The sequence below is a fragment of the Notechis scutatus genome, chromosome 1, assembly GCF_049901735.1.
Source record: "Notechis scutatus isolate UNSWTSFEM ecotype Mainland chromosome 1, rNotScu1.2, whole genome shotgun sequence".
NCBI lineage: Eukaryota > Metazoa > Chordata > Lepidosauria > Squamata > Elapidae > Notechis > Notechis scutatus.
This window is the reverse complement of record NC_142009.1, coordinates 57,826,248-58,339,749: the sequence shown is the minus strand read 5'-3', so window position 1 is coordinate 58,339,749 and position 513,502 is coordinate 57,826,248. Positions and strand designations below refer to the sequence as shown.

Genomic DNA, 513,502 nt, shown 5'->3' with positions numbered 1-513,502 from the left:
TAGGCCTCTACAGCTCAGGTGTAATGTTTTATCATTTCTCTTAGTATGTTATCCAATTAACATAAATAAGAGGGTGGATAGCTTATTCCTATGTCTAGCTAACATCTCCAACTCAGTTCCATATAATAAAGTGGGAAGAAGCAGATTCTTATACAGTACATAGTTTTGTTTCATCTCTTTCAATAAAGATTTAATCTCTGCATCAGATCATATAATACCCGTTATCTTTCTACTAGAATTTAGTTATATTAAAATTTCTCCAAATGTTATTTCATGTTCAGGGCCACACAGATTCTTCTACTTATTCTAGATTTTTTTTAACCATTTTTGTTGGCAAATGTGTTGACTCTGTTTTCCCTGTCAGACACAACTATCTGGGTCTTTGATATATTAATGTTCAGCTACACTTCAACAAAAAATACAATCTGTCTAACATTTGTTGCAAATCATTCAGGTTCTCAGCCAAGAGCACAGCATCACCCGCATACAAAAATATCATCTGCATACTTTTACTTCCCCAACCAACACAGGACATACGTATTCTTTATTACTAGACAACCATGGTGATGTTACATATCCTTCACTTATTTCCTCTTGCTGTTGAACCGTTTGCTAAGAAAGTTGTTTATTCTCATGCATGCTTTATTCCCATCATATTGCTCTTACTGCACTCAGCAAGCAAAACATTCCATTATTCAAACTGATTCACTTAAGCATGCACTTTCTCTGAACCAACAAAGATAAAGTAAATATTTCTTCTCATGTTCATACATTTATCAATCAGCTTGCTGAAGGGACAAAAAATGTCTGTATAACCCCCTTCGGGCATAAAAGCACTCTGCATTTCTTAGATTTTATGCTTGTACCTTTTTGATCAGAATTCTGACAAAGACTTTTTGTTAGACTTCTCTAAGGAAGCTGGAATGGAAACACATAAACAGGTATTCAGGAATATCAAGAGCTTCATTTACTGTAGAAAACTGAATGAAGCCATTACGATAGTATTCCAGCGATTACTCTGTAATTAATAAATGCAAGCCCTATTTCTAGTGTCTCAGGGCTTAAATGATTGTGCTATTTTCTGTTCCAGTAGCAGACAAATTGGTATCACACTGTCTCTGTGACCCTTGGAGAACTGAAATGAACACCTCTCTATGCGTGTCTACTATATCTATAATGTTTCCATTCAATCTTATTATATTGACCTTTGAATAGGGGAACAGTAACAGCTTTCTTCCTATTGTTAGACAAAGATGCAGTCTTCACACACATGACAAACAAGTCCCATAGGCATTCCATATGTAAATTAATCAATCAATCCATATTTTCACTTTTTTCTTAGTTATATCTGCAGCCTTATTGTTTTCAATATTCCCACAGTAGCTGTGACTCCTTTTATCATGTTTCCTGTGCACTCAAAGCAATCTTTTAAAATCTGCTCTTTGATTATCATGTGCAAATAACTAGAGTACTTCTTCCATCTTTCTCTCACTTCAATTTTATCCCAAATTATTTTAATGTTTTCCTCAAATACCTATGAGCAAGTATTTCTAAAAAAGGACATTAGTTCTCCCCATCTCACCACTTGTACCTATGGAGGATTTATCATTACCGTGGGCTCAAGATAGTTGTTACAAGTCTGATATTCCCCCATAGAGTTTATCTAAATGCCAAAACAGAATAGTCAGAAGACATGCTTATTATGACCTGTGAAAGGCATGACTTTCATGTAACCTACATCCTGTGTCACTGTGATGTGAACATTAGTGAAGGAGAAAGGGCACTCTTCAAAATTTTACTAGACAATAGAAGGCTGCTAGACAGTACTAAGAAAGGGCATATGTATCAAAACTAATTCATATAGATTCAGTGAGCACATATCTAATATTCCTTTTCACTGTACAGTTTAGTTGGAGTACATTTAATTGTTAAAAAAAATTCCTCACTCCTTACCACTGTCCTCTTTTCATGGGATTTTCCTTTTATTATGTCCTCTTGGAGGGTAGCTAGTTTGGTGTAGTGGTTAAGATATTAGGAAGCTAGAAATTAGAAAACTATAAATCTACTTCCAACTTAGGCACAAAGTCAGTTGGAAGGCTTGGGCCAGTCATTCTCTTCCAGCCCTAGGAACCAGGTAATGGCAAGCCACTTCTGGTCAAGAAAAATACAAGGATTTGTCCAGGAGTGGGACTTGAAGGCCCATGTATACCTACTTTTGTTAGGATATTTTAATGGCTAGCCAGCAGTAAGATCAAACCCCTCCCCATCTCACCACTTGTACCTATGGAGGATTTATCATTACCCTGGGCTCAAGATAGTTGTTACAAGTCTGATATTCCCCCATCCAACCCCATTTCCTACCTTCCATCCTGGAGAGGGAGAAAAAGCCTGGAAAACATTGGTGTTATTTAAGAATGTGCAGACATATAGATAAAAATAACTCAGTTGATGTTCTATTTATTTGATTTGTAATGCACCTCACCCCTACACAATGCTTAGATTTAGTTGTCTACAAAGCTCTTAATGAAGATTTTCAGCAAAGTCCTTTGTTTAAGAGTCGAAGCAGTGGGTTAAATGTTCAGGTAATCTTAGCCAGGTTACTGGTTAGGATAGGAAACTAAGGGGAGGAATAACTGGGAATTAAGTTATTATTTCTCGATATAACCTATTCTTTAGGAATAATTCACTCACAGAAATACAGAACCCTGTTCAGCTTCCTTGTGTAGTTTCCGTGGAAAGTTGAAAATTTCAGAAAAAGTATTTGGGGGAATAATAAATATGGGGTCTGCTCCTGTTTGGTGACACCATTGCAGTTCGCTTTATGTTGCATTATTTTCTGTTTGTTGTGTTGTTATTAAACTCTGTTTCTACTGTATATCAGTCAGAGGCATTTAGATTGGAGTGGCACTGAAATGTCAGGATTAAATAAATAGATAAATAAAGAAAAAGTGCAGTCATGTAATGGTGGTTTTGTTGTTCTTTGAAGTTGAAGTGCAGCCACAGTTGCACCATTATTTCATATTCTAACCTGAATAGCATTGTAAAATGTTTGTTGTAACATGGATTAAAGCTGCGAATATTGATTATGTTTAAAAAGAAAAAACTGCTGCTGTCTCTGTCTTTTTTTTCCAAAGTAGATTTATTATATCTGATGAAATTTGCAAATGCCATGATAAAGGCTACAAAGATAGATGCTACCTGCTGACTTCATGAGTAAAGAGTGTTTGTCAAGGACTTTCAAAATAAAAAGACCACCTGAAATGCTGCTTCATGGATCAGTGGCATCAGATCTAGCAAAAAGGACAATATGGCCTCTTAAGTGTTTGCTTGCATTTGCAATATATCTTACGCAAAATGGATTTTGTATTATGTTATATTATACTGCTGCCATAGAACAGCAGGATAGTCTGTAGTTGAAGTATCATTCTTCCCAGGAGCAATAAAGTAGGCTTGATTTTTTTTTCTTCCTAAAGTGCTTTCATTTATTATCATTTATTGTGTCAGACTTCCAAAAAACTGAGAGGAAAAGACATCCATGCTCCCTCAGACAACCCTGAACACCTTTTCTTTTTTAAGAACCAATTTTTACATCTATGTTTCATTTGTGGAAAAGGTAACTGTTAGTCGGTTTCTATGAGCCTTTTCTACATGGCAGATACAGGCTTTCTCACAATGTTGCTCAAACATAACCCAAAATGGAGAAGGAAAATAAATGTAGCATAAATATTAAAATATCATTCGATGGTGATTTACTTGGTTTTTTTTTCTTTTCTTCTTCATTTTTAATAGCTGGCATATTTCAAGAGTGACCTGTTAGATTGCACAATTGTAATAGCAAGAAAAAAGCATCTTATTTTGATGGTTGCTTGTCTGCATCTGAGCATTAGCTGTGTCATGATGGTATAATCAATCAATATGCACATCCAGAGGAACTTCAAATACACTGTTGGGACCATCATCCTGACTTTTTATCTTTTTATTATCAAATTTTGCAGACATCTCTGTTGAGCATAGATTCAAATGCTCACTGTGACTGGAGGTTCTAAAAGCTGGTCACAAGTGACTTTTAAAAATATTTCACAAAAAATCTCCAAGAGTTTCTTAAGTGCAAGACTCTTGTTTAATGATGATAAACACCATTACTAAAAAAGTGCAGAAATTCTCTCACAATGCCTTCTTTTGAACCCGTGGATGACTGAATAAAGTAATGTGTGGTCGAAAATGAGAGATTTACAAATACTTTTTGGTCATTTCATAAAAAAAACAAAAAAAACACAATAGTATAGTCCACTTTACCCATGAATTCCCTTGCACTGGAGAAGTTATTCTGAAATGTTCTTTTTCAAAACGGATCTAAAAACTATAGAATATTTCTCTGTTATCACCCTGAGACAATCACTTGACTTCAGATTAAGGAAGGATTCAATATAGACCTTGAGTCTTTAGAGAACATCTGGGCAGATGTTTTTTCTGTGTGAACTTGCACAGTTGTCAATGTGAATCACAATGTAATATTTGTTTTCAGAGTTGTTTATTTGCACTTAGCTTATTTTTATGCTGGAATTTAGGGCATGTTTTATTGTCTGATATTTGTTGACCTTTTTGAATTCTTTGCTAGAAGAGTATCTAGTATATAACTTATAAATAAATAAATACCTTATCTGTAACTCTTGATGTTATTTTGCTGCTTACTCCTTCTTGTTGCTGACATCTAATTTTATCCTGTGGACAAGTAATTAGGCTGTTCTAGGGAAGTAAATAGATGATTTTGCTGTGCTAGAGAACTTATCTCCCCCCTCCACCCCTGCTGTGCCTTTTAGCTTTATTTTCAAACTGAAAGCAGATAGCTCCTGCAGAGCTGTAGCCAAATCAATTTTAGTTTCCAGCATGAATGCTAGACTGTCACTTTTATGATGGGGGACATGAAACCATCCAGAAAAAAGCTATCACAAATAAGAGAAAATACCCAATCATGTGTGCTAAATGTGTTCTCAGCATGCCAATGTAGCTCTGCATTCAGGAGGTTCTGGCAACCCATTCATGTTGGCTTGCAAGGTACTCTCCAGATTAGAGATCTTACTTTGCAAAGAAGGGCATGAAAATATTTGGGATAAAACTGGGCTTGGGTTAGTACACTTGAAGCATATAATACTGTCAGTTTGGATATATTGGATATATTTTGGCCAGAAGGAATGGAAATGCAACCTGCTTCAAAAAAGTTCTCATATGATTCATGTCTATGTGGGTCATGATTTTCCCAAAGAGGTTCTTTCAAAGGGTAACTGGACTTTCTTATTTTTCCTTGAAGATGTTTCGCTTCTTACCCAAGAAGCTTCATGAACTGAAGAAGCTTCTTAGATGAGAAGCAAAAGATCTCCAAAGAAAAACAAGAAAATCCAGTTGCCAGTGTTGAAAGAGCACCTTTGGGATTCTCATATGATTCATATACAAATCTTAAACATTTGTATTCATTTGTACAACTGGAGCAGGAATGCATATAAATCTAAAACAATAAGGGGCGTGCATAAGTGCACCATCGTGCCTATCGTGCCTGTTCCTATTGTCCCCATTTATTCGTACCTATTTCCTATATTCTTACTCATGTTTATACTTATATCTATTATCTTGTAAGCGATTGACAAATCAAATAAATAAAATAAATAAAGATCAATGTCATTATTTACAAGAATAAGTTGACAATTAGGGAAAGAGACAAGAATGACATAACTGTGGGATGGACCATTTTTGCTACTGTCAAAAGAGGATTAGGAGGAAAATAGTCATAGAGGGAAAAAAAAGAAAGAAGGTTGAAATCTACAATAAATGTAGACTGGCTGCAGGCAGAGAAAGTAAACCAGCCTTGTAGAAGTTAGATCAACCTCTCTGAAGAGAATATCTCATGCTTTTAATGTTTTTTGCTATTTTTTTATTGTTGTTATCTTTTCTTGCTACCTTTCTGAACTCTGAATAGGTTGCTTACCCTCACAGAAATAGCATGATAAATACTGTATGTTACTAGGCATATATCTACATAAGTAAGCAACATCTCTCTTTGATAAACATCACAGTCTTGGGTTTGTAATCTCTACCTCTCTCACATTTTTTCTCATTGGCACATGTATATTCCTCGGTTTTCTCATTTTACTCATATGCCCCCCCCTTTTTTTTCACAAGAGCTATCAGATCTGGGCTGTAAAAAAGGAGACAAGTGAAGAGTTTTCTGCATTACTTTGTAACCACTTAATAGCCACCAGGAATACAGCCTAAATATATCATCCCTTCCTCCTCCATTCCAGATCCTGGGAAAAGAGATCTTCCCAACAGCTTATATGGGAGAGTCTTGAGCTTCAGGGGGCATTAGGTGACCAAGTACACAGGAGAACACTTCCTCTGCATCACTTGGTGACTGCCAATGGCTGTCATTCAGCCCCTGCACCACTGTTATTATTTCCCCCTTCCTGCACCTCCTCTGTTACCTGCTTCCCCTCATACAGTATATTCAGGAAGTAGGCAGGAGATAGATATCGCTAGCTTGGCCAGGAATGGATAAGGGGAAGTTTAGGAGTTTGGTGGAGGCAGGGGAATGTTGCTGTGGGCACAGGGATGGGTAGAGTGAGACATGGGAAGAGCCCGAGTTTAGGAACCCCAGCTTTTCCAAGCTCCAATGCAACTGCTTAGAGTATGCTATAATTCTCATAAAGCAACCTTTCATTTACAAGTGTTTTGTCATTCTGAAATATAAAAGGTAAGTGCAAATAGATTGCCATCATAATTTTGAATGATCACTGAATAAATGGTCATGAAGTGAGGACAAACACCATCAAAGCCATCGATGCCTGGGCCATTCACAGCTGATATTATTAACTGGACACAGGCTGAACCAGACTGTTTGGACACAAAAACTAAAAAGCTAATCACTATTCATTTTGCATTACATTTCTGTAATGATACCTGTGCTGCAGCAATGGAGGTAGAGGTTTACCTCAAGGCTAACAAACTGCCAAAGAGGAAAAGCATGCATCGGAACACGAGTATTGAAATAACATAATAAAAATACACACAGAATCCTGGCAATAAAAAACATGTTCAATTTCTAGCAAGATCATCTGAAAAGTAGATAAAGATAAATCCTGGCAATATCTTACAACTGGAACATTACAAAATGATTCTCTGGGCTTGATTTTGGCTGCTGAAGAGCAAGCTATTTGAACTAACGCAATCAAGGTCAAAATTGAAAAATTGTCTAATGAATCAAAATGCAGATTGCGCAAAGAGACAGAAGAAATAGTGGCTCATATACTCAGCTCATGCAAGACGATCACACAAACTGATTATGAATGATATAACACTGTCATCAACATGATTCACTGGAACATCAGTAAAAAATATCCATTAAAAAATTGAAAAATTGTTCGGAACATAAGAATTTAAAAAGTAGTTAAAAATAAGCAGGTTAAAATATTTGTGAGATTTCCAAATACAAATTAGTAGTCTTAGCATATAGCACATCAGATTTAACTGTGGCTGAAAAGAAGAAAGTGTGGATAATTGATGTGGCAATACTAGGAGATAGTAGAGTAGAAGACAAAGAATTGGAGAAGATCACAAAGTGTTGTGATTTGAAAATTCAAACTGAAAGATTATTCCATAAACCAACCATGATAGTTTCAGTGGTTATTAGCACACATACAGTAGGTTGCTGGGAAGAACTCAGCGTGTATGACAGCCAACAACAGCTAAAGAACTGACAGCTGTGGTTTTTAAATATATTTTTGTCTATATTATCATAATAAAAATATTTGGAAAGAAGGCAATGCATATGAAGGGCAATATTATCTAAAGAACTGGCAGCTATGATTTCACAATTTTGTGTATATAATAACAATAGGACCTTCTAGATAGAACCGGGGGAATGAACTGGAGAATTCCATTCATGGTTATCCCAATTTTTCCTACATATTGTAAGCTATAAAATAACCCCTCAGTTCTTCCTGAATGCCTCAGTTCTTCCTAGATTCCATTTTTAGTTCAGATTTTTTTTTTATTGAAGTGTTTGAACAGATGAATAATTACTTATATTGATTGATACCTTTAATCTTTAAGGTGCGTACATAGGCTGGTATTAACTTTAATTCTTATTGACTGATACTGGTGTTCTCTTTTTGTTGTTTGGTTGCCTTCTAACCAATACTGCATTGGAAATCTGCACTCTTGTGAGTGCTCCAATCATTCTGAAATCATTGTCAAGAAGCCAATATCCTACCTCCAAAGCCAACTGGAACAGAAAACTGTGTTGGATTTTCTTCAAAATGTCCTTCTTCCCTACCTCTTTCATAGAGCAGATTGCCTGAATCTGGTCTGCTATGTCGATATGTCTTCTCTTCATTGACTGAAACACAAACACAAAAAGCAGTCTGGTTTTGTATTGTGTAGGGCTAAGTGTGTAGGCCTGAAAAAGTTAGGAGAGCAACAGCTGGTGAATCAATCCAAACCAAGTGATTGCAACCAAAATATACATAGTGTTAAAGGGAAAGGTAGCATCTATTGTTGCTTTAGCACAGGAGTGTCAAACTCACGTCATCACAGCAATGTCATATGATGTATTGGGACTTTTTTCGCCTTCACTAAACTGGGTGTGGGCATGGCCAGCATGTGACACATCCACCCTGCAGGCCACGAGTTTGACAGCCTTGTTTTAGCATGATTTGTAATAAATAGAAGGGGAAAACAGGAGGAAAGAAAGAAAGAAAGAAAGATGCTAAGAAGGTGAAATGACATATTTGTTACAATTGAAAAATTCCAGTAGATGCTGTATAATTGCCCAGTCACCACAAATTTATATAATTTTCATAATAGTAGTTTCTTTCTTTATATTCTTTCTTTATATCTCTTCATAATTGTAGATGCTAAAATTGAACATTATTTGCAGTAGTGCACAAAAAGTGCAGGCAAATGAAATTCATTAAAAAGAAAGGAGAGGTTTATTTTGGAATGCTATGGAACATGGTTGTAAAATAGCTAAGCAATAAATATAGGTAGTCCTAGACTTAGTGACCATTCATTTAACAATAATTCAAAATTACAATGGCTTTGGAAAAAGTGATTTATGACCTGTCCTAAAAGACTTACACAGAATCCTGAAACTTTTTACTGTTTTAAAATGTTTTTGGTATTTTCAATTGTAATGTATTTTCTGAATTGTAAACTGTAATGGGCAGCTATAGAAATTGAATAAAACAAACAAACAAACAAACAAATTCTAGCAAGTATAATATGATGGCATAATGGGACTTTTAATGTTTTCTGCCTTAGAAAAACCACTGAATTTCTTGTCCATATTCAACACAATAAATGCAGAAAGCTTTGCGAGATAAAACCACAGCAATACTGGTGTCACCTTATGTAATGGGCAGAAGGAAGAATTTTAAGGAACAGAGAAAGAATCTCAACCAAGACAAAGGAAATATGCATCTGAGGCAGAAATGCAATTTGACAAAGCATCTGATGCATGACCTGCCCTAATTTTTATGAAGGAGGGAGGGAAGAAACACATTCAGATCTGTAAGATTCTCTTACCCAAAACTTAGAATATAAATAGCATTAGCATTCATAACTCCAATTTCCAAGTGCGATCCATCGTAAAGGACTAACACCTTATCTTTTCTTTTCAAGATATGGGGAAGCACCAAAGCAGGAAATCTAAGTTATACCTACATTCTAAGTGTAATGGAAAGCATTTAGTCTTTGGCAAGACATATGAGCACTCTACCAAACTAAAAGCTAATCATAGGCTTGCTCACTTGTCAGATAACAGTCCAGGCTGAGAGACACATTATCAAAGGCAATGATGGCTTCTGATCCAGCTTTCCAGGATGCAATAATCTGAAGCCAAAATCTGTAAAAGAATAATGGAAAAGATCAGACAATGCCAGTCAAGGCAACTAACTCCTAATAAAATCACTTTGCTCTTGATACTCTCAACCTAGCCTTAAACTAAAAAGCATCACCTTCTCAAATTGGTGCCCTCTGGTTGTGTCAACTGTACAGACTGAGAATGATGGGAGTTGTAGTCCACACATTTGGAAAGTATTGGATTCTGGAGGACAGATAAAACACACTCCTGGAATCTAGCAAATCATTTGTTTTAACAAGATAAAAGCCAGTATTTAGTTTAGATACATGTGAAAGTATATATATATGCTGAGCCTGATATGCATAAGACTTCACTATGAAGCCATCTTCAAATGAGTGGAGAGCAGAGGTGGTATTCAGCAGGTTCTGACCAGTTCTGGTAGCGGAATTTTTGAGTAGTTCAGAGAACCGCCAAAAACCACCTCTGACTGGAGATTTACAGTATCCTTCCCCTGCCATGCCCACCAAGCCACACCCACAGAACTGGTAGTAAAAAAGTTTGAATCCCACCAGTGGTGGAGAGCCACAAGGGCAAGAACGGGTGTCTAAATTCTGGGATTACTCATTGATTCCGCGCACTTGGGATCATCTGTGGTATATCTGTGTGATGCTGCCTCCTTTTCTTTAGAGGCCCTTGGCACAGTTTGTTAGATAAAGGAAAGGTCTTTACTACATCTATAAAAAGGAGTCTTGAACTTACACTTGATATCTATTTTCACATAAATATGATTTTCAGCAGTGTTAATCAGAAATTCTTAGAAACATTGATTTCTGATGAGTTTTGCACATGTATCACAATGGAAGATTGAAAGAAATCCCAAAATTGTAGGCCAGACTATGAGGTTGAAAAAAACATACTGGAATAAAATGTTTTAAATTATCTTTTTTCTTAAAATACCTCAAACTGGTAGACACAAGGAAGTATCCTTGAACTTAATTTTTAAGCTACATGCTTATTTAATAATATTTTGTACTGGTATATTTTATGCTGGATTGGTAGGAATATTTAGATATAATTGTGACTACACATATATGTACACACACACATTCTAATGCAAACATGTGTGAACCCATGAACACATACATGTCCATGCATATATAGATATAAATACCAGGATGAGATAGATTCCCTGGTGAAAATAGTTATTAAAGAGTTATCTTTAATAATGAATATTTCAGAAACAGACAATACTTGAAAATATTCACTTCTCCCTTTACAAAATGCCTTCTGCTTTAATCCTCATTTCCTCTGAAATACTCCCTATAGAGTTCAGGTCTTCATACTCATAGCTGCATTGCAATTTCCTGATAAGGTCACCTTTTATTCTATTCTACATATGAGTTCACTTGAATTTTAATAGTTAAATTAACAACCTGGATTTCCATCAGATGAATGTTCTATTGATCTGATTAAGTTAAATAAATTAAGAGCACATTACTGACTTTATAATTTAATCATATTAATACAACATAAAGCCCCATTGGTGAGGGTAATGGTTTAGATAAGGATAGATTTTTGTGCCAATCAAAAATACTTGTGTTATAACTCATGTTTTTTTTATATTTTTAATACAAAAAAAACCTAAAAAGTGAAAAGTGTGATAATAATCCCATTCTAATAAGGGCCAAAGTGCATTTTATATTAGTAAGAGTGAAATGTATATGAAACTCTCTGCATCTCACAAAGATTTTAACTGAAATATCACAACATACAGCTATTTTAAAACCACAATTAAAAATTTCAATAAAACATAATCAGTCAGCCGGCGAATATAAATAATACCCCTATAATATATTCATTGCCAAGGCTCACCACTATTGCTGAACTCCCAGGCACAACCTCACAGTCAAGTCCTTGGGCACTTCCTAAAGGGAGGAGGTAGGTGCCAATCTAAGTTATATTACAATAGAGCAGCCATCAAATGGAAAATTTTCATTCCTTTATTTGAAAATGCCAAGCAATCCATTAGGGATGAAAAATTAAACTGGCATTTCAGTTATCCTACTTCTAAATGCAGTAGAAATAAGTTGGTCTCCTTGATGGATTATTGTAAAGAAAACATTCTAAGGATTGGTTCAAGGAGGCAAAATGGTGCCATTAGTTTCTCAAAAATATTAAGCCTTCTCTGGAAGGGCATCTTAAAACCTGTAACCTCTACATTTGAGGCAAGATGGCAAAGACAACTTATGCATTCTCTTCTTACATTATTGCTGTTTTCTTCCTTTCTGCTCCACATGTAAAAGATGTCTCTCAAAACAGAAAGCCACTTTTATCAATGAAATGTCCCCCTCTGATTTAGAACAAGGACTTACAACATCCATATTTATTTAATTTCTACTTAAAAATGCTATTCAAAAGCATGAAATAATTCTTGAAGCATTGAGCCATGATAATGAAACTAACTATGGGTAGGCTTGAGTTTTTACTGCTGGATATAGTGAATGCAGTTTGAATGGGTTTTGGATTGAATTTGAAGAAAAAACTTGTAAATAAGACCCAACAAATATTCTGAGTTTTGTATTAAATATTTTTCAATTGTATTGACTCGCTCATGTATTTCGGAGGAAGGGGCGAGTGGAAGCAAGAGCGGTCTAAGAAGTAGAAAGCTTGTCCAGCATTTTTAAAGCCAATTCAGTCCTTAATTTTTTTATATGAACTAGGTTGGATGGAGTGGGTCATTTCTTATTCTTCCTGCCTTTTGAACAATTACATTATGCTTCTCACTTGTGTTCTCACATGAATGTATAGCATGGGGAAAGGTACCATAGAAACAGTTTCACAGTTCTTTGGTTCCTGGCATAATGTCTGGTAGCTGATTTAATTTGCTGTTTTGTTATGCTTTCCCTATAATGCTGCCTTTATGAGTTTCTACTGCATTTCTATTTTGTATGAGTTTCATACTGCATTTTTGGTATTCAGTTTCAATTTTCATAGCATCATTTATACTTCCCATCCTACTGACCTACAATGAAAGAAAGGTTAAAACTTTAAGTAAAGTTTTACCGAATAAACACATGCTAACATACTGTATATATTAGTCTCTAGAATCACAGAGGGTTGTAGATGATGCATAGTGCATTTCAGGAAGCACTTAAATGAACGATATTTTAGAACCACTATTTGTACCTTGTCCTAATCATTTACCTTTCTGTAGCTTTGGTCTAACAGGAATTCCTCCCTCCAAGAATTGAGCTGGTAGCTATTGTATTTAGTTCTTTCACTACCTTTCCTTTAATAAGTCTTTGTGCCATGCTGCTTTAGATATTTAATATTGGTTTGCAGGCTCTTCAGTCAGGATCATGCAGCTTTTCTGAATCCAGGAATTGCTCCATAATCATTACAATCAAAATTCCAATAAAGTTGGGGAGGGCTGTCTAAAGAGAGCCATAAAAGTCTCATATACACTCAAAGTAAGTCAATCAAAAGTGAAACAGAGACCTACAGAGATAAATAGAGAGCATGCAATGACTTCCTTTTTAAAAAAAAAAAAAGGTGTTTCCTCAAATAACAAGACCTGTCCATATCTTCACCCGGGTTCTGGCTCAGATTGAACAAAAAAATTTGTAACCTCTGCTCCAGTCAGTTTGGATTTCCTCTTCCCAAATGACATACATGCAACTTCCAGTTCATTAACTGGGAAAAAATAGTGTATTTCAAGATAGGATAAAAATGCTGTTTCAGAGAAAGGGCAGGCTATAGGTATCAAAATGGGATGAGATTTAAACTCCTTTCTCCTGACAAATTAAAAGAATTCCATTTCAACAGACATAATTCAATCGAACCTAATTTTATTTCAAATAATCCCCTCTCCCCTCATGTAGCTCTGACTACCTTCATTCTGGTTTGGCTTGTGACTTCAACTAATAATCCGAGGTGATTGTTTGCATACAAATGTGTGTGCTCAGGTTGCCAGTGTGATTATAAGTGACCTGGATTTTCTCAGGGGAGCTGCAAGTGCTGCTGAAGCTACTGAGCTGTGAAAAAGATAGTAGTTAATTTTTCAAAAACAGTGCTGAAAAAAGATAAGAAAGGGATGTCAAGAAAATATTCTTCCTTGAACTGTAATCCAAAGAAAAATGGTGCAATTCTACTAATAATACTAGTCAGGAGCTGCCTGCCAGGTATCCAGCTATAAAGAGTATAGTATTTTTGTTAGTGGCATAAAATGTGTTAATATCTTTATTGTGCTTTTACTCAGAACAGCCTTAAGAAGTAAGTTTATTCTGTTAATCCTATTTCACAGATGAGGAGCTGAATATGACTAATACAGGAAAGTGACTTGCCTTATCTGTTGAAAAATTCACCTTTTGTTTTGAAAATATAAGCACGTTCCAGCTCTTATTATTGAGATGATGGGTTTATCGTTTATGAACAATCCCCAGTTGAAATCTCAGAAGCCAGGACACCCAGAGAGCAACATCTCTGTTTTAAAATCTAATTACAGTATAAGCTACTTTGTACAGATTCAGTTTCTAACTGAAATGAGAATGTTGTTAGTCAGTATTCCTTTCTTTAGCTTTTCTGCACCCAGAGTCCAAGTCACATTACTTTTGCAATACAGCAAAGTCTGGACACTGTGAAACCATACACATCGAACTTCAATATCACAATACTGTAATTAGCAATTAGCTTAGAAATTCTTGTGATAAGAATAATGCAAGAGTTTGCAGCGACAAGGAATATTGTGGTTCAAAACTGGTTCTCATTTTTATAGACTTTCTTCAGTTCTTTCCATTGGAAATGATTCCATTTGCGTTCCACTTGCTTTGTGGGTAATGAGTAGTGATATGCCCCAGCTCTTGCTAGTTTCATGCAATGCTGGATTATTAATGGAAAGCGTTAAACAATGACTTTTATTTCTCCTCACTTCTGAGTAAAATGTGGGGCAGATAAAAGCAAAAGCAAGTGAATGAGATCAACGCATCTGAATGCAATGGAGTGAATTCCGACTGAAATGTTGGGATTGATATGGCCAATAAGGCCATTAAAAGAAAACAAGCCTTTCAATTTTGTACACATAGCTATTTCTATCTTTGATTTAAAAAGAAGGATGAGGATACTGCACTGAGTAGTCAGCTGATTTTGCTCCATGGGAACCCAACTATATCTACGCAATGTATCTGCCAGCACTAAGCTGGAAACATTTTCATTAGAGTCTTAAAATAAAATGAATTGGTGAAGATTCCTTTCAGCAGTTGTTTGGTCAATCAGTAGAATTTTTCTTTGTAGTGCTGCTACCTTGTATTTCTAAAAAACTGATGGCTATGCTGTTTTGATTATGAGCCTTTTTTAATTGTTTATAAAAATAAGACCATTTGTCCAATCTATCTGAAAACTACCTTATCTGCTCTTTTCCAAGGATAGTGGGCTGTCTCAAAATGAGATGCGACTGAAATGGAAAACCTCAGCACTTCAAACCGAGACTACAGCTACAAGTAAATCTTCACTGAAAGTAACAGGAAACTGATAAGATGTCAGACCATATTAAAATGAGGCATTTTGCACTCCTTGTAAACTGTCCTCACCACATGCTGAACTATCGTCTGAGAGGAAATACCATACTGAAAGGCATCTCTTCAAAGGGCTATCAGATGTGAAAGGTATGGTGTTAAATCTGAAAATATGTTCAGTTCATATTGGTCAAAGCAATAGAGCTTTGCCGTTCTACGTAGCAAAATAGAAATGTGAGATGTGACCAGGAAGGCTAACAGTAATTTTCCTAGTTTCAAGGTACAGAATATGAAATAACATATGCAGTTTCAGGAAGGCAGATTCCAATTGCGTGGTAGAAAGAAATTTGTTAACAATAAGAGCAGTTTGATAATGGAACCAATTACCCTGATGTGTTCAGACAAAGGCCAGACAGCCACTTGTCTAGATTTTTTTAAAACTAGATTGAGGTAAAAGTTCCATTCTTGTTCAGTCTTAAAGGCCACTATCCTCCCATTTGTTTTCTGTCCAACTATCATCTTCATATATAGTTGTGCTTTTAAAGTTGTAGCAACATTTCAGCAGAATCTCATCTGCCATCATCAGGCTTCTGTATTGTACACAATACAGAAGCCTGATGATGGCAGATGAGATTCTGCCGAAAAGTTGCTGCAACTTTAAAAGCACAACTATAATCACGTGGGAAAATACCCGAACAAAGCTGAATGCCATACATGTAAGTACCCGCGAAAACTTAAGAATATATATATATATATATATATATATATATATATATATATATATATATATATATATATATATATATATATATATTGCTTTTAAGACATTTGGTTCGCTCAATTTTTTTTAACCCTTATAATAGAAAACTGGAATAGAATAGTGGTGGCAGCAGTAAAAAATGCAATCCATCTTCAATCTCAAAATGTCACATTAACACAATTCAGAAGTTTTAAAGATTTGCAGCTTCTGTTTAATGAATAGGTAGCAACTGTGGCCAGGAAGGGCTTTGCCCTGCTTTATCCAGTGCACTAGTTGCACTATTTCCTCAACTGAAACACATTTCAGACAGTCACTCCTGCCCTAGTTATCTCATGGCTTGACTATTGCAATATGCTGTACACTGAGGTACATTTCAAAGGACCACAAAGTCTGATTACTTCTCATGGATTTGGGTGGGTGCAGCCCTCTTTGTTGGATATTAGATGTGGCAAAAGTTTTGAGTTTTTTCACTGGATTTGCCATCTTATTCCTTTTCTCAGTTTTTAAGGTGTTTTTTTTTTTTTGTGGTCTGCTGATCTTTATTTTTTAATGAAGAGTTGGATAGCATCAGATGGATAGATAGATAGATAAGCAGGTGATTATGATGTAGTATTTTTATTATGGTTACCTAGAAATATGAATAAACACACCAATAAATAGCAATAGCACTTAAGACTTATTGATTGCTTCAAAGTGCTTTACAGCCCTCTCTAAGTGGTTTACAGAGTCAGCATGTTGCCCTCAACAATCTGGGTCCTCATTTTACTGACCTCAGAAGGATGGAAGGCTGAGTCAACTTTAAGCCGGTGAGACCCAAACTGCTGGCAGCCAGTGATCAGCAGAAGTAGCTTGCAGTACTGTATTTTAACCACTGTGCCTGCAGTTTAGCAGATAATGTAAACTTGACATAGTCACAAAGTATATGGTGAGCCAGCTAACTAATTTAAATATCATTATTCTTGCAGTCATTTCAATTTAAATTGGAGGAAGAAGTACAGAGAACCTGACTGCAATGATTATGTTTCAGATAGGATTGGACTTCATTGAAAGAGAGCTACCATAACAAATTGGATATTCCTTGATTGAAGAAGAAATCATTTCCAGAGGTTTGAAAAAAAATAACAATTTTGGGAAAATAAATTGCTGTGGGAATTAATTATTTGTATAGAAGATTATTTGGGGCAAGGCACAGGAAAAGGAAATTAATTTTATGGATTGATTAATTTAAGGAGATATATATCCTTAAATTATCATATATATGATAATTTGAAGAATACACACACATATACACACACATGTGTATGTATATATGTATGCATGTATGTATGGAAAATATTTTCAATTCATGTTGCTTAGGAAAATTGCACCATAGGATAATTGTTCTGCACCGAAAAATAGAAATGTGACATATGATCAGGAATCATTAGTTCAACATTCTTGTTTTGTTTGTGAATTGGTATTAGTATATACATTCCCTGATTGTATCATCACTGCCTGCTAACATGAACTAAATTACATTGAGCAGAGGTTGCCAGAGCTATTTTCCTTACATTTCATGTTTTCTTTCCCCTTGAAAGAAAAACAAGTGAGGAACTACTACAGGAGAAAAGATAAAGAAACATTCCACCATATGTCAGTTTCCTACTTCAGACTCCAGAGTCCATGGCTGCTTTTAGAAATAAGTACTTCAAAAAAAAAACCTGCATATGACTGAATGTCACTTTTAGTTTGGCCATTGTTTGTCTCCCAAGCTATGAGTGTCTTCCCTTTATTGTTTGGAGAATTAAGATCAGCAAGTTTGGAAGCCTATCCATATATATTTCTTCCTCCTCCCTTTTGGTATCATAAATATAGAACACCTGGGATGAAAGGTAATGTCACTGGAGGACAAAGTAGTCCACCCAGGGCATTGCAGACCCAGGCAGCATGAAATGTTGAATCAGTAAGAGATTGTGCATTAATAAGTAGCATATTGACAGTTTGGAATAAATACAGAAAAATAAATAGTCCAGATTCATCCGTTCTGCATGTCTTGTGGTGAGAAAAATACATAAAAACCAAACTCAATGGAGCTTCCGGTTTGCAAGGTTTCGGCAGCGGCAGGGATTCGCGATACTGCGCGATCCCTGCTGCGTTCGCCGCCAAGGTTCCCCCGATCCGTTTGAATCTGGGGGATATAGCTGCCCCGTAGAGGCAGCTGAAGACAGGGGGATCCGGACAGGGGCTTGGGGGTGTCGCAGACCCCCTCCCCAGCCGGCAGAACCCCCTTTTCCCAAGGCGGAGGAGCGGCGGTCAGCAATGGCCGCCACGAAGAAATCTGCAGCCGGACAAGCAGGAGCAGGAGGGAGAAAGTTGGAAGAATTACGAAAGTTGCTTTCAACCAGGACAAGGCAAGAGAAAGTGCCCTAGAGGCTTGAAGGCTGCTAAGGATACATTGTTTCCAGGGAGAGTTACAAGCTGCGAATATTCTTAAAGGGAAATTTTTTTTTTTTTTTCACTCTCCTTCCTAACGTGACAGCGGATGGAAAAAATCTTTTTGGCTGTGAGTGGGAAGGGAGAGGGGAAAAAATTGGAGCAAAATTTGAAAATAAGGAGAAGATTGCCTAGAATTCTAAAGAGTTACTAAACATCAATAAGACTTCTAAAAGATATATTTTAAAGGGAACTTTGTGACTAAACTTTAACCCCAGAAAGAGAAAGTGAAGAAGGAGAAAGTATTTAAAAGGAACAGCTTGTTTGGATTGTGTGGTGATTTTGGAACTTCTGAGAATTATTTCTGACTAAAAGCACTTGGGTGGTTGTTTGGAAAAACTTTTTCTCTACATAATGGCATCACTTGTGGATGGACTGAAATTTGTATATCAAAAATATGAAAAAGAAAAGCAAGAAGGGAAAGATGTCCTTGGCACTCTTTTTCAATTTTTAGAAATGGCGGTTTGTACTTATGTAAAGCTGAATGAGCAACAGGATGATGGGGAGAAAGAAGAAGCCATCTTTGATGAACAAATAACTTTGGTCGGAGAAGGAAAAAGGAAGAGAAAAAGGAAAAGATGATTCTAAGATCTGGAAAAACAACCCAAAAAGAGAAGAATAAGGTGAAAAGGGGATATTATGTTAGGAAACAACAGAAAGGGGGAAAGCAGAATAAAAGAGAGATGGAGAGACAAGGGGGTAAAGAGGACAAGGAGAAGAAGAAGCAAGGGAGAAAGGAAGGGATGAGAAGCCTTAATGGTGGGGAGCAAGATGTAAAGAAGCAAAAGTTTTTTAGAGATAATGGATAAATTTTTATTGAAAAAGGGATTCTAGAAAGGTACATAAGATTGCATTTCTATATTTGTATTTAGAAATAATTATAGAAAATTGGAAATAATATGTAATTTAAAATGTGATAAAATATTTAGTATAATCTAGTGAAATTTTTGTTAAGAAAAGGGGAGTACTGTAATGAAACAATGATTTAAGATATGTGATGGGGGGGGAAACAATTTTGGAAAGCATAAGTGTTCCCACAAAGGCATGATATTTAATTGAAATGGGTAAAATGTTCAAGATATAAATGATTGTTAATATTAATGATTAGACTATGTTATCCTAGTGAAACTTTTTGAGAAATGAGAGATTTGAAGTAGAAGAAGGGGGAACATCGTAATGAAATAATGATCTATAATATGTGATGGGGGGGAATAACTATGGAAAATAGGTGCTCCCATAAAAGTATGTGATTTAACTGAAAAGTAATGTGCTAAATATTTAAGATATGAATATCAATATCAATGAATAGATTTGTATTGGTTTTGATAATACTGTATAATTTTAGAATGTACCAGACAGAATCCCAATGTAAGTTATGTGTTCTATATTGAGTATTATAAATATAGGGGAAAGAGATAAAGGCATCATACTCCATTTAGTGTACAGGAGAAGTTTTTTTTTTTTTTTAAAGAAGAAAGATAAATGGATAGCTGGAAATAGAACAGACAAAGAATAATAAATATTATGATTCAAATTGAGAGGAGATAAATAAAATAAAATTGAGAAAATTTAAAAGAGAGGAGAAGTTATATAGAAAATTGAAAATGCTAATAAGATATGGAATGGTATGTAAAATGAATATGAATTTGAATTTGTGTCTGTACCAAGAGTTTTAACCCGGGACTAAGCAACTTTCAGAAAAGAGATTTTTTATGCTTTTATGTTTTGTGTGTTTGTGTATTTATGTTTTGTATGTCTTTAAAAATTAATAAAATTTGTTCAAAAAAACAACAACACCAAACTCAATGGAGAGAAAATAACTCATACAGATTGCAAGGTTTGATTATTAATAATAAAAAGATAAAAACTATGATACTTTTTCTTCATAATGGTCTTACTCATCAGGTTTCAATATCTTCCAATATCTTCAAGTAAGTAGCATGGTATCAAAGAACTGTATGAACAAGGGGGAATATTTAGAGACCTGACTGAATTTGAAAACCTTGTATTTGAAAACCTCAGAGCACTTTCTGGATGAAATATGTTTCAGAAACTAAACAAGTTAAAGATTTTATGATTAAATGGGTGATACAACTACTTTGATGGATAGTAGAAGTAGAAATGGTTCCTTTAGTGTTTTGAATCCCTCTAACAGCTGAGAAGTAATCAGGCAACTTTGTTGTATTCTTAATAACTGTTGGCTTCAGAGCAGCCATGCAAGAAGTTCACAAATGTGAATGTATTACACATGTAATCCAGACTGTAAAAACATATTCAAAACCAGCAGAAATACAGTACAGCCTGGCTTAAAACATGGCAACAACAACAACAACAACAACAACAACAACAACAACAATAATGAAATGTTGGTTCTTTCTATTATAACTGCTTATCCCATGTTAGAATATAATCAGGAATAATTACAGATTCCTAGTTCTATAATAGTATCTATTTGCATTCAAGACTAGGACAATATGGAAAGGTTTAATTTCTGTTAGATCATGGATCAATCAAGAACCATGGTATTTGTTTTTAAATATACAACTAAAGAATAGGATACCTTTGAAAGCACTCTGGAAAATGTCAGTGATCCTGTAAGGGGGTGGGGTGGGGGAATAACTTATTCTGTTCAGGTAACTAATGAACCTGAAAACATAAAGAAATCTTTAAGAAAATATTTGACAACAAGAACATTGCTAACTTGGTCTAGTTTGGAAGCTCAGACTTGTTTAACATAATTCTGTGAAAAAAAATGTGTTTTTTTCACATTTCTTTTTGCCTTGTTCATGTCAGGAGGGTGAGTGAACAAAGAACACTACAATTTGGTGCTTCTTCAATTTATTTCATAAATAAATAAGTCCAATGTGTGATGTGCCATCCATCATGAAAAAGAAATTGCTCCCCTTAGATTAGTAAGTGGGTGTACTATTTGACTTCCATAGCTACAACCAATTATTATCAGTCTTATCCATCACTTTACAGGAATTTTGACTCATATTTCCATGGTTTAAACTCAGTAAGATTTAGGGTTTTTTCCTACCATTAAATACTTGTTTCAAGATCTGCTGCAGTGGTTTTATGGAATTCAGATCTAGACTTCACTTGGTTATTCGAAATGATTGAATTGTACTTCTTTATCCATTGTCTTTACCACTAGCTTGCATACATGGTTTCACTATTTTATACATGACCTACTTCTATTTCAGCTTCAGCTCATTAACAAAAAAAGAAAAATAACAACAGAGTAAAGAATATGTGTGTGTGTGTGTGTGTGTGTGTGTGTTCTTAAGTTTTCGTGGGTACTTACATGTATGGTATTCAGATTTGTTCGGGTATTTTCCCACGTCATTATAATTGTGCTTTTAAAGTTGTAGCAATGTTATATATATATACTGTTCATCATAAGTTTAAACAATTTTAGTAATTTTATCACCTGCCTTTAAAATAAAATAAACAATCTCTTCTTCCTGTTTGCCATTTCTTATTTATAAATAAATCTTCCTGTTTGCCATTTCTTATTTATAAATAAATCCTTAAAGCCTCCCATTTCAGTCCTGAAGTTCATTAGTAGTTAACAGAGATAACAACACTGTTATCTCTGTTAACTACTTTGTTTCTAACAAACTTGATCTTTAGGCCAAATAATATCCTAGAACTTGATTTCTTCTCACTTTTTCTTTGTCCCTTCTCACAAAATTCTTCAAAACTTCAATATTCCTCTTTTGTAAATCCAATATAAGGAAATTATCCAGGTAACTCAGTTTGTTATTTGTATATCCCTTTTATTTTTCAGACATCTGTCAGTTTCTTTTGTATGTCCAGTATAACAACTTTTTCTATGTCATTCTTGTTATCTGTTATCTTTAAATCCACCTCAATTTAGTCCCAATCTTGTCATGTAAAAAAAGTTCCTCTTCCATAACATCTTTTAACACAATCTGTAGAGGCAGATACTCTTAAAATTAACTTCTGAGTCTATTGTTCAAAAATATCCTTTAATATGGCCAATGTTAAAATATTTTGCAATCTCTTGGAAAACTTGTTCTCTTGGAGTGATTTTTACAAGATAATTGATTTCAGGAAGATCTGCATCCCTTCTAAATCTCCATTTCAAGACTCAGTGGGCTGGTGGAGATCCAAAATTTTAGAAATGATTTTGAAACTTTGTCTAGAATTATAGCCAGCAATGACTTCAAGTCTCCTGAAAATTATTTTGAGAAGTGAGAACTGTGATAAGGGATCCAATATTTATGAAATAAATAGGGCATGGCTGGCCAAAATCAGCCTCTATTGATGAATGGAATATTCATTCTTTTTCACAAAATTTGTATTTGGATGGGAGATCTAAGCTGCAGGTTAGATGGGGAATTCCTCTAAACATCCAGAAATAAAGCAAAAGTATTAGCAATTTGATGCAAGAAAATTGTATGGATATTTTCTGAAATCATCTCTAGTTGATTTGATTTGGAAAAAGATTTGCAGTATTTTATGGGTGTAAGATCTATAGTGATAATTTTATAATCTGTTTCCCAGTCATGAGAGTCCATGAAAACAGAGGCTGTTAAAAATGTCTAAATAAATATAAATAAATGTATGCACTATGCAGGTGGAGTTAAGTGGAAGAAGAGGAAAGGGGGAAAAACCCAATAGTTTTACTGTAAGACTTCTCAGTTTTATTTTTGCAGGCATCTTAACACCTTGTTTATACCATCTCTGATAAAATAGTTCTGTTGATTGCTTCCCAAATTCCAGAATTCCTTATTTTGAATGCTGAAGATTGTTTTAGAGCTCTCCATAGAACATATCACATTTCTAAGAAAAAGATGAATATGAAACAACATCTCTGTGATAATATGATAAAGATGAATAAATTTGCATTTGACCATGCAAATACTTAGAAGAAAATCAGCACAGAATGTGAGAGTCAGAATGGAACCTCGCAAGAGAAGTATATGAGAATGGATAGGGTTTATAGGCAAATTGTTACCTTGGCAACACATAAATGATGCTAGACAAGTGAATTTTAAAAAGCTACTGAAAAATGGAAGATAACTAAAAGAAATGAAGCCACTACATCTTACTATGGAGGGCAAAGGTAACGAAGAACAGTGAAAGGAGGCAATGCTGATAGTTTTATATCGTACATTAATTTCATATCCACAACAAAATGCTTTTTGTATTAACCCACACAATGCTATGCTATTTCAAGAGTCAGGAAAATGAAATACATTCTCAACATAGTATCTCCACCAAGGTGCCCTTAAAATTATATGCATTGTTTTTAACATGAATGAAAGAGTTAAGGCTGAGACACAAAGAATAAATATATTATTTGCAACAAAGGTTTAGGCACTCAGAACTTTCTCATGTTTTTAGGTTAGCATTGGGGAAGGCAACTAAGAACACAGGGATGTTCCTGAGAGAAATAAATCCCTCTGTGATTTTTAAAAAAACTTTTTTTAAATAGACAAATTGGTGAATATTTTGTTTATTTTTATTTATTAGATTTCTATCCTACTTTTTTTCAACTCTCACTTGAGGCATAAATGACCAGACTCACATTATATTCTGGACATATTATGTGAAGACCTGCTCTTTTGAGAAGCCTATAATGTTGAGAAAGGTGGAAAAAAAAGAAGAAAAAGCAGCAAGGTAATTGGACCCAATTACAATGACATTAGTAAATCATTGGAGACCTGAAGGGCCAGAATGGGGAAAAGTAATCCCAGGGAAAGTCTATCTATTTGTTCACTAAGAGTTTGCACCAACTTAATGGCACAAAATCAGATTGTTCAATTAGCTCATTGGTAGACATAATATTCTTTTATCTGATTTTTCCTTGTGAGGGAGCAGAGAAAGTGACTGACACTGCGTAGATTAGATTAGAATTCTTTATTGGCCAAGTGTGATTGGACACACAAGGAATTTGTCTTGGTGCAAATGCTCTCATGTACATAAAGGGAAAGATACATTTGTCAAGAGTCAAGAATCATAAGGTACAACATATAATAATAGCCATAGGTACAATAAGCAATCAAATCATACTAAGAAATAGTCAATATAAATCATAAGGATACAAGCGACAAAGTTACATTCATACAGTCACAAGTGGGAGGGGATGGGTGATAAGGCGTGATGAGAAGATTAATAGTAATAGTAGTGCAGACTTTGTAAATAGTTGGACAGTGTTGACGATATTATTTGTTTAGCAGAATGATGGCATTCGGGGAAAAATTGTCCTTGTGTCTAATTGTTCTGGTGTGCAATGTTCTATAGTGTCATTTTGATGGAAGGAGTTGAAACAGTTTGTGTCCGGGATGTGAGGGATCTGTAAATATTTTCATAGCCCTCTTTTTGACTCGTGCAGTATACAGGTCCTCAATAGAAGGCAGGTTGGTAGTAATTGTTTTTTCTGCAGTCCTAATTACTCTCTGAAGTCTGTGTCTGTCTTGTTGGGTTGCAGAATCCAATAAACTTCAATTGCTAAAAGTAGACTTTGTCCTAGTACTATATTTTAATCACTACATCATGCATGTTGATTACTATCATCAGCGAGAGATGGAAGGAGAAAAATACCTGATTGGTTGGAAGAATCTTATGTTTGAATTATCTGTCAAATCCTACTGGAAGTTCATTCATGAGTAAGACAGAAAATATAAAGGAAAGGGAGAGGGAAATGAAAATTTGGGAGAAACAGCATGAAGGCCAAAATAGCCATGAATCTGGCCAAAATAACCATGAATCTACTGAAAGTGCAATCCCATGGGGTACACAGCCAGTAAATCTGAATTAGACTTTGTGACAGGCAAGGCAATACATCTTGATTCTCAGATATTTCATCTAGTATTCAGGAATTTGCTGCAAGAGAAGTTCACGGATGCAAAATAACTAGATAAGTGGTTTTAATGCAAACAAAATAGAAGTTGTGCAATATGTGTCTCTTAGAAATCACAGAAAAACACATATTCATTCTTTTATATCTATCTATCTATCTATCTATCTATCTATCTATCTATCTATCTATCTATCTATCTATCTATCTATCATCTATCTATCTGTCATCTATTTATCTTCTATTTTAGTTTATATTCTTGGCCTTCAGTTGAAATTATCACTGACAGTTCTTTCTAGCATGAGAACTATTAGTCCCCATCTCTTCAGTTTTAGTCCTTACAAACTGGTTTGAAAGATATTTCTTCCCAGCCATTGCTGCTCAGCTGTTATTTACAATTTACAAATAAAGCAGATATTAAAGCCTTAGATCTCCACATTTTCTCATTGAAAGAGTAATGCTTTCAACACAGTGAAGCTGTTCCTGGAATACTTAACCACTCAAAAAATAAGGAACAATAGCAGCACTGAAAATTTCAGCCAAGCAGGAGATACAAGAAGTAGAACAAGAAGAAAAAGGCAAAGAAGAGAGAGAACAACCGAGAAGAGAAGGACTAAGAACACAGAGAGAAATAAGAACTAACAGAAGACAAAGACAGGAGTACAATCAATAAAATGAAGGAAGAAATTAAATTAGTCTCAATAAATATTAATGGATTAAATTCCCCGGCCAAGAGAAAACGAACCTTTTAAAATTAGCAAAACAAAAAGTAGATATTGTGTGCCTACAAGAGGTACACATCCAAAAACAATATAGTAAATGTTTAAATTACCCAAAATTAGGAGTATTATATATAGCACTGTCAGACCAAAAAAAAAGGAGGTGGAGTAATGTATATTAGGGATAAAAGCCAAACAAATTTATGCTGAAGAACATGGATGAATACTAATGTTAGAACTAACGATTCAACAAAAACAAATATTATTGGTGGGGATATATGCCCCAACAACAACCAGAAGGAGTTGTATAATAGGCTATATGAGAAAATAATAGAAACAGGACAGGGAAATATTTGTTTAGTGGGGAATTTTAATGCTGTAGTGGATATTGAAAAGGATTACACCAGTGGTTCCCAAACTTTTTCAGTCCACTGCCCCTTTGGTGCTACAAACTCATCCTCGGTGCTCCCCACCCTGGAGTGGGATTCAAATTTCTGTGGGCGTGGCCTAATTTGAGGGTGTGGCTTGCTGGTCATGTGACTGGGTGGGCATGGCTTGCTGGTCATGTGACTGGGTCAGTGTAGCTTGCTGATCACATGACTGGGTAGGTATGGTTTGGTGGTCATGTGACTGAGTGGGTGTGACCAGATGACTGGTAAACCAAATACAAGTGGTCGTCACTTAATGGCCTGTTGTTTAACAAGTGTTCTAATTTATGACTGGCCTCCCCAGAGATACTTGACCTGTTTTTGGAGTTTTGACAGCCATGAACACACATACACACACACTCCCTTCCAACCCTGCTGGAGCAGGTCATTGGACTAGAATCAGCAAAGCATCTCTGATTAGATTCTAGTAGGGAATAGAATCTAATCAGATGCTTTGCCGATTCTTGTTGATTTGTTTTATTTGTATTTCTTTATTTTATGTTGCTGAATTGCATTGACATGTGTGTCCCTTCTTGTGCACAACCCAGAAGCTTTTGTGATTCTTTGCAGCAAAAATTACTGAACTCTGGCTTTGCTCTACTTTTCAAATGTGCTGCCACTGCCGCGTTCTAGGTGCCGGCCCCGCAGGTCCACCCCATTGAGCCTGCTTGACTGGAGGGACCTGCCCAAGCAAGTCAAGTCAATGGGGTGAGCTTGAGAGAGGGAAAGAGAGAGAGAGAAAAGAAAGAGAGAAAGAGAGAAGAAAAGAAAGAGAAAAGGGAAAGAAAGAAAAAGGGACAAAGGAAGAGGGGGGATGGAAGGAAGGGACAAAATGAAAAAGAAATAAAGGAGGGGGGGGGAAATAATGAGATATCTATTCTAGTCCAATTACCTGCTTCAGCAGGGTTAGAAGGGAGTATGTGTGTGTGTGTGTGTGTGTGTATGTGTGTGTGTGTGTGTGTGTGTGTGTTCTCCTTGTAATTTACCAGTACATTTTGGTTTTGCCTTCTTCAGAATTGGCACTGTAATACATTGGGAAAAGTAATTTTTTAGGATGGAGATCTGGTCCAATGGATCCTGTTTAAAGCCTCAACAAAATGTGAGAACTTCCTCATACTCTTGACCATGTTTCATCCACCAAACCTTTAATAGAAGCCAAAGATGTTTCAATGTGCTGCCAAAGATGTTTCAATGTGGAAAAGGGCCTCAGTCTAAACTGGGTCTCATTTCAATCTGATGCATCAGGTCTCTCCCTCCCTCCCTCCCAGACTGGCTTTGCTCTACTTTCCCTGTGGGGCTGGCACTTCGAACATGGATGGATGGATGGATGGAGAGAGAGGGAGAGAGACAGGTAGGTAGGTAAGTAGATAGATAGATAGATAGATAGATAGATAGATAGATAGATAGATAGATAGATAGATAGATGATAGATAGATAGATGATAGATAGATAGATAGATAGATAGATAGATAGATAGATAGATAGATAGATAGATAGTAGGTAGATAGGTAGATAGGTAGGTAGGCAGACCTTTTGGATGAATGTATGGATAGGTAGGTAGGCAGGCAGGCAAGCAGGCAGGAAGACAGACAGACAGACCTTTTGGATGGATAGATAGGTAGATAGGTAGGTAGGTAGATACCTAGATCTATATTGATAGATAGGTAGGTAGGTAGGTAGACAGAAAGACACACAGGCAGGTAGGTTGGTAGGCAGGCAGGCTGACAGACCTTTTGGGTGGATGGATGGATGAATGGCGACACTTTGGGAAAGTAGAGCAAAGCCTACTTTGCTCTACTTTCCAAACATGCTGCCGCCACTGCATTCGACACACCGGCTCTGCAGGCTCACCCCATTGAGCCCCTTGCACCACTCTGGTGCAACAGTCAATGGGGTGAGCCTGCGGTGCTGGTGCCTTGAACACCCCCTTGCTGCCTCTTAGCACCCCAAGGGGGCCAGCAGAGGGGCGCTAAGAGGTGGCAGTGGGGCATTTGAGGCGCCGGCCCTGCAGGCTCATCCCATTGACTGTTGCACTGCTCTGGAGATGGTGCCTCGAATGCAACAGCAGTGGCATATTACATGCTGCTGCAGCCGCATTTGACGCTCCGGCTCTGCAGGCTCACCCCATTGAGCCCCTTGCACCACTTTGGTGCAACAATCAATGGGGTGAGTCTGCAGTGCCGGTGTCTTGAACACCCCCCTGCTGCCTCTTAGCGCCCCCAAGGCACTAAGAGGTGCCAAGGGGGCATTTGAGGTGCCGGCACCATAGGCTCACCCCACTGATTGTTTCACCTCTCCAGAGCCGGCGCCTCAAATTCGGTGGTGGCGGCTTTGCTCTACTTTCCCAACATGCTGCTGCATTCAAGGCGCTGGCTCTGGAGCAGTGCAACAGTCAATGGGGTGAGTCTGTGGTGCCAAGACCTCAAACATCCTGCTGCCTCTTAGTGGCCCTCTGCTGGCCCCTTTGGGGGTGCTAAGAGGCGGCGGGGTGCCCCTTGGGGGTGCTAAGAGGCGTTCAAGGTGCCGGCTCCGGAGCAGTGCAACAGTCAATGGGGTGAGCCTGCGGGGCCGGCACCTCGAATATAATGAGGCATTATTAGAAGCCAGATTACCTGATCCTAGTCCAAGGCCTACATCACCATAATTCCGAAAGAAGGTACCGATCAGCAACTAATTCAGAATTATAGACCAATCTTGCGGTTGAACGCCGATTATAAAATATTCATGATGATATTAGCAGAAAGGATGAAACCAATATTGAGTGAAATTATACACCCTGACCAGAATGGTTTTCTACCAAATAGACAGATAAGGAACAATACAAGAACAGTGCTAAATGCTATTGAATACTATGAAGCCCACCCTGAAAAGCAAGCAGCGCTAATATTTTTAGACGCACAAAAAGTTTTTGATAATCTAAATCAGCAATTTATGTTACAGAAAATTATAAAAATGAATTTTGGAATGAATATTGAAAATACATTACAAGCAATATACTCTAGACAAAAGGCCAGTGTACTATTAAATGGGGGGTCGTACGGATAATTTCAAGATAGCCAAGGGAGTGAGGCAGGGGTGCCCATTATCGCCTCTGCTATTTATCCTGTCTTTAGAAGTGTTACTAGCCCAAACCAAACGAAATTCAGAAATAAAGGGAATTAGAATTAGGAAAGAAGAATATTAGGTTCGAGCATTTGCGGACGAGTTAGTATTTATTGTAGAAGACCCACTAGATACTGGACATACATTGTTGCAAGAAATAGAAAAATTTGGGGAGATAGCTGGACTTAAAATTAATAAGGATAAAACTAAAATGATAGCAAATTTCAGCCAAGCTTTTCCTTTCTTCAGCCACTTGGGGAGGGGAGATAAAATGTCCCAAAGATGACAGAGCATCAGATTTTTTAAAAAGTGGATTTTCATTTAGTGGTGGTCAGTGGTGGAATTCATTTTTTTTTTTTTACTACTGGTGGGTATGGCTTGGTGGGCATGGTAGGGGAAGTATACTGTAAAATCTCCAGTCAGAGGTGGTATTTGCTGGTTCTCCAAACTATTCAAAATTCCCGCTACTGGTTCTCCAGAACTGGTCAGAACCTGCTGAATACCACCTCTGGTGGTGTTTGTGGAAGACTTTTGTATTCTGAACAAGATACAGAGTAGGCTGTTTTGGATTCCCAAGGGTTAATATTAAATTATTATTACTTATTATTTTACAGCAGCAATATTTTTGAGTAACAATTAATAGCTATGTTATAAAACAGGATGTGTTTGTGTAGATTTGAGCAGTGACAGACTGTTAAATTGTGTGACAAGACACGTGCTTTGGAAGTTTTCTAAGTGCCATATTTAGTGGAGACTCCAACAGCAAAAACTTTTAAGTCTCTTGTATTTGTTCTGTGATCAAAATAATATCTACTTCATTTACAGTGTGACTATGATTTCAATCCATTTAAAAACCTGTTCAAGGCAGCAGAAAACATACCTTTTGTAAGACCCTCCAAAGGTACATCGTATGCTGGAAAGATACTAAGCCCATCTCCTGAAGTGACTGCCTATATTATGTCTCGGGTCAAGGAAGCAGTTTTGAACTGAATCATCATGAAACCAGTCACTGGCTCAAAAAGAACCTCCCTGCATTCATCATCAGCAGGCAGGAAGAGCAAATAAAGAATGAGTTATGGGCAAGCATGTCTGATACTCTTCTCCGTGCAAAGAAGGAGGAAAAGGAATTGTTATCAGAACAATGGCAGTGGAGAAGCAGTTATATTTTTCTGTATATGACTGTGTTGATCCCATTAAATATTGGACATCCAAGCTCAAGTAGATGAAATTCACTTTTTTAAAAAACCACACTGCTTTCAAATAAAAAAAGCTTAAATCTGAATTTAAATGAGAAAAGCTTAACTGGTCTTAATTGCCTATCAGCAGTTTCAGTCATTCAACAGTCATTCAAGAATTCATTGTTAAATGACATATGAAGAAGCATGATATATCCTACCTGTCAAAAACGTCAGGGAGAGGTCTGATCATCTTTTGCCATATTCCCGATCCTTTCTGGTCATTCAAGTGCCAGAGATTTCTGCTCTGCTCTTTTCCAGTCTTGTTCTCAACAAGGACAAGGGAGACATCTCCAAGCAATGTGCCTTGGAGGAGCCATGATATTTGAAGCTAAGAGAGAAAAATGTATGCAAAATAAATTAAAACGGCATGCTAGGAAATAGCAACTATCTGAATTATGTAAAATTAATCATGTTCACCATTCATTTCATCAAGGAGAGAAGCAATTTAGAACTAAGAAGAAATTTCCTGACAGAACAATTAATCAGTGGAACAACTTGTCTCCAGAAGTTATGGGTGCTCCATCACTGGAGGTTTTTAAGAAGAGATTGGACAACCATTTGGCTGAAATGATATAGAATTTCCTGCCTAAGCAAAGGGTTGGACTTGACCTCCAAGGTCCCTTCCAACTTTGCAATTCTGTTCTGTTCTGTTCTGTTTTGTTCTGTTTCGTTCTGTTCCATTCCATTCCATTCTATTCTGAAGTATGTATTATGAAGAACTGCTGAAAATACTTCTCCCATGGTTGCATGTGACTCGCTCCAATCTGTGCTCATTCTTCCCTCCACCCAGAGTAATCTAAAATTGAGTTTATATAAAAGTTTCACATTTCCTGGAATAGAAATGCCACTTCCTTTTCTTATATACCTTATTTTACACAACAGAGGAGACAGTAGATGGAATAACTATTTTGGTAATCATTTCAGAGATGGCTTATGCTGGTTTCAATACTTTCTCAGCCACTCAAAGCTAAAGTTATAAATCTTTAGCCTTGAACTCCATTCTTATTCCTGCTGTATGCCATATTGTAGGAGATAAGCATCAGCACCCCACTTTGTAGCTATTATATAATCTGGCTGGTAATCTTGGCATTTCTTTCTAGACATATAAGGGTTTACTTGTCTCACTCTGACTTATCTTAGAGCCCCATTCCATATTTACTAAGAATATTTCAATAGCAAGCTGTATAATGATTTCCAACATTACATTAATTCACTTCTAAGAAAAAAAATAAACCCACCACCAATAAAAAGTAAGAACAGAGTTCAACTGTGCAATTCCAAGTAAACCAGAAAAAGTGGAACAGAATGAATACTGAAAGAAAAGGATATTCACTTGTTTGTATGAGTCAAAAAGAAGATATTCAGTATAAAAGGAAATTGTTAATGTTGAGGTTATTAGACCAAGTCCTTTCCTAGCTCACCTTGAGGTGGAACAAAGTCTCATCAAAAGATCTGCTAGAAGGGGGCATGTTGAGACTTTCCCAAAAGAAGATACTTACTGTACATATTTACTGGCAAGACTGAATGCTTTGCCTGAGAAGTATATGATTGTTTAGTGCCAATGCTTCTAAGCAAGTGATGGACTAGAATAAGAAATCCATCATATCCTGCAGTAACTGAATTTTCTGCACTGTCTTTAGAGTCTACTTGTGTAGACTGCATTATAATAGACTAATTTAGAAGATAAACTAGCCAGGTTAGAAGTTTAATTTAGAAGATAAACCCCGTTGACATATGCTAAACTTAAACTGTACCATCAACCAAGAATCTAGGAATAGGGTTGGGCTCAGGTGGATCCCTAGACATGGCTTCTTCTAGAGAGATGGACTGGATCTTGAATAAGCATCTCTCTAGCACTACAATTAGTTCCATTTGATCTAGACTGATCTTAAAGCACATTCAATTTCCATCAGTCTTAGATAAGTATTCCGATCTCATATCTTGATATGATAAAAGGGTAAAAAAAAAAACACAACACAATACAGTACTAGCTGTTATTTGCATAGCAATAATGCCTAACTTTGTAAGGCATTTTCCATTCCTTTCATATAGATCTTAAGCAGCAGGGGAGGTAATGTGGAATTCTAAAAGTTGCCATTGATAGCATTCATTGTTTTTCTCCCCTTCATAGCATCTTTCTAGGTACTTTTTAAATCATTCCAGTATTTCTAACCCAACAATTTTGTTTATGTCTATAGCTGTAACTGTACTAGATAAATCTCTTATATTAATATTACTTTCACATAGTTCACCTCTAATTTTCTGTTATACATTTAAGTTCTTGGACAGTTCTAGTGCCGGATACTACATCCAAGGCCTCTATGAAATCTCTGTCATCAAACACAGGGCACTTCCTATACTGGAAGAATTCTCAGCTCAGCTTAGAATTTAAATATGCCTCTTTTTCTAAACTGTACATTAATATTCATATGATTTTTAAATAGCAAATCCCCCCTCTCTCTAGACATGGTTTAACAAATACATGTTAAAATACACAGAGGTTTGTTTTTTATAATGAATAATTTTGTATTCAGGCAATGGCACAGAGAAGTACAAAGAATGCAGTAAGAAGGTATTGCTAGCAATTATATAGTTATCTCTCTTGATATTAGAAAAAATGGTTTTATCATTTCCCCTGAAGGTTATTATAAATTTTTCAATTATGCTCCAATGGTATTTGGATTTCTATTAATTAAAATACCATACACCAAAGTAGTGTAACTGATTACACTTAGGTTTAGAGTAACCAAGTCTCTCTGTGATCTTTTTATTCCCTTCCTAATGCTGTATTTGCCATTTAAAATTGGCTTTGTCTCATTGTTGAGAATGAATTTTTTTGCAATTTTGATAAATCTCAATAAAGTGCAGTATGAATTTGCATGTGCTTATATGAATAAGAAATAGGAAAAGGACAAAGAATTTACAAAATTAAAATTGTGAAAATTCAGGAAAGTCCAAACATTCAAAAAAGGGGGGAAAAAACCCAACAATCCAGAACAATATTAGAATACTGGGAGTTTTGTTATTATTATGATCAGTATTGAAATTATGTTTAATAATAATAACTTGTTTAATGCTTTGTCTGTCTGTATGTTTGAATATATATATATATGTGTGTGTGTGTGTGTGTGTGTGTGTGTGTGTGTACATTCAAATAACTGAACCATGTGGAGTTGGATCTTGAAAATTATCTAATCCTTTAGTATCCTAATAGTTACCCTAAATCCAGCTACACTTTGCCTATCCTGGAAGACATTTCTCCCATATAAAGTTTACTTTTAGTTCCTTCTTTATTTTTCATGGTTTCACAAGCAACCACTATTAATTAGAACAGGGATGTGGGATATACAATTCTCCAGTGTGGATAAATTACAATTTGCAATCCTTGATATGTATTGGCTGGAATTTGCTAAGAGTTGTAATACAGCATTATCTAGAAAATGAAAAGATAAGCCATTTCTGCCTATCTCCACAGAACCATTCCATGACGTGCTTTTCACTTTTTCTGGCATTATAGCTGAATTACTGAGCAGAGCATAGAGTTCCATTGTAGAAATTGATTACTTCCAGCTAAGTATGCTCATTAAAACATTAAAATTAGAAATGAAACATGGCAAGTCACATTAACATGCATAGCTTGAACAAGGAGCCTGCTGATGAAATGATAAACCCACATCCCCACATATTCATTTAGCCAGTCTTAGGGCTCTTCTGCGTGACCAGCTAACTGCAGGCAAGCAACACTTCAGTGGTCATTTATGATGCCATCTTCAGCTCTCCTCTATCCTGTTGAGGAGGCAGCCTGCAATGATGCTCTCAGGCTTTGCTTTTAAAATGGCATTTTTGACTGTGCACCAGCATGAGTCCAGGTATATGTTTTCTCTGCTGTTCTTTAATTCAATCTGGGCAATGTCTGAACTTTTATTTGTTAATATACAGAGTTGCCAAAATATTCCCTCTCCCTTCTGATTATGGGTTTCTGTCCTTCACATCTATTCCCCAAATGTTTATATGTGAGAAAAGGGACATGTCCTTAAATCCTTTTGCTGTATCAGGCAAAACAGGCCTGAGGCATTATGTGGGATCCTATATGGGTCTCTGTTTGACAACTGTACTCTGAGAAACATGTTCACCGACTCCATCCTATGTGCAGCCATTGTAAGAATAGAAACTGGTCAGGGAGGAACAGTAGTGGATTTACGAAACACTATATTTTTTCTTTTAACAGATTCTCCACTAGACCAAAGAAACATGACTTTTCCCCCTCTTCCAGGTGAAAAGGAAAGCTTTTCTTCTGGCATAAATGACAGGATGAAGGTTAAAAATGATGCAAGTAGGGGGTTGCATAAAGCTGTCCAGGCATACCCTGCTATATATAAGAATGTAGAATAGAATAGAACTGGAAGACCTTGAGGTCTTCTAGTTCAGGCCCCTGCTCAAGCAGGAGATCCTATACTGTTAAAGACAAGTGGCTGTCCAGTCTCTTCTTAAAAAAATTCCAGGGATGAAGCGTCCATGATTTCTGAAGGCAAGCTGTTCCACTAGTTAATTATTGTCACTGTTGGGAAGTTTCTCCTTAATTCTGGGTTGCTTCTCTCTCTGGTTAGTTTCTAACCATTGTTTCTTGTCCTGCCCTCTGGTACTTTGGAGAATAATTTGATCCCCCTTTCTTTGTGGCAGTCCCTCAAATATTGGAAAGCTGCTAGTTCTTTTCTCTAGACTAGCCAAACCCAAACCCTGCAACTGTTCTTCATATGTTTTAGTCTCCAGGCCTTTGATCATCTTAGTTGCTCTTCTCTGAACTTGTCCCAAAGTCTCAGCATCGTTTTTGTAGTGCGGTGACCAAAATTGGTTGCAGTATTCCAGGTGTGGTCTTACTAGGGTTTTATAAAGAGTGGGACAACAGTAAAAAAAACCTGCTTCATGACCCCCATCATGTGTGTTTGGAACCTTACATATCTCCATCTAGATCAGTGCTGTTGGTTCTACTAGAAGGAAATAGTTCCGAAGTTATCTGTGAATCAAACCTTTGTAAGCTAAAAGCCTGACCCTTTTTGCCTTCTGGAAGGTTGTTAATACCTTTTGATTGCTCAAGTGTTAGAGTTAGGATGTCAATGGAGACCAATGAATGCATGTTTGTTTGGTAAAATAATTATATAGTGCCCTTTTTTGTAATAGATAATTGTTAATTTTGGTCTGGGAAATTTTTCAATATTTTTTTTTGTAAATTGATCATTTGGCATGAATTGTTATATATTTAAGGTGAGTGGCCCAAGGAGTTTTATAAATAAATAAATATTGTGGAGTCCCAAGTGGCAACAAACTTTATTCAGTTTAGGATAGGAAGCCATCATGGTAAAGAACTAATTACATCTTCCATTTCCAGTCACAGATCAACTTCTCTGAGGTGACAATTAAACTGAATGTATGGCTGAATTGGGCTTGAGATTATCTGGGAAAACTGATAGTTGACATGTAAGCTATAAATTCCTGAATCTTTCTACAAACACCTTTTCTGTCCATGGAGACTGAAGAACTGGAGTGGTTTGAACACTAGTTCAGCAGTGATATTCAAAAGCTCATAAAGGGATCTGGCATCGAAACAAGATCCGATGAGACGGAAACAGGATCCTCTACAGATCAACCTGAAGCATAGGGATTCACAACTCACCTGAGATACAAAATATGTGATGTGAATTTCTCCTTCAAGTTGAGCTCATCTCAGTAGACCATCTAGTTTACTCAGCAACTTTAAGGGAATGGTTTGTCATTACCTTTTTAAAGAATAATTTTCTGGAAAAAAAAACCCCACATAGTTTTTTCCCTGCCTAGTCTATATTTCTAATATTTCCTGGTGGAAATACATCCAAATATCAGTCCAACCCTATTTAACATTCAAGATCAGCTAGTTTGATGTGAATGAAATTACATTTCAATATTATTTAAATTAATCATGAAACACACGCACATTCAATATATATGAAATATATATATGATATATATTTCATTCATTCCATGGATACTAAAAAAATGAGTTTGGCTAAGCATATACAGACATTTATGAAGGGAGACTAAACTGTTTTTTTTTCCTTTCTGTGTGCCAGAAAGCAGAGAGCTGACATTCTCCTGCCAATTCAGAGCAATGTTGGTGCTGTATGTCTCTCAAATTATGTTGGCTGACAATACTAAAAGCAAATCATGCCAACTTCCTATTGTTCATTGCCTTTTTGCTTCTCTGGATTTTCATTACCCACTGACTACCAAATGAGCATTTTGTGGGCTTTTTTCCCCTCCCCTTTTTGTGGCAATTCAAAGAAGGACTGCTAGGTTAAATCCATAGAGCCAATTGGGGTGGATTTTTCTGCTGTTGCAAGATTTCCATGTTGAACTGACAACCTGAGAGAATTTTGGCAGGGATTCAGGGCAGCTTCTGGCTAGCACCTAACTAGTTCTTCCAACAGGAAGAACTGCAAGCTAATATAGCATAGCGATATCTCAGATTTTTCGGAGACTGACAAGTTTGTTACTCTATGTTACAGACCTTCACTGCCCATGATATGTCCTTCTCTGACCTTGAGAAGTACATATGACATGCTTGAGCAAGAAAGGACCATAAACTTCTTGATTCAACAAATGTGTTAATGTCTTCAGACATTTCTTGGGTGCTTTCCTTTCTTAAGCTATGCAAAATCTCTGGTTGATGATCTAGTACTTCTTTCCCTTTTGATCAATTCTTTCCCTATGTTTTGCAATAATGGCCTAAACCAACAATGTGGAACCTTGAGTTCCAGCATGGAACAGTTGAGTTCCTTAGAAGAGAAAGAGTTGAAAGCTTAAAGAATATTATTATTTTTATCTCAGTTTTTAGGTCTCTAACTCAGAATCCTTTGATTCAGTATGTTCTAGTTGTAACCCAAACACAATATAGAAGAATGCAAGTTTCCAGCACTACTGCCTTTATGGTTGCTGGGCAGCCAAGTCTTCCAGGCAATCCTTAATTTGAGTTGGAGTCAAGTCTGAGGGTGCTGCTCAGAGTGACAATCCAGACAACTATGCCCTCAGGTATATTGGAGTCACAACTGAAACAAAAAGTGACAGAGAGTTCTGTCCTATCTGAGGCACCATTCTCTCCTCACCTTATTATCCAAAAGACTAGACAGAACCTTTGGTAAATTGGAAAGAATGATTTAGTTTGCTCACATCAGTTGCTTGGTTGAAATAAATTATTGGCATCCTATATGGGAGCTCAACATATTTGCAAAATACAATATAAGATACTGTAATGAACTGGCTCAGATTGAATTAGCTGGCATGCTTCCTGAATGAATGCCTTCACTTTTATTTCTCAGCTCCTGAGCTCTGCAGCAGGACATTCAGAGGCAGTAGGACATGCTGAGTCCAGCTGAATCAAACAAGAGCAGGCAGTCATCTGCTTGCCTCGAATCCTGATGTCTAATAGGACTGGCATTCCTTTTATGTATGAAATCTCTAGTGATGGTAAATGGCACTCTCTGTATGAAGCCTAAACGCAACTTGTACTGCAGTATGTTTTAAAATAACTGATAAAATAATGCTATTATTTCTGAATTTTTCCCTTTACTACAAAACGGCTCCCTGGCCAGGCATTTTCATAAAACGAAAGCCAGAAATTCTATTCAGAATGTAATTACCTATCCTGAGTGGACATTGACTCATCAATGCTTTGACAACTTAACTGATTCACTAAATAGGAAGCTGCATAATGAATTAGGAGATGAATCTATTGTTTGAGTCCAGAGTTAAAATAAATAACATGGAAGCATAACTGCAATAGCACCAATATTTACACTGAAGCCCTTGGCATTTAACCAGACACAAGATGTTCCTTAATGTAACAGTTATAAGCTAGGAAATCAGATAGGTGTCAAACCCACGTTCTCACAGCGTCATCATGTGATGTATCACAACTTTTTTTCTCCTTTGCTAAATGTCATGGGTGTGGCCAGCATGTGATGCATCCAGCTCAAGGGCCATGAGTTTGACAGCCCTGAGATAGATTCTTGATTGTATAATATCCTTAGAATATGTACAAGTTGGCCAAGAAGTTAATTTCAACATAATATAAAATTATTACACAGTAAATGCATACAAGCTTTTGGCTTCTTAAAAAAAATCAGATTAGGGCATTTTAAACCTTTGAGATATCTTCTACTGCTGATAGTTACTATCTATACTACCTATGACAGTACATATAATCCACTATACTTGTGAACCTACTACCTTGTCCTTAAGGAGACTGTTTTCATGACAATGTTTCTGAAAGAGTGCTTTACTAAACAGGAAAAAGTAAATAAACAAACAAATTTTCCTATTTTCTTTCCTTAGAAGATAGGAAATTAAGAATGATCTTGGATGGATGTATTACAATTCTATCTATTAGCACTGTTGTAATGCTACAGGAAGAAAGTATGCAGCATCAACAATGCTAGAGGAAGAAAGTATGCAGCATCAACAATACTTCATACAGTTTATAAGATTAGAGTTTCCACCTGAATGGCACTCAGATTCTCTGGAGAGTACATTTTTATGTCTGCACTACTTAAGCCATGCTTGATTTAAAAATGGACTTCATACATGCAAAAGAGCAACGTTTTTCCCCTGTCTCCTCTAGTAGAGATAGAACCATACATAGAAAGGAAGACTATGATTGTTGATTCATAATTGACTATAATTCTACTCTATCCTGCTAGAGGCTGAAGCCACCTCCATTATCTTTTGGAGAAGAGATTAGTGATCAGAGATCTCTGAAGTTTGCCTTCTAACAATAATATCCTGATTCAGTGATGACAGTTCCTTGTTCATAAAACTTTTGGGGAACTTTAAACATATGATAGATATATGGAAGGTGAAATAGCACCTGCAACAGAATATATTTGACACTCACCTAACATAAATTTAGATCATTCAATTTCCCATGGGACAGCAAGGTCAGAAATGTTTTATGGGAAGAAGGACAAACACATCATTAGGAGCACATATTTCACTGTCACTTTCCAATGGAAACAATTTTTGTCTGATGGAGTCTCTCAAAATGAGATATATGATGATTTGACATGCAGGAAACTCCTTCTGTGCTATTTTCACACTTTTGTTCATATTGAATTGAAACTCCTTTCATCATTTTATTTCTGGAAAGGGATGGCAATATCCTAAGAGCAGCATTTTAAGATTTTGGTTTTGGCCAAGGCTTCTATATTGAGACAAAATGAATCACAAAAATGTAAGCAGATCCAGACTTTCAGAGAAATGATATGAATCTGTCTAAGATAGAATATAAATACGGTACATGTTCAGAGTAGAAAACTGTGTTTCTAATGCCTGCCAACAAATACATAGTTTCTGTCACTTATTGTAGCTTCAGGAACAGAAGAGGATAAACGGGGTTGGAAGAGACCTACTCCAATCTCCTACTCAAGCAGGAAACTGTACCGTTCTGGATAAAGATAAAGGAGATCTTAAATAATTTTGGGATTATAATCCTTTCTTGGAACTGACTGTTAAAAATCTCTTGGAAGCTTTAACTTCCAAGAGTTCAGCTTCTAAACATTTTTGCCTAGAACTGCAAGGATCTATTATATCCTGTGACATTTGTGCTACAGGGTAGCAATTTGCTGGTATCAAGAACTGCTGATTTATTCTATGCTTGCTGGCTTTTTTATTACTATATCAAATGGATGAAAGGAAACGAGTTGTAGTTTAATTTGGATTAAAAGTAGTAGTTAGGATGTTTACTGACATGGTTGGAAAAGTGAAATTGTTGTTGAATGTGATTGCATCCAGGAAGACAAAATGTGCTGCTTGATGCTACACAATGTATCAAGTGATCATAGACAGCACATAGTGCCATCTATGTACACTTCACAGATATCAGCTGTCAAAGGTGCTTTTATTAGCAATGTTCATATCCAGAGAGGAGAGAACTTAGACCATTTTGTGATTTTAATCCATTCACAGAATTACTTATTAAAAATGTATTGGAAGGTTCAACTCATTCAGGATGTTTCTAGATGTTTGCAAGAAGTGGATAAACAGAACACACACACACACACACACACACACACAGAGAGAGAGAGAGAGAGAGAGAGAGAGAGAGAGAGAGAGAGAGAGAGAGATATTCCTGACTCTTTTGAAGTTGGTTTTAAAGTCTTAAGATTTCCAGTCTGTTTTTATATAGGAGTATGCTAAATATTTCAAGCTTAGAAAAAAAATCTAGTTTAAAGTAGGTTGTTCCAATTTTACAAGATTGTTCTGACCATCTCTTAAGTGTTTTGAATTCAAAGTGAAGTCATTTGAAGCTAAGAACACTTCTACAATGAGAGTAGTATTGAAACTCTCCTGGCAAGATTGGGACAGTTATTTAGAATTCAAAGCAAGCCCCCACCTGACTTTCTAGACAGATGTTGCTAATCAGAGTAGACCACCGTGAGCTACTGTATATAAACAGTTTTGTCTAGAAAAAGGTGATGTCCTTTGTGTCATATTCTATGGATAGAAGTATCAGATCTCATTTTACACATCATCCAATATTAGGATTTAGGACAATGTTCTTTTCCCATCTCAAATGTGTTGATTTGATAAGATGCAAATAAGAAGCAAATGCTATTTTCAAAAACTTCTGATTAGCATGTTTACTTATCTTATCTTATCTTATGATGCTATCCAGTTTGGAACAAATACTTTAATATGGTCCCACCATATATTCCTGGAAATGTACAGAAAGAGATTTTCCTGGGAGCTCCAAGAGAACCTTAGATCTTTCTGCAGATACAGAGTAAGGACCTACGTTTTTCCTTTTGATTTTTTTCATGAGAAAGGTAAATAGATTTAACAGTATGATGTATTTTTCTTAATGAGATGCCAGGTTAAGTTCTGATGGAAAATTCCAGTTGCTCAAATATGTGCCCTGATTTTGAAAAGCTCATTTAGAGTGATAAAAACAAACAAACTTGTATGCAGACAAATAGAAATCTGAGCCTGAATTTAAGGCAGGCAGACTGGGAAAAGGGAATGATAGTGAAAAAGGATATCTGGAGAAGCAAAATTATAATTTCACAGTCACAACTATTATTCTGTAATAAACTTGATCACTTGTATCCATCCACAGGAATGATTAGAGGTCAAAGACTTGATTCTCTCCTTGCATTAGGCCCAATAATGCTACTGAATTATTCCAGCCACATTGGGTGCTCAAATAAAAAGGTATATGAAGCCTCAAGCAAGGACCTGTTCAGAATGAAGAATTTTGCACAATCTCTCTCTCTCTCTCTCTCTCTCTCACACACACACACACACACACACACACACACACACACAGAGAGAGAGAGAGAGAGAGAGAGAGAGAGAGAGAGAGAGAGAGAGAGAGAGAGAGAGAAACTGTTGAATCTTTAGTACAGCTGCAATGCTGCAAATGGACACATTTTCAAAAGCATCATGGAAAGTTAAAGAGGTAAAACAGTAGTAGATCTCCTTCTTTCCTTTATCTGCTTTTAAATGAAAATTTAATTATTCACCTTGTTTATGGACATATTAAAACAAATCTTGGGAAATGATTCATCCAGCTATTGACAGCAGGCAAATTATGAGAAACAGTCACACTTGCTGGGGTGTGACAAAATGAAGTTTTTAAATATTTAGAACCTCAGCTGGGGGAAAGAAAAAGAGAGACTCTTAAAAAGAAAAAGGATAAAGGCAAGACACAACAGGGGAACAAGTGAGAATATCTGTGTCATCGTGTCAATTGGATGGAGCTAGCAAGTATCTTATTATCTCAAAGAAGCACAAATACAATAAAACAAAAAGTTTTATAATCTGAGAAAATCACCACAATTGAGGATGAAAGGGGAAACTAAAGATTTAACTCAATAGTGCTGGTTTGGCCATAAAGCCATGTTAGCTTACAAATCTCTGTCATTTAAACTCAATTTCACATAGTTATACAAATATGACAGATAGACTGACAGACAATTTCCCATTTCAAAACAAGTTTTTTATGAACAGCAACATTCCTACCACTGTGATGGGTACCCTCTTTAATTAGGGATTGATTTCTAATACTAAGATGTGAAAATGTTGGGATTTATCAGGGATTTATCATTCCCTAGTCCAGTGTTTCTCAACCTTGCTCACCAGCTTGCTGGCTGGGGAATTCTGAGAACTGAAATCTATACAACTTAAAGTTGATATACACTGCTCCAGCCTAGAATTATGTGCCATACAATAGTCAACAGAGTCATTGAGGACACTCAAACCATGGACTGGAGGATGGTCTTTTGCTATTGATCCCTAGCACCTCATGCCTAAGGAATAGATGTTGTGATTAGGAACCACTACAGCAGTCAGGTTTAGCTATTAGTGATAGCCCCATTCTCTATCAATGTCTATGGAGGTTCTCAGTCATCCAGGTTATGAAGAAGCTTCTTGGATGAGAAGTGAAATGTCTTCAAAGAAAAACCAGAAAGTCCAGTTGCCTCTTGGAACAGCACATTTGGGACATCCTCTATCAATTTATCTAGTCCAAGTTTAAAGTGATCATCTAAGCTGGCTACGATCATTACACTGAATGAGAGCAATAAATGCTAAGAGTTATGCTCTTTTTTAAAAAAAAATACTAACTCATACAGCAATGACATATATCCATGCACATATATGAATAATTTTATGAGTATATATCTGAGCACCATGATTGATCCAGGATTGTATGTCTACAAATATTTGTTATAAAATCATAGCATGGACAGAAACTGGCATGCCTATGGACAAAGGTCTGGGCTACCGTGTGATCTTGGAGATTAGTTTTTTTGAATTATTTTCAAAATAAAGGATGCATAAATATTTATAAAATTGTAAGGAATGCTTTTTGCATCTTCTTAATAAAACTTATCTGAACATACTTGCCTCACAGGGAGAATTCTTCATTGGAGCTGGAAATACAGCACTAGTTACCATAACTGTCTCTGCAATGGGACTCTCACTGGTGTTAAGCAACAGGGCACATTCTGCAGAGAAAAAGGAACAAAAGATACATACATTTTTAGAGTGAAATTAATTAATGTTTTCATGGAACAGTTGTATAGCAATAAAATCTGCTAGGGTCTCTGTGTTGCAAGAGCTTTGGAATAACCCTTCATGTGAAACTGCACATGCAAATCATGGGTGGTTTTATATTATGCTAGACATTTTCAACATTCTTTAGATAAAATAATGCAATTTCATTTATTTTTTCAAGATCTCTCTTTCAATCACATATAATGTATAGCCTTGTGATTTGTATTGAAAAGCATCATTTTTATGAGAATGAATGAATCATAAAATGAACTACTTTTACTATAAATGAGAAAGAAATGCTATTTCACTAAAGCTAGAAGCTGAGGGTCATTTATATGTTTATAAAGCATTCTTTCTCAACAGAGTAGATTCAAGTTCTGTTAAATTTCAGTTAATTGGTAGGGTGGATTATGATAAGATGAGGAGCATCTCCCCATGCGCGTGCACCCTCCCCGCCCTGCCACAACCACTGGTTTCAAGAGAAGGAGGACGAGGAGGAGGAGAAGTGTCGCCCGAAGGGACGCTTCCACCGCAGTCTGGCAATCGTTGTTCAGCCAGTCTGGATTCCAAAAAGAAGAAATGAAAGAAGTAGTGAAGAGCGCCAAGGAGAGCTTGCTGGCTTGGCCATAGTCTAGCATATCTGGAGGGTACCTGGTTGGGAGAAACCACTAAAAGAATAGTAATTCAATGCTCTCCGTTATTGAATGTTGTAAATAAACATTTTTTAATCATCCAGTTATTTAATATCATTGACTAGTTTTAAAAAGTACAAGTAGACTTTGAATTACAATTATAATGGAGTTGGTTTGAGACTTTCTTGGGTAACTATGTGACTGGGTTGGGTGGGAGAGCTAGATTATAAAGGCAAATTACTACAGGGTGCTGTAGCAGCCATAACCTTGAAACTGGGTGGTAAGTAGCTTTTGGGGATGTCTATCATAACTTTGAACAATCACTGTATGACCCGTCAAAAGTTGAGGATACCTGTAGTGACATCTTTGATCTCAATTTTTGAAGATTACATCTACTGTATTCAGTTTTCCTTGCAAGTTACAGAAATGGCTCACTTTCATCTTAGTTCTTTTGGTTTTTTTTAGAGTTCCCCATCTGGAATAGTCCTGGAATTCCCAACTAATGCCTTCTCCAAGTTCTGGCCAGGACCAAGACAGTTTAGTTTTAGCAATCCAGTTGATAAGGCATTGCTTCTGATGATGTACATCATTAATAACCAGATTAAGAGTTTCCAATCTACCAATGTTACTAATCTTAACCAAATTGATTTTCTATGAGTCTTATTAGGTTTTTTTTAAACCAGATATTTCTGTTGCATATGGATTCTGTGTCAGAAAATATTTTCTGGTTTCTCACAAAATATTCTTCTTGTTGTAAAAACAACAACAAAAACCCTCCAACTATCATAATAAATGATAATGGCTGAAAAAATGAAGAACTCCCGTTGCTAACCTAATTCCACTGACATACCACTTAGTTTACCCAGTTGTATAACATTACTGTAATCTACCTTTCAGTGAACAAAAGTGATGATATTCTGGATTCCCAATATGCCATAGTTGGGCCTTTGATGAAGTTGATGAGCTTTGAGTCCAGCCACACTCTCCATCCTCAAAGGAGCAATAGAAACCAGTAGGAAGGTTTTCTGTATGGGGAAGAATGGCAAGAGACAGAGAACCGATCAATAATTCCTAAGAACAAAGTAGAAAGTATATCCAGTATTTGCTTTTCAATACTCTGCCTTTTTTATTTGGTTCTTGCAACAAAAAGGACCACTTTCTCTGTATAAATTACTAAAACTCTTGTGTCCAAACTTGAAATTGAGCAAAATGCTGCAAGACTCTGTCAACAGATTTGCCTCAAATGGACTAACTTACAAAATGCTGGGGCCCATTACTCAAAAAGAAATGAAATTGGGAAAATTGTTTGCCACTTCAGCACCACTGTGCTGCTGCTCTTTTGTGCTGCTGTCATATAACAGTGAGTCATAGTAACGTGATCCTCATTTTAACATACCCTGAGAACTTCCCACAAGTCAATGGGAAACTCAGAAGGAAATGATAAATTCCGCATCACTCCTTGACACCTTCCTACTTCCTTTGCTTTTGGGAAGCTTGCAGAGAGATGTTAGTGGAGAAACGATGCACCCTCCACCAGCTTCTTTGAATTCACACTGGTCACTCGCCCACACTCCTTCAGTCCATCTTCCACTCAATAGCAGCCATTTACCTTCTGGTTAGGAAGGGAAGGTAGTAAAGAGGATAGAGGAAAGAAGAGAGAGAAAGAAGGAAGGAAGGAAGGAAGGAAGGAAGGAAGGAAGGAAGGAAGGAAGGAAGGAAGGAAGGAAGGAAGAAAAAAAGAAAGAAAGAAAGAAGAGGGAGGGAGGGTTTCTGACACTCATTGCCAGCTTCTCACAAGGACACTCAATGGGGAAGCCAACAGAAAGTTAGAAGTCACATCTGCTAGCACTGAATTTTTGGCCACCCATGGTCACTCTGAATATTTCTGAAACATATGGGTGGTCTAGTATACAACAATTTTCCTAAAGACAGAAAGCATATTTCAGATGGTGGCAGCATAAAAAATAGATAAATAAATAATAAAGCTACACAAACATTTTCACCCACTCCCTCCAAGGTTGAGACTAGGCATCAAACATTATCAAAGCAATTCTTACAGGTAGGGCTGGTTTACAATTCCTATTATTCTTGAATATTGGCATTTTGGCCATGCTGGCTGAGGAAGATGAAAATTGTAGTCCTAAAATTGCTGGAAGGAAACAAACCATGATCTTATGGGAACTGTATAAAATAGGATCAGGATTATTTTCATATTTCAATATGTATATATGGGCGCGAAAATAGTTCTTTTTCTAAGGCTACCACATGAACTGATGAAGAAGTTTGGATTGGCAATACATAGTTCATATATTTTATGGTCTTAATTATAATGTATCATCAGTCATTAACTATATATTCAGGTTCAACTTTCAAATAATTCCTTAACTTCAGTTGTTATATTAATTAAACAATCAGTAACAATAAGCTGTATTAGTAATTTTCCTTTAATTTTCTAGTTTTCTCTTTTTACCCAAAAGGTATCTTCAATATAGACTGCATTTGGTAAGACTTTATAGATAACTGAGATAGGTATGTGACAGATTAAGTGAATGATTTGTCAGAGGGATCAAACAAGGACCAGATCTACAAGGACTGCTTTTTTCAGTTATAATGTAGCAAATTCTTAATCCTTTCATATATTTAAATATTAGAACTAAATTCCAAATTGAGTGGTTGGCTGATCCCTAGAGCACATCTATGACTGTGAATAACAACAACATTATGGATGCTACTACTATTTGAAAACTGATTTTCTTTTCCAGTGACACTCCCACCCCATACCAGTTACTGCTAAATTTAACTTGTGCAGTAATTTCTTATACACTGCATCTTAATTTGTCTTGAAAACTTTGGAAATTTGCTATATAAAATTCATATTTATTCAGTAACTCTTTACTATCTTAAGAAAGTTTTTGTGCCTAAAAGATGAATTTATAACCTATTGCATTCCAAGCAATAACGGAATCCCAAAGGTGCTTTTCCAAGAATCAACTGGACTTTCTTGTTTTTCTTTGAAAACATTTCGTTTCTCATCCAAGAAGCTTCTTCAGCTCTGAAGAAGCTTCTTGGATGAGAGAAGAGAAACATCTTCAAAGAAAGTCCAGTTGCCTCTTGAAAAAGCACCTTTGGGACAGTCATGATCTGGATGACTGAGAATCTCCAATAGAGAATAACTGAATCAATACTAACTCTAATGTGCATATAGAGGAGAGTAGTTCTGCAGAACTCTTTTTTCCATTCTTATTTTATTTTGTTCTTTTAATTTCTGGTAAAGTGTTGCTAAACTAAAAATAACATTTCAGCTTGCCCTTTTCTTAAACTTCATAGCGGACAACCAGATTTCAAAAACTCATTCACCTGCAAAAACATGATACATTGTTTATATAATTAAAACATTTATTTCTTGACTTAATACCAAGATGTCAATGGTCAATTCTATAAAGGAAGAAAATGTACCAGCTAAAATGCGTTAGGTTGTTGTTATTTCATTTTTTTCTACTTTGAAGACACTGGTAGAAATAAAACATATGTCAAAATTCTACAATGCTACAAGAGCCACGTATTAAATGGTACATACAGACTTAAAAAATAAAGGAGTTTATTCTTCTGTTCACCCATTTATGGATTTCCAGTTTGCATCTATTAATTTATTATATTTTGTTTTTAAATTTAAAATGAACATTTTAAATTTTTGTATGTATTTCAAAACTAATTCTATAACCCATTATACATTTCTACATATATTTCATCAAAATAGTAGTTTTTAAAAAAATACTACCTATTTTTTAATTATTTTTTAAATATAAGAATTCTGAAGTTATTTTTAGTTACAATGATTACCATAATGTAATGTAGTAAATGTATCTTTCTGCTTTGAGAATTTAAGGGAACATATATATACCATTCTGATATGAATTCTGAAGGATGACTGTTATAATCCATATATCACCTGGGAGGTTCGGTTTAGATTAGCAATACACTTCCAAATGCAAGCCAAACAAAACATACATTCATCCATCTATCCCAACAGCTCAGGGAAAAGCTTAATAAACAGGTGTCATATAGTTTAAGCTAGACCTTTATCACTGCTAAGCCATAGACACAAATCTCTTGAACAATTGTTCAGCGGAGGCAAGTAATCTGCATATATAAAGAAATATACATACACATGATCTTCATAAATAAAAGTAAATGAGGATATCAATCATGCTAAACAGTCCCATGAGCACAGAACCCAGAGAAATGGCAGATATTTATGATTTGAAGCATGTTTGTTTCCTCTGCTATACACTAACCTGGACATTTTTTAAAAGCAAATAAATAACCACAGTTAAACCATCATTTGCTGTGATGACAGTGAATACTAATCCGACTACCTTGTAGTAAAAACACAGGAAGCGACTTTATACGAAACCAAACTATTACTTCACATCTCCCTAGTGCTGATTGGTTTTCAAGTTGCAGTTTTCCAGCCCACCTTGCTGTACCTATATTACCATACTTCTTTTCATCAGTACTGAACGTGATGATAATACAAACTTACTCTGTGATACCAAGTGTTGTTCTTTAAGAGGTACCGTGACATTGGCTGTACAATATGATCTGCAACTGACTGAGGTCATGTAGCCAGCAGACAAAAAAGGCACTGCTCATTTATGACAGAGACAACTTGAGGGTTACATTCCCTCTGCTCTTTTCTGCCCTCTTTGGGGCTATGTTTTGGAAAGTCAGAAAAATATTTGATTATAAAGTTCTACCAGTTTCTCCCCTTTAAAAGAATGTCACATGCATTCTTCTTTAATTGGATTCCATTCTCCAAATCAGCGGGAGATTCTCATGCAGCCTCAGGCTAAATCAGAATAGACTGTCAAGCTAGATGCACCTTGAATTCTTCTTGAAGCAGCCCTGTGTGCCATTCAGTTTAATTCACTTTGTTGCCGAAGTATAGTATACAGAATGGTGTAATGAAGTAGAACATTTGCGGGAAATGTCTAAGCATTAAATACTGCCCAGGGTCTAGAATATTGAGAAAAATGACAGGGAAACTGAGTGTGGAACTATAAATGAAGATGTATAAGCAGTGCAACTGCTAGGCCATGTTTCTCATAAATGTAACTTTATGAAACTGTTTTTTTGGTGCTAAGAAAACACAGACTTCTTCATTTATTGTAATGTTTCCTGTAAGTAGTGAACTACTGAGAGCCATTTACCCCAGCTCCATGGCAAAATTTAACATATCTAACTTGCGTGTTAGACAAAATTGCCATGATTATGTTTCAGTTTGCACAGATCAGACTCTAAGCGTAAGTGAAAGGAGGAAAAGATTTGCACAGACTTCATGTGCTCCAAGTATCTTTCTGAGGTTCTCATTTGTAAATTTAAGTGGATTCATATACAGAAGTAGACCTGTCAAATGCATTATGATAAACCAAATACTGTGGATATAATATACCTTCTCAGATAAGAATTAAGTTCTCCTTACCAGTATATTGTTAAATTCACCCTGAATATGGTGAATAACATTTTAATCAATAAACCCACCAAGAATCTATTGAATCGTAACTGATGGCTCATCACACCTTGCTTTTAAGTAAAACTGAGAATTGATTTTATATAATAATACAACATATTTCTCTTCAAAAACCTATAATTGGATAATAATTTAAAATATTCCTCAGTAATGTTATGGTTAAAATGTGCAACTCTTTATCATTTGCCCTTTCTCCAAAGTCTCCAAACAGCTGCATATGATGCTTCTTGAAATTTATCCACATAAAACTTTTTTAAGGAAGGTTAAGCCAACGTCATTCAATGAGTTTCATGAGTGAGTGGAAATGTCAATCTACTTCCCCTTAATTGTATTACATTGTAACAATCATTGACTATCAAGCCATATGTAACCATAGAGCCATGGGTTTCCTGGCTATATTTGAATATTATGCCACCATTTTTCCTTCCAATCCTTCCTGCCATAGCCAAAGACTGGAAATATACATGTCCAATACTAGAATAATAGAATAATAGAGTTGGAAGGGACCTTGGATGTATTCTAGTCCTGCTCAAGAAGAAGACCTAGTCCTATACAATTTCAGACAAATGGTCATCCAATCTCTTCTTAAAAACTTCCAGTATTGGAGCATTCACAACTTTTGAAGGCAAGTTGTTCCTCTAATTAACTGTTCTAATTGTCATGAAATTTCTTCTTAGTTCTAGGTTGCTTTTCTCCTTGATTAGTTTCTATCTACTGCTTCTTGTCCTGCCTTCAGATGCTTTGGAGAATAGGTTGACTCCCTCTTCTTTGTGGCAGCCCCTGAGATATTGGAACTCTGCTCTAATATCACCCCTAGTCCTTTTTTCATTAAACTTACACAAACCCAATTCCTGCAACTGTTCTTCATATGTCCTAGTCTCCTAATCATCTTTGTTGCTCCTCTTTGCACTCTTTCTAGAGTCTCAACATCTTTTTTATATCATGTCGATCCAAACTGGATGCAATATTCCAAGTGTGGTTTTACAAGGCATTATAAAGTGGTATTAACAGTTCACATGATCTTGATTCTATCCCTCTGTCAATGCAGCCTAGGACTGCATTGGCTTTTTTTTGGCAGTTGCAGCACTCTGCTGATTCATATTTAAGTAATTCCTCACTAGGACTCCAAGGCTCCCATGGTTACTACTATTGATCAAGGTATTACCTCTTCCATACTTGTGCATTTTTTTTCTTGCCTAAATGTAGAACCTTACTCTTCCCATAATTGAATTTCATTTTGTAAGATAGGACTCAGTGTTCCAGTCTGTCAAGGTCCTTCTGTATCTTAAGTCTAACTGGAGTGTTGGCTATTCCTGCCAGCTTGGTGTTGCCTACAAATTTGAGGAATTCTGCTTCTGTCCCCTCATCTAAATAACTGATGAAGATATTGAAAAATACTGGGTCTAAGACACAGACTTAGGATACCTATCTGTATACTTGTTATGTATGGCAATCTATAGTTAGATACGCAGTTTAAGATTAGTAGAAACTTAATAATTCAAGTTATTATTATTATAAATTTGTATGCCACCCAACTCCCAATGATTCTGGATACTATGTGCATGCTTGCCATTGTAAAATAATGTCAAACACTTAATCTCATCTTCTATGCATACCAAGATGTAATTATGTCTCTGAAGATTGAAAAACAATAGACTGAAATCAATTTTTCCAACATCATTATAGCTTTATTGTACATCATTCTATTCATACAAATATTTATACCCCTTATTTCTATTTGAAAGTATGATCAAATTGACTAAGAATACTCCAACAATAGAAAACCAAGATCAAATAGAATTAAAACCTACGAACCATATATTATGATTAACTTCATAGTAACAAGAATAGGTTCATAATATAATTTATATACCTTTTTCCTTTTTGTATTGCTGTGTTTATTTGTTTTGAGGTTCTGTTGACTTTTTAATGCTGTTGCATGTATTTGTGTATATTGATTAGTTTCCCTCAATAAAATACAGTATATTAAAATGGAGTAAACTGCCTTCCTTAGCTGTTAACACACAAAAGCTGTCTTTTGCACCAAAACAGTTGGAACACTGTTTTGATATGAAATGAGGCTATCTAGTAAGTCAAAGTGGCATTTCTATAGGGAGAAAGAATATATTCACCATGCCTAGTCATTCAGAAATGACTGTGCAGGTAACTTCTCAATTTATAGATAGCTATTTAGTAGTTTATGAAGGAAGAATGCTGTAACATTATTTTAAAAAAATCTCCTACTGTTTCCTTTGTGGGTAATTTGGGCTGAATCACACCTACCGGCACATTTCAAATAAACTGGCCCCTTTTCATCACACACACAAAAAACTTCAATAGAATTCTCAAGACATTGCAGTTACTCCTCGTGTTTCATCTAAAATGCATGCAACTAATTTCCTTTCTCAACAAGAGGATATGTGGGGAAAAGTCATTCTCTAATCTTATTTCACACACTTCTGCCTCCCACATATAGTAAGAAACTAAATCATCATGATTCACTCTTCTTCAGAGACATAATTCAGGATTTATGTAATAACTGATGTCTGCTTATCCTTCCTGCTTCCCCCCTTCTCTTGTTGCTACAGTAAAACATGTTGGCTCCATTTTTAACCTTCAGACATATGTAGTTACTTAACAATATTTTTCAATATTTTATATTGATTACCCAAAATTGTTCCATTAATTAATTTAATCAACGTACCATCTTAACAAACCTACCATGCCAAGAAAAAAATCCAATGCCAAACCACAACCTAAAGAGAAAGTAATCCCCATCAATGAACCACAAGACTCCTGCACATGCCTTAAATGCTACAAAACTCTAAAGGATAATGAAAACTCCATCAAATGTTCTCTATGTAACAAATACGCTCATCATGACTGCTTGGGATTACCTGAGCAAATGATTCAATACCTAGAATCTTCCAATGAGTTTCCATATCTCTGCAAATCATGCAGACCCAAACTGGATCTGTTTGAAAGAGTTGATACCATAGAAACACAAATAACATCCCTTGACACCATAGTAGCATCCCTGGATGCTTTAAAAGAAAGATTATCCAACCTTGGGGGAAAAAAAGACACAACGCAAAAACCTGAACATCCAATAGCTACAAACCACATCTCTACCCAACAACCACAACCCCATCCACAACCCAATCCACACAAAAAACATAAGCCAGACAAATAATGATATCCCAATCCTCATCAGAGAAGCTGTTGAGCGTGAACGGAAACGTCCAAACATTGGTCTAGAGGACATCAATGACAACGATGACATTACAACTGTCCGAAACACCATCAGTGATTATCAAGCATCAACCATCTCCCCTGATGAAATACTTGACATTTCCCGCATTGGCCGAGAGCTCAAAAACAGAGACGGCTCTGTGGCCCCATGCTTCTACAGGGTCATTTGCAAAAATGAATCAAGCAAACGTAAATTCATTTATATTATAAATTCACTTGCCAAAACCAACACCAACCATAAGAACCTCCGTTCTCGCCCTGACCTAACCATACAGCAATGTGCCCGCTCCCATGTACTCCGCACTGAACTCAAAAAACATTTAGACAATGGAGAGAAGGACCTGTACATTGACTACCATGCTGACTGTATCAAAAGTAAGTCACACAACCCACAACTCAGCTTTAACCTTCAACCACAACACTACCTCAACCAATCCACCATCACCCAAGACTAGGCACGCACGCCCCTAACTACCTCAATTCCAACTACTGCTGGCCTTAAATGCAAGCTACTCAATGCAAGAAGCCTTGTGAATAAAATACCTGACTTTCTCCTCTTACTAAATATGGCTAAATTCAACATCATATTTGTCTGTGAAACATGGCTTAATGCATCTCTCCCTGACTCCATTACCACAGTAAGAGACTATCATGTTTACCAATCCGATCGTGAAATCCATAGAGGAGGTGGTGTTGCTATCTTCTATAAAAAGTCCTTACATCTAAAAAACATCCAAGTTCCCCAGGAGCTTGCTCTTCCTGAGACCATCATCTGTGAACTATCCTTAAATATCACATTTTGATTCTGACTATGTTACAGAGTACCTGATTATGACATCGAACATGTAAACAAGCTAAATACACTACTAACATGGGCAGCATCCTGCCCACATGCTTTTATCTTTCTTGGTGACTTCAATCTACCTCATATTGACTGGACCCTAAATGAATGTACAACTGAACCCATACACGCAACCTTCTACAATGCTGTTACAAGTCTGGGACTGGAACAACTAGTAACCAACAACACTAGACTAAACAACTGCCTCAATCTCATCTTCTGCAATAGTTTGAATTTAATTTATGGAATACAAACTAAAGAACCCTTTTCCAGCAGTGACCACAATATGATTGACTTTTGTCTCAACATACACCCACACAAAAATCATCACAATGACGTAATCCCCAATTATAACTTCAAAAAAGGCAACTATGATCTTATAGACAACGATCTCTCATCCCTTGATTGGCAATCTCTATTCACTGGATGCAATACTGTTGAAGACCATTACAACATATTTTTACTTGAAGTCAAAAGAGTCATCAAACTATATGTAGCAACAACAACTCCAAAAACAAAAAACAAACAAACAGATTACCCATAACAATAAGGAAAGTTCAATCCAAAAAGAGATCACTCTGGCGGAAAAACAAATCTGGCCACGTTGCCAATTTCAAAAGCCGATACAAAAATTTATGTCACCGGATAAAGATTGAATGCACCAATTATCACATTAAACGAGGAAAATCTTCTGCGCACTAATTCTACCCGTGCTTTTTACAATTTTTTAAACAACAAACTAAAAGACTCAAGGTCCATCCCACCCCTGATAGGACCTAATGGTAAAGACTGCAACGATGACACCATTAAAGCCAACATCTTTAACACATTCTTTGGCCCAATATTTGTAAACAGCAATGGATTATGCCCAGTAATTCCTAGCTGAACCACAGACAACTACAATGATCTAATACATATCGATTTTACTGAAGACAATGTTGAAAAAGCACTACGCAATCTAAAACCATCTCTATCTATTGGACCAGATGGAATATGTGCCTACTTCTTAAAAAAGCTATCCGCTGCCATAGCAGAACCTCTAAGCATAATCTTTGAAAAATCTTTCAGGACCAGCTCCTTCCCTAACCCATGGTCATAAGCCACGGTCATCCCCATCTTCAAAAAGGGAGACCCCAGCCTAGTTGAAAATTACAGACCAATCTCCTTATGCTGCATCACCTGTAAAGTCATGGAATCAATTATTAACCAATCCATTATCCTCCACTTAGTGACAAACAACCTACTCTCCAATAAATAATTTGGTTTCAGGAAAAAATTATCCTGTAATCTGCAACTGTTACACTGCAAAAACATATGGACTACACAACTCGATCAGGGCAAAGCAATAGACGCAATCTACATAAACTTCCATAAATCCTTTGATTCAGTGGTACATGACAAACTACTACTAAAACTAAAATCTTATGGTATCTCTGGACATCTGCATAACTGGATAGAAGCATTCCTGTCAAACAGGCAACAAATGGTCAACATTGGGAGTGTCCTATCCAATTCTGTACCTGTAAACAGATCTTGACTATGTATCAGAATGGTCAAACAAATGGCAACTTCAAATCTCAACAAATAAATCCTCTGTCTTACATATTGGCAAAAAAAATCAGAAAATAAAATACAAGCTGAATAGTCAAGATCTTGTTGATGATCCAAGCTCTGTAAAGGACCTTGGAGTACTCATCTCTAATGATCTAAGTGCTAGAGCCCACTGTAACTACATAGCCAAAAAGGCATTAAGAGTTGTTTACCTAATCCTATGTAGCTTTTTCTCTGGTAATATCACACTACTAACTAGAGCATACAAAACATTTGCTAGACCAATACTCAAATATAGCTCATCGGTCTGGAACCCACATTACGTATCTGATATTAGCACAGTTGAGAAAGTCCAGAAATATTTCACAAGAAGAGTTATCCACTCCTCTACTCGTTGTAGAATACCTTATGCCACCAGACTTGAAATTCTAGACCTAGAAAACCTAGAACTACGACACCTTCGGTCCGATCTAAGTATTGCATATAAAATCATACATTGCAATGTCCTACCTGTCAATGAATACTTCAGCTTCAACCATAACAACACAAGAGCACACAATAGATACAAACTCAAGGTTAACTGCACCAAACTTGATTGCAGGAAATATGACTTCAGCAACAGAATGATCAATGTCTGGAATACTCTACCTGACTCTGTAGTTTCTTCCCCAAACCCCAAAAACTTTAACCTTAGACTGTCTACTATTGACCTCACCCCTTTCCTAAGAGGTCTGTAGGGGGCATGCAGAAGTACACCAACGTGTCTACCATCCCTGTCCTATTGTTTCTTTTATTTTTCTTATATTTACCCATTTCATGTATTCAAAACTATGCATATACTTATACCTATTATCTTGTAAGCGATTGACAAATCAAATAAATCAAATCAAATCAAATCAAATCAAAATACCCTGATGCCTATATTCCTTTCCTATCCTTCCTATGAACACAGTGAAAGTGGTTTGCTTTGGTTTGGCTCAGTTGCCTTCTCTTATTTAAGGTCTATTAAATAGACCTTAACTCGGGCCACGTAATATCTCTAATTAACATTTCCTTTATCTCCTCCTTAATTATTTTATCTTTAGTAATACCCAAATAGTTTCTTATCATATCCTCATTTACCTTCTTCTTTTTATAAAGATCTTCAAAAAATTTACATGCAATTTCTTTTTTTTTGTTCTATCCCTTGTTGGGCATCCCCATTCTCATCTATTAATTGGTAGATCAATCTTTTTTCTTTTTCTTTTTTAAGTTTACAGGCCAACCACCTTTCTGGTTTATTGGCCTGTTCAAAAAATATCTGTTTGGCTGTATTTAACTTTGAGACCATTCCTTCTTGTTCAATTAAATTTAATTTATGTTCAGTTATTATCATCTGTTTTTTCAATTTGCAATCTTTTGGGGGTGTTTTGCAGCTGAATTTCTAATTCTTTGATTCTTTGTTCTAATTTATTTTGTTGGGCATATTTTTCTTTATTTTTTTTAGCAGTGTATGATATTGTTATGCCCCTTATTATTGCCTTCATTGTACCCAAATATTCTGTTTCGTAGTTGCCTCATTATTATTTTCTTTTAAAAATAGTCTAATTCCTCATCAAGTTTATTCATAAACTCTTTCTCTTTAATTAACTGTGTATTTAAGGTCCACCTTTTCCTTTGTTTCTTCCTGCCTTTCCACACTATCTGAATCGGGTTGTGATCTGCCCATTCGTTTGGTAAGATTTCAATCTCTTTTAATTCATTTACTAATTCACCATTCATCCACACCATATCAATTCGTGTCCATGATTGGTGAGGGTTGGAATAAAATGTAAATTGCTTTTTCTCAGCAATAGAAAACCAAAAGAACAATAAAACCCCAGGACCCGATGGGATACCAGGGGAACTTTATAAAAAAATAGGAGAACAAATAAGACCTCTTATGGTGGAAGTACATAATGAGGTCCTACTAGCAGCAAGAATGCCGGATTCATGGAAGGAGACATTGATATTATTGATTCCAAAAGAAGATTCAGATTCATGACATATACAAAACTATAGACCAATTTCCCTGTTAAATACTGATTATAAAATATTTACTACAATTATAGCAAATATATTGAAAACATATTGAATGAATATATACATAAAGATCAAAATGGATTTCTTCCTAATAGACAAATCAGGAATAATTTAAGGATAGTATTAAATGTTTTGGAATACTACGAAGCCCACCCAGAAAAACAAATAGCCCTTGTATTCTTGGATGCACAGAAGGCCTTTGATAATTTAAATTGGCAATTCCTAATTCAACACATTTACAATATGAATCTAGGCACTAAGTTTGAAAACATCGTGACTACAATTTATGATTCACAAAAGGCGAATATTATAATTAATGGAGAGTACACGCGCTCAATAAAAATAGAGAAAGGAGTCAGGCAGGGATGTCCATTATCCCCCCTGCTCTTCATATTATCTTTGGAAACATTGCTTACACGAATTAGACAGAACCCAGGAATAAAAGGACTAAAAATTAAAAAAAGAAGAATATAACCTACAGTCATTTGCGGATGATATGGTATTTTTCATAGAGGAACCAATTGAAACAGGTCAAGAATTACTGAAAGAGTTAGATCAATTTGGGGAAGTTGCAGGACTTAAAATTAATAGGGAAAAAATGAAATTAATAACTAAAAATTTAACAGAAAAACAAAAACTAAAATTGGAAAGGATAATGGGATTACAAATAGGAAAAAAAGTTAAATACCTAGGAATTTGGTTGATGGCTCAATGCAAAACTCTAATGGAAAATAATTATAATAAATTATTACAGCAAGTTAAAAAAGATTTAGAGATATGGGTTAAATTGCAAATCCCCTTATTAGGGACGATTGCCACTATAAAAATGAATATTCTGCCCAAATTTATTTACTTATTCCAAACAGTGCCAATAAAAATACATAAAAATTACTTCGTGGAACTTAACAAGATAATCACCAAATTTATCTGGCAAGGGAAAAAAATGAGGATAAACCTAAAGGCAATGCAAGATATGAAGAGCAGGGGAGGTATGGCACTCCCAAATAGGGAATTATACTATAGTGCAGCCTCCTTCCTCTGGTTGAAAGAGTGGGTAAATCTGTCGAATAAAAGGATCTTATTTTTAGAAGGCCATGATTTACAGAGGGGATGGCATGCATTTTTATGGGACATTGGGAAAATTAAGCAGAAGTATTTCCACAGACATATAATTAGAAATTCCTTATTGGCTAATTGGAACAAAAAAAAAACATTATTTAAAAATCCCAATTTGGATCTCAACGATGGAGGCGATGATACATCCAAATAATCTAGATCTTAATAAAATGACAAAATACAAAGACCTCCTTGATGCGCAAGGAACTTTAAAATCATGGCAAGATCTCCAAGAACAGGGGCTACAGGTAGACCGGTGGGCTTACTTGCAAATTCAAAATAGATATAGCCAGGACAAGTAAAATTTTGGAATTTATACTAGGGCACAACAAATAGATAAAATTTTATTATGTCCCGATTAAAAAAAAATATAACTAAATTTTATAATTATTTACTAGAGACGGAATTAGAAGAGGAAGTAGTCAAAGGCAACATGATAGCTTGGAGCAGAAACATAGGACGTAGCATTACATTATTAGAATGGGAAAAGGTTTGGACAAGGAATAATAAAATTACAAGATCAGCAGCATATAAAGAAAATGCATATAAAATGTTTTATAGATGGCATCTCTCACCCTTGAGAATAGCAAAAATGTCTCCTAACATGAATCCAAATTGCTGGAAATGTAAAAAGAAACAGGGAACATTTTTTCATATGTGGTGGTCCTGCACTGAAGCCCAAAGATATTGGCATAGAATAAAAAAGTGGTTAGAGGAAATAACGGCGGAGCAAATTGAATTAAAACCAGAATTCTTCCTATTGGGGATATTTAATAGACAAATTCCTAAAAATGTCAAATATATAATACTGCATATTCTTACTGCAGCCAGAATAACCTTTGAACAGTGTTGGAAACAAGCAGATATTCCAACAGAGGAGATGGTTATACAGAAGATAACAGCCTGTGCAGAGATAGACAAATTAACCTTAGCACTTAAGGAAAAAGAAACATCAGAATATTATAGAAGCTGGGAATGCTGGTATGACTGGATAGAACAAAAATAGAAAATATATTAGTAAATAACATTAAATGTAAATCATAATTATATATTCACAATAAGATGTATTTGTAAATGTATCACCAATATTGATAACAAACAAGGAACCATAGACTGTCGATAGTAGAATTGTTAGTTTTTTAATCATTTTCTTTTTTTCTATTTCTTTTCTTTCTTCTTCTGTGTGTTGTGTTTGTTTGATATTTTGGTTTTGTAATCAATAAAGTTTTTTTAAAAAATAAATAAAATAAAAATAAAATAAATAAATAGACCTTAACTGTATACTGAAGCCGAAACTCAAATATTTTGGCCATCAAATGAGTAGAGAGGACTCACTGGAAAAGATCCTGGTGTTAAGAAAGATTGAAGACAAACTTCTGTGTAGGGAGCGAGTTGGGTGCAGCATTTGCAGTTTCCTTCTTTAGTCAGAAAAACTAAAAATCCCGCCCCCCAATTTAGTGTTGAATTCAAAGAACCAATTCAAGTTTCTTTGTAGAACTGGGGCAATTTTCAGTGCTGTAAAACAAGGCAGTGTTCTGAAATTTTAGAGCTGATTTGACTTACTGCATATCTGTCCTTCATCTTCTCCATCTGCACAATCTTTGATGAAGTCACACACCCGTCTCAACTTGATCACTGTTCCATTCCAGCAACTGAAATAACTCTGAAGAGCCATTTTAGAGACAGATGGAGGTCCTATGAAAAAGAAAGAAGAATATTATTTAAATCTCTTCATCAGAGTTTGTACGGTATACTTAGCTAGCTTTCATTCTCCACCAAAGGACCATAATCATCACAACTCAAAGCCAGCTATTTCACTAAGGATCACAAAGCCTGACTATGACTGGTTGATGAGATGATTCACAGATGAAATGTCTCTCATTGTATTCATGATATGAGATTAATTTTTTTTGCTTCACATTTCCATGGGAATCATCCAGGTATAATTTCTTTCCTTTCCTCCTCCCCTCCCCTCCCCTTCCCTTTTCCCTCATGGCAAAAATGAAGTCAATTCTACTCCAGCACTTCCTGAATCTGGGGTGTGAACTTATGTAGCTAGGGAAATCAGCCCCATCTCCTTTGAGAGCCAGATCAATCTTACAAAATAAAACAGAATCAAATTTTATTAAAAAGAAAAGAGGGAAAATGCAGTTCCTTTTTAGCTTTAAGTATCCCTTCAGTGTCAAGGGAAGTAAAAAGTATTATTTTTTAGATCAGAAATCTGAGCCTCTGGGCAGATACATTATGTTATTGATTGCCCCTAACTTAAAGGAACTCTGCTAAAGATGTTCCAAGATGCATAAAAATACCACAATTTACTGAGCATGTACAGAGAACATAAATACCAGAGACACAATACATAAATATTATGTACCAGAAGCATAGGATAAATTAAATTTAGCACATTTCTTAGGTAAATTTTCCCTATTCCTCTAAAGACCAAACTAGCTTTGAAACAGATTTATTTCTCTGTTAATTTGTTACCTAGAAAATCCTGTTTCTTTCAAATACCAATTTAAATCTGAGACTGAAGGGAAATGATAAATCCCATTCTTTCCACCCTCTTATTCAACATCTGCCTGATATTAAATACAGAAAACCCTTTTCTTTACAATAAAGGAAGGATTTGGGAGTATTGCCTTGTGGCCTCTACATGCTCCTGCTTGAAGCTAAGAAAAGATGCTGATCTGAATGTCTTGAAAGAGCAGCTTGCTGTCTGGAATATTTTCACGCCAAGTTGCTTCACAACAATAATAGATTCACCTTGGCAAATTAAAGAGCCATCTTATTGAAATTATTTTCTAAATAATTTTGTTAAATTGAAATCTACCTGATTGTACACTTTCTCATTTTCCCCTTGTATGAGGTTTTTCCTGTTAATATTTAGCCAGCCTGGGTTGATGGGCGCTCTTTGTGCATGTGCACACACTTTGCGTGTGTGTGCGTGCCAAACGCACACTTTGTGCAGGCACAGAGGTGTTTGCACAGGCACAGAGGCATTCTAACTCACCTCCTGCAAGCCTGCATGATCCCGATTGCTTCAGCAGCTGCCGCGCAGCACTCTTCTGTGCCGCACAAAGCAGCTGCACTTCAAATTCAGCGGATAAAGGTGAGAGAAAGGTATGGGAGCTTGGGCAGGCAGGTGGGCCCAACAGCAGAGCGATGGAGAGAATGGGTTCGGTCTCTGCTGCTCATCACTGCTACCGGCTCTGCAGAACCGGCCCGAACCGGTAGAATACCACCAATGCATAGTATTGCAGATTAGCAATGAAAAAAGTTCAAACAGTTTAAGAGGAAAAAGCTGATATTTACTGAGACCAAACACACAAACAGGGAAGGAACCTAACATGTTATTTTAAGTAAATTTTATTTCTCAGCTTGATTACATTTGTATCAAGTAGAAAACTCTCATTGGTATCACTGTGGCTGATTTGTAGAGTTGTATCTTGTTTTCTCTCCAAAAACTCAAGGAAGAACATCATTACATATTTATTGTTGCAAAATAATTGTGTCATGGTTCCAAGCAATGAACCCAACTGAATCAGGACTCAGAAGCTGCATTCATTCCCCCAGCAGATGTTCGTTGCCATGACCTTGGTTCACACTCTGAGTCTGGTGGATATTTTGTCTAGTGGACTCAGGCACCGCATTCTAGTTCCTTGTAACTCCCCACTCCTCACAAAGAGTGGCAAGTAAGAAATGAAGCAAAAGTAAATATAGTATCAGTGGTAGTCGTTTCAAAATGGACAAGTTACACATTTAGATAATAGTTAAATTAGTATGAATAAATGCTGTTTTTATGAGCCTCTCTGACACTATAGTAGATACGATTTCAATTCTTGATTGTCAATTTCCTTTTGATGATTGATTTATTGATCATGTACTATCAACTCATTTTCCACTCCCAATCTTCCTATTTTGCTTGATGTTGACATGGAGAATAAACAAGGGAGAAATGCCACCTTCATGATTTATGCTTCATGTCTTTTATTTTGCCTTGCTTTGTGAGAGTTTAGTCACCTGGAAGAGTCTGCAACACATGCTTTGATAGCCTGATTTGTGTAGATCGGGGACAAGCAAAGCCATGCCATCCAGATATTTTGAATTTCAGCTTAATTAGCTTGGCACAGCTAACCAACTTTGGCTGATGCTGCAAGCGGAGCAGGGCCAAGGGCTAGATAATATTTTGGTTGTGGGCTGGACTGGGAACTTGAGGTAAAAATATAGAAGGCAAACTGCTTCCAAATTGTTGCCTTGTTCATGAAATCACCAGGACTGAAGGGAAACTTTCCCATTTGTCCTCCCCATTGGCTATGTCAAGAATAAAGGACTATGGAGCTATAGCCTGCAGCATCTGGAGGATCCTGGGTTATTCATTCTAGTACAATTGACTGATAACTGATGGCTGCTGGTCTTGCCTCACAAAAATCCATTTGGATGCGCTCTACAAACCCTTCCCAGATATTCAGTTAAGAGTTAGCTGTTTAACTTCTGCTTGTTGCAATAATCAGGGGAGCAGGGGGGATGTGTTTTGCTCTTGAACTTGACAGCTTGATTATGCATTTCTTTTCCGCTGTCATAATACTTGCATTATGGAGGGAACTCATTCTTTTGGAAAATAAGTATTTTTTTTTTCTTTTCTTTTTAATTTGGATAAATTGAGTTCAGACCACAATGTAGTAGTGACTCTTTATGTTAGTTGCTTAAGACCCTTTGAAACTAATAGTACTGCAAAATAAAACAAAACAAAACTGGAAATGTCAAAAGTGAACTATGGATTCTGTGGAGGGATAAAAGTAAAAACTGTCCAATAATTTTTATAGCTTTAATTTTACTTGTTTATTCCAACTTTTTTCACTGTGTGTAGTTATGATCTCTCAGAAGACAGCAAATAAAATCTGAAATTTTTGATAGATTTAGTCTAGCTCTTCTCCAGAGCTTTAGCACATTACTGCAAGTGCTTGGTTTTCAGAAAACTGGAAGAAATGCAACCTTTCTGATTGTTCTAAAAAGCATAGAAAAGAGCAAAAGGAAATGATAAAACTATCCCTTGAAATGGAATAAAATATGAGATACGAGTTCACATCTGCATGTTCATCCCGCATTTGATTATATTATTGGTGAGTTCCTTTTATGTTACAGTAAGCTATCATTTCTCTCTAGTATTAGAGAAAAGTACTTTCTAAGAGTATAGATATCAAGGGTCAGTGGGGGTGTCACTTGCTGTATAGACTAAACCAGGGGTCTCCAACCTTGTCAACTTTAAGACTTGTGGACTTCAACTCCCAGAGTTCCTCAGCCAGGAACTCTAGGAGTTGAAATCCACAAGTCTTAAAATTGGACCCAACAACTCTTCCACCTAATGCAACTGAAGCTCAGAATGTCTGAACATTTTTAATGCCACACGGATGTAACTCTGGATGTAGGCACTCAATTTTCTTTGATTTGTCATTGCCTTCTTTAGTATGATTTTGCAGATTCTCAACATAGCCAACAATTCTGGAATTCTCAAATAATCCTTTATCCAAATACTAATTGATCCTTGAAATAACAGAAAATACTTGTAGCGCAGGTCAAAGATGATAGATGATTTTACCTAGCCTGATAATGAAACATTCAGAAACTAAATTGATACAAGCTTGGAGAGCAAACCACAGCCAAAAACAAATTGATCCTGCTTAACTGGGGAAAATAAGCATTATCTTTATAGAAATAGCAATAGCACTTAGACTTATATACTGCTTTACAGTGTTTTACAGCCCTCTCTAAGCAGTTTACAGAATCAGCATATTGCCCCCAACAAATTGGGTCTTAATTTTACCCACCTTGGAAGGATGGAAGCCTGAGTCAACCTTGAGCCTGGTGAGATTTGAACTGCCAAATTGCAGGCAGTCAGCAGAAGTAGCCTGCACTCTAACCACTGTACCACCATGGCTCAGTATCGTGGATGGTTGATACTAACCCCCCCCTCCCCCCCCAAAAAAAAAAACAAATTATGGAAGAACTTTTGTACAGACAGCTCTTCTTGGTTTCTTTGGATCCAAATCACTTTGTGAATTATACGTGAAGTAATATGATCATTTGGTCCATGAAACCAGGTTTTATAAGATTCATTCACAGCTGCAATTCATTATTTGATGTTCCATGATTAATATGCTAACTCTAATTTTAGGTCAATGGTCATACAGGCAAATTAAATTTTGGCTTGTGATACCTATTGCCTCTTCATTGACTACATGATATGTTCTCCTCTCTGCCTAACTGCCATATAGCATTACTAACTAAATTCAGTATCCATCGAGAACGGAGGCAAATTTGTGTGATTATAAAGCACATTGTTTGATTTTTACTCTCATATTATTTTAGCAAGTCCTTATTTACCTAGGTGTAACTTAAAGGTTTTTCAGGCAGGTTTTCTTTTCCCCAAAGAGAAGATACATGAATTTCACAGATAGTGAGAGATTTTATAGAAAATGAATTACATTCCATACTGCCATCCCAGGTAGTTTTCATTTTGACTTTTTCAAAACTAATTACGTGGTGTACCAACAGCTATATGGGATTACATTAAGTAACAATATGTGTGTATTGCAAACTTTGCTAATCTAACCAAATTATTACTTTTTGAAAACTACATGGGATGAATGATCCTATGACATTGGGAAGAAAGATATGCAATTGGATTTGAATAAATAGGGACAGGAGGGGGAGGGAGGGAGGGAGGGAGAGACCTATCAGATTAGTAAGAATTTTATTCTCTCTCTTTTTTATATAGTTTATTTTCAATTAACATACATAAGTACTTTGTGAACAGTGTATTGTCCGGGTCAACTGCTTACATAATATTTTTTTTCTCTCTCTCTTGATAAGTCTTTTTCCTTCTCTTTTCAAAATAAGGGAGAAAAGTTAGTATTCTTTAATAATATAATTAAATGGATTGGGAAGTGTCCTCAAAGGATATTTAAGGACTGTGACATCAGGTTTCCGCATGTTTTTAAAAAAGCATTAATGTTTGCTCCCAACAATGTCAAAACATTGTTTATCAGAAAAAGTGCAGTGTTTGCTGTATATTAAAGAAGTAATTTTAAAGGAATAGGGAATGAGAAAAACCAATTGATGCAGAAATTCTCATTGGGAGAAATGCTTATTTTGTCACAGCTATCTATTCTCAGATAAATAACTTAAATATTTCTTCCTTAGAACATTGTCTAACTGAGTAGGAAAACATGATGAAATGCAATTAGTTTATCAATGTTATGTCTTTTCATGGGACATAGGGCCAAGTTAAAACATCAAGCTTCAGAGTTGACTATGGTTAAAATAAAGCCATTGGTTTGTTTATAGACTTTCAGTCTGGTGAAGCAACAAACTCATCTGAGTTTGAGTCAGAGCTAGAAGATTATGATAATTATAATATTTAAGCAGATCTGAAAGCACAGAGATCCATTTCCCCAGACAAATGATAAGCCATATTTAAACCAATTTCAATTCTACATATACCAGGGGGATAAATATGTATAAGTCCTATAAAAACAACTGGGAGTGTTTAATTTTTAGGAGACAAGGGAAGATGAGAATATCTTCAAGTATCTGAAAGACCATATCCCACAGGAAGATCCAGACTAGAGACTAAATTATAGAATAAAGGTCTTTAGTTTTAAAGAAGCGGATTCAGAATAATGTTTTAAAAAGTCTAACAGTAAAAGCATTTGAGCAGTTGAACTAATTATCTCTAAGGAGATCTCTCTTATGGATTTTTCTGGAGTCCCTGATTGGGCTCAATGGCATCAGTGGTCCCAATGATCTCTTTTTCTAAGTTAAATTCAGCAGAATGGGATTTCCTTCTGAATAAATATCAATGAGAACCTGTTTGGATGTAGGGATTAAGATACCAGACTAGAAACTAAGTAATAGTCCCATTTTAGACATAAAATCAGCTGGGTGACCTTGGGCTAGTCTCTTTCTCTCTCAGACCTAGGAAAAAGGCAATGGCAAATTATTTCTGAATCAAGCTGAAAATTTTTTAGGGGTTAATTCAGGCAACCAATAAAAGTCAATTTGATTTGAAATACCTTCTTCTTCTTCACTTTCTCTTTCTGGAGTTAAAGTTTAATCACAAAGTTCCCTTTCAAATATACTTTTTGGAAGTCTTATTGATGTTTAGTAACTCTTTAAAATTCTAGGCAATCTTCTCCTTATTTTCAAATTTTGCTCCAATTTTTTTCCCTCTCCCTTCCCACTCACAGCCAAAAGGATTTCCCTCCGCTGTCACTTTAGGAAGGAGAGTGGAATAAAGAAAAAACTTTCCCTTTTAAAATATTCGCAGCTTGTAACTCTCACTAGAGACAATGCATACTTAGCAGCCTTCAAGATTCCAGGTCACTTTCTCTTGTCTTGTCCCGGTTAGAAGCAACTTTCACTATTCTTCCAACTTTCTCCCTCCTGCACCTGCTTGTCCGGCTGCAGATTTCTTCATGGCAGCCATTGCTGACCGCCGTTCCTCCGCCTCGGGAAAAGGGGGTTTAGCCAGCTGGGGAGGGGGTCTGCGTCACCCCCAAACCCCTTTCTACAGGGCTCTACAGGGCAGCTTTATCCCCCAGATCCAAACGGATCGGGGGAACCTTGGCGGCGAACACAGCAGGGATCGCGCGGTGTCGCGAATCCCTGCCGCCGCCGAAACCTTGCAAACTGGAAGTCTTTAAAGGTCTTTGAAGGTATTTAAAAGAAACAGCCTGTTTGGATTGTTTGGTGACTTTGGAACTTTTGAGAATTATTTCTGATTAAAACATCTGGGTGGTTGTCTGGAAAAACTTTTCTTTACACAATGGCATCACTTGTGGATGGATTGAAACTTGTATATCAAAAATATGAAAAAGAAAAACAAGAAGGGAAAGATGGTCTTGGCACTATTTTTCAATTTTTAGAAATGGCGGTTTATACTTATGTGAAGCAGAATGAACAACAGGATGAAGGGGACAAAGAAGAAGCCATCTTTGATGAACAAATGACTTTGGTTGGAGAAGGAAAAAAGGAAGAGAAAAAGGAAAAGATGATTCTAAGATCTGGAAAAACAACCCAAAAAGAGAAGAATAAGGTGAAAAGGGGACATTATGTTAGGAAACAACAGAAAGGGGGAAAACAGAAAAAAAAAGGGAGGTGGAGAGACAAGGGGTTAAAGAGGACAAGGAGAAGAAGAAGCAAGGGAGAAAGGAAGGGATGAGAAGCCCTAATGGTGGGGAGCAAGATGTTAAGAAGCAAAAGTTTTTTTAGAGATAATGGATAAACTTTATTGATAAAGGGATTCTAGAAAGGTACATAAGACTGTTTTTTTTTATATATTTGTATTTAGAAATAACCATAGAAAATTGGAAATAATATGTAATTTAAAATGTGACAAAATGTTTAACATAAACTAGTGAAATTTTTGTTAAGAAAAAAGGAGTACTGCAATGAAATATGATTTAAGATTGTCATCTGGGGGGGGGGGTGTAATAATTTTTGGAAGGCATAACTGTTCCCACAAAGGCATGATATTTAATTGAAATGGATAAAATGTTTAAGATATAAATGATTGTTAATATTAATGATCAGACTATGGTATATTAGCGATTTTTTTTGTGAAACAAGAGATTTGAAGTAGAAGAAGGAGGAACATCGTAATGAAATAATGAGCTATAATATGTGATGTGGGGGGGGGAATAACTATGGAAAATAGGGCTCCCATAAAAGTATGTGATTTAATTGAAAAGTAATGTGTTAAACATTTAAGATATAAATGAATATTAATACTAATGAATAGATTTGTATCATTTTTGATAACATAGTATAATTTTAGAATGTACCAGACAGAATCCCAATGTAAGTTATGTGTTTTATATTAAGTATTATAAATATAGGGGAGAGAGATAAAGGCATCATACTCCATATAGTGTACAGGAGAAGTTTTTCTTCTTTTTTAAAGAAGAAAAATAAATGGATGGTTGGAAATAGAACAGACAAAGAATAATAAATATTATGATCTGAATTGAGAGGAGATAAATAAAATAAAATTGAGAAAATTTAAAAGATAGGAGAAGTTATATAGAAAATTGAAAATGTTAATAAGATATGAAATGGTATATAAAAGGAATATGAATTTGAATTTGTGTCTGTACCAAGAGTTTTAACCCGGGACTAAGCAACTTTCAGAAAAGAGATTTTTTATGCTTTTATGTTTTGTGTTTGTGTGCATTTATGTATTGTATGTCTTGAATAATAAAACTTGTTTTTTTTTTTAAAAAAAAGTCAATTTGATTTGATGGTGTATGTAAACACACACACACAACACACACATACGTTGGAGCCGTGGTGGCACAGTGGTTAGAATGCAATACTACAGAGTACTTCTGCTGACTGCCAGCTGCCTGAATCTCCCATTGTGGGATGTCCCCAAGGACCTCCTCCCTTCAGGGAGAAAGTGGGAGCACCTGTGAATTGCTAGAACCCCAGCCAGACCTACCTTGCCAACAGGCATTCCAGTTGCTCCCTTGCCTTTCTCTCATTGGTCATCACTATAAAGAGATGTCATATTTTGAACCTAGGTTCCAAAGTGGCCAATGGCTACATGCCTATTGGGCCTTGCTGGCAATTGATTGGGTACAGGGGTCAGAGGGTGGTGTGAAAGAGGGGAATGCCCGTACCATTTTCCCTTGAACCATGCAACCTACATGTTTCTGGGAAGTGTAGTTGGAAACTGTGGAGACATGTTTGTGGTGACATGGAAACTGTGGTGAAACTGTGGAGATAAAATCCCCAAGTTTCCTTCCCAGGAGTGTCATGGGTCCCAGCATCCTGCAATTTAGTCCATTCAAGTTATCTTGCTTCAAAAATCATTGCTGTATATTTTCCAATTAACCAAAATGAAGGTTACAAAGAAAAAGACACAAGAGTTCTAGCATCGTGTATTTCTGAAAGAGCTGATGCCTCAAACCGTGCTTCCAGTTTTTTTCATGTTCCCAAAAGAAATGGAACCATGTTTGAATGATTTCACATCCAAAATACACCAGGGCTGCAAATCCTTCATTTTGACAAAGCCAACTTTATATATTAAAAATGCAGTATTTGAACCCTGTTGGCAAAATGAGCCATTGTTTGTCTGACTCAGCCAACCTTGCTCAACAACACAGTTACATCATGTTCTTTTCTACTATGGGGATTTAGAATTCACTGGTGATTCAATTAGATGTGCTTTTGATATTGTTATTTATATTGCCTGACAAAACTAAAAGTTAATGAAGCATGTAGAAAAACAGCCACTTTTTTTCCCCAGAGATGATTTTACACTGCAAATCAATTTGGGAAGGAAAAAAACAAACAAACTTCTCAACAAACTTGTCTTAACAGAGGGCTTACTTTCTAAACAGGGTAGTCTGCATTATTCTCAGTTTTGTCTTTGTGTTTCGATCAGAATCAGAACATTACTAAGCAGTTCTGATTTAACATTTACAAGACAGGAAGCAGAGCATCTTTAGTGCTTTTTGCTTGAAGGTTACAGGGATTTTGAGACATTGTCCACTGCATAAATCTGATGAACAGAAATTTTTGTAAAGAAAGGCTAAAATGCAGTTGGATGAAAACAAAACAAAAATAATGTTTCATAGCTAGGCAGAAAGAATATCTGTAAAGCAACACTGGGATTAAGCAAGATGCTTCACAATGATTTATTCTGGGAAAACTCAGCATTGGATGGAGTCCCAGTGACCACTGAGTGCAATAATTTAAAAACCATCATTCTCAATCAGCCATCAGAAAATTTCTACAGCTACTGTTGTGAAACAGCACACAGCATTTGTCCGCTCGTTTATCACAGTTGACAAGGTGGTTGGTTGAATGAGCTTAGGTATGCATTACACATAGATAACGTACTTGTAATATAGTTTTAGTATACACAAACAGCAGCAACATACACTTTGAGTTATAAGGATTTATTTCTTCCAATAAATTGCTATTCTGCTTTCTTGATGTATTCAGAACATGCATGCAAAGGGAGTGATTCAGGCACGGGAAAAAGTTAGATGCTAAAACAGGTACTGAAAGAAAAAGCTCAGTACAAATCCTTTGTTGTTTTCACTTAAAGGCAAATAAAAGGATTTTCATCCAAGCTCAATCCAAGATCCATTTTTAATTGGATCTATTTATTTAATATTAAACACGGATATATAATTTGGCTTTTCATTTTTCTGTGTTGTTGCTCCTGGTACAAACCAGGAGACCAAATTATTGGGCCTTGCCTAGATCATGTCTTGCAGATAACTAGAAAAGCAGATAGGAAAGATAAATGATTTTGAATAAATTCAAAGAAAGAAAAAAAGAGACATATTTACAGCTGCATCTATGTAGCCTGACGCATCCATACATTTCTCTTGTCATTAAATAGTAGCATGGCTGGCTAGCAATTGTATAAATTATTATTTAAATAGTTGCATTAAGCAAATTCCATTTCAAACTTCAACTTGACAGAGGGTATGTACTGTTGTTTGGAGTTAGTATCCATTCCCGAAGATTGTGATCACACATCTATGACCAGCTAGCTATGCTAAGTTATTTAAAACTTTGTGCACTTCAAGGAGAATGTATAATATACAGGGTATCCCATTAAAAAGTAATGTAGTACTGCCATTGATTTTAAATTTAGAAATATACTCTGATTCTGGCACATGGATTAGCCTGATTTTTCTCTGTTCTTGCATGTATATATGAGGATTGATGGTTCATTTAGCATATCCTCCCAAATTAAGTGAGTCAGGATCAAAAACAAGAAGCATTTCTGATGTTTGTACCAGCTAAAGAGCAACAGGAGCCTCAGAAGTAGAAACTAGGATATTAATTTGGAGGCCAGAAGTAAGATGCATGTTTCTCTCTTTCAGATACTATCAGGCCCAAGCCCAAAGATGTCAGAACAAAATGCAATCCTTTATTTGCTTACCCCCAATGGATAGAATCTTACCAAACTAAAGCTATAACCCTGGCAGATATGTTCTGGGAGAATATGGCTACCCTGAACTTCTTCCTCTCTTCCTCATCCAGTTCGGGACTGTGCAGTCTGTTAATTTGGGCTTCTATCTGTAATGTGCTATCTCCTCCCTGAGAACACTCTGTGTTGCCAAGATTCCCCTCCAGCCTCTCCAGGTGCAATTCCATCACAGATACAATGGCTCTACTCACAGAACACATTTAACTAGTTTAGTTACCAGTAGTTTTATTTTCAAAGTATGCCAAATTGGACCAAGTCAGAAAACAGGCTAAATCTGTAGCCTGATGCTACATAAATACAGCAGATGTTTGAATCCTGAGTTTATTTTGTCTATGCCCCTGGTGGAGACTGACTCTGAGCAGTCAGAGGAGGACCCAGGCCCATCCCCTATCCATCCTAGGTCACGCAAGGAGGAGAGGTTCAGGGTAAAATGTGGTCTACTTGGGCGGAGAGGGCCATGATCCTCTTCATGGGTTGCAGGTGTGAGATCTGCATAAGAGTTTGGACCTGTGTGCTAACAGACGCTGGAGACAATTGTTCCATACTAGCAGGCTTGAAGACCTGCATTCCTATTGGTCCGGAAAAGCCAGGCCGTGATTGGACGTTGTTGAACACTCCTGATTGGCTCATATAGGGTTTGCCGCGATTGGATAAAACCAAGCGTGGCAAGCTCAAAAACCTGTCATTGGCTGCCTAGCCGCGGACAGCTCTATAAAAAGAGCAGCCGCGGCTAGGGTTTTGTGTCTCAGAATCTGGTTGTTAAATAAAGAGCTGTTGTTCACTACTCAAGCCTCGCCTCTCTATGGGACCCACCGACCATACTTAACAACAATATTAATATTTTATTCCTAAAAATGGTTTATCTTGGTTGGCATTCTTCCAATGGACTGTACCTGGTTATCTTCCTGAAGTTGGCAATTATCTATCCTGGTCTGTCGTGAAACTTTATTCAGTGTGGTTTGTTTTTGATTTTTGCTTCGTTATTGGCTCTGTTAAGCCTGGATTCCCCAACAGGTGTTAAGGAAAACAAACTAAACAGAACGTGCAGTGAAGTCAGATAGGAAGACAGGTAAATGTGTGAGATAAGTTTTCTAGTTAACACGCAGTAAAAATACAGATGCGCTTGTGCTATCAAAATTATTGTTTATTCCATTTAAGAATTATAGCATAGTCATTATAAACAGTCCATTAGTCATATACCAAATTCAGTCAAGTCTTGTCGAGGATACTCTAATTGCAAAGTCCGTGTCGAATAGCCAGTGTCAGTACACATATAATAAATCTGTCCAAAACTTATCTTCTCTCCGTTGAGAAATATCTTCAAAATAATCCAACACTTCTTCTCCTCCCCGATCCAGCAAGAATGCAGTCTTCAATAAGCCAGCCAGTAAGAGCCAGAGAGTGCCTTGCTGCTTATATAGTACTTTTACAGCTGCACCCTTAATTACATTCCTTTAGCTTAAAGTCACATACACTTTATCTGACAAACCATGATTCATCATTTTATTATCTTTACCCAAAACAGTTAGGGTAAAACAATGTTATCCCTAACATTCTCCCCTTTTGGGTAATAATAATAAATATTACAATAATATATCCATTTACACTTTCAAATCATAATTGTCACAACTCTCTTTAAATTTTACAACACCTTGTGCCTTTGTAAACTGGTCTGCAATATTTTCTTCCGTCATGCAGTACTCAAGTTTAATTAAACCATTTTTAACAGATTCTCTAACATTTAAGTATCTTAAATCAGTATGCTTTGATCTAGTCTTTACAGCAATATTAGTAGCTAATTGTATAGCTGCCTGGTTGTCCTCGTATACAATAATAGAATCTTTAACAGTTATACCCATGTCTAATAATAACTGTTTGTACAGAATTAAGTCAGTGCATAGTAATGACAGACATGAAAATTCTGCTTCCATCGTTGACAAGCTAATATGCTGTTGCCTGATTGACCTCCACCCTATTAGTGTCTTACCAAATAATATAGCCATCCCAGATGTTGATTTTCTAGTGTTTATGTCAGTTGCAAAACTTGCATCTGCATAGGCACTAAGATTCAAATCACCTTTTTGGCTCTAGATACAATGCATGGTGCATTGTTCCTTTAAGATATCTTAAAATTCTCTTTAATGCTTGCCAATGACATTGATGTGGATCATTATTATATCTTGCCAGCTGATTAATACTATAAGCTATATCTGGCCTAGACCAATTGCTTATATATGATAAGCTACCAATCAAAGATTGATATATGGTCTTATCAAATTTGGGACTTTGAGCGTCCATTTTGCAAATTTCCTGACTCATTGGAGTCTTTGCAGGCTTACAAAGTTCCATTTTATATAATTTAATTAATTGGCAAATTTTATCCTCTTGAGATATCTTAAATCCTTTTGTGGTTTTATTAATTGTCAATCCTAGATACTTTTTAATTTCACCTAAATGCTTTAATTTTATCCTTTTGGCTAATAATGAAATAATCTCAGTAGCTTAATTATTGGTCTTAGTAATCAAAGCAATATCATCTGTAAATAATAACAATAATGACACCGTTCCATTATTTTCTCTTTTAAACATACATGGATCTGCTAAACCAGATTTAAACCCTATATTGTTTAATTCTTTCACAATATATTGGTTCCATTCATAGCCAGATTGTTTCAATCCATATAAACTCTTCTTGAGTTTCCAACAATCATTGCTATTTACTTTATTATCTTTTATACCAACCGGTTTTTTCAAATATATTGTATGCTGCAATGGTGCATGTAGATATGCAGTTTCTACGTCTAAATGGTTAACTATATAATTCTTCTTAGCTGCCCATACTAAAGCGGCTCTTAAAGTTGTAGCCTTAAGATTTGGTGCAAATACCTCATCATAGTCATATACATTTTGGTTAAATCCTTGTGCTACTAGCCTAGCCTTATAAGTTACTTTCCCATTATTTCCAGTCTTTACTTTAAATATCCATTTGCTCCCAATGGATTTTTCTCCTGGAGGTAATTTGGTTTCTTCATAAACCTTCATTTCCTTTAATGAATTTAACTCTTTTTCCATTGCTTTTTGCCAATTCACCTGATCCTTAGCAGGATACATCTTAAGTTCATCTATGCTAGTAGGAACTTTATTTACTTGGCAAACAATACTTGCCTGATATCTATCAGGTGGTTTAGTTATACGTGTTGTTAGGGTTTTGGAATTAACCCCTAGAAGAGTATTGCAGCAGTAGTCAAGCCAGGCAACCAAAGGAGAGCGGAAGGGCCCCAGAGTATACACACACTGAACACAAACACTGTTTGTAGTTTAAATAGTTTTTAATCCAGTTAGAGTTTAAGCATTGTCATTCAGTCCATTAAGTCATTCACAGTATTTCCATCCAGTAAGACTCACTAGTATAGTCCAAGTTAAGAGTCCTTGCAATATCTTTATCAGCCGATAAAGATATCTTCTCCTCCTCCGGTTTCACTCTCCAGAGAAACAAACGCTGGATATTCAGTAGAATTACGCAGTAAATCAGCAAACAGTAGCAAACAATAACAGTTCAGTCTCAGGCACTCACAGTCAGTAATCACAGTTACAGTAACACACAGTAAGTCGCAGCAGCACACAGTTACAGCCAGACAGTAAGCTTTCCAGCTTCTAATGCTTCCTTATATTGTAACTTCTAACCGCACCCTTAATCGGCTAATTGCCTGCTGCATTGTGCTTAAAGTGATAAGCACTTAAACCATGATATCTAAGTTTTATATATTTATTCACCCAAACCATATTTGGTATCAATGTTATACCTAACATACTCCCCTTTTGGGTGAAATAAATATATAATACCTTACAATCTAATCCCATATTTTTCACAACTCTCCTGGTGCTTACTGGCACCTTGGGCTTTAGTAAAATTATCAGCTAAATTGTCCTCCGACATACAGTACTCTAGCTGAATCATCTTACTTCTTACAGATTGTCTTACGTTTAGGTATCTTAGATCTGTATGCTTGCTCCTTGTTTTTACTCCAATATTTGTGGCCATTTGAATTGCTGCCTGATTATCTTCATGTATAATTATAGGACTACAGTTATACCTATATCAATTAACATTTGTTTATACATTATTAATTCTGTACATAACAATGATAAACAGGAGAATTCTGCCTCCATAGTAGACAAACTTATATGCTGTTGTCTTATTGACTTCCAGCCTATTAATGTATTACCCAGCATTATGGCTGTTCCTGAAGTCGACTTTCTAGTGTCTCTTTCTGATGCAAAGCTAGCATCTGCATAAGCACTCAAAATTAAATCACCCTTTGGTTCTAAATACAATGAATAATTCATTGTCTTTTTAAGATATCTTAATATCCTCTTAGCTGCAATCCAGTGTCTTTCACATGGTGCAGAATTGAATCTAGCCAACTGATTCACACAGTACGATATATCTGGTCTAGACCAATTACTAATATAACTCAAACTACCAATTAAAGATTGATAAATCACCTTATCAAACTCAGGGCTTTGTACATCAGTGTTGCTAAACTCCTGACTCATTGAGTCTTAGCTGGCTTACAAAGCTCCATCTTGTAATCTTTTAGCAATTTGCTTATCTTATCTTCCTGAGATATCTTAAAACCTTTCCGTGTTTTCTTTATATTCAAACCGAGATACTTCTTTATCTCCCCTAATTGCTTGATCTTTATTCTCTTTCCTAATGATGCTATTATTTTATTTGCTTCATCATTAGTTTCAGTTATCAATGCAATATCATCTGTGAATAGTAATAATAATGATACTTTCCCATTTGTCTCCCTCTTAAACAGACATGGATCGGCTAAACCAGCTTTAAATCCTATATTGTCTAGTTCCTTTACAATATACTGGTTCCATTCATAGCCTGATTGTTTAAGACCATAGAGGCTTTTCTTTAACAACCAACAATCATTATTATCCTTATTTTCACTTTTAATACCAACAGGTTTATTCATATAAATAGTATGTTTTAATGGGGCGTGCAAGTAAGCAGTTTCCACATCTAAATGGTTAACTATATAGTTTTTACTAGCTGCCCACACTAAAGCTGCTCTCAAGGTTGCTGCCTTAAGACTAGGTGCAAACACCTCATCATAGTCATTAGCATTCTGCCTAAAACCTTGGGCTACTAACCTTGCCTTATGAATTAAATTACCATCCTTATCTATTTTTACCTTAAAAATCCATTTGCAGCCAATGGATTTCTTTCCTACAGGTAATTTGGCATTTTCATACACTTTCATATCTCTTAATGAATTCAGTTCCTTATTCATTGCTGCATACCATTTTTCTTTTTCCTTATTAGGATACTTTTAATTTCTTCAACAGAATTAGGAACTTGATTAATCTGGCACACTGTGTTAGCCTGGTACCTATCAGGCGGTCTAGATACACGTGTAGTTCTTCTGGGAATTACAGGGCTTACAGGAGGACTTTGTCGAACTACTACCTGTTCATCTTCCTCATCCTGTTCAGCTATTGAATCTGTTTCTTCCTTTATGGGCACTATTTCATCCTGTATTTTTCTCTTTACTTTATTTTTAAAGTTACAGGGATAACTAATGGGATTTCTATAGGATTCAATAATTACATCTTTATTGGCATCCTGTTCTAATTTCTCCCATCCTTCATGTTCTAGAAATTGGGCACTAGCACTACATAACACTTTAGATGTGCCTTTCTCCCAAAATCTATATGCCCTATGGTTTGCCTGATAACCAACGAAGAAAAATCTTTTAGCTCTATGTTGCCCTTTTTTCTGAGTTGTGCAGGAATATGCACCCATGCTGGTGCACCAAATGTGTGCAGGTAACTTAGATCAGGTTTCCTGCCATGCCATCTGGTGAATGGAATTTCACCTGTTGTTGTATTAACAACGTTGTTCAATATGTTATTAGCACACATTGTAGCCTCCCCACAAAGAATCAGGTAACCCAGAATCATTTAACATTGTTCTAACCATTGCCTGTAGTGTTTGGCCTCTTCTTTCAATAAAAGCGTTATGTTCTGGCCTGTATGGAGCAGACTTCTTATGCTCTATTCCAGCTACCTTAAGTCTGTTCTGGAATTTGTTATTAATAAATTCCGTGCCATTATCTGTCACCAGGGTTATCAGTTGTCGTTTAGATTTTCTTTCAGCAAACCTAAGCCAATTGAAAAAATGTTGATATGTTTCAGTTTTGCTTTTCATTAAATAGCAAAACCCATATCTAGAATAATGGTCCATAATGCTCAGTATATATCTAGCACCCCCATACTGGGTTTCTTTGGACCTATTATGTCTGCAAATACTACTTCTAAAGGTTCTTTTGTTTTGAAACCATTTAGCCTATTTGCAGGCAATACTTTGCTCTTATCTTCACAGCAAACATTACAACGCAAATATTTATCACAAGATTTTAACCTTATTCCTTCAGATAACTCAACTGTACGTTTTAGCATTTTAAAATTTACATGCCCCAAACGCCTATGCAATAAATGGATACATTCATCATGAGGCTTTAAATTATTAAATACAGTTTGAGCCTCCCTTTCTTACTATTATCTAAGACATATAATGTTCCATTTAAAGCTGCAGTTACCCTTTTGTTATCTTTTTCAATTATGCAATTATTATCTTTAAAAGTAATTACATAACCTAATTTATCTAATACCCTTACTGAAAGCAAATTAAACTTTAGTTGCGGTACATACAACATTTTTATATCCTGGTTTATGTACGGACAACGTGCAAAACCTTGACCTTTTGCTTTCAGGTTCCAGCCATTGGCAAGAGATATATGTTGAGAACTTGTAGACATTTTTATAAATTTTGTCTTATCTCTTGTGATGCAGTGGGATGCGCCACTGTCAACCACCCATAGATTATTCTTCACATCAGAGTTGCTAAACGTGGCTAGTTCTAATGCTTCCTTATATTGTAACTTCTAACCGCACCCTTAATCGGCTAATTGCCTGCTGCATTGTGCTTAAAGTGATAAGCACTTAAACCATGATATCTAAGTTTTATATATTTATTCACCCAAACCATATTTGGTATCAATGTTATACCTAACACGTGTTGTGCGTCTAGGTATAACAGGACTTACAGGTGGACTTTCCTTTATTTCCTGTTCTTGACTATCTATCTCTTCTTGATCAATTATTTCCTCTTGATCTGATTCTATTTGCTCTTCATGGACTTCTTCTTTAATTGGACTTTTCTTATAACTAGTCTTATCTTTCTGCCTCTTATAGGGTTCTATAATAATATCATTATCTGAATCCTGTTCTAATCTATTCCATCCTATATGTTCTAGGAATTGTGCACTAGCACTGCAGTATACTCTAGATGTACCTGGTTCCCAGAATCTATAAGATCTATGGTTTGCTTGATATCCAACAAAAATTAATCTTTTAGCTCTACGTTGGCCTTTGTGCCTGAGTTGTGTAGGGATATGCACCCATGCTGGTGCACCAAATGTGTGAATATAACTCAAATCAGGTTTCCTACCATGCCACAGAGTGAATGGTAATTCACCTGTTGTTGAATTAACAACATTGTTTAATATGTGATTACCACACATTATAGCTTCTCCCCACAAATTGTCAGGTAATCCAGAATCAGATAACATTGTCCTTCCCATTGATTGCAGTGTTTGGCCTCTTCTCTCTATAAATGCATTATGCTGAGGCCTATATGGTGCAGACTTTTTATGTTGAATACCTGCCATTCTAAGTCTACTCTGGAATTTATTATTTGTAAATTCCGTGCCATTATCTGTTATAAGAGTTACTAATTTCTTTTTAGTTTTCCTCTCTGCAAATTTTAACCAATTAAAGAAATTTGTATACGTTTCAGTTTTTCTCTTCATTAAAAAACAGAAACCATACCTGGAATAATGGTCCATTATGCTTAATATGTATCTAGCACCACCTACACTTGGCTTTTTAGGACCTATTATATCGGCAAATACTACCTCTAAAGGCTCTTTGGTAGTAAATCCATCAACTCTATTTGCCGGTATAACTTTGCTTTTGTTTTGATTACAAGCAGAACATTGCAAATACTTATTACAAGGTTTCAAACTTATTCCTTTAGATAGTTAAACAGTTCTCTTAATCATTTTAAAATTTAAATGACCTAGCCTTCGGTGTAACAAGTGAATACATTCATTATGAGGTTTCTTATTATCATACATTGTGTTAGCCACATTTAAACCATTATCATTTAACACATATAAGTCACCTCTTAAAGATGCAGTAATTTTCTTACCTTCTTTTTCAATTAAACAAGTATCTCCCCTAAAGGTAACTATGTATCCTAATCTAACCAACATTCTAACAGAAAGCAAATTAAATTTAAGTTGAGGTACATATAACATTTTTATGTTCTCATTTATACTAGAACAATGAGCTATACCTTGACCTTTTGCCTTCATTTTCCATCCGTTTGCTAATGAGATATGCTGTGAACTCATGGACATTTTTACAAATTTTTGTTATCATTTGTAATACAGTGGGACGCACCACTGTCAACCACCCATAAATTATTTTTACAACTCCATTACTATACATTGCTAACTCATAATTCTTATTTCTTCTTTGATGGCTTACAGTATTCTGGCTTGCATTCTGGCGTTTTGGTTTCTTACAAAATCTTGCAAAATGTCCTCTCCCCCACAATTAAAACACTTTTAATTGCGTATGCAGTAGGAGATTCATTATTTTCCTTTTGAGGTTGCTCCCTCCTTAACTGATCTCTTTCAAGCCTTCTTCTGGCCTCTTCAATCAATCTGCCAGTGATATCAGTTAAAGTTAGACTTTCTTTAGGCAATATTTCAAGGGAAGTTACGTAGTCATCAAAACTTTCGTCTAATGAAGATAGAATTATGTAGACCTGGTGTAGTTCAGAGAAAATTAACTCCTTTTCATTAAGTTCTTGGAAAATGCTTTTCATAGTGTTCAAATGACTCAGCATATCACCGTTCTTTTGGAGATGCGTCTGGAAAAGCTTCCGTGTAAGATTTATGTGAGCACCAACGTTATCTCGAATATAAATCCTCCTCAGTTTTTGCCAACACCCAACAGCAGTTTGTTCTCCGTGTATATGAATAAGCTGCTGATCAGTTAAAGTTAATCCTATGATGCATAATGCTTGTTCATTTTTCTCTTTAAATTCTTTTATCTTTAGACTATCTTCCTCATCTTCAGGATCCCATTCTTCTACGTTTGGTGGATTCTCAATTATGTTCCACAGACCTTCTCTTCGTAGAAGTAGACTACATTTCATAGACCATGAAACATAGTTTGTTCCATCCAGCTTGGATATAAGGGACAAACTTTGTAGACTGACTTGTGCCATGTTTCACTATATGGAAATAAAACTATAATTGATAAAACATAGCTGTCTGTTTACTGTAACGTGTAACAACACAAAAATCTCACTTTTTACATAAACCTGTTTTTATCCTAGTTAAACTGACTTTGCAGTCTCTCTGGGCCCATAACCAGTGTTAAGCCTGGATTCCCCAACAGGTGTTAAGGAAAACAAACTAAACAGAACGTGCAGCGAAGTCAGATAGGAAGACAGGTAAATGTGTGAGATAAGTTTTCTAGTTAACACGCAGTAAAAATACAGATGCGCTTGTGCTATCAAAATTATTGTTTATTCCATTTAAGAATTATAGCATAGTCATTATAAACAGTCCATTAGTCATATACCAAATTCAGTCAAGTCTTGTCGAGGATACTCTAATTGCAAAGTCCGTGTCGAATAGCCAGTGTCAGTACACATATAATAAATCTGTCCAAAACTTATCTTCTCTCCGTTGAGAAATATCTTCAAAATAATCCAACACTTCTTCTCCTCCCGATCCAGCAAGAATGCAGTCTTCAATAAGCCAGCCAGTAAGAGCCAGAGAGTGCCTTGCTGCTTATATAGTACTTTTACAGCTGCACCCTTAATTACATTCCTTTAGCTTAAAGTCACATACACTTTATCTGACAAACCATGATTCATCATTTTATTATCTTTACCCAAAACAGTTAGGGTAAAACAATGTTATCCCTAACAGGCTCTTTGAATTTGAACTGTGTCTCTTTCCTTTGAAATGTTATTTTGAAAATAGTTTACTTTTCCACTGTGAACAATTAAATAGTGAAGCCAAGTTGAAGGCATTAAAGGACTTTTAGTTACGTTTTGGTTTTTGTTATAATTCTGATATACTCTGGGTCATCACACTATGTTTCCTTTGCTGGGCAAACTTCCATTTGGTAGCACACAGTAGTGGAAGAATGGAAGAGAGTATGTTTCTCTTTTTTGCCCCCAACCCATTTCCGCAACTTCCAACACCTCCAATTGGAAAGAAAAGTAGATAAAGAAGTCCCAGGTCCTGCTGTATGTGTCCCCCTGCCCCTCCACCCCCAATGCCAGATCTGACATTGGGTTTCTTAATTATCACTGACACGGTATGATTGTTGCATTTGGACTCAACTAGCATACAGTACAATCAGAGATATTACATGAATAAATATCACTATAAAAGCAAATCTATTGCAAGATTAAGTTTTGTAATAAAAAAGGAAACTACTATGGCATTTTTGTAAAAGTGAACAGAAAGCAGGTTATTACAGAGGAAATGAGATGTCTTTCACATTGAGCTTGACTCATAAACATGAACCTGTGAGCTTGGTGCCCTCTGGATACATTTGATGCTAACTCCTATTATCTAATACTCTCCTATCATGAATTTTGATTATGTATCCTCAAGACTATGAGGTTTGCTGTTCAATTCATCTACAGGGCAACGTGTCCTGAAATACATTTAGTAACAATTTACCTGATTGCTTAGCAAATGCAATGAAATGAAATGCATTTGATAATTTTTATTTCTCCTTTTCACTTTTATAAGAACTATCATTGACAACGCTTAGCTTCTAGTTACCCTAATCTTTTTTTTAAATCATCCTGCCAAAAAGATGTGAGGAATGGAAAACACAAAAAATGATAAATTCTAGTTTGCTCTAGCAGTTCGGACACCAGGCTAGAAACTGGGAGACTTGAGTTCTTAGCAATGAAAAACCAGCTGGGTGATTTTGGGCTAGTCTACCCTCCCTCAGCCCAGCCCATCTTAGAGGGTTGTTGTTACAAGGGGAAAAAATAGGAGGAGCAAATGTGAGTCATTTATAAAAATAATGAAGGTGGTTAAACAAACAAACAAACAAACAAGCTCAAGGTTGCACAAGAAAGTCAATAGCATAACCTGGTAATGATAATAATATTTAAAATAAAAAATAAAAACAAGAGCCACAATACCAAGTCACCCTAAAGGTTGTGTTTAATTGAATCTATGTAATCACTTTATGGTCACTCTTTAAGCAACTCTGATTCAGAGACCTCTGGAGCCTTATGTCAAAATAGAGCAAATTTTTAAAAAGTCAGCTATTTCCCTTGAGCTTCTAGAAGATCCAAAGAGGGCTTCACTTAAACAGATTGTGGATTTTCCTGTGTGCTATTTTTTTTTAATGCCATGTTTCTGCCAAAAGCAATGGAAAGTAGGCACAATACCAGGCTTCAGTATTTCTTAATTAATTACTTTGAAAGGATGTGTGGAGGGCTTATCAGATAGCACTTCATGAACAGCTATTTCCAATGGTTCCTTGTGTACAAATAAAATTAAAATTCTATTTTCAGGCATACTAATGCCACCATGGAGGCCAATTATGCTTCTGTTGAGGCTCTTTCTGTTTTTAGCTGATGTGTCTGGGCCTTATGCTCTATAGAAGGTATTATAGAGGCATATAAATAGAAATGTTAGAAGAAAGTTCTTGTTTGCCCATTTCTGTTTTGGGCTTGAAATAGATAATTCATTCATACTGCACTGAGGCAAACTCTCCCCTCCTCTTTCCCTCTACTGAATGTTCATTATCTTTGGTCTCTAAAAAACTGCAAGCATTGTTGCACCAATTATAAAATCAAGGATTTATTGATTTTATAAGATAAAATGACCCATAGCTGTGAACGGAAACTACACCAAGAACTGCTATCATGTATAGTGCCTTTCAAATGTAAACTATTTCTCTTCCCTTGCCCACTACATATGTTTTAACAGACATTTTGATTCAGCTTGGCAAATAGTCAAGTCTGATATGTGGACATATACCTGAGTTATGATGGTCCACTATCATTCTTATGCCAAGGATTTTGTTACTTAGATCAACCACTGAATGATCAAACATCTTCCTTACTTGATTGATGGACTCGTGTATAAGATTTGTTTAGGCTAAATATTTTGGAAGACCTCAACATTTATAATAAGGCTTATCATGTTGGAGAGAATTCAGACCTTCGTTATTTTGTTGACTTTTGGGGTTCTGCTTTCCTAGCAAGTCATCAGATCCAAATGTTTTCTGAATCAATGGTAGGATTGATATTTTAAACTTGCCATTGAAATGGTGATGCAACAATGAGTATGTGTGTTGTTAATTTTTATTCCATTATTGCAGTCTCATAATTGATTTATAAGATTTAATCTTGTGTCAGCTGTAATGATAGTGATCTAATTAGAGTGGGCTACTCTGAGAGCTGATAGATCCAAATGATTTTCAAAAAACAAAAAAAAACTTAGCAAAGTATTGATTGGCCTGATTTACACTCCAAACACTAGGACACAAGTATAAACAATCTTAAAAGACTGAAGAAGGGTAAAAAGACAGGAAGGAAGAAGAATGTTTCTTACAATGTAGCCAAATTGGGCATATGGTTAAAACTTGCTTCAAGAAAATATTCAAGACTTTCTTTTCTAGAACAATGCCCAGAAGCCACAGGGAACGGTATTCATAGAAGGAAATATCCCAGAAGAAGAAGCCCTTGAACATTGCTAGCGGGAGAACTTGGAGTGGGTTTAAAGCAGGAGTCCCCAACTCCCATGCAGCTGACCAGTACCAGTCTGTGGCCTGTTAGGAACTACGTTGCACAGTTGGAGATGTAAAGTAGGGGAATGAAACTGTACATACAGAGCATCTAGGTTGCATGCGCCTCTCCTCCTGCAGTCTGTGGAGGAATCGTCTTCCACAAAACTGGTCCCTGGTATCAAAAAGTTTGAGGACCCTGGTTTAGAGGGTATCACTGATCATTCTGGGTCAATCAAGGGCTTTTTGTTTCTACAATGCTTCAAGCAGAGCACTTTCTGTTTTGTAAGAGCAAAGCTTTCACAACTTCTCCTGGCACATGTTCTAACATTAAGATGATGCATCTGCATCTTCTGAATGCTTCCTTTAGCTGTTCCAGTGAGTGGTTGCAATGGCTGGAGGGTGCTATTGAAGTACTGAAAAAGTGAATCACATAGTTAAGGCACCTTAGTGAGGTGAATCACGTTGCCTCGAATTGTGGTTGCTTACACGCACATATGATTCACACAGAAAGGTGTCTTTATATTATTGCCACCTTGTGGTTAAAAGGCAAAATGTTTTCTTTAAGCAGATTGGAACAGTGCAGGATGGTTCTAAAAATGATGTTAGACTGAGCACTGTCAGACAACAAACCAAAGAATATAATTAACTGTTTTCCCCCATTTATGCTATGCAAACTACCAACCTAGTACACTAACATTTCCAAATAAATGATGGGTATGTGGGTCAAACACCATTGAATACCATTGATTAACTGGAGACATTTCAATCTGATTTCTGGCTTGGTCTGGGCAGTTTTTGTCTCTCCAATAAATGACTGGTGGACTCCTGAGCAGATTCCAAGAACACAGAAGATGACTCACAATACTATGTACTGTAAATTAAAAACCAGCAAAATTTTGCTTTTGAAATGGTGATTCATTCAGAACCTTTAGTTTTTAAAGCGTGGATCTAAATTAAATCCTTCCTGGAGAACCAATAAAAAAAATCAAAATATTTTGCAAATGTACCTCCTAAAAGAATTGGAAGCTGTTGATAGCATATTACTCTACAGAAAGCTCCCATAAAAGTATAATTAGAGACTGAAAGCAATAAACTGCCTGTATGTCATACATGCCCTTTTTTTCAGCTGCTACTGATTAATATTTATCTCAATTGTTCCACGGCGTGGGGGTGGGGGAAGTGTTTAGTTAAAACAAGCAAACTTAAAAAATCATTCCATTAATCTGGCACCTAAAAAGTTTGCTTTTCCTGTGTATGTGTTTGCTAGAATGCCCATAAATGTGTCATTTCTCCTGTGATTTGCTCCTGTAATCAATGAACACCTCCAACAACACATTGTTGAATTAATAGCAATCAGCTGCAAAGAGAGTTACTGCATGGAAAACAAGAGAAATAAACCAGCATTACAAACCACCTACAGAGACTGCAAATCTGAAGAAACATTTTTTGTTCTCCCACCCTTACCTTTTTATCAGGAAAGCAGAACATACAAATCAGGAATTTCATCTTCAGATGATTACCTACACTATCTAGGACTTTATCACCTATTGCATATTTTATCCTGATTGCACAGATTGTGGGAGAAATGAATGGGGGAAAGTTAAAAAGAGTGAATTGTATGATTCTCCTTTTAATCCCCCCAGATGTCTCTGTACAGGAGCAAAAAGAACAAAAGGCTCATCCCAAAGAGCCAGACCCAAACTTAGATCAGATGGTAGACCTGACCACCAAAACTTTCAACCTTGTTTGTTTATTTGATTTAATCTGATTTTAATGCCTGAGCAACCTTGGCTGCATGCAATATAAAATGTTGTCCAGGATTGTGACCATGATTGAGTCTCTATTCCCTCCAAGCATACTAGAGCAGTGGCAGATCTGGAATTGAGAATAAAAGGGCAAAAAAGTGAGCTTCAAAGCCAGCCTACTCAAGAATTTGGAGTTTTTCTCCAGGAAATCTGCATTCTTCTTCTAGAGTAATTAGCATCATCTAGAAAGCTTCATGTTCCAAAGCCACTACCTAGCAGATAGCCAATTTCAGTAACAATTTTGCTTTACATCTTGAGTGTGAACCTGATCTTGTAACTCCCTTCAGTTTTTACAACCTAGGTTGAGCTTTGATCTTTTAGACTCTGGATACCAGATTTGGATTCTAGAAATTGAGATGACCAGTCAATGATAGCAAACAGACAATACAATTCTAACTCTTAGTTGTCAACTCGTTTTTTCTTCTTTTTTGTAGCTTACTTTGAGAAGTCTTATACTTACGTATCTTAAACTCTGGATTTATTTTGCCTGTGTGGTTTATTTATTTATATATATTTAATTAATAACAAAAAGGAAAAAGAAGCCAAACAAAAAGTAATATTAATATATATATATTGTCAAAGGAAGAGAAAAACACACATAAAAAGCACTTTAACAAAAATAGTGATAACATATGACAAAGAAAAAAAGGAAATATATGCCATTATATGAATTAACAGTTACCAATCTATACTTGTCTAATGCAAATATTATTCAAGTCTGTATATATTTCTAGCTTTTTTTAACCTACTATATTCTGTATACATGGATCCCGTATTTTGTTATATTTGTTCATACAAGGTCTACATCTATAGGCAGTCTGCTGGTAAGTGGCAAGTACAATCAGTTCTTCAATCCATTGAATAAATGGAACCATACATTTTTCTTTCCAGTAATACAATATAAACTCTGGTTTCCCTCCAGATCATATAAATCTTTTGCCAATTTCTGTTCCGAGAAAACTTGCATAATGGAAAGAAGTAGGTCTATAAATCCCTGCTTCTTCTGCACCTTGTGAATATAGGGAATTCTGCCTGAGATGTACATGTTGGTGGGGATGCTTTACTGAAATCTTAATAAAGAAAGATGGTAGGATTCAGTTTTTTAATTGCTTAGTCTTGTTTACATGGCAGTGATAAAAGCTTTATGGTACATAATGATTTTTACCATTGTGTAATTTTATAAACTGTTTAGTTCTTATTTGATAATTTTTTGATGAGATTGAATTATATCGCAGCAAGAGATACATTATACATTACAATATATTTGTTGTTTGCATAGGGATGCTGGAAAAGGCATTGTGGAATGGATTGCTAAGTTGCTAGCAGCAAGTAAACATCTCTCCCTATTAGTGACTGGCTATGGGGGCCAACCAAGCCACCACTGCTTTGGCAAGCTGCTTGCTCACATTTGTCTTGCAAGCATTTACAACCAACAATAATTCCAAATGAGAAGGCCCTCAGAAGCGCCTCTTTGTCTAAGTCAGTGGTTCCTAAACTTTTTTAGTCCACTGCCCCTTTGGTGCTACAAACTCATCCTCGGTGCCCCTCACCCAGGGGTGGGATTCAAATTTCTGTGGGCGTGGCCTAATTTGAGGGTTTAGCTTGCTGGTCACGTGACTGGGTGGGCATGGCTTGCTGGTCATGTGACTGGGTGGGCATGGCTTGCTGGTCACATGACCGGGTAGGTGTGATTTGGTGGTCATGTGACTGGGTGGGTGTGGCCAGGTGACTGGCAAACAAGTGATCCCCTTAATGGCCGGTTGTTTAACAAGTGTTCTAATTTATGACTGGCCTCCCCAGAGATACTTGAGCTGTTTTTGGAGTTTTGACAGCCATGCACACACATATACACACACTCCCTTCTAATCCTGCTGGAGCAGGTCATTGGACTAGAATCGGCAAAGCATCTCTGATTAGATTCTAGTAGTGAATAAAATCTAATCAGAGATGCTTTGCCGATTCTTGTTGATTTGTTTTATTTGTATCTCTTTATTTTATGTTGCTGAATTGCATTGACATGTATGTCCCTTCTTATGCACAACCCAGAAGCTTTTGTGATTCTTTGCAGCAAAAATTACTGAACTCTGGCTTTGCTCTACTTTTCAAATGTGCTGCCACTGCCGCACATGTATATTAGGGATAAAAGCAAAACAAATTTATGCTGAAGAACATGGATGAATACTAATGGTAGAACTAACGATTCAACAAAAACAAATATTATTGGTGGGGATATATGCCCCAACAACAACCAGAAGGAGTTGTATAATAGGCTATATGAGAAAATAAAAGAAACAGGACAGGGAAATATTTGTTTAGTGGGGAATTTTAATGCTATAGTGGATATTGAAAAGGATTACACCAGTGGTTCCCAAACTTTTTCAGTCCACTGCCCCTTTGGTGCTACAAACTCATCCTCGGTGCTCCCCACCCTGGAGTGGGATTCAAATTTCTGTGGGCGTGGCCTAATTTGAGGGTGTGGCTTGCTGGTCATGTGACCGGGTCAGTGTAGCTTGCTGATCACATGACTGGGTAGATGTGGTTTGGTGGTCATGTGACTGGGTGGGTGTGGCCAGGTGACTGGCAAACCAAATACAAGTGGTCGTCACTTAATGGCCTGTTGTTTAACAAGTGTTCTAATTTATGACTGGCCTCCCCAGAGATACTTGACCTGTTTTTGGAGTTTTGACAGCCATGAACACACATACACACACACTCCCTTCCAACCCTGCTGGAGCAGGTCATTGGACTGGAATCAGCAAAGCATCTCTGATTAGATTCTAGTAGGGAATAGAATCTAATCAGATGCTTTGCCGATTCTTGTTGATTTGTTTTATTTGTATTTCTTTATTTTATGTTGCTGAATTGCATTGACATGTGTGTCCCTTCTTGTGCACAACCCAGAAGCTTTTGTGATTCTTTGCAGCAAAAATAACTGAACTCTGGCTTTGCTCTACTTTTCAAACATGCTGCCACTGCCGTGTTCTAGGTGCCGGCCCCGCAGGTCCATTCCATTGAGCCCGCTGCACTGGAGGGACCTGCCCAAGCAAGTCAAGTCAATGGGGTAAGCTTGAGAGAGGGAAAGAGAGAGAGAGAAAAGAAAGAGAGAGAAGGAGAGAAGAAAGAAAAGAAAGAGAAAAGGGAAAGAAAGGAAAAGGGACAAAGGAAGAAGGGGAATGGAAGGAAGGGACAAAATGAAAAAGAAATAAAGGGGTGGGGAGAAAAATAATGAGATATCTATTCTAGTCCAATTACCTGCTTCAGCAGGGTTAGAAGGGAGTGTGTGTGTGTGTGTGTGTGTGTGTGTGTGTGTGTGTGTTCTCCTTGTAATTTACCAGTACATTTTGGTTTTGCCTTCTTCAGAATTGGCACTGTAATACATTGGGGAAAAGTAATTTTTAGGGTGGAGATCTGGTCCAATGGATCTTGTTTAAAGCCTCAACAAAATGTGAGAGCTTCCTGATAGTCTTGACCATGTTTCGTCCACAAAACATTTAATAGAAGCCAAAGATGTTTCAATGTGCTGGCAAAGATGTTTCAATGTAGAAAAGGGCCTCAGTTTAAACTAGGTGCCATTTCAATCTGATGCATCAGGTCTCTCTCTCTCTCTCTCTCTCTCTCTCTCTCTCTCGGTAGGTAAGTAGTTAGGTAGGCAGGCAGGCAGGCAGATCTTTTGGATGAATGTATGGATAGGTAGGTAGGTAGATAGATAGATTGGTAGATAAGTAGATAGGTAGATCTATATTGGTAGATAGGTAGGTAGGTAGACAGAAAGACAGGCAGGCAGGCAGGCAGGTAGGTAGGTAGGTAGGCAGGAAGGCAGTCAGTCAGTCAGAAAGACCTTTTGCATGGATGGATGGGTGGGTGTGTGGATGGATGGATGGATGGATGGATAGATAGATAGATAGATAGATAGATAGATAGATAGATAGATAGATAGATAGATAGATAGATAGATAGATAAATCTATATTGGTAGGTAGGTAGGTAAGTAGGTAGGTAGGTAGGTAGGTAGACAGAAAGAAGGCAGGCAGGCAGGTAGGTAGGTAGGCAGGAAGAAAGGCAGACAGGCAGACCTTATGTATGTATATATGTATGTATGTATGTATGTATGTATGTATGTATGTATGTATGTATGTATAGACAGACAGACAGACAGACAGACAGAGAGACAGAAAGAAAGAAAGAAAGAAAGAAAGAAAGAAAGAAAGAAAGAAAGAAAGAAAGAAAGAAAGAAAGAAAGAATGTGACAGCAGTGGCACTTTGGGAAAGTAGAGCAAAGCCAGAGTGGGAATTGAAGTCCACACAAGTTGCCAAGGTTGAGAAACATGGGCTGAATATATCAACTCAGCCATTCTGTTTAGAGTTTAGCATGCTGTTTGATTCTGGCTTAGTCAATAAACCATGGCTAAGATCTTCCTGCTCCTTAATGTAGCTGCCCCTCTGCTTTTTATTTATTTATTTATTTATTTATTTGATTTGTCAATTGTTTACAAGATAATAAGTACAAGTGTATACATAGTTGTGAATATATGAAATGGGTACATATAAGAAAAATAAAAGAATAAGAGAAACAATAGGACAGGGACGGTAGGCACGTTGGTGCGCTTATGCACGCCCCCTACAGACCTCTTAGGAAAGGGGTGAGGTCAATAGTAGACAGTCTAAGGTTAAAGTTTTTGGGGTTTGGGGAAGAGACTACAGAGTCGGGTAGAGTATTCCAGACATTGACCACTCTATTGCTGAAGTTGTATTTCCTGCAATCAAGTTTGGTGCGGTTTACTTTGAGTTTGTATCTATTGTTTGCTCCTGTGTTGTTATGGTTGAAGCTGAAGTATTCATTGACAGGTAGGACATTGCAATGTATGATTTTATATACCATGCTTAAGTCGGACCGAAGACGGCGTAATTCGAGGTTTTCTAGTTTTAGAATTTCGAGTCTGGTGGCATAAGGTATTCTACAACGGGTAGAAGAGTGGAGAACTCTTCTTGTGAAATACTTCTGGACTTTCTCAATTGTGTTAATATCACATACGTGATAAGGATTCCAGACTGATGAACTGTATTCGAGTATTGGTCTAGCAAATGTTTTGTATGCTCTGGTTAGTAGTGAGATATTACCAGAGAAAAAGCAACATAGGATTAGGTTAACAACTCTTAATGCCTTTTTGGCTATGTAGTTGCAGTGGGCTCTAGCACTTAGATCATTAGAGGTGAGTATTCCCAGGTCCTTTACAGAGCTTGGGTCATCAACAAGATCTTGACTATTCAGCTTGTATTTTATTTTCTGATTTTTTTTACCAATATGTAAGACAGGGCATTTATTTGTTGAGATTTGAAGTTGCCATATGTTAGACCATTCAGATACATAGTGTAGATCTTTTGTAGGGTAGTAGTATTGTCTGTGGTATTGAACAGCTTTACATCATCAGCGAAGAGAACGCAATTGCTCTTGATATGATCACAAAGGTCGTTTATGTAGATTATGAAGAGAGTTGGTCCTAGAACACTGCCTTGGGGAACACCACTATTGACAGGTACTGGATTTGATAGGGCGTTCCCAATTTTGACCATTTGTTGTCTGTTTGACAGGAATGCTTCTATCCAGTTATTCAGTTGTCCAGAGATACCATAAGATTTTATTTTTAGGAGTAGTTTGTCGTGTACCACTGAATCAAAGGCTTTGCAGAAGTCTATGTAGATTGCGTCTATTGCTTTGCCCTGGTCGAGTTGTGTAGTCCATATGTTTTTGCAGTGTAAGAGTTGCAGATTACAGGATAGTTTTTTTCTGAAACCAAATTGTTTATTGGAGAGTAGGTTGTTTGTCTCTAAATGGAGGATGATGGATTGGTTAATAATTGATTCCATGACTTTACAGGTGACGCAGCATAAGGAGATTGGTCTGTAATTTTCAACTAGGCTTGGGTCTCCAGCCCCCTGCCCCAGTTCTTTCTTTGGCATCCAATTTTGCAATGCCAACCTCCCTGGGGCAGCAATGTGGCCGACTTCACCCTCTTTGCTGCGACCCAAGGTCCACTTCCATTGGGCCAAGCAAGGGGAGGTGCTCTGCACACGCTCAGAGACTCCCAGCTTCAGGGAAGTGCTTCACTCATCTTTATGCTCCGCCCGGGAGGAGGAAAGCTTGAGGAAGCAGCCCAGACCGGTGGAGGGGAGGCGGAGGGAGCGATCGCTTGGCAAGCAAGCAAGCAAGCGCAGGGCTCGGTTGGAAGAACTGGGCTGCAGAGGAAGGCTAGGTTCTAGGTCTGGCCTGGCCACGTAGACCTGAACTGAACCGAGCCATGCACCTTGGAGAGGCTGCAGCTGCACCCACTTGCATCCTGCACCCAAGCCCGGCTGGCTGGAGAGGCGGAGGCCGGGCGGGCGGGTGGGCGCTGCATGCTCCCTTGTTTTCCTTTGGGAAATGGGGCCCTAACGCTGGACCACCCACCCCTTCCACTGTGTGCCTTGGGAGGGTTTTGCTTTCGGGCCTTCTAACGTGCCTATGCCACTTCCACTGGAGAGGGAAGCCTGCAAGCTAATGCGCACCCTTTCTGCCACCTCCCACCTCTCCCCCCCAACTTGGCAAGGCTTGCCGCGCGAGTTCTGCATTCGAGGCACCAGCTACAGAGCAATGAAACAATCAATGGGCTGAGTGGCCAGCAGTCAGTGAGCCTGCGGGGCCGGCGCCTCGAATGCCCCCCTGCCGCCTCTTAGCACCCCCCTGCTGGCCCCCTTGCCTCTTAGCACCTAAGGCATTCCCCCCCAGGGGGCGGTACCACCCACTTTGGGAACCACTGGTCTAAGCTATGAAAACATAAATATGTATGATCCTTAATCTAAGTAAACAATTGTGCCTTAAACACTGCTACTTGAAGTCACTGTTTGCATGCCTGACGTAGATGGTGAGAAAGAAATTGCCAGCTGTTCAGCTTTTTAGGGCTGAAAATCCTCACTGCATACTGGGTAGTATAAAAAAAACATGTATTACTGTTGCTTCCACTTTATCTCCTTTATGTTCTTTAGGGGACCTTTGGACAGGAACAGGCATTGCTTTTACTATGGCTTTTTTTTTAAACCTCACTACAGATTTTGATTTACTTGCACATAGTTGTTGTGTCCTGCCAGCCTTCAGTGGAGCTGGCAGCAGCCTCGGACATTGAAGAGGTTGGGGAGGAACTTGGGCCAGTCCTGGATTATGGGGAAGGCTCTTGATGGGTGCTCTGCATCAGAGGCAGAGAGGGGGCCACGGCCATCCAACATTTATCAGCAGCCTTCGGAGTCAGAGATAAGGAAGAATAGCTGGAGCCTGTTCCAGATGCACGCATGCGCAGAGCTGTCAGGAGAGGGAACAACTAAGGTACAGGGGTTGACTCAGAAGAAAAGGCACAAGTGGACGTTGAATGGCTCCTCCCATAGGGAATAAATAGGAGCAGAGGGAGAGGGGAGACAATTAGTTCACTTACTATTGTAAAGATGTGCTTATCTGAGTTCGTGCCTCAAGACTTCTTGCCAAGTATTTCCTTTTGCAGTGTTGGGACTGGAAGGTTTAGGCCTGGCAACTATCCAAGGACTGATAAGGTCTGTTTGTGCAATTAAATCTTGGAAGCCTGTTTGCCAGACCTTTTCTGGGTGTGAATGTCAGGAATTCACATTAACCAAGTAAAAAGTTTCTTTGGGACAAGAAGTCTGTTTCATGATTCTGTTCAGCCTGGGTCAGAACATGAGTGTGAAATTATTGACCTCATGTTTGTCTGTCTGGCAATGATGGGGAGAGGTGAAGCTGGGCAGGTATAGGTATGTGGATGATGCTCGGGTCAAGATCAAAACACAGGATTTGGAAGTGTTCACCAAACATATCAACTCTGTGTAAAGATACATCAAACTCATATAGGAAGATGTGAAGGAAAACAGTTTAGCCTTTCTTGACTGTACAGTACACATTAAGGAAGACCGAAGCCTTAACATTGAAGTTTACAGAAAACCCAGTCACGTAGTTCAGTATTTACATTTTGATTCCCACTACCCACTAGAGGACAAAATGGGAGTCAGAACCCTACGCTATGGTTGCTGGTTTGAAAGAGGTGTCAAAAGAGGCCATCTATGTCAAAATTGAACAGCCCTCTCTCAACAGAGGGAGAGCGACATGACATCATCTATCTCCTATCTACAACATTGTCCTTTCAACAGTTCCAAGAAAACTCCACACCAATTTGCACCACTCAGGTGACACTGATGACACAGATAAACCTCCAGGTGACCTTAATAACCTGCTAAAAATGCAAATGACTAGCTGTCTGCAAGGAATATAAATCCTTCCATTTCCCACCATCCAGTGAGAGATGAAGAAGCTTCTTGGATGAGAAGCGAAATGTCTTCAAAGAAAAACCATAAAGTCCAGTTGCCTCTTGGAAAAGCACCTTTGGTACATCACATACAGTAGCACTTTAAGAAATATGACTTCTTTGTTCTCATTCTCACATATCATAGCATGGCATACATATGTGTCTTGATTCCCTAGATACATTCAAGCAAGAGACAAATTAAAATAAAATTTGATTCTGGTTCATAATAAAATCAAAGGCAGAGGTAATGGAAGTATTTCCTCTGTTATTCTTCCCAGTTCCAATTGTCTGCTTATCCTTAGACATCCCTAAGCCAATCATCTTTTGGCTGAAGAAATCCAGACAACCAATAGGGTACCACAGCCTTTCAAAGACTTCTTGTGGCTTGCATTTCAATACTTTTGCTATTCTAACAGGGGAAGAATAGAAGAAAGGGGATTGTAATCTTCCTTCTCCTCCTCCACAGCTATATGTAAAGAAACAGAGATTGCTGGCAAAAGCATTTCATGCGCTATTACTGATTTATATATATAAATATATATAAAAGCAACATGCCAGATATTATAACTTTATCTTTTCCCCTGCTGTTACAGAGCAACAATAAAGGGCTTAGAGAAAGGCAAGCAGGTGAATAGTCCAATATCCACGGGATGTTTGGGGGAATTGTAATCCTAGAGACGTTTTGGTTTGCAACTGAGTTTGAAATAAACTCAGAGTTGGTTTTGGAATAATTATTATTATTTTCCTAAATTGGGCAAAGCTTTGTTGTTAGGACAAATGAGGGAAAGTCACTCTTCATTATTTATTTTAAAGCCAGGGCTGTAGATTGCACTGGATTTTCATTAAAGTATTCTGGATGAAGGAAATGGCAGACCACTTCTGTACTGTATACTGCTGCAAGGGAAATCCACGTAAGCATTTTTGAGTTGTGGCAGGTAGGCTGAACAGAGAGAAATGCTACCTTTTAATGTATCTACGCATAGCATGGGGTTATGAGTGATCTTTTTGGAAGTCGATCTGTCAAAAAAAATATCTGATATTTTTATAACAAAGCATTTTCACAGTTGGCATATTTGTTTTCAGTCTAAAGGAAATCAGAGTCAGCATCCCACAATAATGTTGAATTTGGCTTCTGCTAACTCACAGTTTTTCGAGTGAATGCAATGTACCTAAGCAGTCATGAATAACATTTCAAATTCCACCTATGTCTGCATAAAAAGTGAGATATAGAAGAGATGAATGGGGCAGGGGAGCTATGGCATATCATACTGGATATTTCAGGTATGATTTATTCCTTATAGATTTGGTGTACGTATTAAAATAATACCTGGAGGAATGACTACTAGAAGGGGGAACAACCCTAACAAAGACCTTGTCAGAAGCATCATTTCTTGCCAAGGAAGACTTGGATATTATATGACTTATTTTTACCTAGTAAAATGTGCTAAACTTATATTAAGGAGAAAACTCACCTTAGCAGAAATGAATGCAGAGAAAAAAAGCATGTTCTAAATTCTTGTAAGTAGACATTTTTATTTCATGTAGCTAGTTCTTCTCTTAGCTTGATAGCTTTTTGCTAATAGTCACTTTCAGGCAGACCTGGAATTCCTGGATGGGCTGTTTCTCTCCCAGTGGTGGTACAGGTTACAGGTACTACTCCAGGAAGACTTCACTCACAATTTTTAGTTGCAACATTTCAGTTGTTTGCATGGATTTTTGAATAATACATGTTATTATGCTAATGCTCTTAGTCTCTTTCTATGACATATGGGCTTTATCATTGTAGCACTAATTGTCCCATTTTTTAAAGTGAAACATGCAGAGATTATGATTAAAATCCTGTACACCAAGAATATTTTGTGCTGAATAGAACTAACCCATCTCATGTCTACCCGCCTATATTGGGTTTTAGTAAACCAACAACTCTGCCTCTACAATCAGCTGCTCTCCCCTTGCTCCTTAGTTGACAACCATCACTTCCATTTACAAGCAAACATGGCATTTGATACCAGCCTACTTGTAGTCTCTCCTTTTTTATTAGAGCTTATTTATAAGAATCTAAACTATGGCCCACAACTCTGTATCAGCAAAGCTAGCGTAGACATTTGTTTGGTCCACTGCACTGCATATATACATACATACATACATACATACATACATACATACATATATACACAATGGTATCCATGGCTGAAAACAGGCTTTGTATAGAAACCTGATTATGAGTATTTTCTTATGATTGGCTCAAACAGCACACAAATATTAGCTTGGGGGAATACATAGTACTTTCCCAGTTCTATCAGTCCATGCTGGTGTTTCAGTTAATGAACTTTTGCCACAGGCCAGGCAAGTAACCTTAAGTGTGGATTGGGCATTGCATGCATCTGACATTTTCTGAGGCTGCCAGATATTGGCAGCAAGTTTTTTAATAGAATGGTTTGCTTTTTAAAACCTTCTTTATATCTCTTTTTTTCCTCAGAAGACCACCTGGGCAGAGCTTCTGCACAAGACCATAACAGAGAAGGTTATCTATCATCCTATTCAGTTCAATTTTGAGTTAAAGCTAACCTTCCCCTGTTCCCCTAATGTGTATCCTATGGCTTGGTGAACACACATCATGCTGCCTCATCTCAGCTTTGTTATAGGTTCTGTGCATAAATCAGTTGAAGCTTTTAACACTGGTTGGATTAAGATATCCTTGTGTGATCACCCACTTCAGAATGGTTGTACTTAACAGTTGTACTATGGTCACATGAGCACAGGTGACTAGAGCACATCAATTCCTTCTTTGACCCACTTTCTATGTCACATAAAATGAAGTGATGGCTACCAAAGAGAATCAAACTTGAGTAGAATGAAATTGCTCAGAAATATTTTCAAATAGATAAAAAGATCTGCATCAGTCATTTGTGGCAGGTTTTCTGCCAAAAGGATTTATGGCTGTTTTTGCAGAATGTCCACCTTTTGACTTGATTTTTGGGGTGAATGGAAATCAGTGCCTATTCTTGTTTCAGTGAAAGCTGCTGTTGGTGGACATACCTGTGCAATATTTATGCTTCCAATTGAATGCCTGGAGCATTGATTAAGCCTTTTTATGCTCCAGAAGAGTGATGCTTATCCACCATACTGAGCTCCAAGGTTTTATTGTTGTTGATCCCAAGCAACCCAGAAGCAAGGTTGTTGAGTTTCAGTGACCTGATCCATCACTCTAAGATCAGTTGTCTGCTGAGACATCCTGAAGTATGAAGTGAGTAAACATGGTGTCTCCTCAGATGAGAAACAACATAGTTAGAAGTGAAGTGCACATGATTGACAGGAAACAGATACAATTAGGATCGCACAAAGGATCGTCAAACACTTAATCTGAAATTTTAAGAAAACTATATATGCATGTATCATGTAAGTTGTTTTTCTAAATAATTTTTATTGAAAGTTTTACAAAGAACACAATTAACACAAACTAATGACAAGAAAATGCAGTGAAAAGAAAGAAAAAAGCTCAATGTTTCCATTATTCATTCTTATCTCCAATCATCAAACTCACAAATCATTATGTGTATTTTTTTTCCCATTTTTGCAAAAAGTCTATAAGGGTTTTGCAGTTGACCATGTTGTTTTCTCTATAAGAAAAGAAATTAATTTAATCATCTCTGTATGATCCATTATCTTTACCAACAATTCCTCCACTGTGAGTATTATCAAACCTTTCCAATTTTGAGCATATAGTAGTCTTGCTGCAGTTATCATATATAAAAACACATTTCCATTCCTTTTTTAGTTACTTATCCATGTACACCTATTTGCAATCTTAACCTATTTGCGGATTATATCACACACTATATATTATATTATAACCCACACTACCTATCTGATATTAGCACAATTGAGAAAGTCCAGAAATATTTCACAAGAAGAGTTCTCCACTCCTCTACTCGTTGTAGAATACCTTATGCCACCAGACTTGAAATTCTAGAACTTGAAAACCTTGAATTACGCCGTCTTCGGTCTGACTTAAGCATGGTATATAAAATCATACATTGCAATGTCCTACCTGTCAATGAATACTTCAGCTTCAACCATAACAACACAAGAGCACACAATAGATACAAACTCAAAGTAAACCGCACCAAACTTGATTGCAGGAAATACGACTTCAGCAATAGAGTGGTCAATGTCTGGAATACTCTACCCGACTCTGTAGTTTCTTCCCCAAACCCCAAAAACTTTAACCTTAGACTGTCTACTATTGACCTCACCCCTTTCCTAAGAGGTCTGTAGGGGGCGTGCATAAGCGCACCAACGTGCCTACCGTCCCTGTCCTATTGTTTCTCTTATTCTTTTATTTTTCTTATATGTACCCATTTCAAGTATTCACAACTATGTATACATTTATACTTATTATCTTGTAAACAATTGGCAAATCAAATAAATAAATAAATAAATAAATAAATAAATAAATTTTCTTCCCAAGGAAGAAATCAGGAAAAACACATGTTGTATGTGTTTTATTATAACAGCTGCATCTCAATATCTGTTTTAGATTAGTAATGCATATTATCTGCATTGATGTGGCAAATTACTGATGACCACATTAAACTTCATAGAGAATGCTATTATAGAGGAGGATGTAATTGACATTGGATCGCTTGTTGATCTCCCTTGTCCTTGTGCTGCCAGCGGTGGATAGAGAAGTAGTAACTGAAGCATCAGTAGTAACTGAAGCAAAAGTTGGCTGCCCAGCTTTTGCCAGGAGCTTCTATAAGAGGCTAAAATATTCCTGGGTCATTGATTTTATTGTTCAAGATAACAGATTTTTGCCTGTAGGTTACCCTAGATCCAGTCCTCAACATCCCCATGTAGAGTTGAAGAAATTTGGTCTGACATCTACAAAATTGCTTCCAGTCTTGACCAAAAGGGGAGTCCAACCTTCCTTGGACAAAGTAAAAAAAATCATGCTCAACAGTGTAAATAATAGTGAACTAAAAATCAAGACTTGTATATGTACAATAGGCCAAATCTAATCAAATTCAAAATGAACCATGTTAACCATATTGTGAAAATGCACCTGCTGAAACCTGGTTAAGCAAGCAAGAAAACTATAGCAGTATGTTCTTATATACCAATATTCAATAGTTTCAACCAACAAGTTTTCAATGTTCTACCAGATGTTCCTGCAAGTTAAGGCCCATTTGGCTTGATCTTATATGTTTGAAATACAACTATGCACAAAAATGCCTTTACTTTTCTTTAGGCTAGAGATTCTTCTATTTTTCTTTGCTATTCGATCATTTTAGATATTCTAAATTTTTTCCAGTGTGTCTATAGCATTCTTAAAATAAGGCATCCTGATGATGAGCACCTAATGGAGAATAAAGTGAACCATAACTTCTGGTATGTATTTTTAATTCAGCCTAAAATCACATAATTCTGTTTTTTCAGCTATAAAAATAATGTTTTTTGAGATGTGAATGCACATATGAATATCAAAAACGCCTTTTCATAAAAGTTGAAGATGGGAAAGAGTAAGCATTAATGGAATGATTCTGGCAGAGTTCAGTTGCATAAGTTGTAATTTGATTTTTAAAATGATCGCATAGCTAATAATTTGTAAGATACTTGAAGAGAAAGACATCACTGCCCTAGGTGTTACTCCATTTGATTAAATTGATTTTGCAGGATTTTAAAGCATTACAAAATATAACAAAAAGTGGTTTATTGAAGTGATAATGTTACAACTAATAACAATTTCTCTGTCATACCACTTTTATTATTTTAAGGGTAGGGAATGCAATTGCTTTTCTTTCGACATTATCTTACTGAACAAGCCTATTTGGAGAGAAAGGTTACTGATACAATCAGCACAGGGAGCTTTGTGTTTAAACTAGATGTGTTTGATGAAAAGATACAGATCTTTATTGTCAGAAATCATATTTTCAGAATACCAGCCTACAAATTGCATTTTTCCAAATTTAAGATGCTCGAATGGCTTCCTAGATCCAGTTCTTATTATATACTTTAGCATTTATTGTTATTGTTAAAAAGCAGCCTCCAACTAAATAGATGATATTCAGCAAGTAACAATGCATACCTACCCAGTACCCAGCATCTATTCAGAAACAATTGCCACTGAGTTTAATAGTGCTTTTAGTAGAACAGGAGATAATAATAAGACAGGTGGTGATAAACATTGGCAATTCCATTGCTTTAAATCAGTGGTTCTTAACCTTTTTGAAAGAATCGCCCCCTTGAACCATTGAGGAAGTTATCATCGCCCCACTCCCCCAACATAACCTCTCAATCACAACACAGGGAAATAATTCTTCAATTTATGCAAACACGTTTTTTGTTTTCTTTAAAATTGTCATCAGGACATATCGATGCAAATAATTTATTTCCAGTCTTTTCCCCATATTTCAATTGTGTGAAACATTCTGATGCCACCGATCACTTTACTCCCAAACTTCGTGATACATGTATTTCATTATTATCTTATTTATTCAAAACACTTAAATGCAATGACCACTGAAAACAAAATTCAATTGCAAGAAAATGAAATGCTCAAAGAAAACAGTAACATTTAATGATTTAATTACAAGTGAATTTTAAGACACAAAAAGAAATATAAAAAGGGCGTAAGAACAAACCGCAATGCAGGAACTAAGAATTTCAAGACGAAAACTCTGAAACTAAATTAAGATTGGAGGAAAATATATATTCATGCACACTGTAAAAAGGGTTAAAAAGACACAAAGAAAATTTTTACAGAAGGGAAGCAACAAAAATCAGAGCGACAAATTTAATGGATAGAGTGATAGAGGCTGCTGCGCAATGCGCATGAAAATGAGTGATGCGTATTCACATATGTACGGCGTTCATTACTGAAGCTAGCTGGAGGAACATTTTAAAACACAGTTCAATCCACTAATAGTGAGCGATCTGATGTTTTTGTACGACAGATATACAGTGGTTCACTGTACTAAAAAAGTCTCAAAAGTGTCCCCAAAACTTCTCGCTCCATTGCCCCGCTGAAAAATGAAATCGCCCCCTGGGGGGCAATATCGCCCAGGTTAAGAACCACTGCTTTAAATAACAAAATTCCATCTCATGTGTTGTTTCTCTTAGTAATACAAGGAAGATGGTTCTAGAGGCTGGATCTGCCTGACAGAGGGAAAGAAGGAGGAAGCAGCTAAGGAGAAAGGTTGGGTGTGGGGCTCCTGCTGAGAGACTTTTGCTGGAGGGAATGCAAGGAGGAAGCAAGGAATAAGAAGAAAGGGAGCAAGCAAGCTTGCTAGGTGGAGAAATGTGAGAAGAACTTTTGCAAGAAAGAGAGAGAAAAGAAAGAAATGCAAACAGGACAAAAGTTGGGAGGAAGAAAATAGGATCTGGGATCTATGTGGGATAGGTTTCCAAAACTGAATCATTGTAGATATAATCATGAATAAAATTACATATGAACAGACACTTGCAAAGTGGGATTGCTCTGATTTTCTGTAAATATTTTTTTTACTTAATTGCATACAGTGATATTCTTCTTTGACCCCTCCCTCCCCCAGAGATTTATAAATCAAGCATCTGCTTCTGCTGCACATGTGATGATTTACATTTGGTCCATATACTCTCAGCTTCTATTTGCTTTTATTTGCTTTTCCTGAAAACCAGCTCTTAGCAGTACAACTCTGGAGTCCCATTGGTTGGCTTTAAGACTCCTAAAATATATATTTGGGGGGCTTGTCAACACATTTTGAAACTTTACATCTTGAAGGGTGAGTGTGCAAATACACTTTAGCTAATGTATTATCACCTCGGTACAATTTTTCTTTAGCGCTTGCCACTGAAACCAATTCTAGTATATCTCAGTTGTTTCATTGAATGGGAACACTTAGGAAGGAAGGAAAGATGAAAGCGAGGGAGAGAACATCCAATATTGTAGTTGTGAGCAAAACGATGGTGGATGGTGGCACTCAGCAACATTGCTGGAATATCTTGATATTGCCATGGGACTGAAAACTATTTTTCTAGGCTAGGTCAGCCCTGCCTAGATCTCCTGTTCCAGATCAGAGGCAGTCAGTAAGTCTGAATCAATTCTGAAACCTTTTACAAATGAATTCAGAAGGGTTGGAAAATGGCAAAGGTAACCATTTGCAAATGCTCTCAGTTAACAGGTGCTAAAAGAAATATCCTTAAAAGCCAAAATGGCTCCTTCCACCAAAATTGGACCAAAAACAAAAAGTTTAGTAATAAAACGAACTCTATAAAGTAAAATAAAACTGAGATTGACAGGGTTTACTTCTTGATCCAGAGCCTAAATTTTCTATACACTCATTCCTACTCCCAGTACAATTCTCATTTAATAAAAAAGGGAAGCCCTGCACTAAGTTTAACGAACATCTCTAGACCAATATTAAGATGCTTGCTACATCTCCATACTGTAGACTTTAATCCACAATGCACAGAAAATTTACATTAAGGAAGTCATTGCAACGTCAGAATGAATCGCCTGAAACCTCTGTTGACACTAAAGGAATGGCTCTGAAATTGGTAATCCCTTTTGATGGCATATTTCCCAACCCACTTCCTCCAAGGGTAATTCCTACTACCCTTTAATAACCTGCATAATTTTAAAGGGTCTGTCACTGCAATATTACAAAAATGATGGAAATGTCTTTCCTCTACATCTGTCAAGGATAAAATCAATGAACCTCTATCTCAGGGGAAGCAACACATTGTAAGGTATGGGAGCCCTGGAGATTCATTTTAAAAAGTGCTCTGTGGACAATTGACACCAGATGTTAGCAAAAGTAATCTTTGCAAGACAAACAGACAGAAAAGGGGTAAGAAAATGTTAAACACTAGAACAGGCATGCAGGATTTATAGGACCCTGGATCAAGTCTCTCTCCTGTAAGGCTACAGCTTCTTAATTCTATATCTGTAGGCTTCTGGTTCTAAATCCATTGCAGATGAATGAATAGCATTACATATATAGAGACATGCTCGTGACAACTCCTAGCTGAACTTGGGTATAATCCAAACAGCAAATTTGGATTTTACTCAGTATTTTGATGAGTGACCTTCAGAAAATGCCAAGGTTGCAGGTTAGGCTGGAAAGTCAAACAAGGGGAAAAATTCATAGGGCAGCAATGGCAAGATACTTTCATATTATTGCTAAGAAAACTGCATAAATATACTCATATTTCCAACAGGAATCAAACTTGACTCAAAGAATACTTTACTTTTACATGCATGATAGTTTTACTGTCTTTTTAAATCTATGTATAAAGGCATTGCATGCACAGTGGAAAGCTTGTGCAATATTTCTCCTATACTCAAGAGGACCTCTACTTCACAAAATACTCCAAAAAAAGGTGGGTCATAACTCAGTCATTTATTGCTTCATCTTTGCCTTCAACAGAGAGGAAATAAGCACATCAGGGACTTTCATGGGTAGAGAAACAATTGTTGGGGAAAGCTATAATTCTGGGAGAGGCTACATGCTTCTTTTACAAAGGATTCAAATTGCAATTTTGGGTATTTCCAGAGCGAATGGGGAAAGATTGTTGGAAGAATATTCAATATTCTTGCATGCCAGACCAGCATTGTCTGTCCTAATGAGCAACTCACACAGTGTTCTTGAATGTTCCAAAAGAGCTTTTAGCTAAGGAATAAAATAACATAAAATACATGCAATTGTCCATGAATATTTGTCATAGTTTTAAGGTAATGACTGAACAGATAAAAATGATAGAATGAATTTGTGAGTGAGCATATATGAGTATGCCACAGATTAGAAATACTTGTCTCTAAGCTTCCATTGGCAATTCTGATGTCCTGCTACTGGTCAGTGTTAGCTTTGAGTTTTATGAGTATTATGAGTTTATATCCTCTAACATTTGATCCTTTACAATATCTTCAAAAAGTCCATTCTCCTGCATTCTGCAGTAGTCTATAAGCTTAATGTGTGCTTAAGTATTAAGCTGATGTTGCTTTCTCAATTGTTAATGGTATGGAAATTAAACTTAATGTCAAGTTTACATTAAAAAATTACATTGACTATTAAGCTGACAAATTAATCTGATTTACTTGCATTTTGCAAACTGATATGATGCTCACTGATTAATGCAGTAAATTAGATGCTTACAAATCCCATGAGTGACAATATAAATCACAAAACTCTGTCAGTAGTGGGTACCATTTTAGACTTCACTGTTGAATGAATTAGTACTCAAAACGTTTACATTTTTAAACTTCAAGCGGAAGAGAATCTCAAAACAAAATCTGAACTAGATATTAACAGGAGAACAATACAACAGCCAACTACTGTACAATATCCTTAATTTCACAAACTAGCAATATAACACTCAGAATCAGCCAATGCAGTAGAGCCTTATATAGAAAGAGAAATGAAAATGTTCAATTTGGCTTCAGAAAAGACCAAGGAGCAAGGGATATGACACTGCTTACCTGTGTCAATACCTAGAACTTCCAATATTATGTTCCGGATTCATCCTTGATAAGGCAGAATGTTTCCAATGGTTGGTTAGATTTATAACAACCATTTTAAATACTCCACAATAGTTACATTGTTCCAAACCCAGTATCATGTTATGGCACTGTTAGAAATATTTAATTGGTGTCCTAACCAACATATGAAGATTCATTAAGTACCATAATGCACTTTACACCACTACAACCATGTTTAAGTGATAATTTAATAATATTTTCATTTTAAAAGCAATAGCTAGAATGTATTACAAAAATAAAAATGGGATAGCAGGATGGACACAACTCAAAGAAGGAGAGCTATGGTATGATCACCAGCTCTCATCTAGTTCTCCACCCCTTTAAAAGAATGGAAGAATAATGTAAAATATTGTAAATGTTTTTGAAAACTGTTCTTTGAAAAAAGAAAAGCATAAAAAAGTCAAGAAGTTGATAGGAGGTTGTTCTGGAAGTGGACAATACTATAAATAATAAAACAGGAGTAAAACAATATTAGCACTTCCATGGCATTTCCCTATAATGCAAGCCATCTTTTGCACCACCTCCAAAAGAGAACTAGACTGAAGTACTAGCAACCCAGCTTACCACTCTCTGTGCTTTGGCACTCATGTCAAGATAAAGTTGTCCCTTCTTTATCTCCCAAGACATATCTTCTAAGTATCCCGTAAAAGGAGCTGGATTTTCAGGACAGAATTCTCCTACAAATTGATTTACATAAATGGTGAAATGTAAAACAAATGTCATTCATCAGTGATGACAATGAAATCTGGCTGTTTTGAAATAATTGTTGGTTTGTGAGTGGGAAAAACGTTTCCAAAAGCTAGTGCCTCAGTCACGTTTCAACCTTAGGAGCAACTAAAATGTCACACAATCATTTCTGAGTTTTCCAACAATCTTATTCAGCCATTAGCACAGTAGGATAGAAAATTGGGCATCATGCAGATGTTGGGGCTTTGAATCATAATGTTTCCTCTTGCTTTTGTTTCCTCCCTCCAAATATCAGCCTAAGAAATCTTGTTCATGATTCTGTGACTTCTGTGACTAAATGTTCTCTCCCCCCCCTCACTCACTCACTTATACATATCTGCACACTCATAACTCACTAGCAGCCTGGCATTATTACTGGAATAGTCTGAAATAACATATAGATTAAATGGCTCCTCTTCTAGGTGCTCAGTTACACAAATGGTTATAAAATGTCTGCAATCATCTGCATTCTAAGATAAAATAATGCTCTATTTTTTTTAATATGCTTTCATTCCATTGAACTCAGGATGATATGTCACTACTTAATGGCTTTACCAAAGGGCTCTGAGTTATTCACCATATAGTGTTAAACATTCCATGCTAAAACGGCTACAAAATTCAAACAACAAAAATACAAAATGAGGCTTTGATATTCTCTTTCTCTTTAATGCAAATGTTAAAGTTGTGAATAAGTAAATTGCTAGAAATTGATCCAATAATTCAAAAAAGAAGAAGAAGAAGAAGAAGAAGAAGAAGAAGAAGAAGAAGAAGAAGAAGAAGAAGAAGAAGAAGAAGAAGAAGAAGAAGAAGAAGAAGAAGAAGAAGAAGAAGAAGAAGAAGAAGAAGAAGAAGAAGAAGAAGAAGATTGTATACAACTGTTTTTCTCTCAACTTGGATCTTGGATCATTTCATTTATCTGTCTACATAATGAACACTTGTTAATTTCTAGGGCTTCAATTCTTCCAAAAAGCATTATTATGTTTGGAAGGAAATTTTATTGTTCTATATGCTGAACCTAAATAGTTAAGGGTCCCCTAAATATCTTCCTTTGTTTCCTGTTTATTGTAAAAACTAATAGCATAGTTGTCTTAATTGCTAAACCATCTTCCATATCTACAAGCTACAATGATTCGCTTATGACACATATGCTTCTGGAATTGGTAACTTCTGTTACATCTACAAGTGGCTTTTGATTTACAAACTGTGTTTCCATTAATAGCAACATTCTCAAAGACATTGATAATGTTTACAGCTTACCATACTCAGTTTGGGATGGAAGGTTAAACAGCTGATGTAACAATTGATTTGACTGTCATTCAAAATTCTCAAATGCTAAATATCCTGAATTATAAAATATTCTCTTTCTGTACAAAAGAGCATTGAGATTGCTCTGTATTCCTTTTTGTAAATAATCAGTTTAAAACAATACTTTGTCAATCATCAAATGCATGTACATTCTTATCTTTAGTTTCTCTATCCCTGAGTAAGAATTTGGACTGCATTTTCTCTGAACAGCATCCAATAATATGTAATCTGCTAGCTTTGATAAAATTATTATTAGCTCTTTTTCAGATATTGTCATGTTCTTAGTTGACTTTTTCCACCTCATTGCAGATTTTTTTTTAACCCTTTGGGGCTGGTTTCAGATGGGATATCTCTGGGTTGGACATTTTATAGAATAGAAAGAAGGATGGATGGATTGATTGATGGATGGATGAAAGGATAGACAAGTAAATCTCAGACTAAAATATAGGATTTGTGAATGGCATACTATATCTTTATATTTTAAGAAGCTGATTCAAACACTGCCTATTTTTTTTAGAACTATTGTATGCTCAGCATTGCACTCTTGGATAAAAACAGATCAGTAAAAGTAATTATTTTTCATTAGAGATTTCACTGTTGCCCACTAAAAATACGGACTCCTAGTGAATCACAAAGAAGGAAACATCTGTAAAAAGAACAGCTAGCTGGAATCCCACACTTTCAAATATTTTTCAGTAGGGCTTTCTGAAGAAAAATAGATGCTCATTCTGTAACCCCTTTTCTGCTCACAAATTTGCTTCGTTTATTGAAATAAAACAGCCAATTTCAGAATGACTAAAACTTAATTATAAATATTCCTTGTGAAATCAGATAATATGTGTGTATATGTATGGACATAAATATATAAACACATAAAGATACCTATGGTTAGATGGTTAGAGGAATAGAGAAGGGACTGAACAATTTATCTGAATATGGGTTTGAGTAAAGAATTTTCTGAGAGCAATTTTGTTGTAGTTGTTAAGGCACAAGTCTAGAAATCAGGAGACCAAGAATTCCAGTCCTGCCTTAGGCACAAAGTCAACAGGGCCAATCATTCTCTCTCAGCCCCAGAAAACAGGCAACAGCAAATAACTTCCAAAAATCTTGCCAAGAAAACAGCAATTATTTGTTGTTGCCCAGGTTGTTACAAAGAATCAATGGTGACTTGAAGACACAAACACACAAATGTAAGTTTCTGTAACTAAAATTTTACGTGTTCCAAAATTCTTTTTTTCTAGTGAGTGCTATCAATTTACCAGGTTCTTTTCTCCATCTTCGCCTCTCCAGCTATTGTTATTAGATATGATCTCACTGAAACCTCATTGGCAGACCTCTTTTTCCCAAGGGTTCCATGGATAATTGCAAGGATAATTGGAATAGAATGTTGTTGTTGTGTTCTACTGTACAACAGAACAGAAAAACAGTGGAAGGGACATTGAAGGTCTTCTAGTCCATCCCACTGCTCAGGCAGGAAACCCTATACCATTTCAGACAAATGGTTGTCCAACCTCTTCTTAAAAACTTCCAGTGTTGGAGCATTCACAACTTCTGGAGGCCAGTTGTTCCACTGATTAATTGTTCTAACTGTCAGGAAATTTATCCTTAGTTTTAGGTTGCTTCTCTCCTTGATTAGTTTCTATCTATTGTTTCTTGTCCTGCCTTCAGGTGCTTTGGAGAATAGCTTAGCTCCCTCTTCATTGTGGCAACCCCTTAGATATTGGAACAGTGCTATCATGTCCCCCTAGTCCTTCTCTTCTTTAGACTAGGTATACCCAATTCCAGGAACTGTTCTTGATATGTTAGGCATATACTTACAGAAAGAGAAGGTCAACAAATATGAGGCAGACACAGAAGAAAACGGAGAGACAACATGAAAGACACATTACAACAGCATCAAATGACAATAGTTGAGGCCACCAGAAGAGCAAGAACTAGAACATTGTATCTTCATTGACACCTAGAGCAGTAAAAAAAGGAAGTAAAAAAAGAAGCAACCGAATGTATCCTAGATGTTTCTGTGTGACTAGGCAATTCTCAATTCTTTTATCAATGATATATTTCAGCTCAGCATTATAGAGGAAACTCAGAAAAAAAATATTTTGGATTGTGTCCAAAGTGCAACAATTCAGAACTTTAAAAAATCCTTGTGAACATACTGAGAACGTTAAGAGTACCTGTGCAACTATGCAATATATGTAGGAAAGATTTTCATCATAGTTGTTTCAAAAAGAGAAATTAAGTTAAATCTGTAGATACTTTACCTGCATTTACTCTTACTTGAAAAGAGTAAAGGCAAGTAAAACAAGCACAACCTCAATCACTCATGTAGAATTCTAAATAAAATCAATATAGTCAGCCTAGCTGAACTAGCTACATATTTGCTTGAATAAGATTTGGGGATTTAGTACTTTTCAGAACTTATGCATAGAGCATAAATGAAAACCTGCATCTTTAGAGAGACCCTCTGTTACATTTCCCTGTCAATCAAACTGTTGCATCTTCAATGTTATGGATCTAGCTGGGAAATCAAAATATTATCTGGTGGTTGAAACCACTTTCCTAACAATACCATAGTTGATTGCTGTAATAATTTTAAAGCAGAAACAGTCAAAAGCAACTACAGCTGGAGTTGGTTGCTAAATAGCATTGCAGTAAACTCTAATAGACATTTAGTTTAAAAAAACTCCAGTCCAAGCGCCTATTTAATTTCTCAATTATTGAGCTAATGAATCTGCTACACACTTTAGGTAAGACTTGGGAATTATTGGTTTGGAGAAAACAGCAGGCAACTCTTTCTTTCCTAATGTGATAAATAGATACAAGTATTGAGCAGGTACGTATCTGAAATTAGGTTTGGCTATCTATTTCATTTGATCTTATAGCATATTTCCTTTGTTTTGCAAAATGTAAGCTCCAGTTTTAAGTAATAGGAATTTGAAGCATAGAATGGTTGATATATTCTACATAGTATATATGCTCATTTGGATCTCATTTCAGTGTTAGTTTATATTAGACAACCTGTGACCTACTGGAGTATTGTTTCAGAGACATTTTCTTACCTAAATAGAAACACAGAATGACCAAGGGCAAAAAAAGCTGTGGGAATGGAAGCAGCTTCCAATTTCCTGCCAGGTTGACCACAGCTGGCCATTCTCCATCAGTTGATGGTTGGATCAGTCTACTAAACCTCTGTAGGGCTAGGGCACGACCAGTTTACCTGATTTCTAGCTGCTGAAGGAGGAGCCAGTTTGCATGGTCTCTGGAAGGCTAGGGCAGGACAGCTCTACTGAACCTCTGATGGCATTCAGCAGCGTTGAAGTGACTACAAATTTGCCAAATTTCAATCCCATGGGACTTACAGGTTGCAGATTTTGGAAGCACTCTGTAAGTTAGCCCATTTGAGCTTATTTGGCTGAAAACTTGCTGACATATGGTGCACTGTTTTGTCCACTGTGAAAAATTACAGACATAAGAATTTTAATAGTATTTAGACAGAACTTGTGTGTGTGTGTGTGATTGTATATGTGTGCATGAGTGTGTGGGTTATCCCTGGCTTTAGGAAGTATTTAATCAAACATGGGAATTCTGGCAATTTGGCAAATCTTTATTTCTAATTGCATTTTGTTGTCCAGTTCACTGAAACCACAGCAGGATTTTTCTGCAGCTAACTACTACTAAACTTAACTTCCTTCAGTTAACTTACATTTTTGAACAAATTCAGTGAGCAAATAAAGCCATAACTTCATTATTCAAATAAGCCCAACAGAAATTCATGGTTAATATTTAAAATCAAACATGTGCTGGATCATGACCCATGAAATAAATTCAGAAATAATAGATCAGCAAGGAAGAAAAGAATGCAATATACCTTGTTGCCATCTAAAGCTCTCCCTACAACCAATCAAGGTACCATTAATAATTAATCTGGGCAGAAAACTTGTATAGGCAAGAATACTCAGTTCAATATTTGCCATCTTCCAGGCAAGACTAATAAGAATTCTTGACTTGGAGAAAATCACCGCCCTCTAGTGTGGGTAATACTGGATAAAATGGACCAATCGTCTGATTTAGCTCAGAGCCATTTTATGTGGCCCTCTGCTTGTAGCCATCTGCCCAATTAAAACAGCAGCCAACACTGCAAAGATATCAACAAAAGGAAGTATGGGCCAGATACTGTTTGAAACTCAGGCAACATATCTGTTTGCATCATTTCAAGCCCTAATGGTCTTATTCATTATATCAGGAACTCATACTTCTGTTCAGTTTTCCAGTATAAAACTGAGTATCATTTTTCATGCCAGTCTCTGGTAGAAGCATTTCACTTTCCCAGAACACGGTCAGTGATGACCAAAAGAATTAGAAAGTGGAATTGGTTCATAAAGTTGTGCATCAAGGTATTCAATTCTGCCTTCTATAGTTCGATCTTAATTGTTTGTATGGGCTTTTGAAAATAATATTATACCTGTTCATCTTGGCAATGGTTGGTGTAGTGAGGGTGACCTCTCCACCTATTTAATTTTTAATACTGTAATCCTATTGTTTAATTCTATTTTTAATTTTGTCCTTATTTATGTTTTGATATTTTGTGGCATGTATTATTGTAAGCTACCCAGAGTTGCTTTGGTGAGATGGATGGTATAGAAAGGCGATGAATAAATAAATAATCAATTTTCTATGCTATTTGCAATTGTTTTGTGAGTGGATGCTATTCAGAAAGCAGTTTCAATATGATGCATAGTGCACATTGTATACAATATGCATATTCTGCATTTCATTTCTATTAGATGTTGCAGTTTATACTTTACCCCGAAACAAATGTATACATAGATCTGTGTGTTTTTTTCATAAATTTATGCATTTTCTGAAGTGACCAATAGTTCACAAAAACTTACATTGTAACAAATGTGTGAATCCTTAAGGTATCCCAAGGGTGTTGTTTGTTGACATACTAAAATAAAGTTCTCCTATTCGTGTGAGTTGTTTAACTATAACCCAAGGTTAGAGAAACCTTTAGTAGAATACAGGTATAAAGGAGGTATAGAGACCTAACATTATTTTCTTCTCAGATATGGTTAAAAATGAAGAAACAAAACCAACTAACATTAAAACACACACACACACACACACACACACACTTTTTGGATTCTCTAAAGCCATGCCTCAGTTCAATAACTCATGGTTTCATTGTCCCCTAATATTATCTCCAATACTATCAGCTATCCCTTCCAAATCCCAGCATAAATCTGGGAAATTTATTTTTGCACATTTTAGGCCCAGATTGGAACACCTGGTTTTTGTTTTGACCAATTCCTCACCACAATGGCTGCTGAAATGTGCTGTGAAATAGCCACACAGCTAAAATATGGCAAGCCTGGATTTTATTTTCCATTGAAATTATAACAATAGGAACTTGTAGGAGGGAAAGCAAGATCTAGCTCTTATTATCCAAGTTTTCAAAGACAAGTAAAGAGAAGATCTGGCGAATTATTGCCCTATCAGTATCCAATTGGGTAAAATGTATGCAATGCATCTAGAAGGGAAATGACTGACTGGAAGCTGAATATTTACTGATGTTTCCACTTGCATCAAGCTATGTTTCTGTAACATTTAGTTGAGAAATATATCACAAGACCTATTCTACACTTTATTGCATTTATTGACTTTAGGTTTGGTTTTCATTCAGTAGGTTATAATGCAAATTGAACATTCTTGTATTAGAGGACACATTGCAAGGCTCTGCTTTGAAAACGGAAATATCTCTTGTTTCTATTATTGGGAATCTATGACCCAAAGTTAGAAGCAGTGTGTTTCTTACAAAACAAATTCATGCATGGCATCATACAAAGCTGTAACTTGGTACGTTTCCATTTTCAACATGACATCAACTCATTGGCAGCCCACTTAAGTAACCTTGATTACCACCTTGTTAGCTAGCAAACAAACATAATTCTACTAACTGACCACATATGACATGTTAATAATTTCACTGATCTCAGCTGTGATGAAAAATTCCTGCATTCACTTTCTAGTTGGTGCAGAGAGGATGCTTTAGATATGAATTATTCCAAGGCAAAAATATTTTTTCATTCTTTACATGCTCAAAGTTGGAACACGGTCATTATTATAAGGCAGCATCTAAAAGAGGAAGTTAAAATGTCTAAATATTTAGGAATGTTTTTATTTCAGCAGCAGAAGGATGTGTTCATTTAGACTCAATAATTCAAAATGCCTCAAGATCAGCATCAGTTACAAATTCCTGTTATTTCAACAGAGACACACACAGTGTACACCTGCTGCACTAAATTTATTCTCAGCTGGAGCTTGAGTGCAATTCCTATATGGGACTCAGTTGGGGCTACATAAGAACAGAACGACTTTAGAGGGCAGGCAATCCAAATTTTTGCATGATATTTTTTCAAGGTTGCTTGCTAGGTACTAAATGCAGCACTCTGTCAGGAAGGTGGCATTATTCAAGTGCAAAGCCATCTCTAAACATATTTATACTTGGGGAGAGGTTATCCTCTCACCAAGTAGTTCTGGTCTCTCTAACATTAATTGAGAATTATAACTCAAATTGGAAATGATCATTCCGTTGGGAACTGAAATACTGTGGCTTTTCTAGTAATGTGCTTAACATGCCAGGGTTCAAAAATGCCAAGAAAATGCACATGCAGAGGTGTTAGATGCAGTAGGTAAGGACAAATTGATTACACCTCCCTGCCAAGAGATATTTTTGTGAACCATCCATCTATTTGCTTAGATAAAAGGTAAGTTGTGCCTGTCAGTTGTGTTTCACTCTAGGGCACGGTGATCTCTGTTTCTTGACAGAGGAAGCCAGCACTGTCTGAGGACTAATTCTATGGTTATATAGCCAGCATGGCTATATGCCAAAGGTACATAGAACCCTGTTATCTTCCCACTGAAGTGGTACCTATTCATCTACTTGCATTTGCATGCTTTCAAACTACTAGGTGGGCAGGAACTGAGGAAAGTGCTTAGGACCAGCCCAATATTTACATCGATTCATACATTCAGATGGGCTTTACCCTTTGCTAGCTTTAGTGTGGTCCCACTGGTATTCTTGGAGGAAAAATTGAAGAAAATTCCTTGTATGGTTAATTTTTTTCCCTTGTGGTGCTGGAGCTATTGAAATCATACCCAGCATTATTGACAATGCAGGGATATCTGCTCTCATCACATAAGAATTTTAATAATGAAATTATCAGGGTATTCATATTTAGTTTATCTAGATTATTTATTCTCTGACAAAATATATCCATTTTCCTATGCTGATGCAGAAATTTGCTCTACAATTTGTAAAATTCAGTTAGGGTTAATGAGCTAATTATAATCTTACTGCTCTACTGACTTCCCTCTGTGTTTCACTGTTATATGTTGTTAGACACAGCTAAAAATATTTATGCATTAGAAGGTTTATCGTTCCCACTTTGGACCTCAGAGATGAAACATGTCTGATGCTATAAAAGCAACTTTACATTAACCGTGATAATTCCCAACCTGTAAACAGTTTATAGCAATTTCAGAAGTTCAAAGTATCATATGATAATTCCGATTAGCTAACAAATAGTATAACCAATGAATCCACTGTAAATTAGTTCATCAGAAAATTAGAGCTATTTTTAATTAAAATCAGACATATTGAAAAATGCGCATAGTAGATTCCAGCAGCATTTCTCCAATTAGCTGTTTAAAATTATTAAAGCATGACAAGCCCTATAACCAAGAAACTTGGGCTGACTTTATTTTTAGGTAAACAACATTTAGTGTTAACCAGTTCTAATAAAGATGACATATTGACTTACATAATGTAGAGAAATATAATTTGCTGCTTCCCTTAATGGCTTCTTATATTGGAACTGATACTACATTGGATGATCTTAAATCAGATTTGGAATGAGAGTTAACAGCAGATGGATACCATAGGAACAAATTAAAGTCCAGACTGAAAGCTGGAATTACTATAAATCTTTACTCTATCCCCATCTTCCTTTAATGCAGCCCATCAGTACAGTACAGTGGTGTTAATTTCATCAAGTTCAACAGACATTTTGATGGATAATGTCCATTGTTACTGTAAGTTGTGGTTACAGTGATTTAACAAATTATCCACCTCATACGTCAGGCTGAAAAACAATTAAGTAAGATTAATGTGTGATTCATGTCTATTTAGGGGGATAATGAAATTGTGACATAGCTGTTCAATACAACTCTAATAGGAAAGTGGAATTTAACATTTACAAGAAATTTAATTTATGCTGGTTACTTTCTCTTGTCCAAAAAACTTTGCTGAAGAAGCTTCCCTAAAGTATATGAGGGTAAAAATAATTTAAATGCTTAGAGAATTTTAGAGACTAGATGTTAAGTCTCTATTTAAATTACAAGAAAGATATCCAGTACCAAACCAGGTCTACTAGATGGCACTACATGGCACTTGTTGAGGTAATTCCCTGTAAGGAGAATGAGCGCATACAGGAAGACGTAGTGAGAGAAGTGTTTGAATAATACACACACAGCACACAGATACACTGTATAGTTAATGTAGGTTTTTCCTTCCAATGAACATATAAGCAAAGTCCACACACATCCAAGTCATTCACAGGTAAATCAGTCAGTGTTCATTTCAGGGATAATTCCAATATCAAAGTCCAGTATCAAAAACAGTTCAGTAACAGACTTACATCAAATCCAAGAATAACAGTCAATAGGGAAAAATGGAGGAACGGCAACTCTATCCAACAGAAGGAAACAGAGACTCACTCACTTCACTAAGACTTCTTCTGAGACTAAACAACCCAGGTTTTCAGCTCCATCTTATGGCCATTTGTGGAACCATACCCAATTACAGTTTTTTGCATGTTCTTAAAGATACAGTATTAAAATGTCTATCTTGGTTTATATATTTCCAACCTAAATAACAGTTAGGTGACTTACATTCCTAACAGCACTGACAAAATATATTAATCAAGGATAATAACTGCTGATCAACTTTTTTGACAAAAGCACATAAGTAAAAATGAATAACATGATCTAAGAAAACTTACCAAAGGATTGTCTATGTATGTAAACATGCTCTATAAAGAAGCAGATAAAAATGACTACATTCAGAAAAATTCTGGAATCTTCTCTGAAAATAAAATCAAAGATTATTAGTGAATACTAATCTAGTTAAAACACACATATGAGAGGTATATTAAATATTTGTAAAGAAAAAAAGCTACCTATCAATTTTTATAAAAGAGTTTTGGCTTGTTCAGTAGCAAATGTAAATTATGTCAGTCTGTGTTCCATTTTTGTCCCTCTGTTTAACTAGAAGCTAGAGTGATCACTAAGCAAATGAGTTCCTGTTTCAGACTAGTTTTATCACTTAAAATAACATTAAAGTTATGACTATAGTTGGGAGGTAAGTTTACCCTCATTAATCAATTTGGTATCATCCACCTTGTGTTTATTTCAGGAGGAAAAATCCCATTGGAGACAATGGATAGCATTCAGCTGTCAAATAATAATTTCCTGTACTGGATTACATTCTGGATTAAAAAGAGGGCCGTGAAAATATTTACAGACCCCTCACATCCTGGACATAAACTGTTTCAACTCCTTCCCTCAAAACAATGCTATAGAGCAGGGGTCACCAACCTTTTTGATCTCAGGGACCACCAAACTCATAATTTTAAATCCCAGGGACCACTAACCTGTTCTGTGGGTGTGGCCTAATTTGTGAGTGTGGCTTGGTGGTCATGTGACTGGCTGGGCATGGCTTATATGTAAATATTATAAATATTTATATAAATATTGATTTTTTTTTATAAAAAAAAGAACAACTTTTACCCAAACTCGGGCAAAGCAGGCAGACAGATTGAGTTGCTCACATAATCATTCAGTGATTTATCTATCTGCCATCGGCTAACTGAGTCCGTCACATAAAATTAGCTTGCCATGAGTCTGCATTGACTAATAGAATCTTCAGTCCTAAGGGAGGTTTGGTTGTGCTTAAAAGCAGAGCCAAAGATCTAAAGATTAGCTAGAAAGCAAGAAATCCAACCATTTCCTGCTTCCTAGCTAATCTAAATCTCCCAGCACAGCAGAACAGCTGATGGTCAAGGGGAAAAAAAAGGAAAAATAGCAACTTAGCAGGAAAATTTGCTGGGTAAGGAATGAATGGGAGGGGAGGGTTCCCGCAGGCCATATGGGTGGCGCAGTCTTGTGTTTCTGTGCATCCTGCATTAATTGTTTTGTGGGGTGCTCTGAGGGTGACATTTCTCTGCAGCCCACCAAAATTTTCTCATGGCCACAGCCCACTGGTTGGCAACCGTTGCTATAGAGCACTGCACACCAGAAAAACTAGACACAAGAACAGTTTCCCCCTGAAAGCCATCACTCTGCTAAACAAATAATTCTGTGATGACCCAGAGTATATCAGAAATATAACGGCTTCCGGTTTTGCAAGGTTTCAGCGGCGGCAAGAATTCGCGATCCTCCGCGATTCCTGCTGCGCTCGCCGCCGAGGTTCCTCCGATCCGAACAGATCCGGAGGATAGGGCTGCCCCGTAGAGGCAGCCGAAGAGAGAGGGGATCCGGGTTTGGGTTTGGGGGTATCGCAAACCCCCTCCTCAGCCGGCAAAACCCCTTTTTCCCAAGGCGGTGAAGCAGCGGTCAGCAATGGCCACCACAAAGAAGCCTGCAGCCAGGTAAGATTTGTGCTGGAGGAGGCAGGTGAAGGTGAAAGTTTTGGCTGAACCGGGACTACAAGAAACCTCTAAATACCCTGAAAACTGAAATGTTCAAAGGATACATTATCTCCCAAGGAACATTGTAAAAGCGGCGGAAAAAAAAGCTGAAAGGGAAAGTTACTTTCTTTTACTCTCCTTTCCCACAGAAACAGCAGTTGGAAATCTGGAAAACCTGCTTGGGCATAGAAGGTAAACTTGAAATTTTAAGCCAAGGGGATAAAGGATTTCTGGACATTGGAATTAAAAACTTAAAATTCTTTTTATTTGTTATAAGTGGAAGGGAAGAGGTAAAGATTTATTTTAAGACTGTATTGAAGGAGACTGCTTTGAGCTTATAAGATCAAAAATAAAAGATATTATGGACTTCTAGATTACTTTGGAACTGTGTTATTTGAATTCTACCCTAGGAAGAGAAAATATAGAAAGAAGAAAGTGCTAAATGGAACTGTTTGTTTTGATTTGGTTTGCTTTGTGACTTTGGGATCTTTGTGAACTACTTCTTGAAAGTTTAAAGATATTTGGGTTGTTTTAAAAAAAGGGAAAAATGGCATTATCTTTTGAAGATCTACAAATGGAATTTCAAAAATTGAAAGAAGAGGAACAGGAAGGCATGGGCTCTTCTGGATCTATTTTCCACTTTTTAGAAATGGCGATTTCTACCTATCATGAAATACAACAGCGACAGGAAGACTGGGACCAAGAAGAAGAAGAAGAAGCCATCTTTAATGGACAGATACTTTTAGTGGAGGAAGAAAAGCGTAAGGGGGGTGAAGAAATGGTGAATTCAGGACTTAAAAAAGCAACCAAGGAAAAGAAAATTAAGATGAAAAATCGATACGATGTCAGAAAGCAACAGAAAAGAGAAATACAACAGAGAGGGAGGATTAAGAGAGTGAAACTTGAGAGATGGGGGGGTCAAAAAGCCAGAATTGATAAGAAAGGAAGGGAAAAAGGAAAGAGAAGTCATAAAAGCCTTAAACAAGATGCCAAAAAACAAGTTTTTTTTAGAGATAAGGGATAAGATATAATTTTATAAAAATGATTCTGCAAAAGTACATAAGACTGTATGGTAGATATTAGTATTTGAAATTGAATTAGAAAATTAAAATATTACATGAATTAATAATGCATTAAAGAGAAGCTTGAAAATGTTTAAGATTTGATAACAGAGTTTAATTTACTATGAAATATCGCTTTTATTATATTATAAACTCAATATCCCTCTTTTTGGTTTTACTATTACTTACTAAATTTAATATTATGTGTTTGTCTTATTATTTTGAAATGTAGTACTTAGAATGTACGAAGCAGAATCAGTATGGAAAATATGTATTATTTTAAGTGTAAAATTTAGGAAAAAATAAAAAGTTGTCATACTTCAACCAGTGGTTACAGGTAAAATATTGTATTAGAAAGGAAGGAAAAATAGATGATTGAAAGAGAACGGACAAAAGATGCAAGTATAATTATTTAAATTGAGACGAAATAAATAAAATAGAATTAAAATAATGAATAGAAGAGAGAAAATATATAGAAAATATAGAATGTTAATTAAGATATAAAATAGTATATTATGTGAGCACGAATTTGATTTACGTCGGTACAAAAGATCTAACCGGGTAAGCCACTTCCCAAAAAGAAGTTTTATGTATTTATGTTTTGTGTAATGTTTGTTTATGTTTGAAAGGATGTTGGAAGAGAACTAATGAAATTATATATAATGAATATACATAATTTAAGGTAATAGAAATACAATTAAACAGAATGAAAGGAAGCAGTAAAGAGAAGTTGGGAAAGGATATGAAGTTGAACAGATAAGATAAATATATATATATATTAAATTGTGTCTGTATAGAAATGGGATAAGTTGGAATTATCTTGCTCGTTAAATAAGATATTCTATGTGTTTTTTAGAAAAAGATATTTTATGTTACTACATCCTATGTTTTGTTTGCTGGTCTATGTGGTTTTTTTAAAAAAAAAATTAATAAAATTTGTTCAAAAAAAAAAAAAAAAAGAAATATAACAAAACCCAAAATGTAACTAAAAGTCCTTTAATGCCTTCAACTTGGCTTCACTGTTTAATTGTTCACAGTGGAGGAGTAAACTATTTTCAAAATAACATTTCAAAGGAAAGAAATACAGTTCAAATTCAAAGAGGCGATAACGAAGCAAAAACCAAAAACAAACCACACTGAATAAAGTTCCACGACAGACCAGGATAGATAATTGCCAACTTCAGGAAGATAACCAGGTACAGTCCATTGGAAGAACGCCAACCAAGATAAACCTTTTTTAGGAATAAAACACTAATTTGTCTCCAGAATCTATTAGCACGCAGGTCCAAACTCTTGTGCAGATCTCACACCTGCAACCCATGAAGAGGATCATGGGCCTCTCCTCCCAAGTAGACCACATTTTGCCCTGATCCTTGATGAATGTATCTTTTCTTTTATGTATACTGAGACCAATTGCACCAAGACAAATTCCTTGTGTGTCCAATTACACTTGGCCAATAAAGAATTCTATTCTATTCTATTCCATTCTATTTCTATTCTATTCTATTCTATTCTATTCTATTCTATTCTATTCTATTCTATTCTATTCTATTCTATTCTATTCTATTCTATTCTATTCAAAATGACAACCAAAAGTTTAAATCCCATTCCTTCCAACATGTCACAATTTGAACTGGTTAACAACCCAAAATGCATGCAAGGCTCATTTTGTAATGGGTTTAACATTGAGAAATAGTCTGCTTCTCTTTTCCAAAAGTTAGGTACTTTCTGAAGACAGTGTCCAAGTCCACTATATTTTGTCTGGACAGCTGATCTATTTTGTTCCCCATTTTAATAGTTATTGTTCCCATCTTACAACACAGAAAGCTCTAGGTCTCTAGGGAACATACTTAGAACAGGAGACTATGGTATTCTGCAAATAAGTAATGAGCATTTCCAGAAAGCCAAGAAGCATTTTCAGCAAGACTCTTATTGCTGTGAATTATTACTTATTAGAGAAAATGTTGATGTATGATAGCTTCAGTCAAGAGAATAAGGGAAAAAAAATATTTTTCATTGCATGTGGTGGCAAAACAAAATTAGCACAGAATAACTCTTTCTTTTCAGTATAGAACTGAAGATTTTTGACTAATTTAAATGATAAGCTGCCTTTCTGCAAACATGATTACAGACCCTTATTCCACACCCAGAATTCATATCATCTCTCCCTCTTTTCTTACTTTTCTCCAATGATGGATCTTGATTGAGAAGAGGAATATATTAATACCTAGATGATTGATACTCAACCCTTTCCATCAGTTCAAGACTTACTTTATGTTTGTCAGAGTTATGCTGAAGATTCACATTACCATCCTCGAAATGGATGTCACCCAATTGACAATGGAATATTTTTTTTCATGTGTGATACAATATATCCTGTTTTCCCATGGGAAAATCACAGGCAAGATACGAAGGCAGTGACAGTGCTCTGCTCTTTTCCATTCCCTAAACAGTTGATATTCAGGGTTTCTGAGCTGTTAAATTACAGAGAACTCTCTTAGGACCTTACATCATTACTGAACTATAGTGGTTTCTACACAGTCTTCAGTCTGCAGAACACTATACTGTCATAATGTTTGTAATCTTTCTTGCTAAACCCATTTCTCTATCAGTGAGATATCCAATCTTGTTTAACAGCAAATAAAACCACTATGTGAATGACTGCATTCCAGTATTTTCTTATTTGTACTCCAACCTTTTCAAAGATCTGGGATAGAACATTTGACCACCTGAAACTGCTATCCTTCATCACTGCCAAATGTAACTCTGTCTAAAGAAGAAGAGTGGTGAGTGGTCCTATCCTAACTATTTTAATGGACAAATTAAGAAAAGTGACTGATGGCCCTGTTTCTTCTCTACCAAATTTCTTCTACCAGTGGGAAAAGCAACCATCAATCCTTCTTCTCAATGTGTAGAGGAGTGAGATGGAATGGACATGTATAGGAGGTGTTTCCTGAGCTATTTCTTTACATTGGTCTTCTGAAAGGGAAGGCTTATTCAATAATGAGAGAATTCTGCCCTTAACTAGTAATGTAGAGCAATATCAGTGCTAGTGGCATATGTTTGTGACCAACAACACTTAGAAGTAGCCAGTGGAGCTGGTACAATGGCATTTTCTCCTCAACCGAATATAAACAGTAACACATATGGTGACATAAAAGCTTGTTGCAAAAACAACAGAAAATATGTAATTTATTTTGTTAAAATTGTCAAGACTTAATTGGCCACTGATCTTATGAAACCTCACTCTTGGTGGCTCACAATAATACAAATCAAAGGAAAAGTAAAATAAAAAACCTGGTATCGTATCCAACATTTCTTCATCCATCTAGCAATACATACCAGGTTCTAACTTCACTCTATTCCAAAAGACAGCCCTTTATGACTTTCTGGAAGGCTAAAAGAATTAGGAATGGTCAGATCCTGAGGGAAAGGTATTCCACATGGCAGGGGCTGCTGTGTAAATAGTTTCTTAATGGCCGAAACTATTCCTTTTTCCTAGTTTAAAGCAACCTTCTGTGAAGTATGTTTACAACACAGGTCCAGATTTTTTTTTCAAAAGAACATATGCCCACATATAATAATAAACCCTTGTAAGGCCAAATAAGGAAGTCAGAAAACCCTTATTAAGCATTTGGTGGGTAAACAGACACCCAGACTTTCCTGAAACCAAGCCAAAATGGTAAATATAGTTGTGCCCAGTGATTAGAGGTGTTTATATGTGTACACAGCAGCCTAAAGTGGCCAAGATGAGATAGGAAGATCACAGCCCCCACTTTCATCATTAATCATGTTGTCAATGAAATGCGCTAGATTGTGTAACAGCTAAATCCAACTTTAAACTGCCTCAGCTGTGAGTTGGCAAGAGATGAAGGCAAGAACATAAGCACATGACATTAAAAAAAGCTATTAGAGATATTCATGACTTGATTTGGGGGACATGAAAATGATCCCCGATTTGTTAAAACTAGAAAAGAATGCCGTAGACCTGTCTTTGCTAGTGGGTCTTGTAAAAACCTTTCTCCCCAATTAATTTCCCCATCAAACATTAGAAATCAGCCTCAATGACCTCAGGATGCTGCAACTATTTTAAACATGTACTGGTTGCACCCAAAGTTTGATCATGTGACCTTGGGGATCCTGTGAAGGTTGTAAGTGTAAGAACTGGTTGTAAGTCACTTTTTTTTAGTGCCGTTGTAAATGCAGATGTTTGTGAGTCGAGGACTATCCATACACATAAAACAAGCAAAACTACTGAGCTAGGAAACTTTCTAATGAATGTTGAAATAAAAATGTAAGTAAAACAGGTTTTATCCAGTTCTGTCAGTGTGACAATACAATGGGAATTACTTATAGCGTGGTTCCTGCCATCACTTTCTGGAGCACCTTCAAAGCGTGATATAAGAATTTGGGGAACTCTTCAGAAAAGACTTGGCAAAAGAAGAATGTAGGAATGAAAAACCTTGTTACATGAGTAGCTCATATTCAGGATAGAGCTCAAAGCATTAATCTGACTCCCAGCAATGTTTCAGACATTTAATATATGAAATTGTTCTTTTTCGCTGCTACTTAAGCTGCCATTTTCTTTGTAGGGGGAAGAAAAGAAGAGCACATCTATCCAATTTGATATTTTAAAGGTGTTTGATGATGTGGTGAGAACATCAGAAGCCAATAAATAAGAGAGAGAGAGCACAGCTATTTTGTTGGAATATACAACTGCCTTGAGGCTCCTGTGATACGATTAAGATAGTCAATAGAATTTTATTGCTAAAAAGGAAGGATAGCCATCATGAGCCAAGAAAATTGCCTGACCTGGCTAAGATGAAAGGATCAAGAGTCTATCTCTGCCATAAGTAATAAACCAGTAAACCCACACAAGCTACACAGGACTCTCAGAGCCAACTCAGGAATTAAAGAAAGGATGGGGAGATTGCAAGGTACTCCATTTTTTTTTAGAAATTAATAAACGGGAGAAAAACTCTTCCATTCATTTAGCTTCACAAAGAACTAAAATTAATTGTCATACAAGTGTTCAGCATAATTGGTTTGTGTGGATTAAGGATAGATGGTTAAGATTACAGCTTTTTAATTAGATCTGGTATTTCTGGAGAGTTACTTATTTCTCACTCCTTACCTGAAATCTGTAGTGCTTATTAGCTTCACTACACCAGAAAAGCTAGCACTAATCATCTTTGAGATTGCAGTGGTGGGAAATTAACTTTTCCTCACCAGTCATTAACTAGCTTGATGGTAAGGTAGAACATGCAACAGAAGCTTACATCAGTAATTTTAATCAAATCTGAACATCTCTATTATTACACTGCTAAGGATCAAACATTGTTGAGTTGCAGAAAACTTAAATGCAGAACCGGGAAACTTTTGAATAAAAATTTAGATTACAATAACTTATGCAGGATGATCAACATTCTTTTTGATATTGGAGAATGTTAGGAAAAAAGAATATTGTAAGAATTTTTATAATATTTTGCATTTTTTCCTTATTGGTGTAGTATTTTCACTTGTAAATTGATTAAAATGCCTTTGTGTCAACTATTCCTTCATTTTTGAAAATGTATGCCAGTTTGTGCTAAACCTAGATCTGATTGCAGAGATTTTTATGGGAACAACTGGAATTTCTTGGAGGTGAGATCTAATATTATTTAGTATTTTGTCCTTATAACCATTTTTCCCCCCTGTGATTATTGGATCCACATCATGATAGTTTGTGTTTGGTCCTCTATCTTTGTAGAGATAGTGTGGTTGATTACATCATCACATTCATTTTTTTGAGTCACGAAAATAGACATTTGTAGAATCACTGAATTGGAAGGAATTGGAAGTAATCACACATCATGTCTAGTTCAACCCCATGTTCACTGCATGATCTGCTAAAACATTTGAGAAGATGATTTTTCAGGCTATGTTTGAAGATCACAGGATATTAAACAGTGGTGGGATTCAATTTTTTTTACTACCAGTTCTGTGGGTGTGGCTTGGTGGGCATGGCATGGCTTGGCGGGCGTGGCTTGGTGGGCATGGCAGGGGAATGATACTGCAAAATCTCTATTCTTTCCCCACCCCACTAACTTGCTTTCCAGCTCCATTTTCCTGTGCAGGGCAACCAAAGAAGACCCAGCTAATCAGCTGGGACTCAGGAGGCAGAGAATAGATGCAGGTGGGGTCAGTCAGAGGTGGTATTTCTCTGAATTACTCAAAATTTCCACTGCTGGCTCTCCAGAACTGGTTAGAACCTGCTGAATACCACCTCTGACATTAAACTTCTATTATAAATGTATACTTTCAATTGCAGCATATTCTCCCATTTTTTTTCTTCCCAATCAGCTATCATGGGCAGGATATCACTTTTCTAATATTGGGTTATGTTTGTTCTTGCTTAATTGTAGGCAGTTAATTTTCCCAAGGGGGCACATAAGAAACTAGGGCTGCCACCCTGCCTCCGATGCCCTGCCCTCTGCTGACACCACTCCATCACTTCTGCTGATGCCACACTGTTGCCCCGCCCTTGCTCCTATGCCACACCTCCAACACTGCAAATGTCCTACCCTTGATGCTGAAGCTGCCAACACAGCAGTCTGGCCTGGGACCACCTGTGGGCCATAAACTTCCCAGGTCTGTTTTTGCTACCACCAACATATATCTTATTCTATAATGATGCTTTTCATTTATGTTTTCTGGAATTATAACTAATTTAGTTATAACTAACTAAACCTATGGTTTCAATTCAAATTTTATTTTTAAGATCTTTTGAATATTTTGATGTATTTCTTTTGAATACTTTAAAATATTTTGCATAATTACCACATTTGGTAAAATGTTTCTACCTTGTTATGGCATTTCCAACATGTGTTGTTAAATGTTTTATCTATCCTGGCAATCGGGGTGGGATTCTACCAGTTCGCACCTATTTGCTAGAACCAGTTGTTAACATTCTAAGCAGTTCGGAGAACAGATTGTTAGAAGAAATTACTGGCCTAATCCTGTAAGGAAGGCAGGAAGGAAACATGCTGGTGTTACTTACAGAAACTGCCTCTCCGTTAACCCTTATTACATTCTTGGCAGGACTAGACTTCTTGTCTCAGGAACATCTCTGGAGTTTTTTCCCCCTCCTTTGCTGGTACTTTGCTTGTGTGGAGTGACCATTCAAAGTTACAATAGCACTGAAAAAAGTGACTTATGACCATTTTTCACACTTACGACTGTTGCAGCATCCCCACAGTCTTGAGAGGCCAGGCGAGGAGATGCGTGCCTTGATGTGAGTGACACTGAGTTGGCCACATCCAGCCAATAACATGACCACCAAGCCATGTCCACCCAGTCACATGACCACCAAGCCACATCCACCACCTAAGCCATGCCCACAGAACCTGTTGTTAAAAAATTTGAATCCCACCCCTGCTGGCAATTATTGATAGAGTTATGTACATTAGTAAAACATTTTGTAGCAATTTCCCCTTAAATTGTAGCTTGGACAAGATTGTATTGATTCCCCCCTCCCCGATAACTCCTCCTATTGAGAAAAAATGATTTTCTCAAATTTTCCATCCATTTTATTGTACCATTTTTAATTTGTTTTGCCCCTGGATCATATTTATATATATCATACATATAATAACAATTTATAAATATGTCCTCATAAATTATATTGATTTTCTATAAACATTAGAAATCTGTCATTTTGCTCAAGGTCCTTCTAACTTTTTAAGATCGCCTTTTAGTTTTTCAGTTACTTGCAGATATATTTACCATGATGAATTGCTTTCTTCATTCAGCAATTCCTGTTTGGTCTTTTAATTTGTTTTCCGAATATAAATATGTCATGTTGGTATATGTAATTATTTCTCCTCCTCCTCCCTCCTCCTCCTCCTCCTCCTCCTCCTCCTCCTCCTCCTCCTCCTCCTCCTCCTCCTCCTCCTCCTCCTCCTCCTCCTCCTCCTCCTCCATTGTCCTTGGAGAGGCAGAAATTTGGAGGGGGAAAAGTGATGCTAATCAGGAGATTGAAGGACTCATCCTTGCTTTTACAAGATTCCAAATTTTTTAAACAAACTCCTTTATAATATGTCCTTTAAGATTATGTTTTATTTCTTGTTAAATTAGTTGGAAAGAAGAATACCATTTACAAAACTTTATTCCCACATTCTGTGGCTATAAAGATTTATTCATTTTGGATAGTTTTTTTTGTTTCTAAAAGGGTCTTCATTCCCTCCTAAATCTAATGTTTGATCATTCTAATGCACCAAAAAGATTTTTAACATAACTTTTAGCAAGTCATCAAATATTATCTGCACATTCCTTTGCTATATATATGCTTGAAATATGTCAAGAGGTATTATTCAGATACTTTTAAGGGAGAAAAAAAAGGCATATTGCCTTTGTTCAGATGCAGGATATCAATTTTTCGGACCAGCACTTAGCTCAGTTTTGTAGCGTCTAGTTATTTGTCTTAATCCAGCAGCAATTACAACTAGGACAGTTCTTTCTCTAAGCCTTTTCACTGCTAAAAAATTTAGAGGTTCTCTGCCTTAGCTGTTTAAGACTGACAGTTTGCAGCCAGAGGAAATGGAGCAATTCTGTCTCAATGGAAAATATTGTCAAATTCTCTTTAATCGATAGGAATCATATTCGACATCTGTATGGTTCTGGAATGTCAGAAATCAGTGGGAGGGTAAAATCATATCATTATCCATGTTCATATCAGCATCTGTATGTGCTGAGATAACAAACTGAGTGGTCCTTTATCTGCCTCTGGATATTTTGAGAAAGAGTAGTGAATTTTCCTTCCCTTTCAGTTGTATTCTGCTAACTGGGTTGCTAGCAAGAAACAATCACTCAAATGATACCTGAGCTTCAATATGATCAAAATATATTTTCTGTGTTCATTATTATTAGAAATATCAACTATAACTGCCTTGGTTAAGATCTTCTATAACCATGCTTTGAGATGTGTGAAAATAGAAGGGCATACAAGAAACTAAGTAGGTGCAAAAATTGATGTATTTTATTGCAAACCATGCTTAATCACATTTCAAGAATTTTTTTCCCCTTGAAATACATTGGACTTAACTTACAATAAAGCATATGTATACCCAGAGGTGGTATTCAGTATATTCTGACCAGTTCTGGAGAACCGGTAGCGGAAATTTTGAGGAGTTCGGAGAACCGGCAAATACCATCCCTGACTGGAGATTTTACAGTATCCTTCCCCTGCCATGCCCATCAAGCCACGCCCACAGAACCGGTAGTAAAAAAAATGAATCCCACCACTGTGTATACCACGTTTTTTTCTCCCTCTGTCACAATATGTAAAAGAATAGTATGGATTAAAAAAAAGATAAGTGTCAGAGACTGACAATATGTAGGAGGCAGCACTCATGTTACCAATAGCATATTAATTAAAGTAGGGGTTGGGAGGTAATGAAATAGAATAAGTAGCAAAGTAGAAATATCATATCAATGCCATAACAACAACAGCAAGAACAACCATCACCACCATACTATTTCTAGCTGAACAAAAGAATCCCATTTTTTTTAAGGCAGTTGGCAATGTCTTTGTTTTAATATAAGCTACTAAATTCCAATGTGACATTAAAGATTATATAGAGGATATGTTGTTTGTAATCAAAATGTAGCATTAAAAAAGATCTTTCAGATTTCAATTCTCTGCTTCAATGTTTTATTAATGAAAGTACATGAATTTAATGCACATTTAATATTTGGAGCCTTAGGGTTTTCAATGGTTCCATATAAATCAATAATAGTTGTATTGGTAATATGATTGGGTAGAGAATTTGCACTTTGTATTTATATTCATTTATCTATATAGTAAAATTGGCAGAATCACTGAAAGAAACCATAAATATCATAGGAAAAGGTGGAAGAAGAAGGGGATTACAGAAGTTAAGCAGTTAAACTCCATTTTGGGGAACTAGACCAGAATGCAGGGTTAATATTATTGATATTTATATTCTAACTTTCTTGATGCTTGTAAAATGAACTAGTTTATTTCATTAGCATTTCTAAAACTGTTACAGAAATCCTCTCTTACCGAACTGCCTTTTCAGTGACCAATTGAAATTGCAATGGTGCTTAAAAATAAATTTATGACCAATTTGCAACCATTTACAATCTTTGCAGCATTCCTAAGCCAAGTGATGACCATTACAGTCAACAAGCTTATCTTGTGCCTGACCTGTTGTTTTCCTTTTTTTCTTCCTTTGCAGATAGAAATTAGAGAGGAAAGAACTACAAGACAGTAAACAGGCACACAATGGGAAATATACATAAAAAAACAATATGCTGGAGCCTACAGCTGGGAGTGCACCATACAAACAGCTCAATGTATTCCCCGTTGTGTGACTACTTACTTTCTTGTGATCCCTTTCTCTCCACTTTCTCTACTCTGCAAGAGTGGAAAAAACCCGAAACAAATCTATTTCTTGTATCTGACCTATTACTGTACTTCTAATCTTCATATACTAACCTAACAGGTTTAGAAAATACTCCCTGTTTTCCAAGGCAAAAGTTGTGGGAAGGAGTAGCTTAGTTATTTTCTTTTCTTTTCTTTTCTTTCCTTTTTTTTTTTTTTACATCTGGGAGGGTTTGTTCCCACATTACTCATTACAATCTAGTTTGCTCCCACCATTATAGAATCCCATTCAAATTTTCTTTTCTTTTACTTTTTTTTTAACTTTTCTCTGATATCAGATAATTCTTCCAAATGTAATTAATTGGCCATCTGATGATTTCATTACTCCTCCTTTCTGATTGGCCTTTTAATTAATCACTTTTATGAACTGATTGCTTTTGTATTTATTCTTTTCATTTAATTAACTGAAATATAAACTATTCATTTGCATGGGCTCTCAGTCAGTTAGCCATTGACTATGCAACTGTTGCTTGCAATAGCAATAACAATAGCAAAAGCACTTAGACTTATATAACACTTTACAGTTCTTTACAGCCCTCTCTAAGTGGTTTACAGAGTCAGAATATTGACCCCAATAATCTGGACCCCCATTTTACCCACCTTGGAAGGATGGAAGGCTGAGTCAACCTTGAGCCTGGTGACATTCGAACTGCCAAATTGCAGTCAGCCGGCAGTCAGAAGAAGTAGCCTGCAGTACTGCATTCTAACCACTGTGCAACCATGCAAATTGCTTTTCAGATGTGATTATTTTGTTACTTTGGATCAGTTTAAATTTCTTCTTAAATAAATAATTGCCTATCTGAAAACCTATTAACTTATCAAATACCTTTCATTTTGAATCATTCCACAATTATTTGATTCTCATAACTCATTTTTATTTTGGTTGTCTTCCCTTTCATCAGGTATTTGTTTTATTTTTAGTTCATTCTCAATTTTCCAAGCAGGTTGATTTTATAGCCCCTCTTATTCTGTTTAGCTACTTTCATCATTTCCAGTCCACACTGCATATTTCTCATTTATTATCTAGGAATGGTTCTATTAAACAGTAACCAAAACTATACAATATACAACTTAAGTATATACCCACATTTTTCTAGATGAAAATGATACTTTTTAGACATTTTTCTTCAATATTTGTATTGTCTCCTACTATATACACTTTGCATTTGTTGTGGTTATTGTTAAGGTGTGTAACAGTGAAAGAAATGCCAAGGCATGAATTATGAAACATCATCAGAAATAGAATAGAAATAAAAAACAAGAATATGAAATATTTAATGTTCTACATTATAACTCAAAAACCTAGTTTTTTATCTATTAACATAAATACTTTTCAATCTCTACCTTATTTTCTAAATTCTGGCAGTACTATTTCCAAAAAATAAATGTGCACACATAATAAAATGAAACAGTGATGATAGATCATCCTAAAGAACAAGATAAGGATAGATGTCTCTTAGGATCTTAAAAAATATTTTAAAAGTGTCACCCAAAGTACAATTCTACATTAAGGCCCCTGGAGTAATGTTGCCCATCAACAAATTAAGTCAAAAGAAGGTTGAAGGTTTTGATTATCTAATGTGGTGCTTTTGTTCTATACTAAGCTTAGGAACACTATCTTTTAATCAGGTTTGCTTTGATTTTGTTGACTTTAGTTGGAAATCAAATAAAGTCTATTATGTTCTTAATCCACTGACCTTTGTCTGCTTGCTCCTTTTATTTGGCCAAATGCAAGGGGAAAAAAAACCTTGCAAAAATGATGCTTGAAATGGATGGTAAACCAATCAGCAATTAAGCTGAGGAAAAGAAAGGTGAACAATGGAAACAACCAGTGTTGGAAAGTCAAGACAGAGATGGGCCATGCTGGCTATGATCTCTGAAAAGCATCAGCAAATTGTAGACAATACAAGAACAAATATGCACAAACAATTAACTACTTGTTTGTGGAAGATGTCTCCTTCACATCTTAAAACAAAGTATAACTAGATGTCCAAAAAAATGTTTCAGAGTGTGCAGTAACACTTTAAAAAAAAAAAAACCCTGTACCTATGGTATAAATTGTATACTGGGCAAGCAAGAAATACAAGAATGATAAAAAATATATGACAGTTACACAGAATAGAAGTCAAAGACAGCCATATTGTATCACTGCTGCCATATGGTGTTAGACATTAGAGGACATGAAAGACAAGCTGTTAGATTAGTATAGCTATGGAGAAGAAATCGTTTAGCCATTTCAAATAAGTGAAGTAAAGGCCAAGAGGGCATGATTCAAAGACAAGCAAAATTCTAGAGGAGAAGATTGCCAGCTCCAAATTATTCGGGGAATCAGGTCATCTAGTTAATGCTTTGACTTATGGACACTGTTAAGTTTGAGGCATGGGTTTAATGAACGGAGACCAGACTGTAAACCATGAACTTCAGCTCTTTATTCACAAGCATAACAGAGACAAAAAAACCCCGGCTAGCAGTCACTCTTTTATAGAGTAAGCTGCTATCCGGATAACCAATGGATAGCGTTATAGCGTTTGAATCTTGGCGCGGCCCGCCAACAGCCAATCAGATTGCTCGGAATGAACCAATCATAACTTGCCATTATATGGGCCAATAGGAAGTGCAGGATTACGATCCTGCTATGCAAATGAATCTTTATTAAATACATTTCTTTAGTTCACAACACCCTCCCCCCTGGGTTCCGTTTGATGGCCGTGGTGACATAATCACGCAGGTATGCAGGTCGTTTTACCTGCCTATTTGATTTTCGCTGTTCCACCGGTTTTTGTTTAAAGTTTGGTTCCGGTGGAACGCAAGGCTCGTCTTCACACGGGGTTGATTCTGCGGTGCTGTTTTCGATACTATCAGGGTCCCTTAAGTCCACTCCTGGATCGGGTGGGCATGTTTCCACTACGGTGTTCCTCTGCGGGGACAATGCCCCCGATCCCGGACCTTCTTCAGGTGGCGCGAGTATTCGGTTAAGCGGCCGTCTGTCCTCGATTATGTCGTCGTCTATATGACCTTCGTCCCTCTCGGTATTCCCTCCCCCTTGAGTTTGGAAGTCCGGGGGGTCGCGGATATTGGGTTGTAAACGAGATCGAAGTTGATCTATGTGGCATTTCCATATCTTGCCGTCTGTTGTTTTAAGGCGGTAAGATCTAGGGCCAGTGAGGTAGACTATAGTGGCTGGGACCCACAACGGTTCGCCGGAAAGGTTTTTGGCATAGACCAAGTCGCCTACCTTGAATTGGCGATACGTTCTGCTGGATCCACAAGGTTTCTCTGGCAAAGAAGACGGGTGTAATCGGTCGAGGTGGGAGCGAAGCTTCCGCCCCATTAAAAGTTCGGCTGGAGTCTTGTTGGTGACACTGTGGGGGGTAATGTGCTGTAGTAAGAGTATTTTGTTCAATCTAGTGTCGATGTCCCCAGGATCCATTTTTGTAGTGTCTTTTTAACGAATTGGACCATCTGTTCCGCCCTACCGTTTGCCGCAGGGTGAGCCGGCGAAGTTAAGGCATGGCGGATGCCCCGGTCCGCAAGGTATTGTTCGAAGGTGAGGGCCGTGAACTGGGGTCCGTTGTCGGAAACTAGAACGTCCGGGAAACCGTGTGTTGCAAATAATCTATCTAGTTTTTTAATAACGGAGTCAGTAGTTGTGCTTTTCATCTTGTGGATTTCGAGCCAGTTGGAGTAAGCATCCACGGTTAGAAGAAAATTGTGTCCTTTAGTGGGTCCCGCGAAATCAATGTGGATGCGGGACCATGGGCCTCGAGGAGTTTCCCATTCGGTGGGAATTGCTCTCGGTGGGGCGTTGCTGACCTCTTGGCAGTTTCTACACGTGGTTACCCAGGCTTCAATTTGTTTATCGATGCCTGGCCACCAGGCGTAACTTCGAGCGAGAGCCTTCACGCGGACGATGCCCGAATGTCCTTCGTGCAGGGTTTGCAACACGAGTCGCTGTAGTCTCTCTGGCACGACGACTCTATCTCCCCATAGGATGCAGCCCTTCTGGGAAAATAGTTCCGTTTGCCGGTGTTTGAATGGCGCAAAAGTGGTGGGGGTTTCTTCGACTGGCCACCCGCGTTCGACCCAACTGAGAACTCTTGCGAAGATAGAGTCCCATTTTGTGTCGGCGGCGATATCCCTTGCCGTTAGTGGCGGCGAGTTGAGAGTTTCAATTTGCAGCGTAGTGAGGGTTGGAGCTGGGTCACTGACGGTTTCTGGAAGTGGGGAACGGCTCAAAGCGTCAGCATGGGGAATGGCTTTCCCCGGGCGATGTTGCAGTACGTAGTTGTAGGCTGCTAGGAATTCTGACCAGCGAGTCATTCTAGGCGATAATATATGCAGCGTTGGTTTATCACCTGCTAAAATGCCAAGTAAAGGCTTGTGGTCTGTAACTAGAGTAAAGGGCCGCCCGTAAACATATTCGTGAAATCGCTTCACGGCCGATACAATAGCAAGAGCCTCTTTGTCAAGTTGGCTATAGTTTCGTTCAGCCTTTGATAATGTGCGGAAAAAGTACGCAATGGGAGCCTCATTCCCGTTTGGTAACACGTGGCTCAAAATGGCTCCAACCCCAAACGGTGACGTGTCGGACGTAATATTTAATGGCAAAGTCTCGTTGTACTGCATTAGCACAGCGTCGGAGGTTAATAAGTCTTTCACCTTTCTGAAAGAGCGCTCCTCTTTGTGACCCCAAACCCAAATAGCTTTCTTTTTTATTTTTTTTTATTTTTTATTTTTTAAAACAAGTTTTATTAATTTTCAAAACACACAAGTCATCATTATCCATTACATATTTAAACCTTTTTCCATTATAAATTTAACAAGTCAGATGAACTATAATTCTGTTTTAAACCATTTCCATATAAACATACAAAAACCTCTTATCCACTTTCTCTTTATTTCTCTTTACTCTTATTCCATTTTATTATTATTATTTCATCTATTTCTTTCTGACTTAGTTACCATTATTCTCATTCTATATTTCTGCAAGGTTTCATTAATTCTCCCCCCAAAAAAACATATATACACAACACACAAAACATAAAAAAATCTTTTGGAAAGTAACTTGGACCCAGGTATCTCTTTCTTCATGGACTTCAACTGTATTCATACTCATCTTACATATCATTACTTATTTTATTTACCATTCTAAGTCTTCTATATTAACTTCTCCACATATTTCACTCTTTTTAATTCTATCTTAATTAATCATCTTAATTTGAGTCATTATATTTGTATCTTTTGTCCATTCTTTATTGTACCTTTGTCTCATTCCTTATAAAAAGAAAGAAATTTCTCCTGAAATCACTAATCAGAGTATGATGCCTTTCTATCTCCCACTAAATTAATCAAGTTAATCTTTAAAATAACACCCAATACCCAATCCGATTTTGCTTGGTACATTCTAACTGAATAATACGTCCAGAATAATTAAATACATAGTTAAACAATAGATCTAAATATTAAAAACAAATACTATAATAAAAATTTTATAATAACATCAATACCATAATCTTATTAAACTCTTTAATTAAAACTCAATATTCCAAACCTCCCTCATATTATTAAATTTTAAAACCAATCATTATTAACATTTCAACATTTTAATCTCTTATCAACTCTTAAGCCATTTAAGTTTTCTATTTCTAATACAATACTACAATATCATCTTATGTACCTTGCAAAATCTCTTTGAAGAAATTATACTTATCATTTATCCCTAAAAAGATTCCTTTTTTCCCATTTAATTTCAAAACTTTGTAGCTTTTCTCCACCTTTTTCCTTTCTTTCTTCTCCCAACAAACCTTTCTACCCCCTTCTTCTAGCCTCTGCCTTACTGGCTTCCCTTCTCTGTCGTATTCCTCTTCCCTTTTGTTTACTATCATTATATTGATTTTGCACCTTATTTTTCCCTTTCTTAAATGTTTTTTATATCTTAAGTCCTTTATTTCTCTTCCTTTCCCTCTTCCTTCTTTCTTGGTCGAGTTCTGAGATTTATTAAAGATGGCTTCCTTTCCTTCTTCTTCTTCTGCTGTCTTCATCTGTTGTAATGTTTGTTGATAGTTAATGAGTGCCATTTCTAAAAAAAGAAAGGCTTCTTTCAAACCAGCTTTACCATTTTTTTTGCTTGTTCATAATCTTTTCTCAGTTCCTCAATAGAAGGAGCCATTATAAATCTTTTCTTTTCTTTTCTCTTACAACAACCAGAATATTCCAAAGGAAAATAAAACAATCCCAAAGTTATCAATCAGTCCAAACCAAGGCAGAGTTCTCACTTTCTCCTCCTAGGGTAGTATCAATCAAAGAAAAAGAAAGTCCAAATCTGTTTCTTAAAATCTTATTGCAATATATTTTAGTCTTTCAATCCTTAAGGCATCTCCTCCAACAAAGTCTTAGCATACAAATATTTTTTTTTTAGTCCTCTCTTTTCCCACTCATCGCTTAAAGCCAGTTTTCACCTAAAAAATAGGTTTCTTAATATTCACTTTTTATTCCGTAGAAAAAGAGGGTAAGCTATCCTTTCAGCACCATCAAACTGCCGCTTTTTCCTCTTCTAGAAGGTATCATTCAGAAAGTCATACTTTTCAGGAATTTTGTTAAATATGTCTTAGAGTCCTAGGAACCAAGAAAAACTTTCTCCTTTCGAACACTTTCTCCACTTCCTCCTGCGCATTCTTACCCGGCTGCCAGCTTCTTTGTGGCGGCCATTACGGACCGCCGCTGCACGTCCTGGGAAGAGGGGGTTCTGCCGGCCGGGTAGGGGGTCTGCAACACCCCAAACCCTCTCCGGATCCCCTACCTTCAGCTGCCCCTGCAGGGCAGCCTAGCTCCGCACCCGTCCGGATCGGAGCCCCAAAACGGCTAGCGTGGCAGGGATCGCGCAGCCGCCAAATCCCTGCTGCTCGCGGCCGACAAACCGGAAGCTCCCAAATAGCTTTCTTGTCGAGAAGTCGATGTAAGGGTTCGCTACTGTTGCCTTGTGAGGCAAGAAGATGTTGTAAAAATTAATGAGTCCCAAGAAGGCCTGGAGATCAGCCTTACTTTTAGGTCTTGGGGTGTTTTTAATTGCTTTGAGTTTGGTCTCGGTGGGGTGAATCCCTTGTTTATCGAGGAGATACCCAAGAAACTCCACCCACTCAGTACACAGTTGACACTTATTTTTTTTCACCTTGAGGCCGGTGTCTTTGAATCTATGCAGAACTAGTCTGAGACGCTGTTCGAGCTCTTCTCTATTAGGGGCAGCAATTAAAACGTCATCAAAATACGGCACAACCCCTTTTATGCCTTGCAAAAGTCTCTCCATTAGACTCTGAAATATCCCTGGGGCTACACTCACTCCAAAGTGGAGTCTGTTGCATTTAAAGGCACCTCGGTGTGTAACGATAGTCTGTGCCTCTGCGGTTTCCGCATCAACGGGTAGTTGTTGATACGCTTGCGCTAAGTCCAACTTTGCGAAGATCTTCCCACCGCCCAGGGAGTGGAGAAGATGTTGAACCACAGGCACTGGATAAGCGCTCTGTTGGAGTGCGTGGTTCAGGGTGGCGCGGTAATCTCCACAAATTCTAATTGACCCATCGGGTTTGATGGGGGTTACGATTGGGGTTTCCCAACGGGCATGGTCAATAGGCTCCAACACCCCTTGAGCTATTAACTTATCAAGTTGCTCATCAATCTTGGGTTTAAGAGCGAACGGCACCTGACGAGGCTTAAGGCGGATAGGGGCTACTTCTGGATTGAGGCTAAAGGATATAGGGGTCCCCTTGTACTTGCCTAAGTTGTCCGAAAACACGTCGTGGAATTCCTGGACGATGCTCTCTTCCCAATCGTCGCTTCCGGCCCGGTGAATGCCGGCCACCTCGATCCCGAGTGGGGCGAACCATTGTAGGCCTAGTAAACTGGGCCGGTCACCATCGATGATAGTTAATGGGAGTGACACGGCACGATTTTTAAAAGATACTTGGACTTGACTCACTCCGACGACTGGTATCATGTTCCCTTGGTAATCTCTGAGGATGATTTTCTGTGTCCTGAGGTCTTGACGACGGATGGCAGGGATCAGCTGTTTAAGGGTCTTCCAGGAAACCATCGAGAGGGACGATCCAGAGTTGACTTCCATCAGGCAAGGTTGATTCTCGATGGCAACTTTCACTCGGATCTTTTGTTTGTCTAATGACGAAGCATGGCCGATAATAATAGTCTGGTGTGCCTCTTCTCGTCTTGCTGGAAGAGCAGATGTTTTGCTGCTGTAGGCATGGTTGTTCCATTGGTTATTCAAACGATCCCGATTTGCAGGGAGGTTCCCTGTGGTTTGGCGGAGGTTGTTCTCCTTTCTGTTTGTGTTGGATTCCCTCTTACTTCTGCAGACCCGTGCGTTGTGGCCTCTCTTCCCACAGGAACGGCAGATTGCGTCGAGGAATTTGCAACCGGATCGCGGGTGGTTTCCCCCACAACCCGCACATGGGCGCTGAAATTTTAGAGTTTGTTGATCTTGTTCGGCCCGAAGTCTGTTAACCTCTTCTTCATCACTCTCGAACTGGGACTCGAGGTCCTCATGGTGTGCTGTTGCTGAGTGTCTTTCTAGTTGAGGCGAGGCTTCACAGGCGAATTGACGGAGCGGTGCGTTGGTGCGGCGCATTCGAGCGGCCGACTTCTTGGTTGCCTCTGCTGCAGTAGCATCTGCAATGGCATCTGCAAGACCGATGTCCCCTTTTGCCATGATCTTGCTCTGTACTGTGTGGTCATCTAATCCCAGAACTATGTGGTCTCGCATAGCTTCTTCTAGGTCTGAAAAACCACAGAGGCCTCCCAGGTTTCTAAGGTCAGCAATGAAGTCTGCAATACTTTCACCCTTCCGCTGATCCCATTGATAAAATTCGTGTCTCCGGACCAACGTTGGTACGGCGGGGGCATAGTGAGCCCGTAGGATAGGTTCGAGGTTGTCCCAATCCATTGATTTCACCTCAGCCGGTTTCGCGAGCGCTTTCGCCATCTTAAAAACGGCCAGTCCACAATGGGTCAAGAACACCACCCGCTTCTTTCTGAGTGTAGCGTCTTTCAAATTGTTGGTTTCTAGAAACATTTGAAACCGATCCATATACGACTCCCAGTCTTCCTTTTCCGGGTCAAAAGGAGCGGGTGGTATAGCGCCACCTGACATCCTGCCGATGTAGATGCGCTCTCAGCCACGTGCTTCGGTTGGTGCTCTGTAGGGTTTAGTCAGCTCTTTTGTCTCCGCATCCCACCTTCGTCGCCAGTGTTAAGTTTGAGGCATGGGTTTAATGAACGGAGACCAGACTGTAAACCGTGAACTTCAGCTCTTTATTCACAAGCATAACAGAGACAAAAAAACCCCGGCTAGCAGTCACTCTTTTATAGAGTAAGCTGCTATCCGGATAACCAATGGATAGCGTTAAAGCGTTTGAATCTTGGCGTGGCCTGCCAACAGCCAATCAGATTGCTCGGAATGAACCAATCATAACTTGCCATTATATGGGCCAATAGGAAGTGCAGGATTACGATCCTGCTATGCAAATGAATCTTTATTAAATACATTTCTTTAGTTCACAACAGACACCATGCCAAATAATGAACATAACAGTTCTTTAAAGAAATGGAAACAAAATCAGGGGCAGATCTCTGGTAGACTATCTGATGGGAAGAGGTTAGTCCTATATTTCCAGACTGCCCCATCCCATGTCTTGTACCATCCATGCCTAATTTGGAATGATGTCTACTCTCAGTGAAGCAATTAACTGGTACTGGTAATTCAAAGAAAGGTCAGTATCACTATGAAGGCAAAATAAATCCAAGCAAGGAAAGTAATTTGACTGAGCTTAATGTTTTCTGAAATTAGTAAAATTTGCCATGTTCTGTTATGGGACTCAATTCATCTAGTCAAGCATTTTGCTAATGAAGTCTTACTCTGAGGTTATATTTTATTATATTTTCATCTAAGGAACCATGTGGGAAAATGAGAGATCCATCACTTACACATACAAGTCATGTTAGAAAACAGCAACTTGGATCAAATAGGAACAGTGTTACCTCTACATTAACAAAATAGTATACACTAGGGTTAGGGAATTAGATCTAGATTAGGAATTAAAGTCAATTTCCCCCATCAGAATGAGTCAGATGATGTTACTAAAGACAATAACTGAAGTAAGAAGGAGACCTCCCTCTACTAAATCCCCCTTTCCCAAATGTCATTAATTTCACGTGACTGATTAAGAGCAAGGCAAGGTTTAAGGGCAGGGCAGAACTGAATCTAAAAAGTGCATTTAAATTTTCAAGAGAAACACAAACAGAAAACTGTTAACATAAACAACAGTTTCTGCATGGCAGAATATAAAGGATTTTAGCGATGACCTTAGAGAAGAAAGAAAGGAGGGGTTTGAGGATTACTCAATCCCAAGGAAGAGGGAAGCGTGAGAGAGAAACTCAAAATAGCACTGCCTTGGATTTTATTTAGGGTAACATGTGACAGAAGGAAACTGGGGCAATCTTTCAAGATTCGGTTAGGTATTAACAATGCAGTCCTGAATGAATGGGACTTTACTGCAAAGAGATGCATGTGGATTCAGTGATAGAAAGCTGGAACAGATAACATTTCACAAAACCAATTCTCCTTGAATGTAATTCACACAATGCTGAGAGAATCACAGTTTGACACCAGCTGCAGGAGTAAGTATTGGATTCAGCCTGGAACTGAATTCACTATTCCCAGATAGGAATACTAAAATTCATTGGACTTACCTTTCACATGAACAGACATTCAGGATTCTGTTGTAATTTCATTCCCGGTGTAGTATCATGTTAAAACTAATATTTCCAGAATCTTTTTTTTTTAAATTATGAAACCAGACTACAATTTACCTCCAAATTGGCTGATTTGCACCATTCTCTCATTAACGTGAAACTGCACTTGGGATTTGAAATAGCTTCTTTCTCAATGAAGTCTCCTGCTCTATCAATTCAGTAGATCTACACAGTTAAAATGCCACTGAAACTAAATGGCCGCAATTAATGGTAATAAAAATAAATTTAGAGTTGAGAAAGATGATAAGGAACTTCCTTACTGAATCAAAAGCCTTTCAATTAGGATAAATGTAAGGGCAAGGACAAATTGAAAATCATATGCAATCATTTAAACAATGAATGGTTTTTTTTATAGCTCTGACCACTTTCAGTTTCCAACTGAGGCAACGTAGGAACAGAAAAATATCTTTCAGTACCTACTACATATTGTAGGTCATTGATATTTTGATTTTCTTTTCTTTTTCAAATATTTTTTTTATTTTTACTATATAAAGAAAGAGCAACAATTTCAATGTCTATATAAACAGTGTTGTTTGGGCACAGTTAGTTTGAGCAATAGTCATCATCATCATCATCATCATGTTCACTAGTAGTGATCATATAATAACAGTATTTTCTCCACATAATATCAATACTTAATTGTTAATAGTAAATTATACTGATAATAAACATATTTTGATTTTCAACAACACTGCATTTTAATCTGTTCACTAGTATAACATAAGCATGACTAATTAACATCTCCCTTAAAAAAAATCCCAGATAGTCCCTTAGATGGCATTTTTTGCCATCAGGAATTAACAAGCTTCTCCTTCAACAAAATATACCTTTAGGGGCCACATTCATGTCTTCATAATGGTACATGTCTAAATCTAAAAAAGTAGATAAATTATTGACTGAGAGTTAAGTAGTCCTGAGCTTAAGGCTGCAATGTAAGGGTTTATATATAGATAGTCCTCACCTTACAGCAGTTTATTTAGTGACTGTTTAAAGTTACAATGGCACTGAAAAAAGTGATTTATGACCATTTTTCACATTTATGATTGCTACAGCATCCCCAGGGTCACATGATCAAAATTCAGAACAGAGGTGGGATGCTACTGGTTCGGCCCGGTTCTACAGAACTAGTAGCTCTGTAGAGCAGTAGACACAGAACCGGTTTGCTGTGATGACCTTTTGGTCACTTGTTTGGCTCACCCACCCACCCGGGCTCTTTTCTGTCCTTTATTTCCTGTTTTTTCTACCTCAGCTGCTTTGCACGGCACAGCTGAGGTTGAAAAAGCAGGAAAGAAGAGGATTTTCAAATGCTGCACACCAGCACGCAGCGCTTGTCAGCTGTCTGGGTGGCATTTTGCAAATGTTTTTGGCACAATTTTGCACACATTTTGCGCAAAACACACTCTCACCGAACCGGTAGTAACACCGGTTGAATCCCACCCCTGATTCAGATGCTTGGTAACTGGCTTGTATTTATGATGGTTGCAGGGTCACAGGGTCATGTGATCCCCTTTTGCCAGCTTCCGACAAGCAAAGTCAACGGGGAAGCCAGATTCACTTAACAACCATGTTACTAACTTAACAACTGCAACGATTCACTTAAAGTTTGTAAAATGGGGCAAAATTCACCTAACAACTGTCTTGTTTAGCAACAGAAAATTTGGGTTCCATTATGGTCGTAAATCAAGGACTACTTTTATTGTTCTACATAGATAATAACATTTCAGTTGTGCATGGAAGTTTATCCATTAAAAATTCCCTTTCTTACAGTTATCACCTGTAAGAAAAATTCATGTGATATATTTCATGTGACTTTTTCTGACCCAATGCTCTGCTTGGTTGTCCTTATCCAAGTCTGCAGTCTGCATAAAGCATTCTTTTTTTACTTGAAATGCTATAGGTAATTCCCATTTTTCTAAACCGGTGTCCTTTAAATGGGATATTCCTTCTGGAGGATGGCAGGTTGTGAAAGCTGGCTGAAGTTCCCAGCCTGGCTGCTGTGTTACTTGCCTTTAAGCACTTGCCTGAGCTTTAATCGTTTTAGCTAAGGCGCTCCCTATGCCATGACATACAATGGGAAAATCATGCTGCATTACGTGGAGTGTGAATCGATGACTGCTAGGTAATAGGCTTCTTGGTGCTATCTCTTCAAATGTTAGCCTAAAAGCTAGAAATGGCTTTGGTTGCTTGCAGCTACTTAAAAAGCAGAATTCGATTTTAAGAGCATTGCTGTCAAAGGACTGCAGTGCCATCTCTATAAAGTAGCATTTCCAGAATACAGCCTTCTAGCTACATTTATGAACTTGAACTTATGAAGCTAAGAGTTTCCTTTCTTCTCAGTCTCTTCCTCACTGTCCTGTTAGGAAGTAGAAAAGGGTGGCATTGAACCGCCCTCCATCCGGGGGTGGGATTCAAATTTCTTAGCAACTGGTTCTGTGGGCGTGGCTTAATTTGTGGGTGTGGCTTGGTGGTCATGTGACTTGCTGGGCGTGGTTTGGTGGTCATGTGACTGTGGGCATGACCAACTCAATGTCACTCACGTCAAGGGGTGCCTCGCCTGGCCCCTCCCCTCCCAGCCATTCCTTGTCACACCCAGCCTCAATTTATCTATAGTTCTATAAAAATGTTGTTCACCCTTTTTTGACTTTATTATCTATAGATGTACTTTCATGGACCACTGAAAGGAGGAAATCACTCACATGCTTTACCCAAGAGTGTGACAGGCAACAGGCTTGTAAGGGGCTGCCACAAAGAAGGGGAGGGGCAATGTATTTTTCAAAGAAGCAGAAGGCAAAACAAGAAGTAATGGATGGAAACTGAACAAAGAGAGAAGCAACCTAAAACTAAGGAGTAACTTCCTGACAGAGAGAACAATTAACCAGTGGAACTGCTTGCCACCAGAAGTTCTGGGTGCTCCATCACTGGAGGTTTTTAAGAAAAGTCTGGATAACCATTTCTCTGAAATGGTATAGGGTTCCCCCCAAGGTCCCTTCTAAGTGTTATTCTGTTATTCTGACACCTTTTCCAGGACCTCTACTCAGAATTTGGCACCCTCAGTTTTCATGCCTGAGCAGGGGGTTGGACTAGAAGACCTCCAAAGTCCCTTTCAACTCTGTTAAATACACATGTATTTATGTTCTGGACTATAGACATGTAAACCCTGAAAAATACCTGGGCAAAAGAAAGGCAGTAAAATCACTCTAGGTGTAGGGACAGTATAAAATATTAATATATGATAAAAAAATTGAACAATTAAAAATAATACAACAGGTTTTTTTTCTCTCTCTCTCTCCCTTCCTTCCTATTTCTCTTTCTTTCTTTCTTTCTTTCTTTCTTTCTTTCTTTCTTTCTTTCTTTCTTTCTTTCTTTCTTTCTCTCTCTCTCTCTCTCTCTCTTCCTTCCTTTCTTTCTTGCTCTTCCTTCCTTCCTATCTTTCTTTCTTTCTTTCTTTCTTTCTTTCTTTCTTTCTTTCTTTCTTTCTTTCTTTCTTTCTTTCTTTCTTTCTTTCTTTCTTTCTTTCTATTTTCTCTCTCTCTCTTCCTTCCTTTCTCTCTTGCTCTTCCTTCCTTCCTATTTTTCTTTCTTTCTTTATTTTTTCCTCTTTTATTTCTTTCTCTACCTTCCTCTTTCTCTCTTGCTCTTTCTTTTTTTCTTGCTCTTTCTTTCTTGCCCTTCCTTCCTTCCTTCCTTCCTTCCTTCCTTCCTTCCTTCCTTCCTTCCTTCCTTCCTTCCTTCCTTCCTTCCTTCCTTCCTTCCTTCCTTCCTTCCCTTCCTTGTCTCTATCTCACACACACACACCAAACTTCTCTTGTGACACACACATACACACATACAGACCCCTGGTCTGGGAAGAACTTATCAGGCAAACTCCAGAGTAGTGAGCAGTGGGACAATGAAGAAAGCAGCAGCCCCAGAACATTTATTTGCCCTCCCTTTTGGAGCACATGGTCGGTGGCGGGGGCGACGGTGGCGTGGCTATGGGAAGCCCCAGGAGTTCCCAGCCTCCCTTTCGGGGCACAACATGGCAACGGTGGTGGTGATGGGGGGGCAGTGGTTGCGGCAGTGCGGCTATGGGAAGTAGCCCCAGGAGTACCCACCCTCCCTCTTGGCGCACCTCCACCACTCCTCTCAGCCCCAGCACAGCAGAGAATTTAAATGGCTATGGGCCTCCATCGCCACATCACCCTGAGGGCTGCCTGCTCACCCATCTGCCAGCTGGACTGGCCCGGAAACAATGCCCCACCTTGGCCTTCTCCCGCCTAGCCACCGGCTTCTTGATGTGAGCAGAGGCTGCTGGTTGGAGCTAGAATTAGAATAAAAAGGCTGTGTAGCTATAGCGGAAAGAACTGGGGCAACACCATGCAGCTTGGATGAGCAGCCGTGAGCGAGGTGGCGGCTGTTCTAGCATCAAGAAGCTCTGGTTCTTTCTACCAGAGACACACAGCCTTTTCTTCCAATTCTAGCTATGCCCTTGCACTTGCTGCCGTGGGAGCCCAGCACCACTGTTCCCATTGCTCCAACCAGCAGCCTCTCCTCCTATCAAGCTGGCAGCCAGGTGGGAGGAGGCCCAGGATGGGCACAAGGGGGAGGAGGCCCAGAAAGATCCCGGGTGGTGAGGGGAGGCCCGGAAAGGCCCCGGACAGTGGGGGGAGGCCCAGCAAGGTCCCGGGTGGTGGTGGGAGGCCTGGAAAGATTCTGGGTGGTGGGGAAAGGCCCAGAAAGATCCTGGGAGGTGGAGGGGGGCCCAGCAAAGTCCCTGGCAGTGGGTGGAGGCAGAGAAAGATCCCGGGCAGTGGTGGGGAGGCCCAACAAGATCCTAGGCAGTGGGAGGAGGCCCAGAAAGGCCCTGGGTGGTGGGCAAGGGCCCCAGAGAGGGTTGCGGGAGGCCTGGGGAGCCCCGAAGAGGGCTGGGGGGCTCTGGGAGGCCTGGGGATAGTGGGGGAAGGACTAGCGTGACTTGCAGGCTTACCTGTGAGCAGGCAGATCAGCGAAGAGGCTTGTGTCATAGCGAAAGGCAGGCAGCAATAGCTGCCCTGGTGGGTGGGCAGAAGCAGGCTGCAGGCATGTCGCACATACGCATGAGGTTGCACATGTGTGATAGGGACTGACCAGGCAGGGAATGGAGAAGCGAGCAGAGAGGAGCGGGTCCAGCCAGAGGCCCAATTGACTGGTTCTCTGAACTACCGGGGACCATAACAACTGGTTCATAGAACCAGTGCAAACCAATAGAATACCACTCCTGCCTCCATTCTATTCTGCCTCAGAAACAAGGCCAAGGATGGGACAATTTGGTTTCAGAGAAAAACTATCCTGTAATCTGCAACTCTTACACTGCAAAAACATATGGACTACACAACTCGATTAGGGCAAAGCAAGAGACGCAATCTACATAGACTTCTGTAAAGCCTTTTATTCAGTGGTACATGACAAAGTACTCCTAAAACTAAAATCTTGTGGTATCTCTGGACACCTGCATGACTGGATAGAAGCATTCCTGTCAAACAGACAACAAATGGTCAAAATTGGAGTGTCCTATCAAATTCTGTACCTGTCAACAGTGGTGTTCCCCAAGGCAGTGTCCTAGGACCAACTCTTTTCATACTCTACATAAATGACCTCTGTGATCACATTAGGAGCAACTGCATTCTCTTCGCTGACGATGTAAAGCTATTCAACACCACAGACAATACTGCTACCCTTCAAAAAGACCTTGGCTATGTATCAGAATGGTAATGGCAAAAAAATCAGAAAATAAAATACAGGCTGAATAGTCAAGACCTTGTTGATGATCCAAACTCTGTCAAGGATCTTGGAGCACTCATCTCTAATGATCTAAGTGCTAGAGCCCACTGTAACTACATAGCCAAAAAGGCATTAATAGTTGTTAACCTAATCTTACGTAGCCTTTTCTCTGATAATATCACACTACTAATTAGAGCATACAAAACATTTGCTAGACCAATACTCAAATACAGCTCATCAGTCTGGAACCCACATTACGTATCTGATATTAACACAATTGAGAAAGTCCAGAAATATTTCACAAGAAGAGTTCTCCATTCCTCTACTCTTTGTAGAATACCTTATGCCACTAGACTTGAAATTTCTAGACAACCTAGAACTACGCCGCCTTCGGTCCGATCTAAGTATAGTATATAAAATCATACATTGCAATGTCCTACCTGTCAATGAATACTTCAGCTTCAACCATAACAATACAAGAGCACACAATAGGTACAAACTCAAGGTTAACCGAACCAATTGCAGGAAATATGACTTCAGCAACAGAGTAGTGAATGTCTGGAATACTCTACCTGACTCTGTGGTTTCTTCCCCAAACCCCAAAAACTTTAACCTTAGGCGTTCTACTATTGACCTCACCCCTTTCCTAAGAGGTCTGTAGGGGGCATGCATAAGCGCACCAACGTGCCTACCGTCCCTGTCCTATTGTTTCCATGTATTCATAACTATGTTTTTACTTATACCTATTATCTTGTAAGCAATTGACAAACCAAATAAAATAAAATAAATAAATAAAAGTTCAAGAAAAATGCTTGGTAAATTCCTCTGGATTCACCTGCCCTTCTACTGACTCTTGTACAAATAACACTGACCAATTCCTCTTAAGATGGGATAGACTTAAAAGGGAGGAGTGTTTTGACAGCTGGCCAGAAAAGAGCACTTAATTACTGCTTCTATGTGTTTTGCACCAGCGTAGTCAGGCTCCCTACAAAGACACTCAAACAAAACATGTTGCAGATACTCTTAGACGGTGCATTGTATTTATGGCTGGTAGTCAGTTCCCTCCCACCCCCACCACATTCCCCCCTTCCAAATTTTCCTGCCAGAGTGACCAGGCTTGAAATTTCAGAAAATACTCCTGCCTTATCTAAAATATCTGTTCGGGAGAGATTCCCACCCCCCCTTACTTTCCCTGTGCAAGTTAATATAAAAAGGTGAAATTCAATTGATCTTTTTCAAACTGTAGCCAGACTTTTAAGCCTGAAAAGGAGATTACGTTTAAATCTGTGGTGTGAAAAAGGGTAGATCAAACATACACACGTTCTTTCTCTTTCCTTTCCAGTTCCTTAATCTTTGTTTTTGTCTGAAGTAAAAAGATATAAATTCCTTCTCTCCCTGCAACCACTATAAGGATTACTTTTAACAAGGATTGTTTTCCATTTTTAAGGCTAACAGTTATTTATTTATCAGTTTTGAATTCAAGAGTAATTATTTCTGTTGGAATAAATCAGCACAAGTTAAATTGGTAAAAGAAGCCATGGGGTGCAGTGGTTAGAATGCAGCACTGCAGGCTAATTCTATGACTGCCTGCAGTTCGATCCTGTCTGGCTCAAGGTTGACTCAGCCTTTCATCCTTCTGAGGTTGGTAAAATGAGGATCCAGATTGGTGGGGGCAATGTACTGACTCTGCAAACCGCTTAGAGAGGGCTGTAAAGCACTATGGAGTGCTATTGCCATTGCTAAAAAGTGACCAGTCCATTCTGCTTTGAATGGCCAGCAAGAGTTAAGGCAGAGTTAAGGCCCACCCCTTAAATAACTCATCACCAACAGGGATGATCAGGCACCATAGATTGCTTGTACAACAAAATTTGTGTCACAAAATGAGAAAAATGACTTCTCTTAAACTGGAACGGCTAAATGTATCTGCCTTTCTGGTGAGTTGTAGATGACATGCTGGTAAATATTGCTAACTATACTTAAGGAGTATATCCCATATAACCCTTAAGTATAGTTAGGAAGGTATCTTCATGCTACAGTGAGAGTGACAGGAACCTTCAGAAAAGGAGGAAAGGATGATTTCCTTAGAAGATGTCCCATATAAGTGTCACACACATGTATAGATATGTCTTTTCTCCTATGCCTAGTCTCACTTTAGGCATGAAAGCTGGCTGGGCAACTTTGAGCTAGTTGCTGTCTCTCAAGTCAACCCACCTCGCAGGATTGTTATTGTGGGGAAAATAGGAGGAGGAAGGAATATTTGGTTTATTCAATGCTTTTGAGTTATTTATAAAAATAATAGAGGCGGGATAAAAATATACCCATCTAAAAATCTATTCAAAGAAAAGATGCCCTCCACTTTTGCTTTGTTCAATTGGCTGAAGTTGAAGAAAATCAATTACTTATCATTTAGCTGGTTACTACTAAACACTTTATTTTAATTGGAATTGGAGTGTTTGAGAGAGAACACAATGTTTTAGTAAATTACTCAAAATGATAGAAAGTATTTCTATGAAAACCATTACATGCCATTAATAAGTCAATACATTTCTCAGGAAATGAACTCAGCTTTTATTATTAGAAATTGCCATCAATTACTAAATATTGCTGAACCAATTACTGTAGTTCTGAATGAACAAATTAAAATTATTGGCTGGATATTAATAAAACCAGTTACGGATTTTAGTGGTAGAAAAGTGGTTAATAAATTATTTGTTCTGGGATTGCTTATTAGTGAGAAATTTGCTATTTGGTGATGCAATTCCTTCTACAGAACATTGCTTCCATGTGGAAAAGATAAAAACATATTTTTAAAAAGAAAAAAAATGAGAGCAGTTAATGAATTAAAGCAAAAGGTAGCTACAAGTTCTTGGAATTTGAATCCATCTTGTCCATTCTTGCATGCCTGAAAATTTATACTGAAAAGACAGTCGTCCTTTAGTTTTGGTGACAACAAGAACATATTTAGGCCTGGTGATTATAAAGACACCTTTCCTTTGACAACAATGCAATTCTTTGACACCACTTTCTTCACATTTGTCATTTTCTTCTGCAGGGATATTTTATTGATTTCTCCCTCTAGCCCACAGATAATGGAATTTCCTGGTTGCCTCCTATTTGTATACTGACCATCTCCAACCCTGTTTAGTCTTTGCAAGCTTAGCCAAGGTTGGCTACAGACTGCTACCTACTGTGAATCATTCTGTTTCATAGTTATTCAATTAAAATGTGCCAGGTCAGAGTTCTACTGTTGATGGAAAAAGGATTCAGTAGAAACTTTATATTGGAGAAAAACAAAATGTTCCAATTTATCCCCATTTTTCTCAGCAGCTGAAAGATCTACCGGAACATAAAAACTGAGAAATGCAATTATTTTGGGCATGAAATACACATATAATTCAAAAAAATTTCTCACTTTAATCTCTAAATATCAAACAGAATCTGTTTCTTATTTGCTCCCATATGTATATCAACACTGGAGGACCATAGCAAATCAACGGTCCCCCTGGATCACACAATATTGGCTTTTACCTGAATCCCACTCCATATTTTTGAAATATTCTGATGCAGATCCTCCTCCCTTTCCCCATTAATGAAGACAGTATGTTTTGTTTGCCATTCAGAATAGTGTATTTTTGTCCTAGCAAGACATTGTGCCAACACTGCAGAATGTAAGTTACACTAAAATTCCCTAGCTAGGAAAGATTTGGTTCAACAGAAGAGAAGATTAGATTTATGTCTCTAATGATAATTCATAAGCAAATGTTCAGGATAGTTTTAAAAGGGATTTTATGGACTTTTGATCAACCTGACAAAAATCCATTAGATCACAGTAAAATCCTACGAGACACCAGCTCAGCTCAGAAATAATCATATTTGCATCTTTATTTTTTTCTAGAGAGGATTGCCAGTAGAATGTAACAGTATATGCTCCCAAATTAAGATTATATTGAATGAAACCTTTTGGGAGACTTTTATTTGCGTGTTATTTATTTGCTCAGGGATTTTACATTTACATTTCTATCTTAGCTGGGTGTGCTGCAATAGCTTTTAGGTAATTCACTGTTCCTACATTAATGTGTAGACTTGATACTATTTTTATTGCACTGATTAGTTTATAGGACTATATGAGAAAACCATGCTTTACCTCAATATGTTGCTTTGATACAGGAAATTGACACTATTTGCACTTTTGATGCTCAGAGATGATGCAATTGGCCACAACAAAGGATTCGGTGAAACTTCAGAGGCCTCTTTTGGCATTAGCCAAAAAATGGTGTCTATGAGTGCAGCTTTATTTTACTCTTTCTGGCAAGGATTTTTTTGTGAAAGAACATCAAATTACTCATCCTTTTATAGCCCTATTACTTTAGTCTTTATTTAGTTTATTCTATAAAAGCATTGGAGATAGCTCTCTGGATGAAGCCTTGTTTCCAATGACTGGCTTAAAAACTATATCACAGCATAGGTTTTCCACTCCTTTCTTCTAGTCTCCTCTCCTCTCCCAAGGGAGCAAAAGTATGAACAACTAAATTCAATAATGCAAAGGCCTAGATCCAGGGGTGAGATTCTACCACTTCGCACCTATTCACTAGAACCGGTTGTTAACATTCTAAGCAGTTTGGAGAACCGGTTGTTCGAAAAAAAATACTGGCCTAATCCTGTAAGGAAGGCAGGAAGGAAACATTCTGGTGTTGCTTACAGAAACTGCCTCTCCATTAACTCTTATTACATTCTTAGCAGGACTAGACTTCCTGTCTCAGGAACTTCTCTGGAGTTTTTTTTTCCTCCTTTACTGGTACTTTGCTTGTGTGGAGTGACCATTGAAAGTTACAATGGCACTGAAAAAAGTGACTTATGACCATTTTTCACACTTACGACTGTTGCAGCATCCGCACAGTCATGAGAGGCCAGGTGAGGAGATGCGTGCCTCAATGTGAGTGATAGAGTTGGCCACGCCCAGCCAATAACATGACCACCAAGCCATGTCCACCCAGTCACATGACCACCAAGCCACACCCACCACCTAAGCCACACCCAAAGAACCAGTTGTTAAAAATTTGAATCCCACCCCTGCCTAGACCTGGTTTTTTTCCAACCTTAACAACTGCAAGACACTCCAATTTTCATTCTCACGGTGGATGAGGAATTCTGGGAGTTGAAGTCCACATATCTTAAAGTTACAAAGGCTGAGAAACAGTGCTCTAGACATTTTCAGTAAAAGCTTTCCAAAATTGAGGTCCCACATCATTAAAGTATTATGAAGCCTGGCCTCATCATGTTTATTTTGGCACAAGAAGGGTTGTGTGATTCTAAGTGGAGAAATGATCAGAATGGAATGGGAAAAGAATTCTGTGGTAAATGGTTGAAATAATGTAAGATTGAGGAACCTTCAAAAGAAAGAAAAGAGCTCAGGGTTTTAACTCAAGATGGCATCCTGATGATGAAGTGCCATTGCAACTAGAAGCTTGTTGTTGCAACCAATTGCAATATAACTCAGTAGTAACCTTGAATAAGCAATGCTATTTTGAAGGCAGTCATGAGGAGAGAGAAAATATAACTTCTAGCTGGGGTTAAAGATGTGCTCACTGCTAGAACAATACAATACAAAATATTAGAGATCTGGAGAACAGAAAGAAGAATAAAGGAGGGCAAATCCAATATTGTTTGGTTATCAGCATGGGGAAGATATTCAGAAGCTCTTGAAACTGACAAGCTCTTGTTTGCTTTTTATTTTCACTTCCTCTCTCCTCAATTTTTGTTTTGTGTGGTATAAAGAGAGGATTTTTATCCCTCTACTTCCAGAATTATACCCTCTATATCTCTAGCTTTCTAGGGCAGCCGAATCTAAATCAGCCCAAATCAACTTGGAGTGATCAAATCAAAAGGATTTAGACGAGTTGGAGAGGGAAAGGCTTGATCTCTGGATATGCTTAAAAGTAGAGGAGCCAAGGAAATAGCATGGTCAGAGAAGACCTCTTCCCTTTCACAATTATCCTCACCAGGTGATAGATCTTGAGGTTTACAGATACTTCCAAACCCTGAACTGTTGTACATACAGACAAAACCTTAGTCTACAGTTAGTTATTAGATCAAATTCTATGCTAATATGTTTTGTAATTTTGAATCTGAGCTTTTCACCATCTTGTACCTTCCAGATGAGTCAAACATACATAGTAACAAATATAGCCATGCTGGGCTGGGGAGTGTAGATATTAAAACACAACACCTTTTGACAATACAAAAGGGGAAAAATTGTCTTAACTTTACTCTGTCAACATGGACTGGGGAGTCTTGGATTTAAAGTAGATAGCTACAGGAATTCTTCAGATCCTCGAAGAAAGTACAGACAATATAAGAGGAGACATAAAACGTGGTTGTTTAACAAGACCCAGTGTAGTCTTGAATATAAAAAGGAATTCAGTGTCAAAAATATTTATATGCTGAGGTTGGAAACTTCAAAGTCTTCATGACAGAACTAAAAAGTTTAGTGTTAAAAGAGTATAAATGGCGGTATTTCAGAAATTTGAAGAAACAAGACAGTAACATTTTATTAGTCACAATTACAGCGTCTATATCCACATGGGGGAAGGACATGGTTTATTTCTGTTATTTCTATTTTGCCTTTCAACAATGATTTATATCAAGGTATATTACCATACAGTCATAAAGCACATTGCATATAAATAAAACAAGAACAAAACAAAGAGGCCCGAGTAACATTACTATTCCAAATTCTCCAGTTATAACATTAAGTACTGGGCTTTATGTTTAGGACAAAGGCACTGGAAAAAAAACCACCCTCAATTGTTTCTAAAGCCAAAATTCTATACCATAAAGCATCGGTGTCAAACTTGCAGGCTGTGGGATGGATGCATCACATGCTCCCACCCAGTTTAGCAAAGGGGGAAAGAGTTCTGATACATCAAATGACACTGCCATGATGCCGTGAGTTTGATACCCCTGCCATAAAGAAACATCTCCTTTTCCAATAATATCAAATAAGCCAAAATACCTCAACATAGAAGAGGAAAAAAGATTCACATTTACCTGTGCTGCAATTCTTCATTGAAAATGAATCAATCGCAGCTATACTCCTGTTTCCATTAGCAGTATACTCCAACGAGATCCGAAAGGGCTTTTCTAGATATCCAACCCTTTGCTGAAGAAGCACCCACCTGTTTCATGACACAACAAGAAGAAAGAAGAGAGGACAAACATGGTAAGAAAGCATATACTGCAAAAGGCATATTTGCAGAATTAGCTATTTCACAGCTGCCCCATCATACAGTCCACCAAGGCCTCATTTCTACTGAATTCCCTTAAAAAAAGAACCCTAGTTGCTTTGTGGCTTTTTTTTTAAAGAGAGAAAAAAGAATAAAGATTTGAGAGAATTTGAGATATTACTAAGAATGGGTTCTACTAGCTACTAACACTTTTATCACCATGGTCTATCACACTACTATAACTAGAAATATCTTGCAGGCTTCTTTGTGTGCCTTAAAATCAGCAGAACTTTGTCTGTCTGTGGCTTCCTCATGAATGGAGCTATAAGCTGTAGAACACCTTTGAATGCTTGAAATTCCTCTTGCACTATTCCCTAGGAATTGAGCAGCATATAAATTTAATAAATCATGCTTGGTTGTAGAGTCAGTCAGATGTTTAGACAGGATCTGGCATTTTTGTGGGGCTGCCACAGAGAGGAAGGGGTCAAGCTATTTTGTAAAATGCCTGTAGGCCAGACAAGGAATAATGAGTGGAAACTGAACAAGGAGAGATTTAACCTCGAAATAAGGAGAAACTTTCTGACAGTGAGAACAATCAACCAATGGGATAGGCAGATGTTGTTGCTTAATTATATTAAAGGTAATTTTGTAGGATGTAGGCTGTTTCAAGTAAAGCTGCCTTTTGCAATTGACTGATGGTGATTTTGTCAATGCCGATCGTGTCCAAATATTTTGTGACTACACCCAAGTTGCCTATTATTATTGATACTGTCTTTGCTTTCTTTTGCGACATTTGTCCTACTTCCATTTGCAGGTCTTTCTAATTTCTTTCTCTTCTATTTATTGTCCCCAAGTGTTGCAAGGCTCACTAGCCAGACTTTTTTGTCTTTCTTAGCAACAACTGTTAAATTGGAAGTGTTATGAATCAGATGCTTGTCTGTTTGAATTCTAAAGTCCCAGAGCACTTTATTTTCTTCATTTTTTACTACTTTGTTTTGTGGTCCCAGGAGTAATTCCCAACCTTACACGTCTAGAGTATTTTTCTCACAAATGGCATCTTATTACAACCACTGTTATTAGCTTTAAAATTAAAATTAGTCATTGTGGGTCAGAACTTATGAACCTGGATAACAAGATCCATGAATAAAGTAATAGTAATATATGCTATCTATACCAGAGAAAAAGTTCATCTATCACTTTCCATGAAATAAGATAAATACCGGCATGTTCAACAAACCGGTGGAAGTGACTATTATTTTTCTTCATGTTTGTATTTCCAGAGCACAGTGGCCTATTCAGGGGTAGGCTTCAAAAATTTTAGGAACTGGTTCTCTGCCCAGTTGCTGGGTGGGTATGGCTATGGTGGGTGTGGCATAGTCGGCCTCCTGCACCATGGTGGGGTGGGCATTTTTGCACTCCCCGGGCTCCAGAGGCTTTCTTTGAGCCTCCAGAAGGGTGAAAACAACCTCCCTGAACTCCGGGGGCACTCTGGAGGCCCATTTTTGCCTTCCTCAGGCTCCAGAGGCTTTCCTCAAACCTCCAGGAAGATGAAAATGACCTCCCTGGGCTCCGGAGACCCTCTGGAGGCTGGAAACATGCCCATTTCTGGCCTTCCAGAGCTCCAGGAAGCCCATTTTTCAGCTTCCCTGAGCCTCCATGCAGGCCCTGTACTTACCTGGGATCCAAAATGGGCTGCGTGGGTAGTCCTGGGAGGGACAGGGTGGGGTGGGTGGAGCCAACCAAGGGTGGGATTTCGGCCAGTTCGCCGAACTGACCATAAAATTAGCTACCAGTTAGCTACAGGTCCACCCAAATTGTGGTGAACCAGTAGCAGTCCACCCCTGGGCCCATATCTCACAATATCCACTTGTATGCTGTTAATGCATAATCATGAGTATCTGGCCAAATGGAAAGAAACGGTTCACAAGTGTCACTAAATGGATGTAATGTCTTTCATTTCCCCCCATTTTTTATTCCCACTCTCTTTTTAAAAAAAATGCTATGATGAGTTAATCATTGATGCATAACAGACTATATAGATGCTGGGGTTTGAAAAGCAAAATGCGCAATAAGAGACTAGACTAATTCTATTTTGTGGTACCACAAAGACTTTCTGTGCTAGCAGCTGGAAGAGAGAGTTAAAGCTCCATTAATCTTTTCTTTGCCTTTCTTCCCTTTTGAGGAAGTTCGCTTCAGCTCAACCTAATTCTAGTACTAAAAATTTCTAGGAATAAAACCTAACTCTTTTTTATTAATTACATATATAATGAAGGGCAGGAGATTTTTTTTTTAGTGAGGATTATTTTTTTAGAAAGGTTTGGATCACAGAGAATAAAAGCAAAAATATGAATAATTAAAAACAGAAGTAGCATAGTGGCTATCTCTGTAGTTACTACCTAGAGATAACCACTATACTGCTTCTGTTTCTAATTTTGTCATTTTTGGCTTGAATATTGACAGAATTGTCACCATCCATAAAGGGAGACACAGTGCCATAATCAACTCCTTTTCTGCTTCAGTGCCTTGAATATGTTTCTTCCAAGTTCATGGTTTACAGAATTCCAGAACTACAACCCAGCATCTGTTTTGCTTAGCAGTTTACTCTATTTGGCAATATACAGGCTGGAGAGTTGCTTAAGGATCAGTGAGAGACAACTGAAAGTAGAAAGTTCTGGTATTGTTTTTGCCCTTCCTCCCAGGATCTATTCTTCGAGATCATTACTTTTGTTTCATGGATTCCTTTGGGTCGCCAAATTGAGAATACTTCATAAAAAACAAATAATAAGTTTTTTTGCTTGTGTTATTGCAGTTACTCATCTGCAAACAAACAAAACAATAAAAAGCAGTGCTAGAAAAAAATTGCAGAATAACTCCAGCTGTAATAATTAATGCATTGTTTTCTCGTTTCTTTTTCCAGCAATCAGAATAAGGCACCTGTCATTTCAATAACAATAATTTTATGATGAGTATTAGTATTACCTTAGAGAAAAGGTTCAAACGGTGTTTTTAAAGGTTTGCTTAGACCAGTGGTTGCCAAATGGTGGGCCGTGGACCACTGATGGTCCATTGAAAAAAAATTTGGTGATCCACAGAGAAATGTCATGTCCAAAGCATCCCCAAAGCAATTAATCCAGGCTGTGCAGGAACACAAGGCTTCACCACCCACATGGCCCACGGGAACACATGGGCTTGCATCACTTGCATTGCAAACAACATGAGGTAGTGAGGGGAGGGGGGAAAGAGTGGAGGGGGGGAACTAGCCCCACTAGCCCCATGCGCCTGCTTCTTTCCACTTCTTTCTTCTTCTGCTTTTGGCTGCACGCAAGGAAAGCAGCAAAAGTCTTTCTTTCTCTCCCCCAAACTCCACCAGAAATGAGTCTTTGGGACCCTACAAGGCATCTTGCTCCAAGAGGCTGTGCCATTCTAGCGGAGTTTGGGGGAGAGAAAGAAAGACTTCTGCTGCTTCTGCTGCTTTCCTTTCATGAAGCCAAAACTCTCAGTCTGTCTGTCTGTCTGTCTGTCTGTCTGTCTCTCTTCTCTCTCCCCCCGCCCACCCGAGAATGGAGCTGGAGACGGTATCCTGCGATCCCAAATAAAGAATGATTAATCAGTAGGAAAACGGGGTGGGGAATTTTCCTGCAGACTTTTTTAGGATTTTCCCAGGGTCTCTGCTGCTTCTGCTTTTTTGATTAGAATACTCCTCAAATTAGTTGAAGTTTGGAAATTTGAAGCTTTTATTGTTGTTGTTAGTTTGTGATAATTGTTTTTATTCTTCTTTGTATTAGATGCAGGATCTCTGTATTTTGCTTGCTTAGTTTACATAACACATAATACAACAAGGGAGTATATTTTGCATTTGGCTTGTTGCAGACAAGAAGAAGTGATTGGTCAAGACTGCCAAGTTGGCTTCCATGCCTAAGGAAGGGAATCTAAATCTCCCTACTCCTACTCCAACACTTTAACCACTACATGATACTTGTTCTATGTTTAACTTTTTTTTTAATGTTTTCTCCTCAAGCTGGTGTTTTCTAGTTGTACTGGACTTCATCTCACCTGATTCTAAATTAAAATGTGTCAGACTGGGAAAACTGCAGTCCAGAATACAAATGTCATTTGTGAGTTTTGTAAAATTTTCCAAAAACATTCATCCCATCACAAACAGAATTAACAAATGTTAAAGATGCTCTGAAAAATAATATCAAGTGTGCAGAGGAATTAAAGAAAGGGGGGAAAACCCCATTTTTAAAAAATGTGATTTTTAAAATAGATATTTTAGAAATATTAAAAAGGTGACTTTGAAAGGGATTGAATTTGCATTGAAAAATGAAAGCAGAGGCCCTGGCCATACCTGTAATCAAAATGGGAAAAATGGTAATTCATATGGGGGAAGGCTGTGGGAGATATCTAAAAATCAGGATGGGAGCCACAACCATGTAGTTGTAGTACTGTTTCACAGTTCAGTTGTGGTTTTAGAACTTTTCATGACTTTTTGTCCCTCTCCCTTGTTTTAGTTGCAAATAACAAGATAGTTTTATTTTGTTTTATATATGATGATTGCAGCATATGGACAGAAGTGGAAAGATATAAATTCCCACAAATGAATACTGGATGGAGAAATTAATGCAACCGGCAGAGATAGCAAAATTGACTACTTTGATGAAAGCCGAAAGATAAAAGTTTATTTGACTTTGTTTCTATATGGAGACCATACATAGGCTTCTTGATTGAGAAAAAAAAATGTGGTTTTGGTTTTAGGGTTTGATAATTAGGTTTCTAATTTGTTGTCATTATAAAATATTGTGTATTGTAATATACATACATACATACATACATACATACATACATATTAAGGTTTATGTTTATACTTAGAATAAGTGCTTATTTTGCTATACAGCTTTTTATTGTTTAGTTTGTATATTGTTTATGGTTTTGTTTTAATTTAGAGTAAGAGGCTATTTTATAACATATTTGTATCTGTATTGAAGAAAATTGGAAGTCAATTTTTTGCATATTTTTTTCTTTTTTCTTGTTACTTTTTAACTTCTTCCCTCTTTGATCTCTCCTCCCCTTTTTAAATCTTTTATGGTTTTCTTATTTCTATTTATCTTTCTTTGAAGCTTACTAAAGATGGTTAAAAAACAGTAACAAAGTAGGAAATAATTCCTATTTTTTACAAGGTGAGTGCCACTGACTTTCTCTTTACAGGTAAAAATAAGAACGTGATTTAAGGGTCAAAGTGACAGGAGCATCAGACTTATCCAAATATTACCCTTGGCTGGTTCTCTTTAAATTCTGACAACAAAAGTATCTTGATTTGCCACCTGGAAATCCTAATAGAGAATTATTCTTTCAAAAGTAAGGACAAAGTTAGTTTTAGAGATGATTTATAGTGAAATGCTGGAGCATCTGTGTGTCATGCAAAACATCCTTTACCCTTTCCAAGACAGATGGATTTTAATTCTAGACACATGGTGGCCCTCTACAATAATTTCTATTTCTTTACCACCACTAACCCTCTGGCTAAATATGTCAAGAGTTTTAGGAACTGTTTTTCCTGAGTTACTGATGCAATAAACTTTACTTTTAAATTTTTAGACACCCATAGTTTACTATCAAAACTATATTAAACTTCCAGAGGTAATGCCAGGCAGGTATTTTATGCTGCTGAAATTCATGGCAGTAAATGGCCCAGTGGGAGCCAGATTCATTTTAAAAAACTGTAGCACATGTGCCTTCAGAAGTGACTGATCCTCACACAAAGAATATATGCTCTGAGGCCAATTTCTACAAAGCAGATGCCCGCCTCTCTGACAAAGTCCCCAAAGAAAAAATATACCACTAATTGCCATATTTTTCTATAGTTCTTTTGGAGGAAATGCCACAGAGTAAGGACCTTGTGGAGTACACGTTTTGTTCAGTCCCTGAGATGGGAGAATTGTTAAGATGCATTGCTTGAAGTTTCACAGAGAAAAGGGTTACTGCAGCTGTTATCCATATGCCTTCTGTTTGTCTGTCTGTCCTTCTCTCTCCCACACAGTTTTATCTTACAATTATGAAAGCCTGACCACAGATTATTCTAATATTTCTTTCCAAGTCTGAATTTTGGGTTATACCATTCTTCACATAAACCAAAGCCTAGCTGGTAATTCTCAAATGCTTTCCTCAAAAATCATAATCCTCTGAAACTCTGTCAATATGAATCTGGAATTACAATATATTGTTGCAGAATTACAAGTTTTCCCATTTCTGCATCTCCTGTTGAAATGCTGCTATATACTCTTAAAGCTTTCCCAGTAAACCGGGATGCTAATATTGTCAGCCATCTTTCTTTTGCCAATTTTGGCTGTTCCTTTAAATGCTACAAAATAGTTCAATGTATACTCTTTGTCTTCTAAAGGATCGGTATTAATCTGGGGGTGTCTAGTTTTGTCCAGTTGTAGCCTAGTTTATTTATTTTTTCTTAATTCTGTGGACAATTTTGATATTTGACAATATTCCTGCATATTTTTCCTGTCAACTTCCCCAAACACTGTTGGAAGCATCATCTACCACTGTGTTGTTTACTAGTAGACTGTGAATAAGTGACTCAAACAAAATCTGGCACCATGTCAATAAATTAGTAGCAAAATTAAAAGTATACTATCAAAAATCTGCAGGCTATGAACAATTATGGTGACGTAAAGGCTGTAATTTATATCACTTCAAGTCAAGAAAATAGTATTTTTAAAAAAGGGGGTGGAGTTCAGTTGTTATACCAATGCTGAGAGAACAAGAATTCATTTAAACATCATGACCAGTTTACATTCTCTTGCTGGACACGCTGGACATACTAAAATTCTATCATCATAAACTAGACTTTCCTCATTTTCATTTGGTCTGACATTATTATTTATTGTTTGAGGCATTTTTTACTCTTATATATATAAGATGTTGTAACATTTTATAGTATATACATATTTTGAGAAAGTAAATATATATGCTCTGCCATGGTATATTAGCACATGCCTCTCCAGCTGATGATTATCGGGATCTAAAAGTTTTAACATTTTTAACTTATTTTCACTAGAACTGGAAAGTCCATGTTTTGGCACAGGGAGTTACAACTTTTCAGCATCCATTTACTCTCCTTCTCTTTGTCCCTGTAGCTTAACACACATACTAGTGGTTTGAAATATAAGATGGTTGATTTATATTTACTTGAAATCTTGAGTGAGTGGTGCCCATGTAGAAACAATGAAAACATTTTTCAAAAAGTTGAGATTTTTGCTAAAAAAAAATTAATGGTTATGAACAGGTGATCTTCAGACTCTCTCATGAAAAAAAATGGCTATATGTAAGAAAGTTTACAAGGTTCTTAATCTCAAAATAATTCTGTTCTTGATCAAGCTGCAAAAAGATTTTACTTTAAAATACTTTTCTATTCTTTAAAAATTGAAACTAATATCTATTATGCTATAACCCTTCAAATCAAATGGTTTTATTCATATGCCACAGTTTCACAGACATTACTTTCTGCTGATCCAAAAATATCAATATATTCCAATATCATCTTCTTTACTGTAACAACAACAAAAAGTGTCCAGCTCTTCCTCTGGTCTAGTGGCAGTAAATCACTTGAATACTGTAACTAAATATAAAGAACCACAATCCTTTGAGATTGAATATACATATTTAGCATACTTTTTACGAAAAGCTAGTTATGAAAATGAATAGAAAAATGCTGAGCAGTCACTTTTGCAATTTAAAGGTGAATGAATCAATCACTTGAGTTAATTTGTAATCTCTTTGAAAATGCAATCTGTTGAATGAATTATGTTTCAAAGGTTTACTTCCTGCCCTCCCTTTTTTTAAATAGCGGCCCTCAAGACCTCTTATTGCAATTAACAACAAGCACAAATTACATATAACAAAATCATCTTGACAGAACAATAACCTGCAATGAACTAAGAGTTTTAAATAAAACAGAAGTGTGCCAAAAACTATTTGTATCAATACCTGTTAGCTTAAATGATCCAAACTTGAATAATAAATTACATATCACAGTTAGCCATATGGGTTTTGCTTATTTTGATAGGAGTATCTGAACAGGACTGCAAATATCAGGCAGCATTTTAGCAGTCCTAATCTGATGGCTGTATATTTGGGACTCACAATGTTTTGCTACTTACGTTTTTTAATTTGTTAACTATGGTTCATGGATTAGCCAAGCCAAATTCTGTTTATGCAACAGATAAAAATGTTTGGCTATCCCAGGCAAGATTTTATAGTTTTAGTGTGGGGGTAACATTTGGTGGTGATTTTGGATCCCTTTGGTTTTTTTACGCTCATAATTGAAGATGGAAGTGTCATCGCTTTGCCTAGATCAATCACCTAGAACAAGTTGCAATAATCCATCTGCTATGTGATTAAAGCATAGGTATTGTGGCCAACTGTATTTTTTTTCTTTTAGGAAAAGCCACAGCCGTGTAAAGGCACTCTTGGCCACCACCCTGGTTAGATGTCCAAGATCTACTGAACCCTTATTTTCGAACTTTAGCTGACATAAAACTTTGTAGGAACTTTTTTCCGGCTACTGTTTTGGCTGAAATGTTCAAATAGGATTGTCTCATCTGCCTTTTTATTGTCATGGTTGTTCTTCTTGCTGCTGCTGTTATTGCTTGATAGTCAGTATGAAGCTATTAAAGTCTGGTCAGCTTAGAATTCCTCTGTAGAGGATTTGTGGTGACGTTTTCATTCCAAAAAAATGTATAAGAAAAGTTCTTTGTAAACTTTGATACAAATAGAACAAACATTAACTTCTCTGATAAACTGGAACGTAACAATTATTTTAAATTAATACTTTTGAAAAAAATTGAGGAATGGATATTCTGAGACAAAAACTATTACTCCACATTCCTGCAATTATTCACTTAACAATTGTGGCAATAAAAGGTTGTAAAATGTAACAAAACTCACTTAACAACTGTCTTGCTTAACAATGGAAATTTTGGGCTCAATTGTGGTGGTAAGTCAAAGACTACCTATACACTACAATAGCATGTTAACCTAAACCAGTCCACTTATTTTATGGCACAGCTTAATCTCTGAAACTATTTTCCATTGTGTCCTCATGACATTGGCTTTGTGTGACTCCCAATTAAAACCCAAGGCTACTTTTAAGACTGTATAGCTAGATGAAATAACAGAAATATTTTCCTAGTTATTCCACCATTTTTTTGTTTTAGAATCAGCTGGCTTCATTGACTGTTCTGTTGGCTTTGCAGTCAAACCCTTGAAAGTCAGATTAACCTAACACCTAGTGCCATTTTATGCTGATGGAAGCATGACCATTTTCCTTCAATCTCTGGGCCTTGACTTCCAGAGCCATTTTGCTCTGGGCAAATGGTTAAGGGGTTTGGTTCTAAGAATATTGTTTCCAAAAACCTTTTTGACAGGTGACTAAAGCTGCCAATCTATTCACCTATTTAAAATTTTCCTCCTCCATCTTCATCTGCTTTAAGGAGACTATTTGGTGGGGGTTTTCCTTCCAGGTTGTGTTCTTTAGTGAAAAAGGAATGGCTTTTTTGGACATAGATTTACTATTCTATGTTCAGAAAAAGTCTGCAAAGGGTTTAGCGCTAATCCACATAAGCATTATTCCAAAACACTGTTCAAAAGGAGCTGGAATAAAAGCTGGCAAATGCTGGGAGACTTGTGATTCAACATGTAATCACAGCACGAGTAGAACTGCATGGTAGATGAAAATCATGGGGAAAAAGAGCCCAAGCTGAGCAGGAGTTCTAAAAAAAGAGATTAGAGACAATTCCAATGGTGGAGTGGAGAGAAGCACAAGAAGATGACAGTGTGGCTACAGAAAAAGTTAGTGCAGATCTGGCAACCAGAAAAACAAATCTTTATTTACAGAAGATGCAAAGTCAGTCTGGTCACAAAAGAAGATCACAAACAGGTAGCCTAGAACTCTGCAGCTGGTATCTCGAAAGTGAAAACTTAGAATAAGCTAAGGTTAGCAATGAATGCAATAATTTTTAAGTTATCTTCAAAATAAAAGGAAAATAACAGAATCAGTCAGTATGCCAGCTTCTCAGTAAAGATGAAAAAATGCTAATAAATAGGTAATAAAGAAAAGACAGAGCTACTTACTCTTATTTTGGTTAAGTTTTCTTCCCACAAAAATTATATGTTTTGCTAGGAAGTTGTGAATAACAGGATGAAAAGGCATAATTGAAATTTCAATTGACAGAACACTTAAGTGAGTTCTGATTTCCAGGACCAGATTAACTGCTTCCTAGGTTGAATTCCTTAGTTCCTGGATGATTCCTTCTATGATTTTTTTTGAGAAATTATGAAAAATCTGAGAAATGCCAGCAGACTGAGTATGAACAAATGTCCCTATCCTTAAGAGAGGGAAAAGGAAAATCTAGTAAATCAGAGTTTGGTCTGACTCTGATACTTATTAAGATTATTATTAAGATTCTAGAGATCGGTCTGTAAGCAATATGGTAACGTTTGTCAAAACCAAATATTACCAAATTAATCTTAAGTATTATTGGGCTTTGGATATTACTTCTGATATAGATAACACCCCAGAAAACATGAATACATATTCAAAACTGAAATATCAACAGAGTATAAAAATAAAGTGAAATATATCAGACAAGATATAGGCAAGAAGGACTTAGCAAATAAAAATCAAACAATTGGCTTGATAATGATAGTCACAAACAAGAAATAATAGCTGATTGCAAACTGAATATAAGCTATAAGTTACATGATATGACAATACGATTCAAATGCCCTAAAGACAGCCACAGAGAAAAAAGGTCAAGACTTATTTTCTCTTATTCAAAGGGGAAAGCATGGCATAAAGAATTTCAGTTATAGGAAGGCAGATTCCAACTGAGTGTGAGGAATTTTACTTCTAACAGTAAGAGCAAAACAGTAATGAAATGATTTTCCAAAGATATGGTGAGTTCTCCTTCACTAGTTATTTACAATGCATTCAGAAAGTATTCAGATCCCCTTCACTTTTGCCAATTTGCTGTGCTGCAGCCTGATTCTACAGTTGTTGCAATTCATTTCTTTCTCATTAATCTACACTCAGTACTCCATAATGACAAAGTGAAAATATTTCCATTTTTTTTCTTTTTAATAAATTTACAGACATTTCTAAAATTCTGTTTTCACTTTGTCATTATGGAGTACTGGAAATATCATTATGTCATTATGGAAAATGGAAATATCACATTGGCATAGGTATTCAGACCCTTCACTCAGTACTTTTATGAAGTACCTTTGGCAGCAATTACAGCCTTTTTGGATGACACGGAAAGCTTTGCACACCTGGATTGGGGGAATTTCTGCCATTCTTTCTTGCAAATCCTCTCAAGCTCAGTCAGGTTGAATGGATACTCTCAGTGGACAGTCATTTTCATGTCCCTCCAAAGATCTTCAATAGGGTTCAAGTCAGGGCTCTGTCTGGGCCACTCTAGGACATTCACCAAGTTGTCCCTAACCACTCCTGTGTTGCCTTGGCTGTGTGCTTAGGATCCTTGTCATGTTGGAAAGTGAACCTTCAGCCCAGTCGGAGGTCCTGAGTGCCATGGAACAGGTTTTCTTTGAGGAGATCCTTGTACTTTATCCATTCAGCTGTCTCTCAACCCTGACCAGTCTCCCAGTCCCTGCCGCTGAAAAACACCCCTACAGCATGATGCTAACACCACCATGCTTCACTGCTGGAATGATATTGGGCAGGTGATGAGTGGTGCCTGGTTTCCTCCAGACGTAGCATTTAGAATCGAGGCCAAACAGTTCGATCTTGATTTCATCAGACCAGAGAATCTTGTTCCTCATAGTCTTCAGAATCCTTCAGGTGCTTTTTGGCAAACTCCAAGCAGGCTTTCATGAGTTTTGGACTGAGGAGAGGCTTCTGCCTAGCCATTCTTCCATAAAACCCAGATAGGTGGAGGGCTATAGTGATGGTTGTCCTTCTGGAACTCTGTCCCATCTCAACACAGGGTCTCTGGAGCTCAGACTGACCATTGGGTTTTGGTCACTTCTCTTACTAAGGCCCTTGCTCAATTTGCTCAGTTCTTAGAAGAGTCTTGATTGTGCCAAACCTCTTCCATTTGAGAATTATGGAGACCACTATGCTCTTAAGAACCTTCAATGCAGCAGAAATTTTATTGTAGCCTTCCCCAGATCTGTGCCTTTCAATAATTCTATCTCTAAGCTACACAGGCAGTTCCTTTGACCTCATGGCTTTTGCTCTGTTACAGTATGCAGTGTCAGTTGTGAGGCCTTCTATAGAGAGTTGTGTGCCTTTCCAAATCATGTCCAATCAATTTAATTTACCACAGGTGGACTCCAGTCAAGCCATAGAAACATGTCAGGAACAATTAAGAAAAATGGAGGCACCAAAGCTACATTTCATATGTTTTTGAATGCACTGTACATTTGAATTAGTGCTTTGACCAGATTTTTGGACTAGATGGCCTATGTGGGTTCCAACTCTATAATTCTACAAAATGAACATCACTTGGTGCTAGGACCTGACTATGGCTATATCCTGATTTGAAAATGTACAAGAATTAGATCTTGATTAGAAAGCCAGTGTAGTGCCATGATTAAGATGGTAGGCTAGGACTAGGGACTAGAGTTGTGGCAGAACGGTGTGATATATATCTATCAAAGAAAGAATCTTAGATATATCCAAGTTAATTCCATGGCACAACTATGTAGAAAACTGAAGACTAAGACTAACCATAGCAAAAACTGTCTGACTCCTCTTCTCCCGAATTCGCTATTGGAATCCATCTCACATCTTAACTACTAACTCATACAATTCAGTCAATTATCACATTAATTTATGGTTTGTTGGAGAAGCCATTAGGATTCTGGCTTCTTAGTTCACACTAAGTCATACATTTTAGATTAGAAACTGCATTTTTTTTAAAAAAACAGTATTTTAAGATTTTCTTTGGAGTTGTTCCAGTTCCAAAACTATTTATCTGAAATGTGATATATAGTTTCCAAAGACTTATCCCTTTCAATAATTATGTTAAGGCCCAGGAAAGCTTTTCCCTGAATTAAGCCATATTACGATTATCCATTTAATGCTCTAAACCTAGAAAAGCTTTTATGCGCATGCATGTGTATATGTGTATCCCCAAGTGAATGGAATTCTGCCTGAGTTGCTCCATTTGGAGCAACTTGGTATGTTGTGTTATTATTGCATTTTTATGCAGTGCTTTGAGTGGCTGTCTCCAAATATACTTAAGTTATTAATTCTTTATATTACAGTATATATTTGTGTTGGAATATTTTATGCTATTTTAATATTATTTGATATTGCTACATTATTGTAGCAATAATATGAAGGTATTCTTTTGTTTACTAGAGGAAATAAATCATTAAAATAATGGCCAATGGATAGATTAAATCAATCAACCCTTACATTTTTTGCGTAAGACACTGAAATTGCACAGTACATGCAAAATATGATTCACGAAATATTTTCCATATATAACAAGTGTTAAGGCTATAGTTTTACATATACTTACTTCAGTCTAAGCCTGATAGCTCTCAGCAGGAGCACACTGTTTGAAGTGAAGAAAATAACCACAGTGACATTAACAACAAAGGAGGAAATTATTGTCTTATTTTGCAGCCCTTACTAAATCTGAAGATGTTTTGAATTAATTGAACTGTTTGATAGCATTGTCCAGGAGACAATTCAAAATAAATTGCTATTGCAGAGGTGAGGATTCCTAGTGATGCTGAAGAGGGATGTAAATATCAAATTAGATTTGCATTTATAGGCAAGTAATACCTCTCTGTAAATAAAATAAACCTTTTATATTGTTGTTTTTCCAGAGAAGAATTAGCACTTATTATCCATTTCAGAGCTTTTTGAAAGACTATTCTGGGTATAGACTACTGTTTTGTGAAATACGTTTTTTAGAATGATAGTAATTAATTCATATGAACTTTTGATAAAAATGGGCCATTTCTAGAAGACACAAGTTAATCCTACCTAGCTCTGAAACAATGAAAATATGTACATTATAAATTAAATAGGTTTTATGGGGCCACTATTTCTCATCAAAAAAAATTCTGAACCTCATATTTTATTTTTAATAGAAGTTGGAACTGAGTCAAGCTACTTGAAAACTGCACTGCTTATAGAACTAACTGAATACCATTATTATGGGTTATTTGGGCACAGAGATAAGAAAAAAACATTCTTCTTTTGCATTGCTTTGATATATTGGAGCTACACAAGAAACAATATGTCTACCTAGACATTACATTATGTACTCCAATTGTAATTAAGCTTATTTCCATTTTGCCTGTTGGCTCTTTAAAGAAAGTGCACAATTTTAACCTGTTAGTATCCACTGTTAAGTATTAAAAAAGGCAATTGTAAAATGTTTTATATGCATGAAGATATATGCTTATCCATGTCATCACACTTTCAGAACTAATGTCAGCCTAGCCTAGAATTTTAAAAAAACTTCACTCCCAATAAACCTGGAGGGCATCAAGTATGGCAGTGGTCTTCAACTTGACAGCTTTAAGACTTGTGGACTTCAACTCCCAGAATTCCTCCTCCAGTCATGTTAGCTCAGGAATTCTGGGAATTGAAGTCCACAGGTCTTAAACTTGCCAAGTTTGAAGACCCTTGAGATATGGAGAAGAAAGTGAGTATAGTTAGTTTGTTTATTGAATTTATATGCTATTTATCTCCCTAATAATTTAAAGTATAACATGGTATAGAATCCCCATACAAAGATTTACAGTTTGACACAGTTTGAGTTCTGAAAGCCACAATCAACCCAAGTGTGCCAAGAAAAAAAAGAAAATATGAAGAAAAAGAAAATATATCTTGATAATCTTCTTTAAGATGAAGAAAAAGAAAATATATCTTGGTAATCTTCTTTAAGCTAAACTCTGCTTTCCAATCTTCGCCAGAGTAGAAGGTTCCTGAGTAGTTCCAATGTCAGTGCAAAATGCTGGGTGGGGGCCAGTTAAACATATAATTTAACTTTTAATTGGTTCCTTTTAGATTTCCATGTATAGACTGAATATCTTCCTGATGTCTGTGATTTTCTTTCTAATTTCAGATTCTGGGTTTAGAATGTGTTTTCTGTAGCTTAATGGAAATCCAGGTACTTTCATTTATAGATTGTGATACATGACTTAGGCTATGGTAATTGGGCATTATGGTTTTGTGAGTAAATTTGCTTAAGAACAACATGAGATTGTATGCTGACTGCATTTTGGGTGACATGTGCCCTGACATAACAAAGTCTCAGTGAATAACTCTTAGGAATTTAGAATGAACACCAATCAAACCGTCCTTATAAAATAGATTCTGGGAGACCCAATGAGCTATTGTATCATTTTATACTATTTTTTAAAGGACCACAGCACAAGATAATAGTCTTAGGATGACCTATTGTCAACACATGTTTATATACTACCTATACTTCTTTCTCACCTTTAAAGAAGCAGAAACTATAGTCTGTAGGCTAGATCCACAAAGCTTCTCTTTTTTCTTACACAATTTTAGACCAGATGCTAATTTTGTTACTAATGTTGGATGAACATGTCCTTAGTTGGTGAATGCTAATGGGAATAATTATCCCAGTGGTGTCTTTGGCAGAGTTCTTATGGAGAACTTAGAAAGGAGTTTTTAAATATGCAATCTTGTCACAGAGAAGACTGCCTCCTGGAGAGATAAGTGGACATAAAACAACTGTATGCCACATTTAAACAGTCACATAGTTATCAACCATTTCTTACTACTGCTGGTTTTTTTGTGCTACCTTCCATAACTTGTGTTGACACAAAATACAGATTGGTGTCTGCTTTGTCAACCCATCTTGCTTCTGTTGCATCTATTGTGCCTCCCTGATGAACTAGGTTGTCTACATTTGTGACAATGACAATTGTTATAGCCATGTTGATTGGTTTGCTTTTTGGCTTTCCTATTGGTCCCCCCAGATAAGTGCTTGATATACTTATGTATTTGTGTTCTTTCATAGCCCTTTTTTAAAGCTGGTTTTGCTTGTACAAATCTTGAAAAATAACAGAAATCAAAGAAATATGGAGATAAATCCATAAATATGGAGATAATCCACAATCAATTTATAGCCACATTTGGAACCGGAATGAATGCTTCATTCAAGGGTCACAATCCTGGCTCTCCAGGTTGCAATCATTAAGTGACTGCATGGGCTTTTAAGTGGAGCACCAAGGAGAAGTCCTCTCCTTACCCATATCCAATTACCCTTGTCTTTTTCTGCATTTGCAAATGTGCCCAGCTGATGGGAGGTGATGCCCACCTACCAATGCCACCTCACACCATCCTGCAGGTAAATCCTGTTCCCACAAATGTTGGAACTCATCTTCTCCTTTGGGAAAGAGGCCTTTGAAATTACTATGAAATTGATTGTGTTTGCTAAGTTCCCTAGCCTAAGAAGGCTAGAAAGCTAGTGAATACAATCATTCTGAAGGCTATAAATCAAACAGTGGCATTTGCTAGCTTTTCAGCCTTTCTTGGGCTAGAAAGCTAGCAAACATCATTGTTCTGAAGGTTAGCAATCTTTCTAGCTTTCTGAATGGTAGCTTTTTAAGGAAGGAGGGCTAGAAAGTTAGCAAATGCTATCATTCCATAGGCTAGAAATCTTCCCGTCTATAAAAATGGTGCTTTGTGCTTTTATGACCCCAATCCCATTCTACTAGACCCTACATTTCTTGGGCTTACCTTCCCCAACACTGGTCCCTGCACACCAAAAAAATTCTGCACAGACTGCATTAGGGAAGTAAAACAGACTATTTCATCCATGGACTGCATCCCAGAATTCCTTTCAGTCACTCAGAAAATAGTGGCAACTTGGATGCAGTCATATAGCCCAGGGATATAATATCCAGAGCTCCAGAGACCTTTGAAAGTGCATAATGGGTGATGGTGGATGGGGAGGAAGCTGTGGGGACAAGCAGGGTGAGAAGTCCGGACCCAAATCCAGCAGGAACCTGATGGGAGGGGAAAGCAAGCCCAAGTTCTATGGGACTGTGACATGCTAGAAGTGGTGTATACTGCAGTGATCCCCAACCTTTTTTACGCCGCGGCCCGGTATCCCCAACCTTTTTTATGGCGCGGCCCGGTACCGGCATTAGCTGGGTGCCGCCATCTTTTTTTGATGAAAAAGTGCTTCCGGTGACCTCACCAGAAGCACTTTTTCATCAAAAAATCTTGCTTTCGGTGAAAGCCAACCTGAAAGCTCACTGGCGCTCGCGCCATCATTTTTGATGAAAAGTGCTTCGGTGAGCTTTCTGTGACTCACCGGCCTTTTCATCAAGAAATGGCTTTCTGCCGGTGAAAGCCATTCTACCTGGAAAGCTCACCGAAGCACTTTTTGTCAAAAAGATGAAAAGCGGCGCCTTTTCATGCAGCAAGCCAGCGGCCCGGTAGGACTTATTCCACGGACGGTACCGGTCCGTGGACCGGTGGTTGGGGACCCCTGGTGTATAGGATATCTTAGGATGGAGACTTTGAGATGCCCAGGGCAGGTGGGCCTGGGACTGCACTAGGCCTCGCGTGGCCTCCCTCCACCCCTAGAACATACCATTCTCCACTGAACAACTGTGTCAGGAAAAGCATGAATGGGTGTCATTAAATGAGGAAATCTCATTTAACAACAATCATGACTTGCAATCATAATGGGCAGGCTTTATTAACAGCCATGAGCCAAGGTCTAGCTGTAGTATAGTAGCAATAGTAATAATGTACTTGCAGTAGAAATAATATAATATAGCCTATATATACTGGTATATATATATATATATTACCAGTAGAATATAGTATAGAGAACCTTGTATAGTATTACTATAAATATACAAAAAGACAATAGACATACAACTCACATGTTTGTATGTTTCACTTCTCTCTCTCTCTCTCTCTCTCCCTCTCTCTCCCTTTCTCCCCCCCTCTCTCCCCCCTCCCACAAACCTTATAGGAATATATAAAAATCCAATTGTCTACCGCCCAGTACTTTTGATGGATCTTAGGAGTTTGAATCAATCAAATCGGTCATAGTTTAAAAGAATTCATGACGTAGATCTCTTCTCAAAACAGTTGTTTGATCCCTTTCAAAACAGTATGGTATAGCTGTTGGCTACAGCTTCAGGCCAGCTTTTATTATATTTATTATTGCTTCATCTTTGGGAATTTCAGTCATAACCCATGTCCCCTGTGTATACCAATATAAAATGCATAATGATTGTTCCATCCACCTGCCCCATAGAGTGTTCAGCCTTAAGGGTTGTTTAAACGTTTGTTGTCTGATGCAGTCATTGACAAAATGAAGAAAAAAACAACCCTAAATAAAATATTTGGAATCCCTACGAATTTCCTCAGTGCCACATTCATGAGCATGTCTTCCTGAAATGATGTGGTGATCTTGTCTTATAATTAACTTGTGGTCTTCTGAAGTAATATAGGTTAACTAAATACAGATGGAAGAAAACAACAACAAACACAATGTAGAATGTTAAAAGAACCCATTAAAGGGTTTAGACAGTGTTTATTTGAAATGAGCATCTGCTATTTTAGTACTTCTCATTGAAAACAATTTTTATTTACATTCTTGTATCTCAAAGTTTAACCTTTCACACAGTGACCTATTATAATTGTAATGAAGATAATATCATTTCAAGCAACTAGGATAATTAAACAATTTCATAAAAACAATCTAATTATAATTACAAAAAAAACTACCAGCACTGGTTAAAAATAATGTTCCACGCTCCAGTTGATCTATTAAATGGAAACTTGCAATAATCTAAAAGTATAAAAACCCATCACAATGCTTCAACTTAAACTGTTGTGAGAGCCAGGAGACCCAACAAGATTGTATTCTTTCCTTCCAACATAAGCATCCTTCTGATATCATCGGTCAATCCTCTTGTCTTAGAGTGGCAACCAAAAGAATACAAGAAGTCCACATATAGCACTGTCAGTCCTTGTCTTATGACCAGAATTTGTTAAGCAATGTGGATATTGAATCCAACCCAATTTTATGACTTTCTTTTGCCATGGTTATTGGCAAAAATTATTAAGTCCATCATGCAGTTGTTAAGCGAACCCAGCTTCCCCTATTGACTTTGCTTGTCAGAAGCCATCTGTTAGGAATCTGTCCACCAATTAGTTGGGTTGGCAATATATAAACCAATAATGTATGTTTGTAGCTTTAAGACAAAATCACTGTATTGATTGATACTATATTCTGATTGGTTGATTATATTGCAAATTACCATAAGAGGGAGCTAGAGATCATAGCTTGCTCTCTCTTACATTCTGTCTCTCTGACATTCTGTCTCTCTGACATTCTGTTGCTATCTAAGGTTCTCTGTTGCATTTATGCTGTGCTTATACTTTGATATTTTTGTTTACTGTAAATGACAAAGGCAACCGGTAAGAAGACTTTGTAATTGTATATTCTTTGGACTGTAAAACATATATGACCTGGACTGTTTATTGGACTGTGCTATTTCTTAAAGTAAACTTTAACTCACTTTAGTGTATCTGTGTGTGGTTGAATAATTATTCATAACTACTGTCATAAATGTTTCCATGTGCATATCCTTGTTACTCAAGGGTTATTCTGTACATATCATAACACCATCGGAGAAGGTCACAAAGGGTGATCTGGAACAATGCAACTGTGATGACCCAGGGCGTGGCACAAAGCCAACACAGTCACATAAGTATGAAGAGTCTCTTTAATACCTCCAACTTTACCCCCAATGTCCAGGTTACCTTCGGCTGGAGAAAAACCTCTTCCAAGAACAGTCTTTAAATGGAGGAAATTCAGTCCAAAAACAAAGTATATACAAACTGTAAATAAAAATCCACACAAACTACATTGCAGCAATTAACTTGGCAGGGAAGGATAAGCAATTGCAGACTTGAAAGCCCAGCAAAACACACACATTTGTCAGAATCCCATATAAGCCTCAACAATACCAGATAATTCATGATTTTCTTCCAACAACTTTGCTGTGCATAACTTCTCTTTTTAAACACTGTGTTCCCAGTTGCAGCTAAGGGAATCAGGGCCCTTTCCTCCCCAATAAGCCACACAACTCATGTTGCTCCCTTCTCCGTTCCTCCCTGCATGCCCTAGGATGAAGAGATGGTGGTCCTGAGTCTTCCTCTGAATTCCCTCTGCCTTGCTCTACCTCTCCCCTGCTCTGCCCAGCCAGACTTTGCCCTTCCACAGTTTCTTTCACACCCAACAGAGCCACACTCCCACTCCCTGTCAGCTGCTCGGCCTCCCCTTCAGAATCAGGCTCTGACAGGGCATAACAGCAACCATTATAAATATGCACTGGTTGCCAAAGTGCCCAAATTTTGATCACATGATCATGGGGATTGTGCAAAAGCCATAAGTGCAAGGACCAGTCATAAGTTACTTTTTTCAGTGCTTTTGTAACTTTGAAAGCTCGCTAAACAAATAGTTGTAAGTCGAGAGCTACCTGTATATAAGAGAAGAAGTCATTTTTCACTATTATGCTCCAGGGACTGATATATAAAGAACACAGTTTGAACTTCAAGAGCTAAAACAGATGTATCATCTACGTCTTGGTTTGTTCAACTTTTCTTCCTCTGAGGAAGAGACAGAGGCCCATTAGATTCAGCTTGAACAGACAATTCCTCTTCTCCGACAGCAGGCCTGGGCTGCTAAGCCTTCTGCTCTTGCTCCCTACATCCTTATTTGGTGCCTCCTAGTCATAGCTTCTGTTGTTGTGTATGCACATTGCTGTAGTTTTGAGTCAGGGTTAATTCAATTTGTTGGTGCAGTGGTTAGAATGCAGTACTGCAGGCTGCTTCTGCTGACTGCTGTTGGCCTGCAGTTTGACAGTCAGATTCTCACCAACTCAAGGATGACTCAGACTTCCATCCTTCCAAAGTCAGTAAAATGAAGTCCCAGATTGTCGGGGGCAATAGGCTGACTCTGTAAAACCTCTTAGAGAGGGCTGTAAAGCACTGTGAAACAGTATATACATCTAAGTGCTATTGCTATTGCTGCTAAGCAAAATCCTAGCATTAGACTTTAGATATTCCTATTTTACTTGCCCCAGTATTGATTCTTTCTTTATGAACTGATGCAGCCAGTATAAATGAGAATAAGGAAGATGAACTTGATAGAAATATGCAAGAACCAAGTTCCAAGTTCTGGAAATTTATTGGGGGGTGGGGAATGGAACTTTGATCCTATACCTATTGATGGATGCAATAATTCTATATGCCCAGAAATGAAAAGAAGCATTAACTTCCATAATGGAGAAATGGACTGAAAAGAAGATGGAACTTGTGTAGATGGAAAAGTTGACTGTATTAATGAGGGACAAGAATGGAAAAAGTTTTGTGGTTGTTTGGACTTTTCTGGGCTTTCTGTTTGTAAGAGAAAAATAAATAAATTTTGACTTTGAGTTTTAACAATTAAATGTGTAAGTGCTATAAAAATGGCTGGTAGTTACTATCTGGGATAACTAAAAATTTGATACTATAAACTTATTATGTATCTTATTGCACTAAAAAAAAATTCAGAGGTTCATGCTGTTTGTTTGTTTTAATTTCTTTTTCCCTCTTCCCTCACTTTATCTCCTGTATTCCATTTCCTTTTCCTTTTTTCAATTGTCTTTATTTCTGTTTGTATCTTGTATTAAGAAAAAAAAAACTTTTAATACAAATATACTAAAAAAGAAATAGGCAAGAACCTTTACCTAGGCAAACAGGGGTGAAGAATTCTTTAAGTCTGGAAACAAGATAATATTTGGAAGTATATCAGGCAAAAACCTCCCTGATTCAGTGGAATATAAGAAAGGGAGCAGGGCTGGATATAGCACAATCACATTGGCAAGGTCCCATTATTGTATATCTTAATAAAGTTGTTCTTCCTCTGGAGACGGTTTTCTGGCCTAGTCTATCTAGCGTGGTTAAGAGCCACCTATTTATTGATTGATTGATTGATTGATTGATTGATTTGATTTGATTTGATTTGTCAATTGTTTACAACATAATAAGTATAAGTGTATACATAGTTATGAATACATGAAATGGGTACATATAAGAAAAATAAAAGAAAAATAAAAGAAACAATAGGACAGGGACGGTAGGCACGTTGGTGCGCTTATGCACGCCCCCTAGAGACCTCTTAGGAAAGGGGTGAGGTCAATAGTAGACAGTCTAAGGTTAAAGTTTTTGGGGTTTGGGGAAGAAACCATAGAGTCAGGTAGAGTATTCCAGACATTGACCACTCTGTTGCTGAAGTCGTATTTCCTGCAATCAAGTTTGGTGTGGTTAACCTTGAGTTTGTATCTATTGTGTGTTCTTGTGTTGTTATGGTTGAAGCTGAAGTATTCATTGACAGGTAGGACATTGCAATGTATGATTTTATATACCATGCTTAAATCAGACCAAAGACGGCGTAATTCAAGGTTTTCTAGTTCTAGAATTTCAAGTCTGGTGGCATAAGGTATTCTACAACGAGTAGAGGAGTGGAGAACTCTTCTTGTGAAATATTTCTGGACTTTCTCAATTGTGCTAATATCAGATACGTAATGTGGGTTCCAGACTGATGAGCTGTATTTGAGTATTGGTCTAGCAAATGTTTTGTATGCTCTAGTTAGTAGTGTGATATTACCAGAGAAAAAGCTACGTAGGATTAGGTTAACAACTCTTAATGCCTTTTTGGCTATGTAGTTGCAGTGGGCTCTAGCACTTAGATCATTAGAGATGAGTATTCCAAGGTCCTTTACAGAGCTTGGATCATCAACAAGATCTTGACTATTCAGCTTGTATTTTATTTTCTGATATATTTTTTTTTGCCAATATGTAAGACAGAGCATTTATTTGTTGAGATTTGAAGTTGCCATTTGTTTGACCATTCTGATACATAGTCAAGATCTTTTTGAAGGGTAGCAGTATTGTCTGTGGTATTGAACAGCTTTACATCATCAGCGAAAAGAATGCAGTTGCTCTTAATATGATCACAGAGGTCATTTATGTAGAGTATGAAGAGAGTTGGTCATAGAACATTGCCTTGGGGGACACCACTATTGACAGGTACAGAATTTGATAGGCCACTCCCAATTTTGACCATTTGTTGTCTGTTTGACAGGAATGCTTCTATCCAGTTATGCAGTTGTCCAGAGATACCATAGGATTTTAGTTTTAGGAGTAGTTTGTCGTGTACCACTGAATCAAAGGCTTTGCCCTGATCGAGTTGTGTCGTCCATATGTTTTTGCAGTGTAAGAGTTGCAGATTACAGGATAATTTTTTTCTGAAACCAAATTGTTTATTGGAGAGTAGGTTGTTTGTCTCTAAGTGGAGGATGATGGATTGGTTAATAATTGATTCCATGACTTTACAGGTGATGCAGCATAAGGAGATTGGTCTGTAATTTTCAACTAGGCTGGGCTCTCCCTTTTTGAAGATGGGGATGACCGTGGCTTGTGACCATAGGTTAGGCAAGGAGCTGGTTCTGAAAGATTTTTCAAAGATTATGCTTAGAGGTTTGGCTATGGCAGTGGATAGCTTTCTTAAGAAGTAGGCACATATTCCATCCGGTCCAATAGATAGAGATGGTTTTAGATTGCGAAGTACTTTTTCAACATTGTCTTCTGTAAAATCGATATGTATTAGATCATTGTAAGTTATCTGTGGTTCGGCTAGGAAATACTGGGCATGATCCATTGCTGTTTACAAATACTGAGCCGAATAATGTGTTAAAGATGTTGGCTTTAATGGTGTCGTTGTTGCAGTCTTTAACATTAGGTCCTATCAGAGGTGGGATGGACCTTGAGTCTTTTAGTTTGTTGTTTACAAAATTGTAAAAAGCACGGGTGGAATTGGTGCTTAGAAGGTTTTCCTCTTGTTTAATGTGATAATTGGTGCATTCAGTCTTTATCTGGTGGCATAAATTTTTGTATCGGCTTTTGAAATTGGCAACGTGACCAGATTTGTTTTTCCGCCAGAGTGATCTCTTTTTGGATTGAAGTTTCCTTATTGTTATGGGTAATCTGTTTTTTTGTTTTGTTTTGGGAGTTGTTGTTGGTACATATAGTTTGATGACTCTTTTGACTTCAAGTAAAAATATATTGTAATGGTCTTCAACAGTATTGCATCCAGTGAATAGAGATTGCCAATCAAGGGATGAGAGATCATTGTCTATAAGATCATAGTTGCCTTTTTTGAAGTTATAATTGGGGATTACGTCATTGTGGTGGTTTTTGTGTGGGTGTATGTTGAGACAAAAGTCAATCATATTGTGGTCGCTGCTGGAAAAGGGTTCTTTAGTTTGTATTCCGTAAATTAAATTCAAACTATTGCAGAAGATGAGATCGAGGCAGTTGTTTAGTCTAGTGTTGTTGGTTCCAGTCCCAGATTTGTAACAGCATTGTAGAAGGTTGTGTGTATGGTTTCAGTTGTACATTCATTTAGGGTCCAGTCAATATGAGGTAAATTGAAATCACCAAGAAAGATAAAAGGGTATGGGCAGGATGCTGCCCATGTTAGTAGTGTATTTAGCTTGTTTACATGTTCGATGTCATAATCAGGTGCTCTGTAACATAGTAAGAATCGAAATGTGATATTTAAGGATAGTTCACAGATGATGGTCTCAGGAAGAGGAAGCTCCTGGGTAACTTGGATATTTTTTAGATGTAAGGACTTTTTATAGAAGATAGCAACACCACCTCCTCTACGAATTTCACGATCTGATCGGTAAACATGATAGTCTCTTACTGTGGTAATGGAGTCAGGGAGAGATGCGTTGAGCCATGTTTCACAGACAAATATAATGTCGAATTTAGCCATATTTAGTAGGAGGAAAAATTCAGGTATTTTATTCGTGAGGCTTCTTGCATTGAGTAGCTTGCATTTAAGGCCAGCAGTAGTTGGAATTGAGGTAGTTAGGGGCGTGCGTGCCTAGTCTTGGGTGATGGTGGATTGGTTGAGGTAGGGTTGTGGTTGAAGGTTAAAGCTGAGTTGTGGGTTCTGTGACTTACTTTTGATACAGTCAGCATGGTAGTCAATGTACAGGTCCTTCTCTCCATTGTCTAGATGTTTTTTGAGTTCAGTGCGGAGTACACGGGAGCGGGCACGTTGCTGTATGGTTAGGTCAGGGCGACAACGGAGGTTCTTATGGTTGGTGTTGGTTTTGGCGAGTGAATTTATAGTGTAAATGAATTTACGTTTGCTTGATTCATTTTTGCAAATGACCCTGCAGAAGTGTGGGGCCACAGAGCCGTCTCTGTTTTTGAGCTCTCGGCCAATGCGGGAAATGTCAAGTATTTCATCAGGGGAGATGGTTGATGCTTGATAATCACTGATGATGTTTTGGACAGTTGTGATGTCATCATTATCATTGATGTCCTCTAGACCAAATAAGATGGCGTTTGGACGTTTCTACCAAAGAAACTTTGGTGTTGAAGACAGCTAAACACATGCGTATTTTTCCTCCTTAAATACAGCATTTATTTCAAGGTAAGGTGGAATAGAAAAGGGGTTTGGATACTATCTTTGAGAGAACTTTTTTTTTAATGTTTCTTGTGAATTTGGTGCTCAGATGTCAGGTTCTGAGACCAAGAAACCCAAAACTGTTGTAAACTGCTTACCTAGCTGTTTGTCATTTTTCTCGATGGGATATTTATATTTGGTTCCAGCTATTGTACACATTACCTACCAGTATTAGTGAAGGGAGCTGAGCCTAGCAGCACATTTAGAGAGACTCTACGGGCATATAATTGTTAGATCACCGTGCAGCAGGGCTGAGATTTAGAACCTATTTCAGTTCCAGGTAACTATAGAGAGTAACTAATGAGAGAGCCAATTTTAGCCAATGTCCTCCTCTTGCAGCCAAAGCAGATATTCATAAGGGAGAAACAGCTGCCAGAAAAGGGGAAATTGATAGACTGTCTTCCATGTTGTTAAAATGATATTCCTCTGTTTTCCATGGATGGAAAGAGCCCTTCCTTCATGTGTGAATGTAAACTCAGCACTGGATGCAATTCAGCAATATACTTGACTGCATTAAAAACATTCATTTGTTCAATGCAGTGGAAGATAATCATCTTAGTGCAGAAAAAGACTTACATCTTTAGCATAAATGTGTGCTGAAGCCTAATTGTGTATGAAGATGGCTCTCAATTGTTCATTGAGACAGAACTTACTCAGAAATGGAGTTGCTTAGTGGGTAAGCACTCAGATTTATTAATGAATTCATAATCATACTCTAGATGGTTGCTTATGGAGCAAATATGCTAATAAGCTTCTGTCTCATACCTTTTCTTAACTGCCTAATTTAAGTGACAGTTTTGACAATGATTATATTACTCTGGATGTGAAGATGATCTGGTTGAAAAATCTATCAACCCATTAATTTCTAGGGTTGATTCAGCTTCTCTGGGTGTCCCTCCCAATATTGTGCACGCAATGGAAAGGGACAACCATCCTAGATTGAAGGAATACAATCAAGATTACATATACCCCAAGAAAAAGGACTGTGAATTAAAGTCATTAAAGTCACTTCCTTTGTACAAGAAAAACTTGGAGAGAGGGGAGGAGGCTACTGCTCCCATTACTGTATTTTCAATTAATATACAATCACTTCTTATGTAAAAGTTACATTTTGGAGAAAACATAGACCTTTTTTTTCAGTGAAAACAGCATGAAAAAAATTCGATGGACAAACTTGTTTTTAGATTAGAAGTGGTATGAGCTTCTTGATATTTAGTCCTTGACAGTTGCAAAGTTCACCCAAACTACAACTTTGAAAAAAGAAGTCCACCTTTGCCTTCAAAGCTTTCAGACACATAAACATGCTTTCAATCAATTAGAATAGAGCTGAAAGGACTTTGGAGATCTTCTAGTCCAACCTCTTGCTTATGCAGGAGACCCTATACAATTTGAAACAAGTGGTTATCCAGTCTCTCCTGAAAAACCTCCAGTGATGAAGTACCCACAATTTTCTGAAGGCAAGCTGTTCCACTTTCTGAAGGCAAGCTGGTTAATTGCCCTCACTGTTAGTGAGGAAGTTCTCCTTAATTCCAGGTTGCTTCTCTCTCTGATTAGTTTCCATCCATTGTTTCTTGTCTTTCCTTCTGGTGTTTTGGAAAATGGAGCCCCTCTTCTTGTGGCATCCCCTCAAATATTGGAATACTCTTATCATGTCACCCCTAATCCTTCTTTTCTCTGGACTAGCCAAACCCAGTTCCTGCAACTGTTCTTCACATGTTTTAGTCTCCAAGCCTTTAATCATCCTAATTGCTCTTCTCTACACTTTTTTCCAAAGTCTCAACATCTTTTTGTAAACTGGATGCAGCATTCCAGGTTTGGTCTTATTAAGACTTTTATAAAGCGGTACTAATTCTTCACATGATTTTGATTCTTTACCTCTGTTTATTCAACCAATGATTGTATTAGTTTTTCTGGCTGCTGCCATACACTGCTAGCTCATATTTAAGTGATCATCCACTAGGACTTCAAGGTCCCTCTCATGCTTACTGTTTTTGAGCCAGGTTTTACCTAATCTTGTACCTTTGGTTTTTTCTGCCAAAGTGTAAAACCTTGCTTTTCTCCACATTAAATTTCATTTTGTTGGATATGGCCCATTGTTCAATATGAGCCAGCAGTGTGTGGCAGCAGGCAAAAAAGCTAATAATTCTTCTTCAAGAAGAAAATGTTTAAAAGTCAATGGCGCTCCTAAGCTACTGCTCATAGCCCATAGCCTCCACCTCCCAATGAGCAGCTTATTTTTCATGTGCCTGAGACCCCATCTGTTAGAGGGGAAATAATAGCTATTACCTGTCTCTTAGGGATGGGGATAATCCCATCACTGTCTACAAGGTAAAACTCTAATCAGTATTTTATTACCAGAAAGCTAAAAGGGCAAAGAAGTCCAAATGAGACCAAGACATATTGACAGACAAAGAAACAAATTTCTTTGGTTTAGTCTTTTATTTGCTTCTAGTTTTCTTTGCCACAGAGTTCCAAAGATCCCTTGACTCCCTTGTGAATCTACATCTGGAGCTGGTGTCACTTTTCATTTAGCAAATAGCACTTGGGAATCTAAAAAGCCACATCACAATGAATAAAGGTATCAGGGCAAATGTTGGATGGGGAAGGCTGTATAATTAATGTTTACTGTAAACATGGAGATAAACCAGTGTAAACAAACTACAAGGAAGACTAATCTATCATTCATGTTATTCATTAAATTTAACCAAAAAGGGGAAGTAACTGATTTGCTAAATTAATTCAACATGTAAAAGCATCTTAAAAGACAAATACCGTTATATATGGGATATTTTCTCCTTTAAAAATGGATTTAAAAACTTGGTGAAGCTAGCTGAGTTGGTGAAATTGACTACTTTGATTTGACTAAATTCTTTGTGGCTTGGAGACCACTGTTAGATTTCCTACAAGGAAAGGATAAAAATAGTTTCATTTTTGGGATTTGAGAATTAGACCTGATTTGATTAGAGAAATATTGTGGATTGTTAAACATAAGGTTATAATTTGTTCCTAAATAGATGATTATATTTTAGATTAAAGTTAAAACTAAGAAGATATGTATCTTTGCTTTTTTTGAATGTTCATCATTAGTATTTTAAAGGTTGTTCTGTTTTGATATTATTCATTTAAACTTAGAGAAAGGTTGTTGTATTTTATTATTGTTTCTGTAGTGGAAAAAGGTCATCTTTTAATATATTTGTTTTATGTGTTTCTTTTTATGTCAGTTTTTAACTTTACCATTTTATTCCCTTCCTTTTTTTCCTTTTATGTTAGTTTTTATTTTATAATTTAAAAAAATAATACAATTTAAAAAAAAAAAAAGCTAAAAAGCAATACTGGACAAGAATGATTATTTTAAAATGATTTTTACATTTTGTATGCCACATTGAGAATAAAATATTGTACAGATAGCTTTCTATAATTATTCTTTTCCAAAGTCATAATACAGAAATTAGGAGACCTTTAAAGAAGGCTGCACCCAAAAGTGGCAAAACCGAATAAATTGAATGAATGTCAAATTTGGAGCAGTGCATTTCTATTCAGAAATCGTTTTTCAGTCCATTAAATGAAGTACTGCTAAAACCCTGTTTTGAGAACTCTGATACCATTCCAAATTATCTTTCCTTGAAACTACTAGAGTAACCAGACAGTAAATGCTAATGTAGAACATATGTTTGGGGACTATTGCTTTAACACTGTGCAGTCTTAAAAACAAGAAAGGGCTTGTGTTTACTTTACACCAATTCTTTCACTAATGACCAAAGCATGACTTGTACAGTAGAAGCAAGAATATTGGTGAATCCAATATAGAGAATCTCCAAGGAAAACATTCCATTAAAAGGCCAATGAAGGGAAAAGAATAAATCAATAGGCAGGGTTCCAGATTCCTAATTCTGATCCTGATATTTAATGATATTGTACAGGTGGGAGGGAAATCAGTTAGAAAAGATGAAGTATGGCAGAGTTATAAATACTTCCCTTGATTCTTACTCAGGCAGATCACTAGAAAGAGTTGTTAAAGAAGGTGCTGCACAAATATTGATTTTACCTTTATAAGTCTATCTCGGGAAAATGTACAGTGAGAAAGAGACTTGTCATAAGAATACTGTATTTTATGACTCAGGAGGGAAAATTGTGATATCCCAGGTTGCCTGCCTATAAATATCTCTGAGGCATGGCAGGTGAATGATTAAGCAAATATTAGATTATGAGAAGTCTGTCAGGAAAGGTCAGGCTAAAATCACTTCAGCTGAATTCCTTCCTACTGGAACATTTTGTAGATAATTATGTTAAGCAAATATTCATACAAACTTTGTATGAATGCTAGACATGCTAAGTTAACTTAATAATAATTTGCTAATTTTCCTATCCCCTAATCCTCATCTTCCAATGTTTTAGTTTTCCTCTTACAACTTCAGTAGGCAGCTACTTCTGTTAATTTTATTTATATATTTGGAAATACATATTTCTTAGTATTTAAAACAATCAAAACAATGAATTCAAAAAATCTTGTTCTACAAATAACAGAAGAGCTTTTGTTAAATATTATTTTTCTATTTAATTTTCTAAAATACCTTATTTAAATTAAAGTTATAGAAGTAGAAGCATTATCTTTCAATCAGTCCTCTTGTTTATACAATATGTTGCATTTGACAGTACAAAGATTTCAGGTTAAGTGGGACATGGTGTATTTTTCATCAGTCTGTATTCCTTTTATGGCCAAGATTAGACCACAGAGACATTGTTCTAGTATCAGGTGTTTTTAGAGTTGCAGTAAAACTATAAAAGAGAAGGTCTTGATCATTTTAATCCAAAAATCCATTCTAGGGCTGTACACATTACAAAAACAGAGTAGAAAAATTGCTTTCAATCTTCTGTGAGCACAGCAGCTTGAAAAAAAAAGTGTAGCTGTTTTAAGTGTCATAGGAGTTGACTGATTAAAACAATTGCATTTTTAAAGCTTGTGTAAAAGTCTAAAAAGGACAGGTTGCTTTAACAAATAGCACAAGTGCTATGGCCATGAAATCCAAAGCATTTCTTTATAAAAGCCCTAGTATTTCCAGTCAATAATTACACAGAGATGGTTACTTGACTTAGAAAGTCAAGCCTCTAAAATTCATGGCCAGTCAAGTACCTCCTTGATGTCTTCGAATATGTTTGGCCTTTTACCCCATGTGGCAGTCCAAAAGAATCCCTTCTTCCTGCCCCTCTCTCCCTCTCTCTCTGCCTCTCTCTGCCTCTCTCTCTGTCTCTCTCTCTCTGTGTATACTTATCTATACATAACATACATTATTGAAGTTTCTGTGGTTCCTCCAAGTGACATTGATGCCAAATTTTCAATATAATGTCTAAACAAACATGCACATTTGTTTATGACTGTCAGTACAGAAAATAATTGAATTCAATATTTGGTAAGATTCATAAAATGTTTGCCCATGTTTAATTAAAGGGAGGAGATAAAGTAAGTTGAAACTTCAAGTGAACAGAAAATAAATGGAGCAAATGGTAGTTAACAAGTTACAGTGCATGAAAATAGATCTTGTTCAGGGGCATTCTCATATTTTCAACCCTACAAAATAAAATTAATATTGATTATACTTTTAATAAATTGTTTAATAGACAGAAAAATAAGAATGCTTATCATTTAAAGTATACTTGCAAGGTGTTTCTTTCTTATGGAGTATATAGAAAACCATGAATAATTTGAAAGCAGTATCATACTAATGCATCATAAATATTACAAATGTGGATGTTTATGACCTGTCTTGTTGCTTGGCTGTAAATCATGGAGGAAGTAATAACAAAGCAGTTTTAGCCTTTAAAGTTTGCAAAAAGCTGTCAGAAAACATGATTAAACATCCAAAATAGGCATTTATCAAGATAGCTCTTAAAATACGAGGGATTGCATTCATCTAAGTTTAGTACTGAATATTAAATTCTATCTTAAAAGTAGACAACAAAAGTGGTCTAAATAGACATTTTAATGGTCTACATAGTATGTATAAACACAAACTCTTAGAAAATTGCAAAGTTAAATTTTACTTCGGATGATTGTTGCATATTACATAACAATAACAGAGTTGGAAGGGACCATGGAAGTATTCTAGTTCAATCCCCTGATCAAGCAGGAAATCTGATACCATTTCAATCAAATAGTTGTCCAAATCTCTTTTGAAAACCTCTAGTGTTGAAGCACTCACAATTTCTGGAGTCAAGCCGTTCCACTGGTTAATTGTTCTAATTATCAGGAAATTTCTCCTTAGTTCTAGGTTGGTTCTCTCCTTTATAAGTTTCCATCCATTGCTTCTTGTCCTGTCTTAGGTACTTTGTAAAATAGGTCGACTCCTTCTTCTTTGTGGCAGCTACTTAGATATTGGGGCTAATAGATATTGACATGACACTGCTATCATGTCACCCCTAGTACTTTTCATTAAACTAGATGTACCCATTTCCTGCAACTGTTCTTTGTATGTTTTAGCCTCCAGTTCCCTAATTATCTTTGCTACTCTTCTCTACACTCTTGCTAGAGTCTCAACATCTCTTTTATATCATGGATGACCAAAACTGAATGCAATATTCAAAGTGTGGTCTTACCAAGGTATTTTAAATGGCATTAACACTTCATATGATCTTGATTTGATCCCTCTGTTAAGGACCTTCTGTTGAAAAAGGAATGTTCGTATTTTTTTCTTAATATTTTTATATTTTTCTAAAACATTCCAGACAGGTGTTGTTAGGCTTCTGCTTTAATGTCTACTAGGAAGCACCCTTCACTTCCTAAGGGAACATTTTCCTATTAAGTTTCCTCTCATATTAGGCTGAAAGCTGCTTCCCTGCAATTTCCAGTAATTAGTTTTATGGCAACCACGATTAGACTGAAGAGCAGAAAATAAGTCTGTTCCATCTTCTGTGCATCACAAAACTTCAGCTATTTGTAGCAGGCTATCATGTTGCTCCCTAGTATGTTTTTTTTAAACTAAACTAAACAGCATTTTTTAAACTTATATTCACAGGAATTGGATTTTAAATCCAGCTTTCCTTCACCAACCTTTTTATAACTACAGCATGTCCTTGAAACCTGTCATCCAAAATTGGCTTAGGCTTAAAGCAGAATTAAGGCAAACCCAGGCTCTAGTACTAATCATCTGCTACTTATACTCAGCTTCATCCAAGAAAATCTGGTGGAATGCCACCACCCAGTTCACATTCTATTTAGAAAAGGAAGATCTGAAGCTGATTCACATAATTATTGTTCAGTAACCTTAAGACGGAAGTCAGGAAAGGAAGAAACACACAGTATATCAATGCCTATATGGATTTGATTAAAAATACTAGAGATCGGGGTGTCCCTGGGGAACAGTAAAACAACAAAGATGGCAACCAAAGCCATGCAGTCAAGTCCTAACCCTCTTTTATGCGCATTATTCAGGTAGTGTGTACAAAAGATGTGGGCTTTGATCACATTGATTTTTTTCTTTCTTTTTTAATGGAACAAATCTGCAAGTTAACCCCATGAAGAGACCACACTAATTTCTGCATCATCCCAATTTTGTAAAAAGTGCTATCCTGGTGAACATGGTTTTAATCACATTGTTGTCAGTGCTATCTTTCTCTTTTTGACCTTCCAGAGTTGGAACGCATTTTTCAAAATTCTCCATATGTCTGGGAGTTTGGGGACCTAAAATTTCAAGACATATAGAGAACAAATCAGGAAGGACTAGTTAAAATTTTAGGATCTTTTAAAGGATTGTAATGTGCTTATTTTTTCATAACCATATTCAAGCTTGACTAATAACATTTATGATGGGGGCCTTGATAAATCTGTTGGGTCCCTTGAGCTACAAATCAAAAGTTAAGAGACAGCAAAATAACTCTTGTTAAGCTGCATGTCACTGACACAAATCTCATCTAAACAAACTAAATTAGGTCTAATTGAGCAGCAGATGTCCAATTCTTCCTCTGAAGCTGGTTTACTCTCATTATTCTAATCATTTAAGTCATTGTAAAAGAGCCACTTCAAAGTTCTCTAGATCTAGCCTTGGGTTCTGCAGCATCTGCAATTGTAGATGAATATAAACATTCCCTGTGGAAGAAAAATTAACAATTTCTTATCACATCAGGAAGGAGGCCACCTGTTGGGGAGAGTGATTCAAGTGGCAGAGTTCCATGCCCTACAAGGCATCAATGCAAATTATCAAATCCTTTGTTGATTTCCTTCCCCTGGGCATATGGAGACTAAGCATTCTTGCAGAGAAGTTCAAGTGATACTTACATCAAAATGAAATTACTAGAGAAGGGGGAAAGAACAGCTTGGTGTAAAATTGCATTTTAAGAACAACAATTTTGGGGAAATGTTATTGAAAAATGAAATTGTCAAATGCTGAGATTTCCCAGGCATGTTTGCAGCAGAATGGATTATCTATATATTAAGGCTGATATAATATATTAAGGGTAAGCAAATGGAAGCACCTAGACGAATGTCTAATGTGTGGAATTAATCACAATTCTCAGGCAAGCACATGTTACCTTAAAATATATAGTTATCCATTCAACTGGACTAAAAAGGTGATTAAGTTTCTACGTTATTTTCATTTCTTAATGGGAAGACTAGGGTTTATGCTCATCCTACCACATGGAGTAATTGTTGTGAGAATGAGAGCTATCCCCACAAAACCAGCTTTGATTGTTTTATGTCCTTTCAATGGACATTTAATGGGAATAGAATGCCAAGTGAAGTGTTTTCCTGATTTATCAGGATCCTTCTTATATTTTATCACAGAATAATAGGGTCTCCAAATCTTACAATTCTAGGTATGTAACATTCTTTTCCTCTTCTGGACCACACTGGTTTGGCTGTTCCAAAGGAAGTCCACCAACTCCCCTTTTTATTTATATTTGATTGCCATGTTTCAAGATAGTATAAGTGTAAATAGTTGGAATACAGAAAGGGAAAAAAAAAAAAAAAAAAAACAAAGACACCCACTTCCCAGAGGTTAACACTCCAAACCGGAAGGAGTTCGTGGTGTTCCAGTCAAATGGTACATCAAAAAGGCCCAGAGATGGTCAATGCCCATAACTTGATGATCCACTCCATTGCTTTTATTCACTTTGGGAAAACTCAGAACCACCCCTAGAATAACCAGGTCATCATAATCTCAAGAAAGAATGCAATTTTCTGAATTTCCCAAAACTTCATATTCCATAGGCAGTTGGATTTGTATATCATTCCAAAATAAGTATTATATTTAATTAGTAATACATATATTAACAATAACAGCAGTCATGGGACTACCATATTATGCAGTACAGTTGTATGCTTACTGAAAAAATTGTTCTGCATCACTCCCTTGTAAATTTATTGAGGACTGAAACTTTAAACCTTTAAAAAAAACTTGGATTCCTTTCTTTGAATAGAAAAGCTTCTTAGGAAATGAATTGCAAAACAATATTTAAAAGAGTTGCCAGGATTTTTATCTTTCTTCCCATGACATATATTGAACATCTAGAGCACTTCCATTCTGTAGCAGTTTTGAAAGTAACTCCAGAAAATTTTGTGTGTCCTCAAAATGTCAGCAGTGCTGATGTATTTCCAGCTCAGCTGTAGTGCATTCCCTACCAATGTATGATTACTTCTTCCTGATATTTTGAAGTAGTTGCTTCTATATACCATGCTAGAAGTTTGTGCATCTGTGTTGGATCAGGTCAAAGACCTCTCTCCTCTAGCATTTTACCCCTATAATTACTAACCCATGATCTTGGGAAATGCATAGATACAAGACATTAGAGTATGCTATTGTAACTATTGTGCTTTGTAGCCATGGATAGCTTTATCCTTTATGAATTTGTGTAAGCCACTCTTAAAGCTATTTAACTTTGTGTTATTCTCTATCTTGTAGATGCATTTTAATTTTGCACTGTAAAACAGCACTATCTTTTATCTATCCTGAATCTCCCACCAACTGGCTTCATTGGATGATCCTGTTGTTAGTATTAGGGCAGGAGAATATTTTAGCATATTTTTAAAAACCGAACCTGGCAGGGAGAGGTAATGATGATCTAACTGCTCTAAGTCTGACAATGTTGCAATGCTGCTGCCTCATTTCATTTGTCCTTTGGCACAACATTTTGATTCCCCCAAATCCACACAAATTCTATGGCAGTGTTTTTCTCAACCTTGGCAACTTTAAGCTGTGGGGACTTCAACTCCCGAAGTTTCCCAACCACCATGGTAGCTAGGGAAATCTGGAAGTTGAAGTCCACACAGCTCAAAGTTGCCAAAAATTGAGAAACACTATTCTATAGCTTTCCCTGATGCCTCTGTACAAGGATAGTTGCTAAGATAATGTAGACCTTTGAGTTTGTCCAGGAGAAAAAAAGAGGGCAGCCAGTCTGTATCATGCTACATCCAGAACCTGATTGTGCTGGCATTCAATGCTTAGTTAACTTAGTTAATGGAAAGATACTCTTCACTATCCTGTAACATAAGTAACGTCTTCCACGAGAGACCGCAGAAGTCTGAACATTTGTGCTGGTAGTTCCCAGCTGAGGCACCAGACCTTTTGAGATCATGGCACCAAATTCAAAGAGCTAACCACAAAATTCAGTGGTGTGATTTTCCCCAAGCTTTTTAGAAAATAAATAATAAGAAAATAGAGTTTCCTACATTAGTTTTACTTCTTTGAAATGTTCTTAATCTAAAATGTCTCAAAAAAGGACGTCAAAATGTGAGGGTCACTTTCTCTCTGATTACATCATACACTATACATCCAGGTGCTTCCCAGTTGAAAGGATTAGTCGGTAACATCACCATTGCCTAGTGGATGCCATTTGGGGGATCCTTTCATGTCCCAGGCAGGAACTGGAGTGAGGGATGAGAACTCATCCCACCCCATGGCAGCACTCGGGTCTCAAACACAGGATTATTAACCTCCAATCTAGCATCCTAACCATGTGAGCCACCATGCTCCTTCTCTTTGATGACATCAGCATCTTACAGCTGTGCTTCCAGAATTTATTTTATTTATTTATTTATTTATTTATTTGATTTGCCAATTGTTTACAAGATAATAAGTATAAATGTATACATAGTTGTGAATACATGAAATGGTTACATATAAGAAAAATAAAAGAATAAGAGAAACAATAGGACAGGGACGGTAGGCACGTTGGTGCGCTTATCCACGCCCCTACAGACCTCTTAGGAAAGGGGTGAGGTCAATAGTAGACAGTCTAAGGTTAAAGTTTTTGGGGTTTGGGGAAGAAACTACAGAGTCGGGTAGAGTATTCCAGACATTGACCACTCTATTGCTGAAGTCGTATTTCCTGCAATCAAGTTTGATTCCTTGGAGACAGAAATTCCTTGGAGACAGAAAAGTAAAAATAAGAGAGCAATACAATTCAAAGGAGAGGGCCAAACTGAGAGTTCATTTTGTTTATTCTGTTCTGTTCTATTCTATTAAAAAGGAGGCGAATCGTGTGTTGATTACAAAGCTCAAACAGGGACAGCTCTGATTCACTTTGAGAGGCTATACATTTAAAAGATCACTCATTATTTCAGCATTTCCTCCTGCTTGTATTGATTTTCTTGTTCCTTTAGTTGTGTTACTAAAATGCATACAGGGCAAGTTCAAGCATACCTTTTTCTGTGGGCTAGCAATAATGTAGCACTGTTAAAGGATTTTTTTTTTTGTTGGTACACAATATAGGAAACACAAGGCATCTCTGGCATTATCTTTTTCTTTTAGATATGAGGAAAACTACTTTTTGAAATGAGTCAATTGGATTTATAGGTAGCCTAGAGATAGATAGATAGATAGATAGATAGATAGATAGATAGATAGATAGATAGATAGATAGATAGATAGATAGATAGATAGATAGATAGACTGAATATTAACTGGACTTAAGCTAAAATAATTCAGATTTCTCCTGTTTATTGTGTCTTCCCTTTAATTTCAAAGACAAATATAAATATCAGTCTAATTTGGTGTTGATTGAAATAGGTTTCCTCAACTTAGCTATAGATAGGAATTCAATTATGAGTGATGAAATGTTGGATGATTTCTTCAGGTTCTGTAATCTGGACTTGAATTAAGAAAAAAGAAGTAATAAAAAACTATGAAGGCAGTTTTATGTCTTTTTCAGACATAAGGTTTCATGAAAACCACCATAAAATTCTTAGTGTTATTACTTCTGCAAATAGAGATCAAACATACAGTTAAAATGAAATTCTATGAACAGTAAAGAAACCTTATAAAAGAAACTTAGCTGAAAAGGGATTTAGAAAAAAAAATCACTACTAAAAGCAAAGTTATTCTACATTCACAGGGAAAATGTCTTTATATGCCATCAACAGTCATTCAGAAACATTCTGGACTTCATTTTAATTGATCTAAATTTGCAGGCAAACCATATAAGAGATGGGAGAGAGGTTGAATGCAGGAAAGCTTACTCAAATTCATGATCGGGATGCTTTCATTGGTTTTCAACATCTCAAAAGCTTGAGCCTGACCAGACCATTAGAAACCCCCTTTCTCCCAAGAAGAAACTGTTGGAAAATATTCTCAACTCTAGAATTAGCATTCAATATTATGATGCAGTTACATGAAGACAATGGAAAACAATAATTTAGAGGTCTGCTGTTTGAAGTACCCTGACCTGGTTGAAGACTCTAAGGCAGCGGTCGCCAACTGGTGGGCCGCGAGAAAAATTTGGTGGGCCCCAGAGAAATCTCACCCCCAGAGCACCCCCACAAAGCAATTAATCCAGGCTGCGTAGAAACACAAGGCTGCACCTCCCACATGGCCCGCAGGAACCCTCCCTGCCCACTCACTCCTTACCTGGTAAACTTGCCTGCTAAATTGCTATTTTTCCTTTTTCCGACCATCATCTGTTCGGCTGTGCCGGGAGATTTAGATTAGCTAGGAAGCAGGAAATGGTTGGATTTCTTGCTTCCTAGCTAGTCTTTAGATCTTTGGCTCTGCTTTTAAGCATAGACGAACCTCCCTTAGGACTGAAGGTTCTATTATTCAGTGCAGACTCACGGCAAGCAAATTTGAGAGACTGAGCTAGCCGATGGCAGATAGGTAGATCACTGAATGATTCTGTGAGCAACTCAATCTGCCTGCCTGCTTTGCCTGATTTTGGGTAAAAGTTGCTCTTTTTTATTATAAAAAATTCAATATTTATATACATGGTGTGCTATGAGTTAATTTTGTGAGTTTGCTTGCAAGCAAATTTTATGTAACAGACTGAGCTAGCCAATGGCAGATAGATTTTTGAATGAATCTGTGATTCTGTGAGCAACTCAATCTGCCTGCCTGCTTTGCCTGATTTTGGGTAAAAGTTGCTCTTTTTTAAAAAAAAATTCAATATTTATATAAATATAATATTTACATGCCCAGCTAGTCACATGACCACTAAACCACACCCACAAATTAGGCCATGCCCACAGAACCGGTTAGTGGTCCCTGGGATTTAAAATTATGAGTTTGGTGGTCCCTAAGGTCCAAAAGGTTGGCAACCCCTGCTCTAAGGAATGTGTGTGTGTGTGTGTGTGTGTGTGTGTGTGTGTGTGTGTGTGTTACAAAAAATCTCTATTGCCTTTCTAAATAACTCCTATGACTTCAGTATTCATGAAAAGTGTTGCATCTAAAATTTGACCTAATGAAGAAATAGGAAACAATTTCCTTGGAAACTCTACTGAAGAATTTATTGGGCTGTTTTTTTCTTGCTTTCTGTCTAAAATTTATATTGACCTTTCATCTCTAGGAAACTGAACTAATACCACAAATAAAAAAGAATAAAGACACCTTAAATCATTGTGAAAGAAAAAAGTGTGGTAGACAGAGGCCTTTGCTTTACATTGCTGATGCCTTCAGCATCTCCTCTGTTGCTGCATACAGACTCCTCTTTTTAAGGTGGCCAAGGGGCATCTTTACATAGCCAAGAGACAACAGAGGCTATGGAGGACCCATTTCTGGCTCTTCACATAATTGTAGGGCTAAATTCTATTGGGAAGGTATAGAAGTGAATACATACAGTCCTCAACTTACAACCATTTATTTAGTGACCATTCAAAGTTACAAAAGCACTGAAAAAAGGGACTCAGGACAGTTTTTCACACTTACAATCGTTGCAGCCTCCCCATGGTCACATGATCAAAATTCAGACACTTGGCAACTGGCTCATCTTTATGATGGTTGCATCATAAAGGGGTCATGTGATCCCCTTTTGGGACCTTCTGGCAAGCAATGGGGATGCCAGATCCATTTAACAGATGTTATTAACTAACTTAATAACTGCAGTGTTTCACTTAACAACTGTGGCAAGAAAGATTGTAAAACAGGACAAGACTCACTTCACAACTGTCTCACTTAGCAAACAAAAATTTTGAGGTCAATTATGGTTGTAAATCAAGGATTATCTAGACTGATGGCTTCTGAAGTGGCTTGAATTGTTGCTCATAACAAGATCTGCTGTGTAAATACTGTTCAATGCATCACTGAACCTCTGTCCCCCCAAATATGTGTAGATCATGTTCATTTCAAGTCATATATAATAAGACATTCAAATTGACTTGAGGGTATCTTGTATCTTCATTCCAAACTGCTGAATTAAGAGGGGTAGGAGATAATGACAGATACTTTTTGCAGGAACAAATGGAGTATATTTGTTTCTGATTGCAGCTATGTCAATAAATATAGAATCACACCTTATGTTCAGAGTTCTTTTCTGCTCATTTTCCCCTGAGGCCACAGATTGCAAAAGAAATCACAAAAAATATCTTTCTTCTTTTACTCATAAGTGCCAATCAAACTCCTTAAATAGTTTAATAGCAACAATAATACAATTATTTACCTCATTAGATTGTACAAGAAAGCCAACGCTCCATGTGTTTTGCCTTAGTAGAGCACTGGCTGGAAACAGTGAGAAAACTACCATAATAGGTTTAAAAGCAGGTGTTGTGTCTTAATAGGTAGTGCAATGTTTTGGGCCAAATTGTATAGAAATCAGACAAAACAACATAACCCTCTGGGCATCCTGGGGAACAAGTTTTTCAGCTTGTGACCTTATGAAATAAAAGGTTAAATCTATTTGCATGACCTTCCACAAAAAAAAAAAAAAAAAAAGCAAATTCAAAATTGTCAAATTGCTGACAGTTTTAGATTGTACCAAAACCTCAGATAGCATTTTGATTCCAGGCATGAGTTTAAAACAAAACAGGATTGAAAATATGATGTCGTTTCTGTTGGTCCTAGATGACTTGGTAAACATTTGCTTAGATTCACCCTACACCTTTAATTTTTATTTATCCTGACATTTCTGCTAGAAATCAATCTAGCAGATGGCTGCTAGACTGATGGCAGACTCTACCTCCCCCCCCATGCTCGCTGCTCTCTACCCATCCATCTTTTTGACGATCATGTTGACATATAGTTGCATTTCTTTGTCATTGTTTATATTACTTTTGTTCTGTTTACGCTCGTTTCAGGTTTTTTTTGTAAGCTGCCTAGAGTAGCTTCACAGTGAGATAGGCAACAAATAAATAAATTTCTCAAAGAAGAGTAAAATTAGGTTACTTAGTTTAAAAGGCAATTAATGGCTGAATGAAAAGATGAAGATGCTTGGAAGTTGAGGATAGTTCCTGATGTCCATATGGATGCAGCCAGGCAATTAGTTTAGTTTACTTTATTGTCATTACACCTTGTAAATGAAATTATTGGAGCAACACTATGAAAATGGTTTGCCACTGTCTTTGGTGACTTTTTAAAGAAAACTTTCCAATCTAATCAATGACCTTAGTCATGACTGTCTAGGGTATGGTTAAAAAAAAGTCACATTTTTCTTTCTACCAAATGTGTGGTGTGTGTGTGTGTGTGTGTGTGTTTGTGTTTGTGTGTGTGTGTGTGTGTGTGTGTGTGTGTGTGAGAGAGAGAGAGAGAGAGAGAGAGAGAGAGAGAGAGAGTTGTATAAACACAAACATGCTGGCCAGAAGCCACTTTCCAAAACAAGGTAAAGGCAAAGTAAAAAAAAGTCCACCAATAGTTACTGCACTTATAATTGATATAAATTGATATAATTATATTTCATTAAAGTTATTTTCTTTTAAAATAGGGCACTCCTAATGCAAAATGGTTTTCCCAGCACAAATATATACACAATAATGTCTCTCACTGAAAGTATTATCTCTTTTGCACACATGCATGCACATACTAATACAGAAAAGGGGGACTATAAAGACAATTGAATCCAGCAGTCATAAATTGATGCACTGCTCCATAGTGAGCCCATCGAATTCCAGATGCTACTCTATGAGGAGCAATCTGTTTAGTTCATGTTACTTCACAAGAAATTGGTGGAAAGCAGAATTGAAGAAAAAAACTTTCCCCCTAAGTTTGCACATCAAATTTATAGCTTCTTCAGCTTAATATGCAAGGTAGCTTTGAACAATCTGAGGTTCCCCCCACCCTCTTTTTTGGTCCATAGTGCCAGATAATTGCTTTTATTAGCGTGCTTCTACATTCTCCGCAGATCTTTATTGCCCATTTCTTTTATCATGTAAAGCTACCCTCTCATTTTGAAGACGATCATTTGGGGAGGGATTTTCCATGTTCTTTCCAGGTTAATATTGAATGTAGAATTATGTTAGGGGCTTTTGATATATAAAGCATGTCTTATCACTGAATTATGGCCCTTCTCCAATTTCTAAACCAAATAAGGATAATATTCCAACTTCTCTTCTAAGGAAACAACATTTTTTTGTTCAAAATACATTATATTAGCAGTGAGAATAATGCTTGAGTTGGTTTGCATCCTTACTTGTCTAAAATGGATTCAAACAACTTCTCTGTCAAATACGGAAAAAAAGTAAGAGCTTGAAATGATCACAAATGATTTTTCCATCCATTCAAGGCTGAAAGAACTATGCTGCTTGTTTATTCTGGAATAATGTACCATGTTGGTAGTATAATCCTCAAGTTAATAGTACAGCTTTGCATCATCCTGATTCATTACACTCAGTTAAAAACACTGGCTTGCTGCATTTGATGACTTAGATAAATAATAACAATAGTGAAGCTAATTCCTATCAAACTAGAGAGTTCTGCCAAATTGTTTTATGGTTTCTGATGCACTCCAGAATCAATCCATTCTGCATATTTGCTTGTTCTTTATTCTGAATGGAACTCAGCTGCTTTGAATGTTTGAGTGGAGAGATATCAGGTCAGAAAGATAACAAATAAAAATTGTTGTAAGAAATGCTTAATGTATACTTTTGTTTGTGCTGCTGTTATTGAACATCTTTAAAGCTGAATATTCTTGTTTGTTTTATCCATATTTCATAAAAAATAGACCAACCCCTTAAATTATTATATTTTTAAAAGTATTTTTTATAATCTTCAATAGTCTTTATGTCTTAAAAACACATCTCCCCCTTCCCCAATTGCTTGTCAGTCATTTTCCTTTAACAACAAATTTGTGTAATATATTTTTTAAAAATATCCAGAACATTTTATTTCATTCAATCCTTCGCAGAAAGTCCTACACAGACTATAACTGTTGGCCCAGGAATTTAGTCATGGGTCTTGTTAAACTACATAGAAGGGACAGGAGATGAGATGAAATTGCATGCTAAAATATATTAAAAACAAAACACTAAAATCTGTATTAAAAGTTCAGTAATTGATACAGGTCAGGAAGCCTTTCTCTGACTGAGGCAATAATGGAAAGAAAAGGTTGCATTTGTAAGAGAAACAAGAGATGGAGGAGCCATATGGAACAGTGTTTTCTAACCCACAACATTTCTGACAGATGGGAGTCCAATCTCTTCTTGAAAGTCTCAAGTGATGGCGCTCCCATAACTTCCAAGGGCAAACTGTTCCATTGGTTGATTGTTCTCACTGTCAGAAAGTTTCTCCTTATTTCCAAGTTAAATCTTTCCTTGTTCAGTTTCCATCCATTATTCCTTGTCTGGCCTACAGGCGCTTTAGAAAATAGCTTGACCCCTTCCTCCCTGTGGCAGCCCCTCAAATATTGGAACACTGCTATCATGTCTCCCCTGATCCTTCTCTTCACTAGACTAGCCATGCTCAGTTCCTGTAACTGTTCTTCATATCTTTTAGTATCCAGTCCCCTAATCATCCTGGTTGCTCTTCTCTGTACTTTTTCTAGTCTCAACATCTTTTTTATAATATGGTGACCAAAACTGGATGCAGTACTCTAGGTATGGTCTCATTAAAAGTTTATAGAGTGGGTATTAGTACCTCACTTGATCTTGATTGTATCCCTCTGTTAATGCAATTTAGGATTGCATTAGCTTTTTAAATGAATTTTTTAAATGAATGTGGCTACTACAGATTGAATCCTAAATCAGGCTTATACCTAGTAACCAGGCATCTAATGAAGACCCAATGACCTTCTGAGCAGGGATGAAATTCAAATTTTTTTTCCTACTGGCTCTGTGGGAGTGGCTTGGTATAATAGTAATAGCAACCAGGGGCAATTGGGGTGATTTTTACAGATTCAAATCGTCCCTACCACCTATCCTGAGGTGGGCCGAAGTGATTGAATTTCACCCCTGCTACTGAGTGATGGTAAAGTGAAAAGATATAAACACCTTAATAATACCAAATTTATAAAAAAAAACTCATTCTGGCCCAGAAAAATGTATAAGATTCACAATAATACAAAGATACTAATAGTACTATTAATATAATACAATTGTACAATAATATAATGGTTTTAATATCAAGGTGATTTAGTCAACATAGAAATATTACAGGAAAAATATTTCCATGATTAAGCAGACATGAATATGCTTTTTATGAAACTGGACATCACTAGGATGTCACAACTTAACACATTACTCTTAATAAAGATGTATAACCAGTTAGTACATGCTATGAAAAATATATGCACCAAACTTGATTGCAGGAAATACGACTTCAGCAATAGAGTGGTCAATGTCTGGAATACTCTACCCGACTCTGTAGTCTCTTCCCCAAACCCCAAAAACTTTAACCTTAGACTGTCTACTATTGACCTCACCCCTTTCCTAAGAGGTCTGTAGGGGGCGTGCATAAGCGCACCATTGTGCCTACCGTCCCTGTCCTATTGTTTCTCTTATTCTTTTATTTTTCTTATATGTACCCATTTCATATATTAACAACTATGTATACACTTGTACTTATTATCTTGTAAACAATTGACAAATCAAATAAATAAATAAATAAATAAATATCAGTAGCACTGAGAACAAAACTGGAAGAAGAACTGGACAGAATGGAGCCAAAAGAACTTATTCATCCTGCTAAAGAACTAATTATATCTATGGATATACAGTAGTTTATCAGAAACATGGATGTTTGAGAGGTTGCTTGGACTTCAAAGAAGCATTATCATGAGTGGAACCCCTAGCAAAACTGGGCAGGTATAAATATATTTTCTAGTTTGGAAGTGTCAAATAAGTTTTGGGCATATTTAATGTAGCTCCATATGGTCAACACAAGTATAAATATATACCATTTGGGTTTTGTTCTGCTCTTGAAGTGCTTTGTCATATCACACAAAAACTGGTTGCAGGCCTTGTAAGAAATATGGAATACATGAATGACATACTTGGGTGCCACAAAAAATGAATGACCATCAGTTAAAAGTGGTTCTGGAAACAGCCCAGTCCTAAACAATGAAAGTGAACCATAGCAAATATTGTTTTAATGGTAAAGAAATGTAGAATCTTGTAAACATATTAATAATAGCATGAAATTAAACCAGACCTACAGTAAGACAATTGTAGATATGCCAAAACTGATATGCCAGAAAGCGGCTCAGAGAATTTTGGAAATCGTAAATCATGTCTTGAAGCTAATTCCTAATCCAGCTGCCCACTTCATAAATCAGAAGACTTCACTTTGCAAAGATGCCGTCTGGCGTAGGGCTTCAGCATTTGAAAAAGACCTAAATTACATGAAGAATACTCTAAGTACAGCACCTATTTTGCAATTTTATAATCCTTCTGCAAGAAGCAAAACATCCACAGATGCTAAAAGGCAAGTTACATGGAGCAGATGTGTAACTAAGAAGCTAAACAGACTAATTGAAGTGTTGATTGTTGACCGAATAAGTTATTTTATTTAAAAAGAATGCGAGAAAGTTCTTTTTTAAATTAAAAATGGAACCAATTCATGTTATGGGCTGTAAATGTGTGTACGTTTGCAATATATTAAGTTCCTTTTTGTTCCAGATCAGAGTTGGGTTCAAGCTGAACTTAATGCACTCCATCAGTTCACCTTTTGTGTCATTATATCCTCATAAATGAACAAGAATGGAAAGAAAAAACATGCTGTAAGATACATTTTCTTTTGCTCAGATTGGAAGATTTTAGTCAATTAACTGGTTTGCTTATTTCCTACTTGAAAAGAATTATTGGCATTGCCATTAACCACAAAGCCAATTAATCTATTATAGTTCTGTCCACTTTGACTGGCAATGTTTTCCTAGAGCTCCTTGATTTTGGAAAGGTTTCTTGTCTTTTGAATTTACCTGGAAATGCTTGCATTATAACCTGGAACCATCTCTATGAAGACATATACTCTGCCAGTAAATTGTGAGTTACTCAACAGAACTTCTGGCAACCTAACAGATTCTAGGAAAGAAGAAGGAAAAGATGCATCACCTACTAATGCACTAATTCATGTGAACATGAGGAGCATGGGGATTATATAACTTTCAGTTGGTTTTAACCCCTTTGCAGAAATTAGGGACTTTCATAATGCTGAATTCGAAACCACACTGAGGCTATAAGAGTTTAGATAACTTTCTGCTTTCTCATTGCAGAGATACAGAGCTGAATAAATTATGGATTGAAGGTTAAATGCAAATGACTTTCATAAAGAGCCTCATAAACCATCACACTGAAGTAAGGCTGACTGGTCAAGCTATCTTCTTTAGAGCAGAATCACATTATGGTGGGAATAGCTGGAAGATAATATAATATCTGGAAAAAAAAAACTCCAATTCCATTGATCTAAGAACATCTCTGAACAACATCTATAAAGGCATTCAACATATTCAAAGATGTTCAAGATGGAAAAACAACTCATTGAAAAACAAGAAAAGTACTCCAAAAGTATCTCAAAACTGAGCAGGAGTTTCCAACCTTGGATCAGTATGCTAGAAGACAAAAAAAGGTCAAAGAAAGACGGAAAGTATATTCAGAAATTCTGCTAGTAATGTAATACATAATGTCAACATCCAAGATACCTTAGAAGATATTCCCTATTTGCAAGAACCTTTAGCACCAAAAGTTAGATCAGCACTCCTGTCATTACCATATTGGAAGGCTACAGGAAAATATGAAACATCTACAGAAAGATGGCAAGCAGCAAAGGAAGAATTAACAAAGAATGTAATCAAACTATGGCAACAAATCTGACAAATGTCAACAGATTGGAAGAGATCAACCTACATATCAGCACCAAACAAAGACTTAACAGTGCACAGTGGACCCTAAATAGAAAGGGAGATGCCAGATGGTCAAGCTAGATTTAGAAAACACCAAGAAATATTATTGATGCATGCTGAATAACTGAGAAAGCCAAAAGCTACCCCAAAGAAATCAATACACATTTCATTGATTATAGAAAGGCCTTCTCATAGGGAAACTATCTCATTATCTTCATATGAAATCTATACACATGTGAGGAAGCCACAGTCCAAAATAAACATGATGAAACAGCTTGACTCTGGCAAAGCAGCTAGACTATATACTCTCCCATTATTTATTCAAATATTTTGCTGAATGTATACTGAGGTAAGCTGAATTGAAAACATATGAATGTAGTTTTACAATTGGAGAAGCAAATATCAATACTCTAATGTGCTGATGACACTATCCTGAAAGCTGAAAATGCAAATATCTGTAAACTTAGGTACCGAGATGAGATCCTCAGACCCCTTGTGAGACCATATGCTGGTGCAGTTGGCTAGACCTCATGTGGCTGGAGTGTGTCAGCAGTTCCTGCAAGATGAAGGCATTGATGCTATGGACCGGCCCACCCGTTCCCCAGACCTGAATCCAATTGAGCACATCTGGGACATCATGTCTCGCTCCATCCACCAATGCCACGTTGCACCACAGACTGTTCAGGAGTTGGGGGATGCTTTAGTCCAGGTGTGGGAGGAGATCCCTCAGGAGACCACCCGCCACCTCATCAGGAGCATGCCCAGGCATTGTAGGGAGGTCATACAGGCACGTAGAGGCCACACACACTACTGAGTCTCATTTTGACTTGTTTTAAGGACATTACATCAAAGTTGGATCAGCCTGTAGTGTTTTTTTCCACTTTAATTTTGAGTGTAACTCCAAATCCAGACTTCCATAGATTGCTAAATTTGATTTCCATTGATAATTTTTGTGTGATTTTGTTGTCAGCACATTCAACTATGTAATGAACAAGTATTTAATAAGAATATTTCATTCATTCAGATCTAGGATGTCTTATTTTTGTGTTCCCTTTATTTTTTTGAGCAGTGTATATTCTGCATGTCAGTGAAATGATCATAAAACAACTGATTTGTATTATGCTGTGACTATGGACTTATGTAATTTCCATCTATCAACAAACCTGAGGAGACTATGAAAATTTCTATAGCTGCCCATCTCAACCTATCTCAATGACTCTGGGTGACTTACAATTCTAAATGAATGAATGAGCAAATTGAATTTTAATTTAGATATGACAAATGTATAGTTGCAGTCTGGCAGTGTTGGGTAAGGCTTCCAAACTGTTTTGGAGAGAAGTAGTTTGGGTGAATTCCTAGATTTGTTGTAGATCCTGAATGCACTGATGGTGGTGGCTGGAGTACAATGCTTTGTGGTATCTGAAAGCAACATAGATATTGAAATGCAAATCTTCTATTCTGAAAATTTCTATTCAGTGGTTCCATATAATTTTGGAGCTCAATTTGTCCAATCCCTAAGTTAAATAGCTTGGTCCAATCTTTTGTTTATTAATGGCTCTCGTATGCCAAGATGTTTGAAAATTAAGACCGCAGTCTCTATGGAGCAATTAAAATCACAGCACTTCTAAGTTTGTTACATAGTGGGTCCAGTTCAGTAAAGCATATAGCTTTTGCACTGAAAAAATATATCAGCTTTGCCTTGGGAATAATTATTGTACCCCAAAGTTTCAGCATTGAAAGCCTTTGTATATTAAGCATTGGTTTAATTAGAAGGCAGCTTGCATATTTCTCTGCCTCAAACAATTCAGTCCCCTGAGCTTCCAAGTGTGTATGTGAGTGTGTGTGTGTGTGGGAGGGGGGGTGAAGTTGGCTAAAGTGCTCAGTTCAATTCACTCCTCCTTCACATTTTGTAGAATATTATGGCAAAGACAAATAATTTTGGAGTCAGCTCAAGCTTTGTGCTGTACAATTTGCTTAATCAGTCTTAATGAATTCTTGCTGTGACCCTCAAAGGGAAGAATTATTATTCCTATTCCTTAGGTGGAGACATCTTCAATACAGCAGCATTGTAGAGTAGTTCAGGGTCACTTCACTGAAATCAGGGCCTAAGCTGCACTGAACTAGGCAGGAACTTTAAATTCCTCTATTTCACTTGTTGGTCACTGAGATGTGTATATTTGGTAGAAATGGAAAATAATTTCCCTGGATTTCCCTACAGCCAAAATTAGGAATGGCTTCAAACTCCATTCTTCAGGATTATTTTAAAAATGTTCTACTGTTTAAAGAAGTACCAGGTAGAGCTCTATATATAAAGGAAGCAAATTCTCTGATAATCCTAAATCCAAATTCATAATGGATGAATATGCTTAATAACAGGAATTTGCACAAGCTGGGATTTAGCAATACTTTGGTTTCAGGCCAAACAATTTGCTGAATCATTTCTTTTCTAAATTTCATGCTCTCTCATATCTTCTATTTCAAGTTCTATAAAAGGAACTGTAATCCAACATATACAACCATGGCTACCATATGTTCTATGCATTTCTGATTTTTCTGGTAAATCACTCCTGGAGCTTATCTTGTGTTTTTGTTCTATATGTACCTTCATTTTGTAAAATCGGGATATTCTTTACCCATACACTAAATTAACTCAGACTATCTTAGCTTGCAAACGATCATCACTCTGTGTATTAGTCCATGTCCTTGAACATGAACATAAATTTGATGAATGAATGAATGAATAAATAAATAAATAGATAAAGAACTAAAGGTTACCTTTCTCAATAGCATAAGTAAAAGTCTTCCAGATATTGCTTTTAGCCTGGCTACATATGTCCCTGAATCGTTTGCATTTGTTCTGAATAATAGCGTGCAAAACACAAATTGCTGAACAGTTGTAGTTTATGCCTGTTGATTTGTGTATTTCTTTATTAGAAACTTCCAAGCCAGCTCCAAATATATTAAATATGTATGTATAATATAATACAGCAATCAATCTTTACTATTGCATGAATCACTTTGGCCAGTGCATTGTCTCTAGGAAAACAACAGTGAGACTATTTATTTGGTTTTGTTTAAATATTTTTGAATTGATACTTCTCCTTTTTTGGATGTGCCCAAATTCAACATGATTTACACCAATACAAACAGTATATAAAAATGAGAAATTAAAAAGAAATAAAAACAAAAAGCTTCTGACTGCATTTTCAGAAGCATCTCTCCTGTTGATCTGACTATCCTTATACTGTATATTCAAAACAAGAAAAGGTAATGAGGACCAACATTAGTTACGGTTTGAAAAATTAACATCAACAGCTTAATTTGTGCATGGCACAATCCTGGTTTGCACACATCCTGCCAGCATAAAGACACATTGCATCTCCCAAATTTTGCTCATTGTTACTTTTTATATCCTTTTAATGAAAATTCTACCCAACAAAAATATTATTATTATTTTGCTTTCAGTCTTTCTACCTTTTCCTTTATATGTGGAATCACTAAATTGATTTCTTCTAATCATCAGGGACAGACACAACATGTCAGTGAAACAAACTGCAGTCACCCCATAAGCAAGATATTTTTTCCATATCTCCAGTTGCACTATTTACACTTGCAGTCTTACTGCCATTGTTCAAAACTCTCAGAGTGTAGATGGCTTCCTTTTCATCAGTCCTATGAAAGGATACTGAAGAAATGAGGTATGTTTAGTTTTGAGGAGAGAAGATTGAAAGGGGGAGAGATACAATAAAGCTATTCGCATACTTGAAAGGTTGTCATATACAGACAGTTAAGACTTATTTTCTGTGACCAAGAGTCTGAGACATGGAAAATATTTTTAAATTAGAGACTCCATGTGAATACTGGAAAAAAATTCCTAAAAGTAAGAGCAGTTTGATATGAAATCAATTACCTAGAAAGGTTGTAGACTACCCTTCACCAGAAAAATTAAAGCAAATACTGGGCAACCATGCTTTAATTTGGATTCCCACAAGTCAGAGATTGGGTTCATTGCCCCTTTCAGATTCTGTAATTCTGTGATTCTATGGTAGAAAGTTTGATTGAGTCTGATTATGGAAATATATAATATGTACAACAGAATAATAAATATTGCTATTCTTTCTTGGATACTTATTATGACAAGAGACCCATTTCCTCATTTTGCAGGATACAATGGGCCATGCTGTATCTTGTTTATCATGTCCCTTCAATAACATATTAGGTCTAACAGCAGCAGATATTTGGAATAATTCATGAATATTTGAACTGCTGGGAAAAATCAATTTACTAATTGAAAGTCACAACCAAGAAGGAACTGAAATGAGATTCTATTTCTCAATGTAATGTATTACTTAGTGTGCAGTAATGGAGTCACATGTTTCCTGTGACTTCAGGGCAAAAAGAAAAAAAGAAAACTCCAGTTACTGGCAGAATATTAGTGACACATCTCAGCCAATGTGATATCTAGAGAGAGTACAGTAAGACAGTATGTTGTGGGTTCCACATTTCATTCTTATTATTGTTCCCTATGAAGAATAATGATGCTTATTTGGATTTCTATTTAAATGCTTTGCATACTCAAGGAAATCAATAAAGTGCATATGAGCTAACTTAAAAGGCTCCACAATTGCTGGTACTAGAAAGTTTTGAGATAAATGTAGCAATAGCAATAGCATTTAGACTTATATACCACTTCACAGTACAGCCCCTCTCTAAGTGGTTTACAAAGTTAGCATATAGCACCCAACAATCTGGGTCCACATTTTATTGACCTCGGAAGGATGGAAGGATGAGTCAACCTTGAGCTACGCAAAATTGAACTCCTGGAGTGAGCAGTGAGTTAGCCTGCACTACTGCATTCTAACCACTCTGCCACCACATAAATGTAATCACACATACAGAAAAGTAAGGAGCAAGTTTCTATTGACCAATTCATCCATACATATTTATGGATCACATTTCAAATTTCAAGAATTATGTACCTTTTTTGCTTAATGAATTTATAATTTTATTTATTTATTTATAAAAGTTATTAGCAATCCATCTTACCATAGAGTAACTCTGGGAGGCTTACAGTCATTAAATATGTCTATACTTATCCATTAAAATATAAATAAATTAAAATCAAATATTAAAATCTAAGGATAAATAAATCAATTTATTGAGAACATTTCAACAGTTCAATCCTGGGTATATTCTCCATTGTTGGAATCCACCTTCATATAAAGCATATATTGGACTGTGCACTAGTTTCCTCCTCCCTTACCTTTGGCTTTGCAGTGGTATGTACAACAATAGAAATTGACACACAACAGTTGTTTCAGAGAAACAAATTATCAGAAGCTGGGATTAGCCACTTAAAGGAATTTAAAGCTGGTGTAGGCCTTGCTAATAATAACTGCTCATAATGTTTTCATTTACTTTTGTATGATTTTCATTCTGAGTTATTTATAATCTGCATGCAGAAGTAATTAGCAAAATATAATTATATGACTCAGAAGTCTACAAAATCTGAGAGTTAAATTGTTGAATGCATTATAATCATGTTCTTCCAAATGTGGACCTATTTTCTGTACAGATATCCCAAACTGAAAGATTAATATGTGTCCTCACAGCATCTCAGACAATTTTAAAAACCTCTAGTGATGGAGCACATACAACTCCTAAAAGGCAAGCTGTTTCATGGCTTAGCAGTTCTTACTGTCAGGAAATTCCTCCTTATTTCCAGGTTGGATCTCACTCTGACAAATTTCCACCCATTGCTTCTTGTCCTATCTTTAGGTGCTATGGAGAATAAATTGACACCTGCTTCCTTGGGACAGTCCTTCAAGTATTGTTTTTAAGGCTCCCCTCAGCCTTCTCTTTATTAAGCTAAAATATCCAGTTCCTATAGCCATTGCTTAAAGGTTTTAGCCTCCAGATCCCTTGTCAGCTTGGTTACTCTTCTATACACTCTTTCTAGGCCCTCTTTTTTGTATTGTGGCAACAAGAACTGGACACAATATTCCAAATGTGGCCTCACTAGTGCAGTACAGAGTGGCATTATCACTTTACTTGATCGTGATACTATCCATATATTCATGCAAACCAGGACTATATTGGCTTTTTTTGGCAGATGCAGCAAAACTGCTGACTCATACTTAAATGGTAGCCCATCAGAAGAGCCATGGTGGTGCAGTGGTTAGAATGCAGTACTGAAAGTTACTTCTGCTGACTGCCAGCTGCCAACAGTTTGGCAGTTTGATTCTCAGCAGCTCAACTTTGACTCAGCCTTCCATCTTTCCAAGGTCAGTAAAATGAGGACCCAGATTATTGGGGACAATATGGTGACTCTGTAAACCACTTAGTAAAGCACTGTGAAACAGTATATAAGTCTGCTATTGCTATCAGTTCTTCCAAATGAAATTATAATCTTTAATGTGACATGGAAGAAACATCATTAAACACAGGGAGAGTAATTGCAGTTCAGTACTATAAGTCCCAGCAGACATTGCCACAAACAGGAAGATGAACAACTTGGGAATGTGTTGGGGAAATAGACAAGGGGAATACAATGGAAATGTTGTATATAAAACTGTTATATGTTACAGAGGAATCTCTGTTAAGAACTCTTTAAAAAACAACACAATAATGATATCAGTAATTAATTACAACTGAAATTCATGTAAAATGTAGTTCAAATTAAATTAAATCACATTTAGTTTTCATCCTGGCCCTGCTTATGTCAGTTCTAATTCTGGAAGACATTGCATATTCTTATACTACAGCATAAAATGTACTACCCTTATCCTCAATGTGCTGGTTGGATGAAAGGGAGAGAATGCAGTAGATGAGGATAAAACAGAATTTACAAAGCAAAACAACATATTTTTTTCTTAAAGCTCATCCATGTTTTTGTGAATTAATTTACTTCTTTTTCCTCTCTCATATTTCCTTCAGTTTTAAAATCACTATTCATTTGGAGTCTTCAGTATTTGCAGAGCTTGTTTGTTTGCTTGCAGACATTTCATTCCCTGACTAAGTTGCATAATCAGTGTTAGTGTGTATGGGATTTGCTCCCTATTTCTATACAGTAGCTTGTCCTGCCAGTGTTGATGGGGGTTCTGCCAGATCTGGAGTGGACCAGATTAGGTAATGTTTATATAGAGATGGGGACAAGGTGCTTTTCTGACACTTTCCACCCTTAGGGTATTAATACTAAAGCTGTAGATTACAATAATTATTTATCTACTTTTCTAATTCAATTATATATAAGCCTATTAGAATTGCAAGCTATCTATGTTGCTTCAAGGGAAATAGCAGAAACTATTTAATGGTGAAATGTGAAAATACCAGATAGTTTCACTGGTGAACAATCCAAACTTCATATTAAAACTACTAGGCAAGAATCTATAAAAACACCCAAATGAATGCATTTGATACTATGTCTATAACTGCAAGAAATATTTACTGAACATAATACAGGTCAGCAGCTTGTGGGTCAAAATTATACTCCAGATATTAAAAGCATGATATATTAATGCATAACAGACCCTGCCATTTAATTAGAAAGTCAAGAGCTTTTTTCAATGGCCAAACAATAAACTTCATCTTATTTCTGTACAGAAATGAAACTTAAAATCAATTGAACATGGAACAGAGAATATGGTACATGTCCTTTTGATTTTGTTTGTGAAATGCAGAGCAAGCATTATCAATACAGAAAACCACATTTGTCCTCTATAAGACATTTCTCTATTCTATTTCTGTGGCAAAATATTTTATATACTACAGCTACATTGATCTTTGACCTAGATAGCTGATTTGTTGGAAGCAAAAAAATGATTCCAGCTTCTAGAGAAGATAAGGTCTTAGGACAAGGTCTATATTCTATTTATGCATTAATAATTTGTTGACTTCCAAGCATATTGCATATTCTCCAGTTCCTTTAGAACAAAGTTTAAACGCAAAAGCCCATACGGCAAGATACTTTAAAAGGAGTAATTTCAATGGACCATGAGCAACTAGGCAGGTTACCAAAGAGGTTGGAGTACAGGTGGTGATTTCATCTATACTTCTAGTTTGAAGATCAGCAACTATGGAGAGAGAAGAGGATTAGTAGAAGTAAATTGTTTGCTCAAAGGATGCCATGTGAGAACTTTGGCTTTCTAGAGACCATGGATTATGTCGTGTCCGTCGAGAAAGGAAGCTCGGAGTCAGTGACTTGGTTTCAGCTCTTTATTGGCTCCGGATACAGCTTAAGCTTGAAGGGGAAAACTGCGGCTTTTTATCTCCGAGCCGCGCGGCGACGCGCCAATGACACCGCTGAATCTCCCGCGATTAGTTTCCACCAATCGCGGGGATTCGCAACGGGCCAATCAGTGCGGCTCGCCGACCAATCCGGTCGCCGCGCGCTTTAACCAATCGCGACGCGGGCTACGAGTATGTAAATTGACTCTGTACAGAACACCCCTCCCTCTTGGTTCGGTCCTACGTAACGTAGTCCCGTAGGTAGGCGGGGCTTCGTACTTGTCTACTTGACTTGCGCAGCTTAGTTGTTGTTTGGCTCCCGGCCGGTTCGGTCGGAACTTCTGTTTCTCTTGGCCCTGTCGGTGGAACCCCCTGGAAGGTGTCGCTGGGCCTCTTGTTGCAGCTCCCTCCCGGTCTACCCGGGTTGGTCGAGCTGCGACTTTCGCCGCTCCTGCCTGGTCTTTCCGGGCTGGTTGAGCTGGCCTGGCTGTTCCTTCCTGGTGAGACTTCGGGCTGGCTGTTGACTGGTGAGTATTGCTGGTTATTTCCTATTTGATCCCCTGTATCTTCCCTCCCCTCTTGGTTTGTGTTATCGGGTCGTCTGTGTTTGGTTGCGTGTCGGTTGTGTTTTTGTTCTTGATCTTATTTGATCGATGTGGCGTTTCCATGTTTGTCCGTCGGTTGTCTGTAACCGGTAGGAGTGGGGTCCTGTCAGTTGGGTTATAGTTGCCGGTACCCATAGTGGGTCTCCGGTAAGGTTTTTTGCATAGACTGCGTCGCTGGTGCAAAACCCGGTGCTTGCTAGATGAGTCCGGGGTTTTTCTGGGTTGTATGTGGGGTGTAGTCTGTCGAGTGGTGACCTTAGTTTTCTCCCCATTAGTAATTCTGCCGGGCTTTTGTTAGTCGTTGTGTTTGGGGTGATATGTTGTATTAGGAGCATTTTATTTATTTTTTCTTGTATGTCCCCGTGTTCGATCTTTTGGAGGGTTCTTTTTGTAAATTGAACCATCCGTTCTGCCCTACCATTGGCCGCCGGATGCGCGCCGCCGCTGTCAGTGCGTGTCGTATGCCTCGTTCTGCTAGGAATCTTTCAATTCCAGCGAGGTGAACTGGGGTCCGTTGTCTGACACGATGACATCCGGGAGACCGTGGGTTGCGAAAAGTTTGTTTAAGACCTTGGTTACCGCATCTGTTGTGGTGGTCTTCATGTTGCTTACCTCCAGCCAGTTGGAGTAAGCATCCACCGTGATGAGGAATGTGTTCCCTTTTGTGGGCCCGGCAAAATCTATATGGAGTCTCGACCATGGTCCCCTGGGCGTTTCCCATTCTAATATTGGTGCTGCGGGGGATTTGGTCTGGTTTCTTGGCAGCGCGAGCACTTGGCTACCCAGGCCTCGATCTCCTTGTCCATACCTGGCCACCAAGCATAGCTTCTGGCCAAAGCTTTAGTCCTCACAATCCCCGGGTGCCCTTCGTGTAATAATTTTAATACCTTCCCTTGCAGTTTTTCCGGTATGACCACCCTGTCCCCCCATAGCAAACAACCTTTCTGTAGTGACAGTTCTGTTTGCCGGTTCCGGAATGTCCTGAATGCTTCATCGTTGTCTTTCTCTGGCCATCCCTTTTCTACCCAATGTAATACCCGCGCCAGACGCTTGTCTTTATTAGTCTCTCGGGCAATGTCTGACGCGGTTATGGGTAGGTCCGGCAATGTCTCTATGCTGAGGGTGGCCGCCGTGGGAGCTGGATCGTCGTCTAGGTCGGGAAGCGGCGAGCGGCTCAACGCGTCTGCATGGGAGATCGTCTTACCGGGTCTGTGTGTGAGCCGGTAGTCGTAGGCGGCGAGGAACTCAGACCACCTTGTCATCCTGGGGGATAGGATGTTGGGGTGGCCTTGTTCCCCGCCAGGATGCCCAGCAGCGGCTTGTGGTCCGTGATGAGGGTGAATCGGCGGCCGTAGAGGTACTCGTGGAACTTCTTTACTGCTGCGACGATGGCCAGTGCCTCCTTATCTAATTGGCTGTAGTTTCTTTCGGGTTTGCTGAGTGTTCTTGAAAAGAAAGCGATGGGTGCTTCTTTTCCGTCTGGGAGTGTATGGCTGAGGACGGCGCCGACGCCAAATGGTGAGGCGTCGCATGTGACGGCGATGGGTAGGGTCTCATTATACTGAATGAGAACGGCATCCGAGGTGAGCAGGTCTTTGGTATTCTTGAATGCGGTGTCCTCCCGTTTCCCCAGGTCCATTTGGCCGTCCTGTCCAGGAGCCTATGCAAAGGCTCCGCCGCTGTCGCTTTTGGGGCAAGAACACATTGTAAAAATTTAGCAGTCCCAGAAATGCCTGCAGCTCTGTTTTGTTCTTGGGTGTGGGGGCTTCCTTTATGGCTTTGACCTTGCTTCCGGTTGGGTGGATGCCATGTCGGTCTAGGAGGTACCCCAGAAACTCGACTTGCTCTGTGTATAGCTGGCATTTCTCTTTCTTCACCTTTAGCCCGCCCCTTTGAATTTTTCTAGTACCTCCCTTAGGCGACCCTCTAGTTCCTCCTGGTTGGCTGCCGACACCAATACATCGTCAAAATAGGGAACCACCCCTTGATTCCTCGCAGCAGTCTCTCCATGAGGCTCTGAAAATTCCTGGGGCTACGCTGACTCCAAACTGGAGTCGGTTACAACGAAACGCTCCCGGTGGGTGACTATTGTTTGCGCTCGGCGGTTTCTTCATCGACCGGCAGTTGCTGATAGGCTTGCGCCAGGTCGAGCCGCAAAGACCTTGCCCCCCCAGCGAGTGTAATAGGTGTTGCACTACTGGGACGGGTAGGCGCTTTGTTGCAGGGCGCAATTGAGGGTGGCCTTATAGTCCCCGCAGATCCTTACTGACCCATCTGGTTTGACTGGGGTGACTATAGGGTCTCCCACCGGGCGTGGTCGATTGGCTGCAAAACCCCTGTTTGACGAGCTTGTCAATCTGCTCGTCTATTTTCTTCCGGAGTGCAAAAGGCACCCGCCTGGGTTTTAGGCGTATGGGGGCGACATTTGGGTCTAGGCTAAAAGAGATAGGGGGCCCTTTGTACTTGCCTAGGGTGCCGTCGAATACTTCTTGGAAATCCCTCGCCAGCTGCTGCTCCCAGTCGGCCTCTGTGGTGTGGTTTACTCCCGTGACCTCGATCCCGAGTGGCGCGAACCATTGGAGTCCTAAGAGGCTGGGTCGGTTCCGGTCCACGATAGTCAGGGGAAGTTTCGCGGTGCGGTTTTTTGAAAGTCACCTCGAACTGTCCGGTCCCAATGACGGGATGCGGTTCCCCTGATAGTCCTTGATGATCAGCTTCTGGTTCTCCAGTCCTCTTTCTGGATGTTTGGCACCAGACGCTTGAGTTCTTTCCAGGCGACCATGGAGAGGTAGGATCCGGAGTCTACCTCCATCCGGCATGGCTCGCCTCGATGCTCACCTCCACGTGACCTTCCGGGCATCCGTGGTTTCGGCATGGCCGATGGTGACCGTCTGGTGGGTTTCTTCTCTCTGGCGGCCTTCCCCGCTCCGTCGTCCTCGGTTGTCTCGGTTCCAGCGATAGTCGGCTTGGCGATCTCTGGTTCTCGGGGGGGTGTCGTCTCGTCCCCGGTTGCTTGGTTCTCGCCGGCGGGGCTGTGTGTCTTTTGAGTCGGCAGACTCGGGCGATGTGGCCCTTCTTGTTGCAATGCCGGCAGATCGCGCCGATAAAACGGCACTCTGATCGAAGGTGATTTCCCCGCACCCGGCGCACTGGTTCCCGACTTACGACCCCGTTGATCTCGCCGGTCCCGTCCTGTTTGTAGTCGGTGGACGTCTTCCTCCTCGTCCGTGGTATCGGAGGCGGAGTCCAGGTCCCCGTGGTGTGTGGTGGTTTCTCGTCGGCTTGTCTCGGGGGTTTCAGTGTGGTCCCCGTTGTCTGCCCTCCGAAGTCTGGCTGCTGACTTCCGGGTGGCTTCGGCTGCGGAAGCTTCGGCCAGGGCGTCCCCGAGGTCGATGTTGCCTTTGCCATCAGTCGACTTTTTAGTGCCCTGATCCCTGAGGCCTAGGACCACGCGGTCTCGGAGGACATCGTCTAGGTCCCTGAACTCGCACATCCCCCCTAGGTCTCACAAGGCGGCTATGAAGTCGCTAATGCTCTCGTCCTGCCGCTGGTTCCGCCGATAGAACTCATCCCGCCGGATGAGGATGGGCACAGCGGGGGCGTAGTGGTTCCGAAGGAGTGGCTCGAGATCGGCCCAGTCCATCGCCTTCACGTCCTCGGGCTTCGCGAGGGCTTTGGCCATCTTAAACACTGCGGGCCCGCAGTGTGTGAGGAAGACGGCCCTTTTCTTCTGCCCGTTCGCATCCTTCAAATTGCTACTTTCGAGGAACATCAGGAATCTATCCGTGTACGATTCCCAGTCCTCGGTAGCGGGGTTAAAGGGTGCGGGTGGGGTCATGCTGGCCATCTCGTCGGTCTTTGTCTTCCTCGGGACACGTGCTCGGTGGTTATTCTCTGGATCCCACCCTCGTCGCCAGTGTCGTGTCCGTCGAGAAAGGAAGCTCGGAGTCAGTGACTTGGTTTCAGCTCTTTATTGGCTCCGGATACAGCTTAAGCTTGAAGGGGAAAACTGCGGCTTTTTATCTCCGAGCCGCGGCGGCCGCGGCCAATGACACCGCTTCGAATCTCCCGCGATTAGTTTCCACCAATCGCGGGGGATTCGCAACGGGCCAATCAGTGCGGCTCGCTCGACCAATCCGGTCGCCGCGCGCTTTAACCAATCGTGACGCGGGGCTACGAGTATGTAAATTGACTTGTACAGAACAGATTACACTACCTACATGAAGGGCTTCTGGTAAGGAATGGGCTGCATTCATGAAGATAGGTAAGAATGTGTTTGAGAAACATCTATTTTAGCTCATCATCTGAAGGGATTTAAATTAAAACTGGTGGGAGTGAATGACAAACTTATAGGACTCAACCACAAATCAAATAATGAGGAAGGGAATGGTGAAGAAGGGGCTCACAAGAACAAACCAGGAGATACAGGAAACAAAACTAGGGACAACTATAAAGAACTCAAATGCTTGTATACCAATAGTATGGGGAACAAACAGGGAAAGCTTAAAAATCTCTCGTATATGAGGTAAAGTATGATACTATAGCTATCACTGAAACTTGGTGGAATGGAACCCATGACCTGAACAAACAATTAGAAGGATATAAATTGTTCAAAAGGAATAGACCCAACAAAAGAGGGTGAGAGGTTGCATTTTATAAAGAATTACTACATCTCCACAGAAATTCACAATACTAGGGATGAAAGTCTTCTTGAAACAATTTGGGTAAGCATTAGAGATAAAAGAAAAGACTTTGCTATAGATGTGTACTACCAGCCACCCTACCAACCAGAGGAAATAGATTAATTTTCTGCTAATCAGCTAATTGAGGTATGTAGGAAACACACAACTGTAGTAAAGGGGGACTTTAACTATCCTGACATCAACTGCTATATATCAGCTATGTAGTATCTGATACTAAACAATATCTGCTATGTAGTATCTGATACTAACAATATCTGCTATGTAGTATCTGATACTAAACTATTAGTATAACCAGGCTACTGCAACTTCCTGGATAGAAAGAAATCTTTACCATTCAACTTAATTCTTCTGCAAGCAGCAAGGCATTTCTGAATTCTGAAATGTGCTTATATCATCTGATTTCAAAGATTATTGATTACATTTTGCTTCCCAGGATGGTGAAACATGATATGCTTTATTTACCCAAATAAAAACATCTGCTCCATAAATCAAGAAGTTATTTGAATCCAAAAAATTCAATAATAACTAAATTTGCTTATGCAGAGATGGATAACTCATAGTTCTAGCAATCAGTATTTCCATCTTCAACAGATTTAAAAGTGATAAAAAGTTATTAAAGGTTTTGGAAAAGAGTTGCAAAGGTTTTCTTGTCCCTCAAGTGTTTTGGTTTTCTTTTCGTATTCCTCTCCTCATGTGAGGACAGAGAAAGAAAGGAAACATGAGAGAAGAAAAAAAAAATTCCCCAAGAGTTCTCACAATGTGTGAAACAAATGTCTTTTCTGAATCAAGACACTGAGAAGTCTCTTACTTTATTGGGACTGGTGTTGCAACTGGCTGCAGAGCACAAATAACTAATTTATTTAAAAAATTGCTTTAACAAAGCGAAGCAACTTAGGCCCATTACCTTTTACAAAATCTCAATGCCAATTAACCTCAGATTCAAATGTGCATATTGAGCAATAGTAACTGCTGCTGGGACAGATTTAAAACTGAACGAAGAAAAAAAGCCATTATGTAAAGATCAATAACTAACTTAACAAAAATTAGAACATGTTTTGTGCACCTTGGAAATTATTTGAGGATTAATAGCATGCTTGTCTTTATTTCCCTTCCATCTGTTTTGCCATTATATAGCTCATCTTTGAGACAGCTTTGCTTTGATCAACTTATTTCTTCAACTTATAGGATAGTTTAAATGGCAAGTTCTCAACATTTCCCCCGCCACCAAAGCTAATATTTATTTAGGAAGGGATGGAAGACAACACCAAACCTTTGATGGATATATGTGTTGGCATTCCTTGTCTAATAAATATTTTCATGCTAACAGTCTCCAGGATGTGCTATTTTAGTTCTAGTAATTTTGATCAAGAAGTCTAAGGTCCTGTTTGTGTTAGGAAGAAACAGTAGGAAAGCCACAGGTTCCCCACAACCTAATAAGATGCTGTGAACACTTGAAACACTTGGAACTACTTATGTGGGCTGCAAGCAAGCTCCCTTGAAAAAAGGGATTTATTTTTAAATAGATGTGCATAGAATACTGATTAAAAACCTGAAATAGCATGTGTTCTTATCAAGAGCATGTCCTATTGAACCCAATAGGATTTCTAAGGAAACTTTCAAAATTACGTTTATATTTATTTTGTGCCTGTTGAAGTTGCATAGAACTTTTATTTCCCAACAGATGGCAGCATCAGGAAAATGCCAGGACAATCAATTTCTCCTCTTCTGAGCAACCATTGGCTTCAGATGGCATACAATTTGCTTTCATGGTACTTCAGGTTTAGCATCTCAGTTTCCTCATGTTACAGAGGCAAGAGCTGTATCTGACCAGAAAAATAGCCTGTTGAGCAATAGCTGAACTGGACTAATTGCTTGTCTATGTTTTATGAAATTCATAGAAGAGGGGGCAGTGGTCATTCATATCCCTTGATAATATACCTCTTTGAATACCTCTTTGAAGGTTATCTCCTCAATTCAAGAACATTAAAGATATCCATTAGTTTCCATCTTATGAATGCCATAATGCTACTGGTAGCATTATGCAAGGCTACTTCAAGCAAAGATTTGCCATGTTGCCTGTCAGCTTAAGATTAAAGAAGTCTGGAGAAGACTTTTGTATACAAATTAGAGTCCATAGAAGTTGTGAATTTCTAGAAATGCTAGTTAACCTCTGAGTTAATCAAAATGATTTCAGTAAAACAAGAAAGGTTAATATTCTTCGCATCTGGTGAACAAACTACTACTGTGTTTGAAGGTTTTTAATTAGGATCCACCTCTTCAGAAAATCTTCCTTGCTTTCTGTCATATAATAAAGAGTCGCTTCACAGAGTGAGATGAGGGACATATAAATTGAATAAATAATTATGTAGAACTACTTTTTCTTTAATACTTTATTAGAATCAAGAAGACTAACTAAATGAGATATGACATGAAGAGACCTTCTTGATGGGTGATACAGCAACATTCTTTTGCATTATTTACACAGATATGAATATACTGTGTATGTGCCAAAGCCTACACCTGAGGGTTCTTGGTAAGATTGAGGAAGTCTACCAATGAGGATCCAGGTGAATTAATGAATTGAGTTTATTATTCAATAAGAAGACATCTAAATTCAAGGACTTCAGGTTTGAGCCTCTTCGCAAACAGACCGAAACCGCGATCGTGCACGGTTTTGATTCGTGCTTGCCGCTGGAGCGCCCCAAGCCAGCTGGTTTCGGGGCTAAGCCACCCCATAGAGGTGGTGAAGAGGGGGGAGACTGCCACCAGGGTTGAGGAGAGCCACATCTCTCCTCCTCAGCTGGCCTTTACTCCCTTTCCCGAAGGCGGTTGCAGCGGTGGTCAGAAATGGACACCTCAAAGAAGAACTCAACTGGAAAAGAATGTGCAGGAAGAAGATAAGAAGAGAAAGTTTTGGTTGACCGGGTTAAACTGCAAAAGCAACAACTAAGGTACCCTGGAATTTAAACTAAAAAAAAAAGTAACATTGTTCCCAAAGATGATTCTGAAGCAGCGAAGGAGAGAGAAAAGGGAAAGGATTTGGTTTTTTTTTCTTCTTCTCTCCTTTTCCCTATACTGCCAGCTAAGAGACCTAAATAAGAAATTGGGGGGAAAATCCACTTTGACATTAATAGGCATTCAAGTTGAAAATAAAATGTCAAAGGGATAATAAAGATTTCTGGATACTTAAAACCTTTTAAAAGCAGGAAAGGAGAGAAAAAGAATAAAAGGGCAGGATCTGGAAAAAAAGGGAGGAAACTGCCTGGAATTACAGTAAAACCTCAACAAGACTTCTAAAAGATACATTTTAACTGAAACTTGGCTACAAAATAGTAGAACCCCAGGAAGAGAAAGTGGAAAAAAGAAGCATGAAGAAATAGCTTGGGAGTATTTGGATTACTTGGTGATCTCTGGATTTTTGGTTATTGCATTTGAATTACTAAAATCAATCAGGTGGTTGTTTAAAAGTGTTTTAAAATGACACTACTTTTAGATGAACCGAAAATGGAACTTAAAAAGTACAAAGAAGATGCACAAGAAGGGAGAGGTTCTTTTGGCTTCGTATTTCAATTCTTAGAAATGGAGATCTCAAACTATGAGAAACAACAAGAAATACCTGCAGAACAAGAAGACTGGAACAAAGAAGAAGCCATCTTTAATGAACAAGTAATTTTATGTGGGGGGGAAAAAGGAAAGGGGGGAAAGAGAATGAAAAGTTTAAGATTTGAAAAAACAACCAAGAAAAGGAATAATAACTTGAAAAATAAGTATAATATTAGAAAGCAACAGAAGAGAGGAATACAGAAGAGAGAATTAGAACTAGAGAGACAAGGGGGTAAAAAGGGGAGGGAGAAGAAGAGAGGGAAGAAAGAAAGGAAAGGAAATTATAAAGGACAGAAACAAGATGTGGAGAAACAGGGCCTATAGATATAATGGGTGAAAAATTAATTGAAAAAGGGATTCTGCAAAGGTACATAAGATAGTATTGTTAAATTAGAAATAGAAGTAGTTTTAGAAAATATGAAACAATGTATGATTAAAATGATGGATAAAATAGTTATTGTAATCTAGTGAAATGTTTGTTAATAAATAAATGAAATAAAATGAATGAGAGAATTGAATTAGGAAAAGATGCGAACATTTTAATTATTTAATGTTTTATAAAATATAAGGGACGAGAAATGGGGGAAAAAAATTAATTACGGAAAGCTTATAAGTGTTCCCAAGAAAGTATGATATTTAATTGAAAAGTAATGTTAAAGATGTTAAGACTTTAATGAATATTAAAGATAGAATTGAATTGGAATGGAATGAGTGTTTTAATTACATATATTTATGATCACTTTTTAAGAATATAGTGTGTACTTTAAGAATGTACCAAGCAGAATTTGATTGGAAGTTATGTATTATATTGAATGTTTTAACCTCAAGGTATATATTGAAGCTTAAATAAGAGTTGAATGGATAAAATTAAAAGATATAAAGGTGTCATACTCCAATTAGTAACTACAGGAGAAAATTTGTTTAATGAGAAAAGAAAATATGAAATTGAAACAGGACAGACAAAAGTATAAATATAATGATTTGAATCGATATGAGATAATTAAAATTGAGAAAATTAAGAGAGGAGAAAAACTATGTAGAAAATGTAAAACAGTAATAATATATGGAATAGAACATAAAAGTGAGCATGAAATTGAGTTTGTGTCTGTATGAAGAAGTGATAACCCGGGACCACGCTATTTTCAAAAAAAGATGTTTTATTTGTATTATGGTTTTTTTTGTGAAAACCCAAATAAAATTTTCAAAAAAAAAAAAAAAAAAAAAGAATACATCTAAATTCACAAATTTCTTAAAAAATGACTGAGGACATGAAGTTAAAAAACACTGGTAGAAAACTAAATTATGTCAAACCTGAGAAGATAGCATTGAGGTCTACTTAGTCTACTTGTAAATCTGGGTTTTCAACTATGCTTGTGGTACTGATTTAAAAATGCCATGTCTTTAATTACAACAGTCAGTTCCAACACCATGTGACAAAATGGTACTCCATGTGGGGAGTAGCTGCATTTTGGATAGTCCCTATAGGGATGAGACTTATTTATTTTATTTAGTAACAAAAAATTGAAAGAACTTGAGATTTCAAAATTGACTTTGAAAGAAAGCAGAACTGATTGATTGATACATATATGCCCTTATCTCAGTCATGCCTTCACAGAGAAATTGAATAATAATCTAAGCTTAAGAAAAAAACAAGAAAGTTAAAAAGAAATGGAAATGTGATTTCACAATGCTAATTTTTTAAAATTTGCTGAGGGTATGAATTAACCGTTACAGGGGTTTCATTAACATTCTCAGCTAATCATTTTTAATTTAATTATCATGCAGGTAAATTTTTACTTGCTGGAATCATTTACATAACAGTAGTACTAATATTTGCAAATTGCAGTTGGATAAAAATCACCAGAACATATAATATCTAAATGACTACAACTTTTGAATCTGATTAACTATTAGTATCTAGCACAAAAGAAAAACAATCCTTAATCAAAGTAGGGAAATAATCTTTAACTCCATTGTAAAAAAAATCAGCATCTGAAAGTGGAATAATAAAACTGACATATAACAAAGCTTTAACTTTAGGTAAATTGGAGTAGAAGTACTATCGCGGCCTAGATTACATTTAGGACATTTGTATTTCTAGTTATAAATCTTTTCAGAAAGGTAATGTTATTAAATTATAAGGAAGATGGTCTTACATAAACTAGGCTCGCTGGCTAACCTTGGAGCGCTAATTTCCATCATCCCAGCTCTTAATGCATGGAAGAGTCCAAACAATGCAGTAAATAGATATGAGCAAAAACCTGCACTGCATCTGCAAAACATCTCAAAATATGTTTTAAATGACATCATAGATCATCTGTTAAGATGCCTTGGGGAACTGACATCTAGAAATAAAACTATAATGATTAAGCAAGGTTAAGAGAGAGATAATGATATCAAATTGGAATTTTATTTCTAATCTTCCAAAGTGAAAAGATAGGTCTTAAATTTGCTTCATTTACACAGCGGAAACAGAATGGAAGTGAACAATCCATTCAGTATTGAAATTTGCTATCCAAATAATTGGAATATTTAAACAGAAGCATTTTTAGAATTACAGTCAATGGGAAAATTGCACAATGTGCTAAATATGTAGAGTGAAGTTCCCCTTCTTTTGTTTGCCTTAGACAAAAACACAGTACAGCCTGGTCATAATCAGGTTGATACAAACAGAGGCGTGAGATGGATAATTCTTCTCATCTCTTTTTTGTTTGTTTGTTTGTATGTGTGTTTAAATCATTTACCATCATAGAGCATACTGGTATATTGTTCTGTATTTCTTTTCAAATGTCTTTATGGTACTAGTGGAAATTTTTTTAAAGAATCCTTGCACATCCACTTGGATGATCATTTTTGAAAGAAGAGCCAAAGAACGTAAATATATTAAACTTCCTCCCATACATGTAGTAGTTTTAATTTAAATCAAGGTAACAAATGCCTAATATACCTAAAAACTCAAGGGTAGTGCATGCAATATATTGAGCATGATATATAATTACTAGGGCTTTGCAAATCCTGGTACTGTAGGTGCACTTTACTTTGATGAACAATCTCTTTCTTTGTGAAGGAGTGGTCCCCTTGCTTCTAATGGCTCCATAAAATTGCTTTGCTTTGTTCCACCCCACCCTCTTCAATACAGGAACTATAGAAGTCAATTCTGGCTTTGGTAAATGAGGATGGGGAACTCTGAGAAGAGCTGTGAAATAATACTTTCTTCTAACTTTCTCCAGTAGCATTCACAAAACTTTTAAGAGATATCTGGACAGAAGCAGTTTGTGGCTTTTGTAAATGACATAACGTCTCTGTCAAGGTCTTTGTTGAAGCAAAACTGAGTGGCCTAGTGGTTAGCCTTATGATGTTCCAGAAATGCATAGAAGTCTTTGCAGTCATTTCAAAGTCCTATCAGGTGCAAACAAGCAGGACAACTTGTAGATAGGCCCAAGCAAATACGTTATTCTTGATCACCTATATTACAAGAATCACACCAAACTGTCTTCTCTGCCTTCCCTTGACAAACAGTAAATACAGACCTAAGGATCTAACCTTAGACTTTTTCCTCCCCCAAATAGATTTTAAGATGGAATGTCTCTTTAGTCCACCTAGAGGTGCCCTCCTTCAGTCTGTGGTTCCACCACATCTTCTTTCTCCTGTTTTCATATAAACATGCCATTTTATCCTCTGTCACAGTCCCCCCAAAATAGTGACTAATTCGCATATTAACTTGCTTTGCTCTTGAGCTTCTTCCATATATACCTGTTTATTTAGTACTTTTGATGGATGGAACTACTGTGAAGAGTCATTGGTGCTCTCTAAGCTTGATTTTTTTCTTGCAGATTACTCAGACTAGGTGAAATCATCAGTGCTAGATCAGTGCAGGTCTAGCACTGATGATGTAACCTAATTAGGGTAATGAACATCTGCAAAAAAACAACCAAGAAAGAGAGCACCAAGGACCATTCATTTCAACCCTGAATGACTATTTCAATTTACAGTTTCTGGGTAGTACTGTAATTTTAGCTTAATAGAGTTTTAAATATTTCATGGTTTAAAGCATATTTTTAACAAATCATTCATTTTTAATTATAATTATTGTAATGAACTGTGGTTTTTGCTAAGTACTTTTTAAGTTTTATTTCAGCCTCGCTTTGGTCTAGTTAAAATAATTTAAAATGTAGAGTACTAATTTTTAAAATAAATACATAAATCTGGGCCTATGTTAAATTTGGCATACAATAAGGTGGCCTGAACCATCATTTGTCTCACCAGCCACTGGAGACCCTCTCCTGATGCTCTTTCCCAGCGCTGGTTATGTGAAAAATAAATGGAAAATTGTTAGAGTGAATGGCTAGAATGACGAGAGGTAGAGGAAAGCAACATTTCAACAACTACAAAGGAAGAGCTGGAGGAAGTGAGGATATTCTACTGGTTCTGCCCGGTTTGACTGAACCGGTAGTTTCGAGGATAATCTGTGAGCGAACCGGTTCACTCTGATGATCAGCCAGCCACCCACCCGCCCCGGCTCTATTCTTACCTTTATTTCCCGCTTTTCAACCTCAGCTACTTCGTGCGCCACAGCCGATTGCTGCACATCAGCTGTTTTACACACAGGGCAGTAGAAAAGGAGTTGCAAACACTGCGCATGCACACACACAAAGCGCATGCTCACATCGAACTGGTAGGAAAAATTTTTTGAAACCCACCACTGGCTGAAGGGTAGTCAAATCAGAAGGAGATATATGTAGAGAAGGAGAAATGAAGGGAATAATGTTGAAACCATATTGGTGGCAGAAAAAGGCAAAAGGGAATAAAGATGCCGAGTAAAGATATCCAGTAACACCATTTGTCAATTGGTGTAAGACATATTGACAGCTGGATAATGAAAATGGATTCTCCATACCCTTATTGTTGATAATAGAGTTATCCTTCAACACTGGAAATATATTTGCCTGGATTGAAGACTTGATGTCACTTGTGAATTATGAATGAATTGCTTACAGTGAAAATTATATATCATACATGGATGAGAAGTCCCTTTGCGTGTGTACATGGATGCTATTATTTTGCTTCCTTGTTCCTTTTTCCTTTCTTTTTCTTTTTCTGTACTGTTTAATTAAAGACAAAATAAATAATAATCAGTGCTACCAATTTACAGTAGGCAAATGCAAAGTGACAAATGCAAAGAGGGATGATGATAGCCTGGAAACAAGGACACTGAAGGACAATGTGATGTTGGTAGTTGGGAGAAGCAGACTTGGGGGTCTGGCTAGCTATGAGGAATGTCCTAATTTTGATGTATCACAGCACTGTGGGAAGAAATTAATGGGAATGGTTGCCACTCTGAACCACAAGTTATATATTAATTGTTCACTGATATCATACAAGATAGACAGGAATCCTGGATTACTCAAGCCTTCCAGCAGTGCATTTAGACCCCTGTACTGCACTCCAAGTAATCCCAATTTAACATTATTTTAATGATGTCAGACACTGCAGACACTCAACTTGAATACAAATGTCTCACAGTTAAGCTATCTCGTACAAGGCAAATATGTGCATTGTCTTCCTTATAAACCAGGATCTTGCACAATTGTCTTCATTTATGAGCATCATTTAAATGATGGAAGGATTATCCAAAAAGCTAACACATTCAATGTTCCAGTTATAGAAGGCCTCAACAGTCAGTTCATACTTTTTATATTAAGATATAAAAAAAATACAGGATGGTAGAAAGTGTCAACTGGGAACACAAATCATATTTTAATCTAAGAATTATATCTGTATGCTATAAAAATTAGCTAGTATAACACCTCAGGCCAATACCTGAGAGGCATAGCAATGTCTGCCTTTAATTTTGCATTTGCTGCACTATGAGCAGAAATGCAAATTATTTTGCTGAATGTTTCATCATATACATTTACTCAGGACAGCTATTTTATACACACTTTCCACAAATAAGCACAACACTTACTTAAGGGACAAAGTAAGGTATACTAGGACATCCAGAAAAATATTAATAGGTCTGTTTAAAGACAAGCTAACTCACTTTATAGTGAGATACTTGGCTTTGGAAAAAGTCAATCCACCTTGGGTTGATCTGGCATGTGGGAATCTTAAAAACCAGAGTTCTTCCTTCTGGCTATTTAATGCAAGGAACCCTTAAAATGCCTAACAGTATCTCTAAAATTTCAATAGATTAAGGCAAAATTTGCAGGAAAGTTAAAGTAATCATGAAGAAAGAGGTCCCATCAGATTTTTCTCCCTTTCTGTCTCACACATTGTCAGTAGAAACCAAGCTGGGACCAGGTGTAAATACTGCTTATAAGCAGAAGAGATGGGGGAAAAGACAGGCATGGAAATCCTGTATTAATTCTAGTTTTTAAAATATGACACACATAAAAAAGATGGAGTTTTGATGACCTCATTATGGCCTTGACATTAAAAAAAAAATACATCCTGAGGATACCCCTGGGACAGAATAAGTACAATTGTTTTATCCTTCCCTGAGTTAGTTAAACACCACCCAGACTTTATCCATTTTTTTCCAGATTGGAACTTCATGTCACATCAGCATATAGCCCTCATTATTAATAAAATGGATATTACTATGGAATAGGCTTTACCAGAAAGATCTGATCAAGGAAAAAGGGTACCATGAATATCAGTTTACATTTCTTAAAGCCCCATAGCTGAGAAGAGAACTGGAAGATATTAATTTACATTTGGCAGACATTTTTTTTCTCTGGTTTGTAAACAGCAAGACAAATCTAGAAGTTTTCAGTCAACTAATAAAATGTTAGTAACAAGGTAGAAAGTATAGCTGAATATAATCCAATGTGTAAAACATGCACAGACAAAAACATAGAATAAAAATTTGGGGAATTAACATTTCCTCCTGAGATATGGAGTGATACAGTTGTTAACAAATTAATCATGACAGAGACAGTGCCTCACAGAGAGACCACTGCTATTATGATAATGCTAATGTTAATAAACATAAGGACTCTAACAGCAATGGAGGACAGACAATTAGAGGATCTAAAATATAAGGAAAGCATTTTTCTATTTGAGTCAAATAACCAAATTAATATGGTATCATATATTACCCATAATAGTAATATATGCAAGGTAATAGCAAAACAAATATTGAGAACATTAAATGATGCATAGCCAAAGGAGCAGAAAGCGTTCAAAAATGGCTACAGAACAATGAATCACAGCCAGGTTGTTCATCAAATCATTGGAAAGCACAATGAATACAATATGCCTCTATGCCTTTCATTTACTGAGAAAAGGCATTTGACTCGGTATTCAAGCAAACAATAATTAATGCATTGCTCAACCAAGGTGTAGACACTACTTACACTTAAAGTTATTATAATCAATATATGAAAAAACAACGATGACAATTTGCCTTAATGATTTCATTAAGTGGAAATGTGATGACCCAGGGCAAAAATAACACAGTCACAAAAGTAGAATAATTCCCTTTAATGCCTCCAACTTGGGCCTCAATGTCCAATTATCCTTGACTTGGTATCAAACTCTTCCAAAAACAGTCTACGAAGAGAGTAAATGCAGTCTGAACCAAAAGTAAAAATAATTAGAAATTAAAAAACCCAACACAAACCACACTGGAATCATTAACATGGCAGGCCAGGATGATATATTGCAGACTTCCACAAGATAACGCAGCAACCACAGTTGGGAAGAAACCAAAATCCAGATAAGTCTTGACCAAGATAAAGCATGCTTTGCTTCCAGCAAAGAGCTACTTAAAATGCCCCACTTATATCCTGTTCTCCCAGCTGCAACTAATGAAAGGGATCAGGGCCTTTTCCTCTTCCATAAGACATGTTGCTCCCTTCTCCGTTCCTCCCTGCGTGCCCTAGGATGAAGAGGGGATGGCCTTGGGTCTTCCTCTGAATGCCCAGCTGGACTGTGCTTTTCCCCCGTTTCTTCCACAGCCACCGGAGCCACACTCCCACTCCCTGTCAGCTCCTCAATCTCCCCCTCAGAGTCAGACTCCAACAAGGGCATGACAGGAAATCAACATAGAATGAGGTGTACAACAAGGCAATACAACATCACCTATCCTTTTCGCAGCCTCCTTGACAAAGTATTTCACAAACTAGACTGGGCAAAAGATGGAATAAAAATAAATGATGCTTATTTAAATCACTTAAGATTTGCAGATGATGTTGTTCTCTTCTCACAAGACCCAGAAGAGCTACAAAGACACAAAAGCGCAAAAAAAAAAGACCTTTGGCTTAAAAAAGAGGTACACCAAAATATATACCTTATCTTAGACCACCCAATGGATCTCAATGGAAGGTGATACAATAAAGGAAATTGAACAGCATGTTAAATATAGTTTGCAGGCATTTGGCAACCTAAGCATAATTTTCAAGAACAACCTCCCCCTGTGCCTGAAAAGTTTTTGATCAGTATATGTTACATGCTCTAACATATGCCAGTGAACCATGGACACTAATCTCACAATCAATACAAAAGCTATGAGTGGCTCAAAGAGCCATAGAAAGATACATGCTTGGCATTACAAGACCAGATAGAAAGATCTGCTCATGTATTAGAGAATAAACAATAGTATACAATATTATCAAGAGAGTAAAAGAATTGAAATGGAAATGGGCTGGTCACATAACAAGAACAACTGATGGCAGGTGGACCAAGGCAGTCACAGAATGGATCCCACTTGATAAAAAGCATCCACGAAAGAGATCTAAAACAGGATGGATTGACAACATTAGCATGTTTTGCAGGCCCAACTGGCAAAAGAAAGCTCAGCGCCATACTGGTTGGAAACATACAGAAGAGGCCTTCAGCAGTAAATAGACCAGAGGTGGTGTTCAGCAGGTTCTGACCAGTTCTGGAGAACTGGTAGTGGAAATTTTGAGTAGTTCAGAAAACCAGCAAATACTGCCTCTGACTAGAGATTTTACAGTATCCTTCCCCTGCCACGCTCACCAAGCCACACCCACAGAACCGGTAGTAAAAAATTTTGAATCCTACCACCGGAACAGACAAGGGTTAAAATGATGATAATATTACCCATATATTCATTACACAAAGATAAAACAATAAAAGAAGGGAAGATATAGTTGTGCAATGCCTCAGATTGAAGTAGGCAGAAAAATCTACCTGGAAACACCAATAGCCTCTTCTTATTGGAAAAAGAAGATAAAAACAGTGTATTACATGAAATTAAAAAACAGCAGAAAAAAACAAGTGGCTTGAAAAAAAATTAAATTCAAAAGGATTATAAACCCTTGTAAGCCATGAATGAACACTTGAAAGAAAAGAGAGTATGAAAAGTAAAATTCTGTACTTCTCACAGATTTAGAGAACAGGAAAGATATGACAGAGATTATATACAATTTGCATATATGAGTGACAATGGCCATAACTATTCATCTGACATCCTCTCCTGTCTCTGCCTGAAGAGACAGCAAATTAGTAAAACAAAACATCCATCAATTAAAAGCCAGCTGACTTTGAAGATATAGCTGTCCATTAATCATTGTAATGATGTGATCCCAGGCCTCATCAGGTGACCCCTGATGAGGTCAAGCTGAATCAATGTGTGATTAAAAGTTACATACGAAAGTAAAAGTTGGCAAAATGAGAGCATGCTTTTAATTAGCAAACTTTCATAAAATGTGTTTTATGGGAAAGAATATAATAATGAATGAATATAAAGAAGAGAGCAGCATGAAAAAGATGAGGAAACATTACTTTGCTTTTCGTAGGGCTCATTTCAGTGGCTATAAATATAAACTATAAACCTATGGATAGATTTTGCCCCATGTAAAATATTGTTTTGGTTCTGAGATCAAGTGAAAAAATATCTAACTTGTAAAACCTAATGTAGTATATCAATTACAGATAAAAGATTATCACATAACAAATTTACATTTGGGATATTCCCAGTCTGAATTGTTGTCATTGTTTTGTCATGGACAAAAGTCTTATTAACTGTGGTCTATTTATTGCCAATAAACTTTTAAAAACATTTTATTGTATTGCCCCAAAACCTCACAAAACCCAAAATAGCAGCATAATCCACTAAAATATGTCAGTTTGGATTTATAGCATCTAAAACTTCCTAATTGCTTCCCATACTGGAACAAGTCTTAAAGGCAGTTAAATCCACCATATTTTTCTATAAACTAAGACTATCATTATAGTGGAAACTAGTTATTTGCAAGGACTATTGAATATAGAGTTGGAATATTCTATAGTAACAAATAAATGATTATATTCTTAATATTAAGTGTGCTTAAATCTTGAATGAAATTAATTCATCTAAAGCATAGGTGTCAAACTTGTGGCATCATGTTGCCGTCACGTGACATTTTGCGGAGCTGGTGTGGGCGTTGCCTATATGTGACACATCTAGTCTATGGGACACCAGTTTGACACCCTTGATCTAAAGTTTATTTTCCATTTTACTGGACATTACAGATAATGTTTAAACAAGGCTGGCTTTTAACTTTATTATACTGTATATGATGCGTAAAATGGATGAGGAGGGTAGTTAACCATATGATGTGGGCTTGCCTATTATTACCCTGCTTTGGCTTGTATCTATAAATTTGCGAATATGGTCTTCCAAAATTTAACACAGTTTAAAGGTAGGAATTTATTTTTAGGTTATAATTCCTCTGATCCTGAAAAATCCCAACAACCAAAATGTATCATTATATGAAGATTACAACATTATATAATATAGATTTTTGAATATGGCAGGCAGTGAAAGACATTACTATTTAGTATTAGAAAGACAAAACTATCTTGATATTTTAAAATACAGATGGTTGGTTCACTTTTTGGATTGGCTTTGTTTTGGCATAGGAGTGATGAATGTTTATTTCATGTATAGTGTAATTTATTTTAAATTAGGCTGAAATAATTCTTGTATATGATATGTTTTAATTTAATTCTTTTTCTTACTCTTTTGGTTTTTTTTAAACAAATATTAAAACAAACATTCAAAAATGTAATAAAAACAACCAGATAAATTACAAAATGTGAATTCAAATTCTCATTCTGTTGTGACAGTTACACTATGACTTTGGACCAATTACTGTCTCTGAATATAACCTATGTAACAGGATAACAATGTGATGAAAAATATAAGAAGGAAATAATACCATGTTTAGTTCTTTGGAGATAAATGCAATAAAAAGTACATTTTTGCAGAAATTGAAATTCAGTGAAGCAATAAAAGCTTCTTTTCTCCCACTTTATTTTATTCAACCAATTTTTGATAATCAAGACTTTCAACCACAAGCAGTTTAGGCCTTATTGGTCAAAATATTAGCTACTATAACAAGTCAGGATGAGGAGATTTTCAGAATCCCCTGGAGACTTCTTCACATTCCTTTTATACTGCTATTAAGAAAAATTAGATGAAAGTTGGCTGAATAGAAGTAACTGTGAGAGGGATCTTGGAGTCCTAGTGCACAATCAATTAAATATGAGCCAGCAGTGTTCAGCAGCCGCCAAAAAAGCCAATGCAATTGATCAATTGATCACATATTTAATGCAATTTAGGACTGCATTAGCAGAGAGATTAAATCAAGATTATGTGATGTATTAGTACCACTTTATAAATGCTTAGTAAAGCCATATCCAGAATACTGCATCCAGTTTTGGTCATCACTATATTTAAAAAAAGATGTTGAAACTCTAAAAAAAGTGTAGAGCAGAGCAGAGCAACAAAGATGATTAGGGCCTGGAGGCTAAAACATATGAAGAATGGTTGCAAGAACTGGGCATGGCTAGTCTAGTGAATAGAAGGACCAGAGATGACATGATAGCAGTGTTCCAATATTTGAGGGGCTATCACAGAGAGGAGAGGGACAACCTATTTTTCAAAACACCTGAAGGCCAGACAAAGAATAATGGATGGAAACTGATCAAGGAGAGATTCAACCTAGAAATAAGGATAAAATTTCTGACAGAACAATCAACCAATGGAACAACTTGCCTTCAGAAATTGTGGGTGCTTCATCACTGGAAGCTTTCATAAAGAGTCTGGACAGCTATTTGTCAGAAATTGTATAAAGTCTCCTGCTTGAATAACAGAGTTGGAAAGGACCTTGGAGGTCTTCTAATCCAACCCTCTGTTTAGGCAGGAAACCCTATACCATTTCAGACAAATGGTTATCCAATCTCTTCTTAAAAACTTCCAGTGTTGGAGCATTCACAACTTCTGGAGACAGATTGTTCCTCTGATTAATTGTTCTAACTGTCAAGAAATTTCTCCTTAGTTTTAGGTTTCTTCTCTCCTTGATTACTTTCCATCCATTGTTTCTTGTCCCACCTTCAGGTGCTTTGGAGAAAGGGGTTGGACTAGATGACCTACAAGATCCCTTCCAACTCTGTTATTCCTAAAATGAAGACATCAGTGTGTGAACTGAAATAGAGTGTATTCCAGTTAAACATATTATTTTGGATATCTGAAATGGTTATTCTGCTATTATTGAAATGCTAAGTTTGACAGTGGGCTGAATTAAAATCAGGGAGTATAGAGAGTTGAATGGTTAGAGACACAATATTATCCTTTTTTTACATGGGACTCAACTGTTGAACATGCCAGGATTTTCTCTAAATTCCCTATGAAAAGCAATGGGATATAGGTATGTTTATTACTAGTCCATCTAGAAGCCAGCAGACCTATTAAAAGATTACATCTGCCACAAGTTAGCAATTTCAGGAACACTATTGAAATTTTACATGATAAATTTTCATTTTTGCTGTATCGTTTCACTGAATAGAAATGGCACTTAGCCTAGGGAGATGGACATCATAGTATTTTCATTCTTTCAGACAAGAAGGGAACAAAAAGGAGTTGCATTAGATGGAATAGCTCTACAACAATTTCAGCATGGAGTTCTCCATCTGCCACATGCTGTTCACATTAAAGCCGCAGGATGTGAAAACTCTCAGCCCACACAGTCCTTAGTTTCACATGCTTTACAGCACATTAGGAAAATGAACTATCTGAAAGGATAGCTTCCCTTTGGGTTGGCAGCTCAGGGCCAGATCCAGTATCTATTGACTCCTGTTGTTTTTAATAGGCAAGGAAGCAGGCCTGCAGACGCGCACGTGTGCGCGCGCACACACACACACACACACACACACACACACACACAGAGAGAGAGAGAGAGAGAGAGAGAGATTAATACACATTACAAGTTACAAATTAGAAAATGACACAGGATTGCTAGTGTAAAACTTGTACAGGTTGGGGTGATTGATGAAATAAATTAGTACTTTCTTTATCCCTTTCATTTCATGGCTTTGATAGCTCCTAACATGCACTCAGTATAGCTAGTGCATTCAGCAAGGCTGCCAGTACACCCAGCTGGATGCTAGCAGAAAGCCAGTTGCTAAAATAATGCAGATTATACCAGTACAATGGAACTGGCAGGATACCATGGCAATATGGAGTCCCTAGCTTATGAAGACTGAAATAGCCAGATGTACAACATCAGAATAACCTACCCCAGGAGGAAAGGACCATGTACATGTGTTTTAGATACATTGGGCTACTTGCTTGAATAAGATTCATTATAGCTAATAAAATCTATCCCCAAAGAAAATTTGTAGACTTGGTACAATGATAATACGGCCAATGAAAACAGTTTTAATCCATACTTCTCAAATGTTCTTTTGGAATGCTTTGCACATTAGGGTTTCATTTCTGGTAACTGTTCTTGCATACAAAGGTTGCCTAACCCTCTAATTCTAGTTTTTATGCAAGTTAGCAGTAGCCATATTTATGGGAATACTGTCCTGGATCAAATGGAGAAATAAGTAGAATGATGAATATCTAGTTTTTAAGGAAATTATATGAGTTCCCTAATATTTTTTATTATGGATATCAAAGTTTCATAATACTTTCTTCACTGATGCCCTTTATCAGCATGTGTGATTAGACTAGTGAATTGGATAAAAGACCTTATGCATACTGAAGCACTGAAATGGAAAAATTAATTTTCAATAGTCACCATATGGTGCTTAGAATTTTTCTCAATCTTACAAAACATTCTTGAATCTCCATCCTACTACAAAGCACAGAAAAATAACCAACTATTTGGCATCATGCACCTCCATTTTGTCTTTTCTATTTTGTCTTCACAAAAGTCTAGGGTGAAGAACAGGGAATGGATGATACCAATTTGATCAAACAAAAAACAACAAGCAGAATAAACAGATATTCCATTGTTCAGCAACCTGAAACTCCAAGCTTTAAAGCCTGATTTCTCAGAGCCCTATCCAAGGTTCACAACAAGAAATTGTTTTGTGGTGTTCCAATTCTGAGAAAGATTTTATTCATTTTTCTTCCAGAGGATGTTAATTCAGTTGACGGTCTGAGTGGAAAGTATATCACTGTGTAGCCTGAAGGAATAAATATGAAGGATTCTTCCCAAATAAGCTTTTTAGTAATTCTAAGGGCAACTTAGAGAAGGAAAGGGCTACTAACTACTGTTCACTTTTTCAGTTCTATCTGTGAATACCGGAACTGGGTCTACTGACAGAAATCTTTTGGCATGTCTAACTGTCAAAAAGAAGTATAGATGCTAGTTCTAAAGGAACGCCTGGCAGGAATTTATTTTCAGAAACTGGCTTCAACAAAGCTCTACCTTATAGCATATCTCAGTCCAAGAGATCAATGTAGCAATATCGGGCTTTCTTTTTGGTGTTTGGTGATATGAACCCTGTTCTGTTAGGCATTAAAGATCTTTATTTCCAAAACAATGAACATTTTTTTTCATGGCAATGAGTCTGTTTTCCAGGTAATTTTGACAGCAGCTAACTTTGTCACAGTCCTGAGTCCTGTATCCCAATTGTCACCAGATGTCCAGGAACTCAAGCATCTAGTACAGTTCTTGTTGATTCAGACAGTGTTCAATCTGATCCAATATAGGTTTCTGTAAATTACATCTCACCATGTTGTTTATCGAAGAGCCATTCTTCATCTAGCCCCTCTAATGAGACCTGTCCAGTATGGTTGAATTTCTGGCATAGCTCTCTTCTTCATCAGAACACATAGGTCTTAACAACCATATTAACAAAGTACCTCAATGGGGGATTATGATGATGATGTAATTATATGTACTCCTAGATAGTGTTTTCTAGTTTAAAGGTCATAATAAATGTTTGCTTTATGTGCTTTAATAAACATTTAGAGTGTTAAATATGTTATTATATGTTATTAAATATAATCTTATTGTGTTTAATATTATTTGTAATATTAATATGAAACATGGCTGCTGGCTCATACCTAGATATCAAAAGAAATTTTAACTGAAGATATTGCCTTCTTGCACTTTCTGGGAAATGGCATTTATATTGCAAATTCCTGGGTTGTCAGCAATAACTGTGTGCCTCTTTTCTCCACTTTTACTTTATCTCACAAAAAGGCCTTGTTAGTCCTCCAAAACAGGAATCGCCAACCTTTTGGACTCAGGGACCACCAAATTCATAATTTTAAATCCCAGAGACCACTAACCGGTTATGTGGGTGTGGCCTAATTTGTGGGTGTGGCTTGGTGGTCATGTGACTGGCTGGGCATGGCTTGTATGTAAATATTATAAATATTTATATAAATATTGAATTTTTTATTTTAAAAAAAAGCAACTTTTACCCAAAATCAGGCAAAGCTAGCAGGCAGATTGAGTTGCTCACAGAATCACAGATTCATTCAGAGATCTCTATCTGCCATCGGCTAGCTCAGTCTGTCACATAAAATTTGCTTGCAAGCAAACACATAAATTTTGCTAGCAAGCAAAGTCACGAAATTAACTCTCAACACAATATGTATGTAAATATTTATTTTTTATTAAAAAAGAGCAACTTTTACCCAAAATCAGGCAAAGCAGGCAGGCAGATTGAGTTGCTCACAGAATCATTCATGATCTACCTATCTGCCATCATCTAGCTCAGTCTGTCACATAAAATTTGCTTGCTGTGAGTCTGCACTGAATAATAGAAACTTCAGTCCTAAGAAAGGTTTGGCTGTGCTTAAAAGCAGAGCCGAAGATCTAAAGACTAGCTAGAAAGCAAGAAATCCAACCATTTCTTGCTTCCTAGCTAATCTAAATCTCCAGACACAGCAGAACAGCTGAAGGTCGGAAAAAGGAAAAATAGCAATTTAGCAGACAAGTTTGCTGGGTAAGGAGTGATTGGGCGGGGAGGGTTCCTGTGGGCCATGTGGGCGGTGCAGCCTTGTGTTTCTGCACAGCCTGGATTAATTGCTTTGTGGGGGTGCTCTGGGGGTGAGATTTCTCTGTGGCCCACCAAAATTTTGCAGCCCACCAGTTGGCAACCACTGCTCCAAAACATTGGTTAATTACAATCTGATCTCTATCTGTCCATCTTTTTAGTTATCATACAGATGTATTTATTCTTGCTACATTCCTTTGTCATTGTTGACTTAATTCTATTATTTTACTTCCGTTTACATGCATTGCCATTTTTCTTCCTTTTTATTATTGTAAGCCAACCTTGAGCAGCCCCATGGTGAGATAACAAATAAACTTAATAAATAAATAAGAAAGAAAAAAAAAAGAGAGAGAAAGAGAAATGAATGAAAGAAGGAAGGCCATCTGAGCAAAAAAGTACTTATAAAATGTACTTTTAAAGGAAGTACCTTTTTAAGGCCACACAAAGTCCTTTAGTTGAGAGCCAGTTTAGTCTAGGGGGTAGAAACCAAGAGACTAAATTCTAAACCCACTTTAGACATGAACACTAGCTAGATGATTTGGGGCCAATTACTCTCACCCATGATGTTAGGCTTAGGTGACAAGCTAGTCAGTCAATTTCTGCCACAAGCAATGGATCAACACTTGGTTGATTAGAATAAAGCAGATCCTGATTTGTCGGAAACACTAAGAAGAAGAAAAACCCCTAAATCATGTAGCTCAGCTTGAAAATATGTGTCAACATTTCATATAGTACACTCTAGAAATGCCTGGACATAGTTCTTTAAGTGGTATAAGCCCCAGTTTGTCAGCTTTTCCCCCATGAGCAGAGTTCTCTGAAAAAAGAAAATAGCTACAGTTTTCTATGAATTAATCCACAATGTTGCCTGTGATTACATCACTTATGTAAACATGTTTTGCATAAACTGCTTAATATAACTGCTGTACTTCTTCATACATGCTACTAACTTCAGATCTAAAGACAGAAAAGTGACTCATGACTAATGTTATTTAGTGTTTGCAAAGGCATCCTATTTAACTTTCCTCAGAGAGGTATGTTGTAAGCAATGTAGTGTAAGTAAACAGAGTTTACAGTTGATCAACTACATGTCAGATGGATATTTCAATTCAGAGCTCCCAAAAATGACTACAGAATTAAGTAAGCAGAGACAACCAAGTGTTTCACTTTGCCAGCTTATGATAAATGACACCGAGTCCAGGGTATCTCAAGGGTTCATGGACTCCATGGCAATCATGGACCTGTTCCAAATTATTGATGCACACCAGGAATTGCACTTCGGATTTGATTTTTTGTTTTGTGTTACTTACAATATGATCTGATTTTATAGGACACTATTATTAGTCCATTGCCATGCTCAGATCACTCACATGAAAAATAAGGATTTTCCCCCCAAAGATCCCTAAATTCAGTAGATGGTTCCAACCATGAATTGCTGTACTAAAAGGTGGCACTAGCTGATTTTGAAAATCAAAGATTTGAAATTTGGTGTTGGAGAAATCTCCTAAGGATCTCATGGACAGGCAAGAAAATATGCGTATCCTAGGGGAAAAAATCACATCAAAGTCCTAACCTGAACCTAATATGACAAAATCATCTTATTTTCTACATATTACATGAAGACCCAGTTCTTCTGAGAATCCTGCAATTCCGGGAAAAGTGTAAGGAAAGAGAAATATTAATAAGCAACAAGGTGGATGGATTTAAGTATAGCAGCAATCATTGCAAGACTTGAAGGGCCAGGTTAGGAAAAAATCAGAGTATGTTTACCAGTTTGGTTACTAATAATTTGCACCAAATCGATGGCACACAATCAATTAACCAAATTCAAACTATGCAGAGAATAAATTGAAGTGGTAATTGATTTTGTCTTCCTAGGCTCAAAAATTCATAAGGATGGTGATCGCCCTGATGGAATAAAGGGATATTTCCTATTTGGATGAGCAAGTTTTAAACTGTAAAAACATCATACTGACAACAAAGATTGTTATATACAGCATTGTTATAGCAATAATTTTCTGAGTTATAATGAGGGATGGGATTCAAATTTTTATCAACTGGTTTTGTGGGTGTGGCTTAGGTGGTGGGCATGGCTTGGTGGTCATGTGACTGGGTGGACATGGCTTGGTGGTCATGCTATTGGCTGGGGGTGACCAACTCAATATCACTCACATCGAGGTATGCATCTCCTCCTCTGGCCTCTCATGACTGTGGGGATGCTGCAACAGTCGTAAGTGTGAAAAATGGTCATGTCACTTTTTTAAGTGCCATTGTAACTTTGAATGGTCACACAAGCAAAGTACCAGCAAAGGGGGGGAAACTCCAGAGAAGTTCCTGTGACAGGAAATCTAATCCTGCCAAGAATGTAATAAGGGTTAATGGAGAGGCAGTTTCTGTAAGCAACAGCAGAATGTTTCCTTCCTGCCTTCCTTATAGGATTAGGCCAGTAATTTCTTCTAACAACTGGTTCTCCGAACTGCTTAGAATGTTAACAACCGTTTCTAGCGAATAGGTGCGAACTGGTAGAATCCCACCCCTGGTTATAATATATCTGTGAAAACTAGATCATCAGAAAAGCTGAACAACGAAAAATTGCTGCCTTTGAACTGTAGTCCTAGAGAAAATTGTTGACTGGTCTGCAAGAATATACTAATTCAATAAAGGAAAGAAAACCTGACTCTTCACTGGAAGCGCTAATAAACTAGATCTTAAATATTTTAAATGCATGATCAAAAGTCTTATTAGAGAAAGGCCTGATGCCAAGAAAAATCAAAGGCATCTGAAAAAGTAGATGTCATAAAGAAGTAGAAATGACCACACAGCAACAGCAATATATTTTGGCAGCATATCAAAGTTCTGTAGGAGGGCTGGAAATAGTTGCATTGATACTCAAATGAACGATGATAATAGAATTAAAGATGAGTTTTGGGAAAAATTGTCCAACATTGTGAATGAATGTGACTCAAATGGAGAAATATAATACTATTTGGTGACATGAATAAAAGGATGAGAATGAGATAAAACAGTATAGAAAAATTGTGGAGATACTGTTTCTTCAGAATACAATGTTTAAGCTAAAGTTGACCCAAGTGTATACATGGCAATGTAATGCATTTAAAGGCATGTTTGATCTGATCATTTATTAAGAAAGACTGAGAGAAGGTTCTGACTATAGGGCAATTCTTTTTTTCTTTTTTTTAGCAAATTCAGTTGTGGATCTTGGGGAAAAATAGTATGGAATATGTCACAAAGAAGAAAAAAAGCATTATTACATTGGCTTTTGAGCATTTTCCACAGAACTGGGAAACAGTTGACCTCTGTGTCTGTTCAGTTTCTGATAAATTTGCAACCATTTCAAGAGGCAAGTGCAAAAGGAGATTAAATGGAAGCAATCATATTGTTTTCATCCTCCATTTGAGGAATTTAAAATTTGGAATGGGATCAAGAAATCTCTGGAAGGCAAACTATTTCCATTCCTATCCTCAACCTTTTATAATCCCATCAGGATAAATTTCTGAGTTTTAACTGTGGGGTTAGATTGAGAACCAGAGCAGAAAGCCCTTGTGAATCAAATTGGTTACATTCCTATTCTGCAAATCTAAAATGGTTCCAAATTGAGTCATTTTTGTAACTGGGAGTTAATGGTGGCCAGGCTTTAAGTTAGCCACACTTGAAACAGAGAATCAAAGGATTATGTTGCAACATCAGCTAATTTCAATTTTGTTCTCTGAATAGCATGACATGTTATGGTGCAGTGGTGGGATTCAATTTTTTTAATTACCGGTTCTGTGGGCGTGGCTTGGTGGACGTGGCAGGGGAAGGATACTGTAAAATCTCCAGTCAGAGGTGGCATTTGCCGGTTCTCCAAACTACCCAAAATTTCCGCTACTGGTTCTCCAGAACTGGCCAGAACCTGCTGAATACCACCTCTGCTGTGGTGTCAGTTCCATTCTATATACAGTATAAAGAGTCCATACTTAGAGGGGCAAAGCAAATGCACAAAAACAAAAACACAAAACCCACCACTGGATGGATATCTTAGTTTGATTAAAACAGTCTTTGAAAAGGTGCTGTGATGTTATCCTATCTCTGCTACTTATTTCATTAATTGAACGGTCTTGTCACTTAAAACAACACAATTAAACCATCTGCAAAAACTTTTAACAGCTTGAAAGACCTGTAATTTATTACATGTAATGATCTCAGATATAGAGAAATGCTATTTTCCATTTAAGAATGACATGTTCTAAATAATGTTAGAACTTTTCTTTTTCTAAGCCCACTATACGAAAGCAATGTTCTCTTTCTTTCTTTCTTTTTCTTTTTATAATGGAGGCATTGCTGTTTTTACTGCAGAATCAAACAAAATATAAATGGCATGGTCTTCCTATGCTAAAATTTTCCCACCTCTTTCCAGGATGTTGCTGCTAATAAGATTTTTTTCATAAAAGGGGGAAAAAACCCTGGCTTTTGTAGTACCAAGAAGTCAGTTCTATTATGAACGTGTATCATAGGTATTTGGTATTTTTAATGAGAGTACTTTAACTTGGTTTTTATTATTTGTTTGCTTTATTGTTCCTGTTTTATATGGTATTTTTACCACCCAGAGTTTTACTGGATAGATGGGTGGCCAAATTAGAGAAAGAAGAGAGAGGGAGGGAGAGGGAGAAGGAAAGGGAAAGAGAAAGGGGGAGGGAGGGAGGAGGAGGGGGAGGGAGGGAGAGAAATGTATCAGATTAAATACACAGACTTTAATTAGACATTTGGCATCGAATAACTACAGAGCAATGGTAGATAGATGATCTAGCTAACCAAATATATAAAATCAACCTTTTTGGTTTAAACAAATAATGGGGAAATGCTCTCAGGATTGGTTATCCATAAAAGAGTACTGGACTTAAAGTCTCTACTTAAGTGCACCATTTGGTGCTATGATCCTATGTAAATCAAACAATGGATCTTCCTTGGATATCATAATGCCTTAAACTATATTAAGCTACAATTAATTTATTAATACATTTCTACTGGTCTTTCATTGGTAAACAATCCAATGGTAAAGATGAAAAAAGAGCCTATGGTTTACTTTAAATAAGATTATATGTCTGACTCTGCTTCCTGACAGAAGTAAATAAAGAAGGAGGGGAATAGATCTGTACTCAGGCCTGGTGGGAACAGTCCATTTAAATTACTGATGCATTCATATAACCTTGAGACCACAAATTCTGGTCATTTATTGCAGGCGTATTATACTCACGTGTTTCTGAATATGCAACTACTGATTTCAGAATTATATTTTTTGCATCTACCTACAGCTCTTGTACATGGGCTGTTGTTTTTTGTAACTCCATGGTATGCTATAAAGAACTAGATGTTGAAATTCAGACACTGATATTAAATTATCATTTCCAATTTGAATAGTTACACAGTTGTAACTAATTGAAAACAGTGAAAGCCTAAGGGCTTTCTAAATCTGCTCTCCATTCCATTTCATTAAAACTAATACACTAGCAGATTTTTTAGAACATTAATTTATCCATGAGATCACAAACATAAGCATGGCTAAAGGGATTTTCTTTAACAATTATTATGTAGATCAAAGGAGTCAGAAATGTTAATTGATTGTTCTGTTTTTAACCTCTTTTAAGCTAATAATAACTAATGATACTATTGGAATTACTGTTGAACTTAACTTTAAATGTATAAACTTCCCAAAATACATATATAGAAATATATGTACACATACAGAATCTCTCCTTACAATCAAAGTATCAGAGCTTGTCCTTTTATTTTTAAAAATGTATCTTATCCTGAAAAGTTATAGGATCCCAAGTCTTTTTGCTAGAATAATTATTATGATTTAACAATCATATAATGAGAAAAAAATTAACACATTAGTTTTATAGTAACTTTGGAAGGTAGGAAATGCTCAAAGTCTTAAAAGTTAGCTTATATTTTTTTTCTTAAATATGTGTTATCCTTGTTGCCAAAACAAAGTTGGCTCCATTAACCAAAAAGGAAATTTATGCCTTCAAATTAAGTTTGATTTGTGGGCAAGCCTCTGTAAATTCTTAATAATATTTTTCAGACTAGTAGTATTTTAGAGGTCATTCTGCAGCCCACATCCATTATCCCAATCATTAATTAAAACAATCATAATACATTATTTATTCCCAGTTAAAATATATTAAGTCAAGCATTTAGGGGGAAAATGTCACCAGGTTTTAATTTCTTTGTTTAGTGAAGTTTCCTGTTTAAAGCCAAATAAATGCAGACATCAAAAGTCACAAGGAATTGAGGGATGGGTAAAAATTAGTTTGAAAACAGAACTTGTTATAATTCAATTATAGAATAGTATTGATTTATTTAGAGGGAAAAGTAGGATATACATACAAGAAAGCTACTGGGTTATTGAGGATATGGACATAAAAGAGAGAAGCAACCCTATGATCAAGATCGTGAGAAAATGAATGTGTGGGTTTCCCTACACATAAGGAAATTTTTCAGGATTTACCCAAACCCTATGATCAAGATCGTGAGAAAATGAATGTGTGGGTTTCCCTACACATAAGGAAATTTTTCAGGATTTACCCAAACTATTTCATAGTCTGATAATAGCATGATAAAATCGTGAATTTCTGCATTGTAAAAAGAATATGAGCATGACAATCAGTACCATTCTGAGTTCTACATTTAAAGAGGAATTGTTACAGCTGATCAAATAACTTGCTATGGAAGAACATTGGCATTGATTCACTGGATTATGGGGAGAAGAGCCCTACAACCCCCTTTTCATACTCGTAAGGAATCAGGCTTGATATGACTTGTCATCTGATCTCTTCTCTTCTCATTTTCCACTTCCTTGCTAAGATCTTATTCCATCAAAAACTGGAACTGCTGGACAGAAGGCGATTAATACACCTGATTTTAAGTTGCTGTTGTTTTGGTCTGTTGTCTCTCTTTCCCATTTTGTTTAATGTTTTTATTGCTTTATTATCTTTTATGACCTATTTTTAATTTTCTGAAAGCTGCATTGAGCACTGTCATCACAATAAAAGTGTGGAATATATATATTTTAGCCATCCAATCATCCAATGAAATGAGATACGGATAACCAGGGGGGAGCTGTATGCTTGTTGATCTCCCCATCCCATCAGCAATTTTTCCTGATCCTTAAAAAACAATAAAAAAATTCCCTTCTTCAGTGCTATGCAACAAATGTCATTGGTTTTACTGAACTTAAGCACAGAAATTTTTCCTAATGTGCTAACATTATCTTTATCTATTTCCTGGCTTATGAGTATGTAAGGCTTGAATCACCCTTAGCTGTAGTGCTGTTAAAGATGGTTTTCACCTTATTTCAACACTGCACAGCAGCAGTTATAGGCAGCACAATATTTTGTCACCCCTCTCATTGGAGTGAAGTCAGGTGACATGGGATGAAGTAAATTGACAGGTGACATTGGGTATTTCAGGCTGATGTGGATCCAGCCCTCTACCCTCTGGTTCTAGTCAGCTTCTTCCATTGCCATTATACCTGCTCCCTAATGAGCAGCATGGGATAATGGTACATGATGTTACCCAGGGCTAAAAATAGTGTAACAAAGAAACATAGCAATGGTAAAATGGCATAACTTGATATCTTGATATCTTGAGCCACCTTGTCCCACTTTTCAACACAGAAGAGGAATCCAGGTAAGCAGTTGCTGACAGTATACAAAAAGGAAAAGAAGAGGAGAGAAATTCTAAATGAAAACTGCTCCCTTAGGAAAAGCTACATATGGGATTCTCATCATTTTCCACACTTTGAAATCAACTTTCCTTATGACAGAATGAGATCTAGGAAGAAAGGCAGACAATGGAGCCTTGAGGTTCCCGTCAACTTACCTGTTTTTGTTGCAATGTAGTGATTAGCAGATGTATTCCTCCCTGGCTGGGAATCTGCTGAACATGAAGGCCAGCAAAACGGGAGACTCAAGCAATCACTTTGTCTATCATGGACTGCACACATATAATCAGGACAGAGCCACTTTACGAGTCACCCAGAACAGATACAATAAAGGCAGGATAGGAACAGACAAGAGGGTAGGAATTTTCATGCTCCTTTTGTTTTCTGACAATCCAAGGATAAGCAGATAGCAATTTAATACAGGAAGGAGGAAAGACTTTTGCTGAAACACTTCACCAGCCATTTCCAATATTTAGCAGCACTCACTTTATGGTGTGCTAGTATTACAATATTTGTTGTAGAAATCTTTTGCTGCAGATCTGTTTTTTGTCTTTTGCAAACATGAGGCCATGTCAGCTCTGCTGTTAATCCTAGGGAGATACCTAGGTGGCTATCTCAGATGTTTGTTTTTAGGTTTCATTAAATTTGCATAACATTATTATTCAGTATATTATTGCTGATTCTTATTACTGCCACGTCGAGCAGAGACTTGTGCATGTGGTGCCTCAAAGAGCAAAATAACTTTACCACTTTGAGATTCAATGAATAATGAATGCCTCTTGGCTGGGGTGAATGCAGGCAGCAAAGTGACTTGGATATGATGCAGAAAACATAATGATTTCAGTTTAGTACAAGAGCTGCAGTTTGTACTGCAGGATATAAAGATGATTAAAGAGATCATGAGACAGCCACTGTGATCTAGTGATTAAGATGTTGGCTGAATCAACAGGTTTAAGTCCACTCTTAGCCTTGTAAATTTACAGCATGATTTTGGCTAGTCATTTTCTCCTAGTATAACCTGCTGATGGGATCACACAAGAACAATTTCTGTATATGCTGCTTTGAACTTTTGCAGGAAAGCAGTGATATAAATCAAATAAATAAACATTTTTTTAAAAAAGTTGAAAATCAAAAGGTGTTGCTACCTCAGATTAACATGGCTCTCCTCCCACAATATCTACATAAAGAAAAGCTGAAAATTGTGCTCAGTACATTCTGAATTTAACTGATGAACATAACACACTGTACAAGTCTTGTACTAGGACAAAACTGAGTTGTAGGCCTACCTTAGGCAGAAAAGCCAACTAGGTGACTTTGAACTAGTGACTCCCTCTCAATCTTAAAAATGAGGCACTTTTGAAAATATTGCCAAAAAAACTGTGGCGAGTTCTCTGGGTAGTTACCAGAAATCAAGATTGACTTGAAGAAACAAAACACTCATAGTTTCTCCCTCCCCCCTCTCTCTCTCACACACAGAGGCAGTTATCTAAAAAGTGATTTGTAATAAATCCTGCTTTGCTGCTATACAGCAAGTTTCTTCTCATTTGTCCTCAGCCAAGGATCTGTGTAATGCCAGTCTCCAAATCTATAACAACCAAGAGTAACACAACCCATCAGGCATATATGGTGCTTTGCTTCAGACCAAAGTCCTTTTCTATGTTTTCTCTGGCAGCCTGTGAGCGATTAAATAAATTAAATAAATAAATAAAACTACCCCTGGGAAGCTTCAGTATGTGAGAGGACTGCATTTGGTTTAGCATTTAAACTATACTGACCAAAATTTTAATCAGATAATTTATATATCAGCAAATACTTAAATCATAAAAAGTATCAGTTTTATTACTAGTATTATTCTACATCGCTAAAAATTAGGTGGGAATTGAGATGTACCAATTGCTTAGAATGGGTAGAAAATGCCATTCTAACCACAAAATATGAATTGTGACATATTGTATTCTGTGTCTCTCTGCATTTTCATTCCTTTGCATGATTGAGAAACCAGCAAAACCAGGCAGAATTCTACTTATTCTTAGCAGAGTCAACCTTTACTGCTGTTATTTCAGCTGGAAAATTAGGTTTGGTAAACCCATTAAACAAGGGCCAAAGAAAAGGCTGCTTGATTGTTCCCCTTTTGATTTTTTTTTTACAATCTTGTGGCTACTAGATGCTTTTTTTATTTTTATTTTGAAATAATTAGTATTATGCTCAGTGACTCAGAGAATTAAATGATATAGAAAAGAGATCACAAATGATTCTCCCATGCTTCTAGAAGAGAAGTAAGAGACCTTGAATGGTACATGAGTCTGTTCTTTTGTTTTATTTTAAAAGTATCTCAAAATAACTTCAAATAAAATGGGGGGGAAAGTTGCGAGACTAATCATTTTATTTCATTTTATAAGAAAGCATTAAACAAGCTGTTGTATGAAAAGCCTCATGGAAAAAGAGGCAACAGGGTAGATTTGAGGGGGAGACTGGGTAAACTGCTTTCAGGCCTCCCCTGATTTTCTAGAAGAATAGCTGCAAATTTGAGAGCCAGAGTGATGGATAGAGAGAACAGTGAATGATTGGGGGCATGTTCACAAGACACTGGTTTCTTGCTCCAAATCATCAGAACATTTTCACACTGCCCTTGCCATGCTCTTTAAAATTGTTCAAATCACCGAGGAGTAATTACAAACATGGACATCTATTCAGTGGCTTGACCTCCTGCCTTCCTTGTTATTTCTCAGGACTTGTTTTTAAATGTGGGTGAGGAGGAAATCATCCTATTTAAAAGACATCTTGAAATGGTGGGGCCACAGTGCTTGACATTAGCAAGGAAAAGGGGAGGGCCCCTTAATTTTACAACAGGAAAACAATGAGGCACTATGATGACTTGATTGGAAAGTGCAATGAGGTCCATGTCTATGTGATGAGTAGAGTAGAGTAGAGTAGAATAGTGGGAAAAAAAGAATCTTGTGATTTATAAAATGGATGTTATAAGGAACAAAGCTGTTACAGAATCTAGTAGTCTTGCTATAGATACTTCGAAACCTTCCCCCCACCCCAGAGGGGAACAATAGAAATAGACTGTGAAGTGAGTGTGTGAGGTCTTTAACAATACTTTGAATTCTAAGCACGTATAGTACTTATAAGCAGTGTCCTGAATAACAGAAAGTGGGCTTCCTATAATCTTCTCAGCTGTCCTTACCAGTCTCTTCTATCTGAGGCACTGCTACCACCAAACCAAACAGTGATGAAATTCATTAAAAACACTCTCAGTCATGCTTCTGTAAAAAGTGGCCAGGACAGAGGGAAAAGATATGCTTTTGTGACCATGTGGGTCTTCCACTATATGGGTATACCCCACCATGTTCATTTTTGGGGGGTCTTTGACAATTGCCATGTCCAACTTTCCACAACCAACTCACCACAGCCAACTTGCCATGGCCAACCTGCCATGGCCAACTCGGTGCAGGACAACTCACCACAGCCAACTTGCCATGGTCAACCTGCCATGGCCAACTCAGTGCAGGACAACTCACCATGGCCAACTTGCCACAAGATAATTTGGTGTGGGACAAGAGTTACACTAATATCAAAGAACTAGTGGAATTGAATCATTAAAGAAAGGATACAAAAGGAGGGACAACATGAAATGTGAATAAAATAAAATTTTAAATAATTAAATAGATTTGCTAAATTGTCCTGCAACGAGTTGTTCCATAGTGAGCTGGCTGTGGAGAGTTGTCCCGCAGCAAGTTTGCCATGGTGACTTGGCCACAGCAAATTGGCCATGGAGAGTTGACCATGGAGAGTTGGCTATGGCAAGTTGTTCCATTCCAATATTTTTTAGCCTTTCTGTTATTGCCCTTGTATGTGATGAAAGTTCTGCTTTAGTTCCACTGTTGATGCTGTCAAAATTTCTTTGTAGTTTTCCCTCCTGTGTTACAGCTAAAAAAAGGGCTAATCAATGTGATTAAGGAAGAGTTCAGCCACTGTGAGAAAAAAAAACATGATGCATCATCAATCCTTCATCAGTGCAAATGACCCAGACTGCTCTGAGATATCCTTTTAATTTTCCCAAACATATCTAAAAACTTTATAATTGAATAGTTTAAAAAACTATTTTTTTTAAACTTGAATTTCTAAAAACTGACTAGGTGAATCCTTTTTCATACTACTAACCACTGAGAGAAAATGTTAGAAAATAAACCTTACTTGAAAAATAATATAACACCCCCCACCCCCGGCCAGCATTTGAACAACATGGGCACTGCTGATGGATCTATCCTCTTTTGCAATAGAAAACCTCATTGTTCATCACTGTGTATGTGTTTTAAGCACTGATCTTATCAAAATTCTGACCTTGTGTTCAGTCAAGAATAGAACTGAATCCATAGTAAATGAAATTTTTGATAGGTATACCTGCTTGCTTATTTCAATTCCAGGGCTCATTATTTCACAGTTCAATAAAATATATTTGAGTCAATGATTTTCAAAACCATTAGATTCAACCATTACTCTATGAAACACCTAAAACTAAGTAGCGGAGGATATTGTATATATCTATGCACTATATATCATAATGAGATAATCCTGATTTAATTATGTTTAGAGATAAGCTCAGTAAAATTAACGAGACTTATATTAATCAGATAAAACAATTTATTTCAATGACTGTATTCTAAATATTATTAAGTTCTGGTCCAACCTTCTTTGAATGTGCATATCCTAAAGGAATTTTAGGCAACAGTTTTTACTCTCTGTTAAATATTTAAAAATCATGATTACATTTCCCCTCATGTATTAAAAGCAATGTAGATCTGATCTGATTAATATTTTTTCTAAATATCTTACGGTCTAAAGCTATCACCATTTCTATGATAATATTTATCTCCAGTATGATTTTACTGATTATACCAATTTTAACTTTGGCTAATTCAGAGATAATATTAAATAATTTAGAGTATTATTTTCCAAACAAATACAAGATAAACTTGCAATGTAAAATAAAATTTATTATTTTTAAATACCTTTTCTGAGGTGTCAGATAATTAAATGATATTCTAATCTATCTATCTATCTATCTATCTATCTATCTATCTATCTATCTATCTATCTATCTATCTATCTATCTATCTATCTATCTATCTATCTATCCTTATCATCTATCTCTGTTAGAACAGAAACATTAACTACTTACACAGTTTCTTAAAAACTAGATCATACAGTTGAAAGAGATGAAAGCCAGTTTATAGCTTTGACTGAAACATACACCTGAATAAAAGGCATGAAAATCTTTATCAGTTGGGAATACTTCACTGTAGTGCATCAAAACCAATATTTTCTCATTTAAATAGTAGTGTGCCAAAAAAAAAAAAAAAAACGAGCAATATAAATATTTGTTAATTCTGTTACTTGAATAAATGGATCTCAGAATGTAGTGATGTGTGTTCCATTTTGGTCCAAAGTTCTTCAGAGGTAAATATGTTTGTAGTCCATTTTCTCAAGATATCTTGAGATAACAGCATACCCTTTAGTAACAATTGGACTCAACCTTTCTTAGAATGCCATCAGTCCTAAGACCCATTGAAAGTTCTTAGTAACTGAAAATTCCTTGTTACAACAGGAAAAAAATTTTTTCAAGACAAAAGAAATATTTGATGCAGGTTGTGTATCTCTCTTCTTTCCAGCCACAGGTCCATTTCCCACTTTGTAGGAGATTAAAATGGCATAGACAATCACAGTAGGCAAGGTTTTGAGTTGAACTCACAAAGGATTCATCTAGTGTCTACTTTGGAATTGCCATTTAACAGTAATATTAAAGTTAAAACTGCTGATAAAATTTATTTTAAGAAAGCAGTTTTCAGCCTTCATGTATGTTATCTTAGCTGGCAGAGGGCCATTTAGTTATTGCCATCTGTTAATATAATCAAGTTAAGTCAAATTAAAAGCACCTCTTTCCCTAACCTTCAAAATTCATCAACCATTTTGCTGTTTTACATGCTGACGACAGAATGGCTTGGGTAGCCAATAAACATGAATCCTGGAGGTATTTTATTTGCTATTTCATTTTCAACATGCCCCTTAGCTAGCATATTTTTGTTCAGGAACTCTGAATTTTGAACTTACTTTTCTGCTCTGGGGCACCAGATCCAAGTAATACCTTTCCTCCTTGAGCAAAATTACAAGTACTGCTACTATCTTGAGGAAGCTTATAATAATTGCTAAAAATAAGAGGAAGGAAAATAATGTTGGTTAAGGGGAGTGCATAAGTGCACCATTGTGCCTACCGGCCCTGTCCTATTGTCCCCATTTATTGGTACCTATTTCCTATATTCTTACTCATATTTATACTTATACCTATTATCTTGTAAGCGATTGACAAATCAAATAAATAAATAAAATAAATTTGATTACGGTTAAAATAAACATGTTGGTTTTTTCTGGTTAACCTTTAATGGACTTTTGTTGACACCAAGACTAAAATAAAGATATTGATAGATTTGTTTCTAGATAAGAGATGAGATGTGGGGAGATAATTTGTTATAATTTAAGAAGAGGTGAAAAGTTATTAAAAGTGTTCATATATTTTATGATGAAAGGTTGGAGTCATTTCTTTATATATTTCATTTAATTTTAATTACTATATTATTATTTTCTTTTTCATTTTTCTTTCTATTCTTTTTGTCTTTCCTAGTTTTCCCCTTTGCAATTTTACTCCTTTGTTCTATTTCCCATCATTCTTTTAGTTTGTATTCATTTTTACAAATTAAATTTAATGCTATGATTATAATCTTTAATAAAGATTATATAATTTAATAATAAAATTACTTGGAAAAAAGGAAGTGCTTTTAGTATGAAATAATGGTCAATTCTGCTACTTGGAATGTGAAGTATAATTCTTTTGATGACTGTACGAATGTTATCTAGTTTATTTATTTATTTTATTTATTTATTTTATTTATTTATTTTGTCAAAAGCTTACAAAACAATAGAAATAAGAATAAACATAAATTTAAATATAAGAAATAGGAACTAATAATTGGGGACAGTAGGACAGGGATGGTAGGCATGATTGTGTGCTTTTGCACATCCCTTACAGACCTCTTAGGAATGGGGTGAGGTCAATAGAGGTTAGTTTGAGGGTAAAGGAGCAGGTGACAACAGAATCAGGTAGTGAGGTAATTGACCACTCTGTTGCTGAAATCGTACTTCCTGCAATCAAGTTTGGAGTGGTTTAACTTAAGTTTATACCTGTTGTGTGCTCTTGTGTTGTGGTTAAAGCTGAAATATTCATTAACTGGTAAGACATTGTAACATATGATTTTGTGTACTATGCTTAAGTCCAATCCTAGCTGGCGTAGTTCAAGGTTGTCTAAGCCTAGAATCTCAAGTCTGGTGGTGTAGGGCAGTGGTCCCCAACCTTTTTTATGCCGCAGCCCGGTACCGGCATCAGCTGAGCACCGCGGCCCGGTACCGGCATCAGCTGGGCGCCGCCATCTTGTTTTGATGAAAAAGTGCTTCCGGTGAGCTTTCTACCCGTAAAAGCTCACTGGAAGCACTTTTTCATCAAAACAAGATGGCGGCGCCCAGCAAACCAGCGGCCCGGTAGGATTTGTTCCACGGACCGGTACCGGTCCGCGGACCGGTGGTTGGGGACCCCTGGTGTAGGGTATTCTGTTGCGAACAGAGGTTGGCTCAATCCAGTTGGTGTGAACCAGTTGCTGCTGTTTTATTGTTTTATTATTGGCTCTTCCTGGGCTTCTTGCTAAGATTTATCACACTGCTTCCTGCTATTGAACATGTATATTTCTTCCAAGTTGCCTGAATGTATAATCCCTGTATCTCTTGCACTCATATACAGGTACATGCTTGTGATCAGTAATCTAATTGCAAATTGGCTGGTTGGCACTGAGGGCAAATTATGACCAGAATTAAATAATATCCTTGACATTACATCAGAACTGATCCTTCCTTTGATCCATCCCATCTGGTAAAGAGATAAAAAATACTCCCAGTCTTCCCTCTAGCATGCCTTCTTCACTTCACTATCCAAACATGTGCCTGTAAGAAAATAACATCTGTCTGCTACTAATGCAGATGCAAGTGCACCTCATAAGCAAATATCACATAGCTAATTTCATAAGCAATATAGGAATGGCACTTAGACTTATAATATTACTCCATGGTGCTTTATAGCACACTCTGAGCAGTTTACAAATGTCAGCATATTGCCTCCAACAATCTGGTTCCTGATTTTACTGACCTCAGAAGGAAGGAAGGCTGAGTCAACCTTGAGCCAGTCAGGATTGAACTCCTGCAATACAGCATTCTAACTACTGCACCACCATGGCAATATATTGTCCATCCATAGTCATACACAACTGCATACAATATTCAAAATATCCACCCACCCCAGCAACAGACATCTAAGCCAGTAACAGCTATCAGAAAAAGAGGACAGGAGAAGCAACTTCCTTTATTGTATCTCCAATAGTTATTATGTTATAATTTTATACTTCCAATACAAACATATGCAGTTTTTCCTGGACAAAATTATATTTCTTTCTCCTTGTAGCTATAGATTTTATACCACAAATCAATAGCATGAATATCTCTGAAGAACAGGGATATGTGAATTGCTAAAAAAAACCACATTTTTCTTTTTTTTCCTTGGATTACTAAGGTAGCATTCACATACAGCATTTTTCCTACATAATTAAAATAGACAAATATTAAAATTGCAGGATCCAACCAAAGTTGATCACAGGGACCAGAGGTTTTGTCTTCCGAGTATTTGGACTCGTGGTGGAGACCATCTTCAGGAAACTTCTTTCTAGGTCTAGAGAGAAGTTCTCTGAAAGTGGGCTTCAGCAGGAGTCCCAAAATTCAGAAGACAAAACCTCTGGTCCTGGTGACTGACCCAGATTGGATCCTGGGACAAATATTAAAATTGCTTATTTTGACAAACTTTTGTAAAATATGGAAGTTTTGACTGCACCCATCCCAAGTTTATATAACATTATGTTCTATTGTATAAGAATACTTCCATGTTTTACGTTTATATTGGTACATTTCAGGATTTTTTTAAATTGTGATGTTTGCATACATGCAACCAGTTTCCAAATATTTTTCCCAGTTTTTTTTTTTTATCAGAAAAAAACAAAGACTAGCAACCATGCCATTATAAAGTCTGGGGAGCAATGTAAGTGGGAAGATGCAGTAGCACATACTTGTAAACTGAAAGAGAAACTGATGTCGACTAGTTGAATAAATGTCTAGTATAAATTTGCAAAAATGGTTAATATAAAAATGTTAACAACAGGAAAAACTTCAGAGTCTATATCCAATAATTAGCATGAAAAAACTAGTTCTCAACTGAAATCTAGAGAACTTTTGACCTCACCCCTTTCCTAAAAGGTCTGTAGGGGGTGTGCATAAGCGCACCAACGTGCCTACCATCCCTGTCCTATTGTTTCTTTTATTTTTCTTATATGTACCCATTTCATGCATTCATAACTATGTATATACTTATACTTATTATCTTGTAAGCAATTGACAAATCAAATAAATAAATAAAAATCAAATAAACTTTTTTCTTCTCATGGGATCAAAAAAATATTACCTTTGTGGAAAGAGAAGCAAACTGGAATAATTTGGTAAACAGTTTGGCAATCCACGTCAATTGAATAGTATTTGTGCTATTCCTTTTATTTCTGCCTCTGAGACAGTATTTTTACTGTATGGTTGCAGTTACATTCATAGATTATGAAAATATAATTGTTTTTTCATCTGCATTTTTTATTAAAAAAAAAAACTCCTTAGAAAATTGATCTGTATAAACAGACTGCTCAAAGTATTTTTAAGACAATAAAAGATAACAATAATACAAAGATAATACAAATGGAACTTGGTAGCAATAAGGAATAATTTTACAGTATTAGATACCCTTATTAATGTTTTACATCTATCTGTCTATCTATCTATCTATCTATCTATCTATCTATCTATCTATCTATCTATCTATCTATCTATCTATCTACAGAATCTATCTACAATATGAGAACCAGCTTTGTGTAATAGTTAAGCAATGAGCGAAACATCAATCTACTAATCTACATGGACTACCCATGTTAGATAATAGTCCATAATCTTTCATTAAGAGGTCTTTATCCTGGTGGATTGATTTGGGATGATAATGATGTCAAGTATATCATTAGTATGAGTACAGGCCTACCTGTCATCAACTGCAGCTTTTCCTACTCAGAGAAAAGAAACAAGGAAAGCAAGTAGAAATTTCTAGGGGAAGTCAAGTAGGAAGACCTTCCCTTCCCTCTCCCACCCTCCTCCCCTCTCCCAATCTTTTTTATTTCAGTCTGGGATGGTCCTCATCCCCAGAGGAGATGAGAGGAGGTTTCACAACCAGAACAAACAGCTATAGATGATTTGTATGGAAGTTTAGCAAGAAGAGTTCATAAGAAAAACTCTAAGCATCGTGGACAGTGAGGGAAGTCTCACAATGATCTGCAATGTGTGTCTTTCTGTCTGTTTGAAGAATGCCTAAAACATCATTTGCTGCAAATTAAAGCTTGTTTCTCTCTTGAAGAAGAAAGGGAAGAGTTTATGAGGAAAGTAACTACGCTATTATCCATCAGAGAAGATGAGCAGTTTCTGTACAGGAAGGAAGCATGAGAAAGAAACTTCAAGATTGAAGTTAAGGAACAAGGTCAAGGAACAGATATGGCAGAGGTTCCAGAAATGCTTTTTATTAATGTGGAGTATAAAAGCTTGAAAAATTGTCAGAGTTTCTCGCTGCCCCATCTCATACCAAACAAAATCAAGTCAGAGCAGGGTTTGTTTTTAATATCTTGCTCATATGTCCTCTTTCTCAGAGCCATGTAACTCTTTCATAACCTTCACATATGTGGATCCATATCCTTCATGTCCACTTCGTATATGGAGATCTGCTTTTCTGTTATTGTACAACAAATATGTCAGGTAGATTTGGCTTAGGGAGCATATTTGGCCCAAAGTTTCCCAGTCCGTTTCCATGTCTAACAATAAACTTGAGTTTGAGTTGTCCTAGTTCAACACCTTAATCATTCTGCCAAATTGTTTTTGTCATTTCTCCATTTATCCCCCAATACCATTCCAGCAATTCAAAAACCATCTAATGAGTAGATTTCACTTTGTGTTATATTTATATCAGAGGTGGTATTCAGCCGGTTCTGACCGGTTCTTAAGAACCGGTAGTGGAAATTTTGAGTAGTTCGGAGAACTGGCAAATACCACCTCTGACTGCCATGCCCACCAAATCATGTCCACAGAACCGAGAGTAAAAAAAAAAAAATGAATCCCACCACTGATTTACATGTACTACAATTGTGTTTAACAACCAGAATTGGGATTGACAACTTTGTCATTAAGTGAAGCGGTAACTGAAATCACCATAACTGGTTATAATACCTTATTTCAGGTTTCCTTGGCTTTACAGACCTGCGGAAGTCATTAATACAAGAATTGGTTGCAAAGTTACTTTTTTCATCACCACCATAACCAAATGGTCATTAAATGAGGCAGTCACTAAATGAGGACAACCTGTGCTTTTAAATAAATAGTGTTCCAATACATTATAAGATATGGGGGAAAGTAATCCTGTTAAATGTGTTCAGTTTTTCTCCATAACATCTAATTTAAAAATAAAATAAAATAAAATAAAATAAAACATTGGTGCAGAATATACCTGTTGATAAAGGGATCAGATGTTTTAAAACCAGGCACACTTTGAACATTTTTTTATCTGTGCATAGGCAGAATGTTTTATCAATTCCAAGGAAGCCACAAACAATTGTTAGAGTGCCATTCATGAAGCAAAGAGAGCAATTCCTCCTAGTATTATTTTTAAACAGTTTCTTCCTCTGCCACATTACTGTTTAATCCCTCCTGTATAAAATCCCTGCAAAAATCTTTGCTTGGTTGGCTTAACCCCAATCAAATAATAGGATCTGACAACACTTCTTTTTCTCCCTCCTGTAAATGGATATGAACTGAAGACCTTATCAGATATTAATGTGTAATTCAGGCTAACAAGGGAGAAAAAGACACTTGCTGACACAATGAACAATTCGAGTTGTGAGAAATTCTGACCTAAAATTAATTTATCTCCACACTGCTTTTCAAGTGCATTAATTTCAGCAAAGCACATTTTCTCCTTCTATTATGGGGCCTGATTGACAAAGATGTCAAGGAGTCACCTCTTCCTTTTGAAATCAGGAAGCCTGAAATTGCTCCTCTCTTCTGAAAATAGCCCTGCTGGAATGCACATTGGAGACAAACAAACATTCCTTTGATATACCTCTTTTTCAAGATGTCTGTTTCACTAGCCCTACAATCTAAACCCCTGTTATTTTCTTCTTTTGCTTTAGTTGGAATGGGCTTGCATCCAGAAGCTTGACAGAGTGAAAACTTATTCATGCCAAGAAACGAGCATCCTGTTCCAAGATAATAGAAGTAGGTAAATGTATCTTAAAGGTAGCTTATATTTATGATAGATGAGCTGTACTAAATGTGTAGGAATCCTGTTGAGATCAGTGAATACTTTTTTGAATTTTAGCCAATGTTGGGGTTATGCTTACAAAGTGACTGCCACAATACATATGGACAGCCATAAAACACTCATTCCCAGTGCTGCTCATGATTCCAATCACAGAATAACACAGTTGGAAGGGACTTTGGAGGTCATCTAGTCCAACTCTCTGCTCAAGCAGGAGACCTTATACCATTTCACATAAATTGTTGTCCAATCTCTTCTTAAAAACCTCAGTGTTGGAGCATCCATAACTTCTGGAGGTTCCACTGATTAATTGTTCTGTCAGGAAATTTCTCCTTAGCTCTAGCTTGATTCTCTGCTTGATTAGTTTCCATTCATTGCTCTTTCTTCTGCTTTTAAGTGCTTTGGAGAATAGGTTGACCCCTTCTTCTCTGTAGTAACCCCTTAGATATTGGAATACGGTTATCATGTCACCCCTAGTCCTTTTCATTAAACTAGACATACCCAATTTCTGCAACTGTTCCTCATATGTTTTAGTCTCAAATAATCTTTGGTGTTCTTCTCTGCACTCTTTCCAGGGTCCCAACATCTTTTTTATATTTTGGTGACCAAAACTGGATGCCATATTCTAAGTGTGGTCAACTCAACCAGTGGAAAAGCTTGTCTTCAGAAGTTGTGGGTGCACCATCACTGAAGGCTTTTAAGAAGAGACTGAGCAGTCATTTTCTGAAATGGCATAAGGTCTTCTGATTGACAGGGGGTTGGATTAGAAGAGCCCCAAGATCCACTCGAACTGTGATGATGTTCTATGTTCTACCAGGGCATTATAAAGTAGAACTAACACTTCATGTGTTTTTGATTCTATTCCCCAACCTAGGATTGTGTTGGCTTTTTTGACAGCTGCACACTGCTGGCTCATATTTAAGTGATTGTCCACTAGGACTCCACCCTCTCACAGTTGCTGCTATTGAGTCAATTACCACCTATTCTATACCTGGGCATTTGGATTTTCTTACCTAAATCTCCACCCCCTCTCTCTCCCCTCCTTCCGCCCCCCTCTCTTTCTTTCTTTCTTTCTTTCTTTCTTTCTTTCTTTCTTTCTTTCTTTCTTTCTTTCTTTCTTTCTTTCTTTCTTTCTTTCTTTCTTTCTTTCTTTCTTTCTTTCTTTCTTTCTTTCTTTCTTTCTTTCTTTCTTTCTTTCTTTCTTTCCAGGAAGGTACATTCCCAACAAACCATTAGGCAGTAGCCACTCCTTATTTTTATTTACATAAAATGATTGCGACTTACATGTGGTTCATAAACTTTCTGGTAAACAAAATGTTGTTTTACAGGATTGCACTCTGCTTTACAATATTCAATATGGTAAGGCAACTTTTGTTAATGTAGATTTAGTTACTAGAGTTGAGAGCCAAGTAAATACCAATGGATATTTCTAGGGCAGGGGTCACCAAACGTTTGGACCTCAGGGACCACCAAACTCATAATTTTAAATCCCGCGGACCACTAATATGATTTTTGACTGACAGTGGCGTGCTAACGTTTTCCCAGGGTCTCTGCGGAAAGCAGCAGAGACCCTGGGAAAATCCCCCAAAAAGTCTGCAGGGAAATTCCCCACCCCATTTGCCTACTGATTGATCATTCATTATTTGGGATCACAGGATACTGTCTCCAGCTCCATTCTCAGGGGGAGGGGGAGAGAGAGAGAGAGAGAGAGAGACTTTGGCTTCATGCAAGGAAAGCAGCAGAAGCAGCAAAAGTCTTTCTTTCTCTCCCCCAAACTCCTCTAGAAATGAGTCTTGGTGAGACTTGTCATGCTGGTGCAGCCTTTTAGATCTTTAAGGCAGAGCTTCTTAAAGCAAAGCATCACAACCTACTCCTCTTTGAGTGACATCTGCATCAATCACTGCATCAGTCATTATTCCTGTTAGGATAACATCCTCTAGTTTGGATGTCGGCAACCCGTGGCTCCAGAGCTGCATGCGGCTGTTTTGTCCCCCTGTTGTGGCTCCCTATCAGGTGATCTCACCACTGGCTTGCCCCACCCCTCACCCTCCTCTCCCAGTCACTCGTTGCCTGGCCTGAGAAGGTAAGGGTGACAGCAGAGGATGGAGAAGCAAATGGGGCTGATTCTCTGGTGCCTCATCTCTTGCTTCTGGCCCTTATTGTGCTGGGTGTGCCTCGCTCACTTGGAGAGACATGCAACCTGCTCTCCACCCTGAGACACTGGCCAGACCTGGCCATGACCAATGCCGGCCTTGCTAACTTGAGGGCTGGTGGGGTGGGAATTGGATCCTGAAGGAGGGGATGAAGGAAAGAGGGATAGGCCCCCAGCCCCCAGCCTCGTCTTTAAGAAGCTCAGGGCAGTGGGAAAAGGGGCTGGCCCCACTGAATATTGGATGCCCACTCTGGGGTTCAGGCTCAGAGAAAGCTGGAGCGTCCTCACCAAAGTTGCTCACCTGTCAGTTGGTCAACTGCCCACTCCACCTTTGTTGCGCTTTGGCCAAGCCTGGCTGCTAATTTGAGGAGGGGCTCCCCACTCGTGAGTGCCATCTCGGCCCCACCACAGCTGGCCAGGGGGTCATAAGAGGAGAAGCAGGGGGAGGAGGGTCATCTTTGGGAAAGCCTCTGCTGCAGCTTGCACTCATTCCTCAGCCAACCCAGATTTCCAAAAAGTTGCCAAGAAGAAAGAAAAGGAGTAGTGAAGAGCCCTAAGGAGAGCTTGCCAGGTTGGCCTAGCCTCAGCTTTCCAAGAGAGAGAGAAGAGACACAGACACACACACATACACAGAGAGTCAGACAGAGAGATAGACACACACACAAATGCAGATACAGACAAAGACACACACACAGAGGGGGGGGGAGAGAGGAGGGGGAAAGACACACAAAGAGAGATACAGAGAGAGGGAGAGAGAGGGGGATAGAGGGGAAGAGGGAGACATACAGAAAGAGACACACAGAGAGAGGGGGAGAGTGGGGGAGAGGAGGGAGAGAGAGACAGAGAGACAGAGAGAGAGAGAGAGAGGGGAGAGGAGGGAGAGAGAGAGATACAGAGAGGGGGAGAGAGAGACATAGAGAGAGAGCACTACAGAGCTACAGAAAGAGGGGAGGGGGTGAGAGGGAGAAAGACACACACAGAGAGATACAGAGAGAGAGGGGAGAGAGAGGGGGTAGAGAAGGAGAGAGGGAAAAGAGAGACATAAAGAGACACACAGAGATACAGAGAGAATGGGAGGGGAGGGGAGAGAGACACATAGAGAGGAGGGGGAGATACAGAGGGAGACAGAGAGAGAGAGACACAGAGAGATACAGAGGGGGAGAGAGAGAGGGAGAGAGAGGGGGAGATAGAGAGGGAGAGAAAGAGACAGAGAGACATACAGAGACAGAGATACAGAGAAAGGGGAGGGAGAGAGGGGAGGGAGAGAGACATAGACAGAGATATAGATAGATAGATAGATAGATAGATAGATAGATAGATAGATAGATAGATAGATAGATAGATAGATAGATAGATAGATAGATAGATAGATAGATAAAGAGAGTGGGAGAGGGAGGGAGAGGGAGAGAGAGGGAGACAGAATCAAAAGATTTTTGTGGTTCCTGGTGTTTTTTTTAATAACCAATTCTCTGCCCTAATGATCGGCTGCGTAGGCATGGCTATGGGGTCATGTGACCGGGTGGGAGTGAGTGACATTGAGTTGGCCATGCCCACCCAGGTTTTGTGGCTCCTGGTCTTTTCTGTGGCAAACAGGTCCAAATGGCTCTTTGAGTGTTTAAGATTGCAGACCCCTGCTCTAGTTTAATGAATGCAGCTCAGACAGTTTGGTCAACAAAGCTTAGTTTTTCCTGAGCAGGAATGAGGAGTAGCCAAAGCACTCAGAAAGAAGGGTGAAATTAAAGTAGATGTCCCAATCCACTTAATAGTGAGGCTGCAATGAGAAGGTACATTTTCATGAATCCAGGAGAACTTTTATCTGAGGATAAGAGTCTTGCAATATATGCTGATGCTGTACTGTGTTCTTTATTTCGACAAAATGTTATTTAAAATGATATGTATATATACTGTACATACACACACATTCTCTCTCTCTCATGTATATGTATAAACAAACATATGCTGTACAATCAAATAATTTGATTCCATTCATTTCATTTATCAGTAAATATTCCTGTTTTTGAGATACCTTTTGTTTTAGAGTCAGTGAACATTGCAAAACTATCCCTAATGTTCTGAGAATTTATGAAAAACAGTTTAATTGGAAATCATCCCTGTTCAATGCATGGTACAGCAATAGCAATCTTGACAGATGGTTATCCAGCCTCTGCTTACCTCTTCTAACAAAGGAGAACCAACCAATTACTTTCCAAAGCATTCAGTTTTGTGGATGAGCAGTTCTTATTGTTAGGATGGTTCTCTTAATGTTTTAGCTAAAAGTCTGCTTTCTTGCAATTTCCAGTCATTAGTTTTTGTCCTGCCATCCAAAACAACAAGTCTACTTTATCTTAAAATATTCAAATCTGGCCATTATCAAACATGCTCTAATCTTTCATTCTCCCTTTTCTTCTTAAAAATGTGACAATTCTGAATATATTCCAAATGTACAATGACTATTGCACACATGAAAAGAATAGGGGTGGGATTAAAAAATCCGAGCAACCAGGTCACTGCCCGGCTGCTGGGTAGGCGTGGCCATGGTGGACGTGGCCTACCGGAACTTCTGGGAAGGCCGTTTTTCACCTTCTCCAGGGTATGGAGGGTCCCCTCGAGCCTCTGGGAGAATGAAAATGGCCTTCCAGTGTCTGGAGGCCCCTTGGAAGATGGAAACAGGCCTGTTTCTGGACTGGTGGAACTTCCAGGAGAGCTGTTTTTTTGCCTTCCCCAGGATCCAGAGGCTTCCCTTGGGCCTCTGGAAGGGTGAAAATGGCCTCCCCCAGGGTCTGGAGGCCCTCCGGAAGCCAGAAACAGGCCCATTCTGGACTGCTTGAACTTCCAAGAGGGACGTTTACCTGCATCCAAAACGAGCCACGTGGAGACTCCTGGGAGGGGAGGAGTAGGCGGGGCAGTTGGTTGGTTCAACTACCGGTTCAGTGAATCAGATGTAAATTTAACATCCAGTTCACCCGAACCAGTCTGAACCAGTAGAATCCCACCCCCTGAGACCAATGACTAATTTTGTAGTAAATATAGGTAGAGAAGGATGGTTTCCTTTTCCCTTTTGGCATGGAAATAAAAGAATAATGCCCTCTGGAATTTTTGAAGAAATCTTTTTAAAAAATCTAATATAGGCTAATGTCCCACTACTCTTTTTCTAGAGATTAATTAGTCTTTCAAAGCTGCTATTTTCTATTAAACTATTTACAGTTTCTCATGAACATTAATTCTAAAGGATCAGGGTTCACACTAGTTGTTATTTGCTTTGACACTTTTTATAACAGCGAATCTGTTCATCAATCAAAATTAATCCTCCTAAAAAGGAAACTAACTCTTCGCTGTGGATGCCAAAAGGCCATCTATTTTCTGTCCTATAAATAATAGTAGGTACACATGATAAATACTTGATACCTGCTTATAACTACAGCTGGTATGGTCAGACAAAGTGTCATTAATCTACCAAATTGAACATCCATGCAAGGCTTGGTTCAACTTTAATAAGTGTTTGAGGAGAAGAAGTGACATTTCTTCCCACCACCCCTTACTCTACTAAATCACTTATTGACTTCACTTAAATCACACAAGTCTATTTCTTTTCTTTTTTTTGTACTCAGTGGAAGCAGGAAGGCAATTATGTTGGATTATTTTGTTGTTCCTAACCTATACAACTGGAAATCTGATAAATCAGATAAATACAGCCCTAAAGATTTCAGTGAGAACTTCTTTGTGACCCACACAAAGCCCAATTCTGATTTGAGAGGTTTCTTTCCCCGAATACATTGACTTAAATTTCCTGCTTTACAATAGATCATTCTCTTGCATTCTATTTCTTACATCTATTATAGGAACCAAAATGCAGACATTTGTCAGATATTCCAAGTAAATAGCCATGCAATGATTTGACAGGTAGGGACAGTTAGCGGGGAGAGCAAACTAATACTGGAAATGGAATAAATGCACAAATAGGGAAAATGTGGATCACTTTTTTTCAAAGCCCAGAAAAGATGTGAGCCTCATGTCACTTTGAGTGAGAATAATGTTCCACATCTGCTCCCTTTGGTTACTTTCCTAAATCTGCAATGCAAATAAGAGTTATTGCTGCCTCTGAATATATACCAAGGTCCCTGAATATGTTTAGAGGCCGGGGGAAGAGGCAAGGATAAAGGAGGTCATCTATACTAGTATGTCTAGAATATCAGGCAAGGATCACAGTTACCTGTTGTCTGGCAAGGACATCACTTGAACATTGAAGAAACTTAAAATGTGTGCTTGATAACTGGCTATTTCCGATTATTCATTACTGTTGGAATGCTGTAAGGTTAAAAAAAACACCTCTTTCTGCATGTGCTGAAATTATCATTCAGCCTGCAATAAATAAACACACACACACACACACACACACACACACACACACATACATACATATACATATACATATACATATATATAGAGGGGGAGAGAGGGAGAGGGAGAGAGAGTTTCTGTTCTGATTTGTTTTTCATTTTTATTTGTTAGAAAAACCTAGCTCAAGACACAGAGAACTAAACTAAATCTATAGAGAAACCTTATCTTTGTGTCCTGATAATCCTTATTTATAAAGTTATTACAGATAAACTAACTTCCTAAGACACTCAAAGTAGTTTGCCAAAAATTGATACATCAGTTACAATGATCAGCAAAGCCTAATACAACCTACTATCATAAGTACCCAAAAGATTGAGGGGGTAGGAAATGGGGGGACTTAAACTTGACTGGAATAAGGGAAGAAGAGTATTCTATGTCTTCACTCATTTCGTTTCAATTCATCCACTACAACTGGGATTTCATTTACGCTTACCAACTATCTTTTTATTCTGCTTATTGAGGCATTTCTGTTCTAATACAAGTTTAGGCAGCCTGTTGATTTGAAGACAATTGAGTGGATAAATCCTGTGTGATAAATTCTAATCGATAACACAGGAGAAATGGGATTTTTATTTCAAGTTAAGATTGACTCCATTTACCCTGTGGTTCAAACACACATCAATATCACATCAAAAATATTTTTTTTAAAATGTGTTAGAGCATAAATCTAATGCACTCCTAAGAGGATAATTCAGTTGCCCTAGAGTACTAGGCTAAAGGACCCAGGTATAAACTATTATTTTTTAGCAAGCAGAGATTTGTACCATGAACGAAGTACAGTTATAACAATGCAAACCATTTTAGGATGATGGTGTACAAATTGGGACCACACTGGCCTCCTGAATTTTGTATGTTTGTTTAGAGTCCATAGACATTACAATTCTATAGCATTTTTCTGACCATTTAGCTAAATAATTATCAGAATTTGATGAGTACAAATTTTCTGTGCCTGTAACATTTATAAGAGAGAAGAAAACCTGCCACAATTCCATTTCCAAACAGTCTGTAGGAGAATTGATTAACATGTCAATTTGGTTGTATTATTATAACAATATTGGATTCCCTAACTGGAATCAATTCTAAACTAAAATCAAATTATTTATTTCGTTAGCAAATGGCATATCATTCATAGACTAGCAAAATACATTAATATTTCACCTAGATTAGTAAAACATAACGAAAATATATGTTCAAATGTTAAAAAGATCTATGTTCAAAATGCCAAATGCCTAGCTATTGAAGCGCAGCATCATTTTTATTTAAAAAAAACAACAACACCCAGATCCTGGACTGGTATATGCCCTCAGCTTACACCCGGTCATGGTTGTGATCTACAATTTGATCTACAATGACTCTGAGAGGAGGATACCATGCCCCATTTATGTAGACACCGTGTGAGGTGCATATCTTATTCAGGATTGTCCACTGCTAGTTCAAAGCCTGGTACCTTTTTGGGGATCATTTATATGTTTCTATATCTGGGTGTTCAGTGACCCACTTGGATTTCCATTGGGAATCAATGTTAAAGTTGTTGGGCAAATGCCAGTGGGAGCTTCCTGGATTTGAGTCTTCTGGTTGATAAATGAAGAAGGTTGGCATACACCAGTAGGAGTGAGTTGTTCATAATTCGGACTAAGAGTAACACAGGGAAATCGTTTTATTTTGATTCTTGCAAAGGACTAAATGATTCTCATCCTGGATGCTATGATCACAATCTTGGTACCCCTTACTGGCATCTATTTTTAATTAAAAAAAAAAACCTTGCACCTAATTTTAATAAACATTTTAGAATCCAAGGTAATCGATGAATCAGTTATTTTTCTAAAACCCTTCCTTCCATCCTTCCTTCCTTCCTTTTCCCCATTCTTTCAAGAATAAGCTAGCAATTTCCCTCTCAGCAGTTCACTTTGCTAAGCAAACAAAACTATGACAGTTGTTTTAAATTGTTCTTTGCAATATGTATTCTGCAACTATGAAGGTAAACTTTTTAATCAGAATATCAAGGGTGCACACTATTCATATATTCAAATTAAATTATAAATTGAACAAAGAACATCACTTCAAAGTATCCAGAATCAGCTTGCTCAAAATAGGTTCCTGCTGTTTTGCCCGACTACAATCTAAAAAAGAAAAAGAAAAAACAAAAACACACAGAAAGACTGAGAAATTGAGGCAGCACTGGCAATTAATCTTAATTACACAACTGGAATAAGATATTTTAGCTGGCCATAGGCCAAAAAGAGCAAACTACTTAATAAAAAGCCTGAGGTCAATTAAATTAAAAAAATATCATCACCCTAAATACTTTATTTAAACATTGCAGGCATAGAAAAATTATTTATGGATTAAGAAGGGTTAAATGTTGAGCTATGTTGACAAATAGGGCTCTCATGTATTCAACTTTTACACTACTCGGTTATATTTTAAAAAGCTAATTTTTCAACCTTGGGGCATGACCTGAGATTAAGAGACATAAGTAGTACCTTGATTTCTCAGTTGGTTAACAAATCGATGCAAAGGACTGAACTAATGTATTAGGCTTGCTCCATTCCATCACAGCTGGATTCTGAAGCATTTGCACAAGCATAAGTAATTGTTACTTTGAACATCTCTGTAGTCCCGACTCTGTAGTCTCTTCCCCAAACCCCAAAAACTTTAACCTTAGACTATCTACTATTGACCTCACCCCCTTCCTAAGAGGTCTGTAGGGGGCATGCATAAGCGCACCAACGTGCCTACCGTCCCTGTCCTATTGTTTCTCTTATTCTTTTATTTTTCTTATATGTACCCATTTCATGTATTCACAACTATGTATACACTTATACTTATTATCTTGTAAACAATTGGCAAATCAAATAAAATAAAAATTAGTTGGGAAAAGGAAAAATGTCCTTTGGGGCATCTTTTTGGCCACAATATTTGAAGAACAGTTCTACCCTAAAGGGAATATGCCATTGCTATTTTCTACCTTTTAAAAGATATAAATATTAAGAAGTGAAAAAAGAGAGGGAGGAAGACTCTTTTGTGGCCGGTCTCTATATCAGGGCTGTCAAACTCCTGGCCCAAGGGCCAGATGCGTCACATGCTGGCTGTGCCCACACCCGGTTTAATGAAGGGGGGAAAAGTCCAGATACATCATGTGATGCTGCCATGATAATGTGAGTTTGAATACCCCTGCTCTACATAGTTACTAACAGGATATTTGCTTTAGACCAATGTTTCTCAACTTTGCCAACTTTAAGAAGTGTGCTGGCTGGGGAATTCTGGGAATTAAAGTCCACACACAGTTGACAAGGTTGAGAAACAGTGCTTTAAATTTTCTCCAGCAGAAGACACTGAAGTTGTTCAGCTCAGCCACTTGGCTGACCTCTGTTCTTACAGTTGAATTTGATCTTCTGCCAGACAGAATTCTGGCTTTTCTTTGCCTGTCCAACCTGGAAATAATACAAGGCCAAGCCCGGGAAACAGATTTGTTTCTGAAACCAGCTTCAGGTTACAGTTTTCTCGTAGATGCCTTCTCCTGCATAGAATGAATGTATAAGGAGATAAGAAAGGCTGTGTGGTTAATCTTGTTAAAAAATAAAAATAAAAAAATCCAATTTCTGAAATCACTGCCTCCAGCTAGCTTGGACCTCGCACAAGGTGCGCACACTTAGAGAAGTGAAAAGAACCACATGCTGTACTACTGTAGTGTATATGTGTTGATCCCTATCTCTACTACCACCACACTATTCACTACACTGTGCAGATTAGTGAATAGTAATAGTCAAACCCTATTTTATGAATGCATTCATATTTTTATAACATAGAAACAATAAAAAACAAAGTCCCATTGATTCACAAAGTCAGATAACATCTTAATTAACACTAAAGTGACACAGAAGTGTATTCAACCTTCAAGATACTTCAGATAGTATTAAAATAATATTAAGAAGAGATTAAAAAGAAAACATGTGGAAGAAGTACTACAACTCTCAAATCAGGCTGTATCTGTGAATCCTGGGGATCTTTTGTTCTTAAAGGTAGCCTCATTGTGGAGTCTGCACAATGAATACATTGATTATTACTAGCCACTGCTTTGGCAGGGGTGTCAAATTGACAGCCCATGGGCCAGATGTATCATGTGCAGGCCACACCCATCCTGGCTCTGCAAAGGCAAAAAATGTCACGATACATCATATGATGTCACTTGACGTGATCGAGTTTGACACCGTGCTTTGGAGGATGAAGAAATAATGGTCATTTTCTGGTTCTGAAAATGTAAAAACCAAAAAAAATATGTGCTGTTTGATATGGAATATTCAGTTTATCTGCCAGATTTTGCAAATGCCTACTAAGTGCCACCATAATATCTAATAGGTCCAAGTTCACAAACTGCAGTAAGCCTTGGTTTATTTTAATAAAAGTTTGTTAAATAAGACATTGTATCTGGGTTTATGAATAATAATAAGCTGTAAGCAAAGATTTACTAAGTTTAGGGTTTATGGAGCATATTAATCTATAATGTTCAATGCAAGGTACAAATTCATCCTGTATATTAGCAAATGAGTAAAGATGCATTACCTGTTCCAACTATTGATCTGACTTGGTGTCTGCAGGCAAGAATTAGCTTTATACTGCAGAACACATATTTTTCCTATGCTAATGTTTGAGGTTTAGGAAATTAAATTATACTGAATTCAGTTATTACATACCAGTTGGCAGAACAGCATGAAAGAAGAAAGAACTCTGCTAATCAGAAAAAAATGCAATATATTCATGAATAAAAAGCAAAGTGGTGTCCCTGAGAGCAGAATAGGCTGTAATTACTCATTTTGTGTGTCCGTGCATGCGTGTGAATTAGTATGGTCAGGTATTAATAGATTAATGAGAAGAGACATAGTAATAACATCTTCCAGCGACAGAGCCATGCAATAGCCTCTCTCCTCTCTCTTAAATAATCTAAACCAAAAGAGTTCCCTGATGAAAGATGAAACTAGAAAGGATTCTAAAGATAAAAGTGTTTAGCACAATTTTAATGCTTCAAAGGAAAATTGTAGTATTGGAAGGTGGAAGGGAGAGAGAAATAAAGAGACCTACCCATGTTTTTCTCTGCCAGGAATCAATGGGGTTTTGATGTGGCTTTCATTAGCATGGAGGACCTGAGCAACATACTTTCCATTTGGTTGGAAGTATTTGTAGACAGCCACTTGCACCATGCAGTTTTCACTGCTGCTTCTCAGCCAAGGGCTCAAGAGAATAAAGTTCATATTTTCTGTTGTATTAAGATACAAGAATGAACCTGCAGAAAAAGAGAACACAAGAAGTCTAATTATTAAAAAAGGCACACATCATTGACTTGTGTCATCATCAATCGCAATATTATTTTATATTTGCTGATTTTTATGAATAGCCTGCAATGTTTCTTAATATTCATCTCCGTCTCCTGAACTCAGAGAAAAACTGAGGCAATGCCTCTTGACAATTAATAGGCCTTCACCCACTCCCACCTCCCATAAAAACATTGTAAGATGCTAAATCATTAGATCTCTCAAACTTCAGTGGCATCTCCACTGTGTCAAATTAATGGGCTCCTTATTGCAGAAGTCAACAATGGCTGAACAGTGTACAGACTGCTGCTAATGGATGGAGGAGAGTTGGCAGCAGGACCAATGTGGACAGCCCTTGGAAGGCCTCAGAATGCTTCTGCATCTTGCTGAGACAGCCCTATCCATATTTCTGGGTCCAAAATCTTGATGACTGTAATGTTATTAGATTCTTATGAGAGAGAGCGTGTGAGAGAAAACAGACCTAATTCTCCTGCCTCCTATTTTCCCACAATGATCCTATAAATTAGGTTGGGCTGAGAGAGAGTGACTGGCCTAAAATCACCCAGCAGGCTTTCATGCCTAAGGGAGGCCTAGAACTCAGTCTCTCCTGGTTTCCATCAGGAGTTGACTTTGTTTTCCTAATGTTTTATTGTATCCACTCTGACTCTCCCATCAGCACACTCACCTATGGCAAACTATAAGGCTTGAGTTTTACTGTCTATCTAACTGTCAGTTGGATAATTTTAACTTCCCGAAAACAGAACAGGATAGAACCAAATTTGTGTACTAAACAAAATGGCAAAAAAGGACTGAGATTGAATGTGGATTAGATCTAAATAGAGATTGTAGGGGAAATAATCCTGAAAATAAAATCTACAGGGCATTAAGAAAAGCAGTTGGACAGCTTCCTATTTGTTATTAATTTGTTCACAGTTCAATTTAAAGACTCTTTTCTCCCCTCTTGTAGTAAAGTGATATAGAGCAGAGTTATTTTTATGTGGCTGGAAAAAATTCCACTGGCCGTATTCTGCACCTCCCTGGATTATTCATTACAATCAAGTGGAATATTGGAAAGAAACTATGTACTGTAAAGGGGGATGGAATCTCTCTCTCTCTCTCTCTCTCTCCATGTGTGTTTATCAGACAACAACATTTATTTTATTTTTAAATAATGCTGACCTGAAATAAAAAATATTTTTATTGATACATCAGTTTGTTCTGACATTCTCTTTTTAAATGCATCTAATCCACAATAAAGAGTTTTGTTATTACCCAAAACACCAATTCTCTTTAAATAAGCTGACACAAACTGATAGAAAGGGCAGAAATAAATGCATTTACTGTCATTTGTATCAATTTAAATGTTTTAGTTTTGACTGGGGCTTCAATTCAGCCTAATAGGATACATTACTCGCAGAGGCAGATGCCACCATCTCTACTTCTCATACATACTCGCAGTTAAATACTTATTCTTTCAGACATACCCAAGCATGGGGGAACAAAGGATCCTATGAAATTTTACTCATCCTAATATTTATGCTGGTTATGACCATAGTAAAGATTTGATTTGATTTGACATTCAAATATTCTTGGCAAAATTAAAATGTGTGGGCAAATCCATAGAGGAGAAGGTTATCAGTAGTTACTACTTGTAAGGCTTAATTATCTCCAATATCAGAAACAATATATTTCTCTGTACTAGTTGCTGTGAATGAAGGAATAAAAGCAATGTTCATTTAGGGGGAAAGTTTCTAAATAAATTCAACAAATAAGAAGACTAAAGGTAGATATTCTTCATGCATTTTTAGATGAAATAAACTTTTGGCTATGGAAACCTACCTCACCGTAAAATTGCTAAAATGCAGAAAAATGCAGAAGGCTTTTTATTTCATGTTATAACAGGAAAATCATAAAAAAACAAATATATGGATAACTATCATTGTGAAAATTTGGCAGAAAAGCAAGAATAAATGAAAAGATGTTAAGGATCCCATGGACAGCCAGGAAAACAAAGATATCAAAGAAGAAATCAAACTAGAATTCTCTTTTTTAAATAATTTTTATTGTATTTATTTTTTACATTGTAAAACATCATGGTATCAACAATGTTCTTGGCATCTATACAAGATTTTGATTTAAATATCATAATACATTATATTGTGTTTATCTACTATTAAATAATATCTTTAGCTATAATTACTATTCTTATATCTTTATATAGTTTACAAAATTTTATTTTACTTTCTTAAGGGTTGTTTCAATTAACATTTTTGTCTCCCTTCTTGGTTCTGTTTTTTAGCCATTTATACCAATTGTTCCAAATTGTAAAGAATTCAGAGTCATCTTTTTCTTTCAATTTCATTGTTAGCATATTCATCTCAGCACTTTCTGTTACTTTGTGTATTATTAGTTCTTCATTAGGGGTATTTGGTGTTTTCCATACCTGCGCAAAGGCTTTTCTGGCAGCTGTTATAATATGTAACACTAGGTATTTTACTTCTTTCAGTAGTCTTTCTTTAATAATTCCTAATAGGAAGGATTCCGGTCTGAGCTCAATCTGATAGCCAGTAATCTCTTTTAACCAATTTTTAATTTGGATCCAGTATGTCCTGGCCTCGGGGAACATCCACCACATGTGATAAAATGTACCATCAACTTTTTTGCACTTCCAACATTTAGGACTCATATTGGAGAAGATTTTGGCCAATCACGTTGGGGCTAAATACCATCTATAAAACATTTTATATATGTTTTCTTTGTATGCGGCAGATACCGTTAATTTATAATTTATATTCCATAGTTTTTCCCGTTCCTCTAATTCTATAGTGTATCCAAAATTCTGTGCCCATGCAATCATTGTACTTTTGACTATTTCCTCTTCCATTTTAAAATCTAATAAATATTTATATATTTTAGTTATAAGTTTTTGTTCCGGTCCCATTAATATTTTATCTAGTTGATTCTGTCCTTTGTCAAATCCAAAATCTTTTGAGTCTTTTTTATATTTATTTTGAATTTGCAAATATGGCCACCAATCGATTATAATTCCATTTTCTTTCAGTTCTTGGTTTGATTTTAATTTCCCTTGGTTTCATTCTTTCTGCTAATATTGTCATAAATATCTTATAATCCATATTTAGTAACAAGATTGGCCTATAGTTCGCAATTAATTGTTGATCAGTGCCATCTTTTGCAATTAAGGAGATGTATGCCTCGGACCAGGACCTCGGAAGTCCAGCTTGCGTTAATGCCTCATTATATAGTTCCAGTAATATTGGTTCAAATATTTCAGATAAATTTTTATATAGTTCACCTGGTAAACCATCCGGACCTGGTGTTTTATTATTTTTTTGTTTTTGTATAGCCTTTTGTAACTCTATTAATGTTATTTCTTGTTAAGCCTGGATTCCCCAACAGGTGTTAAGGAAAACAAACTAAACAGAACGTGCAGCGAAGTCAGATAGGAAGACAGGTAAATGTGTGAGACAAGTTTTCTAGTTAACACGCAGTAAAAATACAGATACGCTTGTGCTATCAAAAATTATAATTTATTCCATTTAAGAATTATAGCATAGTCATGTAAACAGTCCAGTAGTCATATATCAATTTCAGTCAAGTCTTGTCAGGGATACTCTATTTGCAAAGTCCGTGTTGAATAGCCAGTGTCAGTACACATATAATAAATCTGTCCAAAACTTATCTTCTCTCCATTGAGAAATATCTTCAAAGTAATCCAACACTTCTTCTCCTCCCCGATCAAGCAAGAATGCAGTCTCCAATAAGCCAGCCAGTAAGAGCCAGAGAGTGCCTTGCTGCTTATATAGTACTTTTACAGCTGCACCCTTAATTACATTCCTTTAGCTTAAAGTCACATACACTTTATCTGACAAACCATGATTCATCATTTTATTATCTTTACCCAAAACAGTTAGGGTAAAACAATGTTATCCCTAACATTTCTTTATTAAGTACTTCTCTGTTTTCTTCTGAGATTGGGCTCAGACCGTTTCCTTCCAAGTAGTATCTAATGTTTTCTTCCCTAACATCTTCTTGCTTATAAAGCTCACCAAAATACCTTTGCACAATTCTCTTTTTCTCCTCCATCTGATAATACACTGTCCCTTCCTCATCCTTGAGTTGCTGAATTAGTCTTTTCTCTTTCTCTATTTTTAATTTATGGGACAACCACCTTCCTGGTTTATTTGCTGATTCAAAGAAATTATGTTTAAGAGTTTTTAAGTTACGTGCATGTTCCTCAATATCTATGAAATTTAGTTCATGTCTAATCATCCCTATTTCTCTCTTAACTTCCATATTCTTTGGGTCTTTTTGGAGCTCATATTCAATTTTTTTTAATCCTTTCTTGTAATTCGTTCTGTTTCTTCCATTTTTCTTTATTTTTCTTAGCTATATAGGCTATTGATATGCCTCTCACGAAGCCCTTTGTAGTGTCCCATAAATTTTGTAAACTAGTATGTTGCTTTAGATTAACCTTAAAGAATGTTTCTAACTCATTTTTCATTCTTGAGATATATTCTTTTTCCTTTGTTATTTGTGAATTTAATATCCATCTCCTTTTCCTTTTACCATGTCCTTTCCATGTAATTTTAACTGGGCTATGGTCAGCCCATATATTAGGCATTATCTCTACTTCACTAATGTCTTTCTCGATTGCCCCATTAACCCATACCATATCAATTCTGGACCATGATTTTTGTGGAATAAAACATATATTTCTTCTCATTTGGATTCCTCTTCCTCCATATATCTTCCAAATTGGTCTCATGTGTTAAATAAAAAAAATGGTAAAATTCTCTTCTTTTTCTTCCTAGTCCCTTCCATACTAATATAGTCTTTTTTAACATCAACAATGGCATTAAAGTCCCCTATCAAGCAAATATTTTCTTCACCTACACTAATTATTTTATCATACAGTCCCTTATAAAACTTCTTCTGGTTATCACTAGGGGCATATATCCCCACTAATAGTAATTGTTTTTGATGTAAATTAATTTGTATCGTTAAAATTCTGCCTTGTTCATCTGCATAGATTTTTTTTGCATTTATCCCTTTTTTTACATAAATTGCTACCCCCCTTTTCTTTTGATCTGCCAATGCTCTAAATAATACACCCAACTTGGGATATTCTAGATATTTTTATGCTGGTTTTGGATATGTACCTCCTGTAGGCATATAATATCAACATTTTGTTTAGTTAGTTTGGTTAATATTTGTTTTCTCTTGATCTAGGAGTTTAATCCATTGATGTTTATTGAGAGTAATTTAATCTCTTCTTCCATTGTTAATTCTGAGTCTACCTAAATCTTCTGTTTGTTCTTGCTTCTCTTTGGGGTCTTGTTCTTAGTCTTTCTCTCCTTGGGTATTCTCTCTTTTCTTTGCCTCTCTCTTCTTGGTCCGTTTCCTGTATTCCCTGTTGCTGATCTTCTTGTTGGTCCTCCTGACTCTTGCTTTCTGACTCTTCTTTACTGTTCCCCTCTTCCTCTGTTTCCATCAACTGATCATAAAGTTCTTGCGCCTTTTCAATACTATCAATTTTTACTCTTCTTTCTTGCCACGTCACCAGCATTCCTTCAGGGACCAGCCATCAGAGCCAGATGTTTCATTTAGTCAGTAGTATTGCCAGAGATCTGTAGTCCTTCCTCAACTCTCTTACCCACCTCGGAATTTGTTTCAAGGTCGTGATCTCTTTTTTTTTATATACACCATCGGCTCGTCCTTTGTGATTCTATATACAGTGTCTCTTACATTTTTTCTGGTGAACCTGATGTGGACCTCTTTAGGCAGCTTGTTTCGTCTAGTGTAGTTTGTATGGATTCAGTAGACCTCATCTAATTCTTTCAATATTTCCTGCTGGTCCCTTTGCAATGCCTCTGCTATTAAGTGGGACATTATGTCTCCCAGGTCTTCATCTTTGGATTCCATTACATTTTGGAACCTCAAATAGAATGCTGCACGTTCCATTTCGAGATGGATAATCAAATCTTCTAAGTCTCTGTTCATCTCTATTACTTTCCTGTCCATCCATTCCAATCTCTTATCTATTTGTTCAGCTTTAGTTTCTGTATTCTTTATTCTTTGTTCATTCTTCTCCAGTGTCTGTTGGATCGTTCCCATCTTCTCCTCTAAATTTTGAATCTTACCCTTCATTTCTCCCATTTCCATCTTCATATCTGTATGGTTATTAACCATTGTCTCCTGCATTTTAAGCATCATTTCCTGAATAGCTGTTAATGTTGCTTGCATCGTCTGCATGTTGGCCGCGTTGCTCATCTTTTCCGTATTTAACATTCCATCTATTGTTTTTTTGGCCCACTAGAGATGCAATAGACATTGATAAACCAGACATCGTTTTTTTCCCTTTCAGTTTCGCTGTTGTAGTACTGGTCATATTCCTAACTTTATTGTAAATATCTTTCCACTTTACCATTCACTGTTTAATTTTTCTTTTGTTATTAGTTCTATTCAGTAGTTTCCCTTAGAATATAAATATCTTTCCCCACTTATGATATTCTAAATTATTCAGATTTGATTCAATCTTTTATAGAATCTGAAACTAACTGAATCACCAAAATTAAAGAAGATAGAGAAGGGAGAGAGCTAAAGGGATGACAGGAAGGATAATATCAAAATGAGAGAAAGAAGAGAGAAAGAATGTAATATAATATCCTAAAATATACTTGTAAATTGTTCTTATACAACTATTTTATATTACTATATTATGGTATATCAACTGTATTCTTTATCTTTAACTGTAAAGTTCAGTTTCCTTTAAACAATTCTATATTCCACTTCTTATATATATATGACCTTACTTATTTCATTAGTTGTTAGTAATCAATCAATCAATCAATAATCATCAAAATAGTATTTCACCAGTTTTCACAGTTTCATATCATTTAAACTTTTAAATTCTTAATAAATTCAATCAAACCTTAATCAAAATGTTATTTCATTAATTATATTCTATGAAAAGAAGTCCAGTAATATTCAATCACTTTCCTTTCCTTGTCCATTCATGTTTTGTTTAGTCACAGTCTGTTACATCAGCTTCTCTTCTCTCTGTATAATCTCAAAATGTCACTTCCGTTCTTGGGTTTAGTCCTGTCTCTTACTTTTTTCCACTGTTTTTCTTCTTTTACAAGTCACAGATCCATCAGGTTAAACTCCAAATTCCTAGATAATCAGTCTAAATCAACTTCAATTTTTTCAGAACAAGTCCAAAACACCAGTCAATCTTTAATCGACTAAATCGGCTTTGATCTTTGTCTTAAGAGTTCCTTGCTTTCACCGCCGGATCGCAATTTCCCTTCGGACTTCCGTCCTCTATTTAAGACTCACAGTCCTGCTGTCTCTCTCTGCCATTTCTCTCTTCAACTTTCACTTTCCACCTCCAACTTCAATCCATCAATTGATGCCAAAAATGCTGTTCGTGCTCTGGTATCTTCCTCATTGGGCTAAAGCTCTGAGACTTCGGTCTGCCATCGAGATGGCCGATTACTCACATGTTGGAGCAAATGAGGTCTCCCTCGAAGCTGTCAACAGCCGCCGCTGTCAAACTTCTCCTCGGGCTTCCTCACACCGTCATCTTCCCCTCCAGGGTCCATGTGCCCCTCACCGGGGCCTCCAAACGCGCAGATTGGGGATGAGAGAGCAGAGCTTGCTCTTCCCTCCCTACCCTGCCACAGCGCTGCAACTGGAAGTCTAGAAACTCCAAACTAGAATTCTCATGTAAACACAATTGTCCAGGATCCAATCTGGGTCAGTCACCGGGACCGGAGGCTTTGTCTTCCAAGCTTTCGGACTAGTGCTGGAGCCCATCGTCAGGGAAGTTCTCTCTAACCAATTGTCCAGGCCCTCACTATTAAATATACATCACATGGACATCCTGCTTCTTTCAAAAGTCCATGATGCTTGAAAAAGTTGAATTAAAAACAGAGAACCACCAGTGGCAAGGTGGATGGATTCAATTCTGACAGCAGTTAATGGATCACTGACCGACCTTGAAGAAAGATAATTCAGGAGTGAATCTATATGTGTAGTCACTAAGAGCTGACATTGACTTGAAGATGCTTAATCAAGCAAGCAGAGATAGTCAGGATAACTTGTTTTTCACTCAGTAGTCAATTAATACAAAACTGGTGAAATTGTTTTGCCCCTTTGAATCTGCTAATCGTTATTAACCTTGAAGCTAGAACACTAAGAACAAGTGCAAGTTGTACATGAATTGTAAAACGCTACAGCAAGTAGATACATTTGTGTATTTCCATAGAATGTTTTCTCTAATAGGAAAAAAAGGCAGAGACACTCAAATAGTGGAAGAAAGGTAATCAGTAGTGGCTTGTTATGAGGAACAAATATTTGTAGAAAGAAGCAAAAATAGCCATATATAAGGAAGCAGCACACATCAAAAAGCTCACATCAAAGAAGTCCCTCACTATGCTGCTTCAGAGATAGTCAAAAAGTAATGAAGGGAACTTGACAAACAATTAGCACTTGAAAATAATTAGCTAACAAGTATTTCCGACTGTTTCTTTCACAACAGCAAATACGTGATGCATAGCTATTGCAAAAAAACATCAAATTAAATTCAGTTGCTAGCAGACTCCAAAGACTAGAATATCTGATGATTATAAGTTAGCTGATTTAAAAGTTCCTTGATCATATTGGTGTGTAATAAAGACAAAGGTAAAGTTCTACCTTGTTCAGTCATGTTTGACTCTAGGGGGCAGTGCTCATCTCCATTTCTTAGCCAAGAGAGCCAGCATTGTCTGAAGACATCTCTGTGGTCATGTGACCAGCATGACTATAAGCCAAGGTACATGGAATGCTGTTCCTTCCCACTGAAGTAATACCTATTTATCTATTCACATTTGCATGCTTTTGAATTGCTAGGTTGGCAGGAGCTGGGGCAAGTAACAGGAGCTCCCCCTATTGTGCACTACTCCAGCTGACAAGCTCAACATCTTTATCTACTGAGCCATTGAGCCCTCTTCACTGGTGTCTAATAAAGAACACTTTAAAAATGTATAGGATAGCATTGATTATCAGTTATTTTCTGGATAGAGTAAGTCAAGTTAATGTATGAAAATGCACAAAATTAATCTGACCCATAAAATGCTGGTCTCGGTTGTGAATTGAATCATTTGCATACATGAGATCCTCTTTACCCAAGGTAGCTAATGTTTTCTTTTAAAAATTCTGAAGTATAGGTAGTAGTTCTAGCTATTCAAAGGCAAACTCACATGATTTAAGTATTACCAGATAGTAGACCCCAGCCCAGGAGCCAATTTAAAGAGTGAAACTTGGCTCATCATAGTTGAGTTCTGTGTTTTCTTTGCATATTTGCTTAATAATCCTCTTCTGGTCCAGCTCAATTGTACATTGTATGATAGTGATTTGGCTTGATATTAGAAGCAGAATACCATATGTCACTGTTATTTAGTAGAAATACAGCTAATTGGAGTGTTTACATGTATTGTAAAAAAGAGAGAAATTAAAATGGATTAAATTTAATTCTGGATGGAAAGGGAAGAAGAAAGTGACTAGTAGCAAAGTGGATAGGCTACAGAGATGGTATTCAGCAGGTTCTGGCCAGTTCTGGAGAACCGGTAGTGGAAATTTTGAGTAGTTCAGAGAACCGGTAAATACCACCTTTGACTGGCCTTGCCCCTATCTATTCTCTGCCTCCCTAGTCTCAGGTCAGCTGGGTCTTTTGTTGCCCTCCACAGGAGAATGGAGCTGGAAAGTGGGTTAGTGGAGTGGGGAGGGAATGGATATTTTACAGTATCCTTCCCCTGCCATGACCACTAAGCCATGCCCACCAGAACCAGTAGCCACGCCCACAGAACCAGTAGTAAAAAAAAATTGAATCCCACCACTGATGGGCTACAGTAGCAATGGAAGACCTGACAAATCAAGTTAGGGACAGGTTGTCATGAAGAAAATCACTAAGAATTGATACCAATTTGATGGCACACAATCAATCAAAGTTAAATGTCCCTTGTTAAGCCTGGATTCCCCAACGGGTGTTAAGGAAAACAAACTAAAGAGAATGTGCAGCGAAGTCAGATAGGAAGACAGGTAAATGTGTGAGATAAGCCTTCGTTAACACGCAGTAAAAATACAGATACGCTTTGTGCTATCAAAATTATAATTTATTCCATTTAAGAATTATAGCATAGTCATGTAAACAGTCCAGTAGTCATATATCAATTTCAGTCAAGTCTTGTCGAGGATACTCTAATTGCAAAGTCCGTGTCGAATAGCCAGTGTCAGTACACATATAATAAATCTGTCCAAAACTTATCTTCTTTCCGTTGAGAAATATCTTCAAAGTAATCCAACACTTCTTCTCCTCCCCGATCCAGCAAGAATGCAGTCTTCAATAAGCCAGCCAGTAAGAGCCAGAGAGTGCCTTGCTGCTTATATAGTACTTTTACAGCTGCACCCTTAATTACATTCCTTTAGCTTAAAGTCACATACACTTTATGTGACAAACCATGATTCATCATTTTATTATCTTTATCCAAAACAGTTAGGGTAAAACAATGTTATCCCTAACATCCCTGACTTCAGTAAGATTACTAGATTTGAAGCTACATTTCTGCTAACATATGGTACAACAACCCCTCCCCCTAAAAATTAAGGAAATAAGAATATAAAGAGTCTAGAATACATGCATAATAAATTTGCTGAGTTAAGAAAGATCCTTTAATTGAGTCGTTCATTTTTATCATTCCATTTTAATATTTATTTCATAGCATTGCAGTTTCATTTTTCTCAGGGCAGCATGGAATAGGCATCCTGTGGAGTCTTGTTGCTCAATACTGAGCTACATGTATTCTCTTCTATTAGGCATAACTGTATTATAATGAAATTCAATACATAGGTTTACAGCACAAATCTGTATTTCAGTTAAGCCATGCTTCACCTTATATCCCTTTTCAAGTGTGCTGGGAAATAAAGAAAACATAATGTAGTCTCTCTCTTTATTGATGGAATGCAGTATTAAAATAAAGACTTGTGTGCATATTTTAGGGAACATTCTCTATTTCAAATCTGAATCTTACTATTATAGATGATAGGAGTGCCTGTTTCAGAATAACAGAGTTGAAAGAGACTTTGGAGGTCTTTTTGTTCAAAGCCCTGTTCAATTAGGAGACCCTATAGCAGGGGTGTCCAAACTTGGTAACGTTAAGCCTGGAGGACTTCAACTCCCAGAATTCCCCAGCCAGCTTTGCTGGCTGGGGAATTCTGGGAGTTGAAGTCCTCCAGGCTTAACGTTACCAAGGTTGGACACCCCTGCCCTATAGCATTTCAGACAAATGGCTGTCCAATTTCTTCTTAAAAATCTCCAGTAATGGAGCACCCACAGCTTCTGAAGGCAAGTTGTTCCACTGATTAATTGTTCTAACTGTCAAGAAATTTCTCCTTATTTCTAGGTTGATTCTCTCCTTGTTTACTTTCTTTCTACAGTAGGAATCCATGGCAATATTTTTTACATATCAAATTTATTTCCTATATTATTAGCTGAAAGAAGATGTATATTAAAAAGCAAACAAAACACTTGTCTATCTGTAAAATATTTCATTCAAGATAATTGCAGATCCTGTTAAATATAGATACACTTCAATACATCAGAATTTCATGTTCTTATTGGGAAAACAACAATATGTCACTGAAAATACAGCTGAAAACATCATTTTAATATTGTCTTTCTCTTTTCTGAGTTTGAAAAGAGCATGGGAAGATACTAACTATTTCTACAACAGCTAAAAAAATTGTAGGGTCACAGTTATCTAGTGCATTTTTTTCTGCTCAGTGGGAGATCCATTACAGCATCTCTGACAGATGATCATTCATTCATCATTCTCTGCTTGAAGAATTCTAGTAAATTCTAGTGAATAAATTCACTGCTTCCTGAGCAGCTGGTTCCACTGGTAAACAACTCATCTGTTCAAGAAGTTCCACCTCACCCTCACCGCATGAACTAGAACAGGGGTCCCCCAACCGCTGGATTGCAGCCCGCTATTGGGCCGTGAACCATTCAGAACTGGGGTGTGGAAGTGGCAAGTGAGCGTGCGCGCATCCCCACTTGTGTGAGCAGCTGATAAGTGTGTGCATGTGCACTTCTTTGCACAAGTGGTGTGCCCACTGCTGATGCAAATGGAACTGCACCCCTGCACCTGTGCACTTGTATGCCGCTTGCACAAAACCACCCCTTTCCCTCTGGTCCGCAAAGCCAGAAAAGAACTCTGAGCTAGAATCTAGAAATTAGAATTTGCCCAAATATCCAATCTCTTTAGATATTTCAGGGAAATCAATCATTTTAATAATATATTTTAAAGATTTACTGTTATGAAATCATACACAGGGCTTCTCTCCTGTGGAACTAATATTTTAAACATCATAGGAAGATGAATCTGAACTTAAGGCGCCTGAAAAAACTATTAGACAGAAACTGGATTACTAGCAAAGAAAACAATTCTTGAACACTACTCAGCATCCATATTTTGATTATTATGATTACCAACTTCAACTGGAATAAATTCTGAAGAGGTTTTTTTTCCCCTTCTATAATAAATGTGAGCTACTAACACATTTGTATATGTGCATAGAAATCTCTCTGTATGTGCCTTTCAAAACAGAGCAGGCAAAATAGATGATTATTAATGAATTGTGATTTTTTAAAAACTGCCAGTAAGGTGCCAATTGGTAAACTTAGTTGATCCCCCACCAACATATGGACAATCCAACTTTCTTTTTTTTACAAAATACTCTTCCACAATTTCCACAAATAACAAATGTTAACCTACAGAGAGACCTCAACATACATTTCTGCATACCTATGCTGTACTAAGTCTTACTGAGGTCAAGGACTCTTATACTTGGAAAAGTACTGTATACATAGACTGAGGAAACTGTGGAAGAGATCCTTGGCATATTAAGATATTGATTTTTGTTTTTTGTCAAAAGCAAAGAGTTCAAAAGAGTCCTTTGTGCTAGGTTGTAATCATCAAGAAGCTTATGTATGCTTACTCTTAGGGAGTCTCGCTGAGTCTGGAGTTGATAGTGTCTTTATGCTGAGTGAAACAACTAGTTCTTTTACTCAGATAATGATTGGACATTAAACCCAACCCAACTCACCTATTTTAATTTAGCTTATTGTATGAATCAGCTCAATATATATCATACTATCAGCAGCAAACCTCAAGAGAGACTGAGCTGTGACTTTTCCCAGGATCCTTGGAACTAAATCATAGTATTTGGACTTGAAGCTTTTACATTCAGAATATGAATTCTTAAAGCTATATTGTTGTACTATTTTTATATTTTATAAAGCAGCTCACAAAGCGGAATGGTGTGTGGGCCTAGAGGTGGAACTCTCGCCTCACAGTCAGAAGGCTAAGAGTTCAATCCTAGGTAGAGGCAGATATTTCTCTCTCTGGACACACTGCATTGGAGACCAGAAGAGCATCTGGCCATTAAAACATTTTGCTTGCTTCATTCAGCTGCTCAGACTCTACTCTGCAAGGAATTATGGAGTCGTTAAATGAAGATGATGATAAAGCAGTTCACAAATCAATAAAGCTATATCTATCAAACAAGTTTAAGAAATGAAAGAGTTGAGTTGGGTTTAATGTCCAATCATAGATAATCCATTTCATACAGGATTCCCTGGACCTGCAGCACAACCACATTCTTGTAACCTTCCTCAGAAGGTTGGAAACAGGATGAAACTTGTCCATCAGGGTGGGATCTTGTGATGGCTTCTTAAGAAGGGGGTGAACCATATCCTCCTTAAAGAGTTTAGGCACTACCTGCTCATCCAAAAATACACTGATCACCCTAGTATCCACCCGAATGAAATCTCCCCAGAGGCTTTTACCAGCTGGGGGGATATGGATCTAAACAGACCAAGATCACATTCCCTAGGATCCTGTCCACTTCCTTAAGAGCAGTAGGATTAGACCATTTCCAACTAACTAGCCAAGAACCTACCACAGCCATCTCCATTGGATCAGCCTCCACGCTGACATCCAACTGGTAATGAATCCAAGTGATTTTATCTGCATCTTAATAATACAAATTACCATTCATGTTTTAATTATGTTGCATTTATCAATATTCCTGAATAATTAATAGATGATTTGGAATATAAATAAAATCAAGACCTTACAATGAATAGTTTGTTTTAATGTGCCTAGAATATGGAATGAAATATGCTTGGAAGTAGGATGAAAATTGCCCATCGTGGTGGGATCTAGCGATGACTTCTTTAAAAGGGGTTGAATGATATGTATTATATAGAATGTATTATCTGACATTATTGTACAAACTCCAGAAAGACAAAATTAAAATTCATTTTGTTTATTGAGACATAGGACAAAAATTAGATGCATTGGTTTTGCAAAGCTTGGTAACAGAATGTCAGCATTTAGCAGCATATAAAATATGATTAATTTATTTTTTCAGTAGGGTATAGATTTAAATTGGAAACGGGCTCCTAACATCTTCAATATCTTTTTGCTTTTTTCCAGAAATATAACTGTTATGAAAAGCTACCTGGGAGACAGTCATATAAACCTGTACATATTTTATTTTTAACAAGTCTTATTTAATTTCCTTAAATTTCTAAAGTGAATATTGTGTTAATGAGCCTCTTGGGGGATCATCCTGGGTGAACGAATAACAGAGAAAGAGCACTGCAGCTTAAAACAAATTTTCTCCTGACATTCAAGTACCTTGAGTATTAAACCTTAGATGAAAGCCACCTCATGTTTTATCAAGCATGTTGTTGGTATCAAGTTTTGACCATGCACTTAAATAAAATGCAAGCCCTGGGACTCTGCAGTTATCCATGAGAAATATGCCAAGAAAGTCAGAACATGCACTTAGTGAATCCGATTAACACTTTGAATCATTTATCACAGAAAGAACCTTTACAATCTCATGCAATCTAGCTTTTTGCCATCATCACCTATTTAATTAAAATGGCTATTTAAAAAAAAAGATCCTGCCTCCATAGTATCAGTGTGAAAGAGATGAATGTGAGAAATGATTATAAATTATGCTATCAGTATGATAAGAAATATATAATTACGATGCACTTTGCAGTTATTATTCAGACCTTCTGGAAGCCAAGTTAACAAAGTTCTTAAAAACACAGAATTTGCTATTGGGGATAAAATTTATGATCAATTTAAGTCCCTTATTCTATTTGCTATCAACTGTGTCCAGTTAGATAGAAGAACAAACAAAGGTTTACCAGTGTATTGCCACCGGAGGTGAAGTCTGAGAAGCTATGACTTCTGGGAGAGTGTATGCACCCTGCTGTGTAGACATGAAAGGTCATCTCTTGAAGAGCTGTTTGCTGCTAAGTAAGCAGAGACTTTATGGGGCATATAAGGCAGCCAAGTTCCAAGTAATGAACTCATTAAGCAAATGAACAAAGAGAGCAAACAAAAGTTTGTCAATAGAATTTGACATATGAGTTTAAGAGGAGCCCTCAATAAATTTTTCTTTTAAGGTTAGAGTGGGTAATTGGCTAAACTGCTAGCCTGAGGGCTCTTCCTCATGGCTGAATTAGATGAATTCTTCCAACCCTTGACTCAGGAGTAAAGTATGCCAGCATTAACTGTGCTGGCTTGATGGCTGATATCTATTCTGCATTTTAATTAGGCTGGCAACTAGCACTGACCTGCTGTTAAATTTTCCCATGTTAAAACATGAAATAATTTAACAACAGTGATTGGGGAATTTTCCTGTCTGTTTCTGTTTCCACTCAGTGTCATATCCTAGTGGAAGAAAAGAGAAAAAAAATTCTAATCAGGGTGCTTAGCATGTGGTGCCATAGCTTCAGATTATTGAAGAGCAAAAGCTTTGAGCAACTTTCAATTTGCCCAAGGCCTAGGTTGCCGGCATTGAATGAATACCCACTGATGACCTTACAGGCTATTTATGTACAGATCTCAAAAAAAAAAAAAAAAAAAAGTAACTAATTGGCCTGTAGTGGGAGAATAGGGATGAAATAGAAAGGAAATCCACCCACTACACTGGAAAAGATTTATCTGAGCTCTTTCTTCAGTTTCACCAACCTATCAGCTGGGCTGTTTGTGGACAAAGCATTAATGCTTTTCTAGAGTGCTTGATCTCTTTCCGGCTTCACATGAGGCCTCTCTGCTTGCACTGTGTGCTTAGGTGAAAAGTTAGACCCCTTGTCAAGTTCAACACAAGTCCCAAACACGCAGATGAAGAAGTTCTGCAAAGAAATAGCAGTTTGAGAGCAAGTGGCCACAGCCAGAATCATCAGAAGTAATCGAGGGAGTACTCAAAATGGCAATGGAGTTGTAAAAAATGACATTTATAGAAACCATACAAAGTACACCTACCTTGCTCAAACCCCTTTTTAGCAAAAGCAGTACAAAACGTATAATGGAATCACTGATGATAGAATCAGCAATACACAGCTGGCAGAATTGGCTCTCTTTAAATCAATTAGAGCACCAGACTTCATTGATTGATTGATTGATTTGCCTTTTTTTACAGGTCTGGCACTGTTTCAAAAGATTGCTAATCTTGTGTTTTAAAAACTGTCTAGCACACAAAGTGCTAATACAAGGTGCCTACATTATCCCTAATTGATGGTTTTGGAAGGGCCAGTTAAGCATTATATGGGTGTTGAATAGATTAATGCAGAAATAACTGGGAGACTGGAATGGAATGGAAAGCCCATAATGTAAGATAGCAAATACTACCTGTTTTTATTTATACATATACAAAAAGATATACATATACATACATACATGCATACATACATACATACATACATATTTCTCACTATAATTTTGAACCATCCAGTTTTTGCACTGATCTGCATTTTCAAAACATTCATGAAAATTCACATTCAGTTTTAACAGTATTTCCTCACACAATGAATTATTAAATATTTTTTTACTTTCAAAATATACACTTCAAAAATTGTTCAGGAATATTTGGGAAGGGATCAAGCTGATAGGTAAACATTTGAATTCACACACATATGCAGATCAAGTCAGATAATATTTACTTGACTTAAGTATCAATTTTTAAACTTCTCTCTATGTAACACATCCTTCATGATGTGTTGATACCACAGATTCTATGTTACAATATTAAAGATAATGTAAAAGTGATAATTAGTATTATATCTTGCTAATTCTATGTCATTGCTGAGAATGCTTATATGCATTTTGATATACAGTGATAGCATTACTTCAAACATATACTTCTTTTATATTCCCTGATGTGCCTTCAAGAGGTAGAAAACTCTGGACAAATTAGAATTAAGTTCTGTAAGAAAGTATAGTGAAATAAATATTTCTGTCCTTCTCAGCCGAATTTAGCACTGCACCACCACTGTGTGTATATGTGTGTGTGTGCATATACTTTTTCATTCTATTGCTACTTGCATTTTTAATCTGCTTAATCATATTCTAAACTGAATGTATAGATTTTGCACACCGTTGAATCATTAATGTTCTGCTTTAATACACCCACCTACAGAGTTGAAGCAAAAGGGCATATATTTGCTTGCAGCACTCCACAGTAGGTGTCTTATTTTAATTTGCTTGAATTTTAAACAACAATGCCCTTTATCTATAAGCTAGCTCTTAATTTCTCTCTAAACAAATAATGAAAATCCTAAATAATCTTCTCCTGGGTCCCTAACATTTAAATATTTTCCTCCAAATATATTACAATTAATAAGTAGGTTTTTTGCTACATTGTTGTTTATTAATGTGGTCATTTTAAGCCTGATGCAGAAAAATCTTTAATCAAAAGCTCAAAGGAATTAATATAGCTGACATTAAAATATACTTAATAGTTCCTAATTTCAGTAGTATTCACTCGGAGATAAATGAATTAATTTTGCACTTTCATTTTTCCTCCCTTAAGAGTTGCCAGCTTGTTGGCAACATTTCAAAATTATTGCTATGATAGGAAATGGACGTTTCAGAAGATGAGTGATAGAACAACATCACTCATATGTCAAACTCTGTTGAGGCCATTTGCCTTTAAAAATACATTATTTTTTTATTAAGCAAATTGAATGGGAAAGGTAATAGAAAGCGAACAGAAAGGCTTTAAAATAATGAAGCTTGCTGGCAGCAGCAACAGCACAGGCACTGGTGAGAGGAGAACACTGCTTGGGAAAGTAAGCAGAGATAGATGCAGTGGGACTGATAGCATCATGCTGAAGAGTTGACATCCCATCTCCTTATACCAGTACCCTCCCCAAAGTACTGGTATAAGGAGATGGCATGTCAACTCTTCAGCATGATGTCATCAGTCCCACTGCATCTATCTCTGCTTACTTTCCCAACCAGTGCTCTCCTCTCACCATTACTCCTTAGAGTAAGGCAATTATTTGATCCTCCCAAGAGTGTACTGACATCATGGGTGGAGCTCTAGTCAATAACAACATCTCTTCTTCAACAAGTGGGAAGGACTTGTTGGTTGCGTACCACTGTCATTTGGAATCCACCTTGGCTGGAGATTACATCACACTGCCATAGATGTTAGCAACCTATGGTTGTGGCAGGAAGCAGCTGAGTTGGCAGATGCAGTCCTGTAGTTACCTGCAGTCATTGTTTCTAGTTGGCTGTTGCAACTTAACTGTGTGGTTAGACTATTTAATATTTTTCCTCTTGCCATTACAGAACAGTTTTCCTATAGTGTGCAACAAAGATGTTAACATCCAAGATATCTTAGAAGACATTAACTATTTACAAGAAGCTTTTGTATTAGAGGTGAAGCCTGGTCAGAAGGCTACAGCAATTTATTTATTATTCATTTATTTCATTTATTATTATATTTGTTTGCTGCCCCATTTGTTTGCTGTGACCTGATCTATTAAAATGGGGCAAACTATAAAAAGATCAGTAAAGATTTTAAACAAAAGCTATGCCAGTAAATCTGGAGAATGACATATTCGGCTAACAGATTGGAAGAGATCATGTACCTGTACCAAAGATGGAGACTTAACAGTGCAAACTATCACACTTGTTTGCACATGCTAGGAAATTAATGCTTAGAATCATCTAACACAGATTAGAGTCCTTCTTGGAAAGGAAATGTCAGATGTTGAAATTTGTATTAGAAAAGGCTAAACAAGATAGAAAGGGTATTGATGCATTTGAACTCTGTTGTTGGAGAAGACTCTTTAGAATACCACAGACAGCCAAGAAAACAAACAAATGGATCATAGAACAAGTCAGTACAGTTCTTGCTTGAAGCACAAATGACTACTAACAAATTGTGATGTTTGGACACGTTATATGTAGCCCCAGCTCTCCTGAAAAGTGCATAATGTTGGAAAGGCAGAAGAAAATAGAAGACTAGGACAATCAGCAGTAAAGTGGATGGATTCAACTGCAGCAGTGGGACAACATTCTTGGAAGACATGAAAAACCAGTTTGGGGACAGATCATTCTGGAAAAGTTCTGTTTATGAGATTGCTAAGAACACCAACAAGACAGTACTGAATCCTTATTTTCATAATGCCAAAGTAAGCAATGGGAAAAGCTGGTAATATTGAAAATTGACCAGCCAATGAAGTTGCCACTCTGGTATTAAACAGAAGGCAGATTTGATAGTGCAAGACACATTCTTTCTTCTGTGCTATGGACCTGTTCTTTTGTTTGTTATCTGCCTCCTCCATTTTTTTCACAAACAGTAGAAACTCCCGAGACTTCTTAAGATCCATCAGTAGATGATATTATAGTATTTTGCCTGCTTCTGATATATTTTTGCAATAAAAAAACCCTTGCACAATTGGTATATGCTGCTATCTCTAAAATGATCCCATACCAAGCAGCTACCATGCCTGAAATTGTTACAATTGAATCTAGAGATACTACTTGGACTGCAGTGATTCCAAGACTGGAGTCAGGGAAACATCATTGGGAACCTCACAAAACATATCAGTTTAAGAAGAGAAATTGGTAGTGACAGGTAGATTTACACGGAATCACTCTGCTGAACTTAAAGCTAAGATTTATACATTTCAATCCCTAGGACTGTAGGTCCTTTGTAGAAGTCCAAGTCAGGAAACAGACTCCACCAATTTGATTTAAATAATACTGATGTGGGCTATAGTTACAGAATCCTGAAACCTTAAGTGTTTTGCCTTCTTTGAGCACAGCCACCCTAAGTTTCTTTCTTTTTTTAATGATTTGTTCATTTCCCATTTTTTGTAACTGGCACTGCATAATTTCTCCAAGGTCATTTCTGAGGCTTTCTGCAAAGGCATAATAATTGGGGTGATCAGTTATGACCAGCTTTCAAGAATCAATCTGATTTGACAGTAGATTTGTCAGTCCCTGAATCCATGGTGCTTCATATAAAAGATAAAAAGGTTTGTTTGTTTCCTTAGCTGCATGGAGGCATCTTTTGCTAAGCCTGGTTCAAAGGACTGCCACTACAGGAACAGAGCTTTGTTGAAGTCCAGAAAGAGAATGAAGTAAATTCAGGTACGTTGGTTCTATCCTGAGGAAATAAAAATTCACTCTGGATTCCTAACTCTGCCTCAAGAGATGGTATTTGGCTGGATAAAATGAACCCCCAAGGCAAACATAGATATGTATTCATCCCTGTTTTTCTCGTTTTGGCTTTCTTGGTTCAAATTAAGCGAAACTTTGTTGAAGTGTTATAACAACATACTTTTTTATTAGAGAATAAATGGATTAGAGTTTAAAAAGCCAATACCTATTGGAGCTCTTTGGAAAATTAAAGCAAAATATTTTATGTAACAGATAACAGATAATCAGAGTTGGAAGGGACCTTGTAGGTCATCTAGTCCAACCCCCCACCCAAGCGGGAGACCCTACACCATTTCTGACAAATGGCAGTCCAATATCTTCTTGAAAGTCTCAAGTGATGACGCTCCCACAACTTCCGAGGGCAAGCTGTTCCATTGGTTGATTGTTCTCACTGTCAGAAAGTTTCTCCTTATTTCCAGGTTAAATCTCTCTTTGTTCAGTTTCCATCCATTATTCCTTGTCTGGCCTTCGGGTGCTTTAGAAAATAGCTTGACCCCTTCCTCCCTGTGGCAGCCCCTCAAATATTGGAAGACCTCTATCATGTCTCCCCTGGTCCTTCTCTTTACCAGACTAGCCAAGCCCAGTTCTTGCAACCGTTTGTTGTATGTTTTAGTCTCCAGTCCCCTAATCATCCTGGTTGCTCTTCTCTGTACTTTCTCTAGAGTCTCAACATCTTTTTTATAATGTGGTGAACAAAACTGGATGCAGTACTCTAGGTGTGGTCTTACTAAGGATTTACAGAGTGGTATTAGTACTTCCCTTGATCTTGATTGTATCCCTCTGTTAATACAACTTAGGATCGCATTAGCTTTTTTGGCTGCTGCTGCACACTGCTGGGTCATATTTAGCTGGTTGTCTACTAAGATTCCAAGATCCCTCTCACAGCTACTGCTATTGAGCCTGGTTTCACCCAGTCTATATGTGTACTTTTGGTTTTTCTTAACTAAGTGTAGGACTTTACTTTTCTCTACATTGAATTTCATTTTGTTAGATACGGCCCAGTGTTCTAGTCTGTCAAGATCCATCTGGATCTTGAGCCTATCTTCTTGGGTGTTAGCTATTCCTGCCAGCTTAGTATCATCTGCAAATTTGGTAAGTTCCCCTTCTATTCCCTCATCTAAGTCGTTAATGAAGATATTGAAGAGTACTGGGCCTAAGACTGAACCTTGTGGCACCCCACTGCTTACTTCCCTCCATGTAGACTTAGACCCATTAAGGACTACTCGTTGAGTACAGTTTGCCAGCCAGTTGTGAGTCCATCTGGTGGTGGTGCTATCTATTCCACTTTTTTCTAGCTTACTAAGAAGTAGGTTGTGATCTACTTTGTCGAATGCTTTGCTGAAATCTAAATATATTATGTCCACAGTATTTTGCTGGTCTACTAATTTAGTCATTGTGCTGAAGAATGAAATAAGATTGGTTTGGCATGATCTCTTCTTAACAAAACCGTGCTGACTGCTAGTTATTACTTTACTTGTTTCTAGATGTTGGCAGATCTGTTTTTTTATTATCTTTTCCAGTATCTTCCCGGGTATTGATGTTAGGCTGATTGGTCTATAGTTTCCTGGGTTATTGACTTTGATGAACTGTAGTGAACATGGAAAAGTATTTTCATTAGAATCATGAAATAGGAAGCTACCGAAAAGCCACAGTTTTAGATTTAATATTCTTTTGTTAACCTGTGCTACAAGGAGTAAAAATATGTCTTGTATGAATGTGATATTTTTTACAAATAAGTAAGATGTATGGATCATTATATAATTTGGTAAACAGAAATTACTAGGAATTACTAATAGCGATGTGTGTGTAATATTCTTACATAAAATTAAAAAGTACAATAGGAAACTAAAAGTTAGCGCATGTTTTATGACATACATCTTTGTGGAATATGTCATAATATACATGTAAGTCTTTGAAGAATTACAAAGCTGGTTGATACTTTAGGCAAAACCAACAAAAAATGCTATCCTTCTACTACATGTCTAAATAGAAATGTTACTAATTCTCTAAGTTTTATTGCAATCATATCAGCATTAATATTTTGTATTTGACTAAATGGAGACAGTTGGACTTACTTCAGAGGTGGTATTCAGTAGGTTCTGACCAGTTCTGGAGAACCGGTAGCAGAAATTTTGAGTAGTTCGGAGAACCGGCAAATACCACCTCTGACTGGAAATTTTACAGTATCCTTCCCCTGCCACACCCACCAAGCCACACCCACAGAACTGGTAGTTAAAAAAAATTTGAATCCCACCACTGATTTACCTCACAATTTAAATGTTACACTGCATTTTATGTGGATCATAAAGACTCATATATGTTATTGTACATGGATACAGGATGACTTGCATCACTAATGGTATTATAGACGTAGTGATTGATTGATTTACTGGGGTTATATGCTGCTCAGTCCAGGGGGACTCTGAACAGCTTACATTTCCTTTTTTTCAGTAAGAATATTAAAATAACAAAGCAATATTACAGGGGGGAAACCCTTTAACAATAGCAAGTAAAGTTACAAATAAAACTGTGGCCACTGAGGAATGATAAACATCTAGACACTTTGCTGAATAGAATTAGAAAACCAAGGTTTTGCAGCTTTTATAAAATGAAAAGTTGGGGAAATTTTCTGGTAGCCGTCAGCAATCCTGTTTCACGAGTTGTTGGTTGTGAGATCTGTTTCTGAAGTTAAGCTCACTGGAGCATTTGGGATTGTTCCTGTTGTACCTCCCTGCTACATACCTGAGGGGTTGGATACCATCTCAGGATTAGTTGTAGACATCCCCAGACTCATAGTCCTGGGGGATTTCAATATGGGTCTCTGAAGCAGCTCAAAAGTTCATGGCCTCCATGATGGCCATCAATCTCTTCCATGGTTTTCTTGTTAGGGCAGTGGCAATGTGATCTGAGAGAGGAGCTTTTATTGGTCCCTTGGTCATAGTCAGATGATGCCCTGGTGGCTTTGGATTCTCTTATGCTACCCTCACCACCACCTCTGTAGACAGGCTGGACCTATTCAATTGATTTGCCCTCGGCGACTGATGGACACAACTAGGTTTTAAAGGGAGTTGGGAGAAATACAGTTCTGCAAAGAGGAGTAGAAAAGGTTCAAGAGATACCTAGAACACTTCTGAAGGAAAATCAGGGACAAATCTGACTGAATATGAGGCACAAGTACTATTAAGGCCTACCTTGTGGTGGTAAGAGCAGCAAAGCAGCATTACAGTTGCTTCCTGGTCCAAATCAAGCTGTTGCTTATTACCTTCAAATTCCTCAGTGTGGTGGAGCCAGATTATCTGCTGAGCCACCTTGGTCCTATTATTTCAGCCTGACACATATGGTCAGGTGGGAAAGGTATAACAAAGACTGCATCAGTTAAAGAATTTCAAGTGACAAGGTCCAGAAAGAAAGCCATTGTCCCCATCATTTGGAACACTCTCCTCCTAGAAGTGAGGCTGGCACTCACTCTCCTGGATTTTCAGAAATTCTTGAAGACCTAGCTCACATGGGGTTCACTGAGGATCATGCAACTATGTGACTGATTACTACTCTGAAGCCCTCCCTCATAATTTTAATTATTTTATTCTTGTTTTAACTGTTTGGTATAATAGTTATCTATAGCTTTTGTGTTTTTACATCTATCTGTACAGCACCCAAAATCGCTCTATGAGGAAGATGGCAGTATTTAAAAATGATATATAAATAAATAATCTTAATCACTACTGGATTGTTATAATCATACTCAATCACTGATTCTATCATAATGTAAACAGTTTGCAGGAAAGGATAGCTAACATGTCAGCAACTAATTAATCTAGCGCACAGGAGAAGTACCCAGCTGATAGCATACTTATTGTATTAAAAGACAGTAAGCAAGAATGAAATTAACTCTGTGCAAAGGGCATAATAAACAGAATGCAATTAGTGCCATGTGTGGTTTATCTTTCGTTGTTGATCAATCTATTGCTAACCACTGAAGCCCTACTGTTATATTTATTTTAACAGTTTGTATCTTGCCTTACTTTCATGCAGAAATTCAAGTTAGCTAATGGCATGAGTATCACAGCTATGATAATGAAGAAAACAAAATTATCAATATCAAAATTATGTAAAGCAGCAGCAGAAGTTAGTTGTAATAGCTTTAAAATGCCTTCTGTCACAATATGCCTCCTTAAAATTCCTAATTCCAAAACTGTTAATGAGGCCAGATTAATGCCATTGGATAGGCCCTTTTAAAGCCCCAGAAAGCTGAGACATAGGGGCTGCAATGGAGTGGTCGACTTCAAATTCAGTGCTCATGATGAAAGCTAGTGAAAAAGCTGGCAGTTGGGAAGGTTTTTTAAATTAATATTTTAGAGGCATGCTTTTTTTTAAAGTGTCTAGATTTTTTTTTCTAAACTTTGGAAAATTAACCTTGTTCCTAATAATTTGCTGCCCAGTATGCTCCTGGAGCAACACAATTTCTTCATGATATAGAGTGTAACAATAATGCCTTAGTGGACAAAAATAGCAATTAATTTTGGTAGATAACATCTCAGCTCCCTTCCGCCATCTTGCAAAACACCTGCTTGACATTTGTCATTAACTACAAGGGAAGAAAATGGCTGCTAACTGGATAGTTATCTCTACCACAAATCCATAAATAAAATATATAAAGGATAGTCACTCTTACTTTGTAACTAAAAGCATTTGAAAAAGAACATTTCCTCGAAATTGATCTTTATCTTTTCTGGATCTGCTTGGTTTGCCCTCACCTCAAATTTCAACCTATTTTTTGTCCATTTCATATATACGTTATATTCAATCATTCTAAAAATCAATTTATCTGCAGATTTGTTTATTACTCATTTTTCAAAGATAACTTTATAGCTAAATCCAGTGAGGTTGCCCCTATTTGTGCAATTAGAATAAAATCCAGAACACAACATGAATATCAAACTATTAACAGGTTTTGTAGATTCTAAATGGAGATGCAAATAAATTTGTCATGGATCAAACTTTTTGTCTTACTCATAAATCCTCAGAAATTTCCTCTAGGTAGAATCTTCATACCCATTTCAAAATTGCACTTTAGATGCAAATTACATTTTTCTAAGCAAGTTTTTCTTACTCTTGTCTCTTCTACATGGACCAAGTCTGAAAATCAGGCATTATCTTCTTATCCAGTGTTTCTTAACTCATTACTCATTACCTTTCTTTTCTTAAAAAAAAGTTACTTCAAGTTCCCAACCACAGCATGCAATCAAGAAAGCAAGATTCATTTCCCTTAATCATTTTTAATGCCAGGAAAAGGGGGCGTTAAATAATAAGCAAAACTCCAGCTCTTATTTATTATTGAATTCATTAAAGTAGAGGCTCTGTGAATTATTTGAACTTCGTTCTCCCAGAATTACTTAAATGAAGGGCTAACAGCCCTTTAGCCAGATAAGAGTAAAAGTCCATCCTTCTTTTTCCTTTGTCATGTTTTGAAACACTTCAATTTCTTTCATAGCCTCAGAGAGTTTAATCATAACTCCATTCCTAAATGACTTGCTAATGAATTACAACCCAGCTGATAATCATTGAACTGCAGTTAATTAAAACTTCAAATTCACCAGTGAAATAAAAATGTTCCCTATGAATCTAAAGAATCCAACTTTACAGTTGATTAGTCAATGTCTTTAAAAATACTTTAACAACACTGTGTCTTCCACTACTATTTAATTATTGGTTTTATCAGTTGCTTTTTTTCAATTGGATTCAACATTCATAAATAATAGATGTTGATGTCGTTCCTTAACTACACAATAATTCTACTTGGTTTCTAGTTAATAGGATAGGGATAAAAATAGGACTGGCAATCTGACTAATATAGACTCCTTCATGATACTCCTGGAAGCTTGGCACCAGACAATTCAGTCATCAATAGACACATACAATGAAACAATATTGTCGTGTCATTCAAAAGAGATAATAAAGCTAAGGACAAAACAAAAAGGAAGCAAAATCCCCACACACTGCTGATTTTACCTAGTTGTATGCAAGGTCAGAGTACATCAGGGACTCAACCCTAAACTACATATATTCTCTTCTATTGGAACCACCATTTTGTTCTGCTGTAAAAACCTGACTAAGTGAAAGCATCTCTGCTTCACTGTTTAGTTGGTGGTTTGTGCATTACCTGTATGTCTTCCATTGATTAACAAAAATAATATACCAATTACCAAACCAAATCCCTTCAGATGGGATGGATGTATTGGACAGCAGGTCCCTGAATTCTCAGCAACAACCCAGTTAGAAAAGGCAGCAGTAAAGAATAGGATAGAAAGAATCAGTTACAAATTGACTGCTTGAATGAGAATGATAAATTTTGTTTCTAGTGTGTTCTGGGGCACAGAGTATCTGCAGGAGGTCAAAACAGGCAACATTGTTATTGTGACATTGTGATCAAGACTCACCCCTGTTGTGGGAGTTTCCGGTTTGTCGGCTTTGCGAGCGGTAGGGATTCGCGAAGCTGCGCGATCCCTGCCGCGCTAGTGCGTTTTGGGGCTCCGATCCGAAAGGGTGCGGAGCAAGGCTGCCTGCAGGGGCAGCTGAAGGTAGGGGGATCCGGGAAAGGGTTTGGGGTGCTGCAGACCCCTCCCTAGCCGGCAGAACCTCCTTTTACCAAGACGGTGCAGCGGCGGTCCGTAATGGCCGCCACAAAGAAGCCGGCAGCTGGGCAAGTATGCGCTGGAGGAAGAGGAGAAAGTTTTTAAAAGTGAAAGTCTTCTTGGTCGACCCAGGACTCTAAGATATATTTAATTTAATTCCTGAAAATGATGGCTTTTTGGATGATTTTTTCCACAAGAGAAAATAAGCGGCAATTCTGAGGTGCTGAAAGGAAAGTTTACTCTCCCCGACGGAATTAATAAATGGATATTGAGAAACCTGTTTTTTTTTCAGGTAAAACTAGCTTTTTGGGATAAGTTGGAAGGGAGAGGACAAAAATATATTTATCTGGTTGGATTTTGTTGGAGGAGATGCCTTAAGGATTTGAAAACAGAAATAAAATCTTAATAAGGCTTCAAAACACAGATTTGAACTTTTTCTTTTCCTTTGTCTGATACTACCCTGGAAGAGAAAGGGGAATTTTGGCTTGGATTGGATTGATTGAGGATTGTGGACTTTGGGATTGTCTTATTTTTCTTTTGGAATATTTTGGTTGGTGTGAGAAGAAAGAGGGAAAAAGAAAAGAAAAGATCTATAATGGCTTTTTCTTTTGAGGAACTGAGGATGAATATGAGCAAACAAAAGTAGTCTGTAAAGATGGTATGGAAAAAGCTTTTCTTTTTTAAAAATGGCGTTGGTCAACTATGAACAGACAATACAGATGGAAGCTGAAGAACAACAAGAAGAAGATGAAGACGCCATCTTCAATGAATCCCAAAATTCATCTAAAAAGAAGGAAGGAAGAAAGCGAGGAAAATGAAGGATTTAAGATCTAAAAAACATTTAAGAAAGAGAAAAATATGATGCAAAATAAATACAATGATAGCAAACAAGAGAAAAAGGGAATACAACAGAGAAGGGATGCCGGCAAGATAGAGGTTAGAAGAAGGGGGTAGGAAGATTTGGTGGGGGAAGAAAGAAAGGGGAAAGGCGGAGAAAAGCCACAAAGTTTTAAAATTAGATGGGAAAAGAGGAATCCTTTTTAGGGATAATGGGTAAAGCATAATTTTTTTAAAAAGATTCTGCAAGGTACACAAGATGGTACTGTAACATTTGTATTAGAAATAGAAAATTAGAATGACTTAAGAGTTAATAAGAAATTAAAATGTTGAAATGTTTAATAATGATTGATTTTTAAAATGTAATAAAATATTGAAGGGAAAGGCAATGAGAATGCTATAAGATTTATTATTTAGATTTATTATTTAACTACGTATTTAGGAGGATATTATGTATTTAAACATTTTTGATTTTTTTACTCTGTTTTTATTGTTACTAAAAGTAAAAATTAGTAGATAGAATGTACCAAGCAGAATCAAATTGGGTATTAGGTGTTATTTTAAATGTTAATCTAATTAATTTAGGGGAGAGGATAGAAAGGCATCATACTCTGATTAGTGATTTCAGGAGAAATTCTTTTTTTTTTTTTTTCATTATAAGGAATGAGATAGAGGGATAATAAAGGATGGGCAAAAGATACAAATATAATGATTTAAATTAAGATGGATTGAATAAGATAGAATTATGAAGAGTGAAATGTTTATATAGAAGATGCAGAATGGTAAATAAAATAAGTAATGATCTGTAAGATGAGCATGAATATAATTAAAGCCCATATAAAGAGAGGTACCTGGGGCCAAGTTACTTTTACTAAAAGATTTTTTATATGTATGTTTGTGTTTGTTTATGTCTTTGAGAGTATTGGTGAAACCTTGTAGAAACATAGAAAGAGAGTGACGATAATCAAGTCAGAAAGAAATAGATGAAACAATATAGAAATGTATTGTATAAGATAAGGTTTTATCTGACTTGTTAAATCTATAATGGAAAAAGGTTCAAATATGTAATGGTTGATGATGATTTGTTTGTTTTTTGAAATTAATAAAACTTGCTTAAAAAAAAAAAAGACTCACCCCTGTTGTAAAGGTGTATACACATATAGCAAGAGATGGGACTTTGAGTGCAATTCTCTGATTGCCATGTGGCCTTTTTAACACACACACTGTGAACACTACTGCTATGGAGGTTGTGTGTTCTCCATCCTGGTAGGTTTTAAGAAGAGACTGGACAGTTATCTCTCAAAGACGAATAGATTATATGATTCTTGTGATCTGTTCGAACTCTACAATTCTGTAATTTTATGAACTATGTATCTGATGGAGTAGAACCATGATCTTCAAAGTTTTTGTTATAATAAATTAAGTGCCACAATTCCTGGTAGGCTCTGAGAGCAGAAATACAGAAAAGACTTGCTACATAGTTTAAATAATGGGGATCCAGATATGAGTCAGAATAAAAACCCAATTTACTATATTATGTTGAAAGCCAAAAGAAATATTTTTACATTTGTCAACACATATTGTTAATTGTTTTTTAACTCATTAGCAACCTATGTGGTATTTTTTCAATTTAATGGACTTCCAGGGAAGAAATGCCAAACTGAATATGGCTTGACTAAAAGCAAAGCCAACAACTGCAGCATGAAGACCCAGCAAGAAGACTCAGCTTTTCAGAATTCCTCTCTAGACTAATGAGAGGACTTGCTAGTTGCTCCTCAAGAGGAAATCACATGACAATAGTTTCTGGTGGGCTTAGAACTCTGGGAGATGAAGGAATGTACATCTTTTTGTTCAGTTTGCAGTCAGCACCTTCAAAAAGGACACAAGGTTTGCATCCTTCCTTTTCTAATCACTTTTGGAAATTGCTTGTTAACTATTTTTCAACTATCAGGAACCATTGGATCAACAGGTTTTACAGCAATGGATTAGTTTTCTTCAATCTTTAGCAATCCTTACCTTTTTTTTTAATAAATAGCAAACTAGGGATTAGAACTTTAATTTTGGAAAGTTATAAGAAGACAAAAGGCTTGGTTGGATTTGAAACAAGATTTTGGAATTAATTGTAAGAATTTAAAAAAAAAACATGACAGAAGGAGATTTTGAAGATTGGACATTGGAGAGAAACAGAAAGAATTAAAGATTAAAATTAAAGGAGACACATACTTAAATTTGATCAGCTAATACAGAATGGAAAAAATATTTTAACATTGAACATATTGAAGGGTATTTTATGAACCATTATACTAGAAGCTAATTTTAAGAGTGTCTTCCCCGAAAGATAGTTTTAAAAAGATATTATGGAAGAGAAATATGTTTTACCAGACAAGACTAAGACTGATTTGCCAATGGGTTTAAAAAATGACAGGCCACAAGAATTATATGGGAAAAAATGCTACACTAGGCACAAAAACGAAACCAGGTGATGTCTTAACAATTAAAAGGGACATAAATAGCCAACCTTCAATAACTTTCCTATATTGGATTTACAAAAGAGACTTATTAAAGCTTTAAATAATTTTGTGAGAAAGGATATATATATACCGTATATACTCGAGTATAAGTCGACCCGAATATAAGCCGAGGCACCTAATTTTACACAAAAAACTGGGAAAACTTATTGACTCGAGTATAAGCCGAGGGTGGGAAATGCAGCAGCTACTGGTAAATTTCAAAAATAAAAATAATTAATTTGGGAAACGATCTCACTATCATGAAAGGTTTAATTGATTCACTAACCCAAAAGAAGAAGATGATGATGACAGCGGGAGGCAGGAGTCACTCTCTTCCCCTCCCTCGGAGGCCCCTGAGTCAGGAGTCACTACCGCCGGCGCGGCCCCAGTCCCGCCGCCTCGGGAAGGGAAAGGCAAAGCGCTTTTGCCTTTCCCTTCCCGGCTGGGCTGTTGGGAGTCGCTGCCGCCGGAGGCCGCGACTCGACACCATTTTTTTTTCAGAGGGGAATCTGACTCGAGTATAAGCCGAGGGGGATTTTTTCAGCACAAAAAATGGGCTGAAAAACTAGGCTTATACTCGAGTATATACAGTATATCCCTATATGCCTTTTCCTGGTTAGATATTTGATTTAGAAAAGCTGTGTGCACTAATTTCCTTTTAAGTGAGTTCCTCTATTATGGAAATCCTGACTATCTGTTTACATGCTATGTCCTTTATTAATTTTCTGATTACAGTTAATAGCCTCTTAACACTGTATTAGAATTAATCCACCATGTGTGCAGCAGCTTGACTAGAGAGAGAGAATAGTTGAGACCTCAAGGCAGGGTTGACAGGTTAAAAAAACAACTGGGAATCTTCTGGTGTCTATTATATTGTGACAGGAGAGAATCTGGCAAGTATACACCATCTCTACTTTAGCACTGCAGCAATAGAATATTAGTGGTATGGTTTTATGGGGATATAGAGGTCATTTCCCCGTTCATGACTTGTGGGTAAATAATAATATTTTATGTCAAAACAACAGTAATGAAGACAGTATTGTATTATTTCAATGACGGTCGGCAAAGTGAATTCTTTTTAGCAGATTAATAGGTATATGGCAGTAGAATGTGCTATGACTTGCTAGTGGGGATTTATAATTTTTATAATAATTATAAAATCTAAGAAGAAGCATCAGGAATGCATGCTTTCCTCCTTTTCATGTTAGGTTTATTCCTCTTTTTCATGTTGGGTTGTGTGCCATCCCTATATCGTGTATATAGAAGAGGAGGACACAAACAACTGAAATTAAACACAATAATCAATAGGAAAAAAAAATCTAGGGTCCAAGTGTATAAGATATACAGGTGAAACTTGAAAAATTAGAATATCATGCAAAAGTTCATTTATTTCAGTAATGCAACTTAAAAGGTAAAACTAATATATGAGCTAGACTCATTACATGCAAAGCAAGATAGTTCAAGCCGTGTTTTGTCATAATTGTGATGATTATGGCTTACCGCTCATGAAAACCCCAAATCCACAATCTCAGAAAATTAGTATATTACATGTCATCAATAAAACAAGGATTGTACATAGAACAATATCAGACCTCTGAAAAGTATAAGCATGCATATGTACTCAGTACTTGGTTTGGGCCCCTTTTGCAGCAATTACTGCCTCAATGCGGCGTGGCATGGAAGCTATCAGCCTGTGGCACTGCTGAGGTGTTACAGAAGACCAGGATGCTTCAATTGTGGCCTTCAGCTCTTTTGCATTGTTCGGTCTCATGTCTCTCATCTTTCTCTTGGCAATGCCCCATAGATTCTCTATGGGGTTCAGGTCAGGTGAGTTTACTGGCCAATCAAGCACAGTAATCCCACGGTCATTGAACCAGGTTTTGGTGCTTTTGGCAGTGTGGGCAGGTGCCAGGTCTTGCTGGAAAATGAAGTCAGCATCCCCATAAAGCTTGTCTGTGGAAGGAAGCATGAAGTGCTCCAAAATCTTCTGGTAGACTTTGACCCTGAACTTAATGAAGCACAGTGGACCAACACCAGCAGATGACATGGCTCCCCAAATCAACACAGACTGTGGAAACTTCACACTGGACTTCAAGCATCTTGCAGTGTGTGCCTCTCCATTCTTCCTCCAGACTCTGAGTCCTTGGTTTCCAAATGAGATGAAAAAGTTGCTCTCATCAGAAAAGAGGACTTTGGACCACTGAGCAACAGACCAGTTCTGTTTTTCTTTAGCCCAGGCAAGACGCTTCTGGTGTTGTTTGTTGTTCAGGAGCGGTTTGACAAAAGGAATATGACATTTGAAGCCCATGTCCAGGATCCATCTGTGTGTGGTGGCTCTTGATGCACTGACTCCAGCCTCAGTCCACTCCTTGTGAAAGTCCCCAACACTTTTGAATGGCCTTTTCCTGACAATCCTCTCCAGGCTGTGGTCATCCCTGCTGCTTCTGTACCTTTTTCTTCCACACTTTTCTCTTCCGCATCACTTTCTATTAATGTGCTTTGATACAGCACTTTGGGAACATCCAACTTCTTTTGCAATTACCTTTTGAGGCTTTCCCTCCTTATGGAGGGTGTCAATGATTGCACAACTGTCAGGTCAGCAGTCTTTCCCATGATTGTGATTCCTACTGAACCAGACTGAGAGACCATTTAAATGCTCAGGAACCCTTTGCAGATGTTATGGCTTAATTAGCTGATTAGAGTGGGACACTTTGAGCCTAGAATATTGAACCTTTTCACAACACCATTCAAAAGGGACAGTGAAAAAATAGAAGAGGACTACCAAGATGGCAAAAAGTTGGAGATATGTAGCCCAATGATTTTCTGAGATTGTGGATTTGGGGTTTTCATGAGCTGTAAGCCATAATCATCTCAATTATGACAAATCACAGCTTGAACTATCTTGCTTTGCATGTAATGAGTCTATCTCATATATTAGGTTCACCTTTTAAGTTGCATTCCTGAAATAAATGAACTTTTGCACGATATTCTAATTTTTCGAGTTTCACCTGTAGACCAGAGGTCTCCAAACTTGGCAACTTTAAGACTTGTGGACTTCAACCCTAGGAGTTGAATTCTTGGAGTTGAAGTCCACAAGACTTAAAGTTGCCAAGTTTGGGGACCTTTGGTATAGACAGCTGATTTCATTGGCTGAGGAAGTTTAACAATGTTCTGGTAGAGATCAAGGAATTGAACTCCCCACAGCAGGCAGATGTACGAAGCACCGAGCTTTCCATACCAGTTACAGCTGTTCCAACATGTGGCTTTTCTCCACCAAAAGCTTATAATTTAGAAGCTCCTGGACTCTATCCAAAAACAGTCAGAGCAAAGCAAAGCTGTTGCAAAATCTGCTACATGGGTAATTTCACTATATAGGCTTCTATTCCTCAGAAATATTTGTCACTCTAAATATAGTGGCAATGAATTTCTATGGACTTGGAGGCTAGGTTCCTATCAGGTTTACAGTCAGGAACAGAAAGAGATGCTTCTGTGAGCTCATCCTGATTTGGGGGAAACATGCCACCTTCTTTCACTACCTTCTGCTCTTCAGGCCCCTTTTCCGAAGAGGTCGTGCATGGCAGCCATCAAATCTGCAGGTTGGTTTTAGTGCTTTGTTTCCTTCAGTGTAAATTAAAGCCACAATATCTAGTCTAGTGAAACAACTTGCCTCCGGAAGTTGAGAATTCTCCAACACTGGAAGTTTTTAAAAAGATGTTGTATAACCATTTGTCTGAAGTGGTGTTAGGTTTCCTGCCTAGGCAGGGGGTTGGATTAGAAGACCTCCAAGGTCCCTTCTAATTCTTTTATTCTATTGTAGTCTGAAAAAAATCTGGGTGGCTATAAAATGGCAGGAAAAAGATATAGAAGCCTCTCTGATGTCACAGTGTCTTCTGTACTTTTGCCGTTCACCTAATCTAACCATTTTCTTTTACATCAGAAATATAAAAGAAAGGTAGAACAGCGCTAGTATAACTGATTTCTTTTAGATCAGAAATGGGGAGTGATTTGACTTAAAAAAAAACACCTTTATTTTCTCATTTTGCATTAACCAAATATATCTGCAGTGCAGTGGCCAATGCCTGTAGGAGAGAAAAGGAATAGTTCAAAGAGAAGCAAGAAGTCCCAATTCTAAGACAAGATGATGCTGAGATCTAATCTATTGATTGCTCATCCTATCTTGAGCAAGAAATTATTTTTAATTATATGCCCACATGAGATATGAAGGAGAGAGATCTCTTTTCTTAGACCTAGTTTACAAGCTTATTTACCCCTGAGTCTAACCATCTTTGGGCAATTTACAGTTGCCCATTTTATATCCTACTTTCAGCAGTTCTGAATGGGAAATTTTAAAAAGAGATATTAATAGGAAAGTCCTTGTAATTCTGATGTAGTAGAAACAGTAGAATATGTATTGATCTAGTTTATTTTACAGAATTTACTTCTCCAATATTTACTTTGCTTTTGATAAGAATATTCCTCTTTTTATGCCTCTAACTCTGCTCAAAATTCTGAACAGTGATTTGGAATGGTGGATGGACCTGCAAACCTATAATTTGAAAACTCTACTGCCAAATAAATTCCCACAATCCTTCAAAAATACATAATTTATAATATCACTATAAGACCAATTTAACTAATTGCCTTTACCCTGCATCTTCTTTTTACATATTTTATTCATCTCTCTTTCTCTAGCTCACTAGACTTCTGGTGATATTGCAGAGTATACTCATCTGATCTGGTGAATTAATTTCATGTTTGTCTTGCATTTTGCAATTTAATATACATTTTATGAGTGGCAAATGGTATCAAGCTTGCTAGCAATAAGAATTTTTAGTTGTTTATTTAGTCTTTTTAAAGGCAAGCCAAACACAAACTTAATTTCCCAAATCAAATAGAAGATAACAACCAGGACAAATTTCCTGGATGTCAAACTTTAATCTTACTTCTGCACTAGTTTTTATGCTTGGTAATGGTGAATCATTTATAATTAGAAAATGGTATTATTTGAAAAAGGAACAGTTTCTGATAAAAAGCAAATTAGACTAGTTCCCAGCATTCCTTGCTGAGTTACTAGAATTCTAAATCAGTTTATACCAGCTCATTTGGGGTATGTTTGTATGGCATGTTTAATCAAGGTTAATTTATGATTTGTCTCAGTAGGCAGCAGCACCAGATTGATCTTGTGTGGGCTTGGAAGCTAAACAGGGAAAGCCTGCTTAGTATTTGGATGAGAGACCTTCAAAGAAAACAAAGACCATTGGCTAGAATGAGAGGTGAAAAAAAATGGCAAAAATTCCATATTCTTGCCCAAAATGCTACATGGCTGTATCCATGAAATAGGCATCAAGCTGTACTTGAAATCTACTTTATCTTAATTTATAATTTACCAGCTCCATTTTTCTTGGTTTACATAAGATTTTGTTCATTAACTAGTTACAGAGGCTGACTTCCAACAACATGCTAGAATAAATAAGTGGTTGGTTGCTTTGGGTGATTGTACTGACGTGCAGCTTTTGAGTTTTATTCCCCCTATTATGAGACAGGAGGGTTGATATGTTGAGCACTTGAATAAACAAGGTGCAGCCCTTGGAAAAAACTGCACATTTTGAAATCGTTTGCTCTTAATAACCTTTTAAAACTATGGGAGTTTTGTTTCCCTCCTCTGTGTTAATTTGTTTTTTTCTAGCCATTCAACTAAAGTGTCCATTTCTACTACAATTTTTATGTGTGAAAAAACGGCTGGTAGATCTGTACCTCAGCATCAGCACGGAGTAATAAATGCTGCCTGTGTCTCTTTGTATTGAGCTGATATAAAGAAGACAAGGGCTTTTCTAAGATGCAAAGGAAAGTTGCTACATTTTTATGACAAGTCTAGCAGAAATTAGTTCTCAATATGTTATCTCGTTCTGGCCTTTGGATTCCAATTCTAAAGCAATTCCAAGCTTATTTTCAATTTTTAAAATAATGTATTTAATGTACTTATGGACAGCTAATCAATATAGAAAAAGGTGGTTTACTTATTAGAACTGTAATAATTCTGTGTGACTTTAAAATCCAGAAAAGATTTTAAAATATCTTAAAATATCTCATGCTAGAAGTCTTTACGTTATCAAAGTAAGATTCCCATTTCTGAGTATGACCAAAGAAAGAGAGTACAGCACTTTCTTGGTGTACTGCAACTAACTTTTCTAACAATCTTCAGTCACTTTCCAATCTTCCTTAAATTATCCCGTAAGAGATGGATAGGGATACTCTGACTTCTCATCATTTCACCAGCTCTCTGAGCAAATTATCTTTAGTTCACTGACATTGTAATTTGCCAGAGTGAAAGAGAATTGCACAAGGTAGTTTTTGATTTATAATATTTATCTTGCTTCGCTACAATTATTCTTGCCTCCATTTCAACCACCCATACTATATAACATAAATGAGGAAATACAATTCAATTTGTTCTGAACTGCTCCATGATAGCAAAAAGTGCTATCTTATTTAAAGGCAATGCTGTGAGTCATTTGTACTGCATTTCCCAACACCATTAATGTAACTAGCAATATATATCCAAACTGACAAAAGCATTGATTGGACATCTGAAAGGAGTGGAAATGAACTATGATATCTAATGACCTGTTATTCAGAAACCACATTCAAGAGTTTTCCTTGCCGCTGAGTTAGAGTGCAATCTTCCTACCCTTGTCTTGAAAACTATACTGTGGTGAAATTCCAACTTCTTCCTACTGCATGTGTTCTGAAGACAATACCAAATACTGATTATGTGGGTGGAGCCTACAAAAAATAAAGCAAGTAGTTGATTTCACTGCCTTTGCTGCCCTCCTTCAGCACATCATTCTTATATCCAAACATGTTGTATACTGGTCACACCAGTACAATAAATATACAATAAGGATATCTAACTGTAAATCAATGTCATCTCTAGGTTTCTTTCTGAGCCTCTCCTCCTGTACCACATTAATCATAGTCTAAATTAAAAACAGGAAAACAATGGAATCAAAAGGAACAGAAATCACTTTTATTTGAAATTATCTTCGTCTTTGCTTGCTTTATGAAAATAACAATGTTTTCCATTCATACAGGTAAATGTGGATTCTTATATTGGATGTCATTGTACAACATTGCAGAATTAATGTAGAAAAATACAGTCTGTTTAAATTCAAGACATTTTTGCCAGGCCTTATGGTGATGTAACAATACCCCTGCTCTAGAGCACCATTTCTCAACCCAGTATCTTTAAGATATGTGGACTTCAATTCCCAGAATTCCCCACCTAGTATTTTGTCAATTGAATCCACATATCTTCAAGTTGCTGGGTTGAGAACACCTGGAGAATGAATGGACTGAAATAATCAAAGTCCAGACACAGCTGTTAATTTTTAATCATTATACACATATAGGAGCCCATGCCCATCAAACATAAAACTATGAATAGATGGGTCCTAAAATCATTAAAAAAAACTTCATTCTATTTTAAAGCCTTCTGAAATTAACTTTGACTCTCAATCTAAGACATGTCTTTGAAGTGCTTCATTGGCTAGAGTTACATTTGGATTCTGTGGTTGTTGTATGTGCAAACCTCAGAGTAAAAATAATATAAAATCTTATAATATAATTTTTTTTAACATTAAGATGGCGGCAGCAGTAAAGGCAGCGTGAGGAGCTCCACCAGGCATGGGCAGTGCCAGGTGACAAGCCCTCTAATCCCTGTGGGTCCAGCCAGCGCGGTGGAAAGCCTAATGCCCGAGACTTGCCAGCAAGCCAGAAAAGAGCTCCATTCCTCAGCAAATGCTCAATTCAAAAGTACTTGGAGATATCCGATTCCTCCCATCCTTGACCAGCACACCAGAAAAGAACTCATTCCTTGGTGGGGCACTATTCAAAAGCGCTCAACGATCTGTGACTCGACCCATCCTTACTAGAAGGTAAGACGGTGGGGCTCGCCAGTACCGGGGGGGGGGGGGCTCAACAAACATCCTCACAGGGCAGTGAGATGGTGAGATTCATCCCATCCTTGCAGGGTGGTGAGCACCGGGAGCTGTGAGTCGGTTTTCAGATGTTTGCAGCTAGGGTGTGAAACAGACTGCTTCCCCCCTGCCGCCCCTCCTTCCCTCTTCCCTCTTCACCAAATTGCTAATCCAGACTTCCTCTTTAAAAGGACAGTAACTTTGGACTTTCAATAAGTAGGGAAGTATTGTTATAACTGAACTCCTGTGAAGATTAGAAGCAATTTTATTTCCTGTGATAGAAGCAGAAGTATATTGAAGCCACGTGTGAATGCTCAATACAAATCTGAGTTTACATAGTAAAAATATAAACTGTTCAAATTGCCAGTGCAAGACTATCTTTCTTTCTCTTTCTCTTAAAAGCAACAAACTTTGAAAGTGTACTTAAATTAACTAGGAGGGGGCCAGAAATCCCATTCATCAAGGGGAAACAAAACAAAAAGTTTCCTGTTGCCTCCCAGTGAATTGTTCTGTTTATCTCTGCTGAAGAAGGGGCCCCCTCAACATCTTTGCATCTTTACTATCTCAAAAACTCAATCTACAAAACAAGAAAGAGAGTGTAAACCTTTGCTCATTGATTGTTTTCAAACAGCCCAGGAAAAGAGACCTCCTGCCAGTTTATTAAGGGTTATAAACCTATTCTCAGATATCAGCAACAGCTAAGCAAAACAAAGTAAAGCAATAACCCTTTACTTACCAACTCTCAATACTACTTCATACTACTTCATTACTTTCATTATCTCAAAAAATCAATTTCTTTAATTTAATTTTTATCAAATGATCAATTGATTTATTGTTTTTATTGCTTAGTATGATTGAGTGTTTAGTGCATATAGTGTAATTACTGAATATCTGATTAGTAAAATCAGTGATTTAGTGAATTTAATTGACAGTGTGTTTAGTAATTACTGTAATAAATTAGGCTGTTTGTTGCTTAGCAAAAGTATTTGATTAGAGTGATTTGAATAACCAATTGATTGATTGATTGATTTTTAGTAATAAGCAACCTTACTTTTGATTTGTTCTCTAACATATCAATTAACATTTATTAATTACCAACATTCATTCAGTAATTGTCTACCTATCACATTAACTAGCTATTGTAATTGATTACTGTACTATTGCCATTGACCATGCCAGCCAAAAACTCCAAAACAAAACAAAAGAAAAATATATCTACCAATGACCTCCCAGACTCCTGCACATGTTTCAAATGTCTTAAAACCATCAATGAAAGTGAAATTTACATCAAATGCCGCCTATGCGATAATCTAGCCTACATGCCTGCTTAAACACAAACAAAAGCCTAGCTGATATGGTTAAAAATTCAGATACATTATTTTATCTATGTCCATCATGTTCTCCTAAGCTAAACAAACTGAGTACCCTACCTGACAGAGTTGAAAGCATAGAATCACTCATTCACTCAATAGAAGAACCTTAGCAACACGTTTTGAAACAACTATACAAGCAAGCCTAATCTCTCTTGAAAAAAATAAATACAGCACAGATAAGTGAGTATCTATCAGCTCAAAATCAAATCCCACAACAACCACAACCATTACCTCAACTACAATCACAACTACAACCAAAAATAACCACCAAACCACAGCCACAAACAATTACTATCACTTCAAATAATTCCACAAATAATATCTCCTTACTCATCAGAGACACGTCCAAATGCCATCTTATTTGATCTCGAAGACACCAATGAATCAGATGACATCACCAAAGTTTGTGATATCATAAGCAATTCAAATACAACAAACATCTCTCCTGAAGATATCATTGAAATAACTAGAGATGGCCCTGGGTACAAATAAAATGACGGCTCTGTGGCCCCAAGATTTTGTAGAGTTGTATGCAAAAATGAGTCCAGCAAACGCATATTCATTCATACAATAAATACCATTGCAAAAACCAATCCCAACCACAAAAAGCTTCGCTGAAGACCAGACGTATCCATACTGCAAAGAATCCACTCCCGTGAACTCTGTGCAGAACTCAAAAGCCATCTAGACAATGGAGAAAAGGACCTATACATTGACTACAGAGCTGATTGCATCAAAAGAAAGTCACATAACCCACAACTCTGCATCCAACCCCACCCCATCCAATCCAACATCACTCAAAACTAGGCATGCACATCCCTAACTACCTCTATTCCAACCACAACTGGCCTTAAATGCAAGCTACTCAATGCAAGAAGCCTTGTAAATAAAATACCTGAATTTCTCCTCTTACTAAATATGGCTAAATTCGAAATTATATTTGTGTGTGAAACATGGCTCAATGCATCTCTCCCTGACTCCATTACCATAGTAAGAGACTATCATCTTTACCAATCAGATTGTGAAATCCGTAGAGGAGGTGGTGTTGTACAACTGAACCCACACATGCAACCTTCTACAATGCAGTAACAAATCTGGGACTAGATCAACTAGCAACCAACAACACTAGAGTTAATAACTGCCTCGGTCTCATCTTCTGCAATAGTTTGAATTCAATTTACAGAATACAAATTAAAGAATCCTTTTCCAACAGTTACCACAACATGATTGACTTTTGTCTCAACATACGTCCACACAAAAATCATCACAATGACGGAATCCCCAATTATAACTTCAAAAAAGGCAACTATGATCTTATAAACAACAATCTCTCATCCCTTGATGGGCAATTTCTATTCTCTGGATGCAATACTGTAGAAGACCATTACAACATATTTTTAGTTGAAGTTAAAAGAGTCATCAAACTATATGTACCAACAACAACTCCCAAAACCAGAAAAAACAAATTACCCAAAACAATAAGGAAGCTTCAATCCAAAAAGAAATCACTTTGGCGGAAAAACAAATGGTCATGTTGCCAACTTCAAAAGCGGTTACAAGATAAAAACTGCCACCAGATAAAAACTGAATGCACTAATTATCACATTAAACAAGAAGAAAACCTTCTATGCACTAATTCCACCCGTGCTTTCTACAATTTTGTAAACAACAAACTAAAAGACTCAAGGTCCATCCCACCCATGAAAGGATCTAATGGTAAAGACTGCAACGATGACACTATTAAAGCCAATCTCTTTAACACATTCTGTGGCTCAGTATTTGTAAACAGCAATGGATCATGCCCAGTATTTCCTAGTTGAACCACAGACAACTACAATGATCTAATACATACCGTTTTTCTCGAAGAAAATGTTGAAAAAGCACTGTGCAATCTAAAACCATCACTATCTACTGGACCAGATGGAATATGTGCCTACTTCTTTAAAAAGCTACCCACTGCCATAGCAGAACCTCTAAGCATAATCTTTGAAAAATCTTTCAGGACCAGCTTCTTGCCAAAACTATGGTCACAAGCCACGGTCATCCCCATCTTCAAAAAGGGAGACCTCAGCCTAATTGAAAATTACAGACCAATCTCTTTATGCTGCATCACCTGTAAAGTCATGGAATCAATTATTAACCAATCCATCATCCTCCACTTAGAAACAAACAACCTACTCTCTAATAAACAATTTGGTTTTAGGAAAAAAATATCATGTAATCTGCAACTCTTACACTGCAAAAACATATGGACTACACAATTCGATCAGGGCAAAGCAATAGACGCAATCTACATAGACTTCTGTAAAGCCTTTGATTCAGTGGTACACGACAAACTACTCCTAAAACTAAAATCTTACAGTATCTCTAGATACCTGCATAACTGGATAGAAGCATTCCTGTCAAACAAATGGTCAACATTGAGAGCGTCCTATCAAATTCTGTACCTGTCAACAGTGGTGTCCCCCAAGGCAGTGTTCTAGGACCAACTCTTTTCATAGTCTACATAAATGACCTCTGTGATCATATCAAGTGCAATTGCGTTCTCTTTGCTGATGATGTAAAGCTGTTCAACACCACAGACAATACTGCTACCCTTCAAAAAGACCTTGACTATGTATCAGAGTGGTCAAACAAACGGCAACTTCAAACCTCAACAAATAAATGCTCTGTCCTACATATTGGCAAAAAAAATCAGAAAATAAAATACAGGCTGAATAGGCAAGACCTTGTTGATGATCCAAACTCTGTCAAGGATCTTGGAGTACTCATCTCAAATGACCTAAGTGCTAGAGCCCACTTGTAACTACATAGCCAAAAAGGCGTTAAGAGTTGTTAACATAATCTTATGTAGCTTTTTCTCTGGTAATATTACACTACTAACTAGAGCATACAAAACATTTGCTAGACCAATATTCGAATACAGCTCATCAGTCTGGAACCCACGTTACATATCTGATATTAACACAATTGAGAAAGTCCAGAAATATTTCACAAGAAGAGTTCTCCACTCCTCTACTTGTTGCATAATACCTTATGCCACCAGACTTGAAATTCTAGACCTAGAAAACCTAGAACTATGCCGCCTTCGGTCCAATCTAAGTATAGTACATAAAATCATTCATTGTAATGTCCTTCCTGTCAATGAATACTTCAGCTTCAACCATAACAACACTAGAGCAAACAATAGATACAAACTCAAGGTTAATCGCACCAAACTTGATTGCAGGAAATACGACTTCAGCAAAAGAATGGTCAATGTCTGGAACACTCTACCTGACTCTGTGTTTTTTTCCCCCCAAACTCCAAAAACTTTAACCTTAGACTTTCTACTATTGACCTCACACCTTTCCTAAGAGGTCTGTAGGGGGGGTGCATAAGCGTACCAACGTGCCTACCGTCCCTGTCCTATTGTTTCTTTTATATTATTTTATTTTTCTTATATGTATCCATGTATTCATAACTATGTTTTACTTATACCTATTATCTTGTAAGCAATTGACAAATAAAAATAAATAAATAAATAAAAGATAAATAAAAAATGTTAAAAATGAACCTACCTGATTACAAACACTCAAACCTATTCTGTTCAGCTATTCTGTTAAAAATCACATGAACACTGTTTTTTAAGAACCCATCCATCTATCCCAGTGTATCCCCTGCTCCTATATTAACCATTACAAAGATTTATCTCTCCTTTTGTTTCTTACTCTCTCTCTCTCTTTCTGTTTATTAAGGAAAAGCTTTTGTCTTCCAAACAGCTCCCATTATCTCATTGTTTCTGCTGCACAAATGTTGTCAGGCAATTATTTTGTGCTATCTAGATAACAAGCTGATTATCCAAGTCTAGAGGAAAAAAGAAGAACCATCTTTTTGCAAAATTATACTGCATCTAATCAAGCACAGATGCTAATACTTAAAATAAGAAGTCCCTAAGCAAGTCTACATAGTCTTGGTTATTAAACCCATACTAATATCTGTTTAATAACATGAAAGAAGGAGAATGAAGACCATCTTAGAAATTACAAGTGTCTCCTTTAACAGCTTGGATATGCTGCTTTTTTTTTTTTTTTTTTGCATAGAAGCCACCTCAAATCTAATAAGTCCTTCTAAAACTTTGATTGTAAGCAGAATTATAACACTATTATGATAATCACTATGGGGAGGAAAAAGAAGGCAAGCTGTGCACTAGGCAATGCTAATTGGGAATTAGGAGACAAAGGATAGCATATGACGAAACATTTCTGATTTCTAAATAAAATTAAAGGAAGAAGAAAAAACTTTGGAAAGATTGCCATTGCAGTGAAATATGCAGATGCAGCCAGCTGTCCTCATCATTTTATTTCACCACAGGAAAAAAAAAAAGGCTTCAGTTAGTATAATTCAGCATGTTTGGCTGCTATCATAGGCAAATGCGAAGGGGATGCAAATGTTCATAGGCACATTCTCCTGCCAATCATCAACATTCATTTAGTGCCACAAAATGCTTTACAGAAGTTATTATATGTGATGCTCTTCAAAGGCGCATAATCTTATATCTTGATATCTTGATAAACATACCTGAACTACATCAAGTGCCCATGAGATTGCCTTTGTCTGGATGTAGTACACTGGTTTAAATATTTCTTAGTTGTATCAGGTTTATGCAAGCAAATCCCCTCTTATTCCAACACTAGAAGAGCCTCAAGGTATAAAAAAACCTTTAAAGGAAATAAATTGACTAGCAATGACTGAGAAGACAAGAAACAGAAGCAGGATAGGGAGAGGAAAGAGCAAACTTTTCATCAGGACAGTTTTCTGCAGATACAAAGATGAATGGACAGAACTCAGCTGTAGTGACTGAAGTTTTTCCATTTTTCTTTTCTCGACCAGTAATTTCACCTTTTTCATACCCCTGCATCTCTCTGGTGCCAGCAAGGCAAGGAGGCAGCATGGTGCCACCATGAATGCTTCCCTTTTCTTGAGGAATCATTTGCACATTTGCTGTGGCACCATACTCTTTTTGTCATTTTGAACAAGATCCTGAAAATGCACTAGAAATGCCTGTGTTGTTTATTGGTTTTTGTTTAGCAAATGAATTTTAGTGTGGCCAGAGGTGTCTGCAGGATCAAAAAAGCCAAAATTACAACTGCAATGGTGTGATAAAAGTTCTGCCTGTTTTTAATGTGCAACACAGATAGTAGTTTTTCCATGGTAGTGGCCATTTTAGCTTTTTGTATTCTGGAGCCCTTTACTGTGTCATTTTAATTCTCAGTATAGTTTTCAGTCTATTGGAGGAGTCTATGTAGATCAAGAATAATTCTGACTATCTGAACGATCATTTATTAAGAGTAAAATAGTCCTACTAGACAACATGATATTTTAACAATGTGGGTGAGCTGTTTTCATTAGTTAGATTCTTTTACTTAAAAAAAATACCTGTGGAGGACCAGAGATTTAATATCACTAGGGCCACATTACTTGATGGCTAAAAATGACAGGTTTTTTTTACTTTCTTTTCAAGGATTAGATCTTTTGCATTCATTCTTTTGCTTCTTTTTGGCAACTGGAAGGATGTGTCACATTCAAAAAGTAGAAAAGAAAAAATATTAAAAAGCATCAGTTACTGTCTAAAAAAAATAAGTGTTTGTTTTTGTGAGAATGTTATGTGGAACGACACATGCAAAAGCCTGTTTATATTTCTCTGCTTTTATAAGTATAAATAAAACAGCCATTAAAACAAACACTATGCCTTCACAATGCTCTCATACGAAAGAAATTAAGACTGCTATTCTGTATATGATACTGTTTATATTTCTCTGCTTATATAGTTATATTTAAAACAGCTATTAAAAGAAATGTTATGCCTTCAAAGTGCTCTCATGCAACGTAAATTAAGGCTCCTGCTCTCTATACATTTAAAATAGCAAGGGATTTATTTAATATAGATATGTGTAAGATGATGCTGTACAATTTTGTGGGGGGAGGAGGAGGAAAGGAATCCTTAACACCTATTTCTGTACTTGAAAAGCTGGAAAGTATATTGCAATAATTTGCATTTCACCTTGGAATTAATAAGAGAAAAACACATAGGAGGAACAACTGGGGGAAAAAATAAATAGGGGTTTTTTCATGCTGGTTACTCAAATGTTTTGCATCCAGAGATTTTAATATTGTTTCTTTCCATAAAGCCCTTTAAAAATGAGCCTGGAGATCTTCTAGCCTTCTACTTAACAACCTTGGAATCCAAGCAACAAAGCCTAATGAGGAGACTCCCCAACATCCCCTCCAGCCAATCACATTTATGTAGGTAGTCTCTAATTAGTAGACTCTCTTCAAGCACAACAGTTTTTCTCTCTCTTAGTTTTTTTCCCATCAGTTTTCTCAATCCTATTAGTCTACCAAGCAAAAGAATGGTGCGACTTTCCAGCTAGAAAGTAGTACTAGAAAGCAGTACTCTGTTTACTAGAAAGTACTCTGTGGCTCCTGTCCACTAGAAAAACATTTTACTTATTTTGCCACTCTTTGCCATTAAAGTAGTCAAGTATTAAATGTATTAATGAGTATAAGATGAGCATTCCCAATAATGTCTCATGACATCATCTTACTCAAAATGCATTAATCAGGTTTATTATGGTATTATTATACTGTACTTTATCCCATATATAACATTCCCTTCTCATCCTATGAGTGGTATATGTTTTCCTCAATCCTGTGTCCTCTACCAGAGGCATGGAAGTTTGAAGGTTCCATGCAGTATCTTAGTTGTTCCTAGCACTGCACTTGTTGGTAGAGAGAGCTATGATGATGTGATCTGTTGGAACCACTCTCTAAACTTAGGAATCCCAAGTATTCCCTCCATCACTAGGATCACTTTGGTTTTATCTGGTTCCTCCTTCAGGCTCTGGTACTTCTCCAGCTTCTTGTACTCTTTCTTCATAATGGTCTGTTCCTAATATATCACCACTGCTGACTTCTGATTCTTGTCTACTACCATAGTGATTGATTGGCCAGTACCTGACTGTCTGTCTGTATCTGGAAATCTCACAGGATATTAGCCGTGTTATTCTCCATGACTTCTGTGAAATCTCCCATCTGGAGTTGGGAGGGTCCAGCCCATACACTGTACAGATGTTCTTGTACACAGTGCCAGTTACTTGGTTGTTCTGTTTAGTGTATGCTGTTTTGCTGGTTATGTTGGTATTATTCTCAATGTCCTTCTGAACTGTTTTATGATGTCTGGTAGGACTTTTCATATTGTGGGAAGGCAGGTTATTGGCCAGTAGTTGAATAGTGTTGTTTCCTTGTAGGGAACTTTAATGATCAGCATTGTCTTTTCTTGTATCAGCCAATCTGGATGGGAGTCTGCTGCTAGCAGCTGGTTCATCTGTGCTGCTATGTGTCCATACACTGCTGTTAGTTTTTTAAGCCAGTAGGTGTACATCATGTCCATACCAGGTACTGTCCAGCTCTACATGTTTTTGATCTGTTCTTGGATGTCTGCTACTGTGATGATGTGTGGTTCCTATCTTTAGAGATGGCTGTCATCTTTTTTCAGGTCCTGCAGTCACTTTGCAAGATGTTATGTGTCTTTCCTTTTTCCCATATGTTCTTCCAATAATGTTCAGTTTCTGCTGTCAGTGGTTTTATTGTTACAGTGCTATTGCACTACAGTTGGCAGTATACCTTGAATGGTTCTTGGAAAACAGGACATTTATCTTTTTGGCCTTTGCTTCTCAAGTGTATTTCCTTAATCTGGTATCCAAATGTTGTGAGCCTTTGTTTAGTAGCTTTAGGTCTCCAAGATGGAGTTATTGTATAATTTTCAATAGTTGAGTCTTATCCCTAATTTTCATAACTTCTGTGATCCTACAACTAACTAAACTCTCTCCAAGTTGCCTTGATTTTAGCCTTTAACCTCATTTTCCAGGGGAAGTATGTAATGCCTTTCTTGATCATGTAGCCAAGCATTTCCAGAATTACGGCATTTACCAGTTCATTGGTTTGAGTTATGGAGATAATAGGGATTGTCATGTGGACTGTATTGGCATCTTCTAGCATACTGATGTTACTTCTCCACTGAGCCTTCGTAAACAGTCTTGAGGGTTGACTAAAGCTAGTTTATCCAGGATCTTATGCCTTGTATTAGCATTAGAGCTTTGTAATGGAGATAGTGGCAATGACATTACAGCTTTGGTGTTTGCTGAACATCTACTTATTCTTCTGGCTCTTCTTGACCATGGGATGAATATGTAGCTGGTATAAGTTTTGAGAGCAGCTTCCACTTCATATATCATGTGATTTGAGGAATGGGGTTTCTAAAGTGAGTAGACTCAATTCTTTTTTTTGGGCACAGGTCATGGGTCCATTTTTCAGCAACATCATAATTTTGAACAATTATTGAATGGACTTTGAGCTTGTTTGGAGGTTCTAGTAGGGGAGTGCAGCTATCATACACCCTTGACCAAAGATCAATACACTCCTATCTGGGATGGTCGTCTTCTTCCACTGAGTGCACAGCTTTGGAAGGGATGCACATGGAGCAGCGAGGGAGGAAGGGGACATTTGCCTAGTCAGCCAGATCAGCTGAATCAACCCTGGTGATCAGTGGGGTGACAGATGTCGCAGCCAGATTGCTCTCACATCCAATTATTGAATGAATGATCATAAATTGAGGACTACGTGTAGTGTATTATTATGCATCTAAAGATATATGATTAAATATTCAATATCTTTGTTTCAAAACAAAACATTTCTTGTATCAAACACATGCTTTAATAATAATGCCTTCTACAACAGTTGGTCCATCCCAGTTCATTGGAATTCTAGAATGTGAATCCAAAGGACTCCAACTTCCAATGATACTAACATATAATTGAATGGAATACTTGAGGGGGGGACTTGACATTATCAAAATAATAGGAAATTTGAAGGAAGGTCAAGATAAAAATAAACAAATACAGTATATGCCTCATCATATAGAAATGGGAACAGTGATGTTTGAGCTCCATGACTTTAAAACGGGTTTTTACAACTATTCATATTATTTTATTTTTCAATGAAATGAGACAATATTTATTAGAAAAGTAGACTGCAGTTAAAATGACACAATTTTACAATTTCTGATGTTACATTTAAATAGTGTCCTTTTTTTTTTTTCTTTTGAGGCAAAGTAAATAGAATCTATAAGTCAGGTATAATGTATTTGTAGAAAAATTCAATCAGATAAGTTGATGCTTTTTTTTTTTTTTTAGCAGAGTGAAGAGGTAATGTCAAGGAAAATGGATAAATTGAGAGCAGAGAGAAGTATAAGAAATTATCTCCCTTTATCTTTTCCTTAAAGGAAAATGTAGTAAGCAAATCAGCCAGAGAAAAAAAAGTCCCGACTGGCACTCACCATAAGAACTAAATGTCCTGATTCTTTGAATTGATTTTTGGATTTCTTTTTTCCAAGATGATGTATCATGTGACAGTTCAAACACTTCAAGTTCATTTTTAGCAATAGCATTTTTCTGCTCACAAGTTCCAAGTGAGAAGAATGACTGGAATTTAAATAACAAAGACTCAAGACTTGTTCATCATGTCATGGACTTCTCTTCCCAAGAAACCATGTTTTGCTTTCTTTTAAATTACATTCACATAAATAAGCAGCTAAATAAATGTTGAATCTTGCTGACGCAAAACAGATTATTAATAGGCCAATTGTTAAACTTGCCTCCAGGGCAACAAGCTGTCTTCAATCAAATTCTGTTTACTAAGTTAATGAGATGACCTATTTACTTAACAATATAAATTTAATTAAGGAGTTCATTTATTTATTTATTCTATTCTCATCAATAATATTATTCGGTGTAATGATACCGTTTGAGAGGAAAAGAAGAGATAATGATTTCCCATTGTAAGTATATGACTATACACATGGCCATATAAATCAATATAATTACATATGTACATATGTACATACGTACATCTCCAAGAACTGAATGCAATTCTTGCTTTCTGCTCAAGCATGCATAGAAGGCAACACAGTGTAGAAGATACAACTCCTTAAATATTTGATTTGTGTCATGCTTACTGAGAAATTTCTAAATACTCAGCTTGGCAAAGCTTGACTAGACTCCAGCCTTCCACTCAGCTTAAGACAGCAGCATTGCAGCTTCACTCTATGTGTATGTTTGTATATTTGTATACATCCTTGGATGTATGTCAAAATCAGGAAGACGGTGAATGGTGTGTCATGGTGCAAATCTTGCCTCTTTTGAATGTGTGCATAGACCTGGATACACTTCCAGACACACTGCAGCTAGATAAAAAATATTATTGCTTGCTACGGTTGTCTTTTGTAGCTGCAATCCCCCTGTTTATCTTGTACCTCCTGTGTACAGGAGAATATGTGTGGTTTGAATCTTGGATTTGCTGTATGTATATGCGTCTTTAGTATTGCAGTTACTAGTTTTCTCCACTCTAACTTGTCTTTTCTAGTTTCTGTAATAAAAATGTATCATTAAGAGTTGAAGGCTTTCGGTTTCCATATCAGTCCTTGTGAAGACTCACAGGTGGAAGGAATGCTTATCAAATTTGCGGATGACACTAAAAGGGATGTCACAGCCAATACCTTAGATGACAAGATTGAAACTGATCTTGATAAGTTAGAAAAATAGGTTGAAAATATCTGAATGATACTTAATGGGGACAAAAACAAAGTTATGCATTTAAGAAGTAGAATTGAAATGCATGTCTGAAGAGGATATTTGGCTTAGTAAGAACATTTCTGAAAATAAAATTATTGGAATAGCAGTGATGCGATATAGCTGCAAAGAAGACAAATACAACTTTACATATTAGTTCTCCAGCAGATAGTGGATATCCATCTGTCATGAATACTTTAATTTGGATCCTTGCATGGAGTGGTATTGATTTGGTTTGGAGTGTGGCTCAGTTAGATTTAATTTTATTGTGGCTTAATATTCTCAAATAATGATTTCTTTGTTCATTATCTTCCCATTTTGAAAGCAGATTAAATTCAGTTCACCAGATTAAATCAAATTAAGTTGCATATAGTGATATGCAATTTCCCTGATGTTTACTGTGTCTCCATAGGATCTACCTCATTTTCTGACATCATTGCAAACAGAGGTTCCTCATCTAATTTGAAATATGCATTTGGGCAGCAGGGGAGAGAATTTCCTAAATTACAGGTTGGAAATTAAAGAACTGCAGTTCAGCTCGCATTAATGATCTGTGGTGTTAGCAAAGAAATCTTTTCTGACACTATTGTAGTTTTATGTCATGCCCCTGGTGGAGACTGACTCTGAGGAAGAGGAGGAACAGCCAACAGGGAGTGGGAGTGTGGCTCCAGAGGGGGTGGAGGAGGCTGGGGAAGGGTAGAGGCCGGCTGAGCAGTCAGAGGAGGATCCAGGCCCATCCCCTATCCATCCTAGGGCATGCAGGGAGAAAGTGAGTTCTACTCAAGAGGAGATTACCATGATCCACCTCGTGGCTTGTAGCTGGGAGCTATGTATATAAGTTTGCAACTGCGCAGTTAGAATTTGCAGGATCAATTGAAAGAGGTTTATCTTTGCTGGCGTTCTTCCCATGGACTTTTCTCGGTTATTTTCCTGCAGTTTATGATTAGTTATCTTGGCTTGCTTCGGAACTCTCATCAATGTGGTTTGTTTTGGTTTTCTGTTTGCCTCATTATGTACTTTTGTGACTTTAAACTGTGCCTAATAAAACAGTGAAGTTAAGTTGAAGGCCTTACTTACTTAATATATGTTTTGGGTTTTGGGTTATTTTGAGAGACTACGGGTCATCACATCTTATAACACAACCCCAAAACTCAGAGAAGTAAAATATTAACTGTTTCTAGCATCTGTCTGTCTGGCTTTCTGTCTGTCTGCCTGTCTATCTGTCATCTTCAGTTCCATGCCCTATTTGATTTTCAAGGAATGTCAATCTCTTTGTCTATCCTTAGAATTATATTTCTTATTTATGGATATAGCCAACCTGATATGTTGTTTGGGATCTACTTTGCAGAGGCACTTTCCAATGGTTATTTGCATTTGAATGGGTCTTATGTTCTTGTTTGGTGCCATGTAGTCAAGAGTATTTCTTTTGAAGATTGCTATGGAAATTCCTGTGATAAATAGCAGTAAATCAAGTCCCTGGCTCCTAGTTTAAGTAGATGAGCTATTCTTTACTACTTTTAATTCAAAATGCATGTTTGAATATAGAAATTATACCTAAGGCTCAGACTTTTGATAATCAGAAACATTTTTGAATCTGACTTTTTCCAGCAGCAGCAGCAGTTGATGATGATGATGATGATGATGGTTTTTTATTTGGAAAGCAATAAATGTGTGAGTTTGGATGAAGGTTTCAGTTATATGCCTAAATTACACCTCAGCTAAATAGCTAATGTCAGGAGCAAGTGAACATACAAGGCAAAATATATATTCCAAAAGCTGGTATTTCTTTTGCACTTCAAAAATGCAAGAACATAAATCAAAACATGATAGAAACTGTCAAAGCTGATCCCTCCGCCTGGTTATTTCATTTTGTTGTCTTGCTCAATATTCTTAGTAACTTAACAAGGCCTCTTTTTTTAGTAGAGATGGAAAAAGAAAGAAGAGAGAGAGACTGGAGGGAGAGAAGGAAAGGAAGGAAGGAAGGGTTTATTTTTTTATTTTCTAAAAGTGGGGATAATTCCTAAGGATGTTATATTAACAAAACAGAGAGCTAAAGAGAATGAATTCCTTACACAGTGCTGATTGAAATGATCTAATGACTAATATGTTCCATTAAGGAAAGCTAAGGCAAGAATTCTCTAGCTGATTAATGCCATTTCTTATCTGTGATTTTAATAAAAATGTTAATATATATTGCTCTTTGGCTACCTATGCGGTTAATTAAAACTTTGAAAGCTCCAGAGAATGTATTTCACCAGTCTGACATAGAGTTATTACATTCACACCTACAGAAGGGCATGATGATAAAACCAAGTAAAGAGAGCATGGACAGCTCTGATTCAATCTAACATATTATTTATTATTTTAGTTAATACATTTCAGGTTCCCCGGAAAAGTTACAATTTAAAACTGCCCTCTGCAGGTAACTTTACAGGTCTATGCTGCATATCAAATATAGGGAGTTTTTGATGAAACTATTCAGAAACTGTTATAAAAAAAAACACCCAGTATATGCAGAAGTATATTTTGATCCTGGAAAAAGAGAAAGTATTAGGAAGAGATTCAATCTGGCACTTCCCTGACTCCCAGAACTTGTTGGCAGAGTTAGAAGTTCCATTTGATGCACAAAGGCCTTATCTGGATATTCTTCTCATCTGGGTGTTCTGTAACACAATGCCCCCCCCTTTCGGGCACCAGGGACTGGTCCCACGGAGAGAGGTTTTTCTGTGGACCGGAAAGGGCATGGTTTCACATGCTGCCTTCATTTATGAATGGGGTTTCACTTGTTCGTGCAGCCCAGTTTCTGGCATGCTGTAGACCAGTGCCAATCCATGGACTGGGGATTGGGGACCCCTGCTGCAACACACTTCCATAGTGATATCATCCTCTTTCCTCCTCTCTTTTTATTGGTACCCAAATACTTTCAAAAGGATTTCCATGTTCTGTCTCCCAAATTTCTGGGCAAGTATATATTTTTATATGCAGTTCATGTTGAGTCTGTTTGGATAAATTTTTCCAGCGATGTTTCCCAATCATGAGTATTATTCCACCAGGTTTTAGTCAATGATGAATATTATTCCATCCCATCATACATTTATCTCCTTCAGTTCAGTTAATTCTCTTTATTTCCCATACTCTATGCATTGGTGTGGAAACTTTTTATATTTTTGATGTTCCTATTAGTCTCTCTGTTGTAATGGGCTCAGAAACACTCAGTCCTAATTCTGCTTTTTTTCCTTTATGTTTTGCTTTTTTGGTTGCAGTTCTGCTATTTTCCCTTTCTTCCATTTTTTGCTATAGTTTAATGCCATCCTGTTCAATACCTGCAAAACACTACCTCCCCAATATTTAGCACCGGCCAATAGAATCTGGACCTTTCTTAATGACAACTGCATAGTCAGTTGTTGATCTTGTGCCATCATTTTCAACTGGAAAAACTGTTGAGAAACTACTTGTTTTAATATACCCGCACCTTGCTGTCCAGGTGTCATAGTAGACTTAAAGTCTTTTCTGGTTGCTCATACATCCCACATGGATCAAGAGGAAAGAACACATTTCCTACTCTTCCTCTTCCTCATGCCCCCAAATTCCAGGGACCAATTACACTTGTATGCCAAGCAAAACTGTGGCAAAGTTGAAGATGCTGTTGTTGTTGTTGCAAGAGCCCAAATTTCTTCCTTGTTAAAAAAATAATATTCTGAAGTCAATTTAAGGTTTATATAGTACAGCTAGGTGGTCCCATGAGGCTTTAAGAGTCCAACAGGCATTATCATTTTTGCTCTTATGAACAGATACTGAAGGAAATTATTTTTAAATTTTTTTATTCTAAAATGTATACACAACCAATTCCTATTTTATGGCTTTAAGCAATTTAAGACTTCAGTATTAAATCAACTCTTCCCTTCCACTTCCATCAGCTTTTATTTGATGAACCGGAGATCTTGAAAATGTGACATTCTTGAGACATTTGAACTGACCTAATAAAAATATTGTCCCAATATAGATTTTGATTTATTTCTTATAGCCAACATTATATGACAAAAATGATTACAGTAATTCCCTAAAGAAAGATAGTTGCTCCTACTTTCACTCATTTTGATGACTGTGTTGATAAATGGTGATAGAGACCAGCCTTCCAGCCAGGGATTCTCTGTGACCTTCCTCTATGAATGACAAAATATTTTAGACAAGAAACTGGATTTAAATCAGTTCAATTACATTAAAAGAAATGGCAGGTTAATGTGGGGTATTGGTTATGAGTTATAGGATGTGCGGATGCATGTATCACAAGAATCTGTAGTATCAGAAGAAGCTGCAGTAGTTAATGGAAACTACAGCTTACTCCTTGAGGAAACTTAGGCCAAAGTATTAGAATGCTCGGAAAACATGGAGATGTAGTTCTATTGTATTTGCATTCAGTATAGTGATTTCTTAATGTCCGAAGTTTTGGTCAAATAATTATTTGATTGAGAGTTAAACTTAATGAGTCTCAATACCCCTAGAAAACTCTCTCTCCCTCCCTCCCTCCCTCCCTCCCTCCCCCTCCCCTCACTGTGTATGTGGTATGTGTGTATGTATGTGTGTGTGTGTGTTTGTGTGTGATTCCTGGTCTATTGTGTTTAAGTATTTGACTTAACAAACACAGAATTCTTTTCACATATTCCTCTTAATTATATCTGTAGTCCAATGCATAAATGTAAAGTTTAATATATTAAACATAATGTATTGTCTGAGAAAATATTCAGGTTGTTAATTCCATGCCATTAGATACTTTGGCTCAAAATTATTATGAAACAAAAACTCTGCAGAGGATTTTTACCTGCCCTACCTCCCTTTGAGAATGGGAACAGCATTGGTCACATTTTGGGATGATTTCTGGCATGGATGGGATGGTGGACATGTGTCCTTTCTTGCTTTACTTGATCTCTCAATTGGTTTAGATACAATTAACCATGAAATACTGGTTAGAGTGAGAGGCATGGGGATGAGTGGCACAATATTGTGCTGGTTTGCCTCCTTTCTCTGGGATTGATTCTAATTGGTGATAATTGGGGAGGAGAGGTCCCGCCCTTGGCTCCTTCTATGAGGAGTATCAAGGGGTTGGTGCTTTCTCCTCTCCTATTTAACATCTACATGAGGCCTCATCTATCACCATGATATGCTGCTGATACCCAATCGTACATCTTTGCTCCTGGTGAGTCAAGCAGTGCTGTGGACATTTTATCCTGGTAAAGGCTGTGAAAGTCTGGATGGAGAACAACAAAGTTCAACTGAACTCTGAATGAGCAGCTTTGGGTATTGAGGCCTTCGTGTTTTATATCATCGTTGGTACTTGATTGGGATACACTATCCCAAAGAGAATCAGAGCACAATAAGTGATTCTCCTGGAGTTACAAATCCTGTTTGATATGCAGGTGACAATTGTAGTACAAAAGAGGATTTTTGTATTATGCTCCAGTTGTGCCCATTCCTAGATTGAGGGCCATACTCATGGTCATTTATGCACTGGTCACCTCCATATTGGACTACTGTAATGCATCTACATGGAGCTATCCTTAAAGAATATTCAGAAACTTCAGCTGATACAAAATGCAATTGTGCAAGCAGTTACTTTTTGTCTCTGGTAGAACACACCTCTGCTTTTCAAGTTTCATTGGTTACCAGTCTTTTCTGGGTCCAATTCAAGGTTTTTGTGTTGACTTTTCAAGGCTTTCAGGTCCTGCTCTCCCAGATTTCATCTGCCTGTCCTACCAGAAGATCTAGCAAAGTAGGCATATTATGGGTTCTATCTATCAGCTCTTTAGTTATTGGAATACTCTACTAACATGCAGTGGTGGGATTCGGCTGAACCTGTTTTTTTGCATAGTTTGGTGAACCGGTTGTTCCCACCACTGGATGGCCCCACCCTGGCCACCGGGGTTGCCATTTAGGGTGGGGAGGTTTCAGGGGCATGAGTGGGAGCCATGGTGATCAGCTAGGAAGCAGCAATGGACTGGCTGCACCAATCAGCTGGAAGACTGATCAGTCACTTCAGTCAGACCTTCCAACTTCGTGAGATCTCCTCCCCCGAGAAGTTGAAAGGTCTGACTAAACATTTTTTAAACTGGTAGTCACGTGGTCTTCCTTACATGCCCTGCATGCAAAAGAACAGAGCTGGAAAGCAGGTTTGTGAGGGAATGGTGGTTGTTCTGGAATGGGGTGGAAGTGAGGATTTTGCATTATCAGATAATTATCACTTCATGTAATCTTGATTCTATCCCTCTGTTAATGCAGCCTATAACTGTGTTGGCTTTTTTGGAGCTGCAGCATACTTATTTATTTATTTGATTTGCCAATTTTTCAAGAAATAAGAAGTGAATAGTGGAAACATGAAAGGGCAATAAGAAAAAAAGAAAGAGAAACAATAGGACAGGGCGGTAGGCCGATGGGTACCCCCTACAGACCCTTGGCATACTGTTGACTTATATTTAAGCAATTATCCACTATGACTCCAAGATCCCTCTTGCAGTTACTACTGTTTAGCCAGGTACCATCTATTCTATACTTGTACATTTGATCTTTCTTGCCTAAATATAGAACCTTACTTTTCTCACTATTGAATTTCATTGTGTTAGATAGGACCCAGTGTTCCAGTCTGTCAAAATCCTTCTATATCTTCAGCCTACCTTTTGGAATGTTGGCTATTCCTACCAGCTTGGTATTGTTTGCAGATTTCATGAATTCCCCTTCAATCCCTGATACAAATCATTGATAAAGCTATTGAAGAGTATTGGGTCTAAGACAGAGCCTTGGGCTATCCCCCCCATTGCATACTTCCCTCCATGTAGATGCAGTTCCATTAAAGACTACACGTTGAGCATGGTTGGTCAGTCAGTTATGAATCCATCTGGTGGCGATGCTGTTGTTGATTGTCACCTTATTATTTTATTATCAAAATTAGGTCTCCACTGATAGTATATTTGAACCAAAGCAGCAGATAGATTACATAGTGTAAATAAAATAAATTATTCTATTATGATTTAGTTATATATGAATTGATATAGTGTATAAAGCAGTTTCAATTTTCATTAGTTTGAGATTTGGATGCTTCTTTTTCATTTGACTTTCATAGTATTCTTCCTCCTCCAACATGATATTTTCTTAAACATGTTCTACTATTACCGTCATGCTACCTGAGAATGTTGAGACTGATGTTTTAAAACAACTGCAAAATCTCAGGGTGAAACAGGTTATATTTCCTTCTTGATTATAGGTCATCTTTTGATGAGATGTAACAGCTTGTATTCATAGTTATAATGCACTAAACTGAGGAGCAAATGGTCCACAACAGAGGCAGGCAAATCTTCAAATGTTTGGTTGATATTATTTTTGGATTCTTCCCCTAGAAAATTCAGTCTCAAAATATTATTATTATTATTATTATTATTATTATTATTATTATTATTATTATTATTATTATTATTATTATTATTATTATTATTATTATTATTATTATGTGCATTGTGTATGTGCATGTACGTATCTTCTCTTTTATTGCTGCCAAGACAACTACTAGGATGTGTACACGTACAATAATCTTTAGGAGTCAAGATTTATTCAGAGATGAGACTAGCTTTTTGAAACATTTTAACTGGTTTGCAATCTTAAATGGATAGTTTATACAGTATGTTCTACAGATCAGATAACTTTGTGTAACAAATCACAAAGGCTGAATTCTTTGGACATTTTTAATACACAATCAGAATATCAGACCATCAGTTTGATAAATACTCTGCTTTAATCTTCTAACTTCATGAAGAACATGTGGGGGGAAAAATTGCCCAAACATTCTAGTGTTTATTTCTACTGATTTATTGTTATGGTTTTTTTTCATTTATATAGTTGATTGCCTTTCAGTGTAGCTGATGTAATGTGATGTAAGGTTTTTTTATTTCTTTGCTAATGTACACTACCCTCTTCAGATTAAAATATACATATGGAAAAGGTTGGTATACCTACACAAAGTGCTGTAAATGTCACACCAAACACTATTTTAATTGATAGAGCAACTTTAAATTCACAGTACCACTAAATTCACATTGAAGGTCTTTCAGCCAGAAAAGAAATAATATAATCCTCTAATATAATCCCCTTTCAATCTCTTGTAGCTTTATAGTCATTATTGTCACAAATATATCTTTTATCACTACAGCATCTTAAAGTTTTCCCCCCAGAATCTTGATTTCAAATTTATTTGAAAATGGGAAATAATATAAGATGATTATGTAAGGCAAAAACCTGGCAATTATATATTAACTGTATACATACATAATATTCACCCTAAATGTTCACCCTAAATGTTCAGATGGCTGGAGCATTTCAGAAAAGTACATGTGCTTTGCCTCTTCAAGTGCAAAATATAGTAAAGGACAACACGGAGGAAGGACAGGGAAACCCATTGCAGTTACCAGGTCCAGGTCCTTGACAAACACAGTTTTCTGTATACAAAACCTTTGGCATTTTGCATTTCTTATATCTTATTTGCATTAATCTCTTCTTGACTTTTAAAATACAGAGGAGGAAAACAATATTTTTTCAAAATGAAGTTTTTAAGAGGAGTTTGTGTAAGCTCAGAGAGACATCTTATTTTTATTATTGCACTCAGTACTTTGTTGAAACTCTAAGCTTCTCAGAGCTTGCCTTCATTAGTTTTTTTTAATCTGCATTTCTGTAGATTACAACTCTCTGTTTATTTTATGAATCTTAGCCCTTCAATAACTAAAAAATAATAATTCTTCAACCTTTGGTGGGTACAGTTGTTAAACTTCCTAAAAACCAAACATAGCTTTCCTTTAATTAATTAATTTATTTATTTATCAATTTCATATGGCCACTCATCTCATAAATGTGACGGCAGGATATCCTTTTGGTTAGGTTCAGGGGTTAGGAGTCAGAGACACTGTGTTACAAAGGCCCTCCTTCTTCTTCTGGGATTGGTTCTAGTTGTTGATGGGTAGAAAGATCTGGTCTGCAGCCCCTGCTTTGCAATATGCCTCAAGGACTGGTGCTGTCCCCACTCATGCTTAACATTTGATCATCCACTGACATGAGTGAGGTATCATTAGCTGATGCTTTACATCTATGCTCTGGCTGAACAAATGACATAGTGAAGGTTCTGTTTCAGTGTGTGAAGATGCTGGTGGTTTGGACTGAGATGAACAAACTTCAGCTTAACTTCAGTAAAACTGAGTAGCTCTGGGTTTCAGAACTGGCTGAATACAAGAAAAACCCATCTCATCTGGCTGGGATAATACCATCTCAAAACTGAATTGGTACATAACCTGGGGTCTGTCAACATGGAGAGAAACACATAGCAACTGTGGTCAGGAGGGCTTTTGCACTACATTGTGTTGTGCATCACTTACACCCTTTTCTGGACCTGGAAGATCTGCTTTGTTTATCCATCTTCTTAATGAATAACTGTGATGTACCTGACATGGAGATGCCCTTGATAATTATCCAGAAGCTATAGCTGGCATAGAATGCAGCAACATGGGCAATTAAGAATGCACCTCCATTTGTGAATATTTCACCTCTGCTCCTTGAATTGCACTGATTGTCAGCATGCATCTAGGTGCAATTCAAGTGTTGATTGCCCATCATGGCATAGGGACAAGTTATCAGCAGGAATGTGACTCCCCAGTTGTTTCTACCCATCTCATTAGATCTATCAGGCCAAACATACTGAGGGTCTTGTTGGTCAAAGGATGTTGTCTTGCAAGAATTAAAAAAGCAGACCTTTTGGGTTATTGCTCTGGTCTACAAATACTGTTCCCCTGAGATTAGATTGGTCCCAACCCTGTCAGTCTTTTGCAAGGCCTTAAAACATGGTTATATTCTCAAGTACAGGTCAGAGCCTGTGCTGTACTATATTGTTGAGACTGATTTGATCTCTTGGCTATTTCTATTATGTTTTGTGTTGTTTTTTACCCATTGTAAACTGCTCAGAATTACTGAGATGGAAGGCATATAAAGCAAAGGAATTAAAAATAAAAATATATATTTTTTGTGAGACACTTTATATCAAAAGAATATTCAAAACAGATGATGTCACAGCTGTATAATTTCCAAAATAATTAGCAGTGAGCTGTGATGAAAGAAAAGACTTTGTGAAGTAGAAGCATTTTGGTATTTGTACCTAGATAACAAAACAGCATTAAAAAAACAAAACCCACCCTCTCAAATCATCCCAAAAATGACCTATGATGAAAGAAAATACTTTTTTTCATTTTTTGCACAGTTAGTGGGGGAAAAAAGGATGATTTGGATGAATAATGGATGTGAAAAAATATACAGTAAAGAGAAAAAAGATAAACAACTAACTTTTTACAAGCAAACACCAAATTCTTTCTTTCATACAGACTTCACCAAAACTCTTTTAATATTCCTGCTGCTGAGAGGAAAAAAAACCTAGCAAAGGGAACTGACTTATAGAACAGCTCTATGATGAATTTCTCAACTTTCTTCCTCCAAAGCACCATAACTGTAATTGACAAGTCCTGCTAATATAATTCACTGAGGCTGGCTCTGTACAACATGATAGACCAGGCTAAGTACTTAGCTGACCTTGGCTGATCCAAAAAGCTAAGCAGGGTCAGACCAACCTCATAGCTTCAAAATAATAAAAATAATAATAATCCCAAATGATAGTATGTGCCTCAGGGTGCCTCTGAATTGTGAATTACAATTGGGGGATTCAGACATAGATGCATTTGGAGCATATCTAGCTCATTCTGATCTCTAAATCTTCCTGCATTAGCCAACACAGAGTTCTGCTTGATACTCTGCAATAAATCTCAGACATGCATTGTAGACCAGGGGTGTCAAACTCATGTTGTCATGGTGGTGTCATGTGACATATTGGGACTTTTCCCCCCTTTGCTAAATCTGGTGTGGGCATGGTCAGTGCATGACACATCCGGCCCAAGGCCCAGGGTTTGACAGCCACATTGTAGACTGACTTTCCCTCCTCTTCTTCTTCTCTTCTATCCCCACTTCTTTCTGTTTCTGTCTCATTCTATTTCAGCATACTTAAAGCTAAAAACTCCAACAGATATTCAGAACAACCACAGAAAGAGAGTTAGGGTCATACATTATCTCATATCACTGATGGCTCACTGAAGTTATATTAATACCGTAGCATTTCAGGAACCACCCCATTTTTAACAACAAGCTTCTTGTGCAAAATTTGTCACCTCAAATCTTTTTCAATAAAATGAATGCCTGTTGTACGTAGGGGACACTTTGCTAGATGAAAAGGGATTTCCAAATTAAGAGGGGTTGATTTGTGTTATTAACTATGCATTTCTCTCTGGGGTCCCAATCATGTGTATGTTTTTATCAGTTGAAAGCAGCTCTGGTTCAAGCAGCTGTCCACTAGCATCAATTGGTTGTTTTTGATGGGTAAATAATTCATGTGTTTTAATTCTGTTAGCCTGACCTTTTACTCAGCTTCTTTTTCTATTGACCTGCTGCAATTCTATATAAAATGCATTAATTTAGATATTCTGTGCCTGTTACTGTCTTTAGGAGTTTAAACTGTTAAATTGAAAGTGTCAGGAAGAGACAGAATCACCTCCTTCAAAGTACGTACTCTGTCCTAAACCAAAACTGTCAGAAACAGACCTCTTGGGTATTCTGCAATTTATCTCCCCAGACATAATATGTAAAATGACTTACTTCCTAACATATAGCTTGAATATTCCCATAACAATCTCCATGTGCTGAAAATAAATATTGTATTGGATAAGTTTATTGGGGGAATATTTCACAAGCAAACACAGACAAGGAAATACTAGTAAGAAGTTGGTTATCAAAATGGACAACAGAAAAAAATGAGAAAGAAATTTTCCTCAGTAGCACTAAATGTGAAATGATGCATTGGTAAGGATAACTCAGAGACATGGTGACACTCCACAAAGAGTTTTGGTCAACATTAATTGGTTTCATACTTTATAAAATGTTTTATATTTGATGGTGATTTCAGTACATTCATCCTCCGAGGTCATGCTTAACAATGAGACTGGACCACAGTAATCAGGAAAGGAAGTGCAACTATGATTAATAAAATTGACTAGAAATAGTTAATCTTCTAAGGATGAAAAATATCTAGTCTTGTTATGAAATAATAAATAGCTAAACTATATGCTTCTCCCTGTTACATCTACCCAGCCTGCCAGAAAAATATGTTACACTTTCCTTCCATCAGGAAAATATATCTAGTGGAACTCAGAAAAAAGAACCTTTTCTGTGGTATTCTCTGACTTTGGAATATCATTCCCCAAACTCTAAGATTGTGACACCCCAAACCATCTCGATATTTTTCTGGAAGTTTCTGTCAGTGGGCCTGGAGACCCCAGGTTGACATGGGACCGATCAAGTGGTTGATGTGATTCTGTCTGTTTTTACATAGTGGAATTTTAATGTTGTAAGCCACACCAAAGTCACCATATGTGAGTTGGGTGATCACATAAATATATTTAATATACATAAATAAATAGATGAACAAAACTTGGAAGAACATTTAACATTGTTTAAATATTAATCATATGCATAGCATTAGTATCACTTGGCCAAATAGAGGTTTGTTACTGATATAAATGCTTATGCCATTCTATTTATTCAGGCAGGCAGACAATTCAGTCAATTGGCTTATTCACTAAGTGACTTATTTACTGTGGGAATAAACTTTAGCTTGGGTTCAAGTAATGATTAATCTACATACATGTCTGCTTAAAGGTCACTGAGATAATGCAAGGAAATTAAAAGCAAACACCAGAAACAATTAAGCAGCTCAGACAACTGCAAACAAGTCTGTACTATTTCTAATTATTGTAATCCACAATGTAACTTGTAATCCACAATGTAATTTTGCTTACTATGCACTAAAATCTCAATAAAAGGAAGCACTGGAATTTATTCTGGGCTCCCATCCCGAGTACACACGCTTGTGTCTCATTCTTTCCATGGGAGACCACCACAAGTGGTGACCCCGACGTGATCCACTGCAGGTGGTATGTGTCCGGACCTCCATGTTTCCTCACCTGGAACAGGTAAAGTACGTACTTAACTATTGCTGGACAATAGGATTTTTCAGGGAACATGGGGGGAAAACTTTCTCAGCCACAGGAACGTCATGTTAGTGAGCTGCTGAAGTTAGTCAGGACAAATTTCTTAATCTTTAAACCCTCTGGGGGGGAGCAAATAGTTCTTTCAAAAGGTAATGTGAAACAGCTGCTGCAAGAGATCTGGCAGCAATGCCCCTGGTACTCAGAGAGAGGCTCTTTAAAGTTAGACACGTGGAGGAAAATTGGAATTATCCTTCATGAAGAGCCACGGGCAACAGCTGAAATTTTGATATATTGGAAGGTTGTTATGACTACTTTAGAGACCCAGCAACAACCTCTGTTAAAAACTTTAGTAGAACCTCCTCCTTATAAAGGAGTTGCGTTGCACCCACCAACCCCAAAACTGGAGTATGTTTTCTCACCCCCAACAGCGCCTACTCCAGTGGATGATAAAATCCAACCAAAAATGGGAAAAGTTCAAGCAATGATGCATCAGGCTTTCAATGAAGGGAAATTAGAGCCTGATGAGATTCCCCAGATGAATTTGTTTCCAGTTAATAGGCAAGTGGATGCTCAAGGCAATCTGCAGACTGAATAGGTTCCGATTCCTTTGGCAGTACTTAGGGAAATTAAGAAAGCAGTTAAAGATTATGGTATTCAAAGTCCCTTTACAAAGGGTCTCCTGACAAGTTTGGCTACCTCACGCATGATTCCTAGTGACTGGAAAGATTTAATGAGAATGATATTGAGTTCTACTCAGTATGTGGTTTTTGATTCAGAATATCAAAGGGAAACTATCACTAGGGGACGGAATTCGGGGGGGCTGTATACGCCAGACCAAATCTATGGGGAAGGCTTGTTTGAATCCACTGCTGATCAAGCTGCTAATTTGCCTGATCACATATTTCCAGTGGTTATGGCAGCTGTCCTTGGGGCGTTGTCCCGCATCCAGGATGTGGGAACCCCGGCACAGTCTTTTTCTTAAATTAAGCAAACAGCATCTGAGTCTTATAACGATTTTGTGGAAAGGCTACAATTGGCTATTACCCGGCAAATTTCTAATGAGGAAGCTGCAAAAGAACTTTTGCTGAAATTGGCAGTTGAAAATGCAAACGCTGACTGCAAGCGTATCTTACAGCCTTTGGTGGCTAGAGGTGAGGTTACTCTGGCTGATCTGTTAAAGGCATGTGCAGTGGTGGGTTCTCGGGCTTACAACATGGAGACTTTGGCTATGGCATTACAAAAAGGGATGAAACCTACAGGGAATTGTTTTAATTGTGGGAAGCCTGGCCATTTTAAAGCCCAATGCCGAGCCCCTGGCGGGGGAATGGCATTTAACAAAAACAAAATTAAGGACGTCCGCCCGAAGTCGGTCTGTCCGAAATGCAAAAAAGGGTTTCATTGGGCAAATCAATGTCGCTCTGATCAAAATCAAAATTTGGGAAACTAAATTTGGGGCGTGCAGCTAGCCCCGCTCCCAAGGCTGTCACAAAAGCATCGCCTGCAATTACTGGGAGTGCAGGTTTGAGTTTAAAAATGTTGAACTCAATTGATGTGACTTTTTCTAATCAAGTGTACATTGAGGACACTCATTTGCATGGGCCACTGCCAGAAAAAACAGTGGGATTGGTACTTCCCAGGTCTTCTGCATCAGAAAAAGGGTTTTTTGTTATTCCAGGGGTTATTGATCAAGATTATAAAGGGGTTATTAAGGTACAATTATACACTGATACTCCTACATCATTAATGGCCGGTGACTCTATTGCACAATTATTATTGCTTCCATACATTCCTATGAATCCTTTAATTGGGATCCCACGAACTGGCAGTTTTGGGTCCACTGAAATGGCCAGTTCTCCAGTTGCTGCAGAATTGCTAGCGCTGACAAAAAATTTGATTACAGACCAACCTAAAATGACAATTGAAATTCAAGAAAAATCATTTTCTGGCCTTATAGATTCCGGAGCAGATGTCTCTGTGATACGCCAAAAGGAATGGCCAAATGAATGGGTGCTTGAGGACTCTCCGGCTGTTCGTGGAGTGGGTGGTATGCAGTTTGCAAGAAGTAGTGTACATTGGTTGAAGGCATTGCATAGAGAAACTGGTGAGACCGCAAGGATTCAACCTCTTGTGTTGCCCCTGCACATAAACTTGTGGGGTAGAGATTTGCTGTCACAGTTCCGCACAAAAATTGTTATTGGATAATGGAAAAATTACAATTGTTAACCTCTCAGCCAGTTTGGATTGACCAATGGCCACTTCCAAAGGAAAAGCTTATAGCTTTACATCAATTGGTAGCTGAGCAGCTACAATTAGGACACATTGAGCCAACTTCTAGTCCGTATAACACTCCTTCACATAAAAACAAAAACGGGGGAAGTGGATGGATATGGCTTGCCTTACATACAAAACATTCTTAATATTACATTATACACTTTAAATTTTTTAAACATGACAGGATCTCCTGCTGCTACGGCAGCCAGTAGGCATTTTGCTTCCTCCCCTTCTGCAGGTATGCCAAGACCAAAAGTTCGGTATAGGAGACTACCAGATTCAACGTGGAGAGGACATGTCCCGCTGATAACTTGGGGCCGAGGATACGCTGCTGTTGAAGATGAGGGGACAGTTGTTTGGGTTCCTGCTCACTGTGTGCGTCCTTATCATCAGCCAAAGGGGCAAGGGGGTGGATTTGGGGGAATGGAAAAGAAACACATTGATCCAGGATATGGGAAAGCTAGCAAACCTTCATAATAAATCTGATTGTTGGGTATGTATGCACATGCTAACTCACAAAACATCAGGGCTTCCAATGGTTGCAGTACCTCTGGCCGAAGGCGACTGGTATAAGGGACAATGCTATGGTTGTTCGGGGACGTGGTCTAGCAGTTGGACATAACATAAATACCTTACACCTTGGAAGCCGGATCCAAGAGGTGGCGGGTATCTGTTGAACCCACAATGAGATGGTAGAGAATATGACTTACTTGGGGACATATCCATTTTGCAACAAAACAATTGTTATTAGCAATGGAAGTCGGGTTTATTCGAATGACATGAAAACTAAAAATCTCACTTACTTTGTACATAACATTTCTCGATATGATATCACATCTTTGATCAATGAAAATGGGTGTCCATATATTCCTGCCACATGTTGTCCCACCACGAAAGAAAACCAGTTTTCTAAATGTGCAAATGGGAAATACGCACCATCGTCCACTTATTTGGCTATGTTAATGGAGTCCTTTGCAAAACTAATCTATGCTGAGCCAAATAAGGTTGGTCATCTCCTGGGAGCAAATTTATGGTTGTTGTGTGGACGGATGGCCTATGATCGCATGCCAGCACGATGGAAAGGGGTCTGCACCTTTGGGAAAGTAATCCCATCTCATGTCATTTTAAAATCTTTGGGGACCGCTCATATCCGCAATGCGCGTTCTGCAACGGAAGTAAACTCTATTTTGACTCATGACTACTGGACACAGATATCAAGGGGAGTTATTCCTCCTTTAGGAATCATGATGAACTATAGAGATTTGCATTGTTTAAACAATTGGGCAGTTACTATGTTTAAAGACACCATTAAAACGCTAAGGCTGCTTGAAGAAGAGCAAGGCAAAATCCTTGACTTTGTCCTGCAAACCAGATATGCGGTAGACACTATTTTGGCTGCGCAAGGAGGAGTTTGTGCTGTGGTTCATACGCATTGTTGCATGTATATCTCTGATTATTCTCCAAACATTACAGCTACTATACAGCATATGGAACAAACCCTGAAAGAGAATCTATTACAATCGGAGGGTGAGGGACTGGATGTGTGGTCTGCACTTTGGTCCTGGTTGCCAAATGGTTCATGGATTCGTCACCTAATTGTTGGAGTGATATTGCTTTTTATACTTTCTCATGCTGTATTATCCAATGTCTCCCTGGACTTTTAGGAATGTGTCGGGTGAAGCCTACGGAAGGAGAACTGCTGTTACACATGGCGAAAAGCTACCGAGGCATCCGCGATCATCAAAAAACTAAAACAGGGGAGATGTGGGAATAAACTTTAGCTTGGGTTCAAGTAATGATTAATCTAATGCTTTATACATACATGTCTGCTTAAAGGTCACTGAGATAATGCAAGGAAATTAAAAGCAAATACCAGAAACAATTAAGCAGCTCAGACAACTGCAAACAAGTCTGTACTATTTCTAATTATTGTAATCCACAATGTAACTTGTAATCCACAATGTAATTTTGCTTACTATGCACTAAAATCTCAATAAAAGGAAGCACTGGAATTTATTCTGGGCTCCCATCCCGAGTACACACGCTGTGTCTCATTCTTTCCATGGGAGACCACCACAATTTACCAAATGACTTTGGGCAGATAATAATAAAGGAAAATAGAAAAAAAAGGCACAATAAGGCAAAACATATTGCACTTAGAATATGATATACAATTCACATAATGCAACAGCTCATCTTAATTTTGTGGCCCAGAATCTAGGGGAAGAAATTAGGAAAAAATCCTAATGGTAAAAACTGTTCAATAGGGGAATAGGTTACCCGGGAAGGTTATAGAAGTATTTAAACACAGGCTAGCTGGATATATCGGGGATACTATAATGCATATTTTGGGATATTTTTTGAACATTCCACAGGCTACCTTGAGCTCCAATTAACCAGAAGGAAATTTCAGGAACAATCATATTTCAGTGAGTACATGTAACTTAGGTGTTTACCAACATGTCTTAGGCAATGTCCACCACAATTGCATGACCAAGCTCCTTTTCATTCTGGAGTGGGTAAGAAATCCTGCTGCCCTAAATGTTGATGGCCACATATTCTGTCCATTTTTAATCTGTTGAGAGCCAGTTTTGCATAGTGGTTAAGGCATCAGGCTAGAACCCCAAAGCCAACTAGGTGACCTTGAGCTAGTCACTCATTCTCAATCCTAGGAAGAAGGACAAATCAAGACACTTCCAAAACACTTTGTGAAGAAATCTACAGGGATTTGTCCAGACAGTCACCAGGAGCCAACACAGACTCAAAGCCACACACACACACAAAATTTCTGTTACAGTTTCCATAGGAAAATATGATAACTTCAAGCAACCAAATTATCCAAAAAATATAATTTTTGGAAAAGAAACATTTCCCTTCTGATTTGTGGTGAAATAAAAATTGTTTTTTAGCTTTGGATTGGCTTCATCAGTACATAATTTACATAGACCTGCAAAATAGGCTGAAAAATGGATTGAGAAAATATGGGGCAACACAATACAGGCATGCAGGAAAGCAACTACTGAACATCTACTTTGTCTGTCTAAATCTATTACCCCACTGTGGCAGAACTATAGGACTAATAAGCTTGGAGTTGGCATGGCAGAAGATCTATTTACATTTAGAAAGAAAAAGGGTTAACTTATCAAGTGTTGTTAGAGCAAGAATAAAAGATGAAATCAAGAAAACAATTGGCTGCAGAGTTTGCAATGGTTTTTTATGCATAACTAAGAGAAAGCTAGATAACAGGATATTTATAAACTAACTCTGAAGCTAAATTATGTACAAATGCTGAACATCTAATTGCCAAAACCTATAAACTTCTGCTGAAATTTGAAATGGAGGACAAACAAGTGAAAGGATATATGAAAAAATGGGCTAAAAACACTGGATATAAAATATTGTTGGAACAGTGGAAAAAAAGTATCCCAAAAATGACATGAAGAGTCTGCCTGGTGGACTTGTAAAAAAAAAAGCCAGAGAATTTTGGGTTCAAAACCTACATTGACACAAAGAATACAAACACTCACACAATACTATTTTTATATATGATCATATAGACTACTGTATGCACAGAAATTGAAAGAGTCTGATATATTAACAATGGAGGAATGGAAGATAGGAAAGATAACAAACTATTACATTTGGAAACCTCGTTATGAAATTTGCTGAAAAAAAGAAAAAATGAACTTGTGGTTTATGGTTTTGATGATTAGAAAGGATAGTTTATTGAAAAAAGGAATTGCTGATATAATTATAAAGAGCAGGATGAAAATATAAATGCATTAGTACTTAGACTTATATACCACCCCATAGTGCTTTACAGCACACTCTGGCCAGTTTACAACGTCAACATATTGCCTCCAATGATCTGGGTCCTCATCTTACTGGCTTTAGAAGGATGGAAAGTCAGTCTTGAACCCCATCAGGATTGAACTCCAGACTATGGACAGAGTTTGCCTGCAATACTGCATTTTAACCATTGCACCACCCAGGCTCCTTTCTTTTTATTTCCTTTCCTTCCCCCACTCCCACCCCCCTATTCTCTTTCTTACTTATTCACTGTTCTTTATTTTCTTTGTTTCCTAATATTTGTATTGCTTTTATCTTGCTAAAATATTTTATTTATATGTCCACTTAAAATTAATCTCAAAATACCTAGCTTGACAATGTATGTGTAATTTATGTTGCAATATTTAAAAAAACATTGCAAAATAGATATATTAAAAAAGAAAACCTTGATACATTAGACCAATAGCCTACCAAGGGCTACACTTATTATTTAAACTACTCCCATCTTCTATTGAAGATAGCTTAAATGATCTTTTGGGTCTAAACTGCCTTTAAAAAAATCCTCGTCTGGATTGCGACACATTATAAAATGTTCAGACTGAACAGAAAGCTACACATCCTGCTATTAGACAAATTCCCTGCTGCTGTGCTTTCCCACATTCCTGATCCAGGAAAGGAATAGCCCATCACTTTCCTTGCTCTGGGCATACCTTTCCAGACATGAATAGTTTTATATGAGTATTTGTGTATTGCTTTTACCTCCAGCAATTGGGAAATTACATAATGCTGAAATCCTGGACTTAATTATTTTTAAAATTCACTACCTAGTCAAGGGAAAGTAAATAATGAAATGATAGGTAGTTGTATTTCAAAATCCAGATTCCTACATTTAAGAATGTAAATCCAAATGCTTTAATCCATATTAAAGCACCCATACAGATGGGTGCTTAACTTATTCTTGAACACAGAGAGGAACCTATAACTTCCCTGGGTTGCTGGTTCTCCTTTTAACTGTTCTGACTTCAGAAATGTCCTCTCCTCTCCTCCGGGGGCGGGATGGGAGGAGACATCCAACTAGAATTTGCCTTTCAATAATTAAATTTATTACTTCAGATCCTGCCCTCTAAGCAGATCCTTTACATTCTTCTCTGGGCAATTTGTTCAGGTTCTTGAAGACTCCATACTGAAGGTGTTTTTTTTTTTTTTTCACTTCCTTCAATCTTCTTTCTCGGTCTTGATTTGTAATCATCTTATCATCACTTTTTCTTTTGCTCAAGTTTTTCTGAATCCTTCTAAAAGTCTGATGTGCAGAAATGGACACAGTATTTGAACCAGGATCTGAATAATACAGAATAAGATGGAACTACTATTTCCATGATTTGGGGACATGAGTTTCAAAATTCTTACAGATTGTAATATGATATGATATAAAAACATTCCCAAATCAGTATCAGAATGAATAGATTGATTTATTCCATTTTTTTAAAATAGTAGTCAGAACAGAATTAATATAAGTACACAAGGAACATCACATTATCATTTTACTATGCCTGAAGAAAATTTTGATATACAGTAATTTAAAACTGGAAATGAACCAGATTCTATGTGGTACATGGCATAATGTCAGCCTATTTGTAGAATCATCTGTCTCCCATTTTTTCTGCTTGGCTCACCATCTCTAGCAGAGAGGGCATGCTCTAGGTTTTTCCATCAAACTGTGCCAATTTGTTGGATCCAAGAGTTGTACCTTCTCTGTAGCAATACCTACTTGTAAAACAGCATCCTTCTAAAAATTCAGATGGCTCCCACCCCTTAGCCTTTTGTAAAACACTGAAGACCTGGCTGTACCCCAAATGTTTGGGCCAGAAGGTTAAGTGTGCTGGTAATGCTATTTTCATTTTTTTTCCATAATTCTATGTACTAGTTAAATTCAGATTCCTGTAACCCTTAATTGGATGAAACAGTGCACCATGCACAATTTTTTTTTAAATCAAGGTACCTCAAATGGCTAACTTACAAATGCATCCAAAATCCAGAACCTATAACTCCTATGGAATTGAAATTTGGCAAATTTTATAAAACATTTAATGACATAAAATTATCATAAAACAGTTTGTGACATAATACAAAATGTCATAAAATGTTTCCTGTGCTAAGGTTTGACTATGTTGTACAGTTTAACATGGTCTGTTGCCAAGGCAAACACATTTCTGAATATATCCCAGTTTTTCCAGTAAAGGCAGTGCATTAGAAACTCTGCCATTGTTAAAGGCATTGAGGAATTTGGTAAGGACATATCTCTGAAATGATGGTGTGGGGGTTATGAATTGTCTAGTTGGGTTTTATAATGTAAGTTGTTTTGACATTGGGCATCATGGTTTAGTTAGTTATTTAATCCTGTGCATTATCCAATGTCATGAGGTGGGAAACCATATAAATTATGTAATCAAATAAAAAAATCTATGCCTTATATAAACTTGGTAATATTGTATTGGAGGAAATAGATTGCCTTAGCACAACTGCTCTTGTTTTTCTTCTTTAAGTAATTGGTTAATGGATGAATGTTCTCAGAGCTGTATATATAGTACGTCAATTATGATATCCTTATATTTTGCTTGTTAATGAATTGTGGTTTTTAACCCAGCTTGCCTCTATTTTGATATATATCAGAGTCATTCAAATTGGAGAAGCCCATAACCAATAAAATTAATAAAGAAGCAATTGGATGAAGTTCCAAAAATTCTTTGGAAATAAGTAGTTGGAACCTTAAGCAAAAAAACCTTCAGCACATCTTTGACTTGCTCCTAATTAAATTCATTTTTAATATCCACTTTATACAAACAGCCATTTTATTTATATATATATAAATATATAAATATATAAATATATAAATATATAAATATATAAATATATAAATATATAAATATATATATATATATATATATATATATATATATATATATATATATATATATGTGTGTGTGTGTGTGTGTGTGTGTGTGTGTGTGTGTGTGTTTTCTGAGGTTCTCGGGTATTTGTACGTGGATCTTTGGTTATTCGGGTTTTCCGCGTAAGATTCAAAGTATCTAGGCAACGTTTCGATGAAGTCTCATTCATCATCTTCAGGCTTCTGTCTTCGGCTCTGTGCTTCTCAGAGTGATGTGAGCTTGCAGCTGCTTCTTCCTTTTAACTGCTAGTGGGGGTGTGACTTGATTGGTTGGGGGCTTGGCTGTGTTCTGATTGGGTGGGGTGTGTTCTCATTGGTTGGGGTTTGCCTGTGTTCTGATTGGTTGGGGTTGGCCATGTTCTGATTGGCTGGAGGCGTGTTCTGTTCAGGTGGGGGCTTGGTTGTGCTCAGGTTGGTCTTAGTTACTGGGGGATTTGAGCTGGTGAGCTGTGATCTTGCTGTTTGGCTTCGAGTTCATGATCGTGCTGCATCTTCATGGTGGGGGTCAGTTCGCTTCATGTATGGCTCAGGGGGTTGAAGTGAGTAGTGATGCAGCTGCAGTGCGGCTTCTGGTCTGTGGTCGTGTCTCATCTTCTGTGTGGGTGTGAGTCTGCTTTTACGTGGAAGTGTGGTGGTGGCATCTTGTGTGGCCTCGTGGGTGTGGGTCTGGTGTCATTCATCATGTTAGGTACTCGTCTGTTCATGAGGGCGGGTTTCCAAATGGCTGGTAAGCGGGAGGTGTCATCTCTTTTATTCATGCTGTGTGGGCGTTTTTTATCTCTATGGCTTCTCTGATTATTCTGTTGTTGAAGTGTTCGGTTTTGGCGATAGTTCTGGTATTTTTAAAGTCAATCTCATGTCCTGTGGCTTTGAGGTGTTGGACCAGGGAAGAGGTCGGTTCTTCTTTTTGATTGAGTTCTTATGTTCTTCAATGCGTGCATTTATTCTCCTGTTAGTTTGTCCAATGTATGTGGTGGGCAGGCGGTGCAAGGGATTTCGTATACCCCTGGTTTTCTAACTCGATTTTGTCTTTAGGGTTTCTTAGGATGGTGGATATTTTTCTGTTTGTGCAGAATGCTGTTTTAATGTTGTGTTTTTGGAGGATCTTGCTGATTTTGTCTGTAGTGCCTTTATATATGGGAGGAGGGCTTTGCCGTTCTCTTGTTCTTTGTCTTGGATTTTGGTTGGGGTTTCTTTTTGGATTAGGTGGGTAATCTTCTTTCTTTGGAATCCATTGGCTGTTAGTACGTTGGTGAGAGTGTTTAGTTCGGTTTTTAGGTGTTGTTCATCAGCTAAGCATTTTGTTCTGGAGATGAGTGTCTCAGCTACGGAATTGATCTGTGCTGGGTGGTGGTGTGAGAGTGCATGTAGATAGCGGTTTGTATGTGTTTTCTTCTGGTAGATGGTGTGTCCTAGGGAGCCATTGGGTTTTTTGTATACCAAGACATCTAGGAAGGGAAGTTGATTGTTAGCTTCTGTTTCCATGGTGAATTGTATTTTGGGGTGTAGGCTGTTGAGGTGTGTGAGGAAGTTGTTCAGTTTTTCTTTCCCGTGTGGCCAGATTATGAAGGTGTCATCTACGTATCTGAGCCAGAGTTTGGGTTTGTGATCATATTTTTCTAGAGCTTGTGTTTCAAAGTGTTCCATGTAGAGGTTTTATGACAGGTGAGAGGGGTGATCCCATGGGTGCTCCTTCTATTTGTTTGTATTTTTGTCCGTTGTAGGTGAAGTATGTATTGGATAGACAGTGGTTGGTCAGATCTAGGATGTGCTGGGGGGTTGTATTTGTTTTGGATGGCTGTCAAGGCTTCTTTTATTGGCACTTGGGTGAAGAGGGATATGACATCAAGCTCACTAGTAGGTCGCTGGGTTGTAAGTTTTGTTTCTTTTATGATCTCGATGAACTGGAATGAGTTTTTACATGTGAGTTGATGGATTCTGCATAGGGCTGTAGTTGTTTGGCGAGAAATTTGGCTAGGTTTTGTAGAGGTGAGCCTATGGAGCTGACTATTGGTCTAAGTGGAGTTCCTTCTTTGTGTATCTTGGGGAGACCATAAAGCTTCGGGCATCTGGATGATTTCTCTCTGGGTATGATTCTTTGCTGGATTTCTTCACTGATGGGGAGGCTTTTATTTTGGATCTGGTGGTTTTTTCTAGGTAGGTGGTGGGGTCTGTCTTTAGGGGTTTGTATGTGGGGTCTAGGAGTAGGTTGGTTAACTTGGTTTGGTAGTCAGATGTGTTCATAACCACTGTCGCTTGCCCTTGTCTGCTGGTAGGATTATTATGCTGGTGTCTTCTTTCAGGTTACGTAGTGCAGTTTGTTCTTCTTTGGATAAGTTGCTTTTGGGTGGTTTGCTAGTGCAGAGCATGTTGGTGATTTCGAGTCTGATTCTATTAGCATCATCAGGGTTGGTTTTGGTCAGGCTGGTTTCAACTCCGCATATGATGGTTTCTGTGGGGATGTGTTTGGGAGCGACAGCAAAGTTGAATCCTTTTGAAAGGACCTTGGTTTCGGCTTCGGTGAGGATCTTGTCTGAGATGTTGTGCACTGTTTGTTTCATGTGTGGCTGTGAGGGGGAGGAGTTGGTTTCTGGCGTTGTTGTAGTTTTCTGAGTTTGTTGGTGTGTGTGTCTGTCTTGAGGGTGGTCTGTGTTTCGGCCTCCAGACAGCGAGTTGTTTGGATTTGTCCCAAAGTAAGGGGTGAATCTTGTTGCTGAGTCTGAGGTGAAGTGTGAGGAGATCTTTGTTGATTTGGTCTAGGAGAAATATATATATATATATATATATATATATATATATATATATATATATATATATATATATATATATATATATATATAAATAATGGTGTTCGGCTTGGTTCGGGTATTTTCCCACGCCATTGTAGTTCTTTTAAAGTTGTAGCAACGTTTCAGCAGAATCTCATCTGCCATCATCAGGCTTCTGTATTGTGTCCGTCTGTGGGTCGACTTTTACAGTGGTTTCAGATTTAAATTTGGGGCAGCCTATTGCTGTGCCAGAATGGTTTTTCTTCATCCTGATTGGTTGGGAGTCTTGGTCTGTGTTTATTGGTCTCGGAGTTTGCTGTGTTCTGCTTGATGGGTGTCTCTGATATCTTCTGTCTGTTTTTGGCTCTTTTTGTATCTTGATTGGCTGGCAGCATTGTGTTACTTTAATGGAGGCCTTTAGTGCAGCTTGGCTTCTGGTAAATGGATGGCTATCATTAGTTAGGAAGCTGGGTTTCATCTGGGTGTCTGGTTGGGGTGTGTTTGAGCTGGAGGTATCAGGGGGATCTGTTTGTGCCTAGGTGTTTGCCTGGCTTGTGGTGTGGAGATTTTTGTTTGTGAGTGCAGGCTTCCAAATGATTGACAGCCTGGTGGAATCATCTCTTCTATTCATGCTTTCTGGTCTTTTTCAATCTCTATGGCTTCTCTGGTGACTCTGTGGCTAGGGTTTTCCATAGTGGCCAGGGTTTTGGTGCCATTGAAGTTGATGCTATGACCTGTGGCTTCCATGTGTTGGACTAGTGAGGAAGTGTGTTCCAGCTTTTTGACTGCATTTTTGTGTTCATCCAGGCGGGTACTTATTCTTCTATTGGTCTGTCCAATGTATGTGGCCGGGCATGATGCACAGGGGACTTCGTATATGCCTTGGTTTTCCAGGTCAATTTTATCTTTGGGGTTGCTAAGGATGGCTGCTATTTTTCTGTCTGTTTTGAAGGCAGTCCTGATGTGATGTCTGTGTAGTACCTTACTAATTTTGTCTGTAGTACCTCTTATGTAGGGCAGGACAGCTGTTCCATAGGTCTGTTCATCTTCTGGGTCTCTATTATGTTTCAGTGTGTTTTTGTGGATCAAGCTGGTGATTTTGCTTTTGTGGAATAACCAAAGATCCACATATATATACATATACAAATATATATATATATTCTGAGGTTCTCGTGGGTATTTGCAAGTGGTTATTCGGGTTTTCTCCCACGTAAGGTTGGAAGTATCTAGGCAACGTTTCGATAACGTCTCATTCATCATCTTCAGGCTTGTGTCTTCGGCTCTGTGCTTCTCAGAGTAATGTGAGCTTGCAGCTGCTTCTTCCTTTTAACTGGTAGTGGGGGTGTGACTTGATTGGGTGGGGGCTTGGCTGTGTTCTGATTGGGTGGGGGTGTGTTCTCATTGGTTGGGGGTGTGGTGGTAGCATCTTGTGTGGCCATAGAGATAGAAAAACGCCCACACAGCACGAATAAACGAGATGACACCTCCCACCTACCAGCCATTTGGAAACCCACCCTCATGAATAGACGAGTACCTAACATGAAGAATGACACCAGACCCATACCCACAAGGGCCACACAAGATGCTACCACCACACTTCCACGTAGAAAGCAGACTCACACCCACACAGAAGATGAGACATGACCACGGACCAGAAGCCGCACCGCAGCTGCATCACTACCCGCTTCAAACCCCTCCGACCCATACATGAAGCGAACTGACGCCCACCATGAAGATGCGGCACGACCACAAACGCGAAGCCAAACAGCAGGATCACAGCTCACCAACTCAAATCCCCCAGCAACTAAGACTAACCTGAGCACAACCGAGCCCCCACCCAAACAGAACACACCCCCAGCCAATCAGAGCACAGCCAACCCCCCAGCCAATCAGAGCACAGCCAGGCCCCCAACCAATGAGAACACACCCCCACCCAATCAGAACACAGCCAAGCCCCCACCCAATCAAGTCACACACCCCACTACCAGTTAAAAGGAAGAAGCAGCTGCAAGTTCACATTACTCTGAGAAGCACAGAGCCGAAGACACAAGCCTGAAGATGATGAATGAGACTTTATCGAAACGTTGCCTAGATACTTCCAATTTTACATGGGAGAAAACCCGAATAACCAAAGATAGATAGATAGATAGATAGATAGATAGATAGATAGATAGATAGATACACACACACACACACACACACACACACACACACACACACACACTGTATGTATCCCAATAACCAGGACTGGACAATACTAGAAAAACATTGGCTAAAATATAAAGGCAATGCATATAAAATATAAAATATATTTATATAAAATATAAAGGCAGTGATTTCTATTTTAATACATTCATTACACTATATATAAAATAACTCAACAGATCAAATTTCAGTATAATTAGAACTAACAGAACTTAAGGCAGTGTTTAATTCTGATGTAAAAAAAAAAAAACACTTTGAGAATTATTCAGCATTATGTATGTTGCAGTGTGTTGAAAGGACTTGCTGCTCACATCAGAATTTGACAAATAAATGAGCCACACATTGCCAACCATTGTAGCAACTTGGTTGTAGCAGAAATATAAAGATAAAACTGTAAATATACATGCCAGTATTATTCTATTAAACTCCATATGAGTGTAATGTTCAACCAGTATACAGATTTACCTTAACATTAAGGGAAGTGCCAGTGGAGAGGGATCTCTAAGGGAACTTAGACATCCAAAAATGCTTTGTGAGAAATGATTCAAGAATAAAATTGGAAGAATCAGGAGGTAACAAATCAAACATTAGTTGTTTCTTAAACTGGATCACTATCCTTTTTGTGAAATAATTTGCTGGACAGAACAATGTGAACAATAATAACTATGGAGTAACTTCATGTGGAAGTTACATCATGTGAAACTGGCTGGTGTTAGACTTCAAATTAGTATGCTAATTATTATTTTTCTCCTCTTTTTGCAAAAGTTCAATGACTTTATACATCACATGCACACATACTGCATATACAGTTCCTGGAATTCTGTCTCCTTTTCCTGCTGAATCATCATCTATTCTGACAGATGACAGGAACAGAAAGAGGGTTACCTTTGCTTTCAAGAGTTCCTCTTGAATTTTCTGTTATTTACCTTCTTCAGGTTGCTGTTGAGACATATATTTCACAGACATAACCATGTAGTTTTCTTAGTAACAATATGGAAGCACTTCAGAAATATTTTCTTCCAGGGTATTTTTTTTCTGACCTCTTAGTTTAACTCTGGTAGTTCTTGATGATCTCTCATCCAAATACTGACAAGTATTTGCCAATTCAGCTGGACAAGGTATTTGAATGGTATGGCTTATAAAGTGACAGAATGATAAACAAAACACCTCTCTTTGAATAGGTAACCCAATCACATTGATTGCAAGATTTGAATGGCTGCTTGTCATGCAGAGACATCCAGAAACAACTGGAAAGCAACTCTGTGAGTCTTGTCCCAGACAAGCTGCTTTAATAATTTGAAAGAGGTGCTTCCTCTACCTCCCAAATAATTCAAAGCACTTCTTTTGGATGCTTTGCGCAGCTCTATTTACCAGACTGACTTTTCTTAGTTTTTTGAGATCTAACCAATGTCAGTTGGATGCTGCTAGCCAGCAGGACACCAACTTCTTTGGGATGAAGTAAACATAAAAGCAATCTCAGTGTAACAAGTGGCAATTGTGTTTATGTTGTGCTTTATAGGTATGGTGACCATATTTTCTTGAAAAATAAAAGGACAAACCCAAAAAGGGAGCAAATATGAAAGAGGTTCATATGAATAAAAACTTTGCTTTACAAAGAAGAATTCAAGAGCAAACCCAAGAAAAACTTCACAAAAATGCATATTCTAATAAAGGACAGTTTAAAACACTGTCTTTTGTATTAAAGGATATATGATCACTGTACTTATAGGGTGCTATAAAACATTCACTATAAACTAAAACTATAAATAAATTAAAAGAGTTTATCACTTTAAATAACCTTTTCTTTAATTTTGTAGAAGCTGATCTGTTTAATCACCTTAACACTAACTATCATGACCAGAGTTCTAGAAACTCAAAAACTATTGACTTTCACCACATTCTGGAAGATAATAATTTTGCAAAATGAGCCTTTAATTGTGGATTCATCAAAGATCTATGGCCTAAGTCTAAGATGAATTCTAAAAGGCTGAGATGAAGATTTAAAGATGTAGTTGTTGGATTTGATGTACAGTTTATATGAATTATGTTGTGTCATTCTTACAATAGCAGTGGTCATTCAAAAAGAACAATCAAGTATCAGGAGCACTCATGAAACCTCTATTTAACAACTCTATCTACTCTTTATGTGATTGTAGAAAATTGTTTCATTACCATGCTTCCAAATTTAAAATTTGATACATTCATATTTATCTACCCTTCCACATGTTAAACAAGGATTAAGTGATCCTCGCAAAATCTACATTTTGTATTTATTTATTTTATTTTGTCAAGTGATTGTTAGATAACAGGTATAAGTATAAACATGGTTATGAATACATGAAATGGATACGAATAAAAAGAAAGAAACAATAGGACAGGGACGGTAGGTACGTTGGAACGCTTATGCACGCCCCCTACAGACCTCTTAGGAAAGGGGTGAGGTCAATAGTAGACAGTCTAAGGTTAAAGTTTATGGGGTTTGGGGAAAAAAACCACAGAGTCAGGTAGAGTATTCCAGACATTGACCACTCTGTTGCTGAAGTCGTATTTCCTGCAATCAAGTTTGGTGCGGTTTACTTTGAGTTTGTTTCTATTGTATGCTCTTGTATAGGTTGAAGCTGAAGTATTCATTGACAGGTAAGACCTTGCAATATATAATTTTATGTACTATACTTAGATCGGACCAAAGGCGGTATAGTTCTAGGTTTTCTAGATCTAGAATTTCAAGTCTGATGGCATAAGGTATTCTGCGACTTTTAGAGGAGTGGAGAACTCTTCTTGTGAAATATTTCTGGACTTTCTCAACTGTATTAATATCAGATACGTAATGTGGGTTCCAGACTGATGAGCTGTATTCAAGTTTTGGTCTAGCAAATGTTTTGTATGCTCTAGTTAGTAGTGTGATATTACCAGAGAAAAAGCTACGCAAGATTATGGTGATCTCATAATCATCAAAGATCTCATGGTGTGAGACCTTTGACCATGAACTTGTAGCAGAGATAATCTGCTCAAGATTTCAAAAACCTCTTCAGCATGAAACTTCTAAGAAAATTTGTCCGGGGGGGAGAGGTATCATCAGCTCTGCAACTCCAAAGATAGATTGCTCCGATTGGCAAAGGAGGATATCATGGAAGACTACAACTTAATTGCTGCAAGGAAATGAGGACATGGCGATGATTAGCCTTTTCTTTCAGGGTATAACTTAAGCAAGGAAAGCAAGCTCCAGCATATATCTACTTCATTCATCTACTTCATTGATATGTCAGTAGCTGGCAACTTATTTATTATCCAGGATTTAAAATTGAATGAAAGCACTCTCCTGACACTTACCATGGAGTTGATGCAGTTCAAAAACTAGAAATGAATATCTCCCAACTGTATCTGTTCAGCTACTCTGTATGAAATAGTGTGGTAGTGGAGGATGGGCAGGTAGTGTGTCAGTCTTCCAAGGTAGACCAAACTTGGAAAGTAAAGATAGCAAGCTAATATTATTTTTATTATAAGGTTATAGTAACAGAACTTTGCAAATCTGAGTGTGTTTTTCCCTCTCTCCTTTTAGCTTGATTCAAACTAGAGAGTGTCATATCTGAGATGCTTTCTTGTACATTTCTGCCCTAGACTCAGATTTTTTTTAATCTGGTATCTTTTATATAAAAGTCTTTTATATCCTTTTATCTTGAGTATGGCTCTTCCTCCTGTTCCTCAAAGTCTCCTCATGAGAGCTGCACTGATTGTATATGTACTCCTGGATAATTCTGGACTTCTTTTTCCAGTTATTGCAATGACCTATTTGAAGTTGCCCAGTCAGAATCATCAGAGGATGTTATGCCTTCTTTTATGACCCACCACAATGGGTATATGACCCCACATGTGCAATAGAGAGCACATTTGGTATGTTAATTTTTGAGCTGGTGCTCTATGGATAAAGGAGCTCTCAGAACTGCTTCGAAAAGACATCAGTTTATTGCTGGGAATTTGGGGAATTACATCTGAAAAGTGCCTAAATTTAGGAAGCTGAACATTTTGACGCCAACATAGATTCACAACTGTTTCTACATGGATAAACATTTTTTCTACCATCACTTCCAGAGGTTGCAATTCTAGTGCCAATCACAGCTTCAAAAACAATTTAAGCAACAACTTCTTCTCTTCCTCCTACTTACTAGTGAGTCAACCAAGCCATAATACATAGTTTTCAGTATGTCAGTATTTTAGTCAAATTTGGCTGAAATACAAAGAGCTATGTGGCAGCATTTTCTTGTTCTGCCATATAATTCCTCATTTTTGAATAACATGTTTCTTTTTCCATTTCTGTTTTATGTGCCACAAGATTGATGAATATTCAATTTCCCATATCCTTCACAATATTTAATTTAGCAGAACTGAAATTTCTCTAGTTCAGGATAATAACAAGGTAACTCTTGGTAATAAATAGGATATGGGATATAACACAGGGTGCTGCAAAGAAAATAAATCACATTCAAGATCATAGCACTTCATAAAACACATATAAAATATAAATTTACATTCCATCAAATTTATGAAACATTAGCAAGACATAATTAACAGTCACATAAATTCACTGAGTTAAAATGTCAACCATTTACTTACTGAGGAGCAATACAAATTTCATCATTTTAAAGTAAATGTTTATATACAGATTAATCAACAAGAAGATCTATATTACTCTGATTTATAGCTCAAATATCTATTGGAAGTAACCATTCATGAAACTGTTGAAATTAGAGGAAAAGTGGACTTACATATATGTCTGTCTGTCTGTCTATCTAAATTCCCTTCAGACTTATAATTATCCAACTTGCTAATTATCAGATTATCTAACTTTCTTTAAATCCAACTAATGCCATGTGCTTCTAGAAAGTGTCTAAATAGGACTATCCTTACCATCTCACTGCAAGCAAAATTATTTTGCCTCCTAATAAATTAATGTATAATAATGGAGTGTAATACATTAAATCTAAGTCCTGAAGTTAATCATTGCTACCCATAAAAATCATGACTGGGTTTTCATATAACTGTACTGCAATATATAAGTTCATATTTGTTTTATCCCTTTTTGTGCAAGATAGCAACAATTTCTCACCGTTTCCCCTAGAAATTCTGGGGCTTGTGTATTACTTCCCCAATGACTTATGCCATGAGCCACTTGGAGAATTCTTTTGATTATAAGAGCTGATGTTCATTATCTCCAGCTGTACCCATAGATTTTCCTGAACTAGGTTAGGGAGAGTAAATAATAGCAAAAGTATTTTTAGCAGAATTTATATGGATTATATTCACATATGCTGCCCTGTAGTGTTAGACATTTTTCTGATATACCAGTATACATGGTGTTTTATTTATGTATTCATTCACTTGTTTAAAAATTAATTCTACTCCAACCTTCTCTCTCTCTCTCTCTCTCTTTCCATACACGTGTATATTGTATAAGCATAATATAAGTTATAACAATCAAAAATACAAACATGATAATATAAACAATATAGTTAAAATAAATGACTCGTTAGCCTTGCCAAAAACAAAATCAGTTTTTTGAAGGTAAGGAAGTTAGCTAGGAAAAAGGCGGTAGAACTGCCAGGAACAAGAATTGCCATTACTGTTCTTGAGCTTCAGCTATTGACAGATTTAAAAAGGAGGCATGCACCTCCTCCAGTCATTAGATTGAAGTGTATTTTTCAGCATTTGACAGTAATGACCTGATGAGATTTATAACCTTGCAAGTGGACCCACAAAGAAAACCACTGAATTGACCAATCTATGCCTAGTGAGAAAAACAGCTCAGTTTTGAAGCATTATCACTCTTCTTACTACTTAAAAAGTTTATAGCAGCACCAGAGGTTCCTCAATGTTATTCAGGCATCCTTTTTTGTGTAAAACAGCCTGTTCTTTTTTAGAACAATTAAGGAACTACAGAGCATCCTGAGGGTTATTTTCTTTATGCCAGATACACCTATCTTTTTTATTGCTCTTCTGCACTATTCAAATCACAGCTCTAGAGATGTTAAATAACTTAATCTTTGCCTGAAATCCTATAACATTCAGAGTGCATGGGTTTTTTTGTTATTCCTTGTTGCTTTTATAGCTCTGAATTGTTATACCAAGAATAATAATCTTTAATGCTTGTGAGACTGCACTGTGAACTGGAATCAAAATTTTTAGCAGTGGTGGTATTCAGCCGGTTCGCACCTGTTCAGGCGAACCGGTAGCAAGGATTTGGCATGGGTCGCTGAACCAGTAGTAACTTCTGGCTGGCCATGCCCCCGACCCGATCGCCTCTCCCCTCTCTGCCCAGTCAGTCCTTATTGCACATGCGCAACATCACGCACATAGCTGACATCACTTACTGTTCTTCCCTGCCCAGTCACTTCTTAAGGTATTTCTTTTTTTTCCCCTCCCAACAATCCTACTATCAGCTATGCAAGGATTCCCCTCACTGTCTTACTGCTTCACCCAAGAGGCTTCCCTGAGGCCCAGGAAGGCAAAAAATGGAGGGGGGGAAACAGCCCCCTGTGCTCCATTTTTTGCCTTCCTAGGCCCCAGGGAGCCTTCTGGGAGCAAAAACACCCACCAGGAGGCTTCCCTGAGGCCCAGAAGGGCCCAAAATGGAGTGCAGAGTACATGCCTCCCTATGCTCTGCATTTTTCCTTCCTGAGACCCTGGGAAGCCTTCTGGGAGGCTTCTGGGAGCAAAAAACACCCCCCCCCCCCCGGGAGGCTTCCCTAAGGCCCAGGATGCCCCAAAATGGGGGGGGGGGGGCTGCAAAAAAGCCATGCCCACCCAGTCACATGGCCACACCCACCTAGTCACACCCACCTAGCTATGCCCACAGAACAGGTAGTAAAAAATTTTGAATCCCACTACTGGTTTTTAGATAATGAATTCCTATTTAGTGGTTAGAAGCAATTAGTCTTCCAATTAGTAAAATAAGACTTCATAAGTATGTGATATTTTGTGCCCATTGTTAGCTTCCATATAATCTAGGCATAAAGTGTTTGTATAAGCATTTGAATGAGAGACATGTGACAGCAATCTTGGAAAAGTAAGTTAGCTGACAATTGTGGTTTTGTTCACTGCACTAATTTCATCACTGTTCAGCTTTTGCATCTTTGACCAGTCCCTGACTTTATTTTGGTACCAGAAGATTTTAATTCAGTGATAATGCACATGATTTTGAACACTGGACACTTTTAATTTAAAGTAGTAATTGAAGCTCAGTTATAAGTGGCATCGTGCTGATATCAGGTAACATAAATTGACGTGCCACATGGCAGCTACTTCTGGTTATCCCTCTTTTCCTAGTTTACAATGCTTGGCTTTTCTGGCTCAATCATTGATATTTTGATCCTATAGATTCAGCATCTCATTATTTTATATCATCTGATTACTTTGGATTTGGCAGAAAATGTGAAGTCAGTTTCTGGGTTCCAAACAATGCATTTATAGAAAAGTGAAGCCAAATGTCCATTTCATCTGGATACAAAATCCTTCTTAAATATATTCAGAATCGAAAACAGAATTGAGTTGGAAGGGACATTGGAGATTTTCTAGTCCAGCCGCCTGCTGAAGTAGGAGAACCTATACCATTTCAGATAAGTCCAGTCTCTTCTTAAAAACCTCCAATGATGAAGCACCTACAACTTCTGAAGTCAAGCCATTCCACTGGTTAATTGTCCTCACTGTTAGGAAGTTTCTCCTTAATTCCAAGTTGCTTCTCTCCTTGATTAGTTTCCATCCATTGTTTCTTTTGTGCCTTTTGGTTCTTTGGAAAATAAGTTGAGCCCCTCTTCTTTGTGGTAGCCCCTCAAATACTGGAATATTGTTATCATATCCCCTCCCGCAAATCCTTCTTTTCTCTAGACTGGCCATCCATCCAAATTCCGTCAACTATTCTTCATATGTTTTTGTCTCCAGTCCCTTAATCACGTTAGTTGCTCTTCTTTGCACTTTTTCCAAAATCTCAACATCTTTTTTGTAATATGGTGACCAAAACTGGATGCAGTATTCCAAGTATGGTTTTATTAAGGATTTATAAAGTGGTACTTTATAAAGATTTATAAAGTGGTACTTTATACAGTAATAATATTTATAAATTATAAATATAATATTTATATTTGTAAAGTGTCACAACTATATTGAACTAATGTGATTATTATAAACGCAATTAACAATAGAACTGGGCACATATGTTCTTTCAAAATTGTCTACCAAATTTGTGGATAAAGAAATTTAGGTGGATGTTTTACCCACATTTCTCCAGAGTACGGTACCTCCAATAGTGTTCACAGCAACACTGCTGTAGGAATTATGATGCCTTCTCCAGGGATTTAACTGAAAAATGGGAAGGCAGGGAAGCTACAGCCACCACTCCTAAAACAGGACATTTGGATGTATATTTTGATCACTTGTTACATGCAATAACTTCACTGTACAGATGAAGACTTCTCTCACATTCTCATCTCAGCTGAAATACTTTTTAAAGCAAACCTTTAATGAAATCAAATGAGAATTGTTAAGAAAAAATATGGGAGAATTTCTCTGCCTAGTACTAATAAATAATATGCAACACCACCTGCTAAAAAGTTCATATAACGATCCAAATAGGGTAACTGAGCCTTCATCTATCACCTAGTGATGACAGAGGACTACATAATACTGACAGAACATTTCTTCCTTTCTCTGCTACATATTTATAATTACAGTGCAACTAACCTTGCCTGTCAACAATCTACATAAAATCAGATTTAATTGACATTGCTGTATTAGCATTTGTACTTCAGTATGCCTATCTTTCTCTCAGTTTTAATTCTAGTCACATCAACATATTTACCATGACTTTGGATGACCAAGACAGGTATCAAGTGCATCTTCCCTACTCAGCAGCTAGCAAAACAGAAACAAGACGTGAAAGTTAAGAACCCAGAACTGGGCTGGGTTTCAACAAGTTTCTGAAGTGCATTGTAACTGGGTTATTCATAATCTGTTCAGCAACAATTAGCTCTCAAAGTGCAACAGCTGCATGATGCTGAGACTTTCCAGATGCAAGCAAAGGAATTAAATCAAGAACTAATTCAATTGGAAAATTGGGTGTAATTATGGAGAATGCACAGTCTGTTAGGCTCCTTGTGGTGATTGCTCACTATTTTAAAAATAACTTGGTCATTGCATATAGATAGGTAGCTATGTTTGGAGAAATCTCATTTGGCTTCATAGAGATAAAGATTTAATGTTATTAGAAATGTACTTGATGGCATGAATACAAACTTCTGCTTGCTATCCTTTTATTGGCATAAAGACAGTAATCCAATATCACTTGCACACAGCATGATAATACTTTGCACTTACAACACTTTCCATCTGGAGACACTCAAAACTAGTTTTTTTTAAACAATAAAACAATTTGCCTATGAAATTTGCAATGGAGATTTGGGCTTTATCTACCTTTAAACTAATCAGGTCTTTCTGTCAGTCTAGTCAGCCTATTAACCTCAACACAGTAAGATACTAACAGTTCCTGGAACAATTCCCCTGAAATCAGCACATATATATGATTAAGACTGGAATGTAAGTCAAATAATCAAATTGTATTTTGGCACAGTTCAGTGCATTTTAATATAAAAATAGAAAGGATGGGGTGATAAAAATGGACAAAAATTAATGCTCCTAGAGGGAGTCAGTAGCACTTAAATCTTATTGCAATAAACTATGAAAGTGAGTGTAATTATAGGTTAAAATATTTATAAAGCTCTTGGGGCATTGGCAGGCAGAATATTAATGGCTCTACCTATCAAAAGAAGCAGCAATGGATAAATAATATTATTTAGGAATATCAGATGTGATAGAAGAGCAACTAAGCAGGGAATAAACTTGATAGGTGGGTCAGGCAATAGATGGAAAGGCATCAGTCAAGATGCTTCATATTACATCCTTTCTTGAAGGGTTAGGGTTAGGGTTAACCCTAACCCTAAGTAGCCTATGGAATATTTTCACTCATTTCAGAGAGGTAGTTGACAGTCAAAATAATGAAGTACCAAACTTTAAAAACAAACAAACCCAGCATACTATAGTACCTTATATCTATGGTAATGAAAAAAATCACCAAGAATCAGAGGCCAGATGGTCCAACAAGTGAAAATAAACACATTCAGCCAATACTACTTAAAATGAAGCAAATATATCAAAACAATAAAAGCATATCAAGGAATTTATCATTACCAAGGGGAATATTGGGGTAAGTGGGAGAAAAGATTCATTTTCTTTACATTCCAGGAGACTCTTTCAGAAATCTATAGGACCTGCATTCTTCTTTATAAACAATTCATCAATTCAATTTTATCATAGAAATAATGTTCAAAATCTATTTTAAATTAGTTTAATACCACATTATAGCTTATAAAACTGCTATCTGGCTTTCATACATAATTACTGTATAAAAAGTGTATAAGAGTGAATTGTAATTCACTCTTATTCACCTTACAGCATTACTAATGCTTACAGCGTTAGTCCTGTTATATTTTAGATATACAGGGGTCATATAATTAAAGAAAAATAGAACAAACTTTTAAAATGTTATTTGAAAATCAAAATGTTTTAATGTGCGACTATATTGATTTGAAACTTAAATTGTGCTGATCTTTTACATACTTCCAGAAACTATATTCTTTTGTCCAATGCATTACTTTGTCTGCTTATAAATACTATTATATATATTTAAAATGACTATGATGTATTGCTTCCAGTTAGAATCACAGCAAAGCTGTGATTGAGACTTCATGAAGTGTGAAGTATCGTCAGAGTGGAATATGGGCTCAGCATAATACCTAACTTCTCTATATATCAGTATCTTTCCTCAAATGATCTTTCTGAAGAAGTGCACAATAAAGATCATAAAAGTAATGCAGAATGCATGTAACCTCGAATTACAAGCACAATTGAGCCTAAAATTTATGTTGCTAAGTGAAGCATTTGTTAAGTAAGTTTGTCCCATTTTACAACTTTTCTTGCCACAGTTGTTAAGTGAATCATTGCAGTTTTAAATTAGCAACACTGTTGTTAAGTGAATCTGGTTTTCCTATTGAGCTTGTCAGAAGGTCACAAAAGGTGATCACATGACCCTAGGACACTGCAACCGTTGTAAATGTGAATCGGTTGTCAAGCATCCCAATTTAATTCACATGACCATGGGGATGCTGCAATGGCCATAAGTGTGAAAAATGGTCATATGTCACTTTTTTCAGTGACCTTATAACTTTGAACGGTCACTAAGTGTACTATTATAAATTGAGGACTACCTGTGTATCTTTTTAACCAAAGATTAGCCAAGGGTTTATCTGAAAAAAGCAATGAAGATTTATTTATCAAAAACATACAAAGGTATGAAAGTTGCCAGCAACAAATTTTATCAGATGCCAATCACTAAGTCATAGCAAAGACTTCCACATTAAATACTATCATCATCAGTGTGAGATATTGATTTCAATTTGGAGCAGCAGTGGGATTCAAATTTTTTAACAACCGGTTCTGTGGGTGTGGCTTAGGTGATGGGCGTGGCTTGGTGGTCATGTTATTGGCTGGGCATGGACAACTCAATATCACTCACATCGAGGCATGCATCTCCTCGCCTGGCCTCTCATGACTGTGGGGATGTTGCAACAGTTCTAAGTGTGAAAAATGGTCATAATTCACTTTTTTCAGTGCCATTGTAACTTTGAATGGTCACTCCACACAAGCAAAGTACCAGCAAAGGAGGGGGAAAAAACTCCAGAGAAGTTCCTGAGACAGGAAGTCTAGTCCTGCCAAGAATGTAATAAGGGTTAACGGAGAGGCAATTTCTGTAAGCAACACCAGAATATTTCCTTTCTGCCTTCCTTACAGGATTAGTGTCAGCTTTGAAATTCAGCTGCCACATTTTTTTAGAGAGTTAGAGGAGTTGAAAAGTTCAAGGTTATTCTGTGTGTCATATTAAGAATTTCCAGTTGCAGTTAATTGGTTCTCGTGATTTATGAAGAGTAGAAGTGGGAGGAGAGAAGGGAGGAGAGAAGGTGGGTTCTGTGTAATGTGTGAAAAAACTTTCGCTTGGGAAATTGCTTTTGACATGCCAGATCTGTTCCTAATAAATCAATTGGAGAGATAACGTCTTGGAGTGATTGATATCGTGGATACTTTCTGGATGCTTGACATTTATTTCCCAAGTCTAACTTTTATTTTTTGAATGGGCTTGGCTAATGCCCCGGAGTTCTTTTCCCAGAAATGGAGAAAGAGCAGCAATCAACCGAAGTTAGAGGTGTGCAGGGGGGAGCATGTGGGGGCCCTCCCTCTGGAGCATTAATTGAACCTGCCAGCCCTTGTTTGGAGGAGATGATGGATGCTTTCAGGATGGCAGTAGGAGAAAGAGTTTTGAGAGCTATACCGAAGCGTTTCAACTCAAGAAATTGTTATAACCCAGAGGTAACCCAGCTGTCTGAAGAGAAATCTTTCTCTAGTCCCTGGCATATGGCTATTCTGTTGGATTGGAGGGAAAAGAGACAATTGGGGTCAGATTTCTCTCTAGAAGACAACCCCCAGATTACTCCTGGAAGTCCATCAAGGGCAGATTTACATCAACAGTTCCAGAATTTAAAGGTAACAGATTTGGTCTCACAGTCTGTTTGGACGGGTGGAAGCTTGAGACCACCCACATTTACTTACCCAAATATTGTGAGGAATGAGGAGACTATACAGATGTCAGTTGGAGGAAGCCAGAAAGATGCATCAACTAACAGAGGTATGTTGCAGCCTCAGAGGCAATCCCCTCATTTTCCAGAAAGAATTTTGCCCCCTTCAGAGAGTATCCCTCCAGGGTGGGGATTTTTTTCCAGGCCGGGGTGGATTCAATGCCAATGGCAGCCAGCACCAACACAGCCCTGGTCTGAAGGGAGGTTGCCCAGAGAGCAGACAGCAGCCACACCTCTCCACCCAACCAGGGAACCAGGCCACACCCATCTTCCTCTTGGCTACCACAATTGCAGCCCCAACTGGAAGTGAGGTCACAGGGACTTCTATTCCAGAGAGGCACCATCCAGCCAGGGTTCAGGGGGACTACACAACCTATGTACACCACCCGGCCTGTTCCTTCCATTCCAGTACAACCTGCAGGGACCTGGAAGGTGCCACCTCCGCAACCACAACCCAGGCCGGACCAAATACCTTTTGAGGCCGTATTCGATGGCCGCCATGAACATTTCAATTACTTCCTCACTTGAATCCGATCCCATATAGAACAATTTGGAGATCAATATGCCACAGAGCGTGATTTGGTTACAGCCATAACAAATGGGATGAATGAAGGGGATGCTTCAGACTGGGTGGCCCAACTACACAATGAACAAGTCCCCCAAATTATATGATGTAAATGGATTTATTCAATTATTAAGACTCAGATTTGAAAATCCAGACAGGGTAGCAGAGAATGAAGAGAAGTTAATGGAAATGAGGCAAGGCAAGCAACCCTTGTCAGAATGTATTTGGGACTTTAGAAGGGTCGCAAGCCACCTCATGGATTGGCCTGAAAGAATGACTTTACACTATTTTAAAAAAGCCATTGATCCAGAAATAAAGAAGGCCTGTGAAATTAGGGGAATCCCAGAGACCTTACAGTCATGGTATACCGCCTCCCTCATCTTAGATCGCAGCATCAACCCACACAGGAAACCCCTTCCAGCAGCCCCGACTAAGAGAATTGTGGTGAGGAGACCACCAACCAAACCAGCCGAACCTGCTCGTACCCGACCCACCAGGGTGCTAAAATGTTACCAATGTGGCCAAGCTGGTCATAGGGCAGCAGACTGTCTAGCCCCTGCTCCTGTGCCACAAGCTCTGCAGTCGAAGCCTAATACAGCTGTTAGAGGTCGGAAGAATCAAGGAAGATCTCCAGGTAGGGATGGGTTTGCCAAACACAGCTGGGGAAGCACCCTTTGTGCAGATGGGAGCAACGGACCACCAGACCACGTCCCCGAAAACCAGACCTGCGAAGATGACCCAATGGTGAGTGATCCCATCATACCTTTTACAGTCAAGGTCAAGTTAGTGGTACCAAACATGGGGGAGGCTGGGGAGCTAGAAGCTGTCATTGATACTGGGTGTTCCAGATGCCTTATCGGACTCCCCATCGTTAAACAATTGGACATAAAGACTAATCCGCTAAAACGCCCAATCAGATTTGAGCAAGTGGATGGAACCTTAATTGGGGGCCCCCAGCAACTCAATTGACAGAATTAATCAAGATGGAATTAGGGCCCCATCATGAACTCATATGCTTCATAGTGGCCCCCAAGATTTCAGAATCAATAATACTGGGACTTGCTTGGTTAGACAAATGGGCCCCGACGATCAGATGGAAAGATGGATGCAGAAAAATCCTTATTGGACCGGGCCCATTGCCCCCTCTTCCACCCACTACAAAGCCACCAGTCAGATCGAACCCAGAGCCTGAGCCAGCATCCATGGCATCCCACCTTCTCCCAGATAACAACCAGGTACCCAACCAATGCAAAGATTTGGCTAAAGTATTCAGTGAAGAAGTGTAATGTTTTACCTCCCCATTGAGCCACTAATTGCGCCATAGAATTAGAGCCTGGGGCGAAATCACCAAAACCAAAGATGTATTCCATGACGCCTGTTGAAATGGCTGAATTAAGGAAATACATCAACAGCAATTTGGAACAAGGTTTTATTGAGCCTGCCAAATCAAGATTAGCTGCCCCATGTTGTTCAAGGAGAAGAAAGATGGCGGATTGACATTGTGTGTTGACTTTAGAGGCGTGAACGCAGTATGTGTCAAAAACATGTATCCTCTCCCTCTTATGAAGGACTTATTGAAACACATGTCGAAGGGCAAAGTATTCACCAAGCTAGATCTCAGGGAAGCTTACTACCGGGTCCGTATCAAAGAGGAAGATGAGTGGAAAACTGCTTTTAACTGCCCTCTGGGTAGCTTCTAATTCAAAGTCATGCCTTTCGGACTTCAGGGGGCTCCTGCAGTGTTTATGCAGCTCATCAATGAGGTGCTACACCCGCACCTTTACCGGGGGGTCCTTGTGTACCTGAATGACATCCTTATCTTCAGCGAAACCATGGAAGAACATGTTCAATTGGTCCGACAGGTTCTAGAAAAACTTCTACCCACCAAATTATATGTGAAACTCTCAAAATGCAAATTCCACAAAGATTCGCTAGACTACCTAGGCTACCAAATATCCAACCTAGGGATTGAAATGGACCCCGGAAAGGTGAAAGTGGTGATGGACTGGCAACCCCCCAGAACCCCAAAACAACTTCAAAGTTTCTTGGGGTTTGCCAACTTCTATAGACAATTCATTCTGTCCTTTGCTGAAGTTGCCCTCCTGTTGACAGAGCTATTAAAAACGGGCCCATCACCCACCAAACCAAAGCCGAGTCAACCCCTGGCTTGGACTATGGACTGTCAGTAAGCTTTTGAGACATTAAAATGCCTCTTTGCAATGGAGCCCATCCTCAAGCACCCAGACGTGACCAAGCCTTTTATTGTCCAAACAGATGCAAGTGATGTAGCGGTGGCAGCCATTTTGCTGCAAAAAGACTCTCACGGCCAACTGATGCCTTGCGCTTATGTGTCCCAAAAGCTGACAGATGCAGAGCGAAGGTGGGCGGTCTGGGAGAAAGAAGCATTCGCCGTATGATGGGCTTTATTGATTTGGAGGCATTTTCTAGAAGGGGTGCCAGAGGCCTTTGAGGTATGGACTGATCATAAGAACCTCGAAGCTGTAAAGACCCCTAGGAGATTATTGCCCAAACAAGTCCACTGGGCCCAATATTTCAAGCGATTCAATTTCAACATTAAATATATCCCCGGAGCGAAAAACGTATTGGCGGATGCTCTGTCCAGAAAACCTCAGTTTGACAGCCACCGAGAGGAAATAGTAAAAGCCTTAATTTCAGACAGTCAATTGGCAGGCCAAGTAACGATTCAGCTAACCACAACCCCAAACTCCTGGAAGATAAGCTGACTGCAGAATTGAAAATGGCTCTATTGACCCATCCTTGGTTCTTGGACCATCAAACTGAGTTGACAATGAATGATGAACTAGCTTGGAAAGGGACTAAGCTTTATGTACCCATAACCCTAAGACTACTGGTACTAAAGCATAGCCACGACTCCCGGCTGGGAGGCCACTTCGGATTCCTAAAAACCCTACATTTACTAAGAAGACAGTTCTGGTGGCCAAAAATGAAACCTGATGTTGAGGACTATGTAAAAAGTTGTTCAATTTGTGCCACAATGAAACACAGACCTGGAAAACCCCCTGGCCTCCTGCAACAAGTCACTGAACCAACCCAACCTTGGGAAGAAATCGCAATGGACTTTATTGTTGAATTACCTAAGAGTGAAGAGAATACGATCATTTGGACTATAATTGACATTCTCTAAACAGGCCCATTTTATAGCCTGCAAAGGGCTTCCATCTGCGAAAAAACTTGCAAAGCTGTTTGTGAAACATATCTATAGACTACATGGTGTACCTTGCAGAGTAATATCAGACAGAGGGGTACAATTTACCGCAAAATTTTGGAGGGAATTTCTGAAATCCATTGGTTCCTCTCAAGCTTTCCATCCTGCTTGCAACAGAGCAATGGAGAGGGCTAATGCCATGATTGAACAATACATTAGATGCTTTGTAAATTATCAACAAGAAAATTAGGCTGAGTTATTACCTTTTGCAGAGGTTACTTACAATAATGCAGTACATAGCAACACGGGACTGACTCCATTACAAATCAACACTGGAATGGATTTTGTCCCGATGCCAGAGTTACCTAGACAACCTCCCTCATCCATGTCCCTGACAGAATGGATGAACTCATTAAAGAAAGGGTGGGAAGATACAAAAAAAGCTTTAAACGAAGCTGCAAAAATTTATAAAAAACAGGCGGATAAACATACATCCCTTCAACCACCTTTTAAAGTAGGGGACAAAGTATATTTGTCAACCAAGTATCTTAGGTTGAAAGTGCCCAGTAAGAAGCTGGGTCCAAAATTCTTGGGTCCATTCCCAATTTCAAAAATAATCAATCCGGTCACTGACCAATTACGTCTTCCTCGATTATTGGGGAAAATTCATCCAGTGTTCCATTGTAGTTTACTAAAACCAGCTACTACATCAATGATGATAAGACCACTACCACTCGCTCCCCCTAAACTGTGACGGTACATGGGGAAACACATTATGATATTCAAAAAATTCTCGAGTCTAGATTACACCGTGGCCGATTGCAATATTTGGTCTTATAGAAAGGAAACCCCTCTCAGATGCTAGTTGGGTAAAGAGTTGGGATGTTCGTGCTGATCAATTGGTTAACCAATTCCATGAGGATTTTCCCCACAAACCAAAGGGTCCTCGTGGGGGGGAGAGGGGGTTAAGGACAATGTATTAACCCCTATATGTGTCGGGGTTTTTTCTTTTCTTTCAGGAGGAGGAGTTTTCAAGGGGGGACACCTGTCAGCTTTGAAATTCAGCTGCCGCATTTTTTTAGAGAGTTAGAGGAGTTGAAAAGTTCAAAGTTATTCTGTGTGTCGTATTAAGAATTTCCAGTTGCAGTTAATTGATTCTCGTGATTTATGAAGTGTAGAAGTGGGAGGAGAGAAGTGAGAAGGTGGGTTCTGTGTAACGCATGAAAAAACTTTCACTTGGAAAATTGCTTTTGACATGCCAGATCTGTTCCTAATAAATCAATTGGAGAGATAACATCTCAGAGTGATTGATATCATGGATACTTTCTGGATGCTTGACAATTAGGCCAGTAATTTCTTCTAACAACCGGTTCTCTGAACTGCTTAGAATGTTAATAACCAATTCTAGCAAATAGGTGTGAACTGGTAGAATCCCACTCCTGATTTGGAGTATTTACAAAGAGTGGTTTGCAGACTACTTAAATAGAAGGGGAATTTATTTCAAAATTCTTCAGCTGAAAAGGAAGTGGGTTTTATTTTAGACCAGAGATCAGTACAATTTATGTTTCAGTCATTATAATCTAACAGAAATTTGATGGCATTGAGATTTTGAATTTATGAGATTAAAAACATGGAAGGGAATAAGTGTATTTCTTGGGATATGATTATTATCTTCATCACTTGCTTTGTTATTTGCTTCTCTCTCCTCTTGTATATTGCATGTGAAATTTTCATAAACTTGCCAACAGTTTGGGAATAACAAATAAGGGTAACATTAAAGTATTTTCTAAATTGTTTATGCATGAACAGAAGAGGAACTCTGCCGAGCATAATTTTAACACTTTTATTTACTATTGACCTGATTTTTTAAAAAAAGAAAATCATCATAGTACCATATTTTGAAGATCACAGCATGCCTAGAATCTGCATTGTCTTTTCAAAGAGTTATTTTGTGACAGATGTACCAGAAAAAATAAGATGTGTATTCATAACTTACATTTCTACGTTCTTACTGATTCTGTAACAGTGGAAAGTATAAATACACTCAGATGTTTAAAGACAAAGCCCAAAACCTTAGAGATCCCTCTTTTTGACTGATAATGTACCAGTAAGTCAATATCTACTCTTGGTGGCTATAGGATAACTCTTTTCCAAGATGATAAAAGCTCTCCTTACTATTGTTTTAGCAAATCAACTACTCTTTTCTCCACGCTAGTTATAGCTTTTTAAGTTTTGAAAAAGCAGATATAGAGGAAAAGTATGCAACCAATTTGAAGATGACAGAGGAGTTCATTCCTGTTGGTCTTTTCTGAGTTTTGAAGAATTGATAGAAAGGGCATTCCTAGCTTTTGCTTTATTTTGTTCTTATTAACAAGTGATAGCTTCTGCTTATCTCTGCATGATTGTAGGTGGATATTTAAGTTATTAGAAATCAAAGCTGTTGCAAGGACAGAGGAAGCATAATTGGGAGAGGAAGAGAAAAAAGTATTAAGGTCATCTCAGCCAGAGTAGAGAACAGCAGTGATTTGTTGTCTGCTATGTTTACAACAGTATATACTGTGACTAATAAGGTTATTTTTGTTACAGAGCTCAATAATTCAGCTCAGTCACAAGAAAATGTGGGATTAGGTTGATAAAAATGGCTTACTATCAATTACCCAACAAGTTAATTAATTTTTGCCAGTCATCCCTCTCATCAAGTCATTCTCATTATAATGTCCGTTTGTTTTTGTTTTTTAATTAACTGAATAACTAGAGGGCTCTGGTTTATTTCTTTCTTAGATCATCTTTAGGATGGACAATAACCATGATTATTTAGAGGACATGCCATTAGCATGTATAATAAGTTCGCTGCTGTTGTTATTCTGCTACCCAACTCCACAATTGAGTGCTAGTCTTCTTGCAGAGAGGACAAGAATATACTCAGGTGACTGCAGTCTTCAGGGAGTAAATTTAGCTACATTCAGAAGTGGACTGGTAATCAATAAATTTAATCCAGTGTATAATGCTAATGTGTTTCTTCAATGCCATTGTTCAACAGAAAATACTCTGACTAAAAGATGGTCATCACTCCCAACACATTCTGAAGCCTATTATACTCTCTTTAATTGTATATGTAATCTATTAATTCAAATACAGTATAAATTGGACTAACTTTTTTTTCTAAAACAGCTGTTTTCTAGTACAGGTAGTCTTCCTGTCAACTTTGAAATGGACACATGTGGCCACAGCAGAGGTGGTATTCAGCAGGTTTTGACCAGTTCTGGAGAACCAGTAGCATAAATTTTGAGTAGTTCGGAGATTTGACTGGAGATTTTACAGTATCGTTCTCCTGCCACGCCCACCAAGCCACGCCCACCAAGCCACGCCCACAGAACCGGTAGTAAAAAAATTTGAATCCCACCACTGGGCTGCAGCCATCTTTTCATTTCTCAGATTGCCACACAGTATTGTGGGGGGGGGGGAGGGCGAGGTTTGTAATATCAGGCCAGACAATAATAACTCAACATCCCATAGGAACAAAGGTCATCTTAACAGACCAAAGGTCATCTCAACTGACCAAAGACTTGAAGGAGCTACCCAGGAGATGCCAGAACACCTAATTGGACAATGTGATCTGTGACAAGCAGGGAAGTAAATATCTATTCTTTAATTTTATAAAACCATGAGAAATAGGGTTGGTTTTGCTTTCATGCATGCTGAAATGATATACTCAATAAAACAGTTTTTAAAGAGATCTGATCATGTTGGAGTGCTGGCTTGGTTGAGTTCATCAGTAGGAACCTTGACACTTCCCTTAACAACCACAACTGAGACCAGCAACTTTGTGATTAAATAACACAGTTATGAAGCATGACATCATGTGTAAAATGACCCTAAGGGACGAGGGGGAGAGTGTCATGATGGGATGAGATTCAGAGACTGACAATGAGAAGCCAGCTACAGAATTACCAGATGGACTGTTTCTCTGAGTGGGCAGAGAAGGTGGAGCTGTCCAGCACCATCAGGAACAGATGCCACCACTCTCCAAATATGAAAGTGCTGAACCTGCCATCCTCCTTCAACATAAAGGCTTGTCATGTTGAGACACAAGTGGAGCAAAGGCACTCTGCAAGACTGCTCATGAGGAAGGAATCTCACCCTTCTAAATGAGCAACACCAGGGCAGCTTCTATGAAAACTGAGCAGCCAGCTCTAGCCCTCCATTGATAACTACTGCCTGTTAAACCCCACTGTGAGTGCCTTGACTCTTGATGTACGAATTTCACAACCCTGACTTTGAAAACAGTCCAGTGTCAGGACTCCAACATACACCCCCATTCCAATCATAAGTCTCTAGCCACATTTCTCAGAGTAAAGAAATTGATTTATTAGGAGTTGACATGTCGGCATTTCCCAGTTGCAGCCAACTCTGACACATCATTCATTTCACCCCTGACCCTGGTCTTCCCCCCACCCCTTCTTCAATGAGACATATCCATAGCCAAGAGTCATCAATCATGCTGTCCAGTAATAATTTTGCACACCAGAAGCTTAGGTTGCCAAAACAATTATCTGAATCATTTAAGGAATGCACTGTTTTTCCCCACTCTCTTTCTGCTGGCAACTAAAAAGACCAAAGAAGTATTTTTTAGTTGACACCCAGTTGACAAATCTTCTACCAAGCTCTGACCCTAAAACTTCAACTATTCTTTTGCTCACTGTTTTGAACTGGAACTCTTGTAAGGCAATCCTGTTAAACTTTAGGGGGGGACCTGTCTCCTTGCTGCATGTGTGTGGGTTTGCACTTGCTTGTTTATTTACTCACAAACCTCATTTAGTAAACTGTGCAACTACCTCTTCATGCACTTGTGTCTGCTTGGCCTGGGACAAGAGGTGCTGCCTAGGAAGCAATCAAACAAGAGGGGAAGGAGCGAGGTGCTGTTAACGAAACCCTTACAATAAAGTAGAATTAGCTCCTATGGTCATGTTTCCTCACTGGTTTACCTTGAAGGGCTGACATCTTATGATTACAACTTGGAATTTTATTGCCAGCTTGGAAGTAAAGTATTGGAAACCATCTGTGAAACATGCAAATGGTGATTGTGTGACTGTAGGATGCTATAGCAGTTGCAAACACCCACTGATTGCAAAGTGTCTGGATCTTGATCATATGACCACAAAGATTACTTTAAAAAAATCACTGTTTCAGCACTGTCGTAATTTTGAATGGTTGCTTAACAGGGTGATTATTAAGTGAGGACTACCTGTAAATTAAAACAACTATAAAAACAAATATTGAGACCATGAAATGGTACTAAAAAGCAAGGTGAGGCTATTTTTCAGAAGGTATGAGGAAAAATATCAAAGATTATGCACAGATATGAGTATGTAAATATAACTAATAATTAGACTTTCCAGATTTTTGGAGGAAAAAGCAGAGGTGCTATCTATTCAGTTTTATCCCATTCATTCAAACTAGGAGGAATGCCATATGGGGCCTGATTCTGAATGTGTGTGCCCAATTTAGGTAGCCTAAACACTGTGCCTCCTGCTATCCCCTGCCTCCAAGGGGATGCTTTATGATTGGAGGCCAGTTGTTGTGAAGCTTGGCATAATCATATACATATTAGATTAACAAATGCTTTTTAGCACCCATAAGTGTGAAATGGTGGGGGAGGACAGGGGAGAGAAATACACTGTAGTTTATTTTCTGGGATGGGAAAAAGAGAAGGAATGGAAGAAAATTGATTTTGTTGAAAAGGTAGGTGCTTAGGATGAATGCTGAGGTTCCATTGCAAACAAAATGGAGAGAAAGAAAAAAAGAAAATGGAATTGGTTTTTGCCTAATTTAGACAAGAACCTTGGGCAAAAATGTTCTGCTTGTGAAGAGCACTTCAGAAACAAGCAGGGTTGTGACAGATAATATCAAATTGCTTTCCACTAGTTGCTGGAGGTGAATGTATGGATACTAATAAAGTCAGACCTTGATTGCAATTTTTTTTTCTTTAAAAATATAACCTTCTCCCCAGCAAAATAACAAGGAATTTTGCATGCATTTCTGACAAGGGTGGAAGAAAAAGTTAAACATTTCTGCAATAATCTCTGGTGTCCATTTACTCTATAATAGTTATTAAAGACAATGGGAACAAGACACCTAGCTTACTTCTCAGTTGAAGGCACATGTATGCACCAAATAAAATAATAATTGGGTGATGATATATATTAAAAATTTTAAGACTGCCTGATTCCAAGAAGTTTCTGAGTGGCTTATCAAATATCAAATATCAAATACTGTATATAATTAAAAACACAACATAAAAAACACAACTGCCTGGACAATACAACAACAATAACATTCAAAAAAAGTGCCACTGAAACACCTAAGTTCTCTATCCCAAACCTGCAAGCAGAGTGTGTCTTAAACGTTTTCCATAAGGCTTGTAATATCAGGTGCATACTTTTACAATGTTTTCCTACATTAAAATCTCTCTTTGGTAGAAAGTAAAATGTCTGGACTATAGTTTGTGACCTTGATACAACGGTTTTCTTGTTGTAGAGAGCTTAAGAAAAATCTAAAAATCTAAAGGAGCACTACTTCCTGCTTACAGCATAACTTTGATGGGTGCACTATTGGAAGTTAATTTCTTGGACCATCACACAAAGTTCTAATAATCTCCTTGTCCATTGAAAGTACAACTCCAGTTGCAAGAAAACATCCATAGAAAGATATTTTAAGGAACCCAATTTGGAATCAGAATTACTGTGATTTCAATCTATCATTGCAAATTTAATTGCATGAATTTAATTGCATGATTTAATGATTAAATTCATTTTCATTTAAACACAATCCCACTGTCCTGGCAATCTTCACATTTGCTTATGGACAGCACAAATTTATAAATGTATCATGAGCATTTACTAATCAGTTTTTAAAGAGAAATTCTGGCCTTGTTTTATGAAGCTTACTTAATTATAAAAGACAGAAAGACAAATAATTAATTTTTAAGGAAGCCTCACTTTTGAAATGGAAGCATCTGGCAACATATTTCATTTGCTAAAATCGTTCCTGATTATAGAGTCCAAAGGAATACATTAAAAGCAAAATAAACAAATACTGAAACTATTAATTTTTTTGCAATGAGAAAATAAACCTGAAACAAATGTTAAAAGCAAGCCTGGGTGGATATTTTAAGTTTATTATACAGATCACTAATTTGTGAATTACTCTGATTTTGTTTACATTGGAACCAAAGGCAGACAAGATTATTCTTTGTTACCCAAAACATGTTGGCTGTATATGGAAAATTCAAAATTGCCTATGCCTTAGTATATAAAAGCTGAGGCAAAATGTTTTTGGAAGATGACATGGTACAGCATGTCTGCCCAGTCCAAAAATTCTAAAAGCCAGAATCATCAGCTCATATCAACAACAAAGCTCTAGTTGTGTCTCTTCTCACAGAGAAACGTCCCTTGTGCTGAATCTCATAGATCTGAATCTCACACTGTGAAAATGGATCTATTGAGGAAAAGATTTTATTTTATTTTTCAGAATGAATAATGAATCTTCTATTGAATGGCTTTACTTTACCTTTCCTCCTTAACACAAATTTAAATTGAACACAAACAGTGACATTGTGAATGTAAATTCATTTCTAGAAGTATTGTGGTAGCAGCACCTTCTGTTCACCTCAAAAACATTTGTAGCTGCCCCACTTAGATAATTTGCCTTAATTCTCCAATAAAATACTGATATTTAAGCTATCTATTTGTTGCAGAAATAAAAGTTCCTAAGATTTAATAGCTAGGGTGTAACACACCAACATTTTAAAACAGGACAACAGTGACAAGTTGCAATAATGTATTAGAAGCTTCAATAATCAACTACTAACAAATAAATTGATATTTCCCATCAAATAATTATTAGACATGATCTTGAATGGTGATATAAATTGCCCCAGATTCAGTAAGTTGAAAAATGCTGAAAAGGGAATAATTTACTATTTTACTTATATTTTCAATTAGGCATGTTATTTTTTAAAAAATAAAATAATAAGAGTAACAAGTTTAAACTTACAATTATATTTGTTATTCAGTACTGCTGGATAATGCAGGCTGTATTTCATTTTGTGGCTACTAAATTTCAACCTAACTACATCTTCCATTTTCCACCCACACTTTGCATTATAAATTATAAGGATGGTGGCAGGGAGGTAGAGTGGAATTCTGTTGTCTATGGAGATTCTCAATCATCTGGTCATGGTTATCCCAAAAGTGTTTTTCCAAAAGACAACTGGACTTTTTTTTCCTTGAAAACATTTTGCTACTCATCAAGAAGCTGAAGAATTGAAGAAGCTTTTTGGATGAGAAGTGAAATGTTTTCAAGGAGAAAGAAACCCAACAAAGTCCACTGCCTTTTGGAAAAGCACCTTTGGGTGGACTTCTATTCCATTTTTTTCTTCTGTTCAATCATGTCCAATTCTCTGAGATTACCTGGATAAGTCCCTGCAATTTTCTTGGCAAGGTTTTCAGAAATGGTTTGCCACTGTTTCCCTTCTAGCAATGAGAAGAAAGTGATTAGCCCAAAGTCACCCAGCTTGCTTTATGCCTAAAGTGGAATTAGACTTCACAGTCTACCAGTTTCCTATCCTGATCCCTTAACCAAACTGGCTCTCAAGATATTTCAATAAACATTTCTACATCCTGCCATTTTAAACATAGTTTAAAAATATGGTCTTTGCATTATGATTGTTGGTAATTCATAAGAAAAAATATTGATTACAGTAAGAACATGGAACATAAGTAATATAAACACTAGAAAGCTGAACACAGTGAAGGAGGCAATGGACTGATGCTTCAGGCATCTAAAGATTGAAATAGACTGAAATTGGACATGTTCAGTCAGAAGATCATATTGTTTACTGCTCAGGCAAGAAAAACAACAAGAAAAACAGTGTTACTTTTATAGTCAGGAATGATATCACAAGGACAGTTCTTGGGTACAATGCAATCAATAACCAAATAACTTCAATTATAGTTTATCAATCAGAGATAAATGAGACTTGAGCCCAGACCAAGAAAGTGGTTTACAAAAATGCCTTGGACAACTCCACCCCTTAATTCAGAATGATGTTAGCCCTATAAAGTAGACTAAGACTATGTGTATAGACCCAAAGCTACCTTATATTAGAAGAGCTATAGTAACAAAATCTTGCTAGCCTGAATGTGCTTTCCTTCCTTTCTCTTTTATCTGCATCAAGTGTTTTCAAAACCACTTTCTTGGCCAGGGCTCATCTTATTTATCTGATTGTTGCCTTGGTAGTGGATCTTTTCTGTGTTTTTCAAGGCCATCCTCTTTACTCACTACAATCAGACAAGTGTTAAACTGATCAATTTCAATCTATCAAAAGTTAACACCCAAGCTACACTGTTTGTAGATATAATTTGAGCATATACCCACCATTTTCAAGGTGAATGTTAGGAATTGCTTTGAAGAACTGAATATCATCTATTGAGAACCAAAGAAACTGTTGAATGAAAAAGATGAATGTGAAAAGAAACTACTAAACCCCAAAACAAAAGAAATTAAATTGTATGTCATAACAGATGGTGGAAATTGTCAAGAAGAGAGAGAAATCAAAACTGAGAAGGACAAATATTAAGAAGGAATGTAACAAAGAATTTCAGGCAGCTGTTAGAAGAGACAAGAAGCAATGTTATGATAACATCTGTAAAGATATGGAAGATGGAAACAGACATGGAAAAATATGACACAGTTTCAAGAAGTTCTCTAAATTCAAGAGGTTATTGCAACTTTGAATTGACAGTCACTGTGGTATGATGGGTGGCCATATTAATACTGATAACTCTTTCAAAAAAGAAGTATGAAATGAATATATTAAATTCTGTACAATAGGGATGTCAACATCCAAGTATTATCCACACCATATGTTATAATCAAAACTTTTTGGCATTATAGATCTTGAGAACTGGAGTTGGAGATCACACACACACACACACACACACTGCTTAAACTAGTCTGTTTCTTCCCCATTCAGTCTTCAATTATGCTCACCCATTTGTTCCCCAAAAAACCCACCTTAGATTTGATCTTATTAATATTCAGGAAGTTGTTTACTGTAGAAACTAAACTTATACAATAATCTTCTCTTTCTCTCAAGTTATGGGACATCACTAATGTACTATCTGCATAGAGCAGAATGTTTACATGATTATTTTTGATTTTAGAAGAATATAGAAAATCACAGGTAAAATAACTTATCTAAGGATATCTGAAGAGAAGCCATGGAAGAGATTTAATAGAAGCCACCACCACCCCTATACATCTCTGATCTATTGCTCTTTACACAGAAAAACATATACTCCAAATTCAATGTATTCAGCATATATTGAAGCTCTTTACAAATGAAAGTATAGATAAAAACTTTCGCTGTTTTCCTAGAGCAGACATGAGTTACAAAATGTGTGTCATGTAAACACTATTAGAAGAGAAATAAAAAAGATGTGCCATGACATCACAATGCACATTTCTTAAGTTTGCACCATTATGGTTAATACTAAACAATTATGGAAACATTAACACAGAGAGAATGTATGCAGGAACCAATTTCAATAGAAAGTGGTGCGAAGGACATAATAGACCCCGCTTTCAAATAGGAAAACATCAAGCGTTGATGAAATACTCACTGCTTAAAGGCTGCAAGAGAACAATTAGCTAAAAGGATATATCAACCTACCATATATGGCTGTGTGTCTTAGAATTTAAAAAAGACATATCTACCTATGTTGAAGAAGAAAGATGTAGAACAATACTATTAAACCACTTCATTGATTCTGCATATAAGCAACTTTTTTTAAGAGTTTCTAATAAATAGAACTGCTCATACATAAACAGATCTGTACAATGATACTTACTCATTGTGCTACACTCTGCATGTTGACAGAGTTATGCAAAGTGAAGGAAAAGAGTAAGAATTCTAAGCTAAATCAATGAAAGCAGATGGTAAGCAAAATATATGAAATAAATGCCTTAGTGGGTTTTGCTTTTTGTTAGTTTTTATGCTAGTACAGTTTGTACTTTTTCTAATCATGGCTTTTATAGACAGTTGGAGGGCAACATATTTTTGCCTGTGGTTTTATTTCTTATAAATTGAGTTAATAGATTATAGTCATATAAACTTATGTATCAAATAAATACATTATCAGGTTTCAGAAAAGGCAAATGAACTAAGGTACATAGATTCAGGGCATCTTGCAATATTCCACAACCATCTATGTTCCTTAGTAAATAGAGTCTGTCAATGCCACTGCATAGATTAAGGGCATGAGTCATTGTTATTGTTTTTCTTATCTACCTATTCAGGGCTTCTACATTAGATTGATCCAGTCTCTACTTACCAAAGAGCATAGGTGAGTAGGAATGTTGCAAGTATACTGGATAGTTAAATAAACAAAAATGGCATTAGAAGAATATATGAAGAACAGTGAAGACATTGAAGCTACTACACCATGAAGCCTTACTTAATACCAAGGAGACTAAACTAGCTTACAAGGAAGACCAAATGAAGAACAGAAAAGAGATATGGCCACCAACAAAAAAAAATCCCACCCACAACTAGCAACCACTGGTAAAGGTAAGAAAGTGTAAGAAAAAGACAGAGGGGATCATTCTGGTTCCACAACACCAAGTCTTAAGAACAAATGCACACAAAGCCAGAATTGAGAAGAAAACAATAAACAGCAAATGCTTCTTCTTCTGCAAAGAAACTGAATAAACAGTAAACCATCCAGTTAGCTGCTCACATAGTTCACATAGACTGATTACAAAAAAACATGCATGACTAAATAGCAACAATTGGTGCATTAGAATAACTGCAAGAAATACTATTCACTTGCAAGCAAAAATAGATAAGATCACAAAATTGACAAAGTAATAGATAATGAAGATAAGATGCACTGGGACTTTAAAGTTCAAATAGAGAAGCATCTGCCACATAACACTTGACAATTGTTGATAAGAAAGACCAAAAAAAGGTCTGAATATGGGACATTGCAGTACCATGCAAAGACAAAGCAGAATGGAAGAGAAAGAACTGGAGAAATATTACAAAATACCAAAACCTGCAAATAGAAATAGAATGGCTGTGGCAAAAGAAGCAAACATAGTAAGAATGCTAATAGGTGTCTTAGGAGCATTCTTAAAATTCTTAAAATTGGCATTGACAAAATCACCACCAGTCAATTATAAATGGCAGCTTTACTTGGAATAGCTTACATCCTGCAGTGACACCTTTAATATTATTAAACAACAATACCCACTCTGAGGTCCTTGGATAAAAATGCCAAACCCTGTCCAAACATCTAGCTGACTGTGTTATCAACCATAATAATATAAGAAGGAGGTATAACTTTGCTTACATCAAGCCTTAATTGTGTAGAACGCCATTTGGTGGCTTTCAGATGCATTTGTGAGAGTTGAAAATTCTAGATATTGGAGCCCATGCATCTAAAAGCTGCCAAGGTTGACAAATACATGAAAGTCCATAATTATTAAAGAACTAATTTCATTTTTGAGGAAGCCTTAAAATATTACTATAAGAACCAAATGTGGAGAAACAGAAAGTTCCTGAGTAAGAAAGAGAATGAAACAAGAATATGATCCCCATATTTATTCAATTTATATAACAAATATAAGAAAGACAAAACTGGAATGGATGATGGTGGGAATAAAAATAGGAGGCCAACAGTTTGAGAAGTGTTATTAGAAGGATTTAGTTAATGATGAAAATAAAAATGAAAAGTGAAAAATCTGACTGCATGTTAAATACCAAGAAGATTCAAATAATGTCATCCAGAATGTTTGGTGCATTAAAAGTTCACTGTGAAGAAATAAAACATTAAGAATGGATGGAAAAGTAGCTTTATTCTAGCAAGGAAGGCAATGACAACATTAGACAAAATTATGATTGATATTCCTGTGACAGAATCATTAACACAAAGCTGTACAGCTGTGAAAAGACCAGGAGAAAGAAAGTAGATGGAACCAGAATGGGTTATTAAGAGCAAGAATTTACTCTTGGTAATCAATCTTGGAGCAAAAAAAGTCTGACTTCTCTCTCAAAGCAATGATCATCAAGCAGAAATTTACATGTTTGATGTGATCTGAGTAGGTGATCAACATTATTTTTAGTTTATGATTATGCTTGTCAAACATTAAGAAGAAGGATAAGGTAAGATGGGGGCATCAAGTAAGTTACAGATTTATCCTTGAAGCTCAGCGACATTTTGAAATGGGGAGCATTTGTTCATGAACTCACCAGAATCAAGCCTAATTCACTGGCATACAACTATTTATTTATTTAGTATGTTGTTGTTGTTGTTAGTTGCAAAGTCATGTCCAACCCATCACAAACCCATGGACAATGTTCCTCCAGACCTTCCTGTCCCCTACCATCCCCCAGAGTCCACTTAAGCTCTGCTTCAGTGACTCCATCCAGCCACCTCATTCTCTGTTGTCCCCTTCTTCTTTTGCCCTCAATCGTTCCCAGCATTAGGCTCTTCTTCAGTGAGTCCTTCCTTCTCATTAGGTGGTAAAGTATTTGAGTTTCATCTTCAGGATCTGGCCTTCTAAAGAGCAGTCAGGGTTGATCTCCTGTAGGACTGACCGGTTTGATCATCTTGCAGTCCAAGGGACTTGCAGGACTCTTCTCAAGCACCATAGTTGAAAGGCCTCGTTTCTTTGGTGCTCAGCCTTGCTTATGGTCCAACTTTCACAACCATACATTGCAACTGGGAAAACCATAGCCTTGACTATACGCACTTTTGTTGGCAGGGTGATGTTTCTGCTTTTTAGTATTCTGTCTAGGTTTGCTATAGATTTCCTCCCCAGGAGCAAGCGTCTTTTAATTTATTGGCTGTAGTCCCCATCTGTGGTGATCTTGGACCCTGGGAAAATAAAATCTGTCATTACCTTCATTTCTTCCCCATCTATTTGCCAAGAATTGAGAGGGCCAGATGCCATGATCTTAGTTTTCTTAATATTGTGTTTCAAGCCAACTTTTTCACTCTCCTCCTTCACCCGCATCAAGAGCCTCTTAAGTTTTCATTTTCTGCCATGAGAGTGCATATATGAGGTTGTTGATATTTCTCCTGGCAATCTTAATTCCAATTTATGATTCATCTAGCCCTGCCTTTCTCATAATAAATTAAATAGGCAGGGCGATAATATACAGCCTTGTTGAACTCCTTTCTCAATTTTGAACCAATCAGTGGTTCTGTGTCCAGTTCTCACTGTTGCTTCTTCACCCACATATAGGTTTCTCAAGAGACAAATCAGATAGTCTGGTATTCCCATCTCTTTAAGAACTTGCCACAATTTGTTGTGATCCACACAATCAAAGACTTTAGCATCGTCAATGAAGCAGAAGTAGATGTTTTTCTGGAACTCCCTAACTTTCTCCATGATTCAGTGTATGACGGTAGTTAGATCTCTTGTTTCTCTGCCTTATTTAGTATATTAGTACTCTATTGCTGAATAAAACATATTTGCTTTTCCCCTTCATTGTATACATTTCTGTGCACAAAATTTGGTTTTAAACGTTTTAGGCTGGGGAGAAATAAATACAATAAAGTTACATTTTTTTCAAAATATCAAAATGATTTGCCCATTTAAGAGCAGAGGTACACCTATCTCATTTTAGCTCACATTCTATAAAGATAAGAAATTGAAAGTTAAAACAGATGCCTGAATAGATACACCCATAGTTAGCAATGATACCATGTGAAGTTAAAAACTGTGTTTGTTTACAGCTGAGTCTCCATCCACCAAATTTTTTTCTTGAATTTTCAGATTGATGTCTAAGTGGAAAAGAAGTCTCAGAGATCAGGAAAGATATCCAAAATTGTTATGGTTCTACAAATCATTAGAGCTTTTTGTGTGACATTGTACAATGTCATTGTTGATCATGTACTTTACTTCCTAAAGTACCAGTCTTTAGTTTCTAATTACTTGGTTCACTTTGATCTTTACTCTGATCTTATGTTCGTAATGTTTTTTTTAAATCAGTGAATCATTCTGTTATTTAGAGAAATCATCACAATCTAATCCCAGTAAATGAATAACTCACCGGACTGATTTAACAATGTCAAATGAATAAAACTGGAGTTTGGCCCTCTGCCTAAATATAACTCCAATTAGCTTCTGCTTTATTAAACAAGACCAGCCAGTGCTATTTCTAAAGCATAATTGCCATGATAATTATAGCCCTTAAGATCCCTTGAAAATGATGCAGAACACCACATGCAATTCATGAATTAAAGCAAAATATAATATAAAGTTTTCCAAAGAGACCCATGCATATGCCTTGATTATGCTAAAACAGTTTGTTGTCATTAGCTGCAGATCCTCTTGTGGGTCACTTTAACTACATTAAAGCTAATGTGATCATTTTCTGCTCTTAAAAAAATTAAAGCCCAAAATCGAATGTTGGGATAGTTTTGCCTCTTATTTTCTTAAATTAGAAAGCTGCTTGCCTGATGATGTCAGCCCTTGAAGTTCCCCTGAGGAAATTTTAACTGTAAGAATTTTATAACCATACAATGGTTTCAAAATGCATTTCCAATTCATCTTTTTGTACAGGCTGTAAACAATTACTTAGAAGCAATATATCTTTATAGTGGCTTAAAAATAGCATGCTTCCTTGCTAACTTTCATGCAAGTATCAGAAAATTAAAGAATCCACGTTTTGTGTTCCACAGACTATGGCTTAGAAAAATTTCTTCTTGGGACTGATGAAAAAGAATTAGCTTTCAGTGGGGAGGAGGGTTCTCAAAAGGAAGGACAGTTTTGGTTAAATGTTTATGGGATGAACATTACATTTTTGACCTTATATAATTAAGGAGAAGTACAGTTCAAAGATTGAAAGGAGGATTGTACCTCAATATCCCCACTGAGGCAGAGTTAATAGGAAGAACTATATCAGGTGACTTCAAAGTACTTGTAGCTTTTTGAAACATTTTGAAGATTTGACCATTTTCTATTGTTTTTGGGGTGGCTGCAGATAGTACAAAATGATTCAGTATTACCTACATACTTGGATACTTAGAATGTCTGATCGAATAAGAATTTATGCCTTTGAACTGTGGTGCTGGCTTAAATTACTGTGTGTACCATGGACAACCAGAACAACTAACAGAAAGATGTTCAATCATATAAATCCACATCACCAGATATGACCTCCACAATACAGAATCATCTATCTCAACTACAGGAATAATGTTTCTATCAATAAATGGAGGTAAGCATAAGAAGCCACAGCACCAGGCTTTTAGTATGAGATCTATGGATTCATCATATAGTATTCAAGAGGAGACTTTGGTACAAATGTAATTGCAGAGTGGTGTAATTTATGTGTCAGCCTGGCTGTTGTTGCTTTCCTCAAGCTTGCTGCTGAGTGCCATGGGAATGGAGGAAGGGAGCAATGGGTATTTGCTAGTAAGGGCATAGAAGTCTATAGAGGGAATAGATATTGCAGAAAGTTGTCTAACATGGTAAAAGTATAGTAAACTGAAAAAAATATCAATTCTGTTCTGGAAGTTTCAGCTTTGCAAGAAATTTACCATTATAAATTTTATCAATTTTCATAACTAATAGATGTAGGAAATTATTGTAATACCCATTATTCCAACTTTAATATCATGAATTGATGTGAAAGTCTTCAGTGAAATCTGACATGTATACAGGATAATGCACTTTGACTTTATTCTGTACTCATGATTTGTTTCTATGCATATACGTGTGGGCCTATGCAGGTCCTACTCAAATTGATATTTATGGTTACACAATTCCAATTCTCATGTGTATTATATGGAAGAGACAGTGCTAAGGCAATGGTCAGATAAAAGGAACCTAGGCCCTGTCCAAGGAAGTAATCTGAGAAAGCATTTCAGAGAGGCTTTTCCCTGGTACACATGAAGATAAAGGGAAGGAGGGACAAGCACATTCAGACTTGTAAATTTTGTTACTATAACTATTACAGTAAAAGAAGTACTGATTTACATGGCATTGGTTCCTTAGTCTGCTCTTTCTTGAAGGACTGACAATTTCCCAACCTACCACCTTGATGAAACCTGGGAATCCAAGTGGTGATCATTCCCACAATACAGAATCGTCTATCTCAACTACAGGAATAATGTTTCTATCAATAAATGGAGGTAAGCATAAGAAGCCACAGCACCAGGCTTTTAGTATGAGATCTATGGATTCATCATATAGTATTCAAGAGGAGACTTTGGTACAAATGTAATTGCAGAGTGGTGTAATTTATGTGTCAGCCTGGCTGTTGTTGCTTTCCCTCAAGCTTGCTGCTGAGTGCCATGGGAATGGAGGAAGGGAGCAATGGGTATTTGGGAGGGGAAGTGCGCAGGTGATGTGAGACTGGGATTGCTGAGAAGTGATGGAGAGGCTTGGACACAGAGAGTCCTGCTTGGGTTGTTTAATATCTTCGAGGCCAACTGTCCTAGGAATGGCATGCACAGAAGTGACACACAGTACTTGGACCAGAGATGTTCCCAAAACATTTTCCTGGCTGATGATTGGACTTTAATTGCCTGACTACTGGAGGGGGAATGGGCTCTGGGGTTATTTTCAATTTGCCTTTTCTCATGCATTTACTTCAGATTTTGCCTGACTTTGTTGCAATCAGTTATTTCCTAGTAAAAGGTACCTTTTCTCTAAATCTATGGAGTCAAGGCTTTTCTTTCATAGGGTAATCAGAGGCAGCCTGTCAGTATTATTTTAGGATCAAGACTAGCCAAACATTTTCATTTCCCAACATATTTTCAATGTTGACAAACTTTCACTGAGCTTGTCCTGAGAAAAATCCCTCTGCTCTACCAATAGACACAGAATCTGAACTTTCAAGCCCTGGTATTATGAGGAACTCTGCAATGCTTATATTTAAAATTTTATGAAAAGAATTTCTATGGAAAAGAATTTCTAATGGAAATTTTATTAAACTAGGGGACATATAATTATTAGACATGAAATTTCTCCTCCTCCTCTTAATCACCTTGGATCGGCTGTAGGATTAACCTCAAATGTACACTTATTCACAGCAATTTTAACATTCTTAAAAGATTCCAGTAGTTTTCACTGAATTCTTCAAGAGAAGTTTAGAAGACTACCAATTTGAAATATAGTTGAGATTGGATAAAACTTGTCTACACAAAAACTGTAATCTGAATAATACGACAATTACTGTCTTTTATATAAGAGAAAATAAAAAGGCTGCAATTTGTGATGCTGAAGAGATGAAATGGGATAAAATATTATTTTGCTTCTAACTTTATTTGTCCCATTGATTGCATGATTTTCTCTTCCAGCAATCCATGGCAACCAATCAAATGTTTTTATCTTATATTCTTAAAGCAGCCTACATTTATTTTCACTATGTATTTCACACAAAAAATGTTCACTTCAGAAGTATTCTACAGTAATCAATTAAGCAACAAAATCAAACAAAAAGAAAGGTAATCAAAAATGAAGAATTTATCAGACAATAATGTTATGAAAAAAATGACAAAACATGCATCACAACATCAGTTTATTATCAAAGGCTCAGCGGCTAAGATGCTGAGCTTGTCAATCAGAAAGGTTGGCAGTTCAGCGGTTCGAAGCCCTAGCACCGTGTAACGGCGTGAGCTCCTGTTAACTTGTCCCAGCTTCTGCCAACCTAGCAGTTCGAAAGCATGTAAAAATGCAAGTAGAAAAACAGGGACCACTTTGGTGGGAAGATAACAGCGTTCCATGCACCTTCGGCATTTAGTCATGCCAGCCACATGACTAGGGAGACGTCTTTGGACAGCGCTGGCTCTTCAGTTTGTAACAGAGATGAGCACCATCCCCTAGAGATAGAAATGACTAGCACGTATGGGCGTGAGGAACATTTACCTTTTACAGAGATGGACTTAAAGGAATTTAGCTGGGGAAGAAAGAATAAGAAAGCAGCTCAGAATTATCCTGCCTTGATTCTCTTTGGCATAAGAGTAAGGAGAGGGAGATAAAGAAAAAAACCTCTGTCTGGCGTTCAAATTTCTATTATATCCTAGGGTAATAAAATATAGTTTCTGTAGTCTTGGGAGGAGGGTGTCTGTTTTCTTGACCTGGTCTACTTTGAAGGCTAACACCTTTTGTGTGTACAACACGTTTCATAATTTCATAAAAGGGCAAAATGGGATTGATTGTAATGACAATGTTGGTCAGACCAATTTTTTCAATACATTTTTAGTTCAGTTTTTGTGGATAGCAATGGTTGCAGTCCCTCGTTCACAAGTCAAACTGCAAATAGTTGTAGCAATCAAAAAAGAAAAGATCACTATGGCGTAAAAACAAAACTAGCTACGTAGCAAACTTTAAAAATCAATACACCTTATGCCGACAGATAACGGCAGAATGCACAAATTACCACTACAAGCAAGAGGAAAACCTCCTATGTAAAAAATCCGTCCTTGCCTTTTACAATTTTGTAAACACCAAACTTAAAGACTCAAGAACCATCCCATCCCTAAAAGGACCAAATGGGAAAGACTGCAACGATAAAGCCGTTAAGGCCAATCTCTTCAACATATTCTTCAGGTCAGTCTTTGTAAACAGCAATGGTTTATGCCCCACATTTCCTAGTTATACCACAACTAACTGTAATGACCTACTACATTTTGACTTTACAGAAGATAACATAGAAAAGGCACTATGTAACCTAAAACCATCCCTATCTATTGGCCCCGGTGGATTATGTGCATATTTCTTAAAAAAGCTCTCCACTGCCATAGCAGAACCCCTAAGCATTATCTATAAGATATCATTCAGAACCAGCTCCTTACCAAACCTATGGTCCTTAGCTATGGTCATCCCTATCTTCAAAAAGGTGACCCCAGCCTGGTTGAAAACTACAGACCAATCTCATTGTGTTGTGTCACTTGCAAAGTCATGGAATCAATCATTAACCATTTCATCACCCTCCACTTAGAGTCAAACAACCTACTCTCCAAAAACAATTTGGTTTCGGAAAAAATGTCCTGCAATCTTCAATTCCTACACTGCAAAAACATATGGACTACTCTACTGGACCAGGGTAAAGCTACAGACGCAATTTACATAGACTTCTGCAAAGCCTTTCATTCAGTGGTACATGACAAACTACTGTTAAAACTAAACTCTTATGGCATTTCCAGATCCCTTCATAAATGGATTACTGCATTCCTGTCAAACAGGCAACAAATAGTAAAAATGGGGAGCGCTATATCAAACCCTGCTCCAGTTAACAGCAGTGTCCCCCAAGGCAGCATTCTAGGACCCACATTCTTTATACTCTATATAAATTACCTTTGCGATCACCTTATAAGCAGCTGCGTTTTTTTGCGGATGATGTAAAACTATTCAACAGCACCAACAATGCTATTGTCCTTCAAAACAACCTTGATTATGTGTCTGAATGGTCAAACAATTGGCAACTCCAAATCTCGACCAACAAATGCTCTGTCCTACACATGGTTAAAAAAATCAGTACACCAAATACAAACTAGGCGGATATGACCTTGTTGATGATCCTCACTCTGACAAGGACCTTGGAGTTCTCATATCAAATGACCTAAGCGCCAGAGCTCACTGTAACAGCATTGCCAAAAAGGCATTAAGAGTTGTAAATCTAATCTTACGAATCTTCTCCTCCAGAAATATCGAATTGCTAACTAGAGCATACAAAACTTTTGCTAGAACAATACTCAAATACAGCTGTTCAATCTGGAATCCGCACTATATATCAGACATTAATACAACTGAGCGAGTCCAGACATATTTCACTAGAAGAGTACTACACTCCTCTGCTGACAACAGAATATCCTATATCACCAGGCTTGAGATTTTGGGCTTGGACAACCTTGAACTACACCGCCTATGGTTAGACTTAAGTGTAGCACACAAAATTATCTGCTACAATGTCCTACCAATCAATGACTACTTCAGCTTCAACCACAACAATACAAGAGCACACAACTGATACAAACTCAATGTAAACCGCTTCAAATTTGATTGCAGAAAGTACGATTTCAGCAACAGAGTGGTCAATGCTTGGAATGCACTACCTGACTCTGTTGTTACATCCTCTAACCCCCACTCCTTTAACCTTAAACTATCCACTATTGACCTCACCCCATTCCTAAGAGGTCTGTAAGGGGCGTGAATAAGTGCACCATCGTGCCTACCATCCCTGTCCTATTGTCCCCATTTATTCGTACCTATTTCCTGTATTCTTACTCATGTTTATACTTATACCTATTATCTTGTAAGTGATTGACAAATTAAATAAATACAATAAATAAGTCGCTGAATATTAAATTTACAGTAGATAATGTTGAATTAGCATTATGTAATCTAAAGCCATCGCTATCCACAGGACTAGATGGAATATGTGCTTTTTTTCCTGAAAACGCTTGCTACCATCCTAGCTGAACCTTTGTGTACAATTTTTGAAGTATCATTTCAAAATAGTTCCCTGCCTGATCTATGTCAGCAGCTATAGTTATACCAATTTTTAAAAAGGGTGACCTTAGTTCAGTTGAAAATTATAGACCAATTTCTTTGTGTTGTGTTACATGCAAAGTTATAGAATCAGTTATAAACCAATCCATTGTTCACCACTTAGAGACAAATAATTTGCTATCTGACAAACAGTTTAGCTTTAGGAAAAACTGGTCCTGTAATTTACAACTTTTGCATTGTAAAAACATCTGGACTACATGTCTTGATCAAGGTAAAGCTGTTAATGCAATTTTCAAGGTAAAGCTGTTTAATGCAATTTGTAAGGCTTTTGATACAGTAGTACAAGATAAACTGCTGCTGAAATTAAACTCTTATGGCATTTCTGGACCTTTGCTGCTTTCCTATCTAATAGACTGCAGAAAGTCAAAATAGGGAACTTGCTATCTAATCCTGCATCAGTTAACAGTTGTGTTCCACAAGGCAGTGTTTTAGGTCCCACACTGTTTTTTGCTCTATATCAACTATTTATGTGATCAACTTAAAAGCAATTGTGTTCTTTTTGCCAGTGATGTAAGATTATTCAATTCTACAGATAATTCTGTTGTTTTGCAAAGTGATCTTGATTATGTGTCTGAATGAGCATCTATTTGACAACTTCAAATTTCGATTAATAAATGCTCTGTCTTACATATTGGTAAATGTAATCAGAATGTCAAGTGTAAACTAGGTGGCATTGATCTAGCCAATGACCCTCACTTGTTAAGAACCTAGGTGTACTTATCTCTGACAATTTATGCTCCCAAGCTCAACAGCATTGCAAAAAAGCATTAAACTTGATTTTGCAAAGCTTTTTTTCCCCTGGAAACATTGTATTCCTAATTAGAGCTTATAAAACTTATGCTAGATCAATTTTAGAGTATTGTTCAACTGTTTGTAATCCCCACCATATATCTGACATCAGTACAATCGAGAGGGTTCAGAAGTATTTCACGAGAAAAGTCTTGCATTCTTCTGTATACAGTAGAATTCCTTATGCTACTAGGCTCAAAATTCTCGGTTTAGATAACTTAGAACTGTGTCACTTGCGGTCAGACCTAGGTATTTCATACAAAATTATATGTAGTAATATTTTACCTGTAAATGACTTTTTTCTGTTTTAATCACAATAATAGGCACACGAACAACCGCTTTAAACTCAATGTAAATTGTTCTAAACTTGGCTGTAAAAATATGATTTCTGTAATAGAGTTGTCAAAGTCTGGAATGCCCAACCTGATTCAGTTGCCTCAGGTATAAATTTTCACAGTTTCAGTCACAAATTGACTTCCATGGACCTTACTTCATACTTAAGTGGTCAGTGCACTAAAGTGCCTATCTTCCCTGTCATTGTATTTTTATTGTCTTATTCTTGTTCTTGTTTTTGTTTGATAAATTCCAATAAATCAATAAATTTGTTCCCCTTGTCTTTTTATGGATGCTATGAAATATACACTTGCTTACTGCAATGTGCGCTACAATGCATTCATCTATGTTAAAGAAATGTTTTCTTTTTGGAGGATAATGATTGAGAACAAATACTACACTAATCATGTTTCAAGTGTTCTAACTGATTAAGTTAATTCCCCTAAAAAACCTCAACAACAAATATTTATCTATGCTACTCTGTGATTACATCAATACTTTCCTTTAAAAAGTCAAATGCACGTTTCTGAAGTTAACACTTCTGCTGTATCCCTATTGAGACATCAAATATCCTTTCATCTTTCTTTCAGATAATCTGCATCTCCATATTTCTCTCTGGGTAGCTTTTTTTCCCCCTTTCTTTTTTCTTTTTTGCTATGCTGATAAAAGTTAATATATACATCCACGATGATATACAGCTAGAAGGATTGTTCATTTTTAACAGTAGACATTATGAGGCAGAATCTAGTCCCTTATGTCTACAACGATGTTGAAAAGACCATCAACTCTTCTCTTTCTGGAAACTTTGACAAGGAACAGAAAAACATGCATCTATAATTCTATGTATTTCATTCAATTGACTTGTTTTTTCTTGTGGAATGAATATAAAATGCGAACGGATGAAAAGTATTTTTGCATTTCTGAATTTTTTGTGTGAGATAAAAATAAAATCACACATGCACGGACTGTATTGGGGTGGTGGTGGCGAATCATCATCCTTTATAGCATTTTTAAAAACTGCACTACTAGAGAAAGAAAGGAAAACAGTTAAATCAACAAATTAAATTCAAATCTCTCAGGGAGTGAGTTTGATGTACTGGTTGAGGCATCAAGCTAGAAATTGCAAGACCACTGGTTCCACATTGGGCACAAAGACAGCTGGATAACCTAGTCAATCCCTCCCAGACTTAGGAAGGAGATAAAGGCCAATCACTTCTGAAATTCCTTGCCAAGAAAACTATGGGAACTTATCCAGGCAGTCTCCGAGAATTGGATACAATTAAGCAGAAGACAAAATAATAATACTGATTAAGTAAGTATACTGTATGACAGGGCTGTCAAACTCAAGGCCCAGGGTCCAGATCCGGCCTGCGGGGTGATTAGATCTGGAAACGGCGAAAGACTGGCCTGCGGTGCCTCTGCCAGCAAAAACAGAACTCGGGTGGGCTGCGTACAGCCCTCTTGAGTTCTGTTTTCATTGGCAGAGGGTTACTTACAGGAGGCCGTTGCAGCCGAAAACAGAGCTCAGGAGCCTGTTTTCTCTGGCAGAGGGCTTGGGCCACCACAGGCACCCCTGACACGAGTGATGTTGAGCTGACCACACCCACTCTGGCCATGCCCACTCTGGCCCTCCGAGGTAAAATACAATCCTGATGCGGCCTTCAATGAAATCGAGTTTGACACCCCTGCTGTATGATATTTGGATCATATTTTTATATCATCCCTATTAGGGTAAAATAAAATAATAAAGTGAAGATTTCTGAACTTTTATGACTTTGTCATCAACTTTTAATGACCCTTGGACCCATGAAAAAAAGAAGCACTAAAAGACTTTTCCAGACTGAATAATGAATATTGTTTGTAAACACACCTAAGTAGGTAGGTAGCAATGCTACCTATTACTTATTTAGATGACTCATGTCTCTTTCTGAGTAAAAATGAAAGAATAGCCTTGAGTAATGTATGACAACTCTCCAAAATGTGACAACAGAGAGAAACTTTGCTAGGGTTTCTTTCATTTGTAGTGGAAAGGTCTATTTTTATCTAATTGGCTATTTCTCACTATGTTAATGCTAGAGAGTTTGATACTTTTCATTACTTATTTTTTTATGTGTGTGTGCACGTAGCTTGATTTATTCTGTCTCGTTGGGTGAATGTATAATATTTTGTTCAGGATTATCACTTTATTATCCTGTAGGGTTTCCCTCATCACTCTCTGTCAAAAGGATAATAAATTAAAGTCAGTAAGCATTTGCAGTCCAATAAGTCATTGTCTCTGAATGCTACTATTTTCTCTGCTGAGTACATTTCATTGTGACCTTTATATCTCAGTAGCTATAAAAGAAACAAAAAGGAAACATTTGAAAAGCAAACCATGCTATTTTTTATATTTTATTTTATTTTCAGACATAGAGGACTAATCCTTACAATCCAAAGGTTAATAGGGCACACATATTCCGCAAATGAAAGGGTAGCCACTGTTTGGAGAAAAAGTTTGAGAAACTACTTCAATTATTCAAAATGATAGCAGTGATCTGCATATATGACAGAGGTGGGATGTTAGACAAATTAGTTTGATTTATATTTTAATTACTTAATTATTCATATTTCCCAATACAGTAGTTAAAATGAAATATACTTTTGCAAATTTTATATTGTTTCTAAAATTTTAAAGAAACACACTAAAATACATGTCTGTCTGTCTGTCTGTCTGTCTGTCTGTCTGTCTGTCTGTCTGTCTGTCTGTCTGTCTATCTATCTATCTATCTATCTATCTATCTATCTATCTATCTATCTATCTATCTATCTATCTATCTATCTATCTATCTATCTATCTAACCAGCTAGCTAGCATGTACCTATAAAAAGTAAAGTACTTAGGCAAATGGGACTGCCTAAATATTTTTTAAATTCAGATCTATAAGATAATGTTTGGAAACATGCTCCCCCCTCCTCATTTTAACACCATGAACCAGGAAGGGGGCTTGTCTGAGAGGTTTTAACAAGCTATTTTCTTGGTCTGCTTTTAACTGACAGTTGCTTTGATAGTGGGTCTTCTTCCTGTCCTTCAAGGCACTTCTCTATGTCCTCTACAAATGTTACATGGATGCACAGTCTGTTCAAGTGATCACAATCAGGACTAACTTAGTCATTAAGCAAAGTGGTTGCAAAGTGAAAACCATGATTGTGCTTGTACTTCAGCTTTCCTTTGTTTTATAGTTTTGTAAAAATAGTAAATGTGAAGACTGATCATAAAAGTACTTTTTGTTACTGTTGTAACTGTGATGTCACTAAATGAAGCAGTCACTAAATGAGGACTATCTCTAACAACTTTTTCCCACCAACTCAGTCTCCTGCATTCTAGCACGTTGCCTTAAGCACTAGGTCTAACTGGGTCTCAACATTTCCACAGCTAGCAGCCAGCCAGCTGGTGCTCAGATGAATAGAATATCTTGTTTAAGGCTTAATTTCAATACTTTGGTATGCTTGTCTTTTTTTTAATTCTGACCAATGTAAAATTGGAGTAAAGTGAATTTAATACTCAGAAAAAGAGAAGCTGAAATTAAACTTATAGTCTCAATTGCTCCTAGGAAGATTTTTTTTTATTTTGGAAATTTAGTTTTGGAACCAAATGAAATCCTCTATAATTTCTCTCAATGTATTTCAAATGGTTAAAGGTACATTTTACCATTTGTTTCATAATCACATAATCACCATAATAAAAGTTTCTGGAATTTGTGTGCATTTATCTAGGTTAACACAGGACATTTCAAATCTTCAAACAATTTTATATAAAATGCTTGGATATATAAACTAATAAACACAGCAAGCAGGATAACCAGTTGGGAATACAAGATTCAGGACAGCGTTAGAAAAACTAGTACATTAAATATCTGCTAAACCATCAGGAGGCCAAAGGAAATAAGCAAACAAATATATCTTTCGGAAAATAAGCAAACTCAACAATTTAGAGTAGAACCAACTCATCTTAGCACATAGTGGTTCTTTATGGGAAGAAGTTCTGATGAGGGGAGAGATTCTCTGAGACCATGGACTCTTTTTGTGTGTGTGTGGCTTAATCTAGGATTACACATGGGGGATTGCAGAAACAAACGACCAGTGCATTTGTGACATTACAGGTGAATGAATAATTTAAGGAGGACAGTAAATAAGCAACCATTATCCAGAGAAACAAGGCAGAAGTAGAGTTAGGAATTGTGTATTTGTGTATAAGGATCTAATCTACTTAAAAACATTATTTCCCCAATTTCTGGAATGCCAGATATTCACTCTTTTCATTTTCACTTTCAAGTTGCATATTTATTTATATTTTTATACTTAACTTTCTTCAAGGAATGCAATATATTGAGCATCGTATGTTCCCCCTTTCTCCTATTTCATGAAATTTATGAAGAGAATTGGGCCGAAAAAAAACGACTGGTCCAGAATCACTTGATGATCAAATGGTACTTTCTGGCATTTGGCTTAATAGCATGTTAGTATCTTTTACATAAGCAAACCTCAGATCCTGGCAGGTATCAAGAAAGGTGTGTACTAACACACTGGCTCCCTTTACATGGCAACCTGCCATGTCCTAATGATATTAACTAGAAGCAGACCAAAGGAGCACTTCCCAATTGATTTTCCTCAACCTTCTAGTGGCCTTTGATGCAGTAGTTCATTAATTTTATTGAGACAAGTGAAAGAGATACAAGATCCAGTGCAGGCCTTGTTACTGGAAATATTTTACTCCATATGGTTGAAGGAACAACAAAAGATTGCTCTCCTAGGCATAAATGCTGAAAGTTGAAATACAGAAGCCTATTAAAAACAGTTTAGGTCCATGTGTTATTTAATGGCATTTCAGTCTCCCTCCCTTCCTCCTTTCCTTCTTCCCTCCCTCCCTCCATCCCTCTTGAAGTTTATTGACAATTAATTAAGAAGAGTCACTACTTAGACATTTTTAATTCATCCCATTATAAAGCTTCACTCTGCAGTACGATGAGGTAGTCTTTAGCATCTCTTGTTAAATATACATTCAGAGCTGAGAACTTCAGGTACAAATTAAGATCCAAGAAAATACTGTTCAGATGAATAAAACATTAAATGAGAAAACATTAAATCTCAAGAAAGATACATTCCTCCTATTTTTTTTATGCTACAGGAATTATAACCTGGAAATTTAAGTAACTGTTTCTAATAGAATCTTAATAACTATAGATACTGCTTGATATATTGACAGTGACTATCTTGTAAGTCACCCAGTCGCAACCTACAATGTTTTCCCAGGGTAGCTCCATGCCCTACTTACTTACATCTTTTATTCACAATCTATGAATAAAATTTAAATGGGAGGCATCTAATTGGAATCACACTTCCAGGAAGCAAGCAGTAGGGGTGAAAATTACAGTGTTTTAATAATCCCAGATTAAACCAGACCACACATAAGGGTTCTCTGCCAAATAAAAATGGAATAAGAAGTCATAGGTGAAAGAATAAAAATCCAAGTTATATTTAAAAGGTGCGAAAGGAAACAGTTAATGGTGGATTGATCATAAGTCTGATGCTCAGTTGAAGGAACTCTGTCAGTTCACTTCACTGGGTGAGAATTATTAATGGTAAACTCTGAGTTTGATCTGAGTTGTACAAAGCAATTTCAAATGTTTCTCTTTTCAGACAGTATTTGAAGTTACCATTTTTACTGAAACGTTTACAAGAACCTTTGACTTTGGGTATTTTCAGAGCCTCAACCAATGAGCTGCAATCCTCCAAATTCTAGCTTTAATTAAAGAAGAAACTATCATCTCTAACCTTTATTGAACTGGATAAAATTATGTTTTTTGTCTATTTTGCAAGAGGTTTTTGCTTTTCATTGCTTTTAGTTAATGAACAGTTCTAGTAACAAAGAAATTTGAAGAACAATTTTTATTCCTCCTGAAGACAAATAACTGTTTTCCATATAGTAAAATTTAAACAAAACAAAATAATTAAGAAAAACAAGAGTTTTTGATGTAGCTATAATAATGATAGGAATCATGAGAAAAGAGTGCTGCTTATAATGTTTCTACTTCAGGTTTTTTTTTAAGAAAATAATGATTTTTAAGTTTTTTAATGCCAGGTACATGATTGTTATTCATTTTTAACAAAAAGCAGAACAGTAGCTGAGGAAGATAAGCATTGTCAGCCCTGAAAAATAATCCAATCTAATTATTCCCATTTCACAGAGGTTCAGGACAATATTGCAAGGGAGTCTAATTCCTGAAATGATGGCAGTGAAGGCAGATAAAAAAGGTAAAAAAGATTTAAAAAGAAAGAAATCTAATTTATATTGAACTGGACAACAACAAGGTGGCAGCACCTCTGTGGCAATTAAGATGATGATTAAATTTAGAAGAACCTTTAACACATCCACCATAAGCATGATCCCAGCATTGGAATTGTTATGTCATAACCTGCTGCTGATCTGGAATCTTTAAGATGTTGGGGGGGGGGGGATTCAAATTGATTCATGCTGTTTGATTATTGCAATTATCCTCTGAAATCCTGCTTGCTTAATATTGCCATGCTTTGTCTCTCTCTGCAAGATCTCAGCAATAACTATATTCTTGTATAATAATATCAGATTGTTGAGAGATTGTTCAAACCCACTTCAAATGCAATAACTGTGGTTTAGATGGATTATCACATGCTTTTTACTTAAAATGTTATGGATGAAACTACATGCTGTTGTTCTTATTGGTCTTCAATTTAATTATAGGAGTCTTCGGCAGGCTTTCATAGCAAATGTAATCCATTGACACTAACTTGTGTTGAGAAACAGAATGTAGAGTCACCAACAGCTCTTTGTCTTTGCTTCCAAAGCAGTTGAAATGCTTATCCCATCAAAACCAAAATATTTCCACCATTTTGCTTTGTTTTGCATGGATTTTATTTTGTTGCTCTTACCTTTTGTAGAACCTGCAGAGTAGTCTCTCTCTGGGCCATCCAGAACATGAAGCTGTGAGAGTTCATCTGCATTTAGTCTGTGCCAGGATCTGTTATGGCCCTCCCTCAGTGGTGGGGAGTATTCTAGGTCACAGGGTGTTTCAAAATTGCAATCAAAAACTGAAGAGAAAAAAGGAAAGGGGAAAGAGAGCATGTTATGATTGAGCAAATAATAAGTCAGAACATGTCATATCAGAAAATGGCAAAGAGATTTTCCATCTTTCTTTTTTTCCTTTGCTTTTTAAAAATCATTCTGCATTCTGCACTGTATAGGTATTGTTTCATAATGAAACAACACTATATAAACAAAGATAATTGTGCCTCCCCACAGTTTTCAGTTAGGTATCTACTGAGAATGGAAATTTATGTATAGCTAGAAGTAAGATTTACTGTAGAAAAGGTTGTTCTTTGCTTTTTAAATGCAAGAGGAGGTGTCCAGAAGGCAAGGCTAGGTGAATAGTGGTATAATTTGAATACCCCACTCCTATGATTTATTTTTCTTGCTTGTCTTCTTCCTCATTGACATGGCTAATAAAAGAGTAGCACAAGAATAAAAACCCTCCTTCTTGTGTTTTGTTTTTAATCTTTGTTTACAGCTGTAATTGCTTTTCATTGGTTTTATAATATTTTTGTCAGCTTTGGAAGCCACATTCCACACTGCCACATAGCCTGAAAAAGTGTGGCGGGTGGACGGGGGTGGTGGTGATTTCAATTAAGTAGCTCTAAGGAGACAAAACAAAATGCTTCTTTTAGTTCAAGGTCATTTAGTATGGCGCAGGATGAAATAAGGATCTTACTTTTGGACGGATGGTGATTGGGCCATGTGGTGTGATGACAACCAAGGCGGGGCGGGGTTGATTTGTAGTTTGGGAATTTGAGGAAAGCCCGAAAACTTTTAGAGTCAGGATTCCACAGATGTGCCAGGTGCTATTCTAATAAAGATACTTTGGAGATATGTTTGTCTCAGAGTTACTGATTGGAATGGAGGCTTGCTGGAACACTGACATTATCCCGAATATCTAATGAACTCCAGAACCCCAAAAGGGGGCTGTCAGGGGTGCTGAGCCCCAGCACTGATTCCAAACACGGAGCAGTGTAAAGACTCAGTGAAGATGGGAGAAGATACAGGAGGGGCTATGGGGCTGGACACCAGAAGATTAATTGAAGCCCCAGCCCTCCTTCTGAAGAAGTGATGCAAACATTAGAGGCTGCAGAGGAAACATGGAGGTTAGGAGCCCGACAAAGGGATCTGAGCAGGCAGCAGATGGCAGCCATTCCCCTCTTCCCATTGCAGGGAAGAATGCAACAAACGGCCTCTTCATGGCAGGTGCCAAGTCAGCCACCCCTTGCAGCAACTCTGCAGAGGCCCTTCTCCCAGAGAGCCCCAACACAGCTGGCCCTAGGAGTACCCCTGCAAGGTTCATACATTCCTCGTCAGGCTGCCACCTCAACCCACAGTTGCTATGACCAGACCAGATGGCTTTTAAAGCAACATTTGATGGATGACGCAAATATTTTGCTGATTTCCTCACTTGGATCTGGTCCTACATAGATCAGTTTGGAGCCCAATATGCAACAAATCATGACCTGGTCACTGAAATCACAGATGGGATGAATGAGGGGGATGCTTCCGATTGGTTAGCTCAATTGCACTGTGAACAAGCCCCAGAACTACAGGATGTCAATGCTTTTATTGAACTCCTTAGGTTTAGGTTCGAGAATCCTGACAGAGTTGGAGAAAATGAGGACAAATTAATGGAAATAAAACAAGGCAAGCGACCCTTACAAGACTTTGTATGGGACTTTAGAAGGGTCATAAGCCACCTCATGGACTGGCCTGAAAGAATTCTGTTGCACTATTTCAAGAACGCTATTGACCCAGAAGTAAAAAAGGCTTGTAACATTAGAGGAATACCCAAGACTCTGCAGGATTGGTATGCGATGTCCCTCAGGCTAGACAGAGAAATCAACTCACCCCCCCAAAAAAACCCTTCCTGAAGGCCCTCCTAGAAGAGTTGTGGCCAGGGGGCCTCTGACCAGAGCTACTGAAGCTGCTCCTACCCGACCCACAAAAATAATAAAGTGCTATCATTGTGGCCAGGATGGCCATAGAGCAGCTGACTGTCTGGCTCCCGCACTGTTCCACAAGCTCCACAAAGGCCAAGTACAGCCACTAGGGGTCAAAGAAATCCATGGAAGCCTCCAGATACTAGCTAGTTTGCTAGACACACCATAGAAGGTCCCCTCCACACAGAAGGGAGCAATGAACTTCAGGCCCAAGAAATTCTCCCCAGAGAAGCTGATGACGAAGTTGACCCCATGGTGAGTGCTGCCATCACCCCTTTTATAGTCAAAGTGAAGTTGGTGGTGCCTGGCATGAGGGAGGCAGAGGAGATAGAAGTCATAATAGATACTGGATGTTCCAGATGCCTTATTGGCTTCCCCATCATTGAACAATCAGAAATAAAATCTAAAAATTTGAAATGCCCAATAAGATTTGAATAAGTAGATGGGACTTTAATTGGGGGAGTCCCAGCCATCCAATGACAGAGTTAATCAAACTAGAGATGGGCAGGCACTGTGAACTCATACATTTTGTAGTGGGTCCAAGGATGTCAGAATCTGTCATATTGGGACTTGCTTGGCTGGATAAATGGGTCCCTCCCATCAAGTGGGAGGATGGATACCGAAAAATCATATTTGGAGTTGGCCCACTGCCTCCCTTCCCCCCACAAAGGAACTGCCACCCAACAAAGATCCCCAACCTGAAGCAGCAGCCATGGCTTCAGACTCTCCTCCAGGTGCGCCCCAAGTCCTCAAACAATACAGGGACTTGACTGATGTATTCAACAAAAAGGAATGCAATGTTTTACACACACCATTGAGCCACTGATTGTGCCATAGCATTAGAGCCCAGAGCAAAACTGCCAAAACCAAAGATGTATTCCATGACACCAGCTGAAATGACTGAGTTGAGAAAATACATCAATAGCAATTTAGACAGAGGTTTCACTGAACCTGCCAAATCTAGGTTGGCCACCCCAGTGCTGTTCAAAGAAAAGAAAGATGTCTTTTTGAGATTATGCATCGATTTTAGGGGCATGAATGGGATATGCATAAAAAACATGTACCCCCTTCCCCTCATGAAGGACTTATTAAACCACCTGTCTAAAGGCAAGGTCTTCACCAAACTAGATCTGAGAGAAGCTTACTACTGAGTCTGCATAAAGGACGGAGGTGAATGGAAAACTGCTTTCAACTGTTCTCTGGGTAGTTTCCAATTCCGACTCATGCTTTTTGGGTTCCAGGGCACCCCTGCAGCATTTATGCAACTCATCAAAGAAGTGTTACATCCACACCTATACAAAGGGGTCCTCGTCAACCTGAATGACATTCTTATATTCAGCAAAATCATCGAAGAACATGTCAAATTGGTCAGACAAGTGCTGAAAAAACTCTTAGCCACCAAGTTATATGTAAAGCTGTCAAAATGTGAATTCCACAGAGTCACTGGATTACCTAGGCTACCAAGTGTCCAACCAGGGAATTACGATGGCCCCTGGAAAAGTGAGAGCAGTGCTAGACTGGCAACCCCCCAAAATACGTAAACAACTTCAAAGCTTTTTGGGTTTTGCAAATTTTTATAGACAATTTATTCCTTCATTTTCCAAGGTCGCCCTCCCTTTAACAGAGTTATTGAAAACCGGGCCTTCCCCGAATAAACCAAAACCCAATCAACCCCTTGCTTGGTTAGTGGACTGTCAGAAATCTTTTGAAACTTTAAAATGCCTATCCCAAGGCTAAGCCAACCACAGTACCAGATGCCTAAAAGACAAACTGACAATGGAGTTGAAAGCAGCCCTTTTGACTGATCCCTGGTTTGTTGAACATCAAACCAATTTGACAATGAATGAAGGATTGGCTTGGAAAGGGACAAAAATTTATGTACCCAATACTCTAAGACTAATGGTCCTGAAATGTAACCATGATGGTTGGGGGGACGCTTTGGGTCCTTAAAAACCCTGAATTTAGTCAGGAGTCAGTTCTGGTGGCCAAAAATGAAACCTGATGTCAAGGACTATGTGAAAAGCTGCTCAATTTGTTCCACAATGAAACACAGAACTGGAAAAACCCCTGGCCTCTTCAACTAGTAGCTGAACCAACAAAACCATGAGAACAAATCACAATGGACTGTATCATAGAGTTACCTGAGAGTAGAGGAAATACCGTGATTTGGACTGTTATAGACTTATTCTCTAAGCAAGCCCACTTTACAGCCTGTAACAGACTACCTTCAGTTAAAAAAACTTGTGAAACTGTTCGTGAAGCATATCTATAGGCTCCACAGAGTACCTTGTAGAGTAATCTCATACCGAGGTGTACAGTTTACTGCTAAGTTCTGGAGGGAGTTTTTGAAGTCCATTGGGTCGTCCCAAAGGCTTTCCTCAGTGTTCCATCCTGCCTGCAATGGGGCAGCAGAGAGAGTGAATGCCATGGTGGAACAATACATTAGATGCTATGTAAACTATCAACAAGAGAACTGGGCGGAGCTGCTGCCATTTACAGAAGTTGCTTACAATAATGCGGTACCTAGCAGCACAGGCTTGACTCCGTTCCAAGTCAACACCGGCATGGAATTTGTCCCTATGCCGGAATTACCTAGGCAACCCCCAACATCCATATCTTTACTGGAGTGGATGGACTCATTAAAGAAAGGGTGGGAGGATACCAAAAAGCTTTGAGTAAAGCTGCTGAGGAATAGAAAAAACAAGCAGACAAACATAGATCCCTCCAACCACTATTTAAAGTAGGGGACAAAGTGTTTTTGTCAACTAAATACCTCAAATTGAAACTTCCCAGTAAAAAGTTAGGCCCTAAATTCTTAGGTCCATTCCCTATATCAAAAATAATTAATCCAGTGACAGTCCAATTAAGTCTCCCTCAGCTATTGGAGAAAGTACACCTAGTGTTCCATAGTAATTTATTGAAACCTGCTGTAGGATCGAATCTAAGGCTGATACCAGCAGCTCCCCTCAAACTTTTAATTGTACAGGGTGAGAGACATTATGAAATAAAGAAAATCCTCAATTCTAGATTACTCCAAGGGAGATTACGATATTTGGTATTATGGAAAGGTTACCCTTTGTCAAATGCTACTTGGGTAAAAAGTTGGAATGTACATGCAGATAGATTGGTTAACCAATTTCATGAAGAATTCCCAGACAAACCAAAGGGTCCCCTTGGAACAGGGAGAGGGGGTTAAGGGCATCGCATTAACCCCTGGTTGTGATTATTATCTCTTGTAGGAGGAAAATTTCTCAAGGGGTGATGCCTGTCAGCTTTGGAAGTCATATTCCATGCTGCCACATAGCCTGAGAAAGTGGGAGGGGGGTGATTTCAATTAAGTAGCTCTAAGTAGACAAAATAAAATTCTTCTATTAGTTCAAGGTCATTTAGTGTGGCACAGGATGAAATAAGGATTTTACTTTTGGACAGAACGTGATTGGGCCATGTGGTGTGATGATGGCCAAGGGGGGATGGATTTGTAGTTTGGGAATTTGTGGAAAACTCGAAAACTGTTAGAGTTGGGATTCCACAGATGTGCCAGGTGCTATTCTAATAAAGGTACTTTTGAGATGTTTGTCTTGGAGTTACTGATTGGAATGGAGGCTTTTAGTGACCTCACAGATAAATATTCTCCACAACTATCTATCCACAACTTGTCCTTCAGATCTTTCAACAGTGCATCATGTGCTGCTCTAAGCCCATTAACTTTCTTGCTGGCCATCTTTCTTTCCTTGAACATTATAGATTACTCCAGAGGGAAATGGGGAGATCTGATCTAAACTCCTCCCAGTCCTATGTCATTTAGGGTTGAGTGAAGGACAAAACAAGAAGGTCTGCATGAGCCTTACAATGTTCATAAGGTTCTAAAGATCTGGCTATCAGCCGCAGTGGTGCAGTGGTTAGAATGCAGTACTGCAGGCTACTTACAGATAATCAAAGTTGGAAGAGACCTTATAGGTCATCTCGTCCAACCCTGTCCAAGCGGGAGACCCTACACCATTTCTGCATGAGCCTTACAATGTTCATAAGGTTCTAAAGATCTGGCTATCAGCCGCAGTGGTGCAGTGGTTAGAATGCAGTACTGCAGGCTACTTACAGATAATCAAAGTTGGAAGAGACCTTATAGGTCATCTCGTCCAACCCCCTGTCCAAGCGGGAGACCCTACACCATTTCTGACAAATGGAAGTCCAATCTCTTCTTGAAAGTCTTAAGTGATGGTGCTCCCACAACTTCTGCTGACTGCCGGCTGCTCAAGGTTGACTCAGCCTTCCATCCTTCCGAAGTCAGTAAAATGGGGAGCCAGATTGTTGGGGGCAATATGCTGACTCTGTAAGCCACTTAGAAAGAGCTGTAAAGCACTGTGAAATGTATATAAGTCTAAGTGCTATTGCTATTGCTATGTGCATGAGCCTGGGATCCTGAAAATGTTAGGGGCCCAGTTACCTGTTTGCTTGATTAATTTTTACATAATTAGTAGATAATTCTCAATTGCCTATATGGATTATTTGTAACTGTTTTTGAGTTTTTATGGTTTTAATTATGGTATTGTTCACTATCCAGAGTCAATTGGATTGGTTATTGCTTGCACCTGGAACCTCAGTCTGTTGCACCTATCGCTTGCCTATGAAATTTCTGTGCTTCTATATCAAGACCAGCTGGTGAGCCTGTGATGACTTTATGACTTTGGGACTGTGCCTTGATGATGCTTAAGCCTGCTGCTTGGAACTTTTTCTTACTAGGGTCTTGCTTGTATGTTTCCAAGGGATTTAAGACTGTATGTGCATTTGCATACATGCCCTGCCTGCCACTGCTTTGTGTGTGTATGGGTGGGTGTGGGTATATGACAAATTTGGGATAGAACAATTAATATAATCTGTTAAGTCTCATTCCCTGGATGTTGATTGGCTTTTTCCCATTAGCTATTTGCTGATATTATTTGGCTTGAACCTTTATAATTTTCTTTCTCTGTCTTTCCATTAATTACCTGTAGTCTTTTGATTAGGTAATAATCAGAATGATGATTCATCTTCTAAAACTAGAGGCATTAATAATCCATCATTATCTATTAGGAACCTACAGTGGAGCCTCTTAACTATTCAACTACTTTTCAGTGACAAAATCCCATATGAACCAGAAAGTGACTTCACAAAGCATAGAATCTACCTTCAGCTTACACATTAGTTCACAAGTCCATAAACTCCCAATTGATCTCCCCTGGGTATGTTTTTTGAAATTATCCAACATCAACCATCATGGAGATTCCAAAGCCAGGTTTAAGTCTAGGAACTCAGGAAGTAATCCTTCCAGGTAGTAGCCCAATGCCAATTATAGGCATTAACATTTTGTCAAGCCAAACAGAAGAACTTCTAGTAATTCCTGAATTACCTTTCTACAACCTTGGTGTTGTGACTGCTGAAGCATTGAAAACCTAGGAGAGCAAATTCTAAGAGGGCTACATCCCCACCTTAGCCATGTAGAAGAATCAGTCCATTTCTTCACCAAAATGTGCACAACTATGGTCCTGTTAGAAATGGATTTAGTAATTAGCATTTTGAGACCAAGATAACTAGCCCTCTAATTTCCTCAGGGATGAGGCAGTTGGTCCAAAGCAGAGCTCAGCAATGAATTGTTGAATCTCCTTTCCACAGAATAGCCACCCAGTTCCTCCCATGATAATTTCTCCCACCTCTTAACTGAAATCTGCCTCCCCTTACTTCAAGGCCCCTAAATCATAATATCCAATACTTTATGAATACAATATACCACAAATCTTATTTATAAACTGTCCCTAGTTTATAATTTCTTTCTGATTATTATTGACAACTGTTGAAATTAACGCATAACATGTATTATTTTTGAGCATTTCTAAATGATATCTCAGTAACAGTTAGAAACCACACTCTTAAAACTGAAGTACATAAAATTAGTATTATAAATCTCTGTCTTACTTACAGTGGTAATGAATATGCCATTGGGATATCTGATTGTTACAGATAGATTGCCTTGGAGAAAGTCCATCTATCTATGAGGTCACTAGAAGTCAGAAAAAACTTGATGGCACCTAATCAATTAATGAATATCTCTATGTAAAACAACTTACAAATCAGTAGTGACATATCCAGAAATCACAAATTAATATATTTCCTGATCAAAGTCAATACAAAGATTACAATCTTCAGTCTAGATCTTGAATATTTTGGATGGGTCTCTGAATTTAACTAGACATTTAATATGCTTGCATTTACTAAGTCTAGATTCTAAAACAGGCTTTTCCACCACTATATATTCCAGATATTTTGGTTTTAAATTTATATAATTCTTCAGTCAGAATGGCCACAAAAGCTTAAACCCAATATTTTTGGAAAAGTTGAAAAATGCTGGTTGAATTTCTGTATAATTTATCTGACATTTTTATTGAATTTTGTGAAGCATGCTGGGAAAAGAATATAAGTAGGTCATGATTATTCCTGTTCTGTCATTCTTGAAATATTCATATTCTCCTGGCCAAAATATAGCACAACATCCCTATTGCAAGGAGCAACAAAAGGTAAAGACATTTTCTATGTAGTTTTTGTAACCATTTAAGAAAATGATTTGCCACTGTCTTCTTCTAAAAGAAGGACCAATGACTTGCAATTTTCATTGCCCTTGGAATTTTATGCTTGTATAGCTAAAGCAGGAGAGACATATTAAGACAATTTTTGTAAACTATGACCTTTTAAATAAATATCCACAGATATGCATTAGGGAGGAGATACTGTTAAATTGCTTTCTTGAGAGAAGAACTCTGCTCAGTCAGCCTTAGGACCTCTATTAACCCTGTCTAACCTCTATATACTTAATTTATAATGCCTATAAAGTTTTAATTCATGACAGAGAAGTGACATATTTATTTTTTTAGTTATTAATTCCAACATGAAAACTGGCTCCCAAATTTCCTTTGTATCCAAGGGCATTGAATCTAGTCATCAATTCAATGTAGGAATCCAAATTAAAGTGCCCCTGCAGGTGACTGTCCAATCAATTTTGTGTAGTGGTTGAGATGCTGGCCTAGAAATCAGGAGACTGTGAGTTCTAGGTCTGTGTTACGTAGGAGAGCCAGCTGGGTGACTTTGGATTAGTTACTCTCACTCAGATCAATCCATTTCACAAAGTGGTTGTGGGGAAATAAGAGACAGGAATATTAGGTAGATTTCTGCCTTGAAGTATATATTTAAAAAGTGGAATAAAAATCTGTGAGCAATACTGAATAATTCACACCATGGCTAGCCAACATCAAAAATATCTGTTAGGCTGTCCCACCTCCTTTACATGGATGATCTGAAGCTATATGAGAAAACACCATCTGAAATAGAATTGTTGCTGAACACCGTCCATATATACAACCAAGATATTGCAATAGAGATTGAATGGACAAATGTGCCAATCTCACCATTAAACAGGGAAAAGTAGTGAAAATTGTAGTGATGCTCCATGAAAATAACATTCAGAGTCTGGATAAAGAGAATAATTACAAATATCTGGACATCCTTCAAGCTGACAATGTTAAGATACACTGAAGTCAAGAAAAAGATTAGAAGTGAATACATGAAGAGAGTGAAGAAGGATCGTAAAGTCTAAATTCAGTGAGGAAATACCATCAAGGAAATCAACACCTGGGCAATTCCAGTCAGTAAATACATTAGATGCATTGGCATAGTTGACTGGACACAAGCAGAACTGAAGGTCCCAGATGGGAAGTCCAGAAAAATAATAATAATGATGAATTATGCTCTTCATCATCACAGGGATGTTGACAAACTCTATTTATTAAAGGAAAATAGGTGGATGTGGAATGCTACAAGTTCATTAGATGATTGAAGAAGAAGAAAGAGCATTAGAGGAATATGTGAAGGACAGTGAAGAAAAAGCACTGAAGCTGGTATACAAGGAAGGCTTGCTGAGTACTGGAGAGACCACACTGACTTACAAGAAAGACCAAATGAAGAACAGAAAAGAGACAAGGGATAACGAAATATTACATGGACAGTACATTAAAAAATTGCAGGCACAGCAGATAATAACAAAACATAATAATGGCTAAGTGCAGAAACACAAAGGTGTTAATTCTAGCTGCACAAGACCAAGGTTTAAGAACAATGCTTACAAAGCCAGAATTGAGAACACAGCAACAGAAAGCAAGTGCTGCCTCTGCAAAGAAGCTGAAGAAATGGATCACTTAGTCATTTGCTGTAAGAAGATCTCACAGACTGGCTACAAACAATGGCATGACAAAATAGCAATAATGGTGCATTGGAAGATCTGCAAGAAGTACTATTTGCTCGCAAGCAAAAACTGATGAGACCATAAAAGTGAAAGAACTGGAGAAGATAGCAAAATACAAAGACCTTCAAATAGAAATAGGACAGCAAAAGAAAGCAAAGGTAGTACCAATAGTAATAGGCATCTTGGGTGCAATATCAAAACAACCAGAGCACCACTTGAATATTATCGGCATTGATAAAATCACCATCAATCAATTGCAAAAGGCAGCTTTACTTGGAACAACTTCCATTCTGCGACAATATCTGTAACACCATCAAACATCAACTTCTATGGGAAGGACTTGATAAAAATGCCAAATCCATTTTGAACATCTGGGTGACTATGCGACAAATCATAATTTCTGTCTGATTATACAATGAATAGAAACTCAACCAACTCTGAAGATAATTGGGTCTATTGTCAAATTGTTCTTGTTGTTAGAAATTAGAACATTTTTCCTAACTTTCAATTGGAATTTGCATTTCTATAACCCAAACTCATTATTTGGGCCCAGCCTTCTTGACATGATAAAGAACAAGTCTTTGCAATCATCTACATGAAATCTCTTCAGGCACTTGAAAAATGCGACCAAATAACATCTTAGTCATTTCCAGTTCCTTCCATCTCTTTTCATAAGGCTTAAGCTTCTAGTCCCCTGATAATACTTGCTGCTTTTCTCTGAGCCTGTAATTCATTTATCTGAATTCTTCTCCCAGTACGGTGTCAAACTATAGATATTAGTCAAAGCAGAGTTTATCTACTTCGAAGACTGTCAGGTAGAATAAAGTGAACTGTTCCTTCCTATATTTAGAAATTATATTTCCATTGATGCAGTTTAAAATTGGATTTACTCCTTTTGCAGCCACATCACATTGCTGACTCATGTTTCTAATCAAATACTATTCCAATTTCCTTGTTACAGGTACTACTGGAGCTATCTATTCTGTTGGGACAGGTACTGTTACCAAGCTAGCAAATCCCATTCTGAACCTATGCATTTCATTAATTTATTTCTCTCTAAGCTTTTCTTCTCTTACTTTCAGTCCATTTTTATAACTAAGCAAGACCGACCTCATGTATTAGGTCTCCCACTTAATTTTGAGCATTCAGCAAATTTAAACATTTAAAAACCTCATCTAAGCACTAACAAAAAATCTTGAACAGTATAGCATCCAAGATTGATTTTTATAGCTATTTCCTCCTTCTGATAAGAACACAAACTGCCTTTACAAATGAACAGAACAGAATTATTAATTGATTAGTCTTGCAACCTTATCAATAAAATAAAAATAAAATACATAATTCAGTTCCAGGATAAAATAGATGGAATGTAATACAGTGATAATGTTTTTACTTAATTTCACTGTTGGGTTCCACTTAACTTTCATACCATCCAATTCAAATCTAACTAGTTTCTAATTTGCACATTTAATGTGACACTTCAGAAAATGCATTGTTGAAAGCGAGTTATATTTACAGCAATCTCAAATCTACTAAATAAGTGGTATGTTGAAATAAATAGTCTAACATAATTAGTTTTTGACTATGCTAACTTCAAGATAATCATCACAAGGCTTTCAAGATTCTTGCAAACTGATTAGGGCATGATTTGTTCTACAACCTTTTTATGACTTGTGTCAGGCTGACTGTTGTATCATTCCCTGGATCTTTTTTGTCTTCCTTTCTGAAAATAGTAGTGGCATTTGCCTTCTTTCAACCGTTTGGTATTTCATTCATTTTTCAGTATTTCTAAACTACAATACATAAAGCTTAAATGAGACCATCAGAAAATTCCTCTTTAGCATAAGAAGTAATTCTACTGGCCCTGTAGTTTTACATTCATTGAAAATAAATAGATCTTCCCTGTCTATGTTCCTATAAATCTCAGTCTTCAGTCTTTTCCTCTACAATTGCCTTGTGGAACAACATCATCTTCTCAGAAAGAAAGAGCCAAAATAGAGAGGTTGAATAGTTTCTGCCTTTTCTTAGTTACCTTTGTCAGTATTTTATCACCTGGTACAGTTGAACAGCTGGTATACCAATCATTTTCATTTCTTTTTATTCTGAGCATTTCCCCTACAAAAGCCCTTTTTGTCATATGAGCTTTAGTCTGATGTCATGATATGTATATCTCCTATCACTTGCTGGACTAGTCTTTTTTTATAATACTTTCTAATATTTAAATACAATAAACTAGGGAGGGAGGAAAACACAATTTGGTCAGTTGCACATCATTGAATAAAAAGTAGGAGAAAGTATGGTTCAAAACTGAAAATTAACAAAAGAATAATGAAACAAGACTGATGCCCTAATATTTGCTATTTAAACTAAACAATAAATATGGGATGTAATTTGGATGGAAAGAATTTTCAGACTATGCTAGTATTAGTACTTGCATATGTTTATTTCATTTCTTATGCAGAAGTTTATGAGAGAAGTTCTACATTGATCCTTCACTTAGTTGGGAGTTGTATTAAATGATCTCTAAATCACTAAACTGACTCAGCTAGCTGTGCCTGACCACATTTGTAAGTGGATCATCCATTCCTAACAGATAGAAAGCAGCAGGTGAAGTTGTCCTATTATCTATTTCCTTAGATTCTTATGACTGCAACTTGTTGATTGCTTTTATTTAGTATCCTGTTATGATTTATGTTGATTGCTTTAGTATCCTATGACTATCACTGTGTTGTATCTATGATGTATGATGATTGTATTGTATGACGATTATCACTTGTTGCTTGTAGAACTTATGCACCGGAGTGCATAAGTCATCCTTGTGTGTCCAATCACACTTGGTCAATAAAGAATTCTATTCTGTTCTATTCTATCTCTTCCAACTCTTTAATTTTCTGTAAGTCATCGACAATTAGGCAGCCTTAAAAATTAATTAAGTAAAAATAAATAATTCTTATCCTCCCCATGCCTATCTTGTGAAGTGTGTCACTCTTTTCAGAGAGAGTACTGCAGAGGTGTCGTTTTTTTTAAGATGACGACAACTTTCTTACCTTTCTGTCTCATCTCTGAAAGAGGCAACATGTCTATTCTTTGGCTCATTGCTTTGTAAATGTCACTCTAAGTTATTACAATTAGGAAACACAAAAATAGTAAGTCAATAATGACTTAAATGCTATTGGATTCACAGGGCAAATAAATTAGGCATATTGAATTTTAAGGGAATAAAATTCTCACCAGTTTTAGGTTTTTTTTATTAAATCCCCCATGTTGTAGCTTTTGTATTTTGCATTCTTTCTTTTTGCATCTGTAACTTTACGTTAAGCACTCTGAACGTTCAAAATAAAGTAGAGACTTTGGGAAATTGAAACTCAAATTACTGGAACAATGGAGAGATAAAACAGGAAACACTGGATAATTCAATGAAAAAAAATATCCCAGTGACAAAGTTAAAAAGGTAAAATCCATTTCAGCATTGTTGGGAGGGGGGGAACCCTGAAAACAGTACTGTCAATATTGCAATATACTGATCTAATCAATACTGTGCAAGTCCACACTATGGAAAGTTATGTGCATCATACCCTAAAAAATATTGTAGAGCTGAGAAGCTGCAGAAGAAAGCATCCAATACAATTAAAGACATGGTGAAAAGATTATGATTGGGCATTTTTAATTTTGAAAAAAAGCTGAGTAAGAAAGCTTATGCTTGCTGGTGCTCATTGTCTTCTAACTTTTTATGACCCAGTGGACATTACTTTGTCTGGAAGTTCTGCCTTTTGAGTGTTTGTAATCTCAGTGATAGCATCTAGCCACCTTGCCTTCTGGCAGCTTTTTGTTGTTGTTGCATTGGTTTATTGATTTATTGGTTTACTATAGAAGCTGCCCATCTACAAAATCACTCACTTAAGTGGCCTACACTTAATTTTTTAAAAAGAAAAAAAAAAGTAAAGAAAAACCTAAGCATCCAGGCAGACTAATTTAACAACTAATCACCCAGATGTCCACAAACACTATTCCAAATCCTAGAAGAACAGCCAGATTTGCAGAACATCATAAGGATGGAAGCTAAACAAATCTCTCTCTTTTTTCAAGCATTAGGTTCTTCTCCAGTGACACTTGCTTTTGTGTCATGTGTTCAAAGTGCTTAAGCTTTATCTTCATTATTATTGCTTCCAGTGAGCAAGCTGGTTTCATGTAATATTAAAAGATTGATTGCTCCATCAGTCCAAGATTTTCTCAACAATTTTCCCTAGCATCTCATTTCAAAGATCTTTTTTCTTTGTTTAGTCTTGCTGATGATCCAGCCATATATTACTATTGAGAAAATAATGTATTTGGCAATATGTATCCCTTTTAATGCAGTGTCTCTGTGTTTTAATATTCCGTCTAGTTCTATCATATTTCCCAAGTAGTCAGTATGTGCTTATTTTATAGATATAGTTACTATCTCCATGGAATGATAGAGGTATCTAAAACATTTTGGATACCGATGAAAGTTTTTTTCCCCTTTCCTTTCTCAAATATCTAAGATTAGATATAAAGGGCCCAACAAAACTAAATAACAGTTATTCAGGAAAGATAAAAGGAGCTATTTCTTCACACAATGTATAATTAAAATGTGAGATTAACTATCTAAAATATGCTGATAACCATGAAGCTGGCTGAGTTTTAAGTAAATTAGACAAAAATAGCAATAAGCTACTGATGACTATTCAAAATTGCTACATATTGTCCCTATAATGGTAGGAACAAGCCATTTGATAGCAGTTGCTTGGAAAACATGAAGGGAGGGTATGATTGACCTCATAACTTGCTTGGGTGCTCCTACTGGCAGCTGATTGGCTGTTCTGGAAACAAAATAATAAACTATTTAGTCCACTCCAGTACAGTTGCACATATTTTATTTTCATAGTAAATAAATATTTACTCAAGAAGACTAATACCTGTGAACAGCTCAAATCATATTAGTTCACAAAAATTTTAAATATTTTTATTTATATACCTGTTTCATTATATTTTTGTATTAATTTTATCATTTTTAAAAGTTGCAGTAAATACACAAAGGCTAGATACATATTTTGAAAGCATTTCCTCATAAAACATAGATTTAAAAAACATTGGGAACAGCATCTGAATATTTTGAAAGAAGAAAAGATGGCTGATATTGATGTGCAAATCTATTAATGAAGGAAATGTAGATCATATTAAGCATATTTGAAAGCTCCTTGGTGCTCTCTGAGTTTGGTAGTTTTCTTGTAGATATTTCATTACCAAACTAATTAATATCATCAGTGTTACCCAATTTGGTAATGAAATGTCTGCATGAAAGCAACCAAGCTCAAGGAACCCCACAGTTCAATTCTGAGCTACAAATATTATCTTCTATCTATAGAACATATTTCTTAAGTACTCTTTTTTTCTTTAGTACTACTGAGTGCTATTAACCACTGTATAATTGTAGACTTATTTAGGAAGTTTGAGAAAAATCTGGAAGATAGGACAAGTTTCAAAAGAAGCTGAGTTTAGAATATATAAGAAGCCGAAGTGACAAAATATCAGGGTAATAATAGCAGTGATCTGAGTTGAAAAACAAAACAAGAAAGCCAGGGCAGTCATTTCTTCTTCATTTCTGAAATAATTAACAGAGCATTCTAGATAAACAAGCACAATGATGAGGTTATGGAGCCTTGGTAAGGAATGTTCCATCTCTTACAGAGTATTACTGTATGAGTTCCTGTTTGTTCTATTGATGCCAAGATAGATGCTCTGAAGTAAGCAGAGGATTTTTTTAAAAAAAGACTGTGAGAACAGGCCCTTAAAGATCTAATAACAGCACCCCATGTCCATGACAGTCATTTTCCTACTTTTTGCAGAATAAGAGCCTTGGGGAAATCAGCAATTTTTTCAAAAAGGAATATGAGCCCATAGAAAAAGATATTCTCTTACAAAAATGAAAGAAATATTAAATTCTTGGAAGTGTAGAATATTCCTATCAGTAGCACAGATAGCTGAATTTATGATAGATGTACTAACCACTTAGTTACTTGGTTCCCTGGTGAAATATATAATATGTAATCAAAATAGATTGGTACATAGTGCATGGAAAATTCAGCAGTTATTGATAGAAACTTAATGGCACATACTAGCGCCCATGACTTAGGTAAAAATATAGTTCTGGAATCTATAGTTCTGGAATTTGATGGAACAGGAGAAGGGATTTAGTTTAGTAAAGGACTAGAGAATATTTTAAAATAAGGCTCATCTGAATAAAACCAAGAACAGTTTTGAAGCTTAAATTTAAAATAAAAAAGATGGCAGAGCCATTTTTAAATTGTCTGCTAACAGAAAATTTACAGGAGATGAGGTAGAAAGTGGGCTGGAATATTTTCCATATTAGGCAGGTTTCAAAATTACAAGATATTTGTTTATGGATAGACTACAATCACATACAATATTATTTGATTGTCCATTTTTCATATCTAGGAAAAATATTTTCCTCCACTTTATTAAACATTTTTGTTTGACTATAATATTAAAACCTCATTAAATTGTTAGATTGTTTTTCACATAAGACCCAATACCTGAACAATTATGAATATTGAGATAAACATGGTAATTCAAATAAGACTTATTTTAATTTTAAAAAACTGTAATAGTTTCTGATTCAAATGTTTCAGAAACCCACATTTCTAAATTGACGAATTTATAATATAGTCTGAATTATTCCAACTGGTGTTATTTCTTAAAAATCACTCAAGAAATTGTTTCCTCATCAAAATTATAAAAATAGGCCAAGAAGTCATTTAAAGAAAGGTACTGTTAAGGTACATGAAAAATCATCAAAAACAACATAAATATAATTGATGCATAATAAAAATATGATGGAATCGAGAAAATAAATAGGATTTGTTAGGGATAACATTGTTTACCCTAACTGGTTTGGGTAAAAATAATAAATATGGTATCATGGTTTGTTAGTTAAAGTGTGTGTAACTTTAACTGCAAGAATGTAATTAAGGGTGTGGTTGTAAAAGCACTATATAAGAAGCGAGGCAATTGCAGCTCGCTCTCTCTGGCTTGAAGATCCCTAATTACTGGAAGGATTGATGACTGCGTTCTTACTGAAACGGGGAGAGAAAAAGGGAGTGTTGATCTTCTCAACGGAGAGAAGATAACGATTGGACTGATTTATTGTAAGTGTACCGACATTGGCTATTCAACACGGACTTTGCAAATAGAGTATCCCCGACAAGACTTGACTGAAATTGATATATGACCAATGGACGGTTTATTTGACTATGCTATAATTCTTAAATGGAATAAACAATATTTTTGATAGCACAAGCGTATCTGTATCTTTACTGCGTGTTAACTAGAAAACCTATCTCACACATTTACCTGTCTTCCTATCTGACTTCGCTGCACATTCTGTTTAGTTTGTTTTCCTTAACACCCGTTGGGGAATCCAGGCTTAACACTGGTTATGGGCCCAGAGAGACTGCAAAGTCAGTTTAACTAGGATAAAAACAGGTTTATGTAAAAAGTGAGATTTTGTGTTGTTACACGTTACAGTAAACAGACAGCTGTGTTTTATCAATTATAGTTTTATATCCATATATTGAAACATGGCACAAGTCAGTCTACAAAGTTTGTCCCTTATATCCAAGCTGGATGGAACAAACTATGTTTCATGGTCTATGAAATGTAGTCTACTTCTACGAAGAGAAGGTCTGTGGAACATAATTGAAAATCCACCAAACGTAGAAGAATGGGATTCTGAAGATGAGGAAGATAGTAAAAAGATAGAAGATTTTAAACAGAAAAATGAACAAGCTCTTTGCATCATAGGACTAACACTATCTGATCAACAACTTGTTCATATACGCGGAGAGCAAACAGCTGTTGGGTGTTGGCAAAAACTGAAGAGGATTTATGTCCGAGATAACGTTGGTGCTCACATAAATCTAACACGGAAGCTTTTCCGCACGTATCTCCAAAAGAATGGTGATATGCTGAGTCATTTAAATACTATGAAAAGCATTTTTCAAGAACTTCATGAGAAGGAGTTAATTTTCTCTGAGCTACACCAGGTCTACATAATTCTATCTTCATTAGACGAAAGTTTTGATGACTACGTAACTTCCCTTGAAATATTGCCTAAAGAAAGTCTAACTTTAACTGATATCACTGGCAGATTGATTGAAGAGGCCAGAAGAAGGCTTGAAAGAGATCAGTTAAGGAGGGAGCAACCTCAAAAGGAAAATAATGAATCTCCTACTGCATACGCAATTAAAAAGTGTTTTAATTGTGGAGGGAGAAGACATTTGGCAAGATTTTGTAAGAAACCAAAGCGCCAGAATGCAAGCCAGAATGCTGTAAGCCATCAAAGAAGAAATAAGAATTATGAGTTAGCAATGTATAGTAATGGAGTTGTAAAAATAATTTATGGGTGGTTGACAGTGGTGCGTCCCACTGTATTACAAATGATAACAAAAAATTTGTAAAAATGTCCATGAGTTCACAGCATATCTCATTAGCAAACGGATGGAAAATGAAGGCAAAAGGTGAAGGTATTGCTCATTGTTCTTGTATAAAGGAGAACATAAAAATGTTATATGTACCTCAACTTAAATTTAATTTGCTTTCAGTTAGAATGTTGGTTAGATTAGGATACATAGTTACATTTAAGGGAGATACTTGTTTAATTGAAAAAGAAGGTAAGAAAATTACTGCAACTTTAAGAAGTGACTTGTATGTGTTAAATGATAATGGTTTAGAGGTGGCTAACACGGTTTATGATAATAAGAAACCTCATGATGAATGTATTCACTTGTTACACCGAAGGTTAGGTCATTTAAATTTTAAAATGATTAAGAGAACTGTTCAACTATCTAAAGGAATAAGTTTGAAACCTTGTAATAAGTATTTGCAATGTTCTGCTTGTAATCAAAACAAAAGCAAAGTTATACCGGCAAATAGAATTGATGGATTTACTACCAAAGAGCCTTTAGAGGTAGTATTTGCCGATATAATAGGTCCTAAAAAGCCAGGTGTAGGTGGTGCTAGATACATATTAAGCATAATGGACCACTATTCTAGGTATGGTTTCTGTTTTCTAATGAAGAGAAAAACTGAAACGTATACAAATTTCTTTAATTGGTTAAAATTTGCAGAGAGGAAAACTAAAAGGAAATTAGTAACTCTTATAACAGATAATGGTACGGAATTTACAAATAATAAATTCCAGAATAGACTTAGAATGGCAGGTATTCGACATAAAAAGTCTGCACCATATAGGCCTCAACATAATGCATTTATAGAGAGAAGAGGCCAAACACTGCAATCAATGGGAAGGACAATGTTATCTGATTCTGGATTACCTGACAATTTGTGGGGAGAAGCTATAATGTGTGGTAATCACATATTAAACAATGTTGTTAATTCAACAACAGGTGAATTACCATTCACTCTGTGGCATGGTAGGAAACCTGATTTGAGTTATATTCACACATTTGGTGCACCAGCATGGGTGCATATCCCTAAACAACTCAGGCACAAGGAACAACATAGAGCAAAAAGATTAATTTTTGTTGGATATCAAGCAAACCATAGATCTTATGTACCTGGGAACCAGGTACATCTAGAGTATACTGCAGTGCTAGTGCACAATTCCTAGAACATATAGGATGGAATAGATTAGAGCAAGATTCAGATAATGATGTTATTATAGTACCTTACAAGAGGCAGAAAGAAAAGACTAGTTATAAGAAAAGTCCAATTAAAGAAGAAATCCATGAAGAGCAAATAGAACCAGATCAAGAGGAAATAATTGATCAAGAAGAGAATAAGATCAAGAAGAGAATATCTAAAGGAATAAGTTTGAAACCTTGTAATAAGTATTTGCAATGTTCTGCTTGTAATCAAAACAAAAGCAAAGTTATACCAGGAAATAAAGAACAGGAAATAAAGGAAAATCCACCTGTAAGTCCTGTTATACCTAGACGCACAACGCGTATAACCAGACCACCTGAAAGATATCAGGCAAGTATTGTTTGCCAAGTAAATAAAGTTCCTAGTAGCATAGATGAACTTAAGATGTATCCTGCTAAAGATCAGGAGAATTGGCAAAAGGCAATGGAAAAAGAGTTAAATTCATTAAAGGAAATGAAGGTTTATGAAGAAACCAAATTACCTCCAGGAGAAAAATCCATTGGGTGTAAATGGATATTTAAAGTAAAGACTGGAAATAATGGGAAAGTAACTTATAAGGCTAGGTTAGTAGCACAAGGATTTAATCAAAATATATTTGATTATGATGAGGTATTTGCACCAAATCTTAAAGCTACAACTTTAAGAGCAGCTTTAGTATGGGCAGCTAAGAATAATTATATAGTTAACCATTTAGACGTAGAAACTGCATATCTGCATGCACCATTACAGCATACAATATATTTGAAAAAACCAGTTGGTATAAAAGATAATAAAGTAAATAGTAATGATTGTTGGAAACTCAAGAAGAGTTTATATGGATTGAAACAATCTGGCTATGAATGGAACCAATATATTGTGAAAGAATTAAACAATATAGGGTTTAAATCTGGTTTAGCAGATCCATGTATGTTTAAAAGAGAAAATAATGGAACGGTGTCATTATTGTTATTATTTACAGATGATATTGCTTTGATTACTAAGACCAATAATTAAGCTACTGAGATTATTTCATTATTAGCCAAAAAGATAAAATTAAAGCATTTAGATGAAATTAAAAAGTATCTAGGATTGACAATTAATAAAACCACAAAAAGATTTAAGATATCTCAAGAGGATAAAATTTGCCAATTAATTAAATTGTATAAAATGGAACTTTGTAAGCCTGCAAAGACTCCAATGAGTCAGGAAATTTGCAAAATTGATGCTCAAAGTCCCAAATTTGATAAGACCATATATCAATCTTTGATTGCTAGCTTATCATATATAAGCAATTGGTCAAGGCCAGATATAGCTTATAGTGTTAATCAGCTGGCACGATATAATAATGATCCACATCAATGTCATTGGCAAGCATTAAAGAGAATTTTAAGATATCTTAAAGGAACAATGCACCATGCATTGTATCTAGAGCCGAAAGGTGATTTGAATCTTAGTGCCTATGCAGATGCAAGTTTTGCAACTGACATAAATACTAGAAAATCAACATCTGGGATGGTTATATTACTTGGTAAGACACTAATAGGGTGGAGGTCAATCAGGCAACAGCATATTAGCTTGTCAACGATGGAAGCAGAATTTTCATGTCTGTCATTACTATGCACTGACTTAATTCTGTACAAACAGTTATTATTAGACATGGGTATAACTGTTAAAGATTCTATTATTGTGTACAAGGACAACCAGGCAGCTATACAATTAGCTACTAATATTGCTGTAAAGACTAGATCAAAGCATACTGATTTAAGATACTTAAATGTTAGAGAATCTGTTAAAAATGGTCTAATTAAACTTGAGTACTGCATGACGGAAGAAAATATTGCAGACCAGTTTACAAAAGCTCAAGGTGTTGTAAAATTTAAAGAGAGTTGTAACAATTATGATTTAAAGGTGTAAATGGTTATATTATTGTAATATTATTATTATTACCCAAAAGGGGAGAATGTTAGGGATAACATTGTTTACCCTAACTGGTTTGGGTAAAAATAATAAATATGGTATCATGGTTTGTTAGTTAAAGTGTGTGTAACTTTAACTGCAAGAATGTAATTAAGGGTGTGGTTGTAAAAGCACTATATAAGAAGCGAGGCAATTGCAGCTCGCTCTCTCTGGCTTGAAGATCCCTAATTACTGGAAGGATTGATGACTGCGTTCTTGCTGAAACGGGGAGAGAAAAAGGGAGTGTTGATCTTCTCAACGGAGAGAAGATAAAGATTGGACTGATTTATTGTAAGTGTACTGACATTGGCTATTCAACACGGACTTTGCAAATAGAGTATCCCCGACAAGACTTGACTGAAATTGATATATGACTAATGGACCGTTTATTTGACTATGCTATAATTCTTAAATGGAATAAACAATATTTTTGATAGCACAAGCGTATCTGTATCTTTACTGCGTGTTAACTAGAAAACTTATCTCACACATTTACCTGTCTTCCTATCTGACTTCGCTGCACATTCTGTTTAGTTTGTTTTCCTTAACACCCGTTGGGGAATCCAGGCTTAACAGGATTCAGTAATCTCTATATAAAATTATATGTTTGTAGCTGTCTTAGTATAATTGCTGAGGGTAACAATTCTAAGCCCTTAAAATAATTTGTATTGATGATATAGTAACACCCAATTATCATAAATCAGAAAAGTTGTAATAGTAAATCAACTTCAGTTACATGGTATGGAAAATTACCTCTGAATTTCAACTTCTGGGGACTGTGAGCAAGAGACACTACCGTATTAATGCTTTCTTTATCAGGAGACATCTGGAGATCATATTAAAAAAAAAAACCAAAAGAAAACTAGAATGGGTTTAAGTCTAATCCAGCAGGCCGTTTATGTATATTAATCAAGAGACAAAAATAAAGAGAAAAGATTACTAATTTTTGTGGCTAGATGAGTGCATGGCTGCCTGAGAATCAGACTCTAAAGGAATAGCTGCATGCATGCCTTCAGAAATGACCAAGTCCAAGAAGCTTAGCAGATGGTACACATCCCAGATGCATATACTTTCCATTAGAAATCCTATATAAACATAACTGCTATTACACTAACTGAGCTTATTTACATACCAAAGCTGATACTAATCAGACAAATTAAGGGAATAGTCTAAAGCAGGGATGTCAAACTCATGGCCCACAGGCTGGAAGTGTCACATGCTGGTCCCACCCCTGCCCGGTTTAGCAAAGGGGGAAAAAGTCCCACTACATCACATGATGCTACCATGACGATGCGAATTTGACACCCCTGGTCTAAAGCACTAAATGTTGGAAGATGGCAACAAAGTGATGGAAGAAATACCTGCATGCCACATGTTCCTATTCTCTTAAACTAGCCTGTCAATGTAGGGAAAAATATGCAATTGTTGTTCAATTCATTTTTGAAAGTAGAACCAAATCTTTTGCTTTTTAAAACCAGTAGCAAATATTTGAGATCCATCTTATTACAGCTCATGTATTATATACCATCTAATCCAGAATCTTTCCATTTGCTTGATTATTTTAGTCTGTAGACTGATGCAATTACTAATGGCAGATCTCATGGCCTGATATGAAATAGTTCTAATTAGTAAGAAATTCCTGTTTGGAAATGAAATGCAGTATGTACTTTATATAGGTAGTAAAAAGCTTGTAGATGGGTTGGGATCTGCCAAGATTTTAGGAAAATATACAAGGGCAGCCTCATATCTGGCTAACTATCATAAGAATAACAGTAGTAAACAAGCCATAAGAAAAAACATAATGCATTATTAATAATACACTTTAAAACAAATCAGATAGAATGTGACATAGCAATGCAAAGTTAATTAAGCAAGCATAATGTGGACAGAGAAGATGATGAAATGTTTTTTAAAATGTGGAAGTTATATAGAGGGGGAAAAACAAGAAATTTCGGTCTACAAAGTTGTGAAATATTGGGCACTGGTTCATATATAGACATTACCGATATAAAATATGCAATTTGTCTGAATTAGACTGAACAGTACTATGAACTTACATCATTTATCATATTATGATAAACTTCACAGAAGAGTGGACTAATAATTATTTTAATGGAGCTAAGAAACAAAATAGATGACTGGGTTTGAGTATCATGTAAGTCTCAAATTAGAGTGCTATCAGCAGTGGAAACTAGGTATTGACATGCTGCATTAAATCAATACAGAAATAATACAATATGTGTTAAGCCTTAGTAATGTTTTTGTGTTTATTGTTGTTGCTGCTCTACTGGTTTTCTTCCCAACAGGAGGTAAATAGATGACAGTCAGTACAAGCAAAGGTATCAGAAAGCAGCTAAGTAGCTACCTTACTTTGTAGTTACCATGTTCCCGGGATCTGATTCCAAAGCGAGTTAAACTTAGAAGAAGCTGTTCTTTACTCAGTGTCTCAGGGAATATACTACTATAATTATGTTGTTTATACCTATGCTACTATAGTAAACTCATACCATACAATATATGCTATTATTTAGAAATTCTATCCATGTGGCCTTCTTTCAGCTGTAAGCTTAATCACCTGAGCTAGTTTCAAATAGGTCATGCCATTATCCACAAATTTTATTTAACTACATCTCCAGTTATATATTGAACTTTTAAAGATTGTTTAATTTTTCTGCTCCACCTGTTCCCCAACCTCTTCTAAATTAGAATTTGTTCTGTTCCACTGTCTTAAAAAAATGTGAATGAGGAGCAGAATATTTAGAATGCAAAATCTTGACATATGGCTAATCCAATGGTCCCTGTTGTCCAGAATTTAACTGTAAAGTGATCCAGCTAAGATACTACAGGACATTTCTCAAGCATCTGTTCCAAGGAATTAATCTTCCTTCCATATTCAGACCTTACTGATATAACCCTAAGACTTGAAAACTTGGGAACAGCACATACATTCAAAGGTATTAGAGCATGCTGGCCGGGGAATTCCAGGAGTTGAAGTCCGCCTGTCTTAAAGTTGCCTCAGTTGGACACCTCTGCCCTAGAGGGACCCATTAATGTTCAATTGAGGACACAAACAAGAGAAGATTACCAACATCCCTCATTATTGCTTATTGAGAATTGTAGTTACGAGGCTACCATGTCTTCTTATTTACATAATGGTTTGTAAGATGCCAAATTGTGTTAGTCTAGGAGAGCCAATGTTGATATTTTTTATCCCATACTCCTCTCATGAGGCATTTATCTCCTCTCATGAGGCATTTGTAAGCTTAGTGGCAAACTTTTCTTTTTTTGCCTTTAAATTGATACAAGGTACTTAGGATAATATTCACTAATATACCATAAGTAAATAGATAATAAATAAATATTTAATTTCTTAACAGCTTAAAAAGTTGGGTTCACCTACAGTACAGAACATTAGCATTACTTCTGCAAATCCTTTGATGAACCTGATTAGAGGTTAGAGGGGGGGTTTTTTTGTTTTTTGTTTTGGGTTGCCCTATTTCCACTGTGTAATGTTTTCCTCTAAGAGATTGGTCAAATGTTAGGGATTTTTATCATTCCTTGTTTAGTTTTGTTTTAAATTTATGCTAGTTGCTATCTTTTTATGGATCTGTCAATTTTAAAGTAGAAAGAGCATTGATGCATTTTATTTTACACGAGACAAAATTGAATTGGAAGGTATTTTCTAAATATATTGAACTGTTTTTCTATGTCTAAATTAAGGATCAAAAAGGTAGGGCAAGAGCAGAGGCCTTGGACTGGCCAATAAAAAATTAACACTTGAACCGTTGATTAAGGTGATAAATAAGTTACAGCGACTGTACTGTATTTCTTCTGAAATGTTTACTTGCTTTTATAAAATACAGTATTACTTTGAAATATAAGCAGTCACTTTGCTTGAAGCAAGAATAGTCTGGGATTCATGTCCCTAAGAAACCTTTCTACGATACTATGAATGAGTCAGATTCTAGCTTAAAGGTGCTCTCACTCCCAATTGAGATTCTGAGCCCTTGAGTTATAAAGTACCAGGGAGAAGGACCTTCTGGCATGAGGAAATAAAACATTGCCCTTTATCTTTTCTTTTTCCTGAAAACCATTTGCTTCCTCCTATCCCTTACTTCCAAAATTTAAAAGCTGCAACTAGGCTAGTTGTTAAAATGCATGCAGTATGTAATTACCTGAGCCAGCATTCCAGGGAATTAGAAATATGAGGGGATCACAGTTCCTTCTCTCTTCCAAAGTACTTTCTGTTGAAATTTCTCTACAATGAACTTTTATTCCCCCATATTTTACTGAACATTCAGGATATTTCAAAAAACAAAGAAACATATATTCATATTGATTTGATTTGCTTTATCTTATTGATTGATGATTGGAGACCAAATTAACATTAAGATGTTCTTTCAGATACAAGTTGTTAACTTCCAAATCTATACACTATATTTCTCCAGACCTAGATAAGTACAATCTACTACAGTCTTAGTTCAAGACTTATTCCTGTGATCACATGGACATATCTTTGTAGATTGTTGGGAAAATATAGAAATGGTTTGGCATTTCCTTCTTTGAGTATGTTTTATCATTCCTAGGATTCATGGCTGGTTAATCATCCAAGCATTAACCAGATCCAATTCTTCTTAGCTGTTTGAGAGCAGTCAAAGTTTTTGCAATGCACTTCATTTACAAATGGATGGCAAGTTTTGCTTTAGGCAAGTCTTATGCTATCGCTGAATACATAGGGTACAACTATTACTGGCATAGCTAAGAATAAAACAGGTGACACTGTCATAGTGCAATGAGAACATGAACAGTGAGAGATGGCATTAAAGTATTCCCTTCTGCAGCTGAAATGAAAACTAATGATTTTCTCTGGGACTATAATATGTCGTTCTAGAAATGTGAGAAAGGTTTTACACACTGAATATTCACACTCTGTCTTGTAGAAATTAATTTAAGGGGAGACAGATCCTATAAAAACATTAAATTTACTTTGTCTTTCAATGCATGACATTGATCAATTACTAGAACAAGGGAAAAAGCAATTAAAGGGCTAATATTTCCTTAATTCAGCAATGACAGTCACTTAATAAAAAAGAGTCCCATCAGATTATTAGGTAAACAATTTTTTAATAAAAGTTTTATTAAATCCTCACTTATAAATATAATCAGGCGACAGGGCTCTGATAGGTTAGAAAACAATTTTGTTGAGTCTCACACGAAAATGAAGTTATCTCTGGTACAAGAGAAACGGTCTGGTTCACAAGACCTTGAGAAGATCTTTTAACCACATATGCCTCAGTTTTAATATCCACATGAATAGCCTTTATTGTGATCACTGACAGCACAATTTTATAACTAAAACTATAGATCCCAAATAAACATTCAGAAAGACTTTCTATAAAAAGACAGCAAATAAAGGCATATGCTAATAAGAAAACAATACATCTTAAAAACAGTGCTTGTTGATGATGCATTATTCAAATGAAGGTATGTGATATTCTCTTCTAAGCTTCTGAGTCATGTTTCATGTTTTTCCCCTATCTGCTTTTGAGAAAGAGGAAGCATTTGATGGCAGATAATGAAGAGAGAGAGAGAGAGAGATTAAAAACTAACTTAAGAGCTAACAGAAATAGAGAAAAAAATGTTATCTTGGGATGAAAGTAACATTTCAACATTGTTCCAGCAGATACAAAAGCAAGGAACTCTGCATTCTTTGAAACAACCCATATTGTACCATATTTTTAAAAAGGGCATAAATTTGGAAAAGCCAGTGATGCCTCCATATAAGATAGTTCAATCTTTTTTTCCTCAAGCAGATAACTAGAGGTTTGGGGTGAATAAATCTTATTAGCCTTTTTTTTCACCTTATCTTTTCTCACAAGAGGCTAGCAGAAGATTCATCTACCCTGATGTTCCAAGAGGAATGCTGAAATAATCCCATTGCACAAAAGCCCATTTCCCACCCAGTAGGATGGCTGATCTGTATTGAAAGAGTTTATTGAAGTCTCGCTTATGAATTCAGCTATCGCAGGGGAATTGAGGATAGCATCAGTGATTCATCTGGCTTTTTGTGGCTCTTTGTCAGATTGGTGAGGTAAGATCCTATTTTCTACCTCACGACAAGTGCAATAATTGTACAACAATTATATTTAATGCTATTATTTGGAATGACTAACTTTGCTTCCTACTTTCAGTATGATAATAGTCACAATCCAAAAATGAATGTGAATCCAAAGAGAGACATGACAGTCTGCTAGACATTGACATAATACAACTGAATATTTTCTTTATAAAATGCACTTTATAAAAAACTCAAGTTTAAAATATAGTCTTGAATCTAAAACAACATTCCCTAATCTGGCATCCTGCAAGACAACTCCCTAAAATCTCAACCAAAATTATTTTGCTGGGTAAAATTTCTGGAAGCTTTACCCTAATACATTTGGATGGCAACAGCTACTCTGAAAGAACAATAACAGGAAAAAGAAGAAGAAGAAAAAAGAGCAAGAAGACAAAGGAGGTGGGATAAATAGAAAAAAGATATACAACCTGTCAATTTTGTTATTTACATGGGGGTTATATCAGTTAAGTGCTAGGAGGAAGATAAATATGAAGAACCCATTTGGCTAGAGAACAGATTTACAATTATGAGAACTAGCTGTGAATGAAGAAGACTGCTAGGAGATAAGGCAAGCCAATTCAAATATTGGCTGTCCCAAAATTCAATTTACCAGAAGACAAATCTGTGCTGATGCTCCCCATGCCCACCCCCTCCCCAAACCCTCCAGGATGCATTCCAAAATCCCACCATTTTACCTTTGTCTTTTTGTGGGTTGTTAGTGGTTAGAGACACCAAGCTATAAACCAGATGATTGTGAGTTCTAGTCCCACCTTAGGCAGAAAGCCAGCTGGGTCACTTTGGACCAGTTACTTTCTCTCAGCCCTAGGAAGAAGGCAATGGCAAACCATTTTTTGGAGGAAAAAAATTGCCAAGAAAACTACTCTAGTCAGTTGCAAAGAATTAAGATTGATTTGAAGACACAAAATTGGATACATTGGATACAAAGATGGGATACAAGCCACCATTTTTGGTTTTTTGTGAATGTCCATAAGGCCATGTGGAGCCCATATGTGTTCTTATACATCTTTCTAGAATCTAACTTCTAGAAATCAATGCTTTGCTTTGCCACATGCCATCTTTTCATATATTTATTTTTTTAATGTTCTGAAAGGAATTCAAATGAGGTGAAGAAGAAGAGCTACCAAGGGAAATATACTGTGTTTTTCAGATACTGGACACTGATAAGACTTTGTGTACAGTTAAATAAAATGTCTACTCCAAATGTTAATGTGTAGCAAATCATCACAATTCTTCAAATAATGAGTCAAAAAGGCATGAAGAGGATTAAAAGATCATTGATCAGTACTAATGGTATACAGATAGTCCTTGACTTACAATCATAATTGAACCCAACATTACTGTTGTTAAGTGAGACATTTGTTAAGTGAGTTTTGCTCCATTTTATGACTTTTCTTGCCACAGTTGTTAAGTGAACAGTTGATAAGTTAGTAACCTGGTTGTTACTTGTGTATGGCTTCCCCATTGACTTTGCTTGCCAGAAGGTTATGAAAGGTGATCATCTGACCTTGGGTCATAAGTATGAATTCATAACTATGAAAACCAGTTGCCAAGCATCTGCATTTTGACTACATGATCATGTGGTTGCTACAAAGGTTGCAAGTGTGAAAAATTGTTATAAGTCACTCTTTCCAGTGCCGTTGTAACTTTGAACAGTCACTAAATGAACTGTTGTAAGTCGAGGACTACCTGTATTAAGATCCACATAGTAGCTCATTCTAGATTAAAGTAGCTCATTCTAGATCAAATTAGTATTGGTGTCACATTGACTCTTGATTTTGTTTAAGTCTATAATTTGGGGAGTATCTTTATTAGCTGAATTTAAGATAGCATTACAAATGCAGTATTTTTATCAAAATATTTCACAATTGTAATGCAGTACAGATATTCAGGCTTTCTGGATATATAAAATAGCTGATATTTCCTAATTTTGCTCAGGATTTGTGTTTAGTTGCTATTTTGGTCCAGTCAAAGATAGTCTAGTCAGGAAAAAAACCAAGAAAAGTACCCACTGCTCTTAACCATACATCTTTGGGAATAATTAAGGGGTAATACTTCAGCTATTATAATACAGGGATTTTTTTTCCAGAACTTATTAAAATTATGCAGAAAGGTGAACACTTACACTGTCAAGTCTTGATCTTTGGCCAGAAAATAGCCAGACTTAAATGGTTCCAATTAGTGAGGTTAATGACAGAACAACAACTTTTAGAAGAAAATGCTAAAGTTGTTGCTTTCTAACCTTCTAATCTGTTTAGATGCACAGGAAATAACAAAAAAAGCTCCGGTCAAGACATGGTTATTTTCTGTGGACTGTTCTTTACATTATCTAAACGTATTAAGTTTTTCTAATTTGATCTGAAAATCTGCATCTATCCTTAAATCCATTCAGATGGCTTTTCCTTGTTGATTTTTGAATTTTGTACATATTCTCTCCCAAAGCTTATTTGATTTGGCTTAAGAAATCATTAGTGCTATCTGATTTTTTATTTCATTACTTAGCCCATACTTCCATAAGTAGGATCTGTTTTTTTTTCTTGGACTATGTTACTACCAACCCAGAGCATCATTTCTTACCCCTCCACCACCTCCCCCAAAAAGCATTTGCTTTATCCATAAAATGGTACCATCTTTAGCATGTCACTTTCCTCTCTACTCAATGAAGTTTCCAAAGGAGAGTATGTCCAATGATCTTAATTGTTTTCAGATCTTAGTTTCCGTGATCACAGGCCAAACTGTTGCCTAAAATCTTGGACTAATTATGATGGTTGTATATTTTCAAATCTAATTTTAATCATACAGTTTGCAGCTTCAGAGTACCTAATAATGGATTACTATAATTCTTCATTTAGACTCTACATCATGACTACCGCAGAGTTATTAAAAACATCTTAATAAGTTTCTGATTTATACCCACATGGGATTGGAAATTTGGCCTCATGTAAGTTTGAAATAAATTTGAAATTCTATAATGTAGACTTATGAATCATTATTGTGTTCTATCATTTTGAGAAGATTAATTCTATAATTTGTTCTTGCTTGTTTAATTTTCCCCCCTAAATCTCTCAAGTTTATCCCCATACTCTAAAAGGTTTCCAGGGATTAAACTTCTGCACCCATGAAATTATTTCATCTTTCTATTTTTTTAGTGCTTTCTTTCTATATTTGACAAATGCTACCTCTTCCATCTCTGCATTTTTAAATCCTAGAAGAAAGGTGCTATGCCCATGCTTTGACATGGGTGTGCTAACCAAGTTGTTTGCTTTTCACATGCTTTCATATTTATTTTGTTATGAGTAAAATAAATTTGTAAATCTACTTTAATGTTCTTACTCAAATGAATTATTTCCCTTTGTTTATGGTCCAAGAGTGCTTAGTGAACTAATTTTATTCCCTATTGTTTGTGAATTTGATTGCAACTTTTAGCTAATTTCCCCCAAATTGGTCAGTGAGAAATAAATATTTCCCTAGATAATGAATTCAGCTCTATATAAATGCATGTTGCACTATGTTAATCAAATTAAATTAATTATTGGCTGCTCATATGCATGCACCCTTTATATATTCATTCCTTTTAGTAAGGATGGGATATGAGGCAGCTTAGGAGTTGATGGTTATGGAATTATCCCAGGTTATCCAGGGCCTAACCTAGGACAGTGGCCACATACAAGGTTTACCTGTTGGAGCAGTGACAACATGAACTTTTAGAATCTCCCTGTCATGATCAGATCATGGGCCAATTATCTGGTACCACTAACCCCTGCAGTTATACAAGACAGATTAGAGCATTCCTCTCCCAGTGACTGATGGATCCTGATGAGGACTCTGGTTGCTGCCTGCCCCAGTGACTTATGGAACAATAGCTGGGAGTTGTTCCTCTGTTGGTCTGCTGCCCAATCCATCTGAAACCTTGAAATAGAAGACTGCAGAGACATTGGATCAGATCATGCCTGTGAAATCTCTTTCTTTTGATTGAGTCTATCATTCTCTGTGATTCACAGATGAATTGAGGGAGATTAAATGAAAAAAGAAGATCTAACACACAATGATAGAAGAACCTGAGTGAATATAGATAGAGCTATTTTAAAGGCCTACCTCATGGCGATAAGGCCAGCAAAGAGGCAATGCTTCTCCAACCTTATTACATCTGCAGATAGGTGCCCCACATATTTGTTTTGGGAGACTCTAGCCCTATTGGTCAACCCTAACCCTAACCCTAACCCTAACTTCCTGCCAGCCAGCTGATTGTCGGGTATCTGCTGCGCATGTGTGGAGCACAGGGTGCACACAGAAGATGTATGCACATGCGCAGAGGGATGGGGCATGCTCAAGGGTCACATGTGCATGTGCAGAGGCATGCGGTGCATGTGGGGGTCACACGTGCACGCACAGGAGAGCAGGGGGTGTTGCACACTCGTTGCATTATGGGTGCAGGCACACGTGTGTGCATGCACTTTCGGCACTCAACAATGAAAAGGTTAGCCATTACTGCTATAGATCTTAAGGAGGAAGAAAGAACGAACAGATTCTTTCCCTGTCATCTGGCATTGGTTTGAACTTGTTGTCCCTAAGGAAGTGGATTGAGTTCTTAGTACTTTGAGCTCAGCTTTTCCACATCCTCATGTTTACTTAAAGCTGGTTGAATGGTATGATAATCTAGTGGTGAAGATGCTCACCTCCCAATTGGAAGGTTGAGAGTTCAAAAAGGTGCACTCTCTTAGGGTGCAAAGAAAAATACCTGAGCCACGGTGATGCAATGGTTAGAACACAGTAGTTAGAGTGCAGTACTGCAGGCTACTTCTGTTGACTGCCAGCTGTCTACAATTTGGCACTTCAAATCTCACCAGGCTCAAGGTTGACTCAGCCTTCCATCCTTCCGCGGTGGGTAAAATGAGGACCCAGATTGTTGGAGGCAATATGCTAACTCTGTAAACCGCTTCAAGAGGACTGTAAACCACTGTGAAGTTGTATATAAGTCTAAGTGCTATTGCTATCTGCTGTGAACTCTGTGTGCATCAATAAGGGCAACTGGCTAGTATAAATGCTCAATTCCATCCAATCACCCCAACACTACCCCAAATTAAGGATTACAGGGTTGCAGAAAGGGAGGTTTTTTAGGGTTAGTTAAAGCTGGTTGCGGGGGGGAGGGTTCATGTGGTAGATTCTAGAGATGGTGAATTCTTCCTTGAGTGAGGAAATTGTCCTCTGCTTTTTAAGGATCCACTGGTTCACACACACCCCTCCTCACATCCCACCATACTGGGCAATATTAATCAAGTCAAGTATTCACCTCCTCTTTTGGAGGAAGGTCACTGAGAAGGTCATGCAGCAGATTCAGAAAGCTCTGGATAAAGTGGATTATCCAGATCTCTTTCAGTCAGGATTCAGCCCTGAATGTGAGATGAAAATGACATTAGTTGCATTTTTAGATGATCTCTGGTAGGAGCAGGATTGAGATTGTGCATCCACCCTTGCATTTCTTAACTTCTTAGTAGCCTTTGATACCAATGACAATAATATCCTTATGGACCAGCTCTGGTAACTGAAGAGGAGAGATAATCCACCCCTGTCTCCTACTTTGTGAGTTCTGCAGAGATCAGTGCTTTCTACTCTCCTTTTTACATCTTTATGAAGCTCATCCAGCACCATGGGTATGGTAGTATCTCTATGCTGATGATTCCCAAATATATCTTTCAGCTCCTGGTGAATAAAGTAATACAATTATTTGAGAGAGATCACCTTCACTCAATTACATCTGCCCATCTCATTAAGCCCAACAGATTTGGTTTGCTGCAGGTCCCATCCACTAAAGAAGTGAATCTGGCAGGACCAAGGCGACAGATCTTTTGTATTAGGGCAGCCTAACCAACCAACACCCCATTGTAGGACATAATTCCTCCTGAGGAGAACTAGTTCCATCCCCAATATAATTCAGGAAGTCCCTTAAAACATGGTTGTGTTGTTGTGCCAACAGGCTTGGGCATCTCAAGAATCAAGGTGGTGGTAAATTAGTGGTAAGCTTTAGTGGTAAGCTTTTATTAATCATTACAATAACTCACTCTGCTACTCCATTATTAATAACTTTGTGATTTAACTGTTTGTTTTTATCTTTTTTATTGTATGCCACCCAAAGTCATAAATCTGAGATGGGTGGCTATGTAAATATGTTATATAAATAAAATACTTGTGTTCATATGTAGCAAAAACTGGGGGTCGCTATTGCTATGTTCTTTTCCTAGCAAAAAGTCATTGTGTGTCATATATTACTTTTAGTATTTCTCTAAATTCATCCTGTTTATGGAGGTGGGGTGATTTTAAAGGAGACCCAATGAGGGCAGGACTCCTTCATTTTGTTTGGAATTTGGGGGAATATGTGCATTTTATGGTTGTATTCCAACACAGACTAGATGTGATGGGGATGTTTCATTTGGATTTCTGCACTGAACAGGACTTAGTCAGACTGAACTGGATACAGAAGCCTGTTGTGAATCAATAAAAGTTAATAACTTAAATGCAAATCAGGGTTTGAAAACCTGCACACTTGATTGGTCCTTATACAACAACTTTGGAAGTCACTGGTCAGATGTCTGGTCTCCATTATTCTCCATACGTAACAAAGCCTAAATGCCCTTCTGATTTTTTTAAATCTATGATTCTGTTTTTTCAGTTTCTGCCCTCTGTCCTCAATTGCACTCCTATTATTAACTAGCAAATGTTTTTTTTTCCCTTCCTCCATCTTTTCTTTTTCCAAAGAGTCGAGAGGCTATTTAAAATGTTGGCTAGGTTTTTTTTTTTAAAGCAAGAAAACACCATATACCAAGCAATGGCCACATTACCAATCAAAACAAAGTGATCCCGTCTCCATCAAATTTCTCCTTCTTCCCCCTACCACCTCTTTTGAAGAGAATAATGACTCCAGAAATCACCAGGACTGCATCTGGCAAATTCCTCCAAATCTAGTAAAATGAATCACTAGGTTCAGTAGCTCTATGACTCATACATTTGAAAGCATGTCAGAAAACTATGACAAGTTTGCTAATATCACTTTTCCTGACACATATACATTCAAATGAAATATCCAGAATCGTTGACAATTAATTGTTAATGCTTACCAAAAGCTTGCTCAACTCACGTTTTATGGTGAAAAAACAGTGACTCTCATATAATGAGTTTTGTCTGTATCTGTTTTTTCAGGGCCTTAAGAACTAGGCCTGTGCAAAGCAGGTGAAGGATGGTTTAAGAAGTATCTTTTTGTAGCCCTGAAGCAGCCATATCCTTCCAAACTATGTTTAGAGCAGGGGTCTCCAACCTTGGCAACTTTAAGCCTGGAGGACTTTAACTCCCAGAATACCCCAGCCAGCTTTGCTGGCTGGGGCATTCTGGGAGTTGAAGTCCTCCAGACTTAAAGTAGCCAAGGTTGGAGACCCCTGGTTTAGAGAGCTATTACAAGTAGCTTCTGCAAGTTCAATTGAAGTTTCCTCATATGCACAGGCAACTTTGTTTTCAGTGCTTTGCACAGCTGTATCAAGCACGAATGGAACCCAGCTGATATTTCGCTTTCTACTTTCGTTGTTAGGGTAGGCCATTTTCTTTCTTGCAAATGGCGAACTTTGAGGATTTCCAGAACTTAATATTTGATCTATTATGACCTTTCCATGGTTTTCAAAAGTTTAAGAAAGTGACTAGAAAAAACCCATTAAAATCAAATAAAGTATAGTTTTTCATAGTGTTTTCCCACATGTAAAAGTAATATCAAGCTTTAGTTAACAATGCATTGAAAACTCACTAAAATCATTGTTTCTGAGATATATATATTTTTTTGGGGGGGGGGGGGACACCTTTATGATGGGACTCTTCACCTCTGGCCCTCAATTATATTCATGTCAATTCCAAGGAGTCAGCTTTGCAAAGTGAAGTGGGTGGCATATAAATAAAATAAATAGGAAAATAGAATGATGTACTTACAGTGCCGCCCTCTAGGAATGAAGGAAGGAAAGGAATCTTTCATCACCCAGGACAAGTTCCAGGCAGTGAAATCCAAAGAACGTGGAGAACTGTTTGTTGGTGATTCTGAAGTGCTGATATCTGCCAGTAAAATCAGAGGATTGTGATGCAGAAAGAATACAGGGAAAGCATGTTTGTGAATAGCATTAAGGATAAGCAGTAAGTGATAGCACTGATAAAAAAACATTCAACTGATCATCGGTGTGTGCATATGCAAGCAAAAAATCTCCAGCATATTGAGTGATAGCTATTATTATTATCTTCCTATGCATTCAAAGTTCTTAAGAAGATATAGCTGTGGCCTCCAGAAATGCATAGATGGCAGGCATAGTGATTGTAGCACATTCATTGGTTCAATCCAAGTACAAATGTATGAAATTAGGTAAGGTTTGAAAAAAAAAACAAGTTTTTTTTTAAAGTCAATGCTCTTAAAGATAAGTGAAAAAACCATTCAAAACTAAAAGAGCTACCATCTAATGACTTCATGATACAATCATCTCAATAAATTGGAATAGGGACTGAAATGCTTTCTTTCTTTCTTGTTTTTGTATCCTATTCACAAGCATTATTCTGAATAAGATTAATTTTCTTCAGCTTTTCAACTAACTGAAAACTGTCTATATAAACAGACCAAATAGGAAAATTGACTTATTGTCCTTTATAAAAGGAACACATAGCTAAGCCTGATTGGCTACACAGCTTTCTTATATATTAATTGTAAGCATTTTAGATGGACTCCTACACAAACATCAAAGCTGCAGAAAGGCAGAAAATGTAACAACCACATTTTTGCAATTGGCTTGGTGGAAATGCCCATATACATATACATATACATATACATATACATATACATATACATATACATACATACATACATACATACATCATATATATGTATGTATGTATGTGTGTGTGTGTGTGTTGTGTGTGTGTGTGTGTGTGTGTTTTTCTGAGGTTCTCGGTATTTGTATGTGGATCTTTGGTTATTCGGGTTTCCCGCGTAAGATTCAAAGTATCTAGCAGCGTTGCGAGGTCCACTCGCCATCTTCAGGCTGGTGCTCGGCTTAGTGCCAGTGCAAGCAGTGTGTGACCGGAGCTGCCATCTCTTACGAGGCTAACGACCCAGGAGATGACAGCACAAGATCCAGGATATTCTACAACAAAGGCCATTACAGCCCATATACCAACATCAACTCCATCAACCATCAAGAGGCTGCAGCACAGCACCAGCCCAGCACACCACCCCCACCACTTGTATATATGAGAGATGGCAGCTCCGGTCACACACTGCTTGCACTGGCACTAAGCGAGCCCAGCCTGAAGATGGCGAGTGGGACCTACGTTGCCTAGATACTTTGAATCTTACGGAGAAAACCAATAACCAAAGATACATATATATATATATATATATATATATATATATATATACATACATATATATATAAATATTCTTAAGTTTTCGCAGGTATTTATATGTATGGTATTCAGCTTTGTTCGGGTATTTTCCCACATCATTATAGTTGTGCTTTTAAAGTTGTAGCAACGTTTCGGCAGAATCTCATCTGCCATCATCAGGCTTCTGTTTAGTGTTCGTCTGTGAGTCAGACTTTCACATCCGTTTCCGTTTCTGCCTACGCTGTGCCAGAATGGTTTTTTCTTCATCCTGATTGGTTGGGAGTCTTGGTCTGGGTTTATTGGTCTTAGAGTTTGCTGTGTTCTGCTTGATTGATATTTCTAATATCTTCTGTCTGCTTTGTAGCTTTTTTTGTCTTGATTGGCTGGCAACATTGTGTTTCCTGTATTGGAGGCTTTTAGTGCGGCTTGGCTCCGAGTAAATGGACGGCTATCATTTATTAGGAAGCTAGGTTTCACCTGGGTGCCTGGTTGGGGTGTGTTTGAGCTAGAGGTATCAGGGGGGATCTGTTTGTGCCCAGGTGTTTGGCTGGTTTGTGGTGTGGAGATTTTTTTGTTTGAGAGTGCAGGCTTCCAGATAATTGACAGTCTGGTGGAGTCATCTCTTCTATTCATGCTTTCAGGTCTTTTGTCAATCTCTATGGCTTCTCTGATAATTTTGTAGCTGGGGTTTTCTATAGTGGCTAGGGTTTTGGTGCCATTGAAGTCGATGCTATGACCTGTGGCTTTCATGTGTTGGACTAGTGAGGAAGTGTGTTTCAGCTTTTTTACTGCATTTTTGTGTTCATCTAGGCGGGTACTTATTCTTCTGTTGGTCTGTCCAATGTATGTGGCAGGGCATGATGCACAGGGGACTTCACATATGCCTTGGTTTTCCAGGTCAATTTTATCTTTGGAGTTTCTTAGGATGGCTGCTATTTTCTGTCTGTTTTGAAGGCAGTCTTGATGTGATGCCTGTGTAGTATCTTACTGATTTTGTCTGTAGTACCTCTTATGTAGGCAGGACAGCTGTTCCATAGGTCTGTTCATCTTCTAGGTCTCCATTATGTCTCAGTGTGTTTTTGTGGATCAATCTGGTGATTTTGCTTTTGTGGAAGCCGTTAGCTGTCAGTACTTTAGTCAGGGTGCATAGTTCAGTCTTTATGTGTGTCTTGTCTGCCAGGCGTTTGGTTCTGACTATTAGTGTTTTGGCCACGGAGTTTGTCTGTGCTGGATGGTGGTGGGATTGGGCGTTGAGGTAGCGGTTGGTGTGTGTTTTCTTCTGGTATATGGTGTGTCCTAGTGTGCCATCTGTTTTTTTGTAGATTAGTACATCTAGGAATGGTAGTTGTTTGTTTGTTTCTGTTTCCATGGTGAACTTGATTTTGGGGTGTGTGCTGTTTAGGTGTGTTAGGAAATTGTTTAGGTTTTCTCTTCTATGGGGCCAAATCACAAATGTGTCATTGATGTATCTTAACCATAGTTTGGGTTTGTGGGTGGCATTAGCCAGGGCTCTGGATTCAAATTCTTCCATGAACAGGTTTGCAATGATGGGTGACAGTGGTGATCCCATAGGGGCTCCTTCAATTTGCTTGTATCTTTGTCCTTTGTATATGAAATATGTGTTGGTTAAGCAGTGTTCTGCTAGTTCCATGAGGTGTTTAGCTGGTTGGTATTTATTTTTGATGATTTCAAGAGTTTCTTTTATTGGGACTTGAGTGAATAGTGAAACCACGTCAAAACTTACAAGCAGATCTTCTTGTTCCACGTGTAGATCTTTGATCATTTCCAAGAAGTGGTATGAGTTTTGTACATGTGAAGCTGCTGCTTCAGCATGGGCTGTAGCTGCTTTGCTAAGTGTTTAGCTAGGTTTTGTAGTGGTGCTCCTCTGGAGCTGACTATGGGTCTGAGAGGTTTGCCTTCTTTGTGTATTTTTGGGAGGCCATATAGTTTGGGGCATCTGGAAGATTTTTCTCTTGGGATGATCGTCTGTTGGATCTCTTTGCACATGTGGCTGGTTATAATTTTCTTCTTGGTTATTTTTTCCAGATATGTGGTTGGGTCCGTGTTTATGGGTTGTATGTGGAGTCTTGGAGTAGGTCTGTCAATTTTGTTTCGTAGTCTTTTCTATCCATTACTACTGTGGCATTACCTTTATCTGCTGGAAGTATGATTATGCTGCTGTCATTTTTTAGGGCTTGCAGGGCTTTTAGTTCCTATTTGTGCAGGTTGCTTTTGGGTGGTTTGCTTGTGCATAGGATGTTAGTAACTTGGTGTCTTATTCCATACATGTAAGTACTCACGAAAACTTAAGAAAACACATACACATACACATACACATACACATACACATACACACACACACAAATATATATATATATATATATATATATATATATATATATATATATATATATATATATATATATATATATATATATACTGAGTTCAGGTTTTGTATGTGGATCTTTGGTTACACACACACACACACACACACACACCACTGAAACACAAAATATATATATATATATATATATATATATATATATATATATATATATATATATAATATATATTTGTTATCGTTTCTCACGAGATTGGAAGTATCTAGGCAATGTTGATGAAGTCTCATTCATCATATATATATATATAGTGTGTGTGTGTGTGTGTGTGTGTGTGTGATTGAATATGCAAGATCAATATGATATATCATTATGAATGCAGAGTCATAAAAGCCTTAAATGGACCAAAATGTAATTGGCTACATTCACTAATTAAACATTTTTAGGATTGCCAACATCAGTAGAAGTAAATAGCTATTTTTGTTTCTGTGTTTCATTGGTTTTTTTTTTTCACATGGCTTATTGGAATCTAATTTTTAATCACTGCATTATACTTCATTTCTGGTACAAAGATAGCTCCCTTCCATTCCCCTTGTTTGTGCTGAGCTATAATCTTGAGTACTTAGGATGCCTTTTCACAGACTTCCTAGAAGTACACTAATGGATTTCTGCCTCAGTTCTAGCACAGAATGAAATGCAGTGAAGTTAGTCATGCAGCACTTTGCTGGACTTGCATGGAAGGTATATTCTCCTTTACTGAAAATTCTTGCTTCTTTCTTAAACTAAGTAGGGGGTTGATTTCTTAGCTCCCTGTCCTCAGTTATCAACTTCATTTCTGTTCTAAATAATTCAAAATAAAGGCAGCAAGGTGACAGAATAGGGGAAAGAGGACTGTGCTGCCCAATTGGTCAGTTAAAGGACATGCTAATTGGCTGAGTATTAAATGTTGTGAGAATGGACATAGAGAAGACATCAGAACAAGTTTCTGAGGCTAGTGGAAGCGCCCTTAGTCTAATTAAACTCAGTTAAGAATAATATTCTAATTAAATATCAAATCAATTAGCATATTATGTAGTTTGAGTCAGTGTTGATATACTGCAGTAATATTTTCACAATGTTTTGACAATATATTGATTATATCTTACAACTTTGTTCTCAAGAACCATGTAAGCAGTATCATTGTAGACAATGTAAATCATCTTAGTCGTTTTAATCTGATAAAAATTGAAATCTATAAAATACTGAAATGCCAGTTACATGCCAGTGTAGAGTATGAGATGGATGCAACAATCAATCTTAAATGCTTATAGAAACATTTGTTCAGATATTCAGTGACAAATAAAATTCTCAGTAGGAAACTTTCATTCATACCAATTAATGAAACATACAAAACCCAGATATAATTCGAATATATTAAACTATGTGAGCATAGTTAATAGATATAAATATGCATCAATCTGGAGAATGCAATATAACTGCCAGCATCAGAAATAATACCGTGTTTCTCATATAATAAGGCCGGGTCTTATTTTTGAGCCCCAAAAATGGCTAGGCCATCTTTTCGGGGTGACTTAATTCACCCCCTTGCATCTTCGGGTGGGCGGCGACAGCTTGGATGTTGACCTCGGCGTTGGTGGGGCACTTCGTATTGGGGTCAACGCAGGCAGCACCATATCCGGGTGTGCAACAAAGTACTTCATAACGGCAAGTCCCCCACCATTCCCCCATTTCGCATGTTTTAATATAGGCCTTAATTTGGGGGAGGAGCTTAATTTCATTTCATGCCTATAAAACATGCTGGGACTTCCTATTGGGGAGGCCGTATTGTTGGAGAAACAGGGTATTCTTGCTTTCTATCCACAAACACATTCAGAAATATAGAGCACAAAATATAAGTTACTTTGGAGTTTACAAAATTGTGAGCAGTATCTCTGTAGTTGAAATGATATCTTCCAGGAATAAAATTTGACTTCAGGACATTTTTGCTTAATTGTTATCTTCTTGAGATCTGGCACATAAAGCAGATTCCTTCATACTGTAATGCATTTCAGTGCCATAAATTTTCCATACAAACCTTTAGGGAATACCTCAGCTTGGTGTCTCCCAGCTATGTAGAGATTACAACTCTGCAAATGATTGGGTTATACACTCTCAAAAGAGCTAAAGAACACCAACTTGAGAAAAAGTCAATTATCCTTTGACAATGCTCTCTCATTGGTTATAGAATCTGTATTCATCTGCTCAATATTTGTTTGTTTATCCCAGGTAACCCAATAGGCTTTGGTGAATTTGAGCAACTGTATTGGATAGAAGTGGCCAGATGGAAGATCTTTATGTCATTTCTTCTCCAAAATAGAGTTAGCTACTTTAAATAAAACTATTAAACAATAGTCTGCTGACACAGTGAGAAAAAATAAACATTTTTTGCCTTCCTTATAATCACAATGTAGGCCCAAACTTTGGTGCATACCCATCAATGGTGGGATTCAATTTTTTTTACTACCAGTTCTGTGGGTGTGGCTTGGTGAGCACGGCAGGGAAAGGATACTGTAAAGTCTCCAGTCAGAGGTTCTCCAAACTACTCAAAATTTCCGCTACCGGTTCTCCAGAACTGGTCAGAACCTGCTGAATAGCACCTCTGATGCCCATACTTGATCAGATTAATGAGGAAAGCCTCAGAAGGGTTACATAAGAAAAAGTAAAGTACATATGTATGAAGAAAGGCTAAATTCTGAAAAGCCTACTTTATGGCTCACATGAGATTGCATATTGTATACTTCTCCAGATTTATGTCTTCAGAGTTCCTACACAATATATCCTGTAACAATCAATTGAGTCAAGTGAGTCTGTTGAGTGAGATGGGATATATATCTATATCTATATCTATATCTATATCTATATCTATCTATCTATCTATCTATCTATCTATCTATCTATCTATCTATCTATCTATCTATCTATCTATCTATCTATCATCTATCTATCTATCTAAGGTTTTCACGGGTATTTGTATGTGGATCTTTGGTTATTCGGGTTTTCTCCCACATAAAATTGGAAGTATCTAGGCGACATTTCGATGAAGTCTCATTCATCATCTTCAGGCTTGTGTCTTTGGCTTTGTGCTTCTCAAAGTAATGTGAGCTTGCAGCTGCTTCTTCCTTTTAACTGCTAGTGGGTGTGTGACTTGATTGGGTGGGGGCTTGGCTGTGTTCTGATTGGGTGGGGTGTGTTCTCATTGCTTGGGGGTTTGGCTGTGTTCTGATTGGTAGGGGGGTTGGCTGTGTTCAGCCAATCAGACGAACACAGTACAGAAGCCTAATGATGGCAGATGAGATTCTGCCGAAACGTTGCTACAACTTTAAAAGCACAACTATAATGACATGGGAAAATACCCGAGCAAAGTTGAATACCATACATGTAAGGACCCGTGAAAACTTAAGAATATATATAATAATATAATATAATATAATAAATATAATATAATATAATATAATATAATATAATATAATATAATATAATATAATATAATATAATATAATATAATATAATATAATATAATATAATATAATATAATATAATATAATATAATATAATATATATAAATATAATATAATAATATAATATAATAAATATAATATAATATAATATAATATAATATAATATAATATAATATAATATAATATAATATAATATAATATAATATAATATAATATAATATAATATAATATAATATAATATAATATAATATATTCTACTCAAGGATCTATGTGGTTTATCCAACTTATTCTTTACTTTTAATAGTATTCAAAAGTATTCAAAAGAGAATGATACTGAGAAAGATACTTGACAAAATGATGATATTTGCTGCCATAGCAGTGAAATATCTCAGTGAAATATTAATGATCCAGAACCAAATATGAACAACTAGATAGAAAAGATTATGGAGAGACTTATATTTGGTTCTATTTCAGTCATCTTCCCAGATCATGCTCAGCTAATTTTTTATCCACAGCTTTTGACACTATTTTATGTTATTTCATGAAAAAAAAAAGAGAGAAACTGCTTGCATGGAGGCAAGTAGACGTAGGACTACAACTTGTCAGGGAAGTGGGTTGACATTCCCTTACAGTACGGTATGTACCATATTTTAAAACCCATTATCATTGAATAATGTAATGCAAAATAGCAACATTTATATTCAAAATCCTTTTCATTATGCTATTTTCAGTGGCCTACACATTTTTTGACATAATATTCCAGTATGTGAGATCATAGTCCTGGTTACTTTGCAACACAGAAGTGTTCTATCTTGCTGCTCCCAAGTAGTACCAAATAGAGGAAACAGAAGGCATGACCAGCCTTGCAAGAAGGGAAAACAAATTATTTTTCCTATGAACATGTTTATATTCCTTGAAATGGCAATGGCCAAAGAGAAAGCCAAAGTCTCTCTCTCTCTCTCTCTCTCTCTCTCTCTCTCTCTCTCTCTCTCTCTCTCTCTCTCTCTTCTCTATCTCTATCTCTATCTCTATCTCTATCTCTATCTCTATCTCTATCTCTATCTCTCTCTCTCTCTCTCTCTATCTCACAAACATATACATAGACAATACTTCCCAATATTCCAGATCTAATAGGCCTGGAAATTAAAGGAGAAGCATACTTCTAATATGCAAATAAATTTCACCCATAAGTAATATTGGCAACAACTGGCAAAATATTCCCCCTCGGCTGCAAGCTACCTCATGTCTTTCCACTTGATTATTCTCCTGTTGCTGTGTCTTTCACTGTTCAGTTCCAGAAAAACAGTTGCCTATAGAATGTGAGCATACTTTTTAACAGTCAAGAGTTGGCTAAGCCACAGTAAATCTTGGAGACAATATGTAAATTCTCTATAAATTTAAATTAATTTTGTACAGCAATTTCATTTTTGTTATAAGCAAAAATAAGAGTCAATCCTGTTTTTAAACATTCAAAGACTAGCATGGGAAAGCACTGAAAACATCTTGTTAGCATGATTATATTGCTATGTAACTTCAGTTATTCAACCTACATGCTTTATAACTTTTTGGTTGATTGTATCCATTTACTGTTAACAGTTTCCATTTTCCTCTGTGATATATGCCTTCTTCTCCCAGGCTTGAGTGCCAGAAGAGCTAAAATAGGCATGAAAATGTTTTGATTTTGCTCTCTCCATTGCTTCTCAGATCAATAAAAAATGGGAGCTTTGTAATTTATAGAAAGAAGGGTATACATGAATGTAAAATAAAATTACTATGGGTTTCTATGAAAGTGATGTGATATCTACTAAATCTTTTGGTAGAAATTGAAACTGTTTTGGCAATGGATTCTATTAGCATCTCTGGTTTTAAATAAAAATAATTATGTTAATCTTTTGTACTTCATTTTTGTAAATAACAATAATTTTAAAAAGCTAGCAGCCTGGACTATTGATATACAGGATTTATACTGATCTTAATATCTCTAATTGAATTTTGTTTAATCTTCAATTGCTCAAAGAGAAAGGTGAATTAAAATATTTCTCTCATATGGAGGGTTCCTCCATTAAATTCTTCCAGCAAGCTGGCTGGACAACTTTCACTATACCTCACTAAGTTGCCGCTGTGAGGAAAAATAGGAGAAGGAAAGAGTATGTTCAGCACTTTGAGTTATTTTAAAGTAATAAAGGTGAGATAAAATGTCTAATAAATAAAAAAAAATATTAGCTATGCCTTTCATTAACAATGGAATGCTGGCCTTTATGAAGATATAAAACTGACATGTACAATCATATCTTTGTCCTATGATCTACACAATTTTTGTCTAGCTTTTAGCAATAGTTCATTTTCTCAGCACTTTCTACAACTTTCCAGTGAAATAGCTCAGGATAATAATCATGACTTATAGGATAGCATGTGCCATTTAGGACTGGCTGTGAACAAGAAAGGTAACAGCAGTAAAATATATGTCACAGAACAGTACTTGGTAGAGTAGCAATAAACACCTTGGGAAAGATATTCAGATAAAGTGATATATCTATACATACAATGTTAGAAGAAGTGGGATAAAAAGTGGGTTGGTGTTTTTGAATTTTGATGTTTAGGTCTGATGGATAACCAAGAAAATGAACAAATGGCTCAAATTATCATACTTCGGACACATACAAAGACCCAATTCCCTTTAGAAGTGTACAATCTGGGAAAAGAGGAAGGTGTGATGACCCAGAGTGTACCACAAATGTAACAAAATCCAAAATGTAAATAAATGTCCTTTAATGCCTCCAACTTGGCCCCACTGTCCAATAATACTCAGTTGGAGATAAAACGTACTCAAAAATAGTCTTCAAAAGAAAGCAATATAGTTCGAATTTAATTAGCAGATAGAGGTGAAATAAAAAACCAAACAAATTACAGTGATGAAATTTCCACAATGGAACAGGAGAGGTATTTACCAAATTCAAGGAGACAACAAAGCACAGTCTGTGGGAAGGACGCCAACCAAGATAACTTCAGCCCAAAATAAAACACACTTTGTTTCCAGCATTTGCCAGTACGCAGGTCCAAACTCTTATGCAGTTCTCACACCTGCAGCCCATGAAGAGGATCAAGGCCCTCTCCTCCTCAGTAGACCATGTTTCTCGCTTATCTTCTCCTCCCTGCATGCCCGAGGATGGATAGGGGATGGGCCTGGGTCCTCCTCTGACTGCTCAGCTGGCCTCTGCCCTTCCCCAGCCTCCTCCACAACATCCAGAGCCACACTTCCACTCCCTGTCAGCTGTTCCTCCTCTCCTCAGAGTCACTCTCCACCAGGGGCATGACAGAAGGAAAAAAAAAAGATGACAACCAGAAGCAGTAGCTGAATTCAATTACAGTGATGATGGTGGCACCATTGGAAGATATGAAGGGCAAGGTTGGGGGCAGATCATCATGGAGGACAGATTAATAACACAATCAATTAAATACCGTGTTTCTCCAACAATATGGCCTCCACCATTAGGAAGGCCCAGCATGTTTTATCGGCATAAAATCAAATTAAGCCCCTCCCCCCAAATTAAGGCCTATATTAAACATGCGAAATGGGAGGGAATGGCAGGGGGGCTTTCCGTTAGGAAGTACTTTTGTTGCATACCTGGATATGGTGCTACCTGCATTGACTTTGGCGTTGGTGGGGCACTTCGTATCGGGAGACCTTCCGCCACGGTTGCTTTCCCTTGTCCCTTGCTACTGCGGGCATTTAGAGCAACGCCGCGGCATTTGGCACAGCCACATGTAGCCAGCCAGGGCTCTTCCCTGCAGAGCCCGGTGGAGAACACTCGGCTTCAGGTGCTCCTGTCGCCGCCTTCCCTTTGCCTTCAAAGGCAAAGCCAATTCTTTTAAAAATGACACCCTACTACTGGTACAACAAAGCCTCCACTGCCCGAGAGGGCAGCCCAACCCCATGTGGGGAGGTGAATCTCCCGGGGCCACAGCGCAGGATCGGCCCACCCCAGGAGAAGCACCCAGCCGCTATCCCTGCCTGGCACCAGGCAGAGTGCGAAGAGCTTCGCCTGGGGCGCCCAGCGCAGCTGACAGGCAGGCCCTCCTTCCCAGCGGTGGAGCTCTCACCAAGGCAGCTAGTGCCTCCCCGCTGGACCCTCTGCTCATCCCGTCAGGGCCACGCCAGAGCCATGCGGGCTGGGCAGAGCCGGGAAAACAAGCCGTGGGTGCGCACCCACCTGCCAAGCGAAAGAGCCGGGCCGATCCAAGCTTGGCTTCCTTCCCAAGTCCCTCCAGCCCGAACCCAAAGGGGCCACTGGGAGAGGCCGCCCGAGGCAGTGATAGCAACCACCAACCCATGGACAGGGAGGCAAAGCGATGGCCTGCGCCGTGTCCTCCTCCGAGCTGAGCCCTGCCAAGTCAGCGCCTTTGCCTGATGCCCATTCTGCTGCAGCATTTGGAGCTGCCAGCGCATTTGGAGATGCGTGGGGATGGGGACAGGCTGGGCGAGGGGTGGAAAGGACGGGGGGCTTCGGGCTCTCTCCGCCGGCCAGGGAAACAGCACTGCCATCACCTCACCTCCCTGTCCGTGGACGAGTGGGCGCTATCACTGCCTCGGGCAGCCTCTCCTGGTGGCCCCTTCAGGTTCATGCTGGAGGGACTTGGGAAGGAAGCCAAGCCAGGTCAGCCCGGCTCTTTTGCTTGGCAGGCGGGCACACACCCGCGGCTCGCTTTCCTGGCTCTGCCCAGCCTGCATGGCTCTGGCATGGCCCTGAAGGGATGAGCAGAGGGTCCGGCGGGGAGGCACCAGCTGCCTTGGCGAGAGCTCCACCGCCGGGCAGGAGGGCCTGCCTGTCAGCTGCACTGGGCGCCCCAGGCGAAGCTCTTCACACTCTGCCCAGCACTAGGCAGGGATGGCGGCTGGGTGCTTCTCCCAGGGTGGGCTGATCCTGCACTGCGGCCCCGGGAGATTCGCCTTCCCACATGGGGTTGGGCTGCCCTCTCAGGCAGGGGAGTCTTTGTTGTAGTAGGGCGTTGTTTTTAAAATAATTGGCTTTACCTTTGAAGGCAAAGGCTTTACCTTTGAAGGAAAGCGGCGACAGGAGCACCTGAAGCCGAGTGTCTCTGCCGGGCTCCAGTTGCAGGGAGTAGTCCTGGCTGGCTGCACATGGCTACGCCAAATGCCACGGCATTGCTCTAAACGCCGCGGCAGCAAGGGAGAAGGGAAAGCAACGGTGGCGGAAGGTCTCCCGATACAAAGTGCCCCACCAACACTGAGGTCAACATCGAAGCTGTCGCTGCCCGCCCACCTGAGGATGAAAGAGGGGGAATTAAGTCACCCCCGAAAAGACGGCCTAGCCATTTTTTCGGCGGTCAAAAAAAAATAAGGCCCGGACTTATTTTGTGAGAAACATGGTAGTCAATCAACTATGTGAAAATCAGATCTAGCATCTTGTCTCAGTCTTAACAGAATGAAGACTTAAAAGTTCTGGACCACTCTTTCCCAGTCTGGCATACTTCAAAGTATTGGACTATAATTTTTATCACATCAATAGGTTATTTAGGAGCCCTGGTGGCCCAGTGGTTAGAATTTAGTATTCCAGGCTAACTCTGCCCACAGCCTGAAGCTCAATCCTGATGGGCTGAATGTTGAGCCAGCCTTCTATTGTTCTGAGGTTAGTAAAATGACGACCCAGATTGTTGGAGGCAATGTGCTGACATTGTAAACCACTCAGAGAGTACTGTAAAGCACTATGGGGCACTATATATTCTAAGTTATGTTGCTATATAGGAATTTCGATCCATCCATCCATAAAATATATAATAAAATTACTGTCACATAGTTGTTTAAATAAAAGCCATATATATGTATTGGAAGTATTTCTGTATTTCTATATTCATTTTCCACATAGATGATTCAATAGCTGAAGAAATAGAACTGTAGAACTTGTGCAAATACAATATATTTCAAAAAAGCTGAATTATAAGTATCTTTTTATTAAGTTAGAGATCCAGATTTTTTGCTTGTGTAATAGAAATGAAAAACTCCTAATTTCCATATGTATCTTTAATAGTATCCATGGACCATATTTCATTTGGTTTTGCTATGATTTTGCCTGACCCAGATTTACTTTCTTAGTGTGCTGTACAAATCCATTGCTGAGACCTTTTCACTAAAGCACTGTTCAAATGATCCCTGATTCATTGCTGCTGAGAGATGGTGAACAGCCTGCTTAAAAGAATGAGGTGTGATAGTTTTGATAGTTATGAAGAATAGGACTCCTCTGAGCACCATTTTTTTTTTTGCCTCAGGAACACTCTACATTTAATTTCATTCTATACTTCTTGCTGAAAATGCACATGATTACAATTGAGCATCTTTCTGCATGCAAGTGAGGAAATGTATGAAGTGAGAAATGAGATGCGTATATGACAGTGTGTGTAAGTAAATATACATATGATGACAAGCTTTTACTTAGGTCAAAAAATAGTTTGGCTAAGATCTTAAGTTGTAAGGTTACTGCAAAATAGACAGAAGATAGATAGATAGATAGATAGATAGATAGATAGATAGATAGATAGATAGATAGATAGATAGATAGATAGATAGATGCATCTATATACATACATACATACATACATACATACATACATACATACATACATACATACATACATACATACATACATTCTGATAGAGAGAAGTTCCCTGAGGATGGGCTTCAGCATAACTTCAAAAGCTCAGATGGCTAAACTTCTGGTCCTAGTGACTGACCCAGACTCAGACTCACCCAGGCACCTGTAACATTATCCTGGGACATCATGTATTTGTCTTCATTTGAGATAGATAGATAGATGACAGATAGATAGACAGACAGACAGACAGACAGACAGACAGACAGACAGACAGACAGACAGCTGCACAAAAATATCTCTTCATGTTCTCCCTACGACAACTACCCTGTGGGACTGTTAGAGACAGAAACTGTTATTAATTTTCTGAAAGCTTCTAAATATCAAACTCTTCCAGAAGCTTACCAAGAGGGAGCACATGCCACTCAGTGATGAGATTACAGTTACTATTAATTTTTAATATATTATTGCTACGCTTTGTTAACCACCCAGAGCTATTTGACTAAGATGAGTGGCCATATAAATTTGCAACATAAATAAATGGTTCTATTTTTCTCATTTTATTTTTCATGGGTATTTGAGCTACATTGTTGAATCTACTTTTGCATGTCAAGAGTCTAGTCTGACTGAGCAAGGTACAAATTGAATAAGTGAACTTTCATAATCAAAATAAATGCTCCAGAGCTCTAGGTAATAACATCATGGGAGTGTTGACAGAAAAAGGCTAGAATGGGTTTCACTACACAGCAGACCACTAGTTTAGTGCTCATGTTCTGGCGATCAGTCTGCTGAAAACACTGTTTTTCTCCAAAGCTTTTAACCAAAGCCTAAGACCCTAATTACTATACTTCAAAAAGACTAAAAGCTTATAACATGTTATTTTTCTCAATTGTCAAGAGAAAACAACACAAAAAAACCTTGCGGAATTTGGAAATTATGCAGTATGATATTAATTGTAATTAACTTAAATAAAATAATTTAATGTTAGAATCCCATGGCTATTGAGGATGTCAAATAGACTATGGTCTTGGTAGTTACTGTGTTGCCCAACCCCTGGATCTCACAATGGTTCACCAAGATTTGTGATAATTCAATGATCTGCATAAAAAAAGGAAAATGTTAGGGCTTTCTGACATTACTGATTGTATCTGTAATTTGTTCTCTGATAAATGTATTAGCTGCCTATTGGGTTCAGTACAGAGGTGGTATTCAGCAGGTTCTGACCAGTTCTGGAGAACCAGTAGTGGAAATTTTGAGTAGTTATTGGAACCGGCAAATACCACCTCTGACTGGAGATTTTAAAGCCACGCCCACCAAGCCACAGAACCAGTAGTAAAAAAAATTGAATCCCACCACTAGTTCAGTATAAATTTGGCATTAACTGACAAAACAAAGCAAAACCCAACATTTGTTATTCAAATAAAATTAAACCCAAATTAAATATTTTAAAACATGACTGATATCAGAATTAAACTTATTTATTTATTTTTATTTTCATTTGTAATGAATGGGCAGAAAAGTGCCCAAATTTTCCTGATAATATTAAAGTCATATAGTTTGGCCCTATCCATCAGTGCCCAGCTTTGATTCAAATATCCTACTTACATTTCCCACCCACCCCCAAAGTATTTAGTTACTATCCATCACAAAACCTTTTCATTTTTTCTGCCCAGAAAACATGTTAAATAAAGTATGTTAGAATGATTTTATGTCAAACTCAGAAAGCTTCATCGAGTCCAAATAAACAGTATTATGAGTGTCAGAAAAATTGTATTAAACTCTTGTTGAAAAAAAAGCCCACATGAGTAGCAGTTAATACATGAAATCAGATGATGTAACATTTTTAAACCGAACATGCTTTGGAAAAATGACTGATAATATTGACTGATTATGTTCAGTCTGAAACATCATGTAGTTCATGCAATATTGAAGGGCATGCTTTTTTTAAGGCAAACATTTAGCAGTCCCAGATTCTATGGCAACAATGGCTGCATAATTCATTCATACTTTAAAAAATGGTGGCTACTGATGGAAAAGAAATTGACCACTGGATTGTCAGAAATTAGATCAGAATTGCTTTAACCATTGTTTGCATACAGGCATTCAATGGAAACAAGAAGATTAAGAAAAAGGAATAGGAAAGGAGAAATCATTTATGAACAGCTGGTTTTATTATTTACCTTCCAAAACAGACAGAAAGGACTAGAGAAATCTCAAGCTTTTTTCTGAATTAGTCTATGGTACTGAAAAAAATATTTTGACTTCAATGCCTGTGTTACATGCCTCTGCAAACATGGTACTGTTTGATCCTGCTTTTATCCTTTTTATTTTTTACCTTTAGATCTAAGACAGCATTTTACATATTATATGGATTACACACACACACACGGATGGATAGATAGATAGATAGATAGATAGATAGATAGATAGATAGATAGATAGATAGACAGATAGATAGACAGATAGATAAATTTAAAGGTATGGCTTTAGTATATGGGAAATGATATTTAACAGATAAAAGAAAATCAGAGTTGGAAGGGATCTTATCGGTCATCTAGTCCAACCCCCTGCCCAAGCAGGAGACCCTACACCAGTGATGGCTAACCTTTTAGTGTGCTGAAAGAGCATGCATGCACACAGACGTGTACCTGCACCAATACACACGTGACCCCCCCTGCTCTCCCCCTGCCCCTGCACTTGCGTGTATGACCCCCCGTGCTCCCCCCACCCCCTGTGCATGTGCATACTTCCCTCCCATGTCTCCCCACACCCCTGCGCATGCACACGCATCTCCCACATGTGCCTTGCCCCCATGCATGCGTGGCAGATACCCAAAAATCATCTGGCTGGGGAGGCACACGCGCATGCACAGTTGAACTGAGTTGGGGTGACAGCTTGCGTGCCAGCAAAGATGGTTCTGCGTGCCACTTCCAGCATGCGTGCCATAGGTTCGCCATCATGGGCCTACACCATTTCTGACAGATGGCAGTCTTCTTGAAAGTCTCAAGTGATGGTACTCCCACAACTTTCAAGGGCAAGCTGTTCCATTGGTAGATTGTTGTCACTGTCAGAAAGTTTCTCCTTATTTCCAGGTGAAATCTCTCCTTGTTCAGTTTCCATCCATGATTCCTTATATGGCCTTCGGGTGCTTTAGAAAATAGCTTGACCCCTTCCTCCCTGTGGCAGCCCCTCAAATATTGGAAGACCGCTATCATGTCTCCCCTGGTCCTTCTCTTCACTAGACTAACCATGCCCAGTTCCTGTAACTATTCTTCATATATTTTAATCTCCAGTCCCTTAATCATCCTGGTTGCTCTTCACTATACTTTTTCTAGTCTCAACATCTTTTTCATAGTGTTGTGACCAAAACTGGATGCAGTACTCTAGGTGTGGTCTTATTATATGAATGGAACTTTCTCAAAATCAGAGATAACAGATAGATTCCAAACCATTTCATGTTGATACGCAATGGTATTTTACTCATAAAAAATATTAGGCTTATCTATTATCTATATTTAATGCAAATATACATATTCAAATATCCATATGTATATTTAAATAACTAAATCTGGAAAAGCGAGATACTTGGATAAGAATACAGAATTTTCAAAGGAAGTGTAATGGGAAATCTATGAATGTTTTTTCCATATTTGTGTTTAGATTACTGCTATGGTTAGAGTTACTTTTGTGCTGAGAGAAGAAAATGTTACTATAGCCTGACAATAGAAATAGTACTGATCTAATGGCATTGGTGCTCTTTCCTCTACCTTAAAGGTTGATAGAGGAAGCCTGAACTTCTTAAATGAGAATTAAAGTGAAATAATACAGATACTCATGTCAGCCTGCATTATATTTCATAATATGTATTGTTTCACACCTAAGTAAACATTAATTTTGCTTTGCTCTAAAAACATGGAAGAAAAATAAGGGAAGATGAGACACTTTTATATCAGGATGGAGAGGTGGTCAGAAACTGTTGATGGATTTGCAGGGGGTACACAAAAAGCAACAAAAATACTCATCCTTAATTGTATTCTGAATCTTGAGATACATGCTATATGACGAGGAGATTTTTGCACTAGTTTTCTAGGATTGTTCTAGAGAGGAAAAGTACATTTCATTATCTAAAGATTCTAAAATATTTCACAAGTTTGTCAAATATGTAAATGAGTAAGCTAACTTTTTTGTTTTAAAATTTACAATGTAGTACAAAAATGGGATTGAGCCAAATAAATTTTAACAGATTTCTTTATCCCATAATGGGATTCTATCATTAGCCAGAATAAAATATTAACCTAGTTATTGGATTATATCACAACTCTCCCTATTTGATAAAGACTTCAACCTCTTACATCTTTTTTTCATGCAAGTTCTAAACACACATCTGCTTTCTTTGGTCAGATTACATCAACAGCTCCTGCAGCCTTGCTGGTCATAGCAGTTAACCTTGCTGGTCATAGCCTCCCATATTGACATGAGAATGAGATATAGCCAGAAGCTTGAAATGGTGGCTTAATAACCAACATAATGAGTATTTTTTATACTTTCTATGAATGACTGAGATACCAAATATAGCCACCAAGATTTTACTTGGTTAAGACAGGATGCCTGCAATGCTCTCTCTGACCTGTTTAATTTCTAGAAACTGAAAAAATTCAGCCTATTAAAACCAATAATACTGAATGCTCTGAAGCATTATGTTTGCCAATGGAAACAAATTATAATGGCTGTAGGATACTGTACTTGTACATTTTATGCCTTTTGTGTGTTTAATACCATTTATTAGTGGCATTAAACCTTAAGGCTAAGAAATATATGCAAAAAAGATAATGAACTCATAAGATGTTTCTTCTCACAAGATGCAAAAGGAATACAAGCTGTTTCTTTTCTGCAGAAAAGTTGTATTACTCCAAGAAAGAGGAAAAGGATGAGATTTCTATTTCTATCTAAAATCCAGCTGTTCTGGCAGCAACAATAAAATTGTGCAACAATAAAATTCTCTTGACTGGGAAATTTTCCAGCGTATTTAAATTGTCTATTTTCACTGCACTGTTTCTGATTTGCTTAAAGGATATCTTCTCTGACTCCAGCTGTGGGAAATTTAAATACATAGAAGCATTTCTCCTGAAAGTGTTGTAAAAGTTCCTGAAATGAATACCATAAATACCTAAGTAACACAGAAAAAGCTCTTATCTTTACCTAGATAGCCACCTGCAAACTGGCTGCAAATAGAAATTATAGACATGAAAATTATGATACCTTGACATTTTGTTTACAGGCTGAAAAAGAGGTTAGAGGAAAGAGCTAGAAGGATCAGAAGCAGGGGTGGGCTTCAAAAAATTTAGCAACCAGTTCTCTGCCCAGCTGCTGGGTAGGCGTGGCCATGGTGGGCATGGCCTACTCAGCCTCCTGCACCACCCTGGCCTGGGAGCTAAAATGGGCCGTGGTGGGCATTTTTGCCCTCCCCAGGCTCTAGAGGCTATCCTCAAGCCTATGGGAGAGCAAAAACAGCCTTCCTGGGCTCCGGAGGCTCTCCGGAGGCCAGAAATGGGCCCTTTTTGGCCTTCCAGAACTTCTGGAAAATCAGTTTTTCACCTTCCCCAAGCCTCCGCCTCACCTGGAATCCAAAATGGGCTGTGTGGGGAATTCTGAGGGGTGGAGTAGGTGGGGCCAGCCGGGAATGGGGTTTGCCGGTTTGCCATACTGGCCATAAAATTAGATACCGGTTCGCCTGAACTGGTGCAAACTAGTAGCAGCCCACCCCTGATCAGAAGATATCTCTTAGATATACTGGAATTTCATCCATAACATACTTTTCCCCAGTTTTTGGTTGCATCCCACAAAAGAGAAAAGGTGGCCTTAGTTGGATATCCAATACTTTATTCATTTTTTTTCACATGACTAGACATGTCCCTTACTTTTTAGTGGTTGTCCTCTATTTTAAAGATGACGAGAGAATCATCATCCATTTAAAAGCATTCTTGCAGGTTTGAATGACCTGCCAAAACAAACTTCAGGATAAAGAACAATTAAAAATAGGAAACTTAAAATTTCTTTAAAACACAGAGATGCTAACATATGCACAGACTACCCAGTCACAATACAGTAGTACTCAGCAAATGTTAATTTTTCTATTAAATATGCAACTACAGTTGTATAATAATAATGATGATGATGATGATACAACTATATGTTATTCTTCTTCTTTTTTATATTAAATTATAAATGGCTACCTTTTCTTTCACCCATTGCACAGCTAAAGGTACTTTCAATGTTACCCTATAAAGATGTTGGCTTTATGGTATTCTGACAGGTAGAGGATTCTTTCTTACCAGGTACTATCTTTGGGAGGGGCATCTTACTGGCAGGATGTTAGGGGATACTCCTTTGAGCTCTTAAGATAATATTACCAAAATTTCAAGAGCCTTATTTTTTTTAAAAAAAATCCCAACTCTATCATAAATTCAAGGTTATATATAAGGATAAGGCTTCTCTCTGTATTAAGTTGTTGTGTAGGTGGCAATGTGGAAGCTTATTCACATAACTTATTCCCTCCACCCCCCATAATGATGATGATGCAACTATATGTTACACTTCTGAACCAATTTTTTTTTCAGAGCCTAAGCATATAGGCATAGGCAGCATTCAGTCAACCAGAAATCAAGAAATAACATAATTTGTGGCAAAGGCCATTTTCTATACTTCCATTTTGTGATAATATTATTAAAAAATAGGGCTACAGAATGCTTTGAAAGGGTGTCTTGATTCAATGAAGCTTTAGCCAAATCACTCTACTGAAGCAGATTTATGTTGCTAATCTAGAGTAGTTGGCCAAAGTGTTTTTTCATCTCATTAAACTTTCTGCCTATCAGAGCTAATTTGGAGTGGTAAGGAACATTTGCTCTTCATTTACTATCCCAGTTATCATATTTTTTAATATAAATTTTATTTGGGTTTTCACAAAAACATAATACAAATAAAACATCTTTTTTTGAGAATAACATGATCCCAGGTTATCACTTCTTCATACAGACACAGTTATCATATTTTAATGTATCCAGATATGAGACTCAACTGAACTTGCTTAACTTGTTTAATAAAATGAGATACCTATGTGTTAGCCTTGTCAACACAACTAGGCGAGCTCTTAGCACTCCCAATAGGACTCATACTTGAACAATCCACTACCACTTGGGGTAAAACCTTAATTTGACATTCTGCATGAGAGTGGTGTATTTAAGTCTTCACAATGAATAAAGCCTAAATGTTTTAGTGTTTTTAAACTAAGGGTGGAACAAGGCTATGAAGCCACTTGTTCTTTGCTCTCCTACATAGCCAATCTGTCTTTGCAGCACCAATTTTCAACAAACCAGCCTGCTTCTGCTAATTAACTATTATAGAACAAGCCAAGGATTAATATCCTGTAAAGAGTTTAGATTTTCATTCCATTATGATTTTATTGGGAGAAGGAGGAGGATGAAGATGAGAGCAGTTTAATGTTTCCTCAGTATAGCCTATGAATGATTTTTTTTTGGGTGGGGGGGGGGGAATTGAGAATCAAAGCAGCTCAATGGAGTGTGCTCTCTCAAATCCAGTTTGCATTACACCATTTTTGAATCATACATCTTCAAATAAAATCTATCTTCATTGACAATCTATTAAACATATTAATTAGTTAATTAGTATGCTGTCATGGTTAACTCTTATAATATAGGGGAAAGTTAAAGACAGATCATAATCTGGCTTGTAGCCAGATGTCCAGTAAATGGCAGGCATAATAATTTCTATAGAGAATTTAGTATAACTGAGTGTAATACTCAGTTACTTATTTCTTCTGCTCAAAGTATACTGGAGCAATAACTGATAGAGTAGACAAAACTATCAGGGAATAGCTGGTATTAAAAGATACAATTAAAAACATGCATATTGTTTTTATAATAGTTTCATAAATAACATTTGTAACCATTTTCACAACATATTACCCCCTCCATAATTATAAATATGTGCCAAATTCACCCGAGTTGTAAGTCTTTAAAAAGAAGAAGTTTTAAATATAAACCATGTTTGCCTTCATGAAAATCCCTGTGAACTGAAAAGAGAAAATCCTATCTCAATTCCCACACCACAATATTTGTTTTTAATTTCCAAAGATTCTTGAGAATATTCTTTGTGAGTATTCAAAAACTTATCACCAACCCATTATGTAATGTTAATTATTTACTATGCAACTGTCATCTCTTGCATACATCAATCTAGCTTAGAAAGATCTTACAGTGTGTAGCAAAACCTTATGATCAACTTCTATGACATTGTCCTGGCAAGTGGTTACTCTCACTGCTCTTTAGACTATAATTATGCATCTTCTAGGCTTTCCCCCAATTATCTATTTAACAAACATTTATTCTGTCAATTCTAATTTGTATATTGCCATGAAATAAAATAATACAATTTGTTACATGGCATGATATTGGAATTGGAGGCCATTATATACCTGCTGAGGGGATAATTCGAATAATTTGAAAGATATAAAAACTCTAAACAAATTTATTTAAAAATCTAAAACCTATACTTAAAATAAATGAATATAAAGTAATAAAGTTCTTTAAAGTTTTTGTAATTCACTTTGCTGCAAAAAAGAAAATGAGGCTTATTCCTCATAAGATATTTATTAAATGAAATATCATACCAAATATATAATGAGATATATTATAGTGAACTTTGTTTTCAGAAAGAAGCACAATGGAAATCTTTCAATAAAAGGGGAAAATATAGAAAAAGTTTAGTGTCATGCTCATATATAGTCTTTACAGGTGTTAACACTATGTGCTATGGCAGCATATGATGGAACAATCTTTCAATCAATTTCAGGAAGAAAAACTCATCAGTGAGGAGGAGGAGTATAATTTATAAACCGTGTGTGTTATCAGATTCTCAAGGACTCTAGAATCTCACAACAATCAAATAAAAATAAAATCAATACAACATAAAAGTGATGGCAACTGTAAGTGAGGAGATTCACTCTTCTTCACCAAACAAATACGTGTACACACACCCCAGGAAAAAAATTAAGACAGAATGGCTGTGTAAAAAGAAAACATTGATGTGTAATAGTAATAGTACATAGTATAGCGGGAATAGTAATAATATAAAAGCAATAGTAATAAAGTATACAGGTAATTGTAAGATTCATAACATAAAGTTCATTGTAATTATCATAGTAACAGAACAGAAAATAGGAAAGAGGTAATAGGAAGCCCTCATATATATTTGTAAATGTTAACTCCTCATTTTCAGTCTGGGTCTACCTAATTAGGAATGCTTAAAAAAAAGTCTATGACAGACAGGTTGAATGATCCAGACTCAAAACAGAGAAACACATAATTATTTCATCAGAACATAAGCCTTTCCTACCAAGCATCTATTCTATATACATTTTCCTAAACATTTCATCATACATTCTAGTTTAACACACACTTTTAACCACCATTTTAAAATTCCTTTAAAATTCAATTTGAAGTTATTTTTGTTAGAAAATAAAGCATTTTCAAGGAAGATGCATTTCAGAAACGACAGCCTTTAATTTCAAACAATACAATAGTGAGCAAATCAGGAAAAAATGATTCATGAGAAAGAATAAAAATGTACCAATTTTTTTTCCTGGTTATGTAACCCCAGGATGAATATCTTCAATACTATAAACAGTACTGAAGGCTATTCCAATTTCTTCCTTTATCCTATCACATGTGTGTGTTTGTGTGTGTGTGGGTGAGTGTTACTATCTCAGAAACACACCTGCTCTTGAAGGATATTTTGCTCAACAATTCAGTTTGGCAGTCTTAAGAATATACTTTGTTATCAGTTGCTAACCACTTGTTTTGAAAATTAGATTATGTTATAACTTAATCCCATAGTCATATTTGCTTTCCCATTTCTGTTTAATGCTTCTAATCTATGTGTGTTAGGCAAAGAATCATATTTCTCCCTCCCCATCTCATTCAAAAAATTAGATGACAACTAGTCCAATTCCAGAATACATCATTTTGAAATCAATGCATTTTTCCTGCTGATGTCTGAGAAAGCACATTATTGAATATTTTATAATAGCCATTTCCAGTCTGGTAACCTACACATATATCAAAACTATAATTCTCAGAATTCCCAGCAGCATAATCAATGGTTGGGAATTCTGAGACTTATAATCTAATACATTTGGAAACTGCTGCTCTGAGATTTAATTATTATGTCTTTATGTATTAATGAGAAAGGTATACAGAGGTTTTGAATAAAAATGAAATATAAGCATCTCTTTGGGTGGGAAATCTATTTTACAGGAAGATATACAAGGTGAACTTCAAGATACCTCAATAGATACAGAAACTCTTCATTTATAAGATAGCAAAATCAGTCAATGGAAAATTATTAGGGCACAACTATCATGTTAAGAAGGTGATCTTACTGTACTCCCTCCCAATCTATAATTCTATTTCTAAACCTTTTCCTTCCCTGCTTTCAGATCTCCTCCTGAAACCCATACTTCTATAAGGCAATAAAGAAATCACTCAATCATCTTTTAAAGAATAATGACTGAATAGCTCTCCACAAAACAACAACAAGATTTAGTGCATGCAGAAAACTAGTTTAACAGCAAGACAGGTTTAGTGCAGCCCTCTTCTCAATCAAAATGAATAAAATGTATGTAGAATGTCAATGAGTACATAAAATATGTTTGCATATCTGTGGTCTGAAGGGCACAGTCCACAGCCCCCCATACATTTTCACAGAAAAAAACTGGCTAAGAGAAACTGCAGCAGTATAGTGTTTATCTGTTTAAAGTGTACCATTTGGGAAGACACAATGTAGGCATCATTCTTGTTTGACATAAATAAAGGAAATAGAGTCTTGAAAAGAGGGCTCTGAAAATTTTGATCTAAACATGTATTGGCCTAAGTCATTTTGCTTAATAACAGTTATTAAGTATATTACAAATGACTGGTTTCACCCAGCCCATTTAACCATAAACCATATAATTTCCAAAAAGCAATGGCTGTGTACAATACCGTACCTAAGCTAAAAAAAGGCAAATCACATTTGACTTAGTAGCATATACAAACCTAGGAACTTTTGGTCTGGTCAGACAGAAAGTCAAAGCTTATGTATTCAAAATACTGCTTTCATACTCAATACTGTATTTGTAATAAAATTAAGTCTAATACTGTCAAAAATATTATTCTTAAAATGTGTACCTTATGAATGGTCATACAGTTGTGGTCATCATAGTTGTGCCCACATTTCATGCCAAAATCATGAAGAAATAACCCTGGAGAAAAAAATATTTCTAAATGTTCCAAATTAATCTGGCAGGTTTGGGGAACCTTGTTCTAATCTGAAGTAAAACTTTCACACTTCACAAACTTCAGACCACCTGAAGAAGATGGAGAAAATCAGGGCTATCAAACATCTTCACACCTAACTCTAAGCTAATTGTGCCCTATTTAAACAACAATCTCAATTTATAAACCATAACTAACTAAATCCTTGCCTTGATGTTATGTCTGAATCTAGACTCCAGGGTTATCTTAAACTTGTTTTCATGTGTTTCCCAAGCTGCCTGCCAGCAAATGAAGATGGAATGAGAAAGCATATAGAAAATGAAACACAGCTAAATTGTTTTCACCAGCACATTTCCTGAACTAGTTTTCCAGGCTCAATCCACCTGACCACAGGAGGCAGAGACAGAATGTCTGTCTTTACACTGCTGCTATAGCAGAAGTAGAATTAAAGGGACTACGACAGATGTAATATCATCTCAGCATGTCTGTACATTCAAAGCACTATTTTATCTCTGTAGGGTACCCTGACTTTTGCACACTCAGAGCCACCAATAAATGTTTACATTAATCTTTCCACTCAGAGGAGAAAATCATCTTGAAAATGTTTTAGAAAGTCCACAGTTTTCTGCTGATTTACTGCAGAAAATGGCTGCCAAGCAGTGTGATTCATCACTGTCAGATCCACATCCAAGGACGACACAGAAAAATCCAACTGAGTTCAAGCCTTCTACCTAGTAGACCGAATCTTGACAAACTAAATCCACTCGATATATCCTGAGAGACTAGGGTGTGGCTACTTTGAACCTCACTCATCCAGCTCTGGATTGCACAGAAAACTCTGTTGCCAAGACTCCTCTCCACTGCTTCCCTATGTGTATATTCCATCATAAACATAGCTAATAGGGGAGAAAGGGGTAATAAGAACATGTATATGAAAGCTACAGCTTATGAACTTATAACTGATGTCATGATAAATAATAATAGTATCACTGCATTTTCTTGCCTGCCTGCTTTCTACTGTTGAGTCAGCATTAAGCCCTGGACAAGTTCCTGCAGATTTCTTAGCAAGATTTCAGAAGTGGTTTGCCATTGCCTCCTTCCTAGGTTTAGAGTGACTGGCCCAAGGTCACTGGGCTAGCTTTGTGCCTAAGGTAAGAATAGAAACTCTCCCTGATTCTAGCCCAGTGCCTTACAAACTCTCTTCTATCCTTCTTCCTTTCTCTATAAGATGAGTCAATTCTGCACTAGTAAAGAAAAGTCCCTGAGATATTTTCCTTTATGATTTCCATATTGGCTACTCATCTAATACTGAAAGCATTTTGGTGTTTTTTTTAAAAAAATAATGCTTATAAACCAGCTGGTTATACTGTTAATTCATTTTCAAACTAGTTGGACAAGACTGGATATAGTTCCCTCATAAGCACTGCAGGAAAGGGATTCTGGAACTGCTCTATTTTTGACAATTTGTTAATATGATGAATAGGAAGTAAATCTGGGAAACATATTTCTTCTGCAGTCTTTGTAAGGGGGTCTACCAACAACTGATACATTGGCTGCATTACTAGTCAGTTTTTAGTTAAATATTAATTGGAAGATAAAATTATAAGGGGGGCTTTATTAGTGGCTAAATTTCTGTCAATGCTTATTAAAATGAAGAACAAACTTCTTGACAGAAAAATGGTTTCACAGCATGGGTTGTATTGTATTTATGTCTATATTATTAGTTCTTGAGGCCATACAATATATTTACTTTGCTCTTAGCTCTGATCTATTGATTGTAATAAAATCTGTAGCATGTATGAACAGATTTCAAATAAGACAATAATGGTATGTAATGCAAAATTAACAAGCCTTGTAGGAGAATGCTTGGATGTGTGGGAGGGGTGCCTTCTGGGATGGAGCTTTGTATATAATTCCCTGAATTTCTAGTGAGAACAGAATCAGGATTAGATTGGTTGTGTAGATGGAAAAGGTGAGAATAGGTAACTGTAGAGATGGGTGATGGTGATAGTTGTGGGTCTTTCCTGACCTAGAGATGGTGTGAGCTTAGAGGAGGAGAGGGTAATGTGATTGTTGGCAATGGGTGGTATGGTGAGTAGCCAAGAATAGACCCCACTCAAGGAAGGGGGAAATCAGTGTCTCTGGCTAATTCCTCCTTGCAGACCACAAATTTCTTCCCCATGTCCAGGCTTCTAGATTCTTGCAATAGCATCAGTTAGTTTCCCATCATAAGGCTACTATCTTGATTTTTCTTGGCAGAGCATAATAAATCAGAGAAACAACCTTTTTCTCTGACTTTCTTTAAAATGCATCCCAAGGAAACTTGATCCTAAACTTTTGTACTAAAAAAATTGAGTGAAGGCAAAACATTCCCACTCTGAGTAACTTTCCAGAAAAATTGGTTGTGGAATTTTCAGGAAATCTTTTAAGAGATTGTAGTGATGCTTGACAGATGAGAGGAGAGGAGAAAAAGTACACTTAGCAATAGCACTTAGAATTATATACAACTTTACAGCACTCCCTGAACAGTTTACAAATGTCAGCATATTGCCCCCAATGATCTGGGTCCTCATTTTACCAACCTCAGAAGGATGGAAGGCTGAGTCAACCCTGAGTCAGTCAAGATCAAACTCCTGGCTATGGGCAGTTAGTCAGCAATATGGCATTCTAACCACTGCATCACCATGGCTCCCTTCCATAAGTGTGCCTTCAAATTTTGTTGTTGTTGTTTTTAATCTATTCATAGCATATGTGGAGCTTTTCTGGTACTGTCTTGTCATCCAATTCATTGTTGACTTTTGGGCTGACAGTTGGACTTCCACATCAACGATGGGGCATAGTTGTTGAATCAAAACCTCCAAATATTTATTTATCCCATGACATCATTCCAATTGCAGAGAATTTACTTATTCTTCTTGCATCAAGACCAGAGTAGCAAAATACTTCCTACATCAATAAATATCAGAGCAGACTGAACAGGGAAACAAAATCATTATGTGCAACAAGTACCATGAAGCTACTGCACCATAAGGATTCCACCTTCCTGATTGTTAAACCAATCAATCATAATACCCAAAATTACTGCTAGAGCAACTAGAAGGAACCAAACCATAAGTCATTCTAATGAATAAAAGGCTTAATGGTTTGGCAAAATTTCAGAAAAATACTTTGCTCAATAAATAAATAAAACGTTCAATAATTTAAATCATATTTCTGCCAATATAATATCAGTGGCTGGGTTCCAGGCAATATTGATGAAATGTATTAAAAATCATATTACATAGTTATATTCCAATACTTTCATCTCCTAACTGATTCACAAAAGGATAGCTCCTATATTCTGTATTGACTTTCAAACTCCAGGTTCTGGTTAGATCTAGTAAAGTTAAACAAAATTAACAACAGTAAGAAAAAAAATCAGATTTTTATATTCCTTAAAACTCTCCATCTTTTAAAAATTCACTTACTGAAAATTCAGAACTGTTCCTTAACTTCCTTCTCACAAAGAAAAGCAGGTATTACTGTACGTCTCAAAAATGTCACCTACTTTCTGGTTAAAATAGGACTACAGTATCCAAAGGGTTGTGTTACATTCCTCAGGTCATCTCAGCAGACTGCTTTTCTCACAGTTGCAGAACAAAAAGATGTAGTATAACAAGTACAGGAAGAGTTGCATCCTTTTTTATATTATGGCCAAAGGAAGAGAAAGGTTGGAGAAAATCATGGGCCAGCAGAGTTCTAGCTTCTTCTTGGGCACAAAGTCAGAATTATCCTAGGATAGAGGCAATGGCAAAAAAAAAACACCTTCAAAAAATCTTGTCAAGAAAACTGCAAAGACTACTCTGAGACACTGCCAAGAGTCCAGATTGACTCAAATGTGTCATGCACACGCACACACAACGCAGTATCACTGCACAAGATCAGTTGTCTTCCATGAGAGTAGATGTAGGAAGTTCATTTGGGGATGAAATAGGGTTTATTCTTTTATTTATTATTGGACATTCTTTTGCTCTACAGCACTCCAATACAATACAAACCAGACTTTGCACTGCTAGTAGTGACTTCTTAAAATTCTCTCAAGTACTGCAGCGTTAACAAATTGTTCAGCTGGCGGACTGCTTCTAACATGGCTGCTGCTAGGTGTTTCTTTTGACACTCTTACCTTTACTTTTGATTAAGTCTCTGCATTAGCATTATCCAATAAGCAGTGTAGCCAAACAGTAGTTAGGCAGCTGTAAATTAAATATGCTTAATGCACAGGTATAAATAAAATGCCAGTAGCTCCAGGAAACAACATTATACCCAATTTAATTTTTAGTCAGTCAGTGTTCTGTTTTCTAAGGGCTCAACTGGGAATCTGGCATCCCGCACGTTTGCCACTTATATTCACTCATATTAGCTTAGGGAGTATTACTAATAAAGATGATTGCTCTGCTAGCAATAGTCTAAGAATTCATAGTCTTGTCATTACACTACTGAGTCTGTCATCATTTAACAACAAGAGGATAATGCTAGTTCAACACAGAGTAATCTCACAACTGTGATTTTCAAATCATCTTCAGAACGTTAGGTGTTTTTTTTAAAAAAAAATGAAGTGGGAAGGTACAGCATAGTAAGAACAGTAACATTAATAATATAAATAGCAATAGCACTTAGACTTAAATACCGCTTCACAATGCTTTACAGCCCTCTCTGAGCAGCCTACAAAGTCAGCATATTACCTCCAACAATCTGGGTTCTCATTTTACCAAACTTGGAAAGATGGAAGATTGAGTCAATCCTGAACTGGTAAGAATCAAACTGCCAAATTGCTGGCAATTAGCAATCAGCAGAATTAGCCTGCAGTACTGCATTCTAACCACTGTGCAACCACAGCTCTTTGGGATATTATAGGAGTTCCTGTAATACCTTAAATAGGAAATGTATGCAAAAACATTAATAATCTACAGCACAAATTTCACATTCAGTTTTACATTATACAGTATACTTTACATTATAGTATAAAAAACATTTGCAGTGCAATATTATTTACACTTCAAATTAGTTTCTCTCAGGTTTCTTTGGGGATTCTGGCAGTATTCCAAATTCTAAGAGTGGTAATAATAGGCAGTAGAATCAGAGATGAATTGGGTCGGTGGTGGGATTCAAAATTTTTTACTACCAGTTCTAGGGTGTGGTTTGGTGGGTGTGCGAAAGGGGAAGGATACTGTAAAATCTCCAGGCAGAGGTGGTATTTGCCAGTTCTTCAAAATACTCAGAATTTCCACTACCGGTTCTCCAGAACTGGTCAGAACCTGCTGAATACCACCTCTGAATTGGATTCTTTCTATTGAACTTTCATTTCTTCACTTTATCTGCTGAGAGGAACATAAGCAGAATTGCGATATTTAATGGTATAGGGTTTCCTGCTTAAGCAGGTTGGACTAGAACAGTGGTCGCCAACCAGTGGGCTGGGGAACACTGGTTGTCCATGAGAAAATTTTGGTGGTCCGCAATGAAATGTCACCCTCAAAGCACCACTCAAAACAATTAATTCAGGCTGTTTGGGAACACAAGGCTGCGCCACCCACATGGCCCGCGGAAACACAAGGCTTGCGTTGCAAACAACACAAGGTAGTGAGGGGAGGGGGCAAAGGGCAGAGAAGGGAACTTGCCAGCCTTTTTCTTTCAGCTTCTTTCTTCTTCTGCTTTTGGCTGCACGCAAGGAAAGCAGCAAAAGTCTTTCTTTCTCTCCCCCAAACTCCACCAGAAATGAGCCTTTGGGACCCTGCAAGGCCTCCTGCTCCAAGAGGCTGCGCCAACAACGAATTATTTCTGGCAAAGTTTGGGGGAGAGAAAGAAAGACTTTTGCTGCTTCTGCTGCTTTCCTTGCATGAAGTCAAAAGTCTCCCTCTCTCTCCCCCTGAGAACGAAACTGGAGACAGTATCCTGTGATCCCAAATAAAGAATGATCGATTGATAGGAAAACGGGGTGGGGATTTTCCTGCAGACTTTTTTTTTTGGATTTTCCCAGGGTCTCTGGTCCACAGGATTTAAAATTATGAGTTTGGTGGTCCCTGAGATCTAAAAGGTTGGCAACCCCTGGACTAGAAGACTTCCAACTCTGTTTTTCTATTTTCTATTTTCTATTTTTTCTATTTTCTATTTTCTATTTTCTTTTATTCTATTTTCTATTCTATTCTATTCGTAGTCTTCATTTAGCAACTGTTTTGTTTAGAGTGACTTTTCACAGTTACAACAATGAGGAAAAGAAACTTTACAACTAGTCCTTGCATTTGCAGCCTTCTCAGGTCTGTAAAGTAGAAAGCTGACATAAGACCATAAACTAAACTCATAAATCAAGGTTTCACTGAGCAACTGCGTCACTTAATGACTGAATTGACTGTTCCAAATGTGGTTGCTAAACAAAAACTACTAGTCTTTTGGACTCACTAGGATAGTGCTTTGTTTCTGAAATGCCTGTATTTTCTCACTGTCAGAGGTAGAGAGTCTGGTTGATTTTAAAACTAAAAAATTATGGCATTAAGCTTTATTGAAACGTTATTAAGGTTTGATTGGAAATCCATTATTAGTTATGCTGGTTACCTAATAGGAACACTGTTTTGTGTTGTCTTCAATTAAAAAAAGATGTCCTTGTTAATTTGACAGGTAGCAAAGCAATGAGAGGAAGAGCAGGCTTTGATTTCTCTAGTATTAATTAACATTTTATAACACTATGCATACATACATCAGTGTGCACACGCTGTAATATGGTGCATAACTAAGGCACTTTGGAAAGTAACTTTCCAGTTCTGTCCATTGACTACCTCCCTAGGCTGAACTTTGGCTTAACTATTCAGGTCATTCATCTGGATCCACATGCCTAAATCAGGCTTCAACCTTAGGCCTGGTAGTAAGTTACAAATTTCCAGATACTTATCCTTTGGCTAGGTGAGCATTTTTTTTATCACTGACAAGAAAAAAAGCTCAAGCATAACAGTAGATTGCCCACTGCACAACCAAGAAAAGAGAGTTATATAAATTTTCCAAATTTCAAACTTTTGAATTCTTCCTGCCCTTGAAACAAGGTTAAATATCCTTCTCTAGCCTTGGAAACATCTAGTTCCCTCTATCCAGTCTCATCCCTTCCAACTTTGGCAGGATCACTTGTCTGAGTCAAATCCTCTTTCTGTGATTTCTGGATTCCTTGCTTGGAAATCAAGATCTATTTTTTTTTATTCCCTTTTTATCATCTCCCCTTACCTATTCTGCAGTGCATACTGTTGTCTATAGTTCACCCCCTCAATCTGCACAGGCAAAACAACTAAACTGAAATATTTATCCCGGTTCAAAATAACGGCAGTTTTGACGCAAGTTAAGCTGGCATTCTGGAAGCATACATTGTTGGGAAAGAAAAGGCAAACTACAAAAAGTGAGTAAGCCTCGATTCCCACAGGCATTTGATCATGTAATATTTATTTGTAAGTAAATGAGGTTCAGAATTGTGTACCAATAACTACAAAAACTTTACATTGTTTTTCTTAAAAGTTGTCCAAGTTTCCAATGGCTTTCTATATCACTTAACAGTCTACCCTACATAATTTCTATATCTATCAATAAAGCAAGCTGTTCTTTCTAAATGAACATTTCATGATTTTATATTGGCTTGAAAGTTTTCAGATTAGCTTGGAGGAATACAATACAGTGTGTTCATTTTTCAGGACAAGCAACTGAGATAGTTCATAAGAGAGCTTCCTTAATAAAAGAATTGGCTGGGCTCATTTTCTTTTCTTTCAGACCAAATTGAGAAAATCCTCAAGACCATTTCTCCAACTGGAGCTTAATTTTAAACAATAATGAGTAAATAGCTTTCATTTGATCTAGGCTGCAGTGCCAGGAGCTTATATCTCTACACAGATCTTGGCAGAGACCTTTGTTTGACTTATTGACTGCAAGGAAAAGACCCCTTTTAGCATTTACAAAGGCTGCTACAGCAGATTAAGTTTAGATCAATGATGTTCTTGATTATCTAGTTTCATTCTGCTTGTCCCTTTTTAGGTTTTCTCACTGCTAACCAGAAAATTAAGATAATTTACAATGTGTCAACTGCACTCCTTACATGTTCTTGAGTCTCAACTTTGAGTATCCCTTATTGAACTGTTACCTCTCCCCTCTTTAAACTTTCTCCCTACCCTAGAGACACAGAGAGATGCCTAGATATAAGAACTTAGAACTTTTCACTGACACCATCCCACATATTCTATGATAACTGTTTATGAAGACACGAAAAATCAATATCTCATGCTTCTCATTAGCTCCAGGGATTATAGAATCTAGCAACCACTGGCATTCAGCTGGCCCCGCAGTTTTCTTCTGGGTACAATTCAAAATGCTGGTTATCACTTTTAAAATACTACATGACATGGGCCTTAGCTATTTGCAGGATCACCTCTCCATAAAAATATATCTCCATAGGATTTGGCAGGCACTTTCTTTCCCTGAAATCCTGTCACCCAGAGGCACTTCAGAAACATGCCTTTTCTGTGGATGGCCTTACATTGTAAAACACCTTCCCCAGCCATTCAGTTTTCTGGAAGGCAGATAATCAGAGTTGGAAGGGATCTAATAGGTCATCTAGTCCAACTCCCCACCCAAGCGGGAGACCTTACACCACTTCTGACAAATGGCAGTCCAATCTCTTCTTGAAGGTCTCGAGTGATGAAAAAATTAAGTCCTGGCTTTTTTTTTATCAATGAATTGGAATAAGATTTCCTATATTGATAGGATACTATTGAATGAAGGCAACTGGAGCCCACTGTGGGGCATCTTAAGGGGACAGTTAAGGTGCAGGTGCATTGTTTTACCATTTTTATGATTGTTTGATAGTCACGGGTTTCACTGTTGTTATGAGTTTCCCAGAATTGCTTAAGAGGGGCAGCCATATAACTTTCAAACAAACAAACAAATAAATATGCTTGAGAATGCTGCAGATCATGGACATTTAAAACTCCTGAATCCAAGGCCATTCATTAATATAACAAAGTTACAACCCCAAGACATACAGTATATGTTATAGAGCAGGGGTCGCCAACCTTTTGGACCTCAGGGACCACCAAACTCATAATTTTAGATCCCAGGGACCATTAACCTGTTCTGTGGGCATGGCTTGTATGTAAATATTATAAATATTTATATAAATATTAATTTTTTTATAAAAAAGAACAACTTTTACCCAAAATCAGGCAAAGCAGGCATATTGAGTTGCTCACAGAATCACAGATTCATTCAGAGATCTATCTATCTGCCATTGGCTAGCTCAGTCTGTCACATAAAATTTGCTTGCAAGCAAACTCACAAAATTAACTCACAACACACCATGCATGTAAATATTGAATTTTTTATTTAGAAAAAGAGCAACTTTTACCCAAAATCAGGCAAAGCAGGCAGATTGAGTTGCTCACAGAATCATTTAGTGATCTATCTATGTGCCATCGGCTAGCTCAGTCTCTCAAATTTGCTTGCAAGCAAACCTTCAGTCCTAAGGGAGGTTCGGCTATGCTGAGCCAAAGATCTAAAGACCAGCTAGAAAGCAAAAAATCCAACCATTTCCTGCTTCCTAGGTAATCTAAATCTCCCAGCACAGCAGAACAGATAACGGTCGGAAAAAGGAAAAATAGCAATTTAGCAGGCAAATTTATCGGGTAAGGAGTGAGTGGGTAGGGAGGGTTCCTGCGGGCTATGTGGGCTGTGCAGCCTTGTGTTTCTGCACAGCCTGGATTAATTGCTTTGTGGGAGTGCTCTGGGGGTGAGATTTGTCTGTGGCACACCAAAAAAATTTCACGGCCCACCAGTGGGCCACAGACCACTGGTTGGCAAACGCTGTTATAGAGCAGGCCTTATGTGGCCACTGACATTTTTTTTAAAGTTAACAAATATATAACAAATATAGTACCAAAAACATCACTACTAAGAAGGATCTATTGTCTAGCTTTTCACAATGGTGCCTCAAATGAAATTCTGCCAAGCATCTTCAACACTTCCTGCTCTCACCTCCACATCCATTGCTGCCACCACAATGCCCCACTAGCCACTAAACAGCTGATTGATACTGCTGCTATTCTTTTATGGCCTGTAATTATTTTTAATTATTCTACTAATGTGGCCCTTTCCCCTCCATCAATTGTGTAGGATGTAAAAAGGAAGATGGTTTAATGATTGGCTACTGTGGCTAAATTCATTCACTTTCATATGAGAATATGAAACAGACAAACAAAGGCAAAAATATTCAAGGGCCATCAGTTTGCTAGTATAAGTATGTAAGAGGCATACAGAACAACTAAAATCTGCTCCTCAAAATGATAGGCTTAATGGTTCAAAGTTATTCTGGAAATCTACACTGAAAATTGGTTTTAAAGAACATGTCACAGCTTCCATCCATCATTTTATGTGATTTTTTTTTTAAAGAAAAAACTTTCATCTGTAGGTGTGATTTTTTCTTCCTGAATAAGGCATAGACCATGTAATGTCCAACTGGTTTTCCATACTAAGACACCTAGTAATCCAACATGCATTTTAGATATGTCACTGTACACTGAAAATTTCACTCTTTATCACATATAATTAACATACGACTTCACATACTTCATGTCAGTAACTATAATGGGGCAAATGAGAGTTAATAAGTTAATAATATGATTAGTATCCTTTTTCCAAAGAAGGAATTATTTATGTTTTGTTGAAAGGTAGAATTATCTGATTTAACTTATTTGACAAAGTCAATTTTATTTGCACATAGTACTATCCTCATATATAACTAAATTACTATTTGTTAATGCATGACTCATGGTGTTCTTCATTACCTAACAGAAACCCCATTTGATTTTCTTTCAAATTACTAATAAGATACTGCTAGAAAAAATATTTTAAGCCAAGCTCTCTTCTCTCTCTTTTGCTTTTAAAGTTTCAATCTGCAGTAAAGTTTGGAGCTCTATAAAAAGAACATTGAAAGACATGATGTACAGTTCTACATACAGTATTTGAACAACTCTACAAATGAACATAATCTTTTATTGCCTTGTTAGTGTTACCTTCATTAATCTTCTATTATGGACTGCACATCTGTTGCTCTTGTATATTTACAAAAGAAACTTCAATTTTGTATTGGGAAATTTCCAATATGGGCTCTTGTTTCTGCTACAAACTCATTAGTAACCTCATGCAAGCTATTTCAGTGTTGGAATACTGCATTTCCCAGTTATTACAACTTCACAACTTCCAAGAGGTTTGTGTATTTGTGAGGACCTTGTATCTGCAATGGAATGTTCCATCTTCTCCATACAGATGCTGTTTGTGGGAGAAAAATGGTATGGAGCTCAATGTATGGTTCCATATTCTTTAATTTGGTCCTGACATTCCGTTATTACACTTTTCCCCTCTTGTGCACTGTCTGATGGATTGTGCAGTCAACATGTGGAATTATCTTTTTATTACTGCTCTGTTACCAAGATACAGCATGTATTCAACCAGTCAACAGTACCATTGCAATAATCATTGCATTTATGCTTAGATGATCTCCTGCTATCTCCCTCTGCACAAATCAGCACTAATAATATCAGCTGTGATAACAATATGAAAACTGGATGGTTTTTACCCCCCTCTGTTGACAGATGCATTATTTATGAGTGTTCCTCCAATGTATTCTCTAGTCTTAAAAGTAGTTTTAGAAACATCTATCAAATGCATTATTCTATTTTTATTATTCCTCACCAGGAAAGATAGTCCTTGTGAACATTTTTCACCTTGTAAAATCAACTTATTTTAATACAGTTTTCTTATATATTTCTTAAACTTACAGCAAAAGCAAATAAAATTACAAAACACGAGGATAAGTAATTTTCCCTAACATACTAATCCCACTATCAAAATTTGCAGAAGTGGCTTATTAATACATGGAGTATATAGATATCATGCAGATACAGGAGTCCTCTGCAGGAAGTCTAAAATTAGCATTTCTGTATATGCTGATACACATTGTGAGCGAGTTGAATTGCAAGCAAGTTGGAATCTACGTAATAGATAAAATATTCAGGCTATATTCCAGATTGCACACAGCTTTTTGCTTTGCTAGAATAGACCTAAATTTGTTGCTTTTCTGTGTGACTGTTATAGAAAATACAGTATATGACTATTTCTGTGCAGCTTCAGTTTTCAGTAGGCCTGGTGCAGGAAATCTTTCTATACTGAGGGAAGGGAACAATCAAGTTGACTGTGCTAGAAACGAAGGTTTATTTTGATGATGATTATTTAAATGTAGAAATAGTCAACAGAAATGTGTAATAGTAGCAAGTGTAATGATAATGGATACGTTTTTTATATATTATTAAGAAAATAAGGGAGAGAGTGAATGCATTTGTCAGCTGGTGCTCCATTCAAAATCCAAGAAAGAAATACTTAGACTCCTTGAATCAGAGAAAATATATCTTTTACTGGAAATCAAGTGGTAGCAACAAAAGAATTCTGAATCGGAGAAAATGGGTGCATAAAAGTAAATCACACATACAAAGTAATGGCAATGTTCCCACCCCCAATAGTTCAATTGTCTCATCCAATTAAAAGTTTTGTATATCATCATGTGGACATCTCCAGGTGGTGATGAGGCTTCTGTCCGTTGACCTTGACATAGTTTGATAAAGGGTTGCAGCTGCGCATAGCATAGGATAGAAACCTAAGCAAGAATGTACACACCCCCCCCCCCCCAGTTTATACAGTTCTGGTTTGTAATACCTCCGGCTCACTTCCCATAACCATTCCCCACTCCTCCCCTCATTACTTATGACAGCCGAAAGATGCAAAGCAAAGGGAGAAAATCTTGAAGGCTGACAGCATTTTTCTCTTACCATCAATAGTCAGGTTTTACCTTTCTATGCAGCTAAGCATTTCCACTCAAGCTAGTTCAGTAGGCATCACACAGTGAAACTAGATTGATTAGCTACATAATTCAAAGCCAATGAAGCATAAGAAGTTCAAAAATAGCCTAAACAATGCTAAGAAAATGAGATGTGGGTGTAATTATATAATGGGCATTATAGGTATTTTTCCAACTGGAAATTATGGAAATTTTAAGATGCTTTCATATTCAGGAGAAATGGAGAATTTCTTAGTGTCTAAGAAACCTTTATTGTTCTCTGTTATTCCACATGAATCTATCAGATTTATTTACTGTGTCTTATATGTTTTTGCACATTGATATTTGTCTTCCTTTCTTGTAAATAAAATGATTTCAAAAATAAACCAAAACGTATTAATATTCTAAACACAAAACAGTTTGTATCTCCTTTTAGTAGATTTTGTTTGCTTATAAAGTAAAGCTTTGCCTACACTTGGTCACATATGGTAAAAAATAACTCAAATGAATAATTAGTAAAATGCATGCATCAAATATCTAGAAGAGAAATTACTAGATTAGTATTAACCAGGAGGAAGAACAAACAGGCTTCAGGACAGGATGTCCTCCCTTGGCTATTATGCCACAACACTCAGCTGAGAAAGATATTGTCAAATCCTGCTGTTCATGATTAACTATTTATCTTATAATGACCTGCGTTTGGCTCATTTTCACCTGAAAAGCTGTGGAATAAGCTTAAAAACCAGGGGTGGAATTCAAATTTCTTAACAACCAGCTCTGTGGGTGTGGCCTAATTTGTGGGTGTGGCTTGGTGGTCATGTGACTGGGTGGCCGTGGCTTGTATGTAAATATTATAAATATTTATGTAAATATTGAATTTTTTTTATTTTAAAAAGAGCAACTTTTACCCAAAATCAGGCAAAGCAGGCAGGCAGATTGAGTTGCTCACAGAATCACAGATTCACTTAGAGATCTATGATTCTTCAATATGCTACCTGAGTCTGCACTGAAAAATAGAAGCTTCAGTCCTAGAAGACTCAGCTCTGCTTTTAGATTAGCTAGAAAGCAAGAAATCCTGCTTTCTAGCTAATCTAAATATCCCTGCACAGCAGAACAGCAGATGGTCAGGGGTAAAAAAGGAAAAATAGAAAGTTGCCAAACGCAGACAAGTTTGATGGTACACATGCCAGGTAAGGAGTGAGTGGGCAGGGAGGGGTGGGGTGGGGCCAGCCAGTGGCATGATTTGTCAGTTGTCCAAACTGGGCAGAATCATAACAACCGGTTCTATAGAACTGGTCAGACCAGGTAGAATCCCACCCCTGCTAAAAACCGTTCTACTGACAATCTATTATTATTTCTCCTTAGACACTGTGAAGACTCACAGGGAAAAGTGTTATAGGTCACCTCACAAAAGAAATCAAAGGGCAGTACTCAGGGCAATGTATACTGGTATGGATCCTTCCACTTTTCAATTATTATATACATTCATTGATTCCATACCTAAGCAAGACTGCTCACCACCAGTCCTTCAACAAGGCTTGCAAACAGACATTTGTCAGTGTTACACTATGCTCATGACATAACATTATTGACCCTGATACCAGTGGGTAGGAGAAGAGCTTTATGTTCTTGTGCTTATAGTGTAAAGAAAAGATCTTGAAGGTGAACTAACATATGAACAAGATCCTTAAATTCTCCAAATGATCTAACATGATGTATGAGTAGCCATAAAACTGAACACATAAACATTTTACAACAGCTAGATATGGTTTTCCAGACGACACAGAAATTGAATGCCCACCTGAATTATATATCTAAATCATTTTACTTGATTTCAAAATGTATTTCAAATATTAATAAAATGGTCAGATCCATTTATCAAATACTTCAGATTACTACTCAGATACTATTTATTTTACATGGCCATTCTTCCTGTGAGTGTGGGCAGATGTCATGTTAAATATATATATATATTAAGAAATGATAAAAACCTACAGTGATCCCTGCGGGTAAACCCAGCAAAACAAACAACAAAACCTCTCAAGAATTTGCCAAGGAAATTTAAATTTCAAATAAAAATTGGGAATGTACATAAGGGATGATTTGATTTTCAATTTGCAACTGATTTTAAACCACTTTAACCATTAAACATTGGTTAAACTAAACTTATCTTTAACTTCCTTTAACATCCATAATCTAATATCTATCCATAGTAAGTAGAGAATCTGAAGATCCCTTAGGGAACTGCAGCTTGAAGATTCTCTGAGGGAAACCATGCTTGTGAAATGTACAGATACCGATTAACAGAGTTGGAAGGGACCTTGTACCTCATGTGGTCCAACCCCCACCCAAGCAGACCCTACCCCATTTCTAACAGATGGTAGTCCAGTCTCTTCTTGAAATCACTGGTTTTATCCAGTGATAAAACCAATAAAGAGGTGATCTGTAAAATTGATAACCTCCTGATTTTCCAATAAATTGAAATGATGTTAAGTAACTATGCCTTTACAGACCCAAGGTAGAAACATAACTATTCTGGATATGAATTAGCAAACCAATATTCTATCTTGCATTATTTTAATTTATTCTTTAATGATATAGCTAAAGATTCAATTGCTTACAAACATAGAATACATAATCAAATAATAATGTACAAATATTAATTATGACAATAAACACTGATTGTTTCTTCATGTGCCTATCCATTTACATAGACTTCTGTAAAGCCTTTGATTCAGTGGTACACAACAAACTACTCCTAAAACTAAAATCTTATGGCATCTCCAGACACCTGCATAACTGGATAGATGCATTCCTGTCAAACAGGCAACAAATGGTCAAAATAGGGAACACACTATCAAATCCTGTACCTGTCAACACTGGTGTCCCCCAAGGCAGCATTCTAGGACCAACTCTCTTTATACTTTACATAAATGACCTCTGTGATCATATTAAGAGCAACTGCATTCTTTTCTTTTTCTTTTTATTCTAGAAAAAAACATTTATTTGACATACATTTAAAACAGACAAATCACACACACACACACACACACACACACACACACACACACACACATATATATATAATCCTTCAGCTTTGTATTTCCACGTCATGTAGTGGTGCTTTTAAGTTAACGTTCAGCAGAATCTCATCTGCCATCATGATGATGATGATGGCAGATGAGATTCTGCTGAAACATTGCTACAACTTTAAAAGCACCACTACTATGACGTGGGAAAATACCGAACAAAGCTGAAGGCCATACATGTAAGTACCCGAAAACTTAAGAAAACATTATATATATATATATATATATATATATATATATATATATATATATATATATATATATATATATATATATTCACACACACACACATATATATACACATATATACACATATATACATTTTACAGTGTATATTGAGCAATGATTAAATTTTTTCTCTTTATCTTTATCATAGACGTGATCTGCCTTGTTACAATAACTCCTTCGTTCTTTTAATGTTTTAATTTCTCTATATTGTTTATAATTAAATGCAATGTTTATAATTAAAAGTCTTCTGTCATTTCCATAACTTATCCAAATATCAAATATTACCTTTTCTTTAACCAATCATACCAAATGTTCTTTATTTCATAATAGTCACTATCTTGTTTATTTTTTAACAATTTGGTTAGGCTATCCATCTCAGTACATTCATGTATTTTTTTTAAATCACCATATCCTCTGAAGGAATGAAAGACAGTTTCCAGTTTTGTGCGTAGGTTATTCTGGCCGCAGTTATGATGTGCAAAATTAAATATTGATATTTTTTCTCCATGTTTAAATCTATCATACTGAGCAGAAAGGTTTTGGGTTCAAGTTTTAAATTTTGTTTTGTTATATTTAAAATCCAATTTCTAATATTTCTCCAAAAGTTCTGAGCACATGGGCAAGTCTTTTAATAATATGGTAAGAGAACTTAACTTGAAAGATGTGTGGAGAGAATTAAATCCAAATAAAAAACAATATACTTTTTTTTCGAACCCCCACCACTCTTGGTCCAGAATAGATAGATATGGATGGACCCTTGGTTAATGGAGAATATTGAAAGGATCAAGATTTTGCCAAATCTATGGGCTGACCATAATCCCATTCAAATTAAAATGAAAGGAAAGAGAAAAATTGGAAGATGGACATTTAACAGTACCATATCAAGAGATAAAGAATATATTGAAATGATAAATAAAGAATTGAACGTATTTTTTGAAATAAACAAAAGAGAACATACCTCTCTACAGAATCTTTGGGATACGGCCAAAGCCGATGTGAGAGGTCTAACTATTGCTTATAGTATTAAAAAGAATAAAGAAAAAAGACAGCAACAAAACATATGGAGGGAGAAACTGAAAGAATTGGAAACAAGTAGACAAAAGGAACCAAACAATTCAGACATTAAGAAAGAAATTGATCTGGTAAAACATAAGATAAATTTAAATGTACAGGAATATTTGGCCCGAAAAATTAAGGTCTTCCCCTTTCATCTGTCTACCCCTCCGAGGTCCAACACGCTCCTAGAAGCCACCAAACAGCAAAAATCTGATCCTTTCAGAGCGGCGATCCGCTCCTCAGCTCCGCATCAATGCAGTGCCCAGCTGGAAGTCACAACTTCGTTCTTTTTGCTGATGATGTAAAGCTATTCAACACCACAGACAATACTGCTACCCTTCAAAATGACCTCAACTATATGTCAGAATGGTCAAACAAATGGCAACTTCAAATCTCAACAAATGAATGCTCTGTCTTACATATCGGCAAAAAATAATAATCAGAAAATAAAATATAAACTGAATAATCAAGAACTTGTTGATGAGCCCAACTATGTTAAGGACCTTGGAGTACTCATCTCTAATGATCTAAGTGCTAGAGCCCACTGTAACTACGTAGCCAAAAAGGCATTATGAATTGTTAACCTAATCCTGCATAGCTTTTTCTCCGGTAATATCACACTACTAACTAGAGCATACAAAACATTTGCTAGACCAATACTTGAATACAGCTCATCAGTCCAGAATCTGCATTACATATCGGATATTAATATAGTCGAGAAAGTCCAGAAATATTTCACTAGAAGAGTTCTCCACTCCTCTACTCATAGCAAATACCTTATGCCACCAGACTTGAAATTTTAGATCTAGACAACCTAGAACTACGCCACCTTCAGTCCAATCTAAGTATAGTACATAAAATTATCTACTGCAATGTCCTACCTGTCAAAGAATACTTCAGCTTAAACCACAACAATACAAGAGCACACAATAGATACAAACTCAAGGTAAACCACACCAAACTTGATTGCAGGAAATATGACTTTAGCAACAGAGTGGTCAATGTCTGGAATACTCTACCTGACTATGTGATTTCTTCCCCAAACCCTAAAAACTTTAACCTCAGACTGTCTACTATTGACCTCACCCCCTTCCTAAGAGGTCTGTAGGGGGTGTGCATAAGTGCACCAACATGCCTACCATACCTGTCCTATTGTTTCTTTTTTATTTGTATCCATTTCATGTATTCATAACCATGCTTATATACTTATACTTGTTATCTAATACTTGCTTGACAAATAAATAAATAAATAAAAATAAATATATTATGAAAGTTATTTGCTATTTCCTTCTTCCAATATATTTTTCCCAGATTTCTAATATTTGAACTGGAAGACTGTTTTTCAGAATATATACTTTTCTTAATTTTGCAATATAGTTCTCCCCTGAAAAAAACTGTAAAGGTATATTTTGACCTATTTGTTTTAAACATTTCAAGTTGATGTTATGTAATGTTATGTTTTTATGTTATCATCTCAATTTCAAACCAATTTTCTTCTCTTTTTTGGTGTGTTTAATGGTGAGGGTGGGCCTGGGACCTACTGGTAACAAATCCCTTTTTAAAACTGAAGAAAAATGAGTCAAAACCATGTTATTCTGCCACTTAATTTTGGAAATATTAATTCTGTAGTACAGAATGCATATGAGTATCTTTTCATTCATCCTTATATTAAACCCTGTTCTATAATACCATAAAATATAAGTTAATAGAATAAAAGCTTCACCCTTAACTCTACTGCCTCAGATACTAACTTGGCAATACTGAATGCACTGACTTTTTATGTAACTTTATTTATAAATGAAAGACCTCTTTATTCTTGAATTTTTATCTGCAGCTTTTAATAACACAGTAGCCATTTAGTTGCTTTGATCAATGGGGAACAGAGATGCGATGATCAATGACAGTGTACCATTGTAAATCTAATCCATTGTTTTTTGTCTAGATATAAGGTCAGAAATCTTTCCTACCAGTATTGATTTTTCTGGTCAAGATAGAGCAGTATGGAAAATGCAGGGTGTGTTTCAGATAGATTTCTCATTTGAAGCATTTTTAGACATTCTGCTCAGCAAAAGCTCCCAATGAATACTTGGAATCCTCTGTATTTCTAAGGTTTACTGGAACAGAATATAAAATTGGTTTTCTGAAAGCACAGTGTCTGTAAAATGACCACTGAAGCAACTTTGCAAAGTTAGTAATATTTACTCAACCCATCTCTTTATATCAAAGTTATGCTTGAGTATATTAATTCAAAATCAGATATTCAACATCAATTGACAGTGATAATAATTGTTAATGGGATAAAGCCATATTACTATCAAACTTGCACTTAGGAATATTTCTCCACAATGTTATACTTCAGATATCTCAAGGGAAAAATAACTCAGAATGTCCTGCTAGAGGAAAACAAAATATCACTTTCTGCAGCTGCATCTTCTTCCTTCTACCTACTGGCAATGTTGAATAATTCCAAGAAGTTGAAGATATTGTTGTTCTATTATTAGCAGTAATGTTCCTCTGGGAACATGCTATTCTCAGCAATAATTGACCTTAGCTTTGCTCATCTGTTTGACAGTCAATTATCCACTGATCATTCTTCAAGAGGGCTCCATTGCTGAAATTTCTACCCCACCAACAAGCAGGTAAATTTAACAGCATTATACAAGACATTTCTTCTCTGCTTAGAAAATACACATAGGGTAAAAAATCAAAGAAATTGCATGACACATTAGCAAATGTTATTAGCTGAACAATAACAGAGTTGGAAGGGTTAGGGTTAGGGTTAGGGAGGTCTTCTAATTTAATCTCCAGCTCAAGCAGGATACCTGATGATTGTCCAATCTTCTTAAAAGCCTCAAGTGATGAAGCATCCACAACTTCTGAAGACAACCAATCCCACTGGTTAATTGTTCTAACTGTTAGGAAATGCCTCCTCAGTTTCATGTTGCTCCTCCTCTCGATTAGCTTCTATCCATTGCTTCTTGCCTTGCTTTCTAGTGGTTTGGAAAATAGATTGATCCTTCTTCTTTGTAGCAGCCCCTTAAATATTAGGGGACTGGAGACTAAAACATATGAAGAATAGTTACAGGAACTGGGCATGGCTAGTCTAGTGAAGAGAAGGATCAGGGGAGACATGGTAGCAGTGTTCCAATATTTGAGGGGCTGCCACAGAGAGGAAGGGGTCAATCTATTTTCTAAAGTGCCTGTAGGCCAGACAAGGAATAATGGATGGAAACTGAACAAGGAGAGATTCAACCTGGAAATAAGGAGAAACTTTCTGTCAATGAGAACAATCAACCAATGGAACAGCTTGCCTTCGGATGTTGTGGGAGCGCCATCACTTGAGACTTTCAAGAAGAGATTGGACTGCCATTTGTCAGAATGGCGTAGGGTCTCCCGCTTGGGTGGGGGTTGGATTAGATGACCTATAAGGTCCCTTCCAACTATGATTATCTGTTATCTGTTATTGGAACCATGCTATCCTTCTTTTCACTAGATTAGACATACCCAATTCCTGCAACCACTTTTCATGTTGTAATCTCCAGCCCCCTAATCACCTTTGTTGCTCTTCCCTGCACCTCTTTCCAGAGTTTCAACATCTTTTTATATTGTGGTGACCAAAACTGAATGCAGTACTTCAAATGTGGCCTTACCAAGGCATTATAAAGCGGTACTAACACTTTATGTGATCTTGATTCTATCCCTCTTTTGATGCAGCCTAAGATTGCATTGCTTTTTTTTAGCACCTGCAACACACTACTGGCTCATGTTTAATTGATTGTCCGCTAGGATCACTCTGCCCAGATTTGCCCTCTGTAAGAAGGGTGACTATATAAATTTGACAAATGAATAAAGTTGCCTATATTCTTTCACAATGAATCTTGCCATTGATTTATTATCCAGATTTTCTAAGCAATATAAACAGTTTCTATCATTGGCTATTAGATTAATTATCACAAAATTCTGGAAAACTAAATATATTTTCATTGAATCAGTGATATTTCAAAATGCCAAAAATTGTTTCGACTGGGGAAAAAAAGACACCAAAAGGTTGAAAACCCTACAGTGAAAACCTATTATACTCTAGTCACCATTTATTAATAATAACAATGTTTTCCTAGTTATGTTTGTAAGTTCAAAAGTTACTCTTCATATAAATATTGAATACAAATAATTAAAAAGTTGTATTTCTCTTTAAGATTGCACATCTATTCATCTATATGTGTGTATACTCCTGAAGTTTGTTGGGTTTTATCTTGTCTTTTTTCCTTTCCATTTAAAAGCAAAAATGTTCATTTTATTTATTTTTATTTTCTTTATAATTTTTCAGCTTCTAATAAATGAGTTTTAAGATAATTTTCTTTTTTTTATAAAAAGTTTTTATTTTTTAAGACAAACTTATACAAACAAAACATAAAAACATAAAACCATCATCCATTTTATATACATACAGCATGTCATTTGGTTACAAATCTTTTGTGCTATCTTTTCATAGACATTACTCACCGTTTATATAAATTTTCACATTGTCAAACTAACATATGTTTATATATTTATCAGCTATTAATCATCCATGACTAAACTATTTATTCCATCATTTTATACAAGATATTCCAAATTTTATTTTGAAATTTATATTGTACTTTCATCCACTGGTGATATATATCTGTATTATATTTTATATCAATTAAACTTTTATTACAAAATTACCTAGTCTATTACATTACCACGTCTTTTTGTCCAACCATTGATGGAACAAATCCCATAACATATAAAATTGATTATCTTCTTGTTCTCTAATTTCAAATGTCAATTTACTCATTTCAACACAGTCCATAATTTTCTTAATAACTTCCTCCTGCATAGGTATTTTTTCATTTTTCCAATTCTTTGCAAATGCAATTCTAGCCACTGTTAAAACATTTACAATCAAAAATTTCAGTTCTTTATTGTATATTTCCGGTATAATTCCCAATAAAAATATCTCTGGTTTAAAGTCTATGTGTTGTTTTATCATTTTTTTCCAACCATGTGTGGATTTTAATCCAATATCTTTTTGCAACCAAGCATGTCCACCACATATGGTAACATGAACCAAGTATCTGATGACATTTCCAACATTTATCCGATTTGTTCTTAAACATTCTCGTAATTCTCATCAGGGATAGATGCCACCTGTAAAACACCTTATACAAATTTTCTTTATATGCAGTTGACATTGCCATTTTATAATTTTGAGACCACAATTGTTCCCATTTCTCTAAATCAATCCCATATCCAAAATTTTTCCCCAAGCAATCATTGTTTCTTTAATTTGTTCTTCCTCCAATTTAAATTCTAATAAATGTCCACAAAGTTTTTTAATTACCTTTTCATCAGTACTCATCAAAATTTTATCTAAATCAGTCAACTTATCATAGATACCTTCTGTTTAAAATCTTTATCAAATCTAGATTGTATTTGCAAATATGAAAACCAATTCATTTTTACACCTTGTACTTCCAACGCTTGCATAGATTTAAGTTCACCCTTTTCATTCAATATCTCACCATATCTAACTGTTTGTTCCTTTTTATATATTATTGGATAAGAAAAAGCTTCAATAGTAGATATCCATAATGGAATTTTTAAGTAGTATTATCTTTTTATCTTCTCCCAATTTAAAAACAATTCCTCTCAAATGTAATGTCTTCTAAAATACCCCTGTGTTTTAGTTCCCTTATACCAGAGGAAAGCATGCCATCCCAGCAGCAAGTCATGCCCTTCTAAAATCAATTGTCTACTGTTCCTTAATGTTATCCATTCCTTTACCCATATCAGATTTGTCGCCTGGTAATATAATTCCCAGTCTTATTCTTGCATCATGTAACAGTTTAAGTTTTATTCTCGCTTTCTTACCCTGCCAAATGTATTTCAGCACAATTTTATTTAAGTCTTCGAAAAACTCTTTCCCTAATCGAATTGGAATTGTCTGGAATAGATAAAAAATTCGAGGCAATACATTCATCTTAATTGTAGATATTCTCCCAATCAATGATAGTTGTAAGTTTTCCCATTTTGTCAAATCTGTTGCAATCTGCTGTTTGAGTTTAAGACAGTTATCCTCCTTCAATGTGCTACATCTTGAGGTAATATATATCCCTAAATATTTGTGACCTGTATTTCTAAGACTTCTTCTAACTCTTTCTTTTGTCTTGCTAACATATTCTTTGTTAATATCTTTGTTTTATCTTTATTTATTTTCAAACCTGCTACTTTTCCATATTCTTCTATCTTTTCTATTAATTTAGGTGCTGTTTCCAATAATTTTCAAATAATTCACTTTTGTTGGTTTTGCAATATTAGGAAAAGTTAAGAAGCATTTCAGATCCCCATCTATGTCCAGATCAGTGGTGGGATTCAAATATTGTTGCCATTGGTTCGATGGGCATGGCTTGTGGGCATGCTTTGCACACGTGCACACACTTTGCGTGCACGAACACACCAAATGCGCACTTTGTACAGGTGCAGAGGCATTTGCACAGGCACAGAGGCATTCTAACTCGCCTCCTGCAAGCCTGCACGATCCTGGTTGCTTCAGCAGCTGCCGCACGACACTCTTCTGTGCCGCGCAAAGCAGCTGCACTTCAAATTCAGTAGATAAAGGTGAGTATGGGAGTCCGAGTGGGTGGGTGGGCAGAGCCAGCAGAGCAGTGGAGAGGACCGGTTTGGTCCCCACTGCTCATCACTCCTACCGGCTCTCCAGAACCGGGCAGAACCAGTCGAATACCACCACTGGTCCACATGAGAAAAGTTAAATAAAACAAAGAAAAGCAAACAGTCTAATCCCCAGAACCTTCATAGCTCCTTGAGTAACAAAAATATCTGCCCTTAATTCACACAGAAGAAAAAGAGAAGAAATTGCTGGTGCTTTCCCCCAATTTCTTCAGTACACTATGTGCATTTACCCAGATGTCTTCCTAAAAGGAATTTAAAAAGCAGTTGTCATAGGAAACTCCTTGCAGCAGTGAAGGAAAATTTCCTCCAGTTTCTAACAGAAAGCTTTCCAGCTAAGCACTTTTCACAATATCCAATCAAGTATGAAAAAGCTGTGGCTTGAGCACAGAGGCAGGATGGATGAAGCGAGAGTAGTCCCCTCATCAGGTATTGTGAAACTAACTAGAAACTGATTAGGATTATAGTAACCTTGTAATCTGTAAAATTACAGCAATCCTAATCTTATATTAAGATTCTAAGATTCACCATTTTCTTTTATCCAGCACAGTTACATCGTAGTAAATGCTAAGCAAGGATTTGTTTGCACTTAGGTGATCAGAATAAATCACAAATAAAAATAGTCTGCAAAGTCTGAGCACTGCAAATTTATGTCAAGTTTTATTTCAATTTTAGATAAAGTGAAATGGAGGAAGAAACATGCTGAGTTGGTCCCCAAAACAGTCAATGATGGCCATGAGCAAACATGAAATCTCTTACTCTGTGAGATTTTAGTTTATATTAGACTTTTTAAGTAAAAGGTTTATGAATTTTACAATGCATTTAAATATTATGTTGACTGTCTTAAATATTATTCATGATTTGTAGCAGCTATTGTTGCTTTTATTTGCATGTTTTAGAATTTTTTTCATTGTAAGGTCACTATTTCAGAGCAATATTGCAGAACTAATATTGCTATGCTATTAAATTCATGCAGAAGTAAGAGAAATCAAGCAAAATGAAGAGCTTCTATCAAAGGTTTCTGTTAGGTATAACATTGATACCAAATATGGTTTGGGTGAATAAATATATAAAACTTAGATATCATGGTTTAAGTGCTTATCACTTTAAGCACAATGCAGCAGGCAATTAGCCGATTAAGGGTGCGGTTAGAAGTTACAATATAAGGAAGCATTAGAAGCTGGAAAGCTTACTGTGAGTTTACTGTCTGTTGCTGGCTGTTACTGTCTGTAACTGTGTGCTACTGTAACTGTGGGCTGCTGCGACTAACTGAGATTACTGACTGTGAGTGCCTGAGACTGAACTGTTATTGTTTGCTACTGTTTGCTGAATATCCAGCGTTTGTTTCTCTGGAGAGTGAAACCGGAGGAGGAAAAGATATCTTTATCGGCTGATAAAGATATTGCAAGGACTCTTAACTTGAACTATACTAGTGAGTCTTACTGGATGGAAATACTGTGAATGAATTAATGGACTGAATGACAATGCTTAAACTCTAACTGGATTAAAAACTATTTAAACTACAAACAGTGTTTGTATTCAGTGTGTGTATACTCTGGGGCCCTTCCGCTCTCCTTTGGCTGCCTGGCTTGACTACTGCTGCAATACTCTGCTAGGGGTTAATCCCAAACCCTAACATTGGTTATGGGCCCAGCAGCATAGTCTAACTAACCAGGATATAGCAGAGAGAGTTGGTGTGAGTTGCACATTACTGTAAAAACAAACTGTTTTAATTAGTTTAAAATAGTCAAAATATCTGAAGAGTAATGGCACAAGTAAATTTGTCACAACTGTCCATGATATCCAGGCTGGATGGAACAAACTATGTTTCATGGTCAATGAAATGTAGTTTACTTCTACGCAGAGAAGGTTTGTGGGACATTATAGCAAACCCACCAGATGTGAGTAGCTGGGATCCTGCTAATGATGATGATAACGAAAAGTTACAAGACTTTAAACTGAAGAATGAGCAGGCTTTATGCATCATAGGACTGACTCTCTGTGATCAGCAGCTTGTCCATATTCGTGGAGAAGAAAATGCTGCAAACTGCTGGGAGAACCTCAGGAAGATTTATGTTCGGGACAGTGTAGGAGCACATATAAATCTTACACGGAAGCTTTTCGAACGCATCTTCAGAGGAATGGAGATATGTTAGTTCATTTAAACTGTATGAAGAGCATTTTTCAAGATTTGCAAGAAAAAGAGCTTATATTTAATGAACTGCAACAAGTCTACATAATATTATCTTCATTAGATCAAAGCTATGATGACTATGTGACTTCGTTGGAAGTATTGCCAAAGAAAGCCTCTCATTAACCGAGATTACAGGCAGGCTACTAGAAGAAGCCAGAAGAAGGCGTGGCGTGACGAGCTGAGAGAAGATAAGAAAGAAGAGAAATTATCTTCAAAGCTTGAAAGAAACCAGCAAAGCAAAGTTAAGCACCTGGAAGAAGAGAATTTATCTTCAACAGCATACACAATTAAAAAATGTTTTAATTGTGGAGACAGAGGACATTTGGCAAGTTCTGCAAAAGAGAAAAAGCCAGAATGTAAAAAAGCCAAAGAAAGCATTTGAACTAGCCACGTTTAGCAACTCTGATGTGAAGAATAATTTATGGGTGGTTGACAGTGGCGCATCCCACTGCATCACAAGAGATAAGACAAAATTTATAAAAATGTCTACAAGTTCTCAACATATATCTCTTGCCAATGGCTGGAACCTGAAAGCGAAAGGTCAAGGTTTTGCACGTTGTCCGTACATAAACCAGGATATAAAAATGTTGTATGTACCGCAACTAAAGTTTAATTTGCTTTCAGTAAGGGTATTAGATAAATTAGGTTATGTAATTACTTTTAAGGATAATAATTGCATAATTGAAAAAGATAACAAAGGGTAACTGCAGCTTTAAATGGAACATTATATGTATTAGATAATAGTAAGAAAGGGAGGCTCAAACTGTATTTAATAATATAAAGCCTCATGAAGAATGTATCCATTTATTGCATAGGCGTTTGGGGCATGTAAATTTTAAAATGCTAAAAGCGTACAGTTGAGTTATCTGAAGGAATAAGGTTAAAACCTTGTGATAAATATTTGCGTTGTAATGTTTGCTGTGAAGATAAGAGCAAGGTATTGCCTGCAAATAGGCTAAATGGTTTCAAAACAAAAGAACCTTTAGAAGTAGTATTTGCAGACATAATAGGTCCAAAGAAACCCAGTATGGGGGTGCTAGATATATACTGAGCATTATGGACCATTATTCTAGATATGGGTTTTGCTATTTAATGAAAAGCAAAACTGAAACATATCAACATTTTTCAATTGGCTTAGGTTTGCTGAAAGAAAGTCTAAGCGACAACTGATAACCCTGGTGACAGATAATGGCACGAATTTATTAATAACAAATTCCAGAACAGACTTAAGGTAGCTGGAATAGAGCATAAGAAGTCTGCTCCATACAGGCCAGAACATAACGCTTTTATTGAAAGAAGAGGCCAAACACTACAGGCAATGGTTAGAACAATGTTAAATGATTCTGGGTTACCTGATTCTTTGTGGGGGGAGGCTACAATGTGTGCTAATAACATATTGAACAACGTTGTTAATACAACAACAGGTGAAATTCCATTCACCAGATGGCATGGCAGGAAACCTGATCTAAGTTACCTGCACACATTTGGTGCACCAGCATGGGTGCATATTCCTGCACAACTCAGAAAAAAGGGCAACATAGAGCTAAAAGATTTTCTTCGTTGGTTATCAGGCAAACCATAGGGCATATAGATTTTGGGAGAAAGGCACATCTAAAGTGTTATGTAGTGCTAGTGCCCAATTTCTAGAACATGAAGGATGGGAGAAATTAGAACAGGATGCCAATAAAGATGTAATTATTGAATCCTATAGAAATCCCATTAGTTATCCCTGTAATTTTAAAAATAAAGTAAAGAGACAAATACAGGATGAAATAGTGCCCATAAAGGAAGAAACAGATTCAATAGCTGAACAGGATGAGGAAGATGAACAGGTAGTAGTTCAACAAAGTCCTCCTGTAAGCCCTGTAATTCCCAGAAGAACTACACGTGTATCTAGACCGCCTGATAGGTACCAGGCTAACACAGTGTGCCAGATTAATCAAGTTCCTAATTCTGTTGAAGAAATTAAAAAGTATCCTACTAAGGAAAAAGAAAGATGGTATGCAGCAATGAATAAGGAACTGAATTCATTAAGTGATATGAAGGTGTATGAAAATGCCAAATTACCTGCAGGAAAGAAATCCATTGGCTGCAAATGGATATTTAAGGTAAAAATAGATAAAGATGGTAATTTAATCCATAAGGCAAGGTTAGTAGCCCAAGGTTTTAGGCAGAATGCTAATGACTATGATGAGGTGTTTGCACCTAGTCTTAAGGCAGCAACCTTGAGAGCAGCTTTAGTGTGGGCAGCTAGTAAAAACTATATAGTTAACCATTTAGATGTGGAAACTGCTTACTTGCGCCCCATTAAAACATATTATTTATATGAAAAAACCTGTTGGTATTAAAAGTGAAAATAAGGATAATAATGATTGTTGGTTGTTAAAGAAAAGTCTCTATGGTCTTAAACAATCAGGCTATGAATGGAACCAGTATATTGTAAAGGAACTAGACAATATAGGATTTAAAGCTGGTTTAGCCGATCCATGTCTGTTTAAGAGGGAGACAAATGGGAAAGTATCATTATTATTACTATTCACAGATGACATTGCATTGATAACTGAAACTAATGATGAAGCAAATAAAATAATAGCATCATTAGGAAAGAGAATAAAGATCAAGCAATTAGGAGAGATAAAGAAGTATCTCAGTTTGAATATAAAGAAAACAAGGAAAGGTTATAAGATATCTCAGGAAGATAAGATAAGCAAATTGCTAAAAGATTACAAGATGGAGCTTTGTAAGCCAGCTAAGACTCCAATGAGTCAGGAGTTTAGCAACACTGATGTACAAAGCCCTGAGTTTGATAAGGTGATTTATCAATCTTTAATTGGTAGTTTGAGTTATATTAGTAATTGGTCTAGACCAGATATTTCGTACTGTGTGAATCAGTTGGCTAGATTCAATTCTGCACCATGTGAAAGACACTGGAATGCAGCTAAGAGGATATTAAGATATCTTAAAAAGACAATGAATTATTCATTGTATTTAGAACCAAAGGGTGATTTAATTCTGTGTGCTTATGCAGATGCTAGCTTTGCATCAGAAAGAGACACTAGAAAGTCGACTTCAGGAACAGCCATAATGCTGGGTAATACATTAATAGGCTGGAAGTCAATAAGACAACAGCATATAAGTTTGTCTACTATGGAGGCAGAATTCTCCTGTTTATCATTGTTATGTACAGAGTTAATAATGTATAAACAAATGTTAATTGATATAGGTATAACTGTAGATTATCCTATAATTATACATGAAGATAATCAGGCAGCAATTCAAATGGCCACAAATATTGGAGTAAAAACAAGGAGCAAGCATACAGATCTAAGATACCTAAACGTGAGACAATCTGTAAGAAGTAAGATGATTCAGCTAGAGTACTGTATGTCGGAGGACAATTTAGCTGATAATTTTACTAAAGCCCAAGGTGCCAGTAAGCACCAGGAGAGTTATGAAAAATATGGGATAAGATTGTAAAGGTATTATATATTTATTTCACCCAAAAGGGAGTATGTTAGGTATAACATTGATACCAAATATGGTTTGGGTGAATAAATATATAAAACTTAGATATCATGGTTTAAGTGCTTATCACTTTAAGCACAATGCAGCAGGCAATTAGCCGATTAAGGGTGCGGTTAGAAGTTACAATATAAGGAAGCATTAGAAGCTGGAAAGCTTACTGTGAGTTTACTGTCTGTTGCTGGCTGTTACTGTCTGTAACTGTGTGCTACTGTAACTGTGTGCTGCTGCGACTAACTGAGATTACTGACTGTGAGTGCCTGAGACTGAACTGTTATTGTTTGCTACTGTTTGCTGAATATCCAGCGTTTGTTTCTCTGGAGAGTGAAACCGGAGGAGGAGAAGATATCTTTATCGGCTGATAAAGATATTGCAAGGACTCTTAACTTGAACTATACTAGTGAGTCTTACTGGATGGAAATACTGTGAATGAATTAATGGACTGAATGACAATGCTTAAACTCTAACTGGATTAAAAACTATTTAAACTACAAACAGTGTTTGTATTCAGTGTGTGTATACTCTGGGGCCCTTCCGCTCTTCTTTGGCTGCCTGGCTTGACTACTGCTGCAATACTCTGCTAGGGGTTAATTCCCAAACCCTAACAGTTTCTATGCACGATGCTTTGAAATGCTTTTGTTTTGAAATAATGGCCTATACATTGGAGTAATCTTTCTCATCTGTGAAGTTTGTCAAGAGGCTGCCCTTATGGGTTTCAGAGATGTATAGACTTTTTAAAAACCTTTCCAGTAGGAAACTGCTGCATTATAATTAATTCAGGCAATTTGCTTTACTCCATAAAAATGAATGTTGACAGTACAGTTCCACTTTTTCTATTGATTTCCTTCCCAAATGTTGGGCCTGCCATGCGCTTTTGCCAATATCAGAGTGAATGAAAAAGAGTAAGCTAATATCTGCTCCATTTTAGTAATGGTCTTAGTTAATTTTTTCTACCATTGTGCCCAGAAAAGAAAAATATGTCCTCCAAATGGCTTTCAAAATGTTACCAACAAATCAAAAGGAAGTTCATTAAATGTCAGCTTATCTTGCTATTAAAGCAATACTTATATACCTTAGGATCATAGACATATCCTTTGTTAGAGAAATGTTTCACCTGTGTTAATTTGTTTCAATGGCCACTTTAAATTACCGTATTTGCCGGCGTATAAGATGACTTTTTTGCCCTGAAAAACATGCCTCCAAGTGGGGGGGGGTCGTCTTATACGCCAGGTCGTCTTATACGCCGGCAAATAGTAATTGGGAAGCACTGCAGCTGCCCGCGGCAGAGGCACTTTTGCGCACCGTGGAAACGGATCCCGTGAAGCCGAAATGAGCAGCCAGCCTTCTCCCAGCTCCCAAGGAAACGAGGAAAACCGAGGCTGCTTGAGCGCTTGGCACAGGTCCGGCTTAACTGGGACTTGGATCTCCGTCACTGCGACCAACTTTCTTAAAGCATTATCAGCCACTTTGGGGCTATGAATTGGTTTCCAGGCGCGAATTCCCTCTCGTTTCTCCTTAGAGCAGCAGCCTCCAGTCCCAGGGATCCGACAGATCGAGGGCTAATGGGATCTCTCCGCCCGTCAACCGAGGAACCGCTGGTTGCTGTGAACGAGAAATGCATGGTTTCATTTCATCTCGGACGCCGTGGCGTTTTCACCGGCGCTTCCAAGCCAGGCGGACATGACTTTCGGCAGATCGGTTCTCCCTCCCGCATCCCCGACGTTTAATTGATTTAAATTGCTTTATCTACCTGCGAAGAGGGATGGGAATCCACTTCAGATTGGCGTTGCTTGAATTGTAAAAGGCTCGTTCCAAAGGAAAGCTGGTTCTTTTTGCGGTTCGAGAAGGAACCCCAACTCACTCGCAAGGGTTTTTATCGGAGAAGTCGAGGGGATAGGACCAAGAAGGGTCAGAATCGAGTTCCCACTTGACCTGGTAGCTATTTCGGGGCTTTTTCAGCCCAGCCCAGCCCAGCCTACTTCAGAAAATTATGGTGATGATAAAAAATAAGGAGTGGAAGGGAAGGATCACCTCGTGGTCCTGTCTCCGTGTTGTCAGGAAATAATTGCAAGAGAAGGTATAAAAATAAACTGCAATAAAGGGAGCCCACCTAAAGTCACCCTTTTAATTGTCTCAGCGTCCATAGGGTTGTCTTGGGAGCAATGCAGAAATGGTTTTGCCTTTGCCACTTTCTGGCATGTGGCTTACTTCCCCTGGAGCTCTTGGTGGTCTCCCGTCCAAGTCATAAGCAGCCCGACTCTGCTCAGCATCTGAGCCCAGGAAAGATACTTGGTGTCTATTGGGGGGGCGGGGAGGGAATAGATCTGCAAGTACAAAATAAAGGCTGCCTCCTTTTCCAGTATTGCGCGGTATCCAGCGCAGACGCGGCGGGTCATCAGCATGGCTGCGGCGAGTATCAGCAGCGAGACAGGGGTGCCAGCCTTTTCGATGTGACCGGCCCGTTCTGCTCGGCGGGAAGCAGCGGTGCTCCGGCCCGCCCCTTGTCTACGCAGAGCTCGCACATGCGCACTTGCGCACTAGTGCCGGTCACGGGGAGATGCAGGGCGGGCCAGAGGCGCTGCGGCCGCGCTGCCGCCGTACAATGGTGTCAATGATAGGTACTGTAATGGCACTAATACTAATACTAATGGCACTCATGTAATACCGGTAACAATAATAGCACACAGGGGTACACTTTTATACATTTTGCAACTCTCTCCTCGCCCCCTCCCCCCTTCTTATGCATACCTTGATATATACTCCCTATCCAAATCTCTTATCAGGTCATAATATACAGTATGTCACTTGGTATTAATATATGGTACGGTACTATAATACTAGTACTATCCATAATATGGATTCAAGGGCAAACCAGACTGCTGCTAGTGACATGGAGACAGGGAGGGCAGACAGGGAGCAGGGACCAATCCAATCAGGCTTTGTATACAGCCAATAGCCAACCACAGTACTGCACCATTGTACATCATTTAAGTACAGCATAGAAAATGTCCAGCAGTCAAACCCCTATCAACCCTATCATGGCACCAGCAAAAAGAAAGAAATATGATGCAAGTTTTAAACTTAAAGTTGTAAAATTTGCCATGGAACATAATAATTGTGCTGCTGCAAGACAATATGGAGTAACAGAAAAGATGGTTCGAGACTGGAAATCAAATGAAAAAGCATTAAAGAGTATGCCAAGGGTAAGTGTGCATTAAGAAGAGGCACCCCACACTGGCCAGAGCTCGAAAAACATGTAGCAGACATGGTGGCTCAGCATCGCCAAAACGGTTATGTGGTGACACGAAATACAATACGCTTGTTTGCACTTCAGTGGGCCAAATCTAACCCAGATTACAGCAACAATTTTAAGGCCACTATATCCTGGTGTAGTAGATTCATGGCAAGGCATGATCTGGTACTAAGGCAAAAGACAAAAATTGCCCATAAATTACCTGCAGATCTGGATAACAAAGTGGATAGTTTCCATCGATCGTAATACAACAGCGCACTAAACATGGCTATGCGTTAAGTAATATTGGAAATATGGATGAAACTCCAATGAATTTTGATATGATTGGAAATAAAACTGTCCATCAAAAAGGTGAAAAACTATTTTGATAAAAACAACAGGACATGAGAAGTCAAGTTTTACAGTGGTACTAGCATGTACAGCTGATGGCAACAAACTGAAACCTATGATTATTTTTAAAAGGAAAACAATGCCAAAACTCAAGTTCCCTGCTGGTTGTTTTGTGCACGTGCATGAAAAAGGCTGGATGGATGAGGAGGGTGTGAAACTATGGCTGGATAATGTATGGAGCAGACGACCAGGTGGTCTACTTCAAAAACGTAGTCTACTTGTGTGGGATATCTTCAGGGCTCATTCAACTCCCACCACCAAGGAAAGGCTTGCGAGAATAAAAACAGATGCAGCAGTTATTCCTGCAGGATTGACATCATTGGTACAGCCCCTGGATGTGTGCCTAAACAAGCCGTTTAAAGATCGCATTTGAGAACAGTGGAATGAATGGATGGTTAGCGGCGAAAAGTCATACACAAAAGGAGGAAACATGCGTGCTCCACAGTTGGATGTTTTGTGCCAATTTGTCATAAAAGCCTGGAATGATATTGATGCACAAACAGTAATCAAGTCTTTCAAGAAGTGTGGCATATCAAATTCATTAGATGGTATGGAGGACGAGTACTTGTGGCAAGATGAAGAGGAAGCTGAAGCTGAGGCCACATCATCTGACACGGAATTAGATCCATACGATGACTGCCTTGCAACTGTATCCCAAGATGTCATTGATGAACTTTTAATATCAGATGACGAACAGGAGTTTGAAGGCTTTTAAAGGGAAACTGTCACGCCAGCAAACTTGCTAGGGACTTGCCCGGCACTTGCTCTCTCCCTCTATTTGTTATCTTCCTTCTATCATTGACAGTTCCAGTTTGGTTAACAGCTTAGAAAACAAACAGCATGGCAGCTCCCATAGGTTTATTTTTCCATTCAGCTTTAGTGAATTAGCCTCTGGCATTTACTATTGGCTGGTATAATACAGGATGGGGAGGGGTCTTAGCCACCCTCACACTATTTATGAACATTCCTTTGGGAGCTCAGCAAGGTCTGACGAAGGGGCGTGTCCCCAGAAACATGTTACCTATCCCGTAGTTTTGCTGATCCAGTGTTTATACTCTTGATGTGCCTGTCATACTCCTATGTTTGTGAGTATCATTTTATCTCTGATTTACGGATCTATTAAAAAAGGTTTTACATGAGGAGGTGGCGCCTGCTGTTTTTCTTCTTGTCTTCTACAGTGTGTTGCCAGAGTCCCTCTGGGTTGTGGGCTGCCTGCCTGTGTTCCTGAGAAGCATCTACCCATCCATAGGGTCCACTTGGAGTGTTGCTTGCGCTGAGGAGGAGAGGAGTGTGTTGTCTTTAGTGAATTACGTTTAATAAATTTGCACTGTTTTATGTTTACTGTACATGTTTGATAACATACAGCCTTGTGACACTTTTCCTGCATGTCATAAGCATTTGAATATAAATTAACATGTTGAAATCAAATCTGATGTTCTTTTACCTTTTATTTGGTGTGTGGAAGGCGTGCGGAAGAGGGGGTAGTCTTATACAGCGAGTATATAACAAACTCTATATTTTGAGTGGAAATGTTGGGGGGTCGTCTTATACGCCCAGTCGTCTTATACGCCGGCAAATACGGTATTCAGAATAGGTTTTTTCCCTCCACAGGAAAAATGGGAGGTGTCTAAGTCATAACTGATCACAAGGTTCTTATCCAGGAATTGGTGCAATTGGCATAAAATAAGATGGATTTGTGTAAAGGTTCTCCTTTGAGCAGAAGTGAGAAGTACTCCAAATTCTGTATCAATTTTATCTGGAGGAATTAATCCACAACTAATATTGGATTTCTTCAAGATCCAAGGGCCTCTAAATCCCACAGGAACTTTGTCTTTCTAGTATTGAGCCTGAGCCTTTTCTTAGTTTTTCAGGTCCCCACAGCCTCCAGATACTAAGGAAAAACCTCACAGCATCACATGCTATCACTTCGCCAGAAACACATAACAGGGTGTTGTCAGAATACTTCAGGATTCACATGTTGTTCAGCATAACTTCATGGTTCACAAAGCTGTCTAGTTGTATGTATGTGAACATATGAAATTGCCTTAGACAGGATTCTCTAACCTGGGCTATTTGTGCCTGTATCCCGTGCTAGGTTTTCTAAATGGCCTCAGTCAGAGATATACTTCCTGTTGTACCATTTATTATTTCTAAGAAGCAGGTAATGAAATACATAATCTTCTGAATGTAATTATGAGCTTAACAATTGAGTTGCAACATTTCCTTCTAAATAGCATATTCCAAAATGCTCAAAATAGTCTGAAATTATGAAAGTTAATTGCACAAAATGGTTGAAAACTATTATTAACATAAATTATTTACATAACTATCCATAACAAAATAATATCTCTGTGCTTTCCTTAAGTCTGTGAGATCCTAATAGATGAGACTATTAAGTACCAAAGACAGTGGCTTTTGCCTTCTGTATTAAAAAAATATCCAACAGGTTTTACAATAGCAGTTTTTAAAAAGGTTTTGAAAACTAGTTTCAAATGGCTTTTGATTAGAGCTGTATTTGCATATTGAAAACACCACATCTTCAAATGTCTGGTAACTTCTCCCAACATCATCATATAGATGTTTAAAAAGCCCTGGAGACAAACTGTCACCCACAGTGCCTTATATCAGGGCTCTCCAACTTTGGCCACGTTAAGCCTGGAGGACTACAACTGGGGAATTCTGGGAGTTGAAGTCCTCCAGGCTTAAAGTGGCCAAGGTTGGAGACCCCTGCCTTAGATCATCTCACAAGATATCTATCAGAGTATAGAAATACAGTCCCCCAACTCTCTGACACTGCAGATAGGAATGAAATGTCATGCATCTCCCTCAACCCATCTTTTGGAGATAATCCTTAAGACTATCAATGGAACTCACATTATCTTAGTTTCTGGGCTGGAAAGCCAAGTGTGAATCTAGACAGAAAAATTATGAGATGAAAAGAATTAGCAGCCTTCTCAAGAACATGTGCAAACTATAGAAATACCACTCCTTCAAGCACCACACCTGTCCCTAAAAAGGATATTTGCAAATGGTGATAGAAAATATAATTATCTAGTACTAGTAAGAAAAGTTTTAGAGGTGGGAGAACCACTGCCTCCCTGAAAGAGAATGGCAGTATTCCAGTTGCATCTATTATGGTCCTATGAGCTTTCTTTCTTTCTTTTTTTTTTAAACAAATTTTATTCAGTTTTTCAGTTTTCTTTGACAGGACACAGGAGGAAAGCTTTTCTACTGTGGTATCTGTCCTTTGGAATATCATTCCCTACAAAGTTAAAGTGCCCCAACCCTGCTGGCCTTCTGGAAGGCTCTTAAAACTTGCTTTTGATATCTGGTCTAAGAATTTCATGAAAATGTGGAGTCCATTAAATGGTTCCAGTCAGGGGTGGGATTCAAATTTTTTAACACCCGGTTCTGTGGGCATGGCTTAGTTGGTGGGCATGGCTTGGTGGTCATGTGACTGGCTGGGTGTGGCCAACTCAATATCACTCACATCGAGGCATGCATCTCCTCGCCTGGCCTCTCATGACTGTGGGGATGCTGCAACAGTTGTAAGTGTGAAAAAGGGTCATAAGTCATTTTTTTCAGTGCCATTGTAACTTTGAATGGTCACTCCACACAAGCAAAGTACCAGCAAAGGAGGAAAAAAAAACTCCAAAGAAGTTCTTGAGATAGGAAGTCCAGTCCTGCCAAGAATGTAATAAGGGTTAACAGAGAGGTAGGTTCTGTAAGCAACACCAGAATGTTTCCTTCCTGCCTTCCTTACAGGATTAGGCCAGTAATTTCTTCTAACAACCGGTTCTCCGAACTGCTTAGAATGTTAACAACTGGTTCTAGTGAATAGATGCGAACCTGTAGAATCCCACCCTTGCTTCCAATGTGCTGAAATTTAGAATGCCCTCTCCCATGCTTTTAAGTTTTTTAACTGTTTGAATTGAATTTTTAATACCTTTGTTATTTTTTTTGAATATTTTTTTTTTGTTTTTACTGTGTATTCTACCCAGAATCAGTTTGAGATGGGAAGCTGTAAAACAGAATCTTGACTTCACATCAAAATGGCTTTATTAATTCCCTTGCCACTGTGGGAAGTACACCCCAAAAGGACAGTGCCAGGAACCACTAAAACAGTACCAAAAGACTTAAAACAGTTCTTCCCTTTTAAGGAATTCAAACTTCAGGCAAAAACACTGAAAGGAACACTTAAGTAGAGCAATAGATAAGCAGTATCAGGCTAAAAATAACTCACTAAGACCAAGGCACACCAGAACTCCATTTTCCTGCCTCCTTGACAGGATTAACCCCTAGGACAGGAAAAACAAAAGATCCTGGACCAAGATTAACCCAGGAAAACAGCAAAACAAAACCCAGGGCAATCAGAAACACATCAAAACCTATCAAACTGCAGGAGCTTCAAAGGAGAATTAAGCATAAAAGGCTCAGAGAGTCACACTCCCAATTTCGCTTGCTAGCCAGGAATGCTTGAGCTGTGTCACTACTTCTTGCCTTCCTGAATTAAAGGATTCCACTTTCTGGCAGCTTGCTTCTGAGTTTATTTCTTCTCAGTGTCTTGACTGTGTCCCAGCTAAGGAATGAACCAAGGAGATTTTTTCCAACACCACCTTTATGCTTTTGATTCTGTATCTTTCTCTAGGCTTGGTTAATTTCCTGGGGTTCTCCCCACACCAAAACAAACATTCTCCTAGACTAGACTAACACATTTTGGGATGATTAGGCTAACCACCTGTTCTGTTCTTTATCACTTGGAGTTCCAAAGAAAAAATCCCTTTTCACATACCCAGCCAGACATATATGTCTCCTTCCCAAACATCTTACCAAAAAAGTAGCAGCAAGTAGAACAAGGATGAAGGAAGCATAATTTCAGATCACCCTTCTGCCATCGATGGTCATGCTTGAATGGTAAATTACATCAGAGAAGTAATAGTAGCTCCTGAAAATAGTGGAGGTTTTGCTCCCAAGACTATTAGCATTGAAATAGTTTTTCCATTGCTTCCTTTAAAGGGGAGATTTTCCTTATTTCTTTCCCTTCAAATTCCATCACAGTATTGCCACTACCAATAATTAAGGTCAGTATATTTGATTGGAAGTGAGAGTTTGACAATATTAGAGAGTTAGAGAGGGCTTGGAGGAGACAATCTGTGTTTAAAGTCTGTCAGAAAAAAAAGCCAATGATTTCTCAGTGTTTGAAAACTAGCCACATTATTTTTGAGCTAATCCAAAGGTGGCAGAAAGAAGTCCCACACCTGCATTTTTAAGCAAATGTTCCACTCAACAACTGCTCTGTTTAAAAATCAGTTGATGTCTGCAAAGTAAAAGCATTATTACTGTTCCCCAATGTATATGGTATAGAATGAATTCCTTATTTGCAGTATTCAGTATAATTAACACATTTGTTCACAAATCCCTGATTCAGTTTGTTAGGGGGGAAAAATATGTAGTCAACACCAAAGTTATATAGCAGTTAAATCTTCAAAATCAGCTTTGGAACATAAGGTAGTAATCCTAGCACCTGTTTGCAATACCTTAAAGTATCTGCATCTTTTTTTGAGTTCATATAGTAATTCGGTCAAGTAGTTATGCAATCTTTAGAAAAAGCTCATTGCTTTTGTATGTGCACCAAAAGACATTCAATTCTTCTGAAGCTGCACATTGCAGGGGAAGAGTAGCCTAGAGTGTCCAACAATCATTCAAGAAAGTTTTTCATACATCAACAACTCTGTCGCTGATTGGTTCATACATCATATTAAAATAGAATGTGGTTTGCTAGGTTTTGGGGGGATTTGTGTGTGTGTGTGTGTGTGTGCCTTCATGTCAGTGTTGGCTGCTGACAACAGCCTGGACAAGCCTCTGTGGTTTTCTTGGCAAGTTTCCCCCCCCCCACCAAGAAATGGTTTACCATTGTCTCCTTTCTAGGGCTGAGAGAGAGTGACTGACCCAAGGTTACCCAGCTGGCTTTGGGCCTAAGGTGACACTAGAACTCATGATCTCCCACTTTCTAGCTTAATGCTTTAACCACTGCTCCAAAGTGACTGTTAAGCACAGCTTAAATTCAGCTGTTGTGATCTATAAGCTGTTGATTATAACATCACATAATGTACAGTTCCAGATAATTGTAGTTGTTTAATAAACCAGATTACAACAAGCTACTGAAGAAAACTAAATAAATTTCCTATGAACCTTAGAGATTTCTGTCGCTATGTAGCACAGCATAAATTTTGCATGCAAGATTTAAATGGTCATCTCTAACATCTTCAGTTAAGGTTCATGGCAATTCCTGTTTTGACTGGTCAGTCAATTTAGATAAGTTTCATGGGTTGATGTTCCAATATTAGCCAGTTGCCTGTGCAAGCAAGTTAGAACCCATTTGAGAAATTTTCTTTGCTGCTACTTCTGAGCTCAGAGGGCATGAGATCAGTTTAATAAGCAGCAAAAAAGTAGTATTAAATACAAAGAGAAGTACTATGTGTAGGTGAGAGCAATAACATTATTTATTGTGTTTGGGCTTTCTTGAATAATTTAATTTTAATGAAAGAAATGTAAATAAGCTTTTAAAAGATTATTTTTCAATAATGTAGACTGTAAATTGCTATGTATATATTATCTTAATTTCGACAGGAGTTCCATTAATGGAACAGAAAAATCGCACAAGGGAGAAAAAAAGAAAAAAAAACCTTGGTGAAATTAGTCTGAATTAAATAGAAATAATAGTAAATACATAGGTGCACATCTAAGTGTATAATAGAGCAAAAATAGTAAAAAAAATACTAATGTAAGTAGCTCATACTTCAAGAGAAAAAGAGTTACAGAACATGAGAGAATATTATAGATGCATTCAAATTACTACCACAAGGAACAACCTTGCTACAAAGCATTGAGTCCAAATGACAGGAGGGAGGGAGGGAGGGAGAGAGAGGGGGGGAGAGAAGAGAGAGAGAGGAGAGAGAGTGGAGAGGGAGAAAGAGAGAGGCACTACTGCACCAAAATTCCCCTATCATTCACTACTACTCTGACTGGCATCCTGGGATCCTTCCGACCCACTATCCAAATACCAGGGTCTTTTTTTATAGAAGAGAATAACTCTAGTTTCCAGAAGATCTGTGAAGTCTGGACTTTCTGAGCTTGATTGTTTGCAGACAGTTCCCAATGCCATTGATGATGTTACCTAGATGGGTAATGAAATGTCTTCAAGGAAACGTCTAAGCTCAGAAAGCACTAAGAATCTACCCTTTGTTCTGGTCACATTGAGCTGAAATGCTGAGCAGCATCAACATATCTTATTCTAGGAGGGAGGGAGGAGAGAGATGACACTTTATTCAAATAATATTTAATAAATTCAATTATTTAAAATGCATTGTTTATTATTATACAATACCCACTCTTCAATTAAAAGCGAGCCAGGTGACTTTGGACCCATTACTCTCAGTACAGCTCAGCCCACTGGCTTGTTGTGAGAAAAAATAAGAGAAGGAAGGAGTATTAAATATGTTCACCGCCTTGAATTATTTATTAAAACTATAATGGTGAGATTAAAATTCATAAATAAACAAGATTATTGAGATAGTGATAACATGAAGAGCACCTTAAATTTTTAATAAATCATGTTGTAAAAAATAGAAAATAGTCAACACAAAAATCATACTGAAACAATCAAGAAAACCAGTTTGATTTCAGTGCAAAAGCTTAGGAAAAAGAAAGAAAACTCCATTGCTGAGTACTTGAAAGATATCAGCGAAGCCCCAGACTATCTTATCAAGGAAAATTGCAAAGTCAGAAAGCCATTATTGAAAATTCCATCTCTTTACCACTCACATTCTATCTCAGAAACTGGCACCTCTCTGAGAAAAGCATCACAGATGAAAGACCATCACAGTTATAGCCCAGAAATCCTTTCTAGTATAATGCTATGAAGGCTTTTTTTTAAAAAGTAAAAATCAGTAGGGGTCTGATGTTTGAGTTGGGCCTTAAAACATTTAACTTAAATGGGCATTTAAATGCAAGGGCTGGAGATCCCCCAAAAACAAACACACAAGTCCTGAGGTTTAATAGAGAAACAAGATGGAATGAATCCATGGATAAACATGCAAAAGGGCTAACAGCCTAGAAAGAGATGGAGACCCAGGAAAATCAAAAGTATGAATTGTGAGTATTAAAGAATAAATGAGTCCCCTTTGGCAGAGCGTTCCTACTGCCTTCATTTTCTTTAATACATAAGGCCATCTTTGAATCATAATTAAAACACTGTACTGCCAGTTTCTTCCCCATAATAGGATATTCAGTCTTCTCTGCCTAGCAGTCTCCAGAGATATTAAAGCCACATCACCCCACATCCAAAACCATCCACTTTCTATTTCTGTTTTTATGATTACTTATTAATAATTTGTCCGTGTGCAGGTATATTGATTATAACATAATACTACCTGTTTATAAGATTAAATAAATAGGATTCATCTAGTGTATTAATTTAAGAAAGAAAGAAACATCTTCCACCAATCTCATTATATATCTTATCACAGAGGAAGGAACCTGGTTATCCTCCAGAAATTTTACACTGTATTTCTCGTAAATCCCAGCTGCCATGCTCAATGATTTGGAATTATGGAAGCTATATCCAAAAATCTGACCATCAGTAGGTTGCCCCTTTCTGATATATAACTCTTATTTGATGTTCAACTAGTTCAGGAAATAATGCCAGCTGCAATCTGACCTTTCAGATTCTTCCTCTTAGTTTATAAAATAAAATCACACAACTGAAGACACATTGGAGATCATTTAGGGAAGGCCAAAATATGTGCTTATTCTTCTGAAGAACATTAACAAAAACAAGAAGCAAATAAGAAATATGAAAAAAATAATGGTCCAGAAGGGAAAAGAGGTAAGAATCCATGTTGTACCTATATTTGTTCTATAGTATTCACCGGTAAGAAAAACAGGAATAGATTAACAATTAATATCAAAATTGGAGGCCAAAATACTATCAATTAAATATGTGTTAACATCACATTTTTAACTCGAAGGAAAGAAAATTTGGAGGTGTGGGGTAGTGTCTTTGAGTCCTAGCAACTTTTGGGATTAGTTTTCTTAGCAAGATTTTCAAAGAAATTTGTCATTGCTTTCTTCCCGGCCCAAGGTCATCCAGCTGGCTTTGTGTCTTAAGACATGACTAGAACTCATAGTCTCCCAGTTTCTATCCTGTTACCTTAATCACTATACCAAACTGTCTCTCAGAAGGTAAAAATTATTAAGCTAAAAATAAAAAGAGAAACTGATCATGAAAGATAAGAATATTTCAGTAACAGAGATCAGAATATTTAAAGCAATGGGTTTTTTTTTCTTGTGGGTGGCATTGAAAGCTAACTCTAGAGAAACAAATTTGAACTACAGATTTGGAAATGATTACTAGGTGGATTATGGACAGCAAAAAGGAAATAATCAATCCTGGATCAAACAAATATAGTTTTGCCTTTTCCTCAATAGATAAATGAGGAATCAAGTTAGAATGGATGGCTGAATTCTATGGTCTGCAGTACAAGAAAGCATTTTTAGCTGTTATAAAGTACTATACTCTCTTTCTTAGGCATATACTCATTTTTGTGGTTCTTTCAAATCTCATTATTCTATAATTAGACCTTGATGTCTACCATATTTGCGATTCTAATACAATGCTTTGTTCTCTAAAATCCTTTCATGTACAAGGTGAAATTAAAGTTTGAGCATCAGAAGCTAATAAGTTGGATGGGTGTTTTAAACTCAACATTTCCAAAGTAAAGTAATTTCTTCATAATAATTTTAGGTTTTGCTTGTTTGATAAATCAAGCAATAATTAAAGTTCATTTTCAAAGGATTTTCTTTCTTAAAATAGAATGTAGTAGGTTTAGCACACTATGTACATGAATGAAGTTTGCTAACTCCACAGTATTTGCATAACACCATCTCTGCTTAACAATGAATAGAATTTTCTATAATTATGGAACTATGGCAATATCCAAATATTCATTAAAACTGGATAATTTGACATTCAGTTGCCCTTTCTTTATCATACCAATCTTCCAAATGGTGAATGTAAACTGGGATTTCTTCTCCTTATTCACTTCAATCTTCATAATTTGATATCAATATCTCATCTGAGGGGATGTGAGTGTCCAAAAATGTTGATCTCTGATTTAGTGCTGAAATAATATTGAGCATACCACCACCCATACTGGAATCAGGAATGAAAATATTACTAAAACATTATCTGAATTATCTGAATTGATTTGAACCTTGTTGAGATTAAAACTGAAAGAAGTCAGTGTAGAATTAACCTTCTGAAGTCAATCCAGTGGTAAGACCCTACTGATATTTGTTTTCTTCCCATGTTTCTATAAACTGCACTAATTTGCCTTACAGAATTAATTTGTGAACCAGAAACTAATTCTCACAAAATATGTACAACAGATGTTTGTGATTTATGAATCCCAAACCAGATTGTACTGCTTCATAGATACTTTAGGTATATCCAGATCAAATGAGGTGTTAGCTCGGAGAGGTAGTTGGATAAGAAGTTGGAATATTAGTTCTATCTTTATTGTAAGTTTTCATTAGCCAAATCTTATAAAACTGAAAGTATTCTTCTCTCCTTTTTTTAGTCTTTAGAAAACTGGGGAGGATACCTTTTGAAATATTTCCCATCCCATCTGCCCTTCTTTGAGCTGAGACATCATTTACATCTTGTCCCATAGCAGCTTTCCCTTTTTCTCCAGTGGGCATTTTCACATACAATTAAAGGAGGTTCTGCTGGAACAATTTTAATAATATAAGCAATCCTCAAACTTCATTAATAACCCAGAAGAGACATCCGAAATATATCCAAAACTGATATATATTTTTCTAAACTGGAAAATTCCAGGATGAGAGAAGGGAGGCCAGTAGTATTTTTAAGGTGAGTGAATGACTTCCGGGTTCCTTATCAGAGGGCTGAGTTCTAAAGATGATGTTATAGTATGAAACTGTACCAGTGTTAAATGCCATTTATTCATCTGATCCTGGAAAAGGAAAGGTTTAAAACTGAAACAATTTTGAAAGAGTTTATAAGACCAGAAAAGAAATTGCTCTGGTTGTTTGCTTAGAAAACACTGGATGTTCAGGTCTCTGCCTGATGATTTCCCTAAATTGAATGAAAAATGTGGCAAGATCTCTCATGATCTGTTATGGACAAGTTGCATAGATAGGAGCTAAATGGTTCTTAGATTTATTGGATTTGCAATTGGCTGAAATGGAATTGGAACTGCTGAAAGGACTGTGGTGTACACAGGAGCTAGGTAGTATAGTATCCCTTCCCCTCTGTTGAGAGAGGGCTGTCCAATTTTTAACATAGATGGCCTCTTTTACCCCTCTTTCAAACCAGTGGTCGTCTATGTACAGAATGTGGACTTTGCTCTCTTCCAAAGAATGACCTTTGTCTTTCAAATGCAGATGGACTGCTGAATCTTGTCCATATGGATTTATTCTCCCATGGTGTGCCATGTGTTTGTGAAGGGACTGTTTTGTTTCTCCAATGTACAGATCTAGATCTGCTCATGTCTGACTGCATTATATTGCATATATCACATTCCTCAATTTGTGTCTGGGTATTTTATCCTCGGAGTGGACAAGCTTCTGCCTTAGCCTATTCCTGGGTTTAAAATGTGCATGCATGTTGCATTGGTTGAAAATCCTCCTGACCTTTTCAGATATTTTTGCAATGTATGTATGGAATAACAACGCTGCTTCATTTGTTGCTCTCTCTTTTTTGTCTCTTATGGAGCAGTTCCAGATGGAACCTTTTATTTATTTATTTATTTGTTGGTTGGTTGGTTTATTTATCTATCTTCCATTTTGTGCTTCAGTGGTAAGAATCAAAATGTACACAGCTGTTAGATAATAAAGTAATTTATTGCTTTGTAGGCTGATACAGGAGGAAAAAGAGAAGTATAGATTCATTTGCATGAATTTACTTGAAATGTGCTTGTTTAGTTAACAGACTGGAAACATTAATCTTTCAGAAAACAAATGCCTTTTTACCTTTCTTATGCTAAGCATAGGAAAAAAATTAGAACAGTTCGTGTGAAAAACCTACTATATTTGGACTGATCAATTCTAAAAACTTACAACAATCTTCCTAAAATTACAACAAACTGAGAAAAAATTGGTTGAAGTTTGTGTGAAATCTAGTATACATTATCCCATAATGTATTCTTTCTATTTAAAAAAATCACTCAATTATATCAGAAAGAATAATAGCCTCTAATAATTAATGAAAATAATTGAGATATTTGGATTTCACATCTAGATTGTCAAAACTGAGGTTAAGATTTTAAATCAGTCTAAGTTATTTTCTAAATCATTGAATCAAAGTTTGAATTGTATTGTAGAAAATAATAATAATGCTCATCATCTCAGAGCATGCAAGTCCCAGAAGCATATCAAAGTAGACCCTCACACATCAGAAGAGCCAGATGAAGTGGGACTCTCCCATAAAAAATATGTTGAGATGTAATTTACAGAAACCCACATACTGAACTGGTCATTGTTGGGGTTAGCAAAAAGCTGGAGTTCCTGGACATCTGGTGACAAATGGGCTATAGAATTCAGGATTCTTTACTGAGCAACCAGGGCCAGCAAAAAGAAAGAATTTTTTTTTATCCATCACAAATACATGTAGACCAAAAACAAAGAAATGATGATCTCTTATGCTAAATCGGTTCCAACAAGAAATAGGTAAGAACTATGGTGAAAGTAAAGATAGTAACAATTGTAATAGGTGCCTTGAGTGCAATTCTGAAATATCTGGAGCATCACTTGAACACCATTGGCAATGACAAAATCACCATCAGTCAATGGCAAAAAGCCTCTTTACATGGAGCAGTTTGCATCACTTAACAGTAACAATACTTTTAATAACATCAAACAACACCTGCCTATTCCAGATTATTGGAAAAGAGCTGATAAGTGGACAACAGTTCCAAAATGTCTGGCTGTGTCACCAACCATAAAGTTATATCCATATAGAAAGAGGCTGAATCAATGGATTTTGGATCTTTACAAAGGCCCTTTTTAAGTAGAAGTATTCCACTGCAATATTCCCATTAGTTTTATCTTTCTCATCAGTGGGTAAGCTCTTCATTTGGATAGAGAGAGTATTTTATGGACAAAAAGTATAACTTATTTTTCTTAACTTGAAGTATGAAAAAATAGACATTTGTCAGGTCAAAGATTAAATTTTTTATTTTTTAAGTAATTTTTATTAAGAATTATAAATGAAAAGAACAAAAGCTAATATAGATTATGAATAATACAAACAAAAATACAAAAGAAAAACTGATAGAATTAGCAAAAATGGCTAAATTAACTGCTCAAAAAACATCCAGTTTTGTTTCTGCTTGGAAACTTCTTTTGGATTTTAAGCCTGAGATGGGAAAAATGAGCCTATTTGTTTTTCTGATTAGGTAAGATTGCTGTTATAGAAATGGCTAGTGCATATTAACCATGTAAAAGTAAAAGTTGGGTCTGTAATAATGTTATCTTATTCTACTATACTAAAAGGAATTATAAGTCAATGCTTTTCTTATTCTTTTTCTGTTTACCCTATACTTTTTTCTTTCCCCTTTTCCCTCCCTCATTTTGCCACTAGTTTTATGTTCATTTGTATTTTATACTTTCAAAAGTTTAATAAAATTCTAATTAAAAAAAGAAAAATACAAAAGAAAAAAGTGTGAAAAAGGAAAAAATGAGAAAAAGAAAAAAAAAGTAACTTCCCCCTTCATCCCAACAGGTAAAGACAATTTTAGTAGCTTATCACCAAAATAATAATTCTCCATAGCTCATCTCTTAAATAAAAACAATAAACCCCAAACCAAATGCTTTTAACAAATCATTTTAGTACTGTACACGCTTACAACTGAATAAGAGCAAGGACTTGAAATAATAAATCTGATCAAATGCTTCAAATAAAATGCACAGTGATAGTTTTCAGTTTTAAGTGTGTTATCAAGAATAACACTAATAATAAAAACTAATTTTTATTTAATAACCATAGTTTAAATAAAAACTAAATTTGATCTAAAAATCTTGTTCTTCTTTTTCTTAAGTAATATGTGAAAAAGTTATAAAGGGGAGGAAAGTGATGAGGTACAATGTGGATGCTATTTTCATTTCTCTTTGTTGTCTTCATCCCCTAATTAGCATTGTGATCAGAAAGCCTAGATATTCATATGCTTCACAATTGAAAGTATTGTTTAACAATGTCTTTGTCTTCATGAGATTTATAGTTGTATTGTATATTGCCTCTACATTTGCCTTGCAAGGCAAAAAGTGCTCATAAAAATGCATTTAAATTTTAAGAAAAACCTGTGATTCATACCTCTTTTCCATTTGTTCAATAGGGGGAAAAAACCTTGCTGAAACAGTAAATTTTAAATACTTTTGGTTTAGGCACTTGGACTGAGAATTCTTTACATTTACAATGATTCAAAGATTTAATGCCCTTCATTCTGTTAACAGGCAGATATCATACATTCCTTGTCAAGCTTGCTTCACCCATATGGAAATGCAACAAGAAGTGTATATACTTAGCAGTAGCAGATTTGAATAGGACCAAAGAAGAGAAGAAGCTATACAGGGAAGCAGAGCGAAGGAAGTATTGGGCATACAAGAGAACATTTGAAACCCAGTCATTTCAAACTGGCTCATAACATAGGGAGAATTTATTTCAGTCCTGGTATCTTCATGTCCCTACTTTTACAATAATAAAGCTGCAGTCAAGTATTTTTTAAGTATTCCTTATAAATCTATGTTTGGATTTGTTTCTCCTAGTTTACATGGTGTTCATTAATATGTAGGCCTCCGTGCAGTTGAGGGCTAATGTATTCAACAAACTATTTCAATTGTTCCATCTTTTGTATCACCCTTGCCCTACAAGCACCCTACACATCCCAGTGTCAAAGGACTTAGTTGGGTTCAGAGCAATCAGTCATTAAGTGGCCATCCTTACTCTTTCAATCACACATCCACCAATACATAATTTAGAACTTCCAATTTAGCATCATATCTCACCATTTTCGGTTTTTGTAATAGATAATGTACTTCAAAGGGTAACAATGCTGGATTTATTTACTTATTTATTTGGTTTTAAGATTCCAAGTCTAGCAGTAAATACATAATCTGTGTTTTCCGTGATAGAGGAAGAGTTGGGAAGGTCCAACTCAAGAGCTGAAAGGCCACAGAAAGGTATCAATGGTCCACTCCAAATTCTACTGGGATTCTGCCACAGATGACAGATACAACCTACTATCATTAATAACTAGGTCAAAAACTCCACAGTAATAGTCCTTAAAAATATACAGATTTATTTTTGTTAGCATTTGTTCTTTTCAGTGAGAGAATGAGATCAGTGTTTCATTTTTAAAGTAAACTTTGCTGGAACTTTTTTCTAGCAGTTACATGCTCCATATCTTTTTTCTAATTTTATCTGCTTGGCATACTACCAAATGTGGTTTGCTAATGACTATGGAAAAGCCATCATGGGATCAGAAACACATGTTTTATCACTCTGTAAGTGCATACATCAAATTCTCAGGCAAACATAACAAGCTAGGGTATTTACCACTTAAACATGACAATGATGATAAATGTGAAAAACAGCTCTCTTTTTTTTTTTACAATATGTAGGTGTTTGAAAATCCTGTTTGAATATGTTAAATAGTTGATAGCGTTGTCTAAATGTTGATTCAGATCTTTCTAGAATTATGTTCTATAAGATCTTAAATAATTAATATATATTTACACATGGAAGGCTGTACTATTTATTAAAACAAATTATAAAACAAAAAGTCACACAGTGCTAGCTGACATATATACTGTAAACTGACCCATGAAGGAAGTTGAGAACTGAGAAAATTCATAAAATACCCAGTAATGCTAAATTTACTAGCCAAAAAAAAAACAAAAAACCACCCTCTGATATGCACAGCTTTTAATGAGGTGATAAAGGCCAGCTGCTCACATCCATCTCAGGGAGCTTATCACAGTGCTCAACTCCCTGCACCAGCATTGTCCATGTATGGAACTAAATTTGCATTATATATTGTCTGTAAAAAAAAATCCCAGAACAGCAAAAAAGCCATTGAATCTCTGAAGCGCTTCAGAGCCACCTGATTCAATCCATTACTTCAAAGCAAGTCTCTGCTTCACTTTGCAAACCTGCTTTAATGGGGTAATTTGATTGAAGCTTCATCAAGTCAACTTACCCAATTCAAAGCTTCACACAGCCCTATTAAAAAAGAATTTCAACATCATTAGGAGATTTGCTACTTAAATAAAAAATTGAATTAAGTCAGTCTCTACAGGTTAACACCTCTATCATAGATAGATGGTTATTGTGGGAGGAAAATATTTTCCACATTAACTGTTTGAGCTTTTCTCTATCCATTTTTTTTTCTCTTCCTTTCAATTCTTTTATGGGTGGAGCATGCATCCATTGTGACCACAATCATTTTTTTCTTCCTATGCTGTAGATTATAGCATTAGAAGAGAGCAGGAAGGAGTACATAATATATTAAGCAACTGAATAGCTAAAGGTTTGTTTATTTATTTTGTTTGTCAATCATATATGAGAAAACAAGTATAAGTATGAATATAGCATATAAACATATACGTATAAACAGGTATATAAGTATATACATAATAAATGAGTATGAATAAATGGATAAATGGGAACAGTAGGACAGGGATGGTACTAGGCACGCTTGTGCGCTTATGCACGCCTCCTTACAGACCTCTTAGGAATGGAGTGAGGTTCACAGTAGACAGTTTAAGATTAAAATTTGGGGGTTTGAGGATGTAACAACAGAGTCAGGTAGTGAGTTCCAGGCATTGATCACTCTGTTGCTGAAGTCATATTTTCTACAATCAAGTTTGAAGCGGTTTACTTGAGTTTATATCTATTGTTTGCCCGAGTATTATTGCAGTTGAAGCTGAAGTAGTTCATTGATAGGTAGGATGTTGTAGCAAACAATTTTGTGTACTAAGCTTAGATCAGATCATAGGTGGTGTAGTTCTAGGTTGTCCAGGTCCAAAATTTCAAGCCTGGTAGCGTAAGGTATTCTATTACGAGCAGAAGAGTGGAGTACTCTTCTTGTGAAATGTCTATGGAGATTCTCAGTCATCCAGGTCATGGTTATCCCAAAGGTGCATTTTCAAGAGGCAACTGGACTTTCTGTATTTTCTTTGAAGACATTCCACTTCTCATCCAAGAAGCTTCTTCAGTTCTGAGCTGAAGAAGTTTCTTGGATGAGGAGTGAAACGTCTTCAAAGAAAATACAGAAAGTCCAGTTGCCTCTTGAAAATGCACCTTTGGGATAGGCAACTGAATGTTCCTTTCCTATCTTTTAGCTTTGATCTTTGTGTCATTCCTAAGTTAGATCAACAACTGAGACAACACTCCTTTTCTTGCTTCCAAGGCAATGAACACAAAGTGATTGTTTTTCCTTTAAGACCCTCAGAAGACTTTAAAAAAGTAGATAAATTGGGATTTATGTGGTAGTGTCTGTAAATTCATAGGAAGTGATCCAACACAAAACACATCCAAAGCCCAGCCTTTGAATTTTTCCCTTTCATTTCAACATAAACAAAATGAGAAGTACTTCTGTTGGTAATGCAGATTTTTAAGGTCAAATGGCAATACATGAGGCATTTGTCTCTGCTAAAATATCCTTTCTCGCACCTTCCTGTAATGATTCTCCTAAGCAGCAGCAAAACTTCATTTATGCATGCCTGATCAAATAGTACCATGTAAACTATTCCTTTACTGACAAAATAAAACTTCTAATTAAATTTACCCTTCTATGTGTGTAGCTATATTTATAACCATTCTACTTAGATTTAACTAACAGTATTAATTATGCCAGATGACAATCTCTCTCAGGTTGACAGGACATGGCAGGATCCACTTCAAGGCTCAGGTAATATACATTTGATGTGCCTTTATATATTCTAGATAATTCTTCTGATGTCATAAACCAATGGTGCATCATTTTATAAAGATTCTCTTTAAGAGTATAGTGTAAATTTAAATCCTTTCAACCACATATTTCCTCATTGTTCCATCTGTATATTATAAAAAATTTAGCTCACTTTATCATACATTCTTTTACTTCTTTCAAATTTTAATAAAGGTTTATACATTTTAGCTTACTACACCAACATGATTCTTCCTTTCCTTAAAATCTAACCCTGATCACATTCCTATGTGCTATTAGGCACATGATAGACAAGCTACTGTTGTGGCTGCAATTACTTTACCTCTCTTCTTCTCCCATGTTTCATATTTTTGTTTTCCATTATTATAGCTATACAGCCTGTCTACAACTGATGAAATTGTCTTGCTCCACATGACCTTTCTGAACCAAGTGTTAAAAGCATCATTATTTCACATTATTTTGTGGTTGAAGTACAATGCTCTTTGGCTGAACCATCTTTAATTAATAATACAAAATAATACAAGACCATTTCTGATGTGTTCAAATCATTCCCTCATATCCTTCTGCAAAAGCATATTAAAAGGTGAGTCTTTTGTGATGATGTAAAAAGAAGAATTCTGTTATTACTTTTAGCAGGTGAATTTGGCTGAAAGGCTTATGCAATTTTTCAATATATGTGGCCTTTTTCTGCTTAGAATCAAAGCATTAATCAAAGTACTCTGCTGTGATAACTATGGTATGAATCCTTCAAATAATTAACCTCCATCCCCAAAGTTAATCACTGTTACTATTGTTCATGTATTTTACTATAATTTACTATTGTCATCTATTTTATTAAGAAACATTATCCAAAAAGTTTTATCCCATATTATTACTGGACTGTGAATAACCATAAATCATATTTAATTATGAGGGGCATGAAAAATTAGTTGATCCATGAAAGATCATTCTGAATAACTCCTACGTGGTCTGTTATGTCCTGACTATGCCAATCCTCCTTCACATTATTTCATTCCATGTCAAGTTAAACTCAAGAATGACATGGTACAGTAGAGCCAGAATTCAGTTATTTGTTTACACATGACAGACATAATCTTGCCAGACTTACTTCCCACAGCCTAATAAATATACCCTGGGAGATTCTAGAGAGTTGCCATCTGAGTTTCTTTCTCTGTCTTCTGTACACTACCTTTTTTCCCCTCCCCCCCAAAAAAAGGTGTTCCTTCCTTCTTGGGAAAATGCTATTTCACTGTAGTTCTTCTCATCTGCTCTCCCTTTGATGGAAACTGTTCCGAACTAAGCAGGCTCGTAAGCCTGCAAACCTGACTAGCCGTTTCCAAGCAGGCTTGTAATCCTGCACTTTTGATTGGTTCGTTAACAGCAAGTCGCGATTGGTCAATTGGGACTGATCTGATTGGCTAGTTAACGGGCTGCCGTGATTGGACGCTCCAAGCACGGCAAACTTAAACCATTGGACGTTTTGACAGCAGCCAGCTCTATAAAAGGAGCTGCTGTTGCTATTCTCTTTGCTCTGCTTCCTGAAGTCACTAATAAAGAGTTGAAGTCACAATTCGATGTCTCGTCTCCATTATCGCGCCTACCCTCCGAGATAGAACAGAAACCATCTCTCACATTTAAGGGAATGATCTGGCAATTTTTGGAAAGTATGTCCTCAAAATGAGAAATGTTTCACACATAACGTTCTGGACAAAACAGGTCTATTTCAGAGCAGGTTTATCTCACAACACCACACATCAAAGAAATTATTTTTCTGAATAATTGATTCAGTGACACAGTGATACAGAATGTTCTGGAGTTCTTAGGAACAATTCATTCCCAGATCAAATAATTCTGAAGATTAGATTAATTATAATTGCATTTTCCTTTTGCAATTTCATTTCTCTTTAACCTCTCTGTCTTTTTATCTCCACTGGTTATGCAATAGATTTGATGGAATAGATTACAGTCCCCGCTAAAGCTTATGTTATAATAACTTAGTAAGTCTTCAAGGTGCCACAAAGTACTCTGACAATATATCAACTATGAATTTTTAACTTGTAATTTTTACTACCAGTCTGCTGTTGTTCCAGTGCAATTTAAAGTTGGGATGTTGAGAAGGATGGTACAGACCTCAGACAAAAGGAAAAAAAAAATCTCTCTTCAAAATGTATTGAGCAAAAATAAAGTTGTATTTCACTTATTCTTTGGAATTATACTTTATCCTTATCCTTAATAACTTTTTCTTATTTCTATAACATTTCTAACTATGCTCAAATCTCTATTTCTCAATTATTCCATCATTACCTACTCTACTTTTCTCCTACTTTATATTTCTATACTTATTATTAGTGATTAAAACTGTTTCCATTTGTTTGTGTTAAAGTCCCAGATGTCTTTTACTGGATTTTATCAGATTAAAAAGTTAAGATGGCAACTGAGATGGTGCAATTGAACCAACCACTGGAACTGTTCTTATTGCTCTTCCCTTCTTGGATTTTGAATACTTCCCCCCCACCTGTACTCTTTAGCTTTTCTTCTTCTTCTTTAGATACAATTCTGCCACCAAGATGATCATTGAATGTCTTTTCCTGATACAATCACGTCCCCACTCCTCTTTTAAGGGCTTGCTCATCTGCCACAAATGCCTATCTTCAGCTTCATCCAGAACCTTTTAAAAGGATCTGAATGTGACATAGATGTAAGAGAGAAAGGTCTAGGTGGTTCTGCCTCCATAGCCATCATCTCACATAAGGAGATAGTAAGTAATGTACAATGAACAATATTAAATTAATCACAATATTCTTTCTGATTTCTTGCACAAGTTATTAGTTTCCTGTCTCTCCCACTCTATCTTGTATCTTGTATTTGTATATCTCCTTTTATATCTCTCCACAGAACAAAACTGCCACTTATGTGTCATACAGATCTCAATATTTCATTATAGAGGGAAGATTACTTCATATTTTCTCCTTATTAAGATCAAATATATGCATATTCATACCAAAGCAGATACAAAGCTTGAACATATGAAATCATTTAGGACTCAAAAGAAATGATTATAATTGTATGGCAGCACAAATTTAGGCTTACATGCCAAAGGGAAAGGATGGATGAAATAATGGACTGTAGACAATGAGAGAGAAAGCTGAAATATTTCACAGATAAGAAAAACAGAGAGGTTAATCCTGACTTTTTATTTATGCTCCACAAACCATATACTTTGCCTAAAATAAATTCAATTTTAACATAAATTAGGCTGCCCCATCTCACAATCCCTAAAAAAAGTTATTTTACTCACAGAAATCTGCCTCTCCAATCCTGTTGTCTTCCTTTATGGCAAATATCTATGCCAGTATTTCTCAACCTTAACAACTTTAAAATACATGGATTTCTGTTATCAGAATTTCCCAGTCAACATGAGACTTGAGTGCCACACATTGTTAAATTGCTGAAGTTGAGAAACACTGATCTAGGTAATAAGATATTCTTTTGTTAAGTACAGACTTTAATTACTTTGTACCAGATTCATGATATTTAGCTCAATAACTAATTTGAGAAATTAGTTATTGTTGTTTTGTTTTTCTCTCATCTCTGCCACTACTAAAATATAGCAACAAGGCAAGTAGATGGATAAAACTTATTAATTTCTATTAAAATCCAATATCTAGAGATGTGATTATGACATCACTAGAAGGGTCATCATAACAGATTCCCCCCCAAAAAAAAAAAAAGCTGTAGGACGTGATGGAGGAGCAATACTGAGGCCAAATCTACTGAATTTTATTTTAGAAAAAAAACCAGAGAAACATTTTTAGGAATAAATAAGTAGAGGGTTAAGCAGTTACTTCCCTCCATTCCTGCTCTGCTCAAAACTCTGGTTTCTGACAGCTGTTTCTGGTTGCTTAAAATGAAGAGGAAATATGTACTATGCAGTTGTATGTCATATATAGTTTGAGCTTAATATTTCCTGGATTTATTAGCTGTTCATATATATTCAATAAACCTTCTTCAGAATAGCTTCTTCACAGAATAGAGTATAATATAAAAAACACCAGCCATAGCATGTGCTCCTATTCTTCATGTAGCTATGTATATAGACACCTCATCACTTTGGTCACAATTTAACCTTTGGTAGTTTATTTTTAATAGCTAGTATTTGTCAACCCCCAAAGCTACTTAATCTTAGATGCACCTCTATAATTCATAGCCAAAGCTAATAGTTTTAGCAAATTGGATCCAGTCCATCAAAAACAGTGACTCACATCAATAATGAAAGCCTGAATATAAAATGCCTGTGCCAAACAGTTTTCATAAAACAGTGACAAAGAGAAGCTTGTGCTGAAAACTGTACCAAAAGTATGATAACCAAACAATTTCTGTTCTTTCTGTTGCCAAAAGTCGGCTCAATTTGGTAGGTAATATGGCTAACAACAAACATGCATGCATACATGCATGTACATGTGCACACACACACACACATACACACACATGCACCCACCCACACACACACACACACTGCAGCTGCTCAGCACTGCATCTCCTACAAACTTTGTTTGCAGAAAACCTGTATGCTTCTCCTCTATTTCAGGGGTCGCCAACCTTTTGGACCTCAGGCACTACCAAACTCATAATTTTAGATCCCAGGGACCGCGAACCAATTCTGTTGGCGTGGCCTAATTTGTGGGTGTGGCTTGGTGGTCATGTGACTGGCTGGCCATGGCTTGTATGTAAATATTATAAATATTTATATAAATATTGAATTTTTTATTAAAAAAGAGCAACATTTACCCAAAAGCAGACAAAGCAGGCAGATTGAGTTGCTCACAGAATCATTCAGTGATCTATCTATCTGCCATCAGCTAGCTCAATCTCTCAAATTTGCTTGCCATGAGTCTGCACTGAATTTGCTTATAAGCAAACCTTCAGTCCTAAGGGAGGCTCGGCTGTGCTGAGCCGAAGATCTAAAGACTAGCTGGAAAGCAAGAAATCCAACCATTTCCTGCTTCCTAGCTAATCTAAATCTCCCAGCACAGCAGAAAAGATGATGGTTGGAAAAAGGAAAAGTAGCAATTTAGCAGGCAAGTTTACTGGGTAAGGAGTGAGTAGGCAGGAAGGGTTCCCGGGGGCCATGTGGGCGGCGCAGCCTTGTGTTTCTGTGCAGCCTGGATTAATTGCTTTGTGGGGGTTCTCTGGGGGTGAGATTTCTCTGCGGCCCACCAAAATTTTCTCCCGGCCCACCAGTGGGCCGCAGCCCACTGGTTGGCAGCCGCTGCTCTATTTAGCCTTCCACAGGAAAGAGAAATGAAATACCTTAATAATCATTCAGCAAGGAAAAATAGCCTTCAACTTTCCTTACTTTTTGGTTAGAAATGTAACATGATATTACTAACATCTAATCTGAAGTTTAGGAACACAACTTTATATGTACCAGACTTGGTAGAGTATTACAAACTTACTTCAATAACTATCATTAAATCTCTACCACCACCCCACTCCCCAGTCAAACTCCTCTCATGAGTTAAAAGAGATATATTGGAAAGGAGAGAGGAAGAGAGATACACTCAATGGAAATAAACAGTGTAAAAAAGCCACATACATCAAGCAAATTTGTTTCCATTATTCTTCTCCTGTACTCAGAATGATGCAAAGTAGTTTATTCTTATTTTCATATTACTTTGAAAAGGATACTGAAACATTAATTTATCTGTCATGGCTCCAATGCTATAGTTAAATGAACTGGTGTGAATTATAGAAAAAGCACATTTGGATTTTTAAAAGATCCCTATTATTTATTAAAGCACTTTAGCAAGCTTTGTTCTAACAGTCTGATCCATTTTTAATTTGTGTCAGGGTTGAGCATTCTTTATTAAATCTTTTCAAAAATTGCAAGTCTATTGGATAGGAAACATTCCTACATGAAGCTTCTACCAGAGACATTTGCATTGAAGTAAGGGAAGATTGCAGCTACATTTAATTGTATTCAATTTGTAGCCTTCGGAAGACCACACCTGGAATACTGCATCCAGTTTTGGTCAAAAGATTACACAAAAGATGTGGAGACTCTGAAAAAAGTGCAGAGAAGAGAAACTAAGATGATTAAAGAGACTAAAACACATGAAGAACAGTTGCAGGATTTGGGTTTGGCTAGTCTAGCGAAAACAAGGACAGGGTGTGTGTGTGTGAGACACAAGAGCAGTATTCCATATATTTGAGAGGCTGCCACAAAGAGGAAGGAGGTCTATTTATTTTTTGAAGCACCAGAGGGCAGGACAAGAAACAATGGATGGAAACTAATCAAGGAGAGAAGCAACCTGGAATTACGGAGAAACTTCCTAACAGTGGGAACAATTAACCAGTGGAACAGATTGCCATCAGAAGTTGTGGGTGCTTTGTTACTGGAAGTTTTTAAGAAGAGACTGGACAGTCACTTGTCTGAAATGGTACAGGGTCTCCTGCTTAAGCAAGAATTGGGCTAGACGATCTCTGAGGTCCCTTTCAGCTCTATTCTGAATTATTGATTGTAGGTCATTCAATGCATGTACAAAGAATTGGGCTTTGATTATAAGGCCATCATCTTGCTGTTTTGACCTCCCCCCTCCCAGAGTTTTAGTGCTGCAATCATATCTGCAATTCTATACTAATATTATACCATAATTCTACACTGTACTAATTCAGTTGTACAGATCATTGCTTTAGCACCTAGCCACTTTTAGACCAGATAATATATGTGGATGCTGCTCAGTGTGTCTTTCTCAAATTGTCACTAGGGTACCATCACATTTTAGTCTGGTGGTTTGAAGAACCCAGCAACAGGGTCTCTCCTCCAAGTTATTTGAATTTCAGCTAACAAGCAGGAATTATGTGGACAGAAATGTGGGAGGCTTTGTTGAAAGAGAGGGCAACAAGAGAGATAAGCAGCCAGTATTATAATATTATAATTATAATATTTTGTTTGAATCAAGATTTAGAGCACAGTTTGTTTTAAAGATAGGTCTGATCTGCAAAAATCTGGACTATCTCTAGATGGCAGCATGCAAGATGCAGAAAGCCTTGACTCTTTGTTGTCCCCAATGGATGTCCAAATATTTATAAAACTGTTATTTCCCTTTCCCTTTCATGCCTGTAACTTCTTTTCAGAAGAAGGAGGAGAAGGAGAAGGAGAAGGAAGAGAAGGGAAAGAAGAAGGAGAAGACTGAGAATTATGTTGAAAAATCAGAAAACCATTTAATTCACCAGCAATGAATTTGATTGAATGGGATTTCACCTTTACCTGATTGGGAGAGAGATTCTTCTTTTTTAACTATTTTTGCAATGTAAACTTGGTTGGCTTCAATGTCTTGTTTTAACTCAGATTAATTGAATCTTATTCCTATCAGTGAAATTGTATAAGTAATTTAAAATTTTATTTCACATACATCAGCACTTCAAACTTTATCAGATTAGTGGTAAGTCTTCAGTTTTATATATTTACATGTTCCATTTATCTCTTAAATACACTGTTTAATGCATTTCACTTTTGTTCTGGGGGTCTATTTGTGTCACTATATGGCATGATTATCCATCATTGTGCGAAAAATTCAATTGCAAAAATCATAACTGATAATTTAGCAAGTGGGCTATACTTTCATCATTCCACAGACCAGTAATATTATTACAGGAATGTATTATTAGGAGCCATAGTGGTGCAGTGGTTAGAAAGCAGCATTGCAGGCAAACTCTGCCCACAGCCAGGATTTTGATCCTGGCCAGCTAAATATGGACTCAGACTTCTATCCTTCTGAGGTCGGTAAAATGAGAACCCAGGTTGTTTCAGGCAATACGCTGAGATGTGTTAATTGCCCAGAAAGTGCTGTAAAGCAGTGGTTGCCAACTGGTGGGCCGGGAGAAAATTTGGGTGGGCCGCAGAGAAATCTCACCCCCAGAGCACCCCCACAAAGCAATTAATCCAGGCTGCGTAGAAACACAAGGCTGCGCCACCCTCATGGCCTCCGGGAGCTCTTCTCGCACACTCATTCCTTACCCGGTAAACTTGCCTGCTAAATTGCTACTTTTCCTTTTTCCAACCATCATCTGTTCTGCTGTGCCGAGAGATTTAGATTAGCTAGGAAGCAGGAAATGGTTGGATTTCTTGCTTTCTAGATAGTCTTTAGATCTTCAGCTCAGCACAGCCAAACCTCCCTTAGGACTGAAGGTTTGCTTGCAAGCGAATTCAGTGCAGACTCACGGCAAGCAAATTTGAGAGACTGAGCTAGCTGATGGCAGAGAGATAGATCACTGAATGATTCTGTGAGCAACTCAATCTGCCTGCTTTGCCTGCTTTTGGGTAAAAGTTGCTTTTTTAAAAAAAAATTCAATATTTATATAAATTTATATAAATATTTATAATATTTACATACAAGCCATGGCCAGCCAGTCACATGACCACCAAGCCACACCCACAAATTAGGCCACGCCCACAGAACCGGTTAGTGGTCCCTGGGATCTAAAATTATAAGTTTAGTGGTCTCTGAGGTCCAAAAGGTTGGTGACCCCTGCTGTAAAGCACTATGTATGTAAGTGCTATTGCTATTGCAAATATTAAGTTCAACAACAACTTAAATATAGCATGTGCTGGTTAGACAATATATAGTTAGTTTAGGAATTAAGAACCCCTTAAGGGATTGCCTTCTGGGAAATGTAGTCTTAGATCACGCACATCTGGGTTTCTGTTTGGTCAATGAGTCAGACTTCTGATTGGCTGGAGGGCTAAATTCAGAGGTGGTATTCAGCAGGTTCTGACCAGTTCTGAAGAACTGGTAGCAGAAATTTTGAGTAGTTCGGAGAACCGGCAAATACTACCTCTGACTGGAGAGTTTACAGTATCCTTTCCCTGCCATGCCCACAGATTTTTTGAATCCCATCACTGGCTAAATTGCTTGCGTGCTAGGCACCAAGTCTAGTTTGAATCACAGCTATGCTTAGGGCAACATGCTTACCTCGACACGGGGGTAGACATCCACTTTGATTCATATTACGGAATGGGATCAGATTGTGTCTCTCAGAAGAATCTCTTCATTGAGTGTGAGTTTTTGATATGAGAATATCTGATGATCAATAAATTAATTTTGCAGGAAAGCCCTTCTGTAGAGTTTATCTGCCAGTTTTGAGCGAGCAAAAGCAAAAGACAGGAAATACAGCAAAACAAGAAAACTCACTCAAGACCCAATTTAAAAATTAATTATAAAATTGCAGAAGAGATATGATAAAATAAATAAAATATACCCAAAATATAATGTGAAATATAAATGTTTAACTGATCTGAAGTCATTACATATCTAATTAGGAAAGAAAAAAATCACATCTGATTTTTAAAAAAGAAATTGCTACCAAAGAGGTAGAAGACTGGTTAAAAACGATCTTGAAACAAAATGTTGCAACTCAAAAGAAAACCTGAATTAATTATCTGAATTATTTCACCTCAGAAGATAAGCATGCTTGAAATTGGATTATTTAATGAAGAGAGACTGCAAAATTGAGGCACATAGGGTGACATGAGGTTAAGTCCTGTAAAAAAAGTAACAGGTCACTATAATGTCCTTTCAAAAAAAAAAAAGTGGTGTCAACAGAAATTACTAATTGGTTAGTCTTCTGTCTGTGCAACTTGATAGAACATGTTACTGAGGATAAAACCGAAAAGAATATGGGGGGAGGGGATCTGCATGCCAAACAACACGGTCTGCCAAACCATTCTTGGCACATTGTTTTTCAATAAGAATATCAATGAGTATCTATTTATTTATTTATTTATTTGATTTGGCAATTGTTTACAAGATAATAAGTATAAGCGTATACATAGTTGTGAATACATGAAATGGGTACATCTAGCTAAGGGTGGTTTGATAACATTTAAAACAGTGCTCTAAATGTACTGGATTTTCTTGGCAAGGCAGTTTTTTAAAAAATAAGCTTGATCACTTCACATGATTTGGTCAAAAAATGTTCTATTCTAGCAATAAGAACTTTCCTAATACCATGTCAGCATATTGCTCTTTCTTGTAGCAGTTCTCTAGAGCTGCAAATTGGAGACTTTGCTATCCCTGTAGGGAAAGCTGAAAAGAAAACTAAGACTTCTGCATGCAAAGCAGAGCTCTTCCCTTAATTCTGGAAAGATTACTAAATATTTTCTAACTGGTAACAATAGAATCTTTAGGGAAAGGCTTTTGCTCTGTAGATAAAGAAGACAGAACTCATCTTGCTGGGTTTTGAAGTTCACTTTGCTTTCACATTGTTGATTGCCATTTTTATATCAGCTACTCTAATAAAAGGTTTATATTACTTAAATTTTATACTACTGTATATTAGTAGTACTATATCTTGGAACTGCACAGTTCTGCTTGGAATTTCAGATGCTGTATTTAGTTCAACATAAAACAACAACAACATCAAGGATCTGGCAGTTCTAGTAACTGAACAGCTTAAGCATCAAATAAAGTAAGTATAGGTAAAGAAGGATCCAGATACGTTTTGCAATATGGATAGTAGTCTATTATTGTTTTCTTAGGCAGACAATGATGGAAATATAATAAGCAGGAGCTCCCTAACAATGTGAAACTTTGTATCTCTCAATATAAAGATTCAAATAAAGGATTTTCTCTTTGATTACTTATTTTTTATCACATTCCCAAACAACTCTGGGCGTTTCACAATCTAAATCACAGTAAGGTATAAAACAAAATGCAACAAAACATAAAACATAACCAGCATATGGAGGGAAACCTTCCATAAACATAACATACCTCCACAATATCCATCATTAACAGGGGACTCACC

General features: G+C 37.1%; 1 protein-coding gene across 1 annotated transcript; it reads right to left on the bottom strand.

The window, feature by feature from the left end:
• Window positions 1–45,505: 45,505 nt before the first annotated feature.
• On the bottom strand, window positions 45,506–272,474 carry LOC148132815 (ALK tyrosine kinase receptor-like). Its single transcript, XM_087960204.1, has 5 exons — window positions 272,372–272,474; window positions 265,981–266,182; window positions 153,476–153,603; window positions 60,544–60,675; window positions 45,506–45,654 (listed from the first exon to the last, which is right to left on the bottom strand). The coding sequence occupies exons 1-5, from the start codon at window positions 272,472–272,474 to the stop codon at window positions 45,506–45,508; spliced, it is 714 nt and encodes a 237-aa protein (XP_087816330.1).
• Window positions 272,475–513,502: the final 241,028 nt, after the last annotated feature.

Excerpts from the sequence above, each read along its gene's own strand:
- LOC148132815 (XM_087960204.1), bottom strand. The coding sequence starts at position 272,474 with ATGCAAGCAACATTAACAGCTATTCAGGAAATGATGCTTAAAATGCAG. Across the intron at positions 266,183-272,371 it reads GGAAATGGGAGAAATGAAGG|GTTCATTCTTGTATCTTAAT; the intron begins GTAAGATTCAAA and ends CTTTTTCTGCAG. Across the intron at positions 153,604-265,980 it reads CCTGGCAGAGAAAAACATGG|GTGGGTGCTTCTTCAGCAAA; the intron begins GTAGGTCTCTTT and ends GTCATGAAACAG.